Source organism: Sus scrofa, chromosome 13 (assembly GCF_000003025.6).
Source record: "Sus scrofa isolate TJ Tabasco breed Duroc chromosome 13, Sscrofa11.1, whole genome shotgun sequence".
NCBI classification, from domain to species: domain Eukaryota; kingdom Metazoa; phylum Chordata; class Mammalia; order Artiodactyla; family Suidae; genus Sus; species Sus scrofa.
In genome coordinates, this window is record NC_010455.5 from 132,661,137 (window position 1) to 133,195,800 (window position 534,664).

General features: G+C 41.1%; 4 protein-coding genes and 4 long non-coding RNA genes across 58 annotated transcripts; 7 read left to right on the plus strand and 1 right to left on the minus strand.

The window, feature by feature from the left end:
• Window positions 8,501–84,507, plus strand: LOC106505771. Of its 5 annotated transcripts, none has more exons than XR_002337847.1 (5): window positions 8,501–8,881; window positions 10,893–10,968; window positions 27,528–27,615; window positions 76,559–76,697; window positions 83,716–84,507. It is a non-coding gene; the product is annotated as an uncharacterized LOC106505771 (long non-coding RNA). The 5 variants fall into 5 exon arrangements; XR_002337850.1 differs by having other exon boundaries at window positions 8,501–8,702; XR_001300501.2 differs by lacking the exons at window positions 76,559–76,697; window positions 83,716–84,507 and adding an exon at window positions 51,439–52,417.
• LOC110256399 lies at window positions 121,335–141,979 on the plus strand. Of its 2 annotated transcripts, XR_002337851.1 has the most exons (6): window positions 121,336–121,647; window positions 125,599–125,749; window positions 131,999–132,153; window positions 132,772–132,917; window positions 140,055–140,140; window positions 141,358–141,979. It is a non-coding gene; the product is annotated as an uncharacterized LOC110256399 (long non-coding RNA). The 2 variants fall into 2 exon arrangements; XR_002337852.1 differs by lacking the exon at window positions 132,772–132,917 and having other exon boundaries at window positions 121,335–121,647.
• Window positions 158,795–423,744, plus strand: DLG1 (discs large MAGUK scaffold protein 1). Of its 30 annotated transcripts, none has more exons than XM_021070096.1 (27): window positions 158,795–158,815; window positions 160,626–160,674; window positions 161,356–161,487; window positions 175,945–176,111; window positions 253,926–254,090; window positions 284,440–284,538; window positions 299,618–299,671; window positions 305,994–306,044; window positions 308,662–308,786; window positions 310,697–310,866; window positions 311,806–311,942; window positions 314,118–314,262; window positions 325,028–325,148; window positions 329,962–330,118; window positions 346,322–346,424; window positions 362,180–362,294; window positions 371,889–372,065; window positions 374,871–374,940; window positions 379,417–379,516; window positions 387,202–387,243; window positions 387,954–387,989; window positions 389,403–389,453; window positions 390,603–390,704; window positions 390,963–391,135; window positions 414,298–414,407; window positions 420,457–420,548; window positions 421,869–423,744. In XM_021070096.1, the coding sequence occupies exons 2-27, from the start codon at window positions 160,656–160,658 to the stop codon at window positions 421,973–421,975; spliced, it is 2,820 nt and encodes a 939-aa protein (XP_020925755.1). In that variant the 5' UTR covers window positions 158,795–158,815; window positions 160,626–160,655; the 3' UTR covers window positions 421,976–423,744. The 30 variants fall into 30 exon arrangements, with proteins under 30 accessions (XP_020925755.1, XP_020925753.1, XP_020925759.1 ...); XM_021070094.1 differs by lacking the exon at window positions 158,795–158,815 and adding an exon at window positions 159,731–159,827; XM_021070092.1 differs by lacking the exon at window positions 158,795–158,815 and adding an exon at window positions 159,789–160,171.
• MELTF (melanotransferrin) lies at window positions 433,733–460,956 on the plus strand. The gene is made up of 16 exons (XM_021070118.1): window positions 433,733–433,892; window positions 435,704–435,858; window positions 436,977–437,076; window positions 439,537–439,719; window positions 441,695–441,851; window positions 443,403–443,470; window positions 445,944–446,131; window positions 446,842–447,022; window positions 447,983–448,134; window positions 450,619–450,715; window positions 452,183–452,377; window positions 453,308–453,464; window positions 453,554–453,621; window positions 455,661–455,848; window positions 458,133–458,331; window positions 458,785–460,956. Exons 1-16 carry the CDS (start codon window positions 433,844–433,846, stop codon window positions 458,859–458,861), a joined length of 2,214 nt encoding a protein of 737 aa, XP_020925777.1. The 5' UTR covers window positions 433,733–433,843; the 3' UTR covers window positions 458,862–460,956.
• Window positions 460,327–463,353, minus strand: LOC110256400. Its single transcript, XR_002337853.1, has 3 exons — window positions 463,173–463,353; window positions 462,938–463,005; window positions 460,327–462,751 (listed from the first exon to the last, which is right to left on the minus strand). It is a non-coding gene; the product is annotated as an uncharacterized LOC110256400 (long non-coding RNA).
• On the plus strand, window positions 463,376–467,450 carry LOC110256401. Its single transcript, XR_002337854.1, has 4 exons — window positions 463,376–463,548; window positions 464,106–464,197; window positions 464,285–464,415; window positions 467,028–467,450. It is a non-coding gene; the product is annotated as an uncharacterized LOC110256401 (long non-coding RNA).
• On the plus strand, window positions 496,032–530,650 carry PIGZ (phosphatidylinositol glycan anchor biosynthesis class Z). Of its 17 annotated transcripts, none has more exons than XM_021070124.1 (10): window positions 496,711–496,846; window positions 498,937–499,063; window positions 502,406–502,668; window positions 502,889–503,044; window positions 511,243–511,450; window positions 515,387–516,948; window positions 517,030–522,020; window positions 525,264–525,445; window positions 528,746–528,884; window positions 529,700–530,650. In XM_021070124.1, the coding sequence occupies exons 5-6, from the start codon at window positions 511,243–511,245 to the stop codon at window positions 516,946–516,948; spliced, it is 1,770 nt and encodes a 589-aa protein (XP_020925783.1). In that variant the 5' UTR covers window positions 496,711–496,846; window positions 498,937–499,063; window positions 502,406–502,668; window positions 502,889–503,044; the 3' UTR covers window positions 517,030–522,020; window positions 525,264–525,445; window positions 528,746–528,884; window positions 529,700–530,650. The 17 variants fall into 17 exon arrangements, with proteins under 17 accessions (XP_005670157.2, XP_020925780.1, XP_020925779.1 ...); XM_021070127.1 differs by having other exon boundaries at window positions 502,406–502,532; XM_021070122.1 differs by having other exon boundaries at window positions 502,406–503,044; window positions 511,240–511,450.
• On the plus strand, window positions 516,073–531,799 carry NCBP2 (nuclear cap binding protein subunit 2). Its single transcript, XM_003358764.5, has 5 exons — window positions 516,073–516,948; window positions 517,030–522,020; window positions 525,264–525,445; window positions 528,746–528,884; window positions 529,700–531,799. The coding sequence occupies exons 2-5, from the start codon at window positions 521,943–521,945 to the stop codon at window positions 529,769–529,771; spliced, it is 471 nt and encodes a 156-aa protein (XP_003358812.2). The 5' UTR covers window positions 516,073–516,948; window positions 517,030–521,942; the 3' UTR covers window positions 529,772–531,799.

The window sequence follows — 534,664 nt, forward strand, 5'->3', positions numbered from 1 at the left end:
CTCTCCGGGTCCACATCTCTCCTGCCAGCCTTTGAACTCAGAGTTTCTCTCCTCTTCTCTCTTCAGGCATTTCCCAAATGTCTCTCCCCTCCTCTAATGTAGAGTCTGAATTTTTATTTTTGTCTTTTGTCTTTTTAGGGCCACACTTGTGGCATATGGAGGTTCCCAGACTAGGGGTCCAATTGGAGCTGTTGCTGCTGGCCTACACCACAGCCACAGCAATGCCAAATCTGAGCCGAGACTGCGACTGACACCGCAGGTCATGGCAATGCCAGATCCTTAACCCACTGAGCGAAGCCAGGGATCAAACCCGCAACCTCATGGTTCCTAGTCAGATTTGTTTCACTGCACCACGAGGGGAACTCCTACTTTTTTTTTTTTTTTTCCAAACCTGTTACAACCTCAAAAATCCAGCCAGAACCATCTGAAAGAGTTTAGCAGGCAGGAAGGCCAGCCTGAAATTGAGTTAGCCAGGATTCTCCCTGAGACCCTCACATCAACTCTGCAACATAACCACTGCCTGGTATGGGAGAACTGGCTGCTCTGGAGCTGGTCTGTTGTCACTGGTTTATCCTCATTTGCATCAGGAAGTTATTTATGCTATGGGGAGATTCAGTCTCCTGTAGTTCTGCATGGGAAATAGGGAAAGCACGTGGAACCCTCCCTGCAACCCTACCCCCAGCTACTCAAAGCCCCTGCACCTGGGCCTTAGCAGATACTTTCCAGCTGAGCAGTGAGCTCTGCCTGGTGAGCATTGCTTTGCGGTCTGAATGCCTGGACATGATCCTCCTCCCAGGCCCCACTTCCCCCTGGCCCCCGCAGGCCTCCTTGTAAATGATAATAATTGTACCAACCCCTCAGTGCTGTCCTGAGAATACATGATTTGATACAGGTAAAGGCTTTGGGGACACAGGAAGTATTACAAAACTGGTTGCTGTCATCATCCTGTCACCATCTGTACTTGGTTTCCCACCTTCACTTTTGAAAAATAAAAACCAAGTACCATATGTAATATTATTTAATACTTGATTTAAATGAACCTTAAATAAACTCACTTTTGAAACATAGCCTCCTGCTAAGCAAGTATCCTTGAAACCACCCGTTTGATGATTTTAGTTCTGTTTTTAATGGCTCTTTGCATCAAGTCTATTGAATAACATGTGTTCACCCTATAGCCCCCTAAATCATCTTGTACTCAACCAGGAGTCCACCACCCTGGCTTTGAGGAACACCGCTGTGGGCAAGGGTTGGCACCTATCTTAGTCTTCTCATCTGTAAAACAGGTGCAGTGAGATGATGACACTGCTTCTCGAGATCATTGTCCTGTTCTGTGGCATGTTGGTTGGGACCATGCTTTTTTTTTTTTTTTAATTGGAGTATAGTTGACTTACAACGTTGTATTAGTTTTCGGTGTACAGCAAAGTGAGTCAGTCATACATAAACATACATCTGTTTTTTTTCCCATATAGGTTATTACAGACTATTGAGTAGATTGCCCTGTGCTAGACAGTAGGTGCATGTTAATGATCTATTTTATACACAGTAGGGTAATATGTTATTCCTATCCTCCCAATTTACCTCCCCCCACCTCCCGTGACCATGCTTTGTAAAGTGCATACACTAGCCAAGTTGCCATCGGGTGGTGCTCCTCTCCCTGCCCCATTCTAGGTTAGCAGCTCACCCCAGGGTTGCAAAAGGAGCTGTTGATGGTAACCATCACCAACCCCATCCCACCTCTCCATGGAAACCATTGGAAGGTGCTGTCAATCAAGTATATTTTTTTCCATGTGCTTCCTCTCCTCAGGCTGGAACAGCCCCCAAACCTCTTTTAATCTTTCATCCTCATGACAGTTCCCCTCTTCCTTGTCTTGACTCTGTTACTATGCTCATGTGATGGCACCCCTCCAGCTCACCTCGAGCCTGCCCCAGGGTTCAGGAAGCAGGACTTCCAGGAGGTTTATCTGCACTGGCCATGGACTCTCCTCCTGCTTGCCTGTCCACCCAACTCATGGGTCCGAAAACATCTTTTATGTGAACCTGCCCAGCAGAGGCACCTGCTCCAAATCTGCCTTCTACTGTGTGATGACTTGTTGGGCATCCCTCTGACCAGGGCCTTGTCCTTCTTTTCACCTGGGCCAACAGGGTCAATCTCCACCAGAGGTCTTGGGGTAATTTCAGCTCAGAGCGGAGAAGGCAGGACAAGGGTATGGGGTTGTGCTGTGGGCAGAGGAGAGGAAGGGAGTAAATCCCAGGGTTGATGCCTGAGATGCTTTGCATTTCTCTGACCCCACCCTGCCCAGCCAGCACCCAGGGCTTCAAAATGTCCATTTTTTTTTTTTATTTTGTTATCTTAAAATTTAAAAAAATTTTTTTATTGACATATAGTTGATTTAGAGTGTTGTGTCAATTTCTGCTGTAGAGCATAGTGGCCCAGTCATACAGACTAATACATTCTTTTTCTCATATGCAAAGGTCCATCTGGAAAGCTCCACCCTGTTTGCATGCGGAATCCCAGTGATTGGCTGGTCTTCCCATCAGATACCCAAAAAGCTGAGAAATCTGGGCACTGGTGGCAGTATGATCCCTTTTATTTTATGGGTGAATGGGAACAAATGCATATGAAACAAATCCATAGTGTCTCCCTGAAGAGTAGAAGGGAAGAGAAGTTTTCATTTTCTCCTCGGTTTTACTCTTGGCTGATCCATGTGCCACGGAATCCAGAAGAATGTACAAAACAGCTGTGTGTTGTAGCTTCCAAACCAGTTGGAAGTGGCTTTTCTACTCCATTTGGGGAATTCCTGGGCCCTTCGAAGCTCTAGATCCTTTGAGCTAGGCCAGAGGGCCCCTCCCCCTTGGCTCTCTCTCCTTGCAGCACCCCCACACCCACCCCAAATCCTACCCCTTCAGACTTTCTCAACCCACTGCTCCTACTCCCAGGTCCCTCCTTGCATCTTCAGCCTCCAAGACAGGACAGGTGTTGGGCCACCCTGGGTTCTGCTCTGCCTGGGTTGGGACTGGAGCAGGGGCTGGTAGGCAACAGGTCATTGGGTTCTGTAAGGTGAGCTGAGCTTGCTCCTGACCAAGCTGATATCTTGGAGCATCTCCAGGGTATTGATGTGCTTAGGGAGTCTCTGCTCTGCCTCCCCCTGGAGTTGGCCTGTTGTTGGTCTGTCAGGCCCCAGGAAAAGGCAGGGGAGTGGGGTGGGAGTTTGTTATGGACTGCATATTTGTGTTCCCCCAAAGTCATATGTTGAAATCCTAACCCCTATAGGATATGTGTTAGGAGGTAGGGCCTTTGTGAAGTGATTAGATCATGAGGGTGGCACTCTTGTGAATGGGATTAGTGCTCTTATAAGAGGATCCCACTCAGCTCCCTAGCCCCCTCTGCCATCTCTGGATCTCCAGATCATGCTGACACCCTGATCTTGGACTTCTGACCTCCAGAACAGTGAGCACTGAGTTTCTGCTGTTTATAAATGACACTGTCTATGCTGTTTGGTATAGCAGCCTGAACGGATTAAGGGTTAGAGGGACACAAAAACCCATTCTGGGACTTCCCATTGTGGCTCAGCGGGTTAAGAACTGGTATCCATGGGGATTCACATTTGATCCCTGGCCTTGCTCCATGGGTTAAGGATTGGGTGTTGCTGTGTAGGCTGTGGTGTAGGTTTCAGATGCAGCTCAGATCTAGCTTTGCTGTGGCTGTGGAGTAGGTGGTGGTGTAGGCTGGCAGCTGCAGCTCTGATTTGACCCGTACATAGCCTGGGAACTTCCATATGCCACAGGTGTGGCCCTAAAATGAAAAACAGTTTCTGCTCTGTACATATATTTAATTATTTGACCAGAACACTAAATTTCATTTTTCCATGGCTCCTATTTTATTGTACTGGCAATTGTCATCGCTTAATAAATGGTGCTCCTAGATAATTTTGCCAGTTTATGGAATCTGGGGGAAAGTGCTTCCAGAAGAGTGACGTGTTGTACTTGTCACAAAATTAAGCCAGTGGCAGATGTCTGTGAGTCTTGATACTCATTATGACAGTCTCATCTAGTGGATAATTAATAGGAGATACAGAGCATTCACAACAGATTATAAAAACATCAACATACTAGATTTCATAATCAAATGATAGCTGGGCCCTGTGGCAGATGGTAGGATTCAAACATAAACAGGAGGTGGTCTCTGTCTTCAAGGGCCCTGAATCTGGGTCATTTTGACTCAAAAGAGTTGGCAATGACACTTCGAGTCTACTCTGCCCTCTCCAGCAGCCCAGACTAATAGCCATCAGCCCACCGTCATGCCATCAGATGGATGCAGGTATCACTGAGAATTAGACACCTCCCCTTTTATTCCTTCGTGCTATTGTCTGCTCAGATTTTGTGCACCCAGTGCATATCTGCATGTTTTTTACATTTTTATCCACACTAGCTTTGTTTTTTGCTTCTCAGCTGAATTCCCAAAGAGGAGAAGGAAGTGTGTTTATTCATTTAAACTGATTTGTGCGAGGATCTGCTCAGCTGAACACCTGGATCCTATTTTGATAATGATGTGTTGATGTTGACAAAAGCTGGGTAATTCAATATCTATGCAATGTGTCCTATTTTTAAAAGAACCTTGGCTAGAGCCTAACCAAAATCACAGATAATTCAAAAGATGTTTCTTTTAAGAAAATGGTAAGAGAAAAGGCTTTGCAGACTCATCAGGAAAGAGAACAGTGATCCTCCTGGCACTTTTGTCTGCTTTGGGGACTGTTCAGGTCACCCCCAGAATGGTGCAATGTCTCTGTGGACCTCATCCTGTCTGCCTTTGTCTGTCATCATCCAGGGCCCATCAATCCTTAAGTGCTACCCTTCCTGCCTCCCAGGCAGGCCTGGGCTTCCTCTATGAGTCACTCTCTCAGAAGCTGTGACCCATGCAGCACCCCAGACAGAGTGTCTCAGTGCAACCCTTCAATACTAGCCTCCATGTGCATCCAGCAGTGTCAGGAAGAAACTGCAAGATATTGTTCTATGCCTAATCAAAATTGTTCTACCAAAAACAGGACAGTGAAGATGAAGGTTGCTTCCAAAGCTGAAAGGAAAGGCAAGCAAAACTGTTATATATACAGTGGATAAACAACAAGGGCCTACTGTATAGCATGAGGAACTATCCCCAATCTTCTGGGATAAAGCATAATGAAAATACAAAAAAGAATGTATATATGTACAACCGAGTCACTTTGCTGCAGAGAAGAATTTAGCCAATAGTGGAAATCAACTATACATTAATAAAAATAAATAAAAGGAAAAGCAAACAAATACAAGAGCAAATTCTGTTGGTCAAGCTGGATGCTTTGCTATCAGCCTATCAGAGGCGGCACAGCCTTCCTGTGCAGCCTGTGGCAGGCTTCCTCGATTCCTTGTGACCAGGGCTGATGGTCAGCTGCTGTGCAGGGTAAAGAGAGTTCTGTCCCACCAGCTTCCAAGTGCTATCTCATCTCTGGAAGCTCCCAGGGAAGAAGCTAGTGCAGCTCCCTCTTGGAGAGAATGGGCATCATCCACACTGCATATTCAGTGATCAAATTCTCTAGATCCAGTTTTCATCAGAAGCCTTTTGATAACTCCAAAGTTACCCTGAAGTTTGCCTGGCCATGCCCCTGTCTCTGGGCTGATGCTCCAGCTGAACAATGCAATGAGAAGTGCTCCAGCAGCCCCTGCATTTCAGAGTTGCCCAACAAGTCTGTCCTTCTGGACCTGGGAATTAAAATTACCAGCTCATGGAAGCCAGGACTGTCTTGGACCACATTCTCTGCAGATTTTGCAGATGTAAGGCAAGGATCTTAAAAACCCAATTCTAGAAGATATTAAGAAGAGAAGTGGGGAGAAAGAAAGAGAGAAAGAAATAAAGGAAAAAGACATGTGACCAAGACTGCTGCATAACTATAAAACTGGTAGGATGTCACTGGTTCCCAAGAAAAGAGGTCATTGTTCTCGCTGTGGACTGAAGGCCCTCTATTGGATTGTGAAGACACCTTGGGCAGGTCCAATAATCTGGGTATCTTCTTTGCCCTTTACTAAGTTGAAACTTGAGAAACAGAAAAGAGGGAGGATAGTTGCTGTGTGGGGTGTGTGTGAGAGAAAGGTGGGAATGTGAGAGTCAGAAACTCTGCAACTAACATCTGAGATTCCCACCAGCCAGAAAAACATTAATTACTACTCTGGGCTGCCTATTGCAGCATCCTCAGAAATGCTGTGGAGTAATTTCAACCTGACAACCTCTTACACTCCTAGACATGTATATCTTCTCTCTCTTTCTTTCTTTTCTTTCTTTCTCTCTTTCTTTTCTTTCTTTCTTTCCCTCTTTCTTTCTCTCTCTCACTTGCCTGCCTGCCTGCCTGCCTGCCTGCCTTCCTTCCTTCCTTCCTTCCTTCCTTCCCTCTTTCTTTCTTTCTTTCTTTCTTTCTTTCTTTCTTTTCTCTCCTTCTTTTTTGGTCTTTTTAGGGCCCCACCCACAGCATATGGAGGTTCCCAGCCTAGGGGTCCAATTGGAGCCTACGCCATAGCCACAGCAATGCCAGATCCCAGCCATGTCTGCGACCTATACCACAGCTCAGGGCAATGCTGGATCCTTAACCCACTGAGTGAGGCCAGTGATCGAACCTTCATCCTCATGGATGCTAATCATATTTTTTTCCACTGAACCATGATGGGAACTCCTAGACATGTGTTTCATAGTCCTCAATTCCTAGCCAAGAAAGGGAAGGGGGTCTGGTGGGCCTGCAGATAGTCTGGACCAGCAATCAGATGGAGCTTGAATTGGATGTTGGCTCTGACACCAACATATAAGCTGTCTTTCGTTTGATCCCTCTTGGATCCCCTGGACATGCTGGAAATAATCTTTGAAAGTTGTAGGGTGGTTTTCCAGCTGAAGTAGCTGAGAGAATGGAAATTTGGAGAGCAAGCAGCAGACCACAGCAATCTCTTGGCCACAATGAACCACACTGCAGACTGCCCTCAATGCAATCCGAGTCATCATTTATTACTAACTCTTCCCCAGGGATGACCTGCTGACTCTGGCCTCCCACTTCACCAGACTGGTGGGAACAGATGGTCTAACATGATGAAAGCATGGGAGAGTGTCAGGGCTGGAAGTCCTTCATTCTGCAGATAGGAAGCTGAGGGAGGAGGAAAATATTATAGTTATTCATTCACATTTCTTTCTTTTTTGTCTTTTTAGGGCCACACTTGTGATATATGGAAGTTCCCAGGCTAGGGTTTGAATTGGAACTGCAGCTGCCGGCCTACACCACAGCTCACAGCAACGCCAGATCCTTAACCCACTGAGCAAGGCCAGGGATTGAACCCATGTCTTCAAGGATACTGGTCAGTTTTGTTACCACTGAGCCATGACAGGAACTCTCTCATTCACATTTCTGCTTTCACAATTGGATTGTGAAATTCTGGAGGGTCAGGACTATGTATATATTTGTCTTTTAGGGCTGCACCCATGGCATATGAAGGTTCCCAGGCTAGGGCTCAAATAGTAGTTACAGCTGCTGGTTTACACTATAGACACAGCAACACAAGCAACGCTGTGTCTGTGACCTACACCACAGCTTACGGTAACGCCTGATCCTTAACCCACTGAACGAGGCCAGGGATTGAACACGCAACCTCATGCTCCTAGTCGGATTCGTTTCTGCTGTGCCACAACGGGAACTCCATGGATTATATTTTGAAGCCTCAAAGCCTAGCAGAGGGCTTGCCACTGCAAGATGCTCAACAGATGTTTGTAAAAGGAAGGGAGGGAGGGAGAGCAGCAAGAGGACTTGCCCAGGGTCACACAGGTGGCAGGTGTAGAGCTGCTCCTCACATTCTCCTCCACCAGGCCTCCATCCAGAGGCATGCTAGCCACTCAGGGAGCCACTCTTCTCCTCTCAGCATTGCTAGCTCTAGTCCTTGCCCTCAGCGGGGCAGGCTGGCTATCTCTATTGCCTAGAATACTAGACCCCAGGGCATCTTTTGTTTCATAGGAGGGTGGGGGCGCTCCCCTTGTCCATGGAGCCAAGCCTGCCTTCATCTCAACTCGCCTGTTAGAAGGGCTAGGCCTGGGCTATCAATTTAAGCTCGTGTCTCTGGCCGGACAGGAGCCAGAGCTGGAGCCAAAGGAGAGTCAAGAGTGAGGGCCCCAGGGTGCACCCCAGGGCTCAGGCAGGATGGAGCCTAGCGAGGTATCCAGGAAAAGCGGTGGCAGAATTCTGGAAAAGTCAATGAGGCAGGACTTCGAAAACTGAGGTCCAGAAATCAGAAGGGACCTGCCCCAAGCTCGCACGCTACGGAGAGGCGTTGGATCAGAGGCAGGGCTGGTCTCTCCCAAGGGGGAAGAGGCGGGCTCGGAACACAAAGGAAGAGAGGGAGCCAGAGCAAGTCCTGGAGGAAATAGGGTGCAGCTGTGGATTGTGTTTATAAGGCGGCAGCCACGTGCAAGGCATGTCGGGAGTGGGGGGGGGGTGGGCGCTAGGAGCTGTTAAAGGAGCTGAGCGCACCGCGTTCTGTGTTGCCTCAGATTCGCTCCACTTTCTGCCGGCTCTGGGAATGGACCTTGTCTCCGTCCCTTGCACTGGCCCCACTTTGGCTCAGAGTTGGAAGTTTCCCTCTTCTAAGCAGCCTGCAGGACCCTGTCAGTGACGTCACCTTCTGCCACATCCACTGACACTCACCAGGTATCCCTTGTGCCCCAGGATTGGTGTTGGACTCAGAGCTTGGTTCCTGCTCCCAGGGGTCCTAAGAGCTTGTAAGGGAAGTGGGGCACGGTTGAGACACCCAGTTCGAGGCCCTCCAAGGCCGGCACGGCTCCGGGTCCCCCCAGTGCGTTGTTCGGAAGAAGCAGAGATCCTCATAGGTACGTTGCCTTCTTGGAGGTTGTGAGGCTGAAATTGGCTCGTTATGGGGGTTTTGAGTAAAGTCACCGCTCCAAGAGTACATGGGCTTCTTGCAGAATGGGGAATGGAAAGTTGTTAGGGCAGCCTCAGTCACGGAGTGAGGGTGTTTAGCAAACATTTCTTTAGCAGAATTCTTCAACATTGGAAAGCTTACCCAGGTATCAGTGTGGTAAAAACAGAACTGCTTTGTCCTTTCAGCTTCCCTCTCACCCCAGGGTTAACCCCCCAGGAAAGGAATGGAGCTTTCCAGCTGGATTAGTTCAACTGGCTGGCTGGATCAGCAGGGAAACGGAGACACTATGGAACAGAACATGCTCAATGGTTCTCAGTAGAGGCAGGCAAAATTGAGGTCTGTCTCCTCTCCCCAGCTCAGGGCTTCCACCAGGAGACCTCATTGCCTCCAGAATGGGGCTGGACTGGGGGAACCTTCCACTGGGCCAAGGAAGGTTCCATAAGATGGGGCGCCATGGAATATATCTGGACAAAGGCATTCTTTCTGGCATTCCAGTATGGCAGCCTAGCTCAGGCCGCAACGTCTCATTTCCATCCTTAATTGATTGAGTAGGCCAGTATATTTGAATCATCTGAGAATGATCTCTGGCAAAGCAGGGTCAGAGAAGCTTATGGGGATGGGGGTTTGGGCTAGAGAAGGACAGCTGTCATTGGTTGAATTTTGGTCGATAGATAGATGAATTGTCAGTGGATAAGTTCAGTAGAAGAATCAGGGCTTCCTTAAACCACAGGAGAAATTGTGCCCATGCATTGGCCTAATGATGTGACTTTAATTAGGAATTCGACAAGAACTAAAAAAGTCCTCAGAGAAAGGCTAAATACTGTATGATATCACTTATATGTGAAATCTAAAAAATGCAATAAACTAGTGATTGTTACAAAAAAGAAGCAGACTCACAGATATAGAGAACAAACTAGTGGGGAGGGTGGGAGGGGAAACTATAGGAATAGGGGAGTACAAGATACAAACTATTAGGTATAAAATAAGCTGCAGGAGTTCCCGTCGTGGTGCAGTGGTTGACGAATCCGACTAGGAACCATGAGGTTGTGGGTTCGGTCCCTGCCCTTGCTCAGTGGGTTAATGATCCGGCGTTGCCGTGAGCTGTGGTGTAGGTTGCAGACGCGGCTCGGATCCCACGTTGCTGTGGCTCTGGCGTAGGCCAGTGGCTACAGCTCCGATTCAACGCCTGGGAACCTCCATATGCCGCGGGAGCGGCCCAAGAAATAGCAACAACAAAAAAAAGACAAAAGACAAAAAAAAAAAAAAAAATAAGCTGCAGGATATATTGTACAACATGGGGAATACAGTCAATATTTTATAATAACTATAGATGGAGTATAACCTTTAAAAATTGTGAATCACTGTATCGTACACCTGGAACTTAACATCGTACATCAACTATACTTCAATAAAAAAAAATATATTGGGGAGTTCCCGTCATGGCTCAGTGGTTAACAAACCCCATTAGTATCCATGAGGATGCGGGTTCAGTCCCTGGCCTTGCTCAGTGGGTTAAGGATCTGGCGTTGCCGTGAGCTGCGGTGTAGGTCGAAGATGCAGATCGGATCCTGTGTTGCTGTGGCTCTGATTTGACCCTTAGCCTGGGAACCTCCATATGCCACAGGTACAGCCCTAAAAAGTAAAAAGGCAAAAAAGAAATTTAAAGAAGTAAAATAAAAGGTAAAAATAAATATAAACCCCATCTTGAGCTCACAAATAATACAAAGAACTGATTACTATCTTTGGAAGCTAGACCAGATCTCTTGTCTCTGTCTTCCTTCTAGATTTGTCTTGGCCACGCCTTCTCCACTAGGCCTCTACCAGTTTTTGAGATGAGTCTAGGTTCAGGTACCTTGTGGCTGAGAGGACTAGCTGGAACTTGGAGTGAGGTGAAACATCTACAGTGGGTGGTGCGTGCATTTATTCTTTTTTTTTTTTTTTTCTTTTATATGACCAAGCTGAGATGTGCTTGTCAGAGAACATCTGTCACTTCCTGAGGTCTCAGAGTCAGACCGCCCCTCCACTGTCACCCAGGTGAGCTGCTTTCTCAAGCCCTGTCGCCCTAGCACCTCCTGGTACATTACACATGTGAAGTACTTTATAGTTTGTAAAGAGCTTTTGAGTACGTCTCTCATTTGAGCCTCACGAAAGTGTAGTGAGGCAGGCCAGCAGGCATTGTCCTGATTTTAGAGATGGTAAAAGCCAGGGGTAGAGGGACAAGAAGGCTTGCTCAAGGTGGTGTCACTCATTTGCATTTATTTAACAGATATTCATTGTTTTATTTATACTGTTTTATGGATGTTATTACAGCAAGGAGCCAGATCTGCTGACTTGCTTCCCAGGACTCTTTCAGTTGTACTAGGCTCTTTCTCCTAAAGATCTAAATAAAAATGGATTTTCCACTGGAAACAGGTCAAATGACTTAATATAGCTGTAGACAATTTAGAGGGACCCGGTAAATCCTATGTGAGTCATGCTTCATTTGAATAACAAACCAGAGGAACTCTGAAGCCTGCAGCATAAAAGAAATAGAATTATATAGTGGAAGGGAACTTGGTTATTGGGACCAGTGGCTTTAAAACATTTTTTAAAGCCTAAAAACTATTCTTTTTTTAATTTATAAATTTGCATAAAAATTTTCTTGTATAGTTGATTTAAAAAGATGTCTTAATCTCTGCTGTACAGGAAAGCAAAGTGACTCAGTTACATATTTGCATAATCTTTTTCATTGTACAAAACCATTCTTAAAACTCAGTCTTACCAGACAGATCAGTGAGAAAGCCTATCAAAGCAGCATCTTTGTAGAACTTGAGGCCTCATTTAATATATTTGGAAAACCCTCTTATCTGGAGATGAGGAGACAGGCCGAGAGGCCCGGGGAGGGGGGGGAAGGTCCCTTGGAGAATCAGTGAACTAGGGCTTGAACCCATGCCAGTGGTCTTCCCCATGAAGGGTCTCTGTGTAGGATGAACTGATTGGCCCAGCTCGCTTTCTGGTCATGATCCCCCGTTGTTCCCCTGGTCACTAACATACCCAATTTTTCAAGTTTCCTTTGCTCAAGCTACTCCATTTTCTAAGAAATGTATTTCTATATGTGAAACTTGCTTTTTTTCCCCTCCAGACTTGGGTCAAAGGGATCTTCCCTCCTCTATCCAGTCTCCTTAAGGGTCATAGTGACAGAAACTCACTGTCTTGCTTCTGATTCCCTCTGGAACCCTTGGGGACACTCTTAGGATGTTCTGCTTTGGTCTTAGAGCCCTTTGAGACTTGATCCCACTCTTGAAATTTTATCTTTTTTGAGGACAGTACAGGTTCTTGGAACCTATTACAGTATCTTTCTTCCAGTTCTAAAATACTATGAAGCTATGATCTCAAAAGATGTTACTCTAGTCTTTTTTTTTTTTTTTTTTTTTGGTCTTTGTAATGGATTTGTACAGAATTGGTCTCAGTTCTTTTTTTTTTCTGTCTTTTTTTTGTTGTTGTTGTTGCTATTTCTTGGGCGCTCCCTCGGCATATGGAGGTTCCCAGGCTAGGGGTCGAATCGGAGCTGCAGCCACCGGTCTACGCCACAGCCACAGCAACGCGTGATCCGAGCCGCGTCTGCAACCTACACCACAGCTCACGGCAACGCCGGATCGTTAACCCACTGAGCAAGGGCAGGGACCGAACCCGCAACCTCATGGTTCCTAGTCGGATTCGTCAACCACTGCGCCACGACAGGAACTCCTGGTCTCAGTTCTTGATACTCAAGTCCTGGCTAGTTAGATTCTTTTAAAGCCGAGCACAGTTCCTTGCATCTCATCCTCTTCCTCATTCTCGAGCATTTATCAAGCAGCTCCATATGAACACTGACTGACCTTGACCAGGACCTGTGAAACCCACACAGTCACTGCCATCTGGGGCACTGGCCAAGGAGTTGGAATGGCTGGGTCCCCCATCTTGGCCCTGCCATTTCCTTAGCAGATCACCTTCCTCCCTCCGAACCCCTGGCCCTGCCATTACACCTGCCCTCTCCTCCATGAGGAGCCAAAAATAGGTACATGTAGAGACATTTAGAAACTGCAGGCTGCCTTGTTGGCCAGCTTATTGAAATCAGAGGGGAAAAAAAAATAAAGTCAGGGTCTAAGATTTTTAAAAAACCACGTAATACCAAATAACCAGTTTATCTGAATGTTCTTTTTCTGGTGGGTTGCTGTGGCATTATAGACTTAAAGACTTCCTACCCCTTGCGATTCAGCCCCGAGGCTCTTGTATTCACTGCTCTTGAAATCAGCTCACTGTAATCTACCAACTCCAGTTAAAAATATTCATTCACTCCTCAAATATTTTTTGAGCATCTACTATGCAAGGCTGTTATAGGTTGATTTTGCGCCCCCCCCAAAAAAAAGGATATGCTGAAGTCTAACCCCTAGTATCTGTGACCTTATTTGGAAGTAGAGTCTTTGCAAATATAATCAAGTGAAGATGTGGTCATACTACAGTAGGGTGAGCCCTACTCCAATATGACTGGTGTCCTTATAAGAAGAGAAACACAGACCTAGAGGGAAAGTCTGTCATGTGAAAATGGAGGCAGAGATTGGAGTTATGCTGCCACAGCCAAGGAAGGCAGGGATCCTGGAAGATAGAAGAGACAAGAAAGGAAACGCCTCTAGCGGCATTGGAGAGGGGCTTTAGCCCCACCAAGACCTTGATTTTGGATGTCCAGCCTCCAAAACTGTGAGAGAATACATTTCTGTTGTTTTAAGCCATTTACTTTGTGGTACTCTGTTATGGCAGCCTTAACATTGGCATACTGAGCATCTAGCTGAGAATAAGACATGGAACTTACAGTTGGATGAAGATGGCATGACAATAAACATGGGTGAATAAATATGAAAGTGGCAGATTCAAGGAGTAAAGGGGTTAAACAAGATCGTGTGATATTCTTGTTCTTACTTGAAGGAAGAGAAGCCCATTGTGGGGGAGGAGGTAGGCTGGAACCAGATCACAGAGGGCCTTGGGCTGATGTATGGGAAAGGGGATTGTCATGGAGCCAGTATGGCTGTGGACAGACCTAAGTGAGTTGTCTGATTGGATGATGGTGGCTTGGGAATGCATGGTGGCAATGGAGGTGAAGTGGAAAGATTCAAGGTATCTCGTCATGGTAGAACCAAAAGATCTTGCTGATGGATTGGCTTTGGGGGTGTGGAAGGAGGAATCAAGGATGAGTCTAGATGTTTGGTGTAAGCCAAAACCATTGATTTTTTTGGGTAGATAGTGAGGTCTTTTATTGAAGTGGGGAAGATTGGGGGACACATTTTAGGGGTGAGAGGGTTGGAGTCAAGAGTTCTGTTAGGTTTGAGATGTCTGTTAAATATCTTTGTGGAGATGCAAGCCAGGCATTGGCTATGTGAGCTCAGTGGCAAGAGGGTCCCCAAGTCCAGGGGTCCTTCTCCCTGTCTGGTGACAAGAGATATTTCCAAATCCTAAGGCCTCCAGTAAGATTGAAGAGAGTTCCTTTATTTTTTCCTATTGGAAACATTCTGTTTGTCCAGAGTCAGAGCTGAGTATGTGCATCCTGGGTGGCCCTGAATAACCACTAATGCTAACAAACTTGCCAAGTAGCATGGAAGTTTTCAAACTCCTTCACAAAGTATTTTGTGCTTCAGAAGCTTCCTGCAGCATCTTCAGAGCTGTGTGTAGCTTCATCTGCAGAGTCAAGTCTCTTGGGGCTGCCAGGATACACTGAGTGGAAGGGTGGGTCAAAGGTGTAGGTGACCCTGCCAGTATTCCTAGGACTCCAGGCTCCAAGCTTGGCTAATTAAGACAGCAGAAGAAACCTTCTATTTTGCATAGACCCACTTACTGCACAAAGAGCTTGGGGAAAAAAAAAAAAAAAAAAAAAGAAAAAGAGCCAGAAATGCCTGTACTCTGGGCAGACAGAGTCTCACCCAAGGCTGCTGACTCAGAAATAGCAGCTGCTTGCCCTGGGAGCCGGCAGACGTTGGCACAATGAAAGATCAATTAAAACATGCCATTCTGGTTTGCTCTGCCCACACCAGTCCCTCCAGGGCACTTCCTCTCACTTTCAGCTTCCTCCAAAGACTTCTTTGCTGCCTAATTAACTTGGAGCCCAGTGGCCTGCGAAGGAGGTGGCTGCAAGGAGGGAGGAGCGTGCACCAGCACCATTCCTAGGACAGTGCATGTCACTGAACTCCCTGGGCCTCCAGTTCCCCAGCTACGAAGCAGAGAATGGTTGTTCGTCTTCCCATCCTGTGCTTCCAGGGTCATCCTGAGAGTGAAGAGAGAATGCCTGTGGCTATCCTCTGTAATCCGTAAGCCCTTTTCCAGGTTTAGTGGTTTCTGTCACATATAGCATATACAGTATGACAAAACATTTATTTTCTTTTGGCTGCGCCTGTGGCCTATAGAAGTTCCTGGACCAGGAATCGAACCTGTGCCACAGCAGCGACCCAGGCTGCTACAGGGACAACATCAGATCCTTAACCCACTATGCTACCAAGAACTCCAAAGCATGTATTTTTAACCCATCTGAAAAGTAACCCTAAAAAATAAAATGGAATCATTCTTTTCTAGTTTCAAAATAGTTTGGTGGGGGGAGAAATCAATAATCCAGAAATTCCTAAAGTCACTCGTGATTGACACCACCTCTCCCTGACCCCAGAGGTCCAGAGGGGACCTGTAACTTGGTGCCAGAGAATGGCTGCAACACAGCATTGCAGGAGCCTCTCAGGGAGGGTTGCCAACTTGAGCAAATAAAAATTCAGGACATCCAGTTAAACTGGAAGTTCAGATAAACAACACATAGTTTTTAATTTAAGTATGTTTCAAATATTGCATGGGATATACTTATATTAAAAATGATTCATTGTTTATGTAAAATTCCAATTTAGCTAGGCCTCTTTTATTTTATCTGGCAGCTCTATGGGATGTCTGGGCCACATCAAGGAGAGGATTCAGCAGGTCTAGAAAGCCATGTGGATGGTCACTGGGCCTCACCCTCTCTCTAGCAGAGAGCCATGCCTTTGGAAAAGGGTCTCCTTACCCTTCAAGCAACTTGGATTAAGGAAATGGTCTGTCTTTGCTAACTCAGTGCACATGATGGAGGACTCTTGGTGTCTCCTTCCTTCCCTTCTGCCTCCTTCACTGTTTCCTGACCAATTACTCACTGAGGAGAAATAGCCAGAGTCCCACTAATTGAATGCTTACAGTCGGAGTTGAAAAGTTAAGATGGGGAAAGAACTGAGACTTGAGAGATCATGTCCAACTGGGGAATCCAGGAAGGCTTCCTGGAAGAGCTAGCATTTTGTTGTGAGTCCTGAAGAACACATAGGATATGGATAGGGGTGGGGTAGGGTGGGAGTGGGAAGAGGTCACTCACAAGCAGAGGAAAGAAGATGAGGCAAGGAACAGAGGTGGAGGAGCCCAGAGCGTCAGAGTAAGGTGGTGATTGGTATGATTTCAGACCATCCTGAGGTTGGTCTCAGGGTTCACACCAGGGGCTTGAGGGAAAACAAAGTTTGCATTGTCCTGGGAGGTTCAGAGGAATGTTCTGACCCACTTGTTTACCTGTTTTTCTCTTTCCTCTCACTGGAGCACATCTTTCTCTGCTGGAGGCTCATTTATAATTCAGGCAACCTCCTTCAGAGGGAGCAGGTGTTTCTCTGGGATGAAACACCTTGGGAAGCAGAATGTGCGAATGGAAAGAAAAAAGCATGTCACAGCAGAGCCAGGCAGAGAGAAGCTTGGGTCGCGGCAAGGGCAGAAGGAGGAGGAGGGTGGTTGATGTGCGGTGACAAGGCAGCAAAAGAGAGCATCAGTGCCTTCCCACCCCGCTTCTGAAAATCTGGGTCGACTTTACCCTCCATCAGCCCCACTGTCCACAAGGCTATCACCAAAATGTCTTTAAATTTTTTTTTTAATTGAAGTAGAGTTGATTTACAATATTGTGTGAATTTCTGCTCCACACAGAATAGAATTTCAGCAAAGTGATTCAGTTACACCTTATATACTTTTTCGTATTCTTTTCCATTATGGTTTATCACAAGGTATTGAATGTAGTTCCCTGTGCAATACGGCAGGACCTTGTTTATCCGTCCTATAGGTACTAGCTTGCATCTGCTAATCCTGAACCCCCACTCCTTCCCTCCCCACCCCTCTCCCTCTTGGCAGCCACAAGTCTGTTCTCTATATCTGTGAGTCTGTTTTTGTTTCATAGATATGTCGATTTGTGTCTTATTTTAGATTCCACATATAAGTCATATCAAATGGTATTTGTCTTCCTCTTTCTGACTTCCTTCACTTAATAGGGTAATCTCTAGACCCATCCGTGTTACTGCAGATGGCATTATTTCATAGAATGCCTTTCTTTGAGTCTCAACACCTTTTGCTCCAAGACATCCCTTTAAAAATGCTCACCTCCTTATGAAGGCCTGTCTACTTGGGGTTCCTCAGACAGCAGAGCTGGAGGTAAATGCTTAAGTCTCTGCTTTATTAGGGGTGCAGCCCCAAGGAACAGAAGTAACGGCAAACAGGAGTGAGGCTGAGGGAGAGCCAGGAGAAGGACGTGTTTTCAGCTGGCCACAGCTTGGATAAGCTGCAACTGCTGGTTTCACGAGACTGTCTTCTGAGAGGCCATATGACAACTGTATATAAATTGCTTCTCGGTCAGGAGAGGGTGAGAGAAGAGTGTATCTGCTTGTTCTCATATCCTGTGGAGACATCTGGCCCATGGGCCTGAGTTCCTCTGCACCTCCCTGTTGCACACGCACGAGCACCAGGCAGGTCACACAGTACTTCATGTGTCAGGGTCAACAGGGAAGCCCCCTGTCCATGACAGTGGTGAGTGGTGTGGCCTTGAGGAGATGTGCTGTGGGGTTTGGCCCAGGTGACAGCTGTGGAGGCCCCCACAGACTGGGACTGAAGCAAGCAGCTTTTGGAGAGGGCAAAGAGATTCTGGAGATGTCTACGCGGTCCCTGGTTCAGGGACAGTCCTTCATCTTATTATTAGCAGCTGTCACTGTGTTACCTCCCAGCTCTTTAGCAGGTGCCTGCCTGCTAGTGACCCTGAGAGCAATCGTGAGGCATGGGTTGGACGTGGCTATGGGTGGAGGTCCTGGGGGAACAGGATGGGCACCAGGCAAGCTGACTTCCCCACCTCATTGTAAAGAGGGGAGAAGAGGGGGCACTGTAAATCGTGGTGGGCCATCCCTTCAGGTCTGGAAATTTGTTTCTTGTTCTTCAGTGTGTGGTTGTGATGCGCATCACCCTGAAAGCTCACCTATGGCTGGAAGGCAGGTCCCTAGAGGGCCTCAGCAAGCAAATGCAACCCCAAACAAAGACATTAAAGGGACTCCTGAGGACCCAGCATTATTAATGGCCTATTCAAGTCAGAGGAAATCAATAGCCGTTTAGAAAGGGCATTGGGGGAAGAAACGAGTTTCCATTAAGAAAAAGGAAAAACAGATACCTTGCTCTCCATGAGGAGGAGAGGATGAGACAGGATTTCCCCCAGACTGACAGTGTTTCTATAAACTTTTGACTGACACCTGCCAAGAAGGAGGGTCTGTGTGTGTGAATAGGAATGAGCCACTAGACTAATGTCTTAATCTGGTTTTCCCTTACCCTTCCAGAGACTCCAAATTCCAAAAGAGAAAATTACATAGTTTTTAAAAACACGTTAGCGCCTCCTTTCCCAAAGCACTCAGGAACATGAAAAAGGCTTTTAGCGCTCTAGAGGGCATATTTGAAATGCTGTGTATTTCTAGCTTGGCAGTGAAAGTGAAAACAAGCCCAGATTCCATGTGAATGGTACAGTGTTTATCTAATACTTTTCTCCAGGAGCTCCAGGCTCTGCTGGATGTAAACACGCTCTTCTTTCCTCTAAGGGAATAGGTGGTCAGCATTATCAGCCCAATTTGGCAGCTAGCGAAGCAAAGCATGTGATGGAGGAATGATTTGTCTAAAAGAACAGTGATGACTGTTAGGCATCGCTGTTCTCCACTTTCTGCCTCAAGTTGCTGTTTCAGACTAGAAATTACAGTAGAGACCTTGGATTAAGCACCTCATTGTAAAGAGGGGAGAAGAGGGGGCACTGTAAATCGTGGTGGGCCATCCCTTCAGGTCTGGAAATTTGTTTCTGTTCTTGTTCTCAAGGGGAGGACCAGTGGCTGACAGGCCAGCGCCCCTGCTCATCCAGCGAGAGCTCTCCTGGGCCTCCCAGGACCTTTATCCGGGATTAGGGTGCTGGCGTTCGCCCCAGTGACCTAGTGTGGCTTGTGTCATGACCTGACAATCCTGGAGTTCTGTTCCCTTTTGTTAAAGGCCTTCCGTGTGCTGTTCTGAGCAAGGCGCCGAGTGGGCACGTGAGGCTGCCCTTGGCAGAGGCAGCAGCACCATGTGGTGCTGACTCCAGTGACCGTGGCCCCTGAGGTATGGTAGGCTTGCCGGGAAGCTGCAGGTCCCATGGATTCTGTTACCAGCAGCCAGGGCATGGGGGAGGGCAGCACAGTCCTAGGGACAGCTGTCCCAGCTCTGGTTCGACCCCCAGTGCCATCACTTGCAGTTGGTGGTCTTGGGGAAGTGAGTCATTTATTTGACTCTGCCGAACTTGGGCCTCCTCATGTATTAAATAAAGGTAATGATCTCTATCTCAGAGTAAGAGCTAAATTGTATAAATTGTATAACAGATGTAAATTCCTGGCGCATAGGAGGCACTGGGTAACTCAGGCCATTGTCGTGACTGGCTTAATCCCAGTGTCTCTCAGTGATGCTCTCTCATTAGGCTAGAAGCTGTGCTTCCCTGGTTCCCTTGGTCATTCCTGTCTAGGCTTGTGTCTGTCAGGGAGGTCCACAGGTGGAAAATTACAGGCATTCTGGAGCCTGCCTCAAAGCACACCCACTGTTCCCACAGGAAAACCAGGAAGCTTCCAGATTGGAGGGCCTTGGTCCCCCATATGTAGGGTGGGGTAGAATGATGTTTGAACACACTTGTTATTCTTTGCAGATTTCTTTGGAAAGCTGAAAGGGCAGAGCCTATTGTCAATGAGATAGTGTTTTCCATCTCTGTCTTCCCCCATCAGATGTTGTTTGTCATTGGCCTTAGGGGGAGGAGAAGGGAATCAGATCTCCAGGGACTCAAGATCTGCTCCCAGATTTCCTAACTGGCTAGGAGGAATTCTTTTTAAAAAAAACTGTTGGGGGGAGTTCCCATTGTGGCTCAGTGGTAATGAACCCAACTAGTAACCATGAGGATGCGGGTTCCCTCCCTGGCCTCACACAGAGGGTTAAGGATCTGGCGTTGCCGTGAGCTGTGGTGTAGGTTGCAGATGTGGCTTGGATCCTGTGTGGCTGTGGCTGTGGTGTGGGTCTGCAGCTGCAGCTCCAATTTGACCCCTAGCGTGGGAACTTCCATATGTTGCTGGTGTGACCCTGAAAAAAGCGAAAAAGCAAAACAAAACAAACAAAAACCATTGGAGAAAGGAGACCCACACGGTTCCTGGAAAATTTGCATGGCTACCTCCCTCCTTGTCCTCTTCCTTTTCCACTGCTCTAGCAGCTGCTGTTCAGATGCTGGCATAGCTGACCTTGACACTGACAGACAAGTGCCGCCTCTCCCAGAGCCCATTTCCATGGGGCCACTTTAACTGAAAGGTACTGCCTTGTGCCATTTGTGCTCTTGCACAGGCCACCTGCAGCCGCATGAGTGGACAAAATACATGCTACATTTGCATGCAGTTTGCACAGGAGAGTGTCTTTCTCTTCCACTGGTGTTGTGAGATTGTCTGTGGGCTTTTGGTTTTTCCAAAGGTTACGTGAGATACCAAGTGCCTTCTCATAGGCTGAATCATGACCCACCCCAACGCCCCAGCCAGTTAGTATGTTGAAGTCCTAACCCCTAGTACTTCAGAATGTAATAGTATTTGGAGATAAGTCATTTAAAGAGGCAATTAAGATAAAATGAGGTCATATGGATGGGCCCTCATCCAGTATGACTGGTGTCCTTATAAGAAGAGGAAATTCTGGACACAGATAGGTAAGAGGACAGACTCTGTGAAGGTTCAGGGAGAAATTGGCCACCTACAAGTCAGCAAGAGAGGCTTCAGGACACACCAACCCTGCTGACACCTTGATTTTGGAATTCTAGCCTCCAGAACTGTGAGGAAAATAAGTTTGTATTGTTGAAGCCACCTAACCTATGGTCCACTGTTACCGCAGCCCTTCCAAACTCTACTTCCCATTTATGTACTGTCAAGTTTTGTGGTCTGTTGTTGCTTTTAAGTGGGGGTCTTACTCTTTCTTGAGTTTGAGGATTAGATTCAAAGGGATCTTGTTTTATTAATGACTAAGATTTATTAGAAACCCCTTCCTGAGGCTCTTGGCAGATTTAGAAATGGACAGAACCAAGCCCATGCTCGCCAATGTTGGAGTGTTTGCACCTCAGATCCTAAATAGTGGAGATAATCACAGGAGCTGGATCTGTTTGTACTGACACGAAAGGCTGTGAGTTTATGAGATTTGCCCTGTTAAGCAGTCCCTGGAAGAACGAGCAATCATGATAGCAAGTTCTTCATCTTAAAATTTGATTTATAAGCATTATTAGAAAACTTGTTATTTGTTTAAGAGGTTCTTTTTTATTTAATAAGTAATATGTTTCTGTCAGTTATAATTCCCGTTAACCTAATACAGTATGTCCTGGGCTTCAGTTTTTCCTTCAGTTGTTGATAATATGATAAACCTTTATTATATTTGTACTTCTTTCCAGGGCCAGAAGATTCTAGAATTTTTTTTTTAATTAATAGCTTTCTTTTGAATAGCACTTTGAAAGAAGTCTTATAACAACCCTGTGAAGCAATACATGTGTCATTCATTACTAATAACTAGCGTTTGTGTAGTGTTTTATCTTGTACAAAGCACATTCATATATACCATCTTGTTTAATGTCCAGAGAAGCTAAATGGATTGGTTGAAGATACACAGCAGTCTTTAAAGCCGAGCAGGGAGTAGAAGTCAAGCCAGAGCTTTAAATTCTGTGCCACTATCTTTTTTCTTTGCAAAGAAGCTTAGAGCTTGGCCTCTGATAGTCTAAAAGTCCTGGAGCTCATTTCCACCCATCTATCTGGGCCCAGTTCAGGAGCCACCTCTTTAGTGTGGACTCCGCAGATACTTACAACACAGAATGAATTGATCTTCATTTGCAGCTCTAAAGGGCTTTCTCGGGCCCTTCCTCACAACGCTCACCTGCTCCTGCTTATATTTTGGGTTTTTTTTTTTTTTTTTTTTGACCCATCTTATCATCCCAGTAGACTGAATTCTATGAGGCTGAGAGGAGAACTTTCTCAGCCCAACCACCCCAGTGCTCAGCCAATAGTGCTCAGTGCGTTTCACGGTGTGAAGATGAATTGCATTCATGTGCCATAGCTGCCACATTCAGAGGTGCTCCTTGGCCAAATAGGAGTTCATTGCTTCTTGGCATGTATGGGAACATCCGTGAGAACTGGGTACATTTTTCCTGATGGAAGGGGGCCTAATTCATACTTCGCCAAACCTAAACTAATGCCATCTTTCTGCTACTCTGCAACTGCCTCCTCGTCTTCTTCTTTTTGGTTGTACATGCAGCATGCAGAAATTCCTGGGCTAGGAATCTAACCCATGCCACATACGACACCAGATCTTTAACCAGCGGAACCATCAGGGAACTCCTCCAACTGCTTCTTTACTTTGGTTTCTTCATTCTTTTGTTTTTTCCCCTGGGTAGGTTTCAGTGGTTCTAACCACCCACCCTAGCTCCTGTGCCCTCCTACCCTCAGCCCTGGTCCACCAACCTGGGGTGAACTCCAAACCAAAGTGGCCTTCAAAATGCAGACCTGTTGACCTTCCGATTCCAACCTGGGGCCATTGAGGAGCCAGGCTTCAAAGCCTTGGAGGGTCTGGGCTCTGTGACTGAAGCTTACCATTCTATTAATATCTCAGAAGTGTTAGTACTGATAGCATACTCTTTAGAATAATTTTCAGTTCATAATTTTTCAGGACAGTGGAAGATAACTCAGGATTAACCATTTCAGCTGCTAAATATTGTTTATCTATATAAATATTTTCTATCACTGGTTTGTCTGTAGTCTTTGGGTTCTCTAAAGGTGTTAGATAAACAGTGATAATGGAACACACTCTAAAATCTGTAGCACTGCTACTCCCAGGGCCCAATCCTCAACCCAGATCTGACCCTCGAAATCCCTCTTTCTTCTCACCCACACACCAGACTCCCAGTAGCTGCTTTGTTTGGGGGAAGATTTTCTTAAAACTGCAGGTTGAGCTGCCAGTTCCTGACACACAGGCAGACAGCAGGCTGTGCACAATCCTTCCTGGGCAATTCACTTAGAGCAAAGAGGGATCTTTTTCGAGGCTTGAGCATATCAATATGCGGCTGCTTTGCTAACATGCTTTCTGTCTCTCACAGTCAGAGAAATCTGCTTGCCTTGAGCTAGCCTCCAGTTTCTTGTTAAGAGCTAATTTGAGAGCTAATTTGGGTTCCATTAGTATATGGTTCTGTTGCAAATCTGACATTAACACTGGCGGCTTGATGAGTAACAAAGGGAGGAAAAGCCTTTTACCCTAACGGCAGCGATGTGGGCACATATGGTGTCATTTTTCAAGGAACAGATTTTTGTCTTTCTTGCCATTTCAGAGCTGTTTCCCTCTGAAATTACCAGCTCTAATTTAATGCAGAACATGTCTGGATGTCACTGCAGAGAACTAGTTAAACTGAGAGAGCTGGCAGGTCCCACAAATTTGCAAAAAACAGTGTTCATTTGCGCAGCATAATGCCTCCCAAGTCCGTGGTCGTTGACTGCGAATCAGCCACCAGCAAGTGTGGGCTCTGCCCTTAGAAGGAGAGCCATTAAATGATTCTGCGTCTGAGGTTGGAATTCTGCTTCCACAAACCCTTGTGAGGGAAATTTAGGGTGTTTCCCGTTTCACCCCATGGCCCCGCTGTCCACGCGCTGGGTCCCATGTGGCATTAACTGAAAAAATCCATGAGTCCAACTGTGTTAACGGTAGGAAGACATGAGGCCTGCTAGCTAATCTGAACTCTGCCCATAGCGGCTGGATGACCCTCCTCCCTGAGGCTCAGTGCCTCACATGTAAAATGAAGGATTCTGGGAGTTCCCATTGTGGCTCGGCAGTTCACAAACCTGACTAGTATCCATGAGGATGTGGGTTTGATCCCTGGCCTCGCTCAGTGGGTTAAGGATCCGGTGTTGCCATGAGCTCTGGTGTACGTTGCAGACATGGATCTGGCATGGCTGTGGCTCTGGCATAAGCCAGCAGCTGTAGCTCCGATTTGACCCCTAGCCTGGGAACCTCCTTATGCCATGGGTGCAGCCCTAATAAGTAAATAAATAAATAAGTAAATGAGGGATTCTGAGATTCTCTGATATCTAAGCTTAGTAGCCTGTAATAGTAACTTGCATTTATCTAACTTTTTACATTTTTCTGAGAACTTTCATGTTTGTCACATCCTGTGATCAGCACAACATCCTGTGAGGCAAACATTCCTGTCTTGCACTTGGGAAATTCTGACTCAGAGAGGTGAGGAAACTTCCCCAAGGTCACACAGCTGGTAAGCAAGAGAGCTGGGATCCCAACCCAGTTGGCCTCACTCCCAGTTCAAGGCTCTTAGGAGTCAACAGACTGAATCAGAAAATAAGCTTTAAATGCCACATCTAGTCACCAAGGGCCATCTTAGAGAGCACAGAGCCAGGCTAGCAGGCCTACATTGTTCAAACTTTTCCAAGGTGGAAAGACAGCACAACAACTTGAGGAATTATACTCTTGCTCTGCGACATGTAGTATTATGAATGAGCACCCCCAGAAGGAGCTGAAACATAGTAGGAAAAGTACTAGAATTAGTTCCAGTCTTGGCTCTGCCTCAAGTTTCTGTGTGACTTAAAGAAGCACCTTGACCTCTCTGAACCTCAGTTCCTAAATGGGGCAGATAGATAAGATGCTCTCCAAAGTAACTTCCCTTTGGAGAGGTCTATGGTTCTACAGCAGCAGTTTCAATGCTGAAACCAAAGCACACAGCAACAGGTATAACATCTTTGGCCAGGGAAATTATGCCTATCCTTCATGCCTAAACATTCAAACTCTATAAAAACAAAATGCTCTAGGAAGTAAAAAAAAAAAAAGCTGATATAAGGAGTGAACAAAGCAGGTTACTTTTGTTAGTGACTAGACAAATGCAAAGACCAAGGTCACAAACTCCTACAGGAGCCAGCCAAGTTAATAACAAGAGAAGGGCAACAACAGTATAGGGCAATAGGGAGTGGCAGGGAGTGCGATAAACTGGCAAGCACTGCCTGGCTAAAGGGGACAGTGACCACTCAATTCCAACCAAGTTTTGCCAGGCAGGAATGTAGATGCCGTGGAAACACTTCCAGCTTTTCAAGAGAATTGGAGATCTGAATATTCATGTGCAATATCCTAATTTTTAAACACTGGAAACAAATCCAAAGACTTAAAACCCTTTCATGCCAAACAAAATGTGTCTGCTAGCCATATGCTGCCCGAGAGCCCCAGTCTGCTAATCCTGTGCGAACATCTGAGTTAGTCTGTGTCTCTCTTTGCCTTAAATCATTCCAGAGAGCCTGTTTCCTGACCTTATTTGGGAGCACGCTGCAGTAGTGACCTGCCTGTACCATTTCAAGTCAACAGTACTTTTCATCACACAAATCCCATTTTCCCGTCCACAGCCTTTGAGGCTGGACCCCTGACAGAGGCCAGCATACACTCCTGGTTCCCACTCTGTCTGCCTGAAAATAACCTTCTCCAGAGAGACAAATAACAGTGGGAGGGGAAGAGAGTGACTTGGCTGTGCTGGTAGGGTAAAACAGACAAGGTTATTTTTTTCCCTGCCATCATTTCTACTTTATTGGATCACATAACCATTTTTATTGTTCATTTAGGTACAAATTAATTGCTGTACAAATGAAAGAAAACACAGATGAATGCTCCCACCATTACTTGAAACTTAAATGGCAATTACTCGGCTTCGTAATCCAATATAGTGAATATTAGTGCAGCCGTGGTACATCCTGTGGCCCAGCGCACTGCTAATGAGGGAAGTGGATGTCCCTAGAGGTTCCGTGACAGCCTGAGCAAACCTGGGAGGCAGGTGTTGCTGACCAGACCCTCCACGTCTGCCTGGCTCCTCTTTCCAAGTATGATTGAGTAAAAGTATTAGAGGATTTGACAGTGTTTTCAAGTCTCTTTTTTTTTTTCTTCTGAAGGATCACTTATCACACCTGTGGTTCTGTATGTCTATTCCTCTTCAGAGCCACGGGTGAAATCCTAGTCCTGGAAAGCATGTTGAAGAGTCTCCTGTCCAGGCAACATCTACAGGTCCCCACTTGGGGATAAGGGCCTTCCTATGTAGTCCATAATCCCAGGGCTGGCCCCGTTAGGGTCCTGATCAACCTGGGCTGACACTGTCCAGTTATTTGGCTGATTCTTCCCCATATGGACCACAGATATCTTGAAAACAGGAATAGCATCCTACCTGCCTTCATGCTCTGTTTGGGGCATGGCACCTGGGACTGGTATGGGCAGTGATGCTTAGAAATGGGAAAAAAAAAAAAAAAAAAAAAAGCTTGCCGAGCCCCTCATTTTATCTGTCCACAGCTCCTTCTCAGTGTAGCCTTTCTACACAGGTACCACACACGTAATTTCCTCTTTTGTGTCATAGACTTTTGTATTTTCCTGCCTAATTTTGTCATCTTTCTTATAACAGTGAAAGTGAAAACATCCATTTAGAAATAGCTCCTTGGTTTCCATTTGCCAGATCAATCCCATCTCCTGCTACCAAATAAAATGTAGTTACTTTTTTGATGAAATGAAAAGATATTATATAAATAATGGAATTGTACCATATGAAACTTTTTTAAGACAGGAAGAAATTCCCATAGTGGACAGCAGTCACTACCAGACTCTAGATTAAATTTAACAAGTATTTTTTTCTTGCCCTTGAGATAGTTGCACTGGAACCTGTTTTGAAGTGTGTATGATGAGATTTTAGATTCTCATCACAGAGAACTGATGGAAAAAGAGTTTTATTACTAGTCTTCTCTAAACATTATAGCCATTCGAGAGCCTTTTTAGAATTTGGAGAATTTCTGAATCACTTGCAGGAAATTTTCTTAGTCTACATACTTTACATTCCAATAGAAGGGCCCTTTACTTTTTGTCAAAAGTGGTTTAAAGCATCAATTGTCAGCCAGTTATAATGACTTTTTTGTAGTTGTCCTTAATTTCCTTATAGAGTTTAGCAGCACAGATTTGTGTCCTATGGACTTCTTTGGTTTTCAAGTCTGTATTCTATACAGAACCTAGCATAGTACCTTACGCTTGATCAGAGTTTGTTGAATGACTAAATGAATGAACAGATGATTAGATGGATTTCTCTTGAACAAAGGCAACAAAACCTTAATTTATTCTAGAGAGTTCTTCTTTTGATGATGCCAATAGAACTCATAGATTCAGACTAATAGAATGTCAAAGATGAAATACTCAGGTTCAGTGTTTTTTTCACTTTTCAGATTTAGAAAGTGAGATTTAGAGAACCCCAAGATCACTTGGAACCCTCAAGGGAAATTTCAGGATTTTTTTCCAAATAGGAAGCCTAAGGTAAGCATTGGTTTCCATGGCAACTGAACAGGGGCTATTTCATTGCTTTCTGTTCCCTTTATCTTTGTGCAATTCTCATAAACTAGCCGGGATTCATAAGTATATGAAAGATGAGGTCATCAAAGCTCTTAAATACTTGGATCTCTTACTTGAAAGAAGTGATAGCCCCATTGACCTTCCTCACTGGCACTTGGAAGAGCCAATGAACCAATGAGATAGTGGATGTGAAAACAAACATTTTGGAAATTGTAAAGTATGCAAACACAAGGGGTTAAGACTGTTCCCAATGTGTCCCTGGGGACAGAGGAAGCAAGCAAACCCTTTGGGGTGTGGCAGGTGGAGGACAACCCTAGGGAACTGTGGCTCCTAGCTCAAGAACTAAGAAATCTCTGAAGTCTTAGCAGTGGTTCCCAACTTTTTCCAATATAAGCACTCCCTTTTATCATCAAAATCTTGCCCAAACCCACTCCCACATGATATTTGTACTTTCAGTATTTAAGAAAATACATGCAGAAAGCTATTATGTGTTATGACCACTGTTTAAATTGTATAATATTTTATTGATTGCTACATTATATTAATATTTTTGACCAGTACTGGTACTAGACTAGGGCAAACTATGTTAGTTATTCAATTTCCAGGCACTCACAGATTAGCTGACTTCTCAAAAGAATTCCCTCAGCTCTCAGATCAGGGAAATCCTTCATTAAACCATTAAATGGAAACAAAATGAATGGATCAGAGCCAAATAATACCATCATCTTAAGTGGACTCTGGCCCCAGGTTGAAGTCAGGCTCAGGCTCAACCGATGACATTAACAAATCCAAAGAAGCTAGGTGCTGGTTACAAGAAGACCTGGTTGCCAGTAGAAGCCAGAGGAGGTAGCTCTACCCTGTTGAGCCCTGGCAGCACCCTCCCAGTCCTGCCCAGGGAAGACATGCACTGACCTAGGGACCCAGGCTCAGGTCCCGGTGGAACAACTCCTGTGTTCCACTCTAGGCTCAACTGAGTGCCCATGTCACCAGCTGAGAGCAGCCAGACGTCCTGATTGTTGCATTACATTGCAGATGAATGTCCCGCCCTTAAAATGTCAAAAAAAAAAAAAAAAAAAAAAAAAACCCATCCTAAGAGCATGCTGAAGGTGAGAGCAGCCCCAAGCAATGGCTGACAGGGCTGAACCTGGTCCTGAGGCCTGTGAGTAGTAGCCTTGGGGCAGCTACCCTATCGACCCGCACTAGGAGTATCTTCTTTTTTCATCACTGTGAGCCACGAGGTCTCAACCTCAGCATCATTGACATTTTGGGTCCAGTACTGCTTTGCTGTGGAGAGCTGTTTTGTGCATTGCAGATGGTGAGCAGCATCCATGGCCTCTCTCTACTATATAGCAGTAGCCCCTGTCCCCACCAAAAAATATCTGCAGACATTGCCAAATATTCTTGGGCCCTGTTCTTCCCCACACCACACTAGCCACCCCCTCCAGTTGAGAACCACCAGCAAGAACCAATCCAGTCAAAAGACTACAGGATGCAACCACCACAGGGGGTTCTTCTCAAAGACTGGCTCATTCCTGAATCACAATACATTCAATTTATAGACAATGTCGCCTTTATCCACAGGATGTTAGAATTCTTGAAAAATCCATTTCAAGGCGCTTGTGTTAATTTAGAAATATGGTCAAGCTCCACTTCACCATAATGCAGAGGAAATAGGGATTCTGGCAGCTGACTGAACTGAAGCTTCCTTTTGATGCCCTAGTGATTCAAGGGTCATCCCTTTGAATATCAATTGCTCTTTTTTAAAAATATAGTAGGGATGGATTGTGCTGGCCGGGGGAGTCCCTGGAAGCTGTTGATATTTTGCTGTTTTTAAAAATAAATCTTTGAGTTGTTTTTGGTTTCTTATTATTTACCTCTTCCTCCTAAAAATAGTACCAAAAAAAAAAAAAAAAAGATATTCCAGTTACCTGAGAAATTCAATTAGTTTTGTGCTGATACATTGAGGCTTTTTGCTAAAATGTTTCCAGCTTTTTCTAAATAATCTTCCATTGGAAATTCCTTCCTTTGAGGAGAACTTTCCCACCACAGTCAAACCCCTCGGCAGTGCAGTGTTAATCACTCCTTCTACTTACAGGGAAATTTCCACCTGGTTCCGTTCAGGAGTGAGGTATTCCCTCTTGGCCTCATCCCTTCTCCTGGCCCCCAAAGCACCTTTTGTTGTGCCAGGCCTAACAAGCACCAAGAGCGGGTGCCCGATGGGGGTCCACACCGAGCCCCAGACTGACTGCTCTCCACCTGCTCCCTTCTTCCCCTTTCCTCCCCCATTTCAAGGACTCAGGTGTTTTCAGTCTTCCTGTCCCCGCCCAGCTGCCTCTTGCTGCTTCCATAAGTTTGGTTCTGTCTAGTCTCTGGGAGAGGAAAATCTCATTCTGCAAGGTCTCTAAGCCTGTGTGTCTAAACCCTGGATCTGCTGTTTCTGTGAGTGTGTTTTTTTTTTTTTTTTTCAGTTTTATATATATATATATTTTTTTTTCCGATTATTTTCCATTATAGGTTATTACGAGGTATTGAATAGAATTCCCTGTGTTATACAGTAAATCCTTGTTGCTTGTCTATTTTATATATAGTAGTGAGTATCTGTTAATCCCATACTCCTCATTTATTCCTCCCTCAACTCCCTTTTCCCTTTGGTAACCATAAGCTTTTTTTCCATGTGTGTGAGTTTGTTTCTGTTATGTACATAGATTCATTCGTATTGTTTCTTAGACTCCACATATAAGTGATATCATATTTCTCTTTTTCTGCCTGACTTCACTTGAGTATGATATTCTCTAGATCCATCCATGTTGCTGCAAATGGCAGTATCCCATCCTTTTTTATGGCTGAGTAATATTCCTGTGTGTGTGTGGTGTGTGTGTGTGTAGCACATCTTAAACCAGTCATTTGTTGCTGGGCACTTGGGTTTTTTCCATGTCTTGGCTATTATAAAGAATGCTGCTATGAACATTGGGGTGCATGTATCTTTTAGAATTAGTTTTCTCATCTTTTCTGGATATATGCCCAGGAGTGGGATTGTTGGATCATATGGTAGCTCTATATTTAGTTTTTTAAGGACACACCATACTGTTTTCCATAGTGATTGCACCAATTTACATTCCTACCAACAGTGTAGGAGGGTTCCCTTTTCTCCACACCCTCTCCAGCATTTATTATTTGTAGACTTTTTGATGACAGCAATTCTGACTGATGTGAGGTGATAGCTCATTGTGATTTGGATGTACATTTCTCTAATAATTAGCAATGTTGAACATATTTTTTGTGCCTGTTGGCCATCTGCATGTCTTCTTTGTAGAAATGTCTATTTAGGTCTTCTGCCCATTTTTTGATTCAGATGTTTATTTATTTTTTTGATATTGAGTTGTATGAACTTGAGAGTGTGTATTTCTGTCAGCGTGGACTACAATGCCCTTGGGTACCAGTGAGAAGCAGAACAAAAGGGAAATACACAGAGTGACTCTAGGAGATATAACCCATCTCGTGCCTTATCAACTATCTGAGACAGAAATGAAGATGGAACCGAGCAATGATCAAAGCAGCCTTGCACAGGTAGCCCCTTCCCATGTGAGCTACATCAAGTCTCAGGAAGCCCAGAAAGTCTCTGCCTTGAACTCCATCTTTCAGTCTTTTCCCGCTTGGGGGAGGGGGAGAAAAAACAACCCTGCTTGGGGTTAAAGTGAGCTCTTTGGGGGCCTTGGGATATAAAGGTAGAGGTCCTGAGTTTGAGACCCTACAAATCACCCCACTGCGAGGCCTGCCAGAGGCCAAATACAGGCAGGCTAGCCCTACTCAAGGAGACCCCTCTAATGGCAGAGGGGGAGCCCATTGCCATGGCAGCTGCTCTCCACTGGGGGCCTCCAAGGACAAGCAGGAGAACCTGGTCTTACAGTGGGGAGGGAGGTAATGTAAAAGCTCACCTAACAAGTGCCATTCTCTGGCTCTTCCCAGCAGGGTGGGCTGGGTTCCGGGCACAGACACCCAGCAGCTGCTGCTCCCCATAGGGTGTCTTTGTGCGTGAGAGAGACACAGCCTTTGTGTAGAGAAGCCCCCACCCGAGGGGGGGGGGGCAAGACACTGCGAGTGAAGCACCCATGGTATTTCTGTCTCCACTTCGCTGCTCAGTCGGGTGCGCACAAACAGCACAGTCTTTCCTGCCATGGCCCTGCTCTCAAGGGTACTGCTTACCCCAGTGAGAAGTAAGGGGACCACATTTATTTAGCCTACTGAGTGTCAGATATCACACACATGTAATCTCATTTAATCACTTCAATCATCGTGTGAAGTAGGCGTTTTATTCCCATTTTACAGATGAGGTAACTAAAGCTTAGCAGGGTTAAGCAACTTGCCCAACAGCACCCAGCTAGGAAGGCTTTTTGTCTTTTTTCTTTTATTTTCCTGCGGCCTATGGAGGTTCCCAGGCTAGGGGTTGAATTAGAACTGTAGCCGCCGGCCTATGCCACAGCAACACAGGATCCGAGCCACATCTGTGACCTACACCACAGCTCATGGCAACACCGGATCCTTAACCCACTGAGCAAGGCCAGGGATCAGACTCGCAACCTCATGGTTCCTAGTCAGATTCATTAACCACTGAGCCACGACGGGAACTCCTAGAAAGGCTTTTCGAGTCTTCAGAGAAATGGACTGATCTGGATGCTCTGAGCAGCCTGCTGGTTTACACTGCTGCTCTCCCTGGGAAATTGTGGGTGAGCAGTGACCCAGGCAACGAAGGAATAAAAATCACTACTGAGGACATGTCAGATTTCACTTGCCTCCTCAGGCAGGCACGCAGGAAAGAGCTTTGCCTGGGAAGGTCTATTATGGCGGTTCTCAAAGTGAGGCAGGACTAGCCACCTAGCATCTCCTCAGGAAAATCATGCTCTCTTTGGAAATGCAAGTTTTTGAGATTAAAAAAAAATTTTTTTCAAGTCTGCTTCTCATCTGTAATTTTATAGTGACCATCCTATTTCCCAGTTGGTGGTTGCAGCAATTAAAGTGGCAGGAGGATCAGCTAGGGGCATCTTAAGGGGGAAAAGCTAGAGGATTCTGCCTCCTCTTCTGAGTCAAGCATGGGCTGAAAGGAACCCCAAGAGGGAGGAGAGGTGGCAGCAGCTGAAATACAAAACCATGCTCCCTCGGTCTGTAGGAGAAAAGTGACCCCCAGAGAGAGCCCAGGGTGGGTGAGTGGGTGGGGGGCCAGTTTTCCGCAGGAGGCCGTGTGTGTCCATCTCTGCTCCAGGCCTGCAGGGCTGAGCGAAGAGCTGTGCGGAGCCCCGCATCCGGTCGGAAGTACAAGCAAGTCTGGAGCTCCTGGCTCCGGGGATGCTGCAGCTGTTCTGAGGATCTGCACAATTAGAATTCTCCTAGCGCTCGGTGCCCGCAGGAATCCAGTCACGTGGTGGACGTGGTGCCTGGAGCTGGGGTCAATGAGAGCTCAGTCTGCAAGAAAAAGCATTCCTTCCCTCTGAGACACAGCCTGCTTCACTGTGCACTGCTGGGCTTTTGCTCATAGGATGCCTCACCACCTGCAGGGAAAGGGCGCAGGCCAGGACCCAGGCCAGATTGCTGCCCCCGCCCCACGCCCCGGAGCTCATAGGCGCATGCGTGACGCGGCGGGAGGCGAATCTCTTTCCTTTCCGATTAGTATTTTTCTATCAGAGGCTTCTCGTTGATACCGTCACCTCCTTTAATTCATTTTCCTCTCTATCTCTAGGCGGATTTCTCACCAAGCTAGGAACTGGTTCCTGAATAACTATAGGGCTACGGCTTTAGAGAGACCACACCTCTCCTGTCCTACCCCCCTTGCCAAGAATCTGTAAGTCATTAAGAGGGTGAAAGCTTTCGTTTGAATTTCCTGAGTCAAAACCAAGGCTTTAGTATTTCCGGGTTTGGGGGACTGAAGATTTCCCTTTTCTCCGACTTCCTCCAGGTCTCTTGGTGGGAATGCATTTCCTAGAAATTTGCTCACATCTGTGTTGTAAATCTCCTAGCTACTCTCCCTCCAGGCCCCTCAGTCCTCTTCTGCCGAATGAGATGTTGGATCCAAGATCCTGCCCATTTTGAGCCTCCTGGGCTCCAGCCTGTTCTTGTTACTGATGAACCTCCCTCCACACCCAGGACCAACAGCTATTTCCACAGGGCATTTGATGCCTCCCTGTTGTTTTCCAGTTTGTTCTGTGCTGCTGCTTTTTTGTCCTTCCTAAGAAAACCCCCTCATTCCTGTCAAAGACCTGTCAGAAATCACTGCTCTCCTGTGTAATAGGCACTAATGTCCTATCAGAAATCCATGAGCTTCTAGCAGCAATCACTGTTTTCCTGTTAGAAATCACTGTTGTGTCAAGAATCACCCTCTCCTTTTAAAAACCACTGTTCTGAGAAGAATCACCACCACTCTTTAGAAAGCCTTGTTCTCTTGTCAGAAATCCACTAATACCCTGTCAGAAGTCAACATTTTCTGTCGGAAATCCCTGTTTTCCTGTTATAAACCATTGCTCGCCTGTCAAAAATCCCTGCTCTCCTGTCAGAAATCCTGCTTTCCTGACAGAGATCCCTGTTTCTTGTCAGAAGTCATTACTTTCCTACTGGAAGTTGCTGCTCCTTGCCTGATTCTTCTCTCCACAGGATGTTCAGAGTTGTCTGTCATGCTTTGACATTGATAGCTTTCCTGTAGCTTCTGTCCTGCCGGCTGTTCACACCTGTTTCGCTGCATCTCTTTAAGCTCAGTGCCGGGTCTGGAAGCAGCCTGAGCCAATGGGCACTGCACTGGGGCATCCACAGTCTCGTGTGCCCCTCCTGACTGATTACAGACAAGTCATTTTTTGCTTGCTGGACCTTTTCCTCATCCCTTTGTTAGGGATAATATCACTCTGTCTGCTTCACAAGGTTATTTAATTTAAATCAGTGACTGTTCTGACTTTTTTATTTTTGGCCGCAGCTTAATGTGGGATCTCAGTTCCCAGACCAGAGATTGAACTCGGGCCACATTGGTGAAAGCACCAAATCCTAACCACTAGACCACCAGGAAACTCCCCAGTTTTGATTCTGAGAGAGCTCCCAATGTCTCTCTTCCTATAATTTGCACTCACAGAGCAAGTCTAATACTTCTCTGCTACAGGCTTTCAAATCACCCCTAAATCTCCTCTAACACAGTGGCTTCTTGTTCGCTCACAGCCAGATTAAACGTTCTCAGTTCCCTGCATGATGTGATTTCCAGACCTGTTGCCAGCCTGGCCACATAAAATCCCTCCCCCCACCCCAAGATATACTCTAGTTTGTTTGGGTTTCCCTAAATGTGCGGTCTGAGCAACCAAGAGGAAGCAGGATTATCACCTCCCTCCTTCTAAAGCAGAATATTCTTGAGGCCCAAGATTGCATTAGCTTTTGTACCATTTACCAAATAGAAACTTCCCAGCCAAAAGCTCTATTTATTCAATGTCTTTTTTTTTTTTTCCCTATTAGAGTGTTTTAATTTTCTCTGAATAGATTTTTGCATGTACTTTTAGGTTAGATCCAAAATACTTTAATGTTTTCGACTCTTCAGGGAAGAAAGTGCTCTTTTCTCCATTGCATTTCTTTGAGTCTTCATCCCTGGAATCTGGAAAGGGTATTGATTTAATTTTACTCTTACAATCTGCAATATTCCTGAACAGATTTGTCATTTCTACTAATATTCCTAGAATACAATGTGTCTTTCTTGGAAGGCTTACCCATTCTGTCTTACAGTGGGGAAAGCTTTATTTATGGCAAGACATAGCAATACTCCAAGCTGTAGCATTTTTTCACTCAAAACAGGTGACAACACTCTCTTCAGCAGGAGTTTGCTGGCTGTACCTAAAAGAGTACACCAGAGTGCAAGGAAATGAGGATGGCATTATTAGACCAGTACTTTTTAATTAATTCTGATTTCTGTTTTTAAAAGTAAATTATTCAATAACTTTGATAATTCAATCACTAATAGCAACAAATTGCTTAATAATTAATTTATAAATAAATAATTTATAACTGAGCAATGATCCCAGCAAAGTTGAGATGATTATTAAAATAGGCTTTTCCCAGTTCCTATTCTGGCTCAGCAGAAATGAATCTGACTAGTATCCCTGAGGACGCAGGTTCAATCCCTGGCCTCACTCAGTGGGTTAAGGATCTGGCATTGCCATGAGCTGTGGTGTAGGTCAAAGATGAGGCTCAGATCTGGTGTTGGTGTGGCTGTGCTATAGGCCAGCGCCTATAGCTCTGATTCGACCCCTAATCTGGGAACTTCCATATGCCACAGGTGCGGCCCTAAAAAGACTAAAAATAAAATAGGCTTTTCGCCAAACTGCACACTTTTAAAATGGTGAATTTAAAAGTATGTGGAGTTCCCTTGCAGCACAATGAGTTAAGAATCTGGCATTGTTACTGCAGTGGCTTGGGTTGCTGCTGTGGTGTGGTTCCCTGGCCAGGGAACCTCCACGTGCTATGAGCATGGCCAAAAAAAAAAAAAAAAAGAAAAGGTATGTGAAGTGAATATCTCCCCCTCTACTCCTCCCCTCCCCTCCCCTCCAAAAAAAAAAAAAAACCAGGAAAAATTAAAAACAGGCTTTGGAGACAAATATTTTGAATTTCTGTCCCAGTTCTGCCTCTAATGCCCTGTGGCCTTGGGTGATTCATTTCTGTGCATCTCAGTTGCAACCTCTGTAAAATGGGATTATGAATTGCCCTTCCTTCAGTTCTACTGATATGTGACTCTCCCCGCCCCCAGCACATGGAGAAAAGGAGTGGCCGAAGTACTCATTTCCTGGATACAATGATGGGTGCACGTGTGCCCACGTAACCCAGAGAGAGGATCAGATAAAGTCTTGAGGAGGGCTGATATGGATGTCAAGTCAGAACAGGTCTCTTTCCTTCTGAAATTATAAACAGTAGGGCTCACGGAACCCAGAGCTACTGGGCGGTAATCTTTTTCATCACATGGAAAGAACATGTTAAAAAGTGAAGCTTACACAGAGGAGATGGAAGGAGAGAGAGATTTCTGACAGCATTTTTTTATGTACATGGATCCAGCCTATCCAGAAACTAGACAACTCCCAGTATTTTCATTTATGTGTGCCAATAATTCCCTTTTATCTTAAGCTTGTTTGAGCTGAGTTTCTGTCATGAGCAACCCAAAGAGGCTTAACCATAGAGATCTATTTTATAAAGCTGCTGTGAGAATGATTTGTGGGAATGCATATAAAGCACCTAATGCTTTTATATAACCGGTACTCCAAAATTGAAACTACTTATTATCATCAAGATCATCATTATGCAATAGATAGGGACAATTTTTTGTCTGCCTTGTCCCCTGCTAAGGTAGTACTGAATACAAAGAGCTCAATAAACAAAGCCATACAGACAAATTGATATCTTTCCCTTAATTTGAATTTAAACAAGAGTTAATCAGAATTTTTCCCTGCTTTCTATTCTTAGGAGATAGAGACAGAGCAATAAAATGGAAAGAGTGTTGAACCAAAGTTCCCCTTCTGACAATGCTTTTCACGCACTGAGGGCCTTGGTGTCTCTATTTGTCACATTAGGCTACTGGATCCCTCTCTGGGGCTTGGTTTCTCCATTTGTCAGATTAGGCTATTCGGGTTAGATAATCTTAGCCCCTCACTATCAAGGCAAAAGATAGCAGGGAATTCTTTTAATACCCTGTGATTTCTTGGAGTTAAAACAAATTCAATCTCATGCATCTTTCTTGCATTCTTTCCCACAGCCTCCCACAATGACACATGATCAGGGAGGTGCTGGCTGATGACCATTTGCAGGAGTCAGTGTTCCCATAGGAAGATGCAAAGCAGTTCAGTATTCTTGACTTATTAATGTAGAAATGTTGCAGAATACATTTAAGAATCTTTCTTATCCATAAGGCCTGAAATGTCATTTAATATTCAGAAAAATCAATGGAAACACTATTTTTCATTCATCAAGCATTCATTTAAGACCTTCTGGGCACACATCATGCCAAGTACTCGGGAAACAAAGGGACTAAGACCCTGTTCCTGAGGTCAAGGAGAACAAATCTCCTAAGACTGTTCCCTGAATGTCTTGTTCCTCAAGATTTCACTAGAGTTCCCATGCAGAGATTTTGCCCACTTTATTGGGTGTCCACTGTGTGCCAGTCACTGGGGAGACAAGTTTGTGTACATTGCCTGTCACTTGGTTAAGACTTACTTGTACTTCCGCCTCCCAGAGGCTGAGGCCAGAGACATGAGCCTTGATGAACTGATTCTGCCTTCACAGGAGACCTGACTCCTCCTCCTCTCTCCTCCTGGCTGTCTGATCATAAGCGAGCTTCACTCTGTAGTAAAGCCTGAAGCCGAGGTGTAGGCATCTGAAGCCCCAACTTTGAGGAAGACACGAGGCATTGATTTTTACTCAAGTATTGGGGGGTGGGGGGTGGAATAATTTTTGTATTAAAATAAATGTTGATAGCTTATGAAGTAAAGTTTAAGATTTGACCAAATTAGGAGTTCCCGCCGTGGCGCAGTGGTTAACGAATCCAACTAGAAACCATGAGGTTGCGGGTTGGATCCCTGCCCTTGCTCAGTGGGTTAAGGATCCGGCGTTGCCATGAGCTGTGGTGTAGGTTGCAGACACAGCTCGGATCCTGCCTTGCTGTGGCTGTGGCGTAGGCTGGTGGCTACAGCTCTGATTAGACCCCTAACCTGGGAACCTCCATATGCCGCGAGAGCGGCCCTGGAAAAGGCAAAAAGACAAAAAAAAAAAAAAAAAAAAAAAGATTTGACCAAATTCAAGATTCATTCTATTTTTTTTTTTCCAAAAAGTATTTATCAAATGTCTTCCTGCCCTCATGGGGCTCACATCCTAGTGGAAGGAAATGGACACACACATAAAACCCTAATATTTCAGATGCTGACAAGTGCTATGGAGAAAAATATAGCAGGGAAGGGGACTTAAGAGCCATGCCCAGCTTGCAGAGGGTGCTTCAGGCTTCACCATCTAATTCCTTGGGGCTCCTCCTTGCTTTTGGCACAGGGGTTACCTGGGTGGGGGCTGGGGGCTGAGAGATTGGGGAGGGCGGTAACCAGGAGATGAACTGGCCTAAGAGCAGCATCCTGAGCATATTGACCCAAAGAGAGTTGATGTGGAGGGAAGGGAGGTGGGAAGTGCTCCCACCCAGTGGTGCCTCATGACCCAGAACCCACACCCTATGGGGCCCCAGTCAGGGCTGGAGCAGGCTTCTGTCTCCATGTTCTGCCTCCTCACTCAGCGTGATCCCACTTGAGTTTCTCTCTGATGCCCAGATGACTACCCTGGGGAACTTCCTTCAGCTCATCTCTCACTTTCACTCACCAGACTTCAGCAGCAATTCCCCAGCCTTCAGCTCAAGCCCTTGCCATTTTGGCCAAAGGCAGTCCTGTTCTGTGTCACCATCCCACCTCCTGTGGCTACCGAGCCTTCCTGTGTGCTGAGCACGCTCCTGCCATGCACAGTGGTGGTTTCTCGTGGCTCACTCTTGCAGGGCAGAGGAGACAGCAGTCAGAGGACAGTGCTTGATGAGCTGCAAGGTACAGAGATGAACACTGCAAGCCAGTGGTTCTCAACCTTGACAATGCATCGAGGTCACGTGTGGGCTTGTGAAAACAGATTTCTGGGCCCCACCCCTGGAGTTTTAGATTCAGTAGGTCTGGGATGAGGCCCCAGAATCTGTGTGAATGACAGGATCCAGGTGTCCCTGGTACCACTGGTGCTGAGCCCATACTGAGCTCCAGGGCTCCAGGCTGGGCCTGCTCCACGCTCCCCAGCTTCCTCTTGGGCCCTTCTCTTCCCTCTCATTTGTGAGATCCGTCTTTCCCTCCACTTTCTTCCCTTCCTCCGCCATCTGATTTTCTCTCTGGCTCTGAAAAATGCCTTTGGAGTGTGATCTGAAAAATAAATGATACCAAGTTGCAAATGGCTTGTCCTAACTATCATCTCTTCCAGGAATATTTGAATGTTGACTGTCAGACTCCAAAGCTAAATAAATAAAACTCTGATGGTGGGCTTTGGGGATCAGCTAGTGAATGCTGGCTGTGTTTGGGGACTCGGAGCCTCTGAAACTGTGTAGGTGGCCACTTATCTCCCCTCCCGCCGGGTGCCTGTGGGGGACTGGCTCCCGCCCAGCCTGGGTTAAAAACTGAAATTCTATGTCCCTCTTCTCTAGGAGCAGTGAGGCAAAGATGCCACTGCTGAAGAGGAGAACAGCTAATGGCAATAATTAAATCCCCCAAGGAGACAAGATTCTCAGTGCCCTTTGTGTTCTGGGAGTGTCTCTTGCTTTGGTGGAAAGAAAGATAATCTGTTGTGACAGGCTCTGCTTCTCCTGCCGAGGGAGCCCCCTGCATGGTTGTATCAGGGTCTGGGTTTTCTTTGAAAAACAAATTGACCAGAATTTTAAAAATTAAGGTCATGGCCCCCTGCCCCAAGTTTAGAAAGAGTGGGCGGGCTTGGAAGCCCTGGGGAGGGGTGCACAAAGAAGAGGCTGGAAAGATGGTGCATAGAGGGAGCTCAGCCATGGCTGAACTGCTCATCTGTCCAGAATCTCACCCCTGCCTGCTTGCCCTTCAATCTAAGAGGTGTCTCTTGGCCTCATTGCCCCTCGCCCTTCTCTCGAGAAGCAGTCATCTTTCAAAGAGAGAGAGAGAGAGAATGAGAATGCTGGCACAGAAGGAGCAGAGAGGGAGGAGCAGGGCCAATGGGTGGCCTGGAGTGAGTCGTCCCTCTAAGCTGACTTGACAGGAAATGGCACTGTAGCAAGGTGGCCAAGCAGGGCCCAGGATCCCAGGGCCCAGGTCCTTGTTCTTGTGTGGCTTGGCACGAGCCTGTCCTCTCCACCGCCCACTGAGGAGTTAGCTGAGATGGTCCTCAATATCCCTTCAGACCTTGAAATTCCACTACCTGTTCTCCCTGTTCTGCCCTGAGAAGTGCTTCAGATCAGACTTAGTGCATGGATGACAGTCCTTTTTGTCATCCCTTCTCTTAGTTTCAGATGGAAATACACCCAAGGGCACGTCTGCTGCAAAGCATTGCTTTCATCTGTCTTCAATGGCTATTTCTGACTCCACATTACACGCTGGGAAACCTCCCCATTTTCTGCCCTCGGCTCCCCCTCCCTCCCCTGTCTTCTCCTTGCCATTCTTGGTGGCTTTGCCTGAGGAGCTCTGCAGCCATCCCAACTGCCCTTGTCTGCCCCTGAGAAATACCTTTCCACTGTGCCCTTGAGAGCTTGGGTTGGAAGAAGAAACCAGAGTATGAATTTGTGTCATGACGTGTAACTTTGATAACACGCCTATGTAAGTGTGTGTGTCCGTGTGCCCGGGGTGCACAGGCTGCAGCTGGAGGCACTGTAACCTGGCGGTGAGCACAGGCTTTGAGTCACCACCTCTGCTGCTTTGCATGACCTCAGGCAAACTGTCTAACCTTTCTAAGCCTCCCTTTACTTATCAACAAATTAATAACTGTATGCACCCCTGCCCCCAGAGTTTGCTGGGGGCCATGTCCCCCTCTCAGAGCTTAAAATTTGGTTCAGAGATAATCCGAAGGTTCCATCAGTGTCGTTAACATGCATTCTTTCGGGTGCATAGCAGCACTGCTTTTGACTGCTGCTATTTTATTGTGGGCCACCTTTCCATATCCCCAAAGACACCTGGAATCCTGAGCCAAAGTCCCACGGATAGGTTGTTGCATCCAAGAGGCAACTGAGTGAAAGAGGCCCCTCTTCTCCTGGCCCACTGGCCCTTTGGCCTCCATAAGCTCACACAGCAGGCACAGGCAGATTTCTTTCCTGAAGGATTAGGGTGCCTTCAGAGAGAAGGAACAGAACCTAGAGCAGTTTATTTGGACTGTTTCTTGAAGCTCACAAGAAAAGACTCTGATCTTCCTTAGGAGGGCCCGTGCTTGTCACCCCAACTCCCATGGACCTCAAGACACTCTGTCCTCTTTGGTCTGTGCAAGGCCCTGCTCCTGTATTCGTTATTCATTCCCCTTTTCCTCCTTGCACCCCTCCATTCTCCTTCTCCTGTAGGCAATCATGGATTTAATCTTTATCTTTTTGTCTATTTCCTGGTATGTGTGTTTATCTGATGTAAATGGTGCTGTATGATGATGCATTCTTTTCTCCCTTCTTCCCCCAGCACTGTGCCTTTAAGATCTGTTCCCATTGCCCTTCCATCGGACTCTCCCCTCTCTCTCTCCACAGTGAACGATGGGTGACCTTCAGCTTCCTCGCCACAGATAACAACCCTGCAGTGAGCTTCCTCTGACAGCACTTTCTCCCTCTCCTAACCTGACTCACCTGCCCTCAGATTTGTCAGAGCCATTTTTAATCCCTAAACCCCAAACTCATAAAGCATGCTGTTTCTCTGGGCCCTTCTTGAGTCGTGAAGACCCAGTAACACTCAGGTGGCAGAGAAAGGAACCTTGATATTTGTGCCCCTTTGTCTCATACGGCCCTCGGGGAGGTGTGGTCTAGGACCACAGGACCCTCTTATGTGAGTTTTCATAACAGGCCTAGTTCTTCATTCAATCAGATGACAGTAAAGAAAGCTCAGAAACAGTAGAGTCTAAACCATAATGAATATATCCTTCATTAGAAATGCATTTATTGTGCCCTGAGGTCATGTCGAGGAGATTTGGGTTTCTTTGTGGGGGAGGAGAGATTTGGGAGAGGCACAGGGAGACTTGCTGGCATCTTGGAAGAGCAACGCTTGATTTTCATACTGCTCTGGGCTCTTCTGGGGAAAGGCTTGGCCTCAGTTAGATTCTTTCATCAGTAATTCCTTTCTAGTCAAGAAGGGCTCTGTGATTTGCCAGTTCCTTCCAAAGCTTTAACAGGATTAAATACTGTTTCCTGAATTTTGTCTATTTATTGGGCAAGGTTTCATTGACTTGCTTTTTTTTTTTTTTAATCCTTTTATCCTTCTTGTTTGACTACTTCCTCATTCAAACTGCCTCTTCTTGGAGATTCATGAGACTCAAGGGCCCCTGTGCAGAGAGCCTTGACCTCAGCCCTCCATATACCCGGGCTGTTGACCTGTGTGGTTCTGATAGTGGCTTGACCTCTCATGGCCTCAGAGTTCTTGTTTTATTTTTAATTTTTTAAATTTTTTATTTTTTTTGCCTTTTCTAGGGCTGCTCCTGCAGCATATGGAGGTTCCTAGGCTAGGGATCCAATCATAGCTGTAGCCACCGGCCTACACCAGAGCCATAGCAACGCGAGATCTGAGTCGAGTCTGCAACCTACACCACAGCTCATGGCAATGCCAGATCCTTAACCCACTGAGCAAGGCCAGGGATCGAACCCGCAAACCTCATGGTTCCTAGTTGGATTTGTTAACCACTGAGCCATGATGGGAACTCCCAGTGTTCTTGTTTTAAAAAGGAGGGTGTTGGAAAGCTGAGGCTTTCTGGCTCTGGATGTCTCTGATTTTGCAAAGGTGTCAGTATTCCTCGGCATTTCCAAGATGTGGCACCTCCCACCTTCACCTCCCCCTGCCCCCATGTCAGCAGGGACTCCAACCCTCAAATGGCTATGACCATGGCCCTTGAGACCCCCAACTCCCCATCATTCCCTCCTGCTTCTCTAGCCCCCAGCCCTTTCTAAGGCTCCTCTCCATTTCTCACCTTTTCCCCTTGCTCATCCTCATACTCCTTTCTCAAGGAGCTCCTGTCCCCCTCTAGTCGCCCTCATTGAAATGATAGCTGAAGGCATGCAGGGTCTCTCCCCTTTTTCCAAGACTTCCCTGCGGTCCCAAAATCCCCTCAGAGGTTCTTGTCAGGTAAGTGGAAAGTGAGTGCTTGAAGTCCCTAGAATCTTTTCCCTAGAATCACCCAGGACTTGGGGCTCCCCCTGATCAGGAGTAATCTGGGCTACGCTAGAGCTCTCACTGCTGTGCCAGGATCTCAGGCTACCCCAATATCCTCCATGGCTTCCCCAGACCTGTTTCTTAAGTGAGGAGAAGACAAGGACCAACAAACCTCCCCCACAGCAGACTGAAATGCTTCTTGACGTTTCCCCGGTCACATCAAGCCCAAGGGGATTTACTGTCTTCTAAGAGTTGGGCTACCACCTCTACTCCAGACTCCTTTATGCTTTCTTGCAAGCATCACTCATTCATCTGACACTGGGGAAAATGGTTCAAGGCTGCAGAGATGGATACACTGCAGAGACCTGGCCTCCCAGAGCTCAGGTCAGCGGGGACACACAGATGGTGATGGATAGAGACTGGCAGACAGGTCCCACCCCGCTTCTACCACATGTGGTTCTTTCTTCTGAAGAATAGGGACCAGAAGACAGGGTGGGGTTGGGGAGAGGTTGACTGAAGGTCTAATTTACCTAAGCTATCCCTGCTCAACTGCAAGGTTGCTCACAAGCACACTCATTCCCCTAGACACAGTGGCATACACAGCAGAGCAGGAAAATCAATAGGATAAAAAAGGCAGAGGATTGTGCAGTGATAAATCGGCATGTTTATCTACTTGCCCTTCTGTCGGAGTTTTCCCCTGTCTTCCTTTTCTCTGAATTTTGCTGCAATTCACAGGGGAGAGTCAGAGGCTGGAAGATAGCCCCAAGGGACTCATCTTAGTATACCCGGGGTCCCTGCTGCGGCTTTGTGCAAGGCAGGCAGGAAGACATTGTTTGTTCTTAATATGATACCGACCGAAGTGCTCTTTCCAACTTGGTGTTCTCTTGGAACCTCATCCATTCGCTAGATATTAATTTTTAAAAGAGTCCGAAAGACACTCAAAATTTTGGTGTCACTGGTAATCATACTTTTATACTAGACCACACTTTTTATGAAGCTTCAGATAAAGAGAGAGCAAATACTCGATAAACATTTGTAGTACAGCCACAAGTCTATATATCCTTGTCATTCAGGCATAAGGAGCAAGTGTGGTTTTTTGTTTTGTTTTTCCTATACTTGATCTAATCTTTCTCATGAATCCTGTCCCTCTTGTATAACAGGAGTAGAGATAATGGTAACTTGCCAATCAGTAGCAGCTCAGTCTATTCCAGCTTTGAGAGGTTCTTGGGGGTGAATGCTTAGAATGTCTGATGTTTTTCCCCTCCCCCATCCTACCCAAGATGGCAGCAGTGGCCTTGGAGCTCGTGCTTGTCATGCTGGCCTCCGGGTCCCGTGGGCTCCTGTTGCCAGCCAGGTGTATGACCAGTTTCTGGTTTCCACAGGGGACCTTGTGGTTCAGTCAGGGTCCCGGGGTACCCTCCTGGCCCACACCCTTGAGTCTCAGCCACTTTCCCCATCCAACGTAAGGCCTCTGATGTGGGCTCACTCTGTTCCTCACCACGATGCCCCCTGACAGGCCCACTCACTTGTACCTCAGTTACTGTCTCTATTTCCCAGAGGGTTTGTGGGATCTTAGAAGCCCTTCTACAGCACATGAGCCTGGGGTAAGACCTGAAAGGACCAATGCAGGCCATTTTTTGAACTGATCATTTTTTAGCTCATAATGTGGCCTCTTCTTGGTAGTAATGGGACCCTGCAAGCTGGTTCCCTCACAGGAGGACCTTGTGGATTGGAGGGCTCATAAAAAAATCTTCACGTTTAGCTTTCTCCTGGAGTCATCTAGCATCTCCACCCACCTGGATTTCCAACTCAGGGAGTGGGATAAACTATAAATTTCTGACCAGATTATTTCTTTCCCCAACTTTTATCTCTTTTCCTTCTCCCAGTGCCCATGGGAGCAGGAGGAGGAGGATTCCCACCTCTTCACATTGTATTCTGTCCTCCATATGGCAGCATCCTCACAGCCTGGCCATCATGAGGAAAACAGGAGTTAGGAGGTGAGGCCCCCAGTCTTGGCCTTTGCTATGGGAGCTGCCAGACAACCAGGAACTAAGGATACAAATTCACTGTTTGGCAGTTCCCATCATGGCTCAGGGTTAACAAACCCAGTTAGTATCCATGAGGATGCGAGTTCGATCCCTGGCCTTGATCATTGGATTAAGGATCTGGCGTTGCCATGAGCCATGGTATGGATTGCAGACATGATCAGATCTGGCATTGCTGTGGCTGTGGTGTGGAATGCAGACACGGCTCAGATCTGGCATGGCTGTGGCTGTGGAATAGCCAGTAGCTGCAGCTGCAATTCAACCCCTAGCCTGGGAACTTCCATACACCTCAGGTGTGGCTCAAAAAAAAATAAAGAAAGAAAGAAAGAAAGAAAAAAATGCACTGTTTTACCACCCCCTAAATATCTCCATTACATGTTATATTTATATATGAGCCCCAGTTTTTCTCTAGATTATCGTTGTTGCTTAAGAAGACATAAGGGTTGGGCAGGTAATATATATTTTTAATTCCTACTTCATGAAAGTCATCATGCTGGGGGAGGGGGAGGCAGAGACAAATGACCAGACATGGTCTCTGGCTACAAGGAACGGTGATAAACGTAAATAAGTAACTGACTCACAGCAGGAAGTGTAAGTGCCTGGGAGGTGTGGTGCCACAGCCGAAGCAAGAAGGGTTTGCGGAGGACTCAGTGTGCTTTGGATGTGATGCAAGTGGAGAAGGCATTAAAGTCACAGATGACTAAGATCTCAAGACTAGATTCAGGACTCCAGTCTTGAGAAAGATCTGGTTGCAGTTTGTACTTTCTGCTATGGGAATTATAGTTCCAGGGGCTCAGCACACACTAGGCCTGGTTTCTCGGTGCTTTCTGGGGTTCAGTGCACCTCCTGGGCTGCTGCATGGTTTTGCACTCTATGTGCCTGGCTGGTTTCTAATGGGAAACTAAGTTTATAGCAAAACTTGACTCTTTCAGAGTTTTCCCAATGAGGGGGAAATGCCTTTTAAAAATGGAACTAGCCCATAGAATGACTGTAGAGGTTACCTTTCCTTTTCCCCAGCAAGCTGGTTCCTTAGCCACCCTCATATTGCTGTAGCAATAGCTACAGCTACAAGTATCATGGATTATGGGGAGCCAACATGGTTCCACGCTAAGGAGGAGCCAGGAAGAGAGGTGATATATTCTTTAGGAGCTAATAGTGAGGCTGGGAGACCCTGGGGACTTGGGGGCACATTAATGCAACAAATATTTACTGGGTGCCCTATAAACTAGATTTCATTCTAGGCATTGAGAATACAGTGGTGAGAGAGACACAGGAAAGGGCTCTGCTCTCACTGCCTTCGTAGAGAATGTGAGCAATAAATATGTAAAAACTATGAACAAGAATCATAAAAATATCAGAGCAGCGAGTGCTACACAAAATACTAAATTAGAGTGATGGGCTAAAGAGAACTGGGGTGGCGTCTTTGGAGGAGCAGATCAGGGGAGTTCACCAAAAAGTATAATCCTTCTTCTGGGCATCTGTATTGAACATGAATGACCCTATAATTATTAGTGGAGTAAGTTGTGTTCATTGTCTTCACATGCCCTGTAGCATTTATAGATATTATTTCTGACATCTGCAGTTTATTAGGTATAGCCATAATTTAATAATGGGCCACACATCTTGTTTTCTTCTAAGCTTTATTAGATTGGATTAAGATAGTTCTGTCTACTTCTCGTAGAAGTGGATGGAGTGAAAGAGGTTGCTTCTTTGGCTCAAACTGTAAATAATTCTGACAACTTTGCATAGAGAGCAATTTCCATGAAGAAAAAAATGGGGACAGCAAGCCATTCATTAGAAGATGACTCCGAGGAGAGGAAATGGGGACATTGGATCTGGGGAATATGGACCATATATTGTAAGCAATCTTCTCATTTATAGTTGATGGGAACATTTTACCTCCTTTCAAGTTGGTCATTTCACTGGGCTAATGATTCATCATGGGTCATTTCCCCCTAATAACCTCTTGTATTCTCTGAAAGGATCCTCTTAAGAATGCACAATGCTCAGACACTAAGAAAGAAAGTCTGATGGTAACACCAGAAAAGAATAAGAATATCAGCCATTGTAAGGTTTCTAAGACATTGCAGGAAGAATCCTCAATAAAAGGCCAGCCCGGGGAAAAGGTCAACTCATGCCAGTTTGGAGGCTGGCCCGGCACTCAGTGGGCAGGTGCAGCCATCTCCTCTCCCAGGGAAGACCACTAATCGCCCTGCTCCATAATTTAAAGCATTATTGATTCATCCATGACATTCAAGTATTTCTGAAGATAAGGTTACAATTTTGAAATATGCCATTTCAGAGCATCTTACCCCAAATGATCAAGTCTAATGGAGTTAGAATGATATATAGAAATGAAAGGAGACTTGAACCATATTCCTTAAACCTTATTATCCTTTTGATAAACTAATTAGCTTTCTGCTTAACATTTTGTTTAATTTTCTTTTTCTCTATGGTGAGATCAATACTTTTAAGTATTATTTCTCAAAGTTTCCATTACCAGTGAGAGCCTCAACAAGCAAATCACCACGACATGCTTAATAGCTTCAACTCACTATACTAGATGAGAGGGACCTGAGTCGTCTTCCCTTTTGTTCTCTCTGAGAGGTGGAAAATGTGCGATGACTTCAGAGGGGGAAATCCATCTGAGGATTTGGAAAAGCCATCTTTTAGAAGGAAGAGACCTTTGTATTTTGTCATCTCCGAGGACTAGAGTCCTCAATGCCAAGCAGAAGGAGGAGAGCTGGTTATGTGGGAGAGAGGGGAGTGTGTGTTGGTTGGAGTAAGCCACCTTCTTCATGCCATTTGGGTCAGTCAATAATAGGAACAGCTTCTGCTGAGTAGGGAGCTGGACCTGAGGCTCAGCGTGCCGGAGCTGCCATGTTGGAAATGGTTGTGGTTACATTCAGGGGGCCACTGGCAGACGAGTCCTCTTCTGAGAACCAACCCATATTCCTTTCTCAGAAAATCTTCCCCACCTAAGCCTGCTAGGACCCCTCATCACCCACTCCCTTACCTCCTACCACAGCTGACTGGACCACCGACAGATATGTGATCCCTGCGGGACTCAGATGCTCCCTTCTGGGAACATGGAACTGGGTCTCAGACACTTAGCAGATTTCTGCCAAATGGTTGAGCTATAAATTTGATATGAAGCTGGGATTGGGACACCCCTGTTCAGATGTGGCTAAGTGAGCAGGGAAGATAATAATGAAAGCAGACACTTGCAAAGTGAAGGACCCTGTGCAAAGAACTTTTTATGTATTGATTCATGTAATCTCACAGCAATCCCATGAGGATTATCTTCATCCCCACTTTATAAATGAAGAAGCTGAAGGACAGAAACTTAAGGAACTTGCCCAAGGTCATGAGCAACTAAATGGTGGAATTTGTGTTTGAATCTAGGCATTTTGACTTCAGAGATTGTCCTTAACCGCATGCTGAACTATTCTCTGGAGGGAGGGGGGGGGAGAGAGAGAGGTAGAGGGAGAGGGAGAGAGATGAGGCATATGCCCTAAAGAATCAGATAAAAGAGACAATAGAGCTCTTAAAGACAGAGTTTTGGAGAGACAAACCCACCTGGCTTTTGTCAGTTTTGCCATTTCTGGCATCAGCTCTCATGAAGCCTGGCCTCACTTCCTGCCTTTGGGTTCCACCTGGCTTTTGTCAGTTTTGCCATTTCTGGCATCAGCTCTCATGAAGCCTGGCCTCACTTCCTGCCTTTGGGTTCCACCAGATCTATCTATTTCTAATCATTTTTCTTTTTTGCTTAAGCCAGTTTGCCTGGGTTCTGTTCATTGCAACCAAATGATCTCTGACTCACTAAGTTAAAGTAAGAGGGAACATGTTCCAGCAGGGGGTCTGAAATTAAGTAGAATTGTGTGTTAATCAGTTAGAAAAGTATGTGAGAAATGTTTTAACTTTGCTCTTAAATCCACACGGTATACTAAGCAGGGATGATCTAATTGATTTAACCATGATTAAGTGTCATACAAAAGTATGACAGAAAAGGGAGTACAATCTATGACCAGTGACTGGGGATTAGTACAATCATGGCTTCACTTCCACTGGGTGGGTCTGGACTTAAATTACAGGGATAGCTTTTCAGCTTTTTGTTTGTTTGTTAATGGAGTACAGTTGACTCACGATGTTGTGTTAGTTTCAGGTACACAGCAAAGTGAATCAGTTATATATATATCCATTCTTTTTCCCCCAAATGACAGCATATTGAGTAGATTTCCCCATGCTATGCAGTAGGTCCTTGTTAGTAATCTGTGTATATGCTAATCCCATCCTCCTAATTTATCCCTCTCACTATGGTTTCCACTTTGGTAACCTTAAGTTTGATTTTGAAATCTATGAGTTTGTTTCTGTTTTTATAAATAAGTTCTTTTGTATCTTTTTTATTAGCTTCCACATGTAAGTGGTATCATATATTTGCCTTTGTCTGACTTCACTTAGTATGATAATTTCTATTTCCATCCATGTTGCTGCAAATGGCGTTATTTCATTCCTTTTTATAGCTAAGTAATATTTCATTGAATATGTGTACCACATCTTCTTTATCCACTCCTCTATCGATGGACATTTAGGTTACTTCCTTTTCTTGGCTATTGTATATAGTGCTGTAATGAACATTGGGGTGCATGTATCTTTTTGGATTATGGTTTATTTCTGGATATATGACCAGGAGTGGGATTGCTGGGTCCTATGGTAGTTCTATATTTAGTTTTTTAAGGAACTTCCATAATGTTCTCCATAGTGGTTGTACCAGTTTACATTCCCACCAACAGTGTAACAGAGTTCCCTTTTCGCCACACCCTCTCCAGCATTTATTGTTTGTAGACATTTTGATGATATGGCCATTCTGACCTGTGCAAGGTGATACCTCATTGTAGTTTTGATTTGCATTTCTTTAATAATTAGTGATGTTGAACATCTTTTCATGTGCTTTTTGGCCATCTGTCTTTTTTAGACAAATGTCTGTTTAGATCTTCTGATGAGTTTTTGATTGGACTATTTGGTTGATTTTGTTTTGTTTTGTTTTTGTTTTAATATCAGGGATAGCTTTTTGGAATGGCAGTAAACCAAGGATCAATAAGTCAGAAGGGTATAGATGATGCATTCTTAATTAGCCTTAATTTTTCTTTCTTAATTAATGCATTTTAAATACTGCACACATTCTCCACTGCTGCATTACAAATCATCCTCCAAGACTCAGTGGCTTAAAAAGCCATCAGGTATTCTCTCTCAGAATTTCTGTAGGTCAGGAATTCATATAGGACAAAGCAGAGATGGCTTATCTTTGTGCCACCGTCTCTAGGATCTCAGTTGGGAAGATGTGAAGTCTGGGGGGGGTGGGTCACTGGAGACTTTTCATCTGATTTGTGAGCCTTCTCCACTCAGAAGTCTGGCCATAGTTTCTGGTTATTGGCTGGGACCTCACCTGGGGTGTCTTCAAAAATACCTACATGTGACTTCTCCACGTGGTTTTTCTACCTGACCTACTTGAGCTTCCTCACATCATGGCTATTGGGTTCCAGGAACAAACATCCCTAGAGAAAACCAGGTAGAAGCTGTATCACATGTTATGATCCAGACTTGGAGGTCAAATAGCATCCCTTCTACCACAGCAAGAAGCCTGATATATTTAAGAGGGGAGACTACAGATCCCACCAATTGAAGGGAGCAATGTCAAAGTCACATAGTAAGAAGATTAAATTGGATGGGTAATGCTGTTGCATTTTTGGAAAAGTAGCACAGAGACAAAACTCAATGACAAATGTTGACTTTATTAAATAGAAATTATGTAGAAGTCTGTAAGTCCTCTGCTCTTTTGAAAAGCAGAGTATTTAGTTAATTCTAGTAACTTTATTGAACATTTCATCTCTTGAAAGGAACAGGTGACAGCAAGAGGAACTGACGGCCCAGACTTGATTCTGCCAGCAAAGAACAATTAGTAGTAAGAAAACTCATGAGAGTTTTGCAGAGTGTCCATCCCATTCAAGCAGGACAAGTCAGATGTGTATCTTCAGGCTTATAGACTTGAAGATAGCAAACTTCAAAAAGTTCAAAACAAATGATCTCATGGTGAGAACCTCTGAAAAGGAGTATGACTAGAAAAAGGATGGTTCTAAAAATAACATTCAGAATCTAAACTTGTGAATGATCCTGATGAGAAAGAAAAAGAGAAGACATCTAGAGAAAACCAGCATTTCTGCTGAGGAGCTCTGATTTTAAGAGGGCATACTCGCAAAGATGGGAGGAGGGGCACAAGATCAAGGACGTGTATAGAAGGATGTCACCAACTTTTCAGAGTAACAGAGGAAAGCAAAAGCACACAAAAAGTTGAAGTTTTGTTAGGGCTGGGGAAGCAACAGATACATAACCAATAAAATTCTTCTGATTATGTGCAGAAGATCAGGGAAAGGGCAGGCACTATCCATTTTAAGCCCATCTCAAGGTCTGTTAAAACATCTAGAGGTGGCCTACAGTTAACACAATGCACATTTAGAAAACCTTTGTAGCCAATACAACTCTGTAAAATTTCCTGCAATTGACAGAAAGCAAGTGGAATGGCTTTACTGCTATTTTGCTTTTCTTTTTCACCATGACAGACTTTCAAATTTCGGATGACCGTCTGTTCTAAGCTGCTTAGGATAGGCCAGTTGTACCTGTGGAGGGAGGGGGCGGGGTATTAATGGTGTTCCATGTCATCCTCAGAAATGTCCCTCTCTGAATACTGGGCAAAACAGAGATGGCTGCAAAATTTACTGGCCCCAGTGCAAAATTAGGATATGGAGGCCCTTGTTCAAAAAGCAGGAAAAATGTGCTGTTAAAGGTACTAAAATAGAAAACTTCTTCCTTTCTTGTGTAGCCTCTCTTGTCATGGTGTTTTATTTGTTGTTGTTGTTTTGTTTTCTTTTTTTTGGGGGGGGGCCACACCTGCAACATATGGAGTTTCCTGGGCTTGGGGTCAAACTTGAGCTACAGCTGCTGGCCTACACCACAGCCACAGTAACACCAGATATGAGCCACGCCTGTGACCTACACCACAGCTCACGACAACACCAGATCCTCAACCCACTGAGTGAGGCCTGGGATTGAACCCACATCCTCATGGATACTAGTTGGATTCGTTTCCGCTGAGCCACGAAGGGAACTTCCCTCATGGTGTTTTTTTTATTTGCTATTTTATGTGTTCTAGTTTTTTTAAAAATTAAATTATTAACATGAATTTTACCTTTCATCTTTATATTGTGTAATGCTCACTTAAAAGCAATATAAGAGCATTTAACTAGAATTTGGAACCACCAAAATGATTGATATAGTTCACTTTTTGTAGTTTGTACATGCGTTTTTTGTTTTTTTCTTTTCTTTTTTTTTTTTTTTGGTTCACGTATATTTATTCCATTCTCACCAGAACAGAGGAAATGTTGCAAAAACACAGACCTCAGTTGTTTTTATTTAACCATTTGACACTCCCACATTTTACCAATACTCCTCCCCTTCAGCCCATTGATGAGAAAGAAAGGATGGAAAGGAAAAGAAACTATGTGTTATCCTTTCTTTCCTTCTGTGTCACAATATTTGACGTCAGTGATTAGCTACAGGGAAGTAATGGGTGAGAAAGGATATGATAGAGTTCCTTGGTCATTTATATTTCTTAAATTGCCTTCTTTGGTGTATAAAAGCAGGTTCTGGTTCTAAAGGAGAACATGGCTTCTCGGATCTGTCATCACCCCACTGACTCGGTCATAGATATAACACACTTATCTCGTACCCTTACCCTCCTTGAGTCTGGCTGAACTCCACACCTTATGGATCCACTGATGTTCCACCCTCATGAACCTCGTGATTGCTGTCCACCAATGGAGGGGCAAGGAATGGTGGTAGACGTCTGCTCTGTTTGCATGTGGGCTCCAGTGTCTTATCAGACTTCAGTTGCAAGGCACACATTCAAAGAAAAGGTCAGGAATTTCAAGATAGTGATAAGGAGCCTTAAACTATGGTCGTGTGCCCATGAAGCCCTGGGTAAGATAAGGATTGTCTCTGCTTTCTTGAACTTGAGCATGCATCAAAATCATGTGCAGGGCTTGTTAAAGCACAGATGGTTGGGTACCACCCCCAAGTTTCTGATTCAGTAGGCCTGGGGTGGGGCTCAAGAATTTGCTGCTGGTCCAGGCCCTGGAACTGCACTTGGAGCACCAATAGTTAAGAGCAGTGCATCTCAATGCCTGATTGTGCATACCAGTATCTCGTGAAAATGCGGGCTGTCATTATGTAGTTCTGGGTGGGGCTGATACTGCAGGTCTGTGGCCGCACTTTGAGTGGCAAGCATCTAGAGCAGAGAATGAGTAGTACTCTAGGAGGGAGAGGGGCTGGGATTTGAAATGGATAGGAATTGCTTAAGTGAAGATGAGGGCACAATGCATTGCAGGCAGAGCAAAGGGGACCATGCCAAGAAAGGAAGGCAGGAACAGTGAATAGAGGGATTGCTGGAGCAGAGGCAGTTTGGGGGAATAGGGAACCGAGGGTGGTGAGACTGGCCAGGCCAGAATGCAGAGGATTCTGGAGGTTGCATGTCTCTCTAGAAGTGGCAATTTTGGAGAGTATGCTTGGGTTACAGATTCTCCGCCCCACCCCACCCCCGACCTTGTCATTAAGCCCTAAACAGCCAGGCAAACTAGCAGTCCCCAAGGGCCCAGTTAGGAGTTTCATGTCTTTGGGAGCATCCTGTGTTAAGCTCTAAGGTAGCAGAGGCCTGAGTCAGGAGATCTGGCTTCAGGATCTGGCTTTTGGGTGACTCAGGGCAGGCTTGTCCTCCTTCTCTGTAGGATTCCTCTATATCCTGGGGAGGGTGGTGGGGTGGGAGGAGTCTTAGATGATTTCTCAAGTGTCTTTAAACAAAGAGATTCCATAGTTTTGGGAACATGTGTGTTCAGCCTCCTGTCAGCACCCTTGCCCTGAGGGTCTGGCCTAATCAAGCCTGCTGTGTGGGGTCAGGGTGAAGAGGAGTGGGGATGGGGGCCCAGTGGCTCCCAGAGGAAGAGGAGCTTCATGGCGCTCCTGTTCCCACTCTTGATGTCTCTTTATAGGATGAGGCACTGAGTCTCCAGGAACAGAGGCCTGTCCAGCCCTCAAAGAAGCATTCTCAGAGATTTTACCATGAGCACTAAGATCTAAAGTAGATCCGGGTGTGTCCAGGAGCCGGCAGAGGGTGGTATTGAAAGCAAATCACCAAATGGGTGAAGCTGTGGACGAAGTCAACGAAACACACCCTGCATCTTCTTCCCACCTCTCTCTCTGCTCGCTGCTGCCCAGACGCATGGTGTCGGGGAAGCTTCCAGTACCCTGGTGGGGACTGTTGCATGGGTTTACCATGGGTGGAAGGGAAGGAAGGTCACTGACCAATAAATGAACACGATTCTAGCAACCTGTAGATGTTAACTAAAGCTATGCACAAAAGATCAGAAAATCTCTCTCTGAAGACTGGAAGACGGACTAAGTTTATTCTGCTGCAAGAACAGAGAAAGGACACCCCGAGTTTAATCTTGCTTTTGTTTGGCTCTGCTCTTAGCGGCAAGAAAAGGCTCCAGGTCTCACCCCACCCCCCAGGGAGGTGGGTAAGCCCACTCCACTGAAGTTTTTAATTCCTGGGGTAATCCCTTCCTTCCGTGCTAGGTGGGGGGTGGGGAGACCCTCACATCCAAATCTTTGATCTGGGTTGCAGCAAAAGAGAAAGACTTCTATAAAACTGTCAGGAAGATGGGAAGGGGCCTTGAAAGAGAGGTTGTAAATGGGCAGTTCACCTTTGATCAGTCGCCCTCAATTTTTTTTTTTTTGTAGCCTTGGATTATGGGTTTAGAAGGACTCTTCATGTGTCCCCACAGGAAACATGACTTAAGAACAATTAGATTATTCTAAAAGTTTAGAGATTGTGCACAAAGGACTTTCATTTTCATTAAAGGAGAAAGGAAAAAGAAAGAAAGGGAAAAAAAACAAAAACCATCAGCCAAACCATGAGGTTGATCCCGCAGCTAGTAACAAACTGGAAACCCAGTCTGTTTCTGTCCCTGTAATAAGATACTCTCCGGTCTAGCAATTCCACTAAAATCTATTAACTGACAAGAGGAGGAGATATATTTTTATCTCCACTCCCCATCCCCCAGATAAAAGAAACAAAGCATTTGCTGTCTCTCATTGTGGGATTTTTATATCCTGCTATTTAAAATGTCAGAATAAGAGAAACTTAACAGTCTGATTTTTTTTTTCACTTGGGTATGAACAGACATTAGGGCTGACTGCTGATTTCCAATTAATTTCATGTGTGTGGTCAAAGACTTCAGAGACTAATTCATCATAGCTGTGTCCTCTGTGTGTGTTCCTATGAATGTCTCTCTTTCCTCCCACCCTAATACCACACGAAGACAAAGTTTACAATCTGTTTGTCTTCAAATCTGGTCAGTGAGCGATGCCGTCTTTTCCTAGGAAATATAAAAATCCTCCTGTCAGTGTTTAGGGGAAGTTTGTGATTTGGGGGAAGGAAGAGACTTTTCAAATGTGGTCAGTTCAGAGTTCCCCTTGTGGCACAGTGGAAACGAATCCGACTAGTATCCATGAGGACATGGGTTCGATCCTTGGCCCCAATCAGTGGGCTAAGGATCCAGCATTGCCGTGAGTTGTGGCATAGGTCGCAGATGTGGCTCAGATCCCGTGTTGCTATGGCGTAGGCCAGCAGCAACAGTTCTGATTGGACCCCTGGCCTGGGAACTTCTATATGCCGTGGGTGCAGCCCTAAAAAAGGAGGAAATAAAAGTGATCAGTTCCAAGCCTGTTAGCCACGGCCACCCTGCTTGCTCCCTGAGCCCTCCTCTCCCAGTCAGCATGACTATGAGCACCCCCACCACCTGCCCCAACCACACTGGTGGCTGCACCCCAGGAGCATCTCGTTTCCTGTTTCCTATGGCAGCCCTGGCTTCCCCTGCTTGTGCATCAGCTAAGAGGCAGAGGCCCTGTCTCCGTGGACCTGGCAGGTTTGCCTGGCATTCACTGTAACTGAGCTGCTCCCCAGACCCAATGTGATTCCACTGTAGTCACGGAGAACAATTTCTTCCCCTCTAACCTTTGTTATATGGCCCTAGCTGCCTACCTCCCTTTCTAGCACCCCTTTGGATAGAAGTGGAATCCACTACTCCATTGGCCAGTTCCAAGCCAAAGGGCATGGAAAGGGCTTCCACCTTTTCTGCAGTGCATCTAGCCCTAGTTGTAGACTTACCCAACACATCATCCTCCGTAAGGGTTCTGTGGACAGTGGAGATGGTCTTCTGTGGGAGTTCCCATCGTGGCTCGGCGGTTAATGAATCTGACTAGCATCCACGAGAATGCAGGTTCGATCCCTGGTCTCACTCAGTGGACTAAGGATCCGGTGTTGCCATGAGCTGTAGTGTAGGTTGCAGATGTGGCTCAGATGTGGCATTGCTGAGGCTGTGGCGTAGGCCAGCAGCTATAGCTCTGATTGGACCCCTAGCCTGGGAACCTCCATATGCCATGGGTATGGCCCTAAAAAGCAAAAAAAAAAGTAAATAAATAAAAAGAGATGGTCTTCTGTGCGGTGAGAGAGCCATGGAGTTAGATGCTGTCCTCATTCCTGCACAAGCCTCTGATGTCTGCAGGGGAGGCACCAATCTCTTGTGGCTGGACACCAACTACAACCTCAGAGCCGACCCCTGAAGGCCGATTGATGGCTAATGTGAACAGCAAAGGATGGAGTCCTCTTCAAGAGAGCTGATCAGGGGAGTCCTCAAAAAGAAAAATATTTAGACCTAGAGTTTTTCCATTTTTGAATGATTTCTATTCTTCCCTACACTATACACTACACTAAACACACACACACACACACCACAGTTTCTTCTTTCCCTCTAGATCACCAAGCACCAGAGATTTTTCTTGCTTCTGCCTAGTAGTGCATAGTTTCCTAGAGTGCAAATAACGAGGAAATATGTGAGCTCCAGATGTTTTCATATGTATTGAAATATTCAATACCTGGGTCTTTAGGACCCCCCAAATATCTCATCAGAATAATCAAAACCTCAGACAATTCCATCCAAGTATTCACATGTTCATTTATTTATCCAACAAGGGAGTAGTGAGTGTCTTGCATGTGGAAAACAGGAACTGTCCAGGGAACTCAGAGGAAAACAAGCCATAACAGCTGTTTGAAGTGTTCTCTTTGTGGCTCAGTGGGTTAAGAACCCGAAGTATCCACAAGGACTCGGATTTGATCCCTGGCCTCACTTAGTGGGTTAAGGATCCATTGTTGCCACAAGCTGCTCATAGGTCACAGATATGGCTCGGATCCAGTGTGGCCGTGGCTGTGGTGTAGGCCAGCAGCTGCAGCTCCTATTTGACCCCTAGCTTGGGAACTTCTGTATTGCTGCAGATTCGGCCCTAAAAAGAAAAACAAACACCCAGTTGTTCGGTGATATGTAGAAGAGTCCTTGGTGGATTAATCAGACCTCTCACATTCTTGCCATTGCTTTGGCCCCTTTCAAGTCCTCGATAGGGCTGCAGCTCTCGGGCCATCAGGCCATGTCTGGTACACACTCGGCTTGGGTTGCTTGGAGATTAGAGATTGGACGTCATTTCTGCTCACTCTCATAGAGACAGGATCTGTGTACATGTTGTAATTTTACATTCTTTCTGCTGGAGGTTACTGTTATCTTAAGCCTGTGGCTGGGAGAGTGGGTTCCAGAATGGCAGGTCTCAAAGGGCCAGTAGTGGTTGACAGTGGGAAGGCCAGAGGGTCCGGTCTTGTGGGGAAGAGAATAGTAGGGGAAGCTAGAAGAAGTGAGTGCTTTTTAGACGCTATTGTTTCTGCTGTGTCAAGATGCCCCTGCGCTTAACAGAAGTGGAAACTGGGGCCCTGCTAGGACTGCCATAGAATATATGGCCAGAAATCTGGGGAGTGGACCACAACAGGATGGAGGGGCGGGGAATGGCAGGTGCGCTGAACCCCATTCTAAATTTAGGGAGCAGGCTTCCCAGGTGCAGGAGACAGAGCTGAGTGTACACGGGAGGGTGAGGCTAGACAAGGGAGACAGTCTCTCAGGTTCTCATCCAGGAAAGTCTTAAAGGCCTCGAGGTGCTGTTGGCAGATTCTCAGTCCCTCTGACCTGGAAACTTGGAATCCCCACCGAGGGATCTTTCCACAGCCTTCCATGCTTCGTGATTCCTCAGATCTGGTTACTCCTCAGCAGCTGACCAAAAGGCCAGCCCCTGGAGGACTTGGGAACACAAAGCGATCTAAGGTCTCTCATCCTTGCCCTTGGAAAACCTTTACATGTAGATTCTACCTTACAAGAGAAAAACTGTGACAGGATTCACAAGACAGACTAGTACATCCCTGTGGTGTGTGTTTTCCGTATTCATTGGAAGGGGATCAAGAAATACTTGCTGAGCACCTGCCTAATAAACTCTTTCTCATACTCCTCCTCCTCTCCTTATCCGCATCTTTCCTTCAGCCCTCCACTTCTCAGTGAGGTCTTCCTCGCTTCTCCCTGTCACAGCCCCTTATTGTGTTGGAAGCTCTGGAGTGTTGGTTTTCTCCTCCACTACACTATTGGCTGCCTGGCGGTGGCACCCCTGACTTGTTCTTCTTTTATGTCTCTAAGTCCCTAGCGCTGCACCCAGCACAGAGCAAGGGGTTCTGTTAAACGTTTGTTGGACCAGTGAATGAAGGAGGAGGTGAATGGAGGCATATAAAGCTGCAGCTGATATGGACATCACGGGACTGGGCAGACATGGATGACCAGGCTGGCATCAATGTGTCAGGTGCCCTCTTTGTGCCAGGGACAGTACTGGGTGGACATTATTGCTGCTCGCTTGCCTCCTCCCAGCCAGAAATGTGTCTCTGCCCCTTGGGCTGGCCCCTGGTGGGTGTGGGTCCTTCTACATTTTCAGGGCCTTGATAAGCACAGAAGGAATTCTCTTTCAGATGGTACCCTCATGGGTTTACATTTAAATTGCCTTCTCCTCACAAACTTTGTTTTTTTTTTTTGTTTTGTTTTTTGTTTTTTTGTTTTTTTGCCATTTCTTGGGCTGCTCCCGCAGCATATGGAGGTTCCCAGGCTAGGGGTTGAATCGGAGCTGTAGCCACCAGCCTATACCAGAGCCACAGCAACGCAGGATCCGAGCCACGTCTGCAACCTACACCACAGCTCACGGCAACGCCGGATCGTTAACCCACTGAGCAAGGGCAGGGACCGAACCCGCAACCTCATGGTTCCTAGTCGGATTCGTTAACCACTGTGCCACGATGGGAACTCCTCCTCACAAACTTAAATTGTCTTTTCTTTCTCTGGAGGTATGATGAACCTTGCAACAGATTTTTTTCCTGTTTTGTAAAATGACTCCCTTCTGCTTGTCATATCTCCACTGTGGCCTTACCGTCTCTCCATGTTTTCTATAGTCTTCTCCTGGGCTCCTACTTACTTTTCAAATAAGCTTACTTGTGCCTGAGCACAGCTCCCCCAGCTGACCCTGGAACCCCTTACCTGGCATCTGGCATGTCTCAGCCTCAACTCAGCATCACTTGGCTTTGTAGACAGAAGCTCAACCCTGTCTTCTCACGTGCAACCCTCTTCCTGCCACCTTTCCAGGCCCTCAGCTCCAGGATTGTTTAGCCTGGCTAGTCTCTTCATCCAATTTCCCAGAAAATTTGGACTAGATAATTGAAGATCAGAGAGTGGGGAGGTCTGCTTGCTGTCCCAGGGGCTTCACTTCATTCTGAACATCTTAGCCTGGGAAGAGCACCCTTCCCTAACCTCTGTCTTAGTGGATTACTGGTGTCTAGGAGGGAAGCAGTCACTTGTGATTAATCCACCAAGGACTCATCTAGAATGGCGTGGGTGGATGATCAGTGGGAGAAGAGGTAACGAAAGAAGAGGTTGGGGTGGGTAGGACCCAGGGCAGGATTCAAAGGAACCGGCCCACCAAAGATGGGTCACCTCTGCAAAGCCAATAGGCATGTTGGCTCTGGGGGCTCCTACCCAGGGATAATATGGAAGGAAGCATATTCTGAGAGGGATTGAGATTGTAATACATGCATGTTTATAGGTGCATGGTGTGTGTGGGTGTGCGCATGCGTACACGTGTGTTCGGGCGCACACACACACACAGCATCAAATAATACCCTCTGAATCTACCATAGGCTAGAAACCCAAGTGGTACTGAAGTATTGGGGTGGAGTATCCTATAAATTGTGCCCAGTCAGTCAGTGTAGAGGCTAGAACTAGACATTGGTTACCCTGGGAAGGAAATCGGGTTAACAGGCTCAATAAGACTTAGGGCAATGCCACATGAGGAAAGTACCAGATAAGAGATTTGCCTCTCTAGATAAATCCTCCCCAGTTCTCTACTCTGCTCTCTGCACTGAGAGACGACCACAGCCACAGGGGTTCCATGTCCTCTGGCTTCTGATTGGATTCAGCCAATGAGAACCTCAGCAATTAGAGGGAGGGAGGAGAGGGATGTCAGGTGTTTATTCCCCTGGTTCTGTCTTGTGCCATGGCCTTAGTCTGGCACTTTCCTACCTTTCAATGCAACTCTGCATAGCCCTCTCTTTCCTGGTTCTGGGGACCTCTTTCTCCCCGTGTACTGTCAGACTTAGGGGTAGTAGCAGCTCTGCTCTGCCAGCTCTGGGTTTCTAAACTGTCCTTTGTGGTTGTCCCATACTCCAACCTTATCTTTGTTATTAGCCCCTTTATAAATAAAACCTCCTTGAATTATCCGCATGTGACAGTGCTCTTTGACTCCTGTTGGGACCCTGACTGATACAGATAGAAAATTGTATTTCAGTAAGATCTCCATTTTGTTTGAAAAAATAAGGGCTGTCAGGAGCTCAGCTGAGCTGGAAGAGTAAGCTGAGCAGTCAGGTGTCAGAATAGCTGATCGAAGCAACAATGAGTCAAAACTAAAGTCATGGCGAATCCTTTAATCACTTGCTGTGATAGTATAATGAGCATGAGGCTAAACTCAAGAAGGCACCTCCCGTTTCATTTTCCCTGTGAAGCGACACCTCGATGGAGGGCCAAGTGGATCAGTGCAGATGTGGGGTGATCTCAGAATTGAGGGAGTTCTGAATAAGAGGCAGCTTTATGGATGCTGGAGTAGGGATAGGGAGAGGATGGAGAGTGAAAAAGTGCTGGGTACTGAGTCACAGTGGGGAGAAGTGTCTAGGTCCTCCCACCTCCCACCACACGGAGGTCTCAGCAGAGGCTCCTGGAAGACCTCTGCCCAAGGCCTCAGATAAAGAGACCTGGGAATGAAGAAGACACGGGGGCTGGAGGTGTAAATATGCCAAGGGCATGACTGGCTGGGGACCTGAGACTGGGCTGTGACTCTCTCCAAGTCTGCAATGCCCAGCCAGGGCGGGGAGGGCAGCTTTCCCAGTGTAGCTGCCAGGGAAGCCTTACCTAGGGTCAGGCTGAAAAATCACACCTGGATGTGTAATTGAAGACTCCAGGAGCTGGAGTCTTCAATCACACACACAACACACAACACACACACACACACATACACACACACACACACACACACACACACACACCCCAAAATGTTAGCAGCATTTTCTCTAGACCTAGCTGTCCAACAGAAATGTAAAGTCACATGTGTGTCAATTTAAGATTTTCAGTAGCTGCATTACAAAAACAGGTGAAATGAATTTTAATAGTATATTTTATTTAATCTGTGTCCAAAATGTTATCATTTCAAGCACATTAGTATATTTAAAGTTATTAATGATAGATTTTATACTCCTTTTCTTGGTACTAAGTCTTCAAATCTTGTACTAAATCTTGGCACTAAATCTAAGCAGGGTGTCTTTCTATACCTACAGCACATCTCAATTCAGATTTTCACATTTCAGGTGCTTGCGGTGACACGTGGCCGGTTCATAGGCATGAGGTGACGGAATTGTGGATTCTTAAAAAGTATTTTTCAAATTTTCTACCACAAACATGTTTTAAATTTTATTTTATAGATCTCTAATCTGTAAGTGTTATCACATCTGGTTTTCTATTTTATTTTAGTAAACATTTCCTCTTAAAATGGATCATTCCTGCCCAGGGGGCCATTGCCTATGATGTAGCAGCCAATTAAAAAAGAACAGATCGTCCTATTTCTGGGCAGCAATAAGATGAACAGCAATCAACTGCCAAGAGATACCTATGAATAAGCAATTAAAAGGTGTTTTCTGGAGTTCCCGTCATGGTGCAGTGGTTAACGAATCCAACTAGGAACCATGAGGTTGCAGGTTCGATCCCTGCCCTTGCTCAGTGGGTTAACGATCCGGCGTTGCCGTGAGCTGTGGTGTAGGTTGCAGATGCGGCTCGGATCCCGCGTTGCTGTGGCTGTGGCGTAGGCCGGTGGCTACAGCTCCTGTTAGACCCCTAGCCTGGGAACCTCCATTTGCTGCGGGAGCGGCCCAAGAAATGGCAAAAAAAAAAAATTAAAAAAAAAAAGTGTTTTCTTAAATCATTTTATGGTGAAAGCATTTGTAAACATTTAAAGTATGCTGTCAGGGCTGCCTTGTAGCCACCCTGCCTTAAGACCAAAGAGGGGGCCTGGAGACAGGGCAGTGACATCACCAGCTCATTGGATGGGGGATCTTACACAAAGGGTCCTGGAGCAACACCCAACTGGGTGCAGCAGCTGGTGGACAGGGCACGGTGGTAATTTTCCTTACTCAGGGGAGAAGGAGGCTACCACTTACAGGGGGGATTGAGGTCAGGGGGGCTCATCAGTTACCAGGGGCTAATTAAACCCTATGTAGGAGTTCCTATCATAGCTCAGTGTTTTAACGAATCCGACGAGGAACCATGAGGATTCGGGTTCCATCCCTGGCCTTGCTTAGTGGGTTAAGGATCTAGTGTTGCCGTGAGCTGTAGTGTAGTTCGCAGACACGGATCAGATCTGGCATTGCTGTGGCTGTGGTGGCCGCAGCTCCAATTTGACCCCTAGCCTGGAACTTCTATATGTTGCATGTGCGGCCCTAAAAAGGCAAAAAAATATATACAAATAAATAAAATAAACCTTATGTAATTAGGAGGATTGGATAGTCCTGTGAGTGAAGCAGGGACTAGTCAAGCAGGGGGATATTCAAAGAACAAGAGATGAGCCATCTTGAATGGCCTAACTATATATACACATGTATATGATGTCTATTGTCGATTGCATTTAATATTTAATATATTTACATTAAAAAAGATCGTAGCCTCATCTGTGGTGGCCTAAGAAGGAAAGGATTTATTACCATCTTAAGTGAGTGAGCCTGAAGTTCATTAACTGGGCAAGGGCTGCACTTGGTCCAGCCCTGGAATCTCAGGAAGAGGGATTGTGGTTGCAGCTGACAGAGGGGGCTGCCCTGGGTGGGTGTGTGGGTTTGCACCTGTGCTGGCTGGGACCGCCTCTCTGCCTGGTGCTGCTTCCTGCATGATCAGAGCACCACCCAGACCAAAGCCACCCTGCCCCAGAGCTGGGATCAATTCCACCTGAAAATATGCAACACCTACCTTTCTAGGTGTTTTTCAAGGAATAAGTGGAACTCTTAAGTTCTGGTTTCAGAGATCAAAGGATGACTCAACCACATGGGCCAGCTGTACACCAAAAACTGAGTGTTTACTGTTGCATTTTGGGATGGGAAAAATGTAATTTCCTACAGAGTGCACCATCCTGGGCTCATAGGAAGCACTTACAGGTTGGTTACCTGGTTGGCAGGTTGGTTGGTTTGGAAACAGCTGCTGTGAGAAGGTAGCAGAGAACTGGCCCTGGGGCCAGAGGCAGGGTGGAAATGGAAAGAACCTGAAGTGGGCATCAGGACCATTCCCCTTGACCTCTCTATGGGACCTTGAGCAAGGCACTGCCTACCTGGGACATCGTGTTTCTGTACGGCCAGGGGATTAAATTAGGATCGTGAGATGATCTGTAAAACCATTCCAGTGAAAGCATTTTGGATTTTTTGCATCTGTAGGAAGCATTTAAAAGGCAGTCCAAAGATGAATTTGAAAATGACTTCCAAGTCTGGTTCCTGGGACAGCTGGGGCCAGAAGAGGAGAGAGCCTGCATTTAGCATTAGGACCAGTGGGGGGGAAAACTGCCCTAGAGCCAAGGGCCTGACGAGGCAGGATTCGCTAAGAGCTGCCTGGGCAGACCGCAGCAGCAGACACAATACTGCTGATCCCCCCCCATCCCACACTGGAAACATCCTTTTTGTCTGAGGCAATGTTTTCCACAGCTCCAGGGGGCTGTGGTCATTTCCTAACAAGATTTTTCCTATTTTGTGCAGCTGTGGTCTGGCATGTGTGACACTGAGCATTTTGAAACTGCACTTCCCTTGGCTCCTCCAGACCTGAGGGCTGGTGGGTAAATGCAGGCCTGGTGTCCTCTGGCCCTCAAACCATGGTATAGCCTTTTCTCCAATCCCCTGGAATCAAAGGTTAAATGATAATAATAATAATAATAAGTAAAGAAGTTGTATACACACACACACACTCAATGGAATATCATTCAGCCGTAAGGAATATGTCAGGATGATGATGTTAGATGCACAGAATGACAGAAGTATAAGGACTTGGGAGGTCATCGAGTGTAATCTTCTCATAGGAGGGGGCTTGCCCCAGGTCACACGGTCAGTTAGAAGACAGCTCCCCTGACTCTTGATCGAGGGGACACCCAGCCAAGACCTGCCCACTGAACTTCCTCCTTTCCAGATGTGGAGAGTGAGGTAACATGGGCAAAAAGAGAGAATTTAACTTGCTGTGAGTGGTTTAATAACATGAGTCAGCCCTATCCTACTCTGTTATTTGCGAATACCTAGTTCTCTGTTCCCATGGCTTTCACCATCTTTGTCCTTTGGCTTTCAGAGATGATAGATGGAATACATGGCTGCACAGGTTCATTCAATAGATAGTCTCAAGAGCTTTTCCAATGCTGAGGATGCTGGATAAGTAAGACGGTGGTCCATCAGAGCTGGGGCGATTCACTTTCCCCGCCAATCACAGTCCAAGGCAGCAAAGCTCAGGAACACCCATGGAAGGCACGGCCCGCGGAGCAGGAGGAGAGGTGGTTTGCCAGTCTGGGGCAGGTCAGGGATTGCAGAAGGAGACAGATTGACAGAGACCCAGTATTTATTTAACAGATGCTACTCTTTGGCTTATTTGGTAAAGGAGTTGAATTGAGTAGATGTTTATGTTTAATCCACAGCCATCAGGCAAGGACCATGAGAAACAGGACTGCCCCAGGATTCAGTCTCACAAAATTCTGCCTCAGTTTGCAATTATACACCCCCTCTCTCCACCTTATCTTTGTGCTGTTGTTTACTCTGCCAATTAGTTGCACATGGTTTATTCGCAGCCCCAAAGTCTCTACCAAAGTCCTTCTCACCCCACTGGAGACACAGACGCGGGGAAGGGAGAGCAGGCTAAGCCTTGGGTGTGACTGGGCATCATTCAGGGACCAGAGTGGGTCTGGGGATTCCCTTTCCGCGTGGGGGTTGGGGGAGATCTTGATGGGAATGAAAGTTAATCTGGGTCTCTTTGAATACAAAATCGGTCAGAAAATGTCAAGTACCTGGTTTAGGCAGCGCTCTCTCCAGGCCGTCATTTACCTGTAAACGGAGCACCATTCAAGCCTTAAATGTCAGTGTGTGCCTCTGCAAATGTGGGATCAGGTAACCCCTGAGTACTTTAGCCTGTGCTCTGACACCGAGGCCCCAAATCCCTGACATTAGCTGGGGGACAGCCAGACACCCTGCCTCGGAGTCATTCCGGGAGAAAGGCCCCAGGCATTGAAGCTTTGGGGATTTTGGTCCTTTGGGGGTGAATTTAATGCATCTCCTTCCTGAAGGTAGTTCCTAACTCTACCCGTATATGTTCAAAAGAGAACTCTTTAAACACGCAATGAAAACTGAGTTTTAATCCCCAAGCCTGGGTGTCTACCTGGCAGCTCCTCCTGAATCTAGCCCAGCTGCTCTCAACAGCCTTCTCTTCTGTGAGCTAATCCCTCTCTTGGCTCCTGTCTGTTAATGGCTTTCCCCATTCCACCGAGGCACCATATGCTTAACGATCTCCTATAAAGAGGATGAATTTCCCTGAGCTGTCCTCTAACTTTTGGAATGTACCGTCCCCTCCAGAGTGTCAGGGGAAAAAAAAAAAAAAGCTCTAAAGCAGCAGGAGAGCTAATGGACCTGTCTTTCCCAGAGAAAGGAAAACAAGGGTACCAACCATTTGTGGCTCCTGAATAATCCCGCTGAGAGGTGATCAGTCCCAGCCGCTAACGAGCTCAAATTCGCCTATTTAGTGATTGGCCTTTGTTCTGTTCTCTGCTACCTGAACTGTCTTCCCCACTCCACCTTCAGACACACTGAACCAGAAGTTCATCTAAGGGGCAAGAGGTGGTGATTTGAGCCTCTAGTTGTTATGAATCACCAGAGTGATGTCTTGAAATTCCAGGCAATATAAATCTGTGTCATTTGGCTGATCATGAGCTGGTGTTGCCAGAAATATTTCCAGTGCAGATTATTTTAAATACAAGAGTTCTTCATTATTGTCTGCTGTCCATTCAGATCATGGAGTGATAATTATTGCATGTTAAGGGACTTTAACTGCATTCATAGAACATGAGGTTTCCATCTAATATTTCCAAATCATTGCTCTGGCTGAAGTATACATACAGTAATAAGTCAGCTTTAGGAGACGTGGCTTACCCTCCAAGCCTTACATGGCAGCATTGGCACTGTAATCTCAGCTTTGCTCCTGTCCAGATACTGGTCTGAACACTAACAAGCCAGCCAATTCAAACTAAGATCTCATTTGACTCTTTTTTCCCCTACTAAATTAGCACATTTCTCAGGCATCTCTCCGAACAATGGTTCTCAACCCTGGCTGCAATTAGAATCATCTGGGGAGCTTTAAAAAAAAGTCAATGCCCAGGCCCCACTCCAAATCAATTAAGATAGATTTTCTGGAGGTAGGCCTCAGGCGTGGGAATTTTTATACAGCTTCCCCGGTTATATGTGCAGCCAAGGAAGGCAATCACTGTTTTAAACATGACCAAAATGGATGAGTATCAGCTTTGCTTGCATAACAACCATTAATTTCATATGTGTATACAATTTCATGTAGTCACACTTTAAGTCAAATAAAGCCAACAGGAAGCTGTATCTATATAGTGCGAGGTAGGTGGCACTTGTTCCAGTGCCACCTAGATCAGCCAGATCTTTGGAGCTGATCAAACAATAATATAGGCAAACAAATCTGGCCAAAATACGTTTTAGCAACCAGTTTCCTATCTGACATGTTTCTAGTAGAGCCAGGGCTGTGCGACTATGGGAGATAGTCATGATTCTTTGTTCTCTCCATTGAGGGGGCTGGGATGAAAGCCAAGCTGCAGTCCTGGGGCGGGGGAGACAACTGAGATTCGGACCCAACCTCCTCATGCTGACACTGGGACCACAGAAGACCGTGGCATCTTCTTGAGATTCCATGGCAACCTGAGGCATCCCTCTCAAGGATGTTTTCCCTTTCCACCACATCCACCCTTCCCACCGGCCCACGCAAACAAGCACCCTGGGCCAATCCTGAAGGCAATGCTGTTTATGGGGCACGACCACGCTTCAGAAAAGATATCCTGGCTGCTAAGGCCTGAAGCTTCCCTGCTGAGGCAGGGCCTGCTTTTCCGAATTTGTTTGCCAAGTTCTTGTGTCCCCAAATGGTCCTTCACACGGAGAGGTCTGATCTGCCAGCCTTATAACATCTTCGTTGCTTTAAAAGAATGGAAGAAATGTCTGTTTCTAATTACCACGTTTACAGCTCCCTTTTCTCTCCTATGGAAAACAGAATCAGCTCCTTTTTGAAAACTTGCAAATATTTCACATTTGTTTGGAAAGCAGATTTCTTTCCAGGTTTTTGGAAAGCTGAAGTCACTGACACATGGCTGCTGAGTGATATTGTTGCTGAGTGCAAACATCACTTGTTCCCCGCACAGCCAAACCTGCCTTTTAGGCCATGCTGAGGGCAGGGAGGGGTGAACCTGGTGTAGAACAGCCCCAAGGCTGCTGGGAGTGGTACTTGTGTCTGCAGAGACCTCAAAGAGAAGACCTGAACAAAGCAAATGATGGTCTGCCTTGAGCCCTGCCCCACCCCACCCCAGCCCTGTCCCAGGCACCAGATGATTCTAGCTCAGACCTCTGTTTAGCATAACACTACAGAAAAACCTGGTGCCCTTTTGGGGAATAAAAATGGAACATCATGGGAGTTCCCTCTGTGACACCAGGATCAGCGATGTCTTTGGAGTACTGTGACCCAGGTTCGATCCCCAGCTGGGCACAGTGGGTTAGGATCCGGTGTTGCCACAGATGCAGCAAAGGTCACAATTGTGACTTGGATCAGATCCCTGGCCAGGGAAGGCCATATGCCACCATAGTGGCCAAAAGGAAAAAGAAAAAAAAAAAAAAAAGGCGGGGTAACAGCATAGATCCTGGGATATCAGGTCTCTGATCTGTTCATTCTGAATCTGGTCTCAGTTACCTTTGGGTTCCATTAATCTGTTAGTTTCTTCTCTATAAAGGGCACAGATAGAGCAAGATCTAGTCTGGGGGTAAGTGGCTGCTGAGGCCAGGTGGCTTCAGGATCCAGCTCATGATTATAATCCCCTCAGTCCCCAGGTCAAGTCATCCTCTGTGTGTATTCATGATGATCAAGTGTCATGGGGATGGCAGGACTATTTAATATAGACACTAGAATGTTGGCTCTAGAAGAACCCTCTTCCGTTACAGAGGGCACTGTAAGGCTCAGCCAAGAGAAATGACTTTCTCAAGGTCACACACTGGTTTGTGCCAGAGGAAAGAAGAGGACCCAGAAATGCCAACTCCCCAAACTCTGCTCTTACCATCACCCTTTGCTTTCAGGTTGTAATGAGAAGCAGACAATGCGTATAAGTTGATGGACACAGTCTTTTCCCAGAAGAGAAGGCTGCTTGGGGGAAATAACACGATTAAGAGAATGTTATTTGGCCTCGCAGAGGGCAGCCCAGGATTCGTGCTGGAGAGAAATGGGAGATTCCAGGGGTCAGGGGTGCGAGAAGCCACACTGTGAAATCCACACAGAGACACTTGCGCCCCGCATGGGGTTCAGAGAAGACCCAGGCAACCAGGAAACTTTCTGTAGCTCTACGGACCATCACCAAAGAACCAGGAAAGAGGCAAAGCTCCAAGAGGAACCTAAAGCCCTGAGTTAGAAATGGAATTATTCTGAGAAAGGAGAGAAGCCAGCAGAGGGAAAAGTTAATCCCTTCTTAACTGCTCTTTGTTCCTGCACACAAGCTGAAGCAAGTAGGAGGAATTTCCAGCCCAGAACCCCCAGTGAGAAAAGTCTGGTCAGTTGATTTATTTAACCTACAGCCTGTCCAAGAGAGGAGACCAGCAGAGCCTTAAAGGGACACTGCCATTTTATGCGGGAAAAATCCCAGCTGCCGGGAGGAGCCTGTGCTTGTGTCCATTCTTAGCTCAGCCCAGTACACGGTGGGGGGAGGGGAGGGAAGATTTCCTTGATGCCAGGCAAGGGGGAGCAGTTCCCAGGGGCTGCTGGCAGAGTACAACTGCTCTCTCCCCAACTCTCTGGAAAAATACAAGCAAGGAAATTTGAACTTGGCTCTTGAATAGGCTCATTTTGTGTATCCGTGTAAAATGAGCAGCCAGCACCCCCAGGGCCAGGTCTGTGGTGACTTACGCTTTCAGTGTCCCTGGAGCCAAAAAGGGCTGCTCACTCAGAGCCCATGCCTGGTTGCCCTCTGGTTCCAGTTACAGAAAGATATGGAGGATGGAGTTCCCGTTGCAGCGCAGCGAAAACAAATCTGACTGGTAACCATGAGGTTGCGGGTTCGATCTCTGGCCTCCCTCAGTGGGTTAAGGAGGCGACATTGCGGTGAGCTGTGGTGTAGTTCTCTGAGGCAGCTCGAATCCCATGTTGCTGTGGCTGTGGTGTAGGCTGGCAGCTGTAGCTCCAATTAGACCCCTAGCCTTGGAACCTCCATATGCCGTGGGTACAGCCCTAAAAATAAATAAATAAATAAATAAATACACAAATACATAAATAAATAAATAAAAGACAAGGAAGGTGATGATAAGAATATGTCTGAGGGGCTGGAGATCGGTCCTGGAGCTTGGCCTCCCTTCCACAGGGAACCAAAGTCATATTTGCTGGGATCCCTAAAGAAATCCTGGTAACAGTGAAAATGAACTGAGAAGAAGGAGATTTTTAAGACAATGGTGAGGTTTCTGTCAAATCAGGAGTGGGCTGGAAGGCACTAAGTGGGGCCAAAACAGGGGCCCAGCCTCTGGGAACCAGTTTTTCCCACCGAGGATGCAGGCCAATGCCTGGGACTTTCTCCCTGAGGTCCCTTCCTTGTTCTCACAGGGCAGGCGTCAGGCCTGGGAGCTGCATTCTAGAGGCTGAGAATAGAAGCCTGAATCTCTCCCTGTGTCCTCAGTTCTGGCCACTGTGCTATGGAAGCTCTCCCTACACAGTTCATCCCCAGAGCTGAAAAACAGGGCTGCAGAGCCAGAGTTTGTCACGAAAGGGCACAGTTACCCACCCAAGGCTCTGACGAAGGACAGGCACAGTTCTTCACCAAGAGGAAGAAGGGGCAAAAAGAAAGTTCCGCCCGTTCTCAGGGTGATGACCCCCCCAACACACACATATACCCAGTTGCCTGGGTGGCAGCAGGAGGCACCAGTTCTGTTCCAAACAAATCTGGGGTTGGGGATCACTGCTGGCCTCACAGCTATAAAGTCCCACCCCAAGGACGTCCCAGGGCCCTTGGGTGACAGACCTCCTTAGTCCTTGGCACAGGTATGCCACCTGTCCACTCTGTGCCCCTCTCTGGGTGGCACAGGGAGGTGGTGGAGATGCTGATGGACACAGCCCTCCACACACTCATGGAGGTTACATTCTACGCAGAAAACAGCAAACCAAAGATAATGTGAGGGAGCAGAGGGCAGAGCGTCCCCATGGCCTGGAGGGTTGGGGAAGGCCTCCTGAGGGGACTGACAGAAATCTGAAATCTGGACATGAAAGGCATTACACAAAGTGGGGGTGACTTGTCCCTCAATATCTATCTCCTCTTCCTCCATGATCACAGAATTTTCAGTGGAGTATGTGACTTCCCAGCACCTACATATCCCAGCCCCTCTTACAGCCAGATGTGACTTTGTGGCCACATTCTTTTTTTTGGTCTTTGGACCCTCAGCACACGGAGGTTCCCAGGCAAGGGGTCAGATAGGAGCTACAGCCGCTGGCCTACACCACAGCCACAACCACTCCAAATCTGAGCCATGTCTGTGACCTACACCACAGCTCACAGCAATGCCAGATCCTTAACCCACCAAGCAAGGCCAGGGCTCAGACCTACATCCTCATGGATACTAGTCAGGTTGGTTTCTGCTGAGCCACAACAGGAGTTCCGTGACAACATTCTGGCCAGTGGGAAATGAGAAGGGTTGGTGTATAAACCTCTGGGTTTAGGGGAAGGGGCTTGCCCTCCATTTGCCCCTTTGCCCCTTGTAAAAGCTGTAGCTGGCGGTGGCACGGAGCCTTCTTGGAGCATGCGAAGGAAGTTCAACACCCTTGGCAGTAATAGAAGGTGCCTGGATGGAGTTCCCGTCATGGTGCAGCGGAAACATTTCCAACTAGGAACCATGAGGTTGCAGGTTCAATCCCTGGCCTCACTCAGTGGGTTAAGGATCCAGCATTGCTGTGGCTGTGGTGTAGGCCAGCAGCTATAGCTCCAGTTTCACCCCAATCCTGGGAACCTCCATATGCCATGGGTGCAGCCCTAAGAAGCAAAAAAAAAAAAAAAAAGGTGCCTGGGACTCTAGTGATCTCTCAGCTCAGAGCTGCCACACCAGCTGGGAGTCTCATAAGAGAGAGAGAGAGAAATAAACTTCTGTCTTGCTTAAGACATTGTTCTTTTGGTCCCTCTGTTCAAACAACCAAAGTGACATCCTAACTCAGACCCAGTGTGAGGGAACAGCAAGGTGTTTCTGCTTATGTTCTTTTGATCTTCCTAAGAACCCAGTAAGCAGGGGCTTACTGTCATCACTTTAGTGTCACAGAACTGGAGGCTGAGAGGGAAACTGTTCTTGCCCTAGATCCCATGGAGGTGGAGCCAAGGACTCAAAACTCAGGTCTTTGCCGGTCTAAGTCCAGGGAATGTGCTCTGAGCCATGCTGCCTCCCTCGCTCTAGGATGGGTCTTGGCGCTCTCTCCATTTGTGAAGCGAGTTGTCACCAAACCGTTCAGATCCCATCTCCATCCCCTTCCCCAGGCCAGTCCAGACATGGTTCGTGGTCCTGATGCACAGACCCGACTAATAGGTTTTGGGGCATCCATGACACGGTGATTTGTGGTCAAGGATGTTAGACTGTTGTTACTTTTCTAAGGGGAGCTCTTAAATTTTATTCTAAAAGGGAGTACTTGGAATAACCTCCCTTCATCAGCTTAACCTGCCTTCCCTGGTTCGAAGGAGCCTGGAATTCTTGCCCAGAGAGCCCCGGGGGACCCTCTGCTCCTTCATGAGGGCAAGCTGCTTCTCTCTCTCTCTTTTTTTTTGCCTTTTTCTAGGGCCGCTCCCACAGCACATGGAGGTTCCCAGGCTAGGGGTCTAATCAGAGCTGTAGCCACCGGCCTACGCCACAGCCACAGCAACTCGGGATCTGAGCAGCATCTGTGACCTACACCACAGCTCACGGCAACGCCGGATCGTTAACCCACTGAGCAAGGGCAGGGATCGAACCCGCAACCTCATGGTTCCTGGTCGGATTCCTTAACCACTGCGCCACGGGAACTCCTTCTCTCCTTATTATGCTAGCCTGGACTTCTTAGCGGGAGCAGCCCAGCTCCTCCGGGCGCACCTCAGGACACTGTGTAAGAACGATTCTGTTATTTCATCTTTTGTCAGCCGGGTGACTGATGGTATGGAGAACTGTGGGCTAAGCCGAGTTCACACAAATCCTCAGTCGCTGTTCTCCTACTGAGGCGCTCGTTAGGTTATGAATCACCCCCGGGCTACAGTGTCTGAATAATTCAGCCTTTAAAATATTGATTTTTATTCCTCACAGCCAGGAGGCAGCTTTCCACAGGCGCATGGCTCACTCGGGCCATCATGTGCCTCAGATGCTGGTAACTTGCAAAGATTTAATGACTGAAGGAGCCAGGCAGGCAAAGATGCAGCTTCCAGGGAAGCCTGCTGCTTAATGTTGGACCCGGGCTGGGGGGTGGGAGTGGGGGTGGAGGGAAGGTCAGGCCTGGGCATCATCTCAGATAAGCAAAAACCACGTCACTCAGGCAATGCTCATCTGGACTCCTGCCTCTTCTCTTTCATGAAGCTCCCTTTGTGTCCCTCTGCTACCCACAAAGGACATCGGAAAATCATGCTCCTCTCTCTGTATTGCCGTTTTTCTCTAATGACTTTCCTCATATGCTGCTGTATTTGCTTTGAGACAGGAGACTGCTCTAAACTGGTAATAACTCTGAGACACCCAGAGGATTCTTTAAGATGTTTGGGAAATCGTCACAAAAGATGACTGAGACGCTCACATTACCCTTTCTTCTCCCTGCCGCACTGCCTTCCTGGGTGATGGGCACACTCCCCTGGTTTCACCCTGGCCTGTGTCCCCTGGAGGCTCCCAGGTCTGTATCAGGGCCACTTCCCTTCTTTGACCTGACCCAACATGTCCATCTTCCTTGGAGGTTGGTCTAGATGGCCCCCAGCCCCTCAGACTCGCCTTGAACTCATCATCTTCGCTCCTGAGCCTGCTCCTCGGCCCCTTCTCCCCCTGGGGTGAGGCTCTCTCCCCACCGGCCTAGTCACCCAAGTCTGAAGCCTAAGAGCCAATGCAGACATCCGGTCACTGGGTTCTGGCAGCTGCTTTTTGATGTCTGTTCTCTCCCTCTACTTTCCAAGTATATTCCAAAGAGTCTTCCAACCCATCTTGCTTAGAGCATTCTGGTTCCTCCAATCCATTTTCCTCGTGGTCATAAGAGCCGTCTTCCAGAATGCAAATCACCATAGGATTTTAGAATTCTTTCAAAGTCTCCCTCATGCCCTCAAGATAAACTCCAAACTCCTTAGCAGGGCCTAGTCTCTATTGCTCCCTCCCACTCTCCAGACACAGAAGTCCCAACTCCTTGTGTTCTCACACCTCTGGGCTTCTGTCTGTGTCGTCCCTCCGTCTAGGGTGGCCTTCCTCCATCTCCTGACCTGGACAGTTCCTCAGCCCTCAGCTCAGGCCTCTCTGCTTTCAGGAAGCCTTCATGACTCCCCAGCCCCTTACAGCAGCCTTTGCACACTGTCAGAGCGCTCATCACCAGCTTGCCTGGGAGCTGCTCCAAGATAGGAACTGTGTCTTGTTTGTCTTGTCCTAGAGTCTGGCAGTGTCTCGGACTCAGAAGAGGTGCTCATTAAATGTCTGCTGTCACAGACTTTGGGGAAGCCTAGGATGACACTGTCACTTCCCCCAAGGTTTCTGTCACTTCTACTTTAGTTTTTGTAAATGGCTAAAACTTTTATTTTTAATTCCTAAAACTTAAAGCATCATTAGTTTGGGCCAATAGAAGCAGTTCCCTTAATTTCTTTTCCTCTGGGATTATTACTATATCAATTTATTTAGCCATCCATCCATCAGTCACTTCACTGAACAAATATGAAATACCTCCTCTCTGCCAGCCCCGTATGTTAAACATTAGGAATGTGAAGCTAAGTGACACACAGTATAGTCTCTGTCCTCAAAGAACGAACAGTCCAAGGGTGAAGATAGATGCACAGATACGTGACAAAATGATGTCACAGTGAACGAGGGAGGTGGGGGCAAGGAACGCTGGGTTAGAACCTCTCCTTCAAGGTTCTTCGAACCCACATTCTCTCCCTGGCTCTGGATTATAATTGCCTGTAGTTCTGCTTCCCCTCCCACTGGACCAAGAGTTCCTTGGGGGCAGAGACTACGTTATTCATCTCTGCATTCATTCAGCAAATGTTTATTAAATGTCTACTGCATTTTAGGCCCGTTAATGTGCTGTGGAGACAGCACATAATAATACAGACTAAGCCCTCATAGAGTTTACAATGTGCCTAATGCAGTGCTTGGTAGATATAAAATCTCTGGAAGAATATTGATGAAATGAATAGAGGGGGCACTCGGGGGGATAGGAGCTTTGCCATCAAACTTCTGGAGGGTGGCCCTGGGAAGAGAAATGCACTTGTTCAAAGATATCTCAAAGGGCAGGGCTAGGACTGATGCAGGTACTTTGCATGGGAGCCGGTTTGGGGAAATTAGGAAATATTTTCTGTTAGTAAAAGCTGTTCCATGGTAAGATACAGTGATGATAAATAAATGATAACACAGAGTTTGTAGAAGCAATTCCTACAGTGGGTTCAAGGAAGTTATATCAAATGACCTTGAGGTCCTTTCCAAATCTGAAATTTGATCATTTCAAAATACTGAGTTTTTTTGTTTGTTTGTTTGTTTGTAACCTGACCTTGGTCCTCGGGTGTTTGCCGGATAGGGTTAGGAACTTCCGGGACAGCACTGAAGCCACTGTGTGGAAGGGGACCGAAGATCAACTGATAAGCCTCCTTATTCTTCTGGCTCTCTCAGGATCTCCAGTTTTTATGGGACTGATGGGTCATGCAGGATGGATGTCACAAGGGGAGCTCACGCCTCACCCATTCCCCATGAGCAGAGAGGGCTTGCCAGAACAGTGGGCCAAAGGGAGCCCATTTCCCAGAGGAATGTCACCTCACCATGCCGGGGGCCCTCTCCCAGGTGGGCAAGTTCTAAGACACTACTGAGTTGGTTTGTTTCCCCTGTCTTTCATACCAGTCCTGATCAAAGGCGGGGGTGGGTGGGTGGCCTTTGTGCCTATTGCTTGTCAGTTAAAGGGGGGACTTTGATTGGAATCACAGGTGGGAGAGTTCAAGGACGGAAAATGAAAAGGCATCCTGTGAGCCAGGTCCTTCTGCTGGAGAGAGGCGTGAACCTTTATCCAGGTGCCAGTCTTCTCATCCCACCATAGATGCGAGGTGGATGTCATTTCATTCTCAGGTAAGAGGGAGGAGTGACATATAGAAAGGCGCTGCCATTTTCCAGTGACTCAGCCTGTGACTTTTTAAGCGAGATCTCAGAGAAGATGGAGAATATGAACTTGCTTCCCCAGGACTCAAGAGGTTGGTGCTACTGCCGCTTGTTTTAGAAATCAGGTGTAGAGAGTTGAATTAACCTGACTCCTTGGTTCATGGATAGTAGCGTCATTGGTTCCTACACAATCTCTCACATTTACTTACTTACTTATTCCTTTTACTCCCCATTCTGCAATCCCATTCCCCTCTCTCACCCAGTGATTCTTATGTGTTTAGTGTGTATCCTTTTGTTTGCATGTTTTCATACAAACAGTATTTACTTGCAGTATTTGTTTAATATTGGTTGAAGATTGGTTGTTTTACGGTGTTGTGTTAATTTCTGCTATACAGCAGAGTGATACAGACATGCATATATATATATATATATATATTCTTTTTCAGATTATTTTCCTTTATAGGTTATTTCAAGATATTGAATATAGTTCCCCGCGTTTGCAGTATTTTTAATTTGTGTAAATGCTCTATCTCACTCATCATGTTTCTTACCCTTTTTCCTCCACTTCCTCCTCCCCGTTCTTTTCATCATTCTTAGGATCCACCCATGGTGCTGTGTGTATGTCTGATTATTTGCTTCAATTCTGCTACATAGTACTCCAGGGTGTGCATCCACTATATTTTATTTCTCAATCTCAGTGACGGACACCTAGGTAGCCCCCAACTCCCACAGTAAATAACTGTGCAGAGAACATGTGCAGACACATCTCCTTACCGAATTGTATGATAGTGTCTTGGGATCTATATTCCTAGTGGAGAATTGGCTAGTATACTGCACTGAATTTGACTTGTGATGCCAGAGTGTTCCTGAGAATGTTTGCTGAGGGGCATTTCTGAAGTTCTTTTTTTCTCACCAGCAGTCCATAAGAATTGTCATGTCCCATATCCCTGCCAATACCTGGCACTTCTGTATTTCGCTAATATCAAAGGTATGCAATGAGGAGTTCCCATTGTGCCTCAGTGGTAACCAACCTAGTCAGCATCCATGAGGATGCGGGTTCTATCCCTGGCCCTGCTCAGTGGGTTAAGGATCCAGTATTGCTGTGAGGTGCCGTGTAGGTCACAGATGTGGCTCGGATCTGACCTTGCTGGACCATGGCTGTGGTGTAGGCTGGCATCTGTAGCTCTGATTCGACCCCTAGCCTGGAAACTTCCTTATGCCACAGGTGCGGCCCTTAAAAAAAGACATACAATGATCTCTCTTCATTGTTTTAATCTGTAGTTTTCCTATCACTAATGCTTTTGAGTCTTCCTTCATATCGGCTGTGGTGGATACCTGGTGCACTCTTCAGATTCCTGCTCTAAGACCGAGGCCCCCATGAACCCAGCTGCCAGGAGTACTGGCTGCTGATGGCTCACAGATGAGCCCGCCCCAGCAGTTACCCTCAGCTGGAGGAAGCCGCTTCAGCCAGCTTCTCCTTGGGGTCCAGCATCCACCCAATGGCTTGTGATAGCAGGGAAATGAAGCCGGGTCCTCTTGCTAAACTCAGGACCTCTCTGAAGGGACACCCAGTTTCCACATTCCCCCATGGGTCAGCCTAAGCTGCTACTGTATCAGATTCTGGCTGCACCTACTGCTGCTTCCTCACTCCCTCACCACTCCCAAAGAAACCTGCTCAAAACTCGCCATCTCAGAACCTGCTTCCCAGGAAAACTGACCTCCACCAACTAGTTAGCTCTTTGGAGTTTCTCTTCCATATAATGTCTGTTTAAATCTTTTCTCCATTTTCTCTTGGAGTCCTAAGTTTTCAAGATCCTTGTGTATTCTTCATATCAATTCCCCATTGGGTTTAGATGGTACAGATATCTTCTATTTTTTTCATCATCTGTTAACTTTGTTCATGAGCTCATTTTGTTGATTAGAAATCCTTGGGGTTCCTGCTGTGGTGCCATGGGTTAAGGACCCTACAGCAGCATTCAGGTCACTGAGGAGTTGTGGGTTTGATCCCCAGCCTGGCGCAGTGGGTTAAAGATTTGGTGTTGCAGCAGCTGTGGTATAGGTTGCAGCTGTGGCTCAGATTTGATCTCTAGTCCAGGAACTTCCATATGCCTTGGATACAGGAAAAAAAAAATCCTTAATTTTAAAGTAATCAAATTCATAAAAGTTTGTGCTTTTGAAATTTCATCTTAAAAGGGCTTTCCTGAATCACAAAGGTATTTTTCTGGATTTAATTCTACTGAATTTATTTCTACTGATTCTCTTTAACCTTTTACACTTAGGTCTTTAAGCCACCCAGAGACTTTTTTTGTATGTGGTATTAAGTAGGGACTCAGTTTTATTTTTCTCCATTATAGTAAGCCAGTTTCCCAAAGCCATTTACTAAACAATCTGTCTTTTGCCACCAATTTGTGGTAGCAGCTTTGTCCTATATTAAGTTCTGATATATATGTGAGTCTGTGTCTGAGCACTCTATTCTGTTCTGTTGACCTATTTGTACATTTTTTTTTTCTTTTTATGGCTGCACCTGCGGCCTATGGAAGTTCCCTGGGCTAGGTATCAAATGGGATCCCTCCACCACAGCCACAGCAACAGGCTCCGAGCCCCATCGGTGACCTACATCACCGCTTGTGGCAACACCGATTCCTTGACTCACTGAGCGAGGCCAGGGATCTAACCTGCATCTTCATGGATACTAGTTGGGTTCTTAACCTGCTCAGCCACCATGGGAACTCCTATACATTTTTTAAATTGCTGTTTTTATCACGATGGATTTATAATGTGTCTTAATATCAGAGAGGGTAAGAGCCCTCTTCACTCTCCTTTTAAAAGTTGGCTTAGCTGTGGTTCTCTGTGTCTAACCAGAGTGTTAATATGTACCTCCATAATTTTTAGAGTGAGTTTGGTTCAAGTGTTTTGGACTTGATATGTTGGGTTTGTTTGGCTTAGAAGCCCTAGTTCTTCCGGCAGCAATGGGTCTGCTAGCCAGCATGCCTGAACAATGGTTTGCGTCATCAGCGATGCACACACAGAAGCACAGGGAAGAGACCTTAGGAAGAAGTCAAGCCAAGAGATGATATCTGGTCTGCACTGGATACTAGAAAGCCCTGACAGTTCTCAGCAAAGTGGAATCCAATCTGATCAAAGAGAAGCATTCAAAGGCTCAGAGATCTTAATGAGCCTGGGAACCTAATCAGAGGCAGTAATGAATGATATTAACAATACTGTCCGCCAAAGAGAAAACCCTCTCTGGATCCTGGGTTGCTTGGCCTGTGCTCCTAAGCATTGCAAGGGCCTGTCAAAAGGTTAGCTCATTGCTATCTTGTCTCTCTGCTGCTCCTGCAGCAATTCAAACCCACTGTTCCCTAAACCTCCGCTTTGTGGCATGTAGCATTTTTATTTTGTGATAATTAGGAGACTGAGCAGGCCGTGGTTAGTCATCCGTGGTGTGAAGATGACGGGCGCTCCAGCTCTGGAGGTGCTTACTGGTTCAGACACGTCAGGCCTGAGGGGGAATGAGATGACTCACCACTGAAACCTTGAAAACCAAGTTCAAGGAGAGGGCCAAGGCTTTCCAATGTCAAATCTGCTCTTGGAGGGAGCTGAGGCTCCACCCAGGCATGGGTTATGCTGTGAACTTCCGTTTTCTCCTCGCCAAGGCCTGTAAGGCCTTGAGAATCACCTCTGTTTGGTCCCATCTGCACATCTGTCCTTGCATGGACCCAGTTCTGCTGATCTCTCCTGGATGCCTGCGTCTCCCTCTCTTGTCCCTCCTGCCATTTTCATCCTCTGCTGCTGTATGAGGTTCATGCCCCTTCTTGTTTTCCCAGCTCATACTTCTAAGTTCAGAGTCATTGAGAACAGACATTTTCTTTATTTATTTTTAAATGAATTTTTAAAATGAACGCATAGTTGATTTGCAATGTTCTGTCAGTCTCTGCTGTACAGCAAAGTGACCCAGTCATTCATACACACACACACACACACACACACACACACACACACATTCTTTTTCTTGGATGATCTTCTTCTTTTTTTTTTTTTAATAATTTTTTTTATTTTCCCACTGTACAGCAAGGGGGTCAGGTTATCCTTACATGTATACATTACAATTACATTTTTTCCCCCACCCTTTCTTCTGTTGCAACATGAGTATCTAGACATAGTTCTCAATGCTATTCAGCAGGATCTCCTTGTAAATCTATTCTAAGTTGTGTCTGATAAGCCCAAGCTCCCGATCCCTCCCACTCCCTCCCCCTCCCATCAGGCAGCCACAAGTCTCTTCTCCAAGTCCATGATTTTCTTTTCTAAGGAGATGTTCATTTGTGCTGGATATTAGATTCCAGTTATAAGTGATATCATATGGTATTTGTCTTTGTCTTTCTGGCTCATTTCACTCAGTATGAGATTCTCTAGTTCCACCCATGTTGCTGCAAATGGCATTATGTCATTCTTTTTTATGGCTGAGTAGTATTCCATTGTATATATATACCACAGCTTCCGAATCCAATCATCTGTCGATGGACATTTAGGTTGTTTCCATGTCCTGGCTATTGTGAATAGTGCTGCAATGAACATGCGGGTACACGTGTCTCTTTTAAGTAGAGTTTTGTCCGGATAGATGCCCAAGAGTGGGATTGCGGGGTCATATGGAAGTTCTATGTATAGATTTCTAAGGTTTCTTGGATGATCTTCTATTGCAAGTGATTGGATATAGTTTTCTGTGCTATATTGCAGGACCTCATTGCTTATCCTTGGTAAAGGTAATCGTTTGCATCTACTAACCCCCAATTCCCAGTCCATCCCACTCCCTCCCCTCTTCCCTCTTGGCAGCCATAAGTTGAGAACAGATGTTTTCAATTGATTGGTATGGATTGTGTTTCTTCCCCCAAGTGGCTCCACAAAATTGCAGTTGCTGGCTTCGCATGTTTACCCCAAAAGTGGCCAGCAAGTCTGGTTGTTGGCCCTGTGGCTCTCTCTGCCTAAGCTGAGTATGCGTCCCTGTCCTGGGCCCATGCTGGATCCCTCACTGTGCTAGGAGGTGACCTATAGCATCTCCCTTTGGAGAAGGGTCATATCCTGATTGGGGTCCAAGGAAGCCCAGAACATGCCCTTTGACCTGTGAGGCTTTGCTGAACCCCAGAAGTCTGGAGTCCAGCAGCCTTATTGCTTTGCCCATATGTGCCTAGGTGACAGGGTCACATAGAGCCACTCAGGGGAGAAGACCTTAATCTTGCCTCTTGGTTCTCCCCTTGTTCTTCTGCTCTGGGTATGTGCTGGGAGTTCAAGAAACCCCATTAACTCACCTGTTTCCTTTATTTTTTTCTATTTTTTTATTTTATTTTTTTGTCCTTTTTGCTATTTCTTGGGCCGCTCCTGCGGCATATGGAGGTTCCCAGGCTAGGGGTCGAATCGGAGCTGCAGCCGCCAGTCTACGCCAGAGCCACAGCAACGCAGGATCCGAGCGCGTCTGCAACCTACACCACAGCTCATGGCAACGCCGGATCGTTAACCCACTGAGCAAGGGCAGGGACCGAACCCACGACCTCATAGTTCCTAGTCGGATTCGTTAACCACTGCGCCACGACGGGAACTCCCTCACCTGTTTCCTTTAGATCTTCTTTCAATGTACTGGCCAGTATTTGGAGACTCTACTGGCTGCTTCAGAGACTAGCCATTGTGTCTTAAGCAAAGGCAGCTTGGCTGAAGGTCTTCTAGTGAACTTTGGGGTCCTCACTATGAGGGCTATAGGAGGGTTTTATCCAGTGTTAGCCTGTCTGGAGTGGCAGAAGGTGGGAAAGGGACCAGGGAAGGCTCCTTTTTTTCAGAATCAGTGAGAAAAGGAAGCTGGCTGTGTCATGTTTTAAGATTCTCAGGGTGGTTGTTCAGAAAGCATCTATTCAGAAGCCTTGAGGCCTGGCCCATAGGTAGGTAAATATTCACATTGGTAGGGACCAAGACGTTGATTATCCCAGTGGAAAATTAGATCATCCATTCTGCACCTCCACCCTCATCCCCCACCCACTGCAGACTTTCAGGAGGAAAGAAGTACTGCCCAGCCCACGGTCAGGCCACTAGACAGGATGCTAGGCTGACCGAGAGGTGCTCACACTGTCTTCCCTGGTGCCAGTCAGTTGCTGACTAGATCTAGGAGGATGACAATGACCTTGTTTAGGGCTCTGGAGGGTCCTGGAAAGTCCCCAACCTCTTAAGGCCTCAGGTCTTGTCCTCATGTCTAATTAAGACCAAAGAATCCATAGTCCAGCTCTCAAGGGCTGAGGGTTCACCAAAGACTTAGGCAGAAATGCTTCTTACAAAAACTGGTTTTCCTGTATTTGGTTTCTCCCAGGGATATTAAATATAACTTTTCTTTGTAGGCTTCAGAGCAGACCATGTGGTTGACAGACTTCTTGGGATGGGCTCAAACCTGGCCTACCAGTCCCCAAGGGGACCTCTGAGAGTTAGGCTGTACAATACCACTCTGAAAACAGTCACATGTGGGTGAGGAAGGGTGGGCAAAAGCAGAGATGGGCCCAAGTAGCTGGCTCTCTCTCTGGTCCACAGTTTCTGCTCCCTGAGCCACCCCCTTTCTCCCTGGGGCTTCTGAGAAGCTCTGGCCAGTTATCACCATTGTGGCCAAACCAAACACAACCAGGAAGAGCTGCTTCTCAGGAATGACTCTTGGGAGCCACATCACTGTGCCTTCTGGTGAGCCTTGGGGGCCCAGGGTGAGGAGAATCTAGTGCAGAAAGGTGCTTCTTCTCATCATGGTTCAGGGGCTCTGATCTTTGCTAGTGAAAGTAGGAAAAAGAGACCACCAGATAAGAAATCAAAGAAAATGCATAGAGGGAAATGCAGACAGTAAACCATCCACAGAAAGATGCACAGCCTGGCTAAAAAGGGGAAGAAGCACAAAGCTGGAAACAGTTCTCAGGCTCTACCACACATTTGTGAAAGTGGAACGCAACCTAACTCTGAATTTTCAATCCAGGCCAGCCCACCACATACCCAGGGACAAGCGGCTGTGAAAAATAAACCTCATCACTTCATCCTACTTGGAGCGTTGGTCATAGCTTCTGCCCAAGTCTGCTTCTTGGCCTCATCTCACAGATCCTCTCCCTGGATTCAGAGCCCATATTCCTGACTGTTTAGCTGACCCAGTTTGACATGGCAAATGTGAATATAGATGACAAAACTCAATGATAGTATGGTTTAATGCTAGGAGAAATGGCACATTTAAATGAAGCTGAAGGCCCTGAAGACTGATTGCATCTTTCCAGAGAGTAATCTGGCAGTAGCAAGAGCTGAGTCCTAGCCATGATCCAGTCATTCTGTTTAGGAAAGCGTATGCCAAATTAATAAACCCGAAGGAATAAAAGAGCTATTGGCACAAAAATAACCCTGTTGGTATTAATACTAATGAATTAGAAATGATACAGAGATTCAGCCTGAGGCAAGCTGGATAGCAAATGATGATGCACCCACACAATGGACACACACAAACATGAGGACTCCATTGACACACAAAAAAAGAATGTTAAATAATATTAGAGAGAAAAAACACCCTGAGAAGTGTATCCTTACAGTGATTGCACAATATGAAACCCTGACAAGCATCAGAAAGGAATTAATAGAGGCAGAGCTATGTAATATGCAGTGGAGCTTTCCTGTGGAAAATTGTGTACATTCATAAGAAAAGTGTTTCCTCGATAGAAAGGTGGGAGGACAAGGCATTCCCCTTCTGGTAGATGTTCCTATGCTGGCTTGGAAAAGGGCCTTGCTTCTTTTTCTTTCTTTCTTTCTTTCTTTTTTCTTTTCTCTCTCTCTCTCTTTTTTTTTTTTTTTTGCTTTTTAGGGCCGCAAGTGTGGCATGTGGAAATTCCAAGGCTAGGGGTCGAATCAGAGCGACAGCTGCTGAATTGCAGCTACAGCTGCTGGCCTACATCTCAGCCACAGCAATGCAAGATCCAGACCGTGTCTGCGACCTATACCACAGCTCACAGCAACGCTGGATCCTTAACCCACTGAGCAAGGCCAGGGATTGAACCTGCAACCTCATAGATACTAGTCAGATTCATTTCCACTGTGGCACAACAGGAACTCCTTGTTTCTTTTTCTTTAAGTTTTTGTTTCTGTCCTATGGATGTTCCCAGCTCAAGGAAAGGACAGAAGGAGGCTTCCTAAGATCTCTCATCCTGGAGGCACTGCCCTCCACCCAGTGCTTCTGCCACCCAACAGTTCAGTCTGCAGAAAATCCTCAGCGTCTTTTCACTTCTCCTCATTTTTCAAAAATCAACCAAAGCCCATATCTGTCGATAGTGTCAAATGGTTGAGACAGCACCAATCTAGAGGCCAGAGGGCCATCTTGCTGGATAGCCTTGGTCAGGTCTTTTCCAGACTTGGGCAGGTCTGGGCCTCAGTTTCCTCATCTGTAAAATGGCAGCTGAACTGGATGATTTCTCTTTTTCTTTTGGTCTTTTTTTTTTTAGGGCTGCACCCACAGTATATGGAGGTTCCCAGGCTAGGGATCCAATTGGAGCTACACCTGCCGGCCTACACCACAGCCACAGCAACACCAGATCTGAGCCGCATCTGCGACCTACACCACAGCTCAAGGCAACGCCAGATCCTTAACCCACTGAGTGAGGCCAGGGATCAAACCCTCAACCTCATGGTTCCTGGTCAGATTTGTTTCTGCTGCACCATGATGGGAACTCCAGGACTGGGTGATTTCTAAAGTCCTTCAATCCTGGCATTTCTATGGCTTGATCTTTATTGACCCAGGACTAGGGAGAATCTTGAAATGGCCCACTCTAAGGCTGAGAATCAACCCTGCCATTCAAGTCCAGCTGCCCACATGCCCTGAAGGCCAGAGTGGCACCATCACCCAATCCCTCTCTCTGTAGGTACAGGGGCTCGCCAGGGGTTGATGAGAAGAAAAGAAAGCAGCTCACATGCTTTGGGCCTTCCAGACAATCAATTACAGTTTGATTAATTGAGAGTATTAAGAATTAGAAAGTTCTAGCAAGAAGCAACTTTCCTTTAGAGGAATGGGCTAGTCCTGCTTGACCTTGAGTTCCCAGAATGAGGCCCTCTGAACAGCTCTGAAAGAGCTTCTTGGATGGCAACAACCAGACTCCTGTGTCAAAACAACCCCTTGCCCTGTGGCTGCCCAGGAAACCAAGCAAGTGGACCAGGAGTAAAGTCACAGATGCTTCAGCCACATGGAGAAAGAGCATTTGACGCAAGTCAGAATTCTTTCAGATGCACTGTGATCAAGAAGAAAAAGATGGGTGAGAGAAAAATGGAAACTGCGTAAGAAAGAGTAGCTGGCTGTGGCATGCAGCAGGGGCCCTTCTGGCCACTCCAGTCTCTAAATCTAATGAGCACCTCTTTCTTTGTGCGACGAGAGTGGATGATGTGGGAGGACAGAGGGTGGGAAGAGGGGGGAAACTTTTGTCTGCTTTTGACAGAGAGAATGAATGACCCCTTGGCTGCTTCAGTGGCCATACTGCAATAAAAAGAGTAGGTGACCTCTTCTCACTAAGAATAGGGGCACTGGGGGGACAGGAGTGTCCCGTCTGCAGTGGCGCTCTTAGCAGAACAACGTGCAGAGCATGCTTTATGGAGAGCTGTATGAATTAGTTTGCACTGAGTAACAAATCATCCCCCATCCTAGTGCCTTAAAACAACCACCGCTTATTGAGATGACAGCTCGGCAGCCTGGCTGGCACGTCTACTGGTCTGGGCCAGCTTGGCTGAGCTCCGCTGAGCTCTCGTGCCTCGGCCATCAGAGCAAATCGGCTGGCAGTTGAAAGACTGAGGACGGCCTCACTCACTGGTCTGGTGGCCAGCAGGCTGTTAGCAAGAGTTACGAGGCAACTGGGCCACATGCCTCTCATCATCCTGTGGGCTAACATGGGTTTGTTTATGGGGCAGCAGACTTCCAAGAGCTGTGTGAGAGGAAGCGGTAAAGCCCCTTGAGGCCTAGGCTGGCACTGTGCGTTGTCGCTTCCAGTGCGTTCTGTTGATCAAAGCAAGACACAAGGCCAGCTAGAATGGCCAACTGTCCGAGTTTGCCCAGCACTGAGGGGTTTCCCAGGACACAGGACTTTTGGTACAAAAACTAGGAAAGTTCTGAAGAAACTGAGATGATTGGTCACTCTAATAGCCAACCCAGGTACAAAGAATGGGGAACTTGAACTTTCTCCAAAGAGTGGCCAATAAACCCACGAAAAGATGTGTAACATAATCATTAGGAAAATGCAAATCAAAATCACGAGATACCACTTCACACCCACTGGGATGGCTGTTATCCAAAACCAGAAAATAATAAGTGATGGAGAGGATGTGAAGAAATTGGAACATTTGTTATTGCTGGCGGGAATGTAAAATGGTCCAGCCGCTGTGGGAAATAGTTTGGTGATTCCTCAAAAAAATTAAACATGAGGAGTTCCCATTGTGGCTCAGTGGTAATGAACCCAACTAGCACCCATGAGGATGCAGGTTTGATCCCCGGCCTTGCTCACTGGCTTAAGGATCTGATGTTGCTGTGAGCTCTGGTGTAGGTCACAGATGCAGCTCAGATTTGGTGTGGCTGTGCAGGCTGGCAGCCTGCAGCTCTGATTTGACCCCTAGCCTGGGAATTTCCATATGCCATGGGTACAGACCTAAAAAGACCAAAAAAAAAAAAAAAATGTAAAATTACCATATGTTCCAGCAATTCCAATTCTGGGTATATACCCCAAAGAATTGAAAGCAGAGACTTGAACAGATATTTGTACGCTGTGTACATAGCAGCATTATTCACAACAGCCAAAATGCGAAGGTGTCTAATGAATAATCCAGGTATGAATGGATTAACAAAATGTGGCATGATGTGTACAATGGAATTATTGTTCCACCTTAAAAAGGTAGGAAACCCTGTCACATGCTACAACATGGATGAACCTTGAAGACACTACACTACATGAACTGAAATAAGCTAGTCAAAAAGAAAATATGGTATGAGTCCACTTACATGAGGCTCCCTAGAATAGTCAAATTCATAGAGACGAAAAGTAGAACAGTGGTTGCCAGGAGCTGGAGGGAGAAGGGAATGGGGTGTTAGTGTTTAATGGGTACAGCGTTTCATTTGGGGAAGATGGAAAACTTTTGGAGGTGGATGGTGGTGATGACTGCACAACAATGTGAATGTACTTAATGCCATAGAACCGTACACTTTAAATGGTTAAAATGGTTTTATGTTTATGTGTATCTTACTACAATAAAAATTAAAAAAAAAAAAAGGAGTAGGGAAATTGGCTCCCTTCTTAATTGGGAGGAGCTACAAACTATTGAGGCCATTTTTTTTTGGGGGGGGGTCTTTTTAGGGCAATGCCCTTGGCATATGGAAGTTCCCAGACTAGGAATCAAATCAGAATTGGAGCTGCTGGCCTACACCACAGCCACAGCAACACGGGATCTGGGCTGTGTCTGCAACCTACACCACAGCTCATGGCAACGCAGGATCCTTAACCCAGTGAGCGAGGCCAGGGATCGAATCTTCATCCTCATGGATAATTAACCCACTCGTTACCACTGAGCCACAATGGGAACTCCCTATTGTAGCCATTTTTGCCATCTGCTGCATGGATGAACAGGAATTTAAATAAGGCAGAGCTGTTTCAGTAGAACATAGTTTTTGAGAAAGTGTGCTGGGAGACAGTGAGCAGGATCCAAATATTGACTATTTTGGTACTCTTACCTTTGGGAGCCAGTCGTAGCTTATGATTATTCATTTGGGTAGGAAAAAAGTGAGACTAAAAGAAGGTACATGATGATGAGTGAATGAGGTGGTGGGGATGTGCGGTAGGACTTTGGAACTGGCTAGAAAAGTAAAATAAAATAAAAATAAGTCAGAGCCCTAAAGAAATCACTGACATTTGTGGAGGGGTCCAATCCACCCTCTCCTGCTTCCTCTCACTCCTGGCTGTGCACAGAGTGGGCAGTGGATGACCAAATGCCTGAGGCATCCAAAGAGCTGGGTGCACAGGTCCTGGCTCGTGAGCTGCCTCCCCCTCCTAGTCCCTCTCGGTTTGGTGCTCATGGGAGTCTGTGTTTATGGGAAACTCTGATGGTGCCAGTTTCCTTCATCCAGAGTCAGGAGGCACAGACAGCAGGGAGGAGTGAGGAAAGGCATCAGTGTGTGTGGGTGGCTGGGAGGGGTTGGGGCCAGAGAGGAGCTGAGGGAAGCCATGGAGCAGCTGGCCAGGAGGAACAACCAGCCTCCTAGGGTTCTGGGACAGGAGAGGACCTGGAGAGCATCCTGTCCACTCTTCCCATCGGGATGAGGAAAGTGAGTCCAAAACGCTTCTGCAACTTGTTCAGGACCGCTTGCTCAGGGAGGCAGGAAGTGGCAGAGCCTGAGCTCTGTCTTCTGCATCCAACAGCTTTTATTTTCCCATAGAACCTTCACACTAGTCTCTGGAAGCAGCTATGGCAAAGCAGCATGGCTCCTTTCCCTCAGATTGGATCTACTCCTTGGTGCCACCATGCCCTCTGAGCACTGGCGTGCATCTTCCAGCGCCCTCGGCCCTGGAAAGCCTGGTACAGAGGATATATTGTCATCTTATCAACTACTGCGCTAAGGGGTTCTACTGTATTTCCCAGTCACTTTCCCCCCTCGGGCCCACGGTGGAGGGGGAGTTATTTCTCTGTGTTATGGGAAGAAGTACAATACCGACCAATTCTTTCTTTTCAACTCAGTGACTAAGATTTAGCCTGCTCTGGATTTGTGGCTTAACACTTAGAGGTCAACAGTGGGTGGGGAGAACCTGTTTCAGGAAGCTGGGGTGATAGGGGATGGAGTCAGGCCGAACCCTCCTTGCTTTCTGTGGAGAAGAGAACTGGGAAGAACCCCAACTGAGAAGCATCTGGTGATTGGATTTATTGATCCAATTGCCTTTTCCAGCAGGAAAGGCTTCAATAACTGGGAAAATCTAGGAACAAGTGCACAGCTCTCTGCACCATCCAAGAGTCAGCATGGTGCTCTAGGACTCCTGAAATGCAAATCTACATATTAATGAAGGGCCTGCTAAGGGCAAGTTACTGGAAAACCTCTCAAGAGGAGGCAGGTGCAGCGCCTGCCCTCAGGGAGCTCACAGTCTGGTCACAGAGAAATAAGGCAAGGACTTGACTCAAAGGCAAATGAACAAGAGAAGGGCTTGGGAGGCACTAGGTGCTTGGCGTCTGACACCCAAGTATCAGAGGTTGGAACCAGAGAGCAAAGATAATCCGAAAATGCCAGCTTGCCCCTGTCCCTCCCCACTTTCTGCCATGCTTGCCTGTCAGGACAGTGCCAGAGAAAGGACCCAAGATTCTCTTGAGAGGTCAGGTTAGTCCAAGAAGCTGGGAGATGAAGCAGTAGGGGAAAGTTAGAGAGGCAGGGAGAGGGCAGAAAGCCAAGAGTTAAGGTTGGAATAGTTCTATGAGGATGCAGGTTTAGCTGCAAGGGACAGAGACTCAGAGTAACTGGGGTTTAAATAAGACACAAGCGTATTTCTCAATTAAAGTCTGAGTTGGTAAAAGTTGGGTGCTTAATGAATCATTGGAGGTGAGGACTTCTTTTCTCCCCATGTTCCATTATCTCTAGGTTGTTGTCCTCATTTGCATGGTCCAGCATGGCTCACCACCACACCCACATTCCATCAAGGGAAAGGGGGAAGGAGCCACGGACCTGGGGAGCCTCCTTGCCTTAAAGATGGAGAGATTGTTCTTGCCATTTGCACTCCCATTGCATGGGCCATAACTTGGCTACAAAGGAGAATGGGGATTGTTGTCTTCATTCTGGGTGACCATGGGCTCTGCTAAAATGTCTACTACCATGGAAGAAGGGAAAACCAGGTGTTGGGGGACACCAAGCAGTCTCTGCCAGAGGCATAGACTGGATGGGAGCACAGCAAGATAGGGTCATGTAAGGCCAGTCCAGACACCAAGCACAGCAGCTCCTCTGTGAACCCTGCCAGGATGTGTCCCCTAGGATGCTGAGAAGAGAGCAGCACAGGGAAGAGTGAGATTGGAAAACCAAGGAACTCTTTTTGTGTAAGTGTGCATTTGTGTGGAGTTCCATTTATTTGACAATTGGTGGAGAGGAAGGGCACGAAACTAAGACATGTCAATCATGTGGGGAGAGCAGCAGGAATGGAATCCAAGACAACATGAGCCACTGAAGGTGTTTGAGGAGGGGGAGAGATGGGGATGTGCTTCCCCTGGCCTGTCAGGGGCCAGTGCAACAGTGCTTGATGCTAAAGCAGGCAAAGGAAGAGAACACGGGATAAATGGAAGCTTTGGGGCATTGGACTCTAGACTGAGTCTATACCTCCCCGCCCTGCCCTGCCCCGAGAAGAGTTGGACCTCACCGATTTTACAGAAGCAGGTGCTCTGTCCCACTCTGCAATAAAGAGCCTGGAAGGCTTGCCTCCTCTTTTCACTAAGTTAGGGGTAACACCACTCTGCCCTCGAGTGTCCCGCAGAGGCATCCTCCCTGTCTTCCTGAGCCGCAGACACAGATGCTTGACGGCCTTAACCTGAGGCTCTGGTTCCCAGTCGGTGTCTCTAAGGGGATGGGGAATGAGGATGGGAGTCGGGCTGGCATCATTCTGCGTACGTAATAGAGCCAGAAGAGTTGTGAAACCCAGGAGGTTCTGCTAGGCTGTTCTGCAGTAAATACTTGTTATAAAAATAAACCTATCTTGCTATTCAACAACAATGAGCAATACCCTAGGGTTGCCAGCACTGGAAGCACTCAGACATCGCTGGGCACATTGCTGCAGGATGCAGGCCAACCCATGGCGGCATGCTCAAGTGCACACATCTTCTCACTCCCAGTCATCCACATCCCACCGCAGACGCAGACCTCCTTCAAGTTGTCAGCTGAACTGCAGCAGGTATAGAGAAATGTAACACTCCTTTTGAGTCAAAACAAAACACGTTAATTGCCAAAGTCAGGGGCGGGGAGCTTGACTGTGGCTGGTTTAACAGAAAGACTGTATTGTGGGCTCTTCATTTAATAGGAGCCAATGGGATGGAGGTAGCATAAAAATGCTAATGGGGTCTCTAACTGCATTGGAGCCAGTGCAGTGTCCAAAACAAAGGAGGCTGTGGAATCTTGTTTGAGACCAGAGGAACACGTGAGGTACATTCAGAGAAAAGGCTCGGAATGGTATGAAGACGCAAAACTAAGGAGATAAGGGAATGGAAACCCTGCAGCCTGGAGGAGACCCAGGTGAACGTAGTGGCCAGCTTCACGTACCTGAAGAGTTGTCATGGAGATAAGAAGCAGCTTCTTCTGCGTGGGATCCAAGGGGAAGTTAGAGCCTGGCCAGTTTGTTTCAGAATAGAATTGGAATTGTCTGAAAATGGAATGTCCCCCCCCCCCCCCCCGAGAGAGTGAATTCTCCATTGCTGGAATTTGAAAAAGGCTGGTAAATCTCTATGTGGGATGCTGTGGCAGAAATTAATCTACTGGCTAAAGACAGGACTAGGGGATATCTTGAGTTTCTTCGCTCTTTAAGGTCTTAGGATTTTGCCTGTTTTGCTTTTAATTAAATTTTTAATTTGGAGATAATTACAGATGCATACACTGTTATAAGATATAATACAGTGATCCCGTGCCCCCTTTACACAGTTTTCCTCAGTTAAGACTTAGAAGATTCTTGTACAATCTCACAGTCAGGACAGTGAACACTCCAACAAAATCCGTCCTGGAGTCCCCATTGTGGCTCAGTGGGTTAAGGACCTGATGTTGTCTTTGTGAGGATGCGGGTTCCATCTCTGGCCTTGCTCGGTGGGTTAAGGATCTAGCATTGCTGCAAGCTGTGGCTTAGGTCACAGATGCAGCTCAGATCCCTCATTGCTGTGGCTGTGGTGTAGGCTGACAGCTGCAGCTCCAATTCAACCCCAAGCCTGGGTACTTCCATATGCCACAAGTGCAGCCATAAAAAGAAAAAAAAAATCTGTCCTTCCTGTGCCTCAGTAGTTCCTGCCCTTGGGGAGAAATAAGAGAATAAGACACATACTGAATCAAAAATAGTGCAATATTGGTGTAGGATAACCAGTTGAATGGTACCAACCAACTGGTCCTGATACCTGGGGGTCTTAGGGGTATCAAGGGTATCAGGAGAGGCTTTCCAGGGGAGGTGGCATGGAATTGGTCCTTGAAGGACGAATAGGACTTGACAGACAGAGGTGGGCATCCAGGCTCCTTAAGAACTGGAAGATAAGTCTCCTTGAGAATGTCTTTCTCTTGTTATAAATTTACTGCGTAACCCTAAAAGACCAACAGGATGAACAGTTCTACTTTTCTTCCTTCATAGCAGCTGGGCATGCTGTAGCATGGAAGGCAATGGTATTGGTTTAATTTGGGTGATTGCATAAAACCCACGTGGTTTTCTAGTGTTGTAGGAGAGCGTGTGATGCTGATTAAGGCTAAAGTGACAGATGCCCCACAAACCCCCCAGGGGCCAGTGAATTTTTTGTCTCCTCCTGTGGCTGCAGGTTCTACCCTGCACCTGAGGGGCTCCACTGTTTCAAGGAATCAAATAATCCACAATTGGTTATCTTTCCCTTAAACGTTTTGATAATCAAGCCTGCAGTGCCAGTGTCTGTACCTAATTACCTTTGCCCTTGCTTAAACTTTCTCCTCTCTGGGTTTGTGGTGTGAGAAAGAATGTGTTTCCTTGAAGCAAAGAACAGCAGAGCCTGGGAGGTCAGGGAGGGAGGACTTGGAAATTTAGCAATCATCTGACCTTACCCCTTATTTTAAGACTGGAACATAGAGGTCAGGAGGGGGCAGTCCTGCCCAGTGTCATCTGGGGAACAGGGATCAGAGCGCTGGTCTCTTGGCTGCTCTGGCCGTGTTCACTCCAAGGCATCCAGCTGTTTCCTCCTCCCACAAAGCCGGCCCCTCTCCAGCCTCCGACCCGTGGCCACGTGCCAAGAGTCTCTAATGCTTATGACAACACGGCCCAGGAATTAGGTGTACTTGGTTTTCCTTATGTACAGAAGCATAAAAAAGATCAAAGCATGTACAGTTTGATGATGTTCCCAAATGCAAGCTCAAATTGCTGAGTTAAACAGCCAGCAGTTTTTTTTTTTTTTCACGGGCTTTCTGAAGCAATTGCTCAAGATGGAATTAAGCTGTATTTGCCTTTGGCTCCTTCAGAGCCCCTCCCACTGCCTAGAAAGGGGAGGAGGGGGGACCCAACAAAGACAATCTTGAGACACTCTTGCCAATTACACATTTTTACCTGCCTGATGTTCCTCTGCTTTGCATTAATTAAATCAAGACCAGGTGTCTTGCAGATGGGTTCGCTGCTGCCTATCGGAAGAGATGAATAGATCTCAGCAAATGAGCAGGGGAAAAGCGCTTAAGTTTTATGGGTCATTGATGCTGCTTCTCTCAGCAGAAACCAAGACTGAGAGAAAGGAGAGGCCTAGTTCATTAGAAAGCCTCAGTGGCTGCTTCCATCTTCGCCCTCTCCAGAGCCCCCAAGGGCAGTCAGGTCCCCTCTGCCAGCAGATCTGAAGAAGTCAGACCTCTCATTCTAAAGAAAAGTGGTTCAGGACTGGAGATTTTTGACCTGGGACCAGAGGCTGCTGACAGGGCCCTGAGCAGCGACTGGGAGCCCAAGAGTGATGGGGAGCTGTCTCCTGCTTCCCTCCTCTTCCTCTGCTGGCTGACAGCTCTCCTGGCTGATGTCAAGGCGGAGAAAAAGGAGACAACAGAGCCAGAATTTAAAGATGTTCTGACACAGTTCAGGACACAGCTCTGCCCTTGTCCCTAGGCCTGGTGAGAACAACTTTGGATGAAAACACAGAGTGACACCCCCATGTCTGCTCTCTGGAGCTCAGGCTGTCCAATTCCATTGGCAAGGCCAGGTCAGGTTTCCTTCTGGAGGACCCGGGAGCCAGGCTGAGGCCAGGATGAAGCGGGGAGGCGGGGAGGCCGGGCAGAGGGAAACAAAGGTCACTTATTACTGACAAAGAGGGCGTTTGTCCCAGCGTGTAAGGCCCCGCGCTTTCACACAGTACTGGGCCATTCACTGGGGCCCTGAGCTCACACTAACCAGCTAATCGGTTCCAAATGCTCCTCAGAAGTCTGCCTTCCACGGTGCAGACTTCTGATTCACTGCCTCGGGCACGGATTTCTGGGTGAGACCATGGATGAGCAATCCAGGGCCAGGCAGGGGCCCCCCAAGCTCACTCACACGCTGCTGGAGGCAGGCGCACCCTCTTGGTCTCTGTGACTGTAACAGAACATGAGCACACTTTGCTTTGTGCAACTAGAATCCCTTTCTAAAGAGTCCTGGGCCTCGGCCACCATCCCCCACAGCACGTTAAACCAAAATGTCCTGGCTTTGGAGGCCTGGTGGAAATGACTAAGCTGTATCTTGCAGCCAATGGTCATGTCATGTCATTCTCATCCCAGAAACTGGCAAAGCACATAAGGTAAGGGTTTGGTCTGTTCATTCTTTGGTTTTCTGCCCACTCTCTTTCTGAGCCCAGTCCCCAGAGGTCTCTTGGCCCCATGACACTTTCTTTTTTTTTTTTTTTTTTTTTTTTGTCTTTTTTTGCCATTTCTTGGGCCGCTCCCGCGGCATATGGAGGTTCCCAGGCTAGGGGTCGAATCAGAGCGGTAGCTGCTGGCCTACACCAGAGCCACAGCAACACAGGATCCGCGCCGTGTCTGCAACCTATACCACAGCTCACGGCAACGCCGGATCCTTAACCCACTGAGCAAGGGCAGGGATCGAACCCGCAACCTCATGGTTCCTAGTCGGATTTGTTAACCACTGAGCCATGACCGGAACTCCGACCTCATGACACTTTCATCAGCAACCTTCTGGTGCCTTTTAAAGGAGCAGGCCTGGTGGCCTGAGTTACCTCTTCAGGCAGCCAGGGAAGGAACCTACCTGAAGTCAAGGTGGCGCAGGCTTAGGCGAGGCAGGGTAGCACCTGGGCGCATGAAAGGAGACACTGTGGGGAGCCCAGGCTACACTGATGTGACCTTGACAGTGAGCACCTCCGGACACTGTGCATCCTCCGTGCCTCTCTTGCGTCACCCTGGTCCTAGCCTTGGGGTTGGAGGATATTTCTAATCCTGAAGGGAAGCAGTCCACTTCCCTCGTTCCAAGCCCAGAATGCTTTCTACAAAAATACCAATGCTTCACCCAAGAACCTTTGGGAGTGGACCCGGGGCTCACTCATGGCAGGGGGAAAGTCTGTCGTGCAGCCGTGGTGGAGAGTTGGCTGGTCTGAGGGCTCCCACTGGGCCACAGGTAATGGATGGATGTGCTGCTGACGTCTGCTGCAAATTTGGCCAGGGCTCAGTTGTCTCTGTGCTGACTTGGCTCCTCTAGGATTTTCTCTGGGCCCCACAAGGCCCAAGGCCTGGCTAGACTTCTCGGAGAACTTACAAAGGCCGTTGATATCGGCTACAGTGCCAAGCCCTGCCCCTGCCCCCAGCTCCCCAGCCAGACTTTCAGCTAAGTTCTTTATCATCCTCCAGGAGCCCCCGAGATTCCCACACCGTGCTGCCTCTCCTTTAATGTGGCCAGAGATACTCACACGTGTGCAGGGAATGTATGCGGTTGTCCCTGCAGACTCTGACAAGAGGGCACAGTATTCTCCTTGACCTAGCAAACATGACTCCCCCCAAGACTGGGACCTGGGGAGGGGAGATGAAGACACATGCTTATCTGGCAGCCCCCACCCCATCTCCCTTTTCCCATGATCTGTTGGAAATAGAAGGTTGGGCTCCCACGCTTCCTCCTCCTGCCTCGGGAGGGACTGATAAAATTCTGTGATCCCATCCTCCAGGCCTTTAGAAAATCCTCTCTCCCTAGCCCTTGACTTTCAAGCCTATTGTCAGCCTTGGGATGCATGGAAATCTGATTTGACAGTGAAACCTCAGCAAAGGCAAATGTTGCCCTTCCCCTGAAGCACTGACACGCCCTGCTCCAGGGAATGGGCCACCACAGAGCAACGAGATGTTTAAGATACAGAAACGCTCCTAAAAATATTTCAAAACAACATTATCTCTGCATTTTTGTGCCAAGAGTCAGCATTTTACATGGAGCCTTGGGATGCACAGTCCTCTTCCTGGGTCTCCCCTCACCCTTCTTGGAGAATCTGAGAAGGCAGGTGCAAGGATTGGGGGCTTTCGTTCCCAACTCACATTTGCACAGTGAGACAGGGGAGAGAATGAAGTAAACCCTGGGGCCCTCAGAGGACAGGGCTGGGGTAGAGGAGCCAGAAGGAGAGAAACAAAAGCTCTGAAATGGGTCCTGAGTTTCTGCTAAAGCACTTATCTTCTTGGAGTCCTTAGGCCTCGGAGCAGGTCTAATATATTTTATGGAGAAAATTGAAGTCTTTGACTTAGCTATGAAAACTGGAAAGGGCCTACCTTTCTTGGCCTCAAACTGGGTGTACAGGGTCTGGACTGACTCCCTGGGTGTTGGTTTGCCTGCCTCTCCCCTGACTCCCACCCCAGCATTCTGTTTGTGGCAATCTCCCTGCAAACACTCCTGTCGCAGGTTGGTGCAGGCTCCCATCTCTCTCTCCAAACGGCTCATCCTGCCTCTCACTCCTCTCTCCTGCCCCACCCTGCTCCCCTGCCCCCGCATGCATGGCCAGGCAGGGCTACGTGCCAGCCCACAGGCCCCATTTCTGTAGCTGCACAAACACCACTAAGCCCTCTAGGCTTCTAGGAGCTGGGCCTGCCCTCCACAGGAGATTAAGAGCCCACGGTGAGTCAGCAGCCCGGCTGGGCCCGAAGCCCCAAACTCCTGGCTGGGCTTCTATCAGCCTGGCCATTCCCAGTCCCCTCCTGTTCTCTCTCCTGTGCACCCCCTTCTCCCCCTCCCCCAAGACCATAGGTAGGCATCTGCCCCCACAATGGGCTGTCAGAGTCCTGGTGTGTCTCCTTCCCACCCCTGTCCCAGCTCTGGAGCTGTCCTGCAAATGCTCTTGGCCTTGGTGGCAGGCCATGTCTATAAGACAGAGAAATCTGTGGCTTGATGGTGACAGTGGCATTCTGGAAGACCGGGGATGTGGGGTGTGCGAACCTCCTCTCCTTGGCTGTGACCCTATGGCTTCTAGTAGAGAGAAGTGAACTGCTGCTAAGGCTCCCCCACAGGCCTTGGGTGCCTGCACACTCCCTGACTCACAGCTACTGTACCCGGTGCCGAGTCACCGCCGGGAATCTGGGGAGACAATATCGGTCTATTTTTAAAAGATCTGCTTGCGTACCCAGGCTCTTACAAAAGGCTTGATGATTATTGCTGAGAACAGGTGTCAGCTCAGGGTCTCCAGGGTTGAGGCAGGCAGCTCCTTTGACGCGGGGCCTGCACATGACACGGGCAGCCTGGACGTCTCCACGGGAGGGGCCGGGTTTCAGTGCCTACGGCACCCTTGGCCACCATGGGGGGAGCTTCGTGGGCCCCACCTTTGCCTCTTGAGGGGAGGAATGGGAGCTGAAGGAGAGGCTCTAGTACCAACTTTGAAGAACAGAGATTTCATCTTTGTGCCAACTCTTTGAGTCACTTAATGTCATTCCCACTCACGGGGAGAGAGAAATCTGATGTGTACAACTAAGCAGTTTGAATTTGCAACTTCTTGATGATCCAGGAATTTTTAGGTCTCTGTAAACAAGTCCTCAAAGCTGTCCCTCTTCTAGTGAGAAGTGCCCTCTTCACAATGGTCTAGGCCTCCAGTGAGCCTTTGGCGGGTGGTGGACTCTAGGCCTTGGAGCTACCACACTCCTTAGAGGTCATCTCCCTCCATCCCTTGCTTACTGATGAGCAAATCGAGACTCAGTCGGATCTGGGCTTGTCCAGGTCACAGAGATAAAAACCAGGCGGCCAGCCCTGGGGTTAGCTCAGAGGGGACAGTGGCTAAAACACAGCCTCTGCCCTCAAGGAGTCCCAGATTATCAGGGGAAGCCGTCATTTGCTCAGAGAGCAATGTACAAGGTGGTATGTAATTAGATCCATAAAAAGTGCACACGAAGTATCATAGGAGAGTGAAGATGCAAGATCACTCCGGCACAAGGAGTCAGGAAAGATATCATAAGAAACAGTATCGGAGATGACTTTCCAGCCATGGGATGGATTTGGACACTCAAGAATGGGAGGAGAGGAGAGGGGTATGCAGATGAAGGAAATAGCTTGAGATGAGTCACGGAGATGGGATGCCCCAGGAATGTAGGCCAGTCTGGCTGTTGTATACGAGGCTAGAACCAAACAATGTGGGGTGGAAAGGGGAGTGGGTGGGGAGAAGTTCAGATGATAGGAAGTGCAGAATTTGAACTTTATTGTCATTGTTATCATCTGAAAGGACCAGGTGGCAAGGCGCCAAGCATTTTACTGAGCAACATTACTCATGTAATGCGGAGCCTGCACTTTTTAGGGGCTTGGAGTTCAAGACAGAGAATGAAATTATAGACAGATATTGAAGGCACAGATTAATCATATACATAAATCAAAAACTATTTAACACGTAAGTATTTAAGTGCAAGTAAAAGAGTGAGTGCCTTTAATGACCTGGTGAGAGAAGAAGACATCTGGGCTTTTGTTCCGGGAAGGTCTCCCTCCGTCCTCAGCTCTCCCATGCTCTACAGCTCTGGGAAGGGCCCAGAAGAGCTGATATCAGTCTTGATATTAGATGCTGGCTTCATGTGGCTTTGTCTTCCAGATGGCTGATTTCTGATATGGAACTATTCCTTAAGTTTCCCACTCGTTTTCCTTGATTGATCCAATTCTCTGGTCCTGAGTCCAGAGCACACAGGAGAAACAGCTTAGAGAAGGCAGGGAATAGGGATCAGGGCCACTGAGTACGGTGGTACATGTTAACCACTGAGCAACTGGGAGCTAAAATCCAGACCTTCTTGTCAAGTCAAAAGACTGTGGGGGCTGGGTCCTCCTGGAGCTGGGAGTGCCTTTTTCTAATCCACACAAATGTGTTTTATGGGCTAGTGGCTTTGACAGGGATATGGCCAAACAGCTTTTCTTGATAATCCTTTCCAGCCTTATCCCCCTATCCCCCAACCCCCACCTCCCACCGTGGAACAAAGAAACACTTCCAGCCTGATGCCCTGGGCCAGCTGCCAGCATGAAGATGACTCTAAGCCAACCAGCTGTCCACACCGGACCCCTAGCTTATTTTATGTCCTGTGAGGCTAGAGATCTGAAAAAGGGCAGAAGAAAATCTTTGCTCAAATATACGACAGAGAAGAATCCGCATGTGTGCCCTAATCACCTACTGGTCCTTAAACTGTTAAACAGACCCCTGACTATCCTAGTGTACTTGGCAAATAGCACTCGACACCTCATACACTCTAAGAGTTGGAAGCACCTCAGAGTCCATAGTCAGCAGAAATCATTCCTCACCCCCACCCCCCAACACATACCATCCCTGGCAGGCCACCCAGCCTCTCTCTGTCTGAGCTTTTTTTTCGGGGGTCTTTTTAGGGCCGCACCCACAGCATATGGAAGTTCCTGGCTAGGGGTCAGATTGGAACTGTAGCTGCCAGCCCACACCACAGCCACAGCAACACCAGATCCGAGCTGTGTTTGTGACCTACAACACAACTCATGGCAATGTTGGATCCCTAACCCACTGAGCGAGGCCAGGGATTGAGCCTGCGTCCTCATGGATGCTAGTCAGGTTCTTAACCTGCTGAGCCACAGCGGGAACTCCTGAGTTTTGTTTGTTTGTTTGTTTGTTTGTTTTTATGGCTACACCCGCAGTATATGGAAGTTCCCAGGTCAGGGATTGAATTGGAGCTACAGCTGTGACCTGTGCCACAGCTGCAGCAACACCAGATCCTTTAAACCATACTGCCAGGCTGGGGATCAAACCCAAAGCCTCCACAGTGACTCAGCCACTGCAGATGGATTCTTAACCCACTGTGCCACAGCAGAAACTCCTGTGTCTGAGCATTTTAAATGACTTGGAGCTTACCAGCCCCATACAGCCCCTCTCATTGTGAGTGAGCTCTGGCTGTCTCCTCTTTTTGTTCTGCTCTAATTTGGCTCCTGTAACTTCCGCTTTTACTTCTGTTTCTCTCCCTCATCGCCATACAGATGTGTAGGTAAGAATAAAAGGAAGAGAAAAAATGATTCTCCTCCTTAAAACAAACAGAAAATTCCTTTTTACCCCCTCACTCATATATCCCTGCACCAGGAAATCAAATCCCCTAAGAAGCAGCCCTCAGAACCCCCAGCCAAACCTTTGCCCATTGTGCACATAATGTGCCATTCTTTGTCCTGTTCCTGTTCTCAGCTCCTGACTCCTGGGCTGATTTCCTGATTACAGGCTGGTAAGAGGCACTTGGACCTCATCCCCCTTAAGAATTGCGACAGGAATCTTGGAGTTCCTGTCGTGACTCAGTGGTAATGAATCTGACTATTATCCATGAGGATGCAGGTTCGAGCCCTGGCCTTGCTCAGTGGGTTAAGGATCTGGTGTTGCCATGCACTGTGGTGTAGGTTGCACCTGTGGCTTGGATCAGGCATTGCTGTGGCTGTGGGGTGGGCCAGCAGCTGCAGCTCCAATTTGACCCCTAGCCTGGGAACTTCCATATGCCGCAGGTGCGGCCCTTAAAAATCAAACCAAAACAAACAAACAAATCGGTTCCTGACTCCCCCCTTTGGTTCTGCTCCTGCAGGCAGCTCATGGTGCACATCCTGCCCTGACTAGCGCCAGGTCCTCCATGAACAGTTGCATAGGTTGTGCACTACTCTAATGCACATCAGCCTCTTTCCCTGCTGTGGCAGTCAGTGTTCCTGCTCAGTTCACAGGGTTCCTTTTGAGGGGACAAGATATAAGCAGAGGAAAATGAGACATTCTTCTCTGGCATCTTTTGGCCCTCTAACTACCCACCTACTTTCCCCAAATGGATTGTAAGCTCTCAGAGGGCAGAATCTCACCTCTTATTTATCTCTGGGTCCTAGAACAGCAATATTCAACTCAAGGCCCTTTCCAGGATAGAAGTTCAGGAAGTGTTATTTGAATGGATGAATGAATGAGTGAATGAGGAAAGAGTAGGATTAGATGGCTCAGTGGTGAGAGAGGAGCTGTCAAACAGCAGGAAGAGATGAGAGGTCACTGATGCATATGTGTGTGGCCCTGTCTCTCTAGGGACCTCACTCCCCCTGCCCCATCCCCAGCAACTACTCAGATAATTTGTCCTCAGAAATAAACATCATGTCGGCCTATTGGTCCCCCAGGTCATAGTCCTGTGTCTGACTTTCCAGACTCCCTATCTCTGCCCCCATAGTCTGCCTTCCTTTTCAAGCCCAAGTCCTGACTTTCCACTGGGTCTTTAACAAATCAAGACACTTAGAAGACCACTCAAATGACAGCGAAGATGGGGGCCTAAAATAGGATGTTGGCAGAAGAGAAGGAGAGGAGGAAACAGGAACAAAAAGTCGTTTGAAAGGGGAATCAAAAGAACTCATTCTGGGGTGAGTGGTCAATAGAGAACCAAAGCAGCAAGGGGAGAGGAGAATCGAACACAAGTCCCCTGAGAGAGGGTGAAGGTCCCATGGATGAAACACAGACGTTCAGAGGGCACAGTGCCTGGAGCTGATAATGACTGACTTTGGTTTTGTGCATTTTTGAGGTGCCGACTGGATATCAAGATGGAATTGCAGAATTGGTTATTGGAGATTCAGGACCTAATCTGATAAGACAACTGTAATAGAAACACAAGAATCCGAAATGATACTGAGCAAGTGAGGGTGAGAACGTTCCTCCTAAGACCAGTTGCCACATCTCTCACCTACGCATGTCAAAACAAAGGCCAAGCGGCATCTGCTGAGAGCTGTGGAGAGGAAGAAAGAAGGAAGGAAAGAAAAAGGGAGAGAGAGAGAAAGCAAGGAGGGAAGAGAGAGGAAGGAAGGAAAGAAAGAAAGGGTATGGTCTAGGGATGGTGCCCGTGCTCTGCAGGAGCCACATACCCATCCTCACTAGACACTGGCCAGTGCTGCCCAGTAGAGCTTTCTGGGAAAATGAAGACATTCTCTGTGCCGATACTGTGGCTACTAGCTCCACACACTTGAAATGTGCACTTGAAATGTGACTAGTACCACTAGGAAAATAAATATGCAGGTTTATTTAAATCGAATTAATTTAAATATAAATGTAAATAGCCACACGTGGCCAGTCGCTACTATTTTGGACAAGATAGATCTATTCCAACCTCCTTAGTTCACCTGTGCGGAAACCAACAAGGTGACTTTCTCAGCAAAATTATTTTCCCTAAAATATGAACTAATTTTCATGTCACTCTTTTCCATTTTCATGTAACTCTTTGTATAAATGAGGCTGGATGTCACCTGACATGGTTCGAATTTAAGGCCTGAATAACAAGAAAGATCTCTTGAAGGATGGAGGGTTTTGCTAAACATTTACATTGGTTTTCAGTGTTAGAGTCAAATGGATGAGCTTTTAGAAACTTAAATGCTTGTTAGTACTAACATTGATGAAATTGATAACCGTGATTGAACACTTACTATAGGCTAGGCACTTGTATTAGTTAGCTATTGCTGTGTAACCACATATCACCCCCCAAACTCAGTAGCTTGAAACAGTAAACATTTATTATGTCACATGGTTTCTGAGGGTCAGGAAACAAGGAGTGACTTGGCTGCATGGCCTCCGCTCAGGGCTTCTGGGGTTGCAGTGGGCATGTCAGCTGCTGTCTCTGATGGCCTGACTGGGGCTGGAGAATCTACCCCCAAAATGACTTATACACATAGTTGTTGACAGCAGGCCTCCATTCCTTACCCTGTGAGCCTCTCCCTAGGGCTGCTCACAACATGCGATCTTTTTGCAAGAACAAGTGACCCAGGAAGCCTCAATGCCCTTTTGTGACCCTGCCTTAGAAGTGACACAGCATCACATCTGCTGTATTCTGCTGGTCACAGAGACCACTCCTAATGCTACATAGGAGAAGAGGACATATGGGTCAGTGTCGGGAGGCAGAGATTATCAGGGCCATCTTTGAGATGGGCCATCTCAGCTCTTCACACATACACTTCACTTCAGCCTCATAAAACGAGCAGGTGGAGGTCACTATTATTTCCCTTTTACAGATGAGGTAATTGAGGCTCAGAGAGGTTAAGTGACCTCCCAAGGCCTCTCAGGTGATAAATAGCAGAGCTGTGTCTCCCCAGGTCTTCCTGGCAAAGGCTGCCAGACCACCCTCTCACTCCCCACCCCGACCCAGGTTGCACTGCCAACCACTATAGGTTCCCACAAGCATTCTTCACCCAGTCCTTTGACTCAAGGCATTCTGCAGCTGCTAAATATTTATCAGAAAATTTAATACACTCCTGACTCATTAAAAACTTTTTTTGGAAGCAACTAGGAATAGAAAAATACTTCCTCAATGCAATCAAATGCAATTCATGACAACAGCAAACATAATACTTAACTGTAAAGCATGAGACATAATCTCATTAAAATCAAGAACAAAGATCCCTGCAATAACTGCTATTCTGTAATACCAGGAAAATCTAATTAGTGCAATAAAATAAAAATAAGAGGAGTTCCCATCATAGCTCAGCGGTTAACGAACCCGACCAGTATCCATGAGGAAGTGGGTTCAATCCCTAGCCTTGCTCAGTGGGTTAAGGATCCAGTGTTTCCATGAGCTCTGGTGTAGGTCACAGATATGGCTCAGATCCTGAGTTCCTGTGTTTGTGGTGTAGGCCGGCAGTTGTAGCTCCAATTCGGCCCCCTAGCCTGGTAACTTCCATGTGCCGTGGATGCAGCCTTAAACATACAAAAGACAGGAAAAAAAAAAAAAAAAAAAAAGAAAGAAAGAAGAAATAGAATTCTTGGAAAGAAGAGAAAATTATCATCAGAAACTCCCAGAGAATCAACAGGAAACACTTCCCAGTATTAGTGAGGTGACAGCAAAAAGGGCTGGTCTGAGATACACAGCTCAGCCCATAGCTTTCTTATGGTTCAGCAGTAACCGGCAACAAGACACAGCAAATCCCTCTCTTCCCCCAGCTGCCTTGTGTCACCCTGGAGCCAGTGGCCTGTGCTCATTCTGTAGCCAAGCATTCGTGCTGTTTTCTGGCCCACATGCAGGGCAGGGCGCCTGAATGTGTGGGGTGGAGAGGGGGAACTGCGGGTCTGACAGCTGCAAGAGGAGCCCTCAGGCTGCAAGTTTTTTCTGCGTGGGTCCAGGACTCACACCCTGAGGAATGAGAAGACCTCTCCTGCCCCTTTGGCTTCCCCTTTGCAGAGGAAAATAAAAGACAGGAGATAGGGCTGACAGGGGCCAGACAGTATCTCACCATAAATGTACCCAGGGTGGAAAGCACGCCTGGCTTTTGAATCCTGACGATACAGGTCGGGTCACGTGGCTCCGGCACTCTTCATTTGAGGCAGTTATGTACCTCTTCAATCCCCACTCTCTTTACCTGTGGGGAAAAAAGGAGATTGCCTACCTTCTAAGGAATATGGGAAGAATGCAGTATAATAATGAGCAGGAAAGTTCTTTGCCAACTGAAGGACGTGGGAAACAGAAAGTAAGACAACTAGTATTGATGAGGGCTCAAAGCCAGCCTGCTGACAAAGCCACATGCTGTGCCAACTCTCTGACGGGTCCCCACGTCCCCAGGGGACGTTTGACTCAGCTCTATTGCTACACTGAGGTCCTGCACAGGCCTCCCCTTTGGTGAACTGACCACACTGGCTGCTTCAGATGCCCTGAGGACAGGTGTAGGAATGCAGTTTTCTCGCACGTTTACCTGCGTGTAGGGACAAGCTTCCTAATCCATAGATGGGCTTTGATTTCTCTGACGAGTGTCTTTTTATTGCAACTTCTATGTGGAGCACTCAGGGTCAAAGGGCATTGTGTCCTTTCTAATAAGGAGATGGTAGCACCTCTCCTGCAGCCTCCGGGCGATGCTCATGTACCTGTGAGCTTTGGGTCTGGCCAGCAGGAGAGCTCGCCACCTGCGGTAGGGTCCCAGGGACAAAGGCAAGCTCCCAAAGAATCTGCAAGGCAGATGTGGGCAAACTGAGTCTGGGAGAACAAGGGTGGAGGAAGAGAAGCCTCAGTAGTCCTGGAAGCGCAAATGAGAACAGGCAGGGGTGAGGACACAGGACAGGTCAGGGGATGAGAAGTTGAAAGGAGCAAGGGAGAGGCTCTGGAAACAGGGCCCCAAAATGATCTCTTAGCATCTTAGGTGATGCCTCTGCCCAGAGCCTCCATCTGTGGGAGATCCCAGGAAGTACCAGGCTGAAGGCAGCTAGCATTTCCTAGGGGAAGCACGTTTCCCCAGTGTGTTGAGAAAATGGGGAAATTCTGCAAAGGCTGACTTTAACTACTAAGTCCTCTCTCTCTGCTTAAGAGGAGCCATTCCCCCAGCAGACTGGGAAGTGTTTATGTCTATGTGGGCATGTGCAGGCCGAGGGGGAGGGGCTTGCTTAGGAAATAGGCAGCCCCTCCCCTCATTCCCAAGATGACAGAAGAGGCCCCAGGGAGGGACCAGCCTCTGCAAGATGCCTCCCCATTGTCTTTGCAGGGTCTGACTGATGGGTCCCCAGGTGTGTAGGAGGCCACCCCTCTCCCTCAGCTCCATCATCCCTGGCTGCCTGAGGCCACAGGTCCTTGTCTCTGTCCCGTGGGAGGAAGCCTGTTCTGACCTCCCAGGCCTTGCCTGCAGCTCCAGCCTGTGGAGTAAATGGCTGGCCTCTGTCAACCGCAGCCGAAAGCCAGCTGTCCCTGTGAGTCCGTCCAGCCCACTTCTGAAGCGTGTCCTCTGAACCTGACACTCAGCTGGCTGCTGAGAACTAAGAAAGCACTTCAGTACAGAGACTCCTAGGTGCAAAGTGCACACTTCTCCCCAGGGACCGCCCCCCCCGCCCCCCGCTGGTCCTGCTGATCCCAATCTGGCTTCTCTGTACAGCCTCAGCTCCCTCCAAGCCCTGTGTCTTTCCCTCTCCTTCTGAAGGTCTTTCTCTGTCTCTAGCTCCCTCTCTACAGTTCTGTGTCTCTCCATCCCTCCACAAGCCTCTCTCTGTCTGTTTCTCCTCTTGCCCTCTCCTCTGTCCCCCTGTGTGTCTCTGTTGCTGTCTCGCTCTGCTTCTCTCTCGTTGTCCCTCTGTTTCTCCATGTATCTCCGTTTCAGTCTTTGCCTCTGTGATCCTCTGTCTCTCTCAGCCTGTCTCTGTCACTCTCTCGTCCTCGAATGAAGCTGCCGGGACCGTAGCTCCATCAGGACTGAGGCCTCCCAGGGGCTCCACAGAACAGAGCAAGGTGGACTCTGGGCCAGGCCTGTGTGTCAGGTTGGCACAACAATATTGCTGAAACTTGCCCTCTTGGCCACAGGATGCTCGTGTCGGGAAGAGAAGCATGATGCTGAGGGCATTCTGAGTGTGCAAAGCATGCTGTGTGAGCGCTCACTTAATAAATAGCATTAGCCTGTGTCTCCTCTCACTCCAGGAGACGCGGAAAGGCGATTACGTGCTGTGTCAGCGAATCCGTGAAGCCCTGTGTCTCCCTCCCAGGAGTCAGCGTCCCTTCTTTGTATTCTTCGGTCCTTCCAAACGGCAGGAAAGACCTTTAGAAACCTGTGTCTAAATGAAATGTCAGCTCGAAAACCACAGGTTTCTGCTTTTTTTTTAAAGTGAGTGCGAGGAAGTGGAGCTGGGGCTGAGGGATGGATAAAGAATTAATGAGGATATAATAGGGGTAGCAGTGCTGAGCCCCATAACTTGAAAGCTTTTGAAAGGGCAGCCGGATCCAGTGCTTCCGACTGTACACACCTGTGGCCACCACCACCACACACACCCACAAAAGCCACCCAGCCACCAATATATGAATCAGAGCAATAATAAGGGCCATTTCTCTTGGGTCAGGGGTACTCTCAGCCACTATTTGTATATTTCCTTGGTCAATCCCTACTAAATATCCTAGGTATGTAGTCATCACTCCATTTTACAGATAGAGAAACTGAGGCTCAGAGAGGTTAAGTAACTTGCCTAAAGTTATATAACTAGTGAATAGAAGCGCTGAGATTAGAACCTAGAAATGTCTGTCTCTAAGCCTTATGCTTGCCCCCATTGTCACTCCAAAGAAAAATTTTTAGACAAATGGTTCTTTTCTATCTGAGTGTCCTTTCTGTGAGTGGATCAGAACATGAACTATTTGGAGGCAATTAAGCATCAGCTCAAGCTGACCTGTCCCCCCTGCCTTCTAGGCAGCAGGTGGCTTCTGAGTCTGTCTGGGAGTGGTGCTGTTCCAATTAGTCCAAGTAGCAAAGGCCCACAGTGATGTCTGAGGACCTTCAGGAAATATTACATTTGCTGCATCATACCAATGGTCAAAACAAAATGAAAACAAACAAAAAAACCCAGCTTTCCTAGCTTAAGAAAAATGGAAGACAAATTTACAGTTGATAGAATTCTAAATTTTTTTCTTTTCCTTGAATTGGGATAAAATTGACATTATTCTCATTATTGTGGCAGAATAATTTTCCACTCAATTTGACCCCAAGGTCTAAGACAGGAAGGAAGGGCTCCTTAGGGACTTCCTCCCAAATGTAGCTCTTCCTCTGATCAGCAGTGATTAGGCGGCCTGCATGTGCCTTACAGTCCTCAGGTTAGAGAGAACTTCAGAAACAAAAAGCTTATATATATATATATATATATAAAGTTTGGTGCATCTATCTATAGACTCCTCATTCCTTCTCTCAGTGGAGAGAAGAGTCCCATTCACAGCCATTGTTTCTGCAAACAAGAGGGGAGAAAAGGGTAGCTTGAAAGGAAGCCAGGCAGCATAACACGCAGCACACACTCAGGGACATTTAAACCTGCTGAGGCTCTTGGAGTTAATCTCTCCCTGCAGTGACCTCATGGGGACAAGATGTGTGTGTGTAGTGCCAGAATGAGGCTCTGGCTTCACACGCAAAAGTTTATGAGGTTTAAAAGAATTCACTACTCCAATAACACAATAGTGACCTAGAGAATACCCTCTCAAAGTGGATTTGGGCCCAACTGCCAATATGGCAGTCTTCATTTGACATAAGCTTCATTCCATAAATATTCTCTGAGTTCCTACTGTGTGCCAGTGCTGAACTAGACCCAAGAGAGCTTATTCGCTCTAGGAAGGGAGAGCAAATAGGCACTCATAGAGGGAGGGTCTTTCAACAGGTCAACAAAAATTTTTGAGGACCTACTGTGTGCCAGGATTCTTTTTTTTTTTTTTTTTTTTGCTTTTTAGGCCCGCACTTGTGGCATAATGAAGTTCCCAGGCTAGGGGTCTAATCGGAGCTACAGCTGCTGGCCTACACCAGAGCCACAGCAACACAGGATCCGAGCCTTGTCTGTGACCCACACCACAGCTCATGGCAACGCCGGATCCCTAACCCACTGAGCGAGGCCAGGGATCAACCCACAACCTCATGGTTCCTAGTTGGATTTGTTTCTGCTGCACCGTAATGGGAACTCTATTTATTTACTTACTTACCTATTTATTTATTTATTTTTCAGGATTCTTAAAAAAGCTTTTTGGAGCAAGTCTGATGGCAAATTTGATTCTCTTTTTTGATCAAATAAACCACATTCAATTTCATGTCATGGACAAATCTCTATTATTTAGAGACTTTAAAACATAATGGTAGTGCTTTTTCATTTTAATTTTTAATGTCTTTCCTGCTAGGGTGGAAGCCTCCTGGGGGCTCGGTGACAGATGTGCCTTGTGCACAGTGTGTCTCTGGTTCTATAATGGTGTCTGGTCTAGTGAGAAGTCAAGAAAATCATGGACCTGGGGAAGCTCCCAGGTTGCAGGGGTGGATAAGAGATGGAGAAGGGGTGATGAACAGAAGGTCTGCTCAGAAATTACCCTACAAGACAGAGCAAGATAAGTTTTCTAAGCAAAACAGCAAAACCTCTCTCACTTGTTCTCTCTCTCTCTCACATACACACACACACAAACACACACACACACACATATACACACACAGTCAACTAAAGGCACAGGATGAACTGTGGGCTTCAAACTCCCATGGCTCATTGAACTGGCCCTAGTTTTCAAGCTTTGAACTGTCAGGTGGCAGATACCTTGTTTGGCTCCCTCAACATGCACTCCACTTCCTTTTTCTTGCCATCTCTACCATTACAATCTGGAAAGCTAAACTACCCAACTTCCCAGCCTCCTCGGCAGCTAAGGATGGCCACATAAGATGCTCATCCATAGCTGAATGAGATGAGGCCAGTGAGATGTTGGCAGAATTCCCTGGAAGGACTTCCCTTTGAGAATATAACAGCAAATATCACAAGGAGAAAGTGTTTGCCTTTTTGTCCTTCATGTGCCCTCCCTTCCTGCCTGGAATGAGGACTGGAAGTACAGCAGCCATTCTGCAACCATGAGGATGAAAGCAAGTCAGGCAACGAGGCAGTGGGAACCTGGGTCCTGAGAGGTCCCTGCAATGCCGCCACGCCAGCCCTGGACTGTTCACCCCTGGGCTTCTTTTACAAAAGGGAGAGGTCCCCTCATTGTTCAAGCCACTCTGGTTGGTTTCTTTTACTTATGTTCAAGCACAAGCCTAATAATACACACAAAACTAGCACTACCAAGCACTTTCCATGTGCCGGAGGTTTGCATCCAGAGGCACATATAGCTAATGTTTATGGAACAGTCTCTTTGTGCCAGAAACTATTCTGAGTGATTTATATGTATCTCTAGTCCACTCCTCAATTATCATCAATCCCATTTTACAGATGAAGAAGCAGGTTTGGAGAGGCTATGCATTTAGACCACATCTGGTAAAGGGCAGAGCTGCTAGCTGAGCTCTGACAGTCACCTGCTCATGACAGTCTCTTTAATGACATCATTCTCACTGGGTGGACCCCAGACCTACAGAATCAGAAATCTAGGGGGGCAGGCTGGTACTCCATGTTTCAACAGAGCCCCTAAGGCCATCCCAATAGTGTTAAGGCTTGAGAACCCCTCTTTAGAATATGTGGGGAGCCTCCATTGTCCTGTTCTGGGCACGCCTTGTTGCAGCTCCTGTCAGACTCCTCCTTAGGTTCTGAATCTTGAAGTCCTTTTTTGATCCTGGGTGCTCACTTATCACTGCAGCTGCCTTTCTACGGGAAGAAAAGGAAATCTTTGCTGTTATGCCCCTAAGTCCTCCTTGGGCATCAGATCCATAACCACCTAAACTCAGCGATGTTCCAAGACCCTGTCATACAATGTCAGGAACAAGTCTTTCTAACCCATGTGGCCCAGTCCAGCCCTCTGCAGGCTAGATCAGCTCACTCGCTGTCCCACGCTCTCCAGTCTTTTTCTTCTTTTCTTTTTCTTTTTTCTGTCTTTTGTCTCTTTAGGCCCAAACCTGCAGCATATGGAGTTTCCAAGGCTAGGGTCAAATCAGAGCTATAGCTGCTGGCCTACACCACAGCCATAGCAACCCAGGATCCTTAACCCACTGAGTGAGGCCAAGGATCAAACCAGTGTCTTCATGGATGCTGGTCAGATTTGTTTCCACTGAGCCACGTTGGGAACTCCTCCAGTCTCTTTTTCATACCTGCCAAAGCACATCCCAGCTTCCACCTTGGAAAGCCTCACCTGGAGCTCCTACTTCCCTCCCACTCCTCCTTTGGCTCACATGGCCCCTAGGGTCTCTGAATTAGGGCCTGGAGCCTCAGAAGTGCTTCTAATTTCCAGAACTTCTACCTTTTCCCACAGACCCAGAGCTAGAAGGGGCCCTTGGAACTATCCAGTTCAATCCCCTGATTTTACTGGAAAACAGAGGGTGGCAGAGGAGAAGTGGTAGGTGCATGTTTATTAGAGAGATGGTGGAAAGATGGGGTCAAGCTTGATGGAGTGGAAGTGGCGGGCGCATGCCCAGTGCGGGCAGGATGCTGCCACTACCTCAGCCAGGAGCAGCAGCATGTCACCGGCTCAAGACACGTACCTACTGACTGTTTGAGGTACAAACAGGCCCCAGATGCTTCAGCTCCTGTAGGACAATGTTCAAATCAAACCCTGCACTAATCCTCCCACACACACTTACTGATGCTTCTCTTGAGGATGGAGAGAAATCTCAGGCCACTGGAGTGGAAAAAAAGAGGAGAAAACCAGGATACTGGCCTGGCTGGGGAGAGACCAAAGATTTTTCTGTTGCAATGATTTCCTTTGGATGTAAAGGAGCCCAGGTGGAAGCTGTCCACGGGGAATGTTAGAGGAACAGTCATCATGTTGACGGGGTTAGGAAGAAAAAAACCAGAGATCTCTAAGAGGGTGAGAATGATTGTTTTTTTTTTTTTTTTCTCCAAGGCAAGATAAATGCAGGCCCTTCCAGAATGGCTACTGCCATACTCCCTTAGCACACGTTTCCATTTCTTGGAGTAACAAAGGCAAGGGACACCACCCCTCCGAGGTGAGTCCCAGCAGAGAGCCTCTGTGTGCTCTGGAGGCTGGCGCAACAGAGGCCAAGTTAATTAATTTGCGCCATCCTCAGGTGCTCAGCAAAATTTTAAGGTGACATGAACATTAAAACCCTCATTTCTGGGTAGTTTATCTAGTGACGCCTCTTGGCATTCACAGGCAGCCAATTTCTTCCTGAGGAATTTCCACTAATCTCTTCTCCAGGAATAGATCTTGGCTCCCAAGGCCGTGTCAGTGAGTTCAAGGCATAGCCTGACTCCAGCCCTGCTGTTGCCAAAGCAAAATGCCCCGGCTGAAGGCAAGGGGACGGAGATTTGCAGAGCCTTTTTCAGAGGCCCCCAAAGCCAGGATGGTTGCCGTGGTCTGTGGGCTTTGGAGACCTTCCTGCTCCTGGGACCTGGGACTAGAAGCCAGAGAGGGAATGCGGTGATTGTAGGGGCAAGCAAAAGCTCACGTTCATGCAATCAGCCTCAGCCACGCTCTGACTCTTTGTTCCTCATCTACCATTCCCGTAGCAGCTCTCCCACCTCAACTGCACTTCATCTTTAAGCTATTTGCGGTGACATACTGTTGGTTTCCAAACTCTGATTCTCCCTGGGAATGATCTTCAGCCCAATAGAAAATATAGTTTGTAAAATACCCCCTTCAGATTTGCTTCACAAGAATATGGAAGGGGGACGTGGTGGGCTTATAGATGCAACAGGATTGCCTCAGAGGGGATCATTGTTAAAGCTGGGGGATGCCATGAGGCGCTGCCTTGATTCGCAGTAGCCAACAGGTGGAAACAAGTCTACTGTAGCTGGCAGAGGAATGAACAAACAAAATGTGGTATATGCCAACAATGGACTATTATTCAATTGTAAAAAGGAAGGCAATCCTGACACATGGTACAACATGAATAAACTTTGAGGACATTTATGCTAAGTGAAGTAAGCCAGTCACAGAAAAACCTGTCCTGTATAATTCCACTTACAAGAGGCATCTTTAGTGGTCAGATTCACAGAGACAGAAAGGAAAGTGGTGGTTGCCAGGGGCTGGGGGCAGGAGCGGGGGTGGAGATTGCTGTTTGCTGGGCATGGAGTTTCAGTTTTGCAAAATGAAAAGAGTTCTTGAGATTGGTTGTGGAGCTGTGTGAATGGACTTAACACCACTCACTGTATACTTAAGAGGCTTATGATGGTACATTTTGTGTTATACGTATTTTACCACCAATGAAAGTTTTAGGAGTTTCTCGCTGTGGCACAGTGGGTTAAGGATCCAGCTGCAGTGGCTCAGGTTGCCGTGGAGGCATGGGTTCAGTCCCCAGCCTGGCACAGTGGATTAAAGGATCCAATGTAAGTCATGGCTGTGGCTTGGACTCAATCCCTGGCCCAGGAACTTCCATATGCCATGGGTGTGGCCATAAAACAATTAATTTTTAAAAAATGAAGTTTCTAAAGAAAAAATTTTTAAGGTGAGTGATGGTCACAGGAGTATTCATTATATTATACTTTCTGTCTACTTTTTGTTTTGTTTTGTTTGCTTTTTAGGGCCACACTTGCGACATATGGAAGTTCCCAGGCTAGGGATCCAATCGGAGCTATGGCTGCCAGCCTACACCACAGCCACAGCAACGCCAGATCTGAGTCACGTCTGCAACGCTGGATCCTTAACCTGCATCCTCTTGGATACTAGTCAGGTTCATTTCCACTGAGCCATGACGGGAACTCCAAAATACGAGATTTTCGAAAGCAGGTCCAGGAGAACTAAAGTGAGACTAACTAATTTCAGAGGACAAAAAGGACAAAATAAGACAGTGGAATAACATCTATAGACTCCTGAGGTCAAGATCAGTGGCCCAACAGTTCTTTACCTAGCCAAGTCATGATTCACCCACAGAAGTTTATATATATAAATACAAATATATATATATAAACTTATGTGTATGCACATATATTTACATATATATTTATGCATATGTACATATATTTACAAATATGCATGGATCCAAAAATTGCAGCACTCTCTGAAGAAAATAGTTTCAAAAAGACTCCAACCAAAATCCAATATTATAACAGAAAAGAGAAGAAAGAGGGGTGAGTGATAATATATACACATATACATGCATATATACATGCTTACCTATGTGTATATATGTATATGTGTGCAGAGATTTAAAACCCATATATATAGTTCAACATAAATGGGTAATGATGGACTGGAAATGTGTAGTGCTGAGCAAGGATTCTTAAAATAGAGGCGAAATACTGCAAAGGAAATTCTAATAAGATCTAGAAAGAAAAGTACTATGCTATTTCAGCAAAATGTAGGTGCTGGGGGGTGGGGCAGGCAGGCTAAAAGAACCCAAAGGCTCTTGGGGTAAGGAGAGGAAAACAGGGAAAGTGGAAATATCCTCAATATCTCACTGGTGGAGTGAAGAAGTACCCACATGGGAGAAATAATAGGGGAATTGAGTATCTAAGCAGAATAAATAATCATAGCTGTTTTCCTGTAACAGTAAAGAAATAGTTTGATTATGATCACTAGAAAAGGAAAGGGGAGATAACCATTAATGGGATGGAAAGACTCCAGGTGAATTCTCACATTAACAAGGGTGGAAAGGAGTAACAATTTGAGCAAGGTAGTAAAAGAAAAAGAAAAAAATCGTAAACTTAAAGTAAGCAGGAAGAAATTAAATCAGGTATAATTGTTGTTACGTTACATTGAATGAATTTAATTCTCTCTTTAAAAGATATAATCTGTGGACTGAGCTTAAAAAAAAAAAAACTCTATCTTAATGTTGTTTATAAGAAACATACCTAAAAAAATGATAAAGAAAAGTGAGAAGTTGGGAGTTCCTACTTTGGGTAAATAATCTGGCTGCAGCAGCTCGGGTTGCTGTGGAGGCGCAGGTTCAATTCCTGGCCAGGTGCAGTGGGTTAAAGGATCCAGCATTGCTACAGCTGTGGCATAGGTCGTAGATGTGGCTCAGATTCAATCCCTGGCCCAGGAAATTCCATATGCCAAGGGTGTGGCCATAAAATTAAAAAAAAAAAGTGAAAAGTCCAGGAAGAGATTAATGTAGATAGGAAATCTTGCTATTCGATAAAAGTGGCATTTCACATCATCAGGGAAAAAATGGATTTCATAAAGAATGTTGGGAGAATTAGATATATATTTGGAAAAATTCAAAGTTGGATCAAAAGAAAATATTTGTAGCAAACTAGGCTCTTTCAAGAAAATTAAAAAATAAGCACCAGGAGTTCCCTTTGTGGCTCAGAAGAAGTGAACCTGACAATATCAACGAGGACGCAGTTTCAATCCCTGGCCCCGCTCAGTGGGTTAACAATCCGACATTGCTGTGGCTGTGACGAAGGCCAGCAGCTGTAGCTCCAATTCGATCCTTAGCCTGGGAACTTCCATATGCTGTGCCTGTGGACCTAAAAAAAAAAAAAAAAAAAGCAACAGATTCCAAGAAAATATTTACAAAATGTTATTCATAATAGAAAAGAATTAGTATTCAGAATTTGTCAATATATCATACAAATCTGTGTGTGTGTGTGTGCACCTGTGCCATGTGCAAGTTCTCAGGCCAGGGATGGAAAATGAGCCACAGCTATAACCAGAGCCACAGCTGTAACCAGAGCCACAGCAGTGACAATGCTGAGTCCTTAACCCACTGAGCAACCAGGGAACTTCAAGATATCTCATAAATCTTGAAAGAAAAAGACAAACTACCCAATGCAGCAGTGGGCAAAGTATACGTACATTTCACAGAAGAAGAAGGACAAATGGTCAATAAACCCATCAAGTGATGCTCAACCTTCCTTAGAGCAAATGGGGAAATGCACACTAATGTAACACAATGTCATTTTTCTCTCATTAGATTGGCCAAAGTGTTAAAGGTTTATAACAGCAAGTAATGGCAAAGTTTGGGGAATTATAAGTGCGGTCTCTTGGAGAGTTAATTTGACAACATCTAATATAATTTTTTTTGCTTGAATCTAATGTAACTTTAAAAGTACAATTCCTTTGACTCTGAAATTCTAATTCTTCATCATTATTCTAGAAGAAAGACCACATGTGCAAGGAGACATATACATAGCAAAATCCTGGAAATAACACAAACAACCATCAATAAAGGGAGAGGTTAAATAAGCTGTGGCATAATCGAACTATGGAATCTCAGAGCTGTTAGGAAGAATGAGTTACCATAAATCTAATGTAGGAATTCCTGTTGTGGCACAGCAGTAATGAACCCGACTAGTATCCATGAGAATGTGGGTTCAATCCCTGGCCTCGCTCAGTGGGTTAAGGATCTGGCGTTCCGTGAGCTGTGGTTGTAGGTCACAGACATGGCTCAGATCTGGCATGGCTGTGGCTGTGGTGTAGGCCGGCAGCTGCACTCTGATTGGACCCCTAGGCCTGGGAACCTCCATATGCCGCAGGTGTGACTCTATAAAGCAAAACAAAGCAAAAAACTAAGGTACAGAAAGATGGAAAGATACTGTTGACATAGTATAAAATGAAAGAAGCAGGCTGCAAAATAATTTAGATAGTTAAAAAAAAATCCCCAAAACCATGTTATGCCTTCATTTACAGGTATAGGTATATAATTGGGAGGGGACTAGGATTAGAGATAAACAAAGGGAAGTTTAGTTTTATCTACACTGAGTATTTTACGATGAGGATGTAATCATGACATGTGTATAATTGAGATACATATTTGTTCCTTCACAAGAAGAAAGACCTTCATACTTTGAAGGGCAGATGCGTCCATGAATCCATTCATAAATGCCCATCGTAGGCCAGCTGCTGCTGTGAGAAAAAATGACTCATGCACAGCTGAGTCCTGGAGGCAGTCTCTGTCTGGTAGAGGAGATAAGACTTGTGAACCAGTAAGTGAAATAGGTCAACAAAATGTGATGCAAGCCATAGGAGGCACATGGACAAACACTGAGGGCCTTCTGAAAGGAGATTAATTCCTGGAGGGAGAAGAAAGAAAGGCTTCTTGAAGAAAGTGGCCAGCTGAGGGGTGTGTGTGTGTGTGTGTGTGTGAGCGCGCCACGTGCATGTGTAGTATCAAACACACTTATGTTGACAGAGATTGGGAAGGAGTGGCCAGAGGACTGGGAAAGGAAGACCCCCAGTGGGGAAGCTTTGTGTGCCAAGAGCGGGAGAGAATGGGGGCAGGAGCAGAGGGAGAACAGTGTGCCCTTGACCCAGGAAGGTCACGAAGGAGCCAACAGAGGAATTGGGTCCCGGCATTTCCACCTCAAACTTGGGCTCCTCCCTCCAAGGGGGGAGGCCCATTTGATTCCGTGTGTGCAGCCAGCCCTGGCTGTGCAGAGCTGCAGGTGGGAGCTGACCGGATGAAGGGAAGACAAGAAAGGGCCTCACTTAACAGCGTGGAAGAAGGAGGGGTGCCCATTCGGGATAGAAGGTAAAAGGCTGCTAAATAGCAAAAGGAGGGTAACCACAGCCTCTGATTAGGGGTCATGTCCAAGGTGATGATGCTCCACCCCTCGCCTTCTTCGTGTTCCCCTCCCCTGTGGCTTGCGTGGGAGCCCCAGGCCACAGGGAGGAGGAAAGGAGCACACGCGTCTTCCTGCCTTTATGTGGGAACAGGACTTTGTCCTCATGGGCTAGTGGTAGGCGTGTTTTACAACCCCAGATTAAAGGCGCCTTCAATATGTGTTTTTGTTTTATGTCACTCAGGTTTCATTTTCTATGAATAACTTGCAAGCTGAGTTTGGCAGTCAAGGCCACCCTAAGCTGGTTCCATAGGACTTAGCTGTGGCTGGTATAATTAAAGCTGCCACCGTTCTCTGTCCTGCTTCCTGCCCATGGGGCTGTCCTGCAGGAGCCTCTGCCTTCTGTTGGGTTCAGCTATGGGGGAGCTCCAGAGGGACAGCTGAGTGATGACAGAGTATTTATTTGCCTGGGTCTGAGTGCGATTCTGGTTTTATGAGACGGAAGCTTGCCATTTTAGTGGCCCACAAAAATACCAAAGTTATCACTCAATACATGTAGAAAAATAATATTTTTCTTTTTTTGGCAGCATACTCTTTGCCTCTTTAGCTGACAACTTTGTAATAAAACGTTCTAGAGAAATAATGGAAATACAATCTAGTCTTTCCTCTCATAGATTTGATTGGACTTTGGGGGTCCTTTTATTGGTAATGTAGAATCATTTGTTTCACATCCCATTATCTGTAATACCACATAAAATTTTGAGATTGCTGTCCAATTTGGGAAGACCTCTGTCATTGTCTTCCATAGGTAACTAAGATTTAGGGCATCTCAAATTTTCTTATACAGGAACTAATCTTATTCTTTGAATTGCTAACACTTATAAACCAGCTTGTCTTTGCCCCATTATTTTGGCCTACCATGAGTTTTATGGTATCTTTCATGGAGGTTCTGTGCGGTTTTGCCCAGATGCCCTCGTGGGGCCCATGCAGGCATCCCTCAGCTGCTAGAATATGGGATCTGCTGAGGCCACATGCTGCTCGGCTTCTCTGCCATCCTCATTCCCATACCAGCATATCTCCTGAGAGTTCTCCACGGTGACAGAGTTGCCTGCAAGTTTCCATTTCATAGGCTGTTTCCAGGGGACCCAATCTGGGACATCTTCAAAGATGTCAGGATTTTATATCAGAGCCCCAAGAAGTGTACATTTTTTCCCAATGAGTTTATATGCTTTATTCTTCTTCATCAGTGAGATTATTGAAAAATTCAAGGTCCTTTTCTTCTACTTGCATTGTCTTTCTTCATCTTAATAAATTGCTAATTTTGATACGATCTGAAATTTTTTATAGGCTATAACCACAGGAATCTGAGAATTAATATGTAGAAAGAAAATAAGACGGCGTGTTTCTAGTTGTACGAGCTGCATATTTCTGACAATAAGAAGTGAATTCTACACTTAAAATTTTATGGCTGATGATGGGCCACAGACCAGTTTTTGGTTCCTCACACAAAGCTTGGTTCTCTTCACCACCCTCATACACCCATGCTGGGCACCAACACCCATTTTTGTTTTGTTTTGTTTCGTTTGCTTTTTAGGGCCACACCCACGGCATATGGAGGTTCCCAGGCTAGGGGTCGAATGGGAGCTGCAGCTGCCAGCCTACACCACAGCCACAGCCATGCCAGATCTGAGCCATGTCTGTGACCTACACCACAGCTCAGGGCAACACCAGATCCTTAACCCACTGAGTGAGGCCAGGGATTGAACCCACATCCTCATGGATCCTAGTTGGGTTTGTTAACTACTGAGCCACAAAGGAAGCTCCCCAAAGCCCATTCTTATCAACATGACCTCCCTGTACCTTCAAGTCATGACATCAGATGAGTTGGTGGTAGGAATATTCCTGGGAGCCATTCCTACGTGAGGACAACTAGCAGTGAATTAAATATATACAGAGTGACTGTGAGCAACTTAAATATATCCCACCAAACCCAAACTCATCTTCTCCTTAACCAGATCCTAAAAATGCCTATGACGCCTCCAAAGCCACCCAACATAGGATGCGTGTGGTAGAGGGAAACTGGGATCCAAAATATCTTACTTTTTACAAAATTTACCTCCAAATTTACAAAAGCATGGACATATGAACACGTTGCTAGGGCTCCTCCCCAGGCCTGGGAAGGGGCCTGTGTAGCTGTGAACCCTACGGCTTAAACTTGACAACCTCACTGTAACCTGCCTCCGCCTGGACCTCTCCTTGCCAGGGTGTCTCAAGCAGGCTGCATCCTTGACCGAGGCCTTTGTTCTTCTAAGGCAGCTGTTGGACCTGACACTCTCTCTGTGCCAGTCACTGCCTCTCCGGGCCTGGAGGTGGTAAGGCTGTGGCTCTCATGGAGCCCAGGTTACTGCTCAGTTCTTTGTGGTTCGCCTACACCCACATCTTGGCGAATAAACCCTTTTAAAATGATCCCATTTGCGGTCTACCCCCTGTTTCCTGTTGAGATCCCGACTAGTCATTACTCCCTTCTCTGTTCCCCTCCAGCTGCCCCTGACTCCCATTTCCTCACCGCAGCCCTGGTCATTCATTCTCCCAGGCCTTAGCTTGCCTGTCTCCTCGCCTGAACGTCCTCAGCAAATGCTGCCCATTCTTCCAGGCCCAGCTCCAGCCCACCCTCCCCCAGGCAGAGTGGCACTCAGGAAACACTGCGGGGTGAATGGAGGTTTGGCTCTAATCTGAACTCTGTCTGCTCAGATAAGAGCCAAAGCTCTGGGGCTCTGGGGCGGGGAGGAGGGGCTTCTAAAGATCTTGATTTCATAATTAACCCCTGGAGGAAGAGGCTCTTTACAACGTCTTTCCTGGAGACTCACTGTTTAGGGCACCACTTAGAGAGGCCCAGTCAAAGGGAGGGAGGTTCCTCCCATCCCCCAGGTGAACGAGGCAGGAATCCCTGCGTCTGTGAGTTTGGGAGGGATTAAAAGGGAAGCTGGCCGAGTTCTCTGCACAAATCATTTCCAGCCACAGTGCCCCAGGGCCTCTGCTGGAATGCAGGGCAGGAACACAAATGGACCCTCGCTGGGCCTGTCTTGGGGGAGAAAGTCGTGCCAGACCTAGAGAAAGGGCCTTCCGGGAGAACAGATGGGAGAATGGCACTAATCCCAGAGGGAGCAGAGACCTGGTTTCCTTCTCTCAGGCTCCAGGAAAGACCTCATTGCAAGAAGTGATGGGAAACAGCCCCTGCCTGGGTTCATGGGAGCCAGGGATGGCCCCCTCCTAGAAAAAGGAAAGCAGGAATGAGGTGGGCTTCAGGCATTCTGTTCCAGAGGGTGAAACAGTCTGGGCTGCTTGCTGGCTGCCCCTGCTGTGGGGCCAATGCATATTCCTGGGGTGAAAAAAGTGGGGCAGGATTTTGGCCAGAGAGGAGGTTCTCATCACTGAGAGCACAGGAAGTCTGTTTAGCATTTGGGGAGCTTCATAAAAAATGAGCTGGAGCGTGGCGGCCAACTTGCTGCCTTGGCTTTCTAAGACTTATGCTGAAACAATGTAGGGGCTTTCAAACCAGAAAAGTATACCAGATGTCTGGGAAGTGGCTTTCACTGGTTGATTTGCAGTTAGGACACGTTTTTATCTCCTTCATCAAATTGGAAAGGTATGCCTGTCTAAATGCAAGGCAGTGATCGATGGGCTCTTGACTCTCCACATGTGAGTGTGCGGGGTGGGGGTGTGGGAGCTGGGGTACTTAATAGTCTGTGGAACATGTTATTAAGCATTACTGGAAAGAGGGCCGACCATGTGCAGCCGATCTGTGACCTAGACCGTGTCCCACCGCTAAGTGTTACGACCTTGGGCAAGTCAGCTTCCTATTCTGAACCTCAGTGTTCTCATCTATAAAATGAATTAATTGGACAAAATGATCTTTACTGTCTCTTCTAGATGGAAAAGCTCAACGATTCTCATAAACCCCATCACAGGCCATTGAAAGCATGAACGATTTCTTCAGTCCTCTGATTAGGTGGGTTTATTCTCCTGTGATCAGCATGGTAATAAAGCCAGGATCAAGGCCTCTGGCTCTCACCTTGACTCTGCCTCTTCCCATCTGTGTTAACTTGGAGAGGTCAACCCATCTCTCTGAGCCTCGGTCACTTCCCCAGGGCTCACACAGTCAGATCTGGTATCTCATGCCCCCGAGAGAAGATTTAAGGTACAAAACCAAAAATGTCTTGGGTCTGGCTGTATCAGTTCCTGCTGAGGAGAGACGTATTTCTGAGCCTTCTCAATAAACATTAGCCTATCATATATGCTGACTTAGGATCCACTTCAAAATGGAATCTTCTGGGGCTTCAATGGAGCCTAAATACCCGGAAGACGAAAGTATCTTTGGGTTCTCTCATCTAGTCTCCCATTACCCTCTTAAATTGGGTCTCATCCCAGATGCTGTTCCCCTTGGGTGGCTCACGATCACCAGGACACTCATGGAGCCATTTGGAGGAGGAGAAGCCCCATCTCCTTCTGGCAGTTTTCCGTGGTCCTGAATCCTAGAATCAAAAACGTCTTTCTATTGGGTCTTGGTTCCTCAGATGGCTTCCAGCACACCCTGCCTGCTAATTTATTGGCCAGAGAATTTCCTTAAACACAGAAGCTGGAAGGAAGGGTTGCTTTCACAGGAAACAGGTATAACAAATAAGGCCTAAAGGCCTTATCTCATGGTACTAGTTTTAGGTCAGGCGAACCCAGATTTTATTCCCAGTGGATTACTTTCTAGCTGTGTGATCTTAGGTAAGTCCCTCACCCTCTCGGAACCTCAGCTTCATCCTCCATGCATACGTACCTTCCCAGCATGGCCATAAGCTTTAGAGGTTCAATGCATAGAACAGTGGTCTCGGTGCTGTGGCTCATGTATCTGGAGCTCAATACATTCTAGTTCCTTTTCCTTCCTTTCATGACATATTATGAGAAAGTGAAAAGCTGACGATTATTAGCTTGGTGGCATCATGGGCCCATCATATCAGGACTGTGCCCAGCTCTCTAGCCTATCTTTACTCCCAGCCTTTCATCTTCTCTGATCTGGTCACAAGAACCGCCTATCCATCACAACACACTTGCCTATGCCTCATGTCCACAATTTTCTACCTAGACTGCCCTCCTCAATCCTCAGAGGCCTAAGTATTTCTCATTCTTCAAGGTCTGGTTCAAATACCATGTTATTCCGAAAGTACTCGCTGACTTCTAACTAGAAATGAACTCTGCCTCCTCTGAATGACTGTGGCGCTTTTGCTATACACTCATAATTTTTTCCTTCTATGATAAAGACATAAAAATATTGCTTCTTCAACCAGACTGTGAATAATAAATATTATTATTTATTATCGTCTCGGAAGCCCTCAAGAGAGGGATCTGCACTGAGCCAAAACTCAGAAAATGTTAGATGCAGACTATTGCCTTTGGAATGGATAAGCAATGACAGCCTGCTGTGCAGCACTGGGAACTATATCTAGTCACTTATGATAGAACATGATAATGTGAGAACAAAGAATGTAAACATGTATGTGTAACTGGGTCACCATGCTGTACAGTAGAAAATTGACAGAACACTGTAAACCAGCTATAATGAAAATAAAAATAAAGTGTTTTGATTGAATAACTAAAGAGAGATGTATTTATTTAAGGTAGGAGACAAGTTAAGATAAGGGGTAGCTCTTCAGAAAGGGCCCAGAAGAGTTCCTGTCATGGCTCAGTGGTTGATGAATCTGACTAGGAACCACGAGGTTTCGGGTTCTATCCCTGGCCTTGCTCAGTGGGTTAAGGATCCAGCGTTGCCGTGAGCTGTGGTGTAGGTGGCAGACGCAGCTCAGATCTGGCGTTGCTGTGGCTGTGGTGCCACAGTAGCCTGGGAACCTCCATATGCTGCGGGTGCAGCCCTAGAAAAGACAAAAAGACAAAAAGACAAAAAAAAAAAAAAAAAAAAAAAAAAAGAAAGAAAGAAAGAAAGGGAACAGAAGAGAAAGGGAAATTAACACTATTTGCAAACATTTCTTAAGATGGCTGTTACAGTCCCAGTTTACAGAGGTAGAAAATGAGGCTCATTGAAACTACACAATAAAATTTGTAACCATTAATAGGCAACCTGAGTGGTGTATGCTATACCCTCCTCTCCACGTGCATCATTTCATTAATACACCCAACAACCCTTATGAAGTAGTATTATTCCCATTTTGTAGATGAGGAAACTAAGGCCCCCCAAAATTAAGTAGATAACCCCAGTTTACAAAGCTCCTCTAGAGTAGAGGGGTGCTCTAAATTTGTATACTGTACCTCAAATGTGCATAATTGGTAGGGTCCTCTCTTTTCTATAACTGATGCTTTTGATCTCCAGAGCCTCACATCCCTCAGAGGAGCAGGAAAAAAAATCGAAATTTGTCAAGTCAAAGATCTTGAGGTTTTTTGAGTGAAGATGGGAGTAAAAGAGACATTGTTTGTTTGTTTGTTTTTGCATCATCTCAGTTTCTTTCGAGCAAGTATTTAAATAATTCAAGGCTCAAATTTCTTCCTGTTTCTCCCTCCCTAGGTCTTGCTTCTCCTGCCTGAGAAGGCTGGGCCTTGTTCTCTTCTGCAGGGTCTCAACGCCCGAAGTCCCTACTGCACCTGTTCACAGGGCCCTGTTCACACCTGCGGCCCAAGTCCAGGCCACACCAGCCTGTGGCCTGTGCTCTTGGCCTGACTGGTGTCATGCAATGTCCCCTCTCTCTCTCCTCCCCGCTGCTGGCTCAGCGGCACCCCTCTTCCCACCAGGACATCCGACCTGGGTCTCAGGTCTGTCCCTGGTGGTGGGGACGGTCCCCTCACAGTCTCTGCTTTGGGTCCCTTCCTCCTCTGGTGGGCTTGCTGGCCTCAGCTCTGAAAGACCTTCTGTGTCCCTGCTAGGGACCCCAGGAGCTTCTGGCTCAGGCTGAGGACCACCGAGCTGGGGGGCGGTCCAGCCTCAGGCCCGCTCTCTGCTCTGTGAGCTCACCCCAGCTCAGGGTGGCATCCTCTATATCAGGGTCCTCCCGGAGCCCCTTAAGCAGAAGGAGGAGCAGCCTACTGCTCTGGAATCCTCCTCAACTGAACTGACAGTTTCTAGTCCTCCCTCCTGAGCTCTTCTTCTCTGCCCTCCTGCCTCCTCCTCCTCCTCCCCAAGTTGAAGGGCCTTCCTTTCCTTCCAGCTGTTTGACAGGAACATTCCCTGTATCGTGTCCTCCTCCTCCTCTTTGGGGTGCCGTTCATCTTTTTCTCTTTCTGAGAGCGATAAAGGCAGAATGACAGCAAGAAGGATGGATAAGGAAGGTATTTGAAAAGTGTTATCCTGTTCTCCTCTTTCCCCCAGTAGCACGAGAAATTAAATCCAAATGTGTCCAACTCGAAAGCTTAGCTCACAACCACCAGATTATAGACCCCGATACTACAGAACTAGAGTAGGGTGGACTTGGGATTGAACCCAGGTTTATTCCAGCCTCAAAATCCAAGTCTTTCCGTGAAACCATTTTTCCTTCTCCTTCCACCCACAGAAAGCACCCCCAGACCCTGTCCCGTCCAGACCCATCCTGGGACCTCCATTCTGTACCGTAGCAGGTGCAGAGCCCCAGGACCCTCCAGGCATAGCAGTGGCAGCACCTTCTTGCTCCCTCCCCAGCAGAGTCCAGGCTGCATTAGGGGCAGAAACACCCGAGACCTGTCTTTGGGAGCACCTGCGCATTTGCTCGCCTGCTTCAGATCTTGAGCGCCTTTTAATAGGTTTGTTTTATGGTTGGTTTTATTCCTCCAACAGTGAGTGGATTTCATTTGGCCGTGTAAAGGAGGAAAGGTGGTGTGTGAGCTCAGGCTGATGTGAAGGATGCTGAAGTTTTCCACTGGCCTCAAAAAGCTGCTTGAGAAACTTACTCTGCTGCGTTGGTGCAAGCTTTGTTTTATTTTGTTTTCCCCTCAGCCAGGTATTCAGAATATGTTTCACTCACCTGGAGAGTTGCATCGTCTTGACAAACACAAGGCAATTAAGAGACTTCCAGCTGCTCCTGCTGCTACTGTGTATTCAGGGGGAGGGAGAAATGATGGCTGGCCTCTCCAAAGTGCCTTTGCTGGTAAGTAGCAGTGGAGAGCTGAGGCAACTCCCCAGATCCTTCTGATAAACGTGAATGATATTTGCCCAAAATATGCTATCATAACTTCCAGCTAGAGGTAAAAGTGAGGCATCTCCTGGGTTCGCCCAGATTAGCTCAGTTCTTTACCACAGGCATGGAGAAACTCAGTCTAAGCATTTAATTTAGCAACCACTTACTGAGTTCCTGATAAACAAGAAAAAGGGTCTGGGCAGGTCAGCACTTTGATTACAAAGACAGATAAGTCACAGTCTTGAACCTCACATGGTCTCTAGCTGGTTGGGCTAGGTGGGGGTGACACACCATTTAGCACCTGCTCTCCTTAGGAAAATCCTCTGTATCTTAACCCTGCCCCTACACTTTTGCTTCACAGCCTGATTTCTGGAAGGACTGGTTCACATGCACTGCCACTTGGTCGCCTCCTGCTCCCACTCCCCCAGGTCCTCTGATCCCACATTAACTACCGCACTTACATGCACATTTTAGTCTTATCTTACTGGGGCTGCATATTCAGCAAAGTAGAAGATACGTATATACTAAAAAAAAATGTATCCATCTGAATTTCAAATTACCTGGGCTTGTGTATTTTATCTGGCAATACTGTCTCTTACAGGGCTTGTCGGCCAGCTCTAACCTAAAGACTGTTGCTTCCTTCCTCTTTCATTTTTTATTGAAGTATAGTTGATTTACAATGCTGTGTTAATTTCTGCTGTCAGCAAAGTGATTCAGTTATACACACATGTAGATATTCTTCTTTTAAAATATTCTTTTCCATTATGGTTTATCATGGAATATTGAATATAGTTCCCTGTGCCATATAGTAGGACCTTGTTGTTTATCCATTCAATATATAATAGTTTGCCTCTGCTAATTCCAAACTCCCACTCCTTCCAGCCCCCAACCCTCCTACCACACCCCCCCCACCGGCAACCACAGGTCTGTTCTTTATGTTCGTAAATCTGTTTCTGTTTTGTAGGTAGGTTCATTTGTGTCATATTTTAGGTCACATATAAGTCATATCATATGGTATTTGTCTTTCCTTGTCTGGCTTACTTCACTTTAGTATGATAATCTCCAATTGCATCCATCTTGCTGCACATGACATTATTTCATTCTTTTTTATGGCTGAGTAGTTTTCCATTGTATATATGTACCACATCTTCTTTATCCACGTTCCTTTCTTCTTGAAGTGATCTCCTGCTTTAGCAGATGTAACCTTGACTGACATTGTGACTCTCTCCTGTTCTTCTTCCTCTTGGTCCTTCCCTCAGTCTCTTAACTGTTGAGCACCCCAAGAGTTGCCGCCTCTGTTCTCCCTTACTCTTCCTAGGACACCTTCAATGAGACCTGGCCTCAGCCCAGTGATCCCACATTGGTGAGTCTACTTCTAGCCTAGAAGCACACTTTCTGCACTCACTCCAAATCCCTAGACCTCAAGGTCTCTTGAGCAATTCCAAGATGTATCATAGGTTCCTCAAACTCAATATGTTGTAAATTTTACTCATCCATTCCATCTCCTCCCTACTCCTCCCTATCTCAGTGAATTTGCACCATCACCCAACTCCAAGGCAAGAAATGCTGAAGTCACTCTCAATTCTGTCCTCTCTGTCTCCCCACATCCAATTTGTCTCTATGAAATATGTATTCTATCTTCTAAAGACCTCCCATTTGTCTTCCACTCCCTCTCTGCCATTGCCCTATTCTAGGCCATTGTCATCTCTCACCTAGATCATTGCAGGAGTCTCCTAATTGGTCTCTCTGCCTCCCTTCCACCTCCCTCCCATCCATCTTCCACACTATCTCCTGAAGGATTTTTGCCAACATAAAAGTTGCATTATGCCTTTTGCTTGCTTCATTGTTTCCTCATCCACCATCGGGTAGCTTGTCACATGGGACTCTTCACCACCTAGTAAATGCCCACCTCTCCAAGCTGATCTGCTGACGCAGAACAACCCCAGCCATACTGAAAATACATTCTGTTCCTCAGACACACTGTATGGTCTCAGAGTCTGATTTCACATGTCGTGTTCTTTTTCTACACTGTGCCCTTACTCACATGTGAAATCACAGAAAAACTGCTCATCCTCCCAGCTTCAAGTCAAACTCTGCCTTTTTACAGAAGCCGTCCCACATTCTCTAAGAAGACATCACTGGGGAAAGGTGGGCTGCTCCCTGCTCTGTGTTCCTCTAGTGCAAGAGTCGAGCACTTTGTAGTAACCTCTGTTAGAAAGCTCTCTAGAGGGATGATCTGTTTGCAAATCTTGAATGTCCTATAATTGTTTGAGCATTGCATCAGACCCTGAACTCTTTGAACACAAGGACCATATCTTTTGTTTCGTTTTATTGATATTTAGAACTTTAAAAACATCTGTAAGAATACAGAATCGACTGCAACCAATGCCTGTGTTCCAATTTTCCAGACTTGACCACTATTAATATTGTTTTATTTACTTCCAATCTTATCCTTTTGTTCCTCCTCTCACCCTTCAGAGGCAAAGATGGAAGCAAAGTAACCAGACAAAGGGATCCCAGAGTAGATGTAGATGTTTAAGAAGTGCTGGGGTAGGGTAGGGGTAATCGGGGAGGAGCAGGAAATCAGTGAAATGTAATCAGTGGAAGCATTCTTTTTTTTTTTTTTTTTTGTCTTTTTAGGGCCGCACTTGAGGCATATGGAGTTTCCCAGGCTAGGGGTCAAATCGGAGCTGTAGCTGCCGCCCTATGCCAGAGCCACAACAATGCCAGATCTGAGCTGAGTCTGTGACCAACACCACAGCTGGCGGCCACGTTGGATTCTTAACCCACTGAGCGAGGCCAGGGATTGAACCCAGGTTCTCATGGCTGCTAATCAGGTTCGTTAACTGCTGAGCAATGACAGAAACTCCAGTCAAGGCATTTTTGTAATGAGCTTTGAAACAGCAGAAATCCACTTTTTCCTTAAAAACACTGTCGTCCCAGAGATGAAAGGCGCATTTGAGCTGTGTACTGGTGGCAAACTGAAAACACTAAATAAAAGAAAGTCTTACTTTATGTGGTTCCGGCTTAAAAAAAAAAAAAAAAAAGATTTTGAAGAATATGGCAACACTTAAGCCCTAGTGGAGCTTATTTTGAGTTTGTATTGGTGCTTGTTCAGAGAATTCTCTCAACCAGCTGAGAAGACTATGTACCAAAATATTAATTGTGAGTATCTTTGGGTGGTGAAATTGGACGCAATCTTTTTATTCTGTTTGCCAATCTTCATTTTTTAGAGCAATGTAGAAAAGAGAAACTGCTTTAAAAACTACATCCAAGGATAATGAAACAGTTTGAGAAATGTTTTTCACGAGAGACCTAGAGGATTTGAAGAGCTAGAGATTATATACTGTTAGTCTAGAATTGGAAGCTTGAACTATAATGAGATTTCTCCCTGTCGGGATTACGGATTGACTGTACCACCCAGAGAACAAACAGCTGACCTCAAATCACATGCCAATATATTCACAATTAAACAATCATTCAAGAAGCTATAAAGCACACAAAATGCATAGTGGCTAAAAATAATAAACAAATGAAGCTTCTGTGTTTTCTTGCCTGAGAACAAGGAGCCTGTTCTTTTAGTATTTATAGTGAAATAGTGAGACTCTGTGGGAAAAAATACAGCAGTTGGTAAGTGTTCTCAGTGAGGCATTGCAAACATGTCATAGAATCTGGGTGCTTCTGGCTTTACCTGTGGTTGGCTAAGATGAAAGATGAACAGATGGCCAGGGGACCTCTAGATTCCCAATTTGATACAGCAAGTGACCATTCTGAAACCTCATTTTTTACCCTCTGAATTTTTCCTTTCTGGGTTTTGAAATAAGAGAAATATTAATGTCATGATGAGAAAGTAATTTATTTAGAGTTCTCCCACATCTGCTACCAAAACAGGTTGTTTTTTTCCCCTAAAAGTGACATCTCTATTGCAGGACAGATTACAATTGATAAAACAGTTTCAAAAGCGTCACAAAATTTGGAAGCATTTTGAAAGCAGAACCGTTTTCTCCATGTATTCAGTCCTATGTATTTGGCAGAAAAAGAGCAACGAAGCAAAGTACCCAGCTTGGTTTCTTTTAATTTAGTTCCCCTCGCTTCTTGAGGGAGGATATTTGTGCTAACGCTTGCTATTTGGACCTGCGAGTGATGGGGGTAGTTTTTGGCAAACCTCTGCACTCACCAGTCCTGAAATACCTTTTTAGCGTGGAGTCAGACAGCCACACTTCCCTGAGGACCACTTGCCAGGACGCCACAGGGTGCAACCAAATCCTATAGTGTGAAATGGAGGATCAGTGGCAGCACTGGTGTCTGATGGACAGTGAACTGCGGATGGCAGGTCAGCCGGCCAGGCTCCATTCCAACGAATGCCCTTTAGAGCACTGACCTTCTCTTTGCTGGGCCTCAACATCTAGAGAGTTCTAATTACTATGGGGAATTCTGCTGATAATTCTGGAAATAATTGAAGGCATTCACTTGTTCAGTAGTTCAGTCAGTCAACAAGTATTTCTTGGGCACCTATGACATCTTAAGCACTAATAGATGCAAAGAATTCACAAGAATAGACACTTAGACCTGTGAGAGTGTTTCATAATTTACCACGTTCATCTGTTATGTCAAAGAAGATATAGTCTTTGCACTCAAAAAGTTTACAATTTGGATTTCCTGTCGTGGCTCAGTGGAAACAAATCTGACTAGTATCCATGAGGATGCAAGTTCAATCCCTGGCCTCACTCAGTGAGTTAAAGATCTGGCGTTGCCATGAGCTGTGGTGTAGGTAGGTCACAGACATGGCTTGGATCTGGCATTGTTGTGGCTGTGGTGTAGGCCGATGACTACAGCTCAGATTCAATCCCTAGCCTAGGAACCTCCATATGCTGCAGGTACGGCTCTAAAAAGACAAAAAAAAAAAAAGTTTATAATCTATTAGGAGAGATGAAAAATGTAAATAAATGACTAGCTTACAGAGTAGAACAATTACATGTCACAGGAAAACAAAAACAAAAACAAGTTCCTGACCAGGGAAGGAACAGCTATCCTGGAGTCACAAGCTGGTACTTTCATACTTCAGAGAGTTCGAGAAGCCGAGAGACCACATCCAACTCTGGGTCAGGGCTGTGTCTAGACAGGACCTAAGGGTGGGATTTAGATGCATGGGTGTGCAGGATAGAATGGCTGTACTTTTGTCACCTTGAAGATATTTGAAGACAGGCCCCCTTGGTTTTGAGGTCCAACATCTTCTTCGGGAAAATGTGCATACCAACCATTTGGTTGCCTTTGCAGCACCTGTACTTTCATGTCCTGGAGCAGTGGAAATCATCTGACTAGGAACCATGAGGTTGCGGGTTCGATCCCTGGCCTCTCTCAGTGGGTTAAGGATCCAGAGTTGCTGTGAACTGTGGTGTAGTTCGCAGATTTGGCTCGGATCCTGCGTTGCTGTGGCTGTGGTGTAGGCTGGCAGCGGTAGCTCTGATGAGACCCCTAGCCTGGGAACCTCCATATGCTGGGGTGTGGCTCTCAAAAGACAAAAGCCAGAAAGAAAAAAAAAAGAAAGAAATTTCGCAACATTTTTGGAACCTAAAAGATAATCAAATCATGACTGATAATTCATATAGAATTAAACTTGATAGCAGGTCTAAGTTCCATTTTCTAAAGCCACACAATTTAGGGGCTAATGTTTTTCAAATCCTGGGGGAGTGATTTGCAGACTTCAGTGGCTTTGATTGTTTAACTTGGTCCTAAAATTTATAACTCTTTACTACAGTCTTGCAAAGACTCATCATGCTGCCTAGGAAACGAGACCTCTCCTGGCTGAAAGATAGTTATCCAGTAAACACTTTTTATTTCAGCTTTTTATTCTGATAATTGTTCTAATATGGTGTAGAAAGATTGCTTATTTTGGTAATGAATATGTTATTTTTTTTTTCCTTTGGTGATTCATTATCTTTTGGCATCTCAACTTTCTCCTTCTGAATGCCAGTTGCCAGTGAACAAGGCTATAGATAAGGAAAACATAGTTTTTTTTAGATGAATGTGTGTGCTGATACCAGAAGATTCCTTTGAGAAAAAGTTCCTCATGAAATCCCCTCTGATAAAAGTGTGTACACATGTATCACTCTTCTTTCTTCTAAAAGGAGAATAAAACAAGAGCATTCTAAAAATAATAGCCAATTAGGAATTCTGATTAGTCTATTTTACATTTATGACTTTTCTTGTAATCCACAGCATTCGTCTGGTTTTCATGACTCTAATGTCCCAACTGACTGTGTCTAAGAAGCAAAAGACGTGACTTAGAAAGCTTTCCGTATTCCTACACCAAGAAAGGTTACAGAATTTGCCAAGTTCTGAGCTTGACACGGCCTTCTTTTCCTGACAATCAGGTACTTCTTAAGAACGCATATAATAATCTGAAGTCTTAGTTTGATCAAATAAAAAATGTAAAATAGTCCTCCCCCCCCCTTTTTTTTCTTTTTTATGCTTTTTAGGGTTGTACCTGCAGCATATGGAAGTTCCCAGGGCCAGGGGTCAAATGGAAGCTGCAGCTTTTGGCCTATGCCAGAGCCACAGCAATGCCAGATCTGAGCTCATCTGCTACCTACACCACAGCTCACGGCAACGCCGGATCCTTAACCCACTGTGCGGAGCCCGGGGTCAAACCCACATCCTCGTTGATACTAGTCGGGTTTGTTTCCGCTGAAACACAAGGGGAATTCCAAAATTAGTCCTATTTATTTTCAGATAATTTTCTTAAGCCTTTACAGTGCCAAAATAAAAGCTATTACCACCAGAAGTCAGAAGCCACATGGAATGAATTTGTTCCAATGGGCTGAAACATTTCTTTTAATCTCTGACACACCCTTGTGATGAGGCAAACATGAAGATGAGAAGCAAACTTAAGTCTACTGACAAATATAGAAAATGTTTTGCGTACCGAATGAGTGTGTCCATGTTTTTCTGTTTCCATCTGGATCCTTTTCAGTGTGATTGCTTATTTTTAGGTTGGCATTTTAGAAGGAAGATGAAATGGCTTCAGGAAATGATGTGAAAGGTTAAGAAGATGGATGAGAAATATAAGTCAAGAGCTGTCACGAAGGAAAATGCGGCCTCACAGTGCTGTGTTCAATGTATTTCTTAGAAAAACTAGGTATCTATATTTCTGCTAAATCTGTATCCTTGAACCCTGTAATCTAGAGTAGCTATGCCATGGTGTAAAGGATCGTAAGAGAAAAATGTGGAACTCCAAGTCACATAAACGTAGAGGGAGGCAGTGTAACCAAATAACCAAGGGCAAACAGGTCCCAAACAAGTGGACACTATTTCAAACACAAAACCTTGGAATCCAGGAGGAAGATGGAGGTATGAACTAGAAAAAGGGGGCAATGTGGTTATGTGACATTGAACCCAAACAGTCCACCCAAACTGAATTATAGGATCTTCAAAACAGGCTTGAGGAAAGGAGCCCTGAGAAGCTGAGTAAATATTAGCTGTTTTCCTAACATTTAGTCTAGAAAGCTTTGTATTCTGGTGATGCCTTTTGAAATCAGTCCCAGTGTAGTTGTTGTTGTCAGTTCTGGCTGGTCTGTAATTGTGCCATCAGATGGGCTCAGGACAGACGAGGGCAGGGAGCACCTCCCCCGCTGCTCAGATGGCCGTGCTTGTCTCTGATCTGGCCAGTTCTGCCTGATCTGACTCCCGATTATAGGTTCCCCTTGGGATTCCCTCCGGACTTCTGAACTGGCTTTGGAATTGGTTCACCTTTCGCTGACTCTGGGCTCTCTGTCAAGACCTCAGCTCATATTCATCCTTAAAACCTTCCACTACGGACTGAATTGGTGACTCTCTAAGGCCCTCCCAGTCCCAGCCTGGCTCTAGTCTGCAAAGGAGCCTCATCTCTGTGGAGCACCCTTGCCCCTGGCGAAAGAGAAGACCAGCAGGAGTTGTAATTTTCACTTTCTAAGGATGTGGCCTTTCACACAATGGGCCTTCTCCTTCCTTGCCAGCACTTCCCTCAGAAGTTGGTCCTATAATCTGATCTGCCATTAACTGACATGACCTTTCTGCTCTGACACACAAGGAAGATGGTCCAAGGTCTACCAGAGGTCTCTTCCCTTTCCTTACCCTTCCCTCCTTCCTTCCTTCCTTCCTTCCTTCCTTCCTTCCTTCCTTCCTTCCTTCCTACCTTCCTTTCCTCCTTCCCAAGCCTTTTCTGGGCTTCTGCTAGGAGCCAAGCACTGTGCTAAGTGCTAGGATCATAAAGACACTGTCCCCACCCTCTGTAAAGTCACGTTCCCATGCCTTCTGCTTTGAAGAAAAAAAGACCAATCAAGACTACTTGTTTGTAGGAGTTCCCGTGGTGGCACAGTGATTAACGAATCCAACTAGGAACGATGAGGTTGCGGGTTAGGTCCCTGGCCTTGCTCAGTGGGTTAAGGATCTGGCATTGCCGTGAGCTGTGGTGTAGGTTGCAGACATAGGGCTCGGATCCTGAGTTGCTGTGGCTGTGGTATAGGCCGGTGGTTACAGCTCTGATTAGACCCCTAGCCTGGGAACTTCCATATGCCGTGAGTGTGACCCTAGAAAAGGCAAAAAGACGAAAAAATAAAAAAAGACTACTTGTTTATAGACTTGTTCACCATTTTGGGGTTTTTGCCTTGGTTTAAAATGAGGAGGAAGAGGAATTCATTTGTTCTTTGCCCCAGACTGGCTACTTAAGTAAAGGCATTTAAAAAGAGCTTTGGGGGGGAAACTGTCTTAGCTTTAACTTCACCAGCCCAACCTGCAATCTCCAGAAGAGTTATTTTTTAAATCACCATTATGCATGTTTGTAAACTTTTTTATTTTGAAATCATGATAGAGCACAAGAATTCACAAAACTGGCTCCTAGAGTCTCTTGAATCCAACTTCTCCCAATGGTGACATCTTATACGTCTTTGGAACAATATTAAAATCAGGAAACAGACATTAGGTAGACTATAGACTTCGAGTTTTCAGCAGTTTTTACATGCCCTCATCATGTGCATAAACATGTCTATTTCTACGCAGTTTGACCCCACATAAATTGTATATAACCACCAGAACAGTCAGGAATCATAACAGTTCCATCACAAAGATACTCCCATGGGCTGCCTCTTAGGGTCACATCTCCCTGACCCCCTCTGGCCCCTGACAACCACAAATCTGCTCTACATCTCTATAGCTTTTTTTTTTTTTTAATTCTGCTGGAGTATAGTTGACTTACCCTATCGTATTGTAATTTGAGAACAATTACAAACGTAACCTTTGCAGATCGCTTTACACATCACCTTTGCACATCACTAAGACAACAGCCTTCAGATCTTTCAAGTTGTTACATGTACCATATATTTGTTCCTTCTCATTGCTGAGCAGTATGCATTGCAGGGAGATACCAGAGTTCCTTTAGCCATTCAGCCAATGAAGGACATTTGTATTGTTTCCAGATTTTTTTTTTTTTTACTGATTTGAATAAAGCTACTGTGAATGTTCCTGTAGTTTTTGTGTAAACGTAAGTTTTCATTTTTCTGGCTTAAATGCCCAAGAGTGCAATTAGTATATATGGTAACTATATGTTTAGTTTTAAGAGAAATTTCTTGTTTGTTGCTTTAAAAAAACAAGCTTTATTGAGGCATAATTGACGAACCATAAACTGTATGTATTGAAAGTGTGGGATTTTAGGCAGTTCCCTTCATGGCACAGTGGAAATGAATCCAACTAGTATCCATGAGGATTCGGGTTTGATCCCTGGCCTTGCTCGGTGGCTCGGGGATCCTGTTGCTGTGAGCTGTGGAGGCCAGCAGCTGTAGCTCCGATTCAACCCCTAGCTTGGGAACTTTCATATGTTGTGGGTGCGGCCCTAAAAAAAAAGGAAGTGTGGGATTTTATGTTTTGACAAAAGTATATAAACTGAAACCATCACCACAATAAAGATAATAAATGTATATTTTTACCCTCCAAAAGTTTACTCATGACCTTTGATAATCCCTCCCTCCTGCCCTACCTGCCCCTTCAACCCATCCCACAGCAACCACTGATCTGCTTCCTGTCATGATGGGTTAGTTTTCATTTTCTAGAATTTTATATAAATGAGATCATGCTTTTTTCGGGAGATGTCTGGCTTCCTTCACTAAGCATGATTATTTTGATATTCATCCATGTGTAGCAATAATTAACTCATTTTTATTATCAAGTAGTAGTCTGTTCCATGAATACACCTGAATTTCTTTATCCATCCCTCTTTTGATAAAAATTTGGGGGGTTTATAGTTTTGGACATTATAAGCAAAGCTTTTATAAACAATGATGTGCAAAGTCTATGTACAGATATGTGTCTTTATTTCTCTAGTGTAAAATGCCCAATGGTTGGGTTATGTGTTAGAAGTGTATTTAACTTCTTAGGAAACTGCTAAACTGTTTTCCAAAGTTGTCATATCAGTTTTGCTTCCCCCTGCAACTGCACAAGAGCCCCACTAGTTCTATATCTTTGCCAAAACTTGGTTTAATCAGTGTTTTTAATTGTAGACATTTGAGTAGGCGTGTATGGTTTTAAATCCCATTTCCCTAATGACTACTGATTTTGAGCATGTTTTTGTGTGCTTATTTGTCATCTATATATCTTCTGTGGTGAAATGTCTATTCCAATATTTGCCCTTTTTAAATTGGGGTGTTTCTTTTCTCTTTATTAAGTTTTAAGAGTTTCCCAATCATCCATCCAATTAAAAGTTCTCCCCCACTCTGTCTTTATATTTTTATTGACAATTAAACTTTGGGTTTTTTTTTTTTCCTTTCTTTCTTTCTTTCTTTTTTGCTTTTTACGGCTGCACCTGAGGCATATGGAGGTTCCATGGCTAGGGTTCGAATTGGAGCTACAGCTACCAGCCTACACCACAGTCACAGCAACGTGGGATCCAAGCTTCATCTGTGACCTACACCACAGCTCATGGCAATGTCGGATCCTTAACCCATTGAGCAAGGCTAGGGATTGAACCTGCAACCTCATGGTTACCAGTTGGATTTGTTTCCACTGTGGCACAGTGGAAACTCCTGAGCTTCTGTTATTTAAAGCCAGATTGTCCTAACTAATTTTGACCTCAGTTTGTGAAGTGAAGAGAAACAGGGTTGTGAAAACCCAGGAGATGAGGTAGCAGTAGGTCTTGGCAAAAGGTGAGGTCAAAGAGATGTCTTCCCGAGGAGCTACCTGTGGGAAAGTTTATCCCTGTCTACTCCATCTGCTTTCTTGATCTCTCTCTCTCTCTCTCTCTCTCTCTCTCTCTCTTTTTTTTTTTTTTGTTTCCATCTCAGAATTATTCTTGTTATATCCAGCCTCAGCTCCCCAGGCTTCTTTTTCCTCATGCTCTGTAATATTTTATCAGAGAGAAAAATTATTTATCAGAGAAAAAAATATTTATTTTACCGGGTGCCTGAAGCTGTGCTAGGGCTTCTAGGGGAAACTGATGAAAAGGCCACCATCTATGCCTTCAAAGGGCTCTTAGTTCAATACTGGTGACAGGGATGTACACAAATGCTTTGCAAAGCAGACAGTGAGAAGTTCAATAATAGAGGAACAAGCAACAGATGTGAGACCAGAGAAGAGAATCATCCTTTTGGGTTTAGAGGAGGGTGGTGAGGGGTGCAGAGATATTGAAGATTTTCCAGAGGAGATGGTAGGTGAGCTAGGCTTTGACACAAAGTGGATCAGGTTTTTAACAAGAGGAGAGAAGGCAAAGGGGGTATTTCAGCAGAGGGAACAGTGAGTGAAGATATAGAATGAGAGCCTGCCCAGGGAACATTGGTTTGTTTGCTTGAAATTTAAAAATTTGTAGGAAGGAGTTCCCGTTATGGCTCAGTGGTTAATGAACCCAACTAGTATCCACGAGGATGCAGGTTCAATCCCTGGCCTCGCTCCATGAGTTAAAGGATCTGGTGTTGCTGTGAGCTGTGGTATGGGTCGCAGATGTGGCTCTGATCCCATGTTTGCCGCGGTTGCGGCATAGGCCAGCAGCAGCTACAGCTCCGATGAGACCCCTAAGCCTGGGAACCTCCATATGCCATAGGTGCAGCCTTAAAAAAAGACCAAAAAAATTAAAATAAAATTATAGGAAGAACTAGGGGTGGGGGGGGTGGCTCTGGCTGGAAAGTTACTCGGAGGACTGATGATAGAGCACCTAGAATGTCCAGCAAAGGAGCCATGGAGGTCTCTAAACGGGGCTTTAACCCTTCAGTCATCTCTCCTCTCTGTGTCTTCAAGCTCACTCAAATGAAAATAATATATGTAGACTTTAAAATAGTATTTCATCTGCTCTTTTTCTTTAACATTAAAGATATTATCATTTCATGCAATTTTTTCTTAAGGTTTTCTTCGAATGCTAAATGAATACATGTAATGTGTAGAAACTTGAAAAAAAATATTCTAAGTATGATGACAGCTAGAAACTGACCATATCCTTTCTCTCAGAGATCACTTCTGCATACTGAAATCCTTCTTGTAAGTTTCACAGAGAAAAGCCCCCCATCTACGGCTTTTATCCTCATTGTTATATTTTCTGAGCTTTTAGCTAGTGTCCTCGAGTCAAGAGAATGAATGCTTCTGTGGCCCTTGATCTGAATCTCTCTTGGGGTTTAGCTTTTCTGCCCTGTATTTAGTTCTTGGTGGATGTATTCCTCCTAGGTTGTGAATTTCTTGAGCTGTAGATCCCTGTCTCACTTTGTCTTCTCCCTGCTGCTACCCCAAGATCTAACCCAGTGTCTCCTTCGGTAGAAGGAGGGCTGAATGGATGTTTTAATTTTATTATACAGGTTATTGTTTTTCCAAATTCTTTGGAGCTCTGGGGCTCAGCAAAAGGGCCTCAGGTTCACCAGGTGGGATCTAAGGGGCTTTCCAGAGGGCAGGACTCTGCCAGCCCCACCCCTCTTCGACCCTATCACTTCCACCTTTTTTTTTTTTTTATATATAATGATTTTTATTTGTTCCGTTATAACTGGTTTACAGTGTTCTGTCAATTTTCTGCTGTACAGCAAGGTAACCCATTCACACATACATGTATACTTTTTTTTTTTCTGACATTATCATGCTCCATCATAAGTGACTTTTATCTGTGTTATGTAGTTGGGCTCCACTTCAGATTCTATTTTTTTAGAAGATATTCTGCTGTTAAAAAGGAAAAGGGTTTTTTTTTTGGGGGGGGGATGCTTTTTAGGGCCGAGCCTGCAGCATATGGAGATTCCCAGGTTAGGGGTCTAATCGGAGCTGCAGCCACTGGCCTACGCCAGGGCAACAGCAACGTGGGATCTGAGCCGCATCTGCAACATACACCACAGCTCACAGCAACACCGGATCCTTAACTCACTGAGTGAGGCCAGGGAGTGAACCCACGTGCTCATGGACACTAGTCAGGTCTGTAAACCACTGAGCCACAATGGGAGCTGCCCCCCCCCAAAAAAAGAAAAGTTTTAAAGCTACTGATGTAGATACAGATTTGCTGATGTAATTCCTTGAAAAGAGGGGGGAAAAGAGAAATGCATCTTAGTCCAATTTATACTATATTAGATATAAATCATTCAACCACTTTCAGACTAGAATCTCCAAAGATGGGAACGAGGGCTACAACATAGCAGTGATGCAAGGGCTAACTAGTGACTGAAGGTGAGTTAGATGTCCCAGGATCATCCTAAGACATTAGGGGCTCCCTGCTAATAAATGCCAGTATGTTTATGAGGAAAGCACTATTGTGTCCTCCCAACCCATTCCATCATGTCTTTATATTCTTGGAGGAACTAACAAATTGCTAGTGGTAACAAATATCTTTTAGTCATTCATAAAATTTTTAACAAAGGGGTGGAGGCAGTTTAAAAGACTCTGAGAGTTTATCAGGTTTGTGCGTGCATCAGAATTTCTTGAGGCAGAGAATCTGGGCTTTTTTCCTCAACACCCGAATGGGAAAGGTTACAGGTCAGTAAGAATGGTAATAATGCCCCGTAGACTTCTGAGTGAATAGGACTCTGGCCAAGTCACTTAAACATGTCTGAACATGAGTTTTCTCATCTGTAACCTGTACCCTGTCCCAGTTACCAGCAACAGATATAGTGTAAGTTATGGAGGGTAATTGAGATGAAAGTGCTTTGCGAACCTCAAGGTGCCATATAAATTTAAGGCGCTGTTGCCATTGCTTCTGTGTGAGCAGAATTGTCCTGTTCTGGATCTTCCTCTGACAGAAGCCAGTGTCGATCCTCCTTACTTATGCTCCTCCTTCTCTCTCTTTTTGCCTTAGACTCCAGGGATTCCGCCCACTCCTGAACAGATTCACCTGACATATGAAGAAGCAGGAAAACATAACCTATACCAGGAGAAAAACCAGTAAGTCGAGACAAAGTCACAAATGACAGAGGATATAATTAGCAGACGGGACTTTAAAATAGCTAATACCAGAATGCTCAAGGATTTAATGGAAAATGAATATCATATAGAGGGAAATGACAGATATACTAAAGAACCCAATGGAACTTGGAGTTGGAAAATATAATATCTGAAATGGTTATGATTTTATTCGATTAACAGCAGATTAGGAGTTCCCTTGTGGTTCAACAGGTTAAGGACCTGACATTGTCACTGCTGTGTTATGGGTTTGACCCCTGGCCTGGAAACATTCATGTGTTTTGGGTATAGTCAAAAGAAAAAACAATATCATATTAGGCACTGCAAAATAAGGGTCCATAACTTAGAAACATAGAAATGCAAAACTTCTAAACTGAACCACAGAGAGAAAAAAAGAGAGGGGGGAAAAAACCCGAACCAGGTCTTAATACCAAGCTGTTAAACATGCTTGTAATTAGAGTGCCAGAAGGGAAAGCAGAAAATCATTGAAGAAAGAATGGCTAAGTATATCTCAAATTCGACAAAAACTGTAAGCCCACAGATAGAAGCAGCTCAACAAACCACAAGACAGAATAAACACAAATTAAACTGCCCTAGACGATTTTGTAATCAAATTTCTAAAACCAGTGATCATCTACTAGAGCAGCCTTTTAATTATGTATTTTAATCGGCCAGTACCAGAGAAAGCTATTTTCACTCTTACCTTGTTCTACACCGGCCCCTTCCAAGTACCCTCTTCCCCAGGATAAAACAGGAATAGTATTATCTAGGTCCTCATCACTAGCAATGAGTTGTATCAAGTGATTAGCACATGCCAGGCACTCACATCATGTCATCTAATGGTCACCATAACCTAACGCGATGCAAGTTGTTATTGTCCATTTTGTCAGTGAAGAAATGAAAGCACAGAGAGGTTAACTTGTGCTGTGAGCCCAGGTTCAAATCCAAGCAGGCTGACCTCAGGGTCCACCATGGTCAGTACCACATTGTACCAGCACCATGAAGGGCATCAGGAAAAGAAGAATTACTATTTATATTTCCGTGCTAGGTATCGTCCACAAAAATGGTTTCTTACTAAATCACAGCTTTCAGCTACTTTCCCCAAACCATTATCACCTTTCCAGCTTAGAAAAAAACAAATAAACAAACAAACAACAGATCTTTAAAAAGTCTGTATTGTGTTTACCCATGATGATTAGACCTCAAGAACTGGCAAATGAATCATCTGTCATTGGAAAAACAGTGCATGAACTTGGAACCAGAAGGCACTGATTATCAGCTCTGCGACCTCAGGCAAGTCACTTCACTGGACCTCAATTTTTTCATGTGTAAGCCAGGGAACATAATAACTAACAAAAGGAATGTAACTAGAACTGGTTTGTAAACTGAAAAGTAATATGTACAAACTTGAAGGGATTTTCATGTTTTTTTAGAAGGACCATTTTATTGAAAAATAAAATTGATATTATACTAGTTGAAAATTTAAGCAGCATGATTGATCATTCACTTTGTTTCTTGTAACTGATGTTGTACACAATGCCTTTTCACTTCTGAATAAGAATTTTGATATAAAGATTTCTTTTCTTTGGGGGTAAAGTTTAAAGATACCATATAGGATCCTCAAACTACTGGCCCTTGCCCTGCTGATACAGGGTACCGGCAACAGACGCTGATACAAGACAAAAAGAAGCCTTTAGAACATGTGCCGTGACAGTATGCATCAAAACCATAAGAATTTATACCTAGCAATTCCACTTCTAAGACTTCATTGTATAAATAAGTATTTATTCAGCTAGCATCCCTTTTTAATAATGGAAAATTCGAGGATAATGTGAGAAAAAGATTGTGTATATGTATGTGTGACTGGGTCACTTTGCTGTACAGTAGAAAATTGATAGAACACTGTAAACCAACTATAATGGAAAAAATAAAAATCATTTTTTTAAAAAAGGAGGCTTTAAAAATAGAATTACCATATAATCCAGCAATTCCACATCTGGATGTATATCCCCCACAACTGAAAGCAGAATCTTGAAGAGATATTTGTACACTCACATTCACGGCAGCATTATTCACAATAGCCAAAAACTGGAGGCTACCCAAGTGTCCTCTGGCAAATGAATAAATACATAAAATGTGATGTATACATACAATGAAATATTATTCAACCTTAAAAAAGAAGGCAGTCCTAATACATGCTACAATAGGGATGAGCCTGGAACATTATGGTAAATGAAGTAAGCCAGTCATTAAAAAAAAAAAATACTGTATGATTCAACTTACAAGAGGTACCTGAGGTGTCGGACTCCCAGAGGCAGAAAGTAAAATGATTGTTGCCAGGGGTTGCGGGGAGGATGGAAGGGAGAGTCCTTGTTCAGTGGGTATAGAGTTTCAGTTTTGCAAGATGAAAGGAATTCTGGAGATTGCACAACAATTTCAGTGTACTTAATGCTACTGAACTATACATGTTAAAATGGTTATGTTATGCGTACTTTACCACCATTAATTTTTTTAAAAGGCAAGGAGGAGTTAATGGGGCATAGGGAAAGAAGTATTTCAGGCAAAAAACAAAAGCAAAAACACAATACAGGAGAGCATAATACATTCTGGGAACTACACGTGATTCCATATAGCTGGAGGGACCAGACAATACAGGACCTCATACACCATGGTTAAGAATTTGAACTTTATTTAGAAAAACAATTTGAGTGATTTGCTTAAGATGGCTTATCGAGTCGAGAGCACAATACTGACAATAGCACTCAGATCTCCCAATTCCCTCGTTCAAGGATGTATGTTTATGTGGACATATGATGTATGCTTAATGATCATCTTAAATGGGTAAATATCTTTATGAAAGGCTAATACTGCAATGTCTTATGTTTGACCCATTAGTTGAATTGCACCAAACATTTTCCAAGGTGTAAACTCATACAGATACTTACTTTTCTGTTATTATCAAGTCCCTTTGAAGCTGAAAAAAAGTAAGTTCCCTTTTTTAAAAAGAGGCTATAGGGTACTATTTTCGTGAGGAAAATGTATATGCATGGAAAATACTGGAAATACCTACAGCAAATGTTAGTAGTTATCTTTGGGGTGTGCAATTTTGGTTAACTTTGTTTTTTTTTCTTGGTGCTTTTCTGTTTTCTAATGTTTCTTAGTGAGCACAGAAACTAGAAGAAAATGTTAATGAATACAAAGTAATTCTAGGGTTCACTCCATCAGATGGCAAGTTTTTCAAGCATACCACAGTAACCATGTCAATCTATTCTTCTGAGTCCAGGAGTTAAAAGTCTCTGGGCAGGTGGGCCTGAATCTGCAGAGGGAGCTGGGAATGTGAGAGAGCAGCTGCTAACCCAGAAACGTCCCAGCCCGCTGTGCCCCCTTCTCTCCCTCCCTCCCATCTTCCCTGGGCCTTCCCTCCCTTTTTGCCTCCTGCTCAATTAGGCTGTCTTTCTAGAACTAACACCCACTTGATGAGATCACTTTCCAAGAGCATGACAGCAGGACCCTTAATTACCCTGGGAGCAGAGGATGCCGGCAGCTCCAAGGTATCTCGCCAATGAGACCATGTTAGAGACCTGAATTCAGCTCAGAATTCCCTGCCTAATGAAATGAGGTCATTTTCCAGAGGCTCAAGGGGAAAGCAAAGAAAAGGGAGGGAAATAAGATTGATGTAGAAATGTTGGAAGACGTGAGAAGCTCACGGGGGAGGAAGGAGGAACAGAGGGAAGGGTGAAGGCTAAATACCAGTCCTCGGGACAGAAGGACATAGCAACTTCATCAAGGTGCTGAAGACAGTGACTGTGAAGGTCCTTATGTTATCACTTGTACCTGGAGAGACTCAGACTCCCCTTTTCAGAAAACAGAGGAAGCTAGAATCCCAAATTGGTAGCAATAGGAAAGACTCTCACCGTGCCTCACTGGATTTCCCAGAGTTCCTTGCTGCTTTTCTCCTCCTCTTTCCAGCCTGTAAATTAGTTCCACTTTTCTTCCTTGGCTAATTTATCCTTCAGGGCTCAGCCTGGGATTTGTTTTCTCATCACATATCACATTATACTTGTTATCTATATTGACTTCCTTCATTTAACCACAAGTTCCTTGAGGGTGAGAACTTGGGTCATTTTCCCCTGTGTAACCACAGTGCCTGGAACATAATAGGTGCTGTTAAATATTGCGCTCGAATTGAAATGACCTATTGAAGAATTAAGGCTTTCTTGTTGCTAATGCTTTCACATTTCATTTCCTATTTGAAGGGGAGCAACCTTTTTACAGACAGCTGAGTTTGATGCATTGACCAACCTCTAGGACCTCCAGAGACCCAGCCTCCTTCTAAAACCACCAAAGGTGCTATCCATTGGCCCCACCCCCAAGAGCATCCTGTATCAGGCCCCTTGGACAGAAGAGGCAGCAGGACTAAAGCAATTCTCTGCTGCCAGCACTGCCTGTGGGTTGGCTAAGGTCTTTGCTATCCTATAATAAACCCCCTGATCATCACTTCTTCAGAAATCTATCTTTTATATTTAAGAAGACCATGGTTATGAATTTTAAAGTAGTCCCCTCCTTGAGTATGGGGGATTCTAGGATAGGAGCTTTCTCTGAAGAGGAGTTTCCCTCACTCACTCCTACACCGTCTTCTCTCCATGATCAAATTTAAAAGGCATTCAACAAGATTCTGTGCTCAGAGCCCAACATGCAGAACCATTTTGTTGACAAGCCAAGTGGTTCATCTTTGGAGAAGAGCTCTAATGACCCCCAGTAACTTGTTTTCCTCAAGTGATTCTAGCCTAAGAAAGGACATATCAGTAGGTTGACCTCAGAGTCAGCCTGGACTGAGCTTGACCCTAACCTGATTTGAACTTCCTGGCACCTTGGACCAGAAGAGCACCAGTCACACCCAAGTTTCCAGTATAAGGTCACAACACAAAGAAGGGATTCCAAAGCACTGATCCAAAGAGATCTTCCTGAATGCTGTATTGTTTGAGTCTTTACTCTTTCCCGATTTGTTCACAATTAACTTGCAAAGCTAAGTGTCAACAGACAGCTTCATGAAGAGATAATGAAACCTAGAGACCAATTATAAGAGTTGTATATTCTTGCAACCTTTCCTTGGAAGTTTCTCCAAATTAAGCCACTAGCTGCACTTCTTTCTGCTCCAATGCAGAGTCACCAAACTGTGGAACAAGAGTGATACACCAAACAAACTTTGCCATTTTTTTCTGGTGCTTCATTTAACTAGCTTATGCCTCAGAGTACAGCTATTACAATGACATTATCCTTCTAATGAGCAATGGTGCAATGCTTTCCTAATGATAGTACCTAAAATTATGCAGTGTTTAAAAGTCACCACGACTTTAGGGAATTCTCACTAATTTTTCTATTGCAAATATCATAGTCATATTCAAAATGAATGAATGTAATTATTTTGGTGCTTTTTTTACACTTTTAATTCTTTTAATAAATCATGGCTTCCCAAAGGAAAAGGCAGAGTTCATTAGCAAGGCTAATGAAAATGTCATTTTCAGTAAAATTTACCAGAGTATCATTCCCTGGAGCAAAATGTTTTCAGATGCTCTGTTTGCCAACTTTACTAATGAAAAACTTTGTGGTCTGGTATAGTAAATTGAGTATAATTGAGAGAGAGAGAGAGGAACAATCATCCTTAGACAAGTAATTAGATAATTTTAAAAAATGACTAAAACCTTCAGGAGTACTAAGTACTAAAGTATTTTTAAAATTAGATTAGCATGAAAAATTATTAGTAGTATTTTTTATGCTATTATGTTCATTGTGGAGGCCTTCTCTTCATTCACGTTTAACCAAGGAACTTTGAGAGGTTTGAAGTAAATTGTTTGACTGCTATAGACCATAACAATGACTCAGATTCAAATTTCCAACTCCCAAGGCTTCAGCTCAGTAGTTTCTTTCTTCCTCCCTCCCTCCCTTCCTTCCTTTCTGTCTTTCTTTTTCCATTTTTAAAGTTTTATTGAAGAATAGTTGATTTACAATGTTGTGATAATTTGCAATGTGAAACAAAGTGATTCAGTTACACATGTACACGCATATATTCTTTCTCAGTTTCTTTTCCTACATAAACCATCACAGAATATTGGGTAGAGTTTCCTGTGCTATACAGCAGGTCCCTGTTGGCCAGTCATTCTATATACCTCAGTGTGCATATGCCAAACCCAAACCTGGAGTCCATCCCGCCTGCCCCCTCAAGTAGTTTCCTTCTTAAACGAGTTTCTTCTAATTGTAGAAAAACTCAATTTATTTTAGTGGCTGGCTCATACTAACATAATACATATTAGATGAACCTCATAAATGAAGCTTTTATTGAAGTAGTAGACTAAGCAGTTATTCTGTTATCATTTTTACTCCTTACAGGAACGTTTTCTTGTCATTATGGAAACAAATAATGACCACTTGAATGAGAACAGTGGCTTTTTATTCAGGGTTTGCTATAGTGCAAGATCAGCCACTATCTCTCGTTTGGCATAGACTCAGAGGCAGGCAGAGGAATAAGAAATCTTTGTAGTTTAAAAAAAAAAAAAAGTCAGGTATGCTCTGATTGGAGGTTGTTGACACAGGAAAGCTGGAGGTGGGATAACCAGCAGGACAATTTATGTGATTGATTTGAGGAGTATGTTTGGTTTTCTCTGGTTAGTCCTAAGTTAGAGGCAAGGGCAAAATGTATGTAAGCTGGCAGTCATTAACCAAGTCCTGATCATTCTGGGCCAATTGCTGCAGAGGTTGTGGTTGGCTCCCTGGCCTGGTTGCTAAAGAGTTTGTGGATCAGAGACTATTGTCATATATAGTCTAGCCAATATCTGTGTACGTGTTCAGTCTCTCATCATAGATAGTGATCAGTTTCTTGAATTCCTTTCTCACCTCCATTTCCTTTGAAAAATCAAAATACTCCTGCAAAGGAGTTTACCAAGTTATTAAAATACACTCTTTTTTTGTGTGTGTGTGTGTGTTTTTAGGGCCACAGCCATGGCATATGGAAGTTCCCAGGTTAGGGGTTGAATTGGAGCTACAGCTGCCAACCTACGCTACAGCCACAGCAACACGGGATCTGAGCTGCATCTGTGAGCTACACTACAGCTCACGGCAACGCCAGGTCCTTAAACCACTGAGTGTCTCTTTTCTGTTGTGTCACAATGGGAATGTCATAAAATACACTTTTAAAGAGTGAGTCAGTGGAGAAGGGTGGGAATGGAAGATGAGTTTTACTTTTAAGTATGTATGCTTCTATTGTTTGCAGTTTTGTTTTTTAACCATAAATAGCTATTAGTTGCATAATTTTTTAAATTGTACATTTGTTTTAAAATATACCCTTAGGAGTTCCCATCGTGGCTCAGTGGTTAATGTATCCGACTAGGAACTATGAGGTTGTGGGGTCGATCCCTGGCCTCTCTCAGTGGGTTAAGGATCCGGTGTTGCCGTGAGCTGTGGTGTAGGTCACAGATGCAGCTTGGATCCCACACTGCTGTGGCTCTGGTGTAGGCCGGCAGCTGTAGCTCCTATTAGACCGCTAGCCTGGGAACCTCCATATGCTGTGAGAGTGGCCTTAGAAAAGGCAAAAAGACAAAAAATAAAATAAAATAAAATAAACCCTTAAAAAAGCATCAGCAAATAAGCTAAGGCATGCTAATATTTTAATACTGGATGCTAATAAGCAGTGATTTTACTTGTGATGGGGGGGCAGAAATGAAGTGTCTTCTATTTGTTTCCAGAAATCCTAGGCACTCACACACATATTAAGTTGGAAAGGTTCTGAGAAGTATATAAAATTATCTACAAGCAGAACCATATTTAAAATTTTCTGGAGAAAATATTAAAGGCCCCCTAGAAAAGAATGCACTCTTGTCATTTTGGCTTCATAATGACCACACCCTCCGGCCATTTCGGTCTCCAGCAGCAACTGTGGAGTTATCAGATTCCTTACGTTTACATTTAGCAATGGAATTTTGCTTAAGGGTTCAATGTGCATCACCTAATTTCTCTAATAATTTTTAAAATGATCTTTATTTTTGATAGAATTATTTCATGCAAATAGTTTTTAAAAGTAAAACTGCTAAAAGTTCTACAGCAATAATAAAAAAATACAAGTTCTTTGTCATCTCCTCACCCTTCTACTGTTTCCATCCTACTCTGGAGAAAAATCTTCAATTCTTTTAGCTGTTTCTTCTGGAATTTTTTCTATGTTATTTGGTAGTTGAAATCATCAATTAACTTTCTATTACCTATGTATGATTTATCTGAAACCGTTGACTTATTGATGGCTATCCCGCTCTTACAAGTGTATTTCTTGGAGCTCTTGTTGTGGCTCAGCGGTTAATGGACCCAATAAGTATCCATGGGGATGCAGGTTGGATCCCTGGCCTTGCTTAGTGGGTTAAGGATCCAGCGTTGCCATGAGCTATGGTGTAGGTCACAGATGCGGCTCAGATCCCATGTTGCTGTGGCTGTGGTGTAGGCCAGCTGCTGCAGCTCTGATTCAACCCCTAGCCTGGGAACTTCCATATGCTGACAGTGTGACCCTAAAAAGAAAAAAAAGAAAAAAAAATTCTATCTCTCTTTTTTGTTTATGTTAAATTAGTTTTCATTACTATATTATGTTTTCATTACTAGGACTACAGCAACATTATACTTTTGAGCCAAATAGTACATAGTGATATTTTCTTTCTTCCTTTCCACCTCCCTCCTCCCTTCCTTCTTTTCCTTTCCTTTCTTTCCTCTGTTTTGTTTTGTTTTTTTTCTTTTTAAGGCTGCACCTGGAGCATATGGAAGTTCCCCATCCAGGGTTGAATTGGAGCTGCAGCTATGGCCTATGCCACAGCCATGGCAACACTGGATCCTTAATCCATTGAGCAAGGCCAGGGATTGAATCCGCATCCTCACACAGACAATGTCAGGTCTTTAACCTGCTGAGCCACAATAGGAACTCCAATATTTTCTTTCTTACATAACTTATTTTCCTGGAGTTAATAGATGTTTTTCATTTGTTTAGTTTTCTTCCAACATCTTAAGTTTTCCCAACCCCTCCAACAGCTCTGAAAAATTTTTGATAAAATTTTCCATGTAATCAAAACTATCAATTAGTTTACCAGTTCCATGTCTGTTTTAGACTGCATTGATCCTGAGGTCCTCCAACCTTCTAATCTGTACTGTTTCCTTTCAAAATCCTGCCCCACAGCTGTTGTCCTGAAATTGTCTTCAGCCAGAATCCTGGGAATTCCTTTCATCTATTCCACGTTTGATCCTGTGTCTTGGCTCCCACATTTCCTGTTTTGGTTTATGTCCTTGTTTTGCTGAAGCACATCTATCTAGAAGCCTCTTGAGAAATCATGCATGGGAGATAAATTTTTTGAGATAGTGAAAAAAAATTGTTTTTAAATTTTACCCAGAGTGGTAATCTGGTTAGACATATGATCCTGAGGAAAAGTAAATTTTCCTTAGAATTTTAAATGCATTGTTTAACTATCTTCTAACTTCCAAAGTTATTAAAATTCTGATGCCAGTCTGATTTCCAATTCTTAGTATGTGGACTGTTCTTTCTCTCTGGAAGCATTCAGGATCTACGTTACATTTTCCACATTCTAAAATACTATAAAATACTATAATATTGTGATGATAATTGTACAACTATAAATGTAATAAATTCATTGAGTAATAAAAAAATAAAATAAAATACCATAATAATGTAGTTTGGGTGGGTCTTTTTACCTTCATTAATCTTGATGATCAGTAGGCCTTTTTTGATGTGTAGATTCTTGTCTTTCAATTCTGATAAATTTCTTGCTTTATTTATTAGTTTCTTTCCCTTATTTTGTTAATGTCATATTATTTACTCAATTTTCTCCCTTGGCCTCTCTTATGGAATATCTATTATTTGATGATTCTTGTTTACCAAACTTCTCATTTGCCTATATTTTCTTTCTCGTTTTTCATCTTTTTTCCCTTTTTTCTTTCTTTCTGGCAATTTACTTGACCTTATCTTCCAAACTTTTATTGGGTTTTGCATTTTGTTTTCAAATTTTTCATTTAATTGTAATTTTTATTACTATTACTTTTTGTCTTTTGCTTTTTGGGGGGCGCATCCGAGGCATGTGGAGTTTCCCAAGCTAAGGGTTGAATTGGAGCTTCAGCCACTGGCCTACACCGCAGCCACAGCAAACGCGGGTTCCGAGCCATGTCTGCAACCTACACCACAGCTCACGGCAATGCTGGATCCTTAACCCACTTAGGAGGCCAGGGATCGAACCCGCATCCTCATGGATGCTAGTTGGGTTCTTTAACCCCTGGGCCACAACAGGAACCCCCAAATTTTTAATTTTAAATTCTTTTCTACCTTTTTGTTTATAGTTTCCACTTCATCGATTCAGTATCTTCTCTGAGGATGTCAATGATAATTTCTTGATTTTCCCTGTTTTCCTTTCATCTGAGCTCCTGTTTTCTTTGAGTTTTTTTTCCCCCTTAGTTTGACTATTTTTTGTCTCCATCCTTCATGATGGAGACATTACCCAAATGTCTCCCTGGTACCCTCTTTCTGGTGAAAACTGAGCTTACTGGAAGTTCTGTGTACATGAGAAGGGATTTTTTTTTAGGGCCTTACCTGTGGCATATGGAAGTTCCTAGGCTAGGGTTCAAATCAGAGCTGCAGCTTCTGGGCCACACCACAGCCACGGCAAGGCCAGATCTGAGCTGCTTCTGCAACCTACTCCACAGCTTGTGGTGGTGCTGGATCCTTAACCCACTGAGTGAGGCCAGGGATTGAACCTGCATCCTCATGGATACTAGTCAGGTTCTTAACCCACCGAGCCACAACAGGCTTTACCCCTTAGCCTTCTGCCATCAACCATAACCCTCAAACCCAGGCAGCTACTAATATCCTTTCTGTGTGTATAGATTTGCCTATTTTGGACATTTCATATAAATGCAAACATACAATATATGGTCATTTATATAACTGACTTCTTTTAATATTTTCAAAGAGCACAACTATATATAATATATATGTATATTATATGTATATATCATTTCTTCTTTTCTTTTTATTGCTAAATAATACACTGTATAGATAAACCATATTTTATTAATCCATTCATCAGTTCATGGACTTTTAGGTTGTTTGCACTTTTGGGCTGTTGTGGATACTGATGCTATGACCATTTGTGTACAGTTTTTGTGTAGATATGTTTTCAATTCTCTTTGGTGTATACTTGGGAGGGGAATTGTTGTGCCATATAATAACTCTGTGTTTAACCATTTGAGAAACTGCCAGACTTTTCTGAAGTGGCTCCACCATTTTACATTCTGCCCCCAGGAATGTATATGGGTTCTGATTGATCCATATCCTAAGTAGCACTTTTTATAATAATAGGTGTATCTTAACAGATGTGTCTTTTTTTTTTTTTTTTTTTTTGGTCTTTTTGCGTTTTCTTGGGCCACTCCCACGGCATATGGAGGTTCCCAGGCTAGGGGTTGAATCGGAGCTGTAGCCACTGGCCCACGCCAGGGCCACAGCAGCGCTGATCCGAGCCGCGTCTGGGACCTACATCACAGCTCACGGCAACACCGGATCCTTAACCCACTGAGCAAGGGCAGGATCGAACCCGCAACCTCATGGTTCCTAGTCGGGTTCGTTAACCACTGAGCCACAACGGGACCTCCGATGTGTCTTTTTAATTACAGTCATCCCGGTGGGTGTTAAGCTGTATTTCATTGTAGTTTTGATTTTCTGATGGTTTAGCCTAATTTTTAGAGGCCAACTATATCTATTGGTGATTTTTTCTTGGGCAATCCTGTTTTTTTAATAAAAATTTTGTCTGAAGAACATCTGCCCAGCTATGGCTCCTGGATCGAGGAAGAGGAAGGGGCTGCTGAGGAGGAATCTCTGTGTTCAGTGTGCAGGTTTCCCTTAGTTTCCTGGGTTTTTTTTGGGGGGGGGTTTCCTTTTCTTTTGGTCTTTTGTCTATTTAGGGCCTCACCCATGGCATATGGAGACTCCCAGGCTAGGGGTGAATTGGAGCTGCTGCCACCGGCTTATGCCACAACCATAGCAACGTGGGATGTGAGCCGTGTCTGCAACCTACACCACAGGTCACGGCAACGCCAGGTGCCTAACCCACTGATCGAGGCCGGGGATCAAACCTGCATCCTCATAGATGCTAGTCGGGTTCGTTAAGCATTGAGCCACGATGGGAACTCAGGTTTCTTGTCTTGACTACTGTAACTCACCACCACCTTCTTCTGTGTCTAGTGTCCCCAAATTTAAAACCTCTGTTTTTCTCCAGTGAATAAAACTCTTATCGTTTGGAGTAATAGGAGAAGATGGTCACTACCTGAGTGTGTGGGAACCTAGCATCTAACTTCTCCTTGTGTAGGTATTTAGCCATTTTCCTTTTTTCAGCTCCCACCCCACCATACCTAGCTGTACCTCATCTTCAATGGTATCTGGAATGTCTATTTCTTTGGCTCTTTTAGGGTTCTTCAAGAGAATTGTACCTGCTTTTTTTAGTTTTAAATTTTTAATCTTAAAATTGTGGCTCAGTGGGTAAAGAACTCAACATAGGTGTCTGTGAGGATTGGGGTTTGATCCCGGGCCTCATTTAGTGGATTAAGTATCCTGTGTTGCCACAAGCTGAGGCATAGGTTGCAGATGCAGCTCAGATCTTGTGTTGCTGTGGCTGTGGCATAAGCCTGCAGCTGCAGCTCCAATTCAGCCGCTAGTGTGGGAACTTTCATGTGCTGTAGGAACAGCCCTAAAAGGAAAAGAGGAAAAAAAAAGACAAACATTTCAAATATTTACAAAAATACAGAGGATAAATAGAATGAACGATCTTGTATTTACCATACAGAATCAATATGTTCATACATCTCTCTTTTTAAAAAAATATTTTTGTTTGTTTGCTTGTTTTTTTCCAGGGCTGCACTCACAGCACATGGAAATTCCCTGGCCAGGGTTCAGATGGGAGCTACAGCTGGTGGCCTACACCACAGCCACAGCAACGCAGGATCCAAGCCACCTTTGAGACCCACACCAGAGCTCATAGCAACTCTGGATCCTTAACCCACTGAGCGAGGCTAGGGATCAAACCTGCATCTTCATGGATCCCAGTCGGGTTTGTTAACCACTGACCCACCAAGGGAATGCCCCATCTCTCTCTCTTACACACACACACACACACACACACACACACACACACACACATACACACACATTTTTTTCCCTACTTGTTTTTTTCCTTTGGTTTTTTTTTTTTTTTTTTTTGGTATTTTCCACTCCTCCAACCCCCAGCCCAAGCAGTGGAATTTAACCAATTCTCCAACTACTTTCTGTCTTGATGGGGGTTACTAGGCACTCTTATTTTCATTGAGGATGGAGAAACAAGTTTCTTTTTGTTCCAATATTTTGGGAGTTATTTTCTGAGAGAAAAATGAATAGAGACATGGCTTTATTCTGTTCCCCTGAACCCAACCTTCTCTAAATTATTATGGTAACATTTCTTACCTAATATCTGCTACTTCCTTATTCTCAAATTACTTTATTCATCTTCATAAGCAATTGATAATGTCCCTCCCCCATTTAATTCTTGTTTTAATTCTTGGTTAATTTAGTTATTGTTTGGTTGTCTTTCACCCACTTTGGACTTGGCTTCATTTATTCATATGGTGATTTGCAATCTGAAATGATTTCCAACTTGGGGAAGTTTTACAGGTTTTTTTAAAAAAGCATATTTGGAAGTTTCCTCAACTGTAACCCAATTTATTTATGAAAAGTAGAAGTTGTTTTGATCACAAATCTCAGTTGGAAAAATTACCCTTTGGAAGAAAATAATCTAATTTAGAGGAAATTTAAATAGAAAGTAAGATTTAAATGATTATTTATCTTCATCGTTCTGGTGAGCTTAAAATAAAAGGAAATAATAAAAGAATTTGGGGTTACCCAACAAGAGGAACAGGAAAATTACAGTTCTAGCCATTGCCATTTCCCAAAAATGAAAGACTGGCACAGAAAGCTTCTGGAAATCTGTGGTAGTATTTTGTGCTAAAGGAGATTGGTCACTGGGATTCAATCCATGTCCAATTATGAAGAACATTTGGATTCCTTTACTTATCAGAATTCTATTAGCCAAGCCACATCTCAGAAATGGAATACAAATGACTTCCTAAAATTCTAGTAGTGTTTCTTCAAATTCCAATTTGAAGGACAATCTGATCAGGGCTCCTACCCAGAGACCCGTGTCTTTGAATAGACACGGGTAATCCTCTTGACTGAGAGTGGGGTGAGAAGGCTGTCTCACGTAAAAAGATTTGTGTATAAGCCTAAGGATTTCAATATGGGATCCTACAGGTTCTCTCAGTACCCTCCAGTTTTTCACAAAGTAGAAAGGGAACTTTGGATAAACTTAGAAAGGTTGCTTTAGAAAACATTACTAATTCCCACTCCCCTTCCCCACCAAGAGGAAAATTCATCATTCCTGAAATACAAGTAGCATTTTGCTTCAGGGAAAAGTCTTTTGATAATTGGGTGCTGATACTGTCTGGGAGCTCTTCTGTCTGTCATATAAGAGGATAGCACTAAACGGTGGCTCAGGGTCCTTCCAGATTGGATGCCCCATATATCTGTGAAACCTCTCATTAATATTCAAGGGTACTTGTCAGGGTAAAGGAAGGAGAGAAGGAAGCAACAGAGCGTTTTAAATAAACCCCTTGCATTAAAAAAAAACACAACACTTTATTTAGTCTAAACATATGATTAGGGTGTGGATATTTATTTCTTTGTGGTCAGAGGTGACACTCCTATTTGCATCAAAATTATTTCCACTGTTAAAAGCATTCGAAAATATTATCAATAGGTAGCACACTAGCCTATTGCTTGAGTTTTATTATCAGAATCTCTCTGTGTCTCTCCTTTCTTTTCTTTTAGTATCTCTCTATCTTTATGACTCTATCTCCAATCTGTCTCACATACCTGCTGCCTGCCCCAGCACATACACAGTGGTTGGTTGGTTGGTTTGTTGTAAGAAAGAGTCAAGCAGAGAAAAGGCAACATAGTCTAATGGAAAAAAACAATGAACTAATTGTCAGTTAGCTGTGCTGTCTTGGACTGGGTTATTTATTTCCTTCTTCCTCAGTGTTCTCCTCTGCAAAGTAGGAGATCATAAGTAGTAAGTTTATCTCATAGGTTTCTATGAGAGACTACAATGAGTTAAATCTGTCTTTGAATACCATGTGAAGGGCTATAGCAGTATAAATACAGTTTAAATGGGAGAAGTTGTTAGCCAATCCCCACTTAGGAACCCATTACAGCATAATATAGAAACTTGAGGCCTGAGTTCAGTGCCTAATTGTCATGGAGGTGGGCAACTGTCCACACTTTAAAGGGAATTGGTTTTAACTTGTACCTTTTATTCTGGTAAGAATTATCTTTGCAGAAGGAGGTCAGTCTCATTACTGCCTAAACTAGACAGAATGGATTCTAGATAAAATGGAACTAATACTATGGTAGGGGCAGATGTTTCAAGCGCTTAGAACTGTGGTCTCGAAGGTCAAAGACCCAGTCTTCTGTCCCAGGTATCTACCTCCCTGTGACAAAAAAAATTCTGGCTGGACTCTTTCAGCCTCAGCTTGATGGGAAACTCCCACCACCTCAGGACAGTCTTTGGAATTTTGGACATTTCTGACACATTTCATTAAAGAAGAAACTTTTGTGCTCTTACAATGTTCATCCTTTAGTTTTAGTCCTGTCCCCTGGATACATAGTCTAAGCCTGTTTGAAGATTAAAGTCAAGCTTCCTAAAGCCCTCTCTTTTTTGAGAGAAATGACCCTAAATTCTTCCATTGTTCCCCTTCGGGTTAGGTTTCACATCCCTGATTGCTCTGGGTCTCTCTTCTTTCCAGATGCTGATTAATCTAGATCCTTCTTAAGGTGTGCTGCCAAGAAATGCTCCCTGAGCTCTTCCTGGAGGTCTAAACCAGCAGGGTCACTACCATCATTCTCAGCGCTGTTCCTCTTATGGCAGCCCAAGTTGGCATAAGTGTTTTTGACAGCATCAAGTCCTTTCCTCTTAGTGATTGCTTTGGCATAGGCAGCACACTGCCACTCTGCCAGAGTGAGAGCAAAAGATGCAGTAGAGTCTGGCAGAACCCAAGTACCTTTACAGAAATTAGCCTGGGCACCTGGATGGGGCAGAGGACAGAGACAGAGATGTGAAGCTCTAAGGGTGGCTTGGGTAGAAGGATTATTGGGAAGAGGAGGTTAAAACTGAGAAACAATATTTTTTGAGAATCAAATCTCTGACATTTCTATTGAAGAATGGGAGATTTGAGACTTTCCCTGTGGTCCTTTGACTCCTAAGCCTTTTAAGCTATTTGAAAGGCAAGTTAACTAGGAGCTGGGAAAAAATACATACATATATATATAATTATTATTATTATTGTTTTTGCTTTTTAGGGTCGCACCCACGGCATATGAAAGTTCCCAGGCTAGGGGTTGAATTGGAGCGACAGCTGCTGGCCTACACCACAGCCACAGCAATGTGGGACCCAAGCCACTTCTGAGACCTACACCACAGCTCACAGCAATGCCGGATCCTTAACCCACTTAGCGAGGCCAGGGATCAAACCTGCAACCTCATGGTCACTGACTAGTGTAATCAGATTCATTTCTGCTGAGCCACAATGGGAATTCCCATTTTTATTATTATTTTTAATGAGGAGGTTGGAAAATAGTCAGATCTTGTATTGGATCTTAGCGGATGGCAGCTGCACCCTGCATAAAATAAGGAAGACTTCAAGGAAATAAAAGCTGTTTGGAAAAGTCCAGATGCCATTGCTGTATGTAATGTGGTAGCCAGCGTCTTTGAAAGCACTTCATGATTCTTACCTCCTGGTATCTTGAGGCTGACCTAAGTAACCAATAAGAGGATATTACAGAAATGATGGAATGTTACTTCTGAGATTAGGTCATGAAAGATGTTGTGGCTGTTGCCTTGCTCTCTTGGAAAACTTGCTCTGGAGGAAGCCAGCCACCATGTCATGACGACATTCAAACTCTAAAGACAAAACTTCTTGGTGAGAAACTGAGGCCTCCTGTCAACAGTCAGAATTGGCATATTGGAATAGCCATACACCCATACTGGAAGAGCCTCCTTTAATCCCAGTTAAGCTTTCAGATGACTGTAGTCCTGGTAGACAACTCGACTACAGTTTCTTGAGACCACAACAGAACCATCCAGCTAAGGCTCTCCTGAAATTCTGATGCACAGAAACTGTGAGATGATGTTTATTGCTGTTTTAGTTATTGAGGAACTGAGTCTTAAGCTGCTAAGCTTTAAGGAATTTGTTATGCAGCTCTAGGTAAGTGATACGTACGGATGGATAGAAAGGAGGAATAAAGATTAAAGGCCCCTCATTCTGAGCCTGAACTTGTCTTCACCCCCAGTGGTGGAACAAGGGCTAGCTGCATTCATGTCCATTCTGGACACAGCTGACCACATAGGGCTAGGAGATGACAAGAAGGAAGGGCTTTGTGCCCTCGTCTCCTTTTCCTTCTCCCCCTCCTCTTTGTTTTTAGGGGAGGACTAGGAAGACATTGAGAACTTGTACAAATTTTGTTTTTGACTTTTCAGCGGCCCCTGGAAAAACCTGCACTGGCCTTTATCCATTTGTTATTAGGCTGTGGGTCCTGAGAGCAGGGCTTGGATCTCTGTTTTTATCTCCATTTCCTGAACAATGGATGAACAGTGGGTGAAATCCCTTCCTCCTTCTCCTAAATTCTGAAGATATTCCATTCTTAGAATAGTTCCTTAAATGGAACCCTTTCATTCGCAGTTCCTCAATGAAGTCTTGATAGCCATCAGCCATTTTCACTATTAACTCTCCCCACCATTTTACTATTTTCAAAAATCCCTCTATTTAAGCTCCTTACTTTTAAGAGCTTCCTTTTGCTTTTCCATCCCATTTCTTCTTTGTAGTGTTGCTTTACCTGTTGCTCAAACTTCCATGATGCAGGAGACCATAGATTTGCTGCCAGTACCAGCATACTACTATCAAGTTGTCAAAAATCGCAGTGGAAGGAGCCCTGGACTGGAGCTAGGTGAGCTAATTCTGGGCTGCTGCCGCTGATTAGCCTATATTCTTGGGCAAATTGCTTCCCTACCCTGGACCTCTGTTTCCTTATCTTAAACTGAGAGAGTGGGTCAAGTTAGGATTCCAAGGTGCATTCCAAAAGTGAAACTCTGTGGTCAGCAAACCTCTAAACAACTGTTACACTACAAGTCTCCCCGGACTTCCCTTTATTGGCCCAAGGGTACTGTCTCAGTGAAAGGCTATCAGGTTTGCTGGAAAGAGACTTTCGATTTGAAAGACATGATCTCTGTATTTCCAGTTTTGTCACTAATTCTGGGCAAACTTAAGCAGATTCTTCTCTCTGCACCTCAGAGCAGGGAGGTAGGTCCCTGTTACGCGGAAGAGGCTCGAAGATCTGGGAGTGACTTAGAGAGGTTTTCCGGATTCTCTTTCGACAACTTGAGTGGCTCAGGCAGGGAGCGTGGTCCCGGCCCTCCCATAGTCCCGCTCCCAGGTGTAATCGAAACTTAAACTAGCCGTGCCTGCCAAGTTGCGGCTCGGCTGCGGTAGCTACAGGTGAGCTATTAAAGGCGCCGCCAGAGATTGGGGCTGATGACTAGGCGGAGGTTGCAGGCAAGGGGGAATGAATGAGTGAGTGAAAAAGAACGAATTTTCTCTTCCCATTCTTAAATGCCTTTATACTTGGAATTAATCACATAGACTTAAAAATGCTCCAATAAAACCCTCAAATTCCTATCAAATTAACGAATATCCCTATTTTACCTGCCCTTCTTTCAGTCCCCCCCCCAACTTTTACTGAGGGACTAATAGTAACTTTAAAAAAATTATTACAAAGTGTATGAGTGCAGAGACGGCGCGCCCCCCCGCCCAAACTCCTTCCTTTTCCTCCCTCCTGCGGTGGGTGGGTGGCGGATTCGACCCCTCCCCGAGCACGCTTTTCCAGGTTGGGGATCCACCTCCGGGGGCTCCAAGTACTATCTCCTGCCCAGGAATTGAAAACAGCACGTGCTTAGTGAGATTAAAGGATGTCTCGGAATGTGTGTCTTGGATCTGGTGTAGGTGAGGTTAGGTCTTTCCACACCCTGACCCTTCCGGGCCTGGCGCGCCACTTGCTTAGAAACGCTGGACACACCGGCGGGTTTGGGCGAAGAGAAGGAGGGGTAGAGGCGGGCTCTTCCAGGCCCCCCAGACCACCTGTAGAGTCTGTTTGTCAACTCCTTTGTCCTCAGAGCCACTTCGATGGCCTCCCCCTTTAAACGAAGAGGTTTGCTTAGACGCTCCCCGGGCCCCTTTCGCGTTCCCCACCCCGCTCCAGGCCCTCCTCCCCCTTCCAACCCAAAGGTAGCACAGCGGAGAGCCCCGGGCTCCGCGCGAGCCGCCTCCTCACTTCCCATTGGCTGAGAGCGCCGGGAGAGCGGTCACGTGGGGGCGCGGCAGTTCAGCTTCAGGGCCGCCATCTTGGCGGAAAGTTTGGGGGGAGAGCGGTTGGGGGCGCGGAAGGAGGCGAGGTTCCGGGGGTGGGGCGGCCAGGAGCCGAGCGGGCGAGCGGGCTAGCGGGCCGCGGCGAGTGAGTAGGCACCAGCGGCGGCGGCGGCGGAGGAGGAAGAGGCCGTGGGGGTGCGGCAACCGAGGGGAGCTCCTCCCCCGTTCCCTCACCCCTCTCTGCTTAGCTCCGCGAGCCCCGGGCGGGGCGGGGGGACGTGGAGCGGGGCAGGGCGGGGGAGCCGCCCCGAGACCGGCCGGAGCGCACCGCTGCTCGGAGCGCACGGCACTGGCAGGAACTTTGTGGCGGCGCCGCAGGTGTGGGGGCCCGCGGAGGTGTGCATGTGGGTCGCGAGGGCGTCGCGGAGAGCGGCCGCTTCCCTGTCTGGACCCTGCTGGAGTAGCTCGGAGGAAGCGAGCTGGAGACAGGCAAGCGAGAGGAGGGGTCCGGGCAGGGCGGGGTGATCAGTCCAGCTGGCCCCTTCTCTGAGCGCTTTACGGCCGCCTCTGGCTTAGGGGCCAAGGGTCGGAGCGACTTCCTCACCCTTCCAGTAGTAGGTGAGAACTATGCACGCTTCTGCCGGGAGAGGGGTGGCCCCATGTCTGGGCATTTAGTGCTCTCTTGAGAGGGAGCAGCTTTCGAGGAGAATTTTGAAGCTTCTGTCAGCTCTTAATTTGCAGGGGTACCCACCGTAGTTTAAAGCTTTCTAGATTGACTGACACTGCTGGGTTTTGAGGTTCTTCTTTTCACTTAGGAAAACTTTGCCAGGTGGGCTTTTCAAATGGGGCTGGGGGGTTTTCGATTTGAGAGTTAGGGGGAAATGCTAATTTAACCACGATTCTCTTCTTTAGTTCTCTTTCCTTTTTGTTTTGTTCTTTAAAGGTGTGTGCCTCTTCCTGATTCTGGAGGAAAATGCCGGTCCGGAAGCAAGGTGAGAATTTACGTGGGAACTCTCTTGTGGGTGTCACTTGCTTTTCCGTATGTCTATTTTGTTTTAAATATGTTTGTGTAATTCTGAAAGACATCACAATCCTACTCTTTCTGCTTCGGGAATCTAAGCCTCACATCATTCAGAAGATGGAAACACCTCATTGTTGGTCAAACTTTTTTCCTTGTGTCTCTCTAGTGACTGGAGAGGCAATTCACTTTTTTTTCTGAAATGTCTTTTTTAAAATTCTGTGTTGGTGTTTCAATATTTGGCTTTATTATTACTAAGCACTATTTTGTGGGCTAATGTGGGAGACTGGCTAAGAGCTAGTAATTTTGAAACAATATTTGGGTTATAATGATGAGTTGTGGATAATCCGCTTTTGTATATCAGATCACCTGAAACTATATTACTAATATTTTGATCAAGTGATCTTTTATGGGGTAGACTGCTAGTACACATTTATTACAAACTACTCACCTTTTGTTCATCTACCGTGACATGTTTAAATTTTTTTTGGATCATTCTAGGGAATATATTTGTGTGCATGATCATATAGCATGGATTGACTTGGAGGGTTTGGGGAACTGTTTAGATGTCTTGCACAATCATTTGCTACACAGCTAACATGTAATATTTTCTTGTAAATATATAATTTTAATCAGACTTTTTTATTCTTTTCAGATACCCAGAGAGCATTACACCTTTTGGAAGACTATCGTTCAAAACTAAGCCAAACTGAAGACAGACAGCTCAGAAGTTCCATAGAACGGGTTATTAACATATTTCAGAGCAACCTTTTTCAGGCTTTAATAGGTGGGAATCAAAACTTTATTGGTGGTCATTATGTGTCAGCTAGACTTATTGTTTCTCTGAATTCATTTATTTTAAACTTAAAGAGAGTGATGTATTTGGTTCTCTGTGAGGCATTCAGTAACTTGAACATCCAAGGAGTTGTGTATTTTGATACTTAGGCCAATATCCCTTCCAAAAGTATCTAATAACTAAAAAAACATTCAGTATGATTATTTCAGAGGTCTTTGATAACAGAGTTTCACATCCATGCTTTGAAAGATGAAGAAGTTGAAAAAATGTTTCTTGATCCAAAAATTATTGACTGAAAAACACTTAGCTTCTTTCTGTGTTTGACTTGTATTTCTCTGGAGTCGCTGAAAATGTTTGAAGAGTTCTGCTATGTTTAAGAACATCCATTCCCTTAATATAGACCTCTGTTTAAACTTGGCATTTGCAGAGTCAGAATTTCAGACCTGGAAAATGATCTTAGAGATGATCTTGTCTAATCTTAATTTACAGATAAGAATATTGAAACAGTTTTATTCTCAACTGTAACTTAAATTTGAAGTGGTGCATTGTTTTAAGGAACTGCACAAATAGTCAACAGTGCTGAATTATCTTCCTGATATTGCCATTGATTGATACAGTACAAGCCATTTAATCTTTTCTAAGTCACTGTTAACTGTAGCATGTGGGTGCTGCGGAACAGTGGTTTTTAAGGCTTTTTCTAAAAAGTAACTAGACCCTTTTTAAAAGAAAAATCTGGTATTTTGTACACAATCTCCGATGTGTAAAATAGGGTGACCTGCCTCTAGCCCTCTCCTCGAGGTTCCTTGAAATGTGTACCAACCACTGAACTAGAAAATTGTCCTCTTCAATTGTAAGAATAAAATGAGTCTTTATTAGTCATGTTAAAGTAGGACATATAGTTCATTGTTTTACAGTCTTTTCCTCTGTAACTTCAAAGTAGTTACAGCTTTATATCTATGGATCAATAAGAGTAACTTTTTTTTTTTGTCTTTTTTTTGCTATTTCTTGGGCTGCTCCCTCGGCATATGGAGGTTCCCAGGCTAGGGGTTGAATCTGAGTTGTAGCCACCGGCCTACGCCAGAGCCACAGCAACTCGGGATCCGAGCCGCGCCTGCAACCTACACCACAGCTCATGGCAACGCGGGATCGTTAACCCACTGAGCAAGGGCAGGGATCGAACCCGCAACCTCATGGTTCCTAGTCGGATTCGTTAACCACTGCGCCACGACGGGAACTCCAAGAGTAACTTTTGATGTGATTTGAAGGCTACTTTCAAATTAGTGTATACTGTCAACTTCCTGGTAAATTGAGTCTACTAAATTAGTTTTAGTATTAGAGAAGACTTTGAAGAAGATCATTCAATATACCTGAATAATTTTTTTTTTTTAATTTAGCATTTTTACAGACTTTAGAAAACACAACAACAGAGAGAACAGTGTAGGGAACTGCTATATATCTGTCACCAGTCTTCAAAATTTGCCAGCATTTGCCTTTTTTGTTTAGACTGATGGACATTTTTTACACTTGAATTTCTAAGTTCTTGAGTTTTAAGGTCCAAATGCATGATCAAATCGAATTCCTCTGAAGAAATAAAAAAGGGAAAACCATTTTTAATTGTTTTTCTATATCAACATTAAATCTAAGAATGTTTTATTTAGTAGGGTTACTGTTTAGAAAAAAGTAGTGTGACTTCTACATCTTCTTTTACATAGAGACATAAATGGAATCCTCTGTGTGGAGTCTACTTAAGAAAATTAAATGGTTAGTGAAGCAACCAAACAAAACCTACACTTAGATTTCTCTGTAGATTGGAGGTAGATCTGCTATGTTTGGATGGATTTTCTTTTTTTTTTTTTTTTTTTTTTTTTTTTTAGTGTATTCTACCTTGCCTATTTTGACTGTATTTATTTTTATGCATAATTGAATTTTGATAGTTAATTCTCTAATTATATTTGTGAATCTTCTTTGTCCTTTATAATTTTTTTGGTTGTGAATTTAATATTTAGATTTACTTATATTTTAAGGTTTTATAAAATGTGGTATCAGATTTTGGTGTCAGAAAAGTCATAGATTTTAGGAATTTTGAAACGTAAAATTTAGTAGAGGCTTTTTTATGTTTCCTTACTGTAATCAGATTAATTGTTAACACTACTAAATTAATCCATTTTTCAGCATGCGGAAATTTGGTTAGTTTATTAACCTTAATTACTTTGAAAATTTTTGGGTTAGTAAGATTTTTTTTGCTTTCTACCTGTACCATTGTTTTTGAAACACTGTGGTACTTTAAACCTATAAATTAGTGTAAACTAGAGTCCATTGTGTTCATAGTTTGTACTGAAAAACTCTGTGTTATCTGTGTTAACTCTTTTTTTCTTTAGTAGGTAGCACTCTATCCTCTGAGTTAATACCTGTAGACTTTTGGATTAAAGGAGACATGGGTCTTGACTACCTGAATTGTTTGAAAGTTATGTGGTGCTTAGGTTCTTGACTTTCAGCATTTAGCAATTATTTCTTTAGGCTGTAGTGAGTTATCTAGTTACTTCTTTGGACTTGGAGTCTGTGTCAGTTATTTATTGGTTGACTTCTTGAATTGGTAGTTTGTATCAACTATTTTCTTTTCTTTTCTTTTTTTTTTTTTTTTTCCACTTTTTTGGGCCACACCTGTGGCATATGGAAGTTTCTAGGCTAGGGGTCAAATCGGAGCTACAGCTGCCAGCCACAGCTACAACAATGCCAGATCAGAGCTGCATCTGCGACCTACACCATAGTTCACAGCAACACCAGATCGTTAACCTACTGAGCGAGGCCAGGGATCGAACCCACAACCTCACGTTTCCTAGTCGGATTCGTTTCTGCTGCGCCATGATGGGAACTCCCTTTTTGTTTAAATTTTTTTTGTATCGACTATTTTCATGAATTAAAAAAAAATCTTTGTGTGAGACCGTCACGATTTTGGTGTTATGGAAATGTCTGTTCTCCCCCCTCCCTCTGTAGTTGATACATTATTGATTAGGTTTCTGGTTCCTTGGGGTTATTCAGAGGAACAAGCATGCACATATTGCATTACATCTGTTCTGAGATACCAATTTTTGAATATTTTAATATCTCTGAATTTGGGATGCATTTTATAAAGGATGTATATTGACATTGATTTTATATCCTTAGTGGTGCATGAAATAAAGATGCACTTTATAATTGATATCCTCAATATTGATATCCTCAATTCAGTGAAATATGGCAATCATTGTTCTAGCTCTGAAGCTGGGTAGTATCCTGGAAGGATGGTTTGGAGATTTAAAAGTTATTGAAAGCAGAACGATTTTTGTTACTAACTTTTGAGTTTTAGCTAACTTGTTTCTTCAGAGCTGAATGTTTAAATTATAGTTTTAAAAAAGTCTGAATGATACATTTGTGTAAAATTTATTCACAAAACATCCAGTGATTATTTTTGTATAGATGGGAGATAAAGTCTGCCTACTTTTAATCCCTGATGTAGGTGAGAGCAAGATGAAAACTTAATGTATTTCATTTTGTATTCTCATTTGCTATGTTTATATATGAAAATTTTGTGAGTAAAGTAGACTGGATATGGCTTGGTAACAGTGAAAGCTTTGCTGTACATATGGTTTGAGGTCATTTCTGATTCTTAGGTTCTTCTGGGATCTAGGAGGATCTTGATAGTCCTCAAAAACTTTGTACCAGTATAGACCCCTGGGCTTATTTATGGGATCAGAGAACTGATCTACTTTCATTGTACATAGGAGAAAAACCTGGGCTCAAGATCAGGCTGGCTTTTATAAACTTTAGTAAGTTGAATCATCATTTGTATATTTTGTGTGAGATAAATAACACGCTTATTTTAATGCACTGTTTTATTTTAGTTCTGCAGGTATTTCAAAATGATGGGTTATATAATAACACTGTCCATTTTGAGACTTTTTAACTTCTAATTCATTTGTTGCTACTGATAGTTTCACTTGCCTTTGTAAACTTGGTAAAGAGACTATACTGAGTTTCACGTGTGACTTTTTTTTAAAGTATAGTTGATTTACAATGTTGTGCCAGTTTCTGCTGTACAGCAGAGTAACCCAGTGATACATACACATATGATACATACCCACACACATTCCTTTTCTTATGTTATCTTCCATCATGGTTTATCCCAAGAGGTTGGACATAGTTCCCCGTGCTATGCAGTTCCCCTCATTACTTATCCATTCTAAATGTGATACTTTGCTTCTACTTACCCCAAACTCCCTGTCCATCCTGCTCCTTTCCCCTTGGCAACCAAAAGTCTGTTCGCTGTGTCTGTAAGAGTCTGTTTTTGATTTGTAGATCGATTCATTTGTGCCACATTTTAGATTCCACATGTAAGATTATATGGTATTTGTCTTTCTCTTTCAGACTTAATTCAGTTAGTATGAGAACCTCTAGTTGCATCCATGTTGTTGCAGGTGGCATTATTTTGTTCTTTTATATGGCTTGAGTTGTATTCCATTGTATATATGTGCCACATTTTCTTAATCCATTCATCTGTCGATGAACATTTAGGTTGTTTCCATGCAAGTGTGACTCCTTTTTAATTTTAATTGTAAAAAAGCTATAATATCTATTATCTTAACCATTTTAAGATGTGGTATTATTAAGTATATTCATATTGTCGTGAAACAGTTTGGAACTTTTTCGTCTTGCAGAACTGAAACTCTAGCTATTAACAACTTCACCTTTCCTCCTTCTTCCAGCCCTTGGTAACTACAATTCTACTTTCTGTCTCTGATTTTCACTCTTGTAAATACCTTATGTAAGGGAAATCATAAAGTATTTGTCTTTTTGTGACTGGCTTATTTAACTTAGCATAGTGTACTCAAAGGTCATTCGCATTGTAGCATGTGATAGAATTTCCTTCCGTATTAAGGCCGAGTAATATTCTAGTGTGTGTGTGTGCATACACGTGTGCACACATGCATGTATATATTTGTGTCCGACTTTTGTTTATCCATTCATCCATCAGTAGACATTTGGGTTATTCTATGTCTTGACTCTTGTGAGCAGTGTTGCCATGAATATGAGTGGGCAAATATCTCTGAGAACCTGCTTTCAATTCTTTTGGATATATACTCAGAAGTGTGGTTGTGGGATCTATGGTAGTTATATTTTTAATTTTTTTTTTTTTTTTGTCTTTTTGCCTTTTCTTGAGCTGCTCTCGTGGCACATGGAGGTTCCCAGGCTAGGGGTCTAATCGGAGCTGTAGCCACTGGCCTATACCACAGCCAAGGCAACGCCAGATCTGAGCCATGTCTGCAGCCTACACCACAGCTCACAGCAACGCTAGATCCTTACCCACTGAGCAAGGCCAGGGATCGAACCTGCAACCTCATGGTTCCTAGTCAGATTCGTTAACCACTGCTCCACGACAGGAACTCCTATATTTTTAATTTTTTAAGGAACCGTCATAATGTTTTCCAGAGCAGCTGCACCATTTATTAATCCCACTAACAGTGCACAAAGGTTACAGTTTCGCAACACTCTTGTATCTTGTTTTATGTTTTTTGTTTGTTTGACAGTAGCCATCCTAATGGATGTGAGAGTATGACTCTTCTTTAAGTATGTAAAAGGTAACAGTAGCTAACATTTATTGAACACTTTCTGTGTGCTAATAAAAGTATCATTTAGTCCTCACAATCCTTTGAGGTGTATATTCATTCACCTATTAGACAGTTACACCATTTTATAGAAGAAGACAGAGGCAATGAGACATTATGTATCTTGCGGAAGGACTCTCAGTAAATTGTAGAGCCAGAAATTGGTCTCAACTAGTCTGAATTCAGAGCCTCTCCTCACCTTCAACCATTAGGATGCTCTTTACCATAAGCTGAATATTTTTAATGTGATAAATAACACTGACAGCAAGCGTGTTTAAATGTTGATCTATAGGTTCAGTGTTTTTAAAACACACTATAAAATGGCTTTTACTTTCAAGAATGTTTATGATGATGGAATGATGTTTATTATAATGGAATTTCCACATTTTGAAAAGTGTATTTACTTGGTAATGAGTTTATAGGCTTCTAGATATAATGGTAAAATGTGAAACTTCCTTAGATTTTTTTGCTCATTATTGGTCCCAGTGACTTATATTTTATTATGTTGCTAATTGTGTGTGTGTGTAATTTTGCAGGCTAGGTTTGAAAAATGAAAACATTTATGACAGAATAAGGATCAGACTATTGGCTAAAACTTTATGAAACGGGGGGAAATTTTTATTAGCTTTTCGGTTGGTGATTTTGATTGAATTGGGTTATTATTTATTTGGTAACAGTTTTGCTTACTCTTTTGGTTATGTTGAACCTAGTAGAATTCTCTTTGGAAACTTGTAATCACAGAGCTGTAAAACCATCTGTATATATTTCTTCTAGTCTAAGCTATTTCATCTATAAGGGACAAGTTTTTTCCTACTAAATTTTTCCTTTTCTAATTAGTTTTTCAGTACACCCCCTAAATATTGTATTTAGTTGTCATGTCTCTAAGTCTCCTTTAATCTGGGCACATTTGCATAGTTTTTGTCTTTTATGATATTGTCATATTTGAAGAGTACAGGTCCCCTCCGCTCTTATTTTTTAATACAGTGTTTCTTATTTTGGGTTTGTCTGAATAAATAAAATATTTTGGTTTTCTTTGAATAAATAACCAATGAATTTTCTTATGTCACTGTTTAATTTCTGTGAATTATTTGTTCATTATTTGCCCCTCCCACCACCTTTTTTCATTTTTTTCATAATTATAAAATCTAGAGATATCAGTTCTATCTACCTTGTAAGTTGCAAATAGCTTTTATTGTTTATCATTTGTTTTTAAACTTTGATTTAAAAAATAGTTATATTTGAATATGGCTAGATTTATCAGTATTTTTGTGCTCTTTGCTCTTGGTATTATGCTTAGAAAGGCTTCTGTTTCCCTAAGATTTTAAAAATATTTATTATATTCAATTTCTTTCATTTAAATCTTTTTGAACATTTAAATCTTTAGGGAGTTCCCCTGGTGGCTCAGTGGTAACAGGCCAGCTAGTATCCATGAGGATGAGGGTTTGATCCCTGGCTTCGTTCGGTGGGTTAAGGATCCATTGTTGCCATGAGCTGTGGTGTAGCCCAGATCCAGCATTATTGTAGCTATTAGGTAGGCTGGCAGCTGTGGCTCCGATTCCACCCCAGTCTGGGAAATTCCATATGCTGTGGGTGCAGCCCTAAAAAAGAATTAAAAAAAAAAAAAAGCCAAAAAAAAATTTAAGTCTTCAATACATTTGGAAATTATTTTGAGATCAAGTGTGAGATTGCTTGTTTTTCATATAAATTTGTTATTTATTAACTCCCTTAAACATTTAAAGAAATTATTACACTTCAACTTTTTCAGCAATTTTAGGTTTACAGGAAAATTGAATGGAAAGCAGAGTTCCCATATCCTTACCACCCTGCACCCATTTCTCCTATTATTGATGTCTTGCATTAGTGTGGTATATTTTTTACAGTAGATAAGCCAGTATTAATGTATTGTTACTACTTAAAGTCCATAGATTACCTTAGGGTTCACTCTTTGCATTGATAAACTTGACATACATGTTTGTTGGTTGACGAACACATCCTCTGTTATGGTATCATAGTTTCACTCCCCTAAAAATCTGTTTTCTACCTCTCTCCTCCTGAATCCCTGGCAACTGCTGATCTTTTAGTTGTCTCTGTAGTTTTGCCTTTTCCAGAGTGTCATATAATTGGAATCACAAGCATATGGCCTTTTCATATTGATTTCTTTCACCTAGCAATATGATTTTAGGTTTCACAATGTCTTTTCATGACCTGATAGCTCATATCTATTTTAATTTAAAATTTTAAAGACTTAATTTTTGTACAGCAGTTTTAGATTCACAGCAAAATTAAAGGTACAGAGATTTCCCATATAACCCCTGCCCCGTGTATAGGTAGGCCCCTGTTATCAACATGTGCAGAATGGTGCATTTGTCGCAGTTGATGAGCCTAAATGAACACATCATTATCCCCCAAAGGCCATAGTTTTACCTTAGTAAATACTAAGGTGCATGATAGCTGGATTGTATGATAAGAGTGTATATAGTTTTGTAAGAAACCACCAAACAGCTTTCCAAAGTGGCTGTATCATTTTGCATCAACACCATCAATGAGTAAGAGTTCCTGTTGCTTCATATTTTTGTCAGCATTTGGTGTTGGCAGTGTTAAGTATTTTGGCCTCTCTAATAGATGTACAGTGGTATCTTGTTGTTTTAATGTGCATTTCCCTGATGATATATGGTGAAACATCTTTTCATGGGCTTATTTGCCATCTGTGTATCTTCTTTGTCAAGGTGTCTGTTAAGGTCTTTTAAAAATTTTTCTGTGCTCTTAAATTTGTTGAGGTTAGTTTTGTGCCCAACTATGCAGTCAGTCCTTGAGAATGTTCCATGTGCATTTTGAAAAGAATGTATATTCTGATTTTTTTGGATGTAATGTCCTGAAAATGTCAATGAAGTCTAACTTTTCTATCGTGTCCATTAACTACAGTATTATTTTATCATAGATTAGAGATGTCACCTATATTATGTTAAATTATTACATTTTCTTGAGTCTGTGTTTAGACTTCCTACTCTGATCCTGGGTTAGTATTCCCTTGAGTCTTTAGTTTGAGAAATGTTTTATGGTTTGTGAGTTTCTCTGTTTAGGATGATATAAGTTATCACTAAAAGCTAGAAAACTTTTTCCTCAGCTTCCTTTCTGGAATTCTGTACTTCCCTTACTCTTAGTGTTTACAAACTTTGAATTTTAGCAAGAAATTAATAAAATTTTACTTAGATTTGGAGATTTCTGAAATATGAAATCTTAGAGATTTCCAAATAAAAAAATTTTGTAATAGATAGGAATGATTCTCCTCAGTTATGTTGGACTGTTTACCTGTTTAATATTTGAGAAATTTTCTGTTGTATGTGCTACAGGTTTTTCTTTCTTTCTTTCTTTCTTTCTTTCTTTTTAGGACCGCATCTGCAGCATATGGAAGTTCCCAGGCTAGGGGTCAAATTAGAGCTGCAGTTCCCCGCCTATGCCACAGCCACAACAATGCCAAATCCCAACCACCTTTGCAGCCTACACTACAGCTCGTGGCAATGCCAGATCCTTGACCCACTGAGTGAGGCCAGGAATTGAACCCTCATCCTCATGGATACTAGTTGGGTTCCTAACCTGCTGAGCTACAACAGGAACTCTGCTTTTGTGATTTTATAATTTAGATCTTTTTCAGGAACTGCACTTGAGGGGACCCAGTTTAGTCCAAAACAGTGAAAGCAGTGAAGATGAAGAATGGACTGTGATAAGACTGATCTGTAGGCTCTACAAAATTAATATGTTCAACTGTAGGCTCTACAAAATTAATATGTTCAACTGTGAGTCAATTAAATGGTCATTTTTCTTCTAATATGTGTATTAACAGTCCTGTATTTTCTTGCTTGCTTTAGTGCATCATTATTTTCAAAGGAAATAATTTTTTTCAGGGTAATAAAATGTATCAGATATTTTCATTATATGTCTGGTATATATCTGAGCCAGCTGTATGGATTTTCAGATGAGTTTGGAATCATTCTTGTCTTTAATCTAACAGCTGCATTTTCCCATTTTCTTTACACTTTCATAGTAAATGATTTTACTATGATTTAAAATATAGCTATCAAATTTTTATAGAAGTCTGCCTTTTCAGGTGCTTTATTTTTTATCTTTTTTTTTTTTCTCAGGGCCACACCTGCGGCACATGGGGGTTTCCAGGCTAGGGGTCAAATGGGAGTTGAGGCTGCCAGCCTGTGCCATAGCCATAGCAATGCAGTATCAGAGCCACATCTACGACCTGCACCACAGCTTACGGCAATGCTGGATCCTTAACCCTCTGAGCAAGGCCGGGGATTGAGCCTGCGTCCTCATGGATACTAGTCGGGTTTGTTAACCGCTGAGCCAATATGGGAACTCCCCCTTCTTAGATGCTTTAAATTGGAAACCTTTAGGTGATATATAATTTTTTCCTCAATTATCACAATCTCTCAGAAACACTGTTGTATCTTTTAATTGTCTTACTTCTTTTCTGGAGTGTATTCACTTCATTAATATTTGTTTTAATGTCTTAAGTGTTCAGTGTAAACTCATTAATTGAGTTCTTTATTTTCATTAAGTTGGTCTTTTGGGAATAGCTTTGATTTTCAGATGTTGGCATGTTGAATAGACTTTTAGAAAATAGGAGAGATTGAAATTATACTAGGATTCACCATGTGTGTTTTTGTCTTCTTTTTGTGTAGTAACTTCTGTTTTTACTTTAGACTGCATATCTAATGGTACTCCGTGTTGCACTCTCTAGTTTAGAAAACTAAAGAAAAGGTAGAAAATAATATTTTGAATCTTGAAATGTTACTTTGTAGAAATACTTATTTTGTCACAATGATAATCTAGCCGCTTTTTTTTTGTTTTGCTAAATCTTTATAGTTCTGATCAGTGATACTCTCTTCTGACATATAAAATGTAGATTAGCTTTAAAGAATAGGGACTGCATGGGAAATATAAATACTTTGGACTCCTAAGAAAAGCTCAGTTTATGTGTACAATTTTTCCAGAGGTGGCCTTTTCTGATTAGGTGCACCTTGAAAAATCTTGCTAATAACTGAAAATTGTAATTGAGAAATAGTTTCTGAAGGAGTGTTATTATGTTGCTCACTCCTATTGTCTTGGGACACCCTAAAGATGAAGGAATGTGGTGGACAAATGAAATAAAGTATATAAACTATGGAATGTTAGGATGGAATACAGGTCAAGATTAAAGGTGTGTGTGATTTTTTTCTTTTTTTTTTTTTTTTTTTTTTTTTAAGGAAAGTGACAAATTGTCATATCAAAAACATCACCACACTGTACATGTATTAACAGATACTTCAGTACTTTTGTATATGGTTTTAGTTTGCCAAGTATGGTTACTACTCTCTCTTTAATTTGGATCTTATCTGGCAGTATCAGTTATCCTGACCCCAGTAAGAAATAGATATCTAAATAACTAAAATAGATATTATAAACCCACGTATTATATACCTCGTGGACTTTACTCACATCTAAACTCCTGTAGACACTCATTCAGCTTATTTTTTTATTGTAATAACATATGTAACATGAAATTTACCATTTTTTTTTGGCCATGCCCATAGCATATGGTAGTTCCCAGGCCAAAGATTGAACCTGTGCCACAGCAGTGACCCAAGCTGCTTCAGTGACAGTGCTGGATCCTCAGTTTGCTGTGCCACAGGAAAACTCCAGAATTTACCATTTTTAAGCCTGCAGTTCAGTAGCATTAGTACATTCACAGTGTTCTGCAGCTATCACCACTATCCATCTCTGGAACTTTTTCATCATCCCAAACCAAATTTCTATACCCATGAAACAATTAATTCCCCATTCTCTCCTTACTCCAGGCCCTGGAAATAACTTTTCTACTCTTTATGAATTTGGGTACTCTAGGTACCTCATATAAGTGGAATCAAACGGTTTTAGTCATTTTGTGTCTGGCTTATCCCACTTATCATATCTTCAGGATTCATCTATCCATGTTGTGGAACATATCAGAATTTCATTCTGCAGCTGCATCATTTTATATTCCTACTAGCAATTCATGGGAGTTTAATTTCTCCATATCCTCATCACATTTGTTATTTACTGTTTCGTTAATAATAGCTGTCCTAATGGGTGTTTTACTCAGGTTGTTTTGTCTTTTTTTTTTTTTGTCTTTTTGTCTTTTTGCTATTTCTTGGGCCGCTCCCGTGGCATATGGAGGTTCTCAGGCTAGGGTCCAATCGGAGCTGTAGCCACCAGCCTACGCCAGAGCCACAGCAACGCAGGATCCGAGCCGCGTCTGCAACCTACACCACAGCTCACGGCAATGCCGGATCGTTAACCCACTGAGCAAGGGCAGGGACCGAACCCGCAACCTCATGGTTCCCAGTCGGATTCATTAACCACTGCGCCACGACGGGAACTCCAGGTTGTTTTGTCTTAAGTGTGATATAGTTAATAATATAAATATTTGGTATTTTAGTCTATAGGAGTTAAGATACAGCAAATTAGAAAGGACTGTTTGATAGATGAATATAAGACCTAGAATTGAGGCATTTCTATTGATAGTAGCAAGTTGCAAATGAACTGTTCAAAAATTCGTGTAGGAGATACTTTATTCCTTGGCCATACTAGACAATAAAATATTATTCTGAATTATGTTAGTCTAGGGCTTTCTTGTCTTGTATGTAACCACTAACCACATGTGTCTATTTAAATTAAACTTAAATAAAATTATAAATTTAGTTCCTCAGTCACACTAGTCACATTTTAAATGCTCAATAGCCATATGTGGTTAGTGGCTACCATGTTGGACAGTGTGGCTCTGGAACATTTATCATTGCAGAAAAGTATTTGGGATAGCGCTGCTCATGGTTTTTAAGAGATGTTATTAAAGGGTAATCTATCAGTATTTCTGCTAGTTAACTATCAAATAAAAGGTCACAGAAATTTAAGATTTGAAACTTGTCTTACGGTATTGGAAAATATAAAAATTTTATATAGTGATGTGGGCCATTTATCTTGATATTGGTAACTAACCAATTGTCCACTCATTGAGTACTCTTAGAGGGCATAATACTGTACTAGGAGCTGTGTGTTGTTTTGCTTTTGGGTGAGAGATCTCTATAGATAGGTAGATCTACAAATATTTATGTCTTACAAATATATAAAATATATATCTTTTACATATATAGAAATATATGTCCTACTGTGTAAATATATACATACTCTCACACTCATGTATATCTTCTACAAAAATTTCCCTAGTTATTGCCAGTGTCTTTTATAATTCACTGCCTCCCCTTTCCCAGACATACAGCATGCACATCAGTTAAGGCTCTGACATTGCAGTTACTTGCTGTATCTCTTTTGTTTAATTTGTACAGAAAAATCGCTTTCAAAGAATTTTTTTCCCTTTCATGACATTGACTTTCTAAAGAAACCAGGCCAGTTGTCTTGTGGAATGTCTCTCTCTGAATCTGTTTTGTTGTTTGCTTTTCTGGTGTCATTTAACTTGTTCCTCTATCCCCTGTATTTCCTTGGAACTAGAAGTTGGTTCTAAATACTTGACTTAGGTTCAGGTTAAATAGCTTTTATTTGGTAAGAACCTTTTATAGCTGATGTTCTGAATTTGAGTTTTTAGTTTTTTTCATGATGGTTATGTGAGTAGTTTTATATAGTGATTTATAGTTTATAACATACTTTCATATACAATTTCCTCGGGTAATATTAACATCCTGTGAAGTAGGTTGATATTATTCTCAGTTTTTATTAGTCCTTTACCTAGAACTTTCTACAATTCCACTGGTTACCAAAACTGAAAAAGGAGTTACTTTGTCTCTGCTGTCTTTGGATTTTTTTTTTAAAGGAGATACTAATTTTTTCATCATATTGAGAAACAAATATTTATTCTTTCTAAATGTTATTTAAATTTACTGTTATGATTCTATACAGGATAATATCCCATCTGTTAAATAATAATTTCACTCCTTTAAAAAAATCAACTCAAAATTATACCAGGAGGTGAATAAAAACTTATAGTTGTGTAATCATTATGTAACTACCCCTCGGAGCTCCTGAGCAGCATGAATAATCAGTGTTAATATGCTAAGTTTATATAATTCCAGCTGATAGCAGCATAACTTGATCTTTCCAAGTTATCCTATTTTGCTATACTTTAATAGTTTCTTTTAGAGTTTTCATATCTTTAGGTGATTATTTCTAAAATAACGTAAAATATTTAAACTTAGTATTTTTATATACTTGAACTAGAGGGCATCTAAAAATACTTCCTAGTTCTTTGATTTTATATTACCTTTTTTTTTTGGTTACAAGGGCAGTTGAAACCACTTGAGGGGTTTTACATTCCCATCCTAGATATTGGTGATACAAATATTAAAGTATTAGTAATGACTTATATCTGCAAAATTCACTGTAATGGTATTAACTATTGTCTGTTAGCCGAGTATGTGTCATTGTGCACTTTACATGTATTATACTGAATCGTTGTAACAATTCACAATGATAAGAGGCAAGATATTAGAGGTTAAGTAACTTGCCTACACCTGTAGTTAATTGGTGATGGAGTAGAAATTAGAATTCAGCATTGACTTGGAAATATAAAAAGCCAGTATGACTTTTACACTGTGCTCTGCAGGTTCTACTGTGACTGTGACATAGTAAAATGAGAAAATATTCACTGTTAAAGTAAATTATAAGATTGGATTTATTTTAGTAGAGTAAAAATTTTGCTTTTGAGTTATTTAGCAATGCATAGTTGCTAAATACTTTTGAATTTTTCTTTTCCTTTCCTCACCACTAGATATTCAAGAATTTTATGAAGTGACCTTACTGGATAATCCAAAATGTATAAATCGTTCAAAGCAGTCTGAACCGATACAGCCTGTGAATACTTGGGAAATTTCCAGCCTTCCAAGCACTACTGTGACTTCAGAAACACTACCAAGCAGCCTTAGCCCTAATGTAGAGGTAAGATAAAAAATTTTTCCTTAAGCTGTTTTTCAGTGGTCAATTAATTAGGATTACTAAGTTTTTTCATTTTAGTAAAATGGATATTTTGTGGAAGTATCATTTATAATGGAATAAAAAGTATGAGATTAAAAAATAGTTTTGAAAGGAAAAGCTTAAAATTTCTGGTGCCCCTGCCTAAAATTTTGTGAATGGTTCAAGGTCTGAAATACTTAACTATTAAAAAATATTTTGCATGATAGACCTCAGTGAAGCTTCATCTGTGTGATAATTAGATGGAAGCTACTTTGAAAAGATGGTTTTGCTCTGGTATTTTTTTTCTCAGAAAGCAGTTGCTACATTTATCCCAAGGATTCTGTGTTTATTGGCTTAAAGGATTGCATTGTTAAACCGATCAGTAAATCTTAAGGATAGCATTGGTTTCTCCCTTTTTCTGTAGTTAAAACTCTCTACTTCTTTGCGTTTTCCTAACTATTTTAGTAATGTTCTTTTTTCGTTTTGATCTTTTGCTGGTAGAGTTAGATATGACATAACAGAAATATGAAGCATTTTGTAATGAGGATTCTGTCTGAGGGATGTGAGTCATTGGAAAATGGTTGTCTGACTGAATTTGATTCTAGGGCCTTCTAGTTACTACTGGAGAAGTGCCTGAAAAATTAAATCAGGGAAAAGTAGTGGTAGGCAACAATCAGACAGCCCTTTGGTAACGAAGTAGACAGATTTCTCAGTTTCTCTTAAAAGTGACATGGAGCTTAGAATTTTAGGGCAGGAAGAATCAGAGACTATCTGATCCCTCTTCTTCATCTTAAAAGATGAGGTACTGAGATCCAGAAGAAAATGAATGACTTGACCCAGCTTACTCAGCTAATTTGGGCAAGTCTGCCTTTGGATTTCAGATATCCTAATACATCACGGTTCTATTTATTAACTGTGGTATGTACTTACATGTTTCTCTTTGGTTAGAGATTGTAATGTTGTATTGCCTGTATATCCTTATTTTCATATTTCACTTTTTTTGTTTTTCTCTGGAATAATTTCAGTATCCATTCTCTTTAGTTCATACATGATTTGCTCTTATGTTAGTCCATTTCAAGTAGATTTTTTGAAATGTTAATTAGTAATGCAGTTTCTATTTCATGTTTATTTGTAGTCCTAGATTAAAAAGTTTGCTTATGGGAGTCCTCTTATGGTGCAGTGGGTGAAGGATATAGCATTGCTGCTGCTGTGGTGTGGATTGGAACGCTGGCGTGGGAATTTCCACATGCTATGTGGGTGTGGCCAGAAAAAAATTGCTTATGTAAGAAAAATGTTAAATTTTAAGAGAATTGACTTGCTTTTTAATAACTTTTTTTTCTGTTGTCTAACTTATACTCAACAATGATTATAAAGCATACAGTTCTTAAAGTTAATATGTCTATTTTTATAGGAGATTGTTAGGGTAATGGCTGGCTCAATGTAACCAGTAAAAATAAATGTTCATTAAAGTTAAATAAGTGGACAGTTCTATAATCTGGAAGTTAATTTCCATATAGATTTCAGCCTGCAATTAACAGTGCATTGACTTCTCTTAAGGATAGTACTGGAAACATTTTTGAAGTTTCCTGGTGGCCTACCAAGTTAAGGATTTGGCATTGTCACTGCTGTGGCTCAGGTTGCTGCTGTGGCACAGGTTTGATTCCTGGGCCCAGGAATTTTTGTATGCTGTGGATGCAACCAAAAAAAGGAATGGTATTAGAAACATTTCAACTTGTATAAAATTATGAGGCACTGGTACCTAGAATGCTTTTTGCATTGCTGGTTTCTGCATCTCCTGAAAGGCTATTATGGATATGATAAAGTTACCTAAAATGGATAGGAGAATAAGACCTTACAACCTGCAAGTATTAGATCATATTAAGAAAACATGGAGGAGATGGGAGTATGGTTACATATGTTGCATACGTAGAGCTTGGGACATGGAAAATGCTGTATTAATGTTTGAAATCTCTCTCCATTCATGGGTGGACTTATGGGAACATGGGGATATATCCATCGAGTCCTTGATTTTTATTTATTTATTTATTTTTGGTCTTTTCTAGGGCCGCATCCATGACACATGGAGGTTCCCAGGCTAGGGGTCTAATCAGAGCTGTAGCCGCTGGCCTTGCCAGAGCCACAACAATGTGGGATCCGAGCCACATCTGCGGCCTGCACCCCAGCTCACGGCAATGCCGGATCCTCAACCCACTGAGCAAGGGCAGGGACCCAACCCGCAACCTCATGGTTCCTAGTCGGATTCGTTAACCACTGCGCCACGACAGGAACTTCTGTTTCAGTTCTTTTGAGGGAAAGAAGGAAGGTATGTTCCCCTTTTAACCCATTCATTTATGCTTCATTTGGACAGTAAACTTGGCTAAAAGACCTTTAACTCAATCTCTTGTTTCAATTCCCACTTTAGACTCATAGGGGCACCATGTTTAGAACTGAAAAGAGAGTTGGATCATTTAATTCACCTCACTTTTATAGTTGAAGAGAATCCACTGACCCAATTTAAAACAAAGAGTTTCTGTTGGACTGCAACTTGAAAAAAATTAAAATCATGAAAATATTTTGTCCTGTAGAAAATTTAGATTATTATTACACTGTGTGCTAAATATTGGATTAAAAAGTAAGATGCCCTTTTTTCTGACAAAATTGCATACAACATCATCTTTTCTCTTTCACTTTATGTTCACTTTTGCAGGACTATCTTAAAGAGTTATTTTTACAAAAAAGTATTTGAGATTGATCAATTGACACAAGGGCATGCCTCTCTTATTCTCTTATAGTAAAAATCTTTGCCTTGTGAAGCATCTATCTACTTTTTTTTTTTTTAAACAGTTGGTAACTGTTCTGACTCTTGACAGATTCTCATTTGTCAGTTAATTTGTGTCCTTATAATTGTATTTCTTCTGTTTCTTCTGATGCAGTAAAATGAAAGTTAAAACTGTTTATCTTTAAAGTGATATAATTAGTATTCCATTTTCTTACAACTTTTTTTTTGGTTTTGGTATGTCTCTCCTTGGAGCATATGCCTAGTTTGGAGATGTTTGGAAATATTTGCTTAATATTAATGATTGTTTGTGGATAATGGAGATTTTTTTCTTTTTAGTGATTTTCTGTTACTATTTTAAAATAATGAGCCTGTGTCATTTTTATAAAACCAAATCTATTCTAAAATAAGAGCAATTACTTCAATTACTTTTAGAGATTGTGAGGAACAATATTTGAAAGGAAGCAAAATGCAAAGAGTAAGAGAAATTGCCTAATTTAATGAGAAATTACAACAGAGAAGGATGCACTAGCCTGACTTAGTTCTTTCAGGCTGCTATGACAATACTATAGACTAGGTGGCTTATAAACAAAAGAAATTTATTCCTCACATTTCTGGAGGCTGGAAAGTCCAAAATCAGATCACTGATTGATTCATTGTCTAGTGAAATTCCATTTCCTCGCTCATAGATTGACGTCTTCTTGATATGTCCTCAACATTGAAGAAGGTGTGAGGGAGCTCTCTGGGCTCTGTTTTATAAGGGCACTGATCTCATTTATGAAAGTTCTACCCTTAAGACCTAATCACCTCCTAAAGACCTTGCTTTCTAATGCTGTTACTTGGGGGGTTAGAATTTCAATCCATGAATTTGGAGAGGGACACATGTATTAGTCTATGTCAGTCCTGTTCCTAATGATACAGTACATTTCAAATGGATCAAAGATTCAAAGGTTAAAAGAAAACTATAATAATAAACTTTTTAATGGTTTTTGCATAGGGAAAACTTTTCTAAACACAACAGCAAAGAAAACCTTGAAACATTCAAAGAAAAAGTTAAGAATACTGACTTTGTAGAACTTCTTTATGGACTTCACAAAGTTTGTTTGAACTTTGATTATAGAATTTTTGTATCTTGAAAGATAAATGAACAAATAACAAATGATACACTGGGGGAAAATTTGTCACATTTATTAAAAGGAATTAATTTCCAGCCCTTTCAACTTAAGAAACTTCTTACAGATCTGTGAGAAGAAAAAAGCCAACATTTAGTAGGAAAGTGACCAAGAACATGAATGAGCAGTTTGGAGAAAAAGAAATGCAGATGGGCCAGTAGGCCTATGAGGAGATGTTCAACCTCACTTTGAAAAATGCATATTAAGGAGTTCCTATTGTGGTTCAGTGGGTTAAGAACCCAACTAGTATCTATGAGGATGCAGGCTCAGTCCCTGATCTTGCTTAGGGGTTAAAGATCTGGCATTGCCATGAGCTGCAGCATAGGTTGCAGATGTGACTTGACTCCTGCATTGCTGTAGCCATGGTGTAAGCTGGCAATCCAACTCCTAGCCTGGGAACTTCCGTATGCCACAGGTGTGGCCCTTTAAAAAAAAAAAAAGCAAATTAAATTGACAGTGGGAATATTTTTAACTAACTTGATTGTTAAATATTAATTAAATGTGAGGAAACAGAAACTCTTATACTGTTGGTTGGAAAATACAGTGGTACAACAGTTTTGAAAGACAGCTTGATGGTATATGTTCTATCCTTTGATCCAGCATGTGTCACAGATGTACTCACACAAATTATTAATGCATATTAAAAATATATGCATATTCATTGCACTATTATTTGTAATAATAAAAAATCTAAATGATTATCTGTAAGAAACTGGATAAACACATTATCAAACAGCCACTTAATGCAATATAAAATAGGCATGAAACTATCTCCATCTACTCTATGTTATTAAATCATTGAAAGTAGTTTGCATATCAGGAGGTATAGTATGATACTGTAAAAATAAAAAGTACGGGTTTAGGTAGGTTAAGAAGAATACACACTTAGTCCACTTTCAGTAATGTACTCTTGTTTTCCCTTGTCCCTGCTCTCTCCAGGCCCCTGTATCAGCCTTTCTGAATTCATCTTGTGTGACAGGGAAATTATCTGACTCGGTGGCGTAGGGAGGATATCTTTTTTTCCTTTCTCTTTGACCTTGTGATTTAATGCTTTAATATAATCCATCCTCCTTAATTTAAGTAGAGTTAGGAGATAGTAGAGCTAAAGGTTATATTCAGTCTCCCAGGTTTAATCTGAAGTCCTCTAAACATTGGCTTTAAAAAAAGTTATTGAAATATTGTATAACATTCATTAAAAAAGTTCTAAGGATTGTAAATGCATAGCTTGATGAATTTATTGCCTTGTGGATATATTGGGTCAGGGGAAAAAATGGAATGACTGCTAATGGGTTCTAGAGTTAGATGGTTGTGAAGTATTGAACTAGTGAAGGCATAATGTGAAGTAAAGTAGTGAAGGTAGTGAAGACGGCTGCACGACTTTATGAATAGACTAAAAACCACTGAATTATACACTTTAAAATTTGGAGAATTTTTTAGAGTATATCCACTATAACTCAGTTTAAAAAGAAATATACTAATACCCCCAAAGTCTTCCTTAAACCTTTTTAATTCACTGCCTGCTCCCCTTTTCCTCAAAGGACCATTCTGATTTCTAACACTATGGTTTAGTTTTGCCTCTTTTAAAACTATCTATTAACAGATTCATGCAGTATGTACTCTAGCTACTTGTGTTTAGCGTTTTTTTCTTACATTTGTGAATTTCATCCATGATTTGAAGTTTTTTCATTCTTACCGCTGTTTTTGTAATATTCCATTGTACGATATACCACAGTGTATTTATCCATTTTACTGATGAATATTTGGTTTGTTTCCAGTTTTGGGTTAGTGCTGCTTTGAACACTATTTGACAGTTATTTCTGCCATAGCACAATGTGTAAGTTCTTAAAAATCAGCATACTATGAAAAGTTGTGCAGTAAAAACCACAGGGCTTATGTCTTGAGAAAATGGGAGACTCACAACTTGGTGAGTGCCACATACAGAAAAAGGTAAATAGCACAGTTTCACACATGTTCAGTGGCTAAAGAATATATAATATTACAATAAATACACATTTTACCTTGAAAAAAATCTTGTTTGCTATGGGAGTGTGAGGGTTTGCTATGAGAGGATTGCAAATTGTGAGTTATTGTGAAGTGCTGGCAAGGAAAGTTATCTGAAATTAGATAAAAAGTTAAAATATCAGATGTGGATGAGTATGACTCTTAATACTCAAAGTAAAGCTTGAAATATGTGCATTTTATATATTCCTTTGTGGCTCATTTCATCTGGGTTCAATTTTCTGCCCTTACCTAGTAGTGTTTTTCAAGGACAAGATTAAGCATAAGCAAAGATGAAATCTGTGCTTTGTTCATATTGTCCCCTGATATATCAGCTGTGTTAGAACAAATTTGCGTTTTCAAAACAATTATAACAGCACTGAGTGTGTATGCTTTTTGGTGCACCTGTGTATGCATTTCTGTTATGTTTATGCCCAGTTATGAAAATATGTTTAATTTTAGGAAAAAATGGAAACTTTTGCAGGGCGATTATGCCTCTTTTTATAATTACCCCTAGTGCAAGTATCAGTTGTTTCACATAATTGTCAGCACTTGTTATTGTCAGTCTTTTTATTAATGATTTCAGCCATTCCAGTAGGTGTACACTGGAACTTTATATTGTTGTATTTGTATTTTCCGTGTCATTAATACAATTAACAGATAACAAACATCTTTTTAAATGGGTATTGTTCATTTTGCAATCTTTGGTGAAGTGTCCAAGTTTTTTATACATTTTTGTTGTTGTTATATCTTCTCTCTTATTGATTTGTAGGAGGTCTCTATCTGCATTGATTCTTTTATTGGATATATGTGTAATATGTATTTTCTCCCACTCTGAAGTGTGCTTTTATTAGTGAAATCTTTGAACCAAGATTTCTTAAATTTAATACAGTCCAATTTATGATTAATGCTTTTAGTGCCTACTGTAGTGTTTTCAAACTCCAAGGTCATAAAGATAGTCTACTGTATTATTTGTCAGGAACTTTTATTTTGCTTTTCACATTTATATCTAATTTGTGCTGCAATTTGCAAAATATCACATGAAACAGCATCCCACTTTGTCTCCATTCTTGTTGCTCTAGTCTAAACCACTTTTTTTTTTTTTTGCTTAGATTCTTGTCCTGTCTGCATTTGCACTTTCCCCTCTGAATTTACGATCAGTTTGCTTCCAAGATTATCTTTATAAAATGTAAGTTATGCCATTACTTTCACTGACTTTCCATTCCTTTCAGAATGAAGTAGGAAATCCCTAATAAAACTCAGAAATCCTAAATTATTTGACCACTGCCTGTATCTCCATTCATCTTTTGGAGCTCTTTTCCTTCTTTGGTCACTAGTTCCTCATAGCTCAGGATCCGCACATAATGTTCCCTCTGTGTAGAAGATTCTCATTTCTTTTGCCAACTCCCACTCATTTTTATCATTTTATTTTAAATGTCAGTTCATTCATTTATTGAACAAATATTGAGCACATATTTTATATCATGCATTGAACAAGGTACTTGAACAAAAAGCAAAGATAATCTGTGTCCTCATAGAGCTTACATTCTCGTGGGAAAGCAGGTAATAAGCACTAAGTTAATAAAATCTCTAGTTATGTTGGAAGGCGATAAGTGATATGGGAGGGAAAAAAGAGCAAATTAAGGGGAACAAGGATGCTGGATGGAGAATTGCTTTGAAATTTTAAATAGGGTATTGATGATAGGCCTCACTGAAGTGATGCTTGTGCAATGAATTGGAAGTTGATACAGCTGTTTGGGGGAATGACCGGTGCAGAAGACTAAGGCAAGAGGAAGGCTGAATTGCATAATAAACAGCAGTATGGCCAATATGGCTAGAGCAGACTAAGTAGAGGAAAGTGTAGTGGGAGAGGAGGTCAGAGAGTGAGACAGGGGCAGATCATGTGAAGCTTTCGTGGAGTTAGGAGCAGAGGAAAGATGTTATTTAACCTACCCTAAAAAGGATCATTTAAACTATTTTGTTGAAAATACACTGTAGTAAGGATAGAAGCAGGAGACCGTTAGGTGTCTGTTTCAGTAATCCAGTTGAAGGATGGCTATAGGCTTAGACCAGAGTGGTGATAATGGAGGTGCTGGGTGGCTGAATTAAGAGATTTTTTTTTTTTTGACAGTATGTCTCAAGGATTTGAGGACAGATTGGAAATGAATTTTAAGAGATGAAGTCAGAGATCACTACCAGAGAGTCAAGGATCACTAAAAGGTCACTTCCTGATAGAAGCTTTTCTTTACCTCTGAGATAGTCAGAGCTCTCTACCTCTACTTAATAGTATTTGGAGTTCCCGTTGTGGCACAGTGGTTAATGAATCCGACCAGGAACCATGAGGTTGCGGGTTCAATCCCTGGCCTTGCTCAGTGGGTTAACGATCCGGCGTTGCCGTGAGCTGTGGTATAGGTTGCAGATGCGGCTTGGATCCCACATTGCTGTGGCTCTGGCATAGGCTGGTGGCTACAGCTTCAATTGGACCCCTAGCCTGGGAACCTCCGTATGCTATGGGAGCAGCCCTAGAAAAGGCAAAAAGACAAAAAAAAAAAAAAAAAAAAAATATATATATATATATATATAGTATTCATCACTACTGTAATTAAATGTTCAAATGCACATGATTTTGTACATATTTTAGTCTCTCTACCTGAATGTAAGTCCCCGAAGTTAGAGGCTGTCTTATTTACTGGAATATATTAGGACTTGGATATAGTGGTTGTTCAGTAAGTATTTTTTGAGTGATGTGAGAACTGTGTTTCTTACCATGTTGTAAGTAATAGGCTAAAGGTGATTATATTTTTTTCTAACTTTTTAATATAAAAAAATTTCTGAGTGAAATTGAAAGACTAGACCAACAAACATCCATATAGAGTTAACAATTACTAACATTTTATCTTATTTGCCTTTTCTCTATATGTATATTTTGGGGAAACTACTTGAAAAACCAGTTGCAGACATCATACACTTAAACTTAAAACTTCAGCACATAATTGCCCATGAGTAAGAATAGTCATTCTCCTGCGTAACCTTAAAACCTAAGAAAATGAGTAACTATTATTAAATTTTCTCTCCAATCCATATTAACAATTGTTTCTACCTTTTAGGACTTAAAGTCAGAATCCATTTAAGATTCATGTACTGTATTTGATTAAGTCTCTGTTTTTATTTAGGTTTCCCTAATTGAGTGGGAGGCACAGGGCCTATGGGCTATTATGCACTTTATTAAGGGAGTCCATTCACTCCTATGGAGCACAAGTGAGGAGAAAAGTGAATAAACCTGGGAATAAAGAAGAACTAATACAAGGATGCTTCTTGCCACAAGGTGTGACTGATGGCTGGGTCCTAGGTCTTGCATTCCTAAGAAGCTACTGCATCCAAGGAAGGAAGGAGAAAGAATTTACTAGCTTATAGTGAGCAACAGTTCTCCTGCACTTCAGGTTTTTAGTTTGTGGGTCCCAAGGGTAAGATATTTGGTAAGACTCCAAGTGAGGAGGTAAGAAGATGAGATGTGGACAGGAGGCCACAGGCCCAAGTTGTTGCTAAGGCTGCTCAGGGTGAAAAGCAAATGTGAAGATCTTGGGGCAAACATTGGAATGATTTGGGAGGGCACATACCAGATCTGGCCCAGTGTCTTTTCTTTCTTGCAGTCTAGAGAAATAGGCATTCCCATCTTTTTTTTAGCCCCCTCTTTGAATGAGTGACTTCTTTTTTTTAGGGCCACACACCTATGGCACATGGAAGTTCCCAGGCTAGGGGTCACATCGCAGCTATAGCTGCTGGCCTACACCACAGCTACAGCAAAGTGGGATCCGAGGCCCATCTGTGACCTACACCACAGCTCATGGCAGTCCCGGATCCCTGACCCACTGATCGAGGCCACGGATCAAACCCACATCCTCATGGATACTAGTTGGATTCATTTCCGCTGCACCGCAACAGGAACTCCTAAATGACTAACTTTTTGAAGAGACCGTGCCACTTGTCTTATAGAATACCACACTTTCTGTATTTATTAGTAGTTTCCTCATGTTGTTTTAAGTCATTCCACTAAGTCCTATGTTTCTGGTAATAGGAAGTTACATGTAAAGGTAGATTAGGCTCATTTTTGGTAACCAGACTTCATAGTGATATATTGTGCTTCATGTTGTGTCACATCAGGAAACGCACAGTATGAGGTTGTTGCACTTGTGATGGATGATAAGTATAATTGCTTACAGGTGGTGACCTCCAGATCCTCCATTGTACAGGTATAGGTATGTTTTTCTCTTTGTAGTTACTAAGTATCTGTGGGGGTAATACTTTAGCACCTTAATTGAGTGAATTTTTACTTCATTCAGCCATTAATGATCCTTGCCTGAATCACTTATTTCATTAAAGGTTTCACAATGTTGATTTTCCCTTCTAATTTTATCATTCTATTTGTCTTTCTTAGTTGGTATTCTTCTGTAAAAAGTATCTCTCCCATCAACTAGGAATGAACCTTTGTTTCCCTTAAAAAGACAGGGTAAATGATCTTTTACCTTGAAATACTTCACATGTCTCATATGAATAAGGATATTTTCCTTAAATTTATTTTATACGAACATTTCTGAAGTCACCTAGCATACAATTATCACACTGAGGAAATTTAAAATTGATGCAATACTATTGTCTACACAGTGCTATTATCAGTCCATATGCTAATTCAGTACTTACATTTAGTTCCATCTATCCTATAATTCTATATCCCTAATGCAGACCTCTCCTTCAGTTCTTACTATGGACCTTGGAATATAACTGACTGAATTTATAGCACAGCTTCATGAATTGTCACAGTTTTAAATTCCTGCCTTCAAAATAATTGATAATTGTACTTATTGGTGTTGAACTCCTTTTCCTATTTCCTTTATCAGTGTCTTTGAGGTTTTTTTAATCCATCTTCCTGATGCTCTATTTCTCTAGGAGAATGTCTCTATACTCTCGTCAGTACATCCCAGAGACATTGTTTGAACTCCCTCTGCACACCACCAGATTTACAGTGTTGTCTCATTTAGTTCCAGTTTTTAGGTGATGTGCTATAAAGAAAATAATTAAAATGTCCAGATTTGAAATAATGCACAACTCTTATGCAAAGACCCTGTAATTGAAAAATTTCATCAAAACTAGTACTGACAAATACACTGACTTGTACATTAGATGTTTGTGCAAGTGATTTTGATGACCACTGTGCTGTTATAGTTACTATTGTATAATTCTTATATTTTTATGGTTATTTCTATGACAGTCTTATCCCAGTGTTGACTTGTTTATTTTTTTGTCTTTTTGGGCTGCACCCACATTATATGCAAGTTCCCAGGCCAGAGTTTAAGTCTGAGCTGCAGCTGCTGGCCTATACCACAGCCACAGCAATGCCAAATCTGAGCCGTGTCTGTGACCTACACTGCAGCTCACAGCAACACTAGATCTTTAACTCACTGAACAGGGCCAGGGATTGAACCTGCGTCCTCATGGATACTAGTATTACCTCTGAGCTACAACAGGAACGCCTTATCCCAGTGTTTAAATGGTACATGCCAGTGCTGGAACTGAGGGACAGACCCCTAGAACAGTACGTTTGAAATGGAAGAGAAATGTAATGAAATGCGATGAGAAAAGTGAAGCAACTGCCATATTATGCCAAGCTGTTAAACTAGGAGAAAACTTGGCAAAATACCATAGTTACTAAGAAAAAAGTCTGTGTTAAAGTTTAAGTATGCCACAGTGGTTGCAGATCTATGTTCTATAAGAAGGCATCCCGGTTAGTCTTAAATTATGACTTATGATTATTAGGCATTTTCAGTAGCTCATTTAAATAATTTTGATGTTATATATCCATATCTGCATCTGTTACTACCTTTAGTAGTAGAGCATTGATATCTCCTTATGTGCTCTTAAACCCCGTCCCCTTTGTTTGGATTGCTAAAGTGATACATACTTAATTGCAAAAATTCCTAACTTTATAGAATATGTTTTGAATTATGTGAAAGTTGCTGTCTATTGTGCTTTTGATCCTTTTATCTTTTGGAATCCCATTCTCTCTACTCCTCATGTAATTATCTGTAACCTCTTTCTCTCTCTTGGGCCTTTGTGCCCTTCTTTCCTTTATCCTATAAATATATTCAAATATTTCATTAAAAGAAAGACAAACAAGAAAAAGTTCTTCTCAATAGGACCATATAGCATTCCTTCTCTTCCTAGCTAAGCTTTTTGAAAAAAAGTAGTTTTATGTTTTTTTTTTTTCTTTTCTTATCATTCTCAATATACTGTAACCTGGCTTCTGACCCTTTTTTTTTTTTTTTTTTTTTGCTATTTCTTGGGCCGCTCCCGTGGCATGTGGAGATTCCCAGGCTAGGGGTTCAATTGGAGCTGTAGCCACCGGCCTACACCAGAGCCACAGCAACATGGGATCCGAGCCGCGTCTGAACCTACACCACAGCTCATGGCAACGCCGAATCGTTAACCCACTGAGCAAGGGCAGGGACCGAACCTGCAACCTCATGGTTCCTAGTCAGATTCGTTAACCACTGCGCTACGACGGGAACTCCTGGCTTCTGACACTTCTTTTCCACAGTAACTACTTGCTCTTTTTTTCAGTTTTTTACTTAGGGGAAAAAACCTCTGGTTACAAAGATAATTCAGGCATGTCTTGAAACATATACAGAGAAATGTACATTGTTAAAAGCCAGTCTTTTTTAAAATATTCTTTCAGTGAGACAACGTCACTGTTAACCATTTGGTATATATATTTTCAGCTAACTCTGTATGTTAATGAATATATTATTTAGCTCATATGTATATATTTAAAATGAGAATCATATAGGTATCATTCTCTAACTTTCTATGTTTGTACATTTATATCTATTACATTGTGTAATGTAGGGCAAATTGCTTAATTTCTCTTAGTTTCATCATGTGTGAAGTGGAGAGGATAATAGAACTCATCTATGGTGCTTGTAAGTATAAATGAGAATTTATGTAAAACCTAGGTCAGAGTCTGACACACATATATTGTGTTCATTAAATGGTAGGTTTTTAAGATAAAGAATTTTTATTTATGTTTAAATGCTGCGTACTCAGTAATTTATCAGTGTAGCAAAGGATAAAAAACATAAGTCCCTCTTCGGGTCACTTTACCCCTTTACCTTCCCTGGGTTTTTGTGTGTGTGTGTGTGTGTGTGTGTGTGTGTGTGTGTGTGTGGCATTTGCTGTAATTTGCTTTTGAAAATTTTTTCTTTGTCTTCTTGGCAGCCATTTGTTCTGTTAGAGTGTCTTCTTTTTGTGTGAATGTTATTAGAATAATATAAACTAAAGAGAATATTTCGAATGTCTATGTACCTGTTAAATAGCTTAAGAAAATAAAATGTGATGTAGTTGAACACCCTTTATTTTCCACACTGATTACGTTCTCTGCCTCATCCCCCAGAATTAACCACTGTCTTGAGTTTGATACTTATTATTCCCTTATACTTTATATTGTTATAATTTTCTTCATGTGTTTGGGATTTGTTGAGTTTCTTGGATCTGTGGGTTAGTAGTTTTCACCAAATAATGGAAATTTCTTTCTCCATTACTTCTAAAATATTTTTTTCCTGTACCTGTCAAACCTACTGTTAATCTCATTCAATCAGGTTTTTTTTTTTTTTTTTTAGGCATATCTAGAAAGTTTGATTTGGTTTCTTTTTTATTTTCCATGTATCATTAACATGCTCATGTTTTCCTCTGTATTAAAAAATACATGGGATAGATTTATAACAATTTTTTTTTTTTTTTTTTTGTCTTTTTGCTATTTCTTTGGGCCGCTCCCGCGGCATATGGAGGTTCCCAGGCTAGGGGTCGAATTGGAGCTGTAGCCTCCGGCCTATGCCAGAGCCACAGCAACGCAGGATCCGAGCCGCATCTGCAACCTACACCATAGCTCACGGCAACGCGGGATCGTTAACCCACTGAGCAAGGGCAGGGACCGAACCCACAACCTCATGGTTCCCAGTCGGATTCGTTAACCACTGTGCCATGACAGGAACTCCAATATAACAATTTTTTAAATGTCCTTGGGTACTATTCTATCATCTGTCATTTTGGGGTCTTTTTTTAAATAGACGTATGTTGATTTAGTGTTATGTTTTAGGTATATAGCATTGCTCTTCAGTTTTGTTTTTTTTTTTTTTTTGCAAATTACATTTCATTGCATGTTTTTATAAGATGAGGAGTATCATTTCCTGTGCTATACAGATAAATCCTTGTTTCTTATCTATTTTATGTATAGTAATTTGTATATGTTAATTCTGTACCTCTAGTTTGTCCTTCCCTGCTCCCTCCTTCTTTGGTAACCATACACTTGTTTTGTGTATGTGAGTCTCTTTCTGAGGGTTTTTTCTCTTCTCTGGGTGATATTTACCTCTTCTTTACATACTTGGTTTTTTTTTAAATTGGATTTGGTAAACATTATGAATTGAACCTTTTCCTATCTTAAAATGTTTGTGTATTCCTTTAAATATTCTTGGAGTTCCCATTGTGGCTCAGCAGAAATGATCCCTTCTAGTATCTACAAGGATATGGGTTGACCTCTGGCCTCACTCAGTGGGTTATGGATCTGGCATTGCTGAGGGCTGTGGTGTAGGTCACAGATGCCGGTCAGATCTGGTGTGGCTGTGGCATAGGCTGGCAGCTGTAGCTCTGATTCGACCCCTCGCCTGGGAACTTCCATATGCAGCCCATGTGGACCTTAATCTTGAGCTTTGTTTTAGGATGCAGTTAAATTACTTGGAAAGAGCTTGATTCTTTTGAAGCTTGCTTTTAAAGTGGGACCAAGTGGCTTTTAGTATGTGGTTAATTTTGTCCACCCAGTGCCTCTATATTACAAGTTTTTCTACTATTCTTGGCCTTGTGTCAGCTCTGGGGATTGTTCTACATGCTTCTTTCTAGGGTTCTTTCCTCAGCCTCAAGTTTCCTTATATGCATGACCGATCAGAATATATACTCAAGAGGAACTCGGCAGATCTGTGGAGCTCTTGCTATGTAGTTCCCCTGTGTTGTATTCTTATCAGTGAATTCTAGACACATTGGCCTTCTGGAATTATCAACTCTCTCCTTTCCTTCGATTGCTGGACTTTGTTTAGTTTTTCCCACCCTCTGCTGCAGCCTAGAAACTTTCCAGGCAGTTACCTGGGCATTTATGAGTCTATATCCAGTATCTGAAAATCATTGTTTCTTATTTTTCCTATTTTTGTTGTTTTAAAGTGGGAGAGCTAGTCTTTTTTTTAATTTAATTTTTTTTTTTTACAGAATAAAATACATATATTTAAACACAATTACATTCACACAGATTATTATATCATGGATCTTAAGAAACAGATTGACTCCCTCTGGAGAAGTGGAATGGAAAATATGCTGAGACAAATAGGAAATTTATTCTATACTTTATCCTATTTTGTATGGCTTTCATCTTTACTATTTAGTATTATCTATTACATTTCAATTTTTCTTTAAATATTAGCATTATATTAAAATTGTGTATATTGTACAACTAAAATTTATAAAGAAGAAAGCCTTATATACCATTAAATATTTTATATAGCATAATAAAAAGAATAACTGGTAAGAATAACAAAAATAATACACCCTCTGAAAATAAGTAAAATATAAAATGCATACATTGGTTAAAAAACAGTGTAACTATATAAATATGTCCTCACAATTTGTTACATCTTATTGATTCTTCAATATAGGCATTACACCATTCTAGGTGATGTGATAAACAAGACATTATAGACCTTACATTGTATGATTGAGAGAAATGGTTATTAATAATACAATTGTAGACATATTATTTAATTGTACAGTTGCATTATTTAATTATAATTATCATAAATTCTTTGATGGAGAGTAAATCAGAATCAGATCTAAGAAGACTTCAGCATTCCAAGAATGATGTCAAATGACCCCCTTCATGGTGGATTATGCACTTATTTACTATGAGATATATTTCTTCTCCAGAGATTCCTTGTTTGGGTATCAATTATAGATTTTTGGTTTGCAGTTATTCTGAAGTTTTGATATGAGTCTATATGTATATGAGATTGTTTTAAGTTGTTGTTCTCTTAACTGCAAGTTCATCTCCAGTGTCCTGCATTTGTACCCACCTCTTCGCATGATTTCTGATTTTGGTGGTATAATTGTGCATGGATGATTTCGTATCTTTACTATATATATACCTTTACTGGTGAGCCTTGTCATTTGTGGAATTTTTGTTTCCTGTTGTTCTCTTTTCTTTTCTGCCTAGAGAAGTTCCTTTAGTATTTGTTGTAAGGCTGGTTTAGTGTTGCTGAATTCTCTCAGCTTTTGCTTATCTGTGAAGGTTTTGATTTCTCCTTCAAATCTGAATGAGAGCCTTGCTGGGTAGATTAATCTTGGTTGGAGGTTTTTTCCTTTCATCACTTGGAGTTTATTGTGCCACTCCCTTCTGGCCTGCAGAGTTTCTGCTGAAAAACCTGCTGATAACCTTATCAGGGTTCCCTTGTATGTTACTTGTTTCTTTTCCCTAGCTGTTTTCAAGATTTTCTCTTTGTCTTTAATTTTGGTCAGTTTGATTAATATGTGTCTCGGTGTGTTCCTCCTTGGATTCATTTTATATGGTACTGTTGTGCTTCCTAGATTTGAGTGAGTGGTTCCTTTCCCATGTGAGGGAAGTTTTCGGCTATTATCTCTTGGAATGTTTTTTCTGTCCCCTTCTCTCTCTCTTCTCCTTCTGGCACCCCTATAATACAGATGTGTGTGTAAAGTGGGAGAGTTAGTTTGTTCCCTGTTATTCATCATGGTTGGAAACAATTGCATGTGTATAGCAAAACTATTTTAAATAGTTTTTTACTAGGAAAATGGGGTGTATAATTTTTAGCCTCTTTTCAGACTTTAAAAAATTTTATAATCACCTATAGTTTAGATATTAGAAAGGCTATTCATTAATTCAACAAATATTTATTGAACTCAGTCACATTCTGGGCACTATGCTGCTCCTCGTGTGCTGGGAATAAAGTGATAAATACATGAGACGTTCTAATCTTGTCCTATTGGAGCTTTGAATCTAATGATTTAGAAATTGAAGCATATGAATTTTATTAGTGGAAGGACTCTTGGAGGCCATTGAACATTAAAATTTTTATAAAAGGGGAATTGGGACTCATCAGCTCCCAGAAGATATGACTACTTGGTGTTACACAGTTTTCAACCCTGTTAATAGGCTGAAAACACTATTTCTGAGTCTTTATAGTGATTTTCAACCTCCACTGTAATGAGTTCTACCAAATTTAGGAATGCCTTCTCTCTCTGGGTAGACTATTTTAGGTATAATAAATATTATGCATAAACACAGAACAGTAAGAGACAAGCTAAAGGGTTTCACATATCTCTTGATTTTCCCCTCACAGAATATAGTACCTAGTCAGTACTTAGCTGTTACCTACATTCTGTTCAGTATTCTTTCTAAAAATGATAAACTTTATTTAAAGAGTCATGAGCCTTGAATGGGCTTTACCTTTTCATGCTGGGAGCAAATGATTATTGAGCTGGGTGGGAAGAAAAGGATATACTTTCAGTCTCAGACTGACCATGTAACTCTTAGGCTGTCTGTTCTGCATGGAGGAAAAAATGTGTTGGCCAATGATGAAATTTACTTCTGCCCACCCTTCATGCCTTATAGCTACTATATGTGTGTATATAGATATATAGCTGTAACTGGCTTATGTTGAGCACTTAACAAATTTGGCATTAAGTGCTGTTCATTATTATGCACGCTGAGGTATATGGAATGAGTGGACAATGGGGACTTGCTGTATGTATGGTACAGGGAACTCTACCCAATCTTCTGTGATAATTTATATGGGAAGACAATCTGAAAAAGAATGGATGTGTGTACATGTACAACTGAGTCACTTTATTGCCCAGCAGAAGTTATCACAACATTATAAATCAACAGTACTTCAGTAAAACTTTAAAAGTGAAAAAAAATTACTTCTTAATTCTTACAACATTCCCATTAGACTCTGTTCAAGGTAAAACCCCACTGAATCTGTCTTATGTATATCCTACTAGACTTGAAACAAAAGGCCAGTCAATAATAGTAATAACAATAATGATGATGTTTATTATCTGATTGGTACTAAGTGATATATACATACATTAACTCTTGCATTACCCTTTATAGTGAAACTTGGTTTAGTATGAAAGTTGCTGAGGCAGCCCATAATATTTGAAAGATTAGGAATAGGACTGAGGGAGTGCCTGTTGTGGCTCAGCGGAAAGGAATCTGATTAGCATCCACGAGGATGCACTTTCAATCCCTGATCTTGCTTAGTGGGTTAAAGGATCCGGCATTGCCATGAGCTGTGGCATAAACCTGCAGCTACAGCTCCTGATTCGACCCCTAGCCTGGGAGCCTCCATATGCTGCAGGTGTGGCCCAAAAAAGCGAAAACCAAACAAACAAACAAAAAAGAATAGGAGTGGGGTATAAGGAGCAAATAGGAACAGTTCAGTTGTTTGAGTTTGAAGCCATCCATACTATCTATAGACTGTGAGGAAACCTTGTGGACAGAAATTGTAGGTGATTTATCATACTTTTTACAAGGGAGTGTGGCTGCAAATTTATGAGACTAAAAGCCAGCAGCATCCCTATGCCTCATACAAGAGTCAGCCTATCTAGCTCTGTTTCCAGTGATTTTGAGGACAGGGCATGGATTTCCAAAGTTAGGCTACTTCTGGGTTAAAAATGAGGTCCTTAGGAGTTTGAAATGGAACATAGTTGTAATTATCTTTTTGTGGTTTTTTTTTTTTTTTTAAAGGGATTAGCTGAAATGGATTTAGTAGGGCACTACAGGTAAAACCTGGCTTCCTTGGTAAAATGTTATTACCATTTTTTAATAAAGGGAAAAGAGGTAAGGTTTATATTTAATATTTTAAATTACTGCATTTTATTCTTCCTTCTCCCCTTCTCAAAAATACCACATGGAATATTCCATTCATTACTGCCTGAGAAAGTCATTACTTTGCAAGCTGCATTGCTGAAGTGGTTTAGTGGAAGAAATGTTTGCTTGCATTTTTTTTTTTTTTTAGTGATTTTTTTTTTCTTTCAGTAGTTGTTTTTTGAATATCCAAACTGTAGCAGACAAGGAGGAGGAGATTTAAATTTATCTCCGAGAAACCTTTTTGTGGAACATTTCATCAGATGACTCCCTGTCAACCTCATGTCTTGAAAAGAGGGATTAATGAAATAGCATCTGAAGCAGCAGTGAACTCTTATGGAATAAACCCTGACATCTTCCACAGTGTTTTGTGGGATAATTTCAAGTTCTTCAGATACAGATTACATAAAGAAGATTGTAGGGCACGTGACACATTCTGGTTTCTTGTATTTCAGGTAGTAGAAAAATTGCTACCTTTACGAATGGATCCTGAAGAGATCTTGTCACAGTTATAACTTTTCCATCAATGGTTTTATCTTGCAGCTTTATTTTTATTTTTTATTCATATAGACAGCTTAAAATAGTTTGCAGTAAACTGCTTTATGTATTAAGTGTTGTAATGGTAGAGTAATGGATTGCCTGTGCATTGTAACCACAAAGGTAAGATATGCTTTCTACATTTGTTAGTGTCAAGTATGAGAGACCTTTTTGTTTAGAATACATTTTAAAAAGTGTAACCATTGTTACCTATTTGAAAATAGATATTTGAATCCATGTGATGCTTAGTTTATATCCTTTAGGAAAGTTAATATCCTGCAATGCATTTCAGATAGCTAAAAATAGTGTATTAAATGAATACTGTTTTCCCTGAGATTTATAGGAAGCATTTTTTCCAACAGCAGAGGTATATAGGGCCCTGATTATATTTAAATCTAAATCTGTTCTCAGAGTTCTCCCCCTTTATTTTCTATCCTCACATGTCATGCTGGTTGAAAGTATAACTCATTTGGAGAACATTTTCTGGACTCTTCAATTTATTTATTAAAAACATAGTTAATTTTTTAAAAGAATAGTCCGAGGTCTAATTGTGTTGCCTTTGGGAAGATGTTGGTTGGATTTTAAATGATTTAACTTGTACAAGAATTCCTTAAATATTTGTTTTAAAGTCTGTTTTGCTCATTATCCTCAAAGTGCAGCATACTTCACTTAAGCTCTAAGTTTGGTTTCTTTTATTTCTGAGCACCAGTTTGTGTACATTGTGTGATTGTGTTAAGATTCAAGGTGCTTACATTTAAAATTTATACATTGTTTTTGGGATATGAAATAGTTTTTTATTTCCATAAATTTATGATGACTAATAGTGATTATTAGACAAAATTGTTGAGATTTTTAAATTATGTTCAGTGATAAAAGAATAAGTGAATTTGTCAGTTCTGAAAGTAGACTTTCTTAAAATTGGTTTTCACAAGAGGAAAAGCAAGAAAATTGATTGAAATTAGTTTCGTTTGCTTGTTGCTTGCAGAGTTACAGTTCAAACACTAGGAGTTTTGATCATATACTGACATGCCTATTATCAAGTCCGATTCTGTTTATAATGGATGTCTTCTACATACCTGTATGTGTAAACTATCTTATCAAAATTTCTTAAAGAATGTTTAAAGGGCAGTAAGTTGGGGCATAGGTTTAGCTTAGTTGTTTTTTTTCCCCTTTTCTCCGTAAGTTCTTTTCATGGTTGTCTGTGGCTGGTTCTTTCTATGATTTACTTTTTATCACTTGATTTACTTAGTGTTTATATCTGATATTATAGCAGGGTTATTTGAAATGATTTATCTTTTTCTGCCCTTTCTTGATAGATGATAAAGTTTTTGTAGCAGAAGAGAGCTACCATTTTTTAAAAATTTATGTGGAATCAATAGCTAAAGTTTTTAATAAATTTTTATTATGTAACTGTTAAAGCAAAAATAGAAAAGATGTAGGTTGGAAATTAGGAAGCCTAAAACATTATTTGTAGTTACTATTGAAAGAGCTAAATTAAAATGATTTCTTCTGTTATTAGAACTAAAAAACCCTTTGAACATATTTAACCAATAAGATACAGCAGGAAGAGCAGAGATCTTGATTTTCTTTTCAACTGGAATGCTGCAGTGTTTTCTCCTCCTTGAGTCTTTTCTTGCTTTTCTGATCTTTAGAGAGCTTTATGGTTTTATATGTATTTTTAAAGTCTGACAATATAGTTGATGTAATTCTGTCATGTTAATACTGAAACACCTTTCCAAGTGAAATTTTTTTCATCATCCGCCTCCCCTCTCTCCCACTTGTGTAGGCACGGTGAGCTAGGTAGGCATGTTGCATCACTGCTACCATGGATACCCTTAAGAACAGGCATGTGGGTTGAGCTAAAGCAATGATGATTAGTTTTCTGCCCGCCCCCCCCAGCTCCCTTAACTATATGTTCTTCACAATGAAGACGCTTATTTTAAAATGTTTGCAAATGACTGGTTGTTAGATGTGATGACTAAATCGTCACTGTTACGGAACTGCCAAATTTTGACCTCCATTTACAGTAGTGTTAATACCATTTACTAATTTGAGAGTCATAAATAGCTCTACATTCTTTTTCTGATTAGTACATTTTAAACACAAATGTAATGTTTGTTTTGCCTCTTAGTGAAAAATGAAAGTCTGTTTCTTCTTCACTTTGAATTTTTTAAAATATTGTTCTGAATTTAAATACTTTGCAGGGGAAAAAAAATCTGGTGAGCACTTCTCTTGTGGCCAGGTTTCTGATTGTTGTTAGTATACACACATAGATCTTTATGTAATTTAATCAGTTTACATACAATATTTTATTTTATGCTTTTCCACATAGTGTCTGAGATACTGTTTTTGTGTTTGTAACTCCTTGTGTTCTTAGTTAGCTCCTTTGTAAATACATGTCAGTTGAGGTGGAATTAATACTGTTAGGGGCCAGGCAGAGATGTGTAGTTTTGTCAGGCTTATATTCACTATACGAAAACTCAAAGTGTATTAGGTCCAACAAGAGTAATATGGGAGTATTGTATATGGTTTGTTTTCTTCTGTTAGCAATAAGCACTGTGAACAAACTGCAGCTGCAGTTAAGGGCATTCATAATCTGTAGTATAGAGATTTCTCTATTAACTTCTTCTGGAGTATCTACTAATATATATTTGATAATAATTCCAAGATCATAGCACATCTCTTTTATGGCCCATCATATTGTCATTATTAACTTCTGGAAAAGGAGTTGTATAACTTTTGTACCAAAGTTTCTCGCAGTAGAGCCATGTCTTTCTCCATCTTTTGTTATACTGTTAATCAAGTAGAAAAGGGATGGTCTCTTTTTCTATTGATTTTAGCGTCATTTAGCAGAAGTTTAGGTGGCAGGAGAAAGACCTGAAAAGAAAAAAACAATTTTTGGATGTTCTTAATTAAGCTTATTAGAAAGGAAGAGAGGAGATTTCATATTTTGGGAGATTCTCTTATACTCAGTACCAGTTGTTACTATTTTTATTCAATTTGGAGTCCATATTAAATTCTATTATGGCAATATTTGAAGTCTGTGCAGTCTTGAGGAAATCTCTTCCAATTAAGGAACTGCCAGTATGTACATTTTAGCAGTTGTATACTGGGTTTTTATTATTTTTGTCAACAGATTTTTTTTTTTTTCCAACTATCATGTGGTGGTTCATTCCTCTTGGAGATCATGCATAATGATTTCCTCAGTCCTTACCCCTAAATCATACTAGCCCTTCCAGCTTATAGATTATTTTCTCAGGGAAACCTTCCTTGAGACCTAAGATTAAATAAGGCTCTTCTAATTCTAAAGTATACTTTACTTTTCCTTTATAGCAAGCACACAGTAAATCATGTATTTATGTGTGATTCTTTATTAGTGTATGTTTCTTTCAGTGGACTATAAACTTTATAATATAAAGCTTTTATTCTCATGATTTTTTGTCTTTTATTTTTATTTTTTGTTTTTTTGTCTTTCTGTCTTTTTAGAGCTGCACCCATGGCATATGGAGGTTCCCAAGCTAGGGGTCCAATTGGAGCTGTAGCCACCAGCCTACGCCAGAGCCAAAGCAACGTGGAATCCAAGCTGCGTCTGCAACCTACACCACAGCTCATGGTAACTCTGGATCCTTAACCCACTGAGTGAGGCCAGGGGATGGAACCTGCGTCCTCATGGATGCCAGTCAGGTTCGTTAACTGCTGAGCCATGACGGGAACTCGTATTCTCATGGTATCTTGATGCCTGACCAGGTGTCTTAAGTACCTACATATAGTGGATACTCTGTAAATAATTGTTGAATGAATTAGGTTTTGGCGTGGATATTCCATACTTGTAGATTAAAAACAAAAAAAAGAATATTTACTTTGTAATGCATTTTAAGTCTTGTTTTGAATATGGTTGTATGCTGACATCCCGGGAATTGTCACTAAAATTTATTTATCTTTCTATGTTTATTATGAATTCAAAGGGATCCAGAAAATGGCCCAACTTCCCAGTGTTTTACACTTCTTTCTTAGTTTATGGTGGGGATAGACCACATAATCTTATCTGGATACTTGCCTACTATTCGCTTAAATATTTGACGGATTTGTTGACTGGTTGAATAGTTTTCGTTTTTGTTTTTTCCTAGCTTATACTTAATTAGGAAGAGTCGTATTCATTTTCATTTTATAAGGCTTCCATCTCTAGGCTGCAAAATGTTGACTAACAACTTAAGCACTGCCCAATAGAACTCGATGCAGTGATGGAAATGGATACCTGCGCTGTCTTATCTATTAACACATGGAATATGACCATTTTGATGGAGGAACTGAATTTTAATTAAATTAGGTAGACTTAGATTATCCCATATGCTAGCTAACTTTTCACCCATTTACTCCTGAATTTTTTAAACATTTTTTGAGTGGGTAATAAACTCACATATTACTCAAAATAAACTCAAGAATCAAAAATCATTAAAAAATTGATATAGCTGTGTCTCACTCTGTCTCCTTGGTCTCCACAAGAAACTGTTTTTGTGTCTTTTTCTTTACAGTGTTTATTCATGTACAAGAACATTCTATTTTTCTCCCTATACAACAGGTAGTGTGCTTTATATTTATAGTCTTTAAATATTAACCTATTAATACTTAATATTTAAGTATTATTATTACTTATAATATCCTGAAGGGCTCATCTTCATTTTAGTACACACTGCTTTTTTCTTAGTGATTTTTATAGAAATACAATATTTAGTTGTTTGGATAGATCATAGTTTCCTTAACCAAACATGAGCTTTTTAATAAATGACCTGTAACAGCTGGTTCTAATTGGACAAAGATGAAAGTTGGGTAGTACCTAATACTGTGTATCTTGAAAAATTCCAAATTTTCAAGAGATATAAATATATTCTTGCGAGCACTATAAAGATATTTCTAACCTTTTACTATTATATGTGCTTTAGTGAAAAAAGTTTGTATGTATGTCATTTTATATTTCTGCACTTAGCCTATATCATGTGGGATTGCTGGTTTAAAGAATAAATGTGCTATAATTTAGGTAGCTATTGCCAGATTCTCCTCCACTGGAGTTGTGCCATTTTACATTCCCACCAGCAATGTATGAGAGTGATTGTTTCCCTGCAACTTTGTCGACAGAATGTATTTTAAAATTTTTGTATTTTTTCCAGTTTCTTGGGTGAGAAATGATATATAAATGAGTTTTAATTTGCATTTCTCATGTATTTAAGCAAGCTTTATTGTATTTTATACTTTTTTCCTTTGGGGTTGTTGGTCTTCTACTTCTCAATTTCTAGGAGCTCTTTATGTAACAGGGAGCTTGTTATTAGCCTTTGTCTGTTACATGAGTTACAAATTTTTTTCCCCACACTTTGTCATGGTGTTGTTACTAGTACTCCCCTCAACTCTTTTCTCTTAGGAGTTTTGCATCATAGTATGACCTTCCACATTCACATTCCAGAGTTATAAAGAATTCTACCCAGGTGTTGTAAAGAATTCATCCAAGTGTTCTTTTGGTACTTTATTTGGGATTTTATTTTTATATCTTAGGAGCATTTGAAGATTATCATCATGTATGGTGTTAGTTGTGGAACCAGTATAATATTTGTCCACATGGCTACCCATTTGTTATAGTGTCATTTAAAAGGTTGTATTTACCCACACTGGTTTGAGATGCCACTTTTTGACAAATTCCTGTATGTATTTGGGTCTCTTCTGGACATTGAATTCTGTTTCAGTGGTCTGTCCATTCAAGAACCAACTTGATGGCATTTTACTTATTGAAGCTTTCAGTATACCTTAACATCTAGTATAGTTACTCTCTCTGCTTCCTTGTTCTTGAGGTTTTTTTCCTTTAAAAAAAAAAGACGATTTTTTTTTTTTTTTTCCCTTGAAGACTTTTTAGGTCAGCTTATCTATGACAAAGTGTTTTGGTACTGGGAACACCCTCTAAATAACTGCAGTTGCCTCTCTATATTCTCAAATTATGCATCTCTGGATACAGAGGAATGACTATACTATATACTATATCATTTTTATAATATAAGGGACTTGAGCACCTGTGGGTTTTGGTATCAGTGGGGGATCCTGGAACCATAACCCTCTCAGATGCTAAAGGATGACTAAGTACAAATTAAAGAGAGTTTTTTGCTCAGTAAGGAGAGGCAAGAGACCTAGATAAAATTTTCTCCTACATACCTTCTCAGGTACTAGTATAAACTGCCAACAAAAGAATAGGTAATAGTCTGTTTTTAACTCCCTAGCCTAGAAAGCAGGATTTTTAAATGCATCATTTAGAGTTCCTACCAGTTGATTTTTGTTTAATCAAAAACACATTTTACCTGTTTAGTAAGTTTTGCCCAAATTTATCAGTTGACTAAAATTGCCCTTTGACTAAATGAAAGAGGTTTATTTCAGGAGTTCCCATCGTCACTCAGTGGAAACGAATCTGACTTGCATCCATGAGGACTCAGGTTCGATCCCTGGCCTTGCTCAATGGGTCAGGGATCCAGGGTTGCCGTGAGCTGTGGTGTAGGTCGCAGACGTGGCTTGGATCTGATGTTGCTGTGGCTGTGGTGTAGGCCAGTGGCTACGGCTTTGATTCAACCCCTAGCCTGGGAACTACCATATACTGTGGGTGTGGCCCTAAAATGACAAAAAAAAAAAAAAAGAAAAAGAATGAAAGAAAAATAGGTTTATTTCAGGTTTGTATGAAATGCCCAGAGGGCTTTTGAAGGAAAAGCGCTGTCATCAATTCAAAGGCTTTACCATGGCTGAGGAATTAGAAAAGAATACAGACCTTGGCAGAATAGTGGGATCATTTGTATTTAATATGTTTTGAAAATCCTTATATGTTATCACCTATAGCGTTTTAAATGACTTCATTGTTTGGATGTTTTATAATTTATTGAATCAGGATTATTCCTGTTTTTTTCTTTGAAGATGATGTACTTGATGCTTAATCTCTGAGCATCACCATGATTCTTTAGGTGAGGAATTTCTAGTATCAATGGTATAAAACATTTTTAATGTTTTGATAAAAGTTGTTAAGTTTCTAAATTTTTCAGACAATTTTCCAAGTTAAAATGTTTTATTTTTTTTTCATTTTATTTTATTTTTTTTATTTTCCCACTGTACAGCCAGGGGGTCAGGTTATCCTTAGATGTGTACATTGCAGTTACAGTTTTTTCCCCCACCCTTTCTTCTGTTGCAACATGAGTATCTAGGCATAGTTCTCAATGCTATTCAGCAGGATCTCCTTGTAAATCTATTCTAGGTTGTGTCTGATAAGCCCAAGCTCCCGATCCCTCCCACTCCCTCCCCCTCTCATCAGGCAACCACAAGTCTCATCTCCAAGTCCATGATTTTCTTTTCTAAGGAGATGTTCATTTGTGCTGGATATTAGATTCCAGTTATAAGTGATATCATATGGTATTTGTCTTTGTCTTTCTGGCTCATTTCACTCAGTATGAGATTCTCTAGTTCCATCCATGTTGCTGCAAATGGCATTATGTCATCCTTTTTTATGGCTGAGTAGTATTCCATTGTGTATATATACCACCTCTTCCGAATCCAATCATCTGTCAATAGACATTTGGGTTGTTTCCATGTCTTGGCTATTGTGAATAGTGCTGCAATGAACATGCGGGTGCACGTGTCTCTTTTAAGTAGAGTTTTGTCCGGATAGATGCCCAAGAGTGGGATTGCGGGGTCACATGCAAGTTCTATGTATAGATTTCTAAGGTATCTCCAAACTGTTCTCCATAGTGGCTGTACCAGTTTACATTCCCACCAGCAGTGCAGGAGGGTTCCCTTTTCTCCACACCCCCTCCAGCACTTGTTATTTGTGGATTTATTAATGATGGCCATTCTGACTGGTGTGAGGTGGTATCTCATGGTAGTTTTGATTTGCATTTCTCTTATAACCAGCGATGTTGAGCATTTTTTCATGTGTTTGCTGGCCATCTGTATATCTTCTTTGGAGAAATGTCTATTCAGGTCTTTTGCCCATTTTTCCATTGATTGATTGGCTTTTTTGCTGTTGGGTTGTATAAGTTGTTTATATATTCTAGAGATTAAGCCCTTGTCAGTTGCATCATTTGAAACTATTTTCTCCCATTCTGTAAGTTGTCTTTTCGTTTTCTTTTTGGTTTCCTTTGCTGTGCAAAAGCTTTTCAGTTTGATGAGGTCCCATGGGTTTATTTTTGCTCTAGTTTCCATTGCTTTGGGAGACTGACCTGAGAAAATATTCATGATGTTGATGTCAGAGAGTGTCTTGCCTATGTTTTCTTCTAGGAGTTTGATGGTGTCCTGTCGTATATTTAAGTCTTTCAGCCATTTGGGGTTTATTTTTGTGCATGGTGTGAGGGTGTGTTCTAGTTTCATTGCTTTGCATGCAGCTGTCCAGGTTTCCCAGCAATGCTTGCTGAATAGACTTTCTTTTTCCCATTTTATGTTCTTGCCTCCCTTGTCAAAGATTAATTGACCATAGGTGTCAGGGTTTATTTCCGGATTCTCTATTCTGTTCCATTGGTCGGTCTGTCTGTTTTGGTACCAGTACCACACTGTTTTGATGACTGTGGCTTTGTAGTATTTCTTGAAGTCTGGGAGAGTTATGCCTCCTGCTTGGTTTTTGTTTCTCAGGATTGCTTTGGCGATTCTGGGTCTTTTGTGGTTCCATATAAATGTTTGGATTGTTTGTTCTAGTTCTGTGAAAAATGTCATGGGTAATTTGATAGGGATTGCATTGAATCTGTAGATTGCTTTGGGTAGTGTGGCCATTTTTACAATATTGATTTTTCCAGTTCAGGAGAATGGAATATCTTTCCATTTCTTTACATCTTCTTTGATTTCTTTGATTAAAGTTTTATAGTTCTTGGCATATAGGTCCTTTACCTCTTTGGTCAGGTGTATTCCGAGGTATTTGAAAATGTTTTATTTTATGTTAAATGTGTTTTCACTGAATTGGTTCTCCATTAACCTCTGGAAAGATTCATTATAGCTTCTCATCCATAATGATTGGGTTTCTTGACTGTTCCACCCTTTTTGTTAATTTTTAATATCTAGTCAATATTCACTTGAGTTACACCTTATTTGGGACCTACTGCATTGGAAAGCAATAGAGCTTGCTTTTAAGTACTACCTATTTCTGCTTATCCTTTTACAATTGGACTTTAAATGAATAAGGATATTTGAGGTTTCTATTTCTCTAATTTTGTCACTCCTATTACTTTAAATTCTTTATAGTCTGCATTCTGCAGCAGTCACTCAACTGAAATTGTGCAGCTTACTCTGGACAGGGAGAGTAAAGGATAATAATTGAGAGTTTAAGCCCTGGAGACCTTTGAGGTTCTAGTCCCAGCACTTGATTCCTGGACAAGTCACTTATTACTTCTGTGTTTTGTTTCCTCATCTCTAAAATGGGGAAAGTAATAGTAACCACTTTATAGGGTTTGTTAAAGATCAGTTGAGCTAATACCTGTCAAGTGTGTGAAGTGATGATTATCACATAATAAGACTTAAGTTAGCAGATATTTTTTAATAATTTTTATTATAGTAATATATAGCCTTCTAGTTTGACAGAACAGTCTTTTCTGAATTATTCTCTCTGCCTTTATACTCTTTTCTCTCTTGTAGTTCTTGTTCCTTGTCTCTCATAACTAGTGTATTCTCTTTATTAAGGGTGGTGGATGGTTAGGTACAGCTCTATAAAAGACAAACTGGAATTAGGAATAAAAGGAAAGTGAAAAAGGATGAAGTTTAAAGATACTTCTACTCATGCCTGCGTCTGTTTTATCTACCTCTTTCCTGTTTTGCTACTTTTATTTTGGATTTTAGAGTTATTGCTAATATCTGTCTTTGAAAACAGCTCCCTGAATCTCTGATTGTCAAAAGTTTGTAGATAAAACTATGACCCTTCTTTTGGTGATTAGTATGTAACTATCTTATATGGATTTAAATAAAAAAAAGATTGTCCGTATGTGAGATTAGATTTTTTTTTTTGTGATTCTAGTGGATATTCAACAGCTATTTGTTTTAAGTAGGTAAATGATAATGGTAAGTAATAAACCTCCAGAGAGAGATGTTGAATTGTTTTGGCTTATCAGATGAGAATTGTGAATAGAAATGTCTTTTATTTAAATGTTTGCATTTATATGGCAGGGCAGCTTTCCTAGTACAAGGTTGTATTAAAATTAAGTGTCAGTCAACAGCTTTGAAAGCAGTGTGTGAGACATTTTAAAATAAAGCCCTGGTAGAGAGATTTCAGATTTTTTAGATTTTTTTTTAAGTTGAATTTTAATAATGAATAGAAATGCTGCCCTCTACTGCTGCCTAATTGTCTTACTGCCATGAAAAAATAATCAATAACCTGCACTAGGATAATTTTTTTAGAAGTATATATACTATTAGATTGGGGTATAGCTGTATAAAATATTATTCTGATAACTCGTTATATTTATTACCCAATGCTAATTCCTGTTAAATCTGTTGTCATCTTTTTTTGGGTTTAGAAAAACTTAGATCTTGGAAAAAAAGTCTTAGCTTATTTTACATGGTGAGCTTTAAGTAGTTGCTAGATTGAGTCCATATGTTTGTCTGATTCAGCACTCATATTGATAGCTTAGAAGCAAACTAAAAATAAGTTCTACGGGTAAAGATATTTTTCCAAAGTAGTAATTGTTTTAATATGTTATTTAATCTAATTGAAATTCTAGTCAGTATTAAATAGGGATGTGAGATCTTTGTATGTTTACTGAACAGTGGTGATATTGAGCAAAATTTAAACTCTGGATTTTAGAATTTTCACTGTAAAATGAAGGGATTAGAGATTTTTAGATATCTTTGTTTTGCTGAGTGCCTATTGTATATGTCATCTACTGTATATAAGATAGAAAGGGAAAAATAAAGGTGATTGGTATAGTTCTTACTCTAGATCAGGTCAGCCAGTGGGCCAAATTAGGCCACATACATTTACTTAATGTCATGGCTGCTTTTGTGCTACAATGACAGCATTTGAGTAGTTGTAACAGAGACCATATGACCTACTAAGCTGAAAATATTTTTCTGGCTCATTATAGAGAGTGTTTGCTGACCCTTGCCCAAGATGATCTTTGGGTCTAGGGTCAAAGATAAATATCTCAAAAGATAATTCAAAATGGGTGTTTATAAAAGACATATGGACAAAATGCCAGGAGTAGTTTAAATAAAGTTAGCATGCAGTAAAGGAAAATATGCTTTCATCATCACTGTTCTTCCCAGTTCAGTGGTATACTAACATCTTCCATCAATTCTCAGAGATTCCTGTTTATTAGCCATTAGCAGGTATTCTGCTTCAGAACCTCATTATCAGCATTATTGTTATGATTTTCTTTTTGTAAAATGCACAGATTTATGTAGGCACTTAGTTGTTCTTTTATAACTGTGACCACTACCTATATAAAAATATAAAACTTCCCAGTTCCCCGGAAGATTCCCTTTTGTTCTTCGTAAAACATTATGCCTTCCTCGGAGGTAATAGTTTTTCTGGCCTATATCACTGTAGATTAGTTTTTAACTTCTTATAAATGTAATCATGTAGTGACTATGGTCATTTCTGACTTCTTTTAGTCAGCATGTATGTCACTGTATGTGTCAGTAATTTGTTTCTTTTTATTGCTGTGTAACATTCCATTGTATAAATATATCAACTTTATTCTGCTATTGTTGGAATTTGTGTTATTTTCAGTTTGGGGCTGTTATGAATAAAACTGTTTTGAACATTTTTTTTTTTTTTTTTTTTTTTTTTGTGGACGTGAACACTTATTTCTCTTGCGTATATATACCTGGAAGGTAGAGTTTTAAATTCATCTTGTATATAGCCCTCCAAAACTGAATCAAGAAGAATAGATCAACTGAACAAACTGATCACTAAAGATGAAATCGAATATGTAATAAAAACATTCCCTACAAACAAAAATCTGGGACCAGATGGCGTCACAGGCAAATTCTACCAAACATACAAAGAACTTATACCCATTCTTCTCAAAAGGTTGAAGAAGAAGGAACACTCCTAAAGATATTCTATGAAGCCATCATCACCCTGACCCCAAAACTAGACAAAGATGCTACCAAAGAGGAAAATCATAGGCCAATATCTTTGATGAATATAGATGCAAAAATTATCAATAAAATTTTAGCAAACTGAATCCAGCAACATATAAAAAAGATCATAACCAAGTGGGATTCATCCCAAGTTCACAAGGATGGTTCAACATATGCACATCAGTCAACATCATACACCACATTAACAAAAGAAAAATCAAAAACCACATGATCATCTCAGTAGATAGAGAAAAAGCGTTTGATGAAATCCAACATCCATTCATGATAAAAAACTCTTAACCGAGTGGGTATAGAGGGAACACACTTTAACATAATCAAAGCCATTTATGATAAACCCACAGCCAATATAATAACTCAGTGAAGAAAAGCTGAAAGCCTTCCCACTCAAATCTGCAACAAGACAAGGATGCCCACTCTCACCCCTTTTATTCAACATAATATTGGAAGTCCTAGCCATAACGACAAACAAATAAAAGCCATCCAAATTGGAAGAGGTAAAGTTGTCACTGCAGATGACATGATACTATTTATATAGAAAACCCTAAGGACTCCACACAAAAACTACCCTAACTGATCATCGAATTCAGCAAAGTAGCAGGATACAAGATTAACATTCAGAAATTGGTTACATTTCTGTATACTAACAATGAAATATTAGAAAAAGAATATAAAAACACACTGTCTTTTAAAATTGCACCCCCCCAAAAATTAAATGTCTAGGAATAAACCTGAGGTAAAAAACTTACATCTGAGAACTATAAAACATTAATCAAGGAAATTAAAGAGTATTCAAAGAAATGGAAATATATTCCATGCTCCTGGATTGGAAGAATTAATACTGTAAAAATGGCAACACTACCCAAAGCAATCTACAGATTCAATGCAATCCCTATCAAATCACCCATGACATTTTCCACAGAACTAGAACAAACAATGCAAAAATTTATATGAAACCGCAAAAGACCCGGAAATGCCAAAGCAATCCTGAGGAGCAAAAACCAAGCAGGAGGTATAACTCACAGACTTCAGGCAATATTACAAAACTACAGTAATCAAGACAGTGTGGTACTGGTACAAAAACAGATATACAGACCAATGGAACAGAATAGAGAACCTAGAAATAAAGCCACACACCTGTGGTCAGTTAATCTTCGACAAAGGAGCTAAGAATATAAAATGGGGAAAAAGACAGTCTCTTTAAGTGGTGCTGGGAAAACTGGACCAGCTGCATGTGAATCAGTGAAACTAGAACACACCCTCACACCATGCACAGAAATAAACTCAAAATGGCTTAAAGATTTAAACATAAGACAAGACATCATAATACTCCTAGAAGAGAAAGTAGGCAAAACATTGTCTGACATCAACTGTATAAATGTTTGCTTAGGTCAGTCTCCCAAAGCAAGAGAATTAAAAACAAAAATAAGCCAATGGGACCTAATCAAACTTACAGGCTTTTGCACAGCAAAGGAACCTGTTAAAAAAAAACAACAACAAAAAAAAACAAAAGACAACCTACTGAATGGGAGAAAATAGTTTCAACGATGCAACTGACAAGGGCTTAATCTCTAAAATATACAAACAGCTTATACAGCTCAACACCAAAATACCAACAATGCAATTGAAAAATTGGCAAAATACCTGAATAGGCATTTCTCTAAAGAAGATATACAGATGGCCAACAAGCACATGAAAAAATGCTCAACATCGCTAATTATTAGAGAAATGCAAATCAGAACTACTATGAAGTACCACCTCACACCAGTCAGAATGGCCATCATTAACAAGTCCACAAATAACAAATGCTGGAGAGGGTGTGGAGAAAAGGAAACCCTCCTGCACTGTTGGTGGGAATGTAAATTAGCACAACCACTATGGAAAACAGTATGGAGGTACCTCAGTAAACTAAATATAGAGCTACCATATGACCCAGCAATCCCACTCTTGCGCAGAACTTTCATTGAAAAAGATACATGCACCCCTGTGTTCATTGCAGCACTATTCACAATAGCCAAGGCATGGAAACAAGCTAAATGTCCTTCGACACATGAATGGGTTAAGGAGATGTGGCATATATACACAATGGAATACTACTCAGCCATAAAAAGAAGAAAGTAATGCCATTTGCAGCAAATGGGTGAAACTGGACACTTTTACTAAGTGAAGTAAGTCAGAAAGAGAAAGACAAATACCATGATATCACTTACATCTGCAGTCTAATACATGGCACAAATGAAACTACCTACAGAAAAGAAACAAACTCATGGACTTGTAGAGTAGACTGTGGTTGTCAAGGGGGAGGGGGAGGGAGTGGGATTGCCTGGGAATTTGGAGTTAGAAGATGCAAATTATTGCATTTGGAGTGGATAAGCAATGAGATCCTGCTGTATAGCACAGGGAACTATATCTAGTCACTTGTGATGGAACATTGATAGAGGATAATGTAAGAAAAAGAATATATATGTGTGTGTGTTTGCATAACTGAATCATTTTGCTGTACAGCAGAAATTAACATTGTAAATCAACTATAGTGAAAATTAAGCTAAAATTTTTAAAAAATAAAAATGAATAAATAAATTCATCTTATAGAGTCCTTCCCACAAAGTGTTTGTTTTATAGGACAGGTGAGAGAGAGGAATCAAAGACACAGTTTCACTTACTTGACTAAGTTTGACTTTTCCACTGTTCCATTACAAAATGGCAACTTTACATTTCTTCATGAATCCTGTGACTAAGGCAGCCTACCTTTTGATTAAATCAAATAAGTTTTCTTTCTGATGCCAACTTGGATTGATGTTGGGTGTTTAGAGGTCTTTGCTGAGAAATCTAATAACAGGTTGAAGGAAAGAGTGCTACTATCATCACTTAGTCTGCCGTAACTGAGGGATTGGAGAAGTTGAAGGATTTGGTAGAAAAATGAGATCATTTGTATTTAATATGCATTGTATTTTTAAAATGCCATTTTAAACTCCTTTTCTATGGGAGTTCCCATTATGGCTCAGCAGTTAGCAAACCCGACTAATATCTGAGAGGACACGGGTTCGATCCCTGGCCTCACTAAGTGGGTTAAGGATCTGGCATTGCCGTCAGCTGTGGTGTTGGTTGAGACATGGCTCAGGTCCCCTGTTGCTGTGGCTGTGACAGCTCCAGTTGGGCCCCTAGCCTGGGAACTCCGTATACCGCAGGTGTGGCCCTAAAAAGAACAAAAACAAATAAAACCTCTTTTTCTACTGGTTGTGATATCATTTCATCTGTGGTTCTGCCGTGGGTCTACTTTTCATTGTTCTTCTGTTATTTATATTTTCCTGGTTCTTTTCTATATCTTGAAATTTTTTGTTTTGTGCTTCATGTACTATGGAAAAGAACCATTGAGACCAGTGTTCTTTACCTTTCGAGAAGCTAGAATTAAACCAATCAATTAGGAGTTGTTTGTTTAGAGCTAGGTTGCTGTATTAGTTACTTTCACCTCACTTCAATTTTCAAATATAAGTGTGAGATCAGTTCTGTCCCTTAACCACACAGTTTGTTTCCTTTTTAGTGCTTAAACTCTGTTTACTTTGTTTAGTTTACAAATTCATGTGGAAAATAAAGTTATTCAGTGAATTGGAAATTTTGTGTATGTTTAAATAAAAACTTAATAGTTACACTTTTTGAAAGTTTTATTTTTATTTTATTTATTTATTTTTTTTTTGGCTGCACCTGTGGCATGTAGATATTCTCTGTCCAGGGATTGGACCTGCGCCGCTCAGGCAGCTGCAGTGACAACACTGGATCCTTAACCCTCTATACCACAAGGGGACTTCTGGAAGTCTGCTATTTAAAAAATCTAATTTGGAGATAAGACATGTGACTTTGAGTATTTGTTCCATTTAACACATTTAGATGATTTATACTTAATGTAATTATCAGTATGGTTGGGTTTAAATATACCGTCTTGCTTTTTGTTTAATATTGTCCCACTTGTTCTTAGTTTTTTGTTTTACTGCCTTGCTCTGTGGTAATTGAGTATCTTTTATGATTCCATTTTACCCATTTTACGGAGTGTTGGTTTATTACCTATACCACTTTACTGTATTGTTTTAGTTGTTTTTCAAGGCCCCAGAGTCTAAGATTCACAGTATGCATCTTTAAATTATCATAGTTTACCTTCAAACATTATACCACTTGACATAATGTTAAAATCTTAAAATAGTGCACTTCATTTTTTCTTCCATTCATTTATGCTGTTATTTATTATTTATTATAAGCCATTATTTTTCATCACACAGAGCATTTATTATTTTTCATAAGCCATTTATTATTTTTCATCACACAGAGCATCGTCTTTTTTTTTTTTCAAATTAATAAGCTTAATTTTTTTTTTTCTTTTTGGGGGGCTGTACCTACAGCATATGGGAATTCCTCAGCCAGTGATTGAATCCAAGCTTCAGCCATGATCCATGACGCAGCTGTGGCAACACCAAATCCTTAACCCACTGTCCTGGGCTGGGGATTGACCTGCGTAGAGACAATGCCAGATCCTTCACCTGCTGTGCAACAGTTCTGGGGTTGCATAAAAATTTTGGGAAAAGTACAGAGTTCTAGTTAATGAGCCAGTAACTAATTTAATGTTAACTAGTTGTCCATAGTTTACATTAGGGTTCACTGTGTATGCTGTAAATTCTGTGGGTTTTGAAAATGTATAATGACTTGTATCTACCATTATATTATCATACAGCAGTTTTATTTCCCTAAAAATCTCCAGTGCTCCACCTGTTTATCTCTCCTTTCCCTGCTGCACCCCCAGCAACTGTTGATCTTTTTCTGTCTCCATCATTTTGCCTTTTCCAGAATGTCGTACAGTTGGACTTACGTGATATATAGTCCTTTTCAGTTTTGTTGTTGTTGTTGTTATAATATACAGTTAAGGATTCTCCATGTCTTTTCATGATTTGATGGCACATCTTTTCTATCGCTAAATAAGATTTCATTGGTGTCTAATCTAAATTGATGACCACTTAAGTTCAAATACATTCTTACAAACTTGTGTTTTCATTCCTCCCCACCCATATTTGATGTTTTTTGACATTGTATTTTACGTCTTTTTGTTTTGGGTATCCCTTAGCTACTTATTGTGGGTATAGATGCTTGTAAGTGATTGATCTACTACCTTTACTGTATGTTTGCCTTTACCAATTAATTTTTTCTTTAAAAACTTTTTTTTATTACACTATGGTTGATATACAATCTTTTGTTAATTTCTGCTGTACAGCAAAGTAACCCAGTCATACATATATATACATTCTTTTTCTCTCATTATCTTCCATCATGTTCTGTCACACAAGATTGCTTATATAGTAGGACCTCATTGCTTATGCATCTAAATGTAATAGTTTGCATTCAGGGTCTTTTATGGTTCCATATAAATTTTTGGATTATTCCAGTTCTGTGAGAAATGTCATCCTCACACATATGATATTGATCCCACATTAAATCTGTAAATTGCTTTGGGTAGTACGGCCATCTTAATATTATTTCTTCCAGTCTAGGACCCTGGGATATCTTTCCATTTCTTTGAATCCTCTTTAATTTCCTTGATTAATGGATTTTGTTGTTGGGGTTTTTTTGTTGTTGTTGTTTGTTTGTTTGTTTTGCTTTTTAGGGCCGCACTTTCGGCATCTGGAAGTTCCCAGGCTAGGGGTTGATTTGGAGCTGCAGTGCCTGTCCTATGCCACAGCCACAGCAACACGGGATCCAAGCCGCATCTGCGACCGAGACCACAGCTTATGGCAACACTGTTTCCTTAACCCACTGAGCAAGGCCCGGGATCCAGCCCACATCTGCATGGATACTAGTCGGGTTCATTACTGCTGAGCCACAGCAGAAACTCCTCCTTGATTAATGTTTTATATTTTTCAGCATATAAGTCTTTTACTTCCTTGGTCAGGATTATTCCCAGATTTTTAATTTTGAGGGATGTGATTTTAAAAACTATTGTTTTTTTATATTCCTTTTCTAATATTTCATTGTTAGTGTATAGAAATACAACCAATTTCTGACTGAATCTTGTATCCTGCTACTTACTGAATTTGTTGCATCAGTTCGAGTAGTTTTTGTATGGAGTCCTTAGGGTTTTCTTCTTTTAAAAAAAAAAGACTGAATTTTTATTTCATTTTATTTATTTATTTATTTATTTTTGTATTTTTGCCTTTTTTTCTTTTTTTTGTCTTTTTGCCTTTTCTTTTTTTTTTTTTTGTCTTTTGTCTTTTTGTCTTTTTGTCTTTTTGTTGTTGTTGTTGTTGCTATTTCTTGGGCCGCTCCCGCGGCATATGGAGGTTCCCAGGCTAGGGGTTGAATCGGAGCTGTAGCCAGCGGCCTACGCCAGAGCCACAGCAACGCAGGATCCGAGCCGCGTCTGCAACCTACACCACAGCTCACGGCAACGCCGGATCGTTAACCCACTGAGCAAGGGCAGGGACCGAACCCGAAACCTCATGGTTCCTAGTCGGATTCGTTAACCACTGCGCCACGACGGGAACTCCACTTTTTGCCTTTTCTAGGGCCACTCCCGTGGCATATGGAGGTTCCCAGGCTAAGGGTCAAATCCGAGCTGTAGCCACCAGCCTACACCACAGCAACGCAGGATCCGAGCTGTGCCTGCAACCTACACCATAGCTCACAGCAACGCCAGGTCCTTAACCCACTGAGCAAGGCCAGGGATCGAACCCACAACCCCATGGTCCTAGTCGGATTCGTTAACCACTGCTCCACAACAGGAACTCCAGGGTTTTCTATATATAGTATCATGTCATCAGCAGAGAGTGACACTTTTACCTCTTCTCTTCCAATTTGGATACCTTTTATTTCTTATGTTTGTCTGATTGTTGTGGCTGGGACTTCCAATACTATGTTGAATACAAGTGGTGAGAGTAGGCATCTTGTTGGAGATATGAGTGGAAGGACTTAGCTTTTCTCTGGTGAGTATTATATTGACTGAGTTTGCCATAAATGGCTTTTTATTATGTTATTATGTTATTCCCTCTATACTCTCTTCGGTAAGTTTTTTTTTTTTTTTTTTGGTCACGAATGGATGTTGAATTTCGTCAAATGCTTTTTCTGCATCTATTGAGATGATCTTTTGTTTTTTGACTTTTCTTTTGTTAATGTGGTATATGACGTTAATTCATTTGGGCATGTCGAACCAGTTCCTTGTGAACTTGAGATGAATCCTCCTTGTTTGTGGTGTATGATCTTTTTCACGTGTTGTTGGATTTGGTTGGCTAAAATTTTGTTGAGAATTTTTGCATCTATATTCATCAAAGATATTGGCCTATAATTTTCTTTTTTGGTAGTAGTTTTGTCAGGTTTGGGTATTAGGGTGATGATGGCTTCATAGAATTTCTTTGGGAGTGTTCCTTCTTCAGTCTTTTGGAAAAGTTTAAGAAGGATCATTATAAGTTCTTCTTTTTTTATATTTGGTAGAATTTGCCTGTGAAACCATCTTGTCATGAACTTTTGTTTGTAGGGAGTGTATTTATTACATATTCAATTTCATTTCTAGTGATCAGTCTGTTCAAATTATTTATTCTTGATTCAGTTTTTGACATTGTATTTTACTTGTTTTTATTTTATGTATAGCTACTTATTGTGTATATAGATGATTTTAAGTGGCTGATCTACTCCTTGTATTATGTTTGCCTTTACCAATGAAATTTTTCCGTTCATAGTTTTTGTATTTTTAGTTGTTTCCTTTTCCTTTCTACTTAGAGGAGTAGCACTTCTTTCAAAGCCAGTTTAGTGGTGCTGAATTCTTTTGGCTTATTCTTGTCTGTAAAACTCTCTCTCTCATTCAGACCTAAATAATAGCCTTGCTAAGTGGAGTATTCTTGGTTGTAGGCTTTTTTCATTTCATCATTTATCTATATCATGCCACTCCTTTTTAATCTGCATTTTCTGCTGAAAAGTCAGCTGACAGTCTTATGGAAACTCCCTGGAATGTAAATAGTTGCTTTCCCTTGATGCTTTTAATGTTCTCTATCTTTAATTTTTCACCATTTTAATTACAATGTGCTTTGGTGTGGACCTCTTTTGATTCTTTTTATATTGTTTGGGACTCTGTGCTTCCTAGACCCGAATGTCTATTTCCTTTCCCATTTCAGGGAAGTTATAGATTCATCTTTTCTATTTAGAGAAGACCTTTCAATATTTCCTTTAGGATAGGCTTAGTATTGATGCATTCTTTTAGTTTTTAGTTGTCTGAGAAATTCTTTAACCTTCTAATTTTTTTTTTTTTTTTGTCTTTTTTGCCATTTATTGGGCCGCTCTCGTGGCATATGGGGTTCCCAGGCTAGGGGTCTAATCAGAGCTGTAGCCACCCGCCCACGCCAGAGCCACAGCAACACAGGATCCCAGCCGCGTCCTACACCACAGCTCCCGGCAACACCGGATCTTTTAACCCACTGAGCAAGGCCAGGGATCGAACCCGCATCCTCATGGTTCCTAGTTGGATTTATTAACCACTGTGCCACGACGGGAACTCCTCAGCTATTAACTCTTCAAATAAGTTCTCTGTCTTTTTTTCTCTCTCTCTTCTTGAGCCCCTGTAATTTGAATGTTTGTTTGCTTGAAGTTTTCCCAATGTCTCTTAAACTGTCCTCCTTTTAAAAATTCGTTTTTCTTTTTTCTGTTCAGCTTAATGATTTCTCTTTCACAGTCTTATATTTCACTGATCTGTTTCTCTGTATCGTCTAATCTGTTCTTGATTCCTTCTAGTTTATTTTTAATTTCAGTTGTTGTATTATTCAGCTCTGGTTCTTCTTCATATTTTCTAACTTTTTGTTAAACTTCTGTGTTCATCCATTCATCTCCTGAGCTTGTTGAGCATCTTATGATCACTACTTTGAACTCTTTATTGAGTAGATTGCTTTTCTCCTCTTTGCTTTGTTCTTCTAGGGTTTTATCTCATTCCTTTATCTGGAACATATTCTTTTGTCACCACACTTTGCCAAATTCTCTGTTTATTTGTATGTATAAGATAGGCTCACTGACAGGCCTTACCTTATGCAGGGCCTGGGCAAGGCTAGGTCCAGATGCAGTAGCTGTACTTCCAGGGAGCCCTGTACTTGACCAGATGATGAGCTTTGGCATTTCCCAGGACAGCTGGCTCTGGGTGTATGGATCCCTATGCTAGTGCTGGTCCACTTGCAGTCAGGGCTGATCCCAGCCTGCTGATGGGTGGTGCTGGTTCTGGATTGGCTTATTAGAGGGTCTGAGGGGAGCCCAGGGCTGGGGCCAGCTTACAGGTGGTCAGAACTGGTCCTTAGGACTAAGAGAGAGAGAACTTCAAAATGGCACTTGCCAACACCAATGTTGTTGTGGTAGTACCAGCTCCCAAAATGTCTGCCACCAGCATCCCTAGGGGGAGTCCCTCCTGCTTCCCTGGAAGATTTCAAGATCAGTAAGTGGGCCTCACCCAGGTTCCTCGCAAATTACTGGCTCTGTGTTTGGTCTTGAAGCACATGAGGTTTCGTATATGCCCTTTAAGAGTAGAGTCTGTTTCCTATACCCCTCCTGCTCTTCCATACACAGCCCCGTTGGCCTTTGAAGCCAGATGTTCTGGGTACTCGTCTTGCCAGGGCAGGACCTGCAGGCTTGGAATCCTGATGTAGGGCTTGGATCCCTTGCTTCTCAGAAAGAACCTCTGTGATTATGATTATTCTCCTGTTTGTGAGTTGCCTATATAGAGGTGTGGATCTTCCACCCCCCTTAACCCATCTTGTGGTTCTTTATATCTTCAGTTGTGGGAAATATTTCTGCTAGCCTTTTGATCATTCTCATCAATAGTTGCTATGTAAATAATTGTAATTTTGGTGTTCCCATGGGAAGAGGTGAGCTCAGAATCTTCCTACTCCATCCACCATCTTGACCACATATTTAATCAGTTTTATGGTACCTTTGCTAAAGCACCTTTTTAAGCCTGCATAAAACAGAAATGTCCATGTTATCTTAGGCTACTCTTTGCTGGTAAGATTAGTAGCAGATTCATAGGTTTATGATATTACTGTAGTCCTACTGTTGAAAAAAGAAAGCAAATAAGCAAAATCTTAGCATTAATTCTTCTTTCAGTGGCTTAAGAAAAATGGTGCTTGAGTTATAGTTTTGTGATCTCACTGCATATTCTTCATTGTAAGAATTATCAGGAGTTTCTCTTGGGAATAATTTCTAATGTTGAAATTATCAGTGAATGTTAATTCTTCGTTGAGCCATTACCATGGAAGCTCAGATAGTACATTAATTAGTTGTAATCTTTAACTTATTTACTTAAACTAGGCATTAAAATTATCAAATAAATTACTATACATAAAGCAACTGGAAGAGTCCTAGCAAGTAGTGTCATATCTTAGCAGATATTACTTAGTAGTTTTATTTTTTATTTTTTTGCAAGTGTGAATGTTAATTCAGATATTCTTTAAAGTTCTGGTCTTTAGGTATAACATCACTTTGGAGGAATTATCATTGTTTACAGAAAGATTGAGGGTAGTAAGTTCTTAATACTGAATTCAAGTATTTATTGATAGATCTGTGTTAATGTTTCCATAGCGAGTGGGACAGGGACATGTCAAATTCATCAAAGGGTCTGAAAAAAATACACAACCCTGCCCGTTTTTAAGGGCTGTTGGTCTGCAAATTCAGCTTGTTCTTAAAGAGTTATAAGAAAAATTTGTTCACCATAGCTGTTTATTAACTTAATAATTCAGCATTTTTAGTAACTGGAATTTATATACAGTAGATTGTTTTTATTACTAAATAAACAATCTGATTTTTCCACAGTATTAAGCTCTGATTTCTTGTTAATGTGATAGGTAGAAGAGTTTGGTTAGATATTTTTCTTGTGTGTTTTGACATCTCACCCCTTTTATAAGATTTTAAGTGGAAGTGAAATCTTATACATGGAGTTCTAATATGTAATATAAATAGTATTTAATTACCATGTATTTATGTATAAGTTCAGATGTAACATGTGCATGTTATAAATGTGAACAGTAATATAGGTTTTTTTGTTTGATTGTTTTTTTAGGGCTGCACTCACGGCATATGGAGATTCCCAGGCTAGGGATCGAATTGGAGCGGTAGCCGTTGGCCTGTGTCAGAACCACAGCGATGCCAGATCTGAGCTGTGTCTGCAACCCACACCACAGCTTACGGCAACCCTGGATCTTTAACCAACTGAGTGAGGCCAAGGATTGAACCTGTATCCCTCATGGATACGAGTCAGCTTCATTTCCTCCGAGCCACGACAGGGACTCTAGGACAGTTTTGATAATGCAAAACATTTCAGTATTATTAGACTCAGCCTGGGTTTTTTTTCTTCTAATTTTGTTATGCAGTATTGAGAAAACTCCAACTTAAACCAATAAGTAATTGATAACAGTGCTTTAAAGCCTGCCTTGTTGTCTTAATTTGTTATTCTAGCAGCTATAAAGAATAGTCAGGACTTTGAATATCAAAGTTGACTTATGAAATTATTTATCCATTTCTTACATTTACTAATTATTGGAATAGGCTTTGGAGTCAAATATGATTCTTTTTCTGTTAGTTGTGACAACTTGTATTAATTATTTAACCTCTCCAAGACTTAGGTTCCTTATTTACCAAATGGACATTATAATTTTTACTTTATGAAGTATTTGGATTAAAGAAGCTAAATATATGTGTTAAAATATGATTTTCAAGAAAAGAAAGTTATTGAGCAAATAAAAAATGAACATGTGTCGCAAATTGTATTCTACTCACTTATTAATTAGGGAACCAATAAGGTGCTAAACCACCTAGAGTGCATTTGTGAATTTAGATATTTATAGGCAATGTTAACATAGGCTTGCTGAGTTAGAAACAGGTTAATGTCCAACAAAATCATGAGCTTATTCTCGGTGGTTATCTTTTTAATTGGGCAGAAGATGGTTAAAAATCTATAGGTAAACATGTAACTTTATTAAATCCAGGATTTTAAATCAGTAGCACATAGTGAATTGAAGTACATTCCCCTAAATCAGGATTTTATAACCTCAGTACTTTTAGGGCTAGATAATTCCTTGTGGTGGAGTGCTGCTGTCTTGTGCATTGTAGGACTTTTAGGAGCATCCCTAACTTCTACCCACTAGGTGGCAGCAGACTCTCCCTCCTCCAGTGTGGCAACCCTGGAGGGCAAAATTGGCACTGGTTGAGAACCATTGCCCTAGATAATCTTAAGTAGCTTTGTACCCGTATACCATTATATGCTGCCTAATTTCCCCCTTTTTTCTAAGTTTTTGATAATTTTTCTTACACGTTTAAAGCACTTTGCACAATGCCCATCAAGTAGTAGATAATTATTAAAAACTGCTATTAATAACAATGATGACACTTATAGTTGTTATTAATACCATGTTCTTTAAGCAGTTCGAAAATCATTATTTGTTGAATGTACTTATTTAAAATTAAGAAAATTTTAATTTTTTATTGAAGTATAGTTGATTTACAATGTTGTGCCAGTTTCTGCTGTACACAGAGTGATTCAGTCATACATACATATACATTCATTTTTTTGTTATTTTTCATTGTGATCTATCCCTGTGCTATGCAGTAGGAACTATTCATTCTAAATCTAATGGTTTACATCTACTAACCCCAAACTCCCAGTCCATCCCACTTCCTTCCCCCTCTCCCTTGGCAACCACAAGTCTGTTCTCTATGTGTAGAATGTATTTTCTGATACCGATTTATTCAACAGTGTTTAGAAACAAAAAAATAATGTCAAGATATTTCAGTCTTGTCAGACTTAGTTTCAAAACAGAATTAAGTTTGGCGTGTAAAAACCACATTCACACACATTTCTCACATTCTCTGCAGTTTTAAGTATCATACAGATTAATAAAAAATATGTAGATTTAAGGAGTTCCTGTCATCGCACAGTGGAAACGAATCTGACTAGGAACCATGAGATTGTGTGTTCGATCCCTGGCCTTACTCAGGGAGTTAAGGATCCAGTATTGCCGTGAGCTGTGGTGTAGTTCACAGATGTGGCACAGTTCTGACGTTGCCGTGGCAGTGGTGTAGGCCGGCAACTACAGCTCTGATTTGACCCCTAGTCTGGGAACCTGCATATGCTGCGGGTGTGGCCCTAGAAAGACAAAAGACAGAAAAATAAATAAATAAATAATATGTAGATTGAACCCATTCATTTTATTTAGAAATCAGACAGGAACCATTTCTGAGTTCCTAATAATAATTAAAACAATAATAAATAGTGTTATTATAATTGAATATATTACATGTTCACATTTATTGTACATCCAACTCTTTAAGCTAGACCATATTAAGGGCATAGGCTAAGTAGATGTGTTTGATCTTTGCCTGGCATTATATTTAGTGAAACGCATGCCAAAGTAATGTACGTACTTATATATTTTTAGGTGAACAGATGTGCATTTAAATTCATGTGCTGAATTTTCATGAAGGCCCAGTGCAGAACTTCAAATACATAACCAATGAGACAAATCCCACATGTGCTCAAAAATTGGACAAGTTGTATTTTGAGATCTACCAATTTTAGCTGATAGTGTAAGTAAATAAGTTGTTACAGATAAATGCCATATGAAAACTTGTTATATACATTTGTGCTTGTGGATTTTTGAAAGTAAAATTTCTAAAACCGTGAATATGAAAGTTTTAAAATGAAAGAACCTGGCTTGGATCTTGTGAAGCACTGCCGTGAAATTCCTACAAGTAAATTTGTTTTTAAATGTATAGTCTTCTAAGGAGCACAGTTTACTTTTTCTTTTCCTAATTACATTTGACACTTGGCCTTTCATTTAAGTTTCACAAAGTTCAGAGTTCCTGTCGTGGCTCAGCGGAAACAAATCCGATTAGGAACCTTGAGGTTGAGGGTTCAATCCCTGGCCTCTATCAGTGGGTTAAGGATCCAGCGTTGCCGTGAGCTGTGGTGTAGGTTGCAGATGCACCTCGGATCTGGTGGATCTGGCGTTGGCTGTGGCTCTGGTGTAGGCTGGCAGCAACAGCTCCGACTAGAACCCTAGCCTGGGAATCTCCATATGCCACGGGTGCGGCCCTCAAAAGACAAAAGACCAAAAAAAAAAAAAAAAGTTTCACATGGTTCATGTGATTTGTCTTTACCAATCAGGGTAATTACTGGACAGCCAGCCATTTTCTATACTCTTTTAAAAATGTAACCTAGTTTTAGCTCCTACTCTGTCTTCCCTGATAAAATTGCTCAAGTAGGAATGAGACAGAATAGGAAATAGTTTAGGAAATAAGAATTAAAAGTAACCTTGGGCAGGTTTGGAATTAAAGTAGTGATTGTTGTTAAAGGAGTTGTTCTTATCTTTTTGGCTCACTGTTTCTGTGATATAGCAAAGTATACCTTTCCACAAAAAAAGCTTTGTTTATTAAGCTAGAGATGTAGGTTTCTGCATACAAGGCCTACATCTCTAACTTAATATAAATTGTTAACTTCAATTTTGTAAAATTCAAGTCTTTATTAGCAGTATGTTAACTTCAATACACATACATAGTGCTTAGAAACCCCCTTATATAGTGACGGAAAGAAAAGGTAACTACATAGATGAAAGAAAAAGTATATCTTTCATTGTTACCCAGCTTTTTGCTGTCATTGGTTAAGTTTAAATAAATATTACCCATTTTAATTATAGTGAAGCTGTGGCATAAAATGCAACATGTAAGATTTTAAAAATGAAATACTCTGAGAATGACATTTTCACAGTGTTTTATTTGTTGCTTTGGACATAAGTAGGTAATGATATTTTTCTGTTAATAGGGTGATTAAAAAGCCAAAGCACAGAAAATAGTCTTTAGAAGAAATGACATTATCAATGAAATAAATTGCTTGACTTTTTGCCTTTAAACGTTCTACATGGCATGAATATACATCAAAATTGGTTCAGAAACATTTCCTCAAATTTTAAGTTATTTTAATGTATTAAAATATTTTTATCTCATATAACTTTTTCACTGTAAAAGTTTAATACTGATATTATCCTCTTAATTTTGCCAGATAATTGATTTTTTGTTGTTGTTGCTTTGATGCCGTAGAGAGAAATCAAACCGCAAAATATGTGATTGAAGTTCTCTTTTTACCTTTAAACTGTATTTTAAGTTAGCGTAGAATGTTTAGTGTTGTTATAAGAAAGCGCCATGTCCAATACATGCTGGGCTCATTTATTGAACTATGCAGTGAGTCCCTTGCTGCAGCATCTTGCTCCTCCTCTAAAGCAGCCAGGATATGTTTGAATATAGTGGCTCTGCTGCTGTAGCAATGCTTACATTGCAGCAGGTAGAGCTTTTATGATCAATCTGATTCTGGATTAAATTTTAAAGATACTAGACAGTTTGGGGCCCTTACAAAGAGCTGCTGAATGAGTAGTTTCATTATAAGAATTTGAAAGTTTTATTTATATAAGAAAAATAAACAACATCTTAATTCCATTCATACGATGCTGACCTGATCTCTGCTATGGGGGTGGAAACAGTGGAAGAATACAGTATTCTAATATAAAATTTTTTAAAAGAGTGCTTTGGATCTGGATTAAATGTTCAGGACAGCAAGCAACATTTATCAAGGCATTTTTCTAAAATTTCAGCCTTGGATTGATTGACATGCACAGGGTCTGAAAAAAAAAAAAGTTTCCTAGACCAAAAACTTGGATTGCTTTCCATTGTTGTGCCACTATAAAGTAGCGTGAACCAACAGCACAATATCCTTAATGTCTGGATGTAAGGTGGGTTTGAATAATACTTCTAAAAAGGCTTAGTTTTAAAAGCCAGTAGTATTGCAGCAAAGAAATAATTCAGATTAGATGATTGACTTTAATTCATGGTATGTAATTCCCTGTCCTTTGTGTGTATGATTCAAGTAAAGAATTGGTCTGTGAGGAGTTCCCACTGTGGCACAGTGGGTTAATGATCTGGCTTGTCTCTGTGGAGGTTCCAGTTGGATCTCTAGCCCAATGCAGTGGGCTAAGGATCCAGCATTGCCACAGCTGTAACATGGGCCACAGCTTCAGCTTGGATTTAATCCCTTGTCTGGGAACTTCCATATGCTGCAGGAGTGGCCAAAAAAAAAAAAAAAAATTGGTTGTGATAGTGAAAATGTAATGGGAAAATTGCTTTTTGAAAACTATATGTAAAATGTCATCATTCTCCATTAATGAAGGTTATTGACTTGGTTTTTATGTTTTGCTACTGTGGAAAATTAAATATATGGGAAACAACATGGATATGCAGGACTGGAAATACCTTCTGATATCACTTTGATGGAAGAAATTGTTGTTAGGTTTTATGTTTAAACTAATGTCATAGGCTTTTTAATTTTGGAACTAAATTAAATGGTATTTAGATTTTATGTGGGGGGGAAAGCTTTGAAGTAATACAAACAAAATAAAAATAACCCAACCCATATCCTGTAAGGGAGACAGTGGTTATGTTAATTTGTGAAGCTATCTAAAGAAAGAAAATAAATGTAGTTTGCCTTAAAGATAAATGGTTTCTTTATATAAAATACTAAATGGCGTAAGGAAGCTTTATATTTTTACCTGATTGCTATAATCAGAAACCACGTATAATTTAAACTAAGTTGAAAGTAGGAAGAACTTCCAAATGAGTCTAGTATTGGAGAAATAGTAACTTTTTCTGAAGTATGGTTTTGAGTGAAATCTTTTTCTTAGTTTTTGTAGGATTGAAACTTCCCAATTGATGATGTGAAAAGATCTCCAAAGTGCTAATTGACTTAAAAAAAAAATACTGAAACCATTTTATCCATTTATTAGAGAATGTATTGCTTTTATGGTTATTTCTCCCCACTTTAAACTCTTTGCAGTGTCAGAGAATTCTTATTTTCCTGGTGATATTACAGAAATTTTCAGAAATATAACATGGAAAAGTTGTGCAGGAAAAATACGCTGCTTATGGGAACAGATTTTTAAGAGTTTAACATTTGTATTGGTCATTGGTCATTACACCTGAACTGGTGTAAAAATCATGTGTGGTTTAAATAGATCAAGCTTTTTTTTTTTGTTCTCTCTTGTGTGTTAAATAAGCCTCCTTTTTTCATGCAGTATGCACAACAAAATGTCTTAGCAAAAAAGTTTTTGTTTTTTTTGTTGTTGTTGTTGTTTTTATTTTCTCACTGTACAGCAAGGGGGTCAGGTTATCCTTACATGTATACATTGCAATTACAGTTTTCCCCTAGCCTTTCTTCTGTTGCAACATGAGTATCTAGACAAAGTTCTCAATGCTATTCAGCAGGATCTCCTTGTAAATCTATTCTAAGTTGTGTCTGATAAGCCCAAGCTCCTGATCCCTCCCACTCCCTCCCCCTCTCATCAGGCAGCCACAAGTCTCTTCTCCAAGTCCATGATTTTCTTTTCTAAGGAGATGTTCATTTGTGCTGGATATTAGATTCCAGTTATAAGTGACATCATATGGTATTTGTCTTTGTCTTTCTGGCTCATTTCACTCAGTATGAGATTCTCTAGTTCCATCCATGTTGCTGCAAATGGCATTATGTCATCCTTTTTTATGGCTGAGTAGTATTCCATTGTGTATATATACCACCTCTTCCGAATCCAATCATCTGTCAATAGACATTTGGGTTGTTTCCATGTCTTGGCTATTGTGAATAGTGCTGCAATGAACATGCGGGTGCACGTGTCTCTTTTAAGTAGAGTTTTGTCCGGATAGATGCCCAAGAGTGGGATTGCGGGGTCACATGCAAGTTCTATGTATAGATTTCTAAGGTATCTCCAAACTGTTCTCCATAGTGGCTGTACCAGTTTACATTCCCACCAGCAGTGCAGGAGGGTTCCCTTTTCTCCACACCCCCTCCAGCACTTGTTATTTGTGGATTTATTAATGATGGCCATTCTGACTGGTGTGAGGTGGTATCTCATGGTAGTTTTGATTTGCATTTCTCTTATAACCAGCGATGTTGAGCATTTTTTCATGTGTTTGCTGGCCATCTGTATATCTTCTTTGGAGAAATGTCTATTCAGGTCTTTTGCCCATTTTTCCATTGATTGATTGGCTTTTTTGCTGTTGGGTTGTATAAGTTGTTTATATATTCTAGAGATTAAGCCCTTGTCAGTTGCATCATTTGAAACTATTTTCTCCCATTCTGTAAGTTGTCTTTTCGTTTTCTTTTTGGTTTCCTTTGCTGTGCAAAAGCTTTTCAGTTTGATGAGGTCCCATGGGTTTATTTTTGCTCTAGTTTCCATTGCTTTGGGAGACTGACCTGAGAAAATATTCATGATGTTGATGTCAGAGAGTGTCTTGCCTATGTTTTCTTCTAGGAGTTTGATGGTGTCCTGTCGTATATTTAAGTCTTTCAGCCATTTGGGGTTTATTTTTGTGCATGGTGTGAGGGTGTGTTCTAGTTTCATTGCTTTGCATGCAGCTGTCCAGGTTTCCCAGCAATGCTTGCTGAATAGACTTTCTTTTTCCCATTTTATGTTCTTGCCTCCCTTGTCAAAGATTAATTGACCATAGGTGTCAGGGTTTATTTCCGGATTCTCTATTCTGTTCCATTGGTCGGTCTGTCTGTTTTGGTACCAGTACCACACTGTTTTGATGACTGTGGCTTTGTAGTATTTCTTGAAGTCTGGGAGAGTTATGCCTCCTGCTTGGTTTTTGTTTCTCAGGATTGCTTTGGCGATTCTGGGTCTTTTGTGGTTCCATATAAATGTTTGGATTGTTTGTTCTAGTTCTGTGAAAAATGTCATGGGTAATTTGATAGGGATTGCATTGAATCTGTAGATTGCTTTGGGTAGTGTGGCCATTTTTACAATATTGATTTTTCCAGTTCAGGAGAATGGAATATCTTTCCATTTCTTTACATCTTCTTTGATTTCTTTGATTAAAGTTTTATAGTTCTTGGCATATAGGTCCTTTACCTCCTTGGTCAGGTGTATTCCGAGGTATTTGATTTTGTGAGGTGCAATTTTAAAAGGTATTATATTTTTGTAGTTCTCGGCATATAGGTCCTTTACCTCTTTGGTCAGGTGTATTCCGAGGTATTTGCTTTTGTGTGGTACAATTTTAAAAGGTATCGTATTTTTGTATTCCTTTTCTAATGTTTCATTGCTGGTATACAGAAATGCAACTGACTTCTGAATGTTAATCTTATATCCTGCCACTTTGCTGAATTTATTAATCAGTTCAAGGAGTTTTGGGGTTGAGTCCTTAGGGTTTTCTAGGTATAGTATCATGTCATCTGCATACAGTGACAGTTTTATCTCTTCTCTTCCTATATGGATGCCTTTTATTTCTTTTGTTTGTCTAATTGCTGTGGCTAGGACTTCCAAAACTATGTTGAAGAGCAGTGGTGAGAGTGGGCATCCCTGTCTTGTTCCAGATTTGAGTGAGAAGGCTTTCATTTTTTCCCCATTGAGTATTATATTTGCTGTGGGGCAAAAAGGTTTTTAATTTTTTAAATAAGGCTTTTATGAAGTTAACCATACCATAGGTTTTCCTTCTTTTGTATTTAGGCAAATAAAGTACCTTATGAGGTATTAAAAGATGTTTTAAGAATGCTGTCCTCATTATAGAATCAGTTTTAAGAAAGTAGCATACCATTCATTGCTCATAATTAGCCTAATAATATTTGTGAACTTTAACTCTACCACTACCACCCCTTAAACTGCTTTAGATCCTGTGGTATTCACCACAAAAGAACATGTTTTTGCCCCCTGGTGGGAAAATTGAGAAAGTATTTTGTTGAAAATGTCCTTCTGTGGTCATATTAGGTAATTAAATATAGTTAAAAGGGCATCTAAGCCATTATACTGATCTACTTAGGAAGTCATTAAATAATTTGTACTGTAAAAAGGGATGTTTTTTCTTTGCTTAAACTTTTGTGGGTAAAGTTTTTAAAGGCTTCCCCCTCCCAATTGTTTGAATTATTCAGTGGATAGAGTTGATAAAAGACTCTACAGGTTCCCCCACTATCCAAAAGTAGAGCCTTCCTATGAAACCTTCTCAAAGCAAAATGGCATAAAGCAGGAAGCAATTACCTTAGGACATATCTTGCTAAATGGATGTAGGAAATAAATAAAGATAAAGCACAGATACTCAACAGAGTTCCAAGCTATGGCAGCTTGACCATGAGATGCTGAGTATAGTTCCCAGGCAAGGAGCTTGGCGGGGCCACTCCCTCTGCTGGAGGTGCATACTGCCTCTATAATGGCTCACTGAAAAACAAATGCCGAGCACTATTTTTGCTTTTTAAAACCAAAATTCTCTTCAGATTTCTTTCAGTTAGGGAAAATAGATAATGATGTAGGTCTTTCATAAAAGCAAAGTGGCCTAAAGCGAACTTTAGAAAAGTGGGAGGATACCTTTATACAGAAATAAAGCTTCTAAGACTATTAGTATCCTAGTTGGCGTTTTTCATTAAAATATTTTTATGTATTCAGAACTCATCATGTAAAGCTTTATATTTAAATACAACTAAATTTAGATTAAAATTTTAACATGTAGCCAAGGAAGAACACTTTTTGGGAGGACAAGAGAAAATATTAACAGAAGATGGAATTATCCTGCACCTTTTTGGTTAATATATATTAAAAATAGCTTTCAACAATAAGGGCAAACAAATATTCCTTTCTAGCATATAAACATAATACCAGTACCGTGCATGAGCTTTATTTTTTAGCAGTACTGGTACAATTATTGTTTTCTGGAGTTCCCATCGTGGCTCAGTGGTTAACGAATCCGACTAGGAACCATGAGGTTGCGGGTTCGATTCCTGGCCTCTCTCAGTGGGTTAAGGATCTGGTGTTAAGGAGTTAAGTGGGTTAGGGATCTACCGTGAGCTGTGGTGTAGGTCGCAGATGTGCCTGGGATCCTGCGTTGTGGCTGTGGTGTAGGCTGGCAGCTACAGCTCCAATTAGACCCCTAGCCTGGGAACCTCCATATACCACAAGTGCTGCCCTGAAAAGACCCCTCCCCCCAAAAAAATTGTTTGCTCAGCTGGCTTGTAGGTATATAGCAAGTCATCTACAGATGTAAATTCGAAATCACATTTTAAAATAAACTTAGTATTTTCATTTGTGGCTGTGAACTTTTGAAAAATAATAAAAGCACCACCTTGTTTGTTGTAAATGAAATATCTTTTTTAAAAGTCAGATTTTTGTGTGACTGGGGCTTACTGCTGACTTTACTATTCTTTATGAGATAAACATTCAAGACAGTTACATTAATAAGTGACCACGAGGAAGTCAAAATATGCATGAGTGTGGATGTAGGTAGGCAGGTTGGTAGGTAGGTAGGTGGAGTAATGTCACCAAAAGTTAAGTTACTTTCTTATGTCAGTCTCCAGAAAGAGGCTTGATTAATCTCTCATCTCTAGTATGAGAGCTCAGAGAAAAGACCCTGGGGAATGTAGAAAGATTGCAGAGGGTACTTGGATTCTTAATCTAGATGATAAAACTGTCTAGGATACATTTCCTTGAGGCTGGATGTTAACAGACTGAGCAAATTTATTGTGCCAGGGTGTGTCCACTCTTTAAGTTAGAATTAGCCATTTTCAGAATACTAGATGCAATAACACCAGATCCTAAGATTCCCTGGGAGGAAATTAGCTGTATTAAGATCAGAAACCTCTATTTTGTAAAGGAAATTGCTCTTTTTTATTCTTTGTAATATAGTTATAAGAGTAGAAGCTCTTATAAGTTCTTGCTTTTACTATCTGTCCCTAGGGGAAGCCATTATATAAACCTTTTTGTAATAGAACATTAAAGTATATTTGATACCAGCAGTTATTAAAGTGACAGAATCCCAGGAAGAAGTCAACACACCCAGTAAAAAGTTGAGAATATTTTTGTGTCTTCCCCTCATAGGAAGATATTCTAAAATGCTAAACCTTGGTAGTTTTATCTTATTAGAAGACATTCCTGGAGTTCCGGTCGTGGCACAGTAGGAATGAATCTGACTAGGAACCATGAGGTTGCTGGTTTGATCCCTGACCTTGCTCAGTGGGTTGAGAATCTGGTGTTGCCGTGAGCTTGGTGTAGGTTGCAGATGAAGCTTGGAACCAGCATTGCCATGGCTCTGGCGTAGGCCAGCAGCTGCAGCCCCGATTTGACCCCTGGCCTGGGAACCTCCACATGCCCACAGGCTGTGGGTATGGCCCTAAAAAGACAAAAAAGAAGAAGAGATGCAGCTCCCTTACAGGTATATGGTTCTTGATCTAGGATACAGGTAGCTTTGGGAATAAACATGGTGTGTTAATGGGTATCAAAAAAAAAATATATATATATACATTCAGTTTTTGTTGAATGCATTTTTAAATCAGAAAAAGACTTTAAAATCATATTTTTCATATTAAAACCTGATAAATCATTTGATACAGTTAATGGATAATTGGTGTGATTGAGTATATGGGATTCACGTAAGATAAAAGATAAGGTTTTTAAGAAATATTGTACATATAGCTATGACTGCTTTTTTTTTTTTTTTTTTTTTTTTTTTTTTTTTGTCTTTTGTCCTTTTTAGGGACACACCTGCAGCATATGGAGGTTCCCAGGCTAGGGGTCTAATCAGAGCTATAGCCACGGGCCTACGCCAGAGCCACAGCAATGCCAGATCCAAGCTGCGTCTGTCACCTACACCACAGCTCATGGCAACCCCGGATCCTTAACCCACTGAGCAAGGCCAGGGATTGAACCCGCAACCTCATGGTTCCTAGTTGGATTCGTTTCCACTGCACCACAACAGAAACTCCATAGCTGTGACTTCTTGACATACCTCCTCATATCCTTAAAGTGATGATTTGGTTTTTGTTTCATTTTGTTTTTTGCTGTTAGACGACATTTGGTGGAAGTGTTTGAGTAGCACTGCCTTATATTGCTTTCCCCTTCTCACCACCTCCCATCCCTCTTTCCTGGAGGGGAAAAAATCTTACAGCATAGATTTGACCATTATGGCCCATTTACTTCACTTATTACTCTCATGCTTAAAGATTGTATTTGCAAAGACCTGAATAGATATTTTTCCAAGGAAGAGGTACAGATGGCCAACAAGCATGTGAAAAAATGCTCAACATCACTGATTATTAGAGAAATGCAAATCAAAACTACCATGAGATACCACCTCACACCAGTCAGAATGGCCGTCATTAATAAGTCCACAAATAACAAGTGCTGGAGGGGGTGTGGAGAAAAGGGAACCCTCCTGCACTGTTGGTGGGAATGTAAGCTGGTACAGCCACTATGGAGATCAGTATGGAGATACCTTAGAAATCTATACTTAGAACTACCATATGACCCCGCAATCCCACTCTTGGGTATATATCCGGACAAAACTTTCCTTAAAAAAGACACATGCACCCGCATGTTCATTGCAGCTCTATTCACAATAGCCAAGACATGGAAACAACCCAAATGTGCTTTGACAGACAATTGGATTAGGAAGATGTGGTGTATATACACAATGGAATGCTACTCAGCCATAAAAAAGAACAAAATAATGCCATTCACAGCAACATGGATGGAACTAGAGACTCTCATACTTAGTGAATTAAGTCAGAAAGACAAATACCATATGATATCACTTATCTCTGGAATCTACTATAAGGCACAAATGAACCTTTCTGCAGAAAAGAAAATCATGGACTTTCAAAATAGACTTGTGGTTGCCAAGGGGGGAAGTGGGGTGATTGGGGAGCTTGGGGTTAGTAGATACAAACTATTGCCTTTGGAACAGATTAGCAATGAGATCCTGCTGTGTAGCACTTGGAACGATGTCTAGTCAAGTATGATGGAGCATGTTAAAGTGAGAAAAAAGAATGTATATGTGAATGTATAACTGGGTTACCATGCTGTACAGTAGGAAAAAGATTGTATTTGCAAATAATCAAACACTAAGACAGTGACTTGAATCAAATGGGTCTTAATTTTTTTCATAATTATCATCAGCTTGGAAGTATGCAGCTGCTACAGCTGCTGACATCTCTGCCTTTCTCTTGGCCTTTGCCTCATTGAAAGATGACTTTTGGTGCTCTAGCCCTCAAAACAGGAAGAGGTGGGAAGGAGAACGGGGTGTGATTTATAAAACTAGAATGAATCTGCTTATATTTCACTGATTAGAACTGTGTCATGTAGGCTCTTAACTGTAAGGGAGAGTAGGAAACCTAATATTTAACTTTTATAGATTCTAAGAGGAAAGCAAAGAAAATAGATTTTATTAGGTGAAGCAACATGCAGAGTCTGACTGAATACATAAGTACAGGGTTTTTTTGTTGTTGTTTTTACTGAAATCTAATTAATTGCAGACATGCTAATAGATGAAATAAAGCAGTCGAGTCCAGTTGGAGCTCTCTTGATTTCTTTGATCCATCCTTTAGAAGCAAAGGTAAATGCTGCAAAAACCTACCTTTAGATTAGTCCTGAAGTATAAAGAGCATATCCCTTTAGCCCTAGGTTATGGTATATGGTATCTAAGACTTCCTTCAAAGCAGTTTACTAATAATAGGTAACTTAAAATATTCTTATTTAAGAATACAATTTCAAAATAGGTTATAAATTGAGAAAAACTCTAATGAATAATGACCAATAGCAGACTGCTCACTCTAATTGGTTTAGAATAATTTTTAGTAGTAATTTTGAAGGACTTATGTTAAAGCACAAGCTCTCTCTAATATCTTCCTCCTTTCTCTAAGATTCAATAGTACTTTCTCGGAGTTCCTGTCATGGCACAGTGGAAATGAATCCAACTAGGAACCATGAGGTTTCAGGTTCGATCTCTGGCTTCACTCAGTGGCTTAAGGATCCAGCGTTGCCGTGAGCTGTGGTGTAGGTTGCAGACAAGTGGCTCGGATCCCGAGTTGCTATGGTTCTGGCGTAGGCCAGCCGCTACAGCTCCGATTAGACCCCTAGCCTGGGAACCTTCATATGCAACAGGTGTGGCTCTAAAAAGACAAAAAGACAAATACTTTCTCTTGGCTATGCTACAAGACTTTGACATTGAACCAGTATCTTTAGTGTAGTATTCTGTGTTGAAATTATTTTTTATTGATTGCATGGTTTCTCCAAAGGAGAAAATATATTCTTCAGTAACTCTGGACTTAATTCCTCAGTCTTTTAGGATGGTGTATTACATTCCTTCCTTAAAGTAAATGTGTAAAAGTAAACAATTAAATTTCATGTATTGGTAGATGGTTTCTAATAGTGCTTTGCTGATAGCACCAGGCCCATAAGTATGCAGCTAGAAATAGTTGTGTGTTTTCCCTCATATCCATTTAGAACCATATACTGTGATACGTTAATGATTAGCCTTTTAATTTTTTTATTTGAAAATATTTTACTTTCAAATGTAGCTTTTCTTGAGTTCCTTTAAGAATTTTCTTTTTCACAATTGTTACAAATGGAAAACTTGACAAGTTTGAAAGAATATTTCACTTTAAAACAAACTCTTACTTGTTTGATTATATAACGTCAAAACAGAATTATTTCAGGAACTTAAAACAGGATATATGTCTTACAATTTTTATGAAGAAAGTCATAGTTATTATTTGACTCATTCATGCATTCATTCATCATTCAGTAATCGTTTATTGAGCATCTGCGCTCTGGGGATATAACAAAGGAAATCCAGCTCTAATTTAGAAGTTCAGTCAGTGAGAGTATTGGAATGAAAACTCAGACTGGGAAAAACTGCAGTATGCATCATTAGTGATTGCTTTTTGAGATTTGTGTTAGTTTGGGAGGGCTGTCATAACAAAATAGCACAGGCTGAGTGGCTTAAACAGCAAAATTGTAGTTTATCTATCTTCTAAAAAGCTGAAGTCCATAATGCTGGCAGAGTTGTCTTTTTCCTCAGATCTCCCTCCTTAGCCATCTCTTAGATGGCCATCTTGCTTTTTCTCATCCTGTTTCATTTGTGCACAGGCGCCCCCTGGTGTGTCTCTCAATGAGTTCACATTTCCTCCTATTTGGATACCAGTCGAATTGGATTATTATACCTTAATGGTTTCATTTTAACATAAAGAGTGTCTTTAAAAGCTCTGTCTCCAAATTCAGTCCTGTTCTGAGGTACAGGGCCTTAGGGCTTCAACAGATGGATTTTTCTGGCATACAGTTCAACCCTGAACAAGGTCCTTATTAATTAAGGAAAAATTAGGACTTGAGAGATTCACAAACATTTGAGGGAAGTTTTGAATGGAAAATACTTTATCATGAAGTTTACAAAGCACTCATAAACTTAGTTTGAACATATTCTATCAATGGTGATTGCCAAATGAATAAGGGTTCTCTGATTTTAAAATACTTATTTTAAGAATTACTTGAATTTTCAGATTAAGAAAGTCAGTGCAGCCTCTGCTTTTCAATTTGGCTATCCTATTGCTAATTTGCTATTACCAAAGATGAAATTTATTGAGCTTATATTTGTGAATGGAAGGTAGGAGAGAAGACAATGTTTTGGTAATCTGAATTCCAAAACATTATTATCTATATACCAGTATATGTACATATATGTGTTTGGTGGCTACCTATGTTTGAACTAATACCTGCCTCAGATACATTATGTTAAGTGGACTTTTAATGGGTTGGCCTTGGGAACCTAATCATAATTTAAATTGTAAAGATTTCAAGTTTTCAAACAATCAAAAAGTACTGATTTTTGGAATAAAACGTACTCATCAGTTGGGTACTGTTTCTATAAAAACATTGGGCAGCAACAGACAGTATAGCTTCTGATTCATCCTGCAGAAGTAGAAAATAATGATAACTTTTGTTTGACAGTATGTTTTATTGTGTGAAGCAAAATGGGTGTTTTTCTGGACTTAAGGTCCAAGAGTGGGTTTGTTCTGACAGGACAGCTGTGCTTTTTTTTCTCTTTAAGAAAAAGCAAATCTATTTTAAACTATCCTTGGCATTTTCTGGAAATAAAATGCATGTAAAAGAAATCTTCCCTTGAATTTCATAGCAATTAAGAAATGTGGTATATAGACCACTGGGGGCTCCTGGCAGAATTTTTTTAAGGGGTTCTTATTTGATTTTAGAGGAAAAAAACACAATGCAAGTTTGAAAATTACACAAATTTTTTTTCTTTTTAACTGAAGTATAGTTGATTTACAGTATTTCAGGTGTATACAATATAATGATTCAGTATTTTTATAGATTATACTTCACTTAAGGTTATTATAAAATATTGACTATATTCCTTGTGATATATTTGTAGCTTATTTTCTTATAGCTTATTTTATACTTAGTAGTTTGTACCTCAAATATAAAGTAAGTTATAATTATCATAAATTCCATTATGTTCATTTCATTATTCTCATAAAAGTAGATATCTGCTCCACAGGCCATCTTGATCATTTCTATTAGCTAACAAACACTTAACCCTCAGTGTACCTGGACGATTTAGTCATCATTCTTTGTGAGCCTTTTATTTTTTATTGCCATCTTCTTATGTTTGAATGTTTTTAAGTCATTTTATAGTTTGTAGAGGAATCATGAAAAAACTACATTAGAAATTTTAATTGTACCTAAACATATCAAACCCAATTTTTAAAATCAGCTTTACTTAGATATAACTGAAATACAATAAATTATACATATTAAAAGGTACAGTTTTACAAGTTTGACATATATATGCACCTTAAAACCATTACTGTAATCAAGATAGTGAACATATCCATCACTCCTATAAATTTCCTCAAGCTTTTCAATCCCTTCCTCTTGTCTTTCTCCCAGACTACTACTGGTTTAATTTCTGTCATTATATATTAGTTTGTATTTTCTAGAGTTTTATATAAATGAAGTAATAAAATATAATCTATTTTTTAACCTGGCTTCCTTCAGATTAATTATTTTGAGTTTCACGGATGTCATTTCCTGTATCAGTAATTCATTGTTTTTGTTGCTGAGTAGTATTCCATTATATGTTTATAACACATTTGGATTTTAAGATATTTATACCCAAAATGTGTAGTGTCCTTTGAATGTAACCACTTAACTAACACACATTATATGTTAAAATATAACATATATTTCATACATTCATTCTTCTGATCAGCTAGTATATCATGCTATATATATCCATTTGGTACATACCAATTCAAGATGTCACATAATTTCTAGTTTTTCACTTGGCATCAAGGATGATACTTGTATAAACTTTGATGGCGTGTAATTTTGTAATAGAGAGGACATTCATTTGTCTTTGATCCATAATTTAAAAACATTTGATTTTTAGATTTATCATCACCAATTAGAATTATCAACTTAGAGAATTTTTTTCATTTTTGCATCATCTGTTTCCTTCTATTCACCTTTGTATACAAAGCTAGCTTGAACAGTTATGTACTTACAAACTGCATGAAGAAAATCATGGTGCATAAATATAAAAATGAGATTGTACTGTCACACTTTCTTTTAGGAGAGTAGTATGGATCAAGTTCTTGTCACAAAATGTTGCACAATAAAGTCCTTGACTAAGTGAAGAAAATACTGTATTTTCTTTTTGTCCTTAGTTTTTCACTATTCTACTCTTAAATTTGAGAAAATTCATTTAGAGTTTTGTCATCTGGAGATTTGTAGTCTCACATTTTACGTATGTAACCAAATTCACCATCATCATTAATCAATAGTGCTACTCTGTTTTCGTTCGTTCATTCATAATCATTCATTCTTCTGATTAGTAATTGGACAATGTCTTTGACAATTTTCTTCTCTTTCCAATTACTGGTGGTGTGCAGAAAAGTGTTAACATAACCTAAATTGCTATCTTTGAAAAGGTCTACTTGCTAGGTTCGTCCTTGGCTGGTGTCTGGGAACTTAGATTTCAAGAGGATGTCCACCATAATTGATAGGAGTGGTTTGCCGAGCCTAAACTGTTTGTGCAAACAGTATGGTTTATGCTGAACATTTCCTTCTAAAAGGTGATATCTGAAGGATGATGCAATAGGTAAAAATTTTATTCTGAACATGGAAAAGTGAGTAAATTTCCTCTTTGTTATTTGAAAGACTTTACAAAAGAATAAAAATTATGGAAAAGCAATCCTTACTAATAGGTAAATTTCCTTCACACATTCTCTCTCTCTCTCTAGAATTGCATTCATTAAACCCTGATGGTCTACCAAAGATTTAATACAGTGTTTTCTTAGTCATTTGCATGCTATTTAAAATGTGCACTTATTAAATATTGAGTAAATACATATTAATGTGTAGGAAATATGTTAGACGTTAAGGAATTTCTACATAACATTAAAAATAAAGAGATAGGATTAAGATGGTGGAATAGAAGGACTGGAGTTCAGCTTCTCTCATAAAGACAACAAAATTACAACCAAATGCTGAGCAACCTTCAACCAAATGGACTGGAAACTTTCAAAAAGATAACCTACTCCAGAAGACAAAGAGAAGGCCACATCAAGAGGTAGGAGGGGCGATTATGTGATATAAGCAACCCCATACCTCCCGGGTGGGAAGCTCCACAAACTAGAAAGTAACTGTATCACAGAGACTCACTTACAGGAGTGAGAGTTCTGTGCCCCACGTCAAATCCCCATGCCTGAGGATCTGGCACTGCCCACATCAAATCCCCACACCTGAGGATTTGGCACTGGGAGAAGGAGCCCCCAGAGCATCTGGCATTGAAGGCCAGTGGGGATTGTGTGCAGGAGCTCCGCAGGACTGAGGGAAATGGAGACCCCATTCTTGAAAGGCTCACACAGACTTTCATTTGCACTGGGTCCCAGGGCAAAGCAAAGGCTCCGTAGGAATCTGGGTTGGACGTGACTGCAGTTCTTTGTCGATCTCCTGGGAAAACAGGGGGTGAATGTGGCTTGTTGTGGGGGGAAGGACATTGGAGGCAAAGTTCTTGGGAATATTCATCAGCATTTCTCTGGAGGTGGCCATTTGGGGAAAAATTGAGCAAAGAAATATAAGATATAAAGTTTAAGAAAAGCAGAGATGCAAAATACAAATAACTGAAATAAAAAATTCATTAGAAGCAGCCAACAGCAGAATACAAGAGTCAGAAGAACAAATAAGTGAGGTGGAGGACAGACTAGTGGAAGTCACTGATGTAGAACAGAAAAGAGAAAAAAGATTGAAAAGAAATGAAGACTCTCAGAGACATCTGGGACAACATTAAACACACCAACATCTGTATTATTAGGGGTGCTAGAAGGAGAAGAGAGAAAGGGACAGAAAAAATATTTGAAGAGGTAATAGCCAAAAACTTCCCCAAGATGGGAAAGGAACCACCCATTCAAATCCAGGAAGTGCAACAAGTACCATCTAAAATAAACCCAAGGAGGAACACCCTGACTCACATATTAATCAAACTGACCAAAATTAAAGACAAAGAGAAAATACTGAAAGCAGCTAGGGAAAAGAATCAACATACAAGGGAACCCCAATAAGGTTATTGGCAGATTTTTCAACAGAAACTCTGCAGGCCAGAAGGGAGTGGCATGATACACTTAACGTGATGGAAAAAAAAAAAACCTCCAATCAAGATTACTTTACCCAGCAAGGCTCTAATTCAGATTTGAAGGAGAAAACAATAGCTTCACAGATAAGCAAAAGCTAAGAAAATTCAGCAACACTAAACCAGCCTTATGACAAATACTAAAGGAACTTCTTCTCTAGGCAGAAAAGAAAAGGCCGCAACCAGAAACAAAAATGTCACAAAAGACAAGGCTCACCAGTAAAGGCATATATAAGAATAATCAAAGAATACTACCTAGTCCTTTAGAAGCCCTCCCATTTGCCCACCTCAGGTCCCATCCTTTTGTATTACATAATCATAAGTCTGTATTTGGAATGCGTTGCTTTTCTTTATAATTTTTAAACAATCGTAACATTTTGCATATTTTTGAACCACTGGATAATGTTGTTGACCATTTATTTTGCCTACTTTTCTTTCTGTTAGATTATTTTTCTATTCTTAACTGATTTTTAAGATATTTAAAAAATTTATTCTGAATTTAAATTTGTTGATTTTACAGGTTAGAAATACCATTTCCCATTCTATAGCTTATGGCGTTTTTGTCCAGCCCTTTTTGATACCCTTTGATCATTAGAATCACATAATTTTTAATTTTTTCTTAATATTTTGTATTTTTCCATTGTAACTGATTTACAGTGTTCTGTCAGTTTTATGCTGCACAGTAACGTGTCCCAGTCACACATATATATATACATTCTTATTTCTAACATTATTATGCTCCATCACAAGTGACCAGACATAGTTCCCAGTGCTATACAGCAGGATCCCATTGAGAATCACATAAGTTTAGTGTCAAACTACCAGTCTTTCTGTTAAGGTTTACATATTTCATACCTTGTTTTGAATTTTCTTCCAGAGCCAGAAGTTACAAAAATGATCTCCCATATTATATTGTAAAAGTTTCCCATATTCTAAAAGTTTTATAGTTTTAACTTTCTTATCTGCTAAAATTAATTTTCGTTTGAATGTGAGATATAAAAGTCCCATTTCGTTTTTTCCTAATGGCCACCCAATTGTCTCAGATTCATTTATTGACAAATTCTTTCCATTCTCCTAGTGATCTATATTGTGTCATAAATTCCCATATGTGAGTCCATTTCTGGATTATTTATTTTGTGCAACTCATCAGTTTATCTAACCCTATGCTAGTACTCATTATCTTAATCACTATACATTTAAAATAATAGCAGTCTTAATTGTTGACTTATTATTTTTTGTTTTCTGTACAAACAGTAATATCATTTGTGAATAATGACAATTTAGCTATCATAAAAGAGAATTCCTAGGTCAAGAGTTATGTGTTTTTTTGTTTGTTTTTGACTGTGCCATGGCAAGTGGAAGTTCCTGGGCCAGAGATCAAACATGTACCACAGCTATAACCACAGCCACTGCAGTGACAACACAGATCTTCAACATGCTGAGCCACAAAAGAAATCCACTTACATGTTTTTTATATTTTGATAGATAGTGTTAAAATTGCTGGCAAGAAAAAGCTATTCGCATTTACATTTCCGTTGATATGTTAAGAGTTTTGACTTTTCCACACTTTCCACACCATCACCAGCACTAAGTGTTGTCAAGCATTATATTTTTGTTTATCTTCCCAGATTTTAAATGTATTTCTTTATGAGTGGGAGGGTAAACATCTTTTTTAAGATAATGTTAAAAATCCAGATTTTGATTTTTAAAAATTTTTAAATTATAGTTTTACATTGTTCTGTCAATTTCTGCTGTACATTGAAGTCACCAGTCATACATTACACACTCTTTCTCATATTATCTTTCATCATGTTCCATCACAAGTGATTGGACATGGTTCCCTGTGCTATATATAGCAGGACCTCATTGTTGATCCATTCTAAAAGTAACAGTTCGCATCTGTTAAGGCCAAAGCCCCAGTCCATCCCACTCCCTCCCCCTTGGCAACCACAACTCTGATGTCCATGTCTGACCCAACTGGGTAAAATGCTTTTGAGAGTAGTTGGGGTGTTGCTTGTGTTACTAGTTTGCTTTTTATTGCAGAGGTACATTCCATTATGTGGATGTATTACATTTTCTTTATCCATATCTGCTAATTGATATTTGGGTTAACAGTTTCCCTCTATTTTGAAATAAGGATTATATGAATCTTCATGCACAGATTTTTGGACATACAGTTTTGTTTCTCTTGTATGTCTAGTGGTTGTTTTCATATCCTAGGTATAAGAATGGTTATTTTCCTATCCTAGAACTGTATGAGCGTTCCAGTTGCTCCACATTCTCACCAATACTTGTCTTTTCTTCAAAAAAAACAAAAAAAATTTAGGCCTTTTTTTTGGGTATGCAGTAGTATCTCATTGTTTTATTTTACATTTTCTTATGACTTGTAATGTTGACCCTCTTTTCATGTTTGACAGTAGTATCTCTTCCATTAGAAAATGTTATGTGTTTAATTTGTCCCTTCGAAAAAACACGTTGGAGTCCTAACCCCTAGTATCTCAGAATATGTTCTTACTGGGAGATGAAGTCTCTGCAGATGTAATCAAGTTGAAATAAGGTCATTAGGGTGGGTGTTAATCCAATATGGATGGTGTACTTACAACAAGGGAAAATTGGGACAGAGACAGGTACACAGCAAGAATGCCATATGAAGATAAAGGCAGAGATCTGGATGATGTACCCATAGCCAGGGAATTACAAAGAGTGCCACCAAAGCCACCAGAAACAGAAGAGAGGCATGGAATAGATTCTTCCTCACAGGCCCTCAGAAGGAACCAGCTATGCTGACATTTTGATCTCAGACTTCTAGCACCCAGAACTGTGAGATAATAAATTTCAGTTACTTAAACTGTTTCAGCCACCCAGGTTTTGACACTTCATTACAGTAGCCTTAGCAAACTAACATATGAAGTATTACATAAATTTGTTCCCCAGTTTAAAAAAACTTGGATAGTTTGTCTTCCTGTTATTGAGTTGCAGAAGACCTTCATATATTCAAATGAATCTTTTGTCAGACTTATTTATTGCAAATATTTTCTCTCATTTTGTAGTTTGCCTTTTACTTTCCTTAGCAGTGGGTTTTTTTGTTTGTTTTTTTTTAGGGCAGTGTATGGAGGTTCCGAGGCCAGGGGTCCAATCGGAGCTACAGCTGCCAGCCTACGCCACAGCCACAGCAACGCAGGACCTGAGCCTTGTCTGCAACCTACACCACAGCTCACAGCAATGCTGGATCCTTAACCCACTGAGTGAGGCCAGGGATAGAACCCACATCCTCATGGTTCCTAGTCGGATTGGTTTCTGCTGCACCACAATGGGAACTCCAGTTTTAAAGAACAAAAGTTTTAGTAAAGCAGAGTTCACCATATGTTTTTATCGTTGTGGGTTTTTTTTTGTGTGTGTTTTCTATATAATAAATCTTTTCCTACCCAAAGTTTGCAATTTTTTTCTTGTATTTTCTTCTAGAAGTTTTATAGTTTTAGATTTTACTTGTAGGTCTATGATCCATTTTTGAATCAGTTTTTCATGTGAGGTGAGGTAAGGATCAATGTTAATATTTTTCCATATAAATATCCAGTTGTAGCAGCATCGGTTGTTGAAAGCTTTTTCCCTCCCTCATTGAGTTGCTATTGTACTTTGTCAAAAATCAATTAACCACAAATGTGTGAATTTATTTCTAAACTCTATTCTGTTCCATTGTTAAGTCTGTCCACCCTTTGGCCAGTTCCAAACTGTGTTGACATCAGGTAGTGTTCAGCTTTGTTCTTTTTAAAGTTAGGTTTGGCTGTTCTAGATCATTTGCTGTTTAACGTTTTATAGTCTAGATTCATTTTCTACAAAAAGTGTGCTAGAATTATTACTGGGATTGCATTGAATATATAGATCATTTGAAGAAAACAAACATCTTAGCATTGAGTCTTCTAACCCACAAACTGTTATGTCTCTAGGTTTTAATTTCTTTTAGTGATTATGTAAAATTGACAGTGAAGATGTATTGCATATCTTTTGTAAAATTTATTCTGAAAATTTATGTCTTTTTTGGAGTTGGTGTAAATGGAATTTCTAGAAAGTGTTGGTTTCCAATTATTTGGTTTTGATGTAAAAAATATAGTTTGATTAACATAGTACTCTGCAACTTTGTTAAATTCAACTATTAGTTTTAGTAGTTTTGTAAATTCATTGTAAATTATCACTGTAAACAACCATGTCATTTGTGAGAGAGACAGTTTTACTTCTTCCTTATTGACTTTTTATGCTTTTTATTTCTTTTATACACCTTCTACCCATGGTTAGGACATTCAACACAATGGGTTTTGGTTTTGTTTTGTTTTTTCATTTTTAAAGTTTAATAGTATAGCTGATCTACAAGGTTGTGATAATTTCTTCTGTAGAGCAAAGTGATTCAGTTATATATGTACACACATCCATTGTCTTTCAGATTCTATTTCCACAGAATATTAGAGTTCTCTTTGCTTTACAGCAGGTCCCTGTTGGCCAAATATGTTGGTGTGCATACACCAGTCCCAAACACCAGTCCATCTGCCCCCACCCACCTCCTCTGTCCCCTTTGGTAACCTAAAGTTTTTCAAAGTCTGCCACCCACCTCCTCTGTTCCCTTTGGTAACCTAGTTTTTCAAAGTCTGCTGGTCTCTCTGTTCTGCAGGAAATTCATTTGTATCCTTTGTTTAGATGCCACATATAAAGTGGTAACATATGATGATGTTTGTCTTCCACCCTCTGACAGTGCTTATTAGTATGATAATTTTGGGGTCCATCCATGTTGCTGCAAATGGCATTATTTCATTCATTTTTATGGCTGAATACTATTCCATTGTATGTATGTACATCTTTATCCATTCCTCTGTCGATGGACATTTAGGTTGCTTCCTTTTCTTGGCTATTGTAAATAGTGCTGTAATGAACATTGGGGTACATGTATCTTTTCAAATTATGGTTTTCTCTGGATAGATGCCCAGGAATGAGATTGCTGGATCAAATGGTAATTCTATTTTTAGTTTTTTTGAGGAACCTCTGTACTGTTTTCCATAGTGGTTGCACCAGTTTGTATTCCCACCAGCAGTGTAATAGGGTTACCTTTTCTCTACATCCTCTCCAGCATTTATTGTTTGTAGACTTTTGATGATGACCTTTCTGACTGGTGGAAGGTGGTACCTAGTAGTAGTTTTGATTTGCATTTCTCTGATAATCAGTGATGTTGAGCATCTTTTCATGTGTTTTTTGGCCATCTGTATGTCTTTGGAGAATTGTCTGTTTAGATCTTCTGCCCATTTTTTGATGGGGTTGATTGTTGTTTTTTTCAATATTGAGCTGTAGGAGGTGATTGTGTATTTTGGAGATTAATCCCATGTCAGTCACTTCATTTGCAAATATTTTTTCCCATTCTGTATGTTTTTTGTTTTGTTTATGGTTTCCTTTGCTGTGCAAAAACTTTTAAGGTACTTAGGTCCCATTTGTTTCTTTTTGTTTTTATTTTTGTTAATCTAGGAGGTGGGTAAAAAAGATATTGCTGTGGTTTTATTCCAGTGAGTGTTCGATCTCTGTTTTCCTCTAAGAGTTTTATAGTATCCAGTCTTATATTTAGGTCTTTAATCCGTTTTGAGTTTATTTTTATTTATGGTGTTAGAGACTGTTCTAATTTCATTCTTTTACATGTAGCTGCCCAGTTTTCCCAGCACCACATATTGAAGAGACTGTCTTTTTCTTCATTGTATATTCTTGCTTCCTTTGTCATAGATTAATTGACCATAGGTGTGTGGGTTTATTTCTGGACTTTCTATCGTGTTCCATTGATTATATTTCTGTTCTTGTGTCAGTACTATACTGTTTCAATAACTATAGCTTTGTAGTAGTCTGAAGTCAGGGAGCCTGATTCCATGAGCTCCATTTTTCTTTCTCAGGATGGCTTTGGCTATTCAGGGTCTTTTGTGTTTCTAAACAATTTAAAATTTTTTTGATCTAGTTATATGAAAAAATGCCATTGGTAATTTGATAGGAATTGCATTAAATCTGTAGATTGCCTTGAGTAGTATAGTCATTTTGACAGTATTGATTCTTCCAATCCAAGAACATGGTCTGTCTTTTCATTTGTTTGTGTCATCTTTGATTTCTTTTGCCAGTCTCATGTAGTTTTCAGAGTACAGGTCTTTTGTCTCTTTAGGTAGGCTTATTCCTAGGTAATTTATTCTTTTCAATGTAATGGTAAATGGGATTGTTTCTCTAATTTGTCTCATCTTTCGTTGTTGGTATATAGAAATATAGTAGATTCTACTTATTAACCTTGTATCCTGCAGCTTTACAGAATTCATTGATGAGCTGTAACAGTTTTCTGGTAGTGTCTTTAGGATTTTCATGTATCATGTCATCTGAAAACAGTGATAGTTTTACTTCTTACTTTCCAATTTGAATTCCCTTCATTTCTTTTTCTTCTCTGATTGCCTTGGCTAGGGTAGCGTAAAGTTGAATAGAAATAAACATGAGAATCCTTTGTTTTGTTCCCCATCTTAATAAGAAGAATGTTCAGCATTTCACCATTAAATGTATTAGCTGTGAGATTTTTGTATATGCCCTTTATTGGATTGAGATTATTCTGGATTTTTAGTTTGCTACATTGGTGTTAAATTGAGTCATATATTTCCCATGTGTCTGTTGAAATGATCATTTGGTTTTTGTCCTTTATTCTGTTAATATGAAGAATTACCCTTTTTTTTTTCACATATTAAACCGACCTTGTCTTCTTGTGATAAATTTTATTTAGTCATGATGTATTACTGTTTGGATTTTCATTTTCGTATTCAGTTTGTTAATTTTAAAGAGGATTCTTGCATGTGTTTGTGGCGGATATTGATTCATCATTTTCTTCTGTAATGTCCTTGTCAGAGTTTAATATTAAGGTTTTGCTGGACTTATAGTTGGGAAATATTCTGTTTTCTGTTTTTTGTTTTTTTGTTTGTTTGTTTTTTGTCTTTTTGCCATTTCTTGGGCCGCTCCTGCGGCATATGGAGGTTCCCAGGCTAGGGGTCGAATCGCAGCTATAGCCACTGGCCTACGCCGGAGCCACAGCAGCGCGGGATCCAAGCCGAGTCTGCGACCTACACCACAGCTCACGGCAGCGCCGGATCGTTAACCCACTGAGCAAGGGCAGGGACCGAACCCGCAACCTCATGGTTCCTAGTCGGATTCGTTAACCACTGCGCCACCACAGGAACTCTGAAATATTCTATTTTCTAAAAGAATTTGTGTTAAAATGTTTAAAATGTGTTGAAATTTTTCTTTCTTTTTTGGCATTTTTAGGGCCGCACCCGCAGCATATGGAGGTTCCCAAGCTAAGGGTCGAATCATAGCTACAACTGCCTGCCTATGCCACAGCCACAGCAATGCCAGATCTGAGCTGTGTCTGCAACCTACACCACAGCTCACGGCAACGCCAGATCCTTAACCCACAGAGCAAGGCCAGGGATTGAACCTGCAGCTTCATGGTTCCTCGTTGGATTTGTTTCTGCTGTGCCATGACAGGAAGTCCAAAATGTGTTAAAATTTCTTAATTTTTTAAATGTGTTAAAATGTTACAGAATTTGCGTTAAAATGTTAAAGAAGTGTTCTTCTTTAATGTTTAATAGAATTCATATCTGGCCTGGAGTCTTCTCTGAAGATTTTAATAAATTCAGTTTCTTTAATAGATATGGCGTCCCACAAAATATTGTGTCAGAATATAGTGTCTGGTAATAAGCATTTTTTGGAGTTCCCATCGTGGTACAGTGGAAATGAAACCGACTAGGAACCACAAGGTTGCAGGTTTGATCCCTTGTCTCACTCAGTGGATTAAAATTCTGGCATTGCCGTGAGCTGTGGTGTAAGTTGCAGACATGGTTCAGATCTGGTATTGCTATAGCTATGGCATAGGCCAGCAGCTGTGGCTTCAATTAGACCCCTAGCCTGGGAACCTCCATATGCCATGGGTGTGGCCCTAAAAAGCAAATTAATTAATTAATTTAAAAAAGCATGAATCCGACTGAGTCATTCCTCTGCTTAAAAATAAATAAATAAATAAATAGAAGCTTTTTTTTTTTTTTTTCAAGGAATTTCTTTGTTTTAACTTGTTGAATTACTTGGTTTAGAGATGTTTGTAATTACTTTCTTTTTAAAAGTTTAAGTTTTTTAGGGAGTTCCCATCATGGCACAGTGGGTTAAGAATGCAAATAGTATCCATGAGATTGTGGGTTTGATCCCTGGCCTCACTCAGTGGCTTAAGGATCGGACGTTACAGCAAGCTGCATTGTAGGTTACAGATGTGGCTTGGATCCAGTGTTACTATGGCTGGGGCATAGGCCAGCACCTGCAGCTCCAGTTTGACCCATAGCCTGGAAACTTCCATATGCTGTATGTGTGGCCTACAAAGAAAAAATAATGAATAAATAAATAAAAGGTTTGTAGGTTTTTTTTTAAGTGTAATTTATCTTTTGTTTTTGATATTGGTGATTGTATTCTCTTTTTCTATTAGGAGTCTAGAAAAAGGACTTACTCATTTTGTGACATTTGACTTTGCTAATATTCTCAGTTGTTTGTTTTCATTTAATTGATTTCTGCTCTTCATTATTTTCCTTTTTTCTCTTTGGGTTTTCTTTAGTCTTCTTTTTATAGCCTCTTGAAATAAATCCTTACATCACTAATTTTAAAACTTCTTCTTTAGTTTAAGCATTTAAACCTATAAATTTACTTGTAAGTGCTTGTAAAGTTCAGGAATAGTCTCCAAGACCACTCTCACTTTTGACACTAGTGCATGTTTAGGGGTTCCCAAGACCACTCTTAGATTCAATAATTCACTAGAAGAATTAGAGAACTCATCAAAAGCTGTTACACTCATGGTTATGATTTATTGTAATGAAGGATATAGATTAAAATCAGTGAAGGGAGGAGTTTCTGTTGTGACTCAGCAGTAATGAATCTGTGAGAATGAGGGGTTTGATCCCTGGTCTCACTCAGTGGGTTAAGGATCCAGCGTTGCTGTGAGCTGTGGTATGGGTCACAGATGTGGCTCGGATCCCACATTTCTGTGGCTGTGGTATAGGCTGGCAACTACAGCTCTGGTTCAGCCTCTAGCCTGAAAACTTCCATGTGCCGTGGGTGCAGCCCTAAAGAAAACAAAAGATGATCATGTGATTTTTTTTTAATTATTATTTCGTTAATGTGGTGTATCACATTGATTAAATTATGACTATTGAACCACCTTTCCATCCCTGGGATAAATTCCACATGTTCATGCTGTCTGATTCTTTTAATATATTGTGAAATAGGATTGATAATTTTATTTTTATAGATTTTCTTGCATCCATATTAATCTGAAAGAATTGACCTGTGATTTTGTTTTTTTGGAGTATCCTTGTCTGGTTTTGGTATCAGGGTAATGGTGGCCTCATAGAACAAATTTGAGGATGTTCTGTCCTCTTCAGTTTTTGGAATTGGTTTGTTAAGGATAGGTATTATTAGCTTTTCTTTATCACACATTCAATTTCACTGCAAGTGACTGTTCAGTTTGTCTGTTTCTTCCTGGTTCATTCTTAGAAGATTGTGCATTCCTAGAAATTTGTGCATTCTTACATAATTTTGCATAGTATGCACTTACGATATTTTGTGTCTGTGATCAATTGTTTCACCTCCTTTTTTTTTGTTTGTTTGTTTATTTTGTTCTTCTCTTTTTCTCTTGCTGAATCTGGCTTAAGCCTTATTGATTCTGTTTATCTTTTCAGAAAACAAGTTCTTGGGCTTATGATCTTTTCTGTTTTTTTTTTCTGCCTCTTTTTTTTTTCTCTCTGATTTTTATTATTATTCTCTTCCTTCTGCTGACTTTGGGCTTTGTTCTTTTTCTAATTCTTTTGAATGGTGGTTAGGTTGTGTGAGTTTTCTTGTTTCTTTTTTTCTTTTTTCTTTTTTTTTTTTTTTTGTCTTTTGTTGGGGCCACGCCTGCGGCATGTGGAAGTTCCCAGGCTAGGGGTGAAATCAGAGCTGTAACTGCTGGCCTACACCATAGCCACAGCAACACCAGAGCCAAGCTGCACTGCAACCTACACCACAGCCCACAGCAGTGCCAGGTCCTTAACCCATTGAGCAAGGCCAGGGGTTGACCCCCACATCCTCATGGATACTAGTTGGGTTTGTTACCACTGAGCCACAGTGGGAACTCTGAGTTTTGTTTATTGAGGTATTTGTATTGCTATAAATTTCCCTCTTAGAGCTATTTTGTTTCCATTTCCATTTGCCTTAAGGTATTTTCTAATTTCCTCTCTGATTTTCTCATTGACCTATTCAGTTTTTAGTTACATGTTGTTTAGTTTCCACTTGTTTTGGCTTTTCCCATTTTTCTTCCTGTATTTGATTCTGTTTTCATAATCTTTTGGTTGGAAAAAATGTTTGATATAATTTCTGCCCTCTAAAATTGGTTGAGACTTGTTTTGTGGCCTAGCAGGTGATCCATCCTGGAGAAGGTTCCATTTGTATTTGTAAAGAATGTATATTGTCTTGTTTTGGGGTGAAATGTCCTATAAATATCTATTAAATTCAACTGAAAATTTAAGACCACTGCTTCCTCGTTAGTTTTCTGTATTGATGATCTATCCATTGATGTAAGTGTGGTGTTAAAGTCCCCTATTGTATTATTGTCAGTTTCTCCCTTTATGTCTGTTAATATTTGGTTTATGTATTTAGTTGCTCTTATATTAGGTGCATATGTGTTAACGTGTGTTACATCTTTTTCTTGTGATTATTCCCTTTATGATTATATAATGTCCTTTTTTGTCTTTTATTATAACTTTGTTTTGGAGTCTTATTTTGTCTTACTTTCTTGTTTCCACTTACATGAAATATTTTTTTCCCTGTCCTCACTTTCATTCTGTGTGTCTTTAGCTCTGAAGTAAGTCTCTTGTAAGCAGTGTATAGATGGGCCTTATTTTTCATCCAGTCAATCAACTATTGACATTTACAGTGATTATTGATAGGTATGTACTTACTGCCTTTTGTTGCTTGTTTTCTGGTTATTTTTGTAGTTCTTTTAGTTTCTCCCCTTGTGATTTGGTTATTTTCTTTAGTGATACGCTTGTGTTCTTTCTCTCTAGTTTTTGTATGTCTGTTGTAGGTTTTTGGTTTGTGGTTACCACAGGGTTCATATATATTGACCTGTAACTAGATCTTCTTGTTTTAAACAGGTAGTCATTTAAGTTCAAACACATTGTAAAAGAGCTACATTTTTCACTCCCTTCCTCTACATTTTGTGTTTTTGAGGTCTTGTTTTATATCCTCATTTTTATCCCTTTACTGATTATTGTAGTTATAGTTGTTTTTATATTTTTTCTTTACTCTTCATATTATCTTATTTAAGTGGTTGATCCTTAACCTTTACTAAATATTTACCTTTATTTGTGGGATTTTCCTTTCCTATAGACACTTCTTGTTAAAGCCTTTTATTTTCCAAATAGAGAAGATCTTTAATCATTTACTACTTGTCTAGGAATTTCTCTTATCTCTCCTGCTATTCTAAATGAAATCTTGCTGGTGTCCTATGTTACAGGTTTTTCCTTTTTAGCACTTAAAGTATATCATTTCCCCCCTTCTGGCTTGCAGGGTTTCTGCAGTAAATTCAGCTAATAGCCTCATAGGGATTTCCTTGCATGTGACTCTTTGTTTTTCTCTTGCTGCCTTTAGAATTACCTCTTTAATTTTTGACACTTTAATTATGATATGTCTTAGTATAGGTCTGTTTGGGTTCATCTTGTTTTGGACCTTTGGTGCTTCCTGTATCTGAAGATCTATTTCCTTCTTCAGGTTTGGGAAGTTTTCAGTCATAATTTCATCATGTCCATTTTTGACCCACTTCTCTCCCTCTCTTCTCCTTTTGTGTCTTCTGTAATGCAAATATTGGTACTCTCTGTATTACCCTAGAGATCCCTTAAACCATCTTTTTCATTTCTTATTTTTTTAGCACATCTGTGGCATGGAAGTTCCTAGGCCCCAGGTATCAAATTCACATCACAGTAGCAGCCCAAGGTGCTGCAGTGACAACGCCAGATCCTTAATCCACTTCACCACAGAACTCTTTGTTCTCATTTTTTAAATTACTAGTAGTATTTTTACTGGTAAGAGTGGGTGATTTCCATTATTCTGTCTTCCAGATTCTTACCCATTCTGTATCACCTAGTCTGCTGTGATTCCTTCTAGTGCATTTTTTTTGTGTCAGTTATTGTATTCTTCAGTCTGACTAGTTCTTGTATATATTTTCTAGATTAAAGATAGTAGGAGTCTGTATACTAAGGATACCATAAAACATAAAAAAGATGGGGAAGTATATTTAGAATGCTGTTATTAAAATCATTTTAAAATCTCCTTTCTCTTTTGTTCTGTCCTTTTATTTCATCCCTATTTTATAACTATTTTCTCATGTAAGTGCTGGATAAGTTATGTTTGACCCATCCTTGTAGGAGGCTTAGTTTTATGCATTCTAACTCTGTTAACAAAGTATTTATGTGAAATTTTCGGTGTTAAAATTATTTTGCAAAAAGGTTGAGATCAATCTTTAGGTAATAAGAAATACAGATGAATGTTGCTGCATTTAATGTAATGGTGAGCCCTGAAAGCTACTTGGAAATACTTCCTTATGTAATTATTATAACCAAAGGAATCCCTTTTTTGAATCATTAATAAATAATAGAGTTTTCCTTTCGGCATCTGTATATGGTGTAATAGGCTTTGTTTTCTTTTTTTTTTTTTTTAGGGCTGCACCTGTGGCATAGGGGAGTTCCCAGACTAGGGGTTGAATCAGAGCTGTAGCTGCCACCCTCTGCCACAGCCACAGCAATGCCAGATCCGAGTTGTGTCTGTGACCTCTGCTGCAGCTCATGGCAGTTCTGGATCCTTAACCCATTGAGTGGGGCTAGGGATTGACTCTGCATCCTCATGGATACTAGTTGGGTTTGTTACTGCTGAGCCACAATGAGAACTCCATATTAGACTTTTTTAAAGGTGCCAAGTACAAGGGAACTCAGAAAATTAAATGATTTCTACTGGCTAGAGATAAGACACTTTTAGCTTCAAAAAGAATATTTTTAATGGACTAAAAATCAATCAAATAGAAGTTCCCATCGTGGCACAGCAGAAACAAATCCAACTAGGAACCATGAGGTTGCGGGGTCAATCCCTGCCCTTGCTCAGTGGGTTAAGAATCCAGCATTGCTATGAGCTGTGGTGTAGGTTGCAGACATGGCTCAGATCTGGTGTTACTGTGGCTATGGCTGGCAACTGTAGTTCTGATTAGACCCCTAGCCTGGGAACCTCCATATGCTATAGGTGTGATTGTTAAAAAAACAAACAACACAAAACAATAACAAAAAAAGTATCAAATATGTGTAATCCATCATTTTATAATAATTTTAAAACCATATGCTGTAGGTGTGATTGTTAAAAAAACAAACAACACAAAACAAAAACAAAAAAAGTATCAAATATGTGTAATCCATCATTTTATAATAATTTTAAAACCATATGCTGTAGGTGTGATTGTTAAAAAAACAAACAACACAAAACAAAAACAAAAAAAGTATCAAATATGTGTAATTCATCATTTTATAATAATTTTAAAAGTATTAATATACTATAACGTTCACCCTTTTAAAGCATACAGTTCTGTGCATAAGGCTGTGCAAACATCAACAGTAACTAATTCCAAAGCGTTTTTTGTCACTCCTTCAAAAAAGCCCCATGCCCATGAACTCTTGATTCTGGTTTTCCCCTCTCCCCAGTCCTTGGAAAATACTAGACTACTTTCTGACTCTATGAATTTGCCTATTCTGATTTATTCATACAAATGGAATTGTGCAGTATGTGACATTTTACTTCTGGCTTCTTGCATTTAGCATAATATCAAAGTTTCATGTTATATGATGTAAAAATGCTTAATCTCTTTCTACATTTCTACACCCAAGTATCCATTATATGGATACACCACATTTTTGTTTATTCATTCATAAATTGATAGACATTTGGATTGTTTCCACTTTGGAGCTATTATGAGTACTGATGCTATGAACATTTGTGTACAAGTTTTTGTGTGAATGTATTTTTTCAATTTTCTTGAATATATACCTAGGAAAGGAGTTGCTTAGTGATTGGTAACTCTACCTTTCGAGGAACTGCCAAATTGCTTTCTAGGATGCCTGTACCATCATACATTCGTCCCAGGACTGTTTGAGGGTCCCCATTTCTTTAAGATGTGGCCAACATGTATTGTCTGTTTTTTTGGTTATAGCTATCCTAGTGGCTATAACCATATCTCATTATGGTTTTGTTGCATTTCTGTAATGACTGATATATTGAACATCTTTTCACATGCTTATTGGCCATTCATTTATCATCTTTGAAGAAATGTCTGTTTAAATCCTTTGCCCATTTTAAAATTGGGTTGTCTTGTTATTGTTGAGTTCCTTATGTATTCTGGATGTTTACTAGGTACTTATTCTATGTACTGTGTTGTGATTATCCTTATCAAATATGTGATTTGCAAATATTTTCTCCCATTCTGTGGTTTATCTTTTCACCTTTTTGATAGTGTCCTTTGATGATCTTTTTTTTTTTTTTTCATTTATATGAAGTTAAATTTATCTCCCCCTCCCTGTCCTCACTTTGGTTGCCTGTATTCTAGATGTCCAAGGTCACAAAGATTTATACTTAATGTTTTTTTCCTAAGAGTTCCATGGATATTAACTGGGTTCATAACCAACTAAGCTACAATGGGAACTCCCTATGAAGCCTTTATGTTATATTTGCTTCATGGGGAGTTCCTGTGATAATAAGAGTTTTATTGTATTAGGCCTTAACATTTAGGTCCTTGATCCACCTTGAGTTAATTTTTGTATATAGTATTAGGTAAGGGTCCAATTTCATTCTTTTATATTTGAATATCCAGTTTACCCAGCACCATTTGTTGAAAAGACTATCTTTATTGAATTGTTTTGGCACCCTCGTGGAAAATAATGTGATTGTGTATGTGAGGGTTTATTTCTGAACTCTCTTTGATTCCATTGGTCTGTATCTCTGTCTTTATGCCAGTACCAAACTCTTTGATTTCTGTAGCATTGTAGTAAGTTTTGAAATGAAAAAGAGTCCTTCAACTTTGTTCTTTTTTATTTTATTTTATTTTTTTTAAATGTCTGCGCAAGAGGCATATGAAAGTTCACAGGTCAGGGGTTGAATCTGAGCCACAGCTGCAACCTACACTGCAGCTGCAGCAATGCTGGATCCTTTAACCTACTGCACCGGGCTGAGGATCAAACCTACACCTGCACAGTGACCCAAGCCACTTGAAGTCAGATTCTTAACTCATTGTGCCACAGTGGGAACTCCTCTTTTTTTTGTTTGTGTAAATCTTCAGTTTATGAACATGGAATGTGTTTCCATTCATTTCTATTGTCTTTAGTTTTTTTCAGTAATGTTTTGTAGTTTTCTTTGCACAAATGTCTCACCTTGTTGGTTTAAGTTCATTCCTGATTATTATTTTTATGCTATTGTAAAAGGAATTGGTTTTAAGTATTGGTATGGCTTTAAAATAGAGAACCATTTCTCTTTTTATGTATTAAACCATAAAATATTTTTTTTACATAGGTAAATATTATTGAGGATTTGGGTAGTTATGAAAATCATCATTGAATTGAACTCATTGCTTTTCAGAGTTTCCTCATTTAATAATTATGTATACTTTACAGAAATACCGATATCAGGATGAAGATACACCTCCTCAAGACCACATTTCCCCACAAATCACTAATGAGGTGATAGGTCCAGAATTAGTTCATGTCTCAGAGAAGAACCTTTCAGAAATTGAGAATGTCCATGGATTTGTTTCCCACTCTCATATTTCACCAATAAAGGTAAGATAATAACTTCATCTTGTTATTAATTATTACTTTTTTTTTTTTATAGAACTATTCTTTCATGTAGGATTAACCCCCCTTGATTATTTCTGGGTTTTTTGTAGGTATAAGGAATTTCATAAAATATGTTAGCATTCTAAAACCATTTTTAAAATATATTTTTTAAATGAACTTTTTTTAGTGATATTACCTTGAGGCCCAGAAGTTCTCATTGAGGAAATAACTATTATATTTCATTTTTTAAAATTGTATTTATTTATTTATTTTTAAACTATTATATTTCAGATATCCACATTGAGATATTTTTAAACTTAAAAAAATGTGTAAGTACAGAAAAAGAGCATTAACAATTATCTTTGAAGTCCAGTGTGGCTTTGCTTGATCCCATCACCTTGTCTCTCTCTTCAGAAATAACCATAATCCTAGTTTCACATATTTATCAATACATTGTTTCTTTTGCCCATTTTGAATTTTATGTAATTGGAATTTTACTGTATATGCTCTTAACTTTCATTTATTGCTTAACATTATATTCCCAAGATTCATTATTTTCACTACTATAGAGCTTTTTATTTTATGACTATACTATAATTTACCTTATCCTTGATGGATGTAGAATTATTTCATATTATTACTAGTATAAAATATGCTGTTAAAAATATAGGTTTATATACACATCTTCGTGGATAACACCAGATTCTTTTCCTAGTAGTTGTATAATTTACTTTTTCAGTAGCAAAATATGTAACAGTTTTAATTGATCTTTATTCTCATCAGTATTTGGCATTGTTATTTTTGCTGCTGTTTTGGATTTGAAGTCATATCTCATTGTGATTGTAATGTGCATTTCACTGTTTGATGATATTCGTCATTCAGTTTCTTATTCTGTGACGTACTCTCAAGATTTTTTTTCATTTTTGTATTGGGTTGTCCTGATTTGTGGAATTTCTTTCTATATTCTGGATACTAATTCTTTGTTATATGTATGTATTATATAGAGAGATAATTCCTTACTAGTAAACCTTAAAGTGGGTTTTGTACTTCTCTTTTAGGAATGATTTCATATACTGGTTAAAATTTTCAATGGTTATATAGTACCATTGAGATTTTCAACTAATAGTTTTTATATGTTAAAATATTTTCAACATCCTGCTTTTTTATGTGTGTAGCATATTTAGGTAGAGCCCCTTTTTCATTCCTAATATTTTTATTTTTGCATTTTTTCCACAAGAAGGTCAATTTCAAAGAACCATGTCTTTTTAAAATATATTCTTCTGTGTCCCTCCCACATGTGCTGTCACCCCGCCCCCCACCCTCTTTCATACACAGGTATACATGCATATAGACACATGTTTACGTACCTATATAAATGTAAATGTATGGATAGGCGTATATATTAATTAAAGATTGTGTTTGGCAGAAGCAATCTGATCTTTCCTTGAGAGGCTAAATAAGAGATACACAGGGAAGAATAATTAATTGGCTATAAGTGACAGAGACAGTTTTCTTTTTATCTTTTACCTTTCTCTTACCATTACTGTTTTACTTTCTTCTATTTTCTTTAAGTTTATTCTCTTTGAGTTCCCCCCCTAATTTCTCAACTTGGCTGCTTATTGCATTATCAGCCTTTTCTGATGGTATTTGAGTTTGTAAATTTTCCTTAAAATAGCACTTTGGCTGCATCCCACAAGTTTTAATATACAGTGTTTTCCATCATTCAAACATAGTGTTTTATTTTCATAGTGATTTTTTTCTTTGCCACATGAGTTATTTAGAAGTATGTTTCTTAATTTTTAAGCATAAGAGACAGTTATTCCTTTTGTGTCTTCTTTTAAATTTTATTTTCTCTTCTTTTCCTTCTTATTAGCTTGGAAGTTTCTCTGTTTCTCTTCCTTTAATGGTTATCCTAGGAAATTTCTTTTAGGAATTTTAATCCACATATTTAGCTTACAAAAATCCAAACTCAGTAAGTATCTTTTACCCTCATTTTGAATATAAGAACCTTAGAACTTTTGAATTCTAAGCATTCTTTCCTGCTTTATATGCTATTCTTATCAGCCTGTGCCTATTTTCTCTTGACTGAATTAATAAAACCTGTTTCGGAGTTCCCATCATGGCGCCGAGGAAACGAATCTAACTAGGAACCATGAGTACGGGTTGTTGGATCCCTGGCCTTGCTCAGTGGGTTAAAGATCCGGCGTTGCCGTGAGCTGTGGTGTAGGTTGCAGATGCACCTCGGATCTGGCATTGCTGTGGCTCTTGTGTAGGCCAGCAGCAACAGCTTCGACTAAACCCCTAGCCTGGGAACCTCCATTTGCCGCACCTAAAAAGACAAAAAGACAAAAAAAATTTAAAAACAAATAAAACCTGTTTTTTCCTTTGGTTGAAAAACCCTCCAAGGTGTGTCTAATTTTTTTTGTTTCTAATGTTTTGAATTTCTGGTGATTATGATTGTTATAAACTATCCAAAGCCAGTTTCCACAAACCAAACTCCTCTAACTCCTCAGGTCTCTTGAGTGTTTGGTAGGTAATTCTGTAGATATGTAGATTCTGACACAAGCAGACGTTTAAACAGACAGTAATCCAGGTTGCATAAACTATTTTATATAGCCTTTTTAGATATGATAAAGCCTCAACTCTCTGCTGTTGCATGAAATGCCCACTCCAGGCAAATAAAACGATATTCCAGAGACAAGATTTTGTTACCCGGAATTTCAGGCATTTAGGAATTAAACCTAAAGTGACATCCATAAGGGGAGTATAATCCTCTTCAGAGACTTTTCTTTCCCAAAGCAACAATGGATTGTGTTTCTGTATTAACTTAGCCATCTGTATAACTCAATACAATGCATTTCACCAATGAAAGCCCACTTCATTAATTGGGAAAACTTTTGGTGTATATAAGAAAAATCTTATAGCAGCTGTTTACTATATAATTAAATGTTAGTTGACCAGTCTAGGAATGTGAATTCCTGCTTAGAATAACTGACTGCTCATAGAGTAATGGTTCTCAGCTGTGGCTGGACATTGGGATCACCTGAGAATGTTTTAAAAATGATTAGTGAGTGCCATCTCAGAGATTGTGATTTAATTGGTCGGGTACAGTCTGGCCCTAGGGAGTTTTATGCATTCTCCAGGTGTTTCTAGTGGACAGCCACTGTCGAGAAGCCGTACAGTAGAACCTAATGTAATTGAACCACCATACACATATCTCTGCCTGTCTTGAAGTATTTTAAAGTAAATTTCTGACATCTCTTTATTTAATCCTCACTCTGCAGTGAGACTTAAATATTTCCAGTTATTGAGAGAAAACATTGTTACTTTTTAAGATTCTTAACTTGCTTCATTAATCTGACTTTTTTTAGTGATTTCTTCACTATAAGAGAATAAAGTTAATTTTGCCTGATTCTTTTGGTATCTGCTTTAAAAATGCAGTTGTCCTTTGTATACCTTTAATTATTGCATGATAAAGGATTATGTCCCCCACAACTTTTTTAAAAGAAAAATTTGACAGAAGCTTATTTAAAGGAGTACTTTATTGAGATAAAAATATCCTTTACCTGGAGTTCCCTTATGGCTCAGTGGAAACAAACCTGACGAGTATCCAGGAGGACACAGGTTCAGTCTCTGGCCTCACTCAGTGTGTTAAGGATCTGGCATTGTCATGAGCTTTGGTGTAGGTTGCAGATGCAGCTTGGATCCCAGTTGCTGTGGCTTTGGTGTAGACCAGCAGCTTCAGCTCCAATTCAACCCCCACCCTGGGAGCTTCCATATGCTGAAGATGTGGCCCTGAAAAAGCAAAATAAAATCAAGTATCCTTTACCATCAGTTATAAAACACAGCTTTTTCACATTTTTATTTTTTTCTAAATTTGATGTACATCTTAGAGTTGCTGGTGTTTTACTATTGCCTTAGCGAAGTGGCAGTTTTTAATATTTATGTGCGTATCTTTATTGATAAACTTTGGTAAGATCAAGAAAGTTCTAGCATCAATGCATCTTAGTGTACTGTGGTAATAATTCAACTGGTCTCATTGAAAAGCAGCTGAATTCATCCATCCTTATATGCCATCCTCTTGCTCTTTTTCCTTTTGTTTTCTTTTATAAGGTATTAACAGCATCAATCTCGGAAACATTTATAAATGAGCTTATAAATATTATTCTGGTGTGATTAAGTATATCATTTGGGTGACATCATTGTAGTTCCCCCTTTGGCTTGATGGGTCTCTGATTTATATCTGGGGACTAAATATATAGGGATTGGCATTTCCAGCAGAAGAAATTATCTAACTTCTCTTTCTTCTGTTTCTAAATCATGGTTACATCTTACTTTTTTTTAATGTAAGTTTTTTTTCCTATTATAAACTTGTTTTACACCTTTTCCCATGTTAAATTTAAAATAACGTAATAGGAGTTCCTGTCGTGGCTGAGTGGTTAATGAACCTCACTAGCATCCATGAGGACTGGGGTCCGATCCCTGGCCTTGCTCAGTGGGTTAAGGATCCAGTGTTGCCGTGAGCTGTGGTATAGGTTGCAGACATGGCTTGGATCCCATGCTGCTGTGGCTGTGGTGTAATCCGGCAGCTACAGCTTGGATTAGATTGCTAGCCTGGGAACCTCCATATGCTGTGGGTATTGCCCTAAAAAGATGAAAATAAAATAAAATAACTTAATATATAATATTACGTAGTATATTTGTTCCATAGTTTGATGAACAGTTCTGGTCTCCACTACTTGTTATTTCCATTTTTGCTTGATTCTGTAAAGAGGGCTGTAGTGAATAACCCTGGAGCATAAAAAGATTTATTTGGGTTTTGTTCCTAGTATAGATTTCCAGAAGTCAAATTGCTGGTTAGAAACCTTGATAGGCAAGATTTTTGAAAGACTGTATTCTAATACTATTGTAATTTAAGGATTATTGGAGCTGCCCCACTTGGGGTATTCCTGCTTCTCCTATCTCATTCATAGATTAAAATCTGAGGAATGAGATAGCATAGGATTGAGGTAGAGTAATAGAAGAACGGTTAGGGTCACTTTAACTTTATGTTAGAAAACCAGATTTTTTAAAAAAAAATCTTGTTTTGATGTAAGAAGGCAAATTTTTTTTTCATAGCCAAATATTTTATTTTAAAATTACAATAATTATCTTTCTTTAGAAACAAAGATAAATAATACTGAAGTCTATATGATTAAACATGAAAGTTCTTACCTTGTCCCCCCTCCTTATTCCTGCTCACCCCTTTCCCACACTGCTTCCCTGAAGTAACAAGAAGGCAAGTTTTAATGTCTTTCTGATTATTACATATAACTGCAAATGTTTTAGGAATCTCAATGGTTAAGTATTTTTTAAATAAAATATAAATAAGAGGAAGCTCCATGTGGTGGGTTAAGGATCTAGCATTGTCACTGCTTTGGCTCTGGTTACAGCTGTGGTGCAGTTTCGAACCCTGGCCCAGGAAGCACATGCCACAAGTGCAGCCAAAAAATACCTATATATGTAAATACACACAAATAAGGTTACCACTAGCTGTCTTTTTTTTTTTTTCCCCAACGGCTGCACCTATAGCATATGGAAGTTCCCAGGCTAAGGGTTTGATTATAGCCACAGCCACAGCAATACCAGATCTGAGCAGCATCTGCAACCTGTGCCACTGCTTACAGCAATGCTAGATCCTTAACCCACAGAGTGAGGCCAGAGATCAAACCCACATCCTCATAGGCAATATGTCAGGTTCTTTAACCCACTGAGCACAACGGATATTCTTCTTTAAAAAAAAAAAAAGCTAATAGGGAGCTTTTCCACTTTTATAGTATTGTGTTTTGGAATGAAATAACTATTATACTGTACATAGAATTCTAGTATATGGGAGTTCCCGTCATGGCGCAGTGGTTAACGAATCCGACTAGGAACCATGAGGTTGCGGGTTCGGTCCCTGCCCTTGCTCAGTGGGTTAATGATCCGGCGTTGCCGTGAGCTGTGGTGTAGGTTGCAGACGCAGCTCGGATCCCGCTTTGCTGTGGCTCTGGCGTAGGCCGGTGGCTACAGCTCCAATTCAACCCCTAGCCTGGGAACCTCCATATGCCGCTAGAGCGGCCCAAGAAATAGCAACAATAACAACAACAACAACAACAAAAAGACAAAAAAGACAAAAAAAAAAAGAATTCAGTATATGAATTATTATTTTTTTAATTTGAAAAATTGTTTTTGAGTGGTAGCACTTTGCTGAATAGAATGTAAACTAGGCACTGGTTTATTTATTCTTTACATTTCTTATACATGCTAATAATAAAAAAATAAGATTGGAGTTCCTGTTGTGGTGCAGTGGAAAAGAATGCGACTAGGAACCATGAGGTTTCGGGTTCAATCCCTGGTCTCGCTCAGTGGGTTAAGGATCTGGTGTGCTGTTGCGTAGGCCGGCAACTGTTTCTCCAATTTGATTCCTAGCCTGGGAACCTCCATATGCTGTGGTTACAGCCTAAAAAGCAAAATAAATAAATAAAAGATTAACAGATGATTGCTTTAAAAATCAACTGTTAGAGTATTAGTTTCTCAAATAACATGCATTTAACATTCATTAAACATCTATGCTAAAAAGTTTAACTTCAGTGATATTTTTATGGAGAGATAGTTATAACACAGTATAAAGTAACATGAAAAAAATAAATTCTTGAAATAAGCTAAAAAAAGAAAGTAGACATTTGGACAAGGTGTTGAAAGATGTATACAGGATGCCATTTCAGAGGAGAAGGCAGTTACTGGAGAAAATAAGTCAGTAGGAAGATGATAGTTGGAGGAAACTGTAAAAATGCAGGAAAGTTCATGCTGCTATAGCTGATGTTTAGGGTGCTTGTTAGGAAATGAGGATAAGGTGTGAAGGACCTTGATCCTGAGCTGATGAGTGGTCCTCTGAAGGGTTTGCCACCATGAAACATGCTGTGAAATAATCAGGCTCTTATAGTGCTGGTGGTGATTCTGATTACTGAAATAACAAATTAAATAAGATGGTAATTGAAAGTTACTTTATCCAGACATAAGTCTAAAAGTAATAATGATTTAAAAGGAAGTTTCTTGCCATGCTAGACAGTTTCACGAAAGAAAATGGCAATATAATTGTGAAAATCCTAATGCGGAAGAAAAGGACACTGGTTAAATTTTTGTGGTATATAAGAATCTTTAAAGTTTAGAATTTAAACAGTTCTGAATATAGTAGTATGGTACAAATAAGAATAATGTTAAGATACTTAAAAATGAAGATGATGTAAGAATTAGGAAAAATGATCAGAACAGTAAATTGAACAAGTAAAACCTTTGCCTTTTTCAAAACAGATTTAAATCTAGATGAAGTGACAAAGATGATATATGGCTTAGTATGGGATGTTGTAATGGCCAATGAATGAATTAAAAAGTTCATATTTTGCTTTTCAGTGATAAGGAAAATTGTATTTTAACTAATATATATCAAGTAAACACAGTTAAGAACCTGAGGACAACACAGGTTATGTGAGCAAATAATCATTTAAAATAAATATATCTTCTAACTTGGACACATTTCATCCAGTAGTCCTGAGTACTATCAAATGAAATCACCAGTAAGCAATTGGTAGCAAGTTCTCAAATATTGTGAGAAATGGGGGTAGCAGAAGAATGGATATAAGCCAACATAGGCTTATTGTACTCAGTGCTGCAGGAATTGAATCTTTCCCAATTTGAGTACATACTGAGTACTTTTGTTTTCTTTTGTTTTTGTTTTTGTTTTTTTCTTTTTTAGGGCCGCACCCACGGCATATGGAGGTTCCCAGGGTGAGGGTCTAATCAGAGCTACAGCTGCCAGCCCACACCACAGCCACAGATCTGAGCCTCGTCTGTGGTCTACGCCACAGCTCATGGCAACGCTGGATCCTTAACCCACTGAGTGAGGCCAGGAATGGAACCTGCAACCTCATGGTTCCCAGTTGGATTCATTTCCACTGCACCACGACAGGAACTCCCAGAGTACTTTTTGAAATTAACTTTGTTTTCACATCTCTGGAACATATTAAAATATTTTGGATTTTATCTTTTTTTTTCTTGCATGTATTAAATTGAACATACAGTTTGCATACAATTTGACCACTAGATGGTGCTCATATAGCAGGGATTTGTTTATATATGATCAGTTTTTCTTGATAAATAACAAGTCTATGTTATCAGTCTTCTTAGTTTAGTATTGTCTTAGTGCAGTTACATGTTTTAAGATTTAATAGGTCAAACCATAATGATAAAAGGGTAAGGAAAATGCTTGTTAGGTTTCTTTTACTGTACATTGCCGTTGTGGTTACTTAGTAATTTTTTTTCTAATATTTTAGAGTTTCAATATTGTTTTTCCTCTGATTCTTTTAAAAATTTTCACTAAGATTATTTAGTCATTGCCTTAATTACTATACTTCAGGACTTCCAGGTTTATGTGCAGGTTTGGAAAGGTGTACAAATAATTGAGGGCCTATCCTGTATAAATTTTTGAACTGTCTTTACTTCCATTTAGTGTTATAAAACATTTCTCATGATCATAAATTTTGTATAATCGTATTTTAAGTATGTAATTATCCACTAAATGGATGTCTTAAGCTTACTTATACTTTCTCCTGTTCAGATTCAGCTATAGATGATAATTATCATTCTGTGAAAAAGAAAAATTTATACAGAAAAAAGAATGTTAGGCCTGCAGGATAGCTCAGTGGTAGAGCCTTTGCAGAAAATAAATGTTAATTCTTTATATATCATATTAGAATGTTAATAGTGTTTGTTTTGGTGATTTTAACATTGTGCAGTATTCTTTAAAATTCACTATTTTAAATAGACTTTGCAGGTTCTATAATGAATTTAAAATTTGTTTTAATGAAATTGTATTTATCCTTTAGCTCTGCTACATGAATAGGCTTATTCTAATGCAGAGTTCAGTGAATTGGTTGCCTTCTGCCTCCCAGTCAGGTCATACACGGTTTTGTATGCATGTATTGACTCCTGGGCAATAGATAAGATGACCTGAGATTTCTGTAGCTCAGGTAATGAGGCCTTTTTGATAAAGAAGCCTTTCTCAAAACTCGAAGTTGCTTTCTATTTTATTTTATTTATTTATTTAGGGCCACACCATGGCACATGGAAGTTCCCAGGCTAGGGGTAGAATTGGAGCTGTAGCTACCGGACTACACCACAGCCATAGCAACACGGGATCCAAGTAGCATCAGTGACCTACACACCACAGTTCATGGCAATGTTGGATCCCCAATCCACTGAGCAAGACCAGGATCAAATGCACAACCCCATGGATACTAGTGGGATTCATTTCCACTGTGCCACAATGGCAACTCCTCCTTTTATTTTGATTTTTATTTGCTTTTTAGGGCTGCAGCTGTGGCATATGGAGGTTCCCAGGCTAGGGGTCGAATAGGACCTGCGTCTTCCACCTACACCACAGTCCTCGGTGCCAGATCCTTAACCCCTCCACTGAGCCAGGCCAGGGATGGAACCCACATCCTCATAGATACTAGTCAGGTTCATTACCGCTAAGCCAGGACAGGAACTCCCTGATAGTTGCTTTCTTGATGTCAGTGGATTTGAATAGGAAATTTCCGTATTGGGAAGATTTCTTCCTCGTACTTGGGATATAGGGGGTTGGAATATTGCTCTAGCATAAGCAATCACTGTACACAAATGGCTTACTGTTCCATCTGTGTTGGTACTTTTGCAGCTTGAGTAGGATATTTGCATTTGACATTTGTTTTCAATATCCTCATCCATACCAATCCAGAGTAACAGAATCTTTATCAGTCCTAGAGTTCCCCTTGCCCTGGGTTTTCAACATATATGGATCAAGGCACATATACAGGAGTCAAACCAATTACTACAGCATTTGTATAAACCACACTAATTGGTTCTTTATTAAGTGCCTGGTCCATAGAAATTCGTTTTAGGAGGTTTTATTATTTTCCTTCAGAGAAGATTCTTAGTTCTCTGCCTACCCTTAATGTTTTCCTCTATTCCCCTGCTCCCAAATAGATAAGACCAACCCATGTAGGGCCATAAAACTGCCAGCTACTGTCTGCACAGTCCTTGGGAAGAAGCACCAAACTTCACAATAATCGGTCCTAAAACATATTCCTCCTAGGAGAGCCCCACATGACTCTCAGCCTTTGTTGGGTATGCTCTTATATATTAGAGATGGAATCATAGAGACAAGATGGCATCTTTTCTTAGTGAACTGAGAATTACAGTAAACCTGGATGGCATCTTTTCTTAGTGAACTGAGAATTACAGTAAACCTGGAGGTTGTAGTTTGCCAATACTGTTTTCTAGTAGGCTGCATTTAGTTGGTGCTAGTAGACAAAAGTAAAAATTTTGTCAGTCCCCATCTGAAAAAATATTCATGACTGAGGTTGGGAATTAGGATGTGCTTATATCAACCTAAAAATGGAATTACTCAACTATTAGTAAATGATCAAATAGCATTTTTCTTCATATATTATTTTTAAATGACCATTTATTGTATTATATACTAATGTAGCATAGTGTTAAAAGGACACACTTAGGAATCTGGTTCTCAAACTTGAGGGTGATTAGGAGTCTGTTAGGGGGCTCTTTAAAAAAGAAAATTCCCATTTCTCTCTTACCCTTAAAAATTCTCATGGGGAGTCTGCATTTTTTTTTTTTTTGAAGTATAGTTGATTTACAGTGTCATGTTAGTTGTAACATGTACAGCACAGTGATTCATTTAAACATATGTATTTATATATATTATTTTTCGGATTCTTTCCATGTATAGGTTATTACAAAATATTGAGTGTAGTTCCCTGTGCTATAATAGATCCCAGTCTGCATTTTTTTACCAGCCCTTAGGTGATTCTGAGGTGGATTACTGTGTTGAGACACACAGAGATATAAGATGTCAAAAAGTATCTCTTTAGCAATCAAATGGTAGTATTTTGTGAACCAGAGTATTATTTATGTAGTGCTGGATAAAAGATGTTTTACAGGCTATATTAAAAAAAACCTTTAAATTTTTTGCAGTTTACAAATTATTAACTTGTAATCTTAATGTTTATAATATATCAGAGAGATGCTGCTGATTTTAACTGTTTTTAATCACAAAAGTTCCAGAAGCCAAATACTTACTTTGCTATTTATTCTGTTTCCTTCATAAGACTCAAAGCATTTAAAACCAATGTATTACATAAAATGATCATGCTGCATTCCAAATGGATTTCTCTCCATCATTAGATCCTCAGAGTTTAATGTAGATAGTACTTCTTAAGACCTTAGTGCTATTTAATATAAGTGCCTTCCTTACATAGAAATTTGTATGTGAATGAAAAGGCTCCTTTAGTAAAATTATTTTAATCAGAACTGTTAGCAGAGAGAATCCTCTTGTATTTTTAAATTCAGTTCAAAATTATAATTTATTTAAGCAGTGAAGATGCCATTGGATTTTACTTCAGACTGTGATTGAAACTTGGTAATCCAGGGTTTCTCCACCCAGTGCATTAAATCAGGCATCCCCAAAGGGGCTTGGTAGTCCAGTGTTTATAACATCCTTCTTTACCTGCTAATCGACCTCACTTCCTGGATTTCAGTCCGTCTAGTTATCAGCTAACAAAAGAACAGCTTTTGGTTCCTGCAGACGCTGGTGAAAAAATAATCATGAAAAAGAAATCCACCTTATGCCGTCTTTTTTGTCTGCAAATATAAACTCAGCCATCATACAGCTCACAGGTACAGAGGGAAGATACAAGCTCTTTCATGGGAAGAAATTACAGAGAAAATGAGCATCATTTTTCAAGGTTTTTATTTTCCATGATCTACAAGTGATGCTGCTGTAATTCTAGCTGCAGTTTTTACCGATCATTCACCACTCAGCAGCTGGTAGAGAAGTAAGACTGCTTGGCAACCACCTGCAGGGCAGCAGAGATGAATTACATTTTCGGGAACAACACACTTCTGTACTCTCGCGCCAGTCGAGGAGGCAATACTAGCTCTAGCCATGGCTCAGTAGGCCCAAAGCAGAAACACTGGGCAAAAAAGGGCTCATCAGATGAACTGCAGGCTGAGCCAGAACCTTCACGCTGGCAGCAGATAGTTGCATTTTTCACTCGAAGACACAGCTTTATTGACTGCATCTCGGTAGCCACCAGCTCCACCCAGGTAACCTACAACTTGTTGAAATTATATTCAGTATATTTTGGTTTGTGTTTGCTTTGGAAAAATGTGTTAGTATAGATTTCTTATCATTAAAACATAGAGTTTTATGCACTGAAACCTTGGATGCGCAGAGATGTACATTTTCAGTCCATCTATGCAGGTCTTTACCTTTAAAGGGGAAACAAAAATATTTTCCCTTTTGCTCTTATGTAATGCCAAACAAAACAGTCTTAGACTCTGTTGAATGGCTTCTCTAAAAATATAAAGCCATTCAAACATAAATTAATGTAAATTACTAATGCTTGTCTCTTTATTTTCACACTATGTTAAATGCTATAAAGAATGATGTCTGACCAAAGAGAATACTTGTTTGTTTAGCTTTTATATGTCATTAGATAATCTCAGGGAGATTGTTATCATAAAGAAATAGAAGATAACTTGAGATATTTTTATTTTCTGGTGTTTTGAAAACAGATTAAATTGAATACAGTTGGCTATTATATATATTAATATCTTAAAGTTATTAAATTATGATTTATTCAAGAGATTTAATGAATCATTCCATTTCTATAAATATATTATCTAGGGTTAATTTTAAAGCAGTAAACTTGTGTAATTACATGGTTATAGGGACATTTTTTCAAATATTCAATTGATAGTTTCAGAAACTAAGCAAACCCTAAAAGTCTCCTAAGTAAAAAAATAAAAATAAAAAATCACATAAAATCACCTCTTTTTGAGAATGAGTACTGAAAATATGAGGAAAATATAAATTAATAATTTGAGTGAAATGCCCATTATTTGATATTAAAGGAAAGGGTTGAGGGAATATTTGTATTTTAAAACATCTTTAAATAGAGATTCATTCAACTTCAGTAAAAATGAAAGGATAAGAATTAGTCTAATTTGGGGGAAAAATGTAATTGTAATGTATACATGTAAGGATAACCTGACCCCCTTGCTGTACAGTGGGAAAATAAAAAAAAAAAAAAAAAGACCAAAAAAAAAAGAATTAGTCTAATTTAAAAACAAGATGAGAATGCTGTTGTCCTTTTATATCAAGTAGTATTTAAATTAAAATGTATACCTTAGGGCCTGTTTTTTTTAAAAAAATCTTTTTTTTAAAGTAATTAGAAGCAGCACAAAAAGTAAATGTCACTAGTTTCTTTTTGATTACTAGAATTGTTCTTCAGTAGTTTTTATTTTTAAATAATGACAAATTTCTTAAGTACAAATACTCTACTTGTTTTTCTTACATGTTGGAGAAAAATTGAATTACTGAGGTAGGGAGAGTCATCAGTTGTTTTTACGTAGGCAGTGAGGTTAGTTATTATCAAAACTTATTCAGGAGCAATGATTGATTTAACTCTTAGATTGACCACTGTACCAAGAATGTAACTTAACTTGATTTTGACTGTGATTACATATAGCAAAAAGGAACACAGAGACCAAAGCTTGGCATTGTTATTCACTATAGATGAATATTGTGATGTTTTCTATTGTCAGTAAGAAATGTTAAAAACTTTATATACACACAGCTATTGATATATAATTTATCTTATAAAGGGCATACAAATAAAAAACAAGCAAAATAGTTCACATATAAAACTTTTGACACCATGGAATGACATTATAGTTGCCTAGGAGTTGGGCCAAAAAGTTGCTGTTCATTGCACTAAAATTGAATGTTAATAGGAACTATTTGCATTTGATCCTTCAAAACCATTTAAAATTTTACCTTCCTGCCATTTGGCTCAGATTATATCTTTCAGACCTCTTTCATTACTTAATTAAAAAAAAGTCTTAATAAAAAACGTCTTTTATTACCTTTGAATTTCATTTCTACAAATGTAAACACTAGGTTAGAGTTTTAGCTTTTATTTTTCCTGATCTGGAGTACCAACATGTCATTTTTCTTACTGATGAGTTGGGTATTTTAAATATCCAAGACTTTTGATGTAACTCACTGGAATTAATTTTACAGGGTATAATATAATAGGACTGAAAAAGAATGCTAAACATATTTAGATTTTAGTTGATGCTAGACTACGTTTTTCTGTTTGATCTGCTGATTCATGCTGGCAGTTTTATTTTGTAGCACCAAAAGGATTTGTATATTGTTATAAACAAAACAGATTAATGAAATTTCATAACTTAGTGAGCATATGCTATATACCTATGAGTATATATGTATGATAGTGTTTTGTCTTGTGATTGATAAATATCAGTAGTGATAACCAGTCTCCTATTTCACTATTGTCAGAAATATTCTTTTAACTATTTCTTATAACTATGATACATGGTACTTTTAGCGATTTTGTGTCAGATCCTACTATAATATGTAGAACTTATTAGTAAGTCATTACTGTTTCTTAAATATTAAGGAAGCCAAGTGGTTATAAACTTATGCAAGACCCCCAGCTTTTAGAATATGGCTTGCCTTATAGTTGGTGCTCAGTAAATGTTTATGGAATTGATTTACTAACTAATTTCCATTTCATTCACCTGGAACCTTGTTGGCTCATGGCCTTCTGAAATATGGCACCTAATCTGAAACTTCCTGGGTACCTGTATTTATTAGATTCACTATATTGCTGTCATAAATGCTTGTAATTCTTCACAGTAGCCCATATCTTCCTCTACTTTCCTTTTCTTCCCCTCCATTCTTCATATTTTCCTCAGGCTGCACAAATCTCCCATGTACTACCTGATTTCCTCACCCCTTTGAATCTTTACCCAGTGATAATAGCCATTCAGACTATCTTATGAACTGTCTCTAATTTTTGTCATTTGGCTTTATGTATCTCAAGAGTTTATGTCGTGAGGCTTTTGTTTGTTCTTTAATGGTAAATTAAGATGAGTTTCTTACGAATTATTTTACTTTGGTCTAATTTTTTCTATTTGGGGCTTCATACTACTTATGTTCTTAACTTTGAATAGTTATTATAATATAGAAAATGTCTCCTCATTGTCAAGCCCTACTCAGTTCCTCATCTCAGCATTCCTTCTATTCTATTTAGGATCTCTTGATGCCAGTGTGCCCTGTCCTGTTTAGTGTATGCAGCTCTCTTCAGAGACAGTTTTGTATTCAGCAGGATTTTAAAGAACTCTAGTACAGTAATCTAGACTTTGCTACTTGATTATCTCTTAAGTAAAAACTTTTATCTACTTAATGATGTCAGTGTTTATTAATGAGAATAGGAGCCATACAAACTTTGAACAGCTGTAACATGGTATGTCACTTTAAAGGTGTGCACTGTTCCCATGTTTTAGAAAGCTTCAAAGTCCCTAACATAGAATCATTATAAATATCAGAATAGAATTTCCCCCTCCCCCAGACAGGTGACTGCCAAACTGAGCTGAAAATAGCAAAATCCTTTTCCTAGGAATGATTGGAACAGACATGATGACTTATCATAATTGAAGTGGGACAGTAAAATTTTAACAGGAATGAATATTAGCCCCATGAGTTGATTAATCTGCTTTTCAGAGGAAAAACTCTGTCCTAAGTTAAAATACAGGAAAACACAAGGAGGTACCCAGTGTTCAGATACCAGAAAAATAAATAAGTTAATTCATCTAAAAAGGATATTATTGTCCTAAACTGGTACATTCTGGAGTATAAAGGATTTAATTTTTAGAGCTCTGTGTAGAATATATTGTCCCCAAATTTAAGATAATAGCGTCAACTTAATTGACTTAATGGTATTAAGTGATCAGATGTATGTAACATATTTAGAATAGTGCTTGGCAGCTATTATTTTTTATCATATTTTTAATTGCTTGATTTTGATAGTGTTTGATAAATTCGAATTAGATAAATAGCAATTGCAGTACTTAGGATAGTGCAGTTCATTTATTCATGACCTCATTACCATTGACTGTACCACTTAAAAATCTCCGTTGCAAGCATTTCAAACCAGCACTTTCTTTCTTTTCAGCTCACCACCCCCACTACAGTTTTTCTGTTTTTTTGGTTTTTTTATCCTCTAAAGACCTCTAGCCGGCCTCTATCACTTCTTTTGTGCTCTCACTTCTCTTCTTGTCTTTCTCTAATTCCTTGGTCCCTAACTCTAAATACAGCCTTTCATTATCTGAACTCTCTTGCTCCTCTTTCACTTCATTGGTAAGATCCAAATTGGTTAATTGCAACACTCTCTCCTCTGAATCAGCTCTAAAGCTGCACATTAAACTTCCAGTACCTGTTTCCTGGCCCTCCTTTTCAGTTGATGGTATTATTCTCTATTCCATCCTGTTAAAATAAATGATCCGTCTGTGTTCTTCAATCTCACCCTTCACTTCTGTGCTAGATGTTAGTCATTTTGGGTATTCAGTGACTTCTTAAATAATCCCTTTTCTTCATTGCATTATCTGTTCCTCCCTCCATACTGGATTATTCCCATCAGCATGCATACCCAACTAGTACCTCTCATTAAAACAACCAGCCAGTGGGAATTCATTTGTGGCTCAGTGGGTTAAGGATCCAGTGTTGTCTCTGCTGTGGCTCTAGTTGCTGCTGTAGCTCAGGTTCCATCCCTCACCTGGGAACTTCTGCATGCCCTGGGTGCGGCCACAAAACTACAGCAACAGCAGCAGCAACAGCCAACCAACCAAAAAACTCTTTTTTGGGCTATGGACCATCAAATCCAATGACCGGTTCTTCATTTTCATTTATCTTGACCCCACAACAGCTTTTGACACAACCGACTGTTCCCTCCTTTAAATTCTTTTTTTCTTTGACTCTTGAACACCATTCTTCTGATATTCTCCAAACCTCAATTTCCTTGGCAGTATCCTCTTCATCTTCTTACCACTTACTTATTGTTAGAGTGACTCGGGCATCAGACCTTGAACTTTGCTCCTTTTATATTCACATTTCAGATGATCTCATCCAGGTGCCTTTAAATAACATCAGTATTTATATCTTTAGTTCAGAACTGATCCCTGTACACTAGACTTGTATATCTAGCTCTCCTACTCAATATCTCCACTTGGATAAGTATCTGAAAGTTAACATGTCAGAAATAGAGTTTCTAATTTTATTGTTCTCTCCCATCTTATTCATTCAGTGTACAAGTCACTGATAGGCTGAAGATAACCTTTTATTTTCTATTTATTTTCCTTTACTCCACAAGCAATAGGAAATTCTCTTGGTTTAATGTTTAGAATATATTATGATAGAAATACGTCTCACCACTTCTACAACTACTAAATTCAAATTATTTAATTTGTTGTCTGAACTAGAGCAGTAAATATCTATCTAGTCCCCCCTCTCCATTCTTTACTCTCACTGGTTTGTTCTTTACCTAGCAGCCAGCATTCTTTATCCTTACAGAATGTCAGTTCCTGTCAGTACCTTGTTTTTACCCCTCTCATGGCTTCCAATTCAATTTATAAAATCCTAAATCCTTATTTACCATAGCCCAAAAAGCCCTTTATTATCTAGCCTCTGGTGGTATCTCTAATCCCATTTCCTGCTGCTCCCTCTCTTACTTTCCTTTGCTACATTGGCTTGTTCCTGTTCCTCAGATATATCAAGCATGTGGCCCTCTCAGAGCCTTAATCTTACTTAGAACATTCTTTCTTCATATATTCTCATAGTCCATTTCCTTACTTCTTTCAGATTTCTGCTCATCTGTTAATCTTCTCAGAGGGTCTTCCTGGATTCTTATCTAGGTAGCAGGCACTCCTTCACTCCAGACATCACTGACTTCTTACCTTTTAAAATATTTTTCTTCATAGCACTTAATACTACCTGATTCTTTATTATTATAAGTTTTTAATCTGTCTGGATTTTCTCTTAGACCTTCTGTGAAGCATAATCACACTTTATCTAGTGTTATACTGATCCTGATGATTCTCTTCTTATTTACCCTTATGGAAAGAAATAACCCATGAGGAGGTCAGGCAGAGAGATAAGAGGAGAGACACTATTCAGTTTACTTATAACTAGGATGACTAGACCAAACTTGGAGTACTTTAGATGGGAAGAGGGAGCTGGTAATAAATAAAGTAGGACAGCAGGCATAAATACAGACCTCCTAGGCAAACAGAGACATATGGTACATCATTTATAACCATTTATATCTTATTATTCCCACTGGGCAGCAGGTCTAACTAGTCACACCAAGCCATTTCTACCTTGGACCAACATGAACTGGCCTAACCTTTTTATCTATATGTTTGAAATATTTGGCCTCATGCCTAATGATAGTTGTATTTTGAAATGATCAAATATATATATTTTTTCTTCACCTCTAAGGGATGAAATTGCCTATATTCAGCAATATAATGCCTTTGTATTAAACTAGAATATATAGAGAGTAAGTAGACAATCCTCTTAAACTACTTTGGAAATCTAAGTCTGATAGTAGGATAATTTCAAGGAGAATGGGTAGAAATAGTCTCTTTGAGTATTGATTAAGCAAGTAATCAAAGTTAGGATAAAAATTCTCTTATACTGGTTGTGAGATGCTGCTCATTGGCAAGTTTAATTTCCTACTCAAGGGCAGTAATTTTGTAAAATTAATACCATTACTTAGATTTGGAAATGAATTGTTTTCTTTTTTACCCAAAGACTACCTACTCAAAAATATGTTTAAATGATGTTTGGGATCTAGTTATTTGTATACCCAGACACTTTAGAAATGCATAAAGTTGAAGATTAAACACAAAGTAATTGTTTACAGTGGTTATATAAGCTTTTTAAAAATATCAGATTGACCATACAATTCAACAGTCACACTCTTGTTTTTTACCCAAATGAGATGAATGCTTATGTCCACATGAAAACTTGTGCTCAAATGCTTATAGAAGCTTTTATTCATGATTGCCAAAACTTGGAAGCAACCAAGATGACTGAACTTCAGTAGGTAAATGGATAAATCAACTGTGCTATAGCCAGACAATGAAATATTATTCAGTGTTAAAAAGAAATGGAGGAATTCCCATCCTCGCTCAGTGGTTAAGGAATCCAACTAGGAACCATGAGGTTGCGGGTTCGATCCCTGGCCCTGCTCAGTGGGTTAAGGATCTGGCATTGCTGTGAGCTGTAGCATAGGTTGCAAATGTGGCTCAGATCTAGCGTTGGTGTGGCTCTGGCATAGACTGGCAGCTTCAGCTCCGATTAGACCCCTAGCCTGGGAACCTCCATATGCCGCAGATGCAGCCCTAGAAAAAGACAAAAAAAAAAGAAAGATGTGGAGGAACTTTAAATATATATTACTAAGTGAAAAGCAACAATCTGAAAAGGCTGCATATTGATTGTATGCTTCCAACTACATGACATTCTGGAAAAGGCAAAACTATGGAGACAGTAAAAAGGTTGCTAGGGTTAGAGAAGAAGGAGGGATGACTAGAGCACAAAGGATTTTTTAATTCAGTGCAGCTATTCTGTATGACACAGTGATGGTAGATACATGACATTATAAATTTGTTCCATACCCACAGAATGTACAACATCAAGAGTGAACCCTAGTGTAACTCTGAACTTTGGGTAATAATGGTGTGTCACTGTAGGTTCATCAACTGTATACTGAATAGCTTAAGTGGGGAGTGTTGATAATGGGGAGGCAATACAGGTGTGTGGGCAGAGGTTATATGGGAACTCTGTAGTTTCGGCTCACTTTTGCTGTGAACCTAAAACTGCTATTAAAAAAAAAAAGCCTATTAAGAGAACAACATTGATATCTTAAGGTGGATTAGATTGGCTATTTAATTGTCCTATTAAAAGAACAGCATTGATATCTTAAGGTGGATTAGTTTGAAGAACTAAGTGAAATTTGTTACATAAATTCTATATTAGTGTCATGATTGTTAGATTGTCTTTTTGTCAAGGAAGAAATTTTATAAGCTGCAATTTATATATTTCTATGTTAATACATATATAAAAAATGTGTTTATATATTTATATGTAGTTTCAGAGTTAACTTTTTTTTTTTTTTTTTTTTTTTTTGTCTTTTCACAGGTGAAGCATATGGAAGTTCCCAGCCTAGGGGTCAAATCAGAGCTCAGCCTACACCGCAGTTCACGGCAATGCCAGATCCTTAACCCACTGAGGGAGGCCAGGGATCAAACCTGCATCCTCATGGAACCACTGAACCACTATGGGAGCTCCCTAGAGTTAGCTTTTAAAATAATATATTAATAAAAGTGATGAAAAATGACTTGCTCATATGCTGTGGGGTCAGGATAGGAGATTCAGCCTGCAGAACAATTTGCCCTTTATTTCAAGCATTATTTTCATGAGAATTGTGCTCCATACCTCTTATCACAACTGTATTTCAGTAATCAATTGGGTGATGATTTGTTTAATACCACCTGCTAAACATCAGCTTCACAAGAGCTGGTAGTATGAATATATGTTTTCTTTTGTATCCCCAGTGCCTAGCATGGTGAATGCACATGATGACTATTTGTTGAATGAATAAACAAATGTTAATATATGTTTATTTGCATTTAATCCAATGATGAGAACAAGGAAGTTTGGAACTTCTAAATATGATTTGGCTACTATACATTTCCCAGGCCCAGTTTTATGTAGAACTGTGGCCTTTAAATTAGCGAGTCTTCATTACAGGATTTTATAAAATCGTGTATATTTCAAAAGTAATTTGAAGCCCTCTGTGAAAAAATTTAGGCACATATTCTTAACATATGAAGAACTAAAATTTTTATTGTTAAAATTTTAATTGGTATCACTTTCTTTAAAGATCTTTCACTGTGTTACTCTTTGTATTTTCTGCTCCTATGATTTCAGTAACATTTTCAGTCCTTCATTTTTATATCAAAATTTAGAATTTTAATAAAGGTAAAAATAGTTGTTCAGACCATGTGGAGAACAGAGGCCTACAATTATCACCCTGTTTTACAAACTTTAAATAAACCAAGTGATGTGATAATTTTACAGGCATATGCAAATCAATCAACAGACTGGACCTATTTTGTGCAAGTATAAACCAACTGCTATGATCTGGAAGCAGTAAAGCCTAAATACAACTTTTTCTGCCCCTAGATAGATTTCTTTAAAAGATTTTTTCCCTCTTGCTCCTTAACAGGAGACTTGCCTATTCATTCTTTGTCTATTAGTAAACCCTAAATATTTTCAGTATTTGTGAAATCTAAACTATGACTATTGACTCAGCCAGCTCTAGAGTGTGAAGAAATTATTGTTATGACAGAATAGGACCAATTGATTGCCTTAGAAAATGTTTGTTGATCCTGAGACAAATAACTGAAGATTACAATCTGCAGTTTGAATCAAAACACATCCCAGATTCATTTTTCTGTATTTAACTAGTCGTGGTAGAACCATCTAATATATCAAAGTATTATAGATTTGAAAAATAATCAGTTTGAAAGTATTTTGAAAGGTAGAAGAAAAAGATGAATACCAACCTTAGGAATTAATTGCCTCAACCATACTAAATATTCTCTTAGCTGTGGCACTTTGGAAGAAATTACCTTCCGCTTGCAGAAAACAGGGATGAAAAAGTCACGTACATCAAGATTTAGTAAGAATTAAATGAGATAATACATGTGAGGCCCTTATTGTAATACCTGACATCAGTAAAGTACCCATTATCATCATCATCATTTTTATCACTACCTTCATGACTACCATCATTATTGGTCCCACAAACTATTCCGGCCTTTTAAGCGAGGAATCTGGAGATACAGAGAACCAAACTCATCACGGGAAGATAATTATGTTTTAACAAGAGCATTGGTAACCTTGGCTGGATCTACCAGGAAAACAAAAATCACAGTAATCATTTTTAACAAAGAGAATGTAATATGAGGCATGGTTAAAAAGGAATTGGAGAACTAAAAAAAATGAGAACACCAAGGTAAAACAGAGATAGTAACAACAGAAAGCAGCTACCACTGGGGACAGACCTGGGGACCAAGTTGATGTTAGTAGAGCCCAGAATTTTGGAGGAAGTTCACCACAGGTTTTAAATATGAACTGTCAGTGAGATTTAGTTCCTAATAGTTTTTAAAAGAAGTGAAAATCTTTTGAGCAAAAATTCTTAAATATGTTTATTTTAAAATAGAATATCATTAGGCAACTAGCTATTGTTAGAGAACAATATGAAACTGGCAATCTTTTTGGAATTTTTATATTTTGAAACTTATCTAAGGTTACCAAATGGTAGAACATCTTGAACACTTTCTGATTGGTAGTGGCTGCCCAAGAACACAGAATCTTTTAGCAATATCTGCTATGAATACAGCATGAAAAGGCTGGAGGGGAAGATGTACACAATCTCTTCCCTGAGTCACTTTTTCATTTTAGAGTGCTGATGAAATCAGTCTCTTTTGGCAGTCATATGGTTTCATTCATCCAACAAATATGTTTTAAATACTTCCTGTGTACTCAGTAATATTCTAGGCACCAAGCATATAAGACTAAACAGAACAAGAATCCCTGCTCTTACAGACCTTATATTAAAGGAAGAGAAGACAGATAATAAATGTAATTAACTAAAATATGTCATATGCTGGAGAAAAGGTAAAAAGAGAGAAGGCAGTGGGATATGTGTATATTTGTGCATATATGATGGAGGTGGGGATGAGGTTAATAGAATAAGAGAGTTTTTAATTAGAGGATGATATTTGAATAAAGGCATGAAAGAGATTATGAAATTGGACCATGTGGATATCTGGGGCAAGAGCATTCTAGGCAGAGAAAAAATAAAAGAATCTGAGGCCAGAGTATGGTTAGAATATGAGAAAAATAGTAGAAAATAACTTCAGAAAGATAACAAGGGCCTGAATTATTAGAGACTTGAACAAGAATGAATAGAATAGGATAAATGAATAATTACTAGGAAGCATTAAAGGCCCATTTTAGGTTAGTAATTATGAAGTCCATGGGTGTGCATGGTTCTGTAGCCATATTCTAATAAAGTGGTGCTGGCGGGGGGAGTATATTGCAGTTGGTAGTTTTATACCCATTTGTTAATTATGTAACTGTATCTTTAAATCCAAGTTTTTGATCTGTTTAAACTTTTATTGATGATTGGCTCATCCTTCTATCAATATAATGGATAAGCTGAATACTGATAGAATACCAGCTTTTTGTAATAAAGGGGTGATAATCCCTTAATTAAAACATCACGAATCTTAAAAGCAGAAATAGATTCATGAACTTAATGTTCTTTCTTGTGTTAACTAATAGATTTGTACCCATGTTGCTATACTAGGTTAATCACTAGATATATTTTCCTGTCTCCTCTTTGTTATTTTAAAATAAAAAATTTATATTTAATCCCTTAGTAATTTGTTTAAAAATATATCTAGTTTTATTGCTGTTTGCTTTGGAGATAATTATGACGTGGATGGCATATACAGCTGGTTCAAATAACATGTTTGGGGGTTTATGTTGAGGGTACATATTTGCAGTAACTATCAAAAAGGGCATTTGAACCAAATAAGAACCAGATCTAAGCAATGAAAAACACCTTTATTCTGAAGGTTCTGGACCCCTGTTGAGTAGTGATTCCCAAAAAGAATTTTGATAAATCTACTGTGCTGTATTTTATCCTTCTATAAACATGTAAAAGGCTTGCAGGGTTTTTTCCTTGGTTTCTCTTTCCCTCTTAGATAGCTTCTTTGACATTTATTCAGAGAAACTTATCTCATTACTGCATAGTAGATCTTTAAAAAAGGAACTTGTATTAAAAATATTTAACTATGCCACATAGAAACAAAATAAGGTCCTTATTGACCAAGAGTAGCATGGGGGTAATTATTTTTCTTCGTTATCTAAGATATTGATAACAAAAGATTTGCAAATTCATTTATTCTATTTCCCTAAATATATAAATTTATTTAGTCTTTATGAATCTTTGTGTATATTCTAAGCTCAGTTTTCCCCATTCAGATAACATCAATGTAAGATGTAAACAATAATTAATTACCTGGTATTATGGTATCAGTTTACTTCAGAGTTTCATCTTATGCTGTAATGATTGTTTTAATAAGTGAGAAAATAAGTGAGAAAAAGTTTAAAATGTGTTCAAAAAGGCTTGCAGATCTTTTATGCTTAGGTCTAACTATGATGTAAAACATAATTTTTAGTGGCCATTATTGGTGTTATCCTCAATAGTCCTTTCTCCCAACTTCTGTCATTCATCAGATACACCAATTCTACATTTCAAATTTCATCTGTATTTGCCTAATCATGTCCATTTTTACATCCAACACTTGATTAAAACCATTGTTCACCTCTCAACTGGATTATCATAACATCCTCTTCATTGTTCCTTCTGTCTCTTTCTGTATAAGTTAGGATTCACATGAACATATAAAAACCACATTAGCTATTTTAAGCAGAAAGGGATTTAATAAAGGTAGAGGCCCACTATCTTTTTTTTTTCATTTTTTGTTGAATGAATGGAAATGAAAGAGGTTGGTGCATAGTCATAGTTGTAGATGTACAGTACACATTGAGTATGTAGCTCTACCTAATGAGGCTTCAGACTACTTTTTATCAAATTCTTTTTAAAAGCTGATTTCATAATTTTAAGATACTACATTAAATTTAAAATGTGAAGCCGTGGATAAATAAGGTCTCTAAAAGCAAATCAGTTAAAATACTTTTCAGAAAGCTGTCGGTTTGATACTGGCATTAAAAAGCACTTTTAAAATATGTACAATCCAACTTATTTTATAGAAATTTATAATTTTCTTCAGTGTCTTTGAGACAGTGTTAATATTATAGCCTCTGTTGTCATGGAAACAAGTCTCTGAAGGCAGCCTCAGAGGCTAATGATTCCATGGTGTTGCTATGGATAGAAACAACTGAGACTTGTTAGTCACATGGTCAAGATTTAAACAAAACCAAAATTCTTTGGAACTGATTCTATTGAGTAATACAAGTGGAGTAGAAAAAGGATGATAACATGATGGTCATATTGTTTCATAAAGTATGTATGTAAGATTTTTCAAGTTCAAAACACTTATGCTGAATTCCTTTTCTATAAAAACTCAAATATAATGGTTACTTTGTGTTGCTGCCCCATTATTTATGTCTTAATTTTGACATTTTCCAATTTAGAATCTTCTTATACAGCTCCCCAGAATTTTACTATACTGTAATCCTGCACTCAAAATATCCTCTTTTCATTGTACTCTATTAGCAGATCTAACATCTATGCTATTTCTCATTTGATTATATATTATTTGTTTAGGGCAGTGTTTTTGTTTCATATGAACTAAATTACTTATTTTGTTGTTCTGTGATTCTTTGTTGTCTGAATTGGATATCAGATATGGCTAGGAAATAGTGTGTGTTGATATGCCTTTGTTTTTGAAGATTTTCTCAGCACTGTTTGCCTTTCTAAGGAATAGGCAGGGGTATATGTTCCTTTTCAAAGAACTTGTTCAGTGCCCTATAGAGAGAGGGTTGGATTCAGATAGTATAAATTTTTTAGTTTTTTGTTTTGTTTTGTTTTTGTCTTTTTAGGGCCACACCAGTGGCATATGGAAGTTCCCAGGCTATGGGTCAAATCAGAGCTAAAGCTGCTGCCCTACCTCACAGGCACAGCAACACAAGATCCGAGCTGTGTCTGCAACCTACAGTTCGTAGCAACACTGGATCCTTAACCCACTCAGTGAGGCCAGGGATCAAACGACATCATGGATCCTAGTCAGGTTCATTTCCACTGAGCCACTCCTTTAGGATTTTTTTTTAATGGTATTCAGATCTTATAAGGATCCTATCAAAAGGAGATAGATTTAGAAGAGGCTCAGAGCCAATGTTACAGTGAGGCTTAAATGTAATTTAAAGAATTTATGATCATAAAAGGTTTTAGAGAGCAAATACCTAATAGAGGAAATTTTTGTGCCTGACCTTGAAATTTGATATAAGCATATAGCTTTGTCTTTTTATGTTAAAGTTGATTATTACTTAGCTAATATTTGACTGTTAAAGAGGTATAATGAAACTTGTATAGGTGATATGCCTGTTACTTTGATTGTGGTGATTGTTTCACAGGTATATGCATATATCCAAACTCAAATCAAATTGTGTATATAAGTATGTGCAATTTTTAGTTATATCAGTTATACTTCAACAAAGCTGTTTTTAAGAAATGAAACTGAAGTTACCAAAAAAATGTAAACTTTAGACCTCATTGTCTTTGATACTTTCAGTGACTACAACCAGTTATTTTGTAGTTTATCACTCAGTTTCGGTTTGATGTTTAATGTTCAAGTTATGCACCTTTGATAAGAAGGGGCAGAAGTGATGTATTCTTATTGTGTTCCTTCTAGTAGCACATGATTTTGATTTATGGTGATGTTAACTTTGATTAAGACAGTATCTGCTAGATTTCCTCACTATAATTAACAATTATTTGTAGAGGAGATGCACGTGTGTGTGTATGTGTCTCCCATTCAAACTTCATTCCATTGGAATGAAAAGGAAGGTTCATTTAGCAGCAGTGGAAGTTTTAGTATGTTTTGATATTTCTTGAATGGATTCTTACTATAATGGTTGCCCAAATGATGATTTTATAAATCCATCATTCTCCATTTCTTAATTGGCATTATACAGTAAGGAAATGCTGTCTCCTCTCTTTTCATTTATTCTTGTCATTTATATAAGTATAAACTCTTGAAATTCTGTTTTATTCAGTGGATTTTTTGTTTGTTTGTTTGTTTTCTTTTTTGGCCACCACTCAGCGTATGGAGTTCCTAGGCCAGGGATCAGATCTGAGCTGCAGTTGCGACCTATGCCACAGCTGTGGCAATGTGGGATCCTAACCCACTGTGCCAGGCCAGGGGTCAAACCTGCATCCCAGTGCTCCAGAGACACCACCAAGCCCATTGCACCACAGTGGGACTCCTTAGGGGGGTTTTATGCCATCATTATCACTATTTATTTTGAGTCTCAGATTGTTTCCAGTATGACTGATAAGAGCCCTTCAAGCTGACTTCAGTGTCCTTTGTCATGCCCTCATTATTCTTTAAGTGCACCTCCTTATTTTCTGGCACAGAAGAATGTTCTATGCTGACATTGTACTTGCTAGGCTCTAGTGCTGGGATTGGCCATTTCTCCAAAATGTTACATTTGTTGTTTGTTTGGTTTGGTTTGGTTTTATTAGAGAATGGATTTTTAAAAATCATAATCTGAGTGCTAAGTGTTTCTGTCATTGAGATGTTACTGCTCCCAGGTCTTCTTTATGGACAGAGCTAGGGTATATATGTACATATAAATACACATTTATTTCTATATTTATCTCTCTATATATATGGGAAACTATGCAGTCATAGCAGTGCCTCCAAATCTAATCTAAAACCGTAGATTTCATGCTAATTTTCTCCCTTTCTATATTTGTGACTCCTCTGACACAGGGAATCTTTCTCCCATTATCCTTTATGTATTTATATATTGGTTCAAAAATTCCTTGTGTGTCAGCAATCTCCTGTTGCTAATACTGCCCTGGTGGACACCCTTCTCACCCTGTTCAAGATCCAAGACATAATCCCTGCTTTGTTCTCCTGAGGCCTCTACACTTCATGCCAGACTACTACTACTGCCACATAGATACTCTCTCTATCACTTTTGAAATCTAACAAAACACATCAGGCTGCTGCCACTACTTGCGCATTTGAGATACCCTCCTCATCCTGCTCAGACTCCAACACCCTGGGCTAGGCTGCTGCTACCCTTCCACTGCCTGTGTACAGATTGTCTTCTCACCCTGCTTGGCTTCAGTGTTCTCCACTTTCCTGTTAAAGAAGCCTTTGCCTGTCCCAAGCTCCTGATGATATTCCATCATTGCTGTCTTCTAGAAACCTAATTTTTATTCTTCTCTTAATTATGTCAGTAAGCCATCTGAAATTAATTTTAAGTATGGTATAAGGTAGGGATGAGGATTCATTTCATTTTCCCTTTGTATATCCAGTTGATCTAGCAGCAGTTTCCTAAAATTATTGAAATATAGTTGTAGTACAGTATTATGGTAGTTTGGGGGTATATTACATAATGATTTGACATTTGCATACATCATGAAATGATCACCACAGTAAGTCTAGTAACCATGTCTCCCCATACAAAGTTATTACAGTGTTATTGACCATATTTCTTGTGCTGTATATTACATCCCTGTGACTTATGTAACTGGAGGTTTATACCTCTTAATTCCCTTCACCTATGTCATCCACCCCGTCCCAGCTCCCCTCCCTTTTGGCAACTACTCTTTTGTTCTCTGTGAGTCTATCTCATTTTATTTTGTTTGTTTTGTTTTTTTAGAGTCCACATGTAAATGAAATCATGTCTTTCTCTGATTTATCTCACTTAGTATTTTCCATTCTCACCAACAGTTTTTGAAGATTCCAATTTCTGCACATCCTTGCTAGCTAGCTCTTTTTAACTTTTTCTGTTTTTGTTTTCACTCTTTTGTTGCAGCCTCCTAGTAGGCATGAAGTGATATATCATTGTAACTTTGATTTATATTTTCCTCATGAATAATGATATTGAATATATTTCCGTATCTTATTGGTCATCTGTATATCTTCTTTGGAGAAATGACTTTCAAGTCCTTTGCCCACTTAAAAATTATCTTTTTTGATGAGTTGTAGGAGTTCCTTATATATTCTGCATATTAAATTATCAGATGTACGATTTGCCAGATTTTTCTCTCATTCTATAGCTTGTCTTTTCCCTTTCTTGATAATTCCATTTGGTTTATAAACGGTTTTAATTCTGATAAAGTCAAATTGGGTTTTTTTTTCTCACCTATGCTTTTGATATCATATTTAACAATCCATTGTCAAGTCCAACGTCATGAAGATTTACCCCTGTTTTCTTCTAAGAGTTTTATGGTTTTAGTGCTTAAGTTAACATCATTAATTTCCAGTCAATTTTGTATGGAATGTGAAGTAGTGGTCTAACTTCATTCTTTTGCATGTTGCTATCCAGTTGTCCTAGCACCATACTGGAAGAGACTCCATACATTTTTGATAAATCTTGATTGACTGATTTGATTGATACCAAAAGGTCAACATTTTAATTTTATCTCTCTTTATCAATGAGGAAAAGCATAGCTTCAAGTTTAGCAATTTATTCCTCCTGTTTTAAGTCTCTTTTAATGTACATTGTCCTCTCATTATTTGATTCTAATGTTTTTCTTATATATGTAGAATATGCCATTGGTATGGCAAATATTTATGAATTAATCCATTTTATGAGTATTGGGACTTGTTGCAAAACAAGTATTCTAATTACATCTTTTTAAAAATAATTGAAGTAAGCCAGATAAAGTATTGAGTATAAATATCAAAACTTCTTAGTTTAATGGGAGGGGGAGGGAGTGGGAGGGATCGGGAGCTTGGGCTTATCAGACACAACCTAGAATAGATTTACAAGGAGATCCTGCTGAATAGCATTGAGAACTATGTCTAGATACTCATGTTGAAACAGAAGAAAGGGTGGCGGAAAAAACTCTAATTGCAATGTATACATCTAAGGATAACCTGACCCCCTTGCTGTACAGTGGGAAAATAAAATAAAAAAAAAAACCTCTTAGTTTAAATTATATTACTAGAGTTCCCACTTCTTTCCATTTTTTTCCAGGATATGTCCAGCACATAATAAATATTCGGTGAATGTTAGTCGAATTAATGACTTTACGGACAGGTTTAAGGCAGGTTATTACAGTTCTTGACGGTAGAGGTTAACAGAACAGATTGTTCAAAATGATATAAATTCAGTTTTTAAGTCCTTCGAATCTTTTGTCTGTGGATTTATAGGCCTGCCCCAGTTGGCTGCCTCATAGGCTAACAAAATTACAGAGGAAAGCACTCAAATATATCCTGAATGCTAGAAAAATATTTTGTAGTCTCCGAAGCAAGTGTCTTATCTGCAAGTGTCTTGTCTCCAAGTGAAGGAGTATTGTTAAGTCATTGTTTTTTATTATTTTCATTTGAACATCTAAGAGTAATTACTCATTTTAACTACAGGGTCGTTAAAATTATTACTGATATAGTTACTCCTAAAGTAATTTCTAGGGAATGCTTTCTCATTTAAATTGAAGTAATATATTATTTTACTTATTCAGTTATTTCTAAAAAATATAGTTTATCTTTATGACAATACTTTCTGTTATATGTTTCCCTTTTATTTGGTATTTTTTCCTGATTTTTTGTCATTGATGATTTTTAGCCAACAGAAGCTGTACCTCCCTCTTCTCCCACTGTCCCTGTGATCCCTGTCCTGCCAGTCCCTGCTGAGAATACTGTCATCCTACCCACCATACCACAGGTTTTTATTAGTTTCTTTTTTCTTTATAAAATTTTCATTTGTTTTTAATGTTTCATTTATTCTTTTCAAATCGTTTTAACTATTTCTTTGTTAGATTTGGTAATTCACTTTGGGTTTCACATGCTATTTCTAGGGAGTTAAGTATCTGGGATTTAATATAACTTGGGTCTAGTATTTGCCATTTTATTGTCTGTGAAATAAGATATACTCTAAACATCATATTGAACCTTCTTAGGTTCATTTTCATGCCTTTTATACTTGTAAATTTGTTTGAAACAGGGTTTTTTGATATTTTTGCTTTGAGAAATTTTATTTTCTAAAGGTAATAAAAATAATTGTCCTCTTGATCTTCTGCTGAATATGTCATTTTATGTAGAGCATTTCGTTTTCCAGTATATGTTTATCTTCTTTGGAAAGACTCATCTTTCTGTTTTGATAGGATAGCATAGTTCATATTTATTATTTAAAAATAATATCTGATGTATATAAAACATGGGAGCTCTTTGCAACTTCTCTGTAAATCTGAAACTATTCTGAAATCATAAGTTTATTTTTTTAAAGTAACAATCAAAATAAAATGAAATAATAGCCAAATGTCAGAGAATCCAAACATTTTTAGCTTTCAGAGCTTTAGTAATTAATTGCAAGAGATGGCTTATTAAGACATTAACTGCCCTACCAAAAGAGCCATCCAAGTTCATATAATAGTAATATTATTAAGTATAATAATAGTAATCTTTGGTGTGAAAGATCTCAGTCTCATTCAAAGTGTAAATCTGTGCATCTTGAGATATTTTTACTATTACCGATCCATAGCATAAAATCTAGTAAAAATGGTTCATTTGCCGTTTAGACACAGTGTCAAAATAAGTCCAGTTGGAAAAAATGAAATAACAGCTTTGACTGTTCACATCTCAGTGCTCTTACCCTCTCCTAAAAAGTGAAAATTGATGGGAACATTATTCAAAATAGAATTCTAGGGGAAATTATAGGTATTACACTAAAACCTCAACCTATGTATTATATAGTCTTCTATATAACCTCTGACCCTTTATGAAAATCACTAAAGTTAAATCATTGTAAAACTACCAAAAATTGAATCGGTAGGTCCAAATAGACATTTTCACTATATTGCAGAGAAGAAATTGAATTTATAAATAAAGTGTAATTCTAAATAAGCAGCCAAAGGGCTGTTGTAATTTGTAATAATGCAACATCTTTCCAAGCAGCTAGGATTTTAATAGTACAATATTTTTTAAAGTAGGAGATTTGAAAGTTTCTTTTACTCTTGCCGCTTTTGTCTTTTGATGTTAACATAGTTTTCTAGAATCCTTTGAAATTTTGTACTAGTTTCTCTTATATTCAATAGGGAACCAATCCGTTCCTGTTCAGAAGTCTCTTACTTATTTACCCCAGGTGTCCCTAACTTAGCACCACCCTACACTCGGAAATTGTTGAGACATTGCATAGCCTTGTTAAAAATAAACTGACCTGGTTTGGAATTCCAGTCCTACTACTTACTAGATATGTAACTGGGTAGCATATTTAACTACACTGATCTTCTCTTTACTCATTGGTAACACTGAAGATGATAGGACTAGTTACTTGAGATGCTTTACAGTGATTGAAAGAATGATAATGCATGTGCAGGTGGTACATGATCTTGGCTATTCATATTATTATTGTTATTTCATACTTCCTTGAGACAGTAAACCAAGGAACAAGTTTAAAAAAAGAGGATATGTGAACAAGAGAGACTTATTTATAGTATGTAGCCTCACTTTAGGTGTTAAATACACTTATAAAAGTCCATGTAGAGTAGTTTAGTAATTTATGTTGTCTAATGTGAGAAGCCTATGGGTGTGCCTCATTTTCCAGAGAAAATGTGTACCTGTTTAATTGAGTATAACACACACATTATAAAATTAAAGTGATTAAAATATCTGTCCTCAAATCAATTTTGAAATCCACACCTAAACACTTTTAGCATTTTAAATAAATATAATTTTTCTTCTAAAGATCTACCACTTTATGTTTTAGATGCATCAGGATGTAATAGAAGTAGAAACAGGAATAAAAGATTTTATCTTTTTTTCTTTTTTAAAAGTCTTGCTTTGTGACTCACACAAGTTACTTGACATCTCTAAGTTTTATATTCCTTTCATCTATTAAAAAGGGGGGCTCTTGCCTCCCTGACTACTTCAAAATGAGTTTGAGGGAGTTCCCGTGGTGGCGCAGTGGTTAACGAATCTGACTAGGAACCATGAGGTTGTGGGTTCAGTCCCTGGCCTTGCTCAGTGGGTTGGGGATCCAGTGTTAGCCATGAGCTGTGGTGTAGGTTGCAGACGCGGCTCGGATCCCACGTTGCTGTGGCTCTGGCTTAGGCTGGTGGCTACAGCTCTGATTCGACCCCTAGCCTGGGAACCTCCATATGCCGCAGGAGCGGCTCAAGAAAAGGCAAAAAAAAAAAAAAAAAAAAAAAAATGAGTTTGAGGACAAAACAGATAGCTAGGTAGTTGATAATTTTTTAAAATATTGTCTTTAATTATTTGTAGAACTTCAAACTTTTCAGAGTATGTTCATATGGATCCTGTCATTTAAATTTTATGAAAACCCTCTGTAGTAGAAATTATTGTGCTTATTGAGAGTGGTATAGAAAAAGATACATTGAATCACTTGAAGTTGCAGAAAGAGCCTAAACTTTATAGTGAGACCCAACTCTGCCACTTCCTGATTGTGTGATGGTGGGGAAATTAATCAGTTTCTAATAGCCTTAGTTTCTCCATGTAGAAACCAAATACATAATAGATGCATAACAGATAATAGTTCTTCCTATTGGAGATATAATCATGTAATCTCTATGATACTGGCCTGTTAAGTATATAGGCTGATTTCTACCCCAGAGTAAAGGCCTGGTTTCAAAACCATATTCTTTATACCTCTGTTTTCACTGGTTGTGAGGTGCTATCATGTAATTAAATTACTGTTGAAAATGTTTTATAGCTAATTTTGTGTGTTTATGTGAAAGTCTCTGTTTATACTCAAACAGGTGCTTTGGAAGGATTGTGTTTTGTTCAGTTTTTTGTTATTATTCCAGCCATGTAGATACTAAGATGAATATAACATTGTTCTTGTCTTCTAGGAACCTACTATCTGTTTATGCAAGAGGCAGCTTAACAAACAACTTCCACATGATATGAGCATAATTAACATTAGAGGTATATCCAGTGTCCAGCATCTTATTGCTTCTGGACCATTGAAGTTTCACAGAACATCTGAGTGTAGACTCTTAAATGATTCAATGATTAGTATAATCTAAAGCATGACTTGATAACATTTTCATTTTACTGGTAATCATAAATATAATGGCATACTTGGATTACCTTGATGAGCCTTTTTTTCTTTTTTTCTTTTTTTTTTTTGTCCATGCCTGTATCATGTTGAAGTTTTCAGGCTAGGGATCAAATCCACACCACACAGCAACCTGAACCGCTGCATTGACAACAGTGGATCCTTAACCCATTGTGACACCAGGGAACTCCTGATGAATCCTTTTTAACTACATTCTAATTAATATCTGACTGCATTCCCCCTTTTATATTTGTTTTGGGGGGGGTTGTGTTTGTTTGTTTGTATTATTTTCAGATCATTTCAGACTTACAGAAAGTTGCAAGAATAGTACAAAGAAATTACATATACTTTACCCATATCTTCCAGTTGTTAATATTTTTATCTGCCACATCTGCTTTATCATTTCTCTGCTTATATAATTATGATACTATTTTTGTAAACCAGTTGAAAGGAAGTTTTACTTATGCCCCACTTACCCCTAAATATTAATACTTTATATTACTAAATATTTTTCCTAAGGAAAAAAATATTAACCATAGTACAATGAGCTAGACCAGAAAATTAACACTAATACTACAGATCATAATTATATTTTTCTAGTTGCTCAATAATGTTCTTTATAGAAAAAGCAAAAACAGGTCCTTTGGGCAATCCAAGACCATAGTTAGCTTTCATGAGTCTACTTTAATCTGAAGTAGCTCCATAGTCTATTATTCTATGTGGCCTTTTACAAGAGAACAGGCTAGTTGTGTTGTGGAATATCCTACAATTTGTGTTTGAGGTCATGTATTTTTCCAGTATTTTTTTATTGTGGTAAAATACAAATAATGTAAAATTTACCACCCTGGTTTTTAAGTTTACAAGTTAGTGGTATTAAGTACATTTATATTGTTGTGCCAACATCACCATCATCCTCCTGCAGAACTTTTTTGTCTTGGCAGAACTGAAACTCCCTAATTTCTCATTCCTCCCTACCCCCAGGCTCTGGCAACAACTGTTCTACTTTATGTCTCTGTAAGTTTGACTCATATAAGTATGTCATAAAAGTGGAATGGTAACAGTATTTGTCTTTTCGTGGGTAGCTTTTACTTAGCATAACGTCCTTAAGCTTAACTCATGCTGTAGCATGTCGATGAGCAATCTGAGTTGCTTCCACATTTTAGCCATTGTGAATAATGCTGCTGTAAACAGAGGCGTACAGATAGCTCCTTAAGACCCGGTTTTCAATTCTTTTGCGTGTATACCTGAAAGTGGAATTACTGAATCATATAGTATTTTAATTTTTAGGGGAACCGTGCTATTTTCCACAGTGGTGTATTCCCACCAACAGTACACAGTAGTTCCAGTTTCTTCACATCTCAGCAATACTCCTTATATTTTGTTTTTATGATAATAGCCAGCCTGATAGGTATGAGGTGATATCTTGTAGTAGCTTTGATTTGCAGTCCCCTAATGATTAGTGATGTTGAATATCTCTTCATATGCTTATTGGCCATTTATATACCTTTTGGATAAATGTTGACGTTTGGAGAAGTGTCTATTGAAGTCCTTTACCCATTTTTACCCTTTTACACATTTTTTAATTGGGTTGGTAGTTTTTTGTTACTGAATTTTTGGAGTTCTTTATATAGTCTAATATCTCTTATCAGATATGTGATTTGCAAGTATTTTGTCTCATTCTATGTGTTGCCTTTTTTACTCTCTGGATAGTGTCATTTAATGCACAAGAAATTTAGTTTTTAGGAAGTCCAAATTGTCCATATATTTTTTTGCCTGTGCATTTGGTGTTACATCCAATGCATCATTGCCAAATGTAGTGTCATCAAGCTTTTACCCTCTGTTTTCTTCTTAGAGTTTTATAATCCTACTTATTTTATTTAGGTCATGGATCCATTTTAAATTAATTTGTCTGTGATGTCTTAGGTAGAGGTGTAGCAGCTTCTTTCTTTTGTATTTGGATATCCACTTTTCTCACCACCATTTGGTAGAAAAGACTATCTTCTCCATATTAAATGGTCTTAACACCCTTGTTGAAAATAATTTGACTGTATATGTGACGGTTTATTTCTGAATTCTCTATTTGATTCCATTGGTATATGTCTGTCTTATGCCAGTACCAAACTGTTTTGACTACTATAGCTTTGTAGTAAGTTTTGAAAGGAGAAGCCTGAGTCTTCCAGTTTTGTGCTTTTCAAGATTATTTTGTCTGTTCAGATCCCTTGAGATTCCATATGAATTTTAGAATGAGTTTTTCTTTTTCTGCAAAAAAAAAATCATTCAGATTCTGATGGGGGATTAGATGAAGTCTGTAAATTGAGTTGTGCAGTATTGACATCCTAAAAGTATTAAGTCCTCCAATCAATGAACATAGGATGTGTTTCCATTTATTTCTGTTGTCTTTAATTCTTTTAGTAGTGTTACAGTTTTCATTGCACAAGTGTTTCACTTTGTTGGGTAAGGTTGTTCCTCATTATTTTATTCTTTTTGATGCTGCTGTTATACATGGAATTAGTAATTTACATTCTACATTGTTTGTGTATAGGAATGCAGCTGATTTTTGTGTGTTGTTTCTATCCTGCTACCTTGCTAAGTTTATTAGTTCTAGTAGGTTTTTGTGTGGTATCTTTAGGGTATTCTACATCTATGATCACATTATCTGCAAGTAGATAATTTTCCTTCTTTCTAATTTGAATGTCATTTATTTTTCTTATTTGCCTAATTGACTATGACTTTCAATACTGTGTTGGAAAGAAGTGGTGAAAGCAGAGCCTGCTTGACTTGTTTAGGATCTTAGACGAAAACTTTCAGTCTTTCACCGTGAAAGTACAATGTTTGCTATAGGTTTTCCATATATGACTTTTATTATGCTGTAGTGGCTTTCTTATATTCTTAGTTTGTTAAAAGTTTTTATCATGAAAGAGCATTGATTATTATCAAATACCTCCTGCATCGATTGAGATGATCATATTGGGTTTTTTTTTTCCCTTCATTCTGTTGATGATTGATCAGTTTTCATATTGAATAATCCTTGCATTCCAGGAATAAATCCCGTTTGGTCACAGTGTATAATCCTCTTAATATGCTACTGAATTCAGTTTGCTAGTATTTTTTTGAGATTTTTTGCATCAATATTCATAAGGGATATTGGTTTGCAGTTTTTTATAGTGTCCTTGCTTTTGACTTTAGTATGAGAGTAATGCTAGCCTCATAGGATGAGTTAGGGATTGTACCTTCCTCTTTAATTTTTGGGCAGAGTTTGAGAAAAACTGACGTTAGTTCTTCAGATGTTTGGTAGAATTCACCAGGAAAGCCATTGGATCCCAAGGAATTTTTTTATCAGGAGGTTTTTGATTACTGATTCAATTTATAAGTAGATTTAAATTTTGTATTTCTTCACAGTTCAATTTTGGTAGGAGTTTGTCCATTTTGTGTAGGTTATATCCAGTTTGTTGGCTTACATTTGCTGTAATACTCTCATAATCCTTTTTATTTCTGCAGAATTAGTAATAATGTCCTCACTTTCATTTCTAATTTTAGTAATGGTCTTATCTCTTTTTCTCTTGGTCCTTCTAACTACAAATTTGTCAATTTGTTAATATTTTCAAAAAAACAACTCTTGGTCTCATTCATTTTCTCCGTTATTTTTCTATTCTCTATTTATCTCTGCTCTAATTTCCCTGTACTAACTTTGGATATAATTTGTTCCTCATTTTCTAGTTCCTTAGCTTGTAAAGTTAGGTTGTTGAGATCAGATCGTTCTTGTTTTTCAAGTTAAGTATTTGTAGTTGTAAACTTCCCCCTTAGCACTGCTTTTGCTGTGTCTCATAAGTTTTGGTATGTTGGGTTTTCATTTTCATTCATCTCTTAAATCTTTTCCAGTTTCCTTTGCAATTTCTTGTTTGATTCATTGGTTGAGTGTGTTGTTTAACTTCCACAACTTGATGAATTTTCTAGTTTAGCTTCTGCTGTAGCTTATAATCTTCATTCTGCTTTGGCCACAAAAGATGCTTTGTATGATGACTCTCTTTGTAAGTCCGTTGAGACTTCATTGGTGGCCCAACATGTGGTCTGTTCTGGAAAATTACCCAAGTGCCGTTGAGAAGAATGTATCCTATAGTTATTGAGCAGAGTATTCTAAATATGTCTGTTAGGTCTACTTGGTTTACTGTGTTGTTTAAGTCCTCTATTTCCTTATTTATCTTTTGTCTGATTATTTTACGTATTATTTTGAGTGGGGCATTGAAATCTCCATCCATTATTATAAAACTACTCTCTTTAATTCTCTCAGTTAGTGTTTCATAGTTTTCAATGGTCCATCATTAGGTACATAAATGTTTATAATTGTTATATCTTTTTACTCTACTGAATCTTTTATTAATGTGTAATGTCCTTCTTTGGATCTTGTAACTTTAAGTTGTTTTGTCTAATATTAGTATAGTCATTCCTGCTGTCTTTTGGTTACTGTTTGCATGGAGTATCTTTTTCTGTCCTTTCACTTTCAACCTGTTTGTGTCTTTGGATCTCAAGGGAGTCTCTTGTAGACAGCATGAAGTTGGGTCATGTGCTTTTATCCATTCTACCAATTCTTTGTTTTGATTAATTAGTTTAATACATTTACATTTAAAGTAATATTGAGAAGGAGAGCTTCTGTCATTTTGCTATTTGTTTTCTGTATTCTTTGTAGGGGTTTTTTTTTGTCCTTTATTTCCTGCATTACTGTCTGATTTTTTTGTTTTGTGTGTGTGTGTGTGTGTGTGTGTGTTGTAGTGAAATGTTTAAATTCCTTTCCCATTTCCCTTTCTATACATCCTTGAACTATTTTCTTTGTGCTTACCATGAAGATTACATTTAACATCCCAAAGATATAACACCTTAATTTGAATTTATACCAGCTTAACTTCAATAAAATATAAAAATTCTATTTTTAACAGTTCAGTCCCCACTCCTTTCAGTTGCTGATATCAAAAAATTACAACTTTATGCATTATTTGTACAAAAACATAAACTAACAATTTTTAAATACATCTTTTTAATTATTTAGAAGACAGATGTAGAAATACAAGTTGATATTAGCTTTTGGACAAATAATTTTAGTTATTTATTAATGCTGATTTTACTTCCGTACTAACAATTAGCTTTTAGACTAATTTTTAAAATATAATTTTAAAAATATTAGTGTCTTACCATGTAGATAACAAAAAGGGATGTTCCAAATCACTATTACAATAATAAGAGTGTTTTTGTACTTATCCTTACCAAAATCTTCATGTCTTCAAACACCTTGGGTTACTGTCTTGTGTCCTTTCATTTCAACCTGCAGGATCCCCTTTGGCATTTCTTGGAGTCAGTATTTTGGTAATGGTCTCCTTCAGCTTTGTTTATCTGCAAATATCTTAATTTCTCCCTCGTATTTGAAAGATATTTTTGCCAAATACAGGGTTCTTGATTGGCCGTGTTTTTGTTTTTGTCTTTAGCACTTTGAATCTACTAACCCAGCAGAGTTTGTTTTTTGTTTGGTTGGTTGGTTTTTTTGTCTTTTTGCCATTTCTAGGGCTGCTTCTGCATCATATGGAGGTTCCCAGGCTAGGGGTCTAATCGGAGCTACAGCTGCAGGCCTACACCAGAGCCACAGCAACGCGGGATCCGAGCCACGTCTGCAACCTACATCACAGCTCACGGCCATATTGGATCCTTAACCCACTGAGCAATGCCAGGGATTGAACCCGCAACCTCATGGTTCCTAGTCAGATTCGTTAACCACTGAGCCATGATGGGAACTCCCCAACAGAGTTTTTGATGAAAATATATAGTTAATCTTATTGATGGGCCATTGTATATCCAGTCACTTTTTCTTGCTGCTTTCAAAATTTTCTCTTTGTCTTTCACCAATTTGATTATAATGTGTCTAAGTGTGAATCTCTTTGAGTTCATCCTACCTTGAGTTTGTTGCACTTCTTGGACGTTTATATTTATGTCTTTCATCAGATTTGGGAATGTTTTAGCCATTATTTCTCCAGATATTCTAGATATTCTCTCTGCCCCTTGATCTCTATCTTCTTTTTCTTGGACTCCCGTAATTTGTATGTTGGTCTACTTAATGATAGCCCACAGGTGTCTTAAATTCTGATCACTTTTCTTCAGTCTTTTCTTTCTGTTCTCAGACTTAATATTGTTCTATCTTCAAGTTCACAATTCTTCTGCCTGCTCAAATATGCCTTTGAATAACTCTAGTGAATTTTTATTTCATTTAGGGTACTTTTCAGGTCCAGAATTTCTTTTTGTTACTCTTTAGGTTTTCTATCTTTTATTGTTTTTTTCCATTTTGTTCATACATCATTGTCTTGGTTTTGTCCACTTTGACTTTTAGTTCTTTGTTGTTTTATATTATTTGCTTAATAGATATGCCACCAGCTCTGTTTCAGAGATTGTTTCCTTTTTTCATCTCTTTCCTTTGAATGGACCATATTTTTCTGTTTCTTTGAATGTCTTGTATTTTGTTTGTTTGTTTGTTCGAAAATTGGACGTTTGAGGAGTGTCCACCGTGGCTCAGTGGTTAACTAACCTGACTAATACCTATGAGTACGTGGGTTCAATCCCTGGCCTTGCTCAGTGGGTTAAGGATCTGGCATTGCTGTGAGCTATGGTGTAGGTCACAGACACAACTCAGATCCCGTGTTGCTGTGGCTGTGGCGTAGGCTGGCGACAATAGCTCTGATTGGATCCCTAGCCTGGGAACCTCCATATGTTGTAGGTGTGGCCCTAAGAAGACAAAAGACAAAAAAAAAAAAAAAAAATGGACATTTGTATCTTTTGATTTCTCTAGAAATCAGATTCTCTCCCCTTTCCTAGGGTTTCCTGGAGTTTTTGTTTGTATTTATTTATTTATTTATTTATTTTATTTTTAATTTTTTTTTTTTTTGGTGTTTCAATTGCTGTAGGCTATCTCTGTATTGAAATTCAGCCTATAGTATAATCTTAAGGTATTCTTGGTTTTTTTCCTATGCCTACACCTTCCCTAGGCATACATAGTGACTTTCTTTTGGTGGGGGGTGGGGAGGGGGAGGGCAAACCTGTGGCTTATGGAAGTTCCCAGGCTAGGGGTTGAATCAGAGCTGCAGCTGCCAGCCTATACCACCAGTCACAGCAACCCCAGACCTGAGCCACATCTGTGAACGTATATCACAGCTCATGGCCACATTGGATCCTTAACCCACTGAGCAAGGCCATGGATCAAACCTGTGTCCTCATGGATACTAGTCAGGTTTGTTAATGCTGAGCCACAATGGAAACTCCCCACAGTGACTTTCTAATTTCTCTCATATATTTGGTTGTTTTGAATAGTCTAATCTTCAGTGTCTGGCTCTCACAAGAGGAAAAAGAGAGAAATGAAATTGTGGGAAGAGTTGTCTGCCCTTTAAATCTCCTGGAAGTCATTGTAGCCAGAATGGGAGAGATTTACATCATCTCTCGGGGGGCGGGGGGGTGTCAGCAACAGTAGCCACTGTCTCTTTGCACCTCCATGATTAGAAGCCGCAATCAGAGCTCAGATTCTATGTGGAGGGCAAGGATCTTTTTTTACCCACACAGGCTTGTGCCAGCTGCTCTGTCTATAAATGATGAGAGTTGGGTAGCTGCTACTGTGGTAAGAATTGAAATTGAGTGGATTAACTATAGTTTGCCATCAAATACTTCCCCTGGAAGTTGTAATCCTTCAGTAGACTACAGAATTCCAAAATAATTATATGAGACTGGCAATTGTATTTCTGCCTGTGCAGTTGTTATCAGGTGGAGAGACAAATTTGTGGGGCTTCTTATTTTGCCATCTTCCTAGAATTCACCCTATTTGTTTTTACAATCACTTTAACTTAGAGTGATCACCTAAGTGATAGCAATTAACTTTTAATGCAATGTGTCTCAAATTAGAATCCAAGATGTACTCTTTGGAGTTTGTGAGTTCTGCATTTGAAAAACACTTGTTTATAATTTAGTAGGAGAGAAAGAGAGAGACATTAAACCAGTAACTTAATGAAACTTTGATAAATGCTAGAAGGAGAGTGTATATCTTAAAAGCCCTTTCTGAACTCATAATTTTGACCTGTTTTTAAATAACTGGATCTTAGAAGTATTTTAACACAGATTTTTAAAATGCAGTATTGCCTTCTGAAATCGTATAAGGATGCTGCAGTGTGTTAACAGCAGCAAGACCCTTTGAGGCCCCTTATCAGCAAAAAAAGTAGTAAAAGTTGGTTGAGCAAAATTATGTTTCTTAAGTCTTATTAATGCAAAATTATGTTTCATAAGTCTTATTAATACAAAATTATGTTTCATAAGTTAGTTTCTCTTTCTGGTCTATCCATGCCCTTTTACTAACCACCCCCACTTCTAAATGAGTAACAGGACCTCATCACTGTCCTAGTTGAAACATACACAGTGGTATATATAGTTTAGTAAAGAATGATATATTAGCATAGGTTTCTGCTGTTTACAACATATTTTCTTTTATACTACTTTACTGGGTCCTCACACGATCCTCAGGTAAAGGCATGTTTTGCTCTCTTTTAGATGTGTTACTGCCCAGGGTTCCTGACCTTTCTTAATCAGTAAAATTGGTAAGAGACGAAACAAGAAATTCAGACAAGGCTTTATTTGGACCTCTGAAGGAAGCAGAAGTTGGGAGGTTGAGGGAAGGGAGAGGAAGCAGGTAACAGGTTCCCTTGCTCATTCTCTGAGGAGGGGAGCTAGCTGGTTCCTTACCCGAGATGAGGGTAGGGGCAGGTCCAGGGGTCAGGCCTGAAGAGTAGCTGAGGTAGCTTGCCCACCCTTTTGGTGGTGGTGTGTACGGGGAGCATGCACAGTATCCTGCTTTTTCTCCAGGTACCCTGTTTTTGCTCCCAGTTCTTCAGAAGTCGCAGTTGGGTTTTTTCAGTCTTTTTATCTTATTGTGCATAATTTGCCCCAACGTGCATGCGCACAGTTATTTTTAGTCCCATATAGTTTTTTTGTATTTTGTTGTTTGAAGAGATGTTTGTCCAGGTGCAAGCACTGCGGCAAAGGGTCCTAAGCCCCAGGCCCCAGCCTGGCTCAGAGGGAGAAAATAAGTTTCAGTAACACTTATGATTTATTTGTATATTCACTCACTGCAAGGTAGAGTGAGGTAGAGAGAGAGAGACATCTAGAACATGTCTTTTGCGAAGTGTCACTAAAGTGAGGTACAGAGGATTTTTCTTCATTTGAAATAACTTGAAGGATTTTCTCAAGCCTGGTTGCTATTGTGTGATTTCCTCCCTAAGCAAAGCTGATAATTACACATTACCTGTTCTGTTACCCCTTTTACCTAAGACATGTTGGATTTTGTTTTTGTTTTTATTTCAGTGCACTCTAATTAGTTCAGCTATCTGAAAACAGCAGATTCCATGGCCAAATTTTTCTGTATCACTTCCTTCAGAAGTTGCTCTTTAGCTTTGTTGCTAGGATATTGTGCCTTTCTGAGCCCAGTATCATACCCTCCAAGCCCATTGGGCTTCCCTAGTCCCACCATCTCCAGATTTGAGGGGAATAGAATGCTTACTTTGTCTGATGCCATTTCTGTGTTTAGAAAATATCAAGTTAGTAAGTAAAGGTATAACATATTCCAAAGTAAATATTTTAATTCTGTACCTGCTAACAGAGTTTTAAATATTTTTATCATTTTAGGTGGTTAAACTTGAGGCCATCAAATCATGCCTGTTGAGCTTCATTTATATAGGTATTTTTTTGTTGATGGTTTTTTTTTTTTTTTTTTTTTTTTTTTTTTTTTGGTCTTGTGTCTTTTTATGGCCACACCCATGGCATATGGAGGTTCCCAGCCTAGGGGTCAAATTGGAGCTGTAGATCCAAGCCGTGTCTGCAGCCTACACCATAGCTCACAGCAGTGCCAGATCCTTAACCCATGAGTGAGGCCAGGGATCCACCCCAAGTCCTCATGGATACTAGTCGAGTTTGTTAACCACTGAACCATGACAGGAACTCCTTTTTTTTTTTTTTTTTTTTTTTTTTTTTTTTAAAGGCTCTTGTTTTAGACTGTATTTTGTGATACGTCTTTTTCAAATTGCTAGGTTGTTTTATCCTGACATTGGTTTTGATTGAAATTCTTCTTCAATTCTCAGCGTGAACATTCCTGGATTTTGGTCAATTTCAAGTCCTTTGTTCCCATTATATCCCTTCAAGTGTGATCATTCACTCATATTAATTCTAAGATACATCTACAAATATCTTTATTGTACAAAGGATTTATTATCTAGTCATGTTCATGAAGTCAATATTACAATTTTTTTTTACTAGTCTGTATTATTCTTTATTCAGAAATGAACTTTAAAATTGAAATTAATTTTATGATATAAATGCTAATGTCTTAATAGCAACCCCAACCTATAATATTTCACAACTGTTTTAGTTATTAACCTCTTACAAACTAAGGACTTCACTCAATGTAATTGTTTTGCTTTCATTTATGAAAAAATTTTAAAAATGCTCAAATATAAGGTGAACTTTGATGGATGTATATTCATCACTCAGCTATAGCAGTCCGCAGCTCATGTACTCTTGTATGATCCATAGCCCTCCTAATCGCTCATTGTCATTGTTTTATTTTTGAAGTAAATTTAACTTTTTATCACTTTGTGTGTATTTCAACATCAGATAGACTTTTATTTGACTAGAATCAAAAGATTACTTTTATACAATGATTATGAGCAGCTAGTATTGTGATAATTTTGGTGTAAAGTAGATTTTGGTAAAATCCAGCTTTTTCCACTATATTTTTTGTAATAAATGAGCAGAGGGAACCAAATGGTTTTCTTGCCGTAATTTTTAAGAATGTAACTTTTTGTAACTTTAAGTAGTCTTGTTCTTTCTTGCCCTTCTCTGTAATTGTTTAAGCAAAATAAGATGAAGTTGTACCATTCATTTTTTTGTGAATTAAAATATTATGAATTTGAGGGATCTCAGTAGATCATTGGGAAATGAATAATTTTGAATGTTCGTAAAATCTCAGATATCTGTAAGTTGACTAACTTTGCTTAAATAGCAGTCTCATAAGTAGTACTTTTACCAGCTAGGTTTGGTTTTCACTGAATCATTCGAAATTAGACCATTATGTTCCAAGGGGGGCTGCACATCAAGTAGTTAATGTCATGTTTATATTTTGGTTGTTTATTGTTTTTTTCAGGGTTTTTTATTGTTCCAGGTATACAGCAAAGTGATTCAGTTACATATGTTTATGAAGATTATTTTCCATTATAGGGGTGGAACCCATGTCCCCATGGATACTAGGCAGTTCACTACTTCTGAGGCACAACAGGAACTCCGTGATTGGAATCTTAATGGGATCCTTGAGACTAGAAAGCAAATGATTTCTAAGTAATTTGGGAAGACTTTTTGTTATACTAGTGAATATTTATGGAATTTTTGAAAGGCTGGTGAACTTCTTTGCAAATCTCAAAAAAATTGTGTCTGTTTTAGCAGAAATAATAACTTATTTCTTAAAAGCAAATTTAGCTTAACTACCCATTCCTAATTCTTTCCATTGCTTCTAGGAATTGGATACATTGTTTACTGTATGAAAAATTCATATAAAATTATAATTTAAGATATTGCAAATCTTTCCTATGCTTCTAACATTTGTGGACATTACTATATATTGTATCCATTTTCCTGTTAACCCTAACATATTTACAATTCTCTCTTTAAGGCAAATCCTCCTCCAGTACTCGTCAATACAGATAGCTTGGAAACATCAACTTATGTAAGTTGCATTCCTCCTCACATTTAAATAATTTTTTGTTTTTCTTGTTCAAGTTTTGATACAGATACAAAAATCACAGCATTATTTTTCTCTAATACATTGTACTTACTATGTTTTATCACTGAGCTGTAATTGTTAAAGTAAATGAATCCATACTGTCCTTTTTTGATATTTTTCTCCATACTTTTATAGAGCAGAAATGTTGAAATAAAAATTTATGGTTTTATTTTTAAATTGAGTAACTTTCATTAGAGGTGTCTCTGACCAGTGGTCATTTACAGAAAGCCACATATTCAAAGTCAGTTTTGAAGTCTAATTGAGTGACTGGATTTTTAGTGACCAGGTTTATTAAAATAATTAGTTATAACTTTGTAACTTTAAATTGATTAGTACTTCTCTCTAAACTTACTTTGTTAAAAAGCCTTCTTTCCCTTAAAGATAAATAGCTAAAACAGCAGAATCTAATATTTTTCATCCCAAAGTAAAATATCTTTGGAGGTGTTTAAGTAGTTGTGCTTGTGCACTTTTAAAATATCAAATAGTGCATAATTTAATGGACTGAAAAAATCTTTTTCTACTGTTTTTGAATTGTAGTTGATTTCAGTCTTTATATTAAAACATTTTATTTAGCTTTATGTTCTGTTTGTATTTATTTAGGTATATCAAATTGGGAGATTTTTGAAAACTTCAAATAACAATACTTACTACAACCCCAAAATACTCTTTTCATTGTCACCTTCCACACTGATAGATATTACATAAGCAGAATTTTCTTCCTCACTTGTTCTTTTTATTGACTTATGTTTTGCTTAAAGTCAGAGTCAGTGATTAAATATTTTTATTTTAAAACCCTTTCAACCGAAAGGTTAATGTATAAGAACTAACAGAAAATAATATCAATTAAGAAAGTAAATACACATGCATTTTAGGAAAATGTAAACTAATTAAAAGCAGGATTAGTATACAAGCAGCAAACTTGGAATAAAAGTTACATAATTTCAAGTTTGTATGACATATTATTCTAAAAATACTTTACCTTCTAAGAAGGATACATACAATTCAGTGGTTATAGTTTATTTACAACATTGTGCCATCACTAGCACTTTGAAATTCCAGTATATTTCCATCACCTTGTAAGGAAACCCTGTACCCATTAGCATTCACTCCCCATTCTGTGCTCATCTCAGCTCCTGGAAACCACTCATCTACTTTCTGTCATGATGACTTTGTCTTTTCTAGACTGTTCATACAGTATGAAATAGAATCATACAGGATGTGGCCTTTTGTGTCTGGCTTCTTTCACTTACTGTAATGTTTTCAAGGTTCGTCTATGTTGTAGCATCTTTCAGAACTTTATTCCTTTTTATGGCTGAATTATTTTTCATTTTATATATATGTACCACATTTTGTTTATTCATCCTTCTCTTGATGATGGGCTCTTTGGTCTTTTCCACCTTTTGGCTGTTGTGAATAAAGCTGTGGTAAATATTAGCATATAAATATCTGGGGATTATTGTCATTTTATTAATACTATATTTTTTAATCCATTAACACAGACTATCTTCCCATTCATTTCTGTCTTTAATTTTGTTAATGTTTTATAAAGTATTTTATTCTTTTAATGCTATTATAAATAGAATTGTATTGGAGTTCCTGTCGTGGCGCAGTGGAAACAGATCCGACTAGGAACCGTGAGGTTGTGGGTTCGATCCCTGGCCTTGCTCAGTGGGTTAAGGATCCAGCGTTGCCGTGAGCTGTGCTGTAGGTCACAGACGCAGCTCAGATCTGACATTGCTGTAGCTCTGGCATAGGCCAGCGGCTACAGCTCTGATTAGACCCCTAGCCTGAGAACCTCCATATGCTACCTGTGTGGTCCTAAAAAGACAAAAAGACAAAAAAATTAAAATAAATAAATAAATGAAATTTTTTTTTTTTTTTGAACTTCATTGCTGGTATATGGGAATATAATAGTTTTGGAGGTATTGTTCTTCTATCCTACAATGTTCCTAAACTCATTTATTAGCTCTAATGGGTCTTTTGTAGATTCCTTTGGATTCTCTACATAAGATTATGCCATCTGGAGTTCTTGTTGTGGCTCAGTGGGTAATGAACCCAACTGATATACATAAGGATGCAGGTTCAATCCCTGGCCTCGCTCAGTGGGTTAAGTATCCAGCATTGCCATGAGCTGTGGTGCAGGTCACAGAAACAGCTCAGATCCTACGTTGCTGTGCCTAGGCATGGACCAGCAGTTGCAGCTCTGGTTCAGCCTCTAGCCTGGAACTTCCATATGCCACAGGTGTGGCCCTAAAAACAAATTTTTTAAAATAAAAATTTTAAAACTTTGCAAAGATTATGTCATCTGCAAACAGACAGTTTTACTTCTTCCTTTCCATTCAGGATGCTTATTTGCCTCATTGCTCTGACTGGAACCTCCATTAAAATGTGTTAGAAATCACAAGAGCAAACACCCTTAATTTTGTTCCTAATCCTTGGGAGAAAGTATTCAGTCTTTTACCATTAAGTAGGATGCATTATACTAATTTTAAGTATTAATTGGTATTATAATTTCATTGGCATTGAGCTTGATTCTCTCTGTATTCCTTTTCTTTTCCTAAATAGTAAAATGTTAAGGAAAGGCAAAATTGAAACAAAAATTCTAGATTCTTACTAGTTCCAATAATGAGGTAGAAATGAAGAAATTTATTGAAATAATTCCCATCTGTTCCTCTGTTCCTCTTCCTTAAGACAGACCACAAAGAGTGAAGGTCAGGAAAATTCATTCAATTTTACTTTAGTAGCATTCTTACACACTAAAATCTTCAGTTTTTCCATATGTAGTTTAATTGATGACTACAATATTTTAAAATTGACGTGAATGTCTATAGGAAAAAATTTTAACTAAATTGTTTGAATGTTTTGTACTTTGTATTTAGTAATGTTAATTTTTCATTAGGAAGAACATTTTCTTCCCAATGTATTTTTATTTTTATCTTCTTACCTTATGATGGTATAGACTTTGCGGTTTTTAATTGCCTAAGATTATGCATTAATAGGAACTATGAATCATATGAATATTGATAGATAAACTCTTGAATTTCAGTATATTGCTCTATAGTTAGAAAGGTATTACTGAATTGAACCTAAATGACAGGGACATAGTAAATTAGACTTCTTTTTATTTTCCTTTGGACAGTCTTCTACCTGCTGTGTATTAGGTTCTGAATGTTTTGTTTGTCTATATTAGCGGAGGATACTTAGACATATTTAATCTTTGGGAATAAGAGACTGAGGATATCTGCATTATAAATTTTCCTCTGCTTCTTTATGGCATGTTATCCACAATTAAAGCAAAAAAAATTTTTTAAATAGCTTATACAACTTAAACAGTGGGAGTTCCCGTTGTAGAGCAGTGGAAACAAATCCAACTAGTATCTGTGAAGATGTGGGTTCAATACCTGGCCTCACTCAGTAGGTCAAGGGTCTGCCGTTGCCATGAGCGGTGGTGTAGGTCACCGACTTGGCTCAGATCCCACGTTGCTATGGCTGTGATATAGACTGGCAGCTGTAGCTCTGATTTGATCCCTAGCCTGTGAACTTCCGTATAATGCAGGTGCCACCCTAAAAAGCAAAAAGCGAAAAAAAAATTAAACAGTGAATACTATTCCAGTATACTAGCAACAGCTAGTGGAAACTATGAGTGCATTAACTCTGTCAACCAAAATATGAAATGCCTAGTAATCTGCTTAATAAGAAATATATGTATAAGTTTTTCATAAGAAAACTCTAAAAGTCGGAGTTCCCATCATGGCTTAGTGGTTAACGAACCTGACTAGGATCCATGATGACAGGTTCGATCCCTGGCCTTGCTCATTGGGTTAAGGATCCTGCATTGCCGTGAGCTGTGGTGTAGGTCACAGAAGCGGCTCGGATGCCACGTTGCTATGGCTGTGGTGTAGGCCAGCAGCTACAGCTCTGATTCAGCCCCCTAGCCTGGGAACCTCCATATGCCACAGGCACGGCCCTAATTAAGACAAAAGACAAAAAAAGAAAACTCTAAAAGTTTATTGTTGGTATAAAAGAATACCTGAGTAAGTATGGAGCAGATTTTGTTACTGAACAGGAAGATAAAGTAGAGATAATCATTTTTCCTAAATAAATCTGTAAATTTGGTATAGTGCCAATCATAGCACCAAAAAAGAGAGTGTGTGTTTAAGGGTGGGGAAAGGAGAGAAGAAAGAGAGGCAGAAGGATAAGAGAGAAAAAGAGTGTGTGTGGTGTGTGTGTGTGTGTTTTGGGGGGATGGAGTTGGACTTAATGATTCATCTAGAGCTTCATCATCCAGTGCAGTAGGCACTAGCCACATGTCGATGTTTAAATTTAAAATGATTAAAATTCAATAAAATTTAAACTATAGTTTCTCTGTTAATGCAGTCACATTTCATGTACTCAGCAACCATGTCTGGCTAGTATCTCCTATATTAGACAAGTCAAATTATATTAAACTTCCATCATCACAGAAACTTCTTTTGGACAGTGTTGGTACAGAAAAGTTAAACACTCAGGAATAGCCAAGTAAAATTTAAAGTAAAGTATATGGTAGAGTTCCCATTGTGGCTCAGTGGGTTAAGAATCCAACCAGTCTCTGTGAGAAGGAGGGTTCGACCCCTGGCCTCACTCAGTGGGTTAAGGATCCAGCATTGCTGTAAGCTTTGGCTTAGTTTGCAGATGCAGGTCAGATCGAGTGTTGCTGTGTCGTAGGCTGGCAGCTGCAGCTCTGATTGGATCCCTAACCTGAAAACTTTGATATGCCACAGGAGCAGCCATAAAAATGGGGGGGAAATAATTGTGGGGAATTTTCCTACAGATAATAAAACTATTATAGAACATTTAATTAAAGCAGCATAGTTCTGGTCCCAAAGCAGATTAGATCAGTGGAATACAACTTTGCTATATGTTATATAATCTGATTTTTTTTTTCTTGGTCAGGTTTATAATAGAGTAGTTGTTCTTAGTTACGGCTTTATGGGACTCTTTTCCCCACTAATGTTAAAATTTACCTTTTTTTAGTATTCAGGAGTTACTACCTATTCTTGAATCTCTTTGGAATTTTTGCCTTTTACCCAAACTGTGGCAATAACTTCAATATCAGTTTACTTTTATCCACTTTCTCTCCATTTCTGTTCCATACTACCACAGTTCTTTCTCTGGAAAATCTATTTTTAAAAACTTACATGATGCTCAAAAACTTTCAGTAATATTTCTCATTCCTCAGGAAAGCATTCAAGACCTTTCGCAATTAGGCCCTAATCCATTTGTAGTTTCTTCTCCAGTTTTCACCCTTGTACTCTATACACAATTTTGTTAATAGGACTAAATTCAAAACCTAGGAAGTACCAGCAATGACAGTTTTGAAGAAGTATTCTAAATCTGTTGTGTTTAGGGGTAAAACCAAATATTTTATCAGTAATGTATTATTTTGTTCGAGATCAATCTGTCTTTAATTTTGTTCCCAACTTATCTCACTTTATCCTGTTAATTGAGAGTAATAAAGTGAGCGAAAATTTGGTGAATCAAACTTGGACATAAAATATGTAACTGAAATTTATAACAGAGGAAGCATTAAAAAGCAACAGATGCAGAGGTGGTAACTTGCAGGATCTATAAAGAAAAGAGCAACTCATTCAAAATTTGATGGTGTTTAAGTTTAATGAAGAGGTGAGAAACATGATAAGAATGCAGTTGAGTGATAGATTGGGGTCAGCTCATTCAGAGCCTTGTATGAGAGTTTCTGTAAGTTTTAGAGGAAGTATGTTACTGTACATGGGCTCCATAAGGATCCACCTATATAAAACTCATTAGAATGATTCGAGCAATGGAGAATACTAATCTAAGAGACTGGGTAGATTACATTTTCAGTAGTCTAGAAGACATTAACAAAGGCTTAAGCCAAGGTAATACAAATGAAAATGAAGAGGTAATGGTTTTCAGGGGAAAAAATGAAGTATTTAAATCAGTAAGAATTGTGAGCTGATTAGATGCGTGGATCAAGGCAGAGAAGAGAGTTGGAGTTCAACAGGTATTAAAAGCTGAATGTATTCTTTCTATATTTGAAGGTCATGACACCATGAATGGCAACTAATTAATCACATGTATAGTCTTCCATCATTGAAAATCTTCCCTAAAATTATTAAAATAGAGCTATATTATTTGATTACTATCACATTTAACAGGGTTCATTAAGAAGTTATGCAAAAATTATATCTTACCATTTTTAATTTTATACTCTAAATTTCTTTGCTACTTCTTTTTCCCCCATTAGGTTAATGGCACTGATGCAGATTATGAATATGAAGAAATCACACTTGAAAGGGTAAAAACTATTAATTATCTTAAATTTTTATGCGTAAATATGTCACTTTAAAGAGCACTTTAAATATACTGCTCTTTCACATAGAATCTAAGAAAGGTCATCTTTCAATAACAGAACCATAAGATATTAGTTTCCTTAAGAAGTTCATATATCATAAAATTTGCTATGGCATTTTCAGAATATGTTACTTTTCTTTGATAACCCTTTTTAAAAAAAAAAAATAAACTTTTTATTTAACATAGTTTTGATTTATAGAAAAGCTGTACGGAGTTTCCATTTACCCTGAACTCAGTTTAACCTATTGCTGACATCTGGCATTACTAGAATACATGTGTTTTAACTAATGAACGAAAATTGAGATGTTATTATTAAATAAAGTCTGTACTTTATTGTATTTTCTGCCTTTTTCTGTTTTTCAGGGTCCCATCTAGATTACCATATTTCATTTAGTTATTATGTCTCCTTACACCCCTCTGTATTGACAGCTTCTCAGATTTTTCTCAGTCCTCAATTTTATTATTTGTTTTTTATTCTATAAAATATTTAAGTCAGTATTTACTGTCCTAGTAACATGGTCATTGTATGAGTTTTCTTTCCCAGCAAAATAATAACCATAGATTTAATGGAAAAGACATTATCAAAAACTTTATCATGCATTCCCCAGTCAGAAAATAACTGAAAGGAACAATTCAGATGTGTAAATTTTCTGGATTTTTCCCTTAAGAATATTTGCATTCAATTGATGCCATATTTTAGCAATGCCACCACCAGCATTTTGGGGAAATGAAGTGCTCCCCATAAGTAAATTTTCTAAGTAACTAAATGTCTGTATAGCTAAGACTGAAATCCTAGATAATTAGATTTGTTTATGTTTGAAGCCATAATGGACTGAGTGAAAAATAGACCTGAGAGGGTCTTTTACAAGTAAACAGTATTACTGTATTGTTCACATATTAATATTTGCATCTTGTTGGTTTTTTTCTCAACTTTATTGAGATCTCTTGACATGTAGTCCTGATTTTTTATCTTATTCATCTTTTCCCAGTACCTTTTAAATTCCTTTAGTCAGAACTATATATATTGTCTTTTCTACTGATTAAAGAGCTTGAGTACTGGGGATTGAGGAGATGTTGTTAAAGGGTACCAACGTGGGACTAGAATAAGTTCTAGAGATCTGATGAACAGCATAGTGAATATAGTCATCAATACAGTATTACATACTTCGATTTGCTAAGAGACTAGTTCTTAAATCTTCTCGCCACAAAAAATAAATGGCAATTATGTGAACTCATAGAGATGTTAGCTAAATAAAGCTACAGTGGTAATCATATTGTTCTGCATAAATATATTAAATCACCATATTATATACCTTAAACTGACACAGTCATTTGTAATTATATCTCAGTTTTTAAAAAGCACATAAAAAGGAGAATTTGAATGCCTAACTTGGTAGCACCACATGACCTATTTATTGATACTGATACTCCGGTAACTCTTAAAGATTTTATATTGAAAACAGTTTTTATTAAAATAGAATTTTAGGACATGTTATAATAGAATGAATATTTAAACTATTTAATACTGACAGTTAAGGAACAGATCCAGATATACCCACTTATTTGAGCTGCCTGAAAGGTAGATTTAGAACATTCTTACAGAAATAAATATTTAATAGCTTTGCTTAGATCAAGGGTGCTTTTCATAGCGTAGAACCCTTTCTTCAATGAAAATATTATTCAGTACTCCAGTACATAAAACAGGAAGTGCCGCTTTGGCAAAGTTGACTTTGCTGTCAAGAAAACTTTTAAGTTCTCCAGTTGGACTTCCAGTATTTAAAAAAAAAAAAAAAAAGCTTTTAGTTTAGTTCATCAGATGTCTTGGTTAAATACGTCAGATGATGGAATGTTATTTAACTGATACAATTTAGTCATTTTAAAATATGCTGATGTCAAATTTAGCAAAAGAAAAGTACTTCTCAGTATCCCCTTTTTAAAAAAGACTGAAATAATACATTGGTTACTCAGTAACCAGAAATAATACTCAGAAATAATAGCAGCAGAAGAATCACTTCAATGTGTATATCTTACCAGCAATATACCTTATTGAACACAAGCAGGATACAGCCTAAAAGAAAGAGACATCATAGTGACACCCCTGCAAGGACAAATTGCACATACTTTTAAAGAAAGAATCGAAGACCAGACTCTAAAGTATTCAGTTACAGGTTCTTCAACCTCACCTACTCAAGAACTTGAGTACTGGCTCTCTAGTCCCTCCCAAAGCATCTCACCCCCACCCTCATGTTCAGGGTGGTTGTAGGCATGCAGGTGGCAAGGGACCTGCCTTCAACCCACCCAGCCCACTCAATAATATCTGAATACATAGAGAAAAAGGAGCTTTTCTTATAGTTCTTAATTTAGAATCAACATTAATATATATATGTATTATGTATGTATGTATTGTGTATATGTGTAATATATATATGTTTATATATATATATATATGCCTTTGTGTGGTGTTCCCTGTGTTGGTGTAGTTTTTAGGTCCTATAATGACAGGATCTACTAATAATGATAATTCTTATTCAGTCTCAATTTTTTTCACCCCCTACCCCCAGGGAAATTCAGGGCTTGGTTTCAGCATTGCAGGAGGTACAGACAACCCACACATTGGAGATGACTCAAGTATTTTCATTACCAAAATTATTGCAGGGGGAGCAGCTGCCCAAGATGGAAGATTGCGGTATGTTTTGCACTTTATGTTGTGATACCAAATCCACTTTGTAGATTTTTCTTGAGGCAAACACCAGTGAATAAATACAACAGAACACTGTTGTAATAACTAACATAAGGTAGATGCTCAAATATCAAATAAATGAATGAGATAATTGTGCCTTAAGCATTGTTTCCCTCTTTTAGGAATTTTCTAATTTAGGAATTCACTTTATCTTGGAAATTAAACATTTTGAATAATAAATTTGAATGGTTTAAGTATTTGTGAGCAAATTTATAGAAATCATAGATTTCTTGTTGTATTTTCACAAACATTCACAAAATGCTTTCCATTTATTTTCTGGGTGGGAAACGTGTATAAACTTATTTAGGATACAGAAAATCATATATATCTGACTTTGTATCTCAGGCTACAAAGAGTAAAGATTATTCAAAGTTCAAGTAAATTAATTTATTTTCTTAATAAATGTAACATTGTTCTCTTACTGAAATTCAGTGTTCCATTTCAGAAGGTATCTTTAGCATACTTTATTGTTTCCTTAGGCCATAGATTATGGCACTTTTCCTCTTCCCTTTGTTGTTTTTTATTCGTGGTGAGTTTCCTAATGTTTTAGGACTAAGAATTTTATATGGTCTGTTAAAAACAGTATCTTATTTTAAGGCTATTAGTGCCTTAAGCAGCTCTTCAGTTTCTAGATGTTACTTCTCACTAGATAGGATAGGTGGTATTTTAGTGAAGTTAGTTAACATATAAAATTAATAATTTGGCTATTTATATAAATGTAAACGTTTACTTGGTGATTCTGTTATTGGGCTTTTATTTGTGCCTCTTCTGTAAAATTAATATGTTCCATTTGTTTTCGCTGGAGAACTTACCTATAGTACCAACTCTACAGTATCATTGTCTTTGAATGTAGAATTTCTTTCCACTAAAGGAAGTTAGACATTGAAGTTTATCATGATCAACTTAAATATTTTAATTATGTTTTGTTCCCCTTCCCTGCCCAATTTGAGATGACCATCTTTTTTGTTTTCTAGTGAAATACCACGTAGTTGAAACTGAGATCTGTTTATTTTTGGGTAAATCAGTGAATTTAATCCCGGTTTTGCCACTTACTATCTCAGTGACCTTAAGCTAGTTATTCAGTCTGAGCCTCAGTTTTCTTATCTTAGAATCACTGCTCTGTTGCTCATGATCTGGGCAGCCTTGGGAAGGTTATTTAAACTCTTTGTGCCTCGATTTCTTCATCTATACAATAGGAATATAAATAAGCATTTACCTTGGAGCTTGTTGTAAGAGTTAAAACATTAAAAGAAGTTCCTGGCACATGGTTAGCGCTAAATAAATGTTTATTATTTTTCTAAAGTATTGTAATTTCTATACATAATCATACTTAAAGCTGCGATTATTATTTAATATTTTTGCATAGTAATCTGTTATTTGCACTATTTCTTTTGCTGGACCTTAGGAAATGTTTGTTTATATGAGTTTTGATAAATTGGAATTTAACATGCAGTTTCTTCTAATAAATTATTCTAGTAAATAATTCTCTCTAAAAAATGAGAATGAATGGAGTGCCCATCGTGGCGCAGTAGAAACAAATCTGACTAGGAACCATGAGGTTGTGGGTTCGATCCCTGGCCTCACTCAGTGGGTTAAGGATCTGGCGTTGCTGTGAGCTGTGGTGTAGGTCACAGATGTGGCTCGGGTCCTGTGTTGCTATGGCTGTGGCGTAGGCTGGTGGCTACAGCTCCGATTGGACCCCTAGCCTGGGAACCTCCATATGCCACAGGTGCGGCCCTAAAAAGCAAAAAAAAAAAAGAAAGAAAGAAAGAAAATGACAAGAAAAAGTGGCAAAGTGAAAAATTGATACTTAACATTTTAATATTTAATTTTTAATTTTAACATCTTCTCCTTAGGGTCAATGACTGTATACTGCGAGTAAATGAGGTAGATGTTCGTGATGTAACACATAGCAAAGCAGTTGAAGCATTGAAAGAAGCGGGGTCTATTGTACGCTTGTATGTAAAAAGACGGAAACCAGTATCAGAAAAAATAATGGAAATAAAACTCATTAAAGGTCCTAAAGGTATGAAATAAATCAAACTAAGACAAATTATTAAGATATCTCTAAGTGAAGTGTAACTATGAATTTATTTATGACACACATTTTAAGATTAAAAATACTTATAATCTACAGAACTTGAGTGAATGTTTAGAATTTCCCTGTTATTTCTAATGATTTTTATCTTAAGTAGAGTTCTGGGTAAACACTACTTTTGAAGTCATATACAAGTCAAACACAATGAAGTCATATACAATATAAGTTAATGTTGATATTAACTTAAAATCATTCATCTGCAAAGTACACCCAATACAGATGCACAAGCTAAAGAAAGTATTTTAAGAGCGTGTCATTAATAGTTATATCTGCAGTGAGGTCTGTTAAGATACAGTTTCTAAATTTTGAAAATATGATGGGTTTGAGGATAAATGGAAATACTTGTTATAATTGTCCTTCATGGAAAAAGAATAGAGAGCTACATTATCTGGTATTGAAACTATGGGACTTATGAATTATTGACATTCCTTATTTATTTATTTATTTATTTTTATTAAAACAATAACACTTTTATTTAACTTGAGGTTAGGGAGGCTTTTAAATAGGTTAACATTCCTTATTTTAAATTAATTAATAGAATATTGAAAAACAGCAAAAACATCCACATTTCTGACGCTATTAGCTCTGCCCACCACCACCAATTTTTTCTTAATTGTTTTAATCTGTAGTAGAAGTATTAAAAGTGTTAGTAAGAAGCACAAATATCATGGGAACAAAAATGAAAAATTTTTACAATATCTCTTTGAACTAACAAATGCATTTTTAAGGAGACTTTAAGAGGTAACCTGAGGCAGGAAAAGAAACTTATTTTTAACTTAAAACACAAACAGTAGTTTTCAGTCATTTCTTTCTGGACTTCAGTTTACATTTTTTGGTAAAATCCTAAAACTGGTTTTTTCCAAACAGGTCTTGGGTTCAGCATTGCTGGCGGTGTTGGAAATCAGCATATTCCTGGGGATAATAGCATCTATGTAACCAAAATAATTGAAGGAGGTGCAGCACATAAAGATGGTAAACTTCAGATTGGAGATAAACTTTTAGCAGTAAGTATTAGAAATCCACTGTTTTAAAAATCATTTTGATGTCTTTTTCTTTTGACGGATTCTAGAATTTCCACATGCTAGAAAATGTTTGTGATAATTTAAATGAGTGAATACCAGCCTTGCTTTAATGAAAACCTGAAAAATTACTCTTTAATATCTTTATTTGCCATTTCCATTTCATCTCCAGCTCCCCCCTCCTTTTATTCCTTTTTTTTCCTTCTCTTTTTTTATTTTTTTTAAAGCCTATATATATATATATATATATGTATATATATATATATTTTTTTTTTTTGGTCTTTTTTTTGGTGTTTCTTGGGCCGCTCCCACGGCATATGGAGGTTCCCAGGCTAGGGGTCCAATCGGAGCTGTAGCCACCAGCCTACGCCAGAGCCACAGCAACGCCGGATCCGAGCCGCGTCTGCAACCTACACCACAGCTCACGGCAACGCTGGATCCTTAACCCACTGAGCAAGGCCAGGGACCGAACCCGCAACCTCATGGTTCCTAGTCGGATTCGTTAACCACTGCACCACGATGGGAACTCCCCTTCTCTTTTTTTAATTGAAGGGTTAAGAGCATAATCCTTAGGTTCATAACACAACATCCTTCATTCATTGTGTGACCTTCTTTTTGCCTTTCCTCATTTATTCACTTGTTTGTTTACAAATAATATAGTAAAAACCACTAAAGTCATTAGCCAACCCAAGAACTAGAATATCAACAACTTGTGTTTCTTATTCCCTTGTTTTTTAAAGATCGTTTAATATGCCTAAGAAAACACAAAAATTAGTGGCTAGGACAGCAATCATTTATCTGCTTAGACTTCTATAGTTTGGGTAACATTTGGCCAGGAAAGTCTGTCTTTAGCCCACATAATGTCTACTGGGGTGGCTCAACTAAAGTCAGGGATGCACTTACAAGTTGGCTCACATATAGTGCACAAGTTGGTATTGGCTGTCAGCTAAGAGGTCAGCTAGGGCTGTTAGCCTGGTATTTAATTCTGTGATGGCCTTTCCACATGGCTAAGTTGGGCTTCTCACAAGATAGGGGCCAGGTTCCAAGAGGGACATAAAAAGAGTGAGCTTTCCAAGAAGATAGCTCTAAAGTGTGATATTTATTAATTCTCTCTTTGCCTCACAGTTATTAATGTCTCATTGTAGGCTACCAAAAGAATAGTATACCACAACTCTACATTTCAAAATGCAGTCAGTCTTCACTGTGCACAGTAGCAGGGGAACGTAACAGTGACCATGCAGCAAAGAAATATTAAAAATCAGTGGGAAAAGAGGATTGTTCTACGACCTTTAGAAATTTTTGTCCAAACATTAAAAAATCTCCTACAGTTGACTATAAAGTCATAAATTAGGGAAATGAAGAATACGCTGAAATGAATATTTGTTTAGAACATTGTGACTTAAAATATTAGGAACATTTATGGTGTTTTATTTCTTTCCAAAAAAAAAAAAAATGTTTACCAGAAAGGAGAGCATTTTATACCTAACATAGTAGCAAAAGGAAGGATTAGAGCAGGAATTAACGAAATAGGAAATAGGACGCCTATAGAGAAGATCAACAAAACCAAAACTTGGCGGAGTTCCCATGGTGGTGCAGTGGTTAACAAATCTGACTGGGAACCATGAGGTTGCAGGTTCGATCCCTGCCCTTGCTCAGTGGGTTAACGATCTGGCGTTGCCGTGAGATGTTGTGTAGGTCGCAGACACGGCTCGGATCCTGCGCTGCTGTGGCTCTGGCGTAGGCCGGTGGCTGCAGCTCCGATTAGACCCCTGGCCTGGGAACCTCCATATGCCGCAGGAGCGGCCCAAGAAATGGCAAAAAGACAAAAAAAAAAAAAAAAAAAAAAACCAAAACTTGGGTCTTTGAGAAGGTAACAAAGCTGACAAACCTTTAGTTAGACTGACCTACAAAAAAGATGACTCAAATTTCTAAATATAGGAATGAAAGAGGGAACATAAGAGAATACTTTTATTTAAGAATAACTCTATACAACACATTAGATAACTTATATGAAATGGAAGAATTCCTGGAAAAACACAAACTACCACTCCTCTTCAGTATTGTATGGGAGATTCTACCCTGGGCAGTAAGGGGGTGGGGAGTGGGGAGAGGGCATTTAGATTGGGCAGGAATAAGTAAAACTTTTGGGTTTTCTTTCAGGTGAACAGTGTATGTTTGGAAGAAGTTACTCATGAAGAAGCAGTAACTGCCTTAAAGAACACATCTGATTTTGTTTATTTGAAAGTGGCAAAACCCACAAGTATGTATATGAATGATGGCTATGCACCACCTGATATCACCACCTGTAAGTCTGTTTGCTTAAATCTAACATATTTCCTTAGATGTGATGTATTTTAATGAAAGCTTCCCAATATAAATTTTAAATATTACACAAGTGTTTTTAAAAGACCTATTAAACATTTTAACCTAATAGTTTTTTAAAATCAGTTTTAAGTCTGAATCTTCATAATAAGAGTGGGCAGCATTTTCACCTTTACTACTTTTAGCAGTAATTCTTTTAACATTTAAGGCATTGATTCTCAAAATTTTATGTAAGTAACAGTCACGAAAGGTATTTGCAACTAATGCAGATTCTTGTTTTGTTCTAAAACAGAACAGAAATATACTTTAACAATCAATTGATTATTTTACCAAGCAAGGTAATTCTAGTGCTGACAATAACTTAAAATAGTTCTAAAACTTAGGCTTTTCTATACTCTTACCTGCATGAGCATAGGTATTATCTTTGTACTTCAAGTTTCTAATGTATTGCCTAACTATATTTGTGCACAGTACAATTGTATTGCCTAGAATTGGATTATAATGAAGGTATTTAGGGAGTTTTGAGTTTCCTATTTGATTTTCTTTTTTTAATGTACAAGTAGAGATGAAGAGATGAGATATTTTTTTGGAGTTCCCCTTGTGGCTCAGCTATAACAAACCTGACTAGTATCCATGAGGATGCAGGTTCAATCCCTGGTCTCTCAGTGGGTTAAGGATGCAGCATTGCTGTGAGCTGTGGTGTAAGTTGCACATGCTGCTCAGATCCTGTGTTGCTGTGGCTGTGGCTGGCAGCTGCAGCTCCAATTCACCCCCGAGACTGGCAACTTCCATATGCTACAGGTGCAGCCTTAAAAATCAAATAAATAAATAAATGTTTTTTAATGTGTTTGTATTGATTGAAAAATGAAGGTTTTATTTGCTATGTTGGGTTGATATTAGAAGCACCCTTGTGTAATAAAGATCTTAAATGTGCTCTATAATCTACTTTTCCAAGTTTTCCTTATTTAAATTGTATGTTTTTTCATCTACGCCTGCAGCATATGGAAGTTCCCAGGTCAGGGATTGAATCCATGCTGTAGCTGTGGCCTACACCACAGCTACAGCAACCCTAGATCCTTAACCCACTGTGCTGGGCCAGGGATTGAACCTGTGCCTCTGCAGCAACCCAAGCCACTGCAATCAAATTCTTAACCCACTGTGCCACAGCAGGAACTCCTAAATTGTAGAATTTTAGAGATGTTTGTGATGTTGTAAGTTGCAGTGTTTCCCATTTTAAAATGTCAAAGTTCGTTACAGTCATTATTATAAGCAAAATACAAATTATATTTTGAAATGTATATACTGTCCTCTAATAATGTCTTCTTTATCTGCTCATAGATTCATTAATTACTGAAGTATAACTGAATTATCTTTTAATAATAATCAGGCCCATTGTCCTTCTTGATACTATTTTTCGTGTTGTCATCCTTAATGATGTCTAGCCAAAATCCATACTGATTTATTCAACAACCTGGCTTCTTTGTTTCTTGATCTCTTTCTAACTATCCTGCCTTCCACTCTAACTCAGATACTTGCTTCCAAGATAATGATTTAGATTTTAACATTGTCAGTACCTTCACTGCCTTCAGAATCTTGATTTGAATCATCCCATTCTCTGACTACATCCATCAGTTTATTTACTCCTGACAGTTCATATTCATTTTGACTTTGTCACTTGATACCATCACTTGGTTGTTCCCTTGTATTTCTACTTACCTAATTTTTTTTTTAAACTTAGCCTCCATGATTTGTCATAATATTCATTTCATTGCATATATCTTCTACTTAATTGCTCTCTCCATCTTCACTGCCAGAATCCCAACCCTGTTTCAACCTACTGTCTGTATCTATTTCTGCTCCCTAAGAAGCAAAACATGACTAGAGAAAAGCACAGAATTACAGTTTAAGTCATGACCATAAAGCGCAGATGAGGTCACATTCTTGCAGTTGTAATCAAAATATGGATAATAGCTAAAATATGAGACTAGGAATAAAAGTAGGTTACTGAGAAAAAAAAGTTCATTCAGTCTTACAGAGAACATAGTTTCTTTGATGACATTAAAATGCTCATACTGGAGTTCCCGTCGTGGCGCAGTGGTTAACGAATCCGACTAGGAACCATGAGGTTGCAGGTTCAGTCCCTGCGCTTGCTCAGTCGGTTAACGATCCGGCGTTGCCGTGAGCTGTGGTATAGGTTGCAGACGCGGCTCAGATCCTGCGTTGCTGTGGCTCTGGCGTAGGCTGGTGGCTACAGCTCCGATTCGACCCCTAGCCTGGGAACCTCCATATACCGCGGGAGCGGCCCAAGAAATAGCAAAAAGACCAAATAAATAAATAAATTACATGTCTTTGCATGTCTTTTTACTTTTAATTTATATTACATGTCTTTTTACTTTTAATTTATATTGTCTTCAGCTGGAAGGCCTTGTTAAAATTCTGATTTGGCCACCGATCTCCTACTTTTACTTTAGGCTCTTCCTCTTGTATCTCTCCAAAACTTTGAAGAGTTTGGGTCATTAATCTTGATACCTAAGGACAATAAATTTGGCTCTCTTGTTTTGTAGTTCTCTGAGGAAGCTTTTTACTTAGGGTTTTGGGTATAGGAGATAGCATTGTTTTATCTGATCATACTGTAGCCTGTCATTTCTTCAACAGGAACATTAATTTTTAGTTGCTGTCATGTGAGATACTGTGCCTTACATGTGAGAATGACTCCTTCAGAAAAGGGCCATTGAATAAAGACACAGTCTGGATATGGTAGAGGAAAAATACATTTTCTGATTTGTCCAGTTGTGGGTTTTTTTGTTTGTTTCAGCCAAACTTAATGCAGCAAAGATATCTGAGTCAATAATTAGTAAACTCGAGTTTAAAAGGCCGCTGATTATAGTAGTTCACATGAATGTCTGTTGCTTTACAGCAACATGCCACTTCCCTTGAAAAACACAGATAATCTTGCATTTCACCCACGAAAGACTTTGGACTTTAGAACTCTAGAGCCACTGATAGAAAGTCCTATGGCTCAAATGCAAAGAACATCTTATATATGAACTGGACAAGAAACAGTTGCTGTTGGACACTGTAGATCTATAAAATCAAAAATATACCAGACTTCTAAACCCTGAACTATCAATAAACATTACAGACTTTGTCCTTTCTATATGAGTATAGAGAGAGAGAGATGTATAGATGCTGTCTCCTTTTGATAGAGCATACGTTCTTTCTAGTACACCATAGTTCCCGATCATTACCTGTTGTCTTTCACTCAGGTTACTTCACTCATATGTGTTACCCCTCTGGCCACTGTAGTATTTTGAAATAATGATCCATGCATTTGTGTATTCCCAATGTGTATTTTAGTGCCTTGTGCATAGAAGGCATTTGATAATGTAATGCAAGAAGAGGCCAATGGTTGAATAATATTACAGCTAGATTTTGAAATGCTTTGTAACTTTATCATAGTTAATGCATCAAGAAAGTTAAATACTATTTTCTCTGTGTTTTAGTAATAATGTAAATAATTCAAATGTTGATGCTTTCAGAAGTTACAGTTGAAATGTATTGGGTCAGGATTACCATGTGTTGGGTCAGCTTACCTGGGTCAGGAATAGCTTTATAATTTTCTTTCTAAGCTCTTGCTAGAATTATAACTTACCTATGATGTTTATTATTACTGAAATGAACCAATAAATAATTTTTGCTTAATTTTATTTTTTTTTACCAGATTTCCATCCATTTATGGGTGCATTAGAAAGAATAATTACAAATTGAGTTGACACATCTTAGCTAGTGTCAGGGCATATCCTTTTTTTAAAAGGAGACTTCCTATTTTAGAGCAATTTTAGGTTCACAGGAAAATTAAGCAAAGGTACAGAAGTGTTCCTGGAGTTCCTATCGTGATACAACAGAAACAAATCCAACTAGGAACCTTGAGGTTGCAGGTTCAATCCCTGGCCTCGCTCAGTGGGTTAAGGATCCAGTGTTGCTGTGAGCTGTGGTGTAAGGTCTCAGATGCACCTTGGATCTGGCGTTGCTGTGGTTCCGGCGTAGGCCAGCATCTGTAGCTCCTATTAGACCCTTAGCCTGGGAACCTCCATATGCCATGGTACAGCCCTAAAAAGACAAAAGACAAAAAAAAAAAAAAGAAGAAGAAGAAGAAGAAGTGTTCCACCTGCATAGCCTTTCCTATTATCAGTATCTCCTACCAGAGTGATACATTTGGTAACAATTGATGACCCTATGTTGCCACATTATTACTCAAAACCTATAGTATATACATTAGGGTTCATTCTTAGGGTTCATTCTTGATGTTATACATACCATAGGTTTGGACAGCTGTATAAAACTATGAGTAGTATACAGAGTAGTATCACTACCCTAAAAATCCTATGCTATGCCTATTCATCCCTCGCTCCCCTCTAACCTCAAGCAACCATTGATCTTTTTACAGCCTTCATAGTTTTGCCTTTTCCAAAATGTGGTATGGTTGGAATCATATGTGGCCTTTAAAAACCTTAACTCCTTTTCTGTAGTCATATGCATCTAAGTTTGCACCATATCTTTTCATGGCTTGGTAGATCCTCTTTTTATGCTGGATGTAACACAGTTTATTTGTCCATTCACCTGTAGAAAAACATCTTGTTTTCTTGTAAGTTTTGTCAATTAGCTATAAACATATGTGAGCAGGGTTTAGTGTGGACATAAATTTTTGACTCCTTTGGATAAATAACCAAGGAGAACAATTGCTAGATCATATGGTAAGAACATGTTTATAAGAAACTGCCAAACTGTCTTCCACAGTAGCATTATTCATTCCCACAAGCAATGTATGACAGACAGTTCTGGTTGCTTTTCATCCTCACAAGCATTTGGTGTTATCAGTGTTCTGTATTTTGGCCTTTCTAATAGTTGTATTGATTAGCATTTTCTTGATGATGTATGATGTGTGGTATCTGTTCATATACTTGTTTGCCATCTGTGTATCTTCTTTGGTGAGGTGTATGTCAAGAGCTTAGGGCACACTTTTAAATTGGAATGTGTATTGTCTTGCTGAATTTCAGAGTTCTTTGTATATTTTGGTTATCAGTCCTTTATCACATTTGTTTTTTGCAGATATTTTCTTCCAGTCTATGGTTTGCCTTTTCATTCTCTAGACAGTGTCTTCCACAGAGCCAGAATGTTTAATTTTATAAAAGTCTACCCTGCCAATTTTTTTCATGGATCATGCCTTTGGTGATGTATCTAAAAAAGTATTGCCAAACCAAAGGTCATCTAGATTTTCTCCTGTTATCTTCTAGGATCTTTAGAGTTTGAGGTTTTACTATGTGTGATCCATTTTGAGTTAATTTACATAAGGTTTGTATCTAGATTCTTTTTTCACATATGGATGTCCAGTTCTAGCAACATCTGTTGAAATTCAAGACTGTCTTTGCTCTGTTGTATTGCTTGTGCTCTTTTATCAAAGATCAGTTGACAATATACGGGTCTGTTCCTGGGTTTTCCATTATGTTCCATTGATCTGCTTTTCTTTTCTTATGCCAATATCACACTGTCTTGGTTACTGTAACTTTTTAGGAAATCTTGAACGCAAGGAGTATCAGCCCTCCAACTTTGTTCTGCTTCAATATTGTGTTGGCTGTCCTAGGTATTTTGCCTTCCATGTAAACTTTAGAATCATTTTGACAATATCCACAAATAACTTGATGGTATTTTGATCAGGGTTGTGTTGAATTGTAGATCAAGTTGGGAAGAACAAGTATCTTGACAATATTGAGGCTTCCTATCCATGAACTTCGAATATCTATTTAGTTCTTCTTTGATCTCTTTCATCAAAATATTGTAGTTTTTCTCACATCTTTTATATGTTTTGTTAGATTTATACCTAGTATATATACCAAAATATACCTAAATGATAAAAATATACCTAAATGATATACTTAAGTATATCATTTTGGGGAGTACTAATGTAAATGGTATTGTGGTTTTAATTTAATTCCACTTGTTCATTGCTGGTATATAGGAAAGTGGTCAGTTTTTATGTATTAACCTTGTATCTTACAACCTTGCTATTTATTAATTCCATGAGTTTTTTTGTCAGTTCTTTCAGATTTTCTGTATAGATGATCATGACATGTGTAAAGACAATAGTATTGCTTCTTTCTCAGTGTATCTTTTTTCCCCTGCCTTAATGCATTAGCTAAGACATCCCTTAGTTGCTCCTTATTTTGGTGGTAAAGCTTCAAGCTTCTTAAGTGTCATATTAGGTGTAGGATATTCCTTATCAGATTGATGACACCCCCTTATTCCTAGTTAACAGAGTTTTTATTTTAAATTGATACTGAATTTTATCAAATGCTTTTTCTGCATCTGTTGAAATGATTATGTGACCTTTCTTTAGCCTGTTGGTGTGATGTATCATACTGTTTTCTGAATGTTGAATTAGCCTTGCATCCGTGGGATGAATCCCAAATGCTTGTTGTATATAATTCTTTTTATACATTGTTGTATTTGACTTGCTGATTTTTTTTTTTTTGAGGATTTTTCCATCTGTGTTCATGAGAGAGAGTGTTCTGTAGGATTTTTCTTTGTGATTTCTCTGTCTGGTTTTGTTGGGATAATGCTGGCCACATAGAATGAGTTAGGAAGTATTACCTTGGCTTCTTGCTGCTGGAAGAGATTTTAGAGAATTGGTATTTTAGAGAATTTCCTTCTTAAATATTTGTTAGAACTTACTACTGAACCCATCTGGGCCTGATGCTTTCCTTTTGGAAGGTTATCAATTATTGATTCAATTTCCTTAATATATATAGGCTTGTTCAGATAGTTTCTTTTTTGTGAGTTTTGGCTGATTGTGTCTTTAAAGGAATTGGTCCATTTCATCTAGGTTATCAAATCTGTGGCCATAGAGTTGTTCATAGTATTTCTTTATTATTCTTTTTATGTCTGTGGAATCTGCAGTGATGTGCCCTCTTTCATTTCTGTCTTCTCTTTTTTTTTCTTAGTTAGCCTGGCTAGAGGCTTGTTGATTTTTATCTGTTGATTTCCCATTTTCAATTTCATTGATTTTTGCTGTTTTTGTTTGTTTGTTTGTTTTTTGCTTCTGCTTTCTTTGAATTTAATTTATTCTTTTTCTAGTTTTATAAAGTGGAAGCTAAAATTTTAACTTAGATCTTTCTTCCTTTTTAATATAGGCATTCAGAATTATGAATTTCCCTGTAAGCACTGCTTTTGCTGCATCCCACAAATCTTGATAAGTTATGTTTTTATTTTCCTTCAGTTCAAAACATTTTTTAATTTCTCTGGAGATTTCTTCCTTGACTCAAGTATTATTTAGGAGTGTGTTATTTAATCTCCACATATTTGGGGATTTTTTAACTATCGTTTTGTTATTGATTACTAAATGTATTTTATAGCCCAGGACATGGTCTTATATGGTGACTGTTACATGGGAGTGTTCTGCTGTTGCTGGATGAAGTAGTCTGTAGGTGTTCATCATATACGGTCGATTAGGTGATGTTATTGAGTTCAACGGTATCCTTCTTGATTTTCTGCCTGCTACATATACTCATTTCTGATAAAGACGTGTGGATTAAATCTATTTCTCCTTTTCATCTTGTCCATTTTGGCTTCATGTAGTTTGACACACTATAGTTAGATATATAGATGTTAAGGATTGTTATGTCTTCTTGGAGAATTGACTGCTTTATCATTAAATAATGCTTTTCTTTAACCCTTATAATTTTCCTTACTTCCAAGTCTTTTCTCTCTGATTAAAGTGGCTTTCTTATAGACAGTATGTAGTTAGTTCTAGTTTTTTGATCCACTCTGACAATATCTGTCTTCTAATTGGTTCATTTAGACCATTGATGTGATTATTGATGTAGTTGGATTAATGTCTATGACATTTGCTGCTCTTTCCTATCTATTTCACTTGTCCTTTGTTCCTATATTTATCATCCATTATTTTCCTGCCTTTCATGGTTTTAATTAAGCATTTTTTTATGATTCTATATATTCTCCTTTCTTAGTGTATTACTTACATTCTCTTTTACTTTTTATAGTGATTGCCCTAGAGTTTGCAGTATACACATACAACTAACCTAATTCACTTTCTTGTAAAAGTACAGCTTTGTGAGTTCCTTATAATAACAAAAAATACCTAATTCCTCCATCCCATCCCTTGTATCATTGCTGACATTCATTTCACTTATACATAAGCACACACACACACACACATGAACAACATAGTTGAATACAGTATTGCTATTATTTTGAACAAAATGTGTTTGATTAATCAAGAATTGGAAAAATAAGTTTTTTCCTACCTTTACTTATTCTTTCTTTGATGCTCTCGACTTTTTTCTATATAACTGAGTTTCTAACTTACAAACTTTCCTACTCTCTAGAGAACTTCTAACATTTCTAAAGGCAGGTCTCCTAGCAATAAATTCTTTCAGTTTTTGTTTGCGTAAGAGTCTTTATTTCCTCTGCACTTTTGAAGGATAACTTCACAGGGTAAGGTGGGTTTTTTTCTCTTAACACTAACATTCCATTGTCTTATTTGGATGGTTTCTGAGGAGAAGTCAGAAGTAATTCTTACTTCATTGAGGTTTTTTTCCCCCCATGGTTAATTTTAAGGCTTCTCTCCCTCCTCTCCCCCCCCTCCTTTTTTTTTTTTTCCTGTAATTTGGAAAAGGTTTTCTTAGGTGTAACTTCTTTGCATTTTCCTGTTTAGTGTTCTCTGAGCTTCTTAAATCTATGGTTTGGTATCTGATGTTAACTGGGGGAAATTCTTATTTTTATTTCAAATATTTCTTCTATTTCTTTCTCTCCTCCTTTTGGTATTCCCATTATACGTATGTTACACTTCTTGTAGTTCTGTTACTTGGGTACTCTGTTCTGTTTCTTTTTTTTCCCTTAGTCATTTTTTTCTCTCTGCTTTTCAGTTTTAGAAGTTGCTATTGAGATATCTTCAAGCTCAGAGCTTCTTTCCTCAGCCATGTCCAGACTGCTAAGTAAGCCCATCAAAGACATTCTTCATTTCTGTTACAGTGTTTTTGATCTCTAGTATTTCTTTTCATTTCTTTCTTAGACTTTCCATCTCTCATCTTATATTGCCCATCTGTTCTTGCTTACTATCTGCGTATCCATTAGAGCCATTAGCATATTTATCATTATTGTTTTAAATTCCTGGTCGGACAAGTCCAACATCAATGTCATATATGTCAGGTTCTTATGCTTGCTCTGTCTCTTCAAACTGTGTTTTTGCCTTTTAGCATGTTTTGTAGTTTTTCTTTGATAGCCAGACATGATGTATGAGTAAAAGGAACTCCTGTAAATAGTCCTTTAGTAATATGGTGATAAGGTGTTAGGGTGGGAGAGGTGTTATATAGTCCCATGATGAAGTCTCAGTCTCTTAGTGAGCTTGTGCCTCTGAAATGTAAACTTTATAGTGCTTCTCAGCATTCTCTCTTCTTCTGCTCTGTTAGGACAGGGTGGCTAGAATGGGCTAGAGTTGGTTATTTTCCTTCCTCCAGGTCAGTTGGGCTCTGACAAAACCCTAGGAGGTGAGAGGCTCTGGTTAAATAGTTTATCCTGAGGGCAGACTCTGTTAGAAAAACAAAATGCTCTTATTATTTCAGAATGGTTCCTTTTCCCCTCCTCCTGCCTGGAGTATGAGGTGATTTTTCTCCAGTATTCACTGTGAGAGCCTGGAAGATACCCAGGAGGTAAAACTAACAAAAGTTTGTAGTCCCTGATGACTGGGTCCCCCTGGAGTTTTTGACTCTCAAAGCTATCCACACTGAGCCTCCAACAGTTTGTCAGATTATTCTACCCCACATTAGTTCCCAGAGAAGTTTTCTGCTCTGGCAAGTTGTGATTCTCTGTATTCATCTATCAGTCTCTAATTCGGAGAGCGTGTTTTGCCCTGTGTCCTCTCTTAACGATCTAAGAAGGGTGGTTAATATTTTTCAGTTTGTTCAGCTTTTTCGTTGTTTTTAGGAAAGAGTAATGACTCAAAGCTTCTTATATGCCACACTGGAACCTAGAAGTCCCTCAGTTTATTTTAAAACTGTCAAGCATAGTCTTTTTGCACCTATTTTTAAGCTTTTGGTTTTTGTTATTCAAATCAGATTTTGAGTATATAGTTGCTCATTGAACAACATGGGTTTGAACTATGCAGGTCCATTTATATGCAGATTTTTTCCACTACATACTACAGATCTGCAGTTAGCTGAATCTGTGGATGCAGAACCATGGATATAGAGGCCCAACCATAAAGGTATATGTGGATTTTTAACTGCTTGGGCTGTTGGTGCTTCTAACCCCCATGTTGTTCAAGGATCAGCTGTATGTACTTTCTAAAAATAGTAATCTGCAAAATAACTTAGAAAAGTATACTTATTTAAGGTTGATTTAACTCAGTCTTCTCTTTGACAGTCTTTTAAGTAACCTTTCTTGGACTTCATTGTGCAAATCTATTAATGTAAAACTCCTTTTAGTTCTGTTTTTTTCAAAAGAAACCAAATGGAATAAGTTTGCTTAACTGATCTGAATTTCTAAACTAGTTTTTACTTGGGAACCTGCTTCTCTAATTTTTTTACCTAATAAATTTTCTCTACCAAGTCCTCTTATATAAATGAGTAAATATGAATTATACATTAACTAACTTTGAAATTGATAATTCACAAATGTGATACTGAATGTCTTGTTTCCTTTTTCAAGTGTTTTTTACTTACTTTATTTTGAAGCTTCTTCTCAGCCTGTTGATAACCATGTTAGCCCACCTTCCTACTTGGGCCAGCCACCAGCATCACCAAACAGATACTCTCCTGTTTCGAAAGCAGTGCTTGGAGATGATGAAATTACAAGGTGGGGAACTGAACATTCATCCCTCTTACATAAAGCCAACTATTAGTAGAGTTATAATCAGCCAGGTAGGATAGTCACAGTTTTCAGGACTATGTAATTTTATTTTAACAGAACCTAAACCTTAATTTTTTTCATTGTAGGCCTTCATTGAAGCACCTGAAGTGTAAAAATATTTTGTATTATAAATAAATCACTGCTCTTTTTTTTAATGTTGCTATTTTTTTTAAAGGATTGGTAAATTATCCTTAGAAAATAGCTTAGGTAAAACTAAATTAACAATATAAAATGATAGCTTTTCTTACATTCATTTTCTAATATATACCATAAAATATTTTGAAAGTTACTTGATTCATATTCAGAATTTTCTTTATTTGATATATCCTTGATATTCTGACACCTAAAGTTTACTTTCATCTAAAAGTATTACCTCAATAAAATTTGTAGATTGCCTTTATATTCCCAAGAAACTCTTATCTAAGTGAGGGAAAAATAAATGAAAAAATATTTTAGGAGTTCCTGTCATGGCGTAGTGGAAACGAATCCGACTAAGAACCATGAGGTTGTGGGTTCCATCCCTGGCCTTGCTCAGTGGGTTAAGGATCTGGCATTGCCATGAGCTGTGGTGTAGGTCGCAGACGAGGCTTAGATCTGGTGATACTGTGGCTCTGGTACAGGCCGGCAGATATAGCTCCAATTGGACCCCTAGCCTGGAAACCTCCATATGCCGTGGGTGTGGCCCTAAAAAAGACAAAAGACAAAAAAAAAAAATTTTAGATCTTCTACATATTGTTCAATATAGTAATAAGATCACTATACACTTTATAATTTTTGTAGAAGTAAATTTTGTAAGAGTATTTAGTATTAATTGAGCATTTAATGTTAAATGTATGCCAGTTAATCTCATTTTATGTTTTTATTAAATGCATTATTGTTAGCATTGTTATTTTTGAACCTTTACAGTTGTAATTCTTCTTTAGTTGTCCAACTTCTGACTAGAGACAATAATCTCTTGAATATCAGATAGAGATGTTGGTTCTCTTCTTCAAGAGTTAGCAGTACTGAGAACTTAATTTAATAGGTGCTCAGTAATTGTGCTTTGAAAATTATGAGAAAGAATAGTTTTATTATATCTTTATGGTATGAATTTTCAAGGCTGTTAGTCTTTAGGTTATGCTGGTATACTGATCTATCATGGCTGTTTTATTGCTGTTATTTTCTAATAGTGGTGCCTATTTATAGAAGTAAAGAGAAAATAGTTAATGGGTTATTTAGTCTTTGTCTTTTTGCCTTTGCTAGGGCCGCTCCCGTGGCACATGGAGGTTCCCAGGCTAGGGGTCTAATCAGAGCTATAGCTGCGGCCTACACCAGAGCCACAGCAGTGAGGGATCCGAGCCGCGTCTGCAACCCACACCACAGCTCACGGCAACGCCGGATCCTTAACCCACTGAGCAAGGCCAGGGATCAAACCTGCAATTTCATGGTTCCTAGTCAGATTCATTAAGCACTGTGCCATAACAGGAACTCCCATGGCTTATCTAGTCTTTAATATGCATGTTTTTCAAATAAAAAATGTTATATTTACATCTTAATTGCTGTTGCCATCTTTTTTTCATACATATCTCTTGAATTGAATATTGTCTTCGACTTCATAGTATTACATAACAGGTCTACCTGTTTTATTTTTCTATAAAAATCAGATGGTTGATTACTGAATGTGTCTTCCTAAAATAGTGTGTGTTTTATCACTCCCTTTTGATAATTTTACTACTTTGCCCAGATAATGAAGTACAAAATCTTTACTTCACATTAGAAGTTCTCTACAATTTGGCCCTAAGAAATTTTTTAGGAATTATATCATATTAACAATTTAAAAAAAAAGAAAAGAAGTCCCAACAAACAGTTAATGATTCTAAAGTTCATTTTTAACAGCCTTATTGAGATATGATTTATATATACCATATAGTTTATGCATTTAAAATGTACAACTCAGAAATTTTTTTATATTACATTATAAATTTTCTTACATATGATAAAATATATAACATAAAATTTTCTATTATAATCATTTTCAAATTGCAATTCAGTGACATTAATAGCATTCACAACCAACAATACTACCTTTTTCCAAAACCTTGTCATTCCCTCTAATCTGCTTTTGTCTGTATGAATTTGTCCATTCTAAATTGTTCATTTAATGGAATCTTACAGTACTTAACCTTCTGTATCTGGCTTTTTTCACTTAGTGTAATATTTTTAAGAGCCATGTGTATCATGTATCAGAACTTCATTCCTGTTTATGGCTGAATAATATTCCATCATATGTATATACTGCCTTTTGTTTATGCACTCATCTGTTGAAAGACACTTGAGTTGTTTCCATGTTTTGGGTATGGTGAATAATGCTGTGATAAACCTTGGCATGCATGTATTTGCTTGCATACCTGCTTTTACTTCCTTTGGATACATACCTAGAAACAGAATTTCTGGGTCATATGATAAGTATCTTTAAGTTCATGCAGAACCTCCTGTTTTCTGTAGCAGCCACACCATTTTACTTTCCCACCATCAATGTGTAAGGATTCCAGTTTCTCCAATCCTTATCAACACTCATTTTTTCTGTTTTGTTTTGTTTGATGGCCATCATAGTAGGTGGGACATATCTCATTGTGATCTTGATGCATTTCCCTAATGACTAACGATGTTGAGCATTTCCTCTTTTTTTTTTTTTTTTCTTTTTGCATTTCTCAGGCTGTTCCCACGGCATATGGAGGTTCCCAGGCTAGGGGTCTAATCGGAGCTGTAGCCGCTGGCCTACACCAGAGCCACAGTATCACCAGATCTGAGCCGCTTTTGCAAACTACACCACAGCTCACAGCAATGCCGGATCCTTAACCCACTGAGCAAGGCCAGGGATCAAACCCGCAACTTCATGGTTCCTAGTTGGATTCGTTAACCACTGAGCCACGATGGGAACTCCCTCCTCATACGTTTTTATCTGAAAAATTAGAATTTATTTTCTTCTGGAAATACTCTTTGATTTGAACAGTGTATTCTTAAATTATTATTTGCTAATGCAGTATTATAATTCATACATATATTTTAACATATTACAAGAACCCTACACTATGAGGCCACAATCTAATAAGGAAGTAAGACATCACCAATAGTGAAGCCTCTCTGGTGCCCCTGATCCTTCTCTGCTTTTCCTACACTGCTCCACCAACTTAGCTTTCCTGACTTTGGGGTTTATTATTCTTTTTTCTTCATATATGTGTTTGTATGTATATTTCCTAAACAATATATTATTTTTTCTGTTTTTGACCAGAAAATATAGTTTTTTTAATCCTGTAGCTGAACTGACAAAACTGGTTAAGATGAATACCTGTGTATGACTAGAAAATACCACTTCTGGGTTTTTTTGGGTTATTTTGGTTTTGGGGGGTTTTTTTAGGGCCGCACCTATGGAATATGGAGGTTCTCAGGCTAGGAGTCGAATCAGAGCTACAGCTGCCTACACCACAGCCACAGCAACACCAGATCTGAGCTACATCTGCAACCTATACCGCAACTCACGGCAACGCCAGATCTTTAACCCACTGAGCAAGGCCACGGATCAAATCCGCAACCTTATCATTCCTAGTTGGATTCATTTCACAGCAGGAACTCCTGTATGTGTACTGTGAAATATTATTCAGCCATAAAAAAGAATGAAATAATGCCATTTGCAGCAGTATGGGTGGATCTAGAGATTATCATACTGAATGAAGTAAATCAGACAGACATATATGATATCACTTATATGTGGAATCTAATTTAGAAAGTCATATGAAAGGACTTATTTATAAAACAAACTCACAAATTTCAAAACCAATCTAATAGTCACCGTAAGTGAAACCTTTAGGGGGTAAGGGAGAATTGGGAGAGTGGAAATAACATGCATAACAGGGAGCAAACGTGAAACATTATTATGTGATAAGATGAATTCTAATTTCAGAAGTTGTAATTTGAGGGCCAGTGCAAAAAAGATGCATCTTAGATTAAAAAATAGAGATAAATGGAAGAATGTAAGAAATAAAGATATTTAATTATTTTATATAAGAAGTCTAGAGGGGGCAGTTCCAGCATTTATGTAGCAACCCTAGGTCCACGATGTTGCTGAGATTCTCTTGATTGTAACCAGTAAAGAGAGCTTATAGTTCATTCTTTTGCATGGAGGTAACTTGGGGGTAAGAAGAACAGATGTGTTTTGTATTGGGATAGAATATACTTTGTCCTTGTTAGGGTCTGTCTTTCTATAAGAAGTGACAGTAAAATTTTCCCTCATTTCTCAGAGGCCAGAATATGGTCCTCTTAACAAAGGGGAATAGGATTGCAGTGGCTGTCATCAGTTATTCATGATTCATCCCCTTGGGACTGGAGAAGGGGCCTACTTCCTCTAAGACAAAAGGGATAATCTGCCTTTTACAACATGTGAGAAATAAAGGCAGTGACTGTTTCATAGGCAGTAAAATGTGCACAATATCAACTTTTTTTAAAGGTTTTTTTTTTTGAGTAGGCTCTTTATATATCATTTATTTAAATTTCCACATTGCTTTCTCTTTTTTATTTTAGTTTGTTAACAGGAACTTTTAGCTTTTATGTAAAATTAGGATTATTGCCTTTTAATTTCTAGGTTAGAAGGAATCTCTTTACCTCAGGGTTTAGAAAACCTTTAAATTTCATCTAATTTTCTTTATAGTTTGGTAATATGATTTATCAACAGGAAATTCTCATTGATAGAATTTTAAGGTATTCAATTTTTTTTAATTTTTAGGGAACCTAGAAAAGTTATTCTTCATCGTGGCTCGACAGGACTTGGTTTCAACATTGTAGGAGGTGAAGATGGAGAAGGAATATTTATTTCCTTTATTTTGGCTGGAGGACCTGCTGATCTTAGTGGAGAACTCAGAAAAGGAGATCGTATTATATCGGTAGGATGTTAATCATAGTAATGTTTTTTTGTTATTTTAACTGTGACCTATTAGTGATTAAAAGTTTAGGGTTTTATGTCCTAAAGTTATGGGAGGTATTTTAACTGTCTTCCTAACATTTTGCAACTTAATTGCAGAATTACAGTGTTGACAGAGAACATATTCTGTATAATAGGTTTTCTTTTGGAATTTGACTTGTAAGAGGTCAGTCTTTATAAATATTCTTGAAGAAAGTGTGTATTCTCTATTTGTTGATTGCAAAATTTTCTGAATGTCTATTAACCTTGTTACTTGCATGATTCATATCTTCTTTATACTTCAGTTAGTTGTCTGCCTTATCTATTACTAAAAGAGACTTTCTAAGTTTATCTGGTGAGTTTAACAGTTTGTCTTGGCAGTGATGTTTTTAAAACATCATTAGATGCATCTAAGTTTAGAATCGGCATTCCTTTATGATTTATGACTTGGAAGATTTATATCATTACCTAATGACCCTCTTTACTTGTAATAATAATTTTTACTCTGGAACCTAGGGTCCATGAGGACTCGGGTTCAATCTATGGCCTTGCTCAGTGGGTCAAGGATCTGGCATTGCCGTGAGCGGTGGTGTAGGTCTCAGATGTGGCTCAGATCTGGCATTGCTGCGGCTGTCGTGTACGCCGACAGCTATAGCACAGATTCGACCCCTAGCCTGGGGACTTACATATGCCACAGGCACGGCCCTAAAAAGACCCAAAAAAAAAAAAAAATAGAAAAGAATCAGTGGACTTGAATATAGGTAAAAGAAAGTTTCCAAACTACAGCATAAAGGAAGGGGGTAGGGAGAAATTGGGAAGAAAAAAAACAGACAGAGCATTCAAGCTCTATGGGAAATAAAGAGGAGACAGAACCTTTGAAAACATAATGACAAAGAACTTTCCAAAACTGATGAAAGATATCAACCCACAGATCTATGAAGCTCAGCAAATCCAAAGCAGAATACCTACAAAGCAAACCAGACCTTGATACATCATAAAGTGCTAGAAAGCTGTGCTTAAATAGCACATGTTAAAAGCAAACATAGAAACATGTTACATATATAGGAACAATACAAATGACAGCTGCTTCTCACTGGAGATACTAGAAAGCATAAAGCAATTGAACAGTATCTTGGTGAAAGAAAAAATGTCAACCTAGAATCCTATGTCTGGTGGACATTAGTCATCAGAAATTACTGAGACATTTCATGATAAAAAAGCATCTTTTCATCAGGAAGACAAATCAGAAGCTTCTGCTGTGGCACAACAGGATTGGCAGCATCTTGGGAGCCGCTGGGAAACGGGTTCAATCCCTGCCTCGGCACAGTGAGTTAGGCATCCGGCATTGCTACAGCTGCAGCTTAGGTGGTAACTGTGGCTCCAATCTGATTCCTGGCCTGGGAGCTGCATATGCCACAGGACAGCCCAAAATGACAAAAAAAAAAAAAATCAGTCCTCAGTGTGTATATACCTAATAATCTGTTCAAAAATCATGAAACAAAAATTGCTGGAACTAAGGAAAGAAATGGGCAAATCTACAGTCAATTGGAGATTTAAACACCCTCTTCTATAATTGATAGACAAAAGAAGGAAATAACTTTAGCCTTACCACTCATTATCTACCAAAATTAACTAAGTGGATTATAGAATTAAACTTCTAGGGGGAAAAAACATATAAGAAAATTTTAATGAACTAGTATTGGGCAAAGAATTCTTCTCTTTTTTTGTCCTTTAGGGGCGTACCCACTGCATATGGAAGTTCCCAGGCAAGGGGTCAGATCAGAGCTGCAGCTGCTGGCCTATGCCACAGCCACAGCAACACTAGATCCAAGCTGCATCTGCACTCTACACCACAGCTCACGGCGATACCAGGTCCTTAACCCATTGAGTGAGGCCAGGGGTTGACCCCACATCCTCATGGATACTAGTTGGGTTTGTTACCATTGAGCAGGGCCAAGAATCAAACCCACGTCCTCAAGGATACTAGTTGAGATTTATTATTGCTGAGCCACAATAGGAATTCCAGATTTCTTAAATAGTAACAAGGGACCAACTCAGTTCAATTGTGAAAGGAAAGTCTTTTTAATAAGTGATGCTGAAACAGCTAGATATCTGTATGGAAAAATAGACACCTCAACCCAATCTTAACTCCATATGTAAAAATTAAATTTAGATTGATTTAAATCTTTTAAATCTAAATTTGAAGCTCAGAACCATAATCCTCCTAGAAGAAAACATAGGAAGATATCTTTGCAACCCTGAGGTAGACAGCAGTTTCTTGGACAAGATATGTTAAACACTAACCATTAAAAAAAGCTGCCATTAAAAACCCAAATGGGCAAACCATTACAATGGGAAAAATATTCTTAGTAAATATATCTCACAAAAGACTTATATCCAGAATGTCTAAACATCTCCCACAAAGCAGCAATGAAAAGATGTGTAACTCAAATTAAAAATGACCAGAAGTTAGCAGGTTAAGGACCTGATTTTTGTTCCTGTGAGGATATAAGTTTGATCCCTGGCCTGGCTTAGTGGGTTAAGGCCCGGGAACTTCCTTATGTAGCAGGTATGGCTATAAAAAGAAAGAAAAAAAATAAAAGAACAAAAGACTTAAAAGAGCTATTTCAAAAAACAAGATATATGGATGTCCTAAAAGCACATAAAAAGATATTTAACATTAGGCATCAGGGGAAATGCATAAAACACAATAAACAAAGAGAGATGGAGGAATTTTGGTGGGAGTGATGTCACGTTTCTATATCTTGATTGTGGCAGCGGCTATATAATATACACAGTTGTCAAAATTCTTATCTGTAAACTAAAAAAGATTTATTTTATTGAATGTAAATTATGCCTAGGTTCAAACATTTTTAAGGACGTTACCATACCCTACCCAGTCAAATAGCTAAAAGAAAAAAAAGTGATGATAACAGACATTGGCAAGGATATGGAGTAGTTATAACTCTTATTCTTTACTAGTGAGCAAGTAAAATTGTACAGTAACTGCAAGAACTTTGGGACAAGTTTTTTTTTTACTTTATTGAAGTGTGTTTGATTTGCAATGTTGTATTAGTTCCAGGTATACAGGAAGTGAATCAATTGTACATATGCATATATCCACTCTTTTTCCCATATAGGTTATTACAAAACATTTAGTAGACCTCCCTGTGCTATACAGTAGGTTATTGACGGTTAGTGTGTATGTGTTATTCCCATCCTTCCAATTTATCTCTCCCCTACAGTTTCCCCTTTGGTAACATATGTTTGATTTCAAAATCTGAGTTTGTTTCTATTTTATAAATGTGTTCTTCTGAGTCATTTTTTATTAGATTCCAAAAATAAGGAATCTAATAAAATAGATTTTAATAAGTTGTTATATAATATTTCTCTTTTCTGTCTGACTTACTTCACTCAGTATGGTTCTCTCTACATCCACCAATATTGCTGCAAATGGCATTATTTCTTTTTTTATGGCCGAGTAGTATTTCATTGTATTTATGTACCACATCTTCTATATCCATTCCTCTGTCGATGGACATTTAGGTTGCTTCCATGTCTTAGTTATTGTAAATAGTATCTAGTGAACATTGGGAGTTCATGTATCTTTTCAAATTAGAGTTTGCTCTGGATATATGCCCAGGAGTGGGATTGTTGGGTCATATGGTAGTTCTATATTTAGTTTTTTAAGGAACCTCCATACAACTTTCCATAGTAGGTTCACCAGTTTACATACCCACCAGTAGTAAAGGAGGGTTCCCTTTTCTTCACACCTTTTCCAGCATTCATTATTTGTAGATTTTTTGATGATGGCTGTTCTGACTGATGTGAGGTGATATCTTATTGTAGTTCTGATTTGCATTTCTCTGATAATTAGTGATGTTGAGCCTCTTTTCATGTGGCTTTCTGCCATCTGTCTGTCTTCTTCAGAGGAATGTCTGTTTGAATCTTTTACTTTTCTTTTTATGGCCACACCTGCAGCATGTGAAGTTCCCAGCCTAGCAGTTGAATTGGAGCTGCAGCCACCCTACACCACAGCCTCAGCAATGCAGAGTCTGAGCCACATCTGTGACCTACACCGGAGTTCATGGCAACACTGGATCCTTAACCCACTGAGCAAGGCCAGGGATCAAACACACATCCTCATGGATAACAGTTGGGTTCATTAACTACAGAGCCACAATGGGAACTCCCTTTTTTGCCCATTTTTTGATTGGGTTGTTTTTTCCAAACAGAGCTGCATGACATGTTTGTTTATTTTGGAAATTAATCCCTTGTCAGTTGCTTTATTTGTAAAGATATTCTTCCATTCTGTAGGTTTTCTTTGTTTTTGTTTTTATGTTTCCTTTGCTATGCAGAAGATTTAAGGTTAATTAGGTCCCATTTGTTTGTTTTTATTTTCATTCCTCTAGGAGGCGGATCAAAAAAGATTGCTGCAATTTATTTCAGAGAGTGTTCTGCCTGTGTTTTCCCTCGAGGAGTTTTATAGTATCCAAACTTACCTTTAGGTCTTTAATCCATTTTGAGTTTATTTTTGTGTATGGTGTCAGAGAATGTTCTAATTTCATTTTTTTTTACATGTAGCTGTCCAGTTTTCCCAGTACCAAAAACTGAAGAGACTGCCTTTTTTCTGTTGTATATTCTTGCCTCCTTAATGAAAGGTTAGTTGACCATAGATGTATGCATTTATCTCTGAGCTTTCTTTTCTGTTCCATTGATCTATATTTCTGTTTTTGTGCCAGTACCATAGTGTTTTGATGTAGCTTTGTAGTATACTCTGAAGTCAGGGAGCCTCCTTCCTCCAGTTCCATTCTGCTTTTTCAAGCTTGTTTTGGCTCTTCGGGTCTTTTGTGTTTTCATACAAATTTGAAAAAATTTTTTCCTCTAGTTCTGTGAAAAATGCCGTTCATAATATGACAGGGATTGCATTGACTCTGTAGGTTTTCCTTGGATAGTATAGTCATGTTGACAATATTGATTCTTCCAGTCCAAGAGCATGGTCTGTCTTTCCATCTGTTTGTGCCATCCTAGATTTCTTTATTCGAGTCTCACAGCTTTCAGAGTACAGGTCTTTTGCCTCTTGAATTAAGTTTATTTCTAGGTATTTTATTCTTTTTGATGCGATGGCAATTGGGATTGTTTCCCTATTTTCTCTTTCTGATCTCTTGTTGTTAGCATACAGGAATGCAAGAGATTTCTGTGTGTTAATTTTGTATCCTGCAACTTTACTGAATTCATTGATGAGCTCTAGTATTTTTCTGGTACCGTCTTTAGGATTTTCTGTGTATAGTATCATGTCATCTACAAACAGTAGCAGATTTACTTCTTCCTTTCCAATTTAGATTTCTTTTATTTCTTTTTCTCTGATTGCCATAACTAAGACTTCCAAAACTATGTTGAATAAAAGTGATGAGCAGGGACATCTTTATCTTATTCCTGACCTTAGAAATGCTTTTAGCTTTTCACCATTGAGAAGGATATTAGCTGTGAGTTTGTCTTTATTATGACCATGTATAGTCTCTATTATGTTCAGCTATGTTCCCACATGCCTACTTTCTGGAGAGCTGGAGTTGAATTTTGTCAGAAGCTTTTCTGCATCTGTTGAGAAGATCATATGGTTTTTATTCTTCAGACTGTTAGTGTGGTGTATCATACTGATTGATTTGCAGATATGAAGGAATCCTTGCATCCCTGGGATAAATTCTACTTCCTCATGGAATCAGGAAATCTGTCTGATTTTGATATCAGGGTGATGGTGGCCTCATAGAATTGAGCTTGGGAGTGTTCCTCCCTCTTCAGTTTTTTGGAAGAGTTTCAATAGAATAGGTGTTAACTCTTCCCTAAATGTTTGACAGAGGAGTTCCCATTGTGGCTCAGCAGAAACAAACCCAACTAGTATCCATGAGGATGTGGATCCCTAGCTTCACTCAGTTGGTTGGGATCCAGCATTACCTTGAGCTGTGGTGTTGGTAGCAGACACAGCTTGGATCCTGCATTGCCATGGCTGTAGCGTAGGTTTGTCCCTTTTATCACTTTATATCATGCCATGATTCTGCCTGTGGAGTTTTTGCTGAAAAATCTGCTTATAACCTTATCACGTTTCCCTCATATTATTTACTGCTTTTTCCTTGTTGCTTCTAGTATTTTTTCTTTGTCTTCAGTTTTTGTCAGTTTGATATATGTCTTGGTATGTTCCTCTTTGGATTTCTCCTATCAGAGATTCTCTGTGCTTCCTGATTTTCTCAGACCCCTTTTCTCTCACCTTTCTTTCTGGGATCCCTAGAATGTGAATGTTGGTATGTTTAATGTTGTCCCAGAGGTCTCTTAGACTGTCCTCATTTCTTTTCTTTTTTCTTCATTCTCTTCCATAGCAGTAATTTCTACTCTTCTATCGTCCAGCTCACTTACTCATTCTTCTGCCTCACTTATTCTACTATTGATTCCTTCTAGGGTATTTTTCATTTCATTTACTGTATTATTTATCTTTGCTTGTTCTTTAAATCTTCTAGATCTTTTAAAAGTATTTCTTGTAACTTCTCAATCTTTGCCTCTGTTCTTTTTCCGAGATCTTGAATCATTTTTACCATCAATACTCTGAATTCATATTCAAGTAGATTGCCTATATCATCTTCACTTGGTTGTTTTTGTGAGTTTTTAATCTTGTCCCTTCATTTGAAGCATATTTTTTTCCTTCCCCGTTTTGAGAAGGGAGGTGGGATTGTGCAGGCCAGAGATCATGGCAAGCAAACCCACTGGAAGAGAGGTGGGCCAGGGATGAGACATGCAAGCTCGCTCCAGAAGGAATGGGCAAGCTAGAGGACAGAGTGAGCAGTCCCACCCAGAAGTGGGGTGGGGTGGGGATCAGGTGCATAGGGACTCACTCTGACTGGAGTGGGTAGGCCAGAGAATGGAATGAACAATCTTGCCCAGAAGAGAGGCAGGCCAGAAATGAGGCACACAAGTTCACTCAGGTGGGAAGGGTGGGACAGTGGTCCGGGCAAGCAGACCAGCCCTGGTGGTATTCTACCCTGTGGCCCACAGAGGGTTGCTTGGGAAAGGGGGCTGCAGTGTATGTTCCGCCCCTCACATACAACTCAGTAATGGCACTAAGCCTCCCTGGCTACGTAGGCTTCTTCCTCAAACATTCATGGTTATGGTACTCTGTTCTCCAGCCCCTTTTGGGTGCTTTTGCACAACCAGTTGCAGTTCTGTCCCCGAGTATGTTCTGTAAACCTCACATTTCAGCACCTTCCCAGGGGTGTATATCTCAACTTGCTTCTACTTCTCCTTTCTTTTCTTTTTCTCAGTTTTTCCCCTTCTCCTACCAGTTACATCAAGATCTGTCTTAGCCTTTAGGGTGTTTGAATTCTTCTGCCAATGTTCAGTAGGTGTCCGTAAGGATTCTTCCATTTATAGATGTATCCCCAATGAATTTGTGGGAAGAGTTAGCAACATGCCCTCCTTTTCTGTACCATCTTGATCACTCCCTAGGGGAAGTTTTAAAGAAATTAAACATAACTTTAACCTTATCACCCAGATTTTACCAAAGAAATCTTATCTTTACAAAAACAACATCAGAATGTTCATAACAGCCTACTCATAATAAAAATCAAAACAAAATAGATGACAATGAAAAAAATCATGTTGAGTAAACAACACACCACAAAAATACGCACTATATCATTCCAGTTATAAGATAATGATGAGCAGGCGACACTAATTTGTATTGATAAAAGTCAAAATCTGATTGCTAATGATTGTACTTACTATTGTAAAGAGGCACAAAGGAGATTACTCTGTTGGTTGGTGGAAAGGTATGTTTGGGGTTGTGGTTTTATGGGTGTATATAGTTGTTGAAAATCCTTCCAACTGAACCATTTAAACTTTTAAAATAATTTACAGCATGAGAAGGGAAGTTAGTTGTAAGGAATGGATGTTTTAAAATGAAATGTTGGGTGAATTAGCTAGTTATTTAGTGAAATAAAATTAGCTTAGAGCCTCACTTCACACCTTGTGTCAAAATAAATTTTCAGTTAGCTTAAATTTTTAGGTGTGAAAAACTCAAAACAAAAATAGATGTTTTTTAAATTGTCCATGTGGAAACACTTTATATGGGTCACTGACATACTATTAGAATATGTTAGACTGACCAGCACAACCTGGATTACTCAAAATATTCCCAGTTTTAGCACTGAAAGCCCCATATCTGGAAACTCCTTTAGGCTTAGTTTTAAAACTGAATGTCCCAGAGAGTCCAGGCCAATTGCTTCCCTGATGTTACTGTAAATTAAATACTGACTTATGTTTGTCAGTATGCATCAGTAATCTTAAGTTTTTTTAATGGTTACTAAATTTCTCTAAGGAAATACTCTGAGAGAGGAATGAGAAAAAAAAAACATGAGAAAAGATATTCAAAACTACAAGCTAAAAACCCTGGGAGTTCCCTAGTGGTGCAGTGGGTTAGGTATCTGGTGTCACTGCTGTGGCTTGGGTCACTGCTATGGTGTGGTTCAATCCCTGGCCCTGGCATACTTATTTAAGTACCTTTTTACCAAAATTTATCTGTTTTCAGTCCTCAGCCTGTATCAAGATCACCTCAAGCCTTATTTAAAAAAAAAAAATTCCTGGATTCCATCTCCAGAGTTTTTGATTCATTATGACTTGGGATGGGATCTGATCATTTGTATTTCTAACAAGTTTCCATAAGATACTAATGTTGCTGTTCCTGGGACCAAACCCTGTGAACTCCTCTTCTAAAGACATCCCTGTTATTAATGTTCTTAATGATAACTCACATTACTGAGGAAAGTGTAAATGAGTTATTTAGGAAGCAAGGAAGTAAATAATAAGTAAATATAAATAGTAATATTTTATAAAATATTCCCTTTGATATATTCAATTTTGTTTGAGAAAGAAGCTTTTGAAATCAAGATTTAGAACAAATCTTGAACACTGTATTTTTCAGTATGGTATGAATGAAGTTTTAAATTACTATTATTTCCAATTATACCAAGCATAGTGGAAAATACAGTTGCTATTCACTGAAAACTTTATATCATGGAAAGTGACCCAAGAGACTTCAACAAAAATTTTCTCCTCCATAAAAGCAGTAAGAAAAGTGGCCAAAATTGTTAAAATAAATTTCTTCAGAACTCTAGGAAATTAACCTAAGACTTACAGCAATTCAGGAAGGGTTTACTCAAGAATAATTGCTGAATCTCCATGAGAGTGAGCTTTGTGGAGATTTAATGTGCCTACATCCTATCCCTTGCTTTCCATATCCATATTTGCCTTGAATAATAGCCCACATTTACAGTGAATGAGCATCTTTTCCAAAGAACTGTCATAATTTGCCCTCTCTGGTAGTTCTTGGAACACTATATTTTCTAGGTTCTCTGTATTTGACCTGATTCAGAGTTCCACCAGGGCAAAAGCCTTTTCCTCTGGAGTAATTGCCAAAACATTTACAGACACATTATGGCTCCCTGAGACATTGGATAACAGTTGGGGCTAACCACAGACTGATCAAAAAATAAAAACTAGAGAATGAAATCTCCATAGGGCCTTTGAAAAGCTCTGACTTATTCCTTGGTATCTAGGAGGACACATGCATGTCCTAGACTATATGCCTGCTCAGGAAAACCTGAAAAGGTTCTAAATTCTCACTTCTGGCTGAACATGAGGTTCTGTGCAAGAAGGAAGTGAAGACTAAGGCAGTGTTGTATAGCTGAATGTTGGCAGCATTACCTGACATGCACACAGCCAGTCAACAAAGAGTCTAGGTATTTAACTCTGTCCAATCATTATCTGACCATTGAGCTAACCAGGCAGAGACTTCAGTGGCATATAAAACAGAGAATACAAACTGTAGAATTGAGAAAAGTTACCAAATGGCTGTAACAAACAGTAATATTAATGAGCCCTGAATAGAAGGATAGATCTGATTTCCAGAACTGCTACATTATATTGTTTTAAATGTTAGGTTTTCTATAAAAAACTGAGACATGCAGAAAAAAAAACATACACAGAGGGTAAAAGCAGTCAGTACAAAGTCCCTAGGAAGCCCAGCATTAGATTTACTAGACATAGGCTTTATAACAGATATTTTAAATATGTTCAAAGAACTATAGGAAGCTATGTCTAAAGACTGAAAGGAAAGTATAGGAACAATATCTTGCCAAGTAGAGTATATCAAAGAGATTTTCTATTATATAAAAAAAGGACAAAAACAGAAATTCTAGTGTTGAAAAGTACAATAAATGAAATTTAAAAACCATCTAGACAAGCTCAACAGTAGATTTTACATGGCAGAAGAATCAGCAGACTTGAAGATATGTTCATTAAGATTATCAAGGCTGGAAAACAGAAAGAAAACAGAATTAAGGAAAATTAACAGAGCCTCAAAGACCTGTGGAGTTACCATTAAGTGTACCAACTGACGTCAGAATGACGGGAGAGCGAGAAAGGGGCAGAAAGAATATTTGAATAAATTATGTCAAAAAAACTTCCCAAGCATTAAGATATTATTTATATGAAAACAGTATCACAAGAGGTGTGGAAGGCAAAGAATTATATATATAAGAGCAAAAGTTTTTTTTGTTTGTTTTTAGCCATTTAGAGTCAATGAATGGTTCCTTTTTTTTTTTTTTGTAATATCATTGATTTACAGTTTGCCAATTTCTACTGTACAACAGAGTGACTCAGTCATACATACATATACATTCTTTTCTTCATATTCTTTTACATCATGGTCTATCCCAGAAGATTCAGTGTAGTTCCCTGTGTTATACAGTAGGACCTTGTTGTTTATCCATTCTAAATGTAATAGTTTGCATCTACTAACCCCAAACTCCCAGTCCATCCTACTTCCTTCTCCCTCCCCCTTGGCAACCACAAGTCTGTTCTCCATGTCTGTGAGTCTGTTTCTGTTTTGTAGGTAGGTTCATTTGTGCCATATTTTAGATTCCACTATAAGTGATATCATATGTTATTTGTCCTTCTCTTTCTGACATATTTCACTCAGTATGAGAATCTCTAGTTGTGAGAGCAAGAGTTTTTATATACTGTTGAAACTAAGTTGGTATTAATCCAAAGTAGATGGTTATAAAATGTTAATTATAGTTCACTTCTGGTGCAGCAGGTTAAGGATCTGATGTTGTCACTGTAGCAGCTGAGGTCACTGCTGTGGTGTTGGTTTCCTCTCTGACCTGGGAACTTCCACATGCCACAGGCATGACCAAAAAAAAGAAAAACGTTAATTATAATCTAGGGAAATCACTAAGAAAGTAACTTAAAGTATATATAATTTTAAAGGGTATTAAAATAGTACTCTGAAAAAAGATTTTAAAAGTTAGTAATGAAGGAATAAACAGGAACAAAAGACATAAGGCATAAAGAAAATATTTTTCAATAATTACATTAAAGATAACTAGATTAAATACTCCAATTAAAAGACAGGTATTGACAGGGTAGATTTTTTTTTAATACAACTATATACTTTCTACAACAGACACACTTTAGATTCAATCTTCATTGAGAATAAAAGGTTGGAGAAGATAAACTATGCAAATAGTAACCAAAACAAAATAGAATGGCTATACAAATATTAGGCAAAGACTTTAAGACAAAAATTGTTACTAAGAATCAAAGTATATTTTATAATATATGTTATATAGATTATATATGATAGATAACTGTTTATATTGTATAATTGTTGAGAAGTTCCTATTAAAACTGACTCAAGAAGAAATAGAAGCTGTAACTGTAGACCTGTAACAATGAAGGAGATTTAATTGATAATTAAAATTTCCTGCAGAGAAAAAGCTGAGGACCAGATTGGCCTCACTAGTGCAGTCTATAGAACTTTTGTTTGTTTATGTGTTTGTTTCTTAGGGCCGTACCTACAGCATATGAAAGTTCCCAGGCTAGAAGTCAAATTGGAGCCACAGCTGCTGGCCTTTGCCTCAGCTGCAGCAATGTGCAATCCAAGCCATATCTGTAACCTGCAACATGCCCACAGCAACACCAGATCCCTAACCCACTGATCAAGGCCAAGGGTGGAACACATATCCTCATGGATACTAGTTGGGTTCACAACCTGCCGAGCCACAACAGGAGCTTCAGTCCAACTATAGAACTTTTAAAGAATTAACACCAGTCATTCACAAACTCTTCCCAAAAAGGAATAGGCATGAAAAACACCCTTCAACAAGGCTAGTATTATTCTTATAACCCACCATACAAATATATCACAGAAACTACAATATCCCTTACTGATTTTTATTTAAAATCCTCAACAAAGTAGCCTCTGGATTCACCAGCATAAAAAGGGATTATACACCAGAACCAAGTAGAATTTACCCAAGGAATGCATGGTTCGTTCAATATAAGAATGCCAAAGTAAGATTCCATAGTAATAGAGTTAAGGACATGAAGCAAATGAAAAAGCTCTTGTTAGAAACCAACACCTTTTTACCATAAAAACACCAAACAAATTAGGAATAGTAGAAAATTCCCTCAACTTGATAAAGGGTATCTATGAAAATACAGTAGTTTATGTCACACTAAATGCTGAAACACTGAAAGCATTCCTTCTAAGATCAGGAACAAGACAAGGGTGTCCTCTCTTGCCACTTCTATCCAACATATACTGGAGTTTCTAGGTAGGGCAGTTAGGGAAAAAAAAAGACGTTAGCTTTCTAGATAAAAAAGAAAGAAGGGGAGTTCCCGTCGTGGCGCAGTGGTTAACGAATCCGACTAGGAACCATGAGGTTGCAGGTTCGATCCCTGCCCTTGCTCAGTGGGTTAACGATCTGGCGTTGCCGTGAGATGTTGTGTAGGTCGCAGACACGGCTCGGATCCCGCGTTGCAGTGGCTCTGACGTAGGCCGGTGGCTACAGCTCTGATTCGACCCCTAGCCTGGGAACCTCCATATGCTGCAGAAGCGGCCCAAAGAAATAGCAAAAAGACAAAAAAAAAAGAAAAAGAAAGAAAGAAGGAAAGATCATCTCTTGTTTGCAGCTGCTAAAAGAACTATCAGAGCTAATAAACAAGCTCAACAAGTTTGCAGGACAGTGGATCACTGTACAGTTTTGTTTCCGTATACCAGCGTTGAATAACCTGAGAATGAAATTAAGAAAACAATTCTATTTAAAGTGGTATCAAAAAGAGTAAATTTAGGAGTTCCCGTCATGGCTCAGTGGTTAATGAATCCAACCTGGAACCATGAGGTTTCAGGTTTGATCCCTGGCCTTGATCAGTGGGTTAAGGATCCAGCATTGCCATGAGCTGTGGTGTAGGTTGCAGACGCGGCTCAGATCCCTCATTGCTGTGGCTGTGGCGTAGGCCGGCGGCTACAGCTCTGATTAGACCCCTAGCCTGGGAGTCTCCATATGCCATGGGAGTGGCCCTAGAAAAGGCAAAAAGACCAAAAAAAAAAAAGAATTAACAAAATGGAAAAACCAAGTATGGAATATCCATATAATGGAGTATTATTCAGCCATAATAAGTAATGAAGTACTAGAACAGGCTACAACAGGGATGAACCATGAAAATAAGTAAAAGAAGCTAAACACAAATATCACATGTTATATTTATTTAAAATGTACAGAATAGACAAGTCCTTAGAGTGGTGATTGCCAAGGACTAAGGGGAGAGAGAAGAAGGGAATGAATACTAATGGTAGTGGGGTTTGAGGGAGGCTGATGAAAATGTTTTAGAATTAGAGCATAGTAAATCAAAAAACTACCATGAGATACCACCTCACACCAGTCAGAATGGCCGTCATTAATAAGTCCATAAATAAAAAATGCTGGAGGGGATGTGGAGAAAAGGGAACCCTCCTGCACTGTTGGTGGGAATGTAAGCTGGTACAACCACTATGGAGATCAGTATGGAGATACCTTAGAAATCTATACCTAGAACTACCATGTGACCCAGCAGTCCCACTCTTGGGCACATATCTGGACAAAACTTTCCTTAAAAAAAAAGACGCATGACCCGCATGTTCATTGCAGCTCTATTCACAATAGCCAAGACATGGAAACAACCCAAATGTCCATTGACAGACGATTGGATTAGGAAGATGTCTATATACACAATGGAATACTACTCAGCCATAAAAAAAGAATAAAATAATGCCATTCGCAGCAACATGGATGGAACTAGAGACTCCCATACTGAGTGAAAGAGAAAGATAAATACCATATGATATCACTTATATCTGGAATCTAATATAAGGCACAAATGAACCTTTCCACAGAAAAGAAAAGAAAATCATGGGCTTGGACAATAGACTTGTGGTTGCCAAGGGGGAGAGGGAGGGAGTGGGGTGGTCGGGGAGCTTGGGGTTAATAGATACAAACTATTGCCTTTGGAATGGATTAGCAATGAGATCCTGCTGTGTAGCACTTGGAACTCTGTCTAGTCACTTATGATGGAGCATGATAAATGTGTGAAAATAGAATGTGTACATGTATGTGTAACTGGGTCACCATGCTGTACAGTAGAAAAAAAAATTGTGTTGGGGAAGTAAGTATTAAAAAAAATAACAATAATAGAATTGGAGCATAGTGATGGTTGCACATGCTTGTTGATATACTAAAGCAATGAATTATTAAAAATGTGCATTATATGGAAATTATATCTCCATTGTTTAAGTGTTAGTTGTGTTTTGTTTTGTTTCTTACCCTGTCTATTTAGATAGTATGTCTCTCAGCACTAGGATTTCTTCTAAAATATCCTTTATTATATATTCCCTTAAAATGGTGTTACTTAAGAACATTTTTAATTTGTAGTCTTGTTAACAGATTACTGTCTTTTCAGTCTCTATAGGTTGTCTTCAGATCTTTTCTGTAGCAAAAGGATTTGATGCTCAGGAATGATTCATTAAAAATTATGATCTTTTCTGTAATAAACTATGAAAGTTTATCTACCTTTTATATTTTTTCTCTAATTTGTTCTCCTGAGGATTAAGGAGATTTTTCTTTATGTACACATTGTGTTGATTTTTTATAGCCTTCAGCTAAAGATACATTCTGTAATAAAACTGTTATTTTACATATGTTTAGATTAAGGCATTTGGACTATGATCTTCATTTGTGAGGTATATGCACATTTTAGTTAAATAATATCCTATATTTATAGATAATATAAAACATCAGGTCTTTACCTGTTTAAAATATTCTTTTATGTAAATTTTATGATCCCAAGAATTTCTAGGCTATAGTCAGATTTCTCAAAATTGGTATGTAATCTTTAACAGGTTTTAGATTAGATGCTGAAGAAACAAGCTTTCATATAAAAATTGCCTGACAGTTCTTTTTCCTTTCCAGAAATATTCAGTGACAACCCAATGTTTGCTATGTTTTATTTGATACTTCTTAAGGGGAAAAGCTAACTTAAATATTTAAAGTTTGTTACATTTCAGGTCTAGTGCTCACATTAGTTTCCTAGTAGGTTTTTCTTGTAGTGGAAAAGGTTCAGTCTCTAAAGATAGTGTACCTTGCACTGTAGTTGGTACTGGCAGCATTTCAGAAATAAGAATTAAGTTGTTTATTCTTCTGGAGTGGGATTGATCACCTCAGTGATTATTGCACCTAAGGAAGATCCTTGAGTTCAGAAAATGTCTCCTTACTCTTTTAATAACATTTACTGTATTTCAGTGTCCTTGAAATCTGAGCTTTTTAAATACTTTTAAGTAACTGTTTTCCTATTACTCCAAAAGAAGTAAGCTTTAGTTTGGGAAAGGAAGGAGGAGAAGTGAAACTGAGATGAGTAATTTTGAAAATGTGGCAGGAGTTGAAAGGATGCTACAAACCAGATGAATTTCCTTCCTTTTGCTTGAGTTACTAGTGAAATGAAGTGTGCAAAATGATGACACTTGTTGATTTTCAGGTTATCAAATTTCTCAAGTGATCGATAGGCTTCTAGAAAACCTAGGGGGAAATGTTTTGGTTTTGTTCACTTGACAGTAAACAAAGTATTTTTAGTGAATAAAACAGTTTTGATAGTAATCTTTTTTTTAACTGTACAATATCTTTTTAGTAAATCATAGCAAGAAAATATTTTAGTGATAAAATAATTGCAAGTAATTTTTTAAAATATATCCCTATTCTAAAAACAGGCTATGTGTTTTCTCTCAGCATGATGATTTTCTTTCAAATTTAAGATCTGGTTTGATTTACAGGTAAACAGTGTTGACCTCAGAACTGCCAGCCATGAGCAGGCAGCAGCTGCTTTAAAAAATGCTGGCCAGGCTGTCACAATTGTTGCACAATACCGACCTGAAGGTAATAAATTCTTGCTGTATATATTTATTTTTTATTTCAGTTTTTAGAAGTCTTCCCTTAATGTTTAACTTCTAAACTTAACTTTCTTTTTATGTTTTTGCCTAATTTATTAATCTATTATTCATTGAGCCTGAACGTCATTCACTATCCAAATCCAAGTGTTTTTAATATAGTGTGGGAACTTGTATCTGGCAGTCCTTTGAGTATTTCACTGTTACTTGCATTAATTTTCAAGTGTTTATTTTTTTAAATTTATCATCTAACCAAACACATACCTTTTACACAGTGATTAAAAAGCAAAGATAGTAATTTTGCCAAAGAAAATTTGGTTATCCCAATTTTTTCTAACTTTTAAATTAGAGTATATTTATTTGTATGAAGGTTTAAGATATGTTTCCAGTAGCCTTTATTGTTACTTAAAGAGAAAAAAAAACAAGTTTGGGATGTCGTATGTTTCTAAATAGTGAAGTATCATGGTAATGACCTTCCCAAGTTCCTAGAGGGAGAAGGTGGCAATGGAAAATTTGAAGTCATGCCATGTTAAACATACATAAGACTCTAGTGTACATCAACATAACCACTTCACTAAAACCTCAGTGGAATTTAAAAAGCGTGAACACCCAAAAGAATATGTAATGTACTAGTTAATGTTCATAAACAAGGTGAAGAAGGAAAGAATGTTGTGACTAAAGGTGCTAGGTGAAGCATTGTATAATTTAGCAAGTTACATTTATTATTCTTTTCTTGGAGTGGAATTTATTTCTGTAACAAAACCTCTTAGGTGTTTTCCCTGATCAAAGTGGCATGTTGGGCATTGCTTGCTATTTCATAATAAAATTTTTCTTATAAACCTCAGCATTAAAGTTCAGTAACTGAATAAGAATAAATTCAGTTATGTAAGGGTTAAGTTCCAAATAAATCACATTAATCAAGCAAATAGGGACTAATGTATGAAGTCAGAATGGCAATTTATTAATTTTTGTGAGAAACAAAACTGCCAGTTGGGACTGAACATACTTTTATCTCTGGCCAACACCTTCTTGCCCTATAGGTATATTATATGGAAACCAAATTATAATCACTGGTTGCTTAATATTATATAGAAAGCCTCTCATTTTTATGTTTATGAGAAATATAGACTATTTAGATATGACTAAGGGTAAGTCAGTTATCTGGCCCTTGACCTCAAAAGCAACAAGGAAAATAAAATATAAATACATACTTCTACCCATACAGCTTCACCTCACATTAAGTAAAATATAGGCAAATGCTACTTAAGCAGGTTGAGATCTGGCAAACGCTATATGGACAGAGGGGAAGAGTGAAAACATGGAATGTTGAACAGTGTTCACTGGTAGCAGAACTTACGACAGAAAATTGTACTTCCTAAAGGTGAGGAGCTCTCTCTTTTTTTTTTTTTTTTTTTTTTTTTTTGCTTTTTAAGGCCGCACTAGCAGCGTATGGAGGTACCCAGGCTAGGGGTTGAAATGGAGCTACAGCTGCTGGCCTACACTGGCACACAGCCACAAAAAGCCAGATCCGAGCCACATCTGCAGCCTACACCGCAGCTCACAGCAACACCAGATCCTTAACCCACTGAGCAGGGCCAGGGATCAAACCTGCAACCTCATGGTTCCTAATCAGATTCGTTTCCACTGTGCCACGATGGGAACTCCCAGGGGCTCATTTTTGAGGTATAAAAACATACCTTGTTTATGGCATGCCATACAGAAATTGGTGTGAGCAAGTTAGAGCAGAAGCCATCCTGGATGCGGTTTCGTTTAAAGAAATAAAGAACCCATATATGGTTAAAGCTTTCTGTCCTAATAGCATTTGACAGTCTTTTGGTTTTAAAGGCTGTAAAAATAACCTGTATTTTATCTGCCTGCTGCACCTCAAACTTTCTGGTCTAGGCAAACATTCAGTAATAAGCAATTTAAAGGAACTGGCCTCGTTTTCATGCAAAAATATTAATGAGAAGAGATGGAAACATATAGCAAAGCTTAGCAAGAATTGAAGGTTAGTCACACACATACATATACACACAAAAAAATTAGCACAAATCAGATGAAAATTTGATTTTAATGTTTTTTAAAAATGTATGGATTCACTTATTTGAAAGAAGACTGCAAAGTAGATATGTAAAGAACTATATGGGAAGAGATGGCTTAACAACCAGAAGAGATTAATTTTGAGCTAGCAGAACCCAGGAGAGAAGAAGAAAGCAAACCATGTTCTTAAATCGGAACACAAAGGCAAAGAGACACTGCAGAAAAATCAGTGTTGGGAGTTCCTTTTGTGGCTCAGCAACAAACCCGACCAGTATCCATGAGGACCCAGGAGCAGTCCTTGGCATTGCTCAGTGGGTTAGGGATCCGGTGTTAATGTGGGCTGTAGTGTAGGTCGAAGACACGGCTTGGATCCCTGTGGCTGTGCATAGGCTGGCATCTGCAGTTCCAGTTCAACCCTTAGCCTGAACTTCTGTATGCCACGGGTGCTGCCCTAAAAAGCAAAAAAAGAAAAAGAAAGATAAAAGAAAATTCAATAGGGGACATAGAGGGTACAATAGGAAAAGTGAACAAAATTAAATAAAAACAACTTTAGATAGAAAAGACAGGCAATAATATATATACAGCATATACATAGACTTTCTGAAGAAAGTATATTTCTTTAAGAGAATAAATGCTTAAAATTATAATATAGTCACGAAAACTTTCCTGAATTAAAAAGAAGTGACTCTTTATACTGAAAAGACTCAGCATGATATAGAGAAAATTGACTCATAATGGTCAAAATTCAGACATACTCTCGTTAATGTTTATCAAAAAGCAGTCTTCTGAGACCCAGTTAAAAATATTAGGTTATTAATAAAGAGGTAAAAAAATCAATCAATAAAAGAACCGTTGTAATGCTTAGTGAGCCTAGATCAGAACAAGGATCATTAATTTTACTATTTTTATGTTTAGTGACTTAACTAAGCCTAATATACCCCTTTATGCTCTAGGTATACTTGCCCACTGATAGTTGGTAAGGATGGGCTACCCTTTTCCTAGAATAGTTATTGAGCTTATCTTTTGGGGTTTTGTTTTGTTTTGTTTTCTTCTATTTTGTGATTTGTACACTTCCATGTGAACCTTTCATACTTTTTCTATAGTTATATTCAAAATTTAACTATTCTAGTCTTGATTGAGCCATTTTTGTATCAAGGAGAATTTGCAGTCTACTTCGAGGATTATTCAGGTAGCTGCTATTTAGCAGACATGTGTTTCCAGGTTAGATCTTTATGTTAATTATTCTTATCTTTTTTTCCAAACATCTCCTAAACACCAGACTTTTATGTCCTATTTGATTTCTCCAACAGTATTTATCCTTAATGTTTGAAGTTGAGTATGTCTAAAATAATTCTTTTACTCTCTCAGTAAATAGCACTTCCATTGATGCTTAAATCAGAAGCCCAGGAGTCATCCTTGACCTCTCTTGCCTTTTTTCAACCTGTATGTCTGAGCCACTACCCTAACTAAACCCACTATCATGTCTTAGGTAAACTATTCTAAGAGCCTCTTTCAAGTCTCCTTACTTTTTTTCTTGACTTTCTCCAATCCATTCATCGACCAAAACAATCTTTCTAAAAATCAAAGAATGCATTGTATAATTTCCCACTTAAAACACTTCTCATTATACTTTGAATAAAATCTAAACCCTTTAATAGGGTATGCAAATCCCTGTATGACTGAGCACAGCACAATACATGTGGCTTCACTTCATGCCCTCTCCTCCTTCCTTTTGCTCCTTAAGCTCTTAACCATACAGGTTTTCTTTCAGACCCTTGATTATCCCAGGTATTTTCCTAATTCTCTGTGCATTCTGTTTGTTTTTAGAATATTCTTTCCCTCTATCCTTTTTGCAGTTAGCTCCTTCTCATGATTTCTTTTTTTTTTTTTTTTTTTTTGTCTTTTTGTCTTTTGTTGTTGTTGTTGTTGCTATTTCTTGGGCCGCTCCCGCGGCATATGGAGGTTCCCAGGCTAGGGGTTGAATCAGAGCTGTAGCCACTGGCCTATGCCAGAGCCACAGCAACGCAGGATCCGAGCCGCGTCTGCAACCTACACCACAGCTCACGGCAACGCGGGATCGTTAACCCACTGAGCAAGGGCAGGGACCGAACCCGCAACCTCATGGTTCCTAGTCGGATTCGTTAACCACTGCGCCACGACGGGAACTCCTCATGATTTCATTTCTCATAGCACTGTGATATTTTCCTTTATAACACTTAACACAGTTTATAATTGTATGTTTATTTAGATGCCTATTTTGTGTGTATGTTTTAATTTAAGCCTTGCTCTAGAGCCTTATGAAACACATAGCTATATCCCTACAGACCCAAATAACAAGGAGAGTAAAAGCTAGGATTCGGTCCCAGATCTGTTGCTTTCAAAATCTAGATACTTTTCACTGGGAATATTATAATGTGTGTTTAGTCTGGAAATTTTGATTTATACTGTATTCTTTTACCACAGCTAGAGTGTCACTGCCTAATAAACACAAGATAAGTACCAATAGAGTACAGAAGTCAGATGTTGCCTCAGGAATTCAAAAGAAAGTAAATCATATTTCCTGCCATGAGAAAAGAGTAGGATTGGGGCTTAACTGGAAACCTAAGAAATGGATAGACTTTAAGTGGACAGAGAGAAGAAATGACATTCTAGAAATAATAACAGAAGACCAGAGATAAGAGAGTTAAAATGTGAAAGCATGTTTTGGGTACTTTGAAAACTTACCTGTCCTTCTTGCTATATTGCTGCTTACCTTACATTTGTTTATTAGTCAGTGACACGATGACTTTATGTTTTATTTTAATACTAATTATGTAGTTTTAACAAATGTATTTTTGTTGTACAGCACTTAAAAAAAAATTCCACATCATCAGTGTGTAACTGCTATGAGGGCCAAGGATATAAATTGAAGATAAGACTCAGATTTTCTTTCTCAGTGAGCTGGCTATTCTGTGAAGTACAAAAGGACACCTGACAGTCTGATAATCAGTCATCTCCTTGCAGTTAGTATCTTCACTTTACTTATGACAAATCTTTTGGGATTCTCTGCTTCATTGGTATTCTGACATACATATATACAGGCAGACAGACAGAGCAAAGAGGTAAGCTTTTTGGTAGAGTAAGTTTTTATCTTTTAGGACTTATAGCTTGCCTATTAGTCTTCCATGAAAACTGTTATGGGTTTTTCAGCTTGAAAAACTTTGAACTTTCATGCCTTAGACTCTAAGTATAAAAAAAAAAAAATCTCTCCAAAACATTTCAAATGATGTTCTCTCCTAGCTCCTCTCAGTTTTGCTAACTCCAAAGACAAGCATCAGTTCATTTTTTAGAGCTTTACCACTAATCATTTTGGGGAATCATAATCAGAAGTCAAACATGGGCATGAGAATTACTGTTCTAGTTTTTTACTCTATATCCAGAAGGTATAGAATTTTGACAAGTGGTTTCTGATCTATAGTTAAAGAATTTCCTTTGGGTTGAGTGATAGACTATAAAAGAAAAAAATGTGTGCCAGGCATCCAACCATGTACATTTATTAACTCTTTTAATTCCCATAAAACCCTATAAACTGGGCAGTTACCATCATTTTACATTACAGTTGAGTAAACTCAGGCACAAAAAGCTTAAGTAGAGAGTTCCTGTTATGTCTCAGCAGATTAAGGACCTGATGTTGTCTCTCTAAGGATATGGGTTCAATTCCTGGCCTTGCTCAGTGGCTTAAGGATCTGATGTTTCCACAAGCTGCAACATAGGTCACAGATGAAGCTCATATCTGGTGTTGGTATAGGTCTCAGCTGCAGCTCTGATTTGACCTCTAGCCTGGGAACTCCCATATGCTACAGGCACTGCCCCAAAAAGGAAAAAAAAAAAAAAAAAATGGTTAAGTAACTTGCTGGTTACACAGCTTTTCCAGTGGTCAAGATTTCTTCTTGTTCTACGTAGATAAGGAAAAACTTTTCCTGTACCCTTTTAGTTTCAGTAGCTGGGTAAATTAATTCACATTTAACTGACAGAGACAGATAGATAGAAGAAAAGAATTTATTTTGTATGTATGCAGGGAACCAGCAAAAGAAGTAGCCGGCTCATTAAATGGTTAAAGGCATACTAACAGTATGGAAAAGGGAGTGGGGAGAAAAGCCTTTTATGGGGAAAACTAAAAAAGGTTTCTTAAGGAAAGAAAAGTATGTTTTTAGAAAAAAGTTTGTGATAGTGTTTGTCTCTACCATATTGAGTCGTCTTTCCATCTTCAGGGCTATAAAACTTCCCAAGAGAAAAGATTTAAACAACCTCATTTCCCAGAAGTTGCTGCTTTTAGTCAGATTAGGAAAGCTCTAAGGAGGCTTTTTTCTGCATTTGTTGAATCTCAAGTGTGTTCAGCTTAAAATTATCTCTATGACAACTCCGAGGTTCCAACTGATGCCCATACCTTGAACATCTCTCAACCACAGATTAAAGCTGCATCCCTTCACAAAAAGCCCTAAATGCAAATATTTTCTCATTGTTCCTCATGTATACTATATCAACTTCCAGGCCTTAAATGTCTATTTTGGGGGTTAGAATTTTTTTTTTTTTTTTTTTTTGTCTTTTTGTCTTTTTGTCTTTTGTAGGGCTGCATTCACAGCATATGGAGGTTCCCAGGCTAGGGGTCCAATCAGAGCTGTGGCCACCAGCCTATGCCAGAGCCACAGCAACACGGGATCCAAGCCGCATCTTCGACCTCCACCACAGCTCATGGCAACGCCGGATCCTTAACCCACAGAGCAAGCCCAGGGATCGAACCTGCAACCTCATAGTTCCTAGTCAGATTAATTAATCACTGAGCCATGACGGGAACTCCAAGGGCCAGAAAATATTAATTACATTGCAGTGATATTGGAGTTCCCGTCATGGCTCAGTGGTTAACGAATCTGACTAGCACCTATGAGGACACAGGTTCAATCCCTGGCCTCGATTAGTGGGTTAAGGATCCGATGTTGCCATGATCTGTGGTGTAGGTTACAGACGCGGCTTGGATCCTGCATCGCTGTGGCTGTGGTGTGGGCTAGCAGCTACAGCTCTGATTCACCCCTTAGCCTGGGAACCTCTATATGCCTGGGATGCTGTCCTAAAAAAGCAAAAAGAGAGGAAGAGGAAGGAAGAAAATGCAGTGAGTCAATTTGAGAACAATACCTGAAACTATAAGGATTTTTTGTTTGTTTGTTTGTTTTGTTTGTTTGTTTTTTGGCACCATCTCCTTGAGTGCAAAACAAGTGAGTGCAAGAGGTCTACTAAAATAAGGTATGAAGGAGCTAGAACCCTATGACACAATTAACTAGCCTAGCTCTTTTTTAGTTCAGAGTCCCAAACTGAAGAAAAACCACTGGGAATAAAATCCAAATTGAGCAGAAGAAGGATTATAGAGTCAAAGGTTATAGAAGATCCAAATGAGTAGGAGAATGTATAGCACCAGGAAATTTCACAGCATATGACATCATATTTTTAAACATTTGACAGAAATAACAGAAGGGAATTCTAGAACTGTGAAATAGAAAAGCTATCCTGACCCAGTACTATTATCTAAAAAAGTCCTGGAAAACTAATTTCACATAAAAATGAACAGCAGAAAAAGATCGAAGTTGAATCCAATGGAAACCTATTTGAAAAATGAAAATAAGGATGGGAATAACATCTCCACAGACAATGAAAGTATGCCAAAAAACATGCCCACAAAACAAATGAAAGAAATAACCTAATATTTCAAAATCAGTTAAAGGTGGGAGTTCCCTGGTGGCTTAGCTGGTTAAGGACCTGACTTGTCACCACTGTGGCATGGGTTTGTTCCCTGGCCCTGGAACTTCCACATGTCACAGTGTGACCCCAAAAAAGTTAATAGAGAATGATGGAACAAATGAAAGAACAACATAAATGAGTTAATAGGCCTCAGAAAATTATTAGAAATAAAAAAATTATATATCAAAAATTAAGTTTAACTAGAAGGTGCACAGTAGTTCCTTAAAGCATGTAGGTTAAAAAAAGAGGAAAATTTTTAAAATAAAAAAAAGAGCTCTTTCACTCTCCTAGCCACAACAGTCAGACAAAAAGAAGAAATAAAAGGTATCAAAATTGGAAGAGAAGAGGTAAAATAGTCATTATATGCAGATGACCTGATACTATATGTTGAAAACCCTAAAAGCTCCACACAAAAATAGAACTGATGAACGAATTCAACAGGGTAGCAGGATACAAGATTAACATAACAGAAATCAGTTGCATTTCTTTACACTAACTGAAAAGTCAGAAAAGGAATGTTAAAAAAAAAAAAATACTTTTAAAATTGCCTTTAAAAAGTAAAATACAGGAACAACCTAAACGTCCATCATCAGATGAATGGATTAAGAAGATGTGGTACATATATACAATGAAATACTATTCAGCTGTGGTAAGGAAATAATGCCATTTGCAGCAAATGGATGCGACTAGAGGTTATCATACGAAGTGAAGTAAGTCAGAAAGAGAAAGACAAATACCATATATCACTTATATGTGAAATCTGAAATATGGCACAAATGAACCTATCTGCAAAACAGACTCTAGACAGAGAACAGACTAGTGGTTGTCAAGGAGGAGTGGGATAAAGTGGGAGTTTGAAATTAGTAGATGCAAACTATTACATTTAGAATGGATAAGCAGTGAAGTCCTACTGTATAGCACAGGGAACTATATCTAACCTCTTGGGATAGAACATGATGGAAGATGGTATGAGAAAAAAAATGTATATGACTGGGTCACCTTGCTGTACAGCAGGAAATGGCACAATATTGTAAATCAACTATAATTTAAAAATTAAAAGTAAACAAATTTAAATAAAATACTTAGGAAGGCTGAAAACTATAAAACATTAATAAAGAAAATTGAAGATTATTGAAAGAAATAGGAAGATATCCCATGCTCTTGGATTGGAAGAATTAATATGTTAAAATGGCCTTACTACTTAAAGCAGTCTTCAGATTTAATGTGATCCTGTCAAAATACCTATGACATTTTTCACAGAGCTAGAAAGAATAATCCTAAAATTTATATGGAACTGTAAAAGGCCCAGAATTGCCAAAGCAATCCTGAGGGAAGTGAACAAAGCAGGAGACATAACTCTCCTAGACTTCAGACAATACTACAAAGCTACAGTAATCAAAACAAAATGGTATTGGCACAAAAACAGACATATGGATCAGTGGAACAGAATAGAGAGCCCCAAAGTAAACCCACGCACCTACAATCTTCAACATAGGAGGCGAGATATACAATGGGATAAAGACAGTCTCTTCCACAAGCAGTATTGGAAAAGTTAGACAGCCACATGAAAATCAATGAATTTGGAACATTTCTTCACAGCATACACAAAAATAAACTCAAAATGGCTTAAAGACTTCTATATAAGATACCATAAAAGTCCTAGAAGAGAACAAAGGCAAATCATTTTTTTTTTTTAAGGGCCGTACCCACAGCATATGGAAGTTGCTAGGCTAGAATCGATTGGAGCTGTAGCCAAAGGCCGACACCACAACCATAGCCACTTGGGATCTGAGCCTCACCTGTGACCTACACCACAGCTCACTGCAATGCCAGATGCTTAACCCTCTGAGCAAGGCCAGGAATCAAATCTACACCCTCTCGGATACTAGTCAGATTCGTTTCCACTGTACCACAATGGGAACTCTGGCAAATCATTTTGTGGTGTAAATTGTACCAGTGCATTCTTAGGTCAGTCTCCCAAGGCAATAGAAATAAAATAAAAAATAACAAATAGGACCTAAACAAACTTACAAGCTTTTGCACAGCAAAGGAAACCATAAACAAGATGAATAGGCAACCTATAGAATGGGAGAAAATATCTGCAAACATGTGACCAAAAAGGGATTAATCTCCAAAATATACTAACAGCTTGTACAAATCAACAACAACAACAACAACAACAAAAAAAAAACCCACCCAGTTCAAAAAATGGGCAAAGGACCTAAATAGATATTTCTCCAAAGAAAACATGCAGATGGTCAATAGGCACCTGAAAAGATGCTGCTCAACATCACTAATTATTAGAGAAATGCAAGTCAAAACTACAATGAGATATCACCTCACACCTGTCAGAATGGCCATCATTAAAAGTCTACCAATAATAAATGCTGGAGAGAGAATAGAGAAAAGGAAATCCTCCTACACTGTTGGTGGAAATGTAAGTTGGTGCAGCCATTATGGAAAATAGTATGGAGGTTCCTCAAAAAACTAAAAATAGAGTAGCTATATAATCCAGCAAGCCTACTCCTGGGCACATACTAGACCAAACTGTATTTTGAAAAAGATACATGCACCTTTAAGTTCATAGCAGCACTATTGACAGTAGTCAAGTCATGGAAACAACCTAAATGTCCATCCACAGATGAATGGATGAAGAAGATGTGTTACCGTTTTGGTTTTTTTTTTTGATTGTTTGTTTGTTTTTTTGGTGGGGGGGGCGGTCTTTTTGCCTTTTAGGGCCACACCCATGGTGTATGGAGGTTCCCAGACCAGGAGTCCAGTCAGAGCTGTAGCCACCAGCCTACACCACAGCTCACAGCAACACCGGATCCTTAACCCACTGAGTGAGGCCAGGGATCAAACCCGTGTCTTCAGGGATGCAAGTCAGGTTCACTAACTGCTGAGCCACGATGGGAACTCCTGATGCGTTACGCATGTGCAATGGAATACTATTCAGCCATGAAAAAGAGGAAATAATGCCATTTGCAGCAACTCGAATGCAATTAGAGATTATCATACTAAGTGAAGTGAGAAAGAGAAAGACAATACCATATATATATCACTTATATATGGAATCTGAAATATGCACAAACTTATCTATAAAATAGAAACAGACTCAGAGACATAGAGAACAGACTTGCGGTTCCCTGGAGGGTGGGTTTAGGGGGAGGGATAGAGTGGGAGATTGGAGTTAGCAGTAAGCAAATGCAAGCTAGTATATATAGAATGGGTAAACAACAAGGTCCTACTATATAGTGCAGGGAACTAGATTCAGTATCCTGTGATAAACCATGATGGAAAAGAGTATGAAAAAAAATGCATATGTATGTATAACTGAATTGCTTTATTGTACAGCAGAAATTAACACTGTAAATCAATTTAAATCTATACTTCAATTTAAATCTTTTGATTAAAAAAAATATAGAGCTCTTTCCCTTCCACATCCTGATCGATTTTGTTTTAAAGCCATTAGGTAGAGCATAGCAAGGTAGTAATCTGCATTGCAGGGCTGGGGAGGTCAGGGACAGCTATGGTGACCTGTTAGAACTTAACTGAGATGAGGGTTTCCATATAGGCAGCTCTCCTGGTGTGAGGAGTTGGAGTCTGAACAAAGTGAAAAGTTTCACATGGAACCGGTCAGAGCCCAGTCTGGAAAGTAGGTGGTAGTAGAAACAGGAAAGTGGATGGTATTTCCATACAAAGAGATTGATCAAATGAATACATGTTAAGGGTAGTGTTATCTGTGATTTTCACTGCTGTAGAAGAGTTCTCAATATGAAAAGGGAGAAAACTAAATATAAACCCTGAAAGATTAGAATTGGCAAAATTGGTGCGAACATGGTTTTTGTTTGTATAAACATAGGAGTTCCTGTCATGGCTCAGTGGTTAACAAATCCAACTAGGAACCATGAGGTTGCGGGTTAGATCCCTGGCCTTGCTCAGTGGGTTAGGGATCCGGTGTTGCCGTAAGCTGTGGTGTAGGTTGCAGACGCGGCTTGGATCCCCACGTTGCTGTGGCTGTGGCATAGGCTGGTGGCTACAGCTCCGATTGGACCCCTAGCCTGGGAACCTCCATATGCCGCGGGAGAGGCCCAAGAAATGGCAAAAAGACCAAAAAAAAAAAAAATGGTTATAAATGTGTATCTGTTTTACATATATATAATTCCTTAGCTCTATCCATTGAGAAAGTCTGGACTTAGTGCCACTCCAGTAGCAATGAGTAGACTTAACACTCCAATCTTGGCTTCTAAATACTATTCCCTGTCTAAATTACCAAGGCAGAACTTCATCAGCAGTGGTTTATAAGAAACAATGGAGGAGTTCCATCATGGCTCAGCAGTTAATGAACCCAGTTAGTATCCATGAGGTCGAGGGTTCGATCCCTGGCCTCGCTCAGTGGATTAAGGATCTGACGTTGCCGTGAACTGTGGTGTAGGGCGCAGATGTGGCTCAGATCCCAAGTTGCTGTGGCTGTGTCGTAGGCCAGCAGCTGCAGCTCCAATTCGAGCCCGAGCCTGGGAACTTCCATTTGCCATGGGTGTGGCCCTAAAAAGCAAAATGTAAATAAAATAAAATTAGGAAGGCCTATCCATGTGTGTATGTGAACAAATAAAATAGACTGCATAGTGAGACTGTGTTCCAGTTATTGATGCTTCATAACTACCCCCTAAGCCTCGTGGATTTAAAACAACCACCATTTTATGGATTCAGTAGGTTAGGAATTCAGCCAGAATTTTGGCTGGATGATCCTTGTGGTATAGATTGACATCACTTAATAGGATCAGCTGATGAGCCGCTTTGGAAGGTCCATGATGAGTTTACTCCCCTTGTCTTCTGACTTTGTTGGTACAAGCTAGAAGTTTGGGCGCAGAGCACTACCACATGATCTCGGAAGAGTGGTGCTTTGAAGGTAGTTGGACTTTTTACATGGTGTCTGGCTTCCCCGGATCAGGCATCCCAGGCCAAAGTTCCATGGATTTTTCTGATCTAGTCTGGAAATCACATATGATCATTTCTCTCGCATTCACTTACTTACAGTTAAGTCATAAGACCAGCCCAAATTTAAGGAGAAGGGGATCAGACTCCACCTCTTGATAGAGAAATGACAAGATCACATAATATAAGAAGTGTAGAATACCAGACATCTTTGGAAGAAAAATCTGCCACAAGCTATTCATATAAAGGCTTCAATGTGTATATGTGTGTGTGTGTGTATACACTGAAGCCTTTTATATGTTATATATAAACATAAAATGTCAAATAGTATGAATAGAACTGGAGATCATATAAGGTCAAAATTAACTTACCTTAATTGTTAAAACATTTTCTAGATTTGCCAGTAAAGCAAAATCTAACCCAATACAGTATCTTGTAACAAAGAGAAGTTATAAATAAAAGAATCAGATAGCTATAAAAAAAAATGAGGGACATCTATGTATGCTGCTATGGAACATTCTTAGTATTACTCCTGTAAGACTATTACTGTACTCAATATTAAATATTAAAAGCAAGGTGGAGAAGTGTGTATGTTACTATTTATTTAAGGAGGAGGAGTAATGTATGTTCATGTGTCCATATACACATAATTATAAAATATATGTATAAGGTATATGTGTTAAAGTAATATAGAATAAGTATAAACATTTCTTGTATATGTTACTTATTAAAAATGGAAAGATAAACTTTATTTATAATGACAAGGACAAAGTAAGAGAGAGAGAGGGACAGAAGTTAGACTTTTTTAATATCCCTGTTTTATAGATTTGACTGTGAACTATTTTACCTACCTACGAAAACAATGAACATTTTAAAAAGCAACCATTAAAAATCAAAGTTGAAAATAAAAAAAGAGTAAGTGAACTTAGGTATACATCCAGCTGGCAGCACTAACGCCTAGGAAGGAACCAATCCAAGTGACTTTAAAACAGTATTCAACTGTATATCCCTAGTATCTAAGGATAAAAAGAACTAGGGAGGATAGCTAACTGTTTTCAGTAATCATGTCATGGTTGTAGTATTGGTATCATTATTTTAAGACTATTGTGAATAAATGTTGAATAAAACAAGTAAGTCATTATGGGGTATGCTCTTAATTCAGTTATCCCCAATGTCTTTTGAGTACCAAAATGCTTTATATTCAAGGAAGAGATTAAGTAAAAGCCTAACAGTCCTAATTTTAAATTAGAAGAACCAGCATACACCCGTGATTCACTTCATATTTTTATCTTTATCTTCATCCATCAGTCTGTCTGTACCTTAGCTATGTCTACGCAGACTTAAGATTTGTCATGTATTGATAATTGTTGAATTGTAATGGAAACATTTATACTGATGTGTTTATACTTTAAATCTTCTATTTTTAAAGGACAATAAAAGAATATTTTATTACAAATTAATGTAAGCATTTAAATGTTTCTTGAGTTTTTTGATAGGTTGTTGCTTCAGTTACTCTTGGTACCAAACTTGATTACTGTGGTGAAAGGAAGAGTAACAATAATCATGCTCTTTGTCCAACTATTACAAACTCCAGACAAGTCATTTGCTCTTGCTGTCAGACTGATTTTATAAAAAAATTTGATGGAATCTGACTTGTCTGTAAGACTTTTGGTTTTTGGTTGTTTGTTGGTTTGCTTGCTTACTTGCTTTTTAGGGCTGCACCCATGGCATATGGAAGTTCCCAGGCTAGAGTCAAATCAGAGCCACAGCTCCAGGCCTATGCCACAACCACAGCAGCTTGGGATCCGAACCAAGTCTGCAGCCTACACCACAGCCCATGGTAATGCTGGATCTTTAACCCACTGAGCAAGGCCAGGGGTCAAACATACATCCTCATGGATCCTAGTCAGATTCGTTAACTGCTGAGCCACGAAGGGAACTCCCAGACTATTGTTTATCTTATTTTATTTTATTTTATTTTTTAGTCTTTTTGCCTTTTCTAGGGCTGCCTCCACGGCATATGGAGGTTCCCAGGCTAGGGGTCAAATCAGAGCTGTAGCCACCGGCTTATGCCAGGGCCACAGCAACGTGGGATCCGAGCAGCGTCTACGACCTACACCACAGTTCACGGCAACGCCGGATCCTTAACACACTGAGCAAGGCCAGGGATCTAACCCGCAACCTCGTGGTTCCTAATCGAATTTGTTAACCACTGCGCCACGACGGGAACTCCTATTGTTTATTTTAAATAGAGAAAAATGGTGTAAGTGTGTATAACCATGTAATTGCAATATTCTTCAAAAAGTGCTTAAATTTTTTATTAATAGATTTAGTAGTTTTTAATGTATGATAAAAGAGTGCCTCTTCAGCATCATAATTTTGTAAATAAAATTATCTTAAAATATTTATTCCTTCAGATTGCTTTTTATATCTTATTTAGATATTTTGAAAATTTAGAGATTATAAAATGAGTTGAAATAAATTTAATTTCATTTGTTAGTTTTTTTAAGGCATATTTTCCCCATTATATTGACCCTGTACAAGTTCTATAATTTGAGATTAAAAGGTTAGCTGAGTTCTTTATGGAGAAAAAGTCAGTAAACAGTGTCTAGTATAAATTATTATAGTCTTCTTTCTTTAAGTATTAAAAAATAGAATAAAGCCTGATTTTTACTCTTAAAATTTTACAGATAAATTCAAAAATAAAGATTGATACTTCTCTTTGATGGATGGAAGTTGTCTTTTATTAAATGTGATATGAACTTTAAAATACTATATAAGAAAATACTGTTTTTAGCCAACTCTATAGATTCTTGGTACATTTAGAAGATTGTTAATTTTTAAAATTTGCATATTGGGCAAAATCTTGTATAGATTACTTTTTTAAGATTCTGATCACATTGAATCAATTATAATACAGCTTACATATTTAATACTTTATCCTCAAGTAACATTTTTTAGACTATAAAATAAAAATTTCTTTATTTTTTCTTTCATCAGAATACAGTCGTTTCGAAGCCAAAATACATGACTTACGGGAGCAGATGATGAATAGTAGCATTAGTTCAGGATCAGGTTCTCTTCGAACTAGCCAAAAGCGATCCCTCTATGTCAGGTAATTTTTTATTTCTAATTATAGCAGTCTTTATGCATGCAGATTCCTTCAGATTTTTCACTATGACTAAGTTTTACTATAGAAAAATATATTAGAAACTAAGAAAATGTTTTTTATGATTAATTTCCTGATAGTATATCTTTAAGGAATTGAAATATTATGATTTTATTAATGAATGTTATGTAACCTCTTGAATAATAATAGTATGATAAAGACAAAATAAATATGGACCAGAAATTTTTTTTGGCCACACCCACAATTCGTGGAATTTCCCAGGCCAGGAATCAAACCTACACTGCAGTTGTGATGTGTACCACAGTTGCGGCAATGCCAGAGCCTTAGCCCACTGCACCACACACTGACTAGTCTAGTGTAGTGTGATATGTCAAATCATCCAACACTTCTATTTACCTGTAGCCTTTTATGATCAGTCTCCATTTGAGTAACATTTATTATTTTTTGTCTTTTTGCCATTTCTTGGGCCGCTCCCATGGCATATGGAAGTTCACAGGCTGGGGGTCAATTCTGAGCTGTAGTCACTAGACTATGCCAGAGCCACCACAGCCACAGCCACAGCCACAGCAATGCAGGATCCAAGCCGCGTCTGCAAACCTACACCACAGCTCACGGCAACACCAGATCCTTAACCCACGGAGCTAGGCCAGGGATCAAACCCGAAACCTCATGGCTCCTAGTTGGATTCACCAACCACTGAGCCACGACGGGAACTCCTTGAGTAACATTTAATTACTACAGTAAATTTCTACTAGTTCTTCTGTTTTCACTACTGTAATTTATCTCTGCCTACTGGGTTGCTGTACACCTCTAATTGTGAGCATTTGTAAGGTCTTGTGAAGTAAATCTTAACTTCAGTATCCTTGTCTTCAGGATGCTGTTTATAGAGCTTCCTCTGCTCTGCTAAGTTTATTTATCATCATCCAAAAACATGTTAAACTCTCTTTTCTCTTGTTGTCATTTCTCTTTTGCATTTTTCTTTTTTGTTACTGTCATTTTAGTGAGTTTCAGGGTAGAAAGGAAATACAAGCATCACCTCAGAGATGCTTCAGGTTCGGTTCCAAAACACTACAATATGGTGAATATTGTAGTGAAGTAAATCATGAATTTGGAGAGTTCCCAGTGCGTGTAAAAGTTATATTTACACTATACTGTAGACTATTTAATGTACAGTAGCATTGTGTCTTAAAAAAAAAATACTTCAATTTAAAAATACTTTATTGCTTGATGATTGTCGTACAACTATAAATGAAATAAATTCATTAAATAATTAAAAAAATACTTTATTGCTGAATGAAATAATGCCATTTGCAGCAACATGGATGGACCTAGAGGTTATCATACCAAGTGAAGTAGGTCAAAAAGAGAAGCCGAATAACATGTATCACTTATATATGGAACCTAAAATATGACAAAAATGAAATTACCTATGAAACAGAGTCACAGACTTGTGGTTGCCAGGGGTGAGAGGAGATGGATTGGGAGTTTGGGATTAGCAGATACAAACTAGTATATATTGGAAGCCATAATGGAAAAGAATATAAAAAAGAAGATATATATATATACATATATATATATATATATATGTATATATATATAAAACTAAATTAGGAGTTCCCGTCATGGCGCAGTGGGTAATGAATCCGACTAGGAACCGAGAGGTTGTGGATTCGATCCCTGGCCTTGCTCAGTGGGTTAAGTATCTGGCGTTGCTGTGAGCTGTGGTGTAGGTCGCAGATTCGACTCAGATCCCACATTGCTGTGGCTGTGGCGTAGGCCGGTGGCTACAGCTCCGATTAGACCCCCTAGCCTGGGAACCTTCATATGCCGCAGGAGCAGCTCAAGAAAAGACAAAAAGACGAAAAAAAAAAAAAAAAAAAAAGGAATTGCTAAGTCAAAGGCTAAGAAAAAATATATATGTATAACTAAATTACTTTGTTGGAATTCCCGTCGTGGCTCAGCAGAAATGAATCTGACTAGTATCCATGAGGACACAGGTTCGATCCCTGGCCTCACTCAGTGGGTTAAGGATCTAGCAGTGTGCTGTGGTGTGGGTCAAGGACATGGCTCAGAGCCTGCGTGGCTGTGGCCTATACCACTGGCTACAGCTCCAATTCAACCCGTAGCCTGGAAACTCCATATGCCATGATTGCCACCCTAAAAAGACCCCAAAAAAAGAAAAAAATCACTTTGCTATACAGTAGAAATTAACGTAACCTTGTAAAGCAGCTATACTTCAATAAAATAAATTTTCAAAAAGAAAAAAAATATATTCACCCCAGTGTTCATAGCATTATTTACAATAGCCAAGATATGAAAGTAACTTTAAGTGTCCATCAGCAGATGAATGTACATACACACACACACAATGGCATACTACTCACCCATTAAAAAAAGAATGAAATTTTTCCATTTGCAGCAAAATGGATAGACTTGAACTGTATTACTCATAGTAAAGTAAGTCAAACAGAAAGAGACAAATACAACATGATATCACATATATAGAATCTAAAAAATAAACTAGCGAATATAACAAAAGAGAAACAGACTCACAGATACAGGGAACAAACTAGTGGTTACCAGTGAGGAGAGTGAAGGTGAAAGGGGGAGGGATAGGGGTAGGGGATTAAGACATGCAAACTACTGTTGATAAAATAAATAAGCTGCAAGGATATATTCTAAAACACAGGAAATATAGCCAATATTTGATAACTATAAATAGAGTATAACCTTTAGAATTGTGAACCACTGTGTTGTACACCTTAAAATCACATGATAGTGTAAATCTGCTATACTTTAATAAAAAAGTATCCATGGTAAAAATGTTTGCTGAATGTTTGATAGCATTTTACCCGCAGTAGAACTTTCAAAAATTGCAGTCAGTCCTCTCAAACTCTGCCCCTGCTTTATCAACTAAGTGGATGTAATATTCTGCATCTCTTGTCATTTCAATAATCTTGACAGCATCTTCACCAGGAGTGGATTTTATCTCAAGAAACCATTTTCAGTGCTCATCCAGAAGAAGCAGCTCCTCATCTGTCGAGTTTAAACATGTGGTTAAGTTTTATCATGAGATTGCAGCAATTCGGTCACATCTTCAAGGCTCCACTCCTTTTCCTCAGGATTCCCTTGGCAATTGTGGGTCTTTTATGGTTCCATATAAATTTTAGGATTCTAGTTCTGTAGAAAATGCCATGGGTGATTTGATAGGGATCACATTAAATATGTAGATTGCTTTAGGTAGTATGGCCATTTTAACGGTATTAATTCTTCTAATCCAGGAACATGTATTTTACTTTTTTGATTCAACTTTAAAAGGGATTATTTTGCTTTTTTACATCCCTTTCCAGTGTTTCACTGTTAGTGTAAAGAAAGGGAACTGATTTCTATATATAAATCTTGTATCCTGCTACCTTGTTGAATTCATTTGTCAGTTCTGATAATTTTATGTGAAGTCTTTAGGGTTTTCTATATATGGTATCATATCACCTGCATATAATGACACTTTTACCTCTTCTCTTCCAATTTGGACACCTTTTATTTCTTTTTCTGGTCTGATTCCTTTGGCTAGGACTTCAGTACTATGTTGAATAAAAGTCGTGATAGTGAGGAGTTCTTTGTGGCGCTGTGGGTTAAGGATCCAGTGTTGTCACTGCAGCAGCTTGGGTCACTGCTGTGGCATGAATTCTATCCCTGGCCCAGGAATTTCCACATACCATGGGTGCAGACACACACACACACACACACACACACACACACACACAGACACAGCAAAAAAAAAAAAAAAAAATGGTGAAAGTGGGCATCCTTGTTTGTTCCCAGTTTTAGTGTGAAGGCTTTCACCATTTTACCATTAAGTATTATATTGGCTCTAGGTTTGTCATAAATATTTTCTTATTATGTTGAGGTATGTTCCCTCTGTACTCACTTTGGTAAGAGTTTTTATCATGAATGGATGTTGAATTTTACCAAATGCTTTTCATCTGTTGAGATGATCATGCGGTTTTTGTCTTTTCTTTTAGTTAATGTGGTATGTCACATTGATTGATTTGAACCGTCCTTGTGATTCTGGGATGAATCTAACTTGGTGGTGTATGATCTTTTTTGTGTGTGTCATTGGATTCTGTTTGCTGATATTTTGTTCAGAATCTTTGTATCTACATTCATAAAAGATATTGGCCTGTAATTTTTTTTTTTTTTTTTTTTTGGTGGGGGTGTCTTTGGTTTTAGTATCAGGGTGATGGTGGCTTCATAAAATGTCTTTAGCAGTGTTTGCTTCTCTTCAGTCTTTTGGAAGACTTTGAGAAGAGTCAGTATAAGTTCTTTGTGTGTTTGGTAGAACTCCAGGCTCCATTTCTAATCCTAGTTCTCCTGCTATTTCAGCCACATCTATAGTTACCTCATCTGCTTAAATCTTGAGCCCCTCAAGTTATCCATGAGTGTTAGAATCAACTTTTTCCAAAATCCTATTAATATTAACATTTTGGAGTTCCTGTTATGGCTCAGCAGTAATGCACCTGACTAGTATCTATGAGAATGTGGGTTCAAACCCTGGCCTCACTCGGTAGGTTAAGAATCTGGTAATGTTGTGAGCTGTGGTATAGGTTACAGATGCAGCTCAAACCCCATGTTGCTGTGGCTGTGACATAGGCCTGCAGCTTCAACTCCAGTTCAACCACTAACCTGGGAATTTCCATATGCAGCAGGTGTGGCCCTGAAAAGACAAAAAATAATAATATTTTGGCCTCTTGGCATGAATCGCCAATATTCTTAATGGCATCTAAAATTGTGAGTCCTCTCTGGAAAGTTTTCGGTTTGCCTTGCCCAGATCCATCAGAGGAATCACCATCTATGGCAGTTTCAACCTTATAAAATGTATTTCTTAACTAACAAGTCTTGAAAGTGAAAATTCGTTCTTGTTCCATGGGCTGCAGAGTGGATGTTGAGTTAGCAGGCATGAAAACAGCATTAATTTCATTGTGCATCTCCTTCAGAGCTCCTGGATTACCAGATACATCATCAATGAGCAGTGATATTTTGAAAGAAATCTTTTTTTTTTCTTTAGAGCAATAGGTCTCAACAGTGTGCTTAAATAAGTCTATAAACCATGTTGTAAACAGATGTGCTATCATCTAGGCTTCATTGTTCCATTTCCAGAGCACAAGCAGAATAGATTTAGCATAATTCTTAAGCACCCTTGGATTTTCAGAGTGGTAAATGAGCTGTGGCTTAACTTAAAACTCAGCAGCTGCATTAGCCTCTAACAAGAGTACCAGCTTGCCCTTTGAAGCCAGGCATTGACTTCTCCCTAGGTATGAAAGTTCTAGATGCCATCTTCTAATATAAGGCTGTTTCATCTATATTAAAAATCTGTTATTTAGTGTAGCTAGCTTCATTACTTATCATAACTAGATCTTCTGGATAACTTGCTGCAGCTTCTACATCAGCCCTTGCAGCTTCACCTTGAACTTTTATGTTATAGAGGTGGCTTCTTTCCTTAAACTTTATGAACAAATCTAGCTTCAAACTTTTCTTCTATAGTTTTCTTGCCTTTCTCAACCTTCACAGAATTAAAGAGAGTTTGGGCCTGGCCTTGCTCTGGATTACATTTTGGTTAAGAGTGTTGTGGCTGTTCTGATCTTCTATCCAGACCGCTAAAACTTTCTCCAGATCAGCTATAAGGCTGTTTCATTTTCTTCTTATTCATGTACCCTCAAGTAGCACTTCCAAGTTTTTTTTAGCTTGGCTAACTGGTGCAAGAGGCCTGGCTTTTGCCCTGTCTTGGCTTTCAGCATGTCTTCCTTACTAAGCTTAATCATTTCTAGCTGATTTAAAGTGAAAGACCTACGACACTTCCTTTCACATGAAAACTTAGAGGCCATTGTCCTAGTTCCAATATTGTGTGTCAGGGAGTAGCGAGGCCCAAAGAGAGGGAGAGAGTAATAATGAAAAAGTTTTAAATACTGAAAAGAGTTACCAAAATATGACACAGAGATAGGAAGTAAGCAAATGCTTTTGGGAAAATGACACCAATAAATTTAAGGTTACTGCAGGGTTGCCACAGAACCTTCAGTTTGTAAAACGCGCGCGCGCGCACACACACACACACGCAATATCTGCCAAGTTCATTAGAGCAAACTGCAGTAAAATTAGGTATGCCTGTAGACACATGTAGCCAATCTGCTGTAGTTAACCAGAAGTCTTATGGTTCTTATTAGTAAATGGTTTTTTAATTTCAAGTGTAAAAATAAAGTTATGGCTATGAAAGCCCACAAAAAAGTATGATACCTTTTTATAAAGTTCTGTAACAAGTAGAATCATACATAATTACTTAGTTATCCTTGATAACACTAAACCAGCAAAAACAGGGTCAGGGCAAGGAAATAATAAACACTAAATTCAAAATGGTGATTACCTTCTAACAGTGCTTTACTCCTAATGTGAGGGTAGCAGGAGCAAGGGGAAAAATACACAGGTGAATGAGTTATTGATAAAAGTTTTGTGTTGGGTTGGATGGTAAATTATCAGATGTTCATTATATTCTTATGATTAATAACTCACGTAATTATTCCATGAGTTCCTTTTTTATGAATCAGAATATTAAAGAGAAAGTTTAAATGCTAATATAGGGGGTAGAGATTGTGATTTCTCCATTGCTCTTCAGTAATGTAGTTGTTTTGCTTTTATAATTCAAAAGATTGATTTATGTTAGTAAAAATGTTAAGATGTAGTATTTACCCTTTTTTGTTTTTTTTTTTTTTTTTTTTGTCTTTTTTGTTGTTGTTGTTGTTGCTATTTCTTGGGCTGCTCCCACAGCATATGGAGGTTCCCAGGCTAGGGGTTGAATCGGAGCTGTAGCCACCGGCCTACGCCAGAGCCACAGCAACGCGGGATCCGAGCCGCGTCTGCAACCTACACCACAGCTCACGGCAACGCCGGATCATTAACCCACTGAGCAAGGGCAGGGACCGAACCCGCAACCTCATGGTTCCTAGTCGGATTCGTTAACCACTGCGCCACCACGGGAACTCCTATTTACCCTTTTCTAAATATCTTTTGATATTTATTCTACCTTTTAAGGTACTTTATTTGCTGTTTTATATTATGATGTTTATTTATATCCTTTCATCTGTTATCTTTATCTTCATCATATCTATTCATTGCCTTTTTAAACACTTAGAAAATTACTTAAAAAAAAAAAAAAAGAGTTCCCGTCATGGTGCAATGGAAACAAATCCAACTAGGAACCATGAGATTGCAGGTTCGATCCCTGGCCTTGCTCAGTGGGTTAAGGATCTGGCGTTGCTGTGGCTGTGGTGTTGGCCCACAGCCATAGCTCTGATTAGACCCCTAGCCAGGGAACCTCCATATGCCACGGGTGCAGCCCTAAAAGGACAAAAAAAAAGGAAAATTACTGATTATCAAACCTTTGTAGGGAGTTCCCACTGTGGTACAGTGGGTTAATGGTTTGGCTTGTCTCTGGTTCAATCCCTAGCCTGCTGCAGTAGATCAGGCATCTGGCATTGCCACAGCTATGGCATAGGCTGCAGCTGCTTCTCAGGTTCAGTCCCCTTGCCCAGGAACTTCCATATGCCGTGGGTGTGGCCAAAAAAGGAAAAAAAAAAATATTTGTGTTATTTGAGGTTAGCAGTATTTTTCCAGTAGAAAGCTGCTTTCTAAGTATTCAGAATTTACTGAAATTATGACATTAGCATTTATATCATTTATAATATTTATTGTACAGCAGTAGAATAAAACTCAAGATATTGTGTATGTGTTAACATATATTTGAGAAAACCTTCCCACTTTGCAGTCTCACCTACTCCATTCACATTGTTGGCCACTGAAAAGACTTGAAAAAACACATTTGAAAGCCGTTAACTAGTTCATTCATTTTGCCATCAAGTAACTTCAACCCTCTTCAGTTTTATCCCAAGAAATAAGTTCTTTAAAGTTGGTTATAGTGATTTGTATCCTAAAATTTCCCACTGCCAAACTAGAACAAAGAATGAATAAATTGTAATTTAAATGTAATTGCTTGGGTCTTTCCCATATGCTTGAGAGAGGTTTTGTTTTGTTTTGTTTAGGGCTACACCAGTGGCATATGGAGGTTCCCAGGCTAGGAGTCAATCGAAGCTACAGCTGTTGGCCTACATCACAGCCACAGCAACGCCAGATCTTAGCCACATCTGCAGCCTACACCACAGCTCATGGCAACGCCAGGTCCTTAACCCACTACCTGAGGCCAGGGGTAGAACCTGCATCCTCATGGATTCGTTACTGCTGAGCCATAACAGGAATTCCAGGAGAGGTTTTTTTTGAATATAAGAATTTAATTTGCTTAAATATTGTGTAATAATTAATCAAATAGTGTTGAATAATTATTATACACTATTTTCTTATTATCAAATTTTAAAATATTCCTAGGAGTGCCCTGGTGGCTCAGCAGGTTGAGAATCCGGCACTGTCACTGCTATGGTACTGGTTCAATCCCTGGCCAGGGAGCTTCTGCATGCCATGGGTGTGGCCAAAAAATATTCCTAGCATTTTGCAATTACTATATTAAATTAATAGATTTTTTCCAAGATAGTTGGCAGCTATTAAAGTCATTGTGTAGTCATCTGTAGTTAGTTTTCATCATTGTTACTGACTCTGAAAACCTTAGTAAGTCTAGTTTTATGATCAAACGAAAGGAATGATTAACTGGGAAAAAAATCTCTCTTGTTGATCTAGTCTTACAGTCCACAAATGATGAATCAGATCCATCAGGGAATTTGTTTTTCCAAGTGTGTCTAGTCAAAATAAAAAGAAGTTCCCTCATGTCTCAGTGAGTTAAGGATTGTCACTGCTGTGGCTCTAGTTATAGCTGTGGCAGGAGTTCAGTCCCTGGCATGGGAATTGCCGTGTGCGGCAGGTACAACCCAAAGAAAAGAGAAAGAGAGGAGTCTCTTTTAATATTAACTTTATTAACTTAGAACAACTCTCCTCTGATTTTTCGCTTTAGAATTCAGTGTAGGTTACCATTAGATTTTACTAAAACTATGTTTCTAATTTCTCATAAAGTACTGAGAGAAATAAGGGGAGGTTCCTTTTGTGACTCAGCAGGTTAAGAACCCCGCATAGTCTCTGTGAGGATGCGGGTTTAATCCCAGACCTCGTTCAGTTGGTTAAGGATCTGGCATTGCTGTAAGCTGTGGTATATAGGTCACAGATATGGCTTGGATCCAGTGTCGCTGTGGCTGTGATATAGGCCTCAGCTGCAGCTCCAATTCGACCCCTAGCCTGGTAACTTCCATATGTTGCAGGTGCAGCGGTAAAAAGGAAAGAGAGAGAAAGAGAAATAAAGTAGTATATCTAATAACAAACTATTACTATAACCAATTAATTTTCTATTTCTTTTTTGTCTCTTTTTTTGTATATAGTGTAGAATTTGGCTTGGCATTATTTTCCCTACCATGGTATATTGTTTAATTATCTACCCAGATTATATATATATATATATGCTTTCAGAATCCTTTTTATCTAATGTTGATAATATCATGATAAGAAATAAATGTGAATTTTTTCTTCTTAATCTAGAGCCCTTTTTGATTATGACAAGACTAAAGACAGTGGCCTTCCTAGTCAGGGATTGAACTTCAAATTTGGAGATATCCTCCATGTTATTAATGCTTCTGATGATGAATGGTGGCAAGCCAGACAGGTTACACCAGATGGTGAGAGTGATGAAGTTGGGGTGATTCCTAGTAAACGAAGGTAAATATAAGTCTTTTACAGTCTTACCACTTGAAAATTGGATAATATAAAAAAAAATTGCTGTTTCTTTAAATTTCTTTTACTGAAGGGATTTTATGCTTGTTTTTTTTTTATTGTGTTTCACAACTATTTAATTTTATTCACCTTATATTATAACCTGTGACATAATAAGAGAATATGATGAATCCAAGTAAAAATTTTTCTAAAGCTCTTACTAGTTGTTTAAAACAAAATAAGTGTATTTTTAATCACTGTGCCATTTACCTATACCACTGGAGGGAGAGGGAATTAAAAGCATATGTAGTTTTCCCATGTAGATAGTGATAAAACCTAAATTTTCAGGGGTTTTTGTTGTGTAAATTGCCTCCTTGAGACTTAAAAACTGAAAGCATTTTAAATAAATGCAAAATTTTTAGAAATATCTAATAATATGCTTCGTATCTCCTTTTTCTTGCTAAATTTAGAAGTATCCATGCATTCACTGTTCTTTCCTCTTTGCTTTTAACTGTTTATTGTGGTGATTCACTGGTGCATACTTACCATCTGTGGTGATTCACTGGTGCATACTTACCATCTAGTGGCAAAAGTGGTTAAGTGCAGATTGTCTTTGAAAAGCGTGGTCCCAACCCCCTCTAAGGTCAGTGAAATACTATTGAATGTCTCTACTTCTGTTGGAAAGATATTTAAAAATAAGTTCATAATTCCCCCCAAAGAGCTTGTTGATGAGATCGGATTCATCCAAATCATTACCTAAAACCTAAAAGCAAAAATTGTCAATGAGACATTAATATGTATTATAACTCATTAATTCACTTCAAGTCAGGCTTATGATCTAATAAACTTGTTCTTTTCTTATTAATGAGTTGAACTTATTTTGTTAAGTCTCTAAATTGATACTTATGCCAAATCATATACCTATTGATAGACCTTCTACCTATAAATACACTTGTGTACCTGTTTTTAGGCATTGAAAAGTAGAAATATTAAAATATTGCCACGATTGTAATTGTAGTTTTCATATTTATGACTATTATTGGATAGATCCATATTTTTAGCAAGATGCGACTGTTTGGCTAGATCTAATATTTGGTGGCAACTCCTTGTAGCCCTCAACATAACTTTTTTCTTGCAATAGAACATAGTATGCTTTAAATACAGAAATGCTTCCTCTGGGCCTTGTTAAATCAGTAGAAACCTCACATCTTAAATAGTAAGATCAGAATTCCTAAAAATTGTCTATCTCTTGGAACCTTATAGCTTGCAAAGGCTTTACATGTACCTTCAACAAATGAGAAAAACAGCTGACTTTGGTCAGCTGAAAAAGAGATATTTTTTCATTTTATATAAAAATCCTGTAAGTTTGGATTTTGAAGCCAGATGTGATAAGAGAAATATATCTTGAGATCTCTACAAATCCCCAAATTCTTGAATAATGTAAGGGAATACGGCTTTTTCTCCCATAAAACACAGTATGTAATCACAACTAATTATATGCCATTTCATTCTTCATTGTATTCAAAACATATATTTTCTTAAACAGAATTGTACCTTTCTTAGACCAGTTTGCATCTAATTATAGCACAAGGAGTTGCAGTTCCTATAATTCTTAGCTTTCTTTCTGGAGCAATATTGACAAATAAGCACAATTGAAGTCACTCAGCGATATAGTGAACAAGGTAACAATTAGGAAACAATGCCATTTTGAGTTGTAAATGTTTACTCACTAGATGTTAGTTTTGCAGTGCTTTCAGTTAGTGACTAGGCAAAATTATAAATTAATTATTCATGTCATGAGCCCTCAGGATTGTTCTGGAATAGTAAAAGCCCAGGTTTTAAATACATGACTGCTTAGATTTCTTTTCTACCCATGGTAAAAACTATATGACTAGATAAGAAAAATAAAGAATATGCATTTATTCTTAGGCTGTTTTGGTAGATTTTCCTGCTATATACTAACATAATTTTTATGTTGAAATTAAGGATTTATAAAGCTTAATTTATATGAAATTTTGTAAGATTCATATTGGTATTAGAATTTACACAAAACATTTGTTTTGTTAGTTTTGTTTGCTTGCTTATTTTGAAGGTAACTCTTTTTAACAAGGTTTAAAATTTAAAAGATCTTAAAGCTATACAGTCTCCCTCTTAACCCTGTTCCCCAAGCACACAATTCACCTTCTTAGGGATAAATAAGGTTACCAGTACTTCTGTATCCTTCTAAAGATACTTTATAACTATTTTGTATATTATAATTGGTTACTTTGTATATTTATACAAATATATCATTGGAGTTAAGCTTAATTTTTTTTACTTCCCCCCTTTTTATTTTTGAAAATTTCAGAGCTTTAGAAAATATAAGATAAATACAAGAATAGTACATGGAACACCCACAAATCCTTCACCTGCTTTCATCAGTTGTTAACATTTTACCCAATTTGCTTTCTCTCAGCACTTAATTTTTAGCATATATGTTCCATAGTAAGCTAATATTTAAATAACAAAACAAATGAAAAACCTGGAAAATTGCTAAACTCAGAAGTGGTACCTCATAATAATTTCAATATAAATACGAAATTGAGTGTGTATATATACATATACATACTATATTTTTGTGATTTACAAGTGATTTTCTTACACAGTAAAATAAGCCCTCTATTTTATTCTTCAGAAATTCTAATTAATTGGGGGCTGCAAACCTAAATGGCTTCTGAAGGCTTTAAAATATAAAAATCCTGCAGTTTCAGTTCTGATGATTTCTATTTAGAAATGTTTGGTATACCTAAAAAATAATCTGTGCTTTGCCAGGGTTGAGAAGAAAGAACGAGCCCGATTAAAAACAGTGAAATTCAATTCTAAAGCAAGAGGAGAGAAAGGGGTGAGTATATGAAATCTCTTATTTTAGAAATTAATGATTGAAGGTAATAGGTCTTTTCATAATTCTTGTTTGAGCTACATTATTAAAATGAGAAGGAATTTGCCATTAAAAATAACTGTCAACACTCTTGCTATGGTGGTTTATAATAATAGATAAACTCAACTAAACAATTTATTAAATTAAACCTCTCATGGTCAAATTACCCAAATTATCAAAACTGTCATTTGCTGTATTCTTAATAACATACTTTTGGTCATTGTTTTTATACATGAAATGAATTCAGCCTTCATTCAGATGAACAGTTAAACAATTAGATATTTGTGTCACCAGTATTAATCATGAAAACTAATAAGTAATACATCTTCTGAGAAAATAAGCCCCCACCCCAAAATTACTAACTAGGGTCACAATATAAATGTATGGGTTTTTGCAAATGAATTCATGGAAATAGTCTTATTCTTTTCCCCCATTATTCCTAATGCTACTTATTAATAGAATAAACATTTTAAATGTTTAAAATTTATCAGTGTGAAATTTTTTTGGCTTTACCTATGGCACGTTGAAGTTCCTGGGCTAGGGATTGAACCTGTGCCACAGCAGCGACCCAAGCTGCTGCAGTGACAATGCTAGACCCTTAGCCCACTATGCCACAAGAGAACGCCTGAATTTTTATCTTGAGGAAATAAAGAAAGGGGCAAGCAAGAGGAAGAATTTGTAAATAGGCAAAAAACACTTCAAAATTATTCTATGTGTATTTTAGATATGTTTTCATTTTCATTTACTTAAAGTTATTTCTTGAATCTAGTGGATGTCAGTGGATGATGTGATGGACTTCATCCATAGTGTGTGTGTAATTACTGCAAGGGAATATTCTTGTAATCAGCCTGAAGAAAGAGCTGAATGAACATGTGTTGAAATACTATTTGTAGCAATGTTTTGGGGTTTTCATATCTAAAGCAAAAGTTTTATACATCTTTTCATCATATTTCAAATGAATATGAAAAGTCAACTCAGCAAATAAATTGATCCTGTGCTTTGTACATCTGTGATGTCAAACTTAAAATTTTAAAGGAGTTCCTGTCATGGCGCAACGGAAACAAATCCCATTAGGAACCATGAGGTTGCGGGTTCGATCCCTGGCCTCACTCAGTGGGTTAAGGATCCAGCGTTGCCGTGAGCTGTGGTGTAGGTCGCAGACGCAGCTTGAATCTGGCATTGCTGTGGCTGTGGCATAGGCCAGCAGCTATAGCTCCGATTTGACCCCTGGCCTAGGAACCTTCATATGCCTTGGGTGCGGCCCTAAAAAGACAAAAGACCAAAAGAAATAAAAAATAAAACTTAAAAAAAAAAAACTTTAAAATTTTAAAGTTAAGGAATATAATCCTTGATCAAAGAAATTAAATCTGTGTAAATTATATAACACATTCATTTATTTAGAAATAGTAAATTCCGGAGTTCCCATTGTGGCACAGCGGAAACGAATCCGACTAGTAATCATGAGGTTGCAGGTTCTATTCCTGGCCTCACTCAATGGGTTGAGGATCCATCGTTGCTGTCAGCTGTAATGTAGGTTGCAGATACAGCTTGGATCCTGCTTTGCTGTGGCTGTGGCCTAGACTGGCTGCTACACCTCCAATTCAGCCCCTAGCCTGGGAACCTCCACATGCCAAGGGTGCAGCCCTAAAAAGCAAAAAAAAAAAAGGAAAAGAGAAAAAGTAGATTCCTTTAAATTTTACTTGTACCTTTCAGAAAATTCAAAATTATACAATGTGATCTAAAGCAATATTTAAAATAGAAAATCCTTGTAGGAGAAAAATCCCAAGTAAAGGCTCAGAATTTGAAATATATACAGTGTTATTTGTTTGTTATGTATATGTCTTTTTAAAATGTTTTAGTAAAAATACACTGTAAATGTATTGAGAAAGAGGTTGCATGTGGTAACTTTTCTTTCATAGTGTAAGAAGTTAACTGAATTAACGACATATTTTAAATCTTAGTCTTGTTTGTTGACTATAACCAACTTTATACACAGTCCCTGTGTTCTAACACAGCACCAAAACTATGCATGATACTGAGTGGGGTAAAAATACGCTTGCCATTGATACAGAACTGCATTTCTCTCTGTAATACCATTTCCCATTCTAAGTTCTTCTTTTCCTTTCCTTACATGGTGGATTATGAACTTTTATTTCCAACATAGACTTTTTTAAAACATTTCAGTTTCTCATTAACATTTTTAACATTCATTTAGCTATTTTGAAATACTACATATGCAAATTATATAGATATTTGATATGTGTATCATGAATTTGTAGTATTTTATTAGTTCTTATATCACATTCTTTCTCTCCTGCAATATAGCATTAATAGCAATAAGCAACTAAACAGATTATTTTGGATTGAAAATGTAGAAAAACTAGAGGTAGTATATTTCTTCAGTTTTGTGTTTTCCCTACACGTTTTAGTTCTGTTTGCTTCTGCTATTTTTCACTTTTAATAAATTCTTCATCTGCAGGATATTTTATGTAATACAATTAATACATTTCTTAACTAACAAGCATTTCTTTCTGTCCTATATTATGATATCTTTATGATATCTCATTTTGGCTAACTGCAAGGATATCAAACATCAGAACATTTTAAACTTCATGTTTCTTTTGGTTGTTTGCTGTGAAACTGACTCTGACCACTATATATGCAGTAGGAAGGGTAAATAACTTTTTATTTAAAACATCAGATAGCACAAAATTATTACTAAATTCAAAATCAGAAATTGTCATGAACAAAAAGATTCAGTCCTTGCCTCAATTAAATTACCATAAATTTTTATCTATTAGAACTTGAGTTTTCTTCTCTGTTTTCTAAAACTTGGATTCAAAGATTTTTAATTCAAATAATGCTACTTGACAGTTTATAATATAATTATAAGCTTAGATTTCTCCACAATATTTTTTCCTCAACCTAATTTTTAACTTCTGCTTAGATTTATCAGAGCCTTCAGATTTTAAGGTTGATATCAAGACAGTCTGCTTGACTAATGAACTGTGAACTTAATTAATCCTGAATTATTGATATGAAAAGGTAAAAATAAAGTTTACCCTTGTTTCTGTGAAGATTTTTACCAAAATATATCTTCAAGGAATAAAATTTGAGCTAAAAGTCACTTTAATCTACTTCAGCACCTTAATCACCTGGCATCACATGCTTAAAAATACAGTCATGCCAAAAAAAAAAAAAAAAAAAAAATTACTATCTCGTGTTCATATACTTCAGAGTATTGATAGCATCTTATGATGTAAATAAACTGAAGAAAAATAAGAACAGTTTTCATCCTTTATATTGTTCCCAGTTCAAAAAATAATAATTCCTACTGTCACTGGCAGGCAAGGCCATTTCTTTCAAGACATTGGTGCCTATGACAAATTACAAAAGAAGCTGTCCCTCTTTTATTGTGCTGTATGCTTTTAAAACTATGAATGAACAAATGGGACATTCAAGAAGGGAGAAAACTTGCCTGTGCCATAAGGGATATCGAATCAGCTGTCAGGTCATAGCAATTATGTATAAACTTAAGAATTTAAGTTGCCCTTTTGGCATTATGGGCACTAACCTTTTTATTCCTCATTCAGAACATAGTGCCATTGGATTGAATCTGGTTTTATTTCATTTATATATGCTTTAAAAATAGTACAGTAGAACTTAAAGGCTAACAAATCAGTTATGATGGTGTTTAAGTTGGCCAGGATAGTTGACTCTTCCATGGATAGATAGCATTGATAATTCTTTTGCTGGACTTTGTGCTTGATGGACACATCTTAGTTTTTTTCCCCATTTTCTAATTCATGCCATAAGCATTTAGTTATGCTAATTCTCTTCTTTTAAAAAACAAAAAGTTATTTGTTTTAAAGATTTAACACTAGCAACTTTTTCAATTGTTTTGGTTCCCTTATTGATGGTGGCTTGTTAGTTAGTTCATTGGAGCCCCCCCACCCCGAAAAAAAGATAGAAAGAAAAAGGGAGGAAGTGTGCTAAAGCCAAAGGAAAATGAATATTATTCCTAATGCATTAAGAATATTTGAACAGATTAAGTAACATTTAGAATGACTTTTTCCATAGAGTACCTAATACCTAGAAATCTTCTAGAAATATAGATTGATATGATAGATGTGAGCTTGGTTTGGATTATAGTAGTAGCTAATCTGATTTATTCTTCCCTTTTTTATCAAGTAGCAGTTGCTCCTTATTTTTAGGTATCACTGAATTAGACTCTTTAAATTTTTCCATATTTTCAGTTATAAAATGTTAGAGAAGTTTATACTAAATTAGAAATTCACTGTATATGTGATTAAAGCAAAATTCCTATTCAAACTGCACACTGTGGTCACAAGAGTCAGCTTTCACAGAGCTACTAGGCTGGGCCTTTGTACACACAGACAGTAGACATCCCTTTGTTTTGCCCCTCCTTCTCTTCTTCAGCAGTCATTCAATGACAAGCGTAAAAAGAACCTCTTTTCCCGAAAATTCCCCTTCTACAAGAACAAGGACCAGAGTGAGCAGGAAACAAGTGATGCTGACCGTAAGTATGTGGATCCAGTGATCAACTGAAGATAAATGTAGAGGGACCTACTGCCCTGCAGTTGGTTGTTACCATGGAGACAGTTTCAAGAGCTGCAACAGGTTACTAATTGTCTTAACCAGGGGCAACCTAACAAGCATAAATTAATTTGTATACCAATATTAGCTTTTTCTGTCACCATAGGAATTCTTAATTTAAAGTAAATGGTATTTTTAAGCTGTATGTTTAAAATATAATTATTTTATGTAAAGGTTCTCATAAGAAACACTAAACATAACTCTCAACGAATACTTTAGAGGGAAAATACGGATACCTGAGAAGCTATTAATTGATTTCGAGGTATAGCATTGCCAGTCTTTGATAATAGATCTTCTCAAATCATTCCATTTTATCCATTTCTTCATTATATATTGACAATCTGAATTTTACTTTTAATTAGCAAGAAATAGCCTAAAATTTTGCTTCTCTGCTGTCATCAGCCTCTCAGATAAAACTCGAATACTTTTAATTGATTGTATCTAGCTGCTAACTTATTTTAAACTTTCAGAAATATACAAAAATCCTCTGTAAGATATGTGCACCTGTAATGGTCTTGGAACTGTCTCTTATTGTAGCACCAATTTTATGCATTACTGACAACTATTTTCTTTGATTATCTTTTTATTGCTTGCTCTCTGGGAACTACTCTCTACAGGAGATCCCTGAGGACATGGGATCAAAAGGCCTGAGTAAGTGATCAAATAAATACTCCCAAGTTATTTTTAACCTCCATCTACAGACCTACGTTTTTCAGCTACATCTTGAAATTCATGGTAGTGCCCTTCTGGCATGAGGAGGTGTATTTTAGATTGCTTTTAGATTTTTCATGTTAATAATATGCTTGGGATTTTTATTTCTGTAATACACACCATCTATTTTTCTAATGTTTGATTTTCACGTCATTTAAGAAACTCTGCTCATAACTACATTTTCCTTTTTGTAATTTTTATAATGACTTTTTAAATGTTTTTTTTAAATAGTACTACCTGCCCTCATTACTAGAAGGTAGTAAATAATATTTCTTGTAGTTTTATGTTCCCCTTTTTTTGTTAAAACAAGTTAAAATTTCTTTGAGTCTGTTAGAAAAGCATTGCTATAATGTGAACCTATAAAGTACAATAGATCTGAAATATTAGAAGAATTGTGAAATTCAAGTTAAGTAGCAGTCTATGTAGTAGGAAAATTATATATCTTTTTTTTAAAGGAAGTTGTAAACTATAAAAAGAATTGTAAGAAATACTATCTTTTGTTTTTCCTTTAACCAAGATTTTGTCTCTGTTTTTGGTTTTTGTTGTGTTGTTCCTGTTTAATTTCTAGCTAGTATCTAATCTTCATATAAAACTTAGTACAGAGTCTGAAATGTAGGAGACACTGAATAAATGTTGGAACAAATAAGGGAAATAAGTCATTTTAGCAAACAAAATGTTAAATGAGGGTATTTTCAAATTGGTTTCATCTGCAATTTTACCAAATATTACCAAATTACTTTAGGTGACAGTGACTTATACAAATAATCTTTTAGGTGAATGTTTTTTTCTAAATAGTTCTGTTTGCATTATTAAGCATTTTTGAAAACTTATTTTTCATAATTCATTGATCATAAGGATTCATTTGATCATTAAGGACAATATCTTTTAAGGTCTACTTTAATAAACATTAAACTTCAGTGATTTTTTCTCCTGATTTATGCTGACTTTGTACTGGACTTTTAATCTCAGCTATGGGGCTTGACTTTTATTTCAGCTTTAACAATTAAAGGTTTATATTATATTGGAAGGCAGTATGGTTTATATGTAATAACTTCTTTTACACACACTTTATTTTTGCATGTCTTTTTAGGATTTGGCAAGAACCACAAACATACTGTCACACTTGGGAGCCTTTTTTAACCTCTTACCTTTGGGAAAAATTATCAGTGAAATTCTTCAAAAACTGGAAAATCTTTTCACAGATTCTTAATTCTGTAGGATTTATTTGAGAATAACATCATGAGGTGTTACAGATCAGCAAATGAACCCACAGATTTTTGTTATCTGCAGAGTCATCAGAGAACTATGGAAAAGCTCATGGACAAAGGAGCTAAATGAAGAATTTGGTTCCCATATTGATATTTTTATAATACATAATTACATGTTAACCACGTCTTATTCTCATCTCTCAATTTAATTGAGGTTAGGGACTTGGGAAACAAAACAAATGAAAAATGGTAACTGATTACCAATGTCATTGATTTAATTTTTGGTCAGTGACTTAGATATCTTGAATGATAGGTTTCTGTGCTTCATCTCATAGGAACTAAAAGAATTTATTCACCTTGGAATTCCCTTCATGGCTCAGTGGTAATGAACCCAACTAGTATCCATGAGGGTTGTGGGTTCGATCCCTGACCTTGCTCAGTGGGTTAAGGATCTGGCATTGCCGTGAGCTGTGGTGTTGGTTGCAGACACAGCTTGGATCCTGTGTTGCTGTGGCTGTGGCGCAAGCCAGCAGCTGCAGCTCCAATTCGACTGCTAGCCTGGGAACTTGCATATGCCATGGGTGCGGCCCTAAAATGACAAAAAACAAAAAAGAATTAATCGCCTGGTAACTTGATTAGCTCAAGAAGACTTTATTTAGAAAACGTTGATGGAGACAGAAAAATGTTAGTAAAATTCTAAAACTGGATGTGATGGAGATTATCAAATAAAATACTACCAGCAACTAGAAAAATACTAGGAAGAATGGCTCAAGGATATTATTTATGGCCTCAGTTACCTGTATTGTAAAGTTCAGGATACAAGGAGTAAACTAAGCAAAATCCTGTGAGATTTTAATAGGGGAAAATAAATGTGGCCTTATATTGGTATTCATTAATAAGCCTTGTTAGAACAAGACTTATGGAGAGACTGAAAACAAAAGGACAGATATTCCAGATAAAACTGTTAAAGAGATGTGGAATAATGCTGACTTTCAAGAAAGATGTAAATCTTCATGTAATTTCACACAACCCAATAAGTTAAAAAGCAGAGAGAGAGACAAAAATGATACTCCAGAATAATTTTCATAGACATAAATCCAATGAGTCTACAAAGAGGATCAAATTAATTTTTGATTTGCCCTGTTAGCAGTAAACAATAAAAGAAATTAATTGCCTTTCCAAACCTAATTTTGATTAACAGAACTAATTGGAGTATGATGAAAATCTGGGAGAATGCAATTAACCAATCATAGCTTGTGAAAAGCTAGAAATAGAAACCTGTGTAGCTTTTATGCTTTAAGAAGGCAATTCTGAAAAAAATTTCAAGAAGAACTGGGTAAAATTCCTTTAACAGAGACTAAAAGTATGTGTAGTGCAAGAGTGGCTATATAAGGTGCTCAGAAATGAAATCATGGCATACAGTTTCCAACAGGCTTTGTACCTGTCCTCTGTATGCAATTTATTTTTATAGCTTTACACATTGTAGAACACCTCAAAAACTTCCATTTAGGCACATAGGTTTCCTAATGCATATGTCTCTCTTCTTTTCCTGTCTTAAAGACTTAAGTAGTTGTGCAGAGCTCTTAGATGCCAAAACCAGACTTATTTTCATTTGTATTAAGAATAAGGAGTTCCCATCATGGCGCAGCAGAAACGAATCCGACTAGGAACCATGAGGTTGCAGGTTCAATCCCTGCCCTTGCTCAGTTGGTTAACGATCCATGTAGGTCACAGACGTGGCTCGGATCTTGCCTTGCTGTGGCTCTGGCGTAGGCCGGCAGCTACAGCTCCAATCCGACCCCTAGCCTGAGAACCTCCATATGCCTTGGGTGCGGCCCTAAAAAGACAAAAAGACAAAAAATAAATAAGTAAATAACTGTAGGAGTGGTTGTATTGAGACTGATGATGTGTAGTATTTAGGGTGAGCGAAAAGAAAACACAAGATATAGTCTTAGGAAGAAATCTTTGACTAGACAGGTACGACTTAGATTTCAAGTGATTGTAATCATCAAACATTATAAACAAAAATTATAACTTTTAGAATCTGTACCATCTCTGTCAAAAGGAAAACGTCCTTATACTATAAATTTCTAACAGATCAATTAACAGACTAACTCTCCGTTAGAAAGCTGGATGAATGATAGGAGTGCTCAAAAGATAAGCAAATGAAATAAGCATATAAAAACATTTGATGTCCCAATAATCAGTAAACAAAATGATATATTTTACCCATTGCCTTAACAGTCTTTTCTCCTAAAGGAGAATCCAGCGATGGAGAGGGTTCTTTGGAATGATTGCTCTAACATATTGTGAGTGTAAATTGGTACATACAGCCTTTTTAGAAAAGCATTTCTTTTTGGCCTACTAATTCCTCTTCAAGGAATTTATCCTAGAGATGGAAACAAAGGTTTATATATCAGGATGTTTCATTTAATATTGTTTAGAAATTACAGCCCATAGTCCTAACATGACTTACAGTTGGGAAGTGGTTAATGAAGTATGATTTATCCATTTATTATAATATTTTATAACTGTTGAAAATCATATTAAAACAATGACATGGAAACTTCTCACAATGTAAGTAGAAAAAGTGAACTGTGAAACTTTAAGCATATTGTCTCAGATTTGTAAATAAACATATATTTAGGGCTATTTTGAATAGTGTTGCCTTGAACATTTTTTTTTTATTTCTTTTTAGGGCTGCACCCATAGCATATGAAAGTTCTCAGGCAGGCAGTCAAATCAGAGCTGCAGCTGCTGGCCTACACCACAGCCACAGCAATGTCAGATCCAAGTCTGGTCTGCAACCTGCACCACAGCTTAAGGCAATATCAGATCCTTAACCCACTGAGTGAGGCCAGGAATCAAACCTGCATCCTCATGGATACTAGTCGGTTTATTACCTAGGTGCCACAGTGGGAACTCCAGCTTTGAACATTCTTATTCATGTGTTTTGGTGAGCATATATAGGCCTTTATATTGGGAAAATATCTAGGAAATTAATTGCTGGGTCACATACTTATAAATATGTTAGGATTTAATAGATACTGCCAAGTAGTTTTCCAAAGTGGTTATACTGATTTATCCTACCCCTACCTCCAGTAGTGTGTGAGTTCTAGTTGCTACATATATTTATCTACATTTCTCATGTGTATCTTATTTTTCATTTTACTCATTCTGGTAGATGATAGAGATATCTATTGTGGTTTTATTTTGCATTTCCCTGATAAGTAATAAGCTTGAACACCTTTATATGTTCATTGGCTATTTGAATATCTTCTTTGATGAAGTATCTTGAAAAAAGATTGTTTTCAATTAACAGGAAAACATTTTACCTTTCTACTAAGCTCCCAAGCAATGATGATGATGCTATTCCAAGTGCAATACTTTGAGTAGCAAGATTTTATTGTAGAGGAGTTATGTAAAGGATTCTTAAAAGAACTTGAAGAATTTGATTGCCTGTTAGCTATTGGTAATTCTAGAGAACTCAAGATGAGTAGGATAAATTCCCAGCAAAGAAACTGTAGTAACTTTAACTTTTTATTATATACTATGTCAGACATATTCAGTAATGGAGGAATTGTAAAATAAACCCCGCAAGTATTTACCCAACTTCTGTAATTATCAATTCAAAGTTAATTTTGTTTCTTCTATACTTCCTCTCCCCCTCCACTCAACTGCATTGTAATAACATTTCCTTCTTTTACATATTAGAGATTTTAGAGTGTAATACCAGTCCTAGTATAAATTTAAGAACTTTTCCTTTTCTATGTGGCATTTCTACTTCTGGAAGTGAATTTTAAGGGACTAAGACAAAAGGTGAAAGCCGTATAAATGAAGGCATTCATAATAATATGTTGATGTTTGTGGAAGACAATTTAAGCAAACTAAAATGTCAGAATAAGAAGAAATAAGGTAAATCATGATTTAACTGTCCAATATACTATTTTACAGCAATTTAAAATGATTGTTTTGAAATCCATGTGGTAACAATGGGGAAAATTTTAAATATAAACCTGAGAAAACTACCATTTTACATGTGCTTTTCATGTATTTTTCAGTCTTATAATTTTTAATATTCCTGCTTTCTTTAAAATATATTTAATTATGATTAAGCAAGTTGTGTCTGGAGTTCCCCAGCGGTTACAAAGCAGACTAGTATCCATGAGGACACGGGTTCCATCCCTGGCCTTGGTCAATGGGTTAAGAATCCCGCATCGATGCAAGCTGTGGCATAGGCCAGCAGCTGCAGCTCCAATTTGCCAATTAGACCCCTAGCCTAAGAACTTCCATATGCCACAGGTGCAGCCCTAAAAAAAAAAAAAAAAAAAGACCAAAAAAAAAAATCAGAGTTGTGTCTTATCTTTCCAGGTTAGAGTAATAGACTTGTTTTTTTGACTATGACAGCAATTCACAAACTGTTATCTTTATTTGAAATCTTAAGTCCTGCCTTTCTCTAAACTTTTCATTAGGGCTGTTTCATTTTAGGAGATTCTGTGAGTGATATGTTGGATAGCAGATACCTCAAACTTTTTCCTTATCCTTTAAATTTTTTTCCTTTGCCTGACATAGAAATTTAGATTTACTTCTCTCGCATGGAAAATTTTGATTTTTAGTTTTTAATAGATAAAAATCACCTTTTATTCAAAGGAGACATTGAGAGAACACGAGTTTACATTTACATGAGAAGATAGCTAGGTGTTTACTGAACAATCAAGCTATAAAATGGGTGGTCAATTTGAAGGAGGGACCTAGAAAATGGGTATATTTACTTTATCTTCTTTGTTTTGCAAAGTAGCCATTGTCAGTTTTACCAAAGAAGAGTTTTTCAAAAATACTAGTCTTCTTTAAAATACAGGCAGTCTTGGAGTTCCTGTTTTGGCTCAGTGGTAATGAACCCAACCAGTATCCATGAGGACTCGGGTTCAATCCTTGGCGTTGTTCAATGGGTTAAGGATCTGGCATTGCCATGAGTTGTGTTGCAGGTCGCAGATGTGGCTCAGATCCCAGGTTGGACTGTGGCTGTGGCGTGGGCACAGCATATGGGAACTTCCACATGCTGCAGGTCCAGCCCTAAAAAGCAAGAAAATAAAATTATCAGTCTCACCTTCTAGAATTCCGTTCCATTTAACTTTTTTTTTTTTTTTTTTGAGGCATCTGAATCTTTATCTGTATGATCTCAGACATGGATTTTCATTTCTCTTTAGGAACAAGAAAGAAGCTAAACTAAAAGCAAGATCATTTATTTATTTTTTATCTTTTCGTTAAAATGGGCATCTGTTCACTCAAGTATAACTTGTCTCCTTTGTCAGTTATTAGTGTTTCATAACCCAAATTAAATGATGCAATGACATTTTTTCTCCTTTGGGTTTTATGTTTGAACTAGTTTAGGATCACTTTGCCCTCTTCATCATATTCTATTTACTATTTGTAATAAGATTTTGTTCACAGACTCTATTGGACAGAAATGAGGCATTGTCCTTGATTATAGATTTTTTCCTTGCTATTTCATACTCACTTATTTGAAATAAACTTCTCAAAGAAAATCAAAAATATTTTTAAAAACTCTGAATTATGTGTGGTTTATATGTCGACATTTTGTTGTTACCTTGTTTATCTTGATAATTTGCTTTTTTTAATCTCATAACACTGTATTTTCTTTATTTTTTCCATTGTCCTGCAACTTCAGAACATGTAACTTCTAATGCCAGTGATAGCGAAAGTAGTTACCGTAAGTGTTTTAAGTTATTTGTTCTTTCGTTATCTCAAGTAATATACCCTTGGGGTTTTTCCCCCCTAGTTATGTGTTCTAAAAACTGAAAATTAGATGCTTAATATTTTAAAATCAGAGAGAGCCAAATAAAGCTCTGTACTTAATAAATTAAAATCATGCTCTAATGTAGAAGTTAATACCAAGTTTTCATAAAATACAAAAATTCATTTTACAAACAGTGCTTCTTATGTACATAGTACATGCATGTGAATTGGTGTCTTTTGTAAGAAATAAGTATCTAGTTAAATGAGAGGTAAACTTGCATTGTGCCATTTTATTTAGTAACTCTGTTTCTAACATGAGCATTAAAATATTTGTTAGTAATGCTAAATTATAATTAGCTTTATTTCCTTTTTCTATTCTGTGTCACCAATACTAGTATGGATCAAGATATTGTTTATCACCAGCTTTTGGTGAATGTAAGAAATGATGAAGGGAAAATTTTCACCAGTTGCTCAGTCAGTAATCATTAATACTGATTTCTTTTTTGGTTCTTGTGTTAGTCTTTGTATTGTATTATTAAATGAACAATATAAGCATGTGGAATTTTTAACCATATTTGGGCATGGGAGGAGGAGGGGGAGAATACATGAATATTATCAGTTGTAGCACCTTAAAAATTAAATTGCTTTTCTAACTTTTTTTTTTACTGCTGTCTAATATGAAAGTAATCTTGATTACAGATGAGTATGGCTGCTCAAAAGGTCCATCCTGTTAATATCAGTCTCTAATATTTTTCATGTTGACAATATATACTTTTAACCCTCGTTTGTTTGATTGGTTGATTTTTTTTCTGCAAGTAGTTACATAATGATTTTCTCTATTGGTGTGGGAATGTGATTCTTGTATTTTAACATTTTATTTACTTAAAATCAGAACACACTAGAGAGTAGTTGAGTAGCTTTCTAGGCTAAAAAGAGGTAATGAAAGTATATACTGTCTATGTCACCATTTGCATGAATTATTAGGTGTGTAATATTCAAATTGCATGTTTTTGCTAATATGTAATGGTTTACATATAGTACTTAAAAAGCAGTTTGTAAATATATATGCTCAATGTATTATAGTAAACTTGAAAACAACAAAATACGCTTTTAAAGGAGGAAAGAATATTTATTCCAGTTATAATTTAAAAGATTTACAGCTACATACATATAACAATGACAAATTTAGTGAGAATATTATTATAGAATTATAATGAGAAAATCTTCAAATACATTATCCAATATCAATTGATTTCACTGAACCATTTGAATTTAACAATTCTTCCTAGTTTGTTTTCTACACCTGTGTGTGTATATGTATGTGTGTGTTAAGACCTGCAGTTTTTAACTCCTAGTTATTTTCATTGAGTCAAGATATAATTTGTACACTTTTCTGTTTAGAATATTCTTAAGCTCTAAACCCTTAATTTAATCTTAGAGAAATTTAACTTCTAAAGTGCTTTTAAGATCAAAGCAAAATATGTTTTTTCTCCTTACTATTTATATGATTCATTTTGTTGAAAGAAAAGGATTTAGTTTTATCTAAAGCTTTTTTAACTCAAAATTTATTTTTTTAATTGAATAAATGAATTATAATAATCAGTGAAATTTTCATCAGTGAAATAGTAACACTAGCTTTTCCTTTGCATTAAAATGTTTGGCTAGAAAATAGTTGTAATTATAAAAATATGTATGTATATTAAAATTATACCTGGTATGACCAAAAAAGCAGCATATCCTTAATAAGAGTAAATTACCTACTGTGTATATATGTATAGAACTGTCATTAAAGTGTTTAAAAGATTTAATACCTCTTAGATTCTAAATAAAAAATTAATAGCACATACTTGACAAGTAAAGATTTTAAATAAATATAATGACAATGCGTAAAACACAGAATAACAGAAAGATAGTTATTAACTAATACATTTATGTTTTGTTTTAACATTTATCAAACTTTATGATTTGTCACTTTTTTCCTTAAATCTTGCCATGATTAATTTATAAAGTACTCTTCTTTTAACATCTTTGGCTGTTTTCTTAGGAAGGTGCTAGTAATTTATATGTTATATGTGAAGAATTAAATTAGTTGTCTTTATATATTTTCTCATCTCTATTTTAACTTTCTAATAGGTGGTCAAGAAGAATATGTCTTATCTTATGAACCAGTGAATCAGCAAGAAGGTTTGTGAAGCCAGTTAATATTTTACAATCTTATAGAAAAATATACTTCTTAATTTGGAAAATAGATGTAATTCAATTCATACTTTAAAAGTTACATTAATTTTACTATTTTTTTACCATTTGTATATATATAGAAATTTGCTGTATGATTTTATGAAATATGGCTTAGCCCATAGATTATGAGGATCTAGTCATTTTATATTGACTATATTATATTGTTTTATTTCCTAAGCAGCTTCTTTCCACTGTTTGTAGTAGTATCACTATGATTCTAGTGACCCTTGTTCAAAATCTTGGAAGCATCTTTGATCTTTCTGTGTTCCTCATTTCCCTTGTCCAATTTGTTTCTAGGCCCTATTTGTTCTTATCATATCTTTCTTATTTATGACCTTCTTTTCATCCTCCTACCACAATGTTAATTCTGATTTTCACAAATAATCTCTCTGCCTCCAACATGATCCCTTACAATCCAGGATATATACTTCTGTTAGATCATCTTTGTAGATCACTGCTATGATTATATCACTTCTTATACCCAGCTTCTTCTTTTTTTTTTTTTTTTTTTTTTTTTTGTCTTTTTCTAGGGCTGCACCCACAGCATATGGAGTTTCCCAGGCTAGGGGTTTAATCGGAGCTGTAGTGACCAGCCTACACCAGAGCCACAACAATGCAGGATCCGAGCCGCATCTGCAACGGATCCTTAACCCACCGAGCAAGGCCAGGGATCAAACCCGAAACCTCATGGTTCCTAGTCAGAGTCATTAGCCACTGAGCCACTACGGGAACTCCATACCCAGCTTCTTTTTTGCCATTCTTTCATCTGTTTCCTTACAATTTTACTTCAAAAAGGATTAGTAAAACATGATACTGTGTTTTCTCACTTGTAATGAGATAATGTTAGTAATGTATAGAAACATTATCTGCTAAAATGCTAGATTTAACTTGGTTGAATTATCCAAGTCTGACTTCCAACAGGAGATTGAAGTTTATGATCTTAATAAAGGCTTGTAAACCATAAGTTTAGGCATCATTGGTGGAGAAAGAAAAAAAGAAATTCTTCGTAATAGTTAAGGGTACTTTTTTTTTCTAGTGAAATATATACATATTTGTTGAATGTTTATCCCTTTTAACATGCAGTATATTTTTTAGTTAATTATACTCGACCAGTGATCATATTGGGACCTATGAAAGACAGGATAAATGATGACTTGATCTCAGAGTTTCCTGACAAGTTTGGATCATGTGTTCCTCGTGAGTAATTAACCCACATTAAATATTTGTTCTTAACATTTTGTCATTGTGTATGGTCAAAGTAAACATTACCATTTTTTAAGGGTTTATTCTTAGTTACATTATCAGTTATTCCTCCACCCTCCATATTATTGTCTCTTTTCAGATTTAAATCGGTCTCTTTTGTGTTGAACTTTACCAAATGATGCTTTAAGTAGCAAATGGGTTTGTTGTGCTTTTTTAATGTTAAACACTTCCTCAAGTTCTTTTCTATTAAAGATACAACCAGACCAAAACGAGATTATGAGGTAGATGGAAGAGATTATCATTTTGTGACTTCAAGAGAGCAAATGGAAAAAGATATCCAAGAACATAAATTTATTGAAGCTGGCCAGTATAACAACCATCTCTATGGAACAAGTGTACAGTCTGTGCGAGAAGTAGCAGAAAAGGTAAGCAAGCATCAAAGTGATCCCAGAATACAGTTTCTAATCAGATACACCTTTGACAGTATGAAAGAATGAAGGGATAGAGACTTTTAATTCCTATTTTTGAAAAAATACAGATAAATGTTTCAACATTGATTACTTTAATCAATGTTATGAATTTATTCAACTAAATATTTACTTTTAGGTGGCTTAGAGAATGGTATACAAGATCAAGTAGATTAAGAAGATAAGCAAAGAAAATAAGAATAGAAATGATAACATGAATTTCTAAGAGGAGAGGTTATTATTTTGAGGTCCTGTGCATTCGCTAGAGATAGAGCTTGTGTTTAGCCCTAGCTTTCCAACATCTAGCCTAATAAAGAAGCTAGGATCAGCAGTCTACCAATAAAAATGAACCAGATGTTCAGGGTAAGTATAAGTTGCTCCTGGTACTGAGACTAGGCTAAAATTTCTCCTGAAAAGTCATTTAACAAAAGACAATGTGAAAAATACTCAGTAGCATTATAATAGCAACAGAAAAATTTTTTAAAGCAGTCTGATGATACATTCACATTGAGTTAAAGCAGCTTTATAATAAAACCAAAACAATGTACTCCAGATGTGCTGCTATGCCTAAGTCACTCTTTGGATCAAGAAAGTAAATATCAACATTACTTTATACTTTCAGAATTACAGTAGTTTAAAACTTAGTCATGAAATACCTATAGAACATATAGCAGTAATTCAACATCTCTGTTTCCCATCATAAATGCTCCTTTTTTTTTATAAGAGGTTTAATTCTGACTAGTTTAAAAAAAAAAATTTAAATGAAAGTGTTCAATTGGCAAGAATTTGAGAAAATAGAAAATCTTACTAGATACTGTTAATGAAGATACACATTACTAAAACTTCATTTGAAAGCAGTTTGGCAGTACCCAATAAATGTACATAATCTTTGTGACACAGGAATTCTACTTCTTGTTATTTAAGTCAAGATTTACACATAAGGATCATGTATAATGATGTTCATAGTAGCGCTTTCTAGTAGTGAAAAATTGGACTCAGCAAAGAGGAGTGGATAATTAACTTATTTATTCATGCAGTGGTATACAGCAGCTAGAGTGAATAAACTAAATATTCACTAATTATGTGTATCCACCTTAGTCTCAAAATTCTAATGGTGAATGAATGAAGTTACAAAGGAAATATACAGGATGACACTACTTGTAACTTTAACATAAAACATCCAGTAGTTTATTGATGCATATTTCCCAAACATAAAAACCATGCAGGAGTATAAAATAAGCTACAAGGATATATAATACAGCACAGGGACTGTAATAACTATAAATAGAATATAACCTTTTAAAAAGTGTGAACAGCTTTCAGATATGGTGAAGCCAGGAGATCCTGGCCAGGAGGACATGGGATCTCATTGTTCTCCCAGCCCTTCAACCCTCCCCCAAAGCCCCTGAATAAAATGGATTGATCCAAATAAAATAAATAAAAAGTCTGAATCACTGTGTTGTATATATACCAGAAACACAAAATATTGTATCAATATCAACTGTGTATCAATTAACAAAAAATATTGCTGGATAAAGAAAACATGCATGGGAATGATACACATCTACTTCGGGAGTATATGTAGCCACTATCCAGTGGTTTTCTTTTTGAGAGGTGAGGGAAGGAAATTGTAGCTTTAGCTTTAGTTTTAATGTTCTACTTCTTTAAATTCTTAAAAAAAATTTTAAAAACACCCTCACCCTAACTGAGGGTAATATCCAAACTTCAGATTATTAATAAATAGAAAAGCAAACACCAAATCATAGCAAGCTATTTCTTGTGGAAACCTTGTGGAAAAGAAACTACCAGGAAATTCCACAAAGTAGAAATGTTGCAAATAATACTCTGATCACAATGCAGTAAAGCTGTAAATTATTAGGAAATTGAAAACAAAAAGGCCTGGCAAAGAGGAAAATTTTATTCATTTATTTATATCAACATACAGTTGATGTACAATATCATATGTTACAGGTGTACAGTATAGTGATTTACAATTTTTAAAGGTTATACTCCATTTATAGTTATAAAATGTTAGCTATAGTCCCTGTATTGTACAATATATTCTTTTTTTTTTTTTTTTTTTTTTTTGTCTTTTTGCCATTCTTGAGCCGCTCCCGCGGCATATGGAGGTTCCCAGGGTAGGGGTCCAATCAGAGCTGTAGCCGCCGGCCTACGCCAGAGCCACAGCAACGCGGGATCCGAGCCGCATCTGCAACCTACACCACAGCTCACGGCAATGCCGGGTCGTTAACCCACTGAGCAAGGGCAGGGATCGAACCCGCAACCTCATGGCTCCTAGTCGGATTCGTTAACCACTGTGCCACGACAGGAACTCCAATTATTTTAGCTTATTTTATATGTAACAGTTGTACCTCTTTATCCCCATCCCTATATTGCCCTACTCCTCATCCCTCTCTCCACTGCTAACCACTAGTTTTTTTCTCTGTGAGTCTGCCTCTGTTATATTCATTAGTTTGCTATACTTTTTAGATTCCATATATAAAGTGATGTCATACAGTATTTGTCTCTCTATGTCTGGCCTTTTCACTTAGCATAATACTCTCCAAGTCCATCTTTGTTGCTGCAGAGCAGGTAAAATTTTATGACAGAATACTGTTCCATTGTGTGTGTTGTGTGTGTGTGTGTATACATAACATATCTTTGTATTCATTCATCTGTTGATGGACACTTAGATTGCTTCCATATCTTGGCAATTGTAAGTAATGCTGCTATGAACATTGGGGTTCATGTATCTTTTTGAATTTAGCGTTTTTTGTTTTTTCAGATATACACACCCCAGGAGTGGAAATGTTGGGTCATATGATAGCTCTGTTTTTAGTTTTTGGAGAACCCCTCATACTGTTTTCCACAGTGACTGCACCAATTTACACTCCTACTAACAGTGTACAAGAGTTTCCTTTTCTCAAATCTTTGCCAGCATTTGTGCTCTTTTTGATAATAGCAATTCTGATAGGTGTGAGGTGATAACCTGATGATTAGTAATGTAGAGCAACTTTTCATGTGCCCATTTGGGCCATCTACATTTCCTTTCTGGAAAATGTCTACTCAGTTCTTCTGCCCACTTTTCAAACAGGTTGTTTATTTATTTGATGTTGAGTTGTGTGAGTTGTTTATATATGATGGACATTAACCACTTATCAGTCAATATCATTTGCAGATATTTTCTCCCATTCAGTCAGTAGTCTTTTATTTGTTGATGGTTTCCCTTGCTGTACAAAAGCTTTTAAGTTTGATTAGGTCCCATTTGTTTATTTTTACATTTATTTCCTTTGCTTTAGGAGGCAGATCTAAAAAAATACTGCTACAACTTATATCAAAGGGTGTTCTGCTTATGTTTTCTCTAGGAATTTTATGGTTTCAAGTCTTACACTTAGGTCTTTCATCCATTTTGAGTTTATTTTTGTATATTGCGTTAGAGAATGTTATAATTTCATTCTTTTACATGTAGCTATCCAGTTTTCCTAGCATTGCTTAATGAAGAGACTGTGTTTTCTCCATTGTATAATATTGCCTCCTTTGTCATAGATTAATCAACCATAAGTAGGTGGGTTTATTTCTGGGCTCTGTATTCTATTCCATTGAATTATGTGTCTGTTTTTGTGTCAGTACCATATTGTTTTGATGTCTGTAGCTTTGTAGTATAATCTGAAGTGAGGAAGCATGATTCCTCCAGCTCTGTTCTTTCTCAGTATTGTTTAGCTATTTGGGATCTTTGGTCTTTCCATACAAATTTTAGAATTATTTATTCTACCTCTATGGAAAATGCCATTGGTAATTTGATAGGAATTGCATTGAATCTGTAAATAACCTTGAGTAGTATAGTCAATTTAGCAGTATTAATTCTTCCATCCTAAGAACACAGTGTTTCTTTCCTTCTTTTTGTGTCAACTTCAGTTTCTTTCATCCCTGACCTACAGTTTTTTAACTATAAGTCTTTACCTCCTTAGGGAGGTTTATTCCTAGGTATTTTATTTTTTTGATGCAGTGGTAAATGCGATTATTACCTTAATTTGTTTTTCTGATAGTTTATTGTTAGTGTATAGAGACACAGCACATTTCTGTATGTTAATTTTATACTCTGCAACTTTATCAGATTTATTGATGAACTTTAGTAACATTCTGGTAGCATCTTTAGGATTTTCTATGTATAGTATCATGTTATCTGCAAACAATGACAGTTTTACTCCTTCCTTCCCGATATGGATTCCTATTATTTTTCTTGTATTATTGCTGTGGCCAGGACTTCCGATACTGTGTTGAATAAAAGTGACAAGAATGGGGCATCCTTGGAGTTCCCATTGTGGCTCAGCAGTTAACGAATCTGACTGGCATCCATGAGGATGCAGGTTCGATCCCTGGCCGCGCTCAGTGGTTTAAGGATCCGGTGTTGCCATGAGCTGTGGTGTAGGTCGCAGATGTGGCTTGGATCCCGTGTTGCTGTGGCCCTGGCATAGGCTGGTGGCTACAGCTCCAATTGGACTCCTAACCTGGGAACCTGCATTTGCTGCAGATGTGGCCCTGAAAAAGAGAGAAAGACAAAAAAAAAAAAAGAATAGGCGTCCTTGTCGTGTTATTGATCACAGAGAAAATGCGTTCAGCTTTTCACCATTGAATATGATGTTAGCTGTGAGTTTGTCATCATGGCTATTATTGTGTTGAAGTATGTTCCCTCTTCCTGGAGAGTTGGTTTTTATTTTCTTTTGCTTTTTTTTTCTTTTCTGCTTTTTAGGGCCACACCTGAAGCATATGGAAATTCCCAGACTAGGGGTCCAATCAGAGCTACAGCTGCCAGCCTACACCACAGCCACAGCAATGCCAGGTCTGAGCCACATCTGCGGCCTACAGCAATGATGGATCCCTGGCCCACTGAGTGAGGCCAGGGATCAAATCTGCATCTTCATGATCCTAGTCAGGTTTGTTAACCACTGGGAACTCCCTGGAGAGTTTCTATCATGCATGAATGTTTGAATTTTGTCAAAAGCTTTTTCTTCATCTACTGAGTTGATAATATGGCTTTTATTCTTCAGTTGGTTAATGTGGTATATCACATTGATTTCTTTGAGGATATTGAAAAATCCTTGTATCCTTGGGATAAATCCCACTTGACCATAATGTATGGTCCTTTTAATATATTGTTGCATTTGGTTTGCTAATATTTTGCATGTGTGTTCATCCGTGATATTGGCCTATAATTTTCTCTTCTTATGATATCTTTGTCTGGTTTTAGTATCAGGGTAATGCTGACCACAAAGAATGAGTTCCACATTCCTTCCTCTGCAATTTTTTGAGATAGTTTGGGAAGGTAGATGTTAACTCTTCTCCAAATATTTGGTAGAATTCACCTGTGAAGCCATCTGGTCCTGAACTTTTGTTTTTTGAGAGTTTTTTAATTACTGATTCAACTTCATTACTGGTAATTGGCCCACTCAAATTTTCTATTTCTTCCTGGATCAGTTTTGGGAGAATGTACCTTTCTGAGAATTTATCTATCTCTTTTAGGGTGTCCATTTTATTGGCATACAGTTGTTCATGGTAGTCTCTTATGATCCTTTGTATTTCTGTGGTGTTAGTTAAAACAGCTTTTTCATTTCTGATTTTTATTGATTTGGACTGTCTTTTTTAAGAATCCTAAAAGTTTATCAATTTTTTTATATCTTTTCAAAGAACTAGCTTTTAGTTTCATTGATCCTTTCTATAGTTTTTATAGTCTATATTTCATTTATTTTTCCTATTTATGATTTCGTTCCTTCTACTAACTTTGGGAATTTTTTTCTTTCTGTAGTTCCATTAGATGTAAGGTTAGGTTGTTTATATGAAATTTTTCTTTTTCCTGAGGTAAGCTCAATTTGCTAAAAACTTCCCTCTTAGAACTGCTCTTGCTGAGTCCTGTAGGTTTTGGATCATTGTATTTTCATTTTCATTTGTCTCTAGGTATTTTTTTATTTCCTCTTTGATTCCCTCAGTGATCCGTTGGTTGTTTGGTAGCATATTGTTTAGCCTCCACATATTTGTGGTTTTTGAAGGGCTTTTGTTTTGTATTGTTTGTTTTGTTTTGTTTTGTTTTTGTAGTTATTTCTAGTCTCATAACATTGTAGTCAGAAAAGATACTTGAGAGTTCCCGTCGTGGCGCAGTGGTTAACGAATCCGACTAGGAACCATGAGGTTGCGGGTTCGGTCCCTGCCCTTGCTCAGTGGGTTAACGATCCGGCGTTGCCGTGAGCTGTGGTGTAGGTTGCAGATGCGGCTCGGATCCCGCGTTGCTGTGGCTCGGCGTAGGCCGGTGGCTACAGCTCCGATTGGACCCCTAGCCTGGGAACCTCCATATGCCGTGGGAGCGGCCCAAGAAATAGCAACAACAACAACAAAGACAAAAAAAAAAAGAAAAGATACTTGATATGATTTCAGTTTTCTTAAATTTTTCAAGGCTTGTTTTTTTGGCCTAGCATGTAATCAGTCCTAGAGAATAGACTGTTCCACGTGCACATGAAAAGAACGTATATTCTGCTGCTTTTGGAGTTTCTATATATATGTTAAATCCATCTACTCTGTTGCGTCATTTAAGGCCAGTGTTGGAGTTCCCATTGTGGTGCAGTGGTTAACGAATCCGACTAGGAACCTGAGGTTGCAGGTTCGTTCCCTGGCCTTGCTCAGTGGGTTAAGGATCCAGCATTGCTGTGGCTGTGGTATAGGCTGACGGCTACAGCTCCGATTAGACCCCTAGCCTGGGAACCTCCATATGCCACAGGTGCGGCCCTAGAAAAGACAAAAAGACCAAAAAGGGGGGGGGGCAGTGTTTCCTTACTGATTTTCTATCTGGATGATATACTCATTGATGTAAGTGGGGTGGTAATTCCACTACTGTTACATGTTACTGTCAATTTCTCCTTTTGTGTTCTTAAAATTGGCCTTATATTTTTAGGTATTCCTATGTTGTGCATGTGTATTTATAGTTGTTTATCTTTTTCTTAGATTAATCCCTTGATCATTATGTAGTGCCCTTCTGTATCTCTTTTAACAGTCTTTATTAAAAGTCATTTTATCTAAAGTAGGTATTGCTGCTCTGGCTTTTGTTTTTTGTTGGTGTGGAATACCTTTTTCCTTCCTGTCGCTTTCAGTCTGTGTGTGTTTTTAGATCTGAAGTGAGTCTCTTGTATGCAGTGTATACACAGGTCTTGTTTTTTATCCATTCAGCCAGTCTGTGTCTTTGATTACAGTATTTATTCTCTTTACATTTAAGGTAATTATCAATATGTATGTTCTTATTGCCATTTGTTAATTGTTGGGGGGTGTAGGTTTTTTGTTTTGTTTTTTGGGTTTTTTTCCCCTTCTTTTGTTCTCTTGTGAGTTATTGACTACCTTTAGTGTAATGTTTGGATTCTTTTTTCTTTTTGAGTGTACATGTATTATAGAGTTTTGGTTTGGATAACCGTGAGGTTTTTATATAGCAATCTATATGTATACATGATTGTTTTAACTTGCTGATCTCTTCATTTCAAATGCATTTTAAAGACCATTTATATTCTCTTCCCCTCCCAGTTATTGTTTTTGCTATCATATTTAACACCTAATTGTGGGGGGATTGTTTTCTTCTTTTTGTTGTTGTTTTTGGGGGGTTTTTTTTGTTTGTTTGTTTGTTTTATTTTCTAATTGCTTTGTGTAATCTTTAAGTGCTTATTGTAGATGTAGATGATTTTACTACCTTTGTCTTTTAACCTTCCTACCACCTTTACTGTATGTTTGCCTCTCCCAGTTAGCATTTTCATTTTGTAGTTTTCTTGTTTCTAGTCTTGGCCTTTTCTTTCTCACCTGAAGAAGTTCCTTTTACATTTGTTGTAAAGCTGGTTTTATAGTGCTGAGCTCTTTCAGTGTTTGCTTCTCTGTAAGTCTTTTGATCTCTCCATCAAATCTGAACAAGAGCATTGCTGGGTATCTTTTGATCTCTCCATCAAATCTGAACAAGAGCATTGCTGGGTAGAGTGTTCTTGGTTATAGGTTTTTCTCTTTCATGACTTTAAATATATAGTGCCATTCCCTTTGGCCTGCAAAACTTCTGCTGAATATTCAGCTAATAGATTTATGGGAGTTCCCTTGCATGTTATCTGTTGCTTTTCCCTTGCTACTTTTAATGTTTTCTCTTTAATTTTTGTCATTTTAATTACAGTGTTTCTTGTTGTGTTCTTCTTTGGGTTAATCCAGTTTGAGATTCGCTGCACTTTCTAGACTTGGGAACCATTTCTTTTCCCAGATTAGGAATGTTTTCAGCTATTATGTCTTCAGATATATTTTCAGCCCCTTTCTCTTGCTCTCATTCTTGGACCTCTCGAATGCAAATATTAGTGCACTTGATGTTGTCCCAGAGGTCTTTTAAACTGTCCTCATTTCTTTTCATTCTTTTTCCTATTTGGCACAGTGATCTCCACTACTCTTGTCTTCCAGCTCACTGATCCATTCTCCTTTATCATTTCATCTACTATTAATTCCTTCCAGTGTATTTTTCACTTTAGTTATTGTATCTTTCATCTCTATTTGGTTGTTCTTTATATTTTCTAACTTTCCGTTAAAAATTTCTAACTTCTGGATCTCCCACTGTGGCACAGTAATTTATTTATCTGAAGTTCCCATTGTGACTTAGTGGTTATGAGTACAACTGGTATCCATGAGGATGCAAATTCGATTCCTGGCCTCACTCAGTGGGTTAAGGATCCAGCATTGCCATGAGCTGTGGTGTAGGCCAGCAGCTGTAGCTCCGATTAGATCCCTAGCCTGGGAACTTCCATATGTTCCAGATGCAGCCCTAAAAAGCTGCAGCAATTCAAGTCACTGTGGAGGTGCAGTTCAATCCCCAGCCCAGCACCTTGGGTTAAAGGATCCAGCACTGCCACAGCTGTGGCATAGTTTGCAGATGTGGCTTAGATTCAGTTTCTGGCCCAGAAACTTCCATGTGTTACAGGTGTAACCCTAAAACTTTAAAAATTAAAAAATTTCTAACTTCTTGCTCTATGCATCCCTTCTTCTCCTGAGTTCTTTAATCATCTTTTCAATCATTACACTGAATGCTTTCTTAGGTGGATTGGCTATCTCCACTTCACTTAATTCTTCTTCTGGAGTTTTACCTTGTTCCTTTGTCTAGAACATGTTTCTCTGCTGCCTCATTTTGTCTAATTTGCTCTTTGTATTTTTATTTATCTGGTAGGTTATTTATATCTCACAACCTTGGACAAGTGGTCTTCTGTAGGAGGTGTCCTGTGCATCCCAGCAGCACATTTCCTTCTCATCATCCAAGCTATATGCTCCACGGTTCACCCTATGAGGTCTATGTGTGTTCTTCTCTTCTGGCAGGCTGACTGCATGGACATTGTAATAGGCTTAGTTGGCCCCTAGCCCGGTTGCCAGGCCCTGCCTTGTATGGAGGCTGCTGGCTGCTAGTTATCAGGGCCTGATCGTGTGGTGGCTGACTGCAGAACCCCAGGAGGTACCTACTGGCTCACCAGTGGCAGAGTTAGGGTCCAAAAGCCTCCTGGAGGGTGAAGCTAGATCCTGGGGTTAGTAGACCCAGGTCCTGGGGGTTGGGGTAAGACAGTTAGATGTGGGGTCTGGGGTATCTCACAGCTTGTGTTGGCCTCCTAGTGGGTAATGCCAGAGCTCATCTTGTCCAAGGGCAATGTCTAGCCTGCTATGGGCTAGCTGGGTCCACAGGCTGCAGGATTGTTGTTTTCTCATGTCTGATATTTGCCCACTGGTTGGTGAAGCTAGGTCATGGCCTTCTGGTTGGCAGGGCCATGTCTAGAGGTGACTGTGGGCTCAGGAGGTCTTTAGGCAGTCTGTCTGCTGATGAGCGGGACTGTATCCTCACCCAGTTGTTTAGCCTGAGGCATTTCAGCACTGGCACCTATAGGATGTTGGGTGGGGCCACTATGATGACTGCCCACACCAGTGACCCTGCAGTAGAAAGCTCCCAAGTGTGGCTGCTACCAATCTCTTCCCGGGGTAATAATTAGCAGCTGCCACCACCTTCCTCTCCAGGAGACTGTCCAAGGTAGAGCGGCCTAGGCTCCTATCAAATCACTGCTATTTTCAAAATTGCATGTGAAATTTTATGTGTACCCTTTAACATTGAAGTCTTATTTTCCCCAGTCCAGTAGGTCTCACAAAATTTAGCTACACTGACCTTCAGAACCAAATGCTTGGGGACTCCTCAGGGCAGGGTATCTCAGAACTCTCATCCCTGTGGGAGAACCTCTGCAATACAATTATTCTCAATTTATGGATTGCCCATTCAGGGGTGTGGGTCTTGATTATATCATGAGTCCACCCCTTCTACCTATCTCGTTGTGGTTCCTTTTTTATGTCTTTAGTTGTAGATCTTTTATGGTAGGTTCTGATCTTTTTCATAGATGGCTGTTCTGTAGATAGTTATGATTTTGGTGTGCTCATAAGAGGAGGTGAGCTCAGGGTCTTTCTGCTCTGCCATCTTGGCCTGTCTCTTTCCTAATTGTAAAGTCTAAAACCACCTTTTAATCTTTAATTGTGTGAAAGAAAATGCAAAATGGAATTAGACTTTCTTAAAAATAATAATGAAAACAGCACATATCAGAATCCAGGGGATGCATTTAAAATAGTGATCAAATGAAAATTCATAGCCTTAAGAACTTTTCCAAACAAAAAGTGAATGAGAATAAATAAACTAAATCCCTAGTGTAAAATGCTAGAAAAAGATAAAGAACATGATATAAATAATGTGGTAAGAAGGAAGAAAATAATGAAAATTAAAGACAATAAAAACTAGTAAGAAAGAAAACAGGAAAACAATAGATGAAATCAATGAAACAAAGAACTTGTCCTTTAAGAAGTTCACAGGCATTGATAAACCTTTAAACAGACTGACCAGAAAAAAGGAGAGAAGCCACAAAGTACCAAAATATTTGTAGATTACAGAATCTACAAAATTTAAAGTGTGAAGTTAGAAACAACTTTATACCACCGAGTTCACCAATTAGATGAAAGGGATAAACTCCTTGAAAGAAATTAACTGCTTAAGCTCACTCAAGAAGAGATAGATAATTTAAAGAAATTGACTTGTATTTTAAAATCTTTCCACAAAGAAAACTCCAGGTTTTAATACCTATTTCCTACCATAAAGTTTAAAAGGAGAGAATATACTTCCCAATTTATTCTGAGGCCAGCGTTACCTAGATTGCAAAGCTTGATGAAACATTACCAAAAAACTACAGACCAGTTTCTCTAATGAACATACATACAAGAATTTCTTTTCTTTTTTTTTTTAATCTTAAGTAAAGGTGGGAACCGGGGGACTCAAGGTCTCAGGGACCAAGAGCACCGCCTTAAGAAACCACACTGCTTTTATTGTGTTTCTTTAGATTATGTCAAGTGAGAAGGGGGTTGTAGGTGCAGGATATAGGTTTTTTTTAAATTATTTTAATAGTCACTAGCTGGTTGCTGATTAAGCTTTTATTCTGACCTTTAGGCATTTAACAGTCATTAGCATTTGAGGAAGCTTGGTGTCAGCTATCTATGCATAGTATCTAGAGAATCACCATTGTGCTTCTGCAGACAGCATGCCTATCTGCAGCAACCCGGCAGCGTGCCTAGGTTTGCACCTCGGTTCTTCTTGGCTAATGTATATCCAGCTAACGACCCCTCATAAACCCCTTGGGGCTATGGGGCTCCTCTTTTATTCTTAAGAGAACGTATCATGCTGTGCAAACGGCGTGCCAATCTGCACAGGTCTGGCGTGCCTAGACCAACACACTAAGTCCTCATTCAGCTGACCCTATGAATAACTTATGCCTTTAGGTCTTTGTTCTTAAGCTTAAGTCATCACTGTCACTGTGACTGTTTTTCAAGCGGGAAGATGGGGTAAAGTAAAGCAGGACAAGATAGAGTTTTCAGCAAAGAGGCTAAGAAAATATTGTAGAAACATGTCTCCCATCTCCCCCTTTTTGTTTTTGCAGGAGGACAAAAGTAGATCTTGTAACTTCTTTCCTCATTACTTCTTGGATTGTTCGCTTTGTGCATCTATAGACTAAATAGAAAATTATTAAGAATCCTAGAAATGCAATTAATCATCAGATTATTCCTCCACCAAAATCTTTCAAAATCTTTAAACCATTTTGAAGGATTAGTTATTTTTAAATCTTTTAGAATAATATCTAATACCTCTTTATGAGGTATATTTTGTAGAGAGGCCTTTTGAATACTCAGGACTCTAGTCTGCAGTTTTTATATATCCAGAGTCAACTTAACCAAGTGACCTCATAAATGTCTCTTAATTTGTTTCCATGATGTTACACTAGAATTATACTCATAGGGAGTAACACAATAAGAAGTAAAAGATTAGTTGATTTTCCTTTTTGACTTTTTATAAGTATAATTTCCATCCCAGGTTTGAGTATTTTTAAAGTTAAGAGTAATCTTCCACAAGTCAGTTTGAGACTTGCTATTATCAAATTGAGGATAGGGAGGCACAAGGCCTGAATCTTTCCAACATATGGGGCTTTTGGCTTTAATTATTATTTTTTGTTGGTCTGATTGGCTGGAGAGTAATTCATTAACAGAACACAGAGGTTGATGGCCCATACAGACAGGAATCGGCTTCCCCTTAGGGGACCAATCCCATACAGTTCCATAGGAACCATTAAGCAGTATGACCCCCTCCATTGCCCTGCATATATTCCAATGAATTTGATTTTTCATTCTCTTGAAGTTATCTGTCCTTTTTAAGAGACCTAAAGTCCTGTCAGGCATCCCCATATTAACTGGTTTTACCTGACGGTAAGCGAAACTCCAGCCTGTAACTAAATGTAAATCTTCACTAGTGGGTATATTTAAATTTCCTGAAAGCCACATTTGAGGTTCAGGACTTATAAATATAAATTTTCTTTAAATTTTTAAATTTTCTTTTCCAATACAAATCAGCCAATTTTTAAACTTTAAAATTTGATTAAAAGGTATCCCTTCTTTTTTTTAAAATAGGGCAGTTTGTCATCCTCCAGCCCAGGGACCCAGGAGAAATCATTAATAGATAAATATATGCACTGGAGCCTCACCCCATTCCACAGGTCTCAATAAATGAAGATTGGGGACATAGGCCCAATAGGTATGATTAGTTTCTCTCAATGCTGCTAAGGGAATACTCACTGCAATAGAAACCAAAGTAAAGACAGCTAGGACCATATTTGGAGTGAGAGGCTTTCCTTCTCAGTAGATTTTTGGCTTCTTGAGTTAGATGTTTGATCTGACCCCAAGTGGGAAGATGAGCCCTTCGGGTTTGTGGCAGCGACACACGAGTTGTTGTCACAGACATCGTTGCTATATCCGTGGTGGGCAGCTCTGGATCCCAAATCATGAATCTGGGTCTCTTCAGTATGTTCTCGTCCATCATCCTTCTTCTGGGGTCTGGAGTCAAGGGATGCTTCACTGGCTCATTCATGATACGGTTTGATTCTTCTTGATGGAATCCAAACAGGTTGTAATCCATGACCCGGTGAAATACAAGCATATCCCCTACCCCATGTAGTAAGGTTTCCCAGGGACCAGACGTTTGTTAATGGATCCTGCCACCAAATCAAGGGCTGTTCAGCCTGAGGAAAGTTAATTTTATTTCATTTTGTATTAAAATGTTTTTCTGCAGCCGTTTTTTCGTCAGAGGCCAAATTTTAAAAATTTAAAGTGAATAAGATTTTATTTAAAAGTGTTTGTTGTGATTTAACTATTTCCATACAGAATTTCTAAATAAAAATTTTACAAATTTGATCTAACAGTATAGAAACACTATATCATGACCATAACATATAGTTTATCCAGTGAATGCAAGGTAAATTTAAACATGAGAAGAGCAGTCAGTGTAAGTTACAATATTAAACTAAAAAAGGAGACCCATGTGATTATCTACATAGTTTAGAAGAAGCATTTGACAAAATCCAGCATCCATCCCTGAGGAAAACTCTCCACAGACTAGTAATAGGAAAGAATTTGCTCAAACTGAAAAATAACATTCCAAAAACACTACAGCTGTCATCATACTTAATGATAACCCAGTGGTTCTCCCTAAAATCAGAAACATTTCAAGGATATCCACTCTCACCACTTGTTTTCATCATTATACTAGAGGTTCTACCCAGTGCAGTAAAGCAAGAAAAAGAAATAAAAGTCATCCAGATTGGAAAGGAAGAAGTAAAATTGCCTTTATTTGCAAGCAACATGATTGTCTGCATAAAAAATCTGATACACGCTACCAAAAAAAAAGTACTACTAGAACAAATAAGTTTAGCAAAATGTAAGGCTACAGTACTGATCTATATACAAAAATCAGTTGTATTTCTATATACTAGACCAATCATAAAATGAAATTTTGAGAAGTTCCCATTGTGGCTCAGCAGTAACGAACCCGACTAGCATCCATGAGGATATGGTTTTGATCCCTAGCCTTACTCTGTGGATTAAGGGTCTGGCATTGCCATGAGCAGCATCCAATTCAGCCTCTAGCCTAGTAACTTCCGTATGCTGTGGATGTGGCCCTAAAAGGACAATAAATAAATAAGTAGAAATTTTGAAAAATATTAGCATTAAAAATATTAAATACTTAGAGATAAATCTGACCAAAAGAATTGCAGACCAGTACACAGATTACTGAGAGAGTCAAAGAAGATCTAGATAAATGAAGTGATATACTATGTTTATGGATTAGAAGGCTCAATATTGTTTATATATCAGTTTTCTCCACTTAAGCTGTAGGCACCTTACAACCTCAATCAAGAGTCCCAGCATATCTTTCTGTGGAAATTGACATGCTAATAATACTAATGTTCATATGGAAATGCAAAGGATCTAGAGTAGCCAAAATAACCTCAAAAAAGAAAAAAAGCTGAAGTGCTCACACTACTTGATTTTGAGATTTTTTAAAATATAGTAATCCAGTCAGTATGGGAGTTCCCTTTGTGGCTTAGCGGTAACGAACCTGACAAGCATCCATGAGGATGCAGGTTCTATCCCTGGCCTTGTTCAGTGGGTTAAGGATCTGGCAATGCCGCAAGCTGCGACGTGAATCGCAGATGTGGCTCAGATCCAGTGCTGCTTTGTCTGTGGTGTAGGCCACAGCTACAGCTCCAGTTCAGCCCCCAGCCTGGGAAGCTCCATATGCCACAGGTGCGGCCATAAAAATATTTCTTTAAAAAGGAAATTAACTCAAAATAGATCCTAAATGTGAATACTGAAACTTATAAGCCTAAAGAAGAAACCATAGGAAAAAATCTTCATGACTTTGGGTTTGGCAAAGATTTCTAAGATAATATACCAAAAGCACAATCCATAAAAGAAAAATAAATAGACAAATTAAATTAGACTTCATCAAAATGAAAACTTTTACTCTTGGGTGGGGGGGAAACACTGTTAAGAGAATAAAAAGACAAGCCATAAATTAGAAGAAAATATTTTCAAAACCTGTATTTCCCAAAAGACTATATCCAGAATATATAAAGAATTCTCTCCTCACAATAATAAAGACAACTCAATTTTAAAATGGACAAAGGTTTAAATGGCCAGTAAGCACATGTAAATATATTCCAGCACAGTCATTAGATAAACGCAGATTAAAACCATGATGAGGAGCCACTATATACCCATTGGAATGGCTAGTTTTTAAAATGACCTTTACCAAGTTTTGATAGGAGTAAAGAAAGCTTATGTCCGTACAAAGACTTGTGCATGAATATTCATAACATCTCTTTATAATGGGCAAATACTGGGGGTGAAAATCCAAATGTGCCTCAACTGGTGAATGGATGAATAAATTATGGCATGTTCTTGTAACAATAATACTCAGCAATAAAAAGTAGTACACTATTGGTATACATAACAACATGGATAAATCCAAAAGCAGTTAGGCTGAGTAAAGGAAGCCAGGTAATAAAGGACTTCATAAAGAATAATTTAACTCCTATAAAGTTTTAGAAATTTCAAACTAAGCTACAGTAATAAAAAACAGACTAGTGGTTGCTTGGAGATGGAAAGGAAAGGTTACAAAGAGGCATGAAACTTGGGGGTGGTTAATATATTTATTGTTTTGATCATGGTGATGATTTCAAGGTGTATGCACGTGTTAAAACTTAACGAATTGTATACTTTAAATGCCTACAGTTTATTGTGTGTCAGCTGTGCCTTAATTGAGCCCTTTTTTTTCTTTTTTTTTTTTTTTTTGTCTTTTTCAGGAAGCACCCACAGCATATGGAAGTTCTCAGGCTAGGGGTCAAATCAGAGCTGTAGCTGCCGGCCTACACCACAGCCACAGGCACAGCTACAGCAATGCCAGATCCAAGCTGCATCTGCAGCCATAGCTCAAAGCAACACCGGATCCTTTACCCCACTGAGCGAGGCCAGGGATCAAACCCGTGTCCTCATGGGATACTAGTTGGGTTCATTTCTGCTGAACCACAGTGGGAACTTGGACCCTTTTTTTTGTAACTGACAGTCCTCCTAGTGCTTTGGGGGAGAACAGAACTTTATATGCTTTCTGAACTACTTAAATTTTTTGTGGCTTGCATATATTCCTTATAATAAAAATAATTAACAAAAAAGACTTTTTAAGAAATTAAGGTAGAAAAACAAATCTAAAAAGAAATAACAGGAGTTCCCACTGTGGTTCAGTGGGTTGAGAATCCGACTGCAGTAGCTCAGGTTGCTGTGAAGGCATGGGTTCCATCCACAGCCCAGTGCACTGGGTTAAAGGATCCAGCATTGCTACAGCTACAGCATAGGTCACAACTGCAGCTTGGGTTCAGTCCCTAGCCCAGGAAACTTTCATTTGCTGCAGGTATGGTCATAAAAAAATTTTTTTAATAAAATATTAAAAAATGAAATAACGCAATAGACAAACTACTAGCTAACCTGAACATTTTTAAGGGAAAATCACAAATAACAGGCACAAGTAATGACAGTAAGACATAACAATTGAAATATTATGAAATCTTAAAAGACTACATTGCCTATCTTTTATAAATAAAATTAAAAACTTGGTTGAGATGGATAATTTCCTGGAAAAAACAGTTTACCAAAATTGACCTATTAGAGATGGAAAGTTTTCTATAGGAAAAAGAAATCTTTAGAAGAAATATGGCAGGTTATCAGGGAACTATCCCACAAAAAACATCAGGCCTAGATGACTTTATGAGGGAATTCTATCAAATCTTAAAGGGTTATTTAGATTATTCTTAAGCTCTATAAATACTGTTTGAGAACATTATTTTTATGAAGCAAGTCTGATATTGATATCTAAACCTGATGAAGACTGAAAATTATAGACCAATATCACTGATAAATATTGATACAGAAGCGTTTTGTCACTACTGTGGCTCAGGTCACTGCTTGGTGTAGGTTAGATCCCCTGGCCCAGGACTTCCACATGCTGCAAACGCAGCCAAAAAAGAAAAAGGGGGGGTTAAGTACTTTAATAAACAGAATCCAATACCACATTGCAAAAATAATGTGCATGACCAAATGGGATTAAAGGAATTTAAAATCAGCTGATATTAGGAAATCCAATAATGTAATCTAGCACATCAACAGATCCAAAAAGAAAAATCATACATTCTCATAGATGCCTGAAAAGCTTTTGCTAACATTCGGTGCCTTCTTGGGGTTTGGGAGGGGAATCAAAAATAGATCGTTGTCATTTTTTTTGAAGATAAAAAGAGATTGAGATGAATAGATGAATATTCTTCATTTTAAATCCTTAATGTGGAGTTCCCATTGTGGCTCAGCAGTAATGAACCCGACTAGTATCCATGAGGATGTGGCTGTGGTATAGGCTGGCACCTGCAGTTCCTTTTGACCCCTAGCCTGGGAACTTCCATATGCTGCAGGTGTAGCCCTAGAAACCAAAAAAAGGAAAAAAAGAAAAAAATCCTTAATGTGAGAAACATTGAAGCAGTTGCATTATGGTGAGGAGCAAGGCAAGCATGTTTTGCGCTTATCTCTATTACTACTCAAAAGTATTAGTCAAAGCTTGTAGACAATAGAAATCAATTAGAGGTATTAGAATTGGAAAAGAAGTAAACTCTCTTTTTTTCAGATAATACAGTATACCTGGAAACCATACAAAATCTATCATAAAATTTATTTTGTAAAATATAAGTTCATTAAAAAATTAGACATAAAATGAAAAAGCTAAAGTATAGTATTATTATAATATCACTATGCAGAGATTAATAGCTTTCATTTACATGAACAGTAATCAGAAGATAATGATAAAGAAAACCCCATTTATAAGAAATAGAAGATAAAATATTTAGTAAACTTAATAAGAAATATGCAGACTTAGGGAGTTCCCATCTTGGCACAGTGGAAACGAATCCAACTAGGAACCATGAGGTTGCAGGTTTAATCCCTGACCTTGCTTGGTACGTTAAGGATCCGGCATTGCCTTGAGCTGTGATGTAGGTTGCAAATGTGGCTCAGATCTGGCATTGCTGTGACTCTGCCGTATGCCAGCAGCAACAGCTCTGATTCAACCTCTAGCCTGGGAAACGCCATATGCCGCAGGTGCGGCCCTAAAAAGACAAAAGACAAAAAAAGAAAAAATATGCAGACTTATCCTGAGGAAATCTGTAAAACACTCCTAAAGTACAGATTATTAGAGCTGAACAAATGGAAAGGCATCTCTTGTTCTTAGCTATAACAGTTTAACATTGTACAGTTGCTAGCTCTGTCTAAGCTGATTTATCTATGAATACAATCCTGATAAAAATAACTACCAATTTTTTTATGGGGTTGGACAAACAGAATTGAAGTTCATGTGTGAAGCCAGGGCAACACAAAAAGAAAAGCTACAAGAGATTCTAGCAGTACCAAATATTAAAGAATACTATAAAGTGTCTTAATTAAAACAGTGTGCTGAGAGTTCCCATCGTGGCTCAGTTGGTTAAGAACCCAACTAGTATCCATGAGGATGTGAGTTCATTCCCTGGCCTCACTCAATGGGTTAAGGATCCAGCATTGCCATAGGCTGTGATGTAGATTGCAGATGCTGCTCAGATCCTGCATTGCTGTGGTTGTGATGTAGGCTGGCAGCTGCAGCTCCGATTCCACCCCAGCCTGGGAACTTCCTTATACCTTAGGTGCAGCCTAAAAAGAAAAAATAAAATAAAACAGTGTGCTACTGGCCCATGAATAGGACAGACAGAGCAGTAGAAATAGAAAAGAGAATCTAGGAAAGACCCAAATACGTATGAAAATATATGATAAAGGTGCAATCTCAAATCACTGGAGCTTTTAATGGGCTTTTGGGGAGTTTCTGTTGTGGCTCAGCAGGTTACAAATCTGATTAGTACCCATGAGGATACGGGTTTGATCCCCAGCCTTGCTCAGTGGGTTAAGGTTCCGACGTTGCTGTGAGCTGTGATGTAGGTCACAGACACAGCTCAGATCCCCGGTGGCTGTGGCTGGCTCTGATTCGACCCCTAGCCTGGGAACTTCCGTATGCCACAGGTGCAACCCTGAAAATCAAGGGGGGGAGGCATTTTAATAAATACAGCTGGAACAACTGGGCAAAGAGAAATTAGAGCCATACTTCACACCATACACAAAAATTGATTCTAATACAATTGAAAGAAGAAAATATAACCCAGACATAGGGAAGGTTTTTTTAACTTCGAGTCAAAATTCAGGTAAAATAAAAGATAATTTTGAGCACATGAAAATAAAAAGATTTTTGCTTGGCAAAAAAAAAAAACTTCCAAAAACTGTTAGAAAACATGATTACCAGTGTCAAAGAACAACAGAAAAAAATTGCAAGCAAAGGGCTGATGTTTCCAAAATATTTAAACTCAACAATTGATGGAATAGAGACTAAGAATCTAATAGAATATAGACAAAAGATGTAAATACGGAGTTCCCGTCATGGGTCAGCGGAAATGAGTCTGAGTAGTATCTGTGAGGACACAGGTTCAATCCCTGGCCTCACTCAGTGGGTTATGGATAGGGTCTTGCCGTGAGCTGTGTTGTAGGTCGCAGATGCTGTGGATATGGTACCGAGGCCAGCGGCTACAGTTCCGATTGGACCCCTAGCCTGGGAACCTCCATATGCTGCTAGGTGCAGCCCTAAAAAGACAAAATATATATATACATACATACACAGTTTACACCAAAATAAGATGTAAAAATGATAAATCAGTAACTAATGAGATCAATTATCTGCAGAGGGAGGAGTGGAAAGGATGGGAAATTAGGATTGAGGTAGAAGGGATGACACTTCTCCAACTACTTTTTTGTATAATTTTGACTTAGAACTATGTTAACATTTTGTATATTCAAAAAAACAAAAAGGGAAGATGTAAGAAAAGCAAGATGATATACAAACTAAATTAGTCTAACTGTATTTCAAATCATTATTTTCAAATTAATTTTCCAATAACTGCATTGAAGAGGGAAAGAGAGCAGAGAAGTCTTAATCCCAAGAATCCTTGAAGACAGGGAAAACTTGTGAACAGATATTGAACTCTGATTGGTAGGTTTGTTTTTCAGAGTGCTGAAGGCTAACAGGTCTGAAACTATATTTTAGAGTTGAGCAACTACACTGATGTATTGACAATTAGTGGGAGCTAGGTTTCTGTCAAAGAAGGGGTTTTACAAGTACGGAAACAAAGAGTCAATTCTGTGATAATTGGATCGGAATTAGAGATATGAATATAAACCCATGCAACTTAATATAGATAGATACAGAAATAGAGTGTGTATACATTCTCTTGCTCTGTCCATGGAGAAGGCCTAAAAATGATGCCTCTTCGGTAAATAATGAGAATATCCAATGTCTAGATCTTGACTTCTATATACCATCCTCCATTAAAAAGATCCAGAGTAATGACTGATTCCACTGGGAAAGTATAAAATGAGCCTAGAACGTTTTGCTATGCCAGAAAATTAAGGAAGTGCTTAAAGAATGAAATGAATATGTCAAAAAGATATCAAAGCCAACCCCATAGGGCGCCCCCCCCCAGTGACCATGCCTGGGGATAATTTGAATATTAAAATAAATGATGATAATTGATTATAACATAGAGAATAAGAACCAACAGTCCATAAGGGTATAAATAAATACATGAATAAATAAATGGATAGAAAACTTGCCTTACATTATTAGAATGTGTAGTAATTAAAAAGAATGATGGAATTAGAAAATCTCTTGAGAATCACTGTTACAGTAATTGTTTCAGGCAAGAATCACTATATGGTAAAATTAATGAGTAAATAATATCTTATGAGAAAATTAGTAGTTACATAGTTTCAACATATCCATCCCCAAATACTTATCAGTTATAAGAGGGAAATAATATTACAGTGTTGAAATCTGACAAAGCCTTTAACAAGTAATCAAAATTAACATTACCAGTAAAGGGAAAAATAGACATCATACGCTTCCACATACAATGGACCGAGAAGGATAGAACATCACTTCTGTGGTATTCCTACCAAAAATGTATATCCTACCATCTTGATGGGAAACATCAGGTAAACCCAGGTTAAAGCATATTCTTTGCAAAAAATGTTCCATGCTTTTCAGAAGTACCAAGATCATGAAAGACAAAGACTAAAGTAATGTGCTAGATTGACGGAAATGAAAGAGATATCACAACTAAATGTAATGTGTGATCCTGAATTGGATCCTGGAACAAGAAATTTTTTTTTTTCTCTTTGGCAGTAAAGGATAGTAGATGGCCAACTGAAATTATACTGTGGTTATCTAAAAGGTGCTCTTTGTTTTTAAGAAATAAGAGGTATTACATCTGCAGTTTACTGTTAAATTGTTGTGTACTTATAGAGAGAGGGGGATAAAATAAAGCAAAGATAAAATATTAAATTTTTTCTCTGTCATGATACAGCCCAGAATTGGGCAGGTGATACAGGGTGGTTAAGCTTCCAGTGTAAACATTTTTTAAATTTCTTAAGCAATCAGGTAAAATAGTAATATCTGATAAAAGAAAATGGTGGGTACATGTGTATCCATTATTTTATTTACTTTTCTGTATGTTTGAAGTATTCATAAATTTATTTTGAATATTCCTGCTAACTTTTTTTTTTTTTTTTTTTTTTTTTGTCTTTTTGCTATTTCTTGGGCCGCTCCCGCGGCATATGGAGGCTCCCAGGCTAGGGGTCGAATCGAAGCTGTAGCCACCAGCCTATGCCAGAGCCACAGCAATGCTGGATCCGAGCCGAGTCTGCAACCTACACTGCAGCTCACGGCAACGCCGTATCGTTAACCCACTGAGCAAGGGCAGGGATTGAACCCGCAACCTCATGGTTCCTAGTCGGATTCGTTAACCACTGCGCCACGACAGGAACTCCACCTGCTAACTTTAAATTATCATTCCGTGAAGTGGATTCATGCCCTTTAGATTACAAGATGCATTATGGAGGCATATCTGATTTTAAGTGTTATAATGAAATATTTGATTAAATTAGAAATACCACCCGATTTAACATTGAAATGCTCATCTTTATTAAAAATCTAAATGGCCTTTGGAAGTGAATTTAAGCATGTCAAGAAAGTATCTTAAATTCAGAACCGGGGTTCCTAAATGCTCCAATTTGTGATAAAGTCTTTGCTGATCCCCAATAAATTGAAAAATAGGAAAAGTAATATTGAGGTTTTACAAATTTAAATTTATTTAATTTTCACTTGTAAAGATTCTCCTTTACCTTAGGCTTTTACCTTTTTGTTTGATCATACATTCTTTTATGAAATGATGGCTATGGTAAAATAGTAGCTTAGGGTATTTTTTAGTGCCCTTTCTCAGCAAAATAAAAGACAGGAAGCCCATATTGCTTGCCATTTTGAAAGGTTACTGATCTACGAAAGCTGGGAATACGGGGACTCTATTTTCATTCCTTTTTAAATGTAATGTTTGAGAATGGTAAAATAATTATCTATAGTCATCATTCATTGTCTTCATAGTAGAAATGACAGGTTTGCTTAAACAAGATCCAAATATATATCATATTTCAGATTTTGTACTTGTAGGAAATGTACTGTTGATAAAATGGAAAATACTTGGTTCACTTGTTTTTCTTCTCTATTCCCTCTGTTTTAGGGCAAACATTGTATCCTTGATGTGTCTGGAAATGCCATAAAGAGATTACAGATTGCACAACTTTACCCAATCTCCATTTTTATTAAACCCAAATCCATGGAAAATATCATGTAAGTGTAAATACCTAAGGCACAACCTCACATCTATCACTTATTAGATTGGGTAATTTACTTGCCCTTCTTACATCTCAATTCTTTTATCTATAAAATGGAGATAATAGTATGCCCTCCTCAGAGGGTTGTTGTGAGGATTAAATAAGCACTCTTGATATTAACTATCATAATCATCTACATTAATATACTGAAGTTTAAGGTATTTTAAGTTTAAATTTAAGTTTAAATAGTCACATGTGTCTAGTACCTACTTAGCTGGGAAATGCAGCTCTGGGTAACCATCAAGAGAATAAAATAACGTATAACTACTTACCTAAGAGAGGACAAAAAGTAAAATTTAAATATAAAAAGAAGAGAGGAATGAGCAAATATAAACATAGTACAAGTGAGGCAAAGAGGATACAGATATTAAGAGTATAAATTAACCAAGCGTTTTCATTACTTAAATACTAGAGTAAATGGTCCACTTAAAAGACAAAAATTATCAGAACAGAGGAATAAAAAATAGTATATGTTGCATTTGTAGAAAAGAAAAAAAATCTTTACCTTCTACTGTTCTAGGTTTTCAGCTGGCCCTCTATAACCAAAGACAGATTAATGAGAAAAGCATGCAAATTTATTTGTTATGTGTGACATAGGACCTTTCACAGGAAACGAAGACCCACAGAAATGGTTTAAACTTCAACATTTTTATACGAGGTTAGATAAAGAGTAGAGAGTGATTGGAAAATATGATAGGATCAGAGAATATGACCTGAAAGTAGTAAACTAGTGGAAACTAGTCCTATTCTTTCAAATTCCTCTCAACTTCCCTGCATCTTCAGAGATAAGGATGCTTCTTTTCTTCAGGTATAGAGAGATTACCTCTCACATGAGGATCTTTTTGACCTGCTTTCATAAGACACATCTTAAATAGAAATATCTATGGAAATCCAAAAGAGAATAGAAAAAAGACATATACAATGCAAACATAAAATCAGATTGGGCTGGTTTATATTACTTTCAAAGTATACTTTAAGGTAAGAAGTATTACTAGATGTGAGTTCTTCTTGTGGCTCAACAGGTTAAGAACCTCACTAGTAGCCATGAGGATGCAGGTTCGATCCCTGGCCTCGCTCAATGGGTTAAGGATCTGGCATTGCCATGAGCTGCGGTGTAGGTCTCAGACGAGGCTTGGATCCCGCGTTGCTATGGCTGTGGGTGTAGGCTGGCAGCTGAAGCTCTGATTCAACTCCTCACCTGGAAACTTCTATATGCTGCAGGGACAGCCCTAAAAAGAAGAAGTATTACTAGAGGTAAAGAGGGATATTCATAAAAGTAAAAGGTTCACTCCATCAAGAAGATATATTTATATGTTTGTTTTGCCCTTTTAGTAGCAGAGTCTCAGAATATCTGAAACACAAATTAACAACTATACATGAAAAATAATAATTCCATAGTCATACTGGGTGAACTTAACAAATCACCCACAAAATAATAGAATGAGAAAAACAGAGAAAAAAATCACTAAGGATATAAAGCAACAAATTAGAAGGTTTACCTAACTGATGTGTGTAGACCATTGCATTCAACATCTATAAAATTTACAACTTGATTTCAAGTATACTTAATTACCAAAACTAATTATATGCTAAGCCATAGATTTCAAATTATTAAAAACTAATATTCCATGATGAGAATGAAATTAAAGTAGAAATAAATAATTAAAATATCACTAGAAAATCCTCAAATATTTGGAAATTCTGAATGGGTCAAAGAAGAAATCACATAAGTTCATAAATGTTTTGAACTCAATAAAATTGTCAAGTAAATAAATTTGGCAGATGTAGTAGCCTGGAAAAACAAATATATGATAGAAAAGATTAACAAAATCAAAAAAATTTTTTGGAAATAATATAAATCATTAAAAAGAAAGATCAAGGAAAGAAAATTAAAGCATGAATAATATCAGGAATGAATACAGGAATATCACTACACAGCCAGTAGACATTAGAGATGTTAACACAGGAGTTCCTATTGTGCCTCAGTGGGTTAGTGAGGATGCAGGTTCAGTCCTTGCCCTTGCTCAGCAGTGTTGCCTTGAGCTGTGGTGTATGTCACATACATGGCTTGGATCCTGCGTTGCTGTGACCACAGTGTAGGCCGGCAGCTGCAGCTCTAATTCAGCCCCTAGCCTGGGAACTTCCATACGCTGCAGGTGTGACCCTAAAAAAAAAAGAGAGAGAGGAGGAGGGAGGAAGGGAGGGAAAAACTCGATACCTAAAAATGTATTTGCTCTCTGATCCCAAATTTAATTGTTGCTTATAGAAATCCTCTTCGAGGATAGGTTAGTGACTGAAGTGAACACACCCAGATTCTGAGGCACTTGTGTAATGTTCTGTATCTTGACCTTACATACCAGGTATACAGGTTAAGTGTGAGTTACTGGAAACTCATCAAGATATACATTTGTGATTATACTTCAGAAAAATCTAAAGAAATAGAAAATCTAAGGCTGTACCTACTGAAGAACTTGACTCTGTTATAAAAAGCCATCCCACAAATAAAACATTCAGCTGAGAGGACTTACTGAATTCTGCCAAAAGCTAAGAAGTTATATACAAATCCTGTGTGTACACAGTCCTATACAGATTCTTTAATTTTATGGGCATTAATTTAATACCAAAACCTGACAAAAATTCAGAGGAAATGAAAGTGACAAACCAATATAGATGCAAAAATCCTTACCAAAATATAGGCAGTCATTTTAATAAGATAAAATGTAACAGTCAAGTTGGTTTATTTAAGGAATGCAAGGCTGGGTTAACATGTAAAATTAATTAGTGATGGAGTTAGAGAGAAGAAGGAGTAGGAAACACCAGGAATCCATCTCCCCACCTAGACAGTTGTACTTGCAGAATCTGTCTGATGTAACTACAGTTGACCCTTGAACATTGCAGGCTTGAACTGGGTCTACTTAAACATGGATTTTTTCAGTAGTTAATACTGCATTCCTACTCAGGCTGCAGTTGATTGAATCTGTGGATGCAGAACCATGGGTTCAGATGAACCAGTATATCAGGGCTGACTGTTAGGTTACACGTGAATTATCAACTGTGTAGAGCGTTGGCACCTCTAACCCCAACATTGTTCAAAGGTCAACTGTATTTTGGAATTCACGAGTTCATTGAAGTTTTGAAGCTTCTAGAGGACAGTTTGAACTGTTAAATTTGGTTAATTTCTGCTCTTAGCATTGTACCAGCTATGATCCTGCAATTCCATTTCTGGGTATATACCCAAAATAAGTAAGGCCTTTTTTTTTTCTTTTTTTTTTAGGGCCGCACCCATGGCATATGGAGGTTCCCAGGCTAGGGGTAGAATCAGAGCTGCAACTGCTGGCCTACGCCACAGCCACAGCAACGCAGGATCTGAACCACATCTGTGACCTACACCACAGCTCACGTCAATGCCAGATCCTTAACCCACTTAGTGAAGCCAGGGATTGAAACTTGTGTCCTCATGGATGCTGGTCAGATTCGTTTCCGCTGAGCCATGACAGGAAATCCAAAAATAAGTCTTGAAGAGATATTTGGAGATGGTTCATGTCTGTGATATCATTATTCATAATAGCTAAAACATGAAAGAAACTAAATGTCCATCAACAGATGAATGGATAAGAAAAATATGGTATACACATACCAAAAAAAGGAAATTCTGCACTGTGTTACGACATGGATGAATCCTTCAAACATTATGCTAACTCAAGTAAGCCAGTCACAAAAAGACAAATACTGTGTGATTCCACTTACATGAGGCACTTAGAGGAGTCAAAATTATGAGACACTAAGTAAAATGGTAGTTGCCAGGAACTAGGGGGAGGCAAGAATGAAGAATTATTTTTAGTAGGAATAGTGTTTTGTCTTTACAAGATGAAATGAATTTTAGGGATAGATAATGGTGATGTTTGCACAACAATATGAAGGTACTAATGCCACTGAAGTGAAACTTAAAAAAATAGCCAAAATAGTAACTCTTATATTGCATATATTTTACCAAAAATTTTAAATTAATTTTTAAAAATCAGTGAACCCTAACCCTAACATAGTCTTACGCTTATAGTTACCAAAGGGGAAAGTAGAGGGGGGGGATACATTAGGGTGTTCAAGATTAAGAGACACACACTACTACATATAAAAGGGATAAACAACAAGGACTTTCTGTATAGCACCAGGAACTATATTCACTGTCTTATAATAACCTATAATGGAAAATAATCTGAAAAGTATACAGAGTAACTGAGTACTTTTCTGTACACCTGAAACTAACACAATATTGCAAATCAACCATACTTCAATTAAGAAAAAAAATCAGTGTAGTGTAACCACATAAACAGATTTTAGGAAGACATGATCATTTTAATAAATGAAGAAAAAGCATTTGATAAAATTCACATCTATTCATGACAAAAGCATTTTGTAAACTTAGAAGGGAATTTTCCTTTATCGGATGAAGGTTAATAAATTATCAGAGATAGTGAAATATTGAAAGCTTTTCCCTTTTAAGTACAGAGCAAACTTCCATATACTCATCATCCAACTGCAACAGTAATTATCAGCTATGACCAATCTTGTTTCATCTGTCCCTCCACCTCCTTACCCCTCCAGTCTGGATTATTTTGAAACAAATCCAAGACATTATGTGATCTCATCCATATATCTTGGTATATATTTGAAAGATAAAATTCCTTATTAAAAAAATCACAGTGATGTCACACTGAAACAGCAATTCCTCCAGATCATCAAATAGTTCATTTTTTTGACTGCTTCATAAGTTTCATTTTTTCAGTTTATTTGGATCAGGTTCCAAGCAAAGTCTATTCATGATAGTTGGTTTAAGTCTTTCAATCTACAGATTCCCCCTCAATATCTTTTTTTTTTTTTTTCCAGTTTCTTTGTTGAAGAAACCAACTCGTTTCTTTTGTAGAGTTTTCCCCAGACTATATTTTGCTGATCACTTTCTCGTGGTATTATTTAATAAGTTCATATATCCCCTTTACTATCTATGAGTTGGTAGGTAGATCTGTAAGTCAGTGTTTAATATGAAATTTTCATCAAAGTCAAAACTGTCAAATTAATGCTCAGTTTTTTTACTGTCTTGAGCTAGTGCAGAAATGTGTTGAAACCTTTCTGTAATTTCAGGTATAAAGCTACATATTCAATGATTGAATATAGGGTTTTTTTTTTAAGGAATCAAGGGAGTTTTTTTATGTATGTATATAACGATTTTTTTTTCATTATAGCTCGTTTACAGTGTTCTGTCAATTTTCTACTGTACAGCATGATGACCTAGTTACACATACATCTTTTTTCTCACATCATGCTCCATCATAACCAACAAACATCATTCCCTGTGCTACACATCAGGATCTCATTGCTTATCCATTCCAAAGGCAATAGTCTGCATCTATTAACCCCAAGCTCCCCAACCACCCCACTCCCTCCCCCTCCGCCTTGGCAGCCACAAGTCCATTCTCCAAGTTCATGATTTTCTTTTCTGTGGAAAGGTTCATTTGTGTCATATATTAGATTCCAGATATAAGTGATAATCATACGGTATTTGTCTTTCTGACTTACTTCACCTCCGTTGATGTTGCTGCAAATGGCATTGTTTTGTTCTTTTTTATGGCTGAGTAGTATTCCATTGTGTATATGTATATATACCACATCTTCCTAATCCAGTCATCTGTTGATGGATTTTGGGGTTGTTTCCATATCTTGACTATTGTGAATAGTGCTACAATGAACATGCGGGTGCATGTATCTTTTTCAAGGAAAGTTTTGTCTGGATATATGCCCAAGAGTGGGATTGCTGGGTCATATGGTAGTTCTATGTATAGTTTTCTAAGGTATCTCCATATGTTTTCTTTTCCATAGTGGTTGTTGAATATAGTTTTTCATGACATTAAGATTCTCAACTTTTCATGATCTTACATGTATCTTCTCTCCTTTGCCATCTTTTTTCCAAGGTATTATAATGTAATTACCAATTTCTAAATTTATTTGCACAGGGAAATGAATAAGCGTCTGACAGAAGAACAAGCCAGAAAGACATTTGAGAGAGCCATGAAACTGGAACAAGAATTTACTGAACATTTCACAGGTTGGCATCATGTATAGCAGTGCCCTTTATGTTAGAATTTTGCTTTGGCGCCATATAAACTGACCCACCAAAGTGAATTTTGTAAGTTCCCATTGTGGGTCAGTGGTAACAAACCCAGTTAGTATCCATGAGAACTTAGGTTCGATCCCTAGTCCCACTCAGTGGTTTAAGGATCTGGCATTGCCATGAGCTGCGGTGTAGGTTGCAGAGGCAGCTCGGATCTCTCATTACTGTGGCTGTGGTATAGGGCAGCAGCTGCAGCTCCAGTTCAACCCCTAGCCTGGCAACCTCTATATGCCGCACATGCGGCCCTAAAAAAAAAGAAAAAAAAAAATGGATTTTGAACTGTGCCCATGTTTGCCAGTAGTAATAATGTCTTATCATTTTCAGAATAATTCATCTAATCTAGGCTATAGTGATGAGGAATCTTAAAATTCAGTGTTTCTTAGGTTATTGATAAGGACAGTATTCGTAGGAATAATCCATACTTGACCAGAGGAAAACATTGAGACTTGATTTCTTCTCTGAAAGTGACTTTTCTCCTGTCCTTTATAAATTTTGATCCATTTTAAGATACTATTTTTTAAAAAAGTGAGTAGCAGTTCGCAAATAATCTTCTCTTGTTCATTTTATTTTGTAAATTATTCCTTAGGGTTTTTTTGGGTTTTTTTTTTTTTTTTTTTTTTTTTTTTTTGCCACACCAGAGCATGCAGAAGTTCCCAAACCAGGGATCAAAGCTGCACCATAGCTATGGCCTGAGCCACAGCAGTAACCACACCAATCCCCAAACCTCCTTAGGTTTCTTTGGATAGGTTTGTGTTGTTGTTTATTTCATCATTTGAAATAATGATTAGCTTATATTTTCAGTTCATATAAGTATTATTAAGTATCATGGTGTTACTCTTGTGCATTTTTGTTTTTGTTTTTAAATTTCAGACCTGCAGATAAATCACAAGAATAAGTACCAGCAGTTCTCATACACTTATCACCCATATTCCCCAAATGTTAACATTTTACCACACTTATAAATTTTTCTGAAATATTCAAGTTGCGCACAGATGCCCTTGTCTCTAAATACTTCAGTGTGTATATTTCCCAAATAAAATAAAAATTACCAAATCTTGCTTTTTGATAAATTTCTTATACTTTACAGATAGGAAAATCAATTAAATGAGCAGTTTTTACTAAGCAAATAATACATAAATGATATCTTCCTGAATGTATAACTGTTTCTAAAATGCAGCTTCTAACTGACCAGTGATTTGAATGGTGAAGATAGACATTTAATGGAGATTTCTGATTTTGTTTCTGTCATTACAGCTATTGTACAGGGAGATACGCTGGAAGACATTTACAACCAAGTGAAGCAGATCATAGAAGAACAGTCTGGTCCTTACATTTGGGTTCCAGCAAAAGAAAAGTTATGAGGACTGATGTTTCTCTATTTCTTTTTTCCATAGTCTCATTTTCTTTGACACTTCTTTGCCCTTTCCGTCTGGAATCTGTCTTCAGTACTTCCTCCATATTGAATCATGTCCCACTCACCATCATCTGCAGTTGCACTTATTTTAGACGTCTTAGTGTCTCCTTCAAGTTGTAGCATCTGTATTATGTCACAATTGGTTTGTGGCCATTTTTCACGAATGAAGATGGAATGGCCTGACCAGCTATTAATAGGATTTGGGGATAGGGGGAAATTGTGGTACAATTCCTTAATGTTTAAGGGAAAGTAACTTTAAGAGATTTTCAGAAAAGCTTTATATACATTCTTTTCAAATTTTAGTATAAATTAAAGAAAAGTGGTTTTGATCAGTGATTCAGTAATCTCTGAGCATCAATGCATGCTTAACTTTAATAGCATGGTTTGGCCAATACATTAGCTCTCAAGTCCTTTTCTCAATTGACTTCAGTTATCAAAGCAAATATTTCATTAGAGGCAAATAAGGTAAATACATGTTTTTTAATTTCAAAATTAATTAAATGGGTTAACTTTTATAATTTCCCAAGGAATATTCGTTTTTATAAGAATTCTTCTTAAAGTCTTTTATTGTTTGAAGTTGTGGTTTTTTTTCCCCAATAGATTTGCTAGGAATAAGTGTTTAAATGTTTTTAACCTCTTTGTGCAACGCTATTTATAGTGTCTTACAAGAGTTGTTCATACATAATGATCATCACACTTTCTGAACTGAGGCCGTGTTTAGGTGCTAGGGGAGCTCACCTTTTACACATAAGGTTGAGAAAATGTCAGACATAAATACAAAATAGACATTACAGTGGTGATATAGTAATCATTATGGCAGTGGGAAAGGAGTCCAATTCATGGTCTAAAACTTTAAATGTCTTCTTAGGGGTCAGATTTTAATGACTATTTTACCCACAATAACTGACTATTTTGTTATAATAAAAATATATATATAAATATATATAAAACTTTCTTTAACTAAACTCTGTAACTATGGGAATTATTTTCTTTACATAGTTGCACACACATAAACATATATATATTTAAAATATATTTTTTTCTTTTGCCACCTACTCTTTTTGTTTGTTTTTTAAATTAAATATTAATTGACTAGACTTTATCTTCCTTAATCACATGAAGTGAAAATGGGGATACAGTGGTTGTGGAAAGAAACCTTTAGGAAAATTACATTATGAGTAAAAACATGGGCATGTTCTCCTCTCTTCTACTAAAGTTTTCAAATGGTTCCTGGTTGGTTTTTTGTGGGGGTTTTTGGGGGGAGGGTGGGATTTTTTTGGTTGTTACCCTTGTTCTTGACATTGGTTTGGATTTGGTCTCCACCTCTCCTTCAGCTTCTCCTTTCATTAATAGGCAAACAGGCAAAAGCTTCATGTGTATAAGTGTTTTCCCCTCAGTCTGCACACCTCTCATCTCTCATAGCTGCTCTGCAGTATAGTTGCATAAATCTTCATGGTGAGCAACTAAGAAATTTTAGTGAAAAGTAGGTAACAATTTCAGAAATCAATTTCTCTGGTCTTTTATATTAATAATATTGTTTGGCTTCCCATTGCTTTTTTGGAGTTGCTTATTAAATATGTGTTTTTGACAACCTCCTCATTACAGTTTCTTGAACAAATGAGTACTGGTTTGTAAAGAATTATGAACATTATCCATTCCATTTATGAGAAAGAGGAGAACAGCTAATAAACTTTATTGTAAAATCTGTATGTTAAATGTGTCTTATATTCTGAAAGAAAATTATTTTACAAGTTAACATTTTCTTGGAATAATTTGAGGCATCACATAATTTGTAAACTGAATTCAAGAGTCATTAGGCAACCTAATGAAACTTCTGTGGGTTTTAGAGTTAAAAATGTTAACATATTGAAATATATACCATAGCTGTTATATGCTAAATATAGTAAGTTCTTACCAAACAAACATATTAAAAGAAAATTATTGTAAAATTATCACAAGAACCCCAGAAATCACCTTACAGCAAGACCTCAGCATAAGCCATTTTGAAGTATTTACAGGGCAGATGTTGTAAAATATCAAGCATTTAAAATATGATGCCATTTATGTCTTTAAATGTATGTTACATTGCTTTCTGAATGTCCTTGTTAAGTGATTTTTTTTGTAAGAACATACTTCTGTGCACCTTTCTAGATTGTATAGAATTAATAAAAGTACTAATTGCTTAGCCACCTTAGTATATTACCACTTTAGTATATTACCATTTAATTTTTCACAAAAAGGTAAGAGTTACTAGCCCCACTATAAGGCTTAAGCAGAATCACTTGGCCAAGATTACTTAGCTAGTAAATGGCAGTGCTGGGTATTGGTATCAAAGTCTTTCTGCCCCAGGTTCTTCCAAATATACTGTGCTGCCTCATTTTTCTGCCCCGACTATGTAAGGTACTAAGACTTAAATTTTGTTTGTTAGTGCTCCTTTACAGCTAAAGATAGACTTAGATGAAGGTCCTTGCCCAGAGTTATATGGTAAGGACAGACCATCACAGCTGGAAGGACTATTTCTGGGGAACAAGTCAGCCAGCACCATCCCAATGATGTACAAGGAAAGAACCTCTTTAGAACCAAAAATGAAACACTCTTCATTAGAATAGTCCACTTTTCTAATACACAGGGAATAATGATATTTTGAATGTTTTATGAAATATTCCATATTTTAACATGCTTTTTAATATTAACTTGGGCAACAGTAAAAATGCCTCTTAAATGTGACTACACATCTCTGATTGCTTTCTTATTCCACATCTGTGCAGAGCTCTCCAAAAAATGATGGGAGCAAGTTTGAAGGGCTTATTCCAGCAGAATACACTCTGGTTAACAAATACCTGCTAAATCACTACATAGTATTTAAACTCCACATGTGGCAATTTGGGGACTCTACTAATGAGGAAAATTTATCTTCTAAATTATTTAAACAGTTACCATCTAAGATTCTGCCTTAAATACTCCTAATTTACAAGTGAGGAACCAGAAGCCCAGAGATCCTGTGTCCTGATCAAAGCCACACTGCAAATCAGGAACAGAGCCAGGATTAGAGCCTTTCACTCCCTGTTCCCTGAACAGTGATTTTTCTATTCCAGTTCCTTTTCCTCCCATGCTGTGAGCTGAATTTAGTGGGCTACTCAATCCCTTGAGATTTGAATTACTAATTAAGAGAAAGTATGTAGCGGTGAATTTCTTCTATTGAGGTGGTCAAATTTGAAAGATAACAGAACACAAAAGTCACTTCTGAACGAGGTTTAGATTGTCAGTTTTAGTCCAGTGTTGATAATGCCATTCGTCTCCCTCCAGAATTGGTCAACATAGCACTCTTTGGCTTTGGCAGTGAAGTACTGAAATGTGAAGGCTGTGGGCTATCGAATCAGAGCTTGACTTGAATGCCAGCTCTGCCATTGGCTGTGTAATGTTAGTTGGACAATTCATATCATCCCACTTTGTTTACATATCTGTAAAATGGAGATATTTTGAAAATCAATAAGATTACAAATAAAGGGAGCATTCTAAAAGTCAGTTCCCTTTCCCTTTGGAGTAAGAAGCCTGGAATTATTCCAAGCCCCCTTGTATAGATTATCCTGAGCCTTTTGCCATATTTTAAATCAGATTTGATTGAGTACCTTACAGGATTATTAATAAGGGTTAAATAAAGTGTGTACAAAACACCCATCACAGCATCTGATATTTGACTTAATATCTGTTCTTGCCCTTGCTCTGAAGTGTGTTTATGATTGCAAAAGACTGAGAAAGAAGAATATGGTCCACTGTTCTCTAACGTGTAGAGAAATTTTGACAGACTTTCAGTTAAATCACTTACATTTCAGTCCCTATAATTATGATTACTCATCTCTTTGTCAGAGATGCTGTGACTGTGACCTACCCCAACTCAACTTTAAACATGGCACTGGAAGACATCAAGATTTCATAAGCCATTCTCGTGTCTCTACAGTGTCAGACCCTACAATCCCTAGGAGTTCTCCAGAGCATTAATTATTGAGTCTAGAAACAGGCCTGTAAAATATTACTTAAATTGCCCAGATAAGATATACTTTCTTTCAATTTAATTAACAGGATAGAATAGTCACTACGTACTCACTGACTAGTTTCTCATTGACTTTCTGCTTCTACCAGCTTTCTTCATTCCACCCCCAAAAATCATTACCTGAGCCAGCAAAACAAATCCTAGTCCGCTAGACAGCGTTGTAAACAAGAGTTGGTGGTCAGGTAACCTGGTGTTACTGTTTGAGACTTCTAGAACCGGTACCAAATCTTACCAGGGAGAATTTCACAGTAGGATTTTTTAGCCATTTCTATTACCTCTAGTAGTAGTAAACAGGTATGGGGAAACTTAGGGAGACAGTGAAGGCTAGAATCTGTCTCATCATCTCTTTTGTTTACTTTTTATTGAAGTATAGAATACGCATAATGCTTTAATATAAGTGTACATACACCTCTGAATTTTTACAAACCAGCACTGTCCATGTTATAACCAGCATGAAGCTCAAAAAAAAAAAAAAAAAAAACACAGGACCAGCACCCCAGACACCCACCCCTCAGCTCATTCCCAGTCACTACCTACTGCAAGGGAAGCCACTATTCTAACCTTCTTACTGTATTTTTATTTTTGTATGGTAAAATTCTCTATGTTGTACAGTTCTGAGTTTTGACACATGCATAGAGTCATGTAACCACCCCCAACAATCAAGAATACAAAACGGAGTTCCCTTTGTGGCTCAGCGGTTAACGAACCCAACTAGGATCCATAAGGATGAGGGTTCGATCCCTGGCCTCCCTCAGTGGGTTGCGGATCCGGTGTTGCCATGAGCTGTGGTGTGGGTTACTGACACGGCTAGGATGTGGTGTGGCTGTGGCTGTGGTGTAGGCCAACAGCTGTAGCTCCAATTTGACCCCTAGCCTGGGAATTTCCATATGCTGCAGGTGTGGCCCTAATAAGCAAAAAAAAAAAAAAAAAAAAAAAAAACAGTTGCATTACCCCCAAAATTTCTCATTCTTACCTCCATGTGGTCAGTACCTCCTCCAGACCCCAACTCTGACAACAATTGATTTTTTTTCTCAGTGCTTATGCTAGTTTTGCCTTTCCCAGAATGTCATATAAATGGAGTCATATGTAGCATTTTCCATGTGACTTCTTTAACTTAGCAAAATAAATCCAAGATTCATCCCTGTTACTGCACATATCAGTAGTTTGTCTACTTTATAAATATGCTATAATTGAAGAACTCTTGGATTGTTTCCAGTGTTTCGCACTATGCTTTTATTCTTTGTTACAACTACAGGCCTGCAAAGCCAGGAAATGGGTCTCTGATCTGACACCCATGATAGGCCTTCCCCAACCCCCTTTATCTCTACTGTGAGCATCCACACACTTTGGCACTTGCATAGGAGCTTATCCTCCTAAAACAAACTTTAAATGCAGCCAGTTTATAGGGGGAAAAAAAAAAAAAAAAAAAAAAAAAACTTGTGCCTAAAGTAGCAGACTGGCAACTTGGAACATGTAGAATTTCAAATTTTCAGAAATAACATCCATGATCCAGGAGCTGGATTCCATTGCTAGAGTCCTAAGGGAAATTTAGTCTGTTGGGGACAATAGTAAATGAGAAGAAGTCTGAGCAACAAATGAAACATCTCTTTGTGAAACATGAAATTGCCTAATAGCCTTATTGTAATTTAGAAAACAGCACATGGAGACAGCCCTAAACTTTTAAGAAAATCTAGTCTGTTGAACACCAAAGGATTGTATGTTCTTTTTCTTAATTATTAACTACCATATTTTCCTTAGGTGGTAACCTCTCTGCCTCTTAAATATTACTGTTATGATGTGATTAACAGAAATCTAATTCTAGTGCAGCATACTTAAGGAATCTTTGAACCAGAGCTGGGCGCCCCCCCGCCACCACCACCATTGATCAGTTTCACACACACACACGACCGTTTTGCATGCAGACAGCACGCTCAGCCTTGTTGGTCTTTCCTATTCTTATCACAATATGACTTGATTTCTCCTGGGTGTGTTTTCAAAGAAAAATTTAGGTCACTCCTTTAAACTAGTTCTCGACTAAACCTTAGGAACTACCTGGTGTTTACCCAAAGTAGGAATAAAATACTCAAGCATATAATCATCCCTACTTCTGCTAATCAGCTATTAATGACAAGTTTCATTTGGACAGTTTTTAACTACAGTAGAATGATTTTTTTTAACTATGTAGAAGTCAATGCACAAAGCAATTAGCATGTGAAATAAGATATAGTGATTTTCTGGTGGAAGGAAAGATTAGAGTGATGTAATCTTTCTTTAGGACATCTAAAATTAGGTTCATTTATCTCACAGATGGGAGGGCTAAAAACAAGAGGAAAGTCCCATATGTTCCACTCTATGAATCTCTACAAAAAGGTTTCCTAAATTTTGTAAGAGTCATTTGATCAAAAATATCTACTTCCCTAGTGATATTTAAGATTAGAAAAGATATTTCTTGACGATAGATCCATTTCTTTCTCTGAAAGTTCACTGCTTGGTTCAGATCTAGTTTATCTGTATCTGACGTTCCTGATGACTTTCTTATTGGAAAAAAGCTTTGCTAAACTTTTAACTTTTTTTTTTTTTTTTTTTTTTTTACCTATGGCTAATACTAGTTGTACTTAATAGGATATTCTGTCACCCAGGTTTTTAACTTTAGTGCTCCTTGCCATTTCTCTTGCTCAAATATCCAGTCACTAGATACTATTGATTCTTCTTTAACATCATATTTTCCTTGCTCTCATTTCCACTGTCATCACTCTTATCCAGGTCCTTAACCCTCCCTCACCCCCTGGCCTGGAATGTTGCAGTGATCTCTTGAGTCATATTGCAATATCTAACTGCTTCCTTATTGATCCAATCACCCATCAGATGACTTTCCCTAAAATGCAGCTTGGATTGTGCGTCTCCTCTCTTCAGTGGCCTTCATGGATAAAATCCAAACGAATCAACTTATATGTATAGTAGAGTTCTTGGAACATAATACATGGTCAATAAATGACCTACCCACCCCACCCAGCCGGTTGTCCTTCTTACACACCCTCTATGGTGCTTGCCTTCTGGCTGGTAGTCATGCAAATTCCTACTCCTCCGCTCATTGCTGTGTCCTCCCCACCCAAGCCCATCCTAGATCCCTCCTGCAGAAGCCTTCCCCGTTATAGCCCTTGATGCCTGAATTCCTGCAGTACTTACGGGGTGTCCACTTAGTACTGAGCCTGTGCTCTCAGTACTGTCTTTACAGATGAGATGGCCTCTCCTAAACCTCTGCACCAATGAAGTGCCCATGGCAGGTGGTCAGAGCACACGGCTTCTCTACTTGTCCAGAGCCTGCAGGCCTCTATACAGATGGTCATCTTCACCGCTGTGGTTTTTAATGGGCTTAAAACAGCCTTGCATAAGTGTTAGCAATAATTTAACTTGCAAATTGGTAGAGTTAGGGACCTGGAGAAAGTGATAGGAGCGGATTAAAAGGTCTGACTATAAATCTCTAAATTTGCTAAACTTTTTTTGTTTAATTAGTCTTTACCTTTCTGGATCCTGGCATAATAACTCCATCCCTGAACATGCTTTGTGGCTTTTTTGGTATCGATTTTACCTTCCTTGTGCATCTGTTTTTGTTATATGTCATCTGAACCCCTCCTTGGAAGTAACTGGGGTAAGAATAATTTCTCCAGAAGTCTTAGCGACAGAGCCAAGTATGATATTCCTGATTTTACTTCTTTACATTTTAGCCTCTTTTTAAACTGATTTCTACTTCGATTACATCTTATAGTCAATGAAATAGGTGGAGATTTATTAAAGGCTTTAAAGCTGTATCTCCACAGTTACTCTTGGAGCCTTTAAATCTTCTAAATTTTAAAGTCTGGAACTGCAAGGAGAGTTCTCAGGGGAAAAGAAAAACTTTTGCGGTTTGAGAATCAAAGTAATACACGGAGCTCAGGTCTGAGTCAGTTGGGGCCTTTCCCACCCCTCTTCTTGCTCATCTCTGTGGAAGAAGCATCTTCTCTTTCCCACTGGAGATCACCCTCTGCTTGTCTTCTTGGGCTTATTTCTCACATCTTCAATTACCCTCTTTTCCTTTATTGTTAGTCTCCTTCCGCCATGGGCTGCTGACCATATGATCCAATCTTTCCTATCCTATGAAAACTCCCTTGACCCCAAATCTCCCGAAAACAACTTCTCTTTCTTAGCCAAACATCTTGAAAGAGACACACGGAGACACACTGTCCAGTTTTCTCTCGTAATAAATAACATTTACTGAGTGCCTGCTTGTTTCAGACACGGTGCTAGACACTGGAAATAGTGGCAGACGGAATGCCACCCCGGTCCTTGTAGCGTTCAGTATACTAGCCAAGCCTCAGCCCTTGCCACGCCACTGAAAAAACTCAGACACAGCTTCTGGAGACCTCCCAGTCCCCAAAGTCGATGGCTCTTCTGACCCCCTCAGCAACTGGAGACACTTCAATGACAGTAACATCCTCAAACCTAACAGCTCACACTTAGAACGCATCCTCCATGGTCAAGGCCCTGTAATGAGCAGAGAATCTGCCTTTGAAAAGCTCACACACATATCATGCCGCCCAAATACCAGAGCTTCCCTTAAGTCCAGTTTCATGGGGAAAATACTTTTAAAGAGGCCAAAGCTTTTATTCACAAAACTTGTTTAATAGGTCTACCATCGATCTGACTATACAAACTCAATTGTACTAAACAGGAAATAGGGAAGGACCTCAGGAGCGAGAATGTAATATCCTTTGCTAACACATGTACTGATGCAAATGTTCACCATTCCTGATTTCTCAGGGCATCCCAGCCCTTCCAAGTGTCCCACAAAGTAAAAGTTGTTTGGACTTTTTCTTAGTCATAGACATGACAGCCCATAGAAATAGAAAAACACAAATTATGACTTGTTGAAATGAAAAACATACAGGAGTTCCCATCGTGGCGCAGTGGTTAATGAGTCCGATTAAGAACCATGCGGTTAATCCCTGCCCTTGCTCAGTGGGTTAACGATCCAGCGTTGCCGTGAGCTGTGGTGTAGGTCGCAGACACGGCTCGGATCCTGTGTTGCTGTGGCTCTGGTGCAGGCCAGCAGCTACAGCTCCAATTAGACCCCTAGCCTGGGAACCTCCACATGTCGTGGGAGCGGACCAAGAAATGGCAAAAAGACAAAAAAAAAAAAAAAAAAAAAGAAAGAAAAGAAAAGAAAAACATACAGATTTTCCTAAGACTCTGGGTAAAAGAATTGTACATCCAAGTTTTGCTGGCTCATTTGCTCCCACCTGCCGGTACGGGTTCTCTGCTCCCTCTCAAAGGCTCCCTCTTCTTTCTGGTTCCCCAAAGACTCTCTTTAGTGTGTTCCATCCAGTAGCATCTGTGACTGTTCCTCAACTCCATGACAAGCAAGCTCCTGAATCCTTGGCGAACCAGAACTGTGTCTTTGGCAGAGAAGAGCTTTCTGTATTTCATATTATGGAACAGGGTCAGAGGTCCCAAAGCAGTGTTGCTTACGTCCCAACATCTTACAGAACTGTTAGTGAAACCAGTTCTTGTATTTTTTATACTCTGCCTCTAACCTCAGTATGAGTCCAAAATGCGGACCAAACTATCCTCAGTGCTTCGCCTCTGTAAGGTTATTCCCGGGTTAAAGGACTGGCTCGTTATTCCCTCTTGCATCCCACCCATTCCTCTAATTCATCCAGGTATATCTGCACCCCAGAAATAGCAGGATCCAGGCGCAAGCTGAGACAGAGTTCCCCATTACGCACAGGTATTAATACAAAGCTATGTCCCTGATAAGGCCAGGCAAATGGACCTGATAAACGCTCCTGGAGCCCAGCAACAACAAATTCCCTGACAAGTCACAGTTGAGGAATGACTCCTGAGAGTTAGGAAAAGGGCCCCCTTGTGAAAGAGCTCGCCCAAGCCCTTAGCTTGGAGATGTTTGACACCTTATCAGTGTCCCTGGGGCTTTACTAAAAGAACAACTTAACACAAATCCCACTAATAACTTCTGGTTGTTTCTGGAGTGTGACAAAATAAGCCTTTTCATCTTCATGGGGTGAGGCTTACTAAGGACACCTATTTATTCTGTCCCCTTAGGACAAGCCAGAGTCCCTCTGCCAGGGCCACCTGCTAGTCTGTTTGTACAAATTAGAAAGAGGTGTCCCTGTTCCTGATGAATCCAGCTGGGGATGAAAACACGGCTTCCACCAAACATGCCCTCCTCAGATTCTCCAGAGCAGCTGGAGCTACTGGGGGAAGAAGAATGGCACATAAGAGCCATGATAACCTGACTTTTACAGGGAAACTAAGCCCAGAGAGGAGAAGGAACTTGCCCAAGGTCACACAGTGAGCCAATGATGACAAAAGAGTAGAGCCCAGGTCTCCTGAAGCCCAGCCCTTGTAACTTCCAGTCATCATCTCAGGATGTGATCAGCATCAGAGTCATGGCCCAATCAGAGGAGCCGGGGCTTCCTTCCCCAGGGAGCAGAGCAAGCTCAAGGACTGACAAACTCAGACCCTTGTCTCTCTGTTATTACACGTGTCCTCTGCCCAAAGCAGAGAGGGTCTCACCCCTGGGTACTCATAGCAGGGGGAGGGAAAGTGAGACGGGTTGATGACCAAAGATGAGGACACAAATGGAGGCAGAGCACTGAGTAACAGTTTCTGTGGTCCATTCCCCACATCCCCAGTGCACACGGAGAGCTGCAGTGCTTCTCAAACCCTGATGTGCACCAGAATCAAAAGCATAGGTTGTTGATTGTCCGCCCTTAGAGTTTTTGAGAACTTAAGAATCTGCATACGTAACAAGTTCCCAGGTGATGCTGATGCTGCCAATGTGGGTTCCACACTTTTGAGACCCACTGGCCTAGACAGACAACCTATCCTTTCGTCCCTCACCTTTTTTACTCTCTTCCTCCTCTCATCCCCTCTCTGTCGTTTTCTGCTTCCTCTTCCACCCCATCTTTGGTTTTCCCATCTTCCAAAGCAGAATGCAATGAGCCAGGCTCTACCGGAGACTGGGTTCTAGAACCAGCACTGTCACTGACTAAATGTGTGACCCAGGGCAGGTCACTCTCCCTCTCCAGGCCCAAGGAGAGGCAGTGAGATACCCCCACTGCCAGCTCTTCCCTAGCTGGGACCACATCGACCCGGGTTCATCTCTGTATCCCCAGGTCCTTTGTGCTTTGTGCGATATGTGCTTGAAGAGATGCTGGTGAATGATTCTGATTGCCTTTGAGCTTCCCTCTAGCTCAGGCCCTAGGTCAGACGTCTTCCTTCCAAATCTGAGCTTTTTCCCTCTCCAGTTGAGTGTGCTATTTGGGACCTTCCCAGGACAAGAGCAGGGAGGATGCTCTGGAATGCCGGGCAGATTTTTGGGAGGACAGAGCCCCAGAACACCTGTGAGCTGGGGGAATCAGGCCCAGAGAGCAGATACCTGACTCTCAGGAACAGCTGCGTGTGCGTGTCCAGGCCTAAGAGTGTCGGAATCAAGAGGGACCTACAGTTAGACGCAGCACCCGCGCCGGCAAAGGCTCCAGCAGGGGGCGCTAGAGAGAAGGCCAAGGCCAGTCTGGTCAGCCCAGGTGTCCAGCAGGAGGTGGGCGGGTGCACCCTAGGGGCGTAGACGCCGCCAAGGCACGCCCCGGCGCACTTCAGCTAAAGGCCAGTGCCTGGGAGGAAAGAGGCAGAAAGCTGAGGCTGCTGCTGACCCATTGGGACCCAGACCTAGACCCATCCCGGCCCCAGCTAGCTCTAAACTGCGCCATGCGTGGCCCAAACGTGGCTCTCTGGCTCTGCCTGGCTCTGCGTACCGGTGAGGCCCCACCGCCGGCCCTGGGAGCAGGAGCGGGAGCTGGGGCGGGGGTCCTGGAGCTCTCCAGCCACAAACCGCCCCACCCCCTCCCCACCAACAGGGTGCCGGGGGCTGGGAAGTGTCCCGAACTTTTGTCTCCCAGGAAAAGAGGAAGGCGTGGAAAGGCGCGAGGGACGCATAGGTTGGGGGAGGGAACCAGCACTGACCCGGGCAGACTGGAATGTCTGGAGGGCTTCTTGGAGAAAGCGGCATTGAGCTGGGCCTTGAAAAAGCTTACTTTCTGACCTGCCAAGGAGAGGCGTGGATGCGGGAGCTTTGCAGTGTTGGGGGCGGGGGAGGTCCGGGAGCGTGAACGCTGTTGATGGGCGTGGAAGCCCAAAGAGGGCTTGGGAACCAAAGCGGCTCTTTTCCCGTGACCTGGCTGGGAAGGAGGCGCGAGAGTTTCCGAGGAATTAGGGGAAGGAGAGATACTGCCCGAGAGACAGCTCCGGGGCGCTCTACATGGATAGAGACCGGACGGACGCAGACCTGGTCCCCTCACGTCCACAGCGCCCCCTCCCAAGGGAGTCAGAGACTTGAGGAGGGACCTCGGGGAGCTGCTCGCAGGGATCTCGCGGAGGCTGCTAAAAGGATGGCTTCAGGCCACCGTTTTGACCTCTTAAATACAAAAGAAAAAAGGACCAGCCACCCTGGTCTGAATGCTGCAGTTGTCAGGCCCACCAGGGTGCAGGCACCTCCACATCCCAGGCAGCGGGCTGCCTGGAGGGGACTGGACGGGGAGGCTGTGGAGGAACCTGCATCCTTGCCTCTTGTTTGGTGCGGGGATGAAAAGCACAGGCTGCCTTGAGAGGGTGACATGGACCCTGGTGGAACTGGATCCAAAGCCACTTTCCCAGGAGCACAGGGCTGGCTGAGCAGGGTGAGTGGAGGAAGACCTCAGGCCTGCAAAGGCATCAGCCTTGGGGATCTGGGCATCAAGTCTGCTGGACCCCCAGGCTGGGAGCTCTCTGGGACTTTGACCTGGTCAGGCATGGGACCCAACAGGGTCCCTCCTAGGAGGAGGAGCCTGAATGGAAGTCCACTGAGGACCTTGTGTCCTGACTCTCTACAGAGGTTTCCTTATAATGCGGAAAGTACTTTTCTCATCTGCTTTCTCAGACATGGAAACAGGCTCAGAGAGCTCAGATAGGTTGCCCAAAGTCACCAGCTGGAGGAGCAGGAACCCAACCTACTGACTCCTCAGCCTTCCCCTGTCAGGGGCTTGGCACTGTGCCCAAAGAGGGTGGATTGCAGGAGGCACAATCACAGATGCTCCAAAGGGTGCAAGGCTCCTCAAGGGCTGCCACGAGCACTTCCTGGTCTCATGTCCCAGTTCACAAGGAGGGCCCAGGGACACCGCTGACTGAGAGAACCCAGTCCCACACCCTCTTGTTGGAGGACACAGAGGCTCCAGAGGGCCAGGACCCAGCCAGTGGCCCTTCCACTCACCAGGCCGTGCTCCAGGCTGAGGAAGGGTGGGAGAGACCCCACTACTACCCCCAAAGACCCTCCCTGGCCTATGCAAAGGGCCAGGCTCTGAGCCACATGATCTGCCCCTGCCCCGACTGCCCTGGGGAAGCTCAGAGAATGCATGGCCCACACATAGCTTTCCCAGTGAGCCAGGCCCCTTCCCAGTCTGTGACACCTCTTTGTGCCCCAGTATCCTGCAGTGAGAGGGCAGGGATGTTGCATAGGACTGGCTGTCATGCTGATGGGTCACACCCAAAGGGCTGGGGCCGCAGGCACTGGGCCTCACTGTCCCCTATCCCCAGCGCTCGGAGGGATGGAGGTGCGGTGGTGTACCATCTCAGACCCGGAGCAGCAGAAATGCAGTGACATGAGCAAGGCCTTCCAGGAAGCCGGCATCCAGCCCTCCCTCCTGTGCGTCCAGGGCACCTCAGCAGACCACTGCGTCCAGCTCATCACGGTGAGTCCTCTCCCTTCCGCTCTGCCCAGACAAGAGGGCTCTGACTCAGGACGGAGCTCACAACAGCCCCATTCACTAGGAAAGTCTCCGAAGTCCCCCTGCCAGGGCCGGGTGATAGGATCTTCTGAGTTTCCCTGGCAACAAGGGCCGCTTGTTTCCTGCCCAGAGGCGGGCTGGGTGCTGGGAGGCCCAGGGAGGGCCCTGCTCAGAGCGCCTGTGGAGAAAGGGGTCTGAGAGGCAGTTTTCTTGCACAGAGCCCCTCTACATGGGGGACATGACCCGCCCCACCCAGGGGAGCCCAGACAGCAGACCCCTCTGTGGCCCACAAGCATTACTCACGCTGCCTGGAGTTTTCCAGGATGGGATTGTGTGGTTTCTGGGGAAGAGTAAATGGAACAGGCGGTCCTGGGTGGATGAGTCAGGGGTGGGAGAGCTGTTCTGAGTGGTAGGAGATCTGCTCACTGGCACTGACGATAGTAAGAGGCAGGCCTTCGGTGCAGGACAAGCTATGGAGGGAAGCGTCATGGGCAGCACAAGGGGCCCGGGGTCTTGTTGCAGCTCAGCCCCTGATGCACCTCTGAGAGCTTATCCAATCAGACTCCTTGTGGCCAAGGGCTTGGGCCAGGCTCCACCGCGAGGGTGGAAACCAATCATGTCATTCTATCCATGGACCCCATTTATGTATGAAAACAAAAGGGAAAACATTAAAGAAGGCATTTGTCATATTCAATCTGTGTCTTAGAGAAAAAATCCGAGAAACAGATTAGCAGTAGAGGCAGGGGGCTGAGAAACAAGAAAGTAAGGGGGACTCACTTTTCACTGCTTTTCAGCTTGTGCTATCTGATTTTTGACTATGTGCATCTAGTATAAGTCCTACAAAATTCATAATTTAAAAAAATAGCATAATTAGAAAAACAAGGCGAGCCTTTGGTCCTGGTGGGGAGAGACCCCTAGGCCCTGGCAGGGAGGGGCCTGCGACGCTGAGCCAGGCTGGGGCCCCTGGGCCGTGAGGACATCCAGGGCTCCTCCAGGGGCCTCAGCAGATGGATAGGTGTCCCTGGGCTCCTGGCTGTGTGGGCCCTGGGGCCCGGCTGTGCTGACCTGCATGTCCCCAGCAGGCCCGGGAGGCTGACGCCATCACTCTGGACGGAGGAGCCATTTACGAGGCAGGGAAGGAGCACAGCCTGAAGCCCGTGGTGGGTGAGGTGTATGATCAAGGTCAGAGCACCACGTGGGAGAGAGGGGAGGTCGCTTAGCACTGTGTCCTTGCTGGGCCTGCACCCCCAAACCCACCCCGCAGTCCCGAGCTGATCAGCAATCCTGTCCACAGAACATCCTGGAGGCCCAGGCAGACAAATCCTCAGAGCTCCCTAAGTCTTACTTGACAACCCCCGAGACCAGGGGTGCCAGAGACCTGAGACCGTTCTTCCCTGTGTGGAGTCTGGCAGCCGCATCACCCGCAGGTTCTTCCTAAGGGGCAGCCCCTCGCCCGGTGTGGTGTTGGGCGTGGTTGCCCAGTAATGCCCTGCTCCCCACGCACCCCAGGGCCCTCTGTCCAAAGCAGTGCGGAGTGGGGATGGGGCCAGGCATGACATGGTGACTAAGAGCTGCAGAGCCCAACAGACTGAAAAGGAATCCCAGTTCTGCACCTTCCTGTCATCTTCTGTGACCTTGGACAACCTGCACTTCCTTGACCATAAAATTGGGATTGTGACCCCTGCCCTGTCACATGGATTAAATGAGTCAGTCTGTGTGCACCTGACGTGTGAGATGTGCTCAGAAATGTGAGTGTCTTTGAGCCGGTCCTGCACGTCACACCAGACATGCCTCTGGCTCAGGCTGCCCTTCGGATCCCTACCTCCTCTTCTCCTTGTCCAGTGCCTGGTATCTGTCACACAGCCTAGCTCAACTGCCACCTCCAAGGAGCTCCCTGGGCCCTCCCACCCCCTGCTGAGGGCCTCTTTACTGCTTTCCTGAGCACTGACTCACTCCACAAGGTCCTGCCCCTCTTTCTGTTTTCCTTGTCCTCACTGCAGCAAGTCCCCTAAGGGGGTCTGGTCCTCATCTTTGCATTCTCCCGGTCACTGGTACCCAGGATAGGTCACTTGTTGAATTGGTGACTGTCAGATGACACCCGAGACACAATGTAACCCTGCAAACCAGCCAGCCTTTCCACTCAGTGACCAGAAACAGCCCTGCCTTGTGGGCCCCAAACACAGCTCTCGCCCTTTAATTAATTCAACGCATTCATCGAGTACCTACCACATGCCAGTTGGGAGCATAGAGTCATAAGCAGCAGAGCCCATCCCGGCCCTCAAAGAGCAGGAGTCCCACGCTAAACAAATAAACACCAAAAACTATCGTTATACATGCGCTGGATGCTGTGCAGGAAGTCAAGGCCATGAGGGAGAAGAGGAGGGCTATGGAAGACCTGTTGAAATAGAGCAGACATTGACGCTGTGCTCTCAGAAGGTCCCAGGTAGAAAAGAGCATGGTGTGTTCAAGGAGCTGGAAAGAAAGGGCATCGTGCCGAGGCAGAGGGTAGGACCTGATGGGGCTACTTTGGTTAGTGGGGGCCAGGCGCCAGTGTGCAAGAAATAACCCTGGCTTGGTTTTCTAGAACTCAACTGTATTCTGATCATGGCCATCTCACGGCCACCAGGCCGTTGTGTGTGTGCACGCAAGCACACGCATGTCTGTGTGTGGACAGGATGCCCTCTGGTTATCAGTTCCCATAGATGAGACATCCTACATGTCTGAATGGCCCCTTCCAGGCAACATCTGGCCTAGGGGAGTCTTTGGCAAGGCTGTAGACCCCCACCTACCCACAAGCACCCCATTCAGGGTCCTGAGTGATTTGGAACCACAGTCAGGGGAGAAATTAATGAATGAATTAACATCTCAAGATAATATCTACCACGTGAGCCTGGAGGGGGCGAGGGCTTGTGTTAAGACCTGTAGATTGCACCCACTTGCTCTCTCAGTAACTGGAACACTACATTGCTAGTGCTTCTCTCTCTCTTTCTGTGTGTGTGTGTGTGTGTGTGTGTGTGTGTGTGTGTGTGTGTCTATCCATCTCTGTCTGTCTCTATCTCTATTCCCCTACCCCAGCCCCAGCACTGATAGATCACTGTTTCTAATCTATGGGAAGCCCCTACCAACCCCCACCCCCTGGCCACTTCTCCCAACCACCCTTCTTCCCATAACAAGCTATTTTCCCTGGTGGTGCAAGTGGGTTAAGGGCCAAAAAAAAAATAGATACTATTGCCTTAAGTCCTCTAAGTTCTCGTCAGGGCCTAGACTTTTAGAAAACAAAAGACTTGCAAGCTACTCCTGCTTTTGGTCTGGCCACAGAGCTCCCTTGATGTAGGCAAATTTAGACCCAGCTGAGTGCCAGCTGGCTTAGGAAGGAAAAGGGGAGAAATTAATGAATGAATGAACATCTCAAGATAATATCTACCATGTGAGGCTGGAGGCCGAGAGGGCTTGCGATAAGACCTGCAGATTGCACCCACTTGCTCTCTCGCTAACTGGAACTCCATGCGTGGGCACATCCACACACGTGCGCACGGGTGCACCCCCACAAGTGGCTTTCCCCCACAGCCTCCCTGGGCAGGGTCCCAGTGTCTCATGGCTTCTCCTTTGCACACTCACGCCTCTCCTCTCTCCTCCTTCTAGAGGTTGGTACCTCCTATTATGCCGTAGCTGTGGTCAAGAGGGGCTCCCGTGTGACCATCAACACCCTGAAAGGCATGAAGTCCTGCCACACGGGCATCAACCGGACGGTGGGCTGGAACGTGCCCGTGGGCTACCTGGTGGAGAGCGGCCGGCTCTCGGTGATGGGCTGTGATGTTCTCAAAGGTGAGGGCTTCCTCCTGCAGGGGCTCTGCTGTTGCCCCTCCTGGGACAGCCTCCCTCCCACCTTCGCTGCACCTCCTTCAAGGAGCAGCGCCATCCTGCTCCCCTGCGCCTTCCCAGACACCTCGTTGATGGCTTCACTCCCTCCTCTCCTGCTGGCCGGCCTGGTGTTGCTACCACTTAAGTTTCTGGTTGGTTGGCTCCTTCAGGCACCGCAGCCTCACCCACTCATCCCGGAGCCCACAGCTCAGCCAAGCACCAGCCCACCTGGCTGCCACTGGGGAGTGGGGGCAGGGCAGCGAATCTCACCAGAGCATCTCTCTTCTGGTGTAGACACGGTTGCTGTCTCCACAAACATGTCAGAGGCTGTTTTCTCAGGACCCAAACAAGCTGCTGGCTTGCACCCTGAGAGCTCACAAGTAGCTAGTCAGAGACCCGCCATCATGTCACGATTCATGTGTGGCGAGGAGGAGACCCTCCTGCAGGCAGAATGTGCCCCGCGGAAGGGAACTGAGGAAGGGCAGGGGCTGCTGAGCTTGTGTGGCAAAGCCCAGAAGGGTCCAGCTGGAGCCCAGAGCCCTCGTCCTGGCAGCCTGGGCCAAAGTCCTGCTTCTTATGCTTTGGGCTTCTTGTCCTGGTCACCTGCTGGCCATCCCTGTGTCATTCTGAGGTGGCCCATGACACATGACAACCCCATTCACAAATGGCCCTTGGGATCACACCACCCCTTGAATGAGTTTAGGGTGTCCCCAAACCCCTGTCCCTGAGGGTGCTGCCTCCTAGTTTGCTGCCCACACAGAAGAGTACATGGTTTTTCAAAGCCCAGACTTTATTGTGGGTGCCTGTGGGTTTAAACCCTGGCTTGGCATGACCTGCCCTCAGGTAGGTTACTCCACACATGGAACTTCAGTTTCCTTACCTGTAAAAGGGAGAAATGAACACTTCCTTTAATGCTGTAGGGTTGGGAGGACTAAGATCATTCAATGTCTTTGCACAATGCACAGCACAGGGTGTGTGCTCACTGCTGGGAGCTGTCGTTACTGTGAGCTCAGCTTCCAGGCCTCGCAGTGGGCACTGCACTGCGGTGCAAACACAGGCATGTATGTACACACACATACATGCACGCTTACATTGTCACACCCATGCATGCATGCACAAATCCACACACTACACACATGCATGCTACAAGCAGACACACATACACATAGACACTCTGCCCCCACATTGCACCCCTCACAGGAGCCTAGAAGCCGCATCCTCTCAGACGGCGACCAAGTGTGGGAGGTTTATCAGTCACTGGCCACATTTATTAAATATCTACTCCCCTGTGAAGATGCAAAAGCCCAAAAAAAGAGCTGGCCCTGGAAGAGCTCAGTTTTGCTGAGCACAATGCAAGTGGCTCGAGTGTAGAGCCAGCGTCTTGCTCACCCTACATGGCACTAGGGCATCCTGGGGCACAGGGTAAATATTTGTCAAGAGGGTGGACATGGGGCCTGGGTGCTGGCAGGGACTTGACAATCCTACAGCTCCTGGACCTCTTCACGGACCGGGCTTCCTTCTCTGTTTCCCTCCCCTCTGTGTGTTTTGAGAGGTGTAGCCTATCAAATTAACTACGCTCCGTAATAACGTTTTTCTCCGCTTTCATTGCTTACACATAACTGATTTTAAAATGAAACCCTCAATGATAACAGTATCTGATTCATAGTTGTCCTATCAATAGTGGCCATCTTGATAGTGGCCATTTTGCAGTAAATATTTTATTCCCCTGAGCCCTGTTTAAATAACATCAGCCACTCTCTGATGCCCACACTTTGTGGATCTCTGATCAGATCCAGTTCCCCCGTTTTGCTCACACTGAAGCCTGGAGAGTCCACCTGGGTGCCAGGGGAGTCCAGCCTGAGTAGCCTGAGCCCTATCAGGGGAACCCGGCAGGGCCCTGACGCTACACGATTGACCTCCCTCTTCCTCTTTCCCGCAGCTGTCAGCGACTATTTTGGGGGCAGCTGTGTCCCTGGGGCAGGAGACACCAGTTACTCCGAGTCCCTCTGTCGCCTCTGCCGAGGCAACACCGCTGGGGAAGGGGTGTGTGACAAGAGCCCGCTGGAGAGATACTACGACTACAGCGGGGCCTTCCGGTGAGAGGGGCTGGGGTGGGGCCCCAAGTGCTGGGAAAACACCCCGGCACAGAGAGGCCCCCGAGAGAGCAGCAGTGTCAGTTGCCTCTCATCAAAGCACCCTTTATATAGTCCATGTGCCTGGTTAGTTTAAAAACCTCACACTGGCCTATGCCAGACCAAATTTGCTCATAAAATCAACATGTTTGGTATATTTAGAGAAGGGCTCAGAGGGAAGAAAACAGCAAAAACAGCAGGTCCTAGTTCTGGTGTCTGAGGCCAGCGGGAGGACTGTGGGGGGGAGAAGTGCAGCGGGGACCCCCAGAGACTTGACACCCAGGGCTGGCCCCCCACTGCCCTGTTCAGGCGGGCATTTTAGGGAGCTGGCTTCTCTGTGAAGCCGAGAGGCCCTAACCGCTTGTGGTGCTCTTCCAACTGCCCACAAAGGAGGAAGCTGGGGGCTGGCATGGAAGCCTCCCGAGTCCCTCTAACTGCCCTGGCCACAGTGTTTCAGCCTGGAACCCAAGAGCCTGCTGGTGTAATAGGGGAAATGCAGTTCCGGGCACAGAGAGAAAAACAGTCCTGGGTCCTCCAAGCCAGAGACTCTTGCCCACCCCACCTCGCCTGGTGTCCTTCCCCCAGTCCAGTCCCTGCTTGTTTGCTGGCTTTGGGGGCCCAGGCAGCCCCTTTGCCCAGTGGACCCTGACCTGCCTCCATCACTGGGCAGTGACAGATTGAGGATTCATAAGGTCCTGGTCCCTTCCACTCAGGGGTTTGGAACAGCATGAGAAGGTCTAGTCCAATCCCCTGCCTCAGGGTAGATGTCTTCTAAACACCCAGAATGTGGAGTTCTCTCGTGGTGCAGTGGATTAAGGATCTGGCATTGTCATTGCCGTGGCTCGGGTCACTGCTGTGGGGCCCGTTCAGTGCCTGGTCTGGGAACTTCCATATGCCTCAGGTGCATCCAGGACAAGAACAAAAACACCCAGAATGCTAAGGCTGCTGATGAAGCAGCTGCCTTATGAGCACCTGCTCCTTTCAGGCCCCAAGCGCGGCTGCATGGGATCTAGATGGATTATAAAGGATCTCTCCCTCGGGGGAGCCACTTTCTCATCCCCACTTTAGAGGTGATAGAGGTTAGGAAGGCTCCACAAGTTAGCAAAGCCACAGAGCCAGCAAATGCGGGAGCTGGAAGGAGTTCCTGTTGTGGCTCAGTGGTTAACAAATCCAACTAGGAACAATGAGATTGAGGGTTCAATCCCTGGCCTTGCTCAGTGGGTTAAGGATCCAGCATTGCTGTGAGCTGTGGAGTAGGTCGCAGATGTGGCTCAGATCTGACATTGCTGTGGCTGTGGCTTAGGCCAGCGGCTTCAGCTCCGATTGGACCCCTAGCCTGGGAACCTCCATGTGCCGCAGGTGTGGCCCTAAAAAGACAAAAGACACACACACAAAAAAAACTGGGAAGCTGGAACCCAGGCCTGCAGGACTGAAACTTGTGCCTGCCATACCTGCCATGCCCCCCCCACGGCCCAGGCCAGACTTCCAGAGGTCTCACTGGTTCCTCCTGTGCAGGTGCCTGGCGGAAGGGGCTGGGGACGTGGCCTTCGTGAAGCACAGCACGGTGCTAGAGAATACAGATGGTAAGTGAAGGGGCCTCCCTGGGAGGACCCAGTAACCTTTCCTCATGGAAAGAAAGGAGTCTCATGGCTGGAGCTCAGCTGCTCCTGATCTGTGATCACGCATGGTACTTAGGTCTCTTGAGGTTCCTTTAACCTCGGATAGTTTCTCAGTCTCTGTTTTTTGTGACTTTGACATTCTTGAAGAGTCAGGCCAGTGATATAGAATGTACTCTAATTTGGGTTTGCCTAAATTTTTTTTTATTTTTTTGAGGTATAGTTTAACTGAGTGATAATGACTGTCACAGACCTTTCACCCCAAAAGTTCCTTCGTGCACCTTTCTGGTCAGTCGCTTCTGATCCCCTCCCTGATGAGGCCCCAATCAGACTTTTGTGTCTACACTTTTGCCTCTTCCATAACATCTGACCCTTGTCTTTTTTTTTAAATCATTATCTCTTTTCTGCTGTTGTTGTTAATCTTCTCTTTAAATCAGAAGGTCCATCTTGTAGGCTGGCATTCATGAAGGCAAACAAGAAGCAGATTTGAGAAAAAAAACTAGTCTGAAAAAGGAGGACATGGGATTGTCCCCAGAGCAGGACCAGCCTATAAAAATAGGCAGCCAAGACTTGGGCCTCAAGATGAGTCAAGCAAATCAAGAGTGTGGAAGGGAGAGACAGAATTAGGGATGTATTAGGTTAAAGTCAGCTCTTTTAAATCTTCGATGATAGTCTAAGGAAATCTAAGGAAGTCATTTTTTAAAGAGTATCTTCATGCAAAAAGATTGGTAAGTGCAAGAGTGGGGTTGACATAAATGTGCGCAGTAGTGAAGTCACTTGGCTTTAATTGTCCCTAGTGGTGAAAAACAGGAATGGCAAAGCGACAAACCTAAATGATGCACTTGTCTCAGGAGAAGGCCAAATGATTCCCCCAGAGCTCTATACAAAGGTTCTGCAGCAGTTTAAAAATAGAGGGAAGCTGGGGAGTGGGGAGAGAATGACACTGAGTAATTGTTGAGAGCGCTATAAATTATCATGCAGTCATTAAAAATGACCTTTATGGAGTTTTCCAAACTATTACTCTCTTGGTTTGGGGGATTTGTTTTTAAATAGCTTTGGAGTGAATAGTGTTCATGATCCCACAGATTATCTTTTCTCTTCCTATTTTCTGAAGGAGGTTGATCCTCCTCGTTTTAAAATTTAAAAGTCATTAAAATATTGTTATGTTGGGCCATCTGTGGTATATTTTAATGCATGAGTTGCAATCCTTAAAATTAGTCGGTTTTTTTTTTTTTTTTTTGGCTGCACCCACAGCATGTGGAAGTACTTGGGCCAGGGATCGAACCCAAGCCACAGCTGCAACCTGTGGCACAGCTGCAGCAGTGCCAGATCCTTAACCTGCTGCACCACATAGGAACTTCCAAAATTAGTCTTCTTAACTGCTGTCCATATTCACTCTTCTTTTTATTATAAGTGAGTTTTACGGAGCATTTCCAATCATGTGGAAAATGTTTTTAAATAAGTGAAACGAGAGTAGGATGCAGAGTTACCTCTCATGTATGCCCTTTACCCTATTTTTTTTTTTTTTTTTTTTTTTTTTTTTTTTTTTTTTTTGTCTTTTTGCTATTTCTTTGGGCCGCTTCTGCGGCACATGGAGCTTCCCAGGCTAGGGGTCGAATCGGAGCTGTAGCCACTGGCCTTCGCCAGAGCCACAGCAACGAGGGATCCGAGCCGCGTCTGCAACCTACACCACAGCTCACAGCAACGCTGGATCGTTAACCCACTGAGCAAGGGCAGGGACCGAACCCACAACCTGATGGTTCCTAGTTGGATTCGTTAACCACTGCGCCACGCCAGGAACTCCCCTTTACCCTATTTGCGACAGTTGGTTATAAAATAGAAATAAGGATATGGAGGAAAAACACCAAAATATTAAGAGTTGGAGTTGTGAGTGAAACTTTGGGGATTTACCCTCGTCTCTCTGGGCCACGGTTCTGGTGATTCTGTCAGGGTTTGTTTCCACCACGGCTCCCTGTCCCCTGCCCTCAGCTCAGAGCTCAGTGGAGTGCCAGATGGCCGTGGTGAACTCCTGAGACATTTCTCTCTCTCACCCTAAACTTCTCTTTCTCTTTTTATCGAGCAGTTCTGTTTATATGTGTTGTATTATTGTCAGATATCTCAAATCCATTTTATTACTAGATATTGGTGACAAATAAAAAATGTTCATCTCTTCTTTAACTAAAAAATAAGTAAATAAATATACCCCCCAAATGTAAGTAAATAGACACAGTCTATAGAGAAAGCTGGTTTTGTAGGGTGAAGCTCTTCTTTATTCTAAATTCTGGTTCTCGCTTCTGTAAGGGTTTCTTTTCACTGGAGGTCTTTGGCCTGTGACAGCCTAAGCTCTCTCCAGGCTCCCTCTCAAGGGTCCTCCCTGACACCTTCCCCAAGGCCCTCCCAGGACAGGAGTTGGCTCACCAAAGGACTCGCATCTTCCCAGGGAAAACCCTGCCCTCCTGGGGCCAGGCACTGCTGTCACAGGACTTCGAGCTCCTGTGCCGGGATGGCAGCCGGGCTGATGTCACCGAATGGAGGCGATGCCACCTGGCCCGGGTTCCTTCTCATGCTGTGGTGGTCCGGGCCGACACAGATGGGGGCCTCATCTTCCGGCTGCTCAACGAAGGTCAAGTGAGTTCAGGGCACCCCACACAGCTTCTCAGGGTGATGCTGGCTCTTCTTGTCTCTCACCAGAGTAGAATTTCAGAGCTAGAGCCATCCTGGGGCTGGGCCAGCCAGACCCGGAGGGGCAGGATCTGGAGACCTTCCCCTGGGACAGACCCCAGCTGGGGAGCCAAGCTTCTGAGTCATTCAACCTCAGGCCAATTCAGAGTGAAAGAGGGACCAGCTGTGCTGGCTGGCAGAGAGAAGGGCTGACCAGGGGATTCAGGCACCCTTCAGAGAAAGCTCCTGGTATGTGTGGCTCTTAAAACCAAAACCAGATCATATGAGCAAAGAAACAAAATAACAAAACCAATAAATGTCCAAATACACCATTACTTGGATGTGATGAATAATGTTTGGCTGAAACCACTGCTCACAAGAGCAGGAGGTTTCTGACTTTGGGCCACACCAGCTTTAGTTTTGCCCATCCATGCATACAACCCATGCTCAGGCCATCACACCCCTTGGCCACAAGCCATGTGTTCAGTCAGCTGAGTATGAGCAGACAGAATGCACTGGGGGAGCACAGGCAAGGAGGGAGGTGGGGCTTCACCTGGCGCTCAGGGTGGGTGCAAGCCTTGAGGGCACAGGAAGAAGGAAACGGTGGCTGAACTGGGAGGTAAGATGCTGCCTGTGGCACCTCACCAGCCCCCCCACCCCCACCCCTCGACACACAGCGTCTGTTCAGCCATGAGGGCAGCAGCTTCCAGATGTTCAGCTCTGATGCCTATGGCCAGAAAAACTTGCTGTTCAAAGATGCCACCTCTGAGCTGGTGCCGATCGCCACACAGACCTATGAGGCATGGCTGGGCCACGAGTACGTGCAAGCCATGAAAGGTCTCCTCTGTGACCCCAACCGTAAGTCCACCCATCTCTTCTCTCGCTGGCTCCAACCCAGCCTGACCGCGGGAGTGGCCGGGCTTTCTGGAGAGATAGCCAGAGGAGGACATTCACCCCAGGAAGTGTGTGTGCCTCTTGGCCTCCTGTCGCTTCCACCTCCCTGACACGTGGTTGGGAAGGAAGTATCTCTGGAGTTCCAGGGCCTGCTGTACCCTGGAAGCCCCACCCGCTCCGGAGGGTGGGATCCAGGCTCACAGGGCCTGTAATGGGAAGAGTCTCCTCCCCTCTCCATAAAGAAATCAAGTCCCGTCGTTCTTTCTCCACGGTGCTCCACCTCTTCCACCATGCCCCACCCCTGCACTGACCCTGGCTCCTCCCACAATGCCTCACTCCTCCCGCCTTGCCTTTACTCTCCTACCTTACCCTCCCCCTCCACAGTGCCTCGCTCCTCCCACTGTGCCTCACTCCTCCCACTGTGCCTTGTTCTTCCCATAGTGCCTCGCTCCTCCCACAGTGCCTCGCTTCTCCCACAGTGCCTCGCTCCTCCCACAGTGCCTCGCTCCTCCCACAGTGCCTCGCCCCTCCCACTGTGCCTCGCTCCTTCCCACCTCCTCCCCACACCAAACCGCCATGGTTTTGGCTGGGCGCTGTCTCTCACCTGGACCTTTACAAATGGCTTCCTGACTCCAGCCCCCACTCGCATGTATCCTCCACCTACAGCCAGGGAGATGATGTACCAGCCCCGAGTGAGACCCACGTCAGCCATGATCTGACTCAAGCCTCCTCACAGCCCCATGAAAGAGGTTCAGTTGTCCCCTTTCTGTGTAAGGAAACAAGGATCAGGTGGTAAAAGAGCTTACCCCTTAACTCCGGAAAGAGCTAGAGTTTCCCTGGAGTCTGACTCCCGGCTCTTCTGGCCGAGGGGCGGCCTCTGAAGGAGGCCAGTCTGGAGGTGACCACACACTCACACCCACGCAGGGCTGCCCCACTACCTGCGCTGGTGTGTGCTGTCCACTCCAGAGATCCAGAAGTGTGGAGACATGGCTGTGGCCTTCAGCCGGCAGAGGCTCAAGCCGGAGATCCAGTGTGTGTCCGCCGATTCCCCCCAGCACTGCATGGAACGGATCCAGGTGGGCAGAGCCGGCGGGATGGGCTGGCAGGGGCAGTGCCTGAGATGGTCCTTACCGGGCCCACCCTCTTTCTCACCTGGTCGAGAGGATACAGGGCAGCTTGAGAGGAAGAAGGTCTCCTGTGACAACCCCACAGAGGGGAGGTAGAGGTTGCCCCCAGGAAGCAGCCACCCGACCCAGGGGGGCAGGGCAGAAGGGGGCTGTTTGTCTTGGGGAGCCCAGGGCCTTCTCCCCACTGAGCAGGTGGGCAGGGAGCAGAAGGAAGGAGAGACTGGCCCAGCTTGGCACTGACGACCCTATGGCCTTGGGCAAGCCCCTTCCCCTTCCTGAGTCTCAGTCTCCCCTTGTGCACAATAGGAAGTAGGCTTGGATCACCATTTACTCAGCTGCAGCCAGTCAGAAATACGTTTTACACCAATGACAGTCTAGTACACAAAAGCTTTTCTTTCACATATAATTATGTAAAACTCTATGTCCCCCTATAGAGAGATAGGAAACAAAACAGTACTTAACCTTACTAAGTACATGTGCTAATAGTTTCTGCTGTCTTCTATCCTGGTCTTTTCTTTTTTAAGCTTGTCATGGCCCATTAAATTGATTATGCATCCGTCAGTATGCTTGAAAGCACTCGCCTTGGTCTCTGAAGCCTATACGGCTCTGTCCTGCTTTGCTTCTACCACTGGAGACTGAGGCCAGGACTCAGAGGCAGCCCCAAGGCCCTGCAGTCAAGGATGAGGTCCTACTGTGATCACAGGGGTCCCCTCTGCCCCTGAGTTCCTAGGCTCCTTCCCTCCTGTTGTTTAGGAGCAACTAGGTGGGGCCTGATGGTGAGGGGTCCTTTTCAGGGTGGACCCTGAGTGCAGGCCAAGCCACAGCCCCTCAGGTGTGTCCACCCTGCCCCAGCTGCAGATCCCTCGTTACCTCCATTAATCCTCACAATGACACTGTGGAGTGGGTGGATTCCTAGCAGATGTGGACACTAGGGCTGGGAGAGGATGAGAGAGTAACTTGCCCAAGGTCACCCAGCCCAAGGGTCTGAGAGCCCCTCTCTCCAAGGGCAGACAGGAGCCTGTCTCAACCTCAGCATGGTGTTGAGGGAGGGTAGCCTGGCTGGAATGGAGGAGGAGACTTAGGGTGGGGACTCTTCATTTCCTGATGCTGGGAAGGCTGTTCCCAGAGCCCCAGAACAGGGAGAGCTGCAGGGAGGGAGGTTTCAGCTCCCTCCTGCCAGAAGCATTCTCTCTCTCTGAGCTCAGAGAGGGCCAAGGCATTGCCGTAGGGCCTGTGGAGAGAGGAGTGGATTTTGAGAACCTCAGAAAAAGGCTCAGAGGTTTTCAGTTCTAGCTTCTAAGGCTCTCAGAGATGGTATCCGGTGTAGCTCTAATGCCCTACTTGGCCACGGTGATCCAGGCTGGCCTGGCCCCTGAGCTGTTGGTCCAGGGTCTGAGTTCCTCCCTGACGTCGCAGTGGGTAGATCTGGAAGAGGAAGAGAGGGGGCCCAGAGATGGACCCTCCAGGCTCAAAACATCAGTGCCACTGCCTGTTGTTCCATCAGCATAACGTCATGCCTCTGGCCCTGAACAGAGTGGGGCACCTTCCTGGGGTGCAGGTGTCCCCTCTTTCCCCAGGCTCCACCTCCTTCTTTTGGGGTTTGACCCCCTACTGTGACTTATCAGTTAACATCTTTGCAGGGTTGGAGGGGCCACCTGTCCAGAGGCTTCAGAATGAACAAGTCGGGGTGGAGTGGGAGTGATCTGGAAGGTTTTAGAAGGTCTGAAGAAGGAGGGTCCTGGGCCCCTCCTGCTGCTGCCTGAGGCAGGGCTCTACCCCTCAACTCTGGGGCCTCCTCCCACAGGCCCTGAGACTGCCCTCTTTTAAGACCTGGCTCATGGAGTTCCCTGGTGGCTCAGTAGGTTAAGGATCTGATGTTGTAACTGTGGTGGTGCAGGTTTGATTCCTGGCCCAGGAACTTCCACATGCCATAGGCATGCCCCCCTCCCACAAAAGAACTGGCTCATCATCCATGTGCATACACATTTGAGAAATACGTACTACACTCGTGCTATGTTCCAGCCCATGACCAGGTGCTGGGGGTGCAGTACAGTGCCCTAGGCAAGGCTGGCTGTCCATGGGGAGATCTACACCAAGCACAAGAGCATGAATCAGGCCAGGTTTTGCTCAGAAAGGGGCCTGGCAACGGAGACCTCCAGAAAACTTTTTTTTTTTTTTTGCTGAAAGATTGAAAGACACCCATGCATGGGAGGGCTGGTTGGTGTCAGGCCTCTGGTCCTCCAGGCACCTCTCTTGCCTGTGCATCTTCACAAGCAGAGGAAGGGGCGGATGGGGAAGGACGGGGTTCCCAGGGGAAGGGAGCTTGAGACTAAAGTCCCCGAGAGAGCCATCTTGGCACCTCTGTCAGATCCCAACAACCAGCGCATCCTAGGGCCCAACGCAGCCCAGCACTCTGTCTGTTCCCCCCTGCAGGCTGGGCATATTGATGCTGTGACCCTGAGGGGTGAGGACATTTACATGGCGGGGAAGACATACGGCCTCGTTCCAGCAGCCGGGGAGCACTATGCCCGTGAGTACAGGTGCCAGTCACCCAACCTCGGCTGGGAGGTGGTTGCTATTTTTATATTTATAAAAACTTCTCCCTCAGAGCATCTCTTCCTGGACCAGTTGCTCTCTGTCACAGGCAAGCCCCTCTGGCCCCGGGTACCATGTACCCACTCAGTCACCAGAAATGCAGGTCTTGGCAAACTTTCTATGAAAAGTCAGAGAGTAAACACTTTGTGTTTTTCAGGTCATGTACAGGCACTGCCACATGTGTTTTGTTTTCATTGTTGTTTTTTGGGCCGCACCCGCAGCATATGGAGGTTCCCAGGCCAATGGTCGAATCAGAGCTGTAGCTGCCAGCCTATACCACAGCCACAGCAACGTGGGATCTGTGACCTACACCACACCTCTCAGCAACACCGGATCCTTAACCCACTGAGTGAGGCCAGGGATCTAACCTGCGTCCTCATGGATGCGAGTCAGAGTAGTTTCTGCTGAACCACAATGGGAACTCAGGTGTTTTTGTATTTTAACCACCCTTTTTTTTTTTTTTTGGTCTTTTGTCTCTTTTTTGTTGTTGTTGCTATTTCTTGGGCCGCTCCCACAGCATATGGAGGTTCCCAGGCTAGGGGTCGAATCGGAGCTGTAGCCACCGGCCTACGCCAGAGCCACAGCAACTCGGGATCCGAGCCGCGTCTGCGACCTACACCACAGCTCACGGCAACACCGGATCGTCAACCCACTGAGCAAGGGCAGGGACCGAACCCGCAACCTCATGGTTCCTAGTCGGATTCGTTAACCACTGCGCCACGACGGGAACTCCTTAACCACCCTTTAAAAATACAAAAATTATTTTTAGCTTGTAAACCAGGCTATACTGACACAGGCTGAGTAGGTTGCTAAGCCTTGGAACAGAGAGCCTCCTGGGCCTCTTCTGTCCAGACCATGTGGCTCACGGAAGGTGGCCCTGGAACCCTCCTTCCTGGCAGGTCATGCACACCTTCTCAGCAGCCTGGGCTGGTGCTCTGTCTTCTTAAGTGGTGACCTCAGGTCCCCTCCACTCAAATGTGGAAACTCGGTGGCTTAGGGGAAACACTTCTGAAGCCTCTGCTGTGCCTCCACTTTTCTCCCAGGAGGTGAGAAAAATATCACCTTAGGGTAAAAGCAAAGAAAGCTGCTGTGGGTGAGGACTGTTGGAGGGTGGTGTTAAGAGATAGAATGCTGAAAAGTAGAGCCCCACAGGCTGCTCCTCAGAAAAGGCGGAGACACTCAGGGGTCCCGCTGCCAGATGTGCTCGCGGAACACCCGCCCAACCCTGGGGGCGTGGGCGCTCCTGAGCCCAGGCTGCTGGCAGCGGCAAGAGAGCCCTGCGGTCAATGGCAACAAAAGGGTTGGAGGGAATAAGGGCCCCGTGAGGATCTGGCGCTGGCTCTGGCCCAGCTGAGGCCAGGAAAGCATAGATGAGGGGCCTCACTGGTGTCCCCTCCCCCAGCGGAGGACAGGAGCAACTCATACTTCGTGGTGGCCGTGGTGAAGCGGAACAGCTCCTACGCCTTCACCCTGGATGAGCTGCGTGGCAAGCGCTCCTGCCACCCAGGCTTTGGCAGCCTTGCAGGCTGGGACATCCCGGTGGGCGCCCTGGTGCAAAGGGGCTTCATCCGGCCCAGGGACTGCGACGTCCTCACAGGTACTATCTCCCACAGCACACAGGCAAACTCTTCTTTGGGGTTGGCTGAGGTCAGGGCTAGCTCTGAGGGTTGGCGTCCTCTCCCAGCAGGACCCCACAGAAGGCAGCCCCAGGGAGATTTCCTCTTCCTCCTTGACGTGCCCTTTGCTCTTGGGAAGGTTGGGGGCTTTTCTTGGCCACACTGTGACAGGCGCACCCGGTTCTGTGGAGGCTGCCAGTGCCCCTACACACTCACTCACACTCAGAGTGGAATAGGGCCAGTGGGATGGGAGCAGGGCAAGTTCAGGGGCTCCGGGCCTGGCTATACCACCATTCAGTCATGGTTGTCCCCCTGGGCATCCGGGAGACCTTGTTGGAAGGTGGGCAGCCCTCTGTGTAAGTGTGAAGAAGACACGTTTACCAAGCACCCACCATATGCCACATGCAGGGCTCTTCCTGGGTGTTAAATCATGCACATTCATGGTGAAAGGAAGGCAGGAAGAAGCTGCTGCAGACACACCTCTGTCCCGGCTGGCACCTCAGGGGGGAAAAACACATTTTTTTCTAACCACCTACACAAGCACATGTAAGGTGTTAGGGTTGGCTGCTCCCACTCACAGACAGCGAGGCAGTTGCTCTGACTGGAGCTGAAGAATTTATGAGGTAGTGAGTTCCCCATCCTTGAGGGAGTTCAAGAGAAGGCTGGTAAGGGTGACCACTTACCAGAGGTTGACAATAAGCTTCCTGTATCTAGGCAACCTCTGCATTCCCCCCCCCGCCAATCCCTATGATCCTCACAGGAGAAGACCTGCCATTCTGAGCTGGGTGGGCAGTGGGACAGATGGGTGGCCTGGACCCAATGGGTGAGACAGGTGGGCAGCCCACCCATCCCCTCCCTGGCCACCTTTTCTGTTGCTGGCCCCTCAACCCAGTCCTCCCCCTCCCTCCCAGCGGTGAGTGAGTTTTTCAGTGCCAGCTGCGTACCTGTGAACAACCCCAAGAACTACCCATCCTCGCTGTGTGCTCTCTGCGTGGGGGATGAGCAGGGCCGCAACAAGTGCGTGGGCAATAGCCAGGAGAGGTACTACGGATACAGTGGCGCCTTCAGGTACCCAGTGGGCCGAGGGGGTGGGCTTAGGGCTGGACACAGGGGTGGGACCCTTCGGCTGACCTCTGCCTTGGCTTCTTGTGTGGCAGGTGCCTGGTTGAGAATGCAGGGGACGTCGCTTTTGTCAAGCACACGACTGTCTTTGACAACACGAATGGTATGTGGTGGGGTTGTGTCCACAGCAGGGTCAGATTCTGGCAGGGCTGTTCCCCATCTCCAACACAATCCAGGGCCTGGATGTTGCTGGAATTGTGGGCTGAGTGGCAGCCAGGGAAGACTCAGTCCAGAAAGCTGTGCCCCTTGGGGATCCCAGGGACCCCAAGGGCTGAATGGGGGTGGACAGACCCCAGGCCTCATACCTACATGCACGGGTCGCATATCAGTCTTTACTGGTCTGGAATCCAAATCCCCATTCCACCAACATGATAGAAACTCAATCTCAGTCATTTTGGAGAGACCCTTTCAGGGGTATTTATGTGGCACCAAGGTGCGTGGGTGAGGGTGGCAGGGGCCTCTCTCCACAAGGTAATCACTTCACACCAGCATGTGGTCTTTGGTCCTGAGCAGGTCACTGCCAAGTGCAGGGAAATCACTGCAGCCCCCAAGCGTATGAGGCAGGGTCCACCCTCATTCACATCATGCAGGAAGGAGGCTTCTTCTCCAGAGTCACCTTCCTGAGCTCTGCCTGGGAAGAAGAGCCTAGGAACTCTGGTCCAGGACCCCCAAGCCCCCACCTGAGGTCCTTTACCGTGCATCGCTCCCTCCCCATCCTGTTCCCCCTCCCCAGGGAAACTCTCTGTTTTGAAGACTGGAAGCCATTTGACTTTAGCGCTTACTGCTTGCGTTTTCTGGAAACCCTTCCTACACCCTAGGCTTTGAAACCCCAAATGCCAGAGGCTCAGCCTTCTCCACTCTGTCCTAACACATCTGTTCTCAGAAACGCAGGAAAGAAAAGCATAAGGCCCGAAGGGGAAGGGGAGGTTGGTGAAGGGAAAGTGAGATCTGAAGGGAAAAAACATAGTATTTCACAACTCAGATCCCACCTGCCTGTGGAGGTCACTAAGGCTTTAGATCAGCTTCCCTCAAAGAGCTGGAAGGGATCCAGGCCCTGCTGCCATAACCTCCTCCCTGTCAGCTCCCCTCAGAGAACCCTAGGGATCATCCCCCAGGAGGAGGGAGCTTTGTGCTCCTGCAGGAGCCAAGAGCCCTCTGCGGTCCTAGGATGAGGGTCAAGGAGGAGGCAGAGCCCTTGAAGGTTCATCTACAGTGAGGCAACCACCTCCCAGGGTCACTCAAATTTTCCATCTCTGTTCCTGGGTGTACCTGGAATTCCTTCTGGAAACAGGAAGAGAGTGAGTACTAAGTGAATACATGAAGACACACAAAAAATGTGATTCCTGGAGTTCCTGTTGTGGCACAGTGGAAACGAATCCGACTAGGAACCATGAGGTTGCAAGTTCGATCCCTGGCCTCACTCAGTGGGTTAAGGATCTGGTGTTGCCGTGAGCTGTGGTATAGGCCGGCAGCTGTAGCTCTGCTTAGACCCCTAGCCTGGAAACCTCCATATGCCATGGGTATGGCCCTGAAAAGCAAATTAATAATAATAATGTGATTCCCAAGAGCCGTGTTTCTCAGGAAGCCTTCAGACCAACCACCTCCTTCAGAATCACTGGGTAGCTAGTTTAAAATGCAGGTTCCTGGGCCCCACCGTAGACCTACCTGATGAGATTCTTTGCAAGGAGGGGCCTTCGAAACTGCCTCTTACAGATCAATATGTGATGTTATAACCACTCTGGTTTGAGAACTTCAGCCATTACGGGAGGAGGGCAACCACCACCCTCAGGCCCAAGACCTCTGGCACACAGATGAAGTTCTTTGCCTGGGAGTGAGTAAGAGCCTCAGTATCTCTGCCTGTTAAATGGGAGTGATCATACCTACCCCACATTACTGTCCAGAGGATAGAGCAGTGCTTGTAAACTGTTATGTAGTAGACACTTCTTATGCCCTATGAATATCAGATTAGCCCTGCTGGGCCCTCTCACCCTGCTAATAGAACAGAGCAACCGAAGAATGGAGAAGGTTGGGGAGCTGGCCAGATATTGCCCCCTCTCCCCAGGCAAGGATTTGGGGATCCCTGAAGAAGGCAGCCTCTCTCTATTCCTTCCCCTCACCCCTCCCTCTGCTCCATCCTTTCAGGCCACAATTCTGAGCCCTGGGCTGCTGTGCTCATGTCGGAGGACTATGAGCTGCTGTGTCCCAATGGGGCCCGGGCTGAGGTGACCCAGTTCGCAGCCTGTAACCTGGCACAGATACCATCCCAGGCAGTCATGGTCCGGCCAGACACCAACATCTTCACTGTGTATGGACTGCTGGACAAGGCCCAGGTGAGCCCGGGTGGGGGCCACCCCACTGCGGGGGAGGGCAACAGAGGTGAGCCAAGCCCCCAGGATGCCTCAGTCTACCTGGAGTGGACCTCAGGAGAAACTGAGGAAACCTGAGGGGAAGCTCTGTGATTTTCACTTAGCTCTTTCTGGTCTCTCTGAAGGATGGTGACTAGACGGGCCCCACCAGGGCCCTGAACTGCCCTGGTTAGTGACCCATGTAGCTGAATCCAGCGGCTGTTTCCCAGTCTGCCTCTCCCTGACCTCTCAGCAGCACTAGCTGCAGCTCCGTCCTCCTGAAGTCCACGTTCCTCTTGGACGCTGTTCCCGCTTGGCTCCCAGGACCCCACACTTGCCTGGCTCTCCTCCTACCTCTCTGGCCACTCCTCCTGGGCTCCTTTGCTGATTATTCATCATTTGCCTGGCCAGTAAGCACTGGAGCACCCCAGGATTCAACCCTCAATCCCCTTCTTTGTCAGCACCGACACCCCCATTATCTCATCCAGCCATGTTGATGGCTCCTACATGTACACCCTGCTTCAGTCCCACCCCTCTGTCTCAAACTTGGATCTTTTTTTTTTTCTTTGGGTCACACTCATGACGTTCCCAGGCCAAGGACTGTATCTGAGCCACAGTGCAGCAGCTCCGGATCCCTAACCCACTGCACCACAGCAGGAACATTAGTGAACAAACTTGCATCTTTAACAACTGCCTGCTTGACATTTCAACAGATATTTCTAACAAGCATCTTGAACTGAACAGGCTCAAGTTGGACCCCCTTTTTTCCGTCGTCTTCCTGTTCAGTGAATGCAGTTTCAGCCTTGCCGTTTCCTCAGGAGTCAGCTCACGGACTCTCGTCTTCCTCTCTCGCTCTACTTCTAGTCCATCCATAAATCCTATTTGGCCACACTTGCAAAACACATCTACAATTTGAACCCAGGCTGTCTGACAACAGGGCCCCTCCCTGGTTCCCAACCTCCCAGCTACCCACCTGATCTGATTTTGGCTGGATTTGACCTTTCCCTCCAGCCATAAGCACCCCAGACTTGCAGAGCCAGCTGGCTCTCAGGGCCAGTTCCTAACCTTCGAAATGATATCTGCTCTCACCTTTCCCATGAGCCGCTCGGTGCCAGGAGTTCTTGACTCTGGGTCCCTGGGCTCCCCCAGGGGTCCCCAAGCCCTCTGAAGTGATGCGGGGGACGAGCACTGTGGATGTACACTTTTCTGGGGAGAAGGCTGAGAGCTTTCATCAGATCCTCCAGAGGATCTGCGCATTCCCCCCAAAATATCAACAGCCACCTTACTCTTTCTTCCCCCCTTGATCAGTTTTTAAGAGCTGACACAGGCATTTGTCTGTGTTCTCCTGATGTCCTTTATGTAGTTCTGATTTCTCAATCCCTTCTGGCCTTTTTCCTGGCTCTCTCTGTCAGGGTGGGAGCCATAGCACATGCATCCTGAGGACCTCGGCAGGGAATAGAAGAGCTCCAGCAAGAATCTCTTGGGCCCTAGGAGGGTGGGTTCATGAAGGGTATTCAGCTCACCTAGTACTTTCTTAGTACTGGTGACAGAACAACAGGCTCTCTTATGAAATCACTTTGGTTTGGGGTAAAGGACACCCATAAGGTAGTGAGGAAGTCTGGTAGAAAAGGTTGAGGATGGAGTTCCTGTCATGGCTCAGTGGTTAATGAACCCAACTAGCATCCATGAGGACGCGGGTTTGATCCCTGGCCTCGCTCAGTGAGTTAAGGATCCAGCATTGCCGTGAGCTGTGGTGTAGGTCGCAGATGCAGCTCGGATCTGGCGTTGCTCTGGCTGTGGTGTAGGCTGGTGGCTACAGCTCCAATTTGACCCCTAGCCTGGGAACGTCCATATGCTGCCAGTGCAGCCCTAGAAAAGACAAAAGGCAAAAAAGAAAAAAAGAAAGAAAGAAAGAAAAGGTTGAGGATTGCTGAGCAGGCCTGGCAAAACCCTCAGTCATCTCAGGAACATCATCTCTCATTTCTGGATCTTTCTTCCTCTAAGTCTCAGGCTTCGGTTCTGTATCCAGCAGCTCGTTTGGTGTGATGTTTGTGAATAGCTTATGGTGATGGCTCTGGTCATCTCTTACTCCAGATCCCCTCTGGTGGCAGACCTCAGTGAGTTGTCCAGCTTATGACTTCAAAGCACAATCTGGGCCCCTGACTTTCCTTACTCCTCAGTTCACTGTGTATAAAACAGTTAATGGCAAGGGACACTGGGTGACCATTTGTGAGCCTGGGTGCCAAGCAGATCTGCTGTGTGCTTTTAGGACCTGTTTGGAGATGACCACAATAAGAATGGGTTCAAAATGTTCGACTCCTCCAACTACCATGGCCAAGACCTGCTTTTCAAGGATGCCACCATCCGGGTGGTGCCCGTGGGAGAGAGAACCACGTACCGTGACTGGCTGGGCCCCGACTATGTGGCGGCTCTGGAAGGAATGCTGTCTCAGCAGTGCTCAGGCGCAGGTAGGGCAGCTGCAAAAGCCCCGGACGGCTGGGTTCGCACCCCACAGAGAAAGAGTGGGAGCCTTCCCTGGGCATCATTCTGAGCCCTTCACCCAAAACCTTGAATGCACTGAAGGGCATTCTGGGTCTTTGCAAACGATCAAGGTGAAATGTCCTGGGTGGGTCTGAACAATTATAGCAGAAACACTGGCTGTGGCACGAAGACAGACCTGCGTAAGGAATATAAATGCTAAAAATAATCATCCAAAGAGGATTCAGGCACTGCATAAATATACATGTAGTGTAATTTTGAAAGAAATGAATATGTAAAGAAAGCAGGGGAAAGAAAAACTAATAGGGAAGCAAGTGGGAGCCTGGAGTGAGTTTAGTGCACAAAAAATACAGGTGCCAGAGGGCCAGGAACGTGGGTCCTTGGCCCTTGGAGGCCTTAACTGCCTGTGTTTAATCCCTCAGCGGTCACTGCCTCCGGGGTCTCCTTGCTGCTGCTCCCACTGGCCCTCACTGCCGGCCTCCTCCAGCCCTCTCTCTGAAGCAGCTCTGGGCAAGCCTCGCCCTCCTTGAGAATGGAAACCTCTTCAGAACTCTCTCTAAATAAGGCTCTTCTCCTCAAATCTGGTTAACACTGCTCAGAGGGAGACGTGTGATGGGAGAGGAAGCCGTGAAAAACCCCAGAGCCCCTCAGGGCTGCGATTCCGACACTGAAGGTTCTATGATTGCTGCAAGGTGGAATGAAGATGAGTGTTAAAGAGAAGCCCCCCGCAACTGGACTGAGCAGGTCTCTCCTGCTAGAACGCAGCCTCTGCCTCCCAGGCACCACCTGTCCCTCCACTACCTGAGGCTGAGGCGGCGCTGGCCAGCCTCCCAGTCACGCCCCACCCACAGGCTGGCACAGCTGCTTCCCTACAGAGCCGCAGGCTCCCACCACATGGATCCTCACCAGGCTTGGGTTCGGAAAAGACCAGTTGCCAAGGAAACAGGCTGAACCCGAGCTTCCCACACAGCCCTCTCTGCTGGAGCTTGCCCTGCCGAGCCGCCCAGGGGGCCTGATGAGATGACAGGCCCGCCGCGCCCCCACCCCGCCCGTTCCCACCTCCCCCTCTGGAGAATGGACATCACACCCAGCACCACCCATCAGCCCCCACTCCGTCTGTCCCCGTTCCAGCCTCCCTCCTGAGGACACTGTGTCTGTCCACACACACCGCGCATGAGGCTGGAGCCAGGCCCTCCAAAGAGGCAAAGCTGCCAGGCACACGCTGCCCTTTTGGCCTTGTCTGCTGTAGCTTGGCCCAGATGGGAACCCTCCCTGGTTGTACTGGGCTGGGGAGGGCAGGGAGGCTGGGGCTGGACCCTAGGAATGAAACCCTCGAGGGTTTCCTAGGACAGAGGAAATGCTGCTCAGTAAGAATCTTTACGAGATTGGAGTCTTGATGCAGGGTTGGGGGTCTAAAATCTTGCCTAAATACCTGTCTGTGGTAAGGGAGACAGGCCTCAGGACTGGACACGCTGTGTGCCCTTCCCTTTGGTGGATTCAGCTACAGCAGGCTCTATGCTGCGGTTAAACCCAGTCAGCAGGAATCCCCACTCCCAAGCTTCCTCCTCTGAGGCTCCACCTCAGATTACTCCCTTCTACCCCAGTGTGGTGGCCACCCCTCTAGAGCTACCCCTGAACCTCTAGCAGCAGCAGTTGCCTCCAGATGGAAGGGTTCAGCCTCCAGGGCTGCGCAGTGATCTCCGGGCCCTGGAGCAGGAGGTGGCCCAAGTCTGTAAGGCAGCGTGAGGCCCTCTGCAGACCTGGGAACGGGGAGAGGAGCCACAGGCCAGGTGAGGTGCTGAGGGGATCCCTTCTCCTCACCCAGCCCTGCACTGACCCGGCCGAGGGCCACTCAGTCCAGAGGAAGGGTCCCACCTTCCCCTCCCCTGCAAGTCATTGGAAAGTGCCTGGAGAGGGTCTCCATGATTACCACAATTGTCTGAGGAGCCAGAAAGTTTCCAGAACTGCCAGCTCTTACTCTGAAATTTGCTCCCTGAAAAAAGTAAGAGAGAAGAAACAGGAGCGAGCCACCCTCGTCAGCAGACTGGGAGCCGCGTGGGCCCGGAGCTATTTGCATCCCAGTCTGCGGGGGCCTCGGGGACGCTGATGACAGGCTGGGTTCCCAGAGCTTCGCCCCCACTTGTGGGCGTTGGGATGGATCCCTTCCATCCTCAACAGGGAAGGAGGCCGTTGGCAGCGTCCTGGCAATGCTCACACGGTCCTGAGGAATCCTGGTCCCCACCCCACTGTGAGGGGCCAGAAGGAGCCGGCCTCGGTTACCACGTTGGTACCCTCTTCACTGGGACAGCCAACGATTCCTCTCTACCCTGATGATCTTTGGATTTTTTTAAGAGAGATTTGTGCAGTGAGAAGTGGATTTCTGTGTGGCCGCCCTGGGCCAGCGTGCTGCCCAGAGTGTGACACTGTACCGTGAGCCCGCTGAGGGTGTGACCTGCACCAGCGCTGAGTGATGTCTGAACGTCTGGTGACAGCAGGGGTCCACCACGGTGTTAGCGTCAATGAAAGATGTTGGTTTGTTTTATAAATAAAGCCAGACAACCCTGCCCCTGATGAGCCTTGGATTCCGATAGAAACCTGCTGCTGCTGACTGGTTTTTATTTCTTAGGCGGTCAGAGGCCTGCGTGCCCCAGGCCACCCCTCTGCCACCTGGAACGGCCCATGCTACCCAGAGCCGGAGTCAGAAACCTGTTTGGGCCTCCAGCCAGTGAGGCCCTCAACTCCCTTCTCCAGTCTGAATGGGATCTCTGGCCCCTGCAGGCCCTCAGCCATCTCAGCACATCCCCGCTGCCTCTGTCCCCTCAGCCTCTTAAGTGTCCGTTCCTCTGGGGGTGAGGAGCTTCTCCACTGCCCCCACGCTGGTCTCCAAAGTAAGCTACCCACCCCTTTTCTTTGACAAGTTGGCTGCTAACTTGCTGGAGGAAGAAGGAGTCGTCAGTGGGCGCTCTCTGGCCTGCGCTGAGGTGGGGCGGGCCTGCTGGTCCCAGTGGGTGCCCCACTCTTGCTGGGGGACTGGAGGTTCTCTGTGCCTCCCTCTCCCACGGCTCCCACCCTTCTTTCTGCCCCCCTTCCCTCCTCCACTCCCTCCTTCCTCCCTGTGGCACTTCACAAGCCAGATATCTTGCTCCCCAGGGCATACAATCACCATGAAGCCTGGAAGCCTGGGGACCTGGTAGCAGAGGTTGATGATGTCTCTACCCCACATGGCCAGTCACTCAGCTCCCCTGGTGCCATCCCTGCCCCCTTAAACCTTTGGGATAATTACTTAATATCCGAGCACATCTCCTCATCTAAAAATCAAGCAGAATAATACTAATACCTGCCTTGTGAGGTGGTTGTGAAGATCAGATCACAATTTCTGTAAACACTCTGTGCCATGCTTGGTACACGTTAACAGGGGCAGTGAGGCCACTATTGCTGTTGCTCTGGGAGCTTGATTTGAGGCCTAAGTTTCAAATTCCTGGGAGAGATCCTCTGATTGACATAATGTGGGTCAGGTGACTCCTGCTGGACCCATCAGCTCAGGCCAGCAGCAGGGCCGAGAGCTGAAACATGGCCGCTGAGGCCCCAGAGAAAGAGGAGATGAAAGCACCATGACTCCGGCAGCCACCCCAGCTGGTAGAGGTGACATTTGGCATTCACTGAGCAAACATTTATTAATAACCACTGTTAGGACCCCTAGACCTGGGCCAGAGGGACCCTAGGCCTGGGTTTTGTGCTTTAGAACCGTGCTTTTCAAACCTCAGTGGGCATGAATCAGCTGGGGGGCTGGTTAGAATGCCAATCGTGATTTAGCAGGTCTGGAGCCAGGCTGCAGTTCTAACCTGCTCCCAGGGGGTGCCCATGCTGCCAGTCCAGGGACCACATTTTGAGCCTCTGCTGGAGCCTTCCTCTGCCCACACCTCCCACAGCGGGAGGAGTCATGGGGGCTGGGGGCAGGGAAGGGACATGTCACCCAAAGCCCATACCCCATCTTTCAGACCAGGCTCCAGAAATGCAGGAGCCCTGAGCCAGCTTCCAGTCTCTGGACAGGCCTCTTTCCCAGGTCTTGCCTCCAAACAGTGATCAAAAGGTGGCCCTTGGCAGGGAGGTGGAGCTGGCACTTGCTGAACAGGCCGCAGTGTCCTCTTGTGTGTGCACAGGTCCTCAAGGTGTGGGCTGGAGCCTCTTCCCTCTGAACCTCATATTTCAGTCTGCTGAGTCTATATAAAGTAGGGGGACAGGGCCCATTTAAGTCTGTTAGCTTGATTTGTAAGTTTTAGAATCATAGCTACGTGGTAGGTGGTCCTCCACTGGGGCCCTTGTCCTGGGCTTGTAGCCAGCCTGCTGTGTGCGCAGATGTCCAGCTCTGACCACCCTCTTCTCAGGGCCCTGGAAGACACCAAGAGGTCAGGTAAAGCCACTGCCCCTGCCCTTGGCCTCATTTGGTGAGGCCACTGGGTTGGTGTGGCCACTGAAAGAAGGGACAGTAAGAAGATGAGTGACAGCCCCCCCCCAACAAGGACAGGCAGGTCCTTCTGGCCCCATGGCACTTGGAGAACGAAGCATCACCCCCACCTTCAGGCTCCTCCCCAGGGCTTTCTTGACCTGTTTGCATTGAGGATCGATTCCTTAGGACCATGTACCTGTGAAAGATTCACACAATAGGTATAGAGGCTATGATTTTTTCAAAAGCTATTATTCCAATTTGGGAAAAACGTAAACCTGAGATTCAAGAAACTTGAATTCCAGTTCCGGTTTCACTTTAGGCAAATACTTTCTCCTGTCTAAATCCCAGTTCTCAAGTTCATACCATGGAGGTTTGGATGGTCCCTCTGCAGTTCCTCCCTCGAACAATTAGGCTGGAAAATCTCAGTCTTCCAGTTTATTGCCTGGTGGGTTCTGAAGCACAGGGGGCCAGGCGGGCTCCTGTTCTTTCTGCCTTTCCCAGCTGCCTTTAGGTTAACAGCCCTGAGCTGTTTCACAGCCTGCAGGTCATTGTATGTTAGATTCTCAAACTTTAGCACATGGGGACCACCTGAGGGCTCCTTAAAGCAGCGTGCTGGCCCCACCCCAGAGCCTCTGATTCCCTGGGGCTGGGGAGGGCGGAGACTTAGAATTTCGGGCCAATTCCAAGGTCAGGAATTGTGGCAGGTCCGGCCACCTCGATTTGAAGACGACTGTTAAAGGTGAGTGCACCCTCCCTGAGAGCGTGACGGGTGCTGCCCCAGCGGGGAAGATACAGGGGTACCTGGTGGAAGGGCCAGGGGTTAGGAGGCCCTCCTGGGGGGAGCTGGGCTCAGGAGGGGCGGGGCTGTGACCACGCCCGGTGCTCTCCGTGGGGAGGGGAAGGCTGTGCAAGATGGGGATCCCAGCGAGGTCACCAAGGGCGGGGGCAGCCTCCTGACTTGACTCTCCTGCCCAAAACGCGGCTCCTGGCCTCCGCTTGTCCTGTGCTTCTGCGCTCGCCCTGCGCACTTCTGAGTAGGGTTTTGAGGAAGCAGAGGGCCGGCAAAGAGTAGCGTGAGGACCACGTGCGGTCAGGAGAACCCTCTTCCACCTTCCTAGCCTCTGATGTCCCCAGAAAAATCCATGTACAGTGTCTGCAGTGGCAGTCTCTGGGAGACGTGGGGAGGAAGAGAAGGGTCTGGTGATTTGCGGGGCGGGCATTCTTCACCAAAATCCCCATCTAGAAGGCTTCACGGCAGACTTTGTGACACCCACATCCCTCTCTCCTTCCTTTTAGCACACCTCACTTTGCTTCAGGATGGCCATGTGTCCACCTAAAACTATTTACTCTGCGCGGCCAGGCAACCCAGTGCTGGCTGCCTAGTGCAGGTAACAGGGTATGGATTTCAGGAAGGCATTTTCACAGGAACCACCTGGGCTCACTTAGTCCTGCACCCTCTCCCTTCTCCTGCCCAGAAAGCAGCCCCGAGAACTAGAGCTGGAAAATGAAGCAGCCATCTTGCTGTGCGAGGCAACAAGTCCCCAGAGGAGGACACGGTGAGCAGAGCAGAAGAGGGAAAACACTGGGGTCACACGGCCGTATCCAGGTTGGGACTGTTCTAATCTGATTTTGTAATCTGGTTTTTTGTTGTTTCAACTGCATGTATGTGTATCAGTGGGAAGGGCATGAGATGGGGCTTGGGACCTGTCCCGGCTTTGTAACAGGCTGTGTGACTCAGGGAAGGCCGTGGTCCCTCTCTGGGCCTGTTTCTTCATCTGTAGGGATGAACTAGTCTCCAGGGTCTCTTTATGCCCTTCTATGGGTCAAAATCAAGAACTAGAGCTGGTCCTTGATACGTCTTCCAGGCCTGAGCTTAAGAGGGGCCTTCAGGAGTTCCTGTTGTGGCTCAGTGGGTTAAGAACCCGACATAGCATTGGGGAGGATGCAGGTTCGATACTTGGCCTCACTTGAATGGGTTAAGGATCTGGTGTTGCCGCAAGCTACAGGGTAGGTGGCAGATGAGGCTTGGCTCTGGTGTGGCTGTGGTATAGGCTGGCAGCTGCTGCTCTGATTCGACCTCTAGCCTGGGAACTTCCATGTGCTGCAGGTATGGCCCTAAAAAACAAAATAAATAAATAAATTTAAAAAGGGGGGATTTGGTGATAAGGCGGGAGGTAACCTTGGAAAGAGGTGACACAGTGTGACACTGTGACACAGTGGTTAACAGTGTTCAGCCAAAGGGCGATCATAAAGCACAGAATTAGAGGTGCCAGCAGGAGTTCCTGTCGTGGCACAGCGGAAATGAATCTGACTAGGAACCATGAGGTTGCAGGTTTGATCCCTGACCTTGATCAGTGGGTTAAAGATCTGGTGTTGCTGTGAGCTGTGGTGTAGGTCGCAGAGGTGGCTCTGATTGGGCTTTGCAGTGGCTCTGGTGTAGGCTGGCAGCTGTAGCTCTGATTAGACCCCTAGCCTGGGAACCTCCATATGCTGCGAGTGCAGCCCTAAAAATGACAAAAAAAAAAAAAAAAGATGCCAGCAATTATTCAATGCAGTTGTCGTAAGCCTTTGAGAGCCCCCAGAGCAGTTCAGTTTATTCCTGAAAGGTGCCCCAGAGTAGCTGTGCAGACCTGTGCCCCGCCCCACAGCCCCTGTCGAGTGGTGAAAGGCCAGTTGGATCACAAGTTGCTCCTGGGAAGGACAGAGCGTGGCAGGAGGAATGCCTTGTGATTGGTGTTAGCTGGGTCGTGAGTTGTTCTGTGTGACCTGTGGATTGGATCGGGCCTGCGTCATATGGTAGAGCCCCAGCTCTTGGGGGCAGAGCCATCCCCCTAGATGTACAAGGCCTGAGATTGGGGAAGGAAGAGGGAAATCAGTACTGTGATTAAAGATTGGGAAACGGGAGTTCCCATCGTGGCTCAGTGGAAAGAACCCGACTAGCATCCCATGAGGATGAGGGGTCAACCCCTGGCCTTGCTCAAGGATGTGGCATTGCCATGAGCTGTGGTGTCGGTCACAAATGTAGCTCGGATATGACATTGCTGTGTCTCTGGCATAGGCTTGGCAGCTGTAGCTCTGGTGTGAGACCTACTCTGGGAATCTTCATATGCTCCAAGTGCAGCCATAAAAAATAAAGATTGGGAAATGGGTAGAGGCTGCTTGAAACACACATTGTCTTCCACCCGAGCCCTGCCACGGCCCTGCCCTGAAATGGATTCATTATGGTGCCTGCTGGTTCTGTGAGTTCCCTGAGTATGAGCAAGGGTGGGGCCCAGCTGTCTCAGCAAGACAAGAACACAGCAGAAGCACTTCTGAAGGCCATCTCCCAGGCAGAGGCACTAGCTGGTGACCAGGGCAGCCAAGTTTGTGCTCAAGCTGGTGGGAGTCAGCTCAGGAACGCTCGCCTCCATGGCAACAACCTGGGAACCTGGTGACTCACATCCTGTCACCAAGACTCTGGGACTCCCCAGTTGTCTCCAGCCCCCCCAACCCCTGCCACCTTCTTTGGAAGGCCTCCAGAGCCCAAGCCCAGCCCTCGATGGAGTCACTGGACCCCAGTAAACCAACCTATGGCTTTGGGATACACGGCAGGGGCACAAAGGAGACCTTGCCTCTGAAACTAGTACAATAGTCAGGTTCACCTCTTCCCTTGGCAAAAAGCTATGCAGGAGAGATGGGAGAGGATATAGCTGTAACCATCATGATGCAAGTTACTCTCACTTGGTTGTTTTAAAAAATAGGCCTTCCAGGAGTTCGCTTCGTGGTGCAGTGGTTAACGAATCCGACTAGGAACCATGATGTTGCGGGTTCGATCCCTGGCCTTACCCAGTGGGTTAAGGATCTGGCGATGTGTGTGCTGTGGTGTAGGTTGCAGATGCGGCTCGGATCTTGCGTTGCTGTGGCTCTGGCATAGGCCAGTGGCTACAGCTCCGATCCGACCCGTAGCCTAGGAACCTCCATATGTCGCGGGAGTGGCCCAAGAAATGACAAAAAGACAAAAAAAAAATTTTTTTTAATTTAAAAATTTAAAAAATGAAAAATAGGCCTTCCCTGGCTGACGTATAGACTAAAGTCTGGTAACAGGGCGGCTACACCCTAGCATCCCCCACCCCCTGGCTTTCTCCCCTCAAGTGCAGGAGGACTGTCAGTCTCCCACTTGCTGGTGGGCTCTTTCCCAAGCAACTGTGAGCCTGGTCTTCCTCCATTCTGCCTGCCCAGCCCTATCTGAGACCTGGCTTACAGATTAAAGTGTGCATCAATGAATGAATCAATGGGACACCACCCTCAGGCTTCCATCCTGGCCCACCTGCAGCCTTTGGCCCCTTGACCTCCTGGAAGGCAAACCAAGCCCCTCGCCGAGTTGCAGGCCTCCCTCAAGTCCCACCAGACTCCACCGGACTGATTCATGTGGGCTGGTCACGTCTTTGGTTTTGAACCTGGAAGTCTCACAGCTTGGGGGCGAGGGCTCCTCCCTGCTCCTCTGCCAGGCTGTCGAAGGGAAATGCTGCCTCCCTAAGCGTGTCTCTGCTGAGCTGCCATGACAGCACTGGAATGGAGACCACTGGAAATCAAGAATCTCTTGTTGGAAAGCACGAATCTCTAGGAGTTCCCATTGTGGCACAGCAGAAACGAATCTGACTAGTATCCATGAAGATTCGGGTTCGATCCCTGGCCTCACTTAATGGGTTGGGGATCTGGTGTTGCCGTGAGCTGAAGTGTGTGTCTCAGGCGCAGCTTGGATCCTGTATTGCTGTGGCTGTGGGGTAGGCCGGCAGCTGTAGCTCCAATTCGACCCCTGGCCTGGGAACCTCCATATGCCACGGGTGTGGCCCTAAAAAAAGAAAAAAAAAGAAAAAAGAATCTCTGACTGCAATGAGGCAGCAGAATAGCCAGCACTGCCGTGGGAATTTTTCTCTAGGATCAGCCTGCTAGAAGGTGCCTGGACACAGCAGGTGGACAACTGGCCAAGCTGGAGGTGTGACGGTGTCCATCCCAGAGTCTCTGGGACAGTGAAATCCTGGAAACAGCCTAAGTGCCCAGCATTTTAGGTTGGAGAAATGAAAAGTGATGCCTGTTTTCACTTGCAGTGGAAGACAATGGATGGTCTGCAGCCAGCACATGAAGGACAGAGCTATATTTACCCTTGGGGAAAGATTTCCATGACATATTGTTGAGTAAAAAGAGCAGGTTATGAAACAGTAAATGATCCCATTATCATAAAGTCACACACAGGCACACACACAGGCACACACACATACACAGAGCTGTCTGGAAATCTGTTCACCAAGCTGTTAACAGTAACTCTCTCCAGTTGGTGGAATTTAAGGGTGATTTTTACTTTGTTCTTTAAGTTCTAGATCCTGAATGTTAAGGCATTCTAAATAACTTTTATCATTTCCACTTGGAAAAGAATAAATAAAAATAATATATAACCTTCCGCTGACCTGATCACAGCCCCTGTGCCTCATGTCTTCTCATCTCTTGCACAGCAATTCCAAGTCAGTACCTACAGGGAGCACAGCAGGGCTGCAGGAGGGCCAGGCTTGGAGCTGCTCCGTGCTGGGTGTGGACGTGGCTCTAGAACAAGCTGCGGGATGTCCAAGAAGCCAGGAAACCCTTCAGAGCTTCCATTTCTTCCCTGAGTGTCTGCCTCATGGGTTGGTGGGGAGGCAGGAAGAGTGGGTCAAGGGCCACTCTTGACCTGGAGGGACTGGCCTGTGACCTTGCCTGCCCAGGTCAGTCCAGGAGCTCAGACTCAGGGCCCCTGAACCTGAGACCCAGGCCTGCGGGTCTCATCTCTCTGAGTTCTGCAGGGGTGTGATCCAGGCTGTGGGCAGACGTGGGAAGGAAAAAAAGAATCCTGTGAGGCCAAGCTTATCCTGAGGGAACTGGACAAAAATCCAACTGCAGCCGCGTCCATGACAGGTGCCCCAGCATGAGAACCCACTGGCCTGAGGAAGGAAAGGAAGGCCACGAGCCAGGGGCCTGAGCCCAGGATCAGACAGGCTGCCTCAGGCAGGGCAGGGACACAGAGCATCCTCTCCAGGTGCTTCCACCCACCACCCCTCGCTTATCCACGCTTGGCTCCAGGGCACTGCCATACTCCCCCGCCCCCAGCCCTCAACCCCTGTCTCTAGTTCATGGCTTGTGGAGGAGGCCAGAGCTGGAAGAGAGCTCAGTGAATCAGCTTGTCCAGTCAGTGCGACCCACACCCTCATCTTTCAGGAAACCAAGGCCTACAAGGGCAGGACTTTCTGCTGATGGGGACAGAGCTCCAGGTTCAAATGCTCAAACTCAGAGTCTGGTTCCCAGCTCTGGACTAACAGGACCCAGTGCACCATGACCGGCACTCACCAGAACCTACCCTTCTGCTAGGATCCATCCCAGTTCACCATCTGGGACAGTTTTAACAGTCATGCCGCAACTATGTGCCTGAGGTCCTTCCTGCCCACTGGATCACAGGTGATCCAGCACCCAAATCCCATTCTGAAGTCCATTCCTAGGACCTCTCCTGGCACCACTGTCATAGGTTGGGTTCTCTGGGAAACACACTCTCAGACAGATGTGTGATCAGGTTTACTGGGGCATGTTGTCAGGAGCAGTGCCTCCAGGGGGTAAGGAATCATGGAATGGGCAGAGAGGAGTTGACATGCAAGGCCAGAGCAAGGGAGACCCCAGCCAATCCTACCAGGAGCTCTGATATCCTGGCTGCGGGAGGGTCTGGCCTTAATACTCCTCCTTCAACCCTCCAGTGGATGCAGGCTCGAGGGGTGAGGGGAGGGCACACGTGACCTTGAGCAGGGCAGCTCTCTTCAGCTAAGGGCAAGGCCCAGACAGGAATCCAGTTGGGACCCATTGACCCCCATACTCCAGACAGCTGGGGAATGAGAACCTCGGTCCTGCAGGGGCTCTGGGCAGCAGACCACAGCCTCCACTACAGAGGGTGGAAGAATCTTGCCTGCGATCACACAGCCAGGAAACAGTGGCATTGAATTCAAGTCCAGATGGCCAAAGCCCTCATCTTAATCTCAACACTCACATGCGTGTGTAATGCTTAAAGGGTGTGGATGCTGTGCTGGGCCTTGTCCCAGGTGCTATCTGTAAATTGTATCACTTACCTCTCAAAACAACCTCAAACACAGGTATTTATATGACAGCCACATCTTCCAGATAAAGAGCCTGAGCTTGGTGATGATACCTTGCCCAGGGTCACTCAGCTAATAAGCCAGGATTTGAGCCCAGGCACTTTGACCCCAGAGCTACTGCATGATAAGGCCATACTGACAGAATGGACCCTTGCCCAGGAGTTTGCGGATAACATGCATTTTCTGAATGTTTTTTGGAGTCAGAGGAGAGCCTGGTGAACTTGACCTCTGCAAGGTGCCCACTGGTCTGCGGACTGAGAGCCGGCTAAGGAGGCTGAGCCTGCCCAGGGTGGCTGGAGGAGTTCACAGCTCAAGTCTGGGCAGAGCAGTGGGTGCCAGCACCAACCAGGTGGCCTGGGGTTCGGCCCCATGAGCCCGGATCTGCAGGACTCTGGGAGGCTGGGTTTACAGAGTTATAAACAACGGGTCATCCGTGTTATCATCCTTGCATTGCTCCTGTGGGTCCCCATGAGAGGGATGCCGGCAGAAAATAATCAGGATACAGGCTGCACACCTGCTGGTTGTCTTCTACAGCGTCATCAGCCCCAATAGAAGTTGACCTTTGACAGCCAGCAACCCCCCATTCCTCGGAAACAGTGCGTTTCCTCCCTGGGGGTGGAATGGGGCCCTCTCCACCTGTGACAGTCTGTCCTGGGAACCCAGATCCGAGGCCCCAAAGCCTGGCCGTGGCGCAGGGAAGGCTGATGGGGGGAGGGACAGACCAGAGGTCCCCTTGCCATGCTTCCCCCAGGCTCTTCTCTGTTTGGGAAGGGTCTGCCTCCACCTGCTCCCCGACCCCAGGACCTTAATGGCAGAGACCGAGCCTGCCCACTGCATTCCCAGGGCCAAGCTTGACCTGGAACATAGCAGGGACCTGGTAATGTGTTTGCTGAATGAACGAATGAATGAATTAACCAACAAACGAACAAATGAACAAAGGAATGAGATGAGATGTAGTTTTGCATTCTGCAAGTGGATTGCTTCTGGGACATTCCCAGAGTATTGAGTGGCCTGATCCTCCCTGGCAACTCCTGGGCTCAGGAGCTGATAAAGGGTAACTATTGGCATCAGGGCTGGTCAGTGTCTCTTCCTGATCCTGAGGCTGCTGCCTTTACCAGGGTGTGTGTTTAGTTGGCCAGGTGACCTACACAACAGAAATGTATGTCCCAGTCTGGGGGGCTGGCAGTCTAAGATCAAGATGTCAGCCAGTTGGTTCCTTAGCTTGTATATCACCCCAGGCTCTGCCTGTATCTTCACACCCTGTTCTCCCCTTTTTATGAGGACATCAGTTGTATTGGATTGAGGCCCATCCTAATGACTATATATATATATATATATATATATATATATATATATATATATATATTTTTTTTTTTTTTTTTTGTCTTTTTGCCTTTTCTAGGGCCGCTCCCATGGCATATGGAGGTTCCCAGGCTAGGGGCTGAATCGGAGCTGTAGCCACCGGCCTACACCACAGCCACAGCAACGAGGGATCCGAGCTGCATCTGCAACCTACACCACAGGTCACGGCAACGCCGGATCCTTAACCTACTGAGCGAGGCCAGGGGTCGAACCTGAAACCTCATCGTCCCTAGTCGGATTCGTTAACCACTGAGCCACAATGGGAACTCCATTAATGACCTCATCTTACTTGATTCCATCTACAGCAACCCTATGTTCAGATAAGGCCATGTTCTGAGTTATTGGGCATAAGGACCTCACCATTCAAATTTGGGAGGACATAGTTCAACCCATGACAATTTGCTCTTTTTTTTTTTTTTTTTTTAATCCAGGTCAGGTTTCAACTGTTTTTTTTTTTTATAATTTTTATTTTTTCCATCATAGCTGGTTTACAGTGTTCTGTTAGTTTTCTACTATACAGCAAGGTGACCCAGTCACACATACACATATACATTCTTTTTCTCACATAATAGTTTGCTCTTCTATTGGTCAGAGTTGGGCACAGTCAGTCTCTCACAGTCTCTCTGCTCCGCCCCCACCAATATGAGACTATTGAGATGGATGATGTTTGGGAGAGATGTCGACCCAGGTCGGACTATCTGGGCAGCACTCCCCAAGCCTCCAGATGTGCTCTGACTCTCCACTTACCTCCCCTTGGCAAAGAGGCAAAGGAACAACAGAAGGGTCTGACCTGCAGATAGACTGGGCCTGGCTCAGAGGAGTTCTCCCCACAGCTTTGGCACATCTGCAGGAGAGAAACTGCTGCCTCTCCCAGTGCCAGGGCTCTGGAGGGGGCTCACCCCCCAGCCCCGGTTCCCTCACCCTCCTTCCTTTCTCTCCTCCACCTCCTTTGTTGCCCTTTCAGCTCCAACTGTCCAGGGGTATCAAAACTGGCTTCAGCCATTGTGAGCTGGAAAGGAAGCAATGGGCAGGCGCATTTTCCAAGGATGTTGCATTTTATATGATCAATTATCAGCACTATTGGGGTTTTTTAAGTTTTATTGAAGTATAGTTGATTTACAAGGTTGTGATAATTTCTGCTCCATAACAAAGTGATTGAGTTGTGCATGTACACAGCCATTCTCTTTCAGATTCTTTCCCCACATAGATTATCACAGAATACTGGGTAGAGCTCTCTGTGCTCTACAGCAGGTCCCTGTTGGCCAGTCATTCCATACACCTCAGTGTGCATATATCATCAGTCCCAAAGCCCCAGGCCATCCCTCCCCCATCACCTATCCCCTGTGGCAACCACAAGTTTGCCTTCAAAGTCTGTGAGTCTGTTTCTGCTCAGCAGATAGACCCATTTGTATCCTCCTTTTAGATTCCACATGAAAGTGACCTTGCATGATGTCCATCTTTCAGTGTCTAATGTCACCTAGCATGACAATCTCGAGGTCCATCCATGTTGCTATAAATGGCGTTATTTCATTCTTTTTTATGGCTGAGTAATATTCCATTGTGTATATGTATCACATCTTCTTTATCCACTCCTCTGCCAGTGGACATTTAGGTTGTTTCTATGTCTTGGCTGTTGAAAATAGTGCTGCAATGAACCTTGGGGTACATTATCTTTCTGAATTCTTGTTTTCTCTAGATAGATGCCCAGGAGTGGATCATATGATAGTTCTACTTTTACTTTTTGGAGGAACCTCCTTTCTGTTTTCCTTAGTGTTTGCACCAATTTACATTCCCATCAACAGTGGAAGAGGGTTCCTTTTTCTTTTCACCCTCCCCAGCATTTATTGTTTGTACCAACATTCACTGTTAACTTCATCTCTCGACCCTGACACCCCCACTGGGGAGCTGTTAGTATCACTCCCATCCTACATGGCAGGCAAGCAAGGCTCTGACAGTCAAGGGACTGGCTGGGATTTGAACAGAGGCATAGCCAGCCCCTGAGCGTGGTGGTAGCACGTCAGCTCGCCTGCTGCCTGCAGCTTCCAGGACACCACAGCCAAAGTCCAGATGCAATTGTCCTTATCTCCTGTGCTCAGATCTCCACCATCATCTAGGGCCCTGGTCAGGTGGGCCCCCCACTCAGTTCAGGAGGCCTGGGTCAGCACTTGTGGGAGCGTGGGCTCCTCACTGATAACAGAAGTGCTGGTTCTGCCCAGGTTAGAGATGGATTGGAAACCGGGCTTATCTTTGAAAGGACAGAATTTTGCAGCAGATCTTGTCAGCCACTGGCTGCTCAGCTGAGCCTCTGTCAGGCCCTGAAGTCCCTCTTTTTGAGGGCCTCCTGAGAGCTGAGAGCAGTTTCCGCCTGCAGATCTGTGCCATTAGCCCCTCCTGGCCACAGGGTCTCAGATTCTGCAGCCAAGAGAGGGTACGACTAGGGAGGAGGGACAGGCAGGCTGGTGAGGGCCACCTGCCCCAGCTACAAAGGCTCGGGATGATGATCTTATTTCTTTCAGTAAAAGACACTAGCCCTGCATCAGTGCATGTACCCCCGTACCTGATGGCCATGTGTACATGTTGACTCGTGTGTGCTCATTTCCAGAACTTTTCCTCTTGCAAAAGGACAGAGGAGCTTTTTCCTGCTGGGAAAGGATGACAGAAAATGTCCTCACCCAGAGATGTCTTAAGACTTCACACTTCTGATGCCTGTACTCTTTTCTTCCCATTTTCATGTCCATCAGGGGCTTAAAGAACTTTTTTTTTTTTTTTTTTTTTTTGCTTTTTAGGGCCACACCACGACATATGGAGTTTCCCAGGCTAGAGGTTGAATCAGAGCTACAGCTGCCAGCCTACGCCACGGCAACACAGGATTCGAGCCGCATCTGTGAGCTACACCACAGCTCATGGCAAGAGCCGATCCTCAACCCACTGAGCAAGGCCAGGAATCGAACTCGAGTCCTCATGGATACTAGTCGGATTTGTTTCTGCTGTGCCACAGTGGGAACTCCAAGAACTTTTTAAAAGTCGGGCTCCATCCCCCTTCTTCATCCCAACCTTGGGTTTCTTCTGAGACTGAGAAGGACCTGTAAGGGGTGGGGTAGAGATTGCTTTAACTGAAATGCATGTGCTTTGCCATCTCCTCTTAGGCAACTTTATTATTGATTTATTTGGCTGCGGTGTGCAGTGGCTTGATGCGAGATCTCAGTTCCCAGAGCAGGGACTGAACCCAGGCCATATCGGTGAAAGCACCGAGTCCCAAACACGAGACCTCCAGGGAACTTCATATGTATGGTGTGTGTGTGTGTGTGTGTGTGTGTGTGGAGGGGTGAAATATACTAACATAAAATTTCCATTTTAACCATTTTTAAGTGTGTAGTTCTGTAACCCTAAGTGCATTCACGTTGTTGTGCAACCATCACCACCATCCACCTCCAGAACTTTTTCATCTTCCCCAGCTGAAACCATGCATACGCTAAACACGAACCCACCCCACTCCTGGACATCCATTTCCACTGTATTTGAGGCATCTCCTTGCAGTTGTGTAAAGCATGAGTGTTTTCGTGGTTATGTGTCTTGAACTAACATACATTGGCCTGTGCTGATAAATCTCATCCTCCTCATTTATCTTTCACTTAATGCTGTGTTTTAAAAACCAATCCAGATGCCACTTTGTTGTTTCTAATTCACAAAGGTTTCCATCTCAGCGTCCCCCTCTGGGAGATGGCCAGCCAGGTGCCTCCAGCTCTTGACACACCTTCATTCAAGATTTTTAACTGAGTCAATCAAATCATCTGGATCTTTGCCTTTTTTTTTTTTTTTTAATGATCTCTTCCTGAGGCAGTGGCTTCATTAGAATCTTCAACTACAATTGCTGAGCTGTTTCTTCCTACTGTTCTCTTAGTTGCTGCTTTATGTATTTTTAGACTATTGAGTTCCTGTTGTGGCTCAGTGGGTTAAGAAACTGTCTAGTATCCATGAGGATGTGGGTTTGATCCCTTACCTCACTCAGTGGGTTAAGGATCGGCATTGCTGCAGGATGCAAGGTTGCTGCAGATGCAGCTCAGATCTGGTGTGGCTGTGGTGTAGGCCAGCAGCTGCAGCTCCGATTTGACCCCTAGCCTGGGAACTTCCATATGCCGTAGGTGCGGCCCTAAAAAGAAAAAGGAAAAAAAAAAAAAAAAGACTATTGTTTGATGCATGTGTTTGTGGCCATTTACCATATGATATATCTCTCTTTGACAAAATGATGGCTTTATCTCTATATTTTGTAAGTTATTAATATTGCTCTTCTGATATTCTTTGATTCATATTTACCTGATATCTTTTTCCTGGTTCTTTTCAATCTTTTTTTTTTTTTCTTTTTAGGGCCACACCTGCAGCATATGGAGGTTCCAAGGCTAGGGGTCCAATTGGAGCTACAGCTGCCAGCCTGAACCACAGCCACAGCAATGCCAGATCTGAGCCGCGTCTGCAACCTACACCATAGCTCATGGCAACGCCGCATTCTTAACCCACTGAGTGGGGCCAGGGATTGAACCTGCTACCTCATGGTTACTAGTCGGATTTGTTTCCACTGTGCCACAGTGGGAACTCCTCTTTTCAATCTTTATCATTTTAAGTGATAAAGGGTCCCTTACAGTCACAGTATCAACACTAGGAGTTTCTGTTACATATCTCCCACCTTTATATATATATAATAATTAGTGACTATTTATAATTATTGTTAATACTGTTATGTTAGAACTTATTTCTGTCTTACTTTATATATTCTTTTGACTGTCCATCTTATTGTTGCTTCTTCCTCTCCTCCTTCAATTAAATAGTCCAATTTTTTTTTTTTTTTTTTTTTTTTTTTGTCTTTTGTCTTTGTTGTTGTTGTTGTTATTGTTGCTATTTCTTGGGCCGCTCCCGCGGCATATGGAGGTTCCCAGGCTAGGGGTCTAATTGGAGCTGTAGCCACCGGCCTACGCCAGAGCCATAGCAACGCGGGATCCGAGCCGCGTCTGCAACCTACACCACGGCTCACGGCAACGCCGGATTGTTAACCCACTGAGCAAGGGCAGGGATCGAACCCGCAACCTCATGGTTCCTAGTCGGATTCGTTAACCACTGAGCCACGACGGGAACTCCTCCAATTTTCTTCTGCTGATTTGAAAGTAGTTTTTATAACCATGTAAAATAGACATCTGTGAATGATTGAATAAATAAATGGGAGGAAAGGAACTAATCTTCCTTGCAGAAGAATTTCAAATAATAAATGTAGAAGAAATAGAAAAATCACCATTAGGAGTTCCTGTCGTGGCTCAGTGGAAACAAATCTGACTAGTATCCATGAGGATGCAAGTTTGATCCCTGGACTTGCTCAGTGAGTTAAGGATCGTGTTGGTGTGAGCTGTGGTGTAGGTTGCAGACGTGGCTCAGATCCTGTGTGGCTGTGGCGGTGGTGTAGGCCAGCAGTTACAGCTCTGATTCAACCCCTAGCCTGGGAATCTCTATACACTGCAGGTGCAGCGCTGAAAGACAAAAAAAAAAAAAAAAAAAAAAAATCACCATTAGAAGACAATTTAGTAATTCCTGTAGGTAAGACTCATAAGTAAATGCTAAAATCAGTGAGCAAAACACTAAGAAGAAGCAGGATATTGCATAGACTCAAAGTATTTCATCTGAAATATTGTTAATTTCTGCACTGGTTTTAACAGTTTTCTTTGATACTCTTCCCTCAGGGATAAGGTGTTTAACTCTTATTCTCTTGAGATGGACTGCACTTAGCGACTGACTTCACATGAATAGAATACGGAAAGGCAAAAATAGTAACTTGGGGGGGGCACACCCATAGCATGTGGAAGTTCCAGGCCAAGGATGGACCCAAGCCACTGCAATGACAATGCCGGATCCTTAACCCGCTGCATCACAAGGGAACTCTGAAAAGTAGTAACTTTTAGGTGGAGATCCTGACAGACATCACCTTGACCAAATGACAAGATGAAGTGTTACCAGTAATAAGTCATGTTGATGTCAATCCTTTATGTTTGGCAAGGAGAGCACGTCAGCTCTCTGGTATCTTCCCCCCAAATCCATAACCCCCTTCTAAGTGTGAAAGATATCAGACAAACCCCAATTGAGAGATACCCTATAAAATTCCTGACCAGCATTCTTCAAAAGTTAAGGTCATGAGGTAGTTCCTTTGTGACTCAGCCAGTTAGGGATCCAGTGTTGACACTGCAGTGGTTCAGATCACAGCTGCAGTGTGGTTCCTGCCCAGAAACGTCTGCTTGCTGTGGGTGGGTGTGGCCAAAAGAAAAGGAAAAAAAAGGCGTTCCCATCCTGGCTCAGTGGTTGACCAATCCCACTAGGGACAGGTTGGGGATCTGGCTTTGCCATGGGCTGTGGTGTGGGTCACAGATGTGGCTCGGGTCCTGCGTCGCTGTGGCTCTGGTGTAGGCTGGCTGCTGCAGCTCCACTTGGACCCCTGGCCTGGGAACCTCCAGATGCTGTGGGTGCAGCCCTAGAAAAAACAAACAAACAAAGTTAGTCATGAAAAACAAGGAAAGACAGATACAATGGCAGATGGTAGGAATCTAAGGAGTAATGATGACTAAGTCCATCGAAGTATCCTAATGGGATCCTGGAACAAAAAGTGGGCATTAGTGGAAAAGTTGATGAAATCTGAATAAAGTCTGCCATTTAGTTAGTTGTGTTATACCAGTATTAGTGTTTTGGGTAAATATACCGTGGTTTATAAGTCATTAACATGAAGGTAAGCTGTGCTACTGGAATTATCTTTATAATTCTTCTGCAAATCTAACTTAGACAAAAAAAAAAAAAAAAAAAAAAAGTAAAGGCTTTCCTGTCTTGGCTCAGCGGAAATGAATCTATCATCCACAAGGACATAGGTTCAATCCCTGGCCTCTCTCAGTGGGTTCAGGATCCGGCATTGCTGTGAGCTTGGTGCTGGATGTGGCCCTAAAATAAAAAAGGCCAGGGGAGTTCCCGCTGTGGCACAGTGGTTAATGAATCCGACTAGGAACCATGAGGTTGCGGGTTCGATCCCTGGCCTTGTTCAGTGGGTTAAGGATCCGGCATTGCCATGAGCTGTGGTGTAGGTCTCAGACACGGCTCAGATCCCGTGTTGCTATGGCTGTAGTGGCTACAGCTCCAATCAGACCCCTAGCCTTGGAACCTCCATATGCCATAGGAGCAGCCCTAGGAAAGGCAAAAAGACGAAAAAAAAAAAAAAAAAAAAAAAAACCAAAAAAATTCTTTTTTTTCAGATACACATATGTGTATGTGTATAGATATAGATATTCTTTTTCATTATGGTTTATCACAGGATATTGAATATAGTTCCCTGTGCTTACAGTAGGACCTTGTTGGTTATCCATCCTGTATATACTGGCTCGCATCTGCTAACCCCAAATTCCCACTCCATTCCTCCCTCTCACCCCTTGGTAGCCACAAGTCTGTTCTCTATGTCTGTGAGTTGGTTTCTGTTTCATGCAAATGTCCATTTGTGTCACACTTTTTTTTTTTTTTTGTCTTTTTGTCTTTTGTTGTTGTTGTTGTTGCTATTTCTTGGGCCGCTCCCGCGGCATATGGAGGTTCCCAGGCTAGGGGTTGAATCGGAGCTGTAGCCACCGGCCTATACCAGAGCCACAGCAACGCGGGATCCGAGCCGCGTCTGCAACCTACACCACAGCTCACGGCAACGCCGGATCGTTAACCCACTGAGCAAGGGCAGGGACCGAACCCGCAACCTCATGGTTCCTAGTCGGATTCGTTAACCACTGCGCCACGACAGGAACTCCTTTTTTTTTTTTTTTTTGTCTTTTTAGTGTCACACTTTAGATTCCACAGATAATTGGTATCATATGGTATCTGTCTTTCTCTTTCTGATTTATTTCATTTAGTATGATAAACTATAGGTGCATCCACGTGGCTGCAAATGGCATTATTTCATTCTTTGCTGTGGCTGAGTAAAATGCCATTGTGTGTTTGTATGTGTACATATATATATGTATGTACATCACATCTTTATCCATTTATCTATCAATGGACATTTAGGTTATTTCCATGTCTTGACTATAATGAATAGTGCTGCTATGAACATTGGAGTACAGGTATCTTTACAAATTATGGTTTTGTCTGGATGTATGTCCATGAGTGGGATTGCTATATCATATGGTAGTTCTACATATATTTTCTTTCTTTTTTTGGCTGCACCTGGGGCATATGGAAGTTCCTAGGGATTTAATCCAGGGATCAAATCCAAGCCACAACTGAAACCTACACCACAACTGTGGCAATACCAGATCCCCAACCCACTGCGCCAGGACAGGGATCAGACCTGTGCCACTGCAGAGACGATACTGGATCCTTAACCTGCCATACCACAGCAGGAACTCCCTATATTTCTTTTTAAGGAACCTCAATACTGTTTTCTATAATGGTTATACCAATTTACATTCCCTCCAATAGTGTAAGAAGGTTCCCTTTTCTCCATACCCTCTCCAGCATTTATTGTTTATAGATTTTTTGATGATAGCCATTCTGACTGGTATGGGGTGATACCTCACTTTAATTTTGGTTTGCTTTTCTCTAATAATTAGCGATGATGAGCATCTTTTCCTGTACCTATTTGCCAGCTCTGTGTTTTCTTTGGGAAAATGCCTGTTTAGGTCTTCTGCCCATTTTTTGATTGGGTTACTTGGTTTTTTGTTGTTGAGTTGTATGAGCCATTTGTATATTTTGGATATTAAACCCTTGTCAGGAGTTCCCGTCGTGGCACAGTGGTTAACGAATCCGACTAGGAACCATGAGGTTGCGGGTTCGATCCCTGCCCTTGCTCAGTGGGTTAACGATCTGGCGTTGCCGTGAGCTGTGGTGTAGGTTGCAGACACGGCTCGGATCCAGTGTTGCTGTGGCTCTGGCATAGGCCAGTGGCTACAGCTCTGATTCGACCCCTAGCCTGGGAACCTCCATATGCCGCAGGAGCGGCCCAAGAAAATGGCAAAAGACAAAACAAAAACAAAAACAAAAAAAAAACCCCTTGTCAGTCACATTTTTCACAAATATTTTCTCCTAGTCTGTAGATTGTCTTTTAATTTTGTTTATGGTTTCCTTTACTGTGCAAAAGCTTGCAAGTTTGATTAGGTCCTACTTGTTTATTTTTGCCTTTATTTCTAATGCTTTGTGAGATGGACATAAGAAAACACTGGTATGATTTATATCTGAGAATGTTTTGCCTATGTTCTCTTCTAGGATAAAATTATTTCTTTTTTATTACTCAATGAATTTATTATATTTATAGTTGTACAATGATCATCACAACCCAATTTTATAGCATTTCCATCCCAAACCCCCAGTGCATCCTCCCATCCCCTGACCTGTCTCATTTGGAAACCATAAGTTTTTCAAAGTCTATGAGTCAGTGTCTGTTCTGCAAAGTTCATTGTGTTCTTTTTTTAGATTCCACATGTAAGTGATAGCATATGATGTTGGTGTCTCATTGCCTGACTGATTTCACTTAGCATGATAATTTCTAGGTCCATCCATGTTGTTGCAAATGCCATTATTTCTTTCATTTTAAGGGCTGAATAATATTCTATTGCATATATGTACCACGTCTACTTTATCCACTCCTCTGTCGATAGACATTTAGGTTGTTTCCATGTCTTGGCTATTGCAGATAGTGCTGAAATGAACACTGGAATACATGTGTCTTTTTTTTTTTTTGGTTTTTTTTTTTAGGGTTGCACTCACGGCATATGGAGGTTCCCAAGCTAGGGGTCCAACCCAAGCTACAGCTGCTGGCCTACACAATAGCCACAGCAACACCAGATCCAAGCTGTGTCTGTGACTACACCACAGCTCACAGCAACGCTGGATCCTTAACCCACTGAGCAAGGCCAGGGATCGAACCCTCAACCTCATGGTTCCTGGTCGGATTCCTTTCCACTGCACCAGGACGGGAACTCCACATGTGTCTTTTTTTTTTTTTTGCTTTTTCTAGGGCTGCTCCCTCGGCATATGGAGGTTCCCAGGCTAGGGGTCGAATCGGAGCTGTAGCTGCCAGCCTACACCACAGCTCACGGCAATGCCAGATCCTTAATCCACTGAGCAAGGCCAGGGATCAAACCACAACCTCATGGTTCCTAGTTGGATTCATTAACCACTGCGCCATGATGGGAACTCCCACATGTGTCTTTTTGAGCCATGGTTTTCTCTGGAGAGATGCCCAGGAATGGGATTGCTGGATCAAATGGTAATTCTATTTTTAGCTTTCTGAGGAATCTCCATACTGCTTTCCACAGTGGTTGCACCAATTTACATTCCCACCAACAGTGTGCTAGGGTTCCCTTTTCTCCACACCCTCTCCAGCACTTATTGTTTGTAGACTTTTTGACGATGGCCATTCTGGCTGGTATAACTTGGTACCTCATGGTGGATTTGATTTGCATTTCTCTAATAATGAGTGATGTTGAACATCTCTTCATGTGTTTTTTGGCCATCCGTATACCTTCTTTGGAAAATTGTCTGTCTAGATCTTCTGACCCTTTTTTGATGGGGTAGTTTGTTTTTTTCATATTGAGCTGCAGAAGGTGTTTATAAATTTTGGAGATTAACCCCTTGTCAATAGCTTCCTTTGCAAATATTTTCTCCCATTCTGTGGGTTGTCTTTTCATTTTCTTGAGGGTTTCCTTTGCTGTGCAGAAACTTTGAAGTTTAATTAGGCCCCATTTGTTTACTTTTGTTTTTATTGTCATTACTCTAAGAGATGGATCTGAAAAGATATTACTGTCGTTTATGTCAGAGAGTGTTTGGCCTATGTTTTCCTCTAAGAGTTTTATAGTGTCTGGTCTTATATCTAGGTCTTTAATCCATTTGGAGTTTATTTTTGTGTATGGTGTTAGGGAGTGTTCTGATTTCATTCTTTTCCATGTGGCTGTCCAGTTTTCCCAGCACCACTTATTGAACAAGCTGTCCTTTCTCCATTGCATAGTCTTGCCTCCTTTGTCATAGATTAGTGGGCTGTAGGTGTGTGGGTTTAACTCTGGGCTTTCTGTCCTGTTCCACTGATCTGCATTTCTGTCTTTGTGCCAGTACCATGTGGTTTTGATGACTGTTGCTTTGTAGTATAGTCTGAAGTCCAGGAGCCTGATTCCTCCAGCTCCATTTTTCTTTCTCAGGATGGCTTTGGCTATTCTGGGTCTTTTGTGCTTCCAAACAACCTTTAAAATATTTTGTTTGAGTTCTGTGAAAAATGTCCTTGGTAATTTGATAGGGCTTGCACTGAATCTGTAGATTGCCTCAGGTAGTATAGTCATTTTGATAATATTAACTCTTCCAATCCACGAGCATGGTATGTCTTTCCATCTATTTGTGTCAACTTTGATTTCTTTCATCAGTGTCTTACAGTTTTCAGAGTACAGGTGTCTTGTCTCTTTAGGTAGGTTTACTCCTAGGTATTCTTTTGGATGCGATGGTAAATGGGATTGCTTGCCTAACTTCTTTTTCTGCTCTTTCATTGTTAGTGTATAGAGATGCCATTGATTTCTGTGTATTAATTTTGTATCCTGCGACTCTGCCAAATTCGTGGATGAGCTCTAACAGTTTTCTGGTAGAGTCTTTAGGATTCTCTAGGTATGGTATCATGTCATCTGCAAATAGTGGTAGTTTTACTTCTTCCTTTCCAATTTGGATCCCTTTTATTTCTTTTACTTCTCTGATTGCCGTGGCTAGGACTTCCAGAACTACGTTGAAGAGTAGTGGCGAGAGCGGACATCCTTGTCTTGTTCCTGATCTCAGCGGGAATTCTTTCAGCTTTTCACCATTGAGAATGATGTTCGCTGTGGGTTTGTCATATGTGGCCTTTATCATGTTGAGGTGGGTTCCCTCTATGCCCATTTTCTGAAGGGTTTTTATCAGAAATAGGTGTTGGATTTGGTCAAAGGCTTTTTCTGCATCTGTTGAGAGGATCGTATGGTTTTTGTTCTTCAGTTTGTTATTGTGGTGTATCACACTGATGGATTTGCGGGTATTGGAGAACCCTTGCATCCCTTGGTTAAATCCTGCTTGATCATAATGTATAATCCTTTTAATGTATTGTTGGACATGGTTTGCTAGTATTTTGTTGAGGATTTTTGCGTTGATGTTCATCAGCAAAATTGGCCTGTAGTTTTCTTTTTTTGTGGTATCTTTGTCTGGTTTTGGTACCAGGGTGATGGTGGCCTCACAGAATGAGTTTGGGAGTATCCCTTCCTCCGCAATTTTTTAAATAGTTTCAGAAGGATAGGTGTTAGCTCTTCTCTAAATGTTTGATAGAATTTGCCTCTGAAGCCATCTGGTCCTGGGCTTTTTGTTTGTTGGAAGTTTTTTAATCACAGTTTCAATTTCAGTTCTTGTGATTGGTCCATTCATCTTTTCTATTTCATCTTGGTTTAGTCTTGGAAGATTGTACTTTTCTAAGAATTTGTCCATTTCCTCTAGGTTTTCCATTTTATTGGCATTTAGTTGCATATAGTAGTCTCTTATGACCCTTTGTATTTCTGTGATGTCCGTTGTTACTTCTCCTTTTTCCTTTCTAATTTTATTGATTTGAGTCCTCTCTCTTGTTTGCTTGATAAGTCTGGCTAAGGGTTATCAATTTTGTTGATCTTTTCAAAGAACCAGCTTTTCGTTTCATTGATCTTTTCTATGGTTTTCTTTGTTTCTATTTCATTGATTTCTGCTCTGATTTTTATGATTTCTTTCCTTCCACTAACTTTAGGTCTTGTCTGTTCTTCTCTCTCGAGCTGCTTTAGCTGTAAAGTTATGTTGTTTATTTGATCTTTTTCTTGTTTCCTGAGGTAGGCTTGTATTGCTATAAACTTCTTAGAACTTCTTTTGCTGCATCCCCTAGGTTTTGGAGTGTTGTGTCTTTGTTGTCATTTGCTTCTAGATATTTTTTAATTCCTCTTTGATTTCTTAGTGATCCATTGGTTGTTTAGTAGCATGTTGTTTAGTCTCCACGTGTTTGTGTTTTTTGCAGTTTTTTCTTGTTGATTTCCAGTCATATAGTGTTGTGGTCGGAAAAGATGCTTGATATGATTTCAATTTTCTTAAAGTTACTGAGGCTTGATTTGTGGCCCAGAATGTGATCAATCCTAGAGAATATTCCATGTGCACTTGAGAAGAATGTATCTTCTGCTGCTTTTGGATGGAATGTACTAAAATGTCTTTTAAGTCCATCTGGTCTAATGCTTCATTTAGGGCCTGTATTTCCTTGTTGATTTTCTGTCTGGTTGATCTGTCCATTGCTGTAAGTGGGGCGTTAAAATTCCCTGCTATTATTTTGTATTGTCAATTTCTCCTTTTAAGGTTGTTAGCAGTTGCCTTATATATTGGGGTCATCTGTTGGGTGCATATGTATTTACAGTTGTTATGTCTTCTTCTTGGATCGATACTTTCGTCATTATGTAATGTCCTTCTTTGTCTCTTATAATATTCTTTATTTTAAGGTCTATTTTGTCTGATATGAGTATTGCTATTCCAGCTTTCCTTTAATTCCTGTTTGCATGGAATATTTTCTTGCATCTTCTCATATTCAATTTGTATGTGTCCCTAGAGGTGAAGTGGGTCTCTTGAAGACAGCATATATATGGGTCTTTTTTTTGTATCCATTCAGCCAGTCTCTGTCTTTGGTTGTGGCATTTAGTCCATTTATGTTTAAGGTAATTATTGATATGTATGTTCTTATTGCCATTTTATTAACTGTTTTGGATTTGTTTTTGTTGCTCTTGTTGCTCTTTTTTTCCCCTTCTCTTCTTCTCTCCTCTTGTGGTTGGATGACTATCATTAGTGTTGTATTTGAGTTGATTTTTCTTATTTGTGTGTGCATCTATGGTAGATTTTTGGTTTGAAGTTATCCTGAAATTTTGATATTGGAGTCTGTATATATGTATGAGATGGTTTTAAGTTGTTGGTCTCTTAATTTCAAGTGCATCTCCATTGTCCTGCATTTGTACCCTCCTCTTCTCATGATTTCTGATTTTGGTAGCATATTTGTGTGTGGGTATTTCCTACCTTTACTGTATATATGCCTTTACTGGTGAGCCTTGTCATTTGTGACATTTTTGTTTCTAGTTGTGGTCTTTTCTATTCTACCTAGAGAAGTTCCTTTAGTATTTGTTGTAAAGCTGTTGTAATGGTGCTGAATTCTCTTAGTTTTTGCTTATCTGTAAAGCTTTTGATTTCTCTTTCAAATCTGAGTAAGAGCTTTGTTGGGTAGAGTAATCTTGGTTGGAGGTTTTTTCCTTTCATCACTTGGAGTTTATTGTGCCTCTCCTTTCTGGCCTGCAGAGTTTTTGCTGAAAAATCTGCTAATAACCTTATCAGGGTTCCCTTATATGTTATTGGTTTCTGTTCCCTAGCTGCTTTCAATATTTTCTCTTTGTCTTTAATTTTGAACAGTTTTATTAATATGTGTCTTGGGGTGTTCCTCCTTGGGTTTATTTCATATGGTGCTTGTTGTGCTTCCAGATTTGAGTGAGTGGTTAGTTTCCCGTGTTAGGTAAGTTTTCGGCTATTATTTCTTCAAATATTTTTTCTGTCCCTTTATCTCTCTCTTCTCCTTTTGGTACTCCTATAATATAGGTGTTGGTTCATTTAACATTGTCCCAGATTTCTCTGAGACTGTCTTCATTTCTTTTCAATCTTTGTGGACTTCCTGTTTGTCTCACAACATTTCTTTTCAATCTTCTTTCTCTTTTCTGTTCCACATCAGTGATTTCCACGTCTGTCCTCCACCTCACTTATTCATTCTTCTGCCCCCTGTATTCTGCTGTTGGTTGCTTCTAATGAATTTTTTATTTCAGTTATTGTATTTTGCATCTCTGCTTGCTTAAGTTTTAAATCTTGTATTTCTTTGCTCGATGTGTGCTGTAAATTATCAATCTTTGCCTCCAGTTTATTGTATCATCTTCAGCATCATCAGTCTAAAGTCTTTTTCCTGGAGGCTGATAATCTCCATATCACTTAGCTATTTTTCTAGGGGAGGGGGATTGGCTTCCTTATATGAGTTATAGTTCTCTGCCTTTTCATTTTTATAGGTTTTTGGTGTAGTCTCCTTTTTGCTGACAATAGAGTTGTAGCCTCTTTTACTTCTGGTGTGTGCCCCCCTTGTCACTGAAGTTGGTGCAGGGGCTTGCCGTAGGCTTCCTGGTGGAGGGACTGGTACCTGCCCACTGGTAGGCGGGGCTAATTCCTATCCCTCTGGTGGGTGGGGCTCTGTCTCTGGGTGAGATTAGAGGCAGCTGTGTGTCTGGGGGATCTTTAGGCAACCTATTTACTAATGGGTGGGACTGTGATCCCACCTGAATTATTGTTTGGCCTGGGGCTTCTCAGTGCTGATGGGTGGGGCCAGATTTTCCCCCCTGAAATGGCCACCTCTAGAGGAACACACACTGATGAATATTCCCAAGACCTTTGCCTCCAATGTCCTTCCCCTACAATGAGCCACAGTCACCCCCATGTTTTCCCAGGAGATTCTCCAAGAACTGCAGTCAGGTCTGACCCAGATTCCTGTGGAGCCTCTGCTTTGCCTTGGGACCCAGTGCACATGAAAGCCTGCGTGCACCTTTCAAGAATGGGGTCTCCGTTTCCCCCAGTCCTGTGGAGCTCCTGTGCACAAGCCCCACTGGCCTTCAATGCCAGATGCTGCAGGGGCTCTTTCTCCCAATGCCAAATCCCCAGGCATGGGGACTTCACTGGGGCTCAGACCTCTCACTCCTGTGGGTGAGTCTCTGTGATACAGTTACTTTCAAGTCTGTGGACTTCCCACTTGGCGGGTATGGGGTTGCTTATATCACGTAATTGCCCCTCCTACCTCTTGATGCGGCGTCCTCTTTGTTTTCTGGAGTAGAATTTCTTTTTGAAACTTTCCAGTCCATTTGGTGTAAGGTTGTTGAACATTTGGTTGTAATTTTGTTGTTTTTATGAGAGAAAGTGAGCTCCAGTCCTTCTGTTCTGCCATCTTAATTCAAATTTGGATAAAATTATTTCTAAATAGAAGTTTTTAAAATACAGCTATAGGAATTCCCATCATGGTGCAGCAGAAACAAATCCGACGAGGAACCATGAGGTTGTGGGTTTGATCCCTGCCTCGCTCAGTTGGTTAAGGATCCGGCGTTGCTGTGAGCTGTGGTATAGGTCACAGATGCAGCTTGGATCTGCCATTGCTGTGGCTCTGGCATAGGCTGGCGGCTACAGCTCCACTTAGACCCCTAGCCTGGAAACCTCCATATGCCATGGGTGTGGCCCTATAAAGACAAAAGACAATAAATAAATTAATTAATTAAAAAAATACAGCTATATATGAAAAGCTTAAAGAAGTAATAATGGAATCACAGAGATGAGAAATAAAAATGCAACAAGAGATTATCAAGGATGGACAAATTGGGAGTTCCCACTGTGACTCAGTATGTTACGAACCCAACCAGTATATATGAGGATGTAGGTTCAATCCCTGGCCTTGCTCAGTGGATTAAAGATCCCAAATGCTGTGAGCTATGGTGCAGGTCATAGATGTGGCCCAAATCTGGCATGGCTGTGGCTGTGGCTGTGTCTGTAGGCCAGTGTCTACAGCTCTGATTCGACCCCTAGCCTGGGAATTTCCATATGCTACAGGTGCAGTCCTAAAAAGCAAAAAGGAAAAAAAAAAAAAAGAATGAACATTTTTTTGAAATGAAAAATATAATTCTTAAAATGAAATATCAATTAGGTACAGATAAAGAAAGAATTGGGAGTTAATAAACTACCAAAGGCACAACACCGAGAGACAAATAGGGGGAAAACATAAAGGGCTAATCAGGAGATAGAAATATTAGAATAAAAAAGTTCCAATAAAAGCATATGTATACAATCAGATCCTCAAAAATGGGGAATACAGGAGTTCCTGTCATGGCTCAGCAGAAATGTATCTGACTAGCATCCATGAGGACGAAGCTTCAATTCCTGGCCTTGCTCAGTGGGTTAAGGATCTGGTGTTGCCGTGATCTGTGTTGTAGGTCGCAGACAGGGCTCTGATTCCGTGTTGCTGAGGCTGTTGCTACAGCTCTGATTCAACCCCTAGCCTGGGAACCTCCATGTGCCTCAGGTGCGGCCCTAAAAAGAAAAAAAAAAAATGGGGACTACAGAGAATGAAGGAAAGTTTTTAAAGAGATTATGGCTGTGAACTTTTTAGAATTTGTGCAATTCCTCTCAGAGGTTAGGAACAAAAATGCATACTTCGGAGTTCCCATCGTGGCTCAGTGGTTAACAAATCCGACTGGGAACCATGAGGTTGGGAGTTCGATCCCTGGCCTTGCTCAGTGGGTTAAGGATCCAGCGTTGCTGTGAGCTGTGATGTGGCTCGGATCCCGTGTTGCTGTGGCTCTGGTGTAGGCTGGCAGCTACAGCTCCAATTCGACCCCTAGCCTGGGAACCTCCATATGCCGTGGGAGTGGCCCAAGAATTGGCAAAAAGACAAAAAAAAAAAAAAAAAAAAAGCATACTTTACAGGATACATAAAAATAAATCCATACCTAAACACAGCTTAGTAAAACTGAAGACACAAAATACATGAATAAAATCTTAAAAACAGCCAGAAAGAAAGGAGAGGTTGTAAGCCAACAATCCACTATTAAAAAGACAGTGAATTCCCCAACAGCAGCGCAGAAGTCAGAAGACAGTGAATCCTAATCTTGCAAATGTTGATAGAAAGTAACTATCAACCTAGATTTATGAACCCTGTGAAACCATCTTCCAGGATTGAGGGTGGTAAAAACTGAGAGATTACAATCAAGGAACCTGCACTATAGAGGGGGGAAATGACCTTAAAAGATATAACATGAAAGAGTGAATGCTGAGTGAGTAAATGGAAATAATACATACAGGAGTTCCCGTCATGGCTCAGTGGTTAACGAATCCGACTAGGAACCATAAGGTTGCGGGTTCAATCCCTGGCCTTGCCCAGTGGGTTAAGGATCTGGCTTTGCCGTGAGCTCTGGTGTAGTTTGCAGATGAGGCTCGGATCCCGCGTTGCTGTGGCTGTGGAGTAGGCTAGTAGCAAAAGCTCCGATTAGACCCTAGCCTGGGAACCTCCATATGCCACAGGAGTGGCCCTAGAAAAGGCAAAAAGACACACACAAAAAAGAAATAATATATACAAACCCAACAACCATTGTATTTAAAAATAATAATGGTAATTCCAACCTCAGAGGTTGGGCCAGTTTACACAGCCACCAGCAACATAAGAAAATACCCACTTCTCCATCTCTCTGATAAGCTATTACCAGACCTTATGATTTTTACTAAGCAAATAGGTAAAGATGCTATCTCAGTGAGTTTTGATTTACATGTTTTTTGTATGAATCTATTGATATTATAGTTATTCTTCCCTAATTTTTGGAATTGGCCTGTGATCATAGTGTCTTTTGCCATAAAGAATTTGTTTACTTTTGCCATCTTCTCCTTTTAAGTCTCCTTGTACTTAGAAGTGCTTGCTGGGAGTTCCTTCCATGGCTCAGTGGAAACGACTAGTATCCAGAGGACGCAGGATTGATCCCTGGCCTCAAAGGATCCAGGTTAAGGATCCGGCATTGCCGTGAGCTGTGGTGTAGGTCACAGACATGGCTGGGATCCCATGTTGCTGTGACTGTGGTGTAGGCCAGCGGCTACAGCTCTGATTTAACCCCTAGCCAGGGAACCTCCATATGCCACAGGTGCAACCCTAAAATGACAAAAAAAAATAAAATAAAAGGTGGGGGGGAGAAGTGCTTTCTCAACCACAAAATTTTTTTTAAATCCTTCCTTTGCTTCTTTAGTATTTTGTGATTTCATATTTTTTAATGTTTATGTATTTGGTCAATCTCAGAGTCATCTTGCTATGAGGTACTGATAAAATTCTTTATTTTCTTTCTTTCAGATGACAACCTATTTGCCTAGCAGTTTTATATTGGATAGTTTTCCTCTACTGATTTGGAATTTTGATTTGATCATATCCTAAGTTCCCTTGTATTTGAATCTACTTCTTTTCTTTCTATTCTCTTCTGCTGACCTGTCTCTCTCTGTGCCGGTATTACACTAGTTTAGTTATAATAGTGTGATAAGAAAAGACATTTTATTTGCTGATAAGTCTGGTTCCCACTCATTTGTCCTGGATATTCCTACTTGTTTGGTTAAAAAAATAATCCTGTTGGCATTTTTTTGTTATTGTTGAGATAACGTTGATTTACAATATTTAACCTGTTGGTATTTTTATTGGGCTCTTGTTAAATTTATACAACCTCGAGGAAATGAACTTTCTAAAAAAGTGGTATGTTTTTCCATTTGTTCAGACTATCTTTAGTATCCCTTAGTAGAATTTTAAAGTTTAAGAAATCCATCGCATAAATCTCATTAAGTTTATTCCTAGCTGTTTCATTTTGTGTGGTTTTGTTATGGTAAGCAGCTTTTCTTCTATTTTTTTTTTCTAGTTGTTGTTTGTAAGTGTGAAATCAATAGTTTCTGAATATTAGTTCGAAACCAGACATCGTACTGCATTACTTTGCTGTTCGGAATACTTACTTTTTAATTGATACTTTTTTTTTTTTAAGCAGTTTTAGGTTCACAGCAAAATTGAATGGAAAATATAAAGAGTTCCCACATGGCCCTACTCCTGCCCTCCCCCCACCACACACACAGCTCCTGCACCATCAGCGTCCTACAGCAGGGTGGAACCTGTATTGCAGCTGATGAACCTACATTGACATGTTACCAGCCAAGATCCATAGTTTACATTAGAGTTCACTTTTTGTGTTGCACTTTCTACAGGTTTTGAGATGCATAATGACGTGTATCTATCATTACAGTATCACATAGAATAGTTTCCCTGCTTGAAAATTTCTGTCCTCCCCCTCCTCATTCCTCCCATCCCCTGGACCCCTACAACCACTGTTCTTCTTACTATCTCTATAGTTTTGCCTTTTTCAGAATATTATATAGTTAGGATCAGTACACTGTTGACTATAGTATATAGTCTTTTTAGATTGCCTACCTTCACGTAACAATATGCATTTGTTTCCTCCATGTCTGTTCATGGTTTGATGGCTCATTTCTTTTTGGTGATGAATAATATTCATTGTCTGCCTTACCACGGTTTATCTATCCAGTCACCTACTGAAGGACATCTCGGTTGCTGTCACGTTTTGACAATCATGAATAAAGGTGCTGTCAACATTTGTGTGCTGCTTTTTGTGTGGACCTAGGTTTTCACCGCATCTGTGGGAATAGCAAGGAGCACAATTGCTGGATTATGTAGTAAGAAGACATTTAGTTTTGTGGGAACCACCACACACACTATCTTCCAAAGTAGCTGTCCCCTTTTGCATTCCCATGAGCAATTAATGAGAGTTTCTATTGCTCCACATCTTCACCAGCATTTGATTTTTAATATATTTGAGTCAAAATCTTTTGGGTTTTCCAGGGATAAAATTGTGTCATTTGGAAATAATCACTTTTCCTTCTTCTTTCTGATTTCTATGCCTCCTGTTATACATTGGCTACTACATTCAGAAAAATGTTAAATAATAGCTGTAAACATGGACACATCTCTCTTGTCCCTGACTTTGAGTTGGGAGAGCTTCTATCAAAGCACAATGCTGTCTTTGATAGAGATAAATATATTTTATCATGTTAAGGAAGTATACACCTATTCTTATTTTATTAAAAGTGCTTACCAAGGAGTTCCCGTCATGGCTCAGTGGTTAACGAATCCGACTAGGAACCATGAGGTTGCAGGTTCGGTCCCTGGCCTTGCCCAGTGGGTTAAGGATCCGGCATTGCCGTGAGCTGTGGTGTAGGTCGCAGACGTGGCTCGGATCCAGCGTTGCTGTGGTTCTGGTGTAGGCCAGAGGCTACAGCTCCAATTAGGTTCCTGGCCTGGGAACCTCCATATGCTGCGGGAGCGGCCCTAGAAATAGACAAAAAAAAAAAAAAAAAAAATGCTTACCAAGATTAAGCTGTTGAATTTTTCAGCCTTTATCAGGGTAATCATATGATTCTCTTTTGAACTATTAACATGGTAAATTAAATTGATAAAGAGTTCCTAATATTAAACAATTCTCATTTTTCTGGAAGATAACCTTTTTTTAAAAAATTACGTGAATTCTTCACATACAGAGAAAAACCTTCTTATCTGAACTCTTGTCTCTGGGGGAAAAAAAGTGCAAATATGAAAAAGCTACTCATCATGTGCTGCTGTTCCTTCAGTAGATCCAAGCTGACCTATATATGGAACACCTGAGCCCCTAAGGTTGGAGAGGCACAGAAAATGGCCCAAAGGAAACCCCTCCCCATCCACACAAAGATGAAGCTTTGCTTAGCTTAAGGTCAGACGAGGGGGGCTCCTTGCCTGAGGATGGTCCCAGAGCCCCACCCAGCCTTCAGGTGAGTCACTCCCACCTCTCAGGGTCACCAGTCAATTCTGTTAATGATCTGAGATCTGTTTCTCAACTTCTTTCACAATACTGGGGGCCCAGGGCCAGCACCCCTAGGGAGGGAGTGCGAAAACGGGAAGCAAGGAACAGAGGTCAGGGTCACCTGGGCATGGTCTGTCCTTTGAGTTCCTTGGGAAATGGCTTTCTGGGCTCAGCAAGGGAATTTGTACTCATGGAAAGTAAGAGACCTCTGTCTACAAATCAAATTCCTGTGATCACCAGTGTAATGCTTCTCTGTGTCTCTGGCTCTGTCCTTAACTCTGATGCTGTCTTTCTAGCTCTCTCTTCCTAGCCTGGGTGGGTCCTTGCCCCCAGGTCTCTGGCAGCAACTCCCCGCTGTCCACTGGGTGTACCCCAGCAGCCTAGGCCACCTGGGTGGAAGGCACCGCCCAGGCTTCCTAAAGGCTTCAGCTGCTTTGTCCCTGGAATGCAGCAGGGCTTGCTGAGACAAAGCCTAAAAGAAACACACCAAGGCAGGCGCCATGGCAAAATTTACGTAGAACCATAAGAAACTGTCAATAATTAGCTGATGTTGACATTCCAAAAAAAAAAAAACAAAAAAACAAAACCCCAGCATTTTTACGTGGTTCAAACACAAAGCGCTGCCTTTGAGACTGAAATACTCACAGAACCAAATCTGTGGTGCCACCTAGTGGTCAGAGCAAGCAAATGATGCCTGTTCCATTAATCATGGAGGTGCCGTTAACAGTAACATCTTCTGGAGCTCCCCCTACTGGGCATGGGGATTAGAGCCGGGGATTACTTAATGCTGTTGTGGTTTGTGGTAATAATTACTTATTTTTACATACAACAAACAGCTCTTCTGAGGTCAGCAGGTAGGTTTTATTTTCGTCATTTTACAGGTGAGAAAAATGAGGCTTAGGGGATTTAAGCAAGTGATGCAGAATCACACAGCTGAGGGAAGCCGACCTAGATCACAGCCTTCACATTCAAAGGTTTCCCTTCTCACTTTAGGGAGAAGATGAGGCTTTTAAGCTGGAGATCAAAACTCAAAGGTCCTAGCCAAGGCTGATCCAGGTGTGCACCCCTGATGTCTGAGCCCTTCATGTCCTATGGCAGCAGAAGATGTCAGTAAACCATTAAGGTAGGCCATTATGTCGATACTTTTTTAAAAACTGTATTAAAAGAAAAAAGAAAACTGTATACTTAAAAAAAGCATTAATCAAGTAATTGTCAGTTTAGTGGAGTTCACTCTGGAAAATTCTGTCTAAAACTTAATCAGGATTTGTGTAGTTTGAATTAAGTGTTTTTCTTAATAGTTGATTTAAAATGCTCTGTCAATTTCTTCTGTATAGCAAAGTGACCCGGTTTTATATTGTGTGTGTGTGTGTATACACATTCTTTTTCTCACATTATCCTCCGTCATGTTCCATCACAAGTGACTAGATAGAGTTCCTTGTGCTATACAGCAGGACCTGTTGCTTATCCACTGAATTAAGTGTTATAATTCAAATCTTCCTTGGGGGTAAAGTGTCCTTCGAATCAAGTCTTGTGTCCAAATGGTAAGGTCCAAATACTCCCTCCTGTGATGTCATCTTCTGCTTCCTTCCCTCCTTTGCCTGGGGGCCAAGAGAAGAAGCTGCTTTATCAGGCAAATAGAGGAGATGGTAAAGCAGGTAGGACGGCCTCCACCCAGCCAAGGCTCCTGGGCCTGGTGGCACAGAGAATCAGGAGGGCACCACAATGGCCAGTCCGTGGGGCACTGATCAGAGCCATCCTGGCTGGAGAGGGCCAAGGCTCTTTCAGGGGACTTACCTCTAAGACATTAGAGCTGTGCGGCTTTCTAAAAATCCCAGTGTTATTTTATAGCTGGAGCACAGAGAGAGGAATCAGCCTGCTCAGGGTCACTCATCTGTTTAGCTGGTGGCAGAACCAAGCCACTACCCAGATGCAGGTGCTGAATTCCCATTCCCGCTCCTTCCAGCCCCTGGATGAGAAAGGAAACATTGCTACTGCAACTGACCTGTGACTTGTGAGCTAGGAAAACCACAGCAGGACCTGAGCCAGGATCTCAGCTCTTCTGAGTCTGGACCACCTGAGAACTCTGTCTCCCACTCCATGTGAGCGCAGGGCCGAGAGGAGGAACTGTGTGGACCATTTCAGCACAGGCTCTGCACCTGACTTCCAGTTTCCTACAGGCTAGTCCTGATTACAGGTGTTACAGTGAAGAGGAGGAAGATGAAAGAGGAGGTAAGGGACTGGAGAAAGGGGGTCCTGACCAGAGAAGAGAAGATGTCAGGGTTGCTTGGTTACATCTTCAGGCTTGGGAAAGGCTCTCATATCTGGCTGCTGTTTCTCATGTAAGCTTTTTGTATCCATATGAACTTTTTAAGCTGTGCACATGTATTACATTGATTAAAAATATAGATTAGGAGTTACCATCGTGGCTCAGCAGAAACGAATCTGACTAGGAACCATGAGGTTGCAGGTTCGATCTCTGGCCTTGCTTGGTGGATTAAGGATCCGGCGTTGCCGTGAGCTGTGGTGTAGGTTGCAATGTGGCTTGGATCTGGTGTGGCTGTGGCTGTGGTGTAGGCCGGTGGCTACAGCTCCAATTAGACCCCTAGCCTGGGAATTTCCATATGTCATGGGTACGGCCCTCAAAAAAGACAAAAAGACAAACAATTAATAGATAGATAGATAGATAGGTAAAAGCAGGAAAGACTTCAGTTAGATACAAGGAAACTGAAGGATGATTTCCTTTTGCCCTGGTAACTACTGAGATGAGAACCCCAGGGCGGGAGAGGTTCTGAGGGAGGGGCAGACAGCACCCTGAAGCTGGGTCAGAGTAGGGGGAAATGAGCCCTTTTCTGTACTGTATTTTAGTCCTTACGATTTCTGGTATTTACTGTATGTAAATAATTTCTCAACAAAGTAGAGTTGGCTTTCTTTTTTTTTTTTTTTCTTTTTCTTTTTTCTAATGTGAGGGCTACTATGAAACACGAAAGGGAATACAGGGGAAGGGACTCTGCTCAAGACCTTCAAAAAAAAATTTGCTGTAGTGAGAGCAGGTCAGCCTCCCTCGGGAGGCTTCGTGTAACACTCCGCCACGAGTCGCCAGCCTTTAAGCTTGGTCCACAGCTCCAGGCCTGGGCAGGGACCCAGTGGGACCCGGGAGGCGGCGAGACCCCCAGTGGCTCCCTGACCTCTGCCCAGGAGCCTATCAGTTCGGGGCGCTCACCCTGCAGAGGGACCGGGAGCGGCGGGGAAGGGAGCCTGGGCCCCCAGGCATCAGTGACCTCCTCCGACTGGCGGGCAACCCTGGGCCAATGGCCTGTCCCCCACTTGCAGAATACAGAGATGGGGAGGGGCGCCCGCCCCTGGACTGTTTCCAGGACAAAGAGCGCAGCGGCGGCGGGGGTGGCGACAGCCGGAAAAGCACTGGGTCGCGGTGAAATTGACCCTGCTTCTCCCGCTCCGTTTCCCAAACCAGGCCCGCAGAGCGTCTCCGGGGTGCCTTTCCCGCCCGCCCTGCTCCACCCCAGAGAGCAGGTCATCTCAGCCATAGAGAGCCCCACCCACAGAGAATGCAGAAACTGAGTGACAAAAGTATGGCCTAGAAATGTTCTGCTTAATTGTCCCTCATGCTAAAAAGACGGCTCACCAGGCGTGGCTCGCCAAGGAGGACGCTGCTAGGGGGGTGAGATGGAATGCGGGAAGGGAACCGACCAGTCACTGCCCGGCTTGCCTCGGCCCAAGGGCTGCCGGGGACCCTCCATCGTCGTCGTTCCCCCCCCCCCCCCCCCAAGTTGCCGCAGCCCGGACCGCAGGGGACGCCTCGGGTGGCCCCGCCTGCGGGCGGGCGCGCTGGTCTGCAGCCCTCTGCACCATACCTCCGCCCCGCCTGGCGCACTGCGCGCTGTGCCTAATTCCTGGACCAGACAGACGGGCAGCCGCGCTGAGGACACGCTGCCTGGCTCCAGTGCTCGGTCCTGGTGGCTCCGGACCCACCCCCTGCACGGACTCTTGCGGGGCCGGAAGCCGCCGGCGGGGCAGGTGCAACCAGGAACAGCACGCGGTGAGTCCGGGTGAGTCGGCACAAGGGCTGGGGAAGAGTTGGTGGGGCGGGGTGGGGGTCAAGTGGGAGGAGGAAAGGGCAGGAAGAACTGCGATTGCTTCTACCTTTGCCAGCTGCCCAGAGACCAGCAGAGGCTGGAGACTGGGAAGGCAGGCCGAGCAGTTATGGCCCCACATTTTCGTGGGCAACTTTCCTCAAACCAGGGTCCGCTGGCCCTTAGCACTGACCTGCCCCAGCCTAGGGGAAGGGCGTGGTGGCGTTTTCTTGGGAAGGGGAAGGGAGTCTGTGTGTACATGCCACTGGAGAGCTCTAGTTTTGGACTCGGAGGCCTAAATTTGAATCCTATCCCACTACTGTGTCTTTGGGCGGTTCCCTAACTTTACTGAGCTTCACTTACCCCCTCTATAAAAGAGGCATATAAGGAAGCTACCTCCAGGGTCCCTGGTGAAAATGAAACCAAAAACTCTGCAAAGGGCTGAGCCTGAAACCTATGAGCAGGGACAGATCGCACATAGGGAAGAATTGCCACTTCTGGCCTTGTGTGGTGCACTTTGGGCCCAGGCCTGCCTTCTGGAAGGGTAAGAGGATGGCTTCCCTGCCCAGAGTTGCATGGAGGCACCGACAAGGGCAAAAGCGCTGTCACCACGGATGCTCTAGGCGATCTTGCCACACTCTGGTTGGTGGCTTTGCGGGACTTTGCTGTGGGACCCACGATATGGTGAGGACAGTTGTAGCTTTCCTCGAGGAGCACATCTCTCACCCTTCCTTTCATGCCACTTTTCACCCACAGACACCTTCGCCTCAGGAAACTGGGAACCAGGAGTTCTCGGTGCAGCTCAGCAGTAAGGAACCCAACTAGTATCCATGAGAACCAGGGGTTCGATCCCTGGCCTCACTCAGTGGATTAAGGATCTGGTGTTGCTGCAGTGAGTGGTGGTGTAGGTCACAGACATGGCTGAGATCTGGCATTTCTGTGGCTGTGGCATAGGCCAGCTGATTTGCCTCAGTAGCCTGGGAATTTCCATATGCTACGCTATGTTTCAGCCCTAAAAAGAAGAAAAAACAAAACAAAACAAAACAAAAAAACTGGCAACCACTGTCAAAATTATTTGGAAACTCTCAGCTGGCAGAGCAGAATTTCCATTTTGCAAGTGGGAACCATGAGGTCATGAATGATTAAATGACACACAGCAGTTAACTGGGATACCTTGCTCTCATCCACTCTCCCGTATGTGTGTTTAATGCTGTGTGTTGCACACTCTGTTAATCAAAGGATGAATATGGGTGGGTTCGGGCAACCAGCGAAGGAGGCACCAGGGTCAGCCACTACAGTGCCTCCAGGATGGGGCACCTGCTGGGTGTACTGCAGCCCCCAGGGTCGAAGGGAGGATGAAATGCGACACTAAACAGAAAACGGACTCAGGAAAGTCACTCTCACACTCTGCGCCTGAGATGGACCCCAGAGTTTGGAACCAGATCTTGTCCTTGGACATGGTCCTGGCGTGTTTCAAGCCAGAGAAGACGCCTTTGGCCCTCGCGCCCGGACCTTCTCCAACACTCCCGCCCAGGCAATCTTTAGACTCTGCTCCAAGTACCGGATCTAGAGAAGGAACCGAAACTTGGGCCAGCCACCCTTTTCCATAAGCAGCAACTCAGCAGTTTTATCAGGGGGAAGTTTGTGTGAACTTCCTTGGAAGTGCCACATGTGATGGCTGCCATTCTGGACCGTGTCTGTGGACGTGTGTCCCCAGAGCACGCTACTGTGCACACAGTGGGCACCAGTGAAAGATGGGGCACCAAGAATGGCCCCAGCCTCTGACTCAGCAAGAAAGACAACTGTCTCTGCTCACCCTTCCTGTCCTCTCTGCCCTGGGGATCTCTTCCCCGGCTTCCCCCAGACCCCTGTTCCTGTGCCCACAGCAGCGGTTTCTACTTTGCTGTACCCCTGCCACTGAGATGATCTCTCTCCCTGCTCGCTGGCCTCAGACATCAACACGCATGCAGGATGCCCCTGCCTGTGGTTATCAGCAGCTGCTCCGCTGCCCCACAGTGGCATCTCCGCAGCCCTGAGCGCTATCCCTTTATTCCAGAGCCTCCGGCTCCTCTCCGTCGTGAAGACACCTGGCAGGCTTTGGAAGCTGCAGAATTTGGACCCCCACAGGGCCGCTCAGTGTGATTCTGTCATAAATGAGCAGCTTGCATCCTGATTGGGTTTAGGTGAGTAGCTGTCCTGCCCATGGTGTTGGCTCCACCCACTAGAGCAGCCCACTAGGGACGGCCCCAGGGTCCTTTCCTCAGGAGGCCTCAGCCTGAGCCAGAGGGGGTAGGTCTCTTTCTGGAGAACTCCTGCACTATGCCGCCACCTCTTCCAGGAATCTCCAACTCTGTCCTTGATCCTGGCTGCAGCGTGGGCCTGTCCGGGTGGACTAGAGGGGCTGAGATGGATCCAAATGGATCCCAGAACCAGGTGACCTCAGCCCTAGAGGATGGAGAAGCAATAAGATGGCACCCACAGTGTGTGGCGCCATGCAAGGCCTGGCATAGAGTGCTGCGGAAATGGGCAGCTTCTTGGGGCTCCAGGCAGTTTTGTTTTTTTTTTGTTTGTTTTTTTGTGGGTTTTTTTGTCTTTTTTTGGTCTTTTTGACATTTCTAGGGCCGCTTCCCGTGGCATATGGAGGTTCCCAGGCTAGGGGTCGAATCAGAGCTGCAGCCAACGGCCTATGCCACAGCAACGCGGGATCCGAGCTGCATCTGCAACCTACACCCCAGCTCAAGGCAACGCCGGATCCTTAACCCACTGAGCAAGGCCAGAGATCGAACCCACAACCTCATTGTTCCTAGTCGGATTCGTTAACCACTGAGCCACAACAGGAACTCCCAGGCAGTTTTTAAAATCAGTTTTCACAAAGCCAGAGGTAGGTGCTATTGTTATCCTCATTTTACAGATAAATTACAAATTGAGATTCACAGAAATTCAGTGCTCTTTCACCATGACGGAGCAAGGATTGGAAGCAGGGGTCTACTCAGGGCCAAAGCTTGGCTTAACCTCCATGTTGTAAGCATATCCCGCAGAGGAAGCAATGTGAGCACGGGCATGGCTGAGGTGATAATGCAGAATAGAGGCGACCGCAGAAAAATGCAGTGTTTCTAGAGCTCCAAGCTCTGTACACAAAGAGGTGAGAATATAGGCTTGAGAGGATACTGGGGACCGTGGAGAGCCTGGTATGTTACAATCTGGAATGTGGACTTGGTCTTGGTATGGTGAGGGCTTGACGCCCCCACCCAGAGGTTTTATGCAATGGCTCTATCTGGCTGCAGTAGGAGGGTGAGTGGAGGTGGGGGAGGGAAAGCAGAGAGGTGAGTGCAGTCTTGCTTCTCGATATTTTTCTTATTATGCACATTATAGAAAATGATGCCTCTTGTGTAACACACTGGCGTGATAAAGGAGGGGACTGCTTGCAGCTAGAGGCCCTGCATGGCCACCTTCAGGGCTGAAGATTCTCAGGCAACATATACCCCAGGGTAGTGCCAATGAAGGATGAAGAACAAGTGCTGGATTCAAAGGTTGTTTAGAAAGCAAAGCTAATGTCCCATAGGGAAGGGATGAAGATGCAAGGTGACCCTTGAGTGTCTGGACTGATTAACTGGAAAAACTGGTTCCTTCACGGCTTCAGGGACCACATGGTCAGGGTTGGGTCAAGAGAAAATGATGCATTCTTTTTGGCTGCCCTGTGATTGAGGGAGGGGCAGAAGCCCAACCGCGAGTGGATCAGGGCTCTGGAGTCAAACAGACTGCGTCCAGCCACCACTGTCATCAGCCTACTCGTTCTGTTGCCTTGAGCAAAAAACCTGATCTCTCTAAACCTATTCATTTGTCTATAAAACAGGGGTAACAATAGAATTATGAGGTTGTTATGAGTTAAATGAGATCATGTACAGTGCCTGGAATATAATAAGTATCCAAAGATGGCAACTCTTATTATTTTTATCTATAAATCTGAAGCTCAGAAAAGAAACAATCTAAGAAATCATCAAAAGGACATTGAAACCATGGGAATAAATGAGGCAACCCAAGAGTATGGATGATGAGGAGGGAGCACTGACATTTCAGGGGTGGGCAGAGGAAGAGGTGCCTGGGAAGAAATGGTCAGAGCAGAAGGAGGGAAGCCATCAGAGCCTGGCACTGCAGAAGCCACATGACACAGCTACACTGCAGTCCTCTGTCCCACTTCCTCCTCCCTAACAGAACCCGATGTTCAGGTGAGTGATCTCCTCAGGATGCTTGTGCTTCAAAGGAGGCAGCCCACAGCCCCACCTCCAAACCAGGAAGCGAGTCCTCACTGGAAATCCCATTCCCCTTGCCAGTGATTGGTTTAGGAAGGTCTCCTTGATACCCTTTTGGCCAATGGGACTTAATGGAAGGTCTGCTGGGGGACTTCGGGAAAGACTCCTTTGACTTAAAGAGATGCACGTGCAAATCAAAACCGTAATAAGATATCACCTCACACCCACTAGGATCAAAAAGCCAGATACCAACAAATGTTGCTCAAGACGTGGGGAATTCAGAATCCTCAAACAGCTAGTGGAAAGCCGCTCGGAAAACAATCTTGGAGTTCCCGTCGCGGCTCAGTGGAAATGAATCTGACTAGGATCCATGAGGACTCAGGTTCAGTCCCTGGCCTTGCTCAGTAGGTTAAGGATCCTCATTGCCATGAGCCGGGGCGTAGGCTGGCAGCTATAGCCTGGGAGCCTCCATATGCTGCCAGTATGGCCCTAAAAAGACAAAAAAGAAAGAAAGAAAAGAAAACAATCTGGCAGCTCTGCAAATGATTAAACACAGAGTTATCTTATGACCTAATAGTTCAACTCATAGGTATATGCCCAGGGAAATGAAAATGTTAGGTCCACACAGAAACTTGTATACAAATGCTTATCACAGCATTCTTCAAAATAGCCAGAAGATTCAACTCAAGTGGTCATCACCGGATGAAAGGATACGCAGATGTGATACAGCCACATAATGTAATGGTATTTGGCCATATGAAAAGAATGCAGTACTGATACCTGGTAAAAACATGGATGAACCTGGAAAACATTCTTTTATTTATATATGTATATAAATATAGTATTTATATAAAATAAATGTATTTTATATTATAAATATAATATTTATATAAATATACATATAATTATATATGTATATTTTATATGTGTATATATGATATACATATAATATTTATATACATTCTATAACTATATATATATATTGGGGGGGCTTTGCCTGCCGCATGCAGAAGTTCCCAAACCCGCACCACAGCAGTGACAATGCCAGATCCTTAACCCGCTGAGCCACCAGGGAACACCAGAGTTTTTGTTGTTGCTGTTATTTTTGAACAGTTAAGTACTTGAAACACCACAGGGCTTAATACAGGGAAGCAGGTGCTTATGTAAACTTCGGAGGTGCTGGATAATCAGGCCCAGGCTGACTCTCCAGGAATGGCTCCTAGAAGCTGCAAAACTGACCCGCTGTTGAAGCGACTACCTCTGTCCCCCTGACAGGACAGTGGGACCCAGGAGGCTACTCCTGGAACTACTGAGCTCAAGAACACAGTGCATTATTTGTGATCCGGGGATCAGAGAGCCGTAGCCAAACCCCCAGAGCTCCCCGTCAGCACCCGCGAAGCTGGTGAGTGAGCCTGGAACACTGCTGCAGCAAATGTACCCATCTCCTTGACCCTCTACCGGAAGAAAGCGGGGGGATGGTCTTCACTTGACGTCCCCCTTCCAGCTCGTCTGAGGACCAGCTCCCGCCTCCCTCTCAGGTCTTCTATCTGGAATCATTTCTCCTTCTGCCTGATACATATTTGTGTACCTGTCTATGTGCGCGTGTATCTCCTTTCGGACGTTCTGAGGGTCTGCTTGTGAAGGTCTTCAGTGTGGGGTTGCCCTCATTCTTGAGTTATTTTACCCTAAACACAGAAGACAGACCCGTAGTGATTTTCTCCTCTTTTTTTCTTTCTTTTGTTTGTTTGTGTGTTTTAGTCCTTGTGGGAAGGAAGGCACCTTGTGTCTGGACCTTTGACAGTTCCCTTTCCCCCCAGAGTGGAGCAGACTATGGGGCAGGTCTGGGGACCAGGAGCTCCTCCAACACGGAGATGGTGGATGAAATCAGAATGATAGGCCAGGGGGGGAAAGCAGGTGAGTGTGCAAGGGCGTTTCATTGCTGTGACAGAGGTAGTCATGGGCCACGAAGCTCTGGGAGGCCTCGGGGACGAGCACAAGGGAAGGGCGTGCTCATCCAGGCCACAGCCCAGAAGGGCACCTGACCCCTAGGAGGCACAGGCAGCGCCCACACAGCCCCTGTGTGACCCACATGTAGTTATTATTTCTTTCCCTTTCCTTTCTTTTCCCTTCCCTCCTCCCTCCCTCCTTCCCTCCCTTCCTTCTTTCAGCCACAGGTGCGGCATATGGAGGGTCCCAGGCTAGGGGTCTAATCCAAGCTGTAGCCACCAGCCTACGCCACAGCCACAGCGACACCAGAACCAAGCAGCATCAGCGACCTGCATCACAGCTCACGGCAACACCAGACCCCTAACCCACTGAGTGAGGCCAGGGATCGAACCTGCACCCTCATGGATGCTAGTCGAGTTCTTAACCCACTGAGGCATGATAGGACCTCTCTTTATTTTTATTTTTATTTTTCGTAGTTATTTTCTTTTCATATATGAATAGTTTCATCCTTTAAGGCCTACTGCCTACTGATTCCAAATGGTCAGAGTTCGGTACTAGAACTAGAAGCCAGCAGGAAAAGAATCTAAACCGGGAATCAGGAGTTCCCGTCATGGCGCAGCAGAAAAAAATCCGACTAGGAACCATGAGGTTGTGGGTTCGATCCCTGGCCTTGCTCAGTGTGTTAAGGATCCGGCGTTGCCGTGAGCTGTGGTGTAGGTTGCAGACGCGGCTGGGATCCCGCGTTGCTGTGGCTGTGGTGCAGGCTGGCAGCTGTAGCTCTAATTGGACCCCTAGTCTGGGAACTTCCATATGCCGTGGGTGTGGCCCTAAAAAGCAAAGAAATAAAAAAATAAAATAAACAGGGAATCAGTTACTAAAAATCATTAGGTGCAGTGGAGGACTGGGCTGGAGTTTGGACTTCCTTTGAACACCCAGAAGTGACTCACTGGAGGAGTTACCATTTGTGTGACGATCAGGCCAATGTAAAGGCTACCTTGGAACTCAGTCTAATTTACAGCACTGTTACTGAGAGAATGCATTATGATGCCACCATACCTGCAGTTACCCCAAAGCTGGCCTGGCCACTGGAAAGCAGTTGCAGGAAAACCCCGTGTCTTCATAATCTCATTTGCCAGGAGCAAGCAACGGAAACTGCAGAAATATGACCTGTTTCACATAAGCTTTCTTTCTTTCTTTCTTTCTTGGCCGCCCTGCAGTATATGGAATTTCTAGACCAGAGGTTATATCGAGTCACAGCTGCGACCTACGCTGCAGCTGCAGCAATGCCCTATTCTTAACATGGTGTACTGGGCTAGGGGTTGACCTGTGTCAGTGCTGCAGAGATACTGTCAATCCCAACCTAAATTCTAAATTTTTAAGATTTTAGAAAGCAAGGGAGTTCCCATCATGGTGCAGTGGAAATGAATCTGACTAGAAACCATGAGGTGTTGCAGGTTCGATCCCTGGCCTCGCTCAGTGGGTTAAGGATCTGGCGTTGCTGTGAGCTGTGGTGTAGACCAGTGTCAACAGCTCCGATTAGACCCCTAGCATCGGAACCTCCACATGCCACAAGTACAGCCCTAAAAAAAAAAAAAAAAAAGCAGTAATTCCTCACATCCACTTTCTAAATTCTTTTTTTTTTTTTTTTTTTTTAGGGTTGCACCCATGGCATATGGAAGTTCCCAGGCTAGGGGTCGAATTGGAGCTACAGCTGCCAGCCTACACCAGAGCCAAAGCAACTCCAGATCCATGCCACATCTGTGACCTACACCATAGCTCACGGCAATGCTGGATCCTTAACCCACTGAGTGAAGCTAGGGATCGAACCCGCAACTTCATTGGTCCTAGTCGGAGTTGTTAACCACTGAGCCACGATGGGGACTCCCTGCTTTCTAAATTTCTTAAAACCTAACTTGTGTAACCCAACTTCAAAGGAATCTTTGAAATGTAGGTTTTTGTTTCCCAGCTTTCATAGTGTAGGAAGACACTATAGAGGGAGACGGGTCTTGTGGAAGGGGTCACTGTCATCAGACAGAAGGCAATGTAGAGGCCTGAAGTGCCCATTTGAGTTTGACAGTTAGAAAACCAAGGAGGGGAGTTCCCATCTTGGCTTAGTGGTTAATGAACCCGACTAGGAACCATGAGGTTGTGGGTTCGATCCCTGGCCTTGCTCAGTGGGTTAAGGATCCGGCGTTGCCATGAGCTATGGTGTAGGTGGCAGACGTGGCTTGGATCCTGCATGGCTGTGGCTGTGGTGTAGGCTGGCAGTTGTAGCTCTGATTCGACCCCTAGCCCGGGAACCTTCATATGCCGCAGGTACAGCCCTAAAGAGACAAAAAGACCAAAAAAGAAAAAAAAAAAAAAAAAAAAAAAAACACCAAGGAGGCTCTTGAGAGGGCTGTGTCAGGGCAGTGGTGCCAAGAAAAGCCAGACTGTCTTGGGTAGAACAGTTGATAAGACATGAGTAGTGATTTCAGTGAATGCTGATGGTCGAGTTGTCCTGTGAAGGGAAGGAGAGAGAGAGGGCACATCCAGTTTCAAGGAGAATTTTGGTTGCTTGTTTCTGTAAGAATGGCAAAGAGTCAAACACGTTTATGGATGGAAGGGGAGGAAATAGATACAGGATGGGTGGAAAGCGTGCGGCTGGTGGGAAGGAGCGCTCCTGTCATAGGGAGAGATGCTCATGATACTGCCAAGGGACAAAAGCCTATTATAAAGCAAACACTGTATGATTCCTGTTTTAAAAATATATTAGAAAAAAAAATAAAGTAAAATTTAAAAATAAGGTAAAATAAAAAATACATTAAATACTTTAGGAATTCCTGTTGTGGCTCAGCAGGTTAAGAACCTGACTAGTATCCATGAGGATGCAGGTTTGATTCCTGGCCTCGCTTAGTGGGTTAAGGATCCAGCATTGCTGCAAGCTGTGGTGTAAGTCACAGATGAGGCTTGGATCCCAAGTTGCTGTGGTGTAGGCCAGCAGCTGCAGCTCCAATAGGACCCCTAGCTGGGGAACTTCCATATTCTGCAAGTGCAGCCCTATAAAGAAAAAAGAATTAGATACTTAAAAAACACTCACTGAGAGTTCCTGTTGCGGCACAGCAGAAACAAATCCGACTAGTATCCATGCGGATGTGGGTTTGATTCATGGCCTCATTCAGTGGGTTAAGGATCTGGCATTGCCATGAGCTGTGGTGTAGGTTGCAGACTCAGCTTAGATCCCACGTTGCTCTGGCTGTAGCTCCGACTGGACTCCTAGCCTGGGAACTTCCTTATGCCATGGGTGCAGTCATAAAAGCAAACAAACAAAAAAACCACTCACTGGATTGTCACATAGCCCTCATAGAGACAAAACTCAATTCCACTGTTGCAAAGGCTGCACCACTGAGATGGAGCAGCCCCAGCCAGTGGCATCGTGTTGGACAGAATAAGAGTGGGCGAGGGTGGGATAGAGGACAGCAGACCTATACTCCTGCAGGCCATGTGGCCACAGGCTGGCATGTTCCATAGGCCTCATGCTCAAGACATGGTCCCAGCTTACCTGCTCTCCCAGGCACCAAGGAGCCATCTGCCAGCAGTTCTTCTTGAAGCAGCTGCGGAGGCCGAGGCATAGCATCTCCCCATCCCATCCATCCTCACCATTGTGGAGACATCCAGGTTCCTCATGGCAGTCTGTGGCCACATCCTGAAAAAGCACTGATGTAATTGCAATACAGTCCCCTTGTTCCCTGTCCCCCCACCCACCCAAATCATGACCACAAAAATTCACTGACCAAGGCTGACTCCTAAGTACGTGACCTCCTTGAAAATAACTTGATATGACTTAAACTAAATTGGATCTTCTCAAAACCTGTCTTCTTTCTCAACATGGCTATTTCTTTTTTCTTTTTTTTCTTTTTAGGGCTGCACGCACAGCATGTGGAGGCTCCCAGGCTAGGGGTCCAGTTGGAGCTACAGCTGCCAGCCTACGCCACAGCCACAGCAACACAGGATCTGAGCCGCGCCTGCGACCTACACCACAGCTCACGGCAACACCAGATCCTTAACCCACTGAGCAAGGACAGGGATCGAATCTACAACCTCATGGTTCCTGGTCAGATTTGTTTCTGCTGTACCACAACAGGAACTCTTCTTTTTTTTTTTAATTGTAGTACAGTTGATTTACAATATTGTATAAGTTTTAGGTATACAGCAACTTTTTTCAGTTATGTATTTTTTCAGATTATTTCCCATCACATATGTGTATAATGAATTTTATATGTATGTATCATATATGTGTAATTCAGTGTATAAGATATTGAACATAGTTCTCCGTATTTACAGTAAATCCTTGCTGCTTATGTATTTTTTGTATAGTAGTTTGTATCTGTTAATCCCCTAATTTATTCCCTTCACTTTCCCCTTTGGTCACAAGTTTGTTTTCTATGTCTGTGAGTCTGTTTCTGTTTTGTATATAGATTCAACTGTATTATTTTTTAGATTCCACATATGGGTGATATCATATGTATTTGTCTTTGTCTGACTTCCTCCACTTAGTATGATAATCTCTAGGTCCACCCATCTTGCTGATGATGGTCTTATTTCATTGTTTTTTATGGCTGAGTAATAGTCTGCTATGTATATATATATACACGTCACATCTTCTTTATCCATTTACCTGTGGATGGATACTTAGGTTGTTTCCATGTCTTAGCTATTGTAAATAGTGCTGCTATGAACATTGGGGTGCACGTATCTTTTTCAAATTAGACTTTTTGTCTTTTCTTGATATAGGCCCACAAGTGGGATTGCTGGATCATATATATGGTAGCTCTGTTTTTAGTTTTTTAAGGAACTTCTACATACTGTTTTCCATAGTGGCAAACCAATTTACGTTTCCATCAGCAGTGTAAGAGGGTTCCCTTTTCTCCACGCCTTCTGCAGCATTTATTATTTGCAGACTTTTTTCTTTTGTTTTTGGCCTTGCCCATGGCGTGTGGAAGTTCCCAAGCCAGGGACTGAAACTGCACCACAGCAGCAAGCCAAGCTGCTGCACTGACAATACTGGATCCTTAACCTACTATGCCACAAGAAAACTCTTATTTGTAGACTTTTTTTGGGCGGGGGGTGCCTTGCCTGTAGCATATGGAAGTCTCCAAGCCAGGGTTCAAATCTGAGCCACAGCTGCAACCTAAGCCACAGCTGTGGCAATGCCAGATCCTTAACCCACTGCACCCGAGTGGGAATCAAACCCGAGCCTTAGCAGCAACCCAAGCCGCTGCTGCAGAGACAATGCCAGAGCCTTAACTCTATCCTATTTGTACACCTACTGATGATGGCCATTCTGACTGATGTGAGGTGATAACTTATTGTGGTTTTGTGGTTTAATAATTAGTGATGCCGAGCATCTTGTCCTGTGCCTGTTGGCCATCTGTATGTCTTCTTTGGAGAAATGTCTATTTAGATCTTCTGCCCATTTTTTGATTGGGTTGTTTGATTTTTGATATTGAGTTGTATGAGCTGTTTGTATATCTTAGATTTTAGGCCCTTGTCAATCTCATGATTTGCAAATTTTCTCGCAGTCTGTAGGTTGCCTTTTCTCTTCATTGATGGTTTCCTTTGCTGTGCAAAAGCTTTTAAGTTTGATTAGGCCCAATTTGGTTTTGTTTTTACTTCTTTTGCCTCAGGAGACTTATCTAGGAAAATATTTCTACAGTTTATATCCGAGAGAGATTTGCCTGATGTTCCACATATGCTGCGGGTGCAGCCCTGAAAGGGAAAAAAAAAAAAAGAGAGAGCATCTATCAACCTGCAGGGGTCTGCCTCTTCCTTCAGTCTCTCCCTGTCTTGCGCCTACGGGGCCAGTTCCAGAATCTCCCAAGAAAGTTTCAACCTAACACCTAGAGTGTCTGGAGCAGCTTGAATTTTATTATTTGTGCTCAACTGAAAGCAGTAAGAGCAACTTCCTGTTGGTCACATATACATGCAAGCGCTGTACACTACTGCCCTCTGTACATCAGCTAAGTATTTCTCACACCTGTGAGCTTGATATTATTATTACCTGACTTTCCCAATGAAGAATCTAAGGTTTAGGGATATAGGCCGCTTGTCCAAGGTAATGCAGCCAATAATGGCAGAGTTCCGATCTGAACCAGGCTTGCAGGACCGCAAAGTTTGTCCTGTGTGATGGATACTGTGCTTTCCCCCTCCCTCCACCCCCATATCAATGGGCTGCCAATGAAAAAAAAAAAAAAAGAAACTCTGATTGACCCTTTGCTTGTTAGTGCTAAGTTTGGCCTCATCTTCTATCTGAAAACTCTACTCAAAAAGTTGGGATATGCACTGGCTTTGGAAAAATAGTCTGCACAATTAAGTTGCAAAGTTTGAGCAGAGGCTGCAAAGCATTATTTTAAGCTCTATGAGGTTTTAGTATCAAGAGTCTTCTTATCAACATCTGCCAGATTCCTGTTCTGTTGCTTCACTTGTCTCCTCTGTTATAACTTGATATCATACCTGAGAACAATAGCTGCTTAAGGTCAGCCTTTAAAATAGTCAGGAAGTTTCTACTGTGGCTCAGTGGTAATGAGCCCAACTAGTATCCATGAGGATGAGGGTTCCATCCCTGGCCTCGCTCAGTGGTTAAGGATCTGGTGTTGCCCTGAGCTGTAGTGTACGTTGCAGATGCAGCTTGATTCTGGCATTGCTGTGGCTGTGGTGTAGGCTGGCAGCTGCAGTTCCGATTCGACCCCTAGCCAGGGAACTTCCATATGCCACAGGTAAGCCCCTAAAAAGTAAAAAATTAAGGAGTTCCCATCATGGCGCAGTGGTTAATGAATCTGACTAGGAACCATGAGGTTGCGGGTTCGATCCCTGGCCTCACTCAGTGGGTTAAGGATCTGGTGTTGCTGTGAGCTGTGATGTAGGTCACAGATGAGGCTTGGATCCTGCGTTGCTGTGGCTCTGGCGTAGGCTGGTGGCTACAGCTCCAATTGGACCCCTAGCTTGGGAACCTCCATATGCTGTGGGAGCGGCCCTAGAAAGGACCAAAAAAAAAAAAAAAAAGTAAAAAATTAAGATAAAATACATATCAAAGTCAGGAAGTCAGGGAACAGTTCCCATATGTATTTCTGAAGAAGCAACAAACATGTTGTCAGACTTGTTTTTCTGTTCACCCCAGATAATGTATTAGTATTGATAAGAAGGTCCATCGTACAGTGGGCTCAAATTCCTGCTGATCTTTGGGTCAAGGGAGTGAGAATTCCCATCAGGAGGAGTCTGTTTGGGCTGCTACCACAAGATACCACAGACTGAGCGGCTCATAAGCAATAGAAACTTGTTTCTCATGGTTCCGGAGGCTGGAAGTCTGAGATGAGGGTGTCAGCATAATGGGGGCCTTCTTCCTGGTTCCTAGCCAGCAACTTCTCGCTGTGTCCTTACATGGTGGAAGGGATGAAGAAGCCCTTCTGTAAATGTGTGATGTCTCTTTTATAAGAACACTGATCCCATTCATGAGGGCTCTGCTCTCATGACCTAAGGCCCCACCTCCTGATACCATCACGTCAGACATGAGGACTTCAACATACAAATGTGGGAAGAGGCAGGGCACAAACATTCAAACCATCACCTTCCAAAAGGAACGTTCCAGGGTGTGAAAGTTGGAGGACGTGCCTAGGGACAGTGGGGTCAAATGTAGTTTATTTTTAGCAAAGAAAAATGGATGGAATCCATGGAGGTTCCTAAGTTTTCAGAAATGTAAGACAGGCTGCCATGCTTGCTTATGGATAGGAGATGCCGAGTAGGGTGAGGCTGTGAAACCCAGGTTTGGAAGGTTCCCTAGTCCTACTTGTAAATGTCATCTTTAGTCACATAACAAAATGTCTTATTAGCAAATATATTTTAACAGATGTCATATTTAGACACTTGGCAAATATGATTAGCAAGTAACCAGGTTACTCAGCAGAGGCCTCAGTTTCCTCATCTGTAAAATGGAAATAATGAGACCCACTGGCCCAGACTCTGGAAAGGATTAAATGAGATATGCATATAAATTCCTGGTACATTAGCAGGCACTTAGTAAACAGGAGCTATTATTAACATTCTCATTGTGTGTAGACCCATTCTGAGTTTGTTCAGACCACTGAACATAAATTTACATTATAATAACTAATAAATGTTTTCCTTAGCAGATGCAGATCTGTGGGACCAGAATAGCATCTGTAGCAGCTGAAGTCATTCTAGGCTCTGGCCCGGTGTCTTGGCAGCAATTTGATATGAAGACGGCAGCCAGGATGCTGTGGGGCAGCCTCAGCCTGCTCCGCCTGGTGTGGTGTCTCCTTCCACAGACAGGCTACGTGCACCCAGATGAGTTCTTCCAGTCTCCTGAGGTCATGGCAGGTAAAGCTCCCCATGTGTGGTTAAGATAAGTTGCAGCAATGTCTGGTTGAGGAGTTGATTGGATACTGAGTGCCAAGGGAGAAAAATGTCTGTGCAGATAAGCAGTAAATCCATGAGCCTTTCTGGCATTAAAACTTAGGAGTGGAGGAGTTCCCACTGTGGCTCAGTGGTTAATGAACCTGACTAGGAACCACGAGGTTACGGGTTCGATCCCTGGCCTCGCTCAGCAGGTTAAGGATCTGGCGTTGCCATGAGCTGTGGTGTAGGTCGCAGACGAGGCTCGGATCTGGCGTTGCTGTGGCTGTGGTGTAGGCCGGCGGCTGCAGCTCTGATTAAACCCCTAGCCTAGGAACCTCCATATGCTGGGTGGGGGGAGCGGGGAGCTGCACAAGAAATGGCAAAAAGACGAGAAAAAAAAAAAAAAAACTACTTAGGAGTGGAGACTTCATACCTCCTTCCTGAATGGTGACATTCACCTTCTAAATGATATCAAGTGTGTGTAGACCCATTCTGAGTTTGTTCAGACCATTGAACAAACCAATGAAATGCCACCTCTTTGATGTTTTCCCACTTATACCAACAGAACAAAAGCTGTTATGGGCTTCTCAGTAGAAGGATTTTAGAATCCTCAGTGTTTGAAGAAGCTTACATAGGGCTGTGAGATAAAATAATGAAACTTTCTGTAGATGTGCGTGATGGCTGATGGAAGCCAAACCTAAAATGCTCCCTTGTTGGAACCTACCTTCTAGGTGGTATAGAACACATCATGAAGATGGTGCCAGACACCTTGAGGTTTTTCAGATACTGTGGTCACAAGGCTTCCTCCTCTTGGTTCAAGATGACTGCTTGAGGTCTAGCCATCAAGTCTAAAACTGGCCACCAGAGAAGAGATGGGCATGCCTACTCTCTTTAAGGACATATCTTTTTTTCATTTTTCTTTTTTCAGTTACACCTGTGGCACATGGAAGTGCCCAGACCAGGGGTCAAATTGGAGAGCTGCAGCTGCTGGCCTACACCACAGCTGAATCCAAGCTGCATCTGCGACCTGCACTGCAGCTTGGGGCAACAGCAGATCTTTAACCCAGTGAGCAAGGCCAGGGATCAAACCCGCCTCCTCACAAACACTATGTCGGGTTCTTAACCTGCTAAGTCACAATGGGAACTCCAAGGGCATATTTTATTTTATTTGTCTTTTTGCCTTTTTCTAGCGCCGCTCCTGCGGAATATGGAGGTTCCCACGCTAGGGGTCTAATTGGAGCTGTAGCCACCAGCCTACACCAGAGCCACAGCAACACGGGATCCGAGACACCTCAGCTCATGGCAACGCCGGATCATTAACCCACCGAGCAAGGGCAGGGATCGAACCCGCAACCTCATGGTTCCTAGTCGGATTCATTAACCTCTGCGCCACGATGGGAACTCCCCAAGGCCTATTTTAAAAGCCACACACTTTTTGACATTTTCCATCCCACTGGTTAGAATGCATCACGTGACCACCCCTAGTTGCAAAGGGAAGATAATAAATAATAGTCTGACCAAATGGCCAGCTAAAGAAAATAAGGAGAGTAGATATACTGGGGAGGCAGTTATCTCTGCCACAAAGCTCAACAGATGGATTTGTTTTTAAAGTTGAAAGGTCCAGTCCTCTTTTCCACCCCCTCCTTTTTTTTTTTTTTTTTTTTAACCTGAGCCAGCCAGAAGTAGCCAGATTGATCTGATCCTAGGTTTTTTGTTTACCTTTTACCTTCTGACATAGAGAAAGCAAACCAAAAAGAATAGAGGAATAAAGAGGAATAAGGAGGAGAAGCAAAGAGCCGTAAACAACCAGCCATGTTATCAGCTGTGAAAGGTTGTGGGGCTTGGAGCTGAGATGCAGAAATTAAGAGTTTGTTTTCTTTGGAGTTCCTGCCGTGGCTCAGTGGTTAATGATTCCAACTAGGAACCGTGGGGTTTCGGGTTCAATCCCTGGCCTCGCTCAGTGGGTTGAGGATCCGGCATTACTGTGAGCTGTGGTGTAGGTTGCAGACACAGCTCGGATCCTGCATTGCTGTAGCTCTGGCGAAGGCTGGAGGCCGCAGCTCCGATTGGACCCCTAGCCTGGAAACCTCCATATGACATGAGTGTGGCCCTAGAAAAGACAAAAAAAAAAAAAGAGTTTTCTTCACCCCACCCCTCAGAGCTCTGAGACAGTGAGGCACAGGGGCACAGACTAGCTCCAGGCTACAAGTAATTTCATGAGTACATGCTTCTTATTTTAAAAATTAGGAATTGGAGTTCCTGTTGTGGCACAGCTAAAATGAGTCCAACTAGTATCCATGAGGATGCCAGTTTGATCCCTGGCCTTGCTCAGTGGGTTAAGGATCTTGCGTTGCCATGAGCTGTGGTGTAGGTCACAGATGCGGCTCAGATCCCGTGTGGCTATGGCTGTGGCTAGCAGCTGTAGCTCTGATTTGACCCCTGGCCTGGGAACATCCATATGCTGTGGGTGTGGCCCTAAAAAAAAAGGGGGAAAAAAGAAAAATTGGGACTCATAGACAAAACTAGTCACTTTTGACACAGTTGCTCATTCCTACCCCTCCCCCACCCCTGTGCCCCTGGTTCCCGTTCATACGCATAGCATGCAGAACAGTTGTAATCAGGGAGATGCGTTTTGATTCTGCCTTTGGAGACTTTAGAACTCCAGTGAGAGGAATGGAGTCTTCCCCTGTTCCTCCCTATACTCCCTGTCCACACTGTCACCTCACTGCCCAGGTCGGGGGCCTGGGAAGGGCAGAGCTTCCCCTATTCATTTCTATTGCTGAGTAAACCAGCACAAACCTCGCAGCCTAAAACTGTTAGCTCACATTTCTGTAAATCAGAAATCCAGCCTGGGCTCTCTTCTCAGAGTATCACAAGGTCTGGGCTGGGCTGGGCTGACTTCTTGTCTGGAAGCTCTGGGGGGAAATCTGCTTCTAAGCTCATTCTTGCTGTTGGACGAATTCAATTTTTTGAGGCTATGGGACTAAAGTCACGTTTCCTTGCTGGCTCTCAGCTGAGGGCTGCTCCCAGCTCCCAGAGGCCACCAACATTCCTTGCCAATACCCCCTCCATTTTTTTTTTTTTTTTTTTTTTTTTTGGTCTTTTTAGGGAATTCCCAGGCTAGGGGTCAGATCAGAGCAGCAGCTGCCGGCCTACGCCACAGCCACAGCAACTCGGGATCCGAGCCACGTCTGCAACCCACGCCGCAGCTCACTGCAACACCAGATCCTTAACCTACTGAGCGAGGCCAGGGATCAAACCCGAGTCCTCATGGATGCTAGTCGGGTTGGTAACCCGCTGAGCCACAAGGGGAACTCCCCACCTCCATCTTTAAGCCAGCAAATCCTTCTCATCTCTGATGTCCTCTTCTGCTACCAGCTGAGAAGACTGATTTAAAGGAAAGCTGTGGGAGTTCCCGTCGTGGCGCAGTGGTTAACGAATCCGACTAGGAACCATGAGGTTGCGGGTTCGGTCCCTGTCCTTGCTCAGTGGGTTAAGGATCCGGCATTGCCGTGAGCTGTGGTGTAGGCTGCAGACGCAGCTCGGATCCCGTGTTGCTGTGGCTCTGGCATAGGCTGGCGGCTACAGTTCCGACTCGACCCCTAGCCTGGGAACCTCCATATGCTGCGGGAGCGGCCCAAGAAATAGCAACAAGACAAAAAAAAATTATAAATAAATAAAGGAAAGCTGTGATTTGTCAAGGCCATCTGGCCATCCAGGTGATCTTCCTATCTTAGGGTCAGCTGTCGCCTGCAACATACCCTAATCAAAGGAGTAAAATCTGTCATCTTCATGGTCCCAGGGATTGTGTGGGGCATGTACACAGTGGGGCTGGGGAATCTTGGGGGCCACCCTAGAATTTTGTCTTCCATATTCTCTGAGCTTGGACCTGGCTCACCTCTGCTTCTCTCTCTGCAGAGGACATCCTGGGCATAGAGGCTGCACGGCCCTGGGAGTTTCAGCCCAGCAGCCCCTGCCGCACAGTTGTCTTCCCACTGCTGACCTCTGGTTCTGCCTTCTGGCTGCTCAGGCTCTGGGAAGAGTGGGGGCCTTGGCCTGGCCCAGTGAGTGGCTATGTGCTGCTGGTGGGGCCCCGGCTCCTCCTCACCACCCTCTCCTTTGCCCTGGACGTGGCCGTGTACCACCTGGCCCCACGCTGGGGGGCGGAGCGCTGGAGCGCCCTGGTCCTGCTATCTGGTTCCTACGTCACCCTGGTCTTTTACACAAGGACCTTCTCCAATGCCATCGAGGGACTGCTTTTTGCGTGGCTGCTGGTGCTGGTATCCCCCCGTGTAGCTGGGAGCCCCACACCTGAGAAGCCTGCTCCAGGCCCGTGGTGGCACAGCTGGCTTCTTGGGGGCATTGTGGCTGCTGGCTTCTTCAACCGGCCCACCTTTCTGGCCTTTGCTCTGGTCCCCCTCTTCCTCTGGGGTACTTACGGACCTACAAGCCCCAGCTTCAGGTCGCTGACCAAGGAAGCCCTGGTGCTGCTCCCAGGGGCGGCCCTCACGGCAGCAGTGTTTGTGGCTGTGGACAGCTGGTATTTCTCCAGTCCATCGAGACCCAGAACCCTGATCCTTACACCTGCCAACTTCCTGCGTTACAACCTGGACCCTGTAAACCTGGCGAGGCATGGCACACACATGCAGCTCACTCACCTGGCAGTCAATGGCTTCCTGCTCTTTGGGGTGCTGCACGCCCATGCCCTGCAGGCTGCGTGGCGACAGCTGCGAGCCTGCCTCCAGGCCTTCGCAAGGGTGGGCTTCCTAAGAGCACTGGATGCCTGGCGCCTGCAGTCCAGGTCTCACCTCCTGCTCATCTACTTCACACCCCTGGCCCTGCTGTCTGCCTTTAGCCACCAGGAGGCTCGGTTCCTGATTCCCCTCCTGGTCCCCCTGGTCCTGCTTTGTAGTCCACAGACCCAGCCTGCACCCTGCAAGGGCACCCTCGCTCTCTTCAATGCCCTAGGGGCCCTCTTCTTTGGCTGCCTGCACCAGGGCGGCCTCGTGCCTGGCCTGGGGCACCTGGAGCGGGTGGTTCATGCCCCTGTGCTCCCGCATGTGTCCACCCGCTACACACTCCTCTTCACCCACACCTACATGCCCCCCCGGCACCTCCTCCACCTCCCCGGGCTGGGGTCACCAGTGGAGGTGGTGGACATGGCTGGCAGTGAGGACTGGCTCCTGTGTCAAGCCCTGAACAACTTCACCAGACAACCAGCCTGCCAGGTGGCGGGTGGGCCATGGCTCTGCCGCCTTTTTGTGGTGACCCCTGGCACCACCAGGCCTGCGGTGAAGAAGTGCAGCTTCCCCCTCAAGAATGAGGCGCTCATCTTTCCCCACTTGACCCTGGAAGACCCACCAGCCCTGTCCTCCCTGCTGAGTGGGGCTTGGAGGGAACATCTGAGCCTTCACATCCTGGAGCTCGGGGAGCAGCCTGACAATATGACAGCAGATCCACTGGCTGGGACTCAGCCATAGGTAAAGGCGTCTCTCCACCTCCTACCTGGGTGGCTGGGCTGGGACAGAGCCCTGATTCTCCTCCTTTCCTTTCCCTTCCAGAATTCCCACCATTGCCTCTCCTATGCACAGCCTCTGACCACTCCGCCTTCTGGGGAAACTGATACCCCATTTCCCTCAAAGACCAAAGAGAGGACCAGTCACAGTCCTGATGCCAAGGGCCCCAAAGAACCTGGTATAATCAATAATGCCAAATGTCTGTTCCTGCCCTACCCCTTCCAGTCACTGTGATGTTGAAATACGTAAATAGCACCTGGTTGTGAAAGGAGACAGCAATCTCCTAATGACGTCCTGAATGACTTCTCCCAGCCCCCCTAGGATGCCTTAGCTCTTGCTGTCATGACAGCCCTTTGGCCTCTTTCTCCTGGAAGGAGGCAGCATGGTGATGTAAAGAGCGGCGGACCTGGTTGCAGGCCCTGGTCTGCTCTTGCTGGCTACATGGTAAGACAGCCCCTTCCCCTCACCCAGCCTCAGTTTTCATCTCTACAGTGGATCAGAGGGTCTTTGAGGTGTCTGCCCCCCAACACTGTGTTGTTCCTGGGCCTGCAGCGCACATCCCCTGGCTAGATGGGCATGTCTCTCCCAAAGCTCTAAGCAGAGAAGTGGGTGTGGTGTATCTAACTGCACTTCGGTGCCTGCTGTCTCAGTACTTATTACCAAAATGAGTAGTTCTGGAACGCCCCTGGCCGCCCACTCCTGCAACTCTCTTCTTACTCGTGTCCCAGAAAGAGGTGGTAGGACATTTCTGTATCTCCTTTGGGGATCAGGGAGCCCAGATGTTCTCCCTCCTGGGTCGGCCCCAGTGGGAATGAAGACATAAGGCTCAGTATCTGGTGGTGCTTGAGCACAAAACCTTAAACGTGGTCTGGTCCCTCTCCAAGCCCCCAGCCCCTGTCTGAAGCCCCTTCACAGGACGGAGAGCGAAGTCCATACCAAATCCACGCCTGCTGCCTGGTAGAAGCCATCACACCTGGGCACATCGCTCCCCAAAACACAGCCCGCTGGGAATGTGAGAAGTGGTGGCACTAAGCTTGTTCTCGTTCTCCCGCCATCTCATGAGAACAAGAGGCAACCAGGCCGAGAGGAGGACGCTGGAGGAGCACAGGCAGGAGACACACTTGTGCAAGTGACCAAACCTGAGTGCTTTTCTAAGTCTGCCTTTTGCTAGCTAAAGTCTTGGGTCATCTTAAAGGCCCTCCTAGGCGGGCTGCTCTGCAGCTACTGCTAGGGTTCTAGTGCCACACCTTCCTTGGGACTCCAAGGGAAAGAAAGTCAGTGCCATGCTGGTCAGTGTTCTCTGGGGGCAAAACAGCCCTGATCTGCAGCGTTTGTGATTTCTGTGGTGTAACACGCTCACCATGGCCAATTGTTAACTACTAAAATGATGTTACTGAACTAAGCTGGGAGGAGACGCCAAGGACCACACTTGTGGATATTTCCCTCTTTAGTACCCGTTCAGGATAATTCATTGTTCTTGTGGTTCACGTTTCTGCTAGCAACTTCGGATTTGTCTCACCTGTAGTGCTTAGCATCATCTCTGGCACCTGATAAGCACTTGTTTACTTTGCAGCCAAAGAAGGCCTTTCTGCCCAACATTTAAAAGCCAAGTGCAACCTGGAGATCCCCCAGACTCTGTTTCAAATTCCTCTGGGCTTCTTGGGACTTCTGTCTCTTCCCTCCCCCAGTTGGGTTCACGACCTCAGAATTCCCTGGAGGTGCTGTTGGTGTAACAGCTCTTCCAGATTGTAGTGGTCTGAGCTCTAACAAATTTGTCTGTAAAGTGTTGGTATCGAGACTTGTGTGGCATCAAGGGGTGATTAGGAACTGCCCTGCAGGATAGTGGAATGAGTTGCTTCCCTGCTTCATTTTCTGGCAAAGGTTAGAAGAGCCTGGAAGGCATGCTGGGAGATGGTTGCCATGGGGAATGGTGGGAAGAATTTGGTTTCTTTAGTAATAGGGTAACTGGTGGGATGACAAGCCGCTGACTACAGACACTGGACGCTTCTCTAACGAAGAGGGGAGGCATCCAAACCCGATGGAGCAAAAAGGACCCAGTTTTCTTTCTGCTCTGACTCCTACCAAAATGGAGGGAACTTGGTTCCTACACTCTTCTTCCACAAAAAGTAAACAACTGTTCCTTCTCTTGCCTGCCTTCCTTTCCTACAAAATGGCCAGTTTGCCCAGAAGCGTCATTGGTCCCTGCACTCTTCTTTTTGTCTCTGCCGGTCAAGACCCAGCTGCGAGTGTGCTTGTTTATGTTGAGGGCTGGGGTTGGGCTGAGGACTGCTAACATTCTGTTGCTCTTATACCCAGATCCAGAGAATAGTGAGTGGGACTGCCTGATGAGGCACACAAGGCAATAGAATGAACAAGCTCCCTGGGCTCCTTGCTGACAAGCTCAAAGGAGAATCCAGTGAGTTGCCTCTGGTCTGGGGGAGGGAGCACAGGAGGTGGGATGCCAAGCTAGAAGTTGGGTCCTTAGGAGAGTGGGACACTGACCTCAGAGAGGATTAGACAGAAGCACCTGTGATGGGAAGACTGGAGGGTGGTGTGTCAAATCAGAACTCTGACCATTAGGAAAATGGAGAACAAGCTGCTCTCGTTTCTCTGTGATCAGGGTAGTTAGTTCTCTGGCCCTCTCTACCTCCCTCTATGCCCATCAGAAAAACCAAAGTAAAAATTGTTTGGTTGCCAGCCTAAAAGCTTCTCCTGAGGCTTAGAGCTTTCTCCCTTGCATGATTAACTGTGTAGCCAGATTAGAGATAATCAGCATATACAATGGACTTGTTAGTCATGGGTCTGTTAGCTGGAGCATAGTCTTTAGAATATATCTAGACTCTCTTAAGGACTAGGAATCCAGGTAGCTTTTCCATGGTAGGCAGTTGTCTGTCCTAATGCCCTGGTGATGGTGGTAGCGGTGGCAGGGAAGGCAAGCACTGAAAGTCAGGCTAAATGCCTTGGAGAGCTGTGATTAGGGTCTTGGGCTGTATTCATAAGTCTCTTCTGTGTACAACTTAAGGAGCCTGCAATTCCTCATGTTAAAGTGGCTGTTAAGGGGTGGGATAACTCACAGAGAATGCAATTAGCAAGTGCCAGTACAGATTATGTACTCAATATGTGTTAACAAGTATTACCTGGGCCCATGGTCCCCAAGAATCCTAATCCACTTTGCCAGAGAAGTACCACACTCATTCTGAAACCATGGGTAATGAGTCAAATCCATTTCACCTGCCTTCACTAATCGAGTTTTTTTTTTTTTTTTTTTTTTTGCTTTTTAGGGCCACACCTGTGGCACATGGAGGTTCTCAGGCTAGGGGTCGAATTGGAGCTACAGCTGCTGGCCTACACCACAGCCACAGCAGGATCTGAGCCATGTCTACAACCTACACCACAACTCATACCAACACCAGATCCTTAACCCACTGAGTGAGGCCAGGGAACCATGCAACCTCATGGTTCCTAGGCAGATTTCGTTTCTGCTGCACCACAATGGGAACTCAAGGTCGTTTTAAGACTTGCATCTCCTTCACGTAGCAGAAGCCTACCTGAACAAGATGTTTGACAGAGTTTTTTTTTCCAGGAGCTTGTAGTCGGCTATGTCTAGTTAAAGCTGAGCTGGTTAAGGCTGGATACGACCAAGTAGACATGCTCCTGACCTTCTGACATCAAGAGAGTGGGAAAACTCTACCCTCACTTGGTGCTAAGAGCCTCCATTTTTCAACATGTAGACACTGGCAGCTTAGCTACACTTATGAAGGACTACAATTACCACACCTTTGGCCAACTGCCTTTCCCCTACATTCCCCAGGCCACGCCTCTTCTTTATCCCAGGCCCCTTGCTTTGGGGAAGATGGATCTGAGGTTAGCTCTCCCCCTCCTCCCTTGGCTACCTTGGAATTAAACCCCGTTTTTGCAAACCTCTGCATCTCAGCGTTTGGCTTGCAGCGTGGGGCAAAAGAACCTTGTCCGGTAATAATACCCATTACTCAGCTCACATATTTAATCAGAGGAGTTTGGCAACTGCAGGACTGTCTTCCATCCAGGATCTCCCCTGGGAGTGGTGCCCTGCTAGAGCAGTGAGGAGGCAGCAGTATCGTTTTACGTTTTCGTCCTCTTCGCTGAGGGCAGATTGTCTTTCCCGCTGTACTCTGGTCCATGGCTCTCTGCCCGTGGTACATCAGGGCAGTGTCTGTCTTGCTTTCTGTCAGGCTTCCAGTGCTTTCTTCATACACTGTGTCCTATCCAAACAGAGGGCTTCACCAGGGCTGTCGGTTTGGCCTGGGCCCTTTGATGAGTGGGACCTGAGGAAGCGGACGGTCTTAGGATTCGGAGCTGTGCATGGTGTCCAGGATGACTCCTTAGCGCCAAGGCCAGTGTGGAGCTCAGAAAGTCTAACAGGCCACCTCGGCCCGGCACAGCGTGGGTTTAGGGGTTTGCTCCTGGGCCCTTCTGACTACCTGGTGGTGGCCGCGGGCGCTCCCGGAGGCCGCGGCGTAGCTCCTGAGTGAAGGTGTCTTTGAAGCGCGCAGCGCGGCGACCCAGGGAACCCGCGGGCCCAGCCGCGAGGGCGCGAATGCGTCGGGCCGCGTCCTGGCCACGCAGCTGGGCCTGCAGCAGTGCGAAGGCGGTGAGCTGCGCCGCACGCCGGATAGGCCGCGATTCGGAGAGACGCTCCACCAGCTGAGGGCTGTGCAGCAGGGCCGCCAGCAGCCGCCGTAGAACCATCCTCGGAGCGACTCGGAACCCGGAACACGCCGCTCTTGCTTCTGATCGGCGACGTCAGACAAGGAACCACGTTTGCGTCGGCGCCGCGGAATGACGACACTGCCGCGCTGGGATTGGGTCGCGGGACCTTCACTTTCGGCAGCCGCCTTTAGTGCGTTTCCGGTTCCGCCACCGCCGCGGTGGCCGAATTATTCTTGGGGTGGAAGCGTCGTCGGCTAGGACTCTGCACTATGTCGGGTGGCCTGCTGAAGGCGCTGCGCAGCGACTCCTACGTCGAACTGAGCCAGTACCGGGACCAGCACTTCCGGGTGAGTGAAGCTGGGCCGCGAGAAGGGGAGGTCCCGGGCCAGAATGCTGAGAATTGGCTTGCTTTTGTCTCTTTGTGTCGTCTCCCATTCTCGCTAAGCCGGGCCTCGGTGCCTACTGGGGAGTGGATGCTGAAAGGGCGTTTGGTTATCACCAAATCCCTTTCTCTCCTAGGAGGGGAATTTGAAACTCCCTTTTACATCCCCTGGTAGCTGCTCCCTGTTCCCCGGCCGATGCAGATGGGCGGCTGTAGTAGCGGTAGCTCACATTTTCACAAACTGTGACTTTGCGATGAGGGGAAGGGGTATTCTTTTGATATGTGGAGCGTGTGAAGGCACCTTCTTGACTGAGATACCGGGGCTTTTAATTATTTACCTTAAATTAGATCAGCCTAACTGTGCTTTGGTGTTTCGCATCCATTCCCTTGGGCAGTAAAACGGCCTCACAGAGTTGTACCTGGTGGGTGGGAGACAGAGTTGAGCCTTGCCTCCACCTTTAGGGAGCCCTCCGAGTGGACCATCATGTTAGGTGTCTGATTGTCAAGATTAGAGAACTGCTGAGGGAAATTTTCGGTTGGCCCACATCATAGCAGATTCTGTGGGAAGGGGGAGGCTGCGGGTTTTTAAGGTGAGGTCTTCAGTATCAAAAAAGGTGGGGGTGGGGTGAAGGCGCCACTTATTAACTGTTGGTTATTTGAAAAGTTTATATTGTACTGTTGCTGAAGCCTTTTGCTAAACTCTGGAGGGAGAGGGAAGAGTTTCCACACCCTAAGAGTTCATAATCCTCTAGGGTTTATAGGATTGTAAATGGAAGGACGGTGGAAGTGTAGGGATTTACAGTGGAGGCAGGTAGTCTAGAGCAGAAATGATGAATGGAAAGAGAGGGGCTGTGAGAATTCAGAAAATTCTCCTGTGACTGGGAAAGGAGTGGGCACATAAAGAAGAGGGTAGGTGTGGAGAATGTTTAAAATGTGTTAGTAGGCTAGGGAAACAGGAAATTTGAGGCCAATATCATACCTTAAATAAGTACTTACACTACAGCTATCTTAATTTAAATAAGTACACTACAGTTGTCTTAATTGTAGGCTCTATGTTGGGATACTACTTATATGAAAAGAAAGGAATATGCCTCTTGATCATAATTTTAACAAGTCGGTAATATAAAGTAGTAATATAAATTATTTAATTCTCATTTCAAAGTCCTGAAAAAACCTATTTTTAACATAGAATGATTCCTGTCAACTTTTTAAGGAAATAGGGTATTGAAGACTGGGTTTGGATTCCAGCTACAACTACTGATGAGCTGTGTGACTTGGACAAGTTACTTAGCTCTTTCCTCATGCAGAATGAGAATAGTAAATTAGGACCTACCTCATTCAGCTCTGAGAAGTAAATGAGACTTCATACATGGCAATCTGACCTGTAGTCTCTTGATTCTCCCTAGAGGCAAACGTATTACCTGTCTCTTATGTATGGTAGCTGGGTACATTTATACTTCTAAGAAATATAACTCAGAGCATGTCCTTCACATTGTTCTGTGCCTCCCCCCCCCACTTTGCTCCCTATCTTGGAGATGCTCTGTATCATTGCAGTAGAAATACATTTTTCTAGGGGTTGTATAGTTTTATACTTATTGATGTACCACAATCTTTCATCATTTTCCTTTTGACATGAGTTTAGATGGTTCCTGTTTTTGGTCTACCACTGAATGGGATCACCGAATGAGATTACTCTGAGTCTTGTGCTAAAAGCGTTCAGAGATGGATGCAAAATCTTTTTTTTTTTTTTTTTTTTTCTTTTTAGGGCCATACCTGCCGCATATGGAGGTTCCCAGGCTAGGCGTCGAGTTGGAGCTACAGGTGCTGGCCTACACCACAGGCCACAGCAACTCAGGACACAAGCCTTGTCTGCGACCTATACCTCTACTCACAGCAAAGCTGGATCCTTAACCTGCTGAGTGAGGCTAGGGATCGAACCCACAACCTCATGGTTACTAGTTGGATTGTTTCCACCACGCCACAACGGGAACTCTGCAAAATCTTATTTTCAGAGTAAAGGAAACTGGATTATCATTATATATGGAATAATAAGGGGAGCCTCTTGGGAAAGTGCTGTGGGGCAAAGAGTGTGGATCTACTTAGCTACTTTCCAAGCTAGAATATAGTTGATGTATAGTTGATGATTGAGCCCTAACCTGGATCAGAGGGGCCTGAGAGCAGGTCAGCTGGTAGACCTTCTATTTTTTTTTTTTTTTTTGTCTTTTTGCTATTTCTTTGGGCCGCTTCCGCGGCATATGGAGGTTCCCAGGCTAGGGGTCCAATCGGAGCTGTAGCCACCAGCCTACGCCAGAGCCACAGCAACGCAGGATCCGAGCCGCGTCTGCAACCTACACCATAGCTCACGGCAACGCCAAATCGTTAACCCACTGAGCAAGGGCAGGGACCGAACCCGCAACCTCATGGTTCCTAGTCGGATTCGTTAACCACTGCGCCACGACGGGAACTCCTAGACCTCCTATTTAATCAGCCTTTGTCCTCCCCATTGTGGAGGCTAGAAGAGAAGGTCTAAGGACAGCCATACTTACTGACTTTTGTGACGGTAGGTAAGATACTGTGTCTAGCCCATGCTAAGCCATTTTGTCCCCAAGGATTGTCAGACACAGGACAGGATTGTTACACACCTGTCCTTGGCTTCATCCTGTCTTCCAAATTAGGAAGCCTGTCAAGATAGTAAGATCTGTTGTTTTTGGTGATCACTACATTTTCTCCTAAATGCAAAAAATATATAAGAGCATGTAAATCATCCAGTCAGTTGTTGCTCTGAACATTCTCTATAGGAGTATATAGGGAATACCCTATCTCTAACCATTTATTTTTCACTAAAGAAAATAAAAAGGTCATTTCTAGTATATTGGTTCAAGGTCCTGAAATTAAACTTGGGCCATTAGAGAAGGATCCAGTGCTGAGAATATGGAGAATGCAGGCAAAAATCATACCACTTGTGTTGGAGAAGGAGGGCTGTATATAACCTTAAGCTGTGGCCCTCTACTAAAAGCAGTCTGGGCCTTGCAAAAGTTCTTCTTAGAATCTAACACCCTTGGCAAGGGATGATTGAGAGTTGGGATGATTAAGAAAAACTGATTTCCAAATCAGAATTAATGACAGTTTTCCCATACTTAGGAATTCTACTTAAGCACGGCTCTCCTTAGATTGTGTTACTTAGCTTTTTCTCCATTTGAATTTCTAGGGTGACAATGAAGAACAGGAGAAGTTACTGAAGAAAAGCTGTACATTGTATGTTGGAAATCTTTCCTTTTATACAACTGAAGAACAAATCTATGAACTCTTCAGCAAAAGTGGTGACATAAAGAAAATCATCATGGGCCTGGATAAAATGAAGAAAACAGCGTGTGGGTTTTGCTTTGTGGAGTATCCTTCCTGTGTGTCTATAGATGGCGGCCAGCAGTGGGCCCGAGTGTAGCAGTGTAGCGGGTTACATAAGTGAGAATATTCACTAATTAGCATCTGACACTTATCTCTACCTCTCCTTCCTTCATCTACTCTTACCTCCAGTGTATCTGTATTCTTATATTAGGAAAGCTGGTAACATTTATATTCTGTTCTGAAATCCATGCTTTGTTTGTAGTTGATTAAGTCTTTTTTTTGCTTTTTGCTTTCTAGGGCTGCACTTGTGGCTTTTGGAAGTTCTCAGGCTAGGGGTAGAATTGGAGATACAGCTGCTGGCCTATGCCACAGCCACAGCAATGCCAAATCAAGCTGTATCTGCAGCCTATACCATAGTTCACATGGCAACACCAGATCCTTTAATTCACTGAGTGAGGCCTGGGATCAAACCTCCATCCTCTTGGACACCCAGGTTTGTTACCACTGAGCCACAAGGGGAACTCCTGATGTTTTTGTTTTTTTTAATTAATATTTCCTTTTTGGGTCATTTTGTTTGAGAAATTTCCCAGACCTGATCTAACATGTCTTTTGAATTTTCTGTGCCTTGAATTGTTTGTTTGGTGTTTTGTTTTTGTCTGTTTTATCTTTTTAGGGCTACACCTGTAGCACATGGAAATATGGAAGTTCCTGAGCTGGGGTCAAATCAGAGCTGTAGCTGCCTGGCCTACGCCATAGCAGCACAGGATCCAAGCAGGTCTGTGACCTACTCCATAGCTCACATCAATGCCGGATCCTTAACCCACTGATCCGAACTGGTGTCCTCATGAATTCTAGTCAGGTTTGTTATCACTGAGCTGCAGGGAAATGGGAATCCTGGAAGAGGGACGTCGAGGTATAACAACCACAAGGCTCTTACATTTAGAAAGTGGGGGACCACGAGGCTAGTGTTCGCAGAACAAAGCAAAGGCACCTAGGCTTTAGCCCACATCTTTTTATTAAAGAAGGTGATGAAATTATTATTGATGGGATTAATGAATGTGACAAGATTAGTGGGCAGGGACAGCAATGGCTGAGGTTATCTAATTTGTAATATCAAAAGGGGATATCCTTAGGACATAATGTAGCTGTTTATAGAATAACATAGTTAATGCATAAGTCCTTCATCTTGTTTTTGAAAGAGACTCTACTTTAAAACTCTGAGTCCAGGAGTTCCTGTTGTGGCACAGTGGTTAACAAATCCGACTAGGAACCGTGAGGTTGTGGGTTCGATTCCTGGCCTTGCTCAGTGGGTTAATGATCCAGAGTTGCCGTGGTGTAGGTCACAGAAGCTGTGGCTCTGTAGGTTGCTGTGGCTCTGGTGTAGACCAGTGGCTACAGCTCAGATTAGACCCCTAGCCTGGGAACTCCATATGCCACTGTAGTGGCCCTAGAAAAGGCAAACAGACAAAAAAATAAAATAAAACTCTGAGGCCGTAGACACTTGCGTTCTGCAGAGTTCTGCTGTTCCATGGTCTCCAGCACTGAGCCACAATGGGGACTCCCTGAATTGTTTCTTTTGGTTGTATTTATGCTATAAATTTTCCTTAAATTTCTGGTGATCCCTGGGTTTCTGATCATAATTAGGGGAAAAAACTGACCCAGGTAGAGCTTCTCAAGTTGCTGCCTTGCCTTTAGGACATGCAGGTTTGTCTAATGCCAGAATGAAAATGGATTTGTATTTCGGCTTGTTAACATCAAAGATAATGCCCAGTTCCTCCAGATGGTTTATAACCGTATCACTTTATTATTTGCCTGGGATTAAATGCCTTCCTGCTAACAGGTTTTCTTCCCACATAGACCCCTTTAATTAGACCCTCTTTGCAGCCTTGTTTCTTATTCAACTTTGAATTAAGATTCTCTTGGGTTTGCTATCGTCTTCTTTAAGAATATTTTGTACTGTGATTTTGTTTCATCTATTAGCACTCTTCATCTTTGTTGAATCTCTAGTCTCCTGATGGCCCCTTCTACTCTTTGGGTATGTATTTCTTTTTTGTCATGTTAATGGGGGCCTTAAGGAAAGAAGAGAAAATGTGCTCCTGCTTATGCTATCAGATGCTTGAACTAGAAGCCCCACTTTTGAACCTACTCCCCACTTTGGATTTTGGTATCTGATTTCTGGGCTGTGCAAGCTTCTTCCACTCTCCCTTCAGACACAAGGGATGAGTGCCTAGGTCTTTCTTTCACATCTGGTAACTGTAAAATAGTTCACGGGGGACAAAAAGGCAAATAAAATCTTAGATAATAACCCATCTGTAAGAACTGGGATGTTTTGCATTTGCTTTGAAGGTCAAAGATCAGTAATCATGATGGCAAATAACCTGAAAGAAAGGGTACAATTCACTGCTAGGGTTTTTCTTTTCAGCTTGCCCTTTAGCATTCATTTCTTTCTACAAAAAAATTATTGAATGCCCACTGGGGGCTAGGTATTGTGTGGATGTTGGACACTAAATTTTAGCAAGTGTTTTCCTACCTGCTAAAGACAAGGGGGAAAAATCCAGATCAGCATTTCTTAAACCCAGTTAATTACTTACAGAGTTTTGTCTTGTTTTAATACCACCCCAAAGATTCAGTAGACCTGATGAAATAGATTTGGAACTACTAACCGGAGTAATCTTTGAATCTTTCCTTCTAATGAAATGCAGTGGCAATTCATATGCACCGTAATCTCTTTTTAAGGTTTTTTGTTTTTTTTTTTTGCTTCTCAGGACTGCACTTGCAGCACATGTAAGTTCCCAGGCCAGGGGTTGAATCAGAGCTGCAGCTGCTGGCCTAAGCCACAGCCGCATTAGATCTGAACCACATCTGCGACCTACACCACAGCTTATGGCAATGCCAGATTGCTGACCCACTGGGGCCAGGGATCGAACCCATGTCCTCATGGATTCTAGTCAGATTTGTTTCCCTTTTTTTTCTTTTTTTTAAGATTGTTCTTAATATATAGCTCCATATTTGGGTGCTATTTTCCCCTTAGATAACAGTTCATGATTTAAACCTGAACTAAACATTTTATATTTTGCAAACAAAAATATGGGGACAGTAGGGCCAAGATAATTAACAGAATTATCCAGAAAATGATTTTGTAGCTGTGTATAAGTGTAAGATTTGACTAAGTGCTTCTGGACCAAACTCAGACAGCCAGTGCAAGCCATATTATTGTTTTGAATTCCATCTGGTTGGATTAGTTTTTGTGCTGTTTCTTAACAACTCAGCTTCATTATGATGTTGCGTCCTCTGTTTACAAAAACATTTGGAGAAATGCTTATTTCCTTAATAATTACACTTAAGATACTATTCAAGAGCAGATGCTGAAAATGCCATGCGGTACATAAATGGAACTCGTCTGGATGACCGCATCATTCGCACAGACTGGGATGCAGGCTTTAAAGAGGGCAGGCAGTATGGCCGTGGACGATCTGGGGGCCAGGTATGTAGGAAGGTTCTCTGGGCTCAGCCTTTGCCTGGAATTCCAGTCCTAAATTGACAAGTGTTTTGTCAATTTTTATTTCCTCTTTTGAAAATAACTTTGTGCCTGTAACCTTTGGCTTGAAGTGAATCTGAAAACCACCCATTGGGATTGGTAAATTACTTTTAAAAACCATTGAATAGTATATTCCGTCTATCTCTAAAAGCATCCATTATTGGACTCCTGCTAGGAGTTAAATATTCTCCACCTGCAAGAGCATCTAAAACTAAAGCAAAATGTACTGAAATGACTTTCATATTTTTATTTTTATTTATTTATTTGCTTTTTAGGGCCACACTTGCGGCATATGGAAGTTCCCAGGCTAGGGTTCTAATTGGAGCCACAGCCACCAGCCTATGCCACAGCCACAGCCACAGCAGATCCGAGCCGTGTCTGTGATCTACACCACAGCTTACAGCAACGCTGGATCCTTAACCCACCGAGTGAGACCAGGGATCGAACCCGCAACCTCATGGTCCCTAGTTGGATTCGTTTCCGCTGCACCACGACGGGAACTCCATATTTTTAATTTTAAATAGTCTAAGTATTTGGAATTGTGCTATTTTTGAATGCTGAGTATAAGCTGATGTTTGGTTAAAAAGATGTCTTAAATAAATTTGCAGGGCAGTTAGTTTATATCAGTTGCCCAAAATTATGCTCTGCTTGAATTGTTCACATTACGACATCTGAAAAGGATTAGCTATTTGACATATTTGTGGGAGGCATGTTTTTTTGCACTAATGGTGTGTATACTGTAACATGTTCTTTCATGTAAGGTACGAGATGAGTATCGACAGGACTATGATGCTGGGAGAGGTGGCTATGGAAAATTGGCCCAAAACCAGTGAGTGGTGAAAGCCCCATCATGAAAAACTCACTCCTTTGGCCTGTTGAATCTGATGTGCATTACCGAAGGTCTGCAAACCTGCCTGTTTTTACCAAGCTTTAATCAATGTTTCTACTGAGCCGGAAGCCTCTTCATGGTTTTCCTCTTCAAATTATTAAAGGACAGAATCCAAAAGAATGCCTTTAATTCTATAGTGTTAGAATCCTGTGTCAGATTACCAGAATGATTTCTGTTACCAGGTCAAAAAAATTGTGTTCCTTAGCAGCATATTTGGTGTATAATGTTGATCCATCAGCCAAAAATAATACACTTCTTTTAGGAAGATTGGAAAAAGGATTTAAGTGTTTACCATGTTTGCATCTAACTAGGTTCATGGTCTTCTACCTTGAGACCTAGAATTACTATTTTAAAATTTTTAAGTTTGCCTGACATAAAGTTTATTAAAGTAGAGCTTTGCTAGCTATGTAATGTAGCTTTGCAGTTAAATTAGGAACTGGTATTTGACAACTGAATTTTTTTCCATTTGAATTCTAATCTCTAAAGGCAAACTTAAGGAGTTCTTTTGTAGTGCGGTGGGTTGAGGATCCATCATTGTCACATGTCACAACATTGCAGTGGCATGGGTTCAATCCCTGGCCCGGAAACGTCACATGCCTCAGGTGCAAGTTAAAAAAAAAAAGGCAAACTTAAAGAGTCAAGAGAACTTCCTAAATAGTGTAAAAATGATAAGCCGTAGTCCCAGGGGATACCACCTGCTTACATGCTTTATATATCTGGAAATCAGGTATAGGACTTGAAGGGTATTTACTAAACACATTTTTCAAAAGATGCAGTTTAGCTAAAGCTAAAAAAAAAAAAAAAAAAAAAAAAAAACCCAGGGTAAGTACTACAGGGAACTTCAAATACTCTAAGCGCAGGGAGGACACCTTCAGTAGGAAATAGGGTAAAATATCAGGAGACGAGTTAAAACATTACCTTGATGCGAAAGCTAATGGTGAGAACCATCCGTTTTTTTGTTTTTGTTTTTGTTTTTTGCTGTGTTCATTGCATGAGGAAGTCCCCTGGGCCAGGGATTGAACCCATGCCACATCAGTGACAATGCCAAGTTGATCTTTAACCTGCTGAGCCACCAGGGAACTCAGATTTTTTTTGTTTGTTTGTTTTTGTTGCCACCTGATCTTGGGTAGTGGTTTAAAAAAAAAATTTAAAAAATGCTTCCCTCAGGAAATATTTTGGCCAGTTCTCACACTGAAATCTGTTTTGTGTTTTCTGTGCTAAGTTTCAGAGTTCTTGATTGTGAGCTGATGGTCTTTATGCAGAAGACAGTCTAGAGGATTTAATTTGCATCTATAAGACAAAAGATAATTTCTCTAATATGTGAATTGCTACTCATTTATAAACTGCTAATCTAGTATAATTTCCTGACATAAGTGAAATTTTTTTCATCTAGCGGTAGTGTGTCTATTTTCCAGTAGTTTGTGAAATTGGGGCTCAGGTATCTCAGTGTGAACAGCTTTCATGTTACAGTAAGCGTGTATTTCCTCAAATTTAAACTACTTGAACTTTAAAAGATATCTATAAATTGGTTGTATTTAGGAGTTCCCATCATGGGTCAGTGGAAACGAATCTGACTGGCCTCCATGAGGATGCAGGTTCAATCCCTGGCCTTGCTTAGTGGGTTAAGGATCCAGCTTTGCCGTGAGCTGTGGTGTAGGTCACAGATGCGGCTCGGATCTGGTGTTGCTATGGCTGTGGGGTAGGCCAGCAGCTACAGCTCAGATTCAACCCTTAGCCTGGGAACCTCTAAAAAGACAAAAGACAAAAAAAAAAGTTTTTAGGAAACCACTTGCAAATAGCTAATGAGGACATACAGTTCATTTTTTAAATCTTTTTACACTGTCTGAATTAATGTATTTTATATTACTTTGCAGTAAAAGGTAACAGATTTCTGTAGGCCTTAAAACCAGAGAGACCGGTCTCTTTTTGAATTGTCTCCTGTAATAGATTTCAATAAAATTGGACCAACTTACCATTGTCTGTTTCCTCACCTATAAAGACACTGAACTGCTCTTATTCTGGTACATAAATGCAATTTGGGGGGGGAATCTGTGAATAATGTACAGAATTTGCATGTCCATTTTGATTTGACAGTTACCTAATACGGCAGCCACCAGCCATGTGTAGCTAACTAAATGTCCCTCACTGCAGAAAATGCTACAGGGCGGGCTGCTACAGCCTACACTGGTCACTGGTCACACGAGCCTTGTTGTGACTGAAATGTCACTGGGAAAAATTACTCAAATAGTACATGTTATCCAACACAAGAGAACACACATTTATAAAGGCATTTATTTTATTTTTCAAAAAAATATTTTTGCTAGAAGGTTTGAGTAATTTTACATGATCACAATCTTTAAATAAATTTTTCTGACCAAAAGGTACCATTTAAGTGGACAGCTTGTCTAGATCTGCTTTTGTTAACACCCAATACAGTGAGCACTTTTGATGGTATTCCCTAGGTCTTAATTATCTACAGGCCAGGAGGCAGAGCCAGCACATAACAAAGAGTATGTGCTTTATAACTGCTGATTAGTTCAGTTTCATAACATAATTAAGCAGAGCAGGTAGTATATCTAATTCACATTGTTACCACACTGGTGGTTGCCTGAAGGGTCCCAGTTATTCTAACCCAGGGAAGTAGTAAACCACAACTGCAGAGAAAAGGGGCAGCTCAACTTGGGCTAGTGCTGTGCTGGCTGTGTCCCAGTTAGATCTGTTATTTTGTTCCAACTATGAATTCAAGATGACCAGTGTTAATCATATTGAATGATAAGTAGCAAATAAAATGCAAAACCAAAAAAATGACCTGGGGATTACTGGCAGCAACTGCTGCTTTTCCCTTAAGAGAATTCTGGTTCTCTAACTCTTGAGAGAACATAACTAAAATTTGAACTAAATCTACATTCATTACTATAGACTTAACAAAAGGAAAAAAGCAACTACAGACTGCTAAGTTTGCTGATGGAGAGGACTGAGCAGCTTGTTGAAGGCACATCATAAGCAGCTTTTAGTTTGTACAAGGCCTGCCCTCAACCCCTAAAGCATAAGGTCTGCCTACCTTGTGGGCACCCTAACAATTCAGTGCCAAGCTAGTGACAGTAAAACAATGTCTCTTCTACCAACAGCCCAGACTATATTTCAAAAATGTCTGTTGCAAGGAAGCCAGTATTGCAAACATCAGGACAAAGGCCATTCTAATGTAGAACTTGGGCTAAATAGAGGTTTACACACCTCACAAGAGGAGGAAGGGGAAACAGCTATGTGCTCAGAAACCAAGTTTCGTGAAGAGAGAAACATTTTAAGCAGACAAAGTATTTGACATTTAGGCTAAAGCATGCTGAACAATGGCTCAAGGTACCCTATTAAGCCGGACATGAAAGAGACCCTGGACTTGGGACAGCTCTCTTTAGGCGCTCTCTATCTCACTACTGACAGCATGACCGTTTCTCTGACTGGATGAAATAGCAACTCAGGCTGTGGAGCATTAAGATTTTTGCCAGAACACAGTTCTGTCTCTTCTGTATGCCTGGTTCTGTCAGGAAGTGAGATATGCAGCTCTAAAGTATAAGACATTTTTAATCAATAGCCTAGTTACTAGTTACCCTCCCCACCCCCCAAAAAGTTAAGCAAATGTCTCACATACAGATTTGAAAAATCTGTTTGCATAATTATGCCTGAAATCTCAAGAAGACACCCAACCCATTTTGTCACCTTTCCCAATGCTGACAGAACCCCTCCCCGTAGCAGCACATAGTGCCTCTAAATCTCAATCTTTTTGATGACCTGAAGCACAGTAAGAAATACTGACCTGGTTTTATACTAAGGGATTTGCGTCTGGGACTAGGAAAGTGCTAGGGCTATTTTACAATGTAAACACTGGTGTTGGTGCTTGGAATGTCTGGGGACGGGAACCCTGCATGTAAACATGTTCTGACCCCACCCTCAACTGCTGGGAGTCAGCCTTACTTTATGGCCAAGTTCAACTGCACAGTTTAGCTTTTTATTTTCAACATCCCAAACCTAACTAGGCATAAATCCAAGTATCTTCTGCCCTTTACTCCTTTTCTGCCACGCCTCTGAGTTTCTTATATAGGCATTTGTTGTTTTTCCTACCCCGGTTCAGAGAGATAATTGGATAGTTTTACATGCATCTTTCCTAATTTCCTCTCATTTCTAATATCACAAAAGGCTAAATTAAAGATGCAAGAGCCCTTTCTTTAATCCTAACGCAGCTAAGGGTAAGGACAAGGCCACTTTTGCCTTTCCCCAGAGGGTGGAGTTCATGAAAGCAAAAAAAGGCTGGAATCTCAGGGTTGGTCAAGTAGAGGCCAGGTAAGAAGCCCTGTGTGTGGCTGAGATCACATAATAAGAGGGGAAAAAACTAACATTTGCTCTACTCCCACAGTATCAAGTCTTCTTATTACCTTTCCTGTTCTCTCCTCCCGACCCTCTTGCAAAAGACCTGAAGTCAGTCTTCGGTTTTGAATAAGGGAAGTGACAGCCTATAAATTACTCTTAGAAAGGCTGGATTTTCATTTGTTTGACCACTAGTTTGACAAATATTAATTTTTTAATGGGTCCAAATCAGAAAAATCCAGGAAATTCAGTGGTCCAGCAAAAGCTTTTATAAGATTAAAGCACTTACTGTAATTCTTCTTAAAATCAAGACTGAAATCTCTTATGTGTGAAGATAACTAGACCTCCAAGGTCACGGTCTTTTTTTCATACCTTATTCAACTCATCCCAAAGCAGGCACTGTGCTTACAACTGTGCCTCCAAAATAGAACATACCAGTCAGTTTGTGGCCACTTCCTTTTCACCCTTGAAAAGGAAT

Coding starts and splice junctions, on each gene's coding strand:
- DLG1 (XM_021070096.1), top strand. Junction 308,787..310,696: donor GCCCAAGATGGAAGATTGCG/GTATGTTTTGCA, acceptor TCTTCTCCTTAG/GGTCAATGACTGTATACTGC. Junction 330,119..346,321: donor AAGGAGATCGTATTATATCG/GTAGGATGTTAA, acceptor TTTGATTTACAG/GTAAACAGTGTTGACCTCAG.
- MELTF (XM_021070118.1), top strand. CDS start 433,844: ATGCGTGGCCCAAACGTGGCTCTCTGGCTCTGCCTGGCTCTGCGTACC. Junction 439,720..441,694: donor GGGCTGTGATGTTCTCAAAG/GTGAGGGCTTCC, acceptor TCTTTCCCGCAG/CTGTCAGCGACTATTTTGGG. Junction 447,023..447,982: donor TCTCCTCTGTGACCCCAACC/GTAAGTCCACCC, acceptor ACACCCACGCAG/GGCTGCCCCACTACCTGCGC.
- PIGZ (XM_005670100.3), top strand. CDS start 496,391: ATGTTCTGCTTAATTGTCCCTCATGCTAAAAAGACGGCTCACCAGGCG. Junction 496,847..511,239: donor GCAACCAGGAACAGCACGCG/GTGAGTCCGGGT, acceptor TGTTTTCCTTAG/CAGATGCAGATCTGTGGGAC. Junction 511,451..515,386: donor GTCTCCTGAGGTCATGGCAG/GTAAAGCTCCCC, acceptor CTCTCTCTGCAG/AGGACATCCTGGGCATAGAG.
- NCBP2 (XM_003358764.5), top strand. CDS start 521,943: ATGTCGGGTGGCCTGCTGAAGGCGCTGCGCAGCGACTCCTACGTCGAA. Junction 522,021..525,263: donor ACCGGGACCAGCACTTCCGG/GTGAGTGAAGCT, acceptor TTGAATTTCTAG/GGTGACAATGAAGAACAGGA. Junction 525,446..528,745: donor TGTGGGTTTTGCTTTGTGGA/GTATCCTTCCTG, acceptor ATTACACTTAAG/ATACTATTCAAGAGCAGATG.